Source organism: Macaca fascicularis, chromosome 4, assembly GCF_037993035.2.
Source record: "Macaca fascicularis isolate 582-1 chromosome 4, T2T-MFA8v1.1".
Lineage (NCBI taxonomy): Eukaryota > Metazoa > Chordata > Mammalia > Primates > Cercopithecidae > Macaca > Macaca fascicularis.
In genome coordinates, this window is record NC_088378.1 from 58534728 (window position 1) to 59036805 (window position 502078).

Sequence of the window (502078 nt, forward strand, 5' to 3'; positions counted from 1 at the left end):
CCCTCTCCACTACCTGTTCCTGCCACCCTTTGCCCCCTGGTAGCAGCTGCCAATTCTTTTCCTCTATGCTATATGCATTTTTAAACATCTTTTCTGTATTTCTCCTAAGCTAAGCTGGAGCCACACAATGCCAACCTGTACCTCCTACATCAGTGCAAGAAACCTGCACCTCCCACTTTCCATTCCCCAACCAGGCTGGTGTGGCACCAATGGGCTCTGGCCAAGGACTCTGGCCTGCTATGAAGAAGTGAACAACAGGGGAGCCATTCCAAGGGGATACATACAGGGCCTATTTCTGCCCATTTATCTGACACTGACCCTCGGCCTATTTGTACTTCATTTTCTTCATTTGAAAAATGAAGATACTAATGGGATCTATTGCACAGGGTTGTTGTGAGGTACATATGAGTAAATATGCATAAGTGCTAAGAAGGGAACCTGGTACCACGTGGTGTGTGCTTGATGTGTCCCCAGTTCTCAACCTGTCACTGTTTCCTCCCCACATTCCATTTAGGGTGAAGAAAACATTTACCAGCATGACCTACAGAGACCTGCCTCATCTGGCACTTTCCTACCTCTCTGGCTCCCTGCATCCCCTGTTTACGCCCTCCTGAAATCCTCAGCTCCTGTTAATCCTCTCTACAGGTACCTGTTCCTTCCAAGGCATAGGTCTTTGCCCACACCTGGAACAGGAATTAAAAGAAATTTTAAAATATGTAAGCAAAAGCTCAGTTGTATGTAAGAAAAACCAATTCCCCCTGAGGAAGAGAAAGAGCTGAAGTCCTTTAAAAATTGACTGCCTGTTTTTCTGAGGCTAGTGAGTCTTATCTCTCCCTTTCTTGGGCATTGTGAAGACCGTTTCTCTAGCTGTGCAGCTGCAAGGTCACTAGACAGATAAACTCAAGTCATAAAACGTGTTGTTCCTTGAAAAGTAAGAAATAATGTAATGCATGTCTTAATTGAATAACTCTTTTTGTTTCTCACTTCTGTAATACGCTTCCCCCTGCACAAATCTTCCCCCACCCCACAAAATGCTTAAAAGGTAGCTTGACTCTTTGTTCGGGGCTCAGTCCTTTGGATGTTAATCCGACTTGTTTGGTGCACCTAAGTAATTAAGTAATTCCTCCTCAACCCCTTGGTCTCTCTGATTCCTCAATTATCCTGCTGTACACCGTGACCTCTGCCTGGAAGGCTCTCTCCTTCCCCATGACTGATTCCCACTCACAGCTCCAACCTCAACTCAGCCATTCCTTCCTCTGGGAAGCCTCTGATTTCACCAACTCAGCCCAGTCATGCTCCAGTCAGCTCCCTAGCAGCTCATCGGGAAGTTGGAATGTGGCCTTAGTATGTGAGATTCGATCTGCTTGTCTCTCTGTGGCTCCGGGCTCCATGAGGCATGTGCAGCCCCTACTGCCCTCTGGTCTATGTCTGGCCCCAAATGCAATGCCTTTTGCATGGATCCCCAAAAAATTTATGTTGAATGAATGAGTGAATGAATGAATGAAGGAATGCATGGTCACTTTGCTTTTCTTCTTTGTCTTGAACCAAGCAATTGAGAGCAAGAATCTTTTCTTTCCCATTACAAGTTGCCAAACATGATGGAAATCCGCCCTCGGGCATGGTTGTCCTTATGTTTCTGCTCCTCTGAGGCTCTCAATGGCTTCAGAATCCCCTGCAGACTCATTCTGCTGGGCACGTGGTCTGAAACCCAAGAGACTCAGGCAATACTCTAATTAGCCGGCCAGCTGCTGCATGCCATAGCTGTTGGTATTCCCTTCTGAGACGGAGGTGCCTCCCAGACTTCACCCACCAGTGTACTGTAACCAATTTCCACCACCCCATTTTTCCTGGGCTTAATCCCGTTCCTGACACTGATATGAATTGTGCTTTTGTAGTTACAGGCACAGAGGATCTTTCTGATTCTTCAAAGGTAAGGAGACACATGGGCTGAAACCGAGCCAGGCCTGGGACCTCCTAGGAGCAGACACAGTTGCCACCTGTGGCCCCTCACCTTGTCTTTCCCCTGGGCTGTGAGGTGTTGCTGCCTCACAGGCCTTGCTTCTCTCTGCACATTTGTTCTGCTCTTCTCTTGCTATGGAGTGGTTCCTTTATTCTGTGTTTTTAGTGGGATGTAAAGAGAAGCTGGGCCCCAACACAGGCTCTGCCATTTTCAGCTGCCTGTGTGGGGTTGGATCACATGGACTGACCATGTCCCCTCTGACACCCTTTCAGCAGGCACAGGGGAGGGCACTTTCCTGTACAGAAGCTGTTGGCATGGCAGGCAGCACCACCAAATTCAGTGGTCTGTGGAGGCCAGTGCTTCCATAGTAAACTTTACTTATTATCTTTTACAGAGTTCTCTGGAGTTAGAGAACCAGGATGACATACATTTTAAAAAACAGCTGTCTATCACAAAAAGGAGTATTATAATATATGATACAATAAAACCATCAAAATGACTATTCAAATAAATAACACATATTCAATTTATTAAATAGATAATATATTTACAACAGCTCAAAATTCTGAAATTATGGAATAGTATTCAGTAGAAATTCTCTCACCCTTGTCCCCCATCTATCCAGTTTCCACACTCCCTCCAAAACAAGTAACCACTGTTTTTTTTAACTCCTTATTTTGAAATAATATAGACTCCCAAGAAATTGCAAAATTAATAAGGAGAATTCCTGATATAACCACTCTTTAAAGTTTAGAGTATACTCTTCCAGGAAATACATATATAAGCTTGTATAAATGTATCATATTTTCCACTCTGTTTTATCCAAATGGCATCATGTTATACATACTTTTGCGCCTTGATGCTAAAGACTGAATATGTCTTGCAAAATTCATATGTTGGAGCCTTAACTCCCAATACAATGGTATTTGGAGGTTGAGGCTTTGGGAGGTGAACAGGTGATGAGGGTGGAGCCCTCATTAATGAGATTAGTGGTCTTATAAGAAAAAAGATGAGAGAGATGGTCTATTTCCACCATCCACCATGTGAGGTTACAGCAAGAAGGTACCTGTTGGCAAACCAGGAGGGGAGCCCTCACTAGGAGCTGACTTGCCAGCACCTCAATTTTGGAATTCTCAACCTCCAGAACTATGATAAATAATTTCTTTCTTTCTTTCTTTCTTTTTTTTTTTTTTTTTGTGAGGGAGTTTCAGTCTTGTCGCCCAGGCTGGAGTGCAATGGCACAATCTCGGCTCACTGCAACCTCCGCCTCCTGGTTCAATCTATTTTCCTGCCTCAGCCTCCTGAGTAGCTGAGATTGCAGGCATGTGCCACCATGCCCAGCTAATTTTTGTATTTTTAGTAGAGATAGGGTTTCATCATATTGGCCAGGCTGGTCTCGAACTCCTGACCTCAAGTGATCCACCCCCCTCAGTCTCCCAAAGTGCTGGGATTATAGGCATGAGCCACCACACCTGGCCGAGAAATAAACTTCTAATGTTTAAGCCACCCGGTCCATAGTATTTTTGTTATTTCAACCATAACTGACTAAGGCACTTGCTAAAAGAGACAGACAAACAAATGAAAAGCCCTACTGAATTTATCACATAAATAATCAAGTTGTCACTTTAATTTTTTGTGTCACTTTTCCTGGATCAAAGTCTTTCTCTGATGCAAAACATGATATTCTCTTTACTCTATATATTGACTCGGGTATCATTAAAAAAAAAATTCAAAACAAACATGCCATTTAAAACGCATGCCATTTAAAACGCATGGTGCCAAACCTCTTTCCTGAACATTTTCTTCCAGCAGATCTGAGTTGGTGTGCAGAAATCTATTTAAAAAAAAAAAAAAAGTTCTTCAGGTAATCTAGCTAGATCTAGCACATGAAAGTTCTTATTCAGATTCTGGCAATTGTTTTCTAAGAATATATTGATAGAGTACATACTTTTAAAAAGTGAATGCACTGGTGCATGACCAAAGCCACAACAACACCCCACACATGTGACTGTGATCTTTGCTCCTTTGCAAAGTCCTCATAGAGCTGAAGAGTTCTGCACTTTGTTCCTTCCCTGGCACACCTCTCTCTGCATTCCTTCCATCTCCTGACATTCTCCACTCCTGTCTCTGTGTTTTAAAACCGGTGTAGGAAGTGTGCATGCTTGTGGCATCAGACTCCGGGCCATGTTTTTCGTGACTCCCATCTTGGTAGCCATTCTCTGCATTTTGGTTGTGTGGATCTTTAAAAATGCTGATAGACACATGGAGAAAAAGAAGGGGGAGCCTAGAGCCATAGCCGAGGCTCGCCCCTGGGTGGATGAAGACTTAAAAGACAGCAGTGACCTGTACCAAGCAGAAGAAGGTAAATATACCAGCTATGCTGCTTAGCTTCGCTGTCGTATGTGTTGATGATGAGTGTGAGTCAATGGCAGGGCTTATGGAGAGGAATAAACACACATAGGCCAGCTTTAGCATCAACCTCTATTCTGCTAATGAATCAGTGCCTGGCACAGACAGATCATCTATCTCCAGTGATGAGCTTGTCACCTGCTGGGACCAACCCTTTTTTATTTTGGATACTCAGTGAAAACACTGTTGAGAGGCTAAAGTTTTCCCTGGCTCCAATTCCATTCTGGTTGTTAAAATCTTTCTGCAGGGATTCATCCCAGGCTGGCAGTGGGCAGGGTCTAAGTGGCCAGGTTTTGATTAGGAACTTTGAAATCTACCAAGTGTCATCACCTAGGAGGCTGCCACCTTTCCCTGTGCCAGGCCCTGGAAATGAAGGACTGGGGTGGCCTTTGTCCTCAACACACTGAATGTCCAATTCAGCTGCCAAGGTGATACACGAGAATCAGAGAGAGTAACAAAGAGACAGACCCAGTGGAACTGATTCTAAGGTGTTTAGAGCAGGCCTGGGAGTTTGACAGTGCAGTCAGGGAAAGGACAAACTGGGTTGGGAGGATGAATAGGGTACAAATAGCAAGTGCTGGGAGGCCTGTCAGGCAACAAGGGGCAGAAGAAGCAGGAGCACCGGGAGGCCTGGGGTGGGGGTAAGAGAGGAAGTGGAGAATCGAGGGCGGAGGGAAGGGGTAAGAATGGCAGTAGAGAATTGAGGGTGGGAGGGTTACGGCCACCTTGAGAAGAAGAGGTGATGAAGGAGGCAGGTATGAAGAGAGAGACTGTGGAAGAGGCTTGAGCCATCAGTGTTTGAGAAGCTTTGTCTGGGATGGGTTTGATTTGGAAGAGGCTCTGTGATCTTCAGCTGGGCTAATGATGCCCCTATCCCCAAACAGAGTCTATCTGGACATGTGAGTGTGTGTGAGTGTGTGTGTGTTCATGAATGTGCATGTATGTGTGCATGTAGTGTGTGTGTGTGTGCATAAGAGTGTATGTGTGTGCGCGTGTGTGTGTGTGTGAGTGTGCATGTGAGTGTTCATTAATGTGCATGTGTGAGTGTGTGTACATGAGAGTGTGGATGAGTGTGAGTGTGCGTGTGCATGTATATGTGTGCCTGCATTAATGTGTGTGAGCATGCATGAGTGTGTGTGTGTATGCGTGTGTTTGTGAGAGTATGTGTGCATGAGTGTGTGTCCTAATCTCAGTTTTGGGGCACAGGGTGTCCAGCTGGCCCTCAGTGCTAGGAGCCTGAATGCACTGCACAGGAGTCTAGCCCCTCAGCAGGGCTGCCTCTTGCTCTCCTACATTGAAAGCTCTTCCACTCAGAACATCAGTTCTACCCAGCAGAGAAGCACTTTTAATCCAGGGGACATCTGCTGTGAAGCTGGGTAATGGTTTGTGCTGGTAAGGATGGCCCGGATGGTGGGGGCAGTGGGAATGCAGTGGAAGGGGTGGATCAGAGTGAAGTTAATGGAAGAGCAACAGGGTTTGCTAATAAACTGGGTATTGGGAAAAGGTAGAGAGAGGGAGACTTGGAAGCTGGAAGCTATTATAAGTGGGTGAGGGAATGAGGATCCAGCTTAAAGGGGAAGATGTTGAGTTCCATCAAGGACATGTTTTATTTCAGATGACAGTGACACACCTGAGCAGAAAAGGGAGAGAGAGAGCGGTCTAGGTTAGGGGCCCAGGCCACAGATACTGACTGGAGAGTCACCAGTATGGGGAAGATACTTGGAACCTGGGCAACTAATGAATCCACAAAGAGAGCATTGCTAGAGAGAAGGGTGAAGATAGAACTTGGGGGACACGTGCAGTTAAGAGGAACTATGGAAGAGAAATGTACTAGAGAAAGGGAGAAGCTGTGGGAAAGGGAGCTCTGGGATCATAACAGTAACAAGCCCTTATATATTAATAGCACTTACTGTATGCAATCAGAGTCACATTTTATGTGTAGTAAATCGTTTCATCTTCATGACAGTACAACGATTCTAATAGGTAGGCGCTATTAGAATCCCCATATTATAGATAAGGAAACTGAGGCTCCAATAGGGTAAGCCCAGGAAGGTGATTGCAGAGACAGGACCCAAGCAGTCTGGCTGTAGGGTGCAGACATATAGCTGTTTGATGGGCTGCCTCTCCCCTGGGAGAAAGACCTAGAATGGAGGAGGCAGGAGATAACCAGCAGGGGCAAACATTAAATGAGAGACCAGAAAGAGTGTGCATTGAGGAAAGGCCACTGGATTTGAAGACCCAAGAGGTCTGAGGACACAAGAGAGCTTAGGCAGGCTGTTGAGGGTCAGGTCCTGGGGCTGGGCCTGGAGGCTGGGAACATTGAGCAGAACTGGAGGGCCATTCTCTGGCTCTCTGCCTGATCACTTACTTTTGCAAAGTGCTTTGTCTCTTCATTCTCTGTTCCCTTACATCCTCATCCTTCTCTTATCTTTATGCAGAGGAATGAAAGGGACAGCCTTAGTGTCCTCCTTAGCAGCTGGGGCAAAGAATGCCCTGAGTGTGGCATCCACAGATCTTTTGTATGGGGATTCTAATAGTGCCTACTTCATTGTATTGTCATGAAGATGAAATGATTTACTCCTCATCTCTTATGTTGTTTACATAAGTGGTGCATGCTAAGGTCACACAGGTGGCCTGTGAGAACCAATGCTTAAACCCAGGCTTCTCAGCCCCCAAGTCCCTGCTCTCAGTCACAGGGTGGTGGACATTATCTACGTGGGGATCTTACTCTAGGTCCAGAAGGGATTGAGAAGGAGCTAACTGGAGAAGAGAACGGACTCCTTTACTTAAGAAACATGGAGATGGTGTTGTTGACTGGAAATAGATACTAGATTCAACCCATTTTTAATATTAACAAGACACTAAATGGTAAAATAAGTATTGTAGGACATTTTAGCATGAGTTAAGGAAAATATGGGTACCAATCTAACCTCCTGCAGCTCTGATTCACAAATAATTCCTACTCCATGTTCACAGGTCAGGGAATTGGCACCTGTGTGTAGGGGTGGGGTGGGGGGATGGAGATGGAACATTGTGTGTCCATCCTTATTAGACATATGTATGTGTGTGTGGGGGGTGGGGAGTGGTGAAGGAACATGGTGTGTCCATACTTATTAGACGTTGTATGTGGGTGGGTTGGGTGAGTGGTGAGGGAACACTGTGTGTCCATGCTTATTAGACATTGTGTGTGGGTGGGTTGGGGGGTGGTGAGGGAACATTGTATGTCCATGCTTATTAGACATGTGTGTGGGTGGGTGGGTTGGGGGGTGGTGAGGGAACATTGTGTGTCCATGCTTATTAGATGTAAAGTATAGTCTTCCTCTGCAAACGAGCCAAGCTTGGTGTCCTGTTAATACCTTGTTTGTCTACAGTTAGGATCCAAGAAAGAAGAGTTGCTGAAGTTTATCTCAAAGAAATAAATCTCAGATTGTCCCAATAAAATGAATTGAAAATCCTACCCACAAATCCTCTAGTTAGGCCCAGAATCATAGAAGTTCATAGAAATGGGAAAAGAAGAAAAAAGAAACACATCTCATCAAGATGAATCTGTTTTAATGTTAGTGAGGGATTCTTCTGTACTTAGCTTCATTGGCCATCCAAAAGCTATTATTCTAATTGAAGTCACTAACTGAATAATAAGTGACCCATCTTGTCCAGTCTTTTCTAAGAAAGGCCTGAGTTAATTTTTTTATCCAGTGTGGGTAACACTTGAGAACAAAAATGTTCCTACAAACTTGAGAAACAGATTGTTATGTGCCCATAATAACAAGTAGCTTTCAGAACTGGTTCCAAGCCTGAGCAGTGGATCAATGACAACTCATTTCAGAATAAACTTGGTAAGCTAACCAATCAGTGTCAGCCTCATGCTTCTGAAAGTCAGCCAACCAGGGGTGGACTCATTCCCAGGGCCAGCTCCTCTGAGTGTCTAGAGTCTCAACCAAAAGACACTGATCCTACAAATGATGTGTCACTCGCACCCCTGAAAGTCCACCAGTTCCTGAACTTCATGCTTCCCAATCAAGTAGCATACTAGGGCTAGTCTCTGGGGATTAGCAAGGACCAATTGTTAAATATTTAGGAGTTTTTTTGTTAAATCATTAGTGGCTTGAAGTCAGGCCATGGTGTGATTATTTACATCGTGGATACTGGCAAGTGCTATAAATCAGTGCTTTCTCTCTTCCACCCTGCAAAAAGTTGGCTTACCAGCACACCACTGCCAAAAATTCTATACTAAGTCAGCATTCTACTCTGCTCAGAGAGTCGTGCTTGATCAGCATAGTTGTCTTTTACTATGGGAAGCAACACAATCAGCTTTGTCTTGGACACACCCAGACATTAATACTTTGACATGACTAATTTAAGAGGTTGGTTTGCTAGACTCCTGTAAGACCTTAAGCTTTTAGAACAAGAGACAGTCAGGTTTAGGTAAGAGAAGAGTAGGAAAGGAAAAGGACTTGAATGAAGATATTGTTCTTGAGATCAAGTCTGGGTGGGTTCCTACTAGGGGAAAGTTAAGGTCAGCAAAGGACATTGGGGTACCGAAAGAGATAAAGGGACTCAGAAGAACAAATCCTGTCAACTTCACTCCATTGCTTTGGAGACAAGGATAAAAATACCTTTTTCTCTACCCAATCTAGGTTCATGGCTGAGGCCCTTGTAACAAAAGACAGATTAACAGAAAGTGTAAATGTTTATTTAGCATAAGTTTCATGTGATACAGGAGGCTTCATAGGGAAATGAAGACCCAAAGGAACAGTTAAACCTGTGTGTTTTCATGCTAGCTTTGGTGAAAAGTGAACAGTCGTGGAGATACACAAGTGAACAGGGGCTATGGTCTAATGTGATCTAATGGCAATAAACTAGGGAAACTTAGTGTATTAGTCTGTTTTCAGACTGCTGATAAAGACATACCTGAGACTCAGTAATTTATAAAGAAAAAGATTTAATGGACTCACAGTTCTATGTGGCTAGAGATGCCTCACAATCATGGTAGAAGGTGAAAAGCTTGGCTTACATGGTGGCAGGCAAAGAGGGAATGAGAATCAAGCAAAAGGGGCTTCCCCTTATAAAACCATCAGATCTCCTGAGACTTATTCACTACCACAAGAACAGTATGGGGGAAACTGCCCCCATGATTCAATTCTCTCCCACTAGGTCCCTCCCACAACACATGGGAATTATGGGAGCTACAATTCAAGATGAGATTTGGGTAGGGACACAGCCAAAACATATCACTTTGCAGTATCTATACGTTCAGATTTTTCTCTGTGTCCCTAATGTCTTCAGAGATGAGGATGCTCTTTCCTCTGGATGGGCACCTCTTACATGGGGGACATATGACCTGCCTCAGGGGAGGATCAGAAAATTTCTTCCTAGGTTTTATGACCTACTTGAGGAAAGAAAGCTCTTCTTCCTCTGAAGTTGGCATGCTTTGGGGTAATATTTTCTGAACCCCATTGACTTTAGGATAGCATTGCCCTATTCAAGGTTTCTCTGTCTGGGCACCCTTCAGCTTTCTCAATCCCCACCCACCTCAGTGCTACTAATGAAATAATCCATCTATACAGCAGCCAGGTGTCACCTTAATAGTTCTGTTGCTCAATGCACACAGCAAGTCAATACATTGAGACACCAGGTTGCAACAGAGAAAGAGGTTTAATCATAAGGCTACTGAATGAGGAGGCAGGAGGAAACCTTAAATCCATTTCCCTGAGGAATTTGGAGCTAGGATTTTTTAGGATTTTGGAGTGGGTCAAAGTGTGGCGGTCATTGATTGGTCAGAGTGCAGGGTGAAGTCATGGGACGGGGAGATGAAGGATCTGTATTCTCATGCTGATTCCACTTCATCATGGGAGTCTTCAAACTGGTTGGCATCAGCTATTACTGGAATTCATGATTTGAAAAACATTTTAAGTAATTTTAAAACAAAAGCCTTATGATCCTGATAGAGAGATCTTATCTATCTCAAACAAAAGCCTTGTGATTCTAATGTCAGAAATTCTATGTATAGGAACAGTGGGGATGCAAAAGGTCAGTATCTACTAGTGCTATGAGACTTTCAGAACAAGGAAGTGGGTCAAAGCAGCCTGATGAATGTTGATTATAACTGTACTTCTGTCTACAATTCTTGTTAGCCCTATGAGGATGGCCTCACAGGAAGCGGGATGACTGAGAAGCCCAGGTAGAGAGCAGAGCAATGATGAAGCAGCTGGGAAAGAGGCATTGTTGGGGCAGGTGCTGAGCCCTGAAGTGACTCCCATCCTCACCTTCAAAATCTACATCACCCTCTTCCTTAGTAACATTACTCCTCAAGTCTCCCAAAATTGCAAGAAGGGAACAAGGATGATGTGACACAAATTGTCCTTGGTTTCTTAATTAGAAAATAGTGGCCCATTTGCAAAGACTGTGTAGTAGAACTGTAAAAACACTAAAGCAATGCATTTGGAGACACAACCAGAAAAACACCTCCATGTTAAATGTGAAAAGATAGAAGTGACCTAGAATTACTTGGCTGGCTAAACCTAATGATGGCACAATTAAAGGATTCCTTGGCATTAAAGTGATTGTAGGGACCAAGGGGTTGATTGCTAGAAAGCTGATCGTGTGTATTAGCACTCCCTCTTCATATCTGCTTCCTTCTAACTAAAAGTATACAGTTTTGGCCAAAACTGTTCCTGCTAGTGAAATATGAAAAGAAATTTCTCCTCTGCCCTCTGAAGGTTCACTGAAAATGAACTGACAAGAGACAGATTAATAGAAGAAAAGACATACAAATTTGTTTAACATGTATAAGCACTGGGAAATCCCAGGAGAATGGTTACCCAATAACCCAGTGGGGTCCAGATGCTTATATATCCTTCTCCATAGGGGATGAGGGGATGGTGGGGGTGCATAGGAGTAAATGATTTTCAGGGGAAATGAATGGGTCCAAAGAACAATACTTTGGGATGAAGTTCCTCAAGCTTATGAGAAGTAGTGGGAAGGCGAGGGTGGAACTTCACTGTGAACAAAAGTCTTCTCATTATGCAGGTAAAGTCCCCCAGGTTATCTCTGTCTGCCTGGATTCCTAGGCAGGGGGTCTTAAGACAATTACATTTCTTCATCTTCTTTGTTCCTTTTCTTAATACGTGCCGTATTGCTTTGTTACCCAGGCTGGAGTGCAGTGGCATGATCATAGCTTACTGAAGCCTCAAACTCCTGGTCTCAAGGTATCCTCCCACCTTAGCCTCTTGAGTAGCTAGGACTATGGGCACACACCATCATGCCTAATTTTTAGACTTTTTGTAAAGACGAGCTCTCTCTATGTTGCCCAGGCTGGTCTCGAACTCCTGGGCTCAAGTAATCCTCCTACTTCAGCCTCCCAAAGTGCTGGGATTATAGGCATGAGCCACTGGGCCCATCCCAATTATATTTCTTTTGGAAAGAAATGTCCTTAGTCAGACTGGGAAATTCCAGAAAGAGTCTCTCTCAGTGCTTCAGGAAAAAGGATCAGAGAGACCAGAGACCAGGCAGGTCAGAGGGAGACCTGGAGGTGCTTCTTTAGTTCACCAGATCAAATGCCAAGTGTCAGTATTTAGGGAATTGTTTGCAGACCCCCAGTGAAATGACACAAGGCAAGTTACTGTTGGTATCAATAGCAAGCCCCAAGTGTGGCAGCACAAGATTTACATTCAAAAAGCAGGCCATAATAGTACACATTTGCTTTGCACTATGTGGACCTTAGAGCTTGAATCCCTGGTGGCTTGACTGCTCTAGAGTGAAGGCAGGGAAGAAAAGGAGTTTACACATCCTGCTCTCTTGCCTCTGGGTGAGGGCCACGTTCCTCAGGAGCAGTCAGGAGTTCAAGGGAAGGGGAGAAGTGGAAGCTCACTGAGCTCCTAGCCTGGCCCTGCTGGTCTCATTCGCCAGCCATAGTATAGACCTTCTGCCCTGTGAAAGGCTCCAGGAATGGCAGCCCGGCTGTACACTTTTCCAGGAGTGCACTCAGGACAATCCCATCAGGAGGTGATGAGGACCATTTGTTTGACCATTCCCTGATCAAATGGCTGGCACCGATAATGAGGCAACAGTTTGCTTCCTTTTTCTAATTAAGAGAGTCTGCCTTGGACTCTAGAAGCTGCAGAAACTGCCAAGTCATGCATTTAGACCACTTTTAGTTTTTACAAGTGCTGAATGGGTCTTAAGAGTTAGTAACTTACCTTTCAAACAGTTAAGGAAGCATTTAATGCATTTGCTTATATGCCACTTATTAACTACAGAGGCTGCCAGACTTCATCTTAAACGGTGTCGAAAGTATCATTGGTGTTGAAAGTCTTTATTCACACCTTGATAAAGTTCAGGCTTGTCACTGTGACATTGATGACATTGGCATTTCATTAGGACTGATTGTTAAAAAGCTGATAGATGTTTATTACCACTCCCCCATCACACCTACTTTGTTCTAAACAGGCCCGAACTGTCCCTGCTAGAGAAATATAAAAAGGAGCTTCCTCCCTAAGTTTCCCAGACAAACTTTGTCATAAACCATTGTTTGTTCTCAGGTCCCATTCAATTCCCAAAGGGAATTATTGACTATACATCATCTGATCATCGGGTCCATTCATTCCCCCTGAAATGCATTACTCCTACACCTCCCATCTCCTCTTCCTCTATAAAGAAGGGTGTATAAGCATTTGGACCCCACTAGGTTATTGAGTGATCATTCTCTTGCTATTGTCCCATGCTATGCATGTTAGCATAATTTTGTATGGCTTTTTCTCCTATTAATCTGTCTTTTGTCAATTTGTTTTCAGTGAACCTTCAGAGAGTGAAGGGGGAGCTTTCCCTCTTCACCCCTATGGTATAAAAGTCACATCTATCTTGTTCACTAATATATATCAAAGTCTCAATAAAAACCTTGTTGAATGAATTGTATATTTCCATCTTCCAGGAAGATTTTGAGAGCTTTACTAAATGTAATTTGCATTATACATAGTATGTTTTGCAAATGTATAATTATAACCTGAAAACTTGTTTTTCCCAACTAATCATATGCACCAGAGACTTTTATTCCACTGCACCACCCTTCTCTCCCTAAAACACCACAACTACCACTACCACTACCACAACAACAACCATTGCAAAATCATTGCTATTGGCATTTCCTGAGCAGATGTCTAAAAAAAGAAAGTTGTTTAGTTCCACTAATTTAAAACAGATCAACTTTAGGACTTGCATTGCTTTTTCATGCTTTGTTCTTTTAGCTAATGTATAATACTTACATAACCTAGGGGTCAGCTGAGCTCATCCTATTTAGAAAAAATAAATAAACTAAAAATAAGATTTAAAAAAGGCTGAATCCTCAATCCTATGTGCTTTGAGGAGGCCAATTCCCTCTCAAGGATTTGAGAGTCCCCACAGAACCTGGGTTCATGGAGTCACCTCTGGCTCTGAGGTTCATGCCCCATGGACTCCTGATTTCCTCTATGTGTTTTCTTCTTCTACCTCACACCAATTTATCTGTGGAAATCAACCTTTGTTTCTCTTTGTTTCTTTGGTCCCTCACTTCCCAACTTCTCACACAGCATGTTAGCATGTGAGGGAGCCCTTCTTTCTTCTAAAGGTCTTTTGAACCACTGTTGTAGGTCTCCCTTTGGGCTCCACTCCCTGAACTCTGTTCCCCTCACTTGGTCATGCTCAGCTCCTCTCCCTCTAAGACTCATGCCTGTGCTCTGAAAAAGCATGGTCGATGGAATCCAGGGATGTGGCAGTACAGGAAAATCATCAGAGGTTTACAATTTTACACTATCTTCTTTCCTCATCAGCTTGGCTAGGGGAACTGAGCAATTTATTTTCCACAAATGATGCTACTTTGCTCAGAAGGCAAAAGTACCTATGGCCAGTTTTGTTTACACTTTTAAGTTCTTACTCATTGTTTTAAACTCTAAATCTTTCTTAAAAGCATTGACATTTTCAATATGAAACAGGAATTTAAAAATATTGGTTTTGCTATTATACTTAGAAAAATGGTAACATGGCAAGAAATTCATCTCTAAGGATCTAAGTTTCCACTGTATCTAGACTTTACCTACTTTTGCTGAACTTGAACTTTTGCTGCATTGATAAAATGTAAGCATCTTTTGTCCTTTTATAGAAGTTTTGTTTAAAAGTTCTGGACAGTTGACCTATTCTTGATTCCTCTGGTAATTAATCTCTACGGCCTTCTTCTCATTGAAAAAACTCTTAATTGTGAAATGTACTTACTGAAGAAGTGTATAAAACACAGATGAACAGCTTAACAAATAGTTATTAAGCAAAACCTTACACAATTATCACTTAGGATAAGAAATATACACATCCAACATTTCATAAACACCCATATGTCATTCCCTAGTCACAACCTTTTCTCTCCCCAGCAGAAGTAACTACTATTTTGAATGTTATGGAAATTATTTATTTGCTTTTCTTCTTAGTTGCATCACTCTTAGACAACTAAACATTCCTGCAGCCATAAAAAAGGATGAGTTTGTGTCCTTTGTAGGGACATGGATGCAGCTGGAAACCATCATTCTTAGCAAACTATCACAAGAACAGAAAACCAAACACCGCATGTTCTCACTCATAGGTGGGAACTGAACAATGAGATCACTTGGACTCGGGAAGGGGGACATCACACACCGGGGCCTATTATGGGGAGGGGGAGGGGGGAGGGATTGCATTGGGAGTTATACCTGATGTAAATGACGAGTTGTTGGGTGCTGACGAGTTGATGGGTGCAGCACAGCAACATGGCACAAGTATACATATGTAACAAACCTGCACGTTATGCACATGTACCCTAGAACTTAAAGTATAATAATAATAATAATAATAAAAGAAATATTTGCTAACCTCAAGATTATAAAGATTTGTTTATGTTTTTAATAAACTCTATGATTTCAGCTTTTATGTTTAAAAAAAAAGACAACTGAACATTCCTAAACATTAAAATTATACTGTTTATATTATTTTGACTTGCTGTTTTATATTTGTAAGAGTCAAATATAATGCTAAGCAGGTTGGACATGTAACTGAGGCTCATTTATTTTCACTATTGTATAGTATTCTATTATATGACTATATCACAATTTATTCTACTGTTGATGAACATTTGGTCTATTTCTAGTTTAGGACTATTATAAACTATTTCTGTAAACATTTTAATACTAGTTTTGTACATATGCACATGGATTTTTCTGGTGCATGCATGGAATTGCAGAGTCATGGTGTGAAGGGCCTGATGATGTACCACACAGATACCCCCTTGAGGAAGGATTTGCTGCCTCTACTGCTGGGGGTACTGTTGGCCTCTTCCAGGGATGGCCTCTGCTGTAGACAGCTATCTCTCCTGAGATCCCATCTCTCCGAGGATGGCCCACATCTGATGATTGATTGCAGTGGTTGTATAAAGACCCAGCCATTATGGCCTAATCTGAGACAACTCTGATGGGTACTTTTAGTTTCAAAATAGCCCTTGCTGTGGTTGAGGCCATCTCTCAACTTGCATTGCAGCTTGGCTTCTTCTGCCCAATCTGTTTCTTTCCTCTCCCTTCCATAGGTTTTAATCCCAGATACTTCCTATAAACGTTCCACACACTAGACTCAGTCTCAGAGTCAACTTCTTGGAGAACCTAAGTAGAGACATGTAGGGTACCCCTCTATCCAATTTTACTAGACAATACTGAGTTCTAAAATCTCGGATTTGTATTTTTCAACAATTTTGGAAAAATTTCGGCCATTGCCTTTTCAGATATTGCCTCTGGCTCATTCCCTCTCTCTCTTCTCCTTTCAGGACTCCAGTTAAATGGTTAGACCTTCTCACTGTATCCTCTGATGTCTTTTACATTCTCACCTATGTTTTCAATCTTTCTCTTTCCATGCTACATTTTGGATAGGTAAGAAGAAACTATCTTTTTATTGATTCATTTCCTCTTCAGCTATGCCTACTTTGATGTTAAACCTATTAATTAAATGTTTAATTTAGTTTGTTTTCATTTTTGTTTCTAGAGGATCTTTTTAGTTCTTTTTTTCAAATTTGCTGTCCCCTTTTTTCTACCAAAGTCATGTGTCTTGTACTTCTTTGGACATAGTGAGCATAGTTGTTTCATGACCTGTGGCTGATAACTCCAGTATCATAAGTCATTGTTGGTCTGTTTCTGATGCCCATAGTTTTTTAATGGTTCTTATTCATGACTTTGTGTTTTCTTAAATACACTGTTATTTTTCATTGTTTGCTAGTCATTCTTTTGGAAAATTACTTATAAAAACTTTGTGAGGTCTAGGATATTGGTACTTATTTCCAGGGAAAATTCACTTTTGTGCTTACATGGTGTGACACTAATACTCTGGGATGACTTTAACCTAAGGTGAAAGCCTGTGGTTCCCTGGATCACTCAGATGATGTTGTCTTAGGCTGCAAGCACATATCAGCGCTGGTTTATTTTAAATTCCCCCTTACTGTGAGACTGCAGGCCTTCAGGGTCCCAGCTTAAAGTGTAGGGGCTGTCAAACTCCCAGCCGTGGGTGGACCTGGGATTTTGACTTTTGTCATCATCCTTTATCTCAGATCAACCTCACAGCTGTTTCTTGGTAATTGGAAAATATATAATACTCTGGGCGTTTGAACACGGGTCTACCTCTGTGGTACTAACCTTCAGCTAGACTTTGACTGTCATTTCCTACGGTAACAGATGAGCATTCCAATGCGTATGAGAAAATGTTTTAAAATATATTTTACAAAGCATTTCAGTTTGTTTTAGTTTTTCTAGCTTACAGCATCCATCAAAATTCTCTAATTAACCACTACTAAAAGTGGAAATCCTTTAATAGATGCCACAACCACAATTGCAACAACTATAACCACAGCTGCATCAGCTAATCAATGAGATCAAAATGGATTTATGGTTGGGTGCAGTGGCTCATGCCTGTAATCCCAGCACTTTGGGAGGCTGAGGTGTGAGGATTGCTTGAGTCCAGCAGTTTAAGGCCCGCACAACATAATGAGACCATGTCTCTAAAATAATAATAATAATATTTTATAAAACCCTCCCCCCAAAAAAACCCTCAAAGTGTATTTGTATCTACTAAAAGAAAAAAGTAACAAGTTATTGTCTTCCATCACACAGCTCAAGGCATCGGATACACATCATATCAAGCACATATAATTGGGTTTTCGGGAGGTTGTCAATGAGGAAGATGTATAACAACATTATATTCAGTTTCCTAAAGACACAGTTTAGGTAGTACAATAATGATTCAGGTAGAACACAAACACATGCACATACATACATTTTAATGGTTTAAAAGCCCTTAAATTTGTTACTTTAGGAAAGTGAGTGCTTATCATTTTCAGCAATATGATGGCAGACTGATGGTCTGTTCTTATCTGAGTAGGAGTTGCTTTCTGTGGTGATATTGCTTCTCTGCATCCATTCCCATCAGGCTGACAAATACTAGGGCAGGCTTATTAAAGACTGAATTATTACGTAAAAGAACCATCTACTCATTAGATCCCAACATTTCAGTGTTTGCTCTGTGGGTAGCCTTCTCAGTGAAGCTTTCTTTATGTGATTCAAATTTCACTGAAAAAATTCCAACTCACAGCAATTCATTCTGATGTGAAATACTGAGGTTTACTTTCTGTACTGGCCTCATTTTGGTATATTTTGCCTCCTAGGTTCTAGGAATTGATATAACTCAACAACAACTGGAAGCCCAAGACCAGCCTAAGATAAGCAAGGAATATCTATTTTTTTTTTTTTTTGCCATCCAAACATTTTCCCCTCAATAATTTTAAGTGTTTGAAGACAGCATCTTAGAATTTTTTTTCTGTTGAAATCTTTGTAGTTCAGAAGTATGTCTTTTCATGAGCTTAAGTGAAATGAAGAAACAATATTCAGAAGAGCTGTGAAATTTTGGATATATAACAAACAATTTTGAGAATATTGAAATGTAGTATCTGGGAATTTGACAATACAGTCTTCAGAACCCTTGTTTGTAGAAACTATCTTGAATTTCACAATGTTATTTATTGGAAAATCTTCTTCTAAAATAAGATAAGTGGGTCTGCCCTTGGTGAAGAAGCTTTTAGTGCACTAGACACATCATCCTTCTTATCTTCTGTGGGCTATTTTGTTTCTCCTAAGTTTTATCATTTTTAGCTTCAGTGATTGACCCTTCTGTTGCACTTTTATCTTCTCTAAGATCTTGAACTACTGATAATGAGCTTGCAGAACTCTCTGAACAGGAGGGTAATGGAGAAAACAGAAGAAGTGGCAGAAGCAGGCAGATGTAATGAGAAATTTTATGTAGTTAAATGTAACAGTTCTTTTCTTAGGTTTAATCTTTTTGTGTCTTGTTTAAGAAATCCTTCTCCACTCCAAGGTCGTGAAGACATTCTCTTATATTCTCTTCTAAAAGCTTTAAAAATTAATCTTTCATATTTAGAATTGTGGTGAGAACATTCAACATCCTATTGTTCTCAATCTCTGATGGAAGGGTTTCAAAGATTCATCATTACCATAGCTGGATGTGGTGGGGATTTTCCCCTCATAGTTAGACAATTCATCATTACCATAGTTGGATGTGGTGGGGATTTCCCCCCCATAATTAGACTATGAGATTAAGAAAGTTCCTTTCTCCAAATTTACTAAGAGATAAATGTCAAGTTTTATCAAACATCTTTTCTGCATTGTAATGATTTTTGTGGTTTATGTTCTTCAGCTTTTTAATGTGGCCAAAAAAAAAAAAAAGATTGTTTTTCTAATGTTAAATTAACCTCTTATTCTTGGGATAACTCCAACTTGCTTAAGATGTATTTTTTCAATACATAGCTGAATTCTGTTATTCATATTTTGTTTAGGATTTTTGTACCGTGTTTGTGAGGAAATTGAGCCTGTAGTTTTTTGTTCTCTTAATGCCCTACTTAGGTTTGGTATCAAGGTTGTGGTCATTCCATAAAATGAGTTGGAGGGTGTTTACTCTTTTTCTAATGTTGGGAAGGGTTTGAGAATTTAGCAGTGTTATCTCTGTGAAAGTTTGGTAGAACTCCTTCATGAAGCTATCTGAATGTAAAGTTGCTTTCTCTTTTAGGGAAATCTTTGCTTACTAATTCAGCTTATTTAATAGTCAACAGACTTTTCAGTTTTTCTATTTTGAAGTTAGTTTTGGCAGGTTATATTTTGAAGAAATTGGTCTATTTTATATAAATTTTCTAAAATATATTGGTATAATAAATATTCTTATACTGTTTGTTAAATGACAGTAACATCTATAGTGATGCCTCCTTTTTCATTCCTGAAATTTGTTATTTATGCTTTCCCTTTTTCTTGATCAATCTTGCCAGAGGATTGCCAATTTAATCAGTTTCTACAGAGAACCAGCTTCGGTTTTGATGTTTCTCCCTATTGGATGTTTGCTGTTGTTTTCCTTAATATGTCATATTTAATATTTGCTTCTTTCTACATCTTTGGTTTTATTTGGGTATTTTTTCTAACTTCTTGAAATTGATCTTTAATTCATTAATTTTTAGGGTTTGTTCCTATCTAATGTATGTATGTGAGGCTTGGAATCTCCCTCTAAATATAATATTTTAATGTTATTGCATAGATTTTTCAATACATAATAATGTCATATTTTAATTTTGAAATATTTTCTAATTTTCATTAAGGTATTTTGTTTGTTTTTTTAACTTATCCTTTTGTTACTAGTTTAGTTGCATTACAGTTAGAGATCATTATCTATTGGGCCATTAAAATACGTTGAGAGTTATTTTCTGGTCCAATAAGTCTGCTTAAAAAGAATGTGTGTTCTGTAGTTGTTTGGTGCAGTGTCCTGTATAAGTCTCTTTGGTCATCTTTGTCAATTACCTTGTTAAAATTTTCTGTATCCTTACTGATTTTTTTCTTCTGCTTATTCTATCATTACTGAGAGATGTGTTAAGATCTTTCACTGAGTTGTGGATTTTTACAGTTCTTCTTAAAAGTCTGTCTTGAGGTCGTGTAATGTAATTGCATACATATTTAAAATTATGTTTTCCCAGCAAATTAAATTGTGTTATTATAAACTGACCCTTTTTATTATCAGCAATGCTTTTTGCCTTAATTTTTTTCAACTAATATAGTTATGTGATGCATGGTACGACTTTCAACCTTTCTATATGCTTATGTTTTAGGTGTGTCACTTGTAAACAACATACTTGGACTTAAAATAATCATTGGCCTTTATCAGGAACATTTAGTTCATTTCTATTCAATGTAGCTATTCTTGCCTTGGTTAAAAATTCAGTTATTTCTGTGTTCTTCCCGAGGTAACTTTTTTTTTCTTCTGGTTACTTTCAATATCTTTATATTTTATTGTAAAATGTATAGTTTTTTAAAAATAACTCTTTGAATTTACTAGGCCTCAGAGTAAAAGTATGCCATTTACATAGCTTACCCGTAGGCAAGAAGCCTGAAATAACTTGTAGTTTTGCATCTAATGTAGCCCCTGATTTACTTTCGTTGTTGTCAGGATCAATTATGAAACTGAAGTTTGGTGCCTTCTTTTTAATCACATTTCCCCCCTTGTAGCAGCTGTGTTTAATGTCATTAAAAATAGTAAGGTGCAATAGTGCACACCTGTACTCCCAGCTACTCAGGAGGCTGAGGCTGGAGGATCCCTTGAGGCCAGGAGTTTGAGTCCAGCCTGGCAACATAGCAAAACCCCACTTCTAATTTTGAAAGAAGAGAAAGAAAAACGTTCTTGTAAAAAAAAAAAAAAAAAAAAAAAAAAAGAACTTACCAGCCCCAGCCCTCTTGAATCTGTAGATCTGGTATTTTTTCATGAGTTCTGTGAAAATCTCAGATGCTATCTTTTCAAATATTGCCTCCACCACATTCTCTTTGAATAAAATGATCATACGTATATTGGACATTCTCACTCTTCACTCTGCTCTATTTTTTCTTGCCCTTTCTTCTATATTTTCTATCTTTTTGCCTCTCCTTGCCCCATTCTAAGTGTTTTCTTCTGACTTATCTCTCAGTTCATTAATTTTTCTGTAGCTAGTCTAACCTGCTAGTTAACCATCCATTTAAGTTCTTAATTCTATTATTTTCCAATTCCAGAAGTTCTCTATTTTTTCAGATTATTTATATTAACTTTTATTCCTTATTTTTGCTGTTGTTTTTGTTTTTTCTTCTTTCTAATTTTTTCTTTTATTCTTTCGTGTACCCTACATACAGATTTATATAAGTTTGTCTTTTTTCTCTAAATATAGTAATCATAGTTGTTTTATCTTCTGGGTCTGATAATTCCAGTATTTGGAGTCTTTGGGCATCTGACTTTATTTTTTTAAAAAATGGATTCTGCTGTTTCTTGTCCAACATGTTTTCTTCTTTATGTGCTTGATTGCATTTGGTGGGTTGCTGATGATTATACTTAAAATTATTTGTATGTTGGCATTTGCTTCTGCTAGACAACCGGGGTACTTTCAGACAGGACAAGTTTATTCCAAGTTCAAGTTTGAAGCAAGACTCATCAAACTGATATAAACCCTTGAGGAATAATTTATTTATGATTCATACTTCCCCTATGGATGTAGTTTTGGGGTCCTAGCTTATTAGACGTCACATTCTGTGCGGGCCTGGGCTTTGATATCTGTCACCCTTGATCCCTGCAGATATAAAAATGGAATTCAAATGTGTGGGGATTGGCAAATACAGTAGGGAAAAAAAATATACCTTCTGCGCTTATTTACCTGTATGAGTTCAAATTTTCTCTTCACTTTGGCCTGCAAATTTCTTGCTATGTTGTAGGCTCAATTATTTCAAAAAAGACTTATTTTCCTAAATAAAGAAAAATACTTTATTTAGAGATCTGAGTGGTTTTCAGCTGATGGGAGATTGTTTCAAATAATCTAGTCCATCATTAACAGAAATTTGAATTCCTCATCTTTTTGTAGGTAAAATTTTTCTTTTCTTGATTTATAATTAGTCTGGAGTTTTTGCTTCTTTTTTCTTTCTCTTTTTTTTCTTTTTCTTTTTTTTTTTTTTTTTTTTTTTGAGATGGAGTCTCACTCTGTTACCCAGGCTGGAGTGCAGTGGTGCAATCTCGGCTCACTGCAACCTCCACCTCCTGGGTCCAAGCGATTCTCGTGCCTCAGCCTCCCAAGTAGCTTGGATTACAGGTGTGCACCACAACACCTGGCTAAGTTTTGTATTTTTAGTAGAGACGGGGTTTCACCATGTTGACCAGGTTGGTCTCGAAAGCCCAACCTCAAGTGATCCGCCCACCTTGGCCTCCCATAATGCTGGGATTACAGGCATAAGCCACCACGCCCAGACTTTTCTTTTTCTTTCTTTGTTTTCTTTTCTTTTTTTTTCTTAAAGAGACTGGGTGTCTTTCCATTGCCCAGGTTAGAGTGCAGTGGTGTGATGATAGCTCACTGCAGCCTTGAACTCCTGGGCTCAAGCAACCCTCTCACCTCAGTCTCCAGAGCAGCTGGGAATACATGTGTGAGCCATTGCACCCAGCTGGAGTTTTAAGGATAGCCAAGATCAGTGGTAAGGATTCTGTAAATCTATTCTTTTTTATTTTATTGTATTTTTTTGTACATAATACATAATGTGTATTGTATACACAATATGAAAATGTGTATTGTATACACATTATGAAAATGTGTATTTTCATAATCTTACACATTTGAGAACTTTATCTTCTTCTCCCCAGTGGTCACCTTATGACCAAGAGATCATTTAGTTTGTTACCTTTCTTGTTCTTATTTGCAGATGCTGATGAATGGCAAGAACCAGAAGAAAGTGTTGAACACATCCCCTTCTCTCATACACACTATCCTGAGAGGGAAATGGTTAAGAGGTCTCAGGAATTTTATGAACTTCTCAACAAGAGACGGTCAGTCAGGTTCATAAGTAATGAGCAAGTTCCAATGGAAGTCATTGATAATGTCATCAGAACGGCAGGTCTGTACTTGCAGATGGGGTCTTTGGAAATGTTAGCTACTTTACTGGTGTGACTCCAACAATGGAAAAATGTCAAAGTTTAAACATAGTGAATAAAGCCTAGAGTGATATGTGTATCTATAAAGTCTTACCCAAGTGCTGAGTGACTGCCAGAAACACAATGACTTCTACTTGCCACATTTTGACTATTACAAGCTTCTTGGAAGCAGATATGACAATAATTCAAAACTTCTGCAATTATTCAGTTCATGATCTTTTAATTAAAAACCAAGATTTCTGATCACATCATTAGATTAATATATTGGAGGAGATACAGCTTCTTTCTTTCCCTCCCCTTAAAACACACCAGACACACACACACTCACATACTCAGTTATATTTGTTTTCTTTGGAAGCAAATTTCTTATATTACACACTGTGATGCTATAGTCCAGTATTCTCACTAACTAGCAAAATTTACTTATGTAAATTTGCAAAGTAAATCAAAGAAAGAAAAGACCCATTTTAATGTAAATTAATATTTCCACTGAGGAAAAAAAAATAAGAGCTACAGAAAATGGGGAGGAGAAATAAGAGAAATCTCACTACTTGAGAATCTCCTGTGATTGGAGTCTTATTCTTACATAAACCACATTTAAGTTTATTTGCAAAAATGTTCACGTGCTCATTGTTAATCTATTGTCCAACGTGAAAGGAAGCAAGAATGAAATACTTTACTTCCGTTAGGAATACAAATACATTAGATTGTTGAGTCCTTAGTCTAACTAACAGCAGTTACTAAATTTCACCTTTACCTGTATCTGTATTTGTATATGTGTATGTACACATATGCTGCGAAGGTGAATTTGACACAACTAAAAACATTAGGGAAAACTTTATTTCTTATGTTTAGAGATACAAATATTTAGTAAACAAATAAAATGGGTACAAAGTTAACTGGAATCACTCTGTGCAGAAATTGGGGCCTCATGTTTAGCTTTTGACTTGCATTTCCCAAGCCAGTTGTGACTTCTAGTGTTGGGAGTGGTGTGTGGCAAGCAAGAACCCCACCAAGAGCCTGCAGCCCTTCCTCCCTCCATCGGTGGATTAAACTATCCATTGGGAAGGAAGGAAGAGTTGCTTCTGAAATATCTCACCTGTGAGTCACTGTGGTCTCCCCCAGGGAACAGTGGGCCATCTCTAGGGCCGAGGGACAACACCCAGATCAGAAGCTGGCCCCTACTCTCACCAGAATCCCACAGGGAACTGAGGCTCCTTGGACAAAGGTGATGCACTGTGAAGCTTTGCCCTGGGACACTGGAACTGATCAAGGTGTGGGCTGAGAGTTCCTGAAGTCTCCCTGGGAGTAGAATGACACATGGCTGTGCATATTGAGTACCCATGTCTAAGAGTTCTCCAACTGGGCCGGGCCTGGTGGCTCACGCCTGTAATCCCAGCACTTTGGGAGGCCGAGGCAGGCAGATCATGAGGTCAAGAGATCAAAACCATCCTGGCCAAAATGGTGAAACCCCATCTCTACTAAAAATACAAAAATTAGCTGCATGTGGTGGCGGGCACCTATAGTCCCAGCTACTCGGGAGGCTGAGGGAGGAGAATCGCTTGAACCCGGGAGGCGGAAGCTGCACTGAGCCGAGATAAGTGGCACTGCACTCCAGCCTGGTGATAGACTGAGACTCCATCAAAAAAAAAAAAAAAAAAAAGAATTTCCCCAACTGTCGTGTGTCCCCAAGGATAAACCTCACAGTGCCACACTAATAGCTTTGATATAGGGACCAAACACTGTATAACTAAGTTGCCTTTTGAGGAGTGTTTTAAAAACCATCTTACCGTATACATTTTGCCTTCTTCAATAACCTTCACAACTTTATTTTTTTTTTTATCAAGAATATCAAAAGAAACAACAGTCTGGAGAACTCTGGCTGTCAAAATTTCCCCTCTGAGTTTCTTTCCTTAGTGTCATGGTGCAGTTACTTGGGGACATTTTCTCCCACATAATTAGAGAAGCAGAGGTGGAGTTCCCACAACCCTGGAACTGCAGAGCTTGATCACTGATCAGCTGGCCTGATGCTGAACAAAACGAACTTGGCAGCAGCATGACAGGGTTCCCTGCCAGGCATTTGTTTTCCAGATTATCTAACTTCATTTTGAGCAAATATGAATTATTTTTATTTTTATTTTTTTTGAGACAGAGTTTCACTCTTGTTGCCCAGGCTGGAGTACAATGGGATGATCTTAGCTCACGGCAACCTCTGCCTCCCAGGTTCAAACAATTCTCCTGTCTCAGCCTCCCAAGTAGATGGGATTACAGGTGCCCACCACCACACCCGACTAATTTTTCTATTTTTACTAGAGACGGGGTTTCACCATGTTGGCCAGGCTGGTTTTGAACTCCTGACCTCAGGTGATCCACCCACCTCGGCCTCCCAAAGTGCTGGGATTACAGGCATGAGCCACTGCGCCCGGCCAAGTATGAATTATTATGTTTATCCTTAGAAAAAAATTTTTTTAAGAGATAGGATGTCACTCTGTTGCCAGGCTAGGGTGCAGTGGTGCAATCATGACTCACTGCCTCCTGAGCTCAAGCAATCCTCCCACCTCTGCCTCCCAAGCAGTTGGGACTACAGGCACACACCAGCACACCCTGCTAGTTAAAAAAAAAAAAAAAAAGAAAAAAAAACTGCAAAAATGTTTTAATTCTCCAGCTCCAGCCTCCCAAAGTGCTTGGACTACAGGGATGAGCCTCTCCTTAATTAGCAGCCTCACACTTTCCTGCAGTTTTAATTTCTGATTTTAATGGAATGGGTGACAGGAACAGCCCCGAGTGGGGCCCATACAGAGCCCTGGACCTTCGTGGTTGTGAAGGATCCAGATGTGAAGCACAAGATTCGAAAGATCATTGAGGAGGAAGAGGAGATCAACTATATGAAAAGGATGGGACATCGCTGGGTCACAGATCTCAAGAAACTGAGGTACAAACAGTGGTGGAATTGGGGATGTTCGCCTTGGCTTCTTAAAATAAAATCACCACCACCACCATGTCTTGGCTTTGTTGTAAGTGTAGATAAGCTTGATTCTGCCTCTGGGAGGAATTATGGAAGTTAAGACAGAGTTCACTCCTGTATCGCCATGTGAGCGTTTGGTAAATAGGCTCTGACTCAATTATTTGCTTAGTAAATAATTGAGGAATTACTTCACTTTTCACCCATCTGGAACATAAAATGGCAAAATTCTTTTCAAGATCTTGCATGAAGCAAATTACATTTTGCTAAAGTGATCAGGTCTTCCCAATCATTTTACTAAGCAGGTTTTAGTTTTAGGACAAGTTTAACACAAGTGTAGTTATCTGTGAGGCCTTAGTAACTTTTTGGCTTCCTCAACTCCAGGAAAAAAGTGGAGGGGAATTCAGTGTAAGTAGTTTCACTGTGGTCCCTCAACAAATGCAGCCCTCGGGGTCTGCTCCGGGCACAGTCCACGTGCTCTATGGAGGGAATGGAGAGTGTTGGTTCATCGAGTGAGTCAGGAAAGTGGATTACAAGTGGCTCCACTGTGTTGATATTTCCATGATTTAAAATTCCATGATTTAAAATTCTTTATTAAAAACCACTTTATGTATTTTAACTATTTTCACCCTTGCCTTAACCATAGGGATTGGGTACACAAGAGTACATTTTACAGAGGAGGTAACAGTTCCATGGGAGGCCAAGTAGCTTGCCCAGTGGCCAAGACAGTCCAGCTTCAGTGCAGATCTTCTAAAGCATTCCCATTTTCCCTCTTTGTAGGGAGAAAAGAAATGACAATAGTCAAATGTAACTAAGCTGGTTGAAGTACAGTTAAGTAACTTTGAAAGTGTAACATACAGATGTTCATAGTATAAGAGGAACCATGGAGAAATACACAAATGAGTTTCGTGTGCTTTGGAACAAGGAAGCATGACCAGGCTAGAAATGAAATGAATGGTGATTGTCTCTTGCTAATGAATGACATAAGATATCCTAAGGTAAAATCCCAACATATAGGATTATATGACTCTCTGTCTTTTTTGACTATCTGTGCTAGAATAAAACTTCTGCCAAAATGTGTGGGCCAGGGTAATGAAATCAAGAAAGAGATATTCTGAGCTGGAAAACAAAAATTTAGCTCTGCATTTATACCTCACATGAATGATCTCCCTCTCCCACAGAAGTTCCCTTCCTTTTTTCTATAACTGGGTGAACAGCATTGCCATCTGCCCACCTGTGATTTTGTGATTTTGGCTAAACCTCACTGCCATCCTTGCCCTCTCCCTGGCTGCATTTTGACCCAGTGCATGCTGGGTAATAGGACCTGCCCTTGTATTTTTCAGCATTTCATATGTCTTGCCATACTAGGCACTAACTAAGGCATGTTTATGAAATTGAATGATCCTGGTCAGAAAACGAGGAATGAGACAAAAATAAAAATTCTGCAGCTGTTCAATTTAAATATAAAAGATGAGTAAATTGGTTTTTATTTTTATCATAAAGAAGCTAAGGTAGTAAAAGAGAACAAAAAATATGGGCAAATATTCTCCTGAATCTCTTTTCTCTTCACAGAACCAACTGGATTAAAGAGTACTTGGATACTGCCCCTATTTTGATTCTCATTTTCAAACAAGTACATGGGTTTGCTGCAAATGGCAAGAAAAAAGTCCACTACTACAATGAGATCAGCGTTTCCATTGCTTGTGGCATCCTGCTAGCTGCCTTGCAAGTATGTTGGGACATCAAGGGTTAAAGGGTGGCCTTATTAGAACATTTCAGCTGAGTTTTCAATTCAGGGACATTTGGAAATTGTTTTTTAATCTAAAGTAGAATTCCTAAGTGAGGTAACTCTGATGTGAAAACTGACTCTGGAAACCTGGATTGGTGAGTATGATGGTTCAACAAGTTGGGAATTCACTTATCACATCATTTCAAGGTTAGAAAAATTGGTGGTGTGTTTGCCGTCATCTGTAACAACATGAAGTTTCAAGGGTTTTGGCAGACACACATGAAGAACTTTGGAGCCTAAAAGTCACAGAGGCTAACTCCCTGGATACGTTTACTGTTGCTCTTAGAGAAGATGGAATGACTAAAAAGCCATAAGAAGGGCTCTTCATAGAGCCCCCTTTCTAAGAAGTTTGCATTGCACGGCATTAGGAAGATGGTCACGTGCTTTTCAAAAATTCCATCTGCATAGGAACGAGAGCAGTGCTAACATGAAATGGAGCAGGATTGCTGTACAGTTTTCAAACGATTCATGCACTCACTCAACAATGCATTCACTCAACAAATATTTTCTGAGCTCCTTTTTGTTTTGTTCTGAGACAGGGTCTCATTCTGTCACTCAGGCTGGAGTGCAGTGGCGCCATCACAGCTCACTGTAGCCTTAACCTCCTGGGCTCAAGTGATCCTCCCACCTCAGTCTCCTGAATAGTTGGGACTACAGGCATTCACCACCATGCCCGGCTGATTTTTACATTTTTTGTATAGATGGGGTTTTACCATATTGCCTAGGCTAGTCTCTACTCCTGAGCTCCAGAGATTCACTCTTCTCAGGCTCCCGAAGTACTGGGATTACAGGCGTGAGCCACCATGCCGGCCTCTGAGCTCCTTCTGTGTGGCAGTTCCTGGGAGCCACCGGGGATAGTTTGTCTGATGAACTGTATATTCTAGCAGACACTGGGGGCTGGGTAGGGGATAGAGAGAGATGGTAAACCCATAAAATAAACGTAGAAAACGAGATTATAAGAGCAAGAGCAAGTAATCATACTTTTAAGAGACAATGGATTCCAAAAAAAAAAGAGCTTCTTCACTATCTCAAAGAAAAGCATGTATGTTGAATAACACCTCCCAAAATGTAGTCATTGAAATGTGTTTTAGGTTATTGGAAAAATTATCCTGAAGGAGCTGGCATTGATTTCTTTCCTGAATCTGTAAGCAGGTAAATAATGGAATCACCACGCGGCGTCAGACTGCAGGGCACCGCTACCCGATCGAGGGTCCTGGAAGAAGCAGCGAAGCCTGCAGTAAGCTCAGCTCACAAGGCTGCCCGGGTGCCTCTGCAGTGGGCAGTCTTTTTCACTTTGCCATTGAGTTTGCTGCCCCCTAGCTTTCATAAGGCATAATCCCGAGAGTAGGTTACGATTAGTGATGGAGGAAAAAAGTCTCCATGAAGCCCCCGTCTCCAGTACGGTGACTGGGTCCTATAAGCGCGCCATGCATGTCTTATAGAGGCAGCTTCCAGAACTTCCTGGTCAGGTTTAGAGGTGGTGATCTGATTGGAAAAGCTGGAAAGGGGCAGTGAGGGGGAAGTGTCTGGAAGCTCCTCATTGCTTTTACTTAGATGTTTGTTATTTGGAGGCTTGGAAAGAGGTCGATGGGGTACCCCTTGGCCACTGAGTCCCCCATCAACAGGCATCAGCATTTCACTGGGTGGGGAAGCTCTGCTTCCATGGTTGGCTCTGTAGTTATAGGAACTTGCCGTGGTGGTTGTCGTTTAGAATAAAATATACAAGCCTTTATTAATATATTAAATACCAAGAGCTAGTAGTAGCTCTATAATTTTAAAGTAGTGATGAATGTAATGATATTTTAAAATATCTATAACAACTGTAAAATGATATGAAAATAACTGGATTTCATTGGTGATAAAGTCATAGATATTGCTAACACTACTGTGGTTTGCTGCCTACATTTACAAAGGAAGAAACTGCTAAATTTCAGTTAGATGTTAGTGAATATAAAGACTTTGTTTTTCAAATTCAAGTTCATGGACCTGCCAAATTCAATCTTTGGCCCTTTGGGGGTCTGAGGATTCCAGTTTTAAAAATCCTGACCTATAATAAGACCAAAGTACTCACATCGAGAGAGTGAAAGATAAAATAATAATAAAAGTCAACTTAACATTAATAATATTAGTAAAAGGAATTGTTTAATATGGTCTGTGTATCTGCAGGTTTCTACTGCTAGAGACATACAAAATTAAGTATGGAGTAAAAGCTATGACTTGAAAAGGACCCAAATATAAAATGACACCAAATTAAGGTGTAATTATTTTCTCAAAAAAGTTTAAGATTTATCCATTCCAAGTTCAAATACTATGTGAAGATATGATCAAGGAGAAGAAACACCATGATAAAGTAGAGCTAATGACAGAAAGAAGAAATCAGTTAGGTTTTCTGATGCATGTATTCTTGAGAACAGTCTCTCAGGTATTGTGAAATCTTTGTTAATCAAGGTATATAATGATCTTGTATAAAAGACCTTCAGCAAGAAACTATATCAAGTCACTCTAGATTCATATATGTGCATATGTGCATGTGTAGATAGATATATATACACACACATATGGGTTCATGTATATATGGGTTCATATATATATATGGTTCAAATGCCAATATTAGAGTTATTGATAATAAATCATAGATTCCAGGCGGATCACTGGAGTTCAGGAAATAATATTTAGCAGGAAAATTGGCCAGGTATTGTGGTTCACACTTGTAATCCCAGCACTTTGGGAGGCCGAGACAGGCAGATCACTTAAACTCAGGTGTTTCAGACAAACCTGGGCAATATGGCAAAACCCCATCTCTACAAATAAATACAAAATATAGCCGGGCATGGTGGTGCATGCCTGTAGTCCCAGCTACTCAGGAGGCTGAGGTGGGAGAATAGCTTGAGCCTGGGAGGCAGAAGTTACAGTGAGCTGAGATCATGCCACTGCACTCCAGCCTGAGCGATAGAGCCACACCTTGTCTCAAAAAAAAAAAAAAAGAATATTTAGTAGGAAAATTATGTCGCATTTGGGCTAGTACACTGCTTTGGTGGACTGCTCTTATCATTTGGTTCTTGTACCAGGACACAGACCAATCACTTAGCTAAAAGGAACTCCCTGTGGTTTTTGCCTTTCCTTTACTACAGTTGTATTCCTACAGTATTTTTCTGTAAAATAACCATTCCTATTTCTTAAGCATCAATGAAAAATAATAGTATTTTTCTTCTTCCAGAAGCTTCCCACTGCTTGGTTAAAAGAAGGGAGGGGATGGGGAGATTGATGGGGGCAGGGAGATTCACGATACCATTACCTGAGCTGGCAGCCTCTTTGCTGCCCAACTTCAGGGAAATTATAGGAAGAGCAGGTACAAACGGGACAAGAAGGTCCCCAGGTTAGAAGGGAGAGCAGTCATTCTGCCTGCTGACTTTAAAATGCTTTCTTGTCCTCTTATTTTAGAATGCAGGTCTGGTGACTGTCACTACCACTCCTCTCAACTGCGGCCCTCGACTGAGGGTGCTCCTGGGCCGCCCTGCACATGAAAAGCTGCTGATGCTGCTCCCCGTGGGGTACCCCAGCAAGGAGGCCACAGTGCCTGACCTCAAGCGCAAACCTCTGGACCAGATCATGGTGACGGTGTAGGCAGGGCCACCCAAGGGAGTGGCAGGGAGATGGCGCCCCTGCTTCTCCCTGTGCCTCTCGCCTGCTCCTCTCGGGTCTCTTGGCTGCTCTTTCTCCGGGTGTCAGGTTCCCTCATTGCTCTTCTCTGGTGGCCACACTGTGTCAAGAAGCCTCTCCACACTCTGTGGGCTTCCAGTCCCATAAGTCCCGTTTCTTATCCACTTTGGAAATGCATGAACACTTCACAAAGAACATGCCCTGGTTTTTAAACTTTAAAAGTTACTCTAGAAAATCACTGTTGGCTTTTTTCTTGTATTTTTAAAAAACTCACGTAGAGGAGACAATCAGAAATTTGCCATAGTCCCAATAATTCAGCTACACGATGACTCGAATTTAAATTTAGATTAATCAAATGGTCTCCTGCTCTCTGACTTCCGGTGCCTTTTAGACAAAGGATATGCTTTTGAGAACTACTTTTTCTTAACTGAACTTCAGGGACACTCTGCTAGTTTTGAATAAGTAACCATCAAAGTTACTGAAACATGGCCAGGTGCAGTGACTCATGCCTGTAATCCTAGCACTTTGGGAGGCTGAGGTGGGCAGATTGCCTGAGCTCAAGAGTTCGAGACCAGCCCGGCCAACATGGTGAAACTCCATCTCTACCAAAAATACAAAAAATTAGCTGGGCATGCACTTGTAATCCCAGCTACTCAGGAGGCTGAGCAAGAGAATTGCTTGAACCTGGGAGGTAGAGATTGTAGTGAGCCAAGATGCTGAGATGCCATCACTGCACTCCAGCCTGAGCAACAGAGTGAGGCCCTGTCTCAAAAAAACAAAAACAAAGTTACTAAAATGTCACCTTCACAGAACAGGACAGGGTATGCTTGGGTCGCACGGGCCTGGCTGGCATGTAAACGGTCAGTTGCACTGCCTAGTGGTGTGGTAGATCTGACTTGTAGCATTCATAGAAGCTGCTAAATACTCAAGAATCTTGCAAGACAGTTATTAAACATTCATAGCTTGAAATTGCCCATGGTAGGAGAATTTACATCACAACCACTACAAATCAGGGCTTGCTTTCTTTTTCTTCAAGAGTGCTACTTACCATACACAGCATCCACAGTCTCCCTTCTCTTTTACCCCACCCCATGAAACATACTGACCCATTTTCTCCAGATGATAGCACAGCCTGATAGGGTCACAGGTGCCAGGTTGGGAATGCCAGATGTAGTCTTCACCCATCACCTTCTGTCATCCTCCCAGGGGTGTAGTATACAGAGGCAAACTCTTACAGCTTGGATGATTTCTCATCAAGCAACTCTACTCACCTCTTTATCCCCTTCCACTGTGCTTTTCTTCTTGTTGTCCTCATTTTCCTTGAGAAAACTCTCTCTATAAAAAATTTCCATAGAGTATGTGGATTATAAACAACAGAAATTCATTTCTCACAGTTCTGGAGGCTGGAAGTCCAAGGTCAGAGTGCCTGCATGGTCAGGTGCTGGTGAGGACCCCGATCTGGGTTGTAGGCTGCTGACTTCTCATTGTGTCCTCATGTGGTAGAAAGAGGGTTGGAGCCTCTGGCATGCCTTTTATAAGGGCACTAATCCCATCATGAGGCCCCACCCTCATGACCTCATCACCTCCCAAAGGCCCCCCTCCTAATACCGTCACATTGGGGGTTAGGGTTTCAACATATGAATTGCGGGGACACAAACATTCCGTCCATGGCACCTACTTTATAGTGTTTGGCATGCTGCTTGGTACATGGTTAACATTCGTAAATGGTGGGTGCCCTTACTGTGGTAGACACCATTGTCATTGCAAGGCAGCCCTGCTTGGGATTCAGGTGAGCAAAGGTAACATGGGTGAGTGAGGGACTCCCTCCTCTTCAGAGAAGCCCTCCTGTGGCTCAGGGGCAGCTGCAAGGCCAGATGGAGTTGGCCTGCAGGGAGTCGGCCTTACCCCACCAGAGACCAACTTGAAGGATGTTTTTCTCTGTGTAGTTATCAATCTGATATGCAGCCAGGTTACTTACTTCCGAAGCATCGGAGTTGTTGATTGCCACTGCCCCGTGGTTCTCACTCTTTGCAGGAACTCTTTAAATTTTTATTTTAAAAATTACAATGGAAACGTCTGGTTATCATCTTAATCAAGTGACAAAGTCCTAGCACACCATTAATGGTAGGATAACTGACATTAGGTGTTCCTGTTGGGATGCATTATGAAGCATTCCTTCCAAAGATGTCGATGGAAACTAATCAAGTCTTACATCTAACTTTCAGTTTACAGTAAATACAGAGGATAAAGAAGTTAATGGCATGGTGGAATAACCAAAATGTGCGTCATTTTACAAGAAATAGGCCTGGACTCTTTAAGGAGTGAGTGTCACTGTGGGAAGAATAAGAGGGGCACTGTCCTGTCCTTGCTACTCAAAGGGTGGGCCTGGGCCCATAGCATCATTGGGACCACCTGGGCGCTTGTTAGAATCAAAGATTCTCAGGCCTCACTTAGACATCCAAAATCAAAATCTGCATTTTAACAAGATCCCCAGGTGATCTGCATGTCTGCTAAAGTCTGAGCTCTGTTTCAGATAACCAGAGACCCAACAACCAAAGGCAAAACATAAGCCTTAATTGGATTTTGTTTTAGGAAAAAATCTCATAGGTAAAAAAGACAACTGGGAATGTTGAATGTGGATCTAGTGGTAGGTGATATTGTTAGTGATGTGAGTGATGCATGCTGAAGTACTGAGAGATGAAGCATAATATTGACAACTTACTCCAGGAAAAAAGAAGGTGTCTGTATATGTGTGTGTTCGGAGAGTGTGAGCGAGAACTAACATGGTAAAATGTTAGATGGAGCAGATAGTGTTCTCATTATACTCTTATTTAAATTTATGTTTGAACACAGTCAAATCTGAATGGAAATACATGTAAATAAGCATTTCTTTCAGTCATATAAATAATTTGCCTAAAAATGCCCTCTAAGTCCATCATTAGGTTAAACAATTTACTGAAGGTGCAGATATTATGCTTATTTCATTGGGTTGTTTTGGAATGTCCCCTAGTTGGATAGTTTGAGGCATGAAAATGAGAATCAGAGGAGAAATAAGGCCAGAAGCTCACATTGCTTGCAGGGAACCGACTGAGTAATCAAGAAGAGGAAGGAAGCCCTGGGAAGGAACGTAAAATCCATTTCAGCCTGCCTGCCCCTTGGCATGGGGGTCTTCTAGGGACCGGAAACACCAGACACTTCTTCTGCCCCAAGCACACCCCACAGTAATTTCTGCTGCAGCATCACGATCAGGGCAAATCAGTACAGCCCCCCAGCCATCAGTGGTGTCTAGAAAAGTAAAGATAATTTTCTTCCTTCTCTCTGCAGCCTCAAGCTCTTACTAACCTTCTTTTATGTGTTCATAAATGTAGTCATGTGACAACTGTGCTCAAAGTTAGAAATAGTGGTCTGGCAGGCTTATAGATCCTCTTGCTGTTTTGAGGCCTTAAAACAGAAAAAAATAATGGAATGATTGCATCACTGCGAGGAAGTATATTTGCTTAAGAAACTTGAAAATGGTTTGTGTTTTACCGATAGGACTCACCTGAAGACTCCACTTTGCCGAGAGGGAATTTTTAACTGAAAGCTGTGTTAGCCAGCACAGGGTAGAGCCATGGTCCTCATATTTGCTGGCATCACTCATGTAGGGGTCTGTTAAAGCGCAGATTGCTGGGCTGCACCCTCAGGGTGTGTGACTCAGCAGGAATGGGTGGTGCCCAAATGCTCCGTTTCTAATGTATTCCCAGGTGTTGCTGATGCTGGTGATTGGGTACCACATTTTGAGAACCATGGGGCATTGGCAATCAACAAATGCAATGCTTGTGACTTGACATGATAAAAATTCATTTGTTGGGCAGGCAAAGTCCCCTGTGGGCCTGGAAACCCTCCGAGACAATTACTTGCATGGGGTAACCCAATAATCCGGGGGGATGCACCTTCCAGGGCATGGCTGCCTCCTTCCTAGAGGCAGCAGGGGGAGGAAACACTGGAAGAGCTCACCCCGACAATTCCTTCCTACGCTGGCCCAGGAGTGACCTCCTCACTCTCATAGCCCTTTGGCTAGAATTAGTCATGTGACCTCACAGGAGGTGGAGCAATGTCATCAGTGTTATCCCCCTGCACCTGCAAGGAAGGGGGCCCAGAAGTGTGTAGGTGCTGGATGTCTCTTCCCCAAAACACCTAACTCTGAATTTAGAAAATAAAACTGGATATAACAAACAAAAAAAGGAGGGGAGAAGGAAAGTTGAAGAAATTGGTGAAATCAGAACAGGACAGTGAAAAGCATAAAGATTTTCTTCTGAAACACTAAGATCGGTTGGTATTTGTCTAATACAGCTTTAAATAGAGTATCACTTTGGGCCAAAGAAAATCGATACAAACATACATAAAGTGGAACTAAGATTGACTTCTTCCTAGACATCCCTGCCTCTGCCCACAAAATGGAAACTTCTGGAAGTACTGGAGGACACTTCTTTTTATTTTCTTCTCCCTATGAAAGGAAGAGTGACTTCTCTGATGCGTGAAATTGGGGGTAGTTATTGCACATGTTCAAACCCCAACAAAGTAGGGTTTTAAGCAAAATTTACAAACTGGGGGTGATTCACCTTACAAAGATGATCCACCAATTGGTTTTTCTATTTACTTTATTCTTGCTCTGTCACCCACGCTAGAATTCAGTGATGTGATTATAGCTCACTGCAGCCTCCAACTTCTGGACTCAGGTGATCCTCCCACCTTAGCCTCCCAGGTAGCTGGGAGTACAGGTGCACACCACCACACCCAGGCTAGTTTTTCTAAATATTGGAGTTCCCAAAGAGTATTCAAACTGATGTGATATTTGAAAAGACATTTTGTAAGCATCTTTTAGGAATATCGATAAGTGGAAGAAAAACACAGAGTTATCAGTGGATATTTTGCCTGAGAGGAGTGAGAAATATAATTGTTGTTTTGCTAGGTATCAGCAGAGTGCTCTCTTATAATTTGTGTGAAGTGGAAACAACGGTAACATCATGTTTTCAATTCACACATATATACAAGTAATGAGAGGTCCAGAAGGAATGTTGCTCTAGCTCTGCTGCCACTGTGCCTCCTTTCTCCTGCCCCACTCACCCCACAAAAAAGGCTGGACACTCAAAAAAAGCTGCGTTTATCTAACTTTTAGAGAGGGTGAATAGCAGAGAACTGGAGGTGGGAATGATAAGGAACTTCCAGCAGGAGATTGCAGGGAATGGGCTGACGCATCTAAGGCGGATGCCAGGTCCGCTCCCTACCTGGGTGGCCTCAGCAAATGACGTCCAGGACATCCAGGGGCAGGCTTGAGGGAGAACAGTCCCTGAAGCCAAAAACCTGCCAAGCTAAATACAGTAGTTCTAATGAAATGTGAGAGGCTATAATCCCATTTGGGAAATTCCTAAAAAGTCATGAGGCAGGGGAATGGTTTATGTTATTATCATGACCTGAGAGTCATGGCTCAGAGCCAAATGTTCAGGATTAAATTCAACAGCATTTAAATTTCGTTAGAGTGAGATGGAAATATGTTAGCAATGCCTGCAGAGTGCCAAGTAAACGCAAAAACCAATGAGATCATAAAGGAAGTTGTTAGCTAACCTAGGTGGAGTCGCCAACTTCCTTCTACTCTAATAATTAAAAATAAAAATAATACTTAGGAGGTAATTTGAATAGAGATTCAAAAATCAAACCCCTCTGAAGGATGAAAACTGGGAGCCTCCTCTTGCCATAGTAACCATAGCACTCAGGGCACTGTCTTCCAGCACTGGAGTACTGTCTTCTGACCTGAGATCCTAAGCAACCTCTGCTCATCTGAGATGTCCACCATATTGCGGGCATGAGTCCTTGACAACAGTAAATAGTACATCTGTTCCCTTGTTAGGTAAATGATTTTCCAAGTCTGAGAATGTGTGGAACTCATTATGGAAATAATGCAATAATTCAAATCCATAATATTGATACTTTCATGTTAAGTTTAGGAATAATCTTGTGTATGCTCCTTAAGTGATTTGAATATTTAAAAAGCTTATGATTCCAATTTGAAATATGAAATTGATTTTAAGTTAGTGATTTGAAGTTGAAAGGTATAAGAATATTTAACTTAGCTCATTACAGTATTAGACTAGATTTACTATGTCTATAGGTGTAATGTATTAGATTTACAAGAGATGCTTAAATATATGAGAATATTTTGTCTTAATTGGCTATAATCTTGTCATATCAATGATTTGAAGTGCTAAAATAGAAAATCAAATATGATAAATTATACAAGAAGTTTAGAATGTTTAAGAGATTTTAATAAACAGAGCCTGTAACTGAGACTGATGGTTTAAGGGAGTTTGGCTTATTCAGCTTGAGTTAATCAAACATGAATTAAAGGCTCCCTTCCCCAAAGAGATTTGTTTTATTTTATTTGTTTACTAGTTTTATATGTAGAATAATAAAATGTGTATATCAGGTCAGAATGCTTTTGACAGAAACTAATACAAGCAAAAAAACCTCACTATAACCTAAACAAATAAGGGATTATTTTTCCTTCCTAGTGAGAAGTCTGGAGGTAGATATTAGATGCTGGTCTATTGGTTCAATGAAGTCAGTGCCAAAGTCTAAGTGGTTCTCTTGGCCTTTCTTCATAACCACAGGATGCTGTTAAAGCTTCACCAGTCACAACAAGCACAGTGCTTGAAACATAATAGGTGCTCAATAAACACTCAGTACATATTGAATGTGTGCAGAAAGATATCTCTATCTAGTCATAAAATTTTAGAATGCAAGATCTGAAAAGGACATGGAAACCTGTGTTTTTAACGTGTGTTCCAGGTGATTCTGCTGACCAGGCGAGTATGGTAAACGTGGCAAGTGTTCTCAAGTGAGCTCATCAGTCCCAGGGCTGTTAGCACCTTCCATCTGCCAGGGCCTCCCTGGTCTAGACCTCCAGCCTTGACCTTGCCCTGAAGCTCCAAACTCTTAGGCCCAGCTGCTTTCTCTGTCCCTCCACTTAGATGTCAGTAGGCACCACAACCTTTTCATACTCAGAGTACTACTTTTGAGTCCTTTCCACCCCTTACTTGGCCCCTCAATTCATACTTTTTGACGTAGAGCCTCAAATCTAGAAATCATCTGTATTAGTCCATTCTCACACTGCTAATAAAGAATACCTGAGACTGGGTAATTTATAAAGGAAAGAGGTTTAATTGATTCACAGTTCAGCATGGCTGGGGAGGCCTCAGAAAACTTACAATCATGGCAGAAAGAAAAGCAAACATGTCCTTCTTTACATGGCAACAGGAAGCAGAAGAATGACAGCTGAGTGAATGGGGAAACCCCTTATAAAGCCATCAGATTGCATGAGAACTCACTCACTCTCATGAGAATAACATGGGGGAAACTGCCCCCATGATTCAATTATCCCCCATCAGTTCTCTTCCATGACATGTGGGGATTATGGGAACTACAATTCAAGATGAGATTTGCATGAGGACGCAGCCAAACTGTATCATCATCTTAAATTTCTGTGATTCTCTTATTCTGCACATCCAAATCCATGAGCAAGTTATACTGACTTTATCTCTGAACATTGACCATGGGAGGGGAGCAAGGAAAAGCAGTGTGAAAGGAAGAGCGTGCTGCCTGTTGCTGTGAATAATAAAATATCTTGCTCTGACCCAGTAGTTTTGTGTCTTCTGTCAGCATCCACACTACTAAGTCAGACTACCTTGCTATCTTGCAAGGAGGGTAAAATCTTAGGTCCTTTACAATTCATGACCCTTGGCATTAGATGTTCTCTCCACCTGCAATGCTCCTCCCCTAGATACTGTCATGGCTGCTCCCTTCATGTCAGTCATGATTCAGCTCAACCCAGTACCTCTGCTGAGAAGCTTTCCTTGACCACCCAATCTCCAGAACCCCCAACCAAACCCCAGTCACTCTCAATCACTTCAGATTTTTATTTTCTTCAGAGCACTTATCATTATTTAATAAATTTTAAAATTTTATAGGGCAACATTTAAAATATATAGACAAAATCCTAAGAATATTATAATAAAAACTTTGTAACCACAACTTGGGTTAAGATACAAAACATTATCAATACAGTTGATATCCCCTATGTATTACTCCCCAATTCCATCCTCCTTCCTCCCTCCACAGAAGAAAGCACTAATCAAATTTGGTCTTATTAATGCCCATGCATATAAAAAATACTCTTGCTACTAAATAGTATCTAATATTTGTCAATTTTAACTCTGCATAGATGGCATTATACTTTACATATTTTTCTGCAACATTCTGAAGTTATACTTGTGAGATAGTCCATGGTGATATGTGCAGCTCTAGGTCATTCATTTTCACTGCTCTACACCATTGAATGAACATATCGCACATTTTTCATTTTCTTATGAGTTGTCATTTAAATTCTTTTACATTCATTCTTTGTCCTGTGGGAATGTTTAAGAATTTCTCCAGGATATATACCTAAGAGTAGACTTACTGGGTCAAAGAGCAATCAAATTTCAGCTTTTCTAGAGCTTGCCAAATTGTTCTTCAAAGGTTTTCCCCCACCCCGTGATTTTTAAAAACTCATTTACTGAGTAGCTTCCATAATGCAATCGTAAATTCTAAGATAGCTTATCAATCATGCTCCCCTCTCTATTCCTGGTGCCAGTAGCTGCTATGTGAATATTTGTTGAATGGATGAAGAAATGCAGGCTGAGAGGGGTGCTGTGACTTGTCTAGGGTCACAAAACTCTCTTAGTGACAAAGCAGGATTCTCCCATCAGACTTCAGTAGGGAAAGAGGAAGGCTGGGCTCATCTCTTTCCTCTGAGCATCCCGGGCTCCCTTCCTATGATGCTGGCCACCCTCATCCTGGGGCCAAGCCTTCTGCTAGACTCTCAGCTCTCAGAGAGCAGAGACCAGTCTACCTCAACTCTGTGTCCTGGGGCTGCTGGGGGCCATGGTAGGTATCGGCTGGTAAGGTTGTCATTGCAGAGAATCCTTGCAATTTGAATGACACCACTGGATGGTTGCAAGACTCCAAAAGCTTTTCCGCATTTTTTGCTGGAGAACTCTTGGGAAAAAAGAGTGCCTGGGTCTCTCTGATTTAGTAGTTAGATGAACCAGTTGCAACACAACCCACGTAATTACGGGGAGTGTTGGGGGGTGTGTGAGGAGCGGGGGCAGCAGGAAGGGGCTACGCTTAGTGTGACCTCTTTACTCTTTGGCGCCCTGCGTTCATAATATAGTTTCGGTCACAGACTGGTAGCATTGAGCTAACTAAACATTTTGTGAAATTCTGGACTGGAAAAGGAATTGAAAGGCTATTTCTAAGCCCATCTTCTGCTCTCGGAAGGAATAAATGCACCCTATGCTGCTGTACTCTAAGAGACTACAGGGCCACTCAGACAAGATCCAGTCAGGTAGAGAGATACCATCCTAATTGTTTCCAGAAGGGGAATTTAAAACAAGGATTTGATTGCACTGGGGGGATAGCGAGGCAAGAGTGATTAGCCCTGACCCCTCCTACCCAGCACTAGAGGGATGGGAGCACCTGGAGGAAGCTGGAACCATACAGAGCTTGCCAGGTAGGCAATGCGGCCACAGCCAACGACGCCACCTGAGGCTGACGCCTCAGTCACTAAAAATGACCCTGAGGAGGTCTACCCTGAGTTTTCTCTTCCTCCCACCAATGCTTCCCATTGACTGAATTAACCCCACTGCCTCCTTTCCTTCTTTCTGCCTTCCTCCTTCTTTCTTTCTCTATTTTTGTTTTAAGAAAAACTTTTTTTTTTAAGAGAAGGGAACATTTTTCTAGAGCTCACCAGTATCTCTAGAAAAGAGAGTAGCACATTTAAAATAAAGAAGTAAAAAAGATTGCGCCCTTGTAGCCCTGACAGCAATGAGGAATGATGCCTTTTCTTCCCTGATTTCAAAGCACCCATGTGAACTGCAGACAAATGAACCCATCTCACTGCAGGTGCGGTGGGACATTGGGACACAGTGGTTAGTGAGTAGGAGCATGGGCCCTGGAGCCAGACAACTTGGCCCTACTCCTGACTGGTGATCTTGGGCAAGTGTTTCAACACCTCTGTTGAAGATCTACATCTACAAGTGAGATGTACGTCTCACTTGTAGAAAGGGGGAAGTGATCACAGTAGTCCCTACTTCATGGGGTCAGTGTAAGGATTATGAAGTTAATACATTTGGGGATCTTAGAACAGCACCTGGCAAACATATGAGGGCTGTGACTTTGAAAAGATTCCTAAATGGTCCTGTGTACTCCGCTGTCTTCCAGGCTCCTCAGAATAGAAAACCTGTTTTGGCATGCCTCCATGGGGCAGTATTTGGACTTAGGGATCAAATATCATCAATTTTTAGCTTTTAATCAAACACACACTATTTCTACCAGTAAGAGTCAGGTGCTGGCTTGACATCCTGCCAAGTGTCATCTGGCAAGGACTCAATTAAACTAGAAGCAGAAAGTAGGAAAGAAAAAATAAGCCCCTCACTTTTGTCTCAAAATGTCATTTCAAAGACTGCCAGGCTCAGCTGCTGCCCCAGCACGAATCAAGGTTAACGTGCTGCACCTGCAGAATCAGGGCCCTGCCACCGCCAGCTTGTGACGTGGCTACCCAGCACCAGGCCAGGGGAGCTTGATGGGGTTTGAGTGCATTGGCCCAATCATTTGGTTGGCAGGTTGGGCCAGCTCCTCCAAAGCCCATGACACTACAAATTGGTTTCTCAAGTAGCTTTTTTCCCTGGTTCCTGTGTGGTCTCTTCTTTACCTTTCAAAGTTATACTATTAATTTCTGAAAGAATGAAAATTGGGCTAGGGATCCCATAACAACATATATTAACCATCGAAACAAAAAATGGTTCTATGAAATATACGAGACCCCCAAAGTATCAAGCAAGGATTCAGTTCATAAAATTGAAATGGGGCTTTGTGAAACTTTTATCACAGACTCTTGGTGAACTTAGAAGTTAAGGGACTTCTGATTTTCAGTTAGGTGTTTAAATGTAATTAAATGAACACTTCCGCAATTCCCTTAATTAAGGAATAAGGGAATTAAGTGATTTAACTTATGCCAGTTTTCATCCATGCATGATTTTTTTTTCCTTGTTGAAAGCAAAACTCAGAGTTTCCTAGCTTAGAGGCAGAAACTCAACCAGAGCCAGCGTGAACTCTGGCAGTGACCTTAGAAGCGGGAAATTGTGGGGGAGGAGCTGGAGAGAAAATATAGCTTAAAAGAGACAGGATGTCCACTAATTAAAACTAATACAGGACATTAAAATCAAAGCTAATGGATGGTAGCTTTAATTCTTTAAGACTTCATTCATATCTAAGTATGCATTTCAGTGGCCAAGTCCATCCTTGATGTACTATGAGTATTTGTTAATTGCATGAATCTCTCTTGTTTTTAAAAATATGTCAACTTTCAACAAAGACTTAAGGCAGGTGGCCCTATTAAAACTTGTTTAAAAAACAAAAAGCAGGAGAGTTAAAGACAATAAGGACGGCAAGTTCTAACAAGCTATTTCCCTTTTTCTGGCACTCTTGTGTGTAAATATATAAATCTTAATTTAAGAGGATCACATTTCATTAAGTTGTCTAAACATAGGCTCACTTGAAAATAGCCTGACTGTGGAAAGGCTTTTCTAAAGAATATTCCAGTATTTGTTCTTCATCACTTAAAGCTGCAGTCTTATTTTTAATATGACATGTGGCATTCCAGACATACAAGAAGCCATAGATCATAGCCATGGAGAAAAATGACTCACTTCAAAATGATAAATTATGTTGAGGTATTAAAACTTCTCCAAGTCTTACATATAAGTAGATATGATTTAAAAATGCCATTTTCCTTTTATAAACCATATTTCAATGATTGATCACAAAAAGAAATCTGGAATATTTAGCCAATTTTCAGACCTATCTTTTTCAAAGTCAAGTTTAGAAAGGAGAGATTCTGACAGCTCACTGGCTTTCTTCTATATAGTAAATTATGTATTTATATAGTGAACAGTGAAGAGTATAGTAAACACTATTTCTAGAGTAATACCCGCTTACTCATTGTTTCTCATTTGGAATCATTAATTCATAAAATGTAGCCTTGAAGTGAGACTTCTTCATCAAACCTAAAAATTAGGAAGCAAATACAGATAAAAACTGCTGGGTCAATATTGGCCAAGATTCTTTAATGAGAGAAAAACCAGCCATCTCAAAGACTAATACTGTCAGTCACTCAGAGTGGTTGGAAGCCTCCTGTACAGGAGTCAGAAGAAAACCTTCATGTTCCTCCTCTTTGGGTAACATCAGCCATGCCTGCTTTGTTCATTTAAGAACCAGATGAGATCAGGTATATTTTGAAGCTATAAAGCACCATTTACGTATTAGATGTGATTGTCACAGTGGGAACAGAAATACTGGAGATTCAATTCAAGCTATTCTTATTCTTAAAAAATAACCCAAAGTATGTTTCTATAAAATGGAGTCAGTGTCAACTCTCTCTAATTCAATGGACAGCAAGCGAAATAAATAGCCACTGTAAAAATGGAATTGAAACAATTCAATAATCTCTGAAAATACAAAAAAAAAAAAAGAGCTTTTCCCAATGATCTTCAGTCTCAAAACAAAATACGTCTGATCACTGGCTTCTTGGGAGACAATATTAATATAAGCAATCATATAACATGTGTCTTAAGAACCCAACAACTATAATTATAATATATTAGTTGTACTTTGTAACACAGAGCACTCTTCAAAAATCAGTCTGTAAGGTTGAATCCAAGTGACTTAACCATGGGACACAAATTGTTCTGTGAACTTGTTCTAAAAATATATTGTTGGACTGAAAAGATCCGAAGATTGATTTTAATCATGTAATAAAGTATAGAAATGGAAAAAAAATCTTTTTTTTTTTTTCACGACGGCTCACATGTCTTAGTTTTGATTTTCAAGGCACTAGTTTCAGCAGCAGGACATAGTTTGTTCATAGGCTCTCCGAGGGTAAAACAAATAGTGTGCAGAGTTTAGATCAATATCAGAATGACTCACTTGACAGATATTTGGATCTGTAGAAACCTCAGCCCTCTGGTTCAGATGCTCCAAACTGCCACCTAATTTTTCCCTCTAATATCCTTAAAATAACTGTCACAATCCCCATCCTAAAGATGCAGAACAATCCTCCACAACAAAACATTCTTCAAACATTTGCTCAGAGTTAGCTTACTCTATTTTACCATCAATTCTAAAAAGCACACTTATTTTAATTTCCCAGCATATAGTACATAGAAACAGGAATTTAGAAGGTAAGAGAAGAAGAAAAAAACAGGAAGAAACAACATTAAGAAAGATGTGAGCCCAAGTGGATGATGGCTCACACCTGTAGCCCCAGCTACTCCTGAGACTGAGATGGGAGGATCACCTGAGGCCATTTCAAGCCCGCCTCAGCAATATTAGTAAGACTTCCTTTCTAAAAAGTAAATAAAGTAAAGAAAGATGTAAAAGCTGACTGTGTACTAGGTAGGCAACAGACAGAAAAACAGAAGCTAAGATGCACTCACTGCAATCAGGGGACAGTAAACTTTCAAGGGTACTTGCCAATTGAATAGTGTTTAAGGCTGTCAATGCATTCAGTGATAAACTTCAAAGTGAATTAAAACATTGAAAGATAAAGCAGGATATATTAAAATAATTTCTTTTCCTGTGGAAAATTTGGATCACGTCTGAAAAGTATATGAAAAAAAAGCCATAATGATCTTGTATCTTAGAAATAATCACTGTCAATAATTGTTTAATTTCCTCCTGCTGCCACCATGTGCAGTAAATTTGCATACACTAAGATCTTGTCATTAGGCCATTCCCTAATGCCCTGGCCTTGCTCTTTAAATAGAAACTAATTGTTGGAGCTACTGAGGGGAATCAGTGGACCTGAAGGGGTTCTGGGTGTTTTCTCCCTCGTGTTGTAAGGTAAATTGATCTTCTAGAAGAAACTATGAAGATTATAACCATTCTAAAGGGATTTCAATTGCATTTTGATGACATATGTTAAATTTGTTGTGATAAAATGTAAAAATCCGGAGACCTACCTCCTCTAGCTATGTCAAAAGGGCAGTCACATCAGCAATTTCACATGCATCAAAATGTCCACACATCTGCAGATTTGCTTTTAAAAATGTGATTTTGGTAACTGGAAAAATGAAGGCAAGTATCTAGAACATAACAACACATAGGAATCCAGCACTTGGAACAAATGTATATTTACATTTTGTAATTTTGCATTCTTTTAAAAATAAAAGTGACAAGGCATTACATGTGAATGGGTAATACCTCATTAGTTTCTTCTTGGTTTTGATGCAGGGCAAGTGAGCCCCCAAATTGGGGCTTAGCCTGGGAGGGTTCTTGGCTTTGCCCAGGAAAAGCTTCAAAGATGAGTCAGCGGTGTTAGCAACTTCTATTGAAGTGGTCTTGCACAGCAGCAACAGAGGGACTGCTCCTTGCAGAGCAGAGTCACCCCATTGGCAGGGTGCCCAGAGTAGCAGGGGCAGTTCTGCAGTCATATTTATACCCACTTTTCATTACATACAAATTAACGGGCAGGTTTTTCAGACATTTCTAGAAAAAGGGTGGTAAATTTCTGGTCATTGCCATGGAAAGGAGTGGTAACTTCCAGGTGTTGCCATAGCAATGATAAATTGACATGGCACTGGTGGACTTGTGTGATGGTTAATACTGAGCATCAACTTGATTGGATTGAAGGATACAAAGTGTCGATCCTGTGTGTGTCTGTGAGGGTGTTCCCAAAGGAGATTAACATTTGAGTCAGTGAGCTGGGAAAGGCAGACCCACCCTCAATCTGGGTAGGCACAGCCTAATCAGTGGCTAGCATGGCTAGAACATAAGCAGACAGAAACATGTGAAAAGAGAGACTGGCCTAGCCTCCCAGCCTACATCTTTCTCCCATGCTGGATGCTTCCTCACCTCAAACACTGGATTCCAAGTTCTTCAGTTTTGGAACTTGGATTGGCTCTCCTTGCCCCTCAGCCTGTAGACAGCCTATTGTGGGACCTTGTGATCTTGTGAGTTAATAATAAACTCCTCTCCCTCTCTCTCCCTCTCTCTATATATTCCATTAGTTCTGTCTCTCTAGACAGATCATGTGAGTTAATACTTAATAAACTCCTATATATATATTCCATTAGTTCTGTCCCTCTAGAGAACCCTGAGTAATACATGTCTTATGGAGAGGTGCTTTCACCTCCTCCCTGTTTCAGCCAGTCTTCAATCCAGTTTGGAGTAAAGTCTTACCTCCTACCTCAGTTTCAATTCATTCCCTCCTCTTTCTGAGGCAACCACTCCCCTGTGGATCACTTTTAAATGAAAGGCATCGGTTACTGGCAGAAATCTTTGGAATGTAGCTAAGAAAATGGATGCTGTCAGTAGGATATCACAAATAGGAGTTTTTCTCCTTTTCAAGAGGATGGTCACAACTTCATAAAAGGCTTTCTAACTCTGGCTTGGAACTGACTTGGGTTCAGATTCTGACTCTACTAAGCAATTGACCATGTGACCCTGGATGATTTACTTAAATTCCCTGTGCCTCAGTTTTCTCATACCTAGAATGAAAATAAAAATGGAACTTACAGGTTTGATGTAAGGATGAAATGAGTTAATTTACATAAAATGCTTAGCATAAATCCTGGCACATAAAAAAGCCTGAAAAATTGTAAGCGATTTTTTTTTGAGAACTTGAAAGATGAAGGAGGATATATTAGGAAGTGAATTGTTAGCTGTACAGAAAGTGTCATTGAATGGTGTTTTTTGTTTTGTTTTGTTTTGTTTTGTTTCCATGGCTTAAGATAGCTAAAGAGTGGGATTTTTATCAAGGGACATCAACAAAGCTCTAGGCTGACATTTGAAAGGGAAATTATTCAATTAAATTAAACAAATATTTATTAAGTGACTAGTATTTAACACGGACAGTGAGATTTCAATCTAATAGTGAGGCAGACAAGTGAACAGCTATTCTGTCATTGTTGCTGGATGATGCTGCATCCGAGAATAGATGCTCATCTGGAGAGGAGGCTTTCTGCATGGTTCATAATAAGGAATTGGTCAAACATCAATAAAAATATCTTTCTAATTTGTAACTGACATAAAGCTGGCATGGTGGGGTGAATCCAAAAGATTATAACAAGCTGGAATTATAGACTAAAATTTTTAAAATGAGATTTAATATGGAGAAATATACATTTCAAAAACCAACTACCCAAGAGCAGCAGGGTAACAGCAGGTCATTTGAAAAAGTCTTGAGGATTTTAGCAGATTTGGTGGAAGCACTATTTGAGCTATCTTACATAGTTGCAAAAAGTCCTGCAGACTTGCACTGTATTATTAAGAGAAACATAGTACTACAACCAATAAAGGTCTCATAGCATTCCCCACTGGCCAGAGCACATTTTGTTCATATTTGAGGGATAGCTGCTTAGAAGGATATTGACACATTGTAATATCTAGAGGAAAGTATCAGAGATGGTATAGGAATGGAAACTATGACTTTATAGAAAAGGTTAATATGTGAAGGTGGCTTCGTGGAAAGAAGTATTGAGGCCGAGGACATGGTAGGTGGCTTGGTATACTTTAAAATTTGTCACTCGGTTTAAAAATTTACAGGAAGTTATAAGATGACAAACTGAAAATGTCAAGAACGGCATTCTAGACATTGTAAATAAAATGGTAAGAAAAGAATTTCCTGCCACTGGATGAAATGAATGAAATGATTAACTGTCAGATAAATTGTAGAGAACCTTCTTGCATCAGTGGGATGAACGAAGACAGTTCTGACTCACTCTCTCATCCTACAAACGCCCTAGTAGCAAAGTCTGTATCTGAACAGGCTGTGTAATTATTCTCCTCTGTGCTAAGTGAGGTAGAAGTATGTAATTGACTTTATTATGATGAGGTCTTTTCAATCTCCAAAGAGCATTGATTTGTTTTCTAGTCTGTATTTGCATTAATATTTGCTCTTTAAAATAAAACCATTGACCACTTTATATCTACTAAGATGGCTATAATAGTAATATATTTTTAAAGTACAGAAAATAACAAGCGTTGGCAAGAATATAGAGAAATTAGAGCCCTCACGCATTGCTGGTGGGATTGTAAAATGGTGCAGATGCTGCCTAAAACAACTGGACAGTTCTTCAGAATTAAAGAATTGTCACATAGAATTCTTATCATGGAATTGCCATGTAAACCAGAAATTCCACTCCTAGATATATATACCCAAGAGTATTTTGAGAATATTCATGTTCAAAAACTGAAAAAAATCATGTACAAAAACTTGTGTAAGAATGTTCATAGCAGGATTATTCATAATAGTAAAAGTAGAAAAAACACATGTCCATCAATTGATGAATGTGTAAAGTTTGGTATACCCATACAACGGAATATCATTCAGCCATAAAAAGAAAGAAAGTACTGTGATGCTACAAGATGGATGAGCTTTAAGCCAGACACCCAAGGCCATACATTGTATGATTCCATTTGCGTAAAATGTCCAGAATAGGCAAATCCATAGAGATAGAGAGTATGTTTGTGATTTCCAAGGGCTGGAGCAGGAAGGGGGCATCTGGAGTGATTGCTGTGGATACGGGTTTATTTTAGGAGGAATGAAAACGTCCTAAACTCAGTTTGAGGTGATGGTTACACAACTTTGTGAATATACTAAAAACCACTCAGCTGTACTCTTTTAAATGGTGAATTTTATGTTATGTAAATTATATCTCAATTAAAATCCTGTCAATGATTCGGAATACTCTAGTTTTAAAAGTAGAGTTATGTTTAAAAAATTATGACACATACCAATTTTTCTAACATTTCCAAAGTTTATAGAGGGTTCTGGCCCCACCTTGCTCCCCTCTTAGCCTAGCTGTTTTACCACTCTGTACCTTCACGTTTTTATAGATCTACATGAAGTGTACAGTTATTCAAAACAACTTGTAACGTAAACTATCACTATTTATTGCCTGGAGATCTGGAGGTTGTTTTCTTATTTTTCTTCCCCGAGTTTCTTGTGGCTCTTGTACTGTGGTTAGCGTTGAGGTACCCGCAGTTGAGAACGTGAGTGGCTTAGCAGGGAATTGCACAGAACTGGGGACATTTGCGAGCTGGGAACAACCTTAGGTGGGCACTGGTGGCCTCCAGAATGCAGATGAGAGAGGAGGAAATTCCAGGTAGAGGAAGACACAGCACAAGCTGGTGTGGCTGGGCTCCAACTTTGGAGCTAAAATGATCAAAGATCCCCAATGTTTCAGAGCAAGAAATATGGCGAAGTTAACGTTATTGTGTGAAGAACATCAGCCTTTGGCTGTTTGATGGACGACTATTGAGTTTGGAGGTTCTTCTCTATCCTTATTAGTTGCTACAGATATTCTCACTATGTCTTAGCACCTTGTAAACAAAGGAAAGAGAAGCCTGCAGCTCTCTACCTGCAGATGCAGATAAACATCTGGGGACAGTGACAAAGCCCACAGACTCTGATGGTGTCTTTGATATACAGCCACAATACACATTTTGACACCGAGTAGATGCTTTTAGATGATGAAATCAGTGGTTTGAATTTAGGCATTTGTGTGAAGTTCATGACCTTTCATGCCATGATTGGCTTAAGTAATTCAGAATTAGCTGCGTGTGGGTGCCGTGGAAATACTCTTTCAATCTCTTTCTTATTGGGCCAAATTTGTGCAAAATAAATTGCTGTTTTAATGGGAAAAACAGCAATTAACTTTGCACCAACCCAAGAGTTCACGGGATATTCAAAGCAATTTTGCGAACTGTATCCTCCAACTTGAGGCAGTGACTGTGAAACCACTAGATGGCACAGTCATGCTAGATGTAATCAAGACTTCAGCAGAGAAGAAAAAATGAGTCTTGCTGTATAACTTCATCAGATACTTAAGCTGTAGTTTACTTCCTCTCTCCAAAATTTTTCTACGTGTTAGTAATTTATGTCTTCCAGATCATGTAAATACAGATGTGTTAGACTTAGTCATCTAAATCAACTGTTCAGTAACTAGAGCCAAACTATAAAAAATGATTACTTCTCTTTGTTTTCAGTTCAAGTATTTTTACTATTCCTTTGCCACACATTTCTTTATTTTTCGTACAGTTACATCAGCGCCCTGGGTCCCTTTTCTTTTGTACACATACTGATAGAGAAATTACTCATCTCCAACGTCCTGGAAATTGTTTCACAGCGCATACATTTCCTCGCCCTCTGAAAGATGTCACTCATTTTCTTTAGCAGGGCATTAGGGAACTCCAGCTTTCGGAAAGATGTTAGAAAAGAAATGTCATGTTCCAAGACACAAAGTAAATGATTACTTTCTTCACCCAGCTTTGTCATTTGTCTGAAAAAAAAAAAAAAATAGAACTGTTTTATTCACAGTCAGAGGCTAAGGAAGCAAGACAAGGCACGTTAGTGAGGCTGTAAATACCACTGTGTCCACGATCACTTAACACACGCCATCTTCCAGCACAGCCCCGGCCCCTCTAACCCCCCTGCCCCACTGCAGCCCTTAAAGCCAGAAACCCTCAGGCCCCCCGAACGTTTAGTAGGGCTGCATTTGGAACAAGTCCAGAGCCAACAAAGGAAAGTAGTGGAGACACTTAGGAGGGAGAAGAGAGAAATGAAATTTATTTAGCCCGGGGTCCCCACGCCACGAATGTGGCCAGCAGGGGGCTTCTCGTGCGGACGCTCAAAGCCGGAAGAGCCAGCAGGCTCCGAAGCCCTCATGGGAGCCGGGAGTTCCATGGCGCAGGCCCCCCGCTGCTGCCCCAAGAAACGCTTGAGTTTGAGAACTCAGGGAACACGAAGAGCCCCCTCTGCGAAGGTGATGGCCCTGGATTGGGTGGTGCTAAGGAAAGGGCAGCACACCCTTGAGGGCGGGAAGTGAATGGGGTGAGAGTCGGCACTGCTGGCCATGTTTTCTTTTCCTCCATTTCCTTATGGGACTCAGTTTCTTCAAGGGAAGAACCAAAATGAATAAAGTCTGATATGGTTTGGCTGTGTCTCCACCCAAATCTCGTCTTGTATTGTAGCTCCCATAATTCCCACATGTAGTGGGAGGGACCCCATAGGAGGTAATTGAATTGGGAGGGTGGGCCTTTTCCGTGCTATTCTCGTGATACTGAGTAAGTCTCACGAGATCTGATGGTTTTATGAAGGGCAGTTCCCCTCCACCCGCTCTCTTGACTGCCTTCACGTAAAATGTGGCTTGGTTCCCCTTCTTCCTCTGCCATGATTGTGAGGCCTCCCCAGCCAGGTGGAATTGTGAGTCAATTAAACTTCTTTCCTTTATAAATTACCCAGTCTTGGGTATGTCTTTATTAGCAGCCTGAGAACAGACTAATAGAGTCTAAATTACAAAAAAAGAATGCCATCTAGTTTTTTATACAAAGAGATCGAGAAACAGCCCTTGATTGTGCCGAGAAGATTTTAGGAACTGTTTATAAGTGCCCTACTAAGGACTCTAGAGATGATCCTTCATTCTAGAATTATAAGGTTAAAGTTGTTTGTTTTTTCTACTGGCCTAGTCCTTGGTGTATATAAAGAATCTTGTGGTGCTTTGGTATTTATTAAGAGATAGAGAGTCTTTAATTTTTGAATACATTGGATCAATTTTTATATAGTATTGCATTTTTTATAACCCTTATTTACTTTTTATTTTTAAACCCCACCATCTCCTCTATTCTCTTGACCCAGATGTCATGTAATAAGTTATGACATTATACATTTTCACCTTACAGCTATGTTCTGGGGCTTGGCACTCTTATTATTTAAAAAATGGTATCTTCTATGAGAAAACATGAATATTAAAGTAGACATGAATTTAGTTTTGTAATAATTAAATTGAATCCCAGGATGGCAAAGATTTAAATATGATTTATACTTGGCATTAGTCACAGCAAGTAATACTTGCTGCAGTAACAAAAACCCATTTCAGTGGCTTCGTACGATGAAGGTTTATTTCTCACTCTCATCATCATTCAACATGGATCTCTCAGGAGGCAGAGAGAGAGCTCTGCTCCGTACATTAATTCAGGGATCCAGGCTCTTTCAAACTGGTTGCTCTATCATCTTCTAGTGCCATGGTTTCCTCTACCAATGCTTTGCATCCTATCAACAGGTGACAAAAGAGAGGGAGAATGGATAAATCGCATTCCACTCAACCGCCTCAGTCTGAAGATGACATACATAATTTCTGCCTACATCCCATTGGTAAGAATTAGTCCCAAGGACCTATCTCAGGAAGAAGAGAACATGGATATTGTTGCAAAATACTCTGATATCTACCATACACACATGTTAAATCAAGTTTAGCCTAAAGCTGCCTCCTTACATATTTTAAATTTAGCCTAAAGGTTTCTCCCTATAATTTATGGTGAACTATAAATTAAATGGAGGTATAAACAGACTGTAACCTTTGTCTGTGCCAATCATTGAGTTTTGGCCAATCAAAGAGGGCCAACTGTTCAAACCATGTTCAAATAAGGTAAATGCCAAGATATAACCAACCCAGCTGTGTCTATACCTCACTTCTGTTTTCTGTGTATCACTTTTCTTTTTCTTACTATAACTTTTCCACCAGGTGGCTGCGTTGGAGTCTCTGAGCCTACTCTGGCTTGGGAGGCTGCCCAATTTGCAAATCATTCTTTGTTCAACTAAACCGTGTTAAATTTAATTTGTCTAAGGTTTTTCTTTTAGCACACATGTGCCAGCAATACAAAGTTTGAGAAGACACTAAACTATTTGTTTCAGGGTGAGAAATGCCATGTCTTACTGCTTGATGTACTCCCCCTGAAGAATCCACCCACTCATACCATACCCAGTCAAGAATAAGCAAAATATGGCCTTGGGAATTAACTTCCTATTTCCAGCATTTGTTTAAACTCAAGAATCTTGGTGAAGTCTTGACCAAGGGAGTTTTAAAGTAAAACAGCATATTTTAAAAGTTGATTTAATCTAGTTCTTGAGAAAACAGCCTTAAAGTCCTTTGTAAATGTGGTGGCCAACCTACAAGATGGCCCCCAATGATTCTGTTGCTGATATTCCACCCTGTGTCATCTCCTCCCACTTTGAATAAGGCTGACTTGTGCAGCCAATAGGACACTGTGAAATGAGAGAGTGTGATTTTTGAGACTGGTCACTAAAGTCATTGCAGCTTCCCTTGCTTTCTTTTGGATTACTTGCTTTTGGGAAAGCCAGTTGCCATATTGTAAGAACACTCAAGAAGCCCTGCAGAGAGGGCCACATGATGAGGAAATGAGGTCTTCTTCCAACAGCCAGCACCGACTTGCCAGCCACGTGAGTGCACCATCTTGGAATCAAATCTTCCACCTCTAATTAGGCCTTCAGATGGCTGCAGCCCTAGATGACTTTTGACTACAGCTTCTTGAGACATCCTGAACCAGAACCACTCAGTTAAGCTGCTCCCAATTTCCTGATCCATAGAAATGATGTAAGAAAATAAATGTTTATCGTTGTTTTAAGCCACTAAATTCAGAAGGAATTTATTCCATAGGAACAGCTAAAATAAACACAGTATATCCAGACAATCTGTTCTCCTGTTGTGCGTTTTGGAGTGGTGGGTTAACAGTAGACAAAAGGCAAAAGAGGGAACTCTGTGATCTTATCCCACCAATTAGAAATGTAATATATATGATTTAAATAGATTTGCTTTCTGCTTTTTTCAGTGTTATAAAAATACTGGCACTTCAACCAGATTAAGTTCATTACCATATAAATAACCCTAGCTAGATTGCTTTTCTTTTTGGGAAGAACAGATCATTAACTTAAAAAGAATATCATTTATTTAAATTTTCACAAAAACCGTATGCTGGAGGTTATTGCCATGTTTACAGATAAGAAAAGGAAGTCTTATAGAGTTTAAACACTTTGACAATACTCTAAATGGCAAAGTCAGGGTAGTACAATTCTAGAAGCTGCATTTCATCCATATTGGTTCCTAAGCCTACCTGAAGTCAATCATTTTTCTCTGTGAAGAGTCGAGACCCCAAGAGGAAGGTAGAGTTAGTTTTGGAGCCTGGTACACGCTAGGCAAGGAGAGAGCCAGGTTGCAGCTTGGCATAGTTCAGTGCAGTTGAACAACTGTTTACCAAACACTAATTTGGTAGCATAAATGCTTTTTCGGTCCTACTGGCTGTGGATTCTTGATGGTAATAACAATGACAACAATGGCAGCATGATGCCAGCTGCATCTCAGATACTGTTCTGATATATTCACATGTGTTAACCCATTTTATCCCACAACAATCCATGGGTAGGAACTGTTACTGTTGCTATTTTACTGATGAGGCACTAAGGCAAAGAGAGATGAAATAACCTGTCCAAGGTCACCCACCCAGCTAGTAAGAAGTGGAGCTAGGACTCAAACCAGAGAGGCTGACTGCAGTCTGTGTGTCTGACCTTTCCAGGTGGCTTGATTAATGAGCTAGGCCTGTCCTATATCTGCTGGCTTAGTGTCTACCCCACTGCCATCCCTACTCCTCACATTCCTCATATCTTCTTCTCCACCAATGTCTTGCTGCTGCTTCAGCCCTGCCCGCCGTTGCTGAGCTCACCTTCGTGGATGCACTGTGTTCTACTGCTCTGTGGATGCCCATATGGTGGCCAGTGTTGTCTTGGACCCCTGGGAGTCCTTGGGATATCTGTGCTTCCTGCTAGAGCTATATGGGTGCTGGACAGGCAATTACCCCAATGTCCCTAACTTTGATGCAGCCTGAATTAATCTTCAGAGACCGCCAAATAGTCTGAGCTCAAGCAGGGCAGGGTCATTCTCAAGCTGTGATTTGTAGAAGAATCACCTGGTGTACCTACTTAAAATGCAGATCCCCAGGCACTGTGGGAAATTCTGAGCCTATGGGTTTGGGGTAGTGGTGGTTATTCTGAGGCAGGAAACCGCCTCCAAGCCTTAGAAGACACCTACAGCAGGGAAATGCCCTCCTCTTCACATGCCCCTCCCCCCTTGGAGGACCTACTCTCCTTCTGGGAGTTTTCATGTTTCAAGCATCATTTTATGCCATCTTAATGCCTTCAGGCTCTTATGCTGTAATGCCATAGATTGGATGGCTTATAAACAACAGAAATTTATTTCTCACAGTTCCAGAAGCTGGGAAGTCCAAGATCAAAGTGCTGGAAACTTCTGTGTCTGGTGAGGGCCTACTTTCTAATTCATGGACGGTGACTTCTCACCGTTCCTGGCATGGTAGAAGGGGCAGGGTAGCTCTCTGGGGCCTCTAATCCTCCCAAAGGCCCCATCTCCTAACGCCATCACCTCAGGGATTAGATTCCAATGTGAATTTTGGGGAGACACACTCATTCAGACCATGGTACATGTTTTCCATAATGACTGCCTCCTTCTCTCCAGACCAGGTAACTGGATCTGGCCCCCACTGTGGCCCACACACTCCTTTTTCATGCTCAGTGATCTGTTGTCCTCTAGGTCCCCAGGTGAACCAGGGAAGATGGCTCAGACACCATCCCAGAGTGCCCAATTCCACTCAGTGGCTGCTGGGAGAAGCAGGCCAGGCCTGCATCACCAGCCCTGCCCATAAGGGCCTCAGTTGCTGGTAGACAGTCAGAAGTGTAAGCAGATTATCAGTATCTAATGGAAAGAGCTGAAAAGTATGAATTGGGTGCCATTGATGGCAGGGGCCAGCCTTCTGGAGCAGCCACTGCCATCACGCTGGTTGCAGAAGGGAGGTGCAACCAGGTATGCACACTCCATGGAGCCAGTGGGAACTGGGGACAAGTGGGTGCCCCGCCCCTTTCAAGTTGGGACAGGAGCTCCCTGGGTGCCGCTGCAGCCACCCAAGCCACGACTGTGGGCCCGGGCATCCCGTTGCTCTTGGAGGGGCCAGGAGCAGGCAGGAACCCCACCCTCCCAGGCACAGCTGCCGCCACCCAAAGCAAACTGCAGACCTAGACATTTCTGTGCTCTTGGAGGCCTGGGAAGGCCACCCCTGCCCTCACAGGCTCAGAAGTGCCTGCTCCTGCTGCCTAGTTTCTCCCTGTTGTCAGCACCTGCCCTGATCATGGAGCAAAGTCAGGGCTGAGTCCAGTGCTGTTACAGCCTGGCTGGGTGTGCACACGCTTAGGGCAGTGCTGACACACCAGGCCCCTTCCACCTTGGCCCTCTCTGGACTTTGGGTGCCAATGAGCATAGGTGTGAAGCCAAGGGGGTGCTGAGGACAGCTCTGCACTGGCCTACAGGTGCCCCTTGGCACCTACAGCCTGGGCACCATAAGCATCAGCAGGAGGCAGACAGGTTCCTGGGCAGAAGGGGTCCTACCTTCACATCAGGGAGGGCCTGAAGGCTGCGGGGTGGGCTGCCAGTCCTGCCGACTGGAGTGGAACATGTGGTTCATTTTCCAGGCCCACCCATGGCCATGGGCCAGTTGGCACTCACTTCTTCCCCTCTGTGGCTTATAAAAGCCCCAGGCTCTGCCAAAGCTGAGCAGACATTGGGATGACCAGCTGCAAAGAGGAGCTACCCACCCAGGACCTCCTGTATGCTGAGAGCTGGGAAGATGATGGGATGACCTGCATGTAGAGAGGAATGACCCAGTTCAGTGCCACCTCTCTGCTGACAGCTGCAGAGATGATGGGATGACCTGCCTGCAGAGCGGAGCTTCTCACTCCAGGGTCTCCTCTGTGCTAGCATCTGAACACTCATCGGGATGCCCTGGCTGTAGAAAGGACCTAACCCCTGCAGGTCCCTTCTAAGCTGTTGTATTGCTCAACAAAACTCCTCTTTGTCTTGCTTACCCTCCACTTTTCTACATAACTCATTCTTCCTTGTTGAAGGACAAGAACTCAGGACCCATCAAATGGCAGGGCTAAAAGAACTGTAACACAAACAGAGTTGAAACATGCCCCTTGCTCACCACGTTGCAAGTGAAGAGAAGGGGAGAAGAGCTGTAGCCCTTCAGGGGGCCCAGACCTGGTAGCTGCCCGAGCCAGGGCTGTGACTCTCTCTTTGGTTCCTGGTATCTCCAAGCTTCTGGGCACCATTGCAATTCCCAGTGCCAGCAGGGGAAGCTGCTTGTGGTGTGCCTGGTCCAGCTGCAGCCTTGCAGAGAGCTGGCACCCATGCTGGCACCTGGAGCTGCCCGCATCATAGCAACAGCCAGTGTGTCTGACTGCACAGTGGCTGGACCCCTCACTTGCTCACACAGCCCTCGCCGCTCCATGCCTGACTCACAGTCTCCCTGGGAGGTGTGGGATCCAGGCCGGTAGTATGAGCTGAGCACAGCCTACATGGCCAAGTGGGCGGAACAAGCCCAGCAGGCCCAAAGCAAAACTCGGGCAAAGACACCACCGGCCACAGGTTTCCAGCAAGAAAAGCAACACCCCAAAGATCCCATAACACCATCAGAGCCTAGACAGGGGACCTTTTGCTTAGAATGCTCAACACTCAGGGAAGTTTACCAAATAAAGTGACATGTGACCTGGCTGCGAAAGACTAGTAATAGTCTAGGCCCGGGGCTGGCAAACTACATCCCCTGGGCCACATCCAGCCCACTGCCTGCTTTTATACAGCCCACAAGCTAACAATAGTTTTTACATTTTTGAATAATTGAAAAAAAAAATCAAGAATATTTTACACCACATGACAACAATATGAAATTCCAACTCCAGTTTCTATAAATTGAGGTGTGTTGGAATACTGCCATGCTCATTTGTTTCTGAATTGTTTGTGGCTGCTTTTGTGCGTTGAGTTGTTGCAACGGAGACTGTGTGGCCTGCAAAACCTCAAATACTTACTATCTGGCCCTTGACAGCAAAAGTGTGCCGACTTTTGTTCCAGATAGGAAGGTGCTCTGGGCAGAGGTACGAGGTGAGAAAACGCATCCGTGGTTTGTGCATGGAGCTGCCTGCTGTAAGCAGTGTTCTCAGAGCAAGGAGGGTGAGGTAGAGGACGCTGGACAGTGAAGCTGAGGCAACCAAAGGGGCCACGTGGTCTGGGGAGTGATGGGCCTTGCTTAGATGTTGCTCCTGTGTAATGAGGAGCTCTGGAAAGCAGGGAGATGCAGCAATAAGAACTGAATGCTAAAGCTGAGGAGGGGAGGGATGGCAAGTTGGCCATTTAACAGGCTGAGGGGAGAGAGGCCCAGAGGTAGAAGAGAGAAAAGCCAGGAAGGGTGAGGAAGCTCTGCGTGTTGGGCAGTTTTGCAGAGGATGAATATGTAGGTGCTGCCGTGCCAGGCGCTACTGCCATGTCCCCGTGGCCCTTCCAGTCACTCAGTTCCTGTGATAAAGTCTCATCTTCGTTATTTTATTGTCCAAGTCCACAATGAGGATTTCCAGTGGGAAGTTACCCTTTTGGATTTTCTCAGATCATGAACCTAAAAATATGATTATGTACCTACAAGATACTTATAACTAGTGAAGTGCCATATAAATGTCAGCTGTTACTGATCGACTGAGGTAAAATTAGGGCTAGGTCACTGCAGGACGGTTTAGGTGGTTAAATGTTGTCTTTTCTTCAGTACTTACCACTATTTGCAGTTTATTCCAGAGGTTATTCTTGATTCATGCTATGTCACTCCTTATGTGACTTGCTGTATAAAATTGTCCCCATGAGTTATTAGTTAGGCAAGCAGTTTAATCATTTCTCACCATTTGTCTCTGTTCAGGGAGAACTAGCATAACTATCATGCATTTAATGAAGTCTCTGGATAATTACACTCAATGTCTTGCAGGAGGTGAGGGAACTAAAGATCCATGGCTAACTCTATTCTTATTTGGTAATTAATCACTCGGACAATCTTCCAGTAAAAGAGGCACGACCCCTGCAAAGGCCAGGAACTGAGGGAAGGGAATGAGGAAGGATGGAGCACTTTAGAGCATCTTTCTAACCTCAAGTACACCCAGGGAGCACCGAGTCTTGGGCATTAAAATGAGAAAAATGATTAGAAGCCATAGCAAATGCTCTCTCAGCACTATTTTGCTTTTATTTATATTTGGGGGGAGGAATGAAGTCAGAATTATTTTTAAATAGGAGAGATGATAAAAACCAAACCATTAAAAGGTACTGATTAAATATTCATAAGCACAATCCCACATCCTTAACAGGCAGCCTTCCATGAGGAGGTGGGATGTCTTCCTGTGATTCAGGGAAGGCACATTCATCTTACTTGGAGTCAGTTTGCTGGTGGCCGTCTCAGGTCCCAGCCACCCCACGTCTCAAATTAACTGTCCTTGGGGCTGGACCACTGCCCACCATGTTCATATTCCTTCACTTTTGGGGCTTTCTTTTCAAACCATGGCCACAAATGCAGTCTTAAGTTTGCTGAACTTGTCATTTCCCCTAAAAGAGCAAAATCTCACCGTTTGTTTTATTTCTGGGAGGACAGAGGTGAAAAGCAGGCCTGGAGTGGTGACCATAAACCCGTGGCTGTGGGCTGCTCTGAATAGACTAGGGGAGGTGGGAGGGAATATTATATTTCCACTGGCCGTGAAAAACCACTAAGACAGAGCAACTCCCATGACCCTTCCCACCACAATTAAAAGGGTCAAGGTTTTACAAGCTCAGTTTACTGTGGAAGAGGGTTCCAGTCTCAAAGTAGATTCTAGCCACGAGTGTGAATTCACAAGAGGTTAGACAGAGAGCAAAAGCTATGAAAGTGCACTTAGAACCTTTCTTTTCTTAATCATCACCTAAAAGCAGGAACGGCTGCCTACTTTGAGGGGCTGAGCGTAAAACAAAAATGCAGGTACCCCGGTTCAAAATTTAAGAATTCTATACTCATGAGAGCAGAGCATTAAACCCTTCTAAGTTTGGAGCCCCGCACAACTACACAGATCACACGCCCATGGAAGTTCAAGGCACTTTTTTTTTTTTTTTTTTTTTTTTATGAGATGAAGTCTTGCTCTGTCACCCAGGCTGGAGTGCAGTAGCGTGATCTTGGCTCACTGCAACCTCCACCTCCCAGGTTCAAGCAATTCTCCTGTCTCAGCCTCCAAAGTAGCTGGGACTACAGGCACATGCCATGATGCCTGGCTGAGTTTTTTTTTTTTTTTTTTGAGATGGAGTCTTGCTCTGTCACCCAAGCTGGAGTGCAGTGACACGATCTTGGCTCACTGCAAGCTCCGCCTCCCGGGTTCACGCCATTCTCCTGCCTCAGCCTCCTGAGTAGCTGGGACTACAGGCGCCCACCACCACGCCCGGCTAATTTTTTGTATTTTTAGTAGAGACAGGGTTTCACTGTGTTAGCCAGGATGGTCTCGATCTCCTGACCTTGTGATCCACCTGCCTTGGCCTCCCAAAGAAGTTTTGTATTTTTAGTAGATACAGGGTTTCACCATATTGGTCAGGCTGGTCTCAAACTCCTGACCTTAGGTGATCCACCCACCTCAGTCTCCCAAAGTGCTGGGATTACAGGCGTGAGCCACTGTGCCTAGCCAAAGCAACTTTCAAAATGTGTCTAATTTACACTAAAAGAGTTAATTCGCCTACTAGGAATTTGTCTTGTCTAAGTAGAACAAGATTAAACTGTCTATAATTTTTCTTTAAGCTTGCAAAGGAGTGGGTTTCCCTAGAACACACATGTCTAATTGGTTCAAACCAATTCTTGTCAGTGAGATGCTGGGGGAAGAGTTGTCAATGCCTGCCTGAGTACCACACATGTGTTTGCAGATGTGCTGATGTCGGAAGGATTTAACACTCTTTGGAATGATATTACCTTTGTATAGAAAAACTGGTATGTGGAGTTTTGAAAATACATACATTTCTTAAAATTTCACTTACTTTTCTCCCTTAGTAGGAATCTATTCACTACTGTCTGCTATTATCCTCAAAAGTTTGGTCTGCTTAGGTGCTTCTTTGGAAAACTGTCTCATTGAAGTTATTCGACAGGGTAGTAGGAGGGGCAAACTGTGATTTCAGCTACAAGACAAAATTCAGTAGATAAGGCAAACCTTTCAGATTCTGAAAGTCAACATGGATGTGGGATCAGACCTAAAAAGGAAGCAGCAGCCCTGGAAATGGGGAAAGAAGCTACAAAGGAGTCACTCCACAAAGAGAAACAACTCCAAGGAGCTCTACTCTTGTAGGGGGTAGAAGCTGGAGAGGGAGGGTCCAGGGGCAGCCAACTAGAAAATAAGCTGAGGCCCTAAGTGGGCAAACATTCCCACACCTACCTCCACTCCTAGGCCAGGCCATTGCAATAGAGAGTTAGCCCAAGATGAAAAGAGCAGACTCTACAATGTGCAAGAGGACAAGTTAATCCCCACAAGGACTTGTAAGTCAGGCCTCCCACCAGTGGGAGGAAGTACAGGAAGGCCTCAGGCTGTGATGCCCATCTCTGGGTGATAGAAGCTGCAGAAGTTGCCTGCAGTGAGCTGGCGGATGTGGTTCTGGTGGGTTCTGATGCCCGGACACAGTTCCTCTAGTTGTTAAACCCCTGCTTGCCAAAAAGACCTATTCCACTGCTGAGCTGGCTGCAAGGGGGCATTCGGCTTGGGTGGGCCAAGCTAGCCCTGGGCCTGATCCCTGCCTGCACAGGAACTGCCAGCAGTGATGTGAGCGGCCAGAAGCCAGCCCAAGCTGAGAGGTGGTGGTTCTACACAGGCCAGCCGGGTGGGTCGGCATTAATATTTGCATGATGTCATGCTGCTTCATCTCATTTTACCAGCACGCACTTCCTAGCCTAGAAATTCAAAAGCCTCATTCTTTGCAGCCTGGAGGATTTTTTTTTTCCCCCCCCACAATGTCTTGCTGTTTTTCCCAGGCTGGAGTGAAGTGGCGTGATTTCAGCTCACTGCAACCTCTACCCCCCAGGTTCAAGAGATTCTCCTGTCTCAGCCTCCCAAGTGCCTGGGATTATAGGCACGTGCCACTACACCCGGCTAATTTTTTGTACTTTTATTGGTGACGGGGTTTCGCCATGTTGGCCGGATTGGTCTGGAACTCCTGACCTCAGGTGATTCGTCCGCCTTGGCCTTCCAAAGTGCTGGACTTACAGGGGTGAGCTGCTGCACCAGGCTGAGGATTTTGTTTTCACAGTAAAAATGTAGAACAAGAAGCAGGAGGAAACTACTCGTACCTGCTATATATGTTCTTCAGAAAATATATCTTTCACAACTGAAAAAAAAAATTAAAGAAGGAAAGACGACAGTCAGGGGGTTACACAAGATCTCTCTGGGCCGGTTTCTCATTTTTCCCTGCTAGATGCTACCTTCTGGGGAAGACAGATCATGGGGCAAAGGAGGGCTGAGCTCAGGGCTTCCTGCCCTGGCCCTCAGTTTCTCTCCTGCAGAATAAGGGAGTTTGGCTGGATGATTTCTGACGGCAATTCCCCCCAACCCCAACTACTAGTCGTCTATGATTTGAGACTCTCACCTTCCTTTTTGGCACTATTTATTTATTTACGCCTTTATTTACTTTTGGCTGAGTTTTCATTTTACTCCTAAATAGTACTTGGGTTTATACTAGTGTAACTGTGGGACCAGCTGAGACTGATTAGCCATTGCTTAAGTTGTTACAGGTAATGCAGAGCCAAAATTGCGCTGGCATGTGCAATGGGAAAAGTGGTAACCTTCTTATTGTTACCACCACCAGCCTGGCAGATGGGCTGCATTGACATCACCTGGGACCAGTTAGAAAGGCCACAGAAGCTTGACCCACACCTGCACTGGGGAGACGATTTGAGCATCGCCTCCTATGTCTTTGCCAGTTGATTCACAATAAAGCTTTTTCTTTCTCATAAGCTGCTGCATGGTATTGGTTTCTGTGTGTGTTAGACAGTGAGCCCATTGCTCAGTAACACTAACAGGGTCAAAAGCACTAAAGTCAGAAGAGTGTCTTATTTATGCATCTTTAATAACTGTGTTTGTAGAGAAAGTGTGGGAGACAAGCACCATCTGGGCACGGTGGCTCACACTTGTAATCCCAGCACTTTGGGAGGCCAAGATGGTAGGATTACTTGAGGCCAGGAGCTTGAGACCAGCCTAGACAATACAGGGATACCCCTGTCTTAACAACAAGAACAAAAATTTAAAATTAGCTGGACATGGTGGTGTGCACCTGTAGTTCTAGCTACTCAGGAGGCTGAGGCAGGAGGATTGCTTGAGCCCGGGAGTGAAGACTACAGTGAGCTATGATTTTGCCACTGCACTCCAGCCTGAGTGACAGAGTGAGACCCTGTCTCTTTTAAGAAAGGAGAAGAAAAGGAAGGTGTGGGGCAGAGATAGCTCCAGGTGGTCTGTCTTCTGCAGGGGTTCCTGCCAGAGGCCGGGAGACTTGTCACTCAAAACCTGAGGATCTCACTTGGGATTGTTGCCTTATCCACAGGAGAGACAGCACTTCAAAAACCCCTTACTCACCCTCAGCATTCACAGGCTCCTTAGGACTCTATTGTCCTCTTCTGAAGTAGAATGCACAACCAGATTTGTTCCCTATTTCTAGAAGATAAAATCTATAGACTGACTTTCTGTTTAGGCATTGCAATTAACTCAACTGTCTACCTCCAACGGAATTTAGGAAAATATTTAAATTCACATAAAATACAATCTGGAAGTTTATAACACTACATATATATGTGTGAAATCCAGCCCCATTTTGCCTTCGGCCCTGTGACAGGAAGGATGAAATGGCTCCAGCGTCAAGCTCTGCAGCCAGGCAGGGGAATGAACAAATAGCCTTGTTCAGGGAGTGTCACAGTGTCCAGATTTCTGTCTAGGGAGGAATTTATTGTTTGGTTTGGATCCAACCTCAAAGATAACCACCAAAAAAGAGAGGAATTTCAGAGTGCCTTAATCTATGCTGCAGTACAGACAGAACAGGAGGAAGCTCTTCAGAGAAAAGAGTCACTCAGATTTAGATGAGAAAATTAAAGGATCATTCCCCATAAGAGAAGCATCTCCTGGAGGCAGCATCCACCCTACTTTTCATACTTGATGTTTCCAGTTCTTCCACTCTCATTTGTTCCTCAACCTGTCCCAGTCAGGTTTGTACCCACACCTCTCCATAGACACAACCCTTGACAATGTCCTGGACCATTTTCATCCATATCCCATGGACAATTCTCAGTCACATCTTACTTGCCCTCTTAGTAGCATTTAACCAGTTGATCACTTCTCCTTAAAACACTTGACTTCCAGGTCCCCACACTTGCATTAATTTCCTTTGATCTCACTGGGCTCTCCTTTGTAATCTTCTTTGTTGTGCTCCAGGACTCAGTCCTCAGCCTTCCCGAGGCAATTTCAGCCATTGTCGTGGGTTCCATGTTATTTGTACATTGATGGTTTCCACACTTATGACTTCTGTCCTGACCTCTCCCTTGATCTTGGATAACTGCCAGCTTGATATCACCTCTCAGATGTCTAACAGGCATCTCAGATTGAATATGGAAAACCAGAACCCCTGATTCCCTCCCTCATCCTCACCATACCCCTGTCTTCTCCACACCACCAAGTCGTACAGGCATTAATTGCCCTTGAAAGGGATTTAAACAGAATATGAAAACCGTTTTTCAATCTTTGTGTGTTGGCCAGGTGCGGTGGCTTATGCCTGTAATCCCAGCACTTTGGGAGGCCGAGGTGGGCAGATCATGAGGTCAGGAGATCGAGACCATCCTGGCTAACACGGTGAAACCCCGTGTTTCTCTACTAAAAATACAAAAAAATTAGCCAGGCGTGGTGGTGGGCACTTGTAGTCTCAGCTACTCGGGAGGCTGAGGCAGAATGGCATGAACCCGGGAGGCAGAACTTGTAGTGAGCCGGGATCGCGCCACTGCACTCCAGCCTGGGCGAGAGAGTGAGACTCCGTCTCAAAAAAAAAACAAACAAACAATCTTTGGGTGTCATTGTCCTAAAATTTCCATCTTATTACTAGTAAAAGAACCAAAATATGGGGGCCAGGCATGGTGCCTCACGCCTGTAATCCCAGCACTTTGGGAGGCCGAGGTGGGCAGATCACTAGGTCAGGAGTTCGACACCAGCCTGGCCAACATGGTGAAACCCTGTCGCTAATAAAGATACAAAAAACTAGCTGGGCATTGTAGCAGGAACCTGTAATCCCAGCTGCTCGGGAGCCTGAGGCAGGAGAATTGCTTGAACCTGGGAGGCAGAGATTACAGTGAGCCGAGATGGTGCCACTGCACTCCAGCCTGGGCAACAGTGCAAGACTCCGTCTAAAAAAAAAAAGAACCAAAATATGTTCTGGCCCAGGTAAAGCCCATGCCTAATTTTAAGAACTCCTAAAACATAGATACTCGAGTAGTATGTATGGAATGAACGAACGAATGAATGAATGAGTCGGAGGAGATAGGGGACTTAAATAACCACCCTAGGTCTTTAGGGCCTCATTTATCTAAGGCATTATCCTCATTTACCAACACGTCCGTTTTTTAGAGCAGGCATCCCTGACACCCCGCTGCAGACTGGTACCAGTCCATGGCCTGTTAGGAACCAGGCCGCACAGCAGGTTGTAAGTGGCCAGGGCAAGCATTACCACCTGAGCTCCGCCTCCTGTCAGATCGGCAGCAGCATTAGATTCTCCTAGGAGCACGAATACTATTGTGAACTGCACATGCAAGGGATCTAGGTTGCATGCTCCTGATGAGAATCTAATTGATGTAAGGAGGAACAGTTTCATCCCCAAACCATCCCCCTGCCCGCCCCGCCTTCATCCATGGAAATATTGTCTTCCGTGAAACTGGTCCCTGGTGCTGAAAAGGTTAGGGGACCACTGTTTCAGAGACTTAAGAACCTCTCTCTCTCTGACTGGCTAGAGTTCTCAGCTGTTATCTGTGGGCACTTCTCTGCCCGAACTTCTAGCCGTGAGCATGCATGAACTATTAAGCTATACAACTCTGATATTGAAATAGCAGCTTAAATTAAAAATTCTAGGTAAAATACACTAGGTTTCCAGCATACACCGGTCTACTCTACACTAATTCAAAACACTTAAAATTGACCACTTGTTTCTGCGGCTTTTCAGGTGGTTCAAACATAAGGTGCAAGTGTTGCCTCTGCCAAATGTTTAGAGAAGAGCAGGATTGTTAGCTTTCCCTTCCTCATAAAATTGCATGAAAGAAGAGAGGTCATAGGCTGAAAGATCAATTTATGTCATCTCTAGATATGCTTAAGAAATAAAGTGGACAACTGTAATCCCAGCTCTTTGGGGGGCTGAGTTGGGCAGATCACAAGGTCAGGAGTTTGAGACCAGCCTGGCCAATATGGTGAAACCCCATCTCTAGTAAAAATATAAAAATTAGCCAAACATGGTGGTGCGTGCTTGTAGTCCCAACTACTTGGGAGGCTGAGGCAGGAGAATTGCTTGAACCTGGGAGGCAGAGGTTGCAGTGAGCCACAGTCGCACCACTGCATTCCAGCCTGGGTGACAGAGTGAGACCCTGTTTCAAAAAAAAAAAAAAAAAAAAAAAAAACAGAAAGAAAGAAAAGAAAAGAAAAAGAAAAAGAAAAAAAAGAAAGTGGACAATATCAATGTAATACAGATATTCTCTTTTTGCTTTAAAAATTTTCAGTTACTTGCACTCATGATATCATCTCCCTTTTGAGGACAATCCTCCTTTTAAGCAACTTCAAACAGATCTTCATATTAAAAATACTGGTGATGATGGAATGAAAAATGGGGCAATGAAACCAATAATGGAGGGGAAGTGTGATGTCATTAGGTGTAACATCATTTGTCTGCATCTAAATAAAAACTCTCAGCACGTGCTAGACAGCTACAGGCTGACTTTCTTTTTTTTTTTTTTTTTTTTTTTTTGTGATTTTTTGAGATGGAGTCTCACTCTGTAGCCCAGGCTGGAGTTGCACAGCTGAGATTACAGGCGCCTGCCACCATGCCTGACTAATTTTTGTATTTTTAGTAGAGACGGAGTTTCACCATGTTAGCCAGTCTGGTCTCAAACTCCAGACCTCAAGTGATCCGTCCACCTTGGCCTCCCAAAGTGCTGAAATTACAGACGTGAGCCGCTGCCCCTGGCCAAGAGAGCTACAGGCTTTCTTCTGAGGTTTTGTGAGTCAGGCTCTATGACAACACATGGATAGGAAAGTCAGCTGCCCCTTCACCTGTTACTCACTGAGGTGAGGGCAGGACCGGATGTGATGAAGGACAAAGAACAAGAGGAGGTGGCCTGACAGGGCCTCACACAGGCAGCTATCTCTGCTGTGGCCATGGGAGCCGGCCTTGGTGCCTTCCATTTCCCTGGGACTTTTCCTTCCCTTCCTCTTTTTCTTCCTTTTTATGGCTATAATTCCTCTCTGTTCCCCTCTCCAAATTCTTCCTCTCCTCCCTCTTTTGGAGCAGCAGTCTCAATCCTTACTTCTTGAGGTCATATGAAGAGGGAGAAAGGGAGGAGAGGCCTCCCCCACGGCCCCCTTTCTGCACCACAGGAAGTCTCTGCTCTGAGGAGGAGAAGGAAGGAGGCAGGGAGGGAGTGGAAACCCTGTTTTTTTGCTGCTGCTGCTGAGATACTTGTCTGGGTGCCCACACACCATGGCTGGTATGGCAGGCAGTGGGAAGGGAACCAGGAACAGTGCCCATCTGTCCTCTCCCTGGCCCCTCTCTAGTTCCTCAGGACCTGGTGCCTGGCCCAACTCACTCTGTCAGGGCTGCTGAGCACCTGCTCTCCATGGGACCACAGTAGGGGCTTGGTGGGAGGGAAGCCCTCCTTCCACCACCTAACAGGATGAGGTGAAGTACAGAATCAAACTGTAGAGTCACTGTCAAGGCTGGTGGCTGGGAGGATGTGATGGGGGAAGCAAGGGAGCAGGGAAGAAAGGAGCATAGCTTCCTGACAGTCTAGGTTGATATTTATTTCTCCATAGAGAAGTCATTGAAAATAGTGCATTGCTTCTTACATATTTCTATACTCACATACTGAATATATCTATGCACACACATGTACAGTTGTCCCCTGAACAAGTGGGTTTGAACTGTGTGGGTCCACTTATACACAGACTTTTTTTCAATAAATATATTGGAAAAAATTTTGGAGGTTTGAAACAATTTGAAAGAACTCAAAGACAAACCCCAGAGCCTAGAAATATAAAAAACAAACAAACAAAAAAACAAACAACAAAAAAAACAAGAAAAAGGTTAAGTGAGGTTATGTCACGAATGTATAAAACATACGTAAATACTAGTCTAATTTTTTATTTACTACTGCAAAATACACACAAATCTATTATGAAAGCTAAAATTTATCAGAACGTACACACACACTTACAGATCACACTTACAGCACCATTCACATTCAAAAAAATGTAAGCAAACATAAAGATACTGTATTAAATCATATGGCATAGTCCTAGCTAGAGCAATTAGACAAAAGAAAGAAATAAAGGACATCTAAATTGGAAAAGAGGAAGTCAAACTGTCATTGATCGCCAATGATATGATTGTATACCTGGAAAACCCTAAAGACTCATCCAAAAACTCCTAGATCTGATAAATGAATTCAGTGAAGTTTTAAGATACAAAATCCATGTAAACAAATCAGTACCACTGCTATACACCAACAGCGACCCAACTGAGAATCAAAAGACCCCAATCCCTTTTGCAACAGCTGCAAAAAAGAAATCATAGATGACACAAACAAAGGAAAACACAACCCATGCTCATGAATGAGTAAAATCAATATCATGAAGATGACCATACTACCAAAAGCAATCTACAGATTCAACACAATTCCCATCAAAATACCATGATCATTCTTCACAGAACTAGAAAAAACAATCCTAAAATTCATATGGAACCAAAAAACAGCCCACATAGCCAAAGCAATACTAAGCAAAAAACACAAAACAAACAAAAAAAACCCACATTTCTTTAAAATGTTTATTTCAATAGTTTTCCCCAAAACTATTGAAATAAATATTTTAAAGAAAAGAATAATTATAGTAAAAAAAAAAAATATATACCATAGAATTAACTATAGTACATATAGCACTACTGTAATAATGGAGGTATCTCATTACCTAATTTCAAGCTATACTACAAGGCTATAGTTACCAAAACAGCATGGTACTGGTATAAAAATAGGCAAGTAGACCAATGGAACAGAGGAGAGAACCCAGAAATAAAGCCAAATACTTACAGTCAACTGATCTTTGACAAAGCAAACAAAAACATCAAGTGGGGGAAAGGACACCCTATTCAACAAATGGTACTGGGACAATTGGCAAGTCACATGTAGAAGAATAAAACTGGATCTTCATCTCTCACCTTATATGAAAATAAATTCAAGATGGGTCAGACTTAAATCTAAGACCTGAAACCATAAAAATTCTAGAAGACGTCAGAAAAACCCTGCTAGACATTGGCGTAGGCAAAGAATCCATGACCAAGAAACCAAAAGCAAATGAACAAAACCAAAAATAAATAAGGGACCTAATTAAACTAAAAAGCTTCTGCACAGCAAATAATAATAATAATAATAATCAGCAGCAGCAGCAGAGTAAACAGACGACCCACAGAGCAGGAGAAAATATTCACAAACTGCATCAGACAAAGAACCAACATCCAGAATCTACAAGGAACTCAAACGAAAGAACAAGAAAAAAACCAAATATCTCCATCAAAAAGTGGGCAAAGGACACGAATAGAGAATTCTCAAAATGAGATATACAAATGGCCAACAAACCTATGAAAAAACGTCCAACATCACTGTAAGAGAAGTACAAATTAAAACCAGTGAGGTACCTACCACCTTACTCCTGCAATAATGGCCATAATTTGAAAATCAAAAAACAACAGATGTTGGCATAGATGTGGTGAAAAGGAACACTTTTACACTGCTGGTGGGAATGTAAACTAGTACAACCACTATGGAAAACAGTATAGAAATTCCTTAAAGAACTAAAGTAGAACTACCATTTGATCCAGCAATCCCACTACTGGATATCTACCCAAAGGAAAAGAAGCCATTACATAAAAAGACACTTGCACATGAATGTTTATAGCAGCACAATTTACAACTGCAAAAATATGAAACCAACCTAAATGCCCATCAACCAATGACTAGATAAAGAAAATGCATACACCATGGAATACTGCTCAGCTATAAAAAGGAACAAAATAATGGCATTGCAGAGAGTTGGATGGAGCTGGAGACCACTATTCTAAATGAAGTAACTCAGGAATGAAAGAATAAGTATCCTATGTTCTCATGTATAAGTGGGAGCTAAACTACGAGGATGCAAAAGCATAAGAATGATGTAATGGACTTTAGGGAGCCAGGGAGAAGGGTGGGAGGTGGGTGAGAAATAAAATACTATACATTAGGTTCAGTGCACACTGCTGGGGTAATGGGTGCACCAAAATCTCAGAAATCACCTTTAAAGAAATTTTCCATGTAACCAGAAACCACCTGTTCCCCCAAAACTATTGAAATAAACATTTTAAAGAAAAGAATAGTTATATTAAAAAAAAACTGTAGAGCATACAATTAGCTATAGTACATACAGCACTACTGTAATAATTGTGTAGCCACTTCCTGTTGTTGAGGTGAGCCCAAGTGTTGTGAGTATCCATTTAAACACCATATTATGCTAATTATCTCTGTGTGATCAGTTCATCTCTCCAGTAGGTTGTGTACACCAGTAAAAAGTGATCTCTCACAGTTCTCTTGCATTTTTCATTGTGTTTATGCAATACCATAAACCTTGAATAACATCATGGGACTCGTAGAAAGTGTCACTAGTGATGCTGTAAGTGCTCCCAAGAAGCAAAGTCATGACATTACAAAAAAAAAAAAAAAAAGCTTAATTGCTTGATGTATACCATAGGTTGATGTCTGCCACTGCAATTGCCTGCCATTTCAAGATAAATTAATCTGGCGTAAGGACCACTGTAAAAAAAAAAAAAAAAGAAAGAAAGAAAAGGAAATTTGTGAAACCATCACTGCAGCTGTCAGCAGGCACAAAAACCTTGTACTTTTTGTGAAATACAGTTTTTTAAATCTTGTATTGAAAATGCAACTTGTGTGTATGTGGTTGCAGGATTGCTATAAGAAATGATACCTACAGACTCTAATATGATTAGAGAAAAAGCTAAGTCACTATATGACACCTTAAAGCAAAGGAAGGTGAAGAATGTAAAGTTGGAGAATTTAATGCCAGCAAAGGATGGTTTGATAATTTTAGAAAGAGGGTTGACTTTTTAAAATGTCAAGATAACATGAGAAGCAGCTTCTACTGATGAAAGGCACCAGATGAGTTCCCAGGCACCATTAAGAAGTAATAAGGACTTGCCTGAATAACTTTTCAATGCAGATGAAAGTGGCCTATTCTGGGGGAAAATTGCCACAAATGATATTTATTAGTAAGAAAAAGAAGCAAGCACCAGGATTTAAGTCAGGGGTAGCTAACTGTACTGTTCTGTGCAAATTTAGTTGGGTTCGTGAACAGGACTGCCCTTATCTGTAAAGCTGTTAACCTCTGAGCCTTGAAGGGAAAGGATAAATACCAGCTGCTAGTCTTTTGGTTGTACAACAAGAAGGCCTGGACAAAAAGAACCCTTTTTTCTGGATTGGTTTCATTGATGGTTTGTCCTTGAAGTCAGGAAGTACCTTGCCAGTAAGGGACTCTTTTAAAGTTTTTTTGATATTAGACCATGCCCCTGGCCACCGAGAACCCCAGAAATTTAAAGGTGAAGTCGTTGAAGTGGTCTACCTCCCCCAAGCACAAAGTCTCTCATTCAGCCTCAATATCAGGTGGTCATAAGGATCTTTAAAATTCATTACACATGGTACTCTATGGGAAGGGTTGTCAATGCTATGGAAGAGATCCCTGATTAGAGAGAACATTATGAAAGTCTGAAAGGTTTACACCATTGAAGATGCCATTATTGTTACAGAAAAAAAAAAAAAAAAAAAAAAAAAAAAACCATGAAAGCCATCAAGCCCAAAACAAGAAATTACTGTTGGAGAAAACTGTGTCCACACATTGTACATAACCCTGCAGGATTTACAACAAAGCCAATCAAGCAAATAATGAAAGAGATTATGGAAAACAAGATGGGGGTGAAGGGTTTCAAGATATGGTTCCTGGAGAATTAAAGAACTAAAAGACACCACACCAGAGGAATTAACAGAAGATGACTTGATGGAGAAGAGTGCTTCCAAACCAGTGCCAGACTATGAGAAGAAAGACAGATGAAGTAGTGCCAGAAAACATTAGACAATCTGGGAGACGTCTTCTGATTATTCAAGACTGGTTTGACTTGTTTTATGACATGGACTCTTCCATGATACTGGCACTGAAACTGAAGCAAACGGTTGAAGAATTGGCACTGTAGCATAGAAACACTTTTAGGGAAACAAAAAAGCAATAAAGTCAGACAGAAATTATGATGTATTTCTATAAAGTTACACTGAGTGCCTGCCTCTCCTGCCCTTCCTGCTTCCACCTCTGCCTCCCTGAGACAGCAAGACCAGCCCCTCCTCGTCCTTCTCCTCCTTAGCCTACTCAACATGAAGACAAGGGTGAAGACCTTTATGATAATCCATTTCCACTTAATAAGCAGTAAATATATTTTCTCTTTCTTATGACTTTCTCAAAACATGTTATTTTCTCTAGTATATTTAATTGTATGGATGCAACATATAATACATATGACATATAGAATATGTGTTAGTGGACTGTCCATATTATCAGGAAGGCTCCTGGTGAACAATAGGCTATTAACAGTAGTTAAGTTTTGGGGGAGTCAAAGTTAGACCCAAATTTCTGACCTGCACGGGGTGTTGATGCCCCTAACCCTCCATTGTTCAACTGTCAATGGTATATGTACACAACATGTAGTTTTATACTTCAGAAATATTACAGATGAAACAAGGTTTTTAAGGATAGTCTAGGACCCAAATGCCGTTTATTTTAGGAGGTGCACACATGCAGGAGGTAATTCAATAAACCCTTAAGTCCTTGCATTAGTGAAGTACTTATACTTTACTTGTAAAGATAAATACATTGTGTATGATTTCTCTGCTCATTTCTTTTTTTTTTTCTTTCTTTCTTTTTCTTTGAGACACAGTCTCACTCTGTTGCACAGGCTGGAGTGCAGTGGCACAATCTTGGCTCACTGGAACCTCCCACTCCCAAGTTCAAGCGATTCTCCTGCCTTAGCCTCCCAAGTATCTGGGATTACAGGTGTGTGCCACCATAGCCAGCTAATTTTTGTACTTTTAGTAGAGACAGGGTTTCACCATGTTGGCCAGTCTAGTCTCGAACTCCCAACCTCAAGTGATCTGCCTGCCTCAGCCTCCCAAAGTGCTGGGATTACAGGGATAAGCCATCGTGCCAGCCCTCTGATTCTATCTTGTTTGGTTTTCCTGAGAATCCATCTTGAGCCTGGAGAACTGTATATGTATGTGCTTCCTGTACTGAGTGAAAAAGCAGCATTCAAAGGAGGGGAAATTGAGGAGGAAAACTAGTAGACAGTATTGGGAAGTGTATTAAGGACCAACCTTGAAATCTTCAAATTCATCTGGAATTTGGGTTTCAAGATATGGTTCCTGGAGAAATGGTTTTTGTTTTTCTCAGGCTTAAACTCTTTTTTTTTCTCTTTCTTTCTTTTTTTTTTTTTTTTTTTTTTTTTTTTTTTTTTTTTGGTTCATGTGTCCAGCACCATGATGAGATTTTGTTTTTGAGAACACCTTGCAAAACTCTATTGCATGATCTTATTTTAGTGATTCTCACCACAAGATATTCCAGCCACAGGATACTACAGTCTGGTCAATACTTGTCCTTGTTAATCTCTTGTGTATTACCTCATCTCAGTTATGAGACATCAAGGACATGACCATTTCAAGCTTTATGTTTCAGGTAGAAACTCTAAGGTTATATTGGTTTTCCTTGCTCAAAACTTAGGATTTTAGGGAAGTCGCATCTCAGGGGTAACTGGATAAAGTGAAGCAAAAAAACTTTGGGCCAGGAGTTAAGAGAAAAATTGGTTAAGGCGTAATTGGGATCTTTTTCTCCCCCACTCCCTGGGTACAGAAGTCAGGAGAAAAGGAAAAGGAAGATAGATTTTATTTTCCAGGAAAAGCAAGCACTGGTAATTGCTATACTGACACAATGTGTCTCAGCATGGTGTCCAAGAGGGACCGTGGGCTGGTTATGTGACTTTAAATGTGTCACTTCATCTCTCTGGGCCTCCATTTAGATTAAACTGGCACCCACTAACCATACTCCTTCCCCTTCATCTATGGAAAACCAGTTTTGTTCAGGCGGTCACTGCTCAGGAAAGTTGCCCCCCACTTTCAGCCTCGGGGGATGAATCTGATTGATCTGAGCCAATCATAGTAATTCCCTATGCTAGTGATTGGTTTGGGGTGGCCATGTGTTATGGGTCGAATGGTGTCCCCCATCTAGACTCAAAAAAAAAAAAATGTTGGAATCCTAACCCCTAGTAGCTTAGGATGTGACCTAATTAAAAATAGGGTCTTTACAGAGACAATTGAGTTAAAATGAGGTCATTCAGGCGGATTCTAATCCAATATTACCGGTATCCTTATAAAAAGAGAAATTTTGACACAGAGACCTAATCTAAAGGGAAGACCATGTAACAAGACACAGGGAGAAGATGCCATCTCCAAGCCCAGGAAAGAGTCTGGAATACACCTTTCCCTCGGAGCCCTCAGAAGGAGCTGATCCTGTTGACACCTTGATGTCAAACTTCCAGCCTCCAGAACTGTGAGACCATCAATGTCTGTGGTTTAAGCCATCCAGTCTCTGGTACTTTGCTAAGGCAGCCCTGGAAATTAATACAGCATGTTCTGGTCCATGTGCATAATGAGGAAATTTGCTTCCCAGTAAAAAGAGGAGAGGGTGGGAAGAGAGCCACTTTCCCTTCTTACCGCCTTGCCCATAGAATGTGAAGCCTGGGACTTCGGGGCTCTGGCAGCCATCCTGTGACTGTGCCAGGCAAGTCCCAGGACAGATGCTTCTCATGAGGATGGTGCAGCAGAAAGAGGCTGGGCCTGTAGGCACTGCTGAAACACCGACCCAACCCAGAACCTCCAACTCCCTGGCTTAATGTTTTATGAAGCACACACACACATCTTTATTGCATCAACCAATGTTAGATATTGGGAAATGGGGTTATTTAAGCTCCAACACAATATGATTCCAATTGTTTATCCTTATATGTCCCCAAAGCTGATCTTTGAATCTCTCTTAGTGAGTGATCCCTGAAAGGAAAAAAGGAGTTATCGGTTATAATAGTATGTTTTCTGCAGATGTGGCTCATTTTTCTTTTTGATGTGATGTAGAGACTACCAGGAGAACGTATTAGAGTGGCATATAATTAATTTCTATAGGAACTTTTTAAATGAATCGTTTATACAGGATACAAAAATGTAAGAAATGGAAGCTTGCCCTTTCTAGTAGCTGTTAAATTGCCATTGACCCTGGAAACAGATCACTGGACAGTGAAGACACGTTTTGGAATTGAATTATTTAACTTTCGTATTTGAATGTTGATGGAAGGCTCTGTCTTGAAAGCTGTAGCATCTGCATGTAGTGTCTGGGTGCTGCCTAGCTCAGGCAGAGGTAGTCATGTGCCACCCTTTAAGGGGTCATGCCTACGTAGGCAGGCCCAGGGCCAGTAGGGCCAGGAAGCTTGAGAAGCGCAGACCTGGGGGAGGAGAGCCAAAGCTCAGGAAGAAAGTGGTATCAGGTGTGAAGAGTGAAGAGCAGCTGGAGAAGAGAAAAAAGGAAACTGAGTCTGAAGTGGGAAGGATGAGACACTCCAGGAGGTAGTGCCACAGTGGCAAGCTGAGGTTACCGATGGAGAGGGCCCCAAAGTCCCATTTCTATATGGTTACCTGGAATGGGAAAAGTGGTGTCGAATTAAAGAAAACTCTAGGGTTGAACTACATGGTAGATTGTTCTGATGCTGTTCCCTGAAGGATATCCTTTCAGGCAATGTCATTGCTCTTGCCATAACCCAGCGTATGAATATGTACTTGCCTCTGAGATGAGATACCAGTAGCATGGGGAAAGCACCCCTTCTCCCTAAACACGCCTCCTGACTCTATCTAGGTGCCTGAAACCCACTATACCAATCCTTTTCTTTGACTATTACATATAAGTACAATTACTCAACTTCTGTCTCTGGTGACAGAGTGCACAATGTAATTTAAACCAATCTTTCTGCTGATAACTAAAAATTCTGGACAAAAAATGTTCAAATATCTTCTTAAAAGTGTCAAAACATTGAGAAGATAGTAAGGAATAATCAGGCCCAAATCTAAGGGAAGCTGGCACCTAGAGTGATAATGAGAAGCACCAAAGTGGCTTTGCTCTGAGGACATTTGCCACCCTAGGTGAACTTGAGCTTCTGATGTACCATTCAGCTGGGACATGCAACACAGAAGGGAGTCATCCATGCTGCTGAACATATCACTACTTCATTCGTTTTTATTACTAAGTAGTATTTCAATGTACAGATATATCACAGATTGATCATACATTCACCACTTCATAGACATTTGGGTTCTTTCAACTTTTTCATAATTACAAATCAAGCTACCATAGACAGTCACTTACATGAACATAAGTTTTCATTTCACTTGGGTGAATACCTACAAGCTGGATTGTTGGGCTATGTGGAAAGTGTATGTTTAACTTTACAAGAAACTGCTACACTGTTTTCCAAAGTGGCTGTACCCTCTGGCACCAACAATGTATGAGAGTTCCAGTTACTCCAAGTATTCAACAGCACTTTAATATTGTCAGTTTTGCTTTGTTGCCATTCTAATAGCTATATGGTAGCTCACTAAATTTGCATTTCCCTAATGACTGATATTGAGCATCTTTTCATATACTTATTTGCCACCTGTCTATCTTAATTGATACAGTGCCTACTTAAAGCTTTTCCTAATTTTTTCATTGAGATGTTTGCTGAATTTTGAGTTTTGAGAGTTCTTTCCACATTCTACACACAAAGTCTTTATCAGATCTGTGAATTTGCAAATATTTTTTCAATCTGCGGCTTGCCTGGTTCATTTTCTTAACAGTATCTCTTAAAATTTCAGAACCTTTTAATTTGGATGGAGTTTAATGTTTCCATCTATGGAACATGCTTTTTGTACTAGATTGAGTCCCATTTGAATCTGTTTTATGTTTCAGCAGCTGGCAGATCACAGGCTTTCATGTGGTTTCCATCCTGCCTTTCCACTGATAGCACTTTCTCAGATCAGTGAAAGGCAACCATTGAATGAATCATACTGAGCAACTCAAAGTGTAGTGGTTGCATATGACCTTCATCTGTTAAAGTCGTGACAAAGACTTGGGATGAGTGGAACAAGAAGAAGCAAAGCCATGATAGAGCCTCAGTGCAGAACCAACCATCTTCTCCTTCTACTTTTACTGCCTCACTCATTCCAATGTCACTAATGTATGGCAATAAAAATGAAACAGCAGGCACAATTTAGGGGACAAAAGTTAACTATAACTAAAATAAGGAGAATTAAGGACAATGGTGCTGGGTAGCCAATAGAGTCACACACAAAAATAAAATCACCATATAATGTTGATCCTGGAAGATATGCTCTATCACCACAACCTCCCTATGATGCAAGGAGGAAGTTGGGTTTTTAAAGACATGAAAACTGATGCAGAGAAAAAAATGTTAGCGAATTGCTTATCTGAATATCTGCTTATTTTGCTGGACTCCTAATATCCAAGTTCTACCATTACTTTTTGAAGGGTAACAACTTAGCAATAAAATATTTGCTTAAATTTGAGAATATCTTTTATCTCCTTTTCAAAACTACTAATAACTCATTGCATGCCAAAATGACACTGAATCTAGAATCTAATTAAAAATCCCATCTGACTTAGAGTATAATGACACACAGATTAATACTTAGTAAGTATATCAAACAGGGTTTATTTTATTCATTAATGCATTCATCAAATATTTCTCAAGTACCTGCATAGATCAAATATTGTTCTAGTTGCTGGGGATGTAATAATGAACAATAAATAACTGACATTTTCCCTACAATCACGGAGCTTGTGGTCTAATATGGATATAAGCATTAACCAAAAATCACACAATGACAAAATGTGATAAATGCCCTGACATGAGAGATCTAGAGATCTGGATAAGAATGAAGATTAACATGGAAAGGGGATGGGGCAAGTGAACACCCCAGGCTGAAGTAACAGTGGGTGCAAAGGTCCTGTGGCATGTTCAAAGAACTGAAAAAAGGCTCAAGAGACTGGGGCAAAGAAAGTGTAGGACAGACAAGGTAATCATGGGCCATGGAGGGCCTTTTAGGTCGTTATTGATTTAGCTTTAAGAGCAATGGAAAAGCCATGTTTTAAGCCAAGAAGGAGATGTTGGTAGATGGGTGTGATCGTATTTTCTCTTTGGCTGCACTGTGAAGAATATTACTAAAGAAGAGTAAGAGTAGATTAAGAAGGACCAGTTAAGAGACCACTGAGGGCAGGGAGCAGTGGCTCACGTCTGTAATCCCAGCACTTTGGGAGGCTGAGGCGGGTGGATCATGAGGTCAGGAGATCGAGACCATCCTGGCTAACACAGTGAAACCCCATCTCTACTAAAAATATAAAAAATTAGCTGGGGCGTGGTGGTGGGCACCTGTAGTCCCAGCTACTCAGGAGGCTGAGGCAGGAGAATGGTGTGAAGTCGGGAGGTGGAGTTTGTAAGTGAGCTGACACTGCACCACTGCACTCCAGCCTGGGCCACAGAGCGAGACTCTGTCTCATTAAAAAAAAAAAAAAAAAAAAAAAAAGAGAGAGAGAGACCATTGAACTCCAGTGAGACATGATGGTGGCTTGGATTGAAGTGGTGACTATGGAAACAAAGAAGTGTGGGAAAGTTTGTGAGATACAGGTGGGTGGATAGGAATTGGTGGTAAGGACAAGAAGGCTCTATTCTTCCAGCTTGTATGGATGAAAGAGAATCATTCAGCAAGGTAGGAAACCTTAGCAGAGGAACCAGGCTCAGCAGAAGATCATGCAGTTTTGATCATGTTGAATTTGAAGTCACCCTAAAGGAGATGTTGAATAAGCAGTCAGACCCATAGGTCTGGAGTTGAACGAGGGGTCTGGGCTGAAGGTACAAATTTGGAAGACAATGGTATATTGTAATTGAAAACATAGGCACACATGGAATTATCCAGGAGGCGTGTGCAAAGAAGGAAAGAAGTCCTAGGCAGTGCCTCTCAACGTTAATGGCTAGTGAGAAGAGGAAAAACTCATAAGGAAAAAGGGCGGCCAGAGGTGTATTGGTGAAAGAATAGGAGATTTATGGCAGTGTGCAGTCAAATAACTGTGTTGAACGCTGCTGAGAAGTCAAGAGCCTGAAAAAATGTATATAGATTTACTAACATGGAGATTATTGCAGCTGGTTTTAATAGGATGATGAGGGCAACAGCCACATGGAATGGGTTGAGTGGTGAACAGGAGGTGGAGACAGCAGGTGAAGACAGGTCTTGAGAAGTCTGGCTCTGAACGAGAGGAAAGAAATGGGATGAGCTCAAGGGATACAGGTGGTCAAGGTTAAAATAATCAATATATCATACATAATGACAGGCAAATATATCAAAAGACTATCATATGCAACACTACATGCTTGAAATGTGTGATGTCAAATAATTCAAGTACATGCATTAAAATACATCCAACTGCATTTCTATAGTAGAGGTTTTTTGTTTTTTTGTTTTTTTTTTTTTTTGACCTATCTTTAAGTAAATGGAATCTTTTTATTAAAGGACGTTCCATCTACAATCCCAATCTGTAAAACAGAGCAAAGTGGAGGTGATCCTCATGGCACCTGCACAAAGGACTGTGACCCACTCTGTACAAACCAATGTCCTTTGAAAAGGCTGTAGCGAGGTGGCACACTTGTTATTAAGTTGATATTCAACAATGACTTCCCTTGAAATGTATTTATTTGAGGTAACTGACAAAGATACATAAAATACAAAAGAATAAAAGAGAAAGGAATTAGAGCAAAGTTAGCCATTAGAATAGTGTATCCAAATCTACACTAGCTAATTCTGTACAGATGTCAGACAGGTGAGAATTCTGTCTCTAAGCTTCCCGGCAGCGAAAGCAAAGACATATGCAAGGTTCCTCACAGTGTCCTTAAGGTAAGATGCCCAGCTGTTCAAGAAGGTAGCTTTTCATGATAAGGAGGCCCCGAGAAAGCCGTCTCATATGGGAAAGCTAGTATAATGGATGACATCCTCAACAATATCTTCTTCAATAGATACAGTGACACATTTTGTGCAACCGTTTCTTATTTTTCTCAAGAGGAAATAATGGTATAACATCAAAGTTCAGTCTAATAAAAGGGATTTTTTTTTGTGAGATTAAGGAAATATGGCAGAGAGGGCAAATTTCTGAATATCCAAGATGCAGCCCTTTAATGATATTGTAAACCTCCCTTTTTCTCCCCAATAACAAGCAGGCTTACCTTTTCTGAAACGAAAGCCAAAACCTTTAAATTTTTTTCATTTGTACAAAAGTAATGTACATTTATTATGAAAATGCTAATAATTCTGAAATTTATAAACACAAAAATATAATTTCTAGTAATCCCATCCATCAAGGTAACCACTATTTTCAGTTTCATTATATTCTCTTGAGATTTTTGAATATATGTATGGCACTCATTTTTGTACATATTTACAAAATGGGATCATACCCTATCTAATGTATAGAACCTTATATTTTAGTGACTGTGGATTAGCTCATTACATGAATGTAAAATACTTATTTAATCAACCACCTATTGATGGATATTTGGGTGTTTCCATCTGTCTCACTATTAAAAATAAAGCTTTAATGAATCTTTAGTAGGCAAAATTTTAACATCTTACCAGGTTTTTTCCAGGCCTCTCAGGATGCCCTATCCAAACCTCTTCCTGGTAACAGACCTGATTTTAGCTCATCTGTTTTCCAGCTTTACCTTCACAGAGTTATCTCGTGCTTCATTTCTTAAGGACCCGACCTCTCTCCAATGACTCATAGCTTAGAAGAAAACAATTCCCTACTGAAAGTCACTGAGCACTGATGGCCTTGGGGTTTATTCTCCCAGTTATTAATACATTTCCATTGCAGTAGTGTCCTTCCAGAAGCAACGCTCCCTTCACTTGCAGACAGAAATCTTTTTTTAAAAAAAATTAAATTTTTAAAAAATGGGTTCTTGCTATGTTGCCCAGGTTGTTCTCAACTCCTGGGCTCTAATCCTCCTGCCTCAGTCTTCTGAGTAGCTGTGATTACAGGTGTGAGCTACTGTGCCTGGCTAGACAGGAACCTTTTGAAAGTGAGAGTTAGGTGGGCAGGTGAGGTAACTTAGGTCAGATATATTGAGTCAGCTGCCTAGAAATGGAGCCAGTTTTGCAAGTGTTCACAAACATGCTGTTGTCTTACCTGGAAGGCTGCATGGCACAGTGTTGAAAGGTGACAATTCTGGAGCCCAGCTGCCTGCGTTTGTCATCCTGACTCCCGTGCTCGCCATGTGTGACCTTAGACAACTTATCTTCTCTCTGCCTCAGTTTTCTTACCTCTAAATTAGATAAAAGGCTGGGAATGGTGGCTCACACCTGTAATCCCAGTACCTTGGGAGGCTGAGGTGGGTGGATCACCTGAGCTCAGGAGTTTGAGACCAGCCTGGCCAACATGACAATACCTCATCTCTACTAAAAATATAAAAATTGGCAGGGCATGGTGGCGAAAGCCTGTAATCCCAGCTATTTCGGGGGCTGAGGCAGGATAATCGCTTGAACTTGGGAAGCAGAGGTTGCAGTGAGCCGAGATCACGTCACTGCACTTCAGCCTGGGCAACAGAGTGAGACTCTGTTCTCAAAATAAATAAATAAATAAATAAATAAATAAATAAATAAATAAATAAATAAAGAGTTAGGAGGACGAAATGCATTAATAACTGCAAAGCTTATAGAGCATAACTGGCATAGAGTCTATGTAAGCATTTACAAAATAAGTATAATCTATTGTCAACCTACCACACACTGATTCAGACACATCAAGCCCCTCCTACCCTCAGGCTGCTCTTAAACGGGGCCCAGGCTGAGGGCTGAGGGTTTGTAGCAATCAAGGCCCAATTTTTCTATGGCTAATCAGCTCATAGGCTGCTCATCTAGTTCTCTATTCATTCACACACCCACCGCTATACCCAATGCTTTATTTCCATTGAACACAGCTTCATATAGGCCATTGAAAGCTCTTTTATTCTATTAGTATGAGAATTACTATTCCTTTGGGTGAATTTATAACAGGTTAGAAATTAGTTTAATAAATATTTACTATTGATAAATTTGTAATAGGTCAAATACCCTGGATGCTAGAGAATGGGCACTACTGAGTTACATTTTATTAATTTACTTATCATATGACTTTTTTTTTTTTTTTTGAGACGGAGTCTTGCTCTGTCTCCCAGGCTGGAGTGCAGTGGCGCAATCTTGTCCCACTACAAGCTCCGCCTCCCAGGTTCACGCCATTCTCCTGCCTCAGCCTCCCAAGCAGCTGGGACCACAGGCGCCTGCCACCACGCCCAGCTAATTTTTTGTATTTTTAGTAGAAACGGGGTTTCACCATGTTAGCCAGGATGGTCTCGATCTCCTTGGCCTCCCAAAGTGCTGTGATTACAGGCGTGAGCCACCGTGCCCGGCCCATATGACTTTTTAAATTCCCAATTTAGTTTGAAAACAGACTTGAAGTGGCTTGACAAATACCACATGAAGAACAAAAAATACTCCAACAGTGTGCTTGTAAGGACAGAGACACTTTTCAAAGCAAATCCTAATTCTGCAGTGGATTTTACTAGGCTTTTTTCCAAATCAGCCTATTAAATTAGTTTCATTATTTTTTGGTGAAGAAAGACTCAACAATAACCACCTTTATTCACCTACAGAAGCGTCTTCTAGAAACAGCACAGTGAGTGCTTACAGACAATGATCTTGTCATGCTCCACCTAGTCTTCCACAGCGGCCATCACCAGGTGCTTCGGAAAGACTGAAAATACCAAAAATATTCATAAATATACAAAGTTAGCTCAGTGATTTCTTCTGGGAGTGTCTTCTGGGCTATAATGGCTGCCCACTTTGCAACCTGAACTATGAGGCAGTTTTTGCTCACGTAACTAGCTCTAGTTACAGAATTCTTGTCCAGCAATTGCCATTATGCATATGAAACTGTGATTTTTACAAGCCACAATCAACCCTGTTACACACTGAACAATGAGAACACATGGACACAGGGAGGGGAACATAACACACAGGGGCCTGTCGGGGGGTAGGGGGCTAGGGGAGGAATGGCATTAGGAGAAGTACCTAATGTAGATGATGGGTTGATGGGTGTAGCAAACCACCATGGCCTGTGTATACCTATGTAACAAACCTGCAAGTTCTGCACATGTATCCCAGAACTTAAAGTATAATAGAAATAAAAACATACCTTGTATTAATGTTTAGTTTTGCTTTTTTGTGGTCTGATATATGGCAATAGCTCATTATTATCTAAAGCTAATATAACTGTATTGAAACTAAATTACGTTTACTTGTCTTTACAGTGTGAGAAGAAAAGACGCTTCCATCCCCTCCTTTGGGAGAAAATATCTTAAAGTTTTTCATTAGTTAGGGAGTTAAATGCATAAACAAATACAGAAAGCATTATCTTTTAAGTGTTGCCATTTTGATAGCCAATCAGTTAGTTTCAAGAATGAGAGTCAACATCTCAAGTTCAATTAGAAAAATTTTCTGAAAGTGTTTGTTCTAAAGATTCCCTAAAGAAAAGTATTTTTGGCTCAAGTGAAGGTAGGGCTGTAACTTTTTTGTATCTGTATTCCCTGTCACTGCCAAGACATGATAGATGCTCAGTAACTGCTGAACTCAATAAATTGTTAAGAATTGGTGAAAATCTTGTTTTAGTGACTTGCCCTAAAAGCGAGAACACGGACTTTGAAGTCCAGCATGCCTCAGTTCAAAATAGGTCTCTCTCGCTTGCCATAAGACTGGGCAGCTGAATTATCACGTGACCTCCAGTCTCCTCATCAATGAAACGAGAGCAAAAAGACCAATATCTCTGGGCTTCTGGGGAGAACAGTCACAATGGATATTGGTTACCCAATGTGAAGAAAAGGAGGCTATGGTTATGAGGATTATAAGATAAGGTCTTGACCATCATCATCAGAAAATGAGTTTTTCTCTAACAGTGACAATCAATCCCCACTTCCTTCCTTTGTTATTCTCTCTGTTGATATTTAGTTCAATTTCCTGCTTTACGGCAAAATATTGCACCTAATGGTCTCTTTCTGATGTTTGATGAGGGGCCCCACAGTAATTATTCATCCTAAACATCACGTAGGATTATTGAGTAAATGGTCATATGGAAAGTGTGAGAAACTGGGTTAAATGTGTATTGGACCCAATACACTCTGCAAGATGTTTTATTATTTGTTTACTTTTTTTCAAAAGCAACGTTATCAGTTTGATTCCTTTAGATTGCCTAACTTCTTTCTCCTCAAAGTAAGGGGCAGAACACATTTAAGTCAGTGATCTTATTGGTGAGTCTGGGGAATACAGTGGATATACCAGCTTGACACACTACCCAGGACTGAGCTGTTGCTTTGTAAGTGGGTGGAAAAGGCTTCAACCTGCTCTGGTGCCTAAGAGGCAGAATCTCAGATAAGGGTGGACAGACCATGCAAACAGGTGCTTCACACACAAATCACAGGGAAAGCCTCTGGATGTGAAGTATGAAAAGAACTGCTCACCACCCAGTGGCGTTATCAGCGACGGGGCGTGTGCATGCACATAGGGCTCTTTGTGGGCCATCCTTGGGGGTGTCTTTGAATTACCAAGGACAGGACACTAGCAGAAGGGGTCGGCAAACACCTTCTGCATTCTTGAGCTGAATTGGAAGGATGAGAGGTTCCGAGGTAGCCGGAGGGGAAAAGATGTTCAGCTAGAGAGAAGCTAGGAAGTTTTCAGCACTCTATCCCTCTACAAAGGCTTTGTGCAATATGAATGAGGGACGTTTCCTTGCACAACTGACCTTCTCATTGCTTGACATACAGTTGCCAATAAACCTGTCATCAGTGAGCTAATGAGCAGGCCCTTGTGCTGCTGCCTAGCGTAGACAAGAGCCACAGGCACACCGTGATGCTTTTGGAGCCTGCTTTTTCCAATTGAGGCATTTGAAATATGTCCTACACCATGGAACATTAGTGATATTTTGAAACGAAAAAAGGAGCTGTTTCTCCAGCTCAGGGCCCAGTATTGGTAGTAAGGCTGTTTCCTGTGATCCTCAGAAGGCAGGCATGTCACCTGCCTTTTCCTTCGTATTCCATTACATCTCCCGGAAATGACCTTGCCCTAGAGGCCTCGTTGTGTTTGAAGAAACATATTGTCCTCAGATCTGCAGCTTCAACTCCGGGAAGCATCGCTCTAAGCAGTGGAGCTGGAGGAGTGCTCTGGAAAGCCAGCAGTAGAACATTCCTCGGTTTCCACCGAGACAGGCCTCGTAGAAAGGCCAGCCTCCAGGCCACATGCTTGCTTGGTCCTGGAGTCACTGAAGGCCTGTCTTGCTGGTCCAGTGCTCCTTCCTTTAGGCCAGGCTGTTTCCACACCTATGACCCGGTGTTAAAACCAGGCCCACGTGTTACCATGTGGGTCACAGAATGTAAAGTAGCCACCCCATTTTTTTGGATTGTTTCCTAATGTTCATGATTCCTGGCAACTGAAAAGTGCTTCCAGGGACAGGACTTACGGTGGGGCGGAAGAGGGAGGAGAGGAAAGTGATGTGAATACTGCTGACACCATGGAAAGGCTGCCAGGAGGGCCCCTGAATCAGCGGGAGTTCACCTTCCTTCCCGTCCCGCTCTCCAGGCCCCAGTGCTGGGGTCAGCAGTTCATGCATAAGAAATCAGGATTCTTTGGAGCAATTCATGCTGCCAAATGCACACTGACATTGCAGGCCAAACCCCACTCCGCATTTGAAGGTCACTTGGCCTGCGTCAAGCACACTTGACAATTGCTCAAAGGGAAATGAGGGAATTGTTTTGTATGAATGAGTCAACTTACCTTCAATGAACACCACTGGAAATGAACCTGGCAATGACAGACGAGTTTGCCTGCCTTTACCTGAGCACTGTCATAAATTATGACATGTATTATGTACCTCTCAGCTTATGCTCTATGTCAAGTATGGGGAAGAAAATAATATAGTCTAGGCAATTTCAGCAAGACTGGGGGCAACATGTTAGGAGCATGTGTTCACATGTCAGCGACCTGCAGTAAGGAAGAGAGAAATGAACATAGTCCAAGGTGGGAGGTAACCAGCACCAACCCCTTCCTTGCCCTCATATGCCCACCCTTGGTGTTAACCTCTTCTAGGGGTGGCTGGCCACCATTACATATCCAACACACAGTACTGTGGACACTGGCAGGAGACCTGGGGCAGGCTGAGGGGATAAAGAGGTGCCCTGCAGAGCACGGCTAACCTGCACCAGGGACAATGAAGAGTTGGATATGCAGATACCTGGATAAACATTGGAAAATACCTTCAGTTTGAGAAAATATTTACAAGTGATTCAGGGAAGAGGATGAGTCCATGATGCTGTGAGTAGTAAATTAACAACCATATATATTGTGTGCTGAGACAAAACAGGATTGGGAGAAGTCATTTTCATTTAAGAGAAAAGTGGGTTTTCCCCATCTTTTCCAACTTGTGCTGCAAGCTCCAATGATGCTGCTGGAGAAAAATTTCACTCATGGAGGTGTTGGCTACTTTGTATTGTATGGTGGTACAAGGTAGAGGTAACCTCAGAAACTCTGTCAGCCCTTTTATGATCTGTGTTAACTCCTTCCATCATGAAACTGGTGCCTTGGCAGAGGGATTCAAAATCCTCACTGGGTTTTCAAAAACATTTACCACTTAGACATAAATTTTCACCTGAAGTCAGATTACATAGCTATATGCACAAAGGGAGCGCGAGGTCTTTACAGTCATTTTCCCACTAATCCCCAACACATGCTCGGTAGGAGGGCAGGAAGAAGAAATCCAACCTCAACATCTGCAGAGAAGTCCAAAGCTCTGCCAGAGACCCCTTGGGGTTGGCTGCTGCAGCCACCTGGTGGCCCTTCTGCCTGGCTCGATGGAAACCTGTGCACTCAGTCTTGGGGCTACAGACAACCTGATCCAGAAAAGGACTTCCTGCCAGCCTCTCCTTCTCTCCGCCTCCAACCTGGTATGCACAAGACTCCAAGAAAAATTAAAAATTGAATGTTCCTACTTCACAGCAGTTGAGGATTCATGGTATGACTTAAACCTCACCTAGAAAACCAGGAGAGAGAGAGAGTCAGGGTGAGTGTCTATCTCTTTTGACTTCTAAATCTGTGCCCTATGTTTTAGTCATCCTGCTCGATGCTTTGCACTGGAAATGAATTCTCTTGATTGTGCCAGATACCCACAATGCCATATGTGTGTGTGCGTGTGTGTGTGTGTGTGCACGTGTATGTATGTTTGCATGTGTTATACGTGGGTGCATGTATGCGTGTGTGTGTGTACATGCTTGGGCATGCATGCAAATATCAGAGAGCCAAGGCCAGGCGTAGTGGCTCATGCCTGTAATCCCAGCACTTTGGGAGGCCAAGGTGGGTAGATCACCTAAGGTCAGGAGTTCGAGACCAGCCTGGCCAACATGGTGAAACCCTGTTTCTATTAAAAACACAAAACAATTAGCCAGGCATGGTGGTGCATGCCTGTAGTCCCAGCTACTCAGGAGGCTGAGGCAGTAGAATCACTTGAACCCAGGAGGTGGAGGCTGCAGTGAGCTGAGATCGCACCACTGCACTCCAGCCTGGGTGGCGAGTGAAACTTTGTCTAAAAATAATAATAACAATAACATTTTTAAAATTATATATTTTATACATATATAAAACCAGGGAGTCAAGTTTGCCTTCGAGATGCTGAGGAGAGAGTGCTCTAATCCCTCCCTGGTGTTGCCCTGCTGGAAAGAACTAGTGAGAGTGTGGGGAGGGGGAGGCTGATCATCATCAGGGAACCTGAATGAGGCCTGGCAGTGCCAGCTGGCTTGTAGGAGGAGAGGCGAAATCGTTCTAGAAGATTGCACTATTGTGGGCATGAGGGGAAGTGTGTACACATACTCCATTGTTCGAAGGGGGCCTGGAGAGTAATTGATCAAAGTCTCTTTGGGTTGAGAACAAGGCACAGGCTCATGGCTCGTTTGCCTAAGACCACGCTGGGTGAAATCTATGGAAATTAGAGATCACAGATCTGAGGAATTAACAGAAAAACTGAGAGAAATTCTTGTGGAGCTGAAAGCTGCTGTGATCAGCATGTGCTGTACATGGTGGAGGGCGCCACCTGTGACCAGGGCACAGAGGGCACAGATTCAGTGGGGCAGGGAGACCTTTTATGTTTTGCTCTAATCTCATTTCCTCACTAGGATCTCAAAACACAAGAGATCAGGCACACACATACAAAAAACAGGAAATAGATATGGAATATTTCAAGAATCAGTTATCAAGCTTGAGTTGTGCAGAGCTCTGACAGCCGGTGACCCTGGCTCTGCCCAGCCTCAGCCACCCGCTCCCTGCTCACACCTGTGACCTGACTTCACCACGAGGGCAGTCGCTCCAAGACCTGAGGTCTAGGCTCCTCACCATCACTCACTACTTCCCAGCATCACTGTCCATGATCATTACACCAACAACCCTTGAGCTTTGCCGGAACCCACAATCCAACATCTTTGCCCTCGTTTCCAGCCCACTCTTCAGCATCCTCAATTCCTTCTGCCCTAAGCAAAAATCCCATACCTTGTCACTGTAATTATCCCTTCTTGCATCCCAAACACCTGCTAATCTCCCTCCAGCTTACTCACCTGGAAATACCTCCACTCCTGGTAGCATCCAACTCCCTGCCTTCTCTTAGCCTCACCCAGGCAGCTGATGCAGCTGGAGACAAACACACAATATTGGTCAACACTGTCTAGCAGTCTTTTCACATTTCCTTAGAAAATTCATTCCCTGACTCCCCCAGACAACCCTCTCTTACCCTCTTCCTTCTCCTCAGTCCTTCAGCATCCCTGCCTTCCCAGCTGGAGGCCTTGTCTTTCATTTGGCTGAGATCACAGAAACCTCCAGAAGGCACGCTTTTCACCTTCCAGTGCTTAGACTCACCCATCTGACCACATACCTGTCTTTCCTTTTCACTAGATGAACTCACCAAGGCCAGCTCCCGAGTTCTAGGTTGGGTTCCTCAGACGTGGATCCGGAGATGAGGATTTGGGTGAAGCAGTTCTTAAGGAAATGCTCCCGGGAGAAACCAGGAATGGCATGGAGAAAGCACAAGGAGAGAGAAGAAACCAAGCAAGGGTGCAAATTTCAGACAAAATCCCTTGGGGCGTGGCTTCTGTTGGATCCTGCGGAACTCCAGATTTGTCCTGCCCGCAGGCCGGGGGCTGGACTCTCACTGGCCTGTATTTACCAGCCACTGGCCAAGGATCACCCAGGGGCATACACACCCCCAGGTATTTACGGCTTTGTGGGAGCAGGCAAAGGGCTCTATTAGCCTGAGGGCAGTGTTTGAAGAACTGTCGGTATGGGCCTTTAGAAGCAAAAGCACCAAAAGTATATCTATATATATATAATTATATTTGGGACATGCAGGAACATGATAAGTTGTATAAAAAGAAAAAGTGGAGTAAGAGAGATTGGAGGCAGGGGATTTAGGAGAGGAGAGCAGGTTCAGTGTCAAGTAGGGTGTTCAGGATAAGCCTCATTCAGAAGGTGACATCTGAGTGAAGACACGAATGAGGCAAAGGAACTAGTGAAGAAGATATCCTGGGAAGAGTGGCTCAGGCAGCAGGACCTGCTGCAGCAAAACCCCTCAGGCAGTAACACTCCTGGCAGTAACACTCTTGGCAATTGGGTAACCTGCTCATCCCATTTGCCTGGGACTTTCCGAGTTTACGCCAGCAGATTCCAGGTGCAGCATTTTGGCCAGCATAGCTGGGAAAGTAAGAGGAGGAAGTAGGAGAAGAGGTCATGGAGGTTACAGGGAGGGTGGCCAGATTAGGTAGGATCTTGTAGAATAAATATTTGGCCCCGAGTAAAATGAAGAACAGAGCATGATGGGACCATTGTCTTCTTGCTCTCCATCTCCCTTCCTGCTTTGCTTTTGAAGCACTGATCACTGCTATTTGTCTATTTGCTTGTTTATTTTCGGATTCCCTGATTGAGATTCTCTGATCTGAGCCCTGATTGGTCCAGGAGGGCAGAGGGTGTCTATGTTGTGTTCATTTCTATGACCTCAACGCTGAGAACAGCTCGTTAATGAATATTGGTTACAGTGAACGAACGGGTGAATTTGGTATTAGATCCAGGAATCTGCCTGAACTGCCCCTGACAACTCCCTAACCCCTCTCAAACCAGGAGCCAGTGACTTGGAAGCTCTTTTCTCTTTGTCGTTGGGAGACAATGGGACCCCAAAGCACCTGGCACCCTGGTTTCCCCTCCAAGAGTACCTATCTCGATAGATTGACTTTTTTCTGAGTAGTGTCTTTCAGGACGAAATTGCCTCTCTAATGCCCTAGGCAGTCAGACCTGAGCCATTCTCAGTTACGATTGCAGCAAAGATTTGTGCTCAAAGAAATATCCAATTCACAAAAACCATCAGAAATATTGTATGAGGCTCACTTGAATCTTATAGCAGGATACACACTCTTCCAAAATGCCTGTGAGGAAAACATATAAGAGTTTCAAAATCAAACAGAAGTTAAATGTTGAGATATATTATGCCATTTGGTTGAAAACTCTAAAAGAATATTTCTTTTTCCAATCTGAACAGAAGATGCATTTCTAGTCATATTTCTTCAGTCCTTAAGTAGCCAAAACACTAAATATTTGTCAAAGACACTGCTGCTGCCTAAGCAATAAAAAATGGGGGTCTAAGGACTTCTTTTCCATTAAGGACTTCACTGGCAGTTTATTGACCTGACCTCACTGTGGATTCCATAGGAGATACACCAAGGAAAATGGGGTGATTAGTTTAGTCGTTCTTATTCCAACTGTATCTTTACTTCTACAGTAAAATTTGCCCACACTTTACCTTTACACCCACATATTAATTCTAGCCTAATTGCCTGATGGCACATTATTTTCATAATATTGATTTTTCTTCTCATTTTAAGATTAGTGCATACACATAGTAAACATTTTTTTATTTGCTTGCTCCAATTCATTCCACTTATCCTGGCCACAGCCACAAGATAGAAGAATGAAGGAGCTTCTCAGTTCATTCGTATTGATGATGTTGTTTATGAAAATTTCATCTTTGGCTCTGTGTGGTGGCTCACACTTGTAACTCCAGCACTTTGGGAGGCCACGGTAGGAGAATTGCTTAAGGCCAGGAATTGAAGGCCAGCCTGGGCAACACAGTGAGACTTCATGTCTTAAAAAAAAAAAAAATAATAATTACATAAAGAAAAAGAAATTCCATCTGCTTTGGCATGTGGCCTTTTGTTATACTTAACATTCAGGAAATTCAGAAGCTTTTATGCTTGTATTACTTGGGGTGTGTGAGGACAAAGCAATAGTATTGTCATGGAAACTGGCAGAAGGTACCTCAGGAATGTCAAGCCTAGGATATAAACCAGAATCCCATGATAATTCCTAGGCCATGGGTATCAGAGTAACAATAAATTCTTGTTTTTAAAAATAGTGAAAGCCTACGTGCGTATATAATAAAAATAGCAAACACATAGTGTTTTATGTGTTAATGCCAGACACTATCCTAGGTGCTTTAAACTAAACTCATTTAACCCTACAATGTCTCTTGAGGTAAATACCATTCTCTCTAATTTACAGATAATAAAACTGAGGCACAGAGAGGGTAAGTAACTCACCCCAGGTCACACAGCTCCCAGGTGGATAAGCTGGGATTCAAACCTGTAGATCTGGCTGGAGATCTACACTAGACGTTATGAACTGTACTGTCCACTCGCTGTGAGTGAGGCTCTCAAATACAGTACTTTTCCTACTCTCAGAACGAGTTGCTGTCCACGGAGTCTACTTTTTTCCTGATCTTGGTTATCCAGCTCAATCTAGAAGTCAGTATATTATATTTCTGTAGCCTGGCACAACAGCATGGGGGAGACCAGTTCTGTCACTAATTCAGGAAGCCATAAAAGTGAGGGGAAATGTGTTGTTCTGGTCAAACACAGGCCCTCTAGTATCAATCTTTTTTGTTTTGTTGTTGTTGAATTTTCCCCCCTTATCTTCTGCTCTCTGGTTGGTGTAGACAAGCCCCAGGTTTTCCTCTATTTAAAACATTCTGGATGTGAAGTTAGTAAACAATTTAGGTGAGTGAGCATATGTGAAGGAAGTGGAAACAGCTGGGGCTGCGAGGCTGCCCTGGCCTGGGTTGTTTTTATGTGGGGGAGTCATTGGGAAAGCTCTCAAACCCGGCCTGGAGTGTCACTCTCTGGCTCTTGTAGGACCTGCTGCCTCCTGTCCCTTCCCTCTCCCTCCCCTCCCCTCCATTCCTTCCTCTACCTCCTCTTCCTATTCTGTTCCCTCCTGTTTGGGCTTCAATGTGAAGAAGCACAAAGTCGGCTAGGCTTGATGGCTCATGCCTGTAATCCCAGTACTATGGGAGGCCAAGATGGGCAGATCAGTTGAGGTCGGGAGTTCGAAACCATCCTGGCCAACATAGTGAAACTCCATCTGTACTAAAAATTCAAAAATTAGCCAGGTGTGGTGGCAGGTGCCTGTAATCCCAGCTGCTTGGGAGACTGAAGCAGGAGAATTGCTCGAACTTGGGCGGCAGAATTGCAGTGAACCAGGATCGTGCCACCACACTCCAGCCTGGGTGACAGAGCAAGACTCTGTCTCAAAAAAAAAAAAAAAAAAAAAAAAAAAGCACAAAGTCTTCCTTCCCAAGATGCCCCCTCTTCTCCCTCCTCTTTTTTATTTTTTAATGGGGAGGTGGTGACTGTTATCATTGTGTTTGCCTCGAGCCCCACAGGACACACAAGGGGCCAGAAGGAATGGACTCTGTTGCCCATAGCACCTGTAGCCAGGACAGCAGCTGTCTGCAATCTCAGTGAGGGAAACCACAGCGGACGCCAAGGCTGCAGGACTGGAGCCCCAGGGTAGAAGGCCAGCCAGGGGCTGCACAGGAGGAAAGGGGGCAAAAGGCGAAGAGGAGCCCCTCACAGGCAGCACGCTCACGGGGCGGAGCCCCTCACAGGCAGCACACTCAGGGGGTCAACTGGAATTATAAAGGCAGCATAGAGCCTAACTAAATGACTACCTTTTCGTTAATAATAGTACTGATAATAATGCAATAGTAGCAAACATTTATGTGACACTCGTTACATTCCAGGCACTAGCCTAAGTTCTTTATCTATAAATACACACATACACATACATATTCTTCTCCTCCTCATAGCAGCCCTTTGAAGTCTGTCTGTATGTTATTGTTGTTGTTATTTTTATGTTTTACAAACAAGGAAACCAAGGCATAGGGAGCGTAGGTAACTTGCCCAATGCCACCCTGCCCATAAGTAACAGAGCTGGGACTCAAATTGAGGCAATGTGGCCAGAGTTAGAGCTGCAGTTTTGTTTTTTGTTTTTTAAATACTTTAAGTTCTAGGGTACATGTGCACAACGTGCAGGTTTGTTACATATGTATACATGTGCCATGTTGGTGTGCTGCATCCATTAACTCGTCATTTACATTAGGTATTTCTCTTAATGCTATCCCTCCCCACTCCCCCCACCCCACGACAGGCCCCAGTGTGTGATGTTCCCTGCCCTGCGTCCAAGTGTTCTCATTGTTCAGTTCCCACCTATGAGTGAGAACATGCGGTGTTTGGGTTTCTGTCCTTGCGATAGTTTGCTCAGAATGATGGTTTCCAGCTTCATCCATGTCCCTACAAAGGACATGAACTCACCCTTTTTTATGGCTGCTTAGTATTTCATGGTGTATATGTGCCACATTTTCTTAATCCGGTCTATCAGTGATGGACATTTGGGTTGGTTCCAAGTCTTTGCTATTGTGAATAGTGCTGCAATAAACATATGTGTGCATGTGCCTTTATAGTAACATGATTTATAATCCTTTGGGTATATGCCCAGTAATGGGATTGCTGGGTCAAATGGTATTTCTAGTTCTAGATCCTTGAGGAATCGCCACACTGTCTTCCACAATGGTTGAACTAGTTTACACCCCTACCACACACTTGCTTCAAAGAGACTAAAATACCTAGGAATCCAACTTACAAGGGATGTGAAGGACCTCTTCAAGGAGAACTACAAACCACTGCTCAACGAAATAAAAGAGGACACAAACAAATGGAAGAACATTCCATGCTCATGGATAGGAAGAATCAATATCGTGAAAATGGCCATACTGCCCAAGGTAATTTATAGATTCAATAACACCCCCATCGATCTACCAATGACTTCCTTCACAGAATTGGAAAATCTAAAGTTCATATGGAACCAGAAAAGAGCCTGCATTGCCAAGACAATCCTAAGCAAAAAGAACAAAGCTGGAGGCATTCAAACTATACTACAAGGCTACAGTAACCAAAACAGCATGGTATTGGTACCAAAACAGAGATATAGACCAATGGAACAGAACAGAGGCCTCAGAAATAACACCACACATCTACAGCCATCTGATCTTTGACTAACCTGACAAAAACAAGAAATGGGGAAAAGATTTCCTATTTAATAAATGGTGCTGGGAAAACTGACTAGCTATATGTAGAAAGCTGAAACTGCATCCCTTCCTTACACTTTATACAAAAATTAATTCAAGATGGATGAAAGATTTAAATGTTAGACCTAAAACCATAGAAGAAAACCTAGGCAATACTATTCAGGACATAGGCATGGGCAAGGACTTCATGACTAAAACACCAAAAGCAATGGCAACAAAAGCCAAAATAGACAAATGGGATCTAATTAAACTAAAGAGCTTCCACACAGCAAAAGAAACTACAATCAGAGTGAATAGGCAACCTACAGAATGGGATAACATTTTTGCAATCTACCCATCTGACAAAGGGCTGACATCCAAGATCTACAAAGAACTTAAACAAATTTACAAGAAAAACATCAAATAACCCCATCAAGAAGTTGGCAAAGGATATGAACAGACACTTCTCAAAAGAAGACATTTATGCAGCCAACAGACACATGAAAAAATGCTCATCATCACTGGTCATCAGAGAAATGCAAATCAAAATCACAATGAGATACCATCTCACACCAGTTAGAATGGTGATCATTAAAAAGTCAGGAAACAGCAGGTGCTGGAGAGGATGTAGAGCTGCAGTTTTGAGAGCCCATTCTCATGCCTGGCTTAACCATGACAGTCAAACAAACAACCTGACCATTTGGCATGGTATAGGAGTGCTTGTGTGTAACAGAGTCGAGCAGTGGTGCGGAACGAGATTTGAATGTTCTCTAATTCTTCCAACAACTTCACACATGATCATGTGACTAGATGTAGGCCTGTTAGTGAGCACATTCTGTCTACACGTGTGTCTTCTCTGAGTGGTCTGAAGTTGAGAAGGAATACTGGAAAGGCAAGTTACCTATTCATTTATTCAATCATGTATTCATTGTCTACATGTGTTAGATGCTGGGACAGACCCTATGGACATGGAAAAGGAAGGCCATGGCCTGGTTGAGACAAGAACCAAGTAGAAATGAAGTATATTAATTGTATCAATATGAGAAGAACTATAAAACCAGACAAGCATGCTATATATGAGTGAAGCTATGAGAACCTCTCCTGCCTCTGGCAGAACACAGCAGAAGTTGGGAAGGGGAGATATCAGGGCATCTTTCAGGAAGACATGGTGTATTAGTCAGTTGTCACATTGCTATAAAGAAATACCTGAGACTGAGTCATTGTTATAAAGAAAAGAGGTTTATTTGGCTCACGATTCTACAGGCTGAACAGGAAGCATAGCATCTTCTGCTTTGGGGGAGACCTCTGGAAACTTCCAATGATAGCAGAAGGCAAACGCAGATCAGGGTTATTACATGGCAGATGCAGCAAGAGAGAGTGACAGGGAGGGTGCTGCACACTTGCAAAGTACCAGATCTCATGAGAACTCCCTCGCTGTCTAGAGGACAGTGGGAAGGGGATGGTGCATGAGAAATCTGCCCTCATGATCCAATTACCTGCCACCTGGCCCTACCTCCAACATTGAGAATTACAATCTGACATGAGATTTTCTGGGGACACAGATCCAAACCATTTCAGATGGCATTTGCAACTCATCCTAGAGGATGAGTAGGCACTGAGTAAGTGACCGTGAGCACCATTTCTTCTCTCAGAGTGGAGTTCCAGGACATCCTGTGGTCCTCATGGTGTACATGTAATTGATCATGCTTTCTAGCTTGTCGTCTGTACCATGGGGGAATCAATAGGTTAATCTTTCTCATCTGGCACAAACTCCCCAGTGTGGCAAGGGAGAAGGGTACGAGTCAACACTGGGCAATGCTTCTTAGTGTTAGGTGGTGAAAACATCCTAGCTATAATTTTTATGGACTTGTTTTTCACACCTCTCAATTCATATGTTGAAGTCCTAACACCCAGTACCTCAAAATGGAACTGTGTTTGGAGATTGGGTCTTTAAAGAGGTAATTAAGTTTAAATAAGGTTATTAGGTGTACCATAATCCAATATGACTGGGGTCTTATAAGAAGAGGAGATTAGGAAACAGAAACACACAGAGGGATGACCATGTGAAGATACAGGAAGACGACCATCTGCAAGCCAAGAAGAGAGGCCTCAGAATGAAACCAACCCTGCCTACACTTTGGTCTTGGACTTCCAGCCTCTAGAACAGTGAGTAAATACATTTCTGTTGTTCAAACCACCCAGTCCATGTACTAATTATGGAAGCCCTGGGAAACTCACACACTGCCTTACCCTCATAAATGTCTGTGCAGAACAAACGTGTCTGTCATTGGAGCAATGTCTAAGGGGAAACTCCTGGTTGAAGGCACCAAGGTGGGCAAATGGGGGCTTCGGAGTAAAGACTGTCACCATTCTTTGTCTTCAGGAGCTTTGTGACTTGAAGGGGCACACTGAGAAGGAATGTCTCTCAGCAGACCTGGTTGCCTGGCACAATGCAACGTCCAGAATGCAATAAGCTCGGCCTTCCTCTTAGTCCATATTAGGCCAAAAGTTGTAACAAGAAGAGATCTCAAAAATGCATGCACAACACATGTGTGCAGTATTTCATGTGTAGAAGGATTCCAAACCCTTCAATGTGTACATAGTTAAATGTGGTTGATGAGCTTTAATTCCACATTCTGCCAAAATCTTTTCTTCCAGAATAGAAGTATAATTTACTTATGAAGAGCAGATGAACGGGCACTTGGAATCTTAGATGTTTTCTAAAGTAGGGTTTTTGAGGTAATCCTTGAACAAATTGAGTAACCAAGTCAGCTGAGATTTTTTTCCTGAAACAATAAAATAGAAAATTGTGCTATTTTTCCTAATCTAGCATGATTTAGAAGTTAATTATAAGTCATTCCCCCCCAACACTCCCCATTTATTTCTAGTAATAAAAAACAAGCAGATGGGACAATGCTGCTTATTAGTAAGAAATCCCTTGTAATTACAGTGGTAATATAATTTATCTTTCAAACTAGGACATTTTTCAGAGTAAAAGAAAGCACTATTAAAAATTATGCCAGGATAAAGTCAGAATCCAAGGTTGTTTTAAGCCAATAAATAATCATTGTACTAGACAAACAAATGTGTTTACCCTCCTTACAGCTGTTATTGAGGAATCTTCCGTGCATTGTCTCATTGTGAAATCCTAAAAATCACAAGCACATAGTTTTCTTTAGACAAAGCCATTTAGATAAACTCAGGATATCATGGATTTTCAGTATTTCTCAAAGCTTTGCCTGTGAAATAACTGCAAGTTTGGGTACCCGCATCTGGATGCTTCAGATGAGCTGTAATTCTGCTGACTGACATAACACTTTTTTATAAGATTGACAAAACAGCAATTGTCCATGTCTGAAAATGAGGACAGGGTGCAGACAGAAAGTGCTGGGGCTAAAGCACCCCTGCAGTGTTATTTCCATGATTCAACTCTAAAACTTATAAACCTAGGACTTAGTAAGAATAAACATAATGACAAAAAATGAAAGCTGAACATTAACTGCAAGACTAGAGTGCACCTAACATGTCAAAATTCCTAAAGAAAAGTGGAACATCACAATTCTGATTGAGAAACGAAAACATGAAGAAGCATAAGTGATCATCCTAACAACTTTCTCATTAGCCACAGCTTCACTGGCAATAACTTTTAGGATATAACCCTATAGTTTGGCCTCCTCTGTAAATACCTATCGCATAATCAACAGACATTTATCTCAAAGTGGGAAATTACGCTTTTCACCCGCTAGAATGGCAAAAAGTTAAAAATGCAGTAATAACTGGTGACAGGGAGGCTATCAGGAAACGGACATTAAAATGTGCTTGGTGGGCATATGAACTGCTTCAACCGTTTTTTAAAAAAAATAACGTTTTTTATTGAGGTATGACTCACTTACAATAAAATGTACCCATTTTAACTGTGCATTTTAATGAGTTTGACTAATACACCCATAAATCACCTCCACAAACATACAACATTTCTATCACCCCCAAAATGTTCCTTGTACCCCATTCTAGTTAATCCTCCCAATTCCTTGAACCTCAGCTCTCCATCATCTGTTTTCTGTCACTATAGATTAAATCTACCTTTTCTAGGATTGCATATAAATGAAATCATATGTATGTATGTTTTGTGTCTGGCTTCTTTCACTCACTATCTCACTATCATATTTTTAAGATTCATTCATGCAGCTGCATGTATCAGTAGCTCATTCTTTCTATGATGAGTTGTACAGAGATAACACAATTTGTTTATGCACTCACCTGCTGATGGACATTTGGGTTGTATTCAGTCTTTAGATATGAACAACGCTTCTACAAACATTTGTGTAAAAGTTTTCATGTGCATATAGATTTTCATTTCATTTCTTTTAAGTAAGAGTGGGTTCGCTGAATCGTATGGAAAGTATATATTTATAAGAAATTGCTAACCGTTTTCCACTGTGGTATCTCATTTTACATTCCCACCAGCAATTCTGCTGATGTGTAGTAGGACCCCATTGTAGTTTTACTGTGCATTTCTCTGATGACTGAGGTGTTGAGCATCTTTTCACGTGCTTATTACTCATTTACACATCCTTTGTGAAACATCAGTTGAATAAGAGTTCTTCATATATTCTGGATGAAAGTGTTCTGGATGGTATATAGAGAGAGTATGTTCTCTCAATTTGTGATTTGTGTTTTTATTCTTCATGTTTTTTGAAGAACAGAAATTTTTTATTTTGATTAGTAGAATTGTAATTATTATATTTTTTTCAAATTGTATTGTTTGACTCCTTTGTTTTCTTTTAAAGGCTTTATTTTCTTATTTTTACATGTAGGATTATGACCACCTGAAACTGATTTTGGTGTAGTGTGAGATAAGGGTCAAAGACCCTTTTGTGTTGTTGTTTTCTGTAAGGCTATCTAACTAACTAGAACCTTTTATTGAAAAGATGTTCTTTTCCTCCACTGAATTAGTGTTTGTTTTCTTATTCTTGACTTGTATTCTAGTTGAAAATGCTATGTTATTAATAGTTATATGTATTAAGAGCATTTTCTCTTAGTCTGTCATTTATCTTTTCATTTTCTTCTTTTAAAAAGTAAAAGTTGTAAATTTTGTTTTGATAAGTAAAAGTTTTAAATTTTGACGGTCCAACTTATCAATTTTTTTTTATGATATGTTTTTGGTGCCCTAGGAAATCTTTGCCTAACCCATGGTCATTAAGATTTTCTCCTCTGCTTTCTTCTAGAAGTTTTATAGTTTTAGTTTTACATTTAGTTCTATGATCCATTTTGAGTTAACTTTGGTATACGGTGTGAAATAAGAGTCAAAGTTCTTTTTGTTGTTGTTGTTATATCATTATTTATTAACAGACTTTTTTTTTTTTTTTTTTTGAGACAAAGTCTCATTCTGTTGCCCAGGCTGGAGTGCAATGGCACGATCTTGGCTCACTGCAACCTCCGCCTCCTGGGTTCAAGTGATCCTCCTGCCTCAGCCTCCCGAATAGCTGGAATTACAGTCATGTGCCATCACTTGGCTAATTTTTGTATTTTTAGTTGAGACGAGGTTTCACCATATCGGCCAGGCTGGTCTCAAACTCCCAACCTCAGGTAATCCACCTGCCTCGGCCTCCCAAAGTGCTGGGATTACAGGAGTAAGCCACTGCATCTGGCCTATTAAATAGACTTTTTAAAGAACGGTTTTAGATTGGCAGAAAAATTGAACAAATAGTAAGGAGAGTCCCCATATATCCCACACCCAGTTTACCCTATTACTAATATCTAACTTTAGTATGTACATTTGTTATAATGAATAAGTCAATATTGGCACATTATTGACTTACCTTATGACTGAAGTTCATAGTTTATTTATGTATCTTTAGTTTTTACCCAATGTCTTTCTTCTGCTCCGGGATCCCATCCACCCTATTAACTCTACATGTCATATCTCCTTAGTCTCCTCCTGGTGGTGATAGTTTCTCAGACTTTCCTGTTTTTGATGACCTCGAAGAGTTTTGAGGAGTACTGGTCAGGTAGCTTGTAGAATACCTCTACGTTGAAATCTGACTGATGTTTTTCTCAGGATAAGACTGGAGTTAATGTGTTTGGGGAGGAAGATCACAGAGGTGAAGTGTCATTTTATATCATATTATCAATACGATTTATGATTGTTGATGTTGTGACCTTGGTTGCCTTGCTGAGGTAGTGTTAGCCAGTCTTCTCCACCATAAAGACACTCTTCTTTCCCCTCCCTTCCCATGCCGTATTCTTTGGAGGGAGTCACTGTGCACAGAACATATCTAAGGAGGACAGCATTATTCCTTTTCTCTTTAGGGTGGATATCTACATAATTAATTTTTTTTTTTTTTTTTGAGACAAGGTCTCACTCTGTCACCTAGGCTGGAGGGCAGTGGCACGATCTTGGCTCACTGCAGCCTTGACCTCCCCAGACTTAAGTGATTATCCCACCTCAGCCTCATGAGTAGCTGGGACTATAGGCATGAGCCACCGTCACCGTGCCTAGCTAATTTTTTGTAGAGATAGTATTTCACCATGTTGCCCAGGCTGGTCTCAAACTCCTGGGCTCAAGTGATCCAGCCACCTTGGCCTCCCAAAGTGCTGGAATTACAGGCGTGAGTCACCGCACCTGGCCTAGAATTCTTCTGCATAGGAAAGTTATCTCTTCCCTTCCCCATTCGTTAATTTGTTTAGTCTTTTATTTATATCAGCATAGACTTTTGAACGTTTATTTTATACTTTTAATTACAGTTTAATATTACTTTATTTGTTCTTGCTCAAATTACTCCAGCTTTGGCTATTGGGAGCTCTTTCAGCTAGCTCCTGTGTCCCTTTGATATACCCCACCAATGTGGGGTTATTCTTTTGACTTTTTTGAAGGATAGATTTCCAGTTGTTTCAACAGTATTTTTGGAAAGACTCTAATTTCTTCCACTGATACCTTTGCCACGTTGGCACCTTTGTTGAAAAGCAGTTGACCGTCTATGTAGTCACCATGTCTTTCTCAGGCCATGGATGCTATTTTTAACCATTTACCCACCAAAGTGGGAAGAGGAGTAGCAGAAGACACCCCAGAGGACCACTTGATGGTTACCTGATTCTTTCTTGTACCCATTTTGTAACTACAGCCCTACCTGTTCCTGTGATCAGAATCGATTACCACTGAGAACGTGGGGACTCCTATTCTTGTCGTCTGCTCTCTCAGACCAGTAGACTAACTGCCATGGTGTAAAATGTAAAGGGATTATTTCTGGTCCCCTGATGGAAATGTCCTCTTACTAATAACCAAGATCCCTAGAGCCACATGGCTTAAAGCTGTCGTCATGGAAAGCACAAACTCCTAGTGGGTTCCTGAGTAAGTGAGCCACTCCTACTTCTACCTGTTGGTTTCTAGACATTTTATTCAGCATTTCAGGGAAACAACAGCATATAACAGTTGTGGATTTAGGATGTACACTAAATCCTGGAGGATGGTGCCTCATCCCTTCAGAGTGTCATGTGTAAGTTGGCACTACAGCTACGCCTTCAAGAGTGTTCTATCCTTATATCAGACAAGCAGCTTTCGGGTGATGTGTTATGTGATAGGACCCGTGGATTCTAGAGTCTTGCACCCACTCTCCCACTTTCTTTGCTGTAAAGTGTGTTCTTTGGTTTCAAGGGATAGTATGTGAGATCCTGTGGTATGCAAGTCCTCTGCTAGTGGAACTGGTAGAAACACTCAGGGTAGAAAGGCAAACTCACACATGGACTATACATAAATCACAGCCCAGATGAACTACTGCTCCTTCCAGTGTAATCCATTTCTCACCAAATCAGGGGGTAATATATCAGAGACTAATTACAGGTCTCTTGCTGGCAGGCTGTATGTTAGGCAGTAAACTAGCTAGATCAGCCTTGGTGAGTGTGAGCACGTGCTAATGTGCCGATGGGTATTTTCCATTCGGCTATCGTGGCTACTGTGTCCATGGATCCATCATCCAAATGCCAGAGTGGGCCATCTCAGGGCCTGGCTGAAATCAGCTGGCTTAGTCATTGGGTCTTCCTGGCTGCTCAGGGCATTTTCCATGGTGGGCTCACTCCCATAGGGCCATCCACACACCTCTTCAAGGACTCTTCCATCTTCCAAACTTTCTCTTTTTAGACCTCAGATCAACAGCAAATGCATTTACCACTGCCCAAGAGCCCGTTTATCTTCTTATCTCAGGCCGCTTCTCTTTCACACAAAGTTGAAGACCAGGTACACTGCCCAAAGATCTGCCAGTTGGGAGGATTTCCCCTCACCCCTGCTCTTCAGGGCTACCCCTGAGTGGGGCAAAGTTGCATCAGTAGTGCATTTTGGGCTTCCACCCACATGCCAAGCCCACACACCTCTAATAAAACTCGGCTGTTTCTCTCCTCTATCAGCTGGTGACAAGAATCCTCCCCTCCCCACATACACATACTGATGCAGCCACAAGCATGCGCAGAGGGTGAAACGTATGCAATAGCAGAGGAAGACATGGAGGTCTGGGCTACCTGCTTGTGCAGCCTACTTACACTGTTTGGTCCTGCTCTTTCCCAGTCCTGAATGCACTACCCTGTCATACAATGGATTGCAATTGGGCCCACCCAACTTTTAACTTGGTAGGTCTAACAAGTCCTTGCTCACGATGGACAGCTCTAAACACATGACCACTTAATGTCTTATGGTTAAATGCTCTGTCTTTACCAGAGGCATGTAGCACACCAAAAGATGGTCTTTGAATGATATAGAATTCTCTCCTATAGAAGGCATGGTTTTGGTCCAGAACTCCAGGGTCTACATTGAGATTCTTCCACTGTGGCTTGCCACAAACTCCACATAGTGACTTTCCCACCACAGACATCTCTGGTACCATAGTGTCTGCTGCATCAAATGGCCTGAGTGGCAGGGAGGCTTGTACTTCTGTCTGACTTATGCAGAACCCTTTCCTGCTCTGGGCCTGATTCAGATCTTGAAACCTTCCAGAGCACTTAGTAAATGGGTCATTCTCACGTGTGAAGTATGCAGGTTCTAGAGCAAGAAGAGGCCCACTGAGAATTGTGCTACCTTCTTAATGCTAAGAAGCAACAGATGTAATAACTTGTCCTTTAATTTGATGGGATGTTCTGGCATATCCCTAAACACTTCACTGATGTGATAGGGCCCTGAGTCTTCATGGAGTTTACCTGCCACTTTTATGGAGCATTCCGAGGCCTCCAATGTACTAGCTGCTTCTTGCTACATAATTAACATAAGATTAACATAGTATCATCATATGATAATGTAATTGGTATAATAGATTAGTGTGATATTCTACAGGATATCCAGGTGGTGCATAACATATCCAGAGAGTTAACACAGCTCTGGGGCAACATTGTGAATATATACTCTTGTCTGTCCCATATAAACAAGAACTATTTCTGTGCCTTCTGTCTAACAGGGGTAGAAAAGAAAGTGTTCAGGAAATAAATGGCCACATACCATGGACCTGAGGTGGTGTGAATCTGCTCTTGTAAATAAAACACATCTGGCATTGCAGCTGTAATTGGAGCATGAAGAGAGGGAGTGTGTGAGAAGACGAGACTGGAAATGTAGGTTAGTTACAAGTTGCTAATGGAACTGAAGGGCTCACTAAGTGATTACACTTGATCCTGAACACAATGAGGAGAACTTACAGGTTTGGAAGCAATGTGTTCTATCCTCTCACTAGCTTCAAACAGAAAACAGCGCTTTCTAACATTTTAAGAGCGACGGGGCTACTGTGTGCCGAAATGGGCTGCCCAGATCCTAACTTCAGGACTGAAAGACACATTCTCGTGGCTGCCAAAAGTGTTGGCTGCTGAAGTCTCACAGCTCGGTCCCAACCAGCAGGATTTTCATGTTTCCAACTCTTTGCACTTGGTATTCTTTCTCTGGAATATCTCCTGTACTTCCGATGCCTGAAGAAATTCTATTCATCCTGCAAGACTTCCTTAGGCATCTCTTCTCATCCCAGGTAGGATTAACTGCTTCTTTCTGTGTTTCTAGAGCATTTCGTTCATCATGTGAGCTTAGAACTGAAAGAGTTCTGTGTATCATACCCTGGCCATCCATTTCATTGGCTCCCTAACTGGGCTGTGCATTTCTTGATGTTCAGGCCACGTCTCATTTATCTTCATGTCACCAGAGGTTTGCATGGAGCCTAACACAGGTAGGCATTCAATGAATGATTTCTGAATTAATTTTTTTTATTTAATTGAATCTTACTCTGGTGTAAAGAAAGGGAAACAAACCCAGGCTGATATGCACACATTTATTCTCCCAGAAAACATGTTTTTGCTGTCACCAAACATTGGGCTCAAACAACACTTTTGTGCTGGTATCATTTGTCATTCTGAATTTGTAAAGTAAAACTGTCACAAACCTAAATCTTTTCATCTTCCTTTTTTCTGAATTGGAACTATTTAACCAGGAATACAAATGACCCTAATACCTTTACAAACTGTTTAAGTGTGCATGTGTATGTGTGTTTGTGTGTGTGTGTGTGTGTGTAGATGTGAGTTTGTGTTTGGAAACTCTCACTCTTTGATTTATTCATCTTTTGTTTTTGTCTTCAAAGCATTAATTTAATAACAACTAAAGCAACCAGATAGTGCTGAGGGCAAAGATGCTTTTGTTTCTATAGTCTCAAAATTACAGCCTGTTTTTTATTTTTTAAATAGATTGAGGGCGTACAAGTGTACTTTCGTTACATGGATATACTGTGTAGTGGTGAGATCTGGGTTTTTAGTTTAGCCATCACCAGAATAGTGTACATTATACCCTATAGGTAATTTCTTATCCTTCACCCCCTCCCACCCTATTATCTTTTGGAGTCTATTATTCTACTCTGTATGTCCGTGTGTATTCACTGTTTAGCTTCCACTTATAAGTGAGAACATGCAGTATTTGGCTTTCCATTCTGCATTGTCACTTAAGATAATGGCCTCCAGTTCCATCCATGTTGCTGCAAAAGACATAATTTCATTCTTTTTTATGGCTGAGTAGTATTCTATGGTATACATGTGCCACATTTTCTTTACTCAATCATCTGTTGATGGACATTTAGGTTGATTTCATGACTTTGCTGTTGTAAATGGTGCTGAGATAAACACACGAGTGCAGGTATCTTTTTTACATAATGATTTCTTTTCCATTGTGTAGATACCTAGTAGTGAGATTGCTGTATCAAATTGTAGTTCTATTTCTACTTCTTTGAAGAGTCTCCTTGCTGTTTTCCATAAGGTTGTACTCATTTGCATTACTATATAAGTGGCCCTTTTTCTCCACATCCTCGCCAACATCTGTTGTTTTTTGCGTAATCACCATTCTGACTGGTGTCAAATGATACTTCACTGTGGTTTTAATTTTCATTTCTCTGATGATTAGTGATGTTAGACATTTTTTCATATGTATGTTGGCTGCTTGTATGTCCTCTAAAAATGTCTGTTCATGTCCTTTCCCCACTTTTTAATGGAGTTATTTGTTTTGTTTTTTCTTGTTGAGTTGTTTTGAGTTCCTTGTAGATTTTAGATATTAGTCTTTTGTCAGATGCATAGTTTACAAATATTTTATTCCATTCTGCATGTTGTCTGTTCACTCTCTTGGTGATTTCTTTTGCTGTGTAGAAGTTTTTTAGTTTAAGTCCCATTTGTCTACTTTTTGTTGTGTTGCATTTGTTTTTGAGGTCTTAGTCATAAGCTCTTTGCCTAGGCCAATGTTCTTCTTGAGTTGACTTTTGTATATCACAAGGTATATGGGTCCCATTTCATCTTCTGCACATGATTATTCAATTTTCCCAGCACCATTTATTGAATGAGGTGTCCTTTCCTCAGTGTATATTTTTGTTAACTTTGTTGAAAATCAGTTGGTTGTAGGTACGGAGCTTTATCTCTGTATTCTCTATTCTGTTCCATTGATCTGTGTGTCTATTTTTGTACCAGTACCATGCTATTTTGGTTACTGTAGCCTTGTAGTATAATTTGAAGTCAGGTAACGTGATACCTCCAGCTTTGTTCTTTTTGCTTCGTATTGATTTGGCTATTCAGGCTCTTTATTATTCCATATAAATTTTAGAATTTTTTTTTTTAGTTCTGTGAAAAGTGATGTTGGTAATTTGATAGGAGTTGCATTGAATCTGTAGATTGCTTTGAGCAGTATGATCATTTTAACAATATTGATTTTTCCAATTCTTGAGCATGGGATGTTTTTCTATTTGTTTGTGTCATCTACGATTTCTTTCATCATTGTTTTGTAGTTCTTGTGGAGATCTTTCACCTCCTTGGTTAAATATATTCTTAAGGTTTTTTAAAAAGCTACTGTAAATGGGATTGAGTCCTTGATTTGGTTCTCAGCTTGATTGTCATTGGTGTGTAGAAACGTTACTGATTTTTGTACATTGATTTTGTATCCTGGAACTTTACTGAAGTCATTTGTCAAACTTAGGAGTCTTTTGGAGGAGTCTTTAGGATTTTCTAGGCATAAATAATATCATATCATCAGCAAACAAAGATAACTTAATTTCCTTTTTTTCCAATTTAGATGTCTTTAATTTCTTTCTCTTGCTTGATTGCTCTAGCTGGGACTTCTACCACTATGTTGAATAGGAGTGGTGAAAATGGGCATCCTTGTCTTGGTCCAGTTCCTAGGGGGAATGCTTACAACTTTTCCCCATTCAGTATGATGTTGGCTATGGGTTTGCTATATATGGCTTTTATTATTTTGAGGTGTGTTCCTTCCATGCCTAGCTTATTGAGGGTTTTTATCATGAAGGGATGCTGAATTTTATCAAATTTTTTAATGCATTTATTAGATGAATACATGGTTTTTGTTTTTAATTCAGTTTATGTGGTGAATCACAATGACTGATTTTGCATATGTTGAACTATCCTTGCATCCCTTGAATAAAACCCACTTTATCATGGTGTATTATCTTTTTGATGTGCTGTTGAGTTCAGTTTGTAGTATTTTGTTGAGGGTTTTTCATCTATGTTCATCAGAGATATTGGCCTGTAGTTTTCTTTTTTTGTTGTGTGCTGGCCTAGCTATGGTATCATGGTGATGCTGGCTTTGTAGAATGAGTTAAGGAGGACTCCCTCCTCAATTTTTGGAACAGCTTCGGTAGGATTGACACCAGTTCTTTTTTGTATGTCTGGTAGAATTCGGCTGTGAATCTGTCTGGCTCTGGGCATTTTTTTTTGGGGGGGGGGAGGAGATTTTATTCATTACTGATTCAATCTCGCTATTCATTACTGTTCTGTTTAGGATTTCTGTTTCTTCCTGGTACAATCTTGGGAGTTTGCAGGTTTCCAGGAATCTATCCAATTCCTCTGGGTTTTCTAGTTTGTGAGCATAGAGATGTTCATAGTAGTCTCTGATGGTCTTTTGTATTTCTGTGGCATCAGACACATTCAGTTGTAATGTCTTCTTTTTCATTTCTGACTGTGCTTATTTGAGTCTTCTCTCTTTTTTTCCTGGTTAATCTAGCTAGCAGTCTATCAATTTTATCTTTTCAAATAACCAACTTTTTATTTCATTGGTTTTTTATATTTTTTGTCTCAATTTTATTTAGTTCTACTCTAGTCTTTGCTCTTTCTTTTCTTCTGCTAGCTTTGGCCATGGTTTGTTCTTGTTTTTTCAGTTTGTTGAGGTGTGGCATACAGAACCTTCTACCTAACAACCACAGAATATACGTTTTCTCATCAGCATATGGAACATTTTCCAAATAGACCATGTTAGACCACAAAACAAGTTTCAATAAATTTTAACAAATCAAAATCATATCAAGTATCTTCTCAGACCACAGTGGAATAAAACTAGAAATCAATACCAGGAGGAATGCTCAAAACTATGCAAAGACATGGAAATTAAACAACCTGCTCCTGAATGATGAAATTAAGATGGAAATTAAAAATTTTTTTGAAACAAATGAAAACAGAGACATAACATACCAAAACCTCTGGGTATAGCAAAAGCAGTGTTAAGAGGGAAGTTTACAACCTACATCAAAAAGGAAGATCACAAATTTATGACCCAATTTTTAGTTTTACACAAGCTCCAATTCTTTTAAAATTTTGATTACAGTATAAACTATTTATTTCCATGAAGGATTGTGAGTTTGACATGTGTTTACACCATTTCAGGTACAAATATTCAGTGGAAGGATTCCCAACACAAAGTTCTCAGCACTTAACAACACCCTCCCACCATATTTTTAAAATGTGAACCAGATTGACATACATACATCATTGCCTGTGTCTGCATTATGGACCAAGTGTGTGCATTTTAGACAATAAACAACACATTTAAACAAACTAGAAAATTGCACACCATATGAGTTAGACCCAACTCACCACTAACTTTAAAATCTTAAATCATGGTGGCTTAAAGATATGGAAAACCATAGAGTGCACTCTCTGTCATGCAAAAGTCTGAGTGTAGAGCAGTCAAGAGCTTTCACGGCAGCTCCATGATTATCTGAGCCCAGGTGAATCCAGCTTTCTGTTAACCAACACGAGTCTGGTCCTCATTCTCATGGTGCTCCATCATATCTATGTTACAATACCGAATGGATAAAGGGGAGGAAAAGGGGCCTCCATTCTCCCCATCCCCCTTTAGAGACCTGTCCTGGAACTTATGTACATCACTTTCTCCCATACTGCCTAGGCCAGAACCTAGTTCTGTGACTACAAACAGCTGCAAATGAGACCAGGAAATACAGTTTATTTTTAGAATGGCCATATGCCCAGCTAAGTATTGATGATCCTGTTACTGAAGCAAAAGGAGAAAATATACATTGGGGACCACTGATATCTCTGCTACATGCACACATAGTGAAGAGAAAACACAATGTTCAGATGACATTTTGCAAAATAATAAATTGGAGGATTCCAGCTTTGGGGAAGCTGGCTTTGTTTGTCTTCATTTCTTCCACTTGCCCTAGTAAACCTCCTGCTTCCATTTCCTGTTTTCGTGTCTGAAGCCATGTGTTCATCTGAGCCTCTATAGCTTGGCAGGCTTACTCCACAGAGGGCCTCCACACTGGCTCTGCTTATTCAGGAATGTAGCTAATCTACACTCCATGAGCTCAACTGTGAATACTGGACTCATTTGGCAACAATATTTTATTTATAAATAATCATTAACCTTTTCTTACATGTTTTGTTTTGCATTTTGTTTGCTAAAGTTAAAACACTGGTTTTCTGAGGGCTTAGAAAAATAACTCCAGCAAGTTGAGAAAAAGAATGAGGGCCATAAAGTGGGAGTGGGAAATTGAAGCTAAAACTACTTAACTGGTTCTCTTGGAGTTGCTTCAACTACCCAGAGTAGTGAAATTTTCCATCTGTTTCTCTTTCAACCTGGAATATTTGTGACTTTCATAAACCGTATCAATGCTAAAATATCTTTAAGGGAAGACTACTATAAGCCTGACATTATCCTTGTTGCTGCAAGATATACAAAAATGTATATATATCCTAGACTTCAGTGGGTAATCTACTCAAAGGAATTAGACAAGGGTATGAATTTAGTCAGGACAAAATAGGCTATACTGCAGTACCAAATAAATTGTGGAATTGCAGTGACTTAACACGAGAAATTTGTATTGCTTACTCACCTTTCAGTCTGGGGCAAGTCTGACAGTCTTAGAGGACTGCTATCTGGAACTCAGGTCCTTCAAATTTGCCATGGAAGGACGGAGAGGACTATTGCTTACAGTATTCAGTACATTAACATGTTGTTCAGGTCTGTAGCCTGGGTGCAATGTCTATACCCTACAGCCCAGGTGTGTGGTAAGCTATGCCAGCTAGGTTTGTGTAAGCATGCTCTGATGTTCGCACTTAGATTAAATAGCCTGACGATGCAGAATGTATCCCCATTGTTAAGCAACACATGACTATACCTAAATTATATTAGCTTTCAATATTATTTCAAAGACTTTACCTTTTTATCAGTGCAATATACCATTCTTTTACATTTTCTCTAAATTTTCTATGGCATCCTTCTTAAAATGTAAGAATCTATGCATGGCTATTTCACTTAACATAATGACCTCCAGCTCAATCCATCTTCCTGCAAATGATGGGATTTCATTCTTTATTCGACAAATATCGCATGTTCTCACTCACATGTGAGTCTGGACTCAACTCACATGTGAGTTGATCTCAAGGAGGTAGAGAGTAGAATGGTGGTTACCTGAAGCTGGAAAGGGTGAGGAGTGGTATGAAGAGAACCAGTGAATGGGTATAAACATAGAGTTAGATGGAAAGAATCAGTTCTAGTGTACAATAATATAGTGGGGTGACTACAGTTAACAACAATATATTATATATTTCAAAATACCTGGAAGAGATTTGAAATCTTCCCAACACAAAGAAATGATACATGTTGGAGATGATGGATATCCTAAATATCTTGATTTGATCATCACACATTGTATGCATATATCAAGATATCACATATACTCCATAAATGTACATAATTATTATGTTACAACAAAAAATTTTAATGTAAGATTCTAAACAACAAGAACCTGACCAGGAGTGGGAATAAGAGGAAGACTGGCTGGACCAACTGGTGTGGGGGGCAGGGGTCAGATCTATCTGGTTCGGTGCTAAATACTATGCCTTGCTCCAGACCTGATAGTAGGAGATCAATAAAATAAACAACACCCTGTCCCACCATCCTTCATCCCAACCCATCATTGTTATCATCAGTTCAAAGGAGTAGATGACACTTTGATGAAAGACGACATATCATTGCCTATGGCAGCATTGAAAGTAGTGACCACAAGAAAAAGTTTTATCAGAAAGTCTGGATCAGAAAAATATTATCACATCTGCGATAACTGGAGAGTTTAATTGTTTAAGAGCAAAACCAGGACTGGGAAAACAATAAACAATGTAGGGATAAAGAGAGAGGGAGTAAGTCAGAAAAGAAAAAAGACAACATTAAAAACACAAAATAGGCCAGGTGCGGTGGCTCATGCCTGTAATCTCAGCACTTTGGGAGGCCAAGGTGGGCGGATCATGAAGTCAGGAGTTCAAGACCAGCCTGACGAACACGGTGAAACCTTGTCTCTACTAAAAATACAAAAATTAGCCGGGTGTGATGGTGTGCGCCTGTAATCCCAGCTACTTGGGAGGCTGAGGCAGGAGAATCACTCGAATCCGGGAGGCGGAGGTTGCAGTGAGCCGAGATTGTGCCATTGCACTCTCCATCTCAAGAAAAACAAAACATAACAAAACAAAACAAAACACAAAATAAAAACACTACATCTGAGGTGGGCAGATCACTTGAGGTCAGGAGTTCAAGACCAGCCTAGCCAACATGGTGAAACCCCATCACTACTAAAGCATATATATATATGTATATATGTATATATGTATATGTGTGTATATGTATATGTGTGTATATACATATATATGTATATATGTATATGTGTGTGTATATATGTGTATATGTTATACACATATATACACACAGATTAGCCAGGCATGTTGACATGTGCCTGTATTCCCAGTTACTCGGGCTGGGATAGGAGAATCGTTTGAACCTGAGAGGTGGAGGTTGCCTTGAGCTGAGATCACGCCCCTGGGCTCTAGCCTGGGTGACAGAGAGAGATTCTGTCCCAAAAAACAAACAAACAAATAAATAAACAAAACCAAAAACAAACAAAAAAACACACTAGTTTTTGCCTGATGACTATATGTCTAAGTACACTCACATTTAGAATGGCAACAATTTATCAGGGAGAATTATGCGTTAACTTAGCACTGCTCACAGATGTTTCTTGGACATAACCACCATTAGAAAATAGTTTGAAAGTTTATAAGTAAGCAGAATACACGATGTTATGAGATAGACAAGCTAGCCTGCTGACATGATGAGTGTTCTCAGGGCCACACATTTAGTGTTTTAAATCACTGACCGGCTTTAAAGCTCCTGAAGGTCTTTAGAGCATGAAGCCACACAAAATCATGTTTATTAATGAGTGTTTACAAGAGGGAAGCAACTAGGAAGAATCACAGGATCTTTAGAGCTAACTGACAATTCCTGACTCTGATTGGTGAAGCTCCCATATGGGCCAGTGATAGAAAACCAAGAGTTATGGACTCATTTATGAGCCAAATCAATCCCCTAAAATCATCGTGGGAGTAAAATACCAGGAGACTTGCAAACCGTCTCTTTAAAAATCCAACATAAGGAGCCTTGGTCCTGGTTGGGCCATGGACCGCAAAGTCACAGCTAAGCCACAACAAGGATCCATCCTTCACATCAAGTGGCAAGAAGCCAATTATCATTCCTGATCCCAAAGGGAATCCTTGAGATCAGAAAAGAGCGTCACTTTCAGCCAGGCACGGTGACTCATGCCCATAGTCCCGGCACTTTGGGAGGCCAAGGCGGGCAGATCACGAGGTCAAAAGATCAAGACCATCCTGGCTAACATGGTGAAACCCTGTCTGTACTGAAAATACAAAAATTAGCCGGGTTTGGTGGCAGGCGCCTGTAGTCTCAGCTATTCAGGAGGCTGAGGCAGGAGAATCTCTTGAACCTGGGAGGTGGAGGTTGCAAAGAGCCGAGATCGAGCCACTACACTCCAGCTGGTGACAGAGCAAAACTCCATCAAAAAAAAAAAAAAAAAAAGCGCTACTTTCTACTCTCTTTGATTTCTCAGTCAGGGTTATGTTTGTATTATTGTATCATAAAATAGAATTATGTGGGTTTGGGGGAGGATGATGTTAGTTTTATGTCAACTGAGCTAGGTTACAGCACCCACTTATTCAATCAATCACTAATCTAGGAGTTGCTTTGTAGATGTGGTTAACATGTACAATCAGTTGACTTTGAGTAAAGGTGATTACTCACCTTTTTACCCTTTTTGACAGCATCAAGTCCTGACAAAACCCAAAAGGTCCAAACAAAACCATGTGCTTCTGTGATGACTCAGAAAGTTCTGCTCTGACCACTTCAGTTCTATGACCTGGTCTGCCAGAGACTGTGTGATCTTGGCAAATTTCTAAAATACACTGAGTCTTTGTTTCCTTATCCATAATTAAAAAAAAAATACAGTGACTATTAGATGAAATAATTTAAAATATATAGTAAATAAAAGTAGCGCTTGACAAGTATAATAAACACAATTTCCTTTCCCTTCCCGCTCTAAATTGTTTCTCCCAAAGAAAGGGCTTCAACTCTTTTGCGTTCTAATGATCTTGTGTCAAAATTGAGCCATTAAAATAGGCACCAGGGATGTCCATAGTCCATGGTAACTTTTTGGTTGTTTGTTTGTAGTTTTTCTTGCTTTTTCTTTTCTTTCTTTTTTTTTTTTTTCTTTTCTGAGACAGGATCTTGCTCTGTCACCCAGGCTGGAGTGCAGTGGTGTGATCATAGCTCACTGCAGCCTCAAACGTCTGGGCTCAAGCAATCTTTGCACTTCAGCCTCCTTAGCAACTGGGACTACAGGCACACACCACCATGCCCAGCTAATTGTTTAGTATTTTATTTTATTTTTGTAGAGAAGGGGGTCTTGCTCTGTTGGCCAGGCTAATCTCCAACTCCTGTCTTCAAGCAAGCCTCCCATGTTGGCCTCTCGATTTGCTGGGATTATAGGCTCCAGCCACCAGGCCCAGCTGTTCATTTGTTTTGAGGTCTTTCTTTAGTATACAACACTTGAGATTAATAAGTCAGAGGAATTCAGAAGAAGCCACCACCCCAGGCATTTCCTGCCATAATTAATAACAAAATCAGGCCCTCATTGCTCACAGACATACATATATGAGCACCAAAGTCTGGCTCGTTTATCCTGCCCTGCTGATCTGAATGCATTTCTATTGGAAAAGACAATTCTTTTTAAGTACGCAGTTTCAGCATAACACTACCAAAGATACAGAAATCTCTATAACCTGTCAGCTTTGCAAACTCTCCCCCGGCCTCCCTTGCTTTGTTTCTGAGCCCCAGTCCTGCCTTTGGCCCCATCCCACCAAACTCTCTTAACTTTTCCCCACAAAAATTTTCTGCTCTAGTTAGTTCCACCTCATGAACAAGTTTTAGTTCTGCCTCCCTCCATATCCCAGGTGGAAAGCCAGTGACATGAGGTGTACACATGGCCTTAACGCCTGTTTTTTGCTTGCTTGTTTTAATTTTATTTTGAAGTTGACAAATCATAATTGTATATATTCATGAGGTACATAGTGATGTTTTGATACATATAATGTGTAGTGATCAGATCAGGGTAATTAGCAAATCCATTATCTCAAACATTTATTATTTCTTTGTGTTGGAAACATTCGATATCCTCCTTCTAGCAATCTGAAACTATATGTTACAGTTAACTATAGTGATCCCACAGTGCTACAGAACACTAGATCTTATTCCTCCTACCTAGCTGTTATTCTGTATCCTTTAACACAGTGGTCCCCAACCTTTTTGGCACCAGGGACTGGTTTCATGGAAGACTGTTTTTCCATGAACCAGGACGTGGGGGATGGTTTTGGGATGATTCACACGCATTACATTTATTGTGCACTTTATTTCTATTATTATTACATTGAAATATATAATGGAATAATTATACAACTCACCATAATGTAGAATCAGCGGGAGTCCTGAGTTTGTTTTCCCGTAACTAGACAATCCCATCTGGGGGTGATGGAGACAGTGACAGATCATCAGGCATTAGATTCTCATAAGGAGCATGCAACCCAGATCCCTTGCATGTGCAGCTCACTGTACTGATCTGACAGGAGGCAGAGCTCAGGCAGTAATGCGAACTCACAGGCACTCGCCTCCTGCCGTGTGGCCCAGTTCCTAACAAGCCACAGACCAGGTCCAGGACCCAGCAGTTACGGACCCCTGCTTTAATAAATGTCTTCATATCCCCCACCTGATTCCCTTCCCACATTCTAGTATCTTCTTTTCTACTTTTTACTTCTATGAGGTCAACTTGTTTGTAGCTTCCACATATGACTGAGAAGATGCAATATGTAACTTTCTGTTCCTGGCTTATTTCACTTACCATAATGTCCTCCAGTTCCATCCGTGTTGCTGCAAGTGACAGGATTTCATTCCTTTTTATGGCTGGATAGTATCCCATGGCCAGCACCTGCGTTGGTGTGGCCTTTGTGTCAAGCCCACCCAGGAGCTTACAGTGCTAAGCTTGGAAGCCATAGTGGCAGCCTGTCTGGCTTCCTGTCTGACCAGTAACTGCCTTTTTAGACAGGAAGGTTGCTGGTCAGACAGAATTTAAACTCCACAGGCTGACAAGGTGGAGCCCTTTGCTCTCTACCTATTCAGACCATGCCACTTGCCTGGTCTACCCTTCTCCCCAAATTTCTATGTGTCCTTCAAAATCCTGTTGCACTTGCCTGCTTTTCCTGATCAACCCTCCATATCTTAGGCACTATTTTGCCTCATTTTTACTGGGAACAGCCTCAATGGCTTGGTTGTGCACTGATTTTCCCATTCGTTCTTATCACAGATCATTCTTGGCTGGTAGCAGTGCTGGCACCATCTCAGGGACAACCAGTCATTACAAATTTCAACATAACTAGCCATGCAAAGGTGAGAAGCTTCTTTAAATTCCTTGAACTCACAAGGTGAATATACATATATGTGATTACAAACGTAAGACTATTATCATTGTGTATCTAGGGGTGATTTCAAGCAGTGACAGGTCCAGAGCCATTCTGACTGAGCCAAGGTGCACAGTTGAGTTTGTAGCCAAATAGTTTAATTTAGAATTGAGTTGCTAAAGGAGAAATAACCATAACACAGAGTAGCTCCTTCTACCCCGGGACTCAACCTTAATAAAAAGACACATTCAAGATGCTCCTGCCTCACTGAGTCATATCCCCAGGGACACTCTTTTGTTCAACGTCAGGAATTTGCGCCAGTTTCTGAAATGGTTGCTCACCTCCTTGACAGAAAGCAGAAGGAGTCCTGTTGCCTTGTTGTTTCCTGAAGGGAAAACACTGACCTAAAATCCCTTTTGTCAATAAGTCTGGAAGGAACCAGTCCATGTGAGCACTTTTTCCGGTCCCACTGCGGTTGATTGTAGCCTCAAAGGCTCTCGCAGGATGTTTCTCTCCCAAGTATCTGGACCTCTCATCCCTCAGATGTCCTTGAATAACTCAACAGAGATGACGTCATGCTCCAGAAGCCTTCTCACCTGCGTTCAGGGAGAATAACATACTTCCCTATGCTTGACCATGTAGCTTTGTCTTAAGTAGAGGATTCTGTGTGTGTGTGTGTGTGTGTACATATACATATGTTAGTACTTGTGTGTATGTTCATGTATATGTACACATATAAACAGGTGTGTGTATGTGTTTAGAGCTTTACCTACCACTATACCCTACACCAACACTGCAACAAAATTATTCAGCTCACTGCTGAGGGCAACTTAGCATTTCTGAGTAATATGTACTGAGTAGCATGCCTCTGTCATATAATCCTGCACGACACATGCTCACTTTGCAGAGGAGCAAACTGAGGCTCAGCTCACCCAGCTCACAAGTGCCTGAGCTGCAATGCCAACTCCGCTCCATCTGGTTCCATGACCTTTCTCTGTTTCTTCTTCTGCTTCTCACTCAGGCTGTTTTGCTATGGAAGGCTCTTCTCCTTCCTCCCAATCTGTCCCCTTTTTAGAACCCGCTGAGATTCAGTTTCTTCCTGAACCCCTAATTTCCCCAGCCCTCACCCTTGGTGGGATGCTGGAGCCAGCTTGTACTGAGTGAGTGAGTACTGTACTGACACAGCTCGCAGGAGCCAGCTGGTGGCATATCTTCCTACTCCGTGTTCAGTGGCATCAGGCTGGGGGCTTGGAATTGGCTGTCGGGGATATTTACACTTCAGAAATCATCAAACAATACAAATCAGGGCTTTCTTTTTAGAAAGCCAGTGGTTAAACACTTACCAGTACAATCTCTTCTTCTAAAATTTTAAACTTACATCCATTTGCAATGTATTGTTTGCTTTCAAGATTATTATTCACATATGCCAGCCCCAGCTCTCAATTATATTACATAAATTTCTCTGGGCGGGGGGGGGGGGGGAATTTTATTCCTTTACTGCTTAGCATCTTGAGAGACTCAGCGCTGTGAAACTAGAAGGCTTTAAGGAGCACTTGGTTAATAGATTTTGCTATGTTTTGTCTTTTGAGAGTAAGTTTTGCTCTGTCACTCAGGTTAGAGTGCCATGGTGTAATCATAACTCATTGCAGCCTCAGATTCCAAGCTCAGTTGATCCTCCTACCTCAGCCTCTTGAGTAACTGGGATTATAGGCGCAGGTCACCATGCCTGGCTAATTCTTTATTTTTTGTAGAGGCAGGGGTCTCACTACATTTCTCAAACTGGTTTCAAACTCCTAGACTCAAGCAATCCTCCTGCCTTGGCCTCCCAAAGTGCTGGGATTATAGGCGTGATAGATGTTGATGCATCAAATGTACACTGATGCCCTTCATAACGTCATGAGTATCAACTCAGAGATTCCACCAGTTCTAACACATCTTCCCTGACATGCCCACTTGTGCCTAAAAGTTGAAGAGTTAAAACTGAGCTTCCCATCCTCCCTGACCCCTACAAACACCCCATCCCACCTTTGGTGTCTCAACCATACCATTCTCCAGCTTTTCAGGCCTGGAGTTACTTGTGTCTTTACTTCTTTCTCTCACTACCTGTATTAGTTTCCCAGGGTTGCCATAACAAGTTACCACATACTAGATGGCTTAAAACAAGAGAAATTTATTCTATCACAGTTCTAGAATCTAGAAGTCTGAAATCAAGGTGTCAGCAGGGCCATGTCCCCTCTGAAGGCCCTAAGGAGGGGTCTTTCCTGCCTCTTCGTAGCTTCTGGGGGCTGCTAGCTGTCCTTGGCATTCCTTGGTTGGCAAGTGCGTCACTCCAGTCTCTGCTCTGTCGTCCCTTGGCCTTCTGTCCTGTGTATCTGTGTGGCTCTGTAGTGCTCAAATTTCCCACTTCTCAGACACCGGTCATTGGATTTAGGGCCTACCCTAATCCAGTGTGATCTCATTCCAATTTGATTGCATCAGCAAAGACCCTATTTCCAAATAAGGTCACATACACAGGTACCAAGGGTTAGGACTTGAAGATATCTTTTCAGGAGACGCAATTCAATCCCCAACACCATCCCAGCTGTCAACACTTGTTTTTTTGCTAATTTGCCTCAGATCTGCTGCCTCTATAACATTGAGAATGCAGACACTCCCAGGAAACTTTATCGGACTCTAAGGAGAGATGGTAGCACACATCCCTGTGGACAGTCTACCACTGGGATGATCATCCTTGCCACAAGACCACTTTCTAGAAAGGCCTCTCACTTGACTCTGCATTGCTGCATGCATCCGCTGATGCCATTAGGGTCCTCCCAATCACCTCCATTTGGTCCCCTCTCCAGTCACTTTTCCTAGAGCCCAATGTGTCATAAAATATTTATTAATTCAGTCAAATGGAATGCTCAGGTGAAAATGCCAATAAAATAATGTAGGAGAAGGAGCACCTCAAGAGACTTTTTCAGTGTATATTCCTTGGTTTGTTTTCTTCCAAAGCTCTATAAAAGTACAGAATTCTGAGCCTTGCCTTGGAATCAGTAAATTAGAATTCAAGAAAGGGGATTTGGACATCTACATAGTTCTACACTGTTTTATTGAGTAGCTCATAGTTTACATGGTCTGAAAATCCATGTGTAAAGTATACATACAGCAAAGCATTTAGACGGCATCCTTAAGGTCCTGTCCCCAGTCACCCTCCTTCTCTCTTATCCCCTATATTGTTCATTATTTTTGTTTTTTATGCAAATTCACATAAATATTAATATATATTTTTCCTCCTTTGTTGCAAAAGTTAAGTATATATGTATACATATATATACAACCTGCGATTTATTTTTTTTCCTTTAACACTATATCCTAAAGATCTCTTCATATTAGTAGTATATAGGTAAATATTCATTGCCTTTTTTATACTACATAAAATTCCTTTGTGTGGATCTACAATGGTTTAATTACGTATATCTTATTGCTTTACACTTGGATTATTTCCTATCCCTTTGCTGTTACAAACAATGAGACAATGTCTGCATGTGTCATTTATTCTATGTACAGGTGTATCTTTAGTACAGATGATCAGATGGGGGTTTCTGGAAATGCACCTATAACTGTGTTAGGTATTGCCAGATGCCTCTCCTCAGGGACAAAGCCAACCATGCCTAAGAGTGTTTATTTCCACCATAGCATTACCAACAGAAAGTACCAGATGTTTTGCTGATTTGACAGGTTAGAAATATTGTCTTGCTATAGTTTTCATTTGTGCTTCTTTTATTATAAATGAGGTTGAGGATCTTTTAATGTTTAAGAACAGAGAAGCTACATTTTTAGTAGAATCCTTGGATGATTTTTATATACATAACTCTCTAAAGTTTCTGACCTAAAGCCAAAGAATTTGAAGGAAAAAAGGGTGCCATGAATGCTGATGCTAAGAAGCAGATTCCTGCCCAGCCTCCCTCCTGAAGATTGTTAATAGCCCCTCTAGGAACTGTTTCCCACTGAGCACATGTTCCCCTGGGACTTTATGCCCAGAGAGTTCACCTCACTCCACCCCCAGCAGATGGACCAGCAGGTTTTGAGACAGATTTTGTAAACTGTCTCCCATAACCCACTTCCAGGCTAAAGAAGGTGTCGGGAGACACTGAGGATTCTGGGAGAAGGCAGGCCTGCTTTGGAGCATCAGCCCTCGTGTTCCGTTCTTCCCACTTCAAGGGCCACAGCCTGTGCACTTCCCCTACCACGCAAGCCTCCAGGAAGGGCTGCACTGGCCATTTGGAAGGCTTTCCATAAGTCCCTGGAGTTTGATGAGCATAAGAAATAGTATTTAATTCACACCCAAAAAGCCTAGCAGTGTGACACTGCGGCTGAAGTGCAGAGATGTGGCTGTTTCAGGTCCATATGTTCTAGGGTGACCCACGACCCTGGTTTGCCCAGGACTGAAAGGTTTCCTAGGAGGTGAGGCTTTCTGTGCTAAAACCAGGACAGTCCTGGAAAAACCAGCATAGCTGGTCACTGAGAGTGAGACAAAGGTACCTTTTTCCAAGGAACAGGACTTGAACTGTGGGGACATTGTCTAGCCATGAGTCATCTTTAAGAGCTCCTATGCTAAAGGAGCACCTGGGAGGGGAAGGGATCCCACAGAGGAGTGCACATAAAAATTCCAGGCCTGTGTGAGGCCACGGCAGCTGGCAGGAGAAGCACTGTCCGTGCAAGGAACTGCAGTCAGAGGTCCTTGGAAGGATCTTTAGGGAAACCACAAACGCTCCTCACTGAAGACCAGTTTGCACTTGCACATCTGCCGGAAGGTTCCAATGGCAGGTCACACCTGTACCAGCTAAGGATTGTGCCCTTTTTCTCCAGTTCCCTGTGTGGACACTGGGATGTCCTAAAGCAGGATGAAGGGTTGGTGCCCTGCTGCTGGGACTGCTGCCTGCACAGAGCCCTCAGCTATCAGCTTCTAGAGGCCATGCTGCCTTCCTGGGGAGGCCAGCAGCCACTGGCCAACAGATGTGAGAGAATAAAGGCCTGGACCCCTTGCCAACTGGGGACATCTCTGAAGGGTCATCCCAGCTTCAGAACTCTCTGGGGTCAGCTGAGGCTCCATCGAGACTATATGGCAGGTCAGAGTTCCTTCCTCCCTTCCCCTTCCCAGGTGGTGTGGCCAGGTTTCAGTCCAGAGGCAGGCAGAGCAACTGGTCCAGACTGACTACACTGGGGCCCAGAGGGTTTGGCTGACATCGTGCTGAATTCAGTTCATTCAATGTACCCTTTACACTAGCTCCACGACTCTTTCACTATCCCCAAGATGGGTAAAATAGTGCACTATCTGCACCTTATTTTACAAAACCCTCAACAAGGAACAAAATGATTCAAACTATTTGAGATAAAGGTAGTCAAATGTCTAACCACAAGTCAGAATGTGGGGATTTTATCTGAGTCACTTAACCCAGTTAGTCATTAACCAAGTTTGCCAAGTGAGCTGAAACTATCTCCTTAATAGAAATAATATGGACCCTGTGCTAACCCTGGGCAAATGTGGATACTTGAGCTCTAACCTGGGCTTCTCCTGAACCTTTGAAGACCCCAAGTCCCATCTGGACAGGGGAGATAAGTGGTGTTTGAAAAAGTGCTTCACATGTTTAGCTGAAGTCACTAATGGCTCCAGAACAGAAGCCTCAGCCTGGTTTCTCCCTGGGTGCGGAAGGTTGAGCCCCCGGCCCCTCCCCACCTTCTCAGCAGGTGTTCCTGCGCTGCTCTATTTCAGGAGTTTAGGAAGCCTAAGAAACACATGTGTATCCAGCTCTGTTTTCACAACAAGGGTCAAACCAAAAAACCACAGGTCAAAAGGAACCAGGAAAAGGAAAAAAAATACACTTTATCCATAAAATGTATTTTTAAACATCTGTTTTTCCTGTGCAGCTGTCTGGCCTGATTCCTCTCCATTGAAGAGCAAAATGTTTCGTGGTTTTTTTTTTTTTTTTTTTTTTAATGTATAATAATTAAAAATAAAGTTTGAAAAGTTACCTCAGGATCAGATTTTTTTTTTTTTTCAGAATTGGAAAAGATCTCATAACTCATTTAATCCAACCCTTATTGTATGTAAGTGAAGAAATGGCCCCGGGAGGATGACTTGTTGGTTCGTGATGGGACTCCCTTCTGCTGATGCAAGGGCTGAGTGCCATAATCACCTCGTATGTGGACATTTATGACATCCCAAGACTCATAATTTCCCTTGAGAAGTTCCAAGTTTAGTAGATGGAAAAGATGTTGCCCGCTCCAGGTAATACTGGAGACATTAGGTGATGTGCTTCAAATTTCACAGCTAGTAACCTTACATCCCTGTTCAAAATTCGATGGTTTTTCTACATAAGAGATAAAGCCTTTAGTCTGCCCCATCACTCGTCTCACCCCTTCACTAGTCCCACCCTCCACGGGCCCTACCTCTCTTTTGCCCCGCCCTCTCCCTCTCTGGCCCCACCTTCTCACTGACCTGTCTTTTCATTGGCCCTGCCCTCCCAATGGCCCTACCCTCTTCCTGGCCCCACCTTATCATTGACCCGCCTTTTCATTGCACTTGCCCTCGCACTGGCCCCACTCTCTTTCTGGCCCCACCTTCTCACTGACCTGCCTTTTCATTGGCCCTGCCTTCTCACTGGCCCACCTTCTTACTGACCTCTCAGGTCCTTCCATCCTCCCCCCTTGTGGTTGCATGGCTTCCCACATTCTGTGCCTCTGGTGGCACAGGGTTCCAGCACCATCATTAGCTGCGAGGGTGATCCCTGCAAGTCCCCTAAGACTCGAAATTCACCTTACTCCTCTGTGAAATGAGAAGCCTGCACAGGCCCCCTTCTAAGGATGTCTGCCGGAGGTCGGGTCTCTGGCTCGGAACAGGCACAGATGTGAGGGAATCGCACCACTCTTGCCGGACTGGCACAACAGGGCCACAGGATGACTCAGTCATGCAGCCCTCGGCCCCGCAGGTTTCTTGGCTCACTTCCCTGACTCTCCTCTATTCCCTTTGTCTAATAACGTGTCTGAAAGTAAAACAGTTTCCTGGGGAACATTGTCTTCCCATTATAAATTCCTTTACAGCAAGCACCAAGTGACTGTATGTGCACTGGTTAAAGCTCAAGGGTATTTCCTGAGGGCTATATTCAATGTGGAAATTTTATTTACTTGCCTGAGGATTGTGAGTGAATGAATTAAAAATACAAATATTTCCTTCAGAACTCAGTTAAAATGTCATTTCTCAGAGAGGTATTTCCTGACATACTTAAGTCCTCTGTTATTTGCTGGCATAATAGTCATTTTCCTCATCATGATTGTAATAAAATAATTATGTATGCAACTATTTCTTTAACATCCACCTATCCAGTGACACTGGCAATTCCATTTCTCTTGTCATGTTTTATCTCCAGCACCTAGTATAGTATGTGGCACAGAGTAGAAACTCAATAAATATTTGTTGAATGAATAGTCACCCAGGCCTCCAAGTGTTGTCTACAAATCCACAGCAGCCAGCCCCCCCGGGGACTTGTTAGGAATGCAGACTCTAGGCCCTCACCCCAGCCCTACTACATCAGAATCTTGGGGGTGGAGCCCAGCATTCTGTGTTTCATAAGCCTTCCAGGTTACTCTGATTAACACTTCAAGGGACCTGATGAAATAAGTTCAGGTTTAGCACAAGGCTATCCCATAAGAGATCTGGAATCATAGGGGGAGATGGAAAAGAAAGAAACCTGAACCTGTGGCTTCGGCAAGCACAACCAGGGGGAGGGGGTAGTTATTGTAGGGGGTGGGTGTTGCAGCCACTGGACACACTGGACTCTGGCATAGTAAATTGGTCCTGTGACCTCCCATCTAATAAGAACAATCAGCTTACTTGGCCTGAGAAGATTTTTGTGTTTTTAATTGTTCTTTTCCTAAGAGAAAAGGTCAATGGCTATATTGTTTAGAAAATAGATTCATATTGGATACATAAATTTCAGTGGGAATGAGAAAGGTCCCAGCAAAGAGGAGTCCCTGACCGTGAGCTGGGCATGTTAGGTACACTGATTCATAAGGTCTCAGGCTAGTTGCAATAGATGGTGCTACGGAAAGGCTTCATTTGGGATCAGGTTGGAGAAGGTGTGTGGATGGGCGAGGTGGAAAGGGAATTTCCTTAAGTAAGCTACAAGAGAAGTTGCCTAATATGGTTTGGTTCTGTGTCCCCACCCGAATCTCATCTTGTAGCTCCCATAATTCCCACGTGTTGTGGGAGGGACCCAGTGGAAGATGATTGAATCATGGGGGCGGGTCTTTCCCCTGTTGTTCTCATGACAGTGAATGGGTCTCACGAGATCTGATGGTTTTAAAAACGACAGATCCCCTATACAAGCTCTCTTTTTGCCTGCTGCCATCCATGTAAGATGTGACTTGCTCCTCCTTGCCTTCTGCCATGATTGTGAGGCCTCCCCAACCATGTAGAACTGTAAGTCCAATAAACCACTTTATTTTGTAAATTTCCCAGTCTTGGGTATGTCTCTATCAGAAGTGTGAAAACGGACTAATACAGTGCCTCACAACCCCACATGGCTGATCTCTGAGTTACTGTGGCCTCTGTCTCTCCTCATATCTACAGCCTCCTGGGTATTCCCTATAACCTGTTAGGTGAGAGGACGGAGAATTTAAAATGGACTTGAGGAGCAGAATGCCACATATCAAGTCCTGTTTTTAAGAAATTGTTACCAGCTGATGAAAATACACATGGAGTATCCACAACGCCTTTGGAACTGAACCACTGTACTTACTCTTCCAGATTATTTCAGACAGTGAGGATGTTCTTTCTGAAATGTTCTAGTCTATTTCCAATGAGTAAAAATAGAAGAGGGGAGAAAAAGCCAGGGCCTGCGCCAGCCTGTGGGCCTTTCTAGGTCACTATTTTATTGGTATTCATTTTTTCATAACTGTGTATTTATTCCCTATGGGTGTGTCCTGGATTCCACGGCAAATATCCTTTGATAACCACAGCAGTGTCTTCCGATAAAGGTCCAGGGCTGCATCCCAAATACCTCCGCCAACAGCTCAGCCAACAGGATGGATCACGACCGAAACAGATGTTCTTGCTCCCCGCGGCTGAAAGTTGGAGTCCCTCCCTGGAGATGAGGCACTTCGCTTTGACACCAGAAGCACCTTCCTGATTTCATCAGATGAGATGTTTGTTTGGGAGATGACCCCAATGTCTTGCTTAAGCAAACAAATAAAATGTTTGAATTTAGTGAGGGCATGAACCTGATATGTTAAGCGTAGAGTTAGGAAAATTATATTATATAGAAAATAGCACATGATTTCCCTGGTGAGCCAGCAACCTCCCAAAATGATTGTGTAAAACAGAGGATAAAAAGAGCTCAGCAAGAAATGCTTATGTTCTCGAGAAGGCAACCAAATTGGAGAATGAGGTTTGGTATATGGTATTTCTCAGTAAGAACTGTAAAACTGAATTAAAGCCTCAAAGCAATGATACAACTCTTCCTAAAATATGTGGTCCATATATTTCTTCTGTGTGATTCTTTAGAACTGAACTGAACACCTTTGGAACTGAAAGGTTGTACTTACTCTTCCAGGTTATTTCAGACAATGAGGGTGTTCTTTCAAAATTAACGTGCTTCTCAAAACTTAACAGGCGCATGAGTCACCTGGAGATCTTGTTAAAACGTAGGTTCTAATTCAGCAGGTCCTAGGTAAGGCCCCAGATTCGGCATGTGTAACAAGCTCCAAGGTTTACACTATTCTTAAAGCAGTGCAGTCATTTCAAAGTGTGGTCGTTGGATCACCTGTATGAGAATCTTGTAGGTGATCTGTTGAAAAACACAGATTCCTGAGCTCCACCACAGACTTACAAAATCCAGTGTTTACAGTGATTGCCCAGGAATCTGTATTTAACACACTTACCAGATGATTCTTATTAAAGCTTGAGAACTGACACCGTCTATGGATAAATGGTTAATTTGGGATAACTAGGAAACTTGTAAGAGATGCCATGAGATTGTTGCACACAATGAAGAAGGTTTGGGCTGTGCTCAGTGGGTTCTTGTGCTTCTACAGTAAGGGAAACTGCTAAGCAGTTAAGTGGCTGGGGCATAAATAGCAGGTGCCAGCAAGTCAGGCAGTCCAGGTGACAGGGAAGGAGCTTACAGGAGCATTAATGATGATAGAATACCGTACTAATTTCTGTTGTTAAAAGAAACTATAATTTTCAGTATTGAGCAGATGTTCCTTACTTTAAAAAATAGTTATCATTTTGGAAAGTTGCAGAAAATTAAGTTTTTATTCTCTTATCTTCTCATTGACTTCCATTATAATTTTGGAGGAGTTTTGTCATCATTTATGTGAATTCTACGATTGGTGGCGGGTCTTAGCATTTAGTTTTTATATATTTCTAGTCCTCAGTCTTCATTTCTTTGATGGAAGAGAAAAGAACTTGTAAATATATGCTAACTTTTATCAAGTAAGTTTCTCTAAGAAATACAGTAAGTCTTTGTTCAAGATTACACTTGTTTGGTAATAATGATAGCTAACATTTGCAATGCATTTATTACACACCGTACTTGGAACTGTGACAAGTCAATTAAGTTTATAATTTCATCCTATACTAAAAACAATCAAATGAATATGTGCCATTATTATCCCCATTTTCTATTGCATGAATGAATTGCCCAAGGTCACATAGACCACGAGGGGTCAAGGTCAATAAGGGGCCTGGTGCCAGGGCCTGAGGCCTTAACACTGCACTTCTTAGAGACGCTTATTGATTTAATCTTTAAACACTTTTTATTCAAGAAATGGATGTAATTTACTTAAATGCAGTGTTTTCAAATTTAATCTTTTTTTCTTTACTTTTTTCCTTTGATTCTCTATCCCACGTTTTACCCTATCATCTCATATGAACTACTCGGATAACCTCATAACTATCTTTCCATATTTTTCTAAGTTTATCTAATTTCACACACCCACACACATAAACATGCCTGTATGGATGAAATGTGACTTGTTATTATAATTTGACTTCCCCTGATAATTAGTGGTTTGATCATTTTCCATATTCATCTTAGCTGTGTGGATTTATTCTTGTGAAGTGCCTATTCATCTTCTTTACTCACTTTTCTGTTAGATTGCTCACTTTCCCTTTTCATCAGTTCCTGAGAAGTTTTAGTATATTGCAAATATTGTCAGATACTGTTCTCTGCCTTACAAGTATTTTTCCAGATCTGCTGTTTTATCTGTTTTTAAACATGTACAATTTGTGTGGGTCAAATATGTCTTTTTAATTTTCTACCTTCTGAGTTCCTAGTCTTTGTTAATAACATCTTCCTTTCCCAATATTAGACAGATTTTCTTAGATTTTTCTGCAGAAATTATTGCTTGTTTTATTTATTTACTTATTTTGGCATTCGGTCTATAAGACATCTGGAATTTATTTTTTATATGAAGTACGTAGGTGTCCAATTTTATTTTCCAGATAGTGGCAGTGCTTATATTAAATAATCCATTATTTTCCCACTAAATTTAAATCTCACCTAAATTATTACCTATACTCTATTTATTTGCCTTTATTTTTGGATTCTTCTTCCTGTCTCACTCTTATTTATTCCTATATGAATACCCTATTGATTTGATTACAATGCTTTAGAGTTTTCCCATATTTGGTAAGGCTATTATTTTTCAAAAGCATCTTGACCAATATCAGATAGTTATTCTTCTCTACAAATTTTAAGATCCTTTAATCTAATTTAAATATTTGGTGGAATTCTAACTGGAATTGCATTATGTCCAAATGCTAATTTGGGGGTATCAATATTTTTATTGTAATAAGCCTTCCCACCCAGGAATATGTAACATTTTTCTACTAGTTTGGAAACTCTTTCATGTCCTTTGATAAGATTTTATTGTTTGCTTCTTTTAAATCTGGTGTATTTTGTTACTTCTGTATGTGTTAGGGTTTCTGTCTGCATGATAAGTGGGATATTTTACCCATTTCTTTTTGGTGCTTTTTGATTAAATTGGAGGTGGGGGGAATATTGATTTTGAATATTTAGGTTATATCTAAAAACCTAACATGATTTTTATTAATTCAGTTGTTAGTCTCAGATGTTTATAGCTACATGGTATTACAATCAGCGCTAGTTTTCAATGTTTACAATGTAATTTCATTTTCTTATCTTACTAAACATTTCTAAGAACCTTAAGACAGTGTTGGATCTTTTTGATAAAAAGGAGCATTTCTGTTGATTGCCAATTTTAATTGAAATGATTTTAAGAATATACTATTTAGGATTAAATTGTGATTGATTTTTAATAGTCTTCACTATATTTATACAGCATCTGATAGTCCTTTAAGACTTTGAGATTTAAATAAAAATAACTGCTATTTTGTCAACTGATTTTCACTTTAACAACAGACATTCTAAACACTCTATGAAAATAGTTATACTTATATACCTTTTTTTTCTCTCGAGACAGGGTCTTGCTATGTTGCCCAGAGTGGCTCAAGCAGTCCTCCCACCTCAGCCTCCTAAGTTGCTGGGACTATGTCCAGTGAATTTTTATGGCTACAGAGGGTTTTATTTGTTGGCTGTACATAATTAATTACTACAAACCGTATGATTAAAGTTTTAGATGGTTTTCAAAGAGTTCACCAGTATGAACGCCATCACAATAAATATTGTGAAGATGCCAGCATTTTCAATAGCTTCTATGGCATGAATATGTCCCTGTTTATTCAATCTTTTTCCTATTGATGGTACTTCAACTTTTTGTACTCTTTTGCAACTATAGCTAATGCTTCAACATATTTTCTCGTATATCCTGGGGGCCTTATGTTTATATTCTATAGAGCAAAATCATAAATAAAGAATTGTGTGCTGGTCCAATTATTTTAATTCTATTTGCTTATCTTGCCAGATTGCTTTTCAAAAGAAATGTAACAATTTATACTTTCACCTGCTATGTATGATAGTGATTTCTTCCTGATCCTCATCAGCACTGAATGCGAGTGGCAATTTTATTACTTGCCATATATATATATGAAATATATATGAAATAAAATATGGATATATTATTTTATTTCATACATGTCAGATATATGACATATGAAATAAAAGATATTTTATTTCATGTATTTTATAAAAGAATATTTTATTTCATGTATATAGAAATAAATTTTTATTTCATGTATATAGAAATAAATAGAAAAAATTTCATGTATATATTAAATAACATTTTCATATTATTTCATGTATATAGAATATTTCATGTATTTTATAAAAGAATATTTTATTTCATGTATATAGAAATAAATTTTTATTTCATGTATATAGAAATAAATAGAAAAAAATTTCATGTATATATTAAATAACATTTTCATATTTCATGTATATAGAATATTTCATGTATTTTATAAAAGAATATTTTATTTCATGTATATAAAATAATATATAATAATATATAATGCCAAAATAATAATAATATATAATAATAAAATAAAAGAATAAATATACATGGTGCACATATGTGTATGTGCACCATGTATATTTATTCTTTTATTTTCTGCTTTTCCCTAAACTTCACATGTGGTTTTTATAAACAAAAAATGCTGTTGTGGTCTATCCTTTAGTAGAATAATTCAGCCCATTTACATTTAATGGAACTACCAAAAAGCTGAATATTATTCCTTCCATTGATTTATGACTCTTATTTATTTCACTTTTTTAGTCTCTCCTTCCTCCCTTTTCTTTCTTTCTTTCCCCTGAATCACTTAAGTTATTATCTCTTTCCCATTTCTTCCTATTTTCAGAAGTTCTATTCTGCTTTACCATTTGACTAGAGGTTACCTTCCCTGTCCCTATAGTCACAATCCAACCCTTATTTCCTACTATTACAATAAAACTAATGTAGCCAGAAAACATCGATGCCTAACACTTGTTCACACACATGCAGTAGAGAGGGGCTGAGGAGCAGAAAAGGAAAAGGGGGTAAAAATGAATTATTTCTATGCCTTCCAAACATCTTTGCCAGCTGCTTAGGATCTAATGCCTCTTTGGATGAAACTCTTTTGTTGATCTGGATTTGTCCCTATAAAGGCAAGGACTAGAGTCACCCCAAGGTAGGATTCCACACAGGGGTGCAACGTTTCTGTGCAAAGTGCACATAGGAGGACAAGAAGATGCAGGCTGGGTAATAATACAGCAGGATGGAGATTACTCACATGGACTCTTGCTCACTTCTCCTAGCTCAGTGACCCCAACCAAGCCAGGCTAAGTGTGAGAAAGAAAGCTCTGGGGTGAATTTGGACAACAGAAAAATATCCAGAAGAAAACATAGATTGCCATCATTCCACTGTCCACAGAAAGCCACTGCTGACCTGTAGGAGTATTCTCCTTCACTGTTATTTTTGTGTGTTTGCTTCTGTGTTCACAAGAATTTAGAATATTGACTCTCTCAGCTGGGCACGGTGGCTCACACCTGTAATCTCAGCACTTTGGGAGGCTGAGGCAGGTGGATCACCTGAGGTCAGAAGTTTGAAAGCAGCCTGGCCAACAGGGCAAAACCCCATCTCTACTAAAAATGCAACAATTAGCCGGGTGTGGAGGCAGGTGCCTGTAGTCCCAGCTACTCGGGAAGCTGAGGCAGAAGAAGGGCATGAACCTGGGAGGCGGAGGTTGCGGTGAGCCAAGATCAAGCCACTACATTCCAGCCTGGGCAACAGAGGGAGACTCTATCTCCAAAAAAAAAAAAAAAAAAAAAAAAAATTGACTCTCTCATTTACTGTGTGTCTTTGGTCTAGCTACTTCTTTTGAATCTCACTTTCTTTTCTGAAAAATGGATATAAAGATGGTACTAGCCTCATATATCTGTAACTAGAGTTAAATAAAGTAAGGCATGTACAGTGTTTAGAACCCAACACAGAGTAAACACTCAGTTACGTTAGCTTTCACCTCCTCCTGCTCTTCCTCCTCCATGGTCATGATGACGTAGCCTTTCTCAGGCTGCTTACTTTATACTTACAGAGTTGTTGTGACGATAACAAGAGATAAGAACTATAAATGTCATCCTTGTAAACCACAAGCCTCCTAGATTTATTTCTAGGATATTGGAGACCAAATGTTTCCTTTTTCAAAAAATATTTGGCAATCACCACCATGTTCACACAAGTTAGCTGGATTCTGGGGGGAATACAAAACTATTTAAGATGATATCCCTTCCCTTGAATTATGACAATTGGCTTCTTACATTATTCCCTAGGAGGACTCTAGATATCAAGTCATACTCTAAAATTAAGTAATTAAGCATTGTGTTATTGGCACAAAAATAAGAAAATAAATCAGTGGAACATATTACAGAGTCTAGAAGGAAACCCTTGTGTATATGGGAATTCAGCTCATGAAAACCAAGACATTTCAAATTGGTTGCAGAAGAAACTTCAATCAACAGTGTTGAGAAAATTTGCCTTGGGTGACGAAATTGTCTGTACAACAAAACCCTGGGAAACAAGTTTGCCCGTATTTACAAACTTGCATGTGTACCCCCGAACCTAAAATAAAATTAAAAGACATTAAGACAAAATTGGGTATACATTTAGCAAAAGAAATAAAGACCCCTTAAAACACTGATATGGTTTGGCTGTGTCCCCACCCAAATCTCATCTTGAATTCCCATGTGTTGTGGGAGGGACCCAGTTGGAGGTAATTGAATCATGGGGTCAGGTCTTTCCCATGCTGTTCTTGTGATAGTAAGTCTCATGAGAGCTGATGGTTTTAAAAAGTGGAGTTTCCCTGCACAAGCTCTCTCTCTTTGCCTCCTGCCATCCATGTAAGACGTGACTTGCTTCTCCTTGCCTTCCGCCATGATTGTGAGGGCTTGCCAGTCACTTGGAACTGTTAAGTCCTTTAAATTCTTTTTCCTTTTACTTTAAATGACCCAGTCTCAGGTATGTCTTTATCAGCAGTGTGAAAATGGACTAATACACACATCATGCACAAAAATAAACTTCATGTGGGTTAAAGAGTTAAGAACCAAAAATCCCAAAATAAAACCTCATGTTAGAAGAAAATATAGATGAATCAGTTATTTACTGCCTCATAGCAAACTTCCCCTAAAACATAGTGCTTTACAATTATAATTATCATTGCTCACAAGTCTACAGGTCCTCTGGGCAGTTCTGCTGTTCTGGGTCAGATGGGGCTGACCTCAGGTGGGCTTGCTCACAAGGCTGCGGTCAGCAGGTGGATGTGGTCAGCAGGGTTCTAGGATGGCCTAACCTACTGTGTCTTCTGGTTGGCTGGATACTGGCATGAGAATGACTGGGTCACATGCCTTTTATTTTCCAATAAGTCAGTCTGCATTGGCCAATGGAATGTGGTCGAAGTGGCGGTGCCTCATGAAAATCCAGGCTGGCTTATTGGAAAGAGCAAATGGTGCACACTGTCAGTTCTACCACTGGTCAATGCAGGCCACATACAGGGAGATAGGTGGCATCTTTTGATGGACAAAGCAGCAAAGTTGTAATACAGGGCATGGATACAGAGAGTGAAAACCTGTAGCCATTTTTGCAATTTCCTATGGTGAGAAGTTATTTTTTTTTATTTAATGCTTACAGAATTGATTTCATAAACATTTTAAATTTAGGCACAGTAAAAGATTCTATAAGCAAAGTCAAAAGAAAAAGATCAAACTGAAAAAAATATATGAAATTTTGTCTACCATATATGAGCAGCATATATGGCAGACAAAATGTTTCTATTAAACAATCAAAAGATGACATTCTAATTTTAAAATAGACAAAAGTCCAAAACGGCCAATTCCCTAAAAGAAGTACACCACCGTTCAATAAACATGAAAAGATGCTCAATCTCAACAGTAATCTAGAAAAACACATTTAAAGAAAAGCAAAATAAAGATCGTTATTGAAATGATTGACAAAGATAAAGATAGCATTCAGAGTGTTGTAGGCATGCAAAGAAACACTTTCATGTACTACTGAGGGAGGTGTAAATTTGTATATCTTTTGTGAAGACCCATCAGCAATATATATCAAAATATATTCAGCATGTGGGTACCTTGTGTCTCAGCAAGTTTCTCTTCCAGGGATGTTTCTTAAATGATCAATTGTTTATAACAATTGAAAGCAACCTAAAGTCTAGCCATAGGGAATTGGGCACTCAACTTATGGCATATCCACACAATGTGATAATGTGCAACTATTAAAAAGAAAGAGACAGGTCTATTTGAACTCTTGGCGGAAAGACTGCATGACACACCGTTCAGTGAAAAAAGTGATATTATGTAACATATAATCCTATTTTGATGAAGGCCACTTTGTTTCAACCTCTAGGACTTTACCCATGTTATTCCTTCTGACAGGAAATACAACCACTCCTTTTCTAAAATACACTAGAGTCCATCCTCAACAGCCTCCAGATGATACATCTTTCCCTCCCAGGAGAATTGACAACTTCCTCCCTGGTACTCCTTGGACCTGTACACAATTCTACAAGTCCATTTCTATGTTTATCCTGTCTGCTGCCTAATCTCTCCTTCTCTCTGTCTTTCTCTCTCTCTCTCTCTCTCTCTCTCTCTCACACACACACACACACACACAGAGTAGCTGGTTTAAAGAAAGAGTAAGAAAAATAAATAGAAATTTTGTTAATGGAGAAGACTGGGACATTCCCCATTCATCTTTGTCTCTTTTAATGTTAATCAGCTCAAAATATACTAACACTATTAACACTAATAATGTTATGAGTACTATTAATTAGTGTTATAATACTATTAATTAATATGAATAGTGTTATTAATACTATTAACAGTGTTATTAATACTATTAATTAATACTAATCACATTATTAATGTCATTACTAATAATACTATTAATTATATTATAATTATTATATTTATATTATACTTATAATATTCATATTATATAATTAATATATAATTATATAATTAATAGTATAAAATTAATATATAATATAATTATTATATTATTTAACTAAAAATTAAATATTATTGACATTTAATGTAATATTAAATATTATTAATATTAAATATTATTAACACTAACAATATTATTAATAATGATACTATTAATAATAATATTAATAGTGTTGTTAATAATGTTAATACTAATAGTGTTATTAATATTGTTATTAGTATTAATAGTGTTAGTATATTTTGAGCTGATTAACATTAAAAGAGATGAGGCTGAATGGTGAATATCTTCAGTTGTCTGCCTGTTTGATGAGGGAGCAATGCCCTGGCTCAGGGCTACAAGGGCAGGGGACCATGTTAGCACATTAGTCTGCAAAAGGCAGGCCTGTGCCCCTTCAGTGTTTCTGGTGCAGAACAAAAATGAGTTTATCCAGTATATGAACTTTACTTGTTAAAAAATGTATGCGTTAATCTACTGAAGCTTTATATAAATTTCCATAGTTCATAAAAAGTGGAAGGCACTTTGAGGGAAAAGAAGTCTGTCTGCTTGAACTGTGTTCAGAACAGTGGCATGGCAGCAAAGTTAAAAATCCACAGAGATGGAGAGAATAAAGCAAGGCACTGCCTCAGACCATTCATTGCTATAAAGAAATACACAAGGTTGGGTAATTTATAAAGAAAAGAGGTTTAATTGACTAACAGTTCTGCAGGCTGTACAGGAAGCAAAGCGGCATCTTCTGGGGAGGCCTCAGGAAGCTTCCAATCGTGGCAGAATGTAAAAGGGAAGCAGGCACGTCACATGGTGCAAGCAGGAGCAACAGTGAGAGGGGCGTGCCACACACTTTTAAATGAGATCCCCAGAAAATTCACTCACTAGGGCGAGGACAGCACGAAGAAAACGGTGCCAAATCATTCTTGAGGTATCTGTCCCATGATCCAATCACCTCCCATCAGGCCCCTCATCCAACAATGGGGATTACATGTCAATCTGAGATTCGGGCAGGGACACGCATCCAAACTATATCAGGCACATTCCCCAAAAAAACCTATTTCAAAAGAAGAGATCATTGTTGCGAGATGAAATCATTTTGTGTGACGAAAGAAAGAAAAATAAAGAGAAAGAAATAGAGAGAGAAAGAGAAGGAGGGAGGGAGGGAGGGAGGAAGGAAGGAAGGAAGGAAGGAAGGAAGGAAGGAAGGAAGGAAGGAAGGAAGGAAGGAAGGAAGGAAGGGAAAGGAAAGGAAGGAGGCAGCTTACCCTCTAAGAAAAAAAAAGCAAAACCTACATATACTCATTATATGCACAGAAAACTTGGTGCATTGCAAAGTACAATACTGGATTTGGGGTCTTCATGTATATTTGTATTTTGTTAAAGTGTGACCACCTAGTAGTAATCTTTCCATGTTGCCCCACCTTGAAACACACTGTGTGTAATGACTACATTTTAAATTGTGTCCTTCTCTGTGTTCTCCTAGTGCAAACCCAAAGCATGGAGTTTAGTGATTTTTTTAAATGTGATCATGTAGGAACCTCTGTCAATTACCAGACCCCAGACAATTTTTTAAAAACTACTTCACATATAATAGCTATCAAATACAGAACTGGCTGGGGTTACAATGGGAATAATGACAATACATATAACCTCTAAGTATTTGATATAAAAATTATAGAAGGCTAAAAACTAAAACATGCCAACAGTCTTTAAATTTTCTGAAAGCATGAGATTTTATCTTAACATAGAAATGAACTCTCCCCAGACGAAAGCACCTATACTTTCCCCAAATCTTACACATCAATTAAAATTTATCGGATTACTCATCAAACAGATTTATTTTACAGTTAAATATTCTAGATTAACTATTGACTTACTGCTTTCAGTGACTCTTGAAGAATGGAGTTGGGCCATTTTTTCTTTGCAAAATCCATATTTTCTGAGCACTTCTTCTGAGTGTTCTCCTAGGAGTGGAGTTCCTCTGGGATGGCCAGAGGCTGGCATTGTTTAAGGAAATAAAACTAACACTGGGGCTGTCCCATCTTGCTGGCCCATGATAAAAGAAATGTGCTACTCAGCCAAGGAAGCAATCAACAAAGTGAAGACACAGCCACAGAAGCAGAGGAAGACTGCAAAGCACCCACCTGAAAAGGGACTAATAACCAGAATATATAAATAACTCAAACAGCTTTATAGGAAAAACTGTAATAATTCAATTTAAAAATGGGCCAAAGATAGGAATAGACATTTCTCAAAAAAAGACGTACAAATGGCAAACAGGTATATGAAAAGGTGCTCAACATCACTGATCATCAGAGAGATGCAGATCAAAACTACAATGAGATATAATCTCACCCCAGTTAAAATGGTTTTTATCCAAAAGACAGGGACTAACAAATGCTGCTGATGATGTGAAGAAAAGGGAACCCTCACACACTGTTGGTGAAAATGTAAATTAGTACAATCATTATTCAGATCCGTTTGGAGTTCCCTCAAAAAACTAAAAGTAGAGCTACCATACAATCCAGCAATCCCACTGCTACATATATACCCCAAAGAAAAAAAATCAGTATATCAAAGAGATGTCTGCACTCACACGTTTATTGCAGTGCTATTTACAATAGCTAAGATTTGGAAGCAGCCTAATTGTTCCTAAACAGACGAATGGATAAAGAAAATGTGGTACATATATAAAATGGAGTACTATTCAGCCATAAAAAGAATGAGATCCTGTCATTTGCAAGAACATGGATGGAACTGGAGGACATTATGTTACGTGAAATAAGCCTGGCACAGAAAGCCAAACTTTGCATGTTCTCACCTAGTTGTGGGAGCTAAAAATTAAAAGAATTGAACTGATGGAGACAGACAGTGAAAAGATGGTTACCAAAGGCTGGGAAGGGTAGTAGTGGAGGGGAGGGGAAATGGGATGGTTAATAGGCACAAAAATATAGTTAGAAGGAACGAATAAGACCCAGTATGTGCTAGTACAACAGAGTGACTATAGTCAAAAATAATTTAATTGTAGATTTAAAAATAATTAAAAGACAGGTCAGGAACGGTGGCTCATGCCTGTAATCCCAGCATTTTGGGAGGCCACGCCAGGTGGATCATCTGAGGTCAGAAGTTGACACTAGGCTGGCCTACATAGTGAAACCCCGTCTCTGCTAAAAATACAAAAATTAGCCGGGCATGGTGGCGCACGCCTGTAATCCCAGCTACTCAGGAGGCTGAGGCAGGAGAATTGCTTGAACCTGGAAGGCGGAGGTTGCAGTGAACTGAGATAGTGCCATTGCACTCCAGCCTGGGTGACAGAGCAAAACTTTGTTTCAATAAATAAATAAATAACGGGAAGAGTATAATTAGATTGTAACACAAAAAAGAAGTGCTTAAGGTGATGGATACCCCATTTATACTGATGTAATCATTACACATTACATGCCTGTGCCAAAATATCTCATGTAACCCATAAATACATACACCTATTATGTACCCACAAAAATAAAAACTAAAAAAAAATTTTTAAGTGTGCTCCTTACTCTTCAGGAGTTGGGAAATATCATCAAAAGACAGAACAGGTGGCACCCATGCACCCGATTCTTTTTTTTTTTTTTTTTTTTTTTTGAGAAGGAGTGTCACTCTGTCACACAGGCTGGAGTGTAGTGATGCAATCTTGGCTCACTGCAACCTCTGCCTCCCAGGTCCAAGCGATTCTCCTGCTTCAGCCTCCCGAGCAGCTGGGATTATAGACGCACACCACCATGCTCGGGTAATTTTTATATTTTTAGTGAATACAAAAATTCACTGTGTTGGTCAGGCTGGTCTTGAACTTCTAACCTCAGGCGATCCACCTGGCTTGGCCTCCCAAAGTGCTGGGATTACAGGTGTGATCCACTTCGCCCGGGCATCCAATTCTGCAAAGATCTAGCACCATGGTGCACGTGTCTTCTTAGAGCCTATGTCTGCACAAAGTGAGGCAGCATCGGCCAGTCCAGTGAACTTAGGTGTGTAAACCAAAAATAAAATCTTAAACCCCTCAACCTACTGAAGAGACCCCCCTCTTTGCCAAGGGGACCCCAGAAAAACCTGAAAAACTGAAGTCCCAGTCCTGGAAAGGAAGGCAGATCAGACATGTGCTGTTGTACCCCTCCCTTTGGAAAGTAGGCATAGCTGACCAGCATTACCATTAACGCAGAGGACATGAGGCTGACAAACCAGACTTCTTAGTAATAAGATGCCACATTCCAACCTGAGTCTGGTGTAACATCACATGACAGATAGCAAACCCTGAAGCAAATTAAAATATTTTACCCCAAAATAAATTCCGGTGACATATTTGAAACAGCCCTGCAAAGCCATCTTTTGTGGGGGGAAATTTGTATCTGTTAGAGAATCTCCATTAATGCAGCCAAATGTCCCCTTTCTAGGCCTTTCCCAGATCTAGGAGATTAAAAATGAGAGTGTGACACCGTTAAGGTCCGAAAAGAGACACTTACCATCTATTCTCTCTGCAGGTGGCTGCCTGTGAGTTTCATCTACATAACAAGAGCCTTGGTCACCATAACTCCCCTTATCTTAGCTCAAGAAAAGATATCCTGCCTCTTTAGGCTGAACAAAAATACACCTTCCTCATACTGACTTATGATTTTACCTATAATTCCTGACTCCCTGAAATGTATAAAGCTAAACTGTAACCCAATCTCCTTGGGCACACTTAATCAGGATGGTTCCATGGGCCATGGTCATTCCTATTGGCTCAGAATAAACCTCTTTAAATATTTTACAAAGTTTCTGGGGTTTTTATTCCCCTCAGCAGGTGCATGAGAAGTTTTGAAGGGTCAAGATGCAATGTTTCCATAAATTTCTCCTAGATGGGTGCTTGCAAAGCCCCCATAGCCATGAACTTCCCATGAGAGGTAGGACATGTCTCCTGAAGGGTGCACCGCCATGATGTAGATTTTCGCCCTTTGTCTGCTTTAAAATTGTCCACATCCTACCTATACCACAGGCAGAACTATCCTATGCTGTACCTCCTATTACATTTGCATCCATTGTTTGTACTTTGGCAGATTGGGCACATTCAAAAACAGCTTACCCATTGCGCCAAGAACCCTCCAACCGAGGGAGCCAGGACACTTGGAGGCACATATCGTTTCTTGTGTTTCTAGCCAAATTTCGACAACACACTAGAAAAGGCCAAAATGTTAATATCGTGACTTCACTTTGGAAATACTTACTGAATAAGTGCATTCTGGTAGAAACCTAAGCAGAGGCGACTCTTGGATTCTTGTGTAGCATCTCCTCTGGCAAAGTTTCCCTTTGCCCCGAGCTAGAGACCCTCTTGGGAAAGGATCTCTCGGCGTATTGGTCTATAGGCAAATTTCCTCAAAGATGGCAGCACCTTCTGGAGTTTTCATGTTTAGAGCCGGTGACTACTTACCTTAGTTCACAGACTCAAACATGTCTTTTTGGTCTCAAACCACGCAAACCACCTGGGCTCCAAAGTCAGCGCGAATCATCTCACAGATAGAAGAAGGAAATTTCCCACCAACTCCAGTACCAAGACATTTCTCAAGGCCATGTGGCTTTACAAGCAGAGAGCTGGGACTAGCTGAGATATACCTGGAAATTTATTTTAAAATCTGAGCTCAGGAGGAACTTAAAAAAAAAAAGAAAAGAAAAAACTCCACCTATTCAAGAGTCAATGAACAACTTTCATTTCATTTATTTCTTTTTAGACAGGGTCTTGCTCTGTCACCCAGGCTGGAGTGCAGTGGTGTGAACTTTTAAAAATTTGTTTGTGGGCTGTCTTCCAGCTTCCACTGCTGTAATAGCCTATCTCCTCTCCTCTCAACTATTAACTATAATTAGTGCATAAAGACTGCTATTTCAACCCTTGAGGTCCTTACTTCAAACCATCCTAAAGAATTAAAATGTAGTCCTAAGTGGCGCTTTTCCAGGATCATAAGAATTCCTTCCCCTTCAAAAGCTTAGAGTAAAGATAAATCAGACAGAGGGAGAATTATCCTTTTATTGGCTCCAAGCAACCACTGGCTCCCTTCTCAGTGGTGTGATGTTCTGGAAGGGAGATTAGTGTCTTCTGAGGGTTGTTGCAATAATGGAGAAACACTTGGCCAAAACTTTCTTCCCCTGCCAGTGTCCTCTGCCTAGGATTGTCAGATTTTGGAAATACTCAAATGTTCTTCAATTTAGAGGGATATGCAATGAAAAATTTGCTACTGTTCGGGATTCGTTAAGTCAATTTAATTCCTGCTTAATGTAAAGTTATACCACCCACGATTTTGTTACTATTATTAACTTTCCAGAACCAGTGATGTGCTGAGATTTCTGCAGTGGTTCCAGAGTACTGCATTTAAGGTTTGGTGGTGAAAATGATCAGTTACAGTCATATGGTGTAACTGATATGCTATTCCACCAGTCTGAAAGGAGACCATGGCAGCAGGACCTGCCGTAAAGAGGCCTAGGGATGCTCAGTGAGATGACTTCTCCAGTCTCCCCAGTTGAGTCTCCCACCATATGGTTGGATGGTGGTGATGGCCACAGTGAGGCTCACCATATGGTTGGATGGTGGTGATGGCCACAGTGAGGCCTTGCCCAAACTCAGAAATGTCTAAGACTCTACTATTCCCAACCACATTTCCCTGACCTTCAGCACACTTACCTTTAGGCAAGCCAGTTTGATGTCGTTTAAAAACAATTTTTTTCTCTGCCACAGCACTGGATGGCCACATATTACGGAAGAACGGCTTGTCTTTACTCATGCTCAGTTCCCTTGTGATACCATTGTGGTGGCCCATCTGAGGAGCACAATCCTTTCAAGGCAAAGAAGAAACTGCACTCAGAAGGCCTGGCCAGGACCTACCAGCTTCACAGGGGCAAATCTAAAGCAAATCCTCCCACAGTTTGTTAGAAATGATGCCAGCCTATTGAGATTGTTTCTGAGTGGTGAGAAACAGCGAAAAGAGTTCATGCAAAACACAAGTGTAAATGTCATCATTTTATTCTTTTTGTTGATAAACTGCTGGAGAGTCAAGGTCACATCCTGAATTTCTTTCAGATCCTTTACACAGTAGGCATAGAATCCCAAAAGTTGTAAGTTCTGAAGAGTCTTTATCATATACTGACAAAAATATAAATGACATTTGTTTAAGTCTACTTATTGTAAAACTACTGTAGTAACAAAAGACTGAAAACAACCTAAGTCTCATTAATAGGAAACTGGTTGAAATGGAACACCCACTCAATGCTGTACTCTGCAGCTATAAAAAAGTATGAAGATGTCTGTATATTGCAATTGAGGGATTTCCACATGTATGAAGTTAAAAAGCCAGATGTGGAGAATGCGGCAGCATGCCACCATTTATCTAAGAAGGGAAGGGGAGTTAAACAGTTATAAGTATTTGCTTGCCTATTGTTTAAAGTAATGGCAGGATAAGACATAAAGCTAATCAAAATGTTAACGATCTCAATAATTGCATATAGTGATTACATGTTGAAATGCTAACATTTTGGGGACGGGTGCAATGGCTCACGCCTGTAAATTCCAGCACTTTGGGAGGCCGAGGCGGGCGGATCACGAGGTCAGGAGTTCGAGACCAGCCCGGCCAACACAGTGAAACCCCGTCTCTACTAAAAATGCAAAAATTAGCTGGGCGCGGTGACAGGCATCTGTAATCCCAGCTACTCAGGAGGCTGAGGCAGGAGAATCGCTTGAACCTGGGAGGCGGAGGTTGCAGTGAGCAGAGATCTTGCCACTGCACTCCAGCCTGGGTGACAAAACTAGACTCCGTCTCAAAAAAAAAAAACAAAAAAAAGCTAACATTTTGGACATACTGGGTTAAATAAAATACACTATTAAAATTAATTCCATCTATTTCTTTTTATTTATTTTTGTAATGTGGTTCCTGGACAATTTCAATTACATGTGTATCTCTTGTATTTCTATTGGAGAGAACTGCCATGGAGATGCCCTCTCATCACCATATACACCACCTTGCCAGCAGAAAGAAGAGAAAATGTTGGTGAGAAAATGTTGGTGATATGGACTAATAAGACTATTTGAGACACATACTCTTGACATTCAAAGAGGTTCTCAGCCAGGTGTGGTGGCTCAAGCCTGTAAATCCAGCACTTTGGGAGGCTGAGGCGCATGGATCACTTGAGCTTAGGAGTTCAAGACCAGCCTAAACATAGCAAGACCCCATCTTTACAAAATATGCAAAACTTAGCTGGGGGTGAGGCACATACCTGTGGTTCCAGCTACTCCAGAGGCAGAGGTGGGAGCATTGCTGGAGCCCAGGAGATGGAGGCTGCAGTGAACCATGATTGCACCACTGCACTCCAGCTTGAGCAACAGAAAGAAACCCTGTTTTCTTTTTTTTTGGTTTTTGTTTCACAAAAGGTTCTCTCACACTTAGATCTACTCAGCCCCCAAATCTCAAGTTAGGCAAACAATGTCACATGCTGTTAGACTAGAAATTAGGAAATCAGGAATCAAAGAAATACAAATTGTTGAGGAAAGAGCTGCCTTTCTTCAGAACTTAGAATTGATGTTTAATGGTATTAGATTCCACAGCGGAGCATCCAACCCACAGAGATATTTGTATCTGTGAGAAAATGGAAATACCCGCGGATGTCTTCAGAGGTCATTAGAAGTTGGGTTTGGTGTAAACCTGTGGTACGATCATTGTTCACTCACGGAATGTCTTCTAGAAGAACATACTCTGTGTCTGTAATGTTTGCATCATGAAAAATGTAGGAAGGTGTCATCGCTGCTAATATCAAAGATTAGGGAGTTTCATCTAAACCCTAGTATTTTCCCTAACAAGTGATCATTCCTCTATGTATGTAAATACTTCTCAAGGTTTTTTTTTTTTAGCTAGTTGGTTTTTCTTTTGAATGTAGCTTTTGTCTGATTACAAAAATAATATAAACGGTCCCAAAATTGTTAGAAAATGCTAAAAAGTATATATCAAGAAAGATCTAAAATCTCAGGACCCAGATGTAGCCTCTGTTAACATTTAGAAATACCTTTCTTCAGGTAATGTTCTCTGCATATTATAATAATTAGATATAGAATCCTATATTTTTTAGTAAAATGATATCGTATTATACATACTGTTTTCTGTCTTGCCCTTTTGCTCATCAGTATGTTGTGGATGTCTTTTCATGACATGAAATTTAATGCTACATTATTGTCTTCATAGTTTTAAGCTATTTCATGGAACAGATGACTCTTATTTAAAGTCTCTTGTAGATGAACAATGGATTAATTCCAATTTTTCCTATTACAAATAACACTGCAATGAATATCCTTTTACACTGATATTTTCATATTGTCTGATGTAAAATTACACTGTAGATTTATGCCCTTCCAAGACTTTGAATGTGATTGCCTTAAAGAAAGTTTTCCACAACTTATACCAGCAGCATATGATTATGTTTGTTTTCTGATGCTTTTACCAAAACTAGGTATTTTAATAATTTTGATAGACAGAGATGCCTGTCTGTTGTGCCATAACATATTAAATTGCCATTTTTCAGTCTCTGTTGACTTATAAACAACTATTTCATATGGACAGACTTAATATAAATTTCTTTTTCTCTTCTTTCCTTTTTTTTTTTTTTTTTTTTTTTGAGACAGAGTCTCACTCTATCACCCAAGCTGGAGGTCAGTAGAACAATATCAGCTCACTGCAACCTCCTCCGCCTCCCAGGTTCAAGCAATTCTCCTGCCTCAGAGTCCCAAGTAGCTGAGATTATAGGCGCCTGCCAATACGCCCAACTAATTTTTGTATTTTTAGTAAAGACATGGTTTCACCATGTTGGCCAGGATGGTCTCGAACTCCTAACCTCAAGTAATTGGCCCACTTTGGCCTCCCAATGTGCTGGGATTACAGGTATGAGCCACCGCACCCAGTCAGAAATTTCTATATACACATTTCATTATCTTATACTTACATACAATATTTTGTTAAGTTTTAAAAAGACATTCTATCAGTCACAAAGCCTTACAGATTGACCTTCTTAATAGCCACCAACTCACTTCTCTCCTCTCATTTATGAAAATCCTGACGACGTATTGTTGCCAGGATGATAAATAAATCTGGTCATGTCATTAAAAACTCTTCAATGTCTCCTTGGTGTAGGGTGGTTCAGCTGCTAAAATTAGGAAAAAAAAAATGGGGAGGATCATGTTTATGGAGGGGGAAGAATGAAATCAGAAGTTTCATTTCAAACACATTACATTTTAGGTAGTGTGAAATATTCAAGCAGAGGTGTCAAAGAGCCAGATAGAGATACGATCCAGAGTTCAGAGCAGAAGTCTTAGCTGAAAATTTGCATATCATCTGCCTAAAGATGGCATTTAAACCTGCAACCATCAAACCTGTACCTCCCTCTACAGTGCACTCTGTGTGAACTGCTTTAGTGGCTTTATCCTAAGCAAACTTGTGTAGGATGATGAAAGACTTTCTCTCAGACTGTCAACAAGTATAATTTATTAGGGAACATTTACATGCATGGAGGAAAGGGAACATTAATTCTCCTGTCCCCAAGGAGACACAACAAAGGTAAACGCAAAGATAAGCTAAGATGCTGTTCAAATTTGCAAGAAAAATCCTGGAAGGAATGTCTGTCTTCTTCAATCTTTGTCACCGACTTCTACATCTTCAGAGTCATCGTTTGTCCAAGGTGGCTCCACTCTGATTTATGGGAGGTGAAGCAATATTATGTACCAGGAAAAAGGAAGGTTTCTCAGTCAGAGAGACAGCAGTCTGAATTCTCAGTCAGCCCTTTATAATCTCTGTGGCTTTGAGCATTCTTCCTTAACTTCTCTGCACCTCCTCACCTGTAAATTAAAGATAATAAATGCCTACTCTTGGGAAATTCAGAGATGAAATGCGTTCACAGTGTAGCACACTTTCTGGCTCATAGCAGACCTTCAGTGAATACAGAATATTATCACTGAGAAACATATAAATCCTTTTTTAGCTCAGAGTTTTCACCCAGAATATGGCAGTGCATTTGTCATGTGTGAAGGGAATTGGGTCTCCCCCATGCCTGCACTGGCCATTCACATCAACTCCTTGTTTCTTTACTGCTGAAATTCAGGACCTATGTGTGTTCACCAGAAGTAAACACACACACCTGCAGCATGATGGAATGGATAAAATGTTCTGTTTCTGTCTCCTGGTGCTTGGGGTGGTGGAAAAAAATACACACAGGAAAACTTCTGTTTTGTTGCCAGAGTGAGTATCTTAAAATTGTCAAAGTTGGAAAAACTGTCATTTGAGAGATTGCAAGTGATTCTGCATTTTGGGGTAAAGGCCGAACTAGCTTCCCTCCCTTTGCTCTGGAAGGAAACCTGTTTTCTTGGTCATGAGGGTGTTAGGCAAGAGCCCACTCTGTGGTGGGGAAAGACCTGACCAAGGGGCACAGGTGTTTGAGACAGCGAGTGCTGACCTGTGGGCAGAGCGGGACATCTGCAGACATTAGGAGGATGCTGAGTCCAGTCTGACTGGACTCAAGCAGGGCAGAGATTCAGCTAGGATGGGGACAAGGGACTTCCACTGGAGAACTTGCCAGCTTTCTCAATTTCAGCAATTTTAAGATATTCACTCTGGAAACACGACAGAATGACGGCCAACAGGAGACCCCTGGGAGAAGCATGGCTCATGGATTCTGGTAGTGATATATGATTTTGACTTAAGTTTTCCTGAAATACTACACAATCACCATCAACAACAACGATAATAAAGGCTAATCCTTATAAAGTGCTGTTAATTTTACATAAATGAGCACATTTAACCCTCACAGCTCTAAGTCCTCTTAGTATATCCACGTTACAGAAAAGGAAACTGAGGGGGGGGCGGAGCAAGATGGCCGAATAGGAACAGCTCCAGTCTCCAACTCCCAGCACGAGCGACACAGAAGACCGGTGATTTCTGCATTTTCAACTGAGGTACTGGGTTCATCTCACTGGGGAGTGCCGGACAATCGGTGCTGGTCAGCTGCTGCAGCCCAGCCAGCGAGAGCTGAAGCAGGGCGAGGCATCGCCTCACCTGGGAAGCGCAAGGGGGAAGGGAATCCCTTTTCCTAGCCAGGGGAACTGAGACACACAACACCTGGAAAATCGGGTAACTCCCACCCCAATACTGCACTTTAAGCAAACAGGCACACCAGGAGATCATATCCCACACCTGGCTGGGAGGGTCCCACGCCCATGGAGCCTCCCTCATTGCTAGCACAGCAGTCTGCGATATCGCAGCAAGGCAAGGCAGCAGCGAGGCTGGGGGAGGGGCGCCCGCCATTGCTGAGGCTTAAGTAGGTAAACAAAGCTGCTGGGAAGCTCAAACTGGGTGGAGCTCACAGCAGCTCAAGGAAACCTGCCTGTCTCTGTAGACTCCACCTCTGGGGACAGGGCACAGTAAACAATAACAAAAACAGCAGAAACCTCTGCAGACGCAAACGACTCTGTCTGACAGCTTTGAAGAGAGCAGTGGATCTCCCAACACGGAGGTTGAGATCTGAGAAGGGACAGACTCCCTGCTCAAGTGGGTCCCTGACCCCTGAGTAGCCTAACTGGGAGACATCCCCCACTAGGGGCAGTCTGACACCCCACACCTCAAGGGTGGAGTACACCCCTGAGAGGAAGCTTCCAAAGCAAGAATCAAACAGATACACTCGCTGTTCAGCAATATTCTATCTTCTGCAGCCTCTGCTGCTGATACCCAGGCAAACAGGGTCTGGAGTGGACCTCAAGCAATCTCCAACAGACCTACAGCTGAGGGTCCTGACTGTTAGAAGGAAAACTATCAAACAGGAAGGACACCTACACCAAAACCCCATCAGTACATCACCATCATCAAAGACCAGAGGCAGATAAAACCACAAAGATGGGGAAAAAGCAGGGCAGAAAAGCTGGAAATTCAAAAAATAAGAGTGCATCTCCCCCAGCAAAGGAGCGCAGCTTATCACCAGCAACGGATCAAAGCTGGACGGAGAATGACTTTGACGAGATGAGAGAAGAAGGCTTCAGTCCATCAAACTTCTCAGAGCTAAAGGAGGAATTACGTACCCAGCGCAAAGAAACTAAAAATCTTGAAAAAAAAGTGGAAGAATTGATGGCTAGAGTAATTAATGCAGAGAAGGTCATAAACGAAATGAAAGAGATGAAAACCATGACACGAGAAATACGTGACAAATGCACAAGCTTCAGTAACCGACTCGATCAACTGGAAGAAAGAGTATCAGCGATTGAGGATCAAATGAATGAAATGAAGCGAGAAGAGAAACCAAAAGAAAAAAGAAGAAAAAGAAATGAACAAAGCCTGCAAGAAGTATGGGATTATGTAAAAAGACCAAATCTACGTCTGATTGGGGTGCCTGAAAGTGAGGGGGAAAATGGAACCAAGTTGGAAAACACTCTTCAGGATATCATCCAGGAGAACTTCCCCAACCTAGTAGGGCAGGCCAACATTCAAATCCAGGAAATACAGAGAACGCCACAAAGATACTCCTCGAGAAGAGCAACTCCAAGACACATAATTGCCAGATTCACCAAAGTTGAAATGAAGGAAAAAATCTTAAGGGCAGCCAGAGAGAAAGGTCGGGTCACCCACAAAGGGAAGCCCATCAGACTAACAGCAGATCTCTCGGCAGAAACTCTCCAAGCCAGAAGAGAGTGGGGGCCAATATTCAACATTCTTAAAGAAAAGAATTTTAAACCCAGAATTTCATATCCAGCCAAACTAAGTTTCATAAGTGAAGGAGAAATAAAATCCTTTACAGATAAGCAAATGCTTAGAGATTTTGTCACCACTAGGCCTGCCTTACAAGAGACCCTGAAGGAAGCACTAAACATGGAAAGGAACAACTGGTAACAGCCATTGCAAAAACATGCCAAAATGTAAAGACCATCGAGGCTAGGAAGAAACTGCATCAACTAATGAGCAAAATAACCAGTTAATATCATAATGGCAGGATCAAGTTCACATATAACAATATTAACCTTAAATGTAAATGGACTAAATGCTCCAATTAAAAGACACAGACTGGCAAACTGGATAAAGAGTCAAGACCCATCAGTCTGCTGTATTCAGGAGACCCATCTCACACGCAGAGACATACATAGGCTCAAAATAAAGGGATGGAGGAAGATTTACCAAGCAAATGGAGAACAAAAAAAAGCAGGGGTTGCAATACTAGTCTCTGATAAAACAGACTTTAAACCATCAAAGATCAAAAGAGACAAAGAAGGCCATTACATAATGGTAAAGGGATCAATTCAACAGGAAGAGCTAACTATCCTAAATATATATGCACCCAATACAGGAGCACCCAGATTCATAAAGCAAGTCCTTAGAGACTTACAAAGAGACTTAGACTCCCATACAATAATAATGGGAGACTTCAACACTCCACTGTCAACATTAGACAGATCAACGAGACAGAAAGTTAACAAGGATATCCAGGAATTGAACTCATCTCTGCAGCAAGCAGAACTAATAGACATCTATAGAACTCTCCACCCCAAATCAACAGAATATACATTCTTCTCAGCACCACATCGTACTTATTCCAAAATTGACCACGTAATTGGAAGTAAAGCACTCCTCAGCAAATGTACAAGAACAGAAATTATAACAAACTGTCTCTCAGACCACAGTGCAATCAAACTAGAACTCAGGACTAAGAAACTCAATCAAAACCGCTCAACTACATGGAAACTGAACAACCTGCTCCTGAATGACTACTGGGTACATAACGAAATGAAGGCAGAAATAAAGATATGTTCTTTGAAACCAATGAGAACAAAGATACAACATACCAGAATCTCTGGGACACATTTAAAGCAGTGTGTAGAGGGAAATTTATAGCACTAAATGCCCACAAGAGAAAGCAGGAAAGATCTAAAATTGACACTCTAACATTGCAATTAAAAGAACTAGAGAAGCAAGAGCAAACACATTCGAAAGCTAGCAGAAGGCAAGAAATAACTAAGATCAGAGCAGAACTGAAGGAGATAGCGACACAAAAAACCCTCCAAAAAATCAACGAATCCAGGAGTTGGTTTTTTGAAAAGATCAACAAAATTGACAGACCACTAGCAAGACTAATGAAGAAGAAAAGAGAGAAGAATCAAATCGACGCAATTAAAAATGATAAAGGGGATATCACCACCGACCCCACAGAAATACAAACTACCATCAGAGAATACTATAAACACCTCTACGCAAATAAACTGGAAAATCTAGAAGAAATGGATAATTTCCTGGACACTTACACTCTTCCAAGACTAAACCAGGAAGAAGGTGAATCCCTGAATAGACCAATAGCAGGCTCTGAAATTGAGGCAATAATTAATAGCCTACCAACCAAAAAAAGTCCAGGACCAGATGGATTCACAGCTGAATTCTACCAGAGGTACAAGGAGGAGTTGGTACCATTCCTTCTGAAACTATTCCAATCAATAGAAAAAGAGGGAATCCTCCCTAACTCATTTTATGAGGCCAACATCATCCTGATACCAAAGCCTGGCAGAGACACAACAAAAAAAGAGAATTTTAGACCAATATCCCTGATGAACATCGATGCAAAAATCCTCAATAAAATACTGGCAAACCGGATTCAGCAACACATCAAAAAGCTTATCCACCATGATCAAGTGGGCTTCATCCCTGGGATGCAAGGCTGGTTCAACATTCGCAAACCAATAAACATAATCCAGCATATAAACAGAACCAAAGACAAGAACCACATGATTATCTCAATAGATGCAGAAAAGGCTTTTGACAAAATTCAACAGCACTTCATGCTAAAAACGCTCAATAAATTCGGTATTGATGGAACGTACCTCAAAATAACAAGAGCTATTTATGACAAACCCACAGCCAATATCATACTGAATGGGCAAAAACTGGAAAAATTCCCTTTGAAAACTGGCACAAGACAGGGATGCCCTCTCTCACCACTCCTATTCAACATAGTGTTGGAAGTTCTGGCTAGGGCAATTAGGCAAGAGAAAGAAATCAAGGGTATTCAGTTAGGAAAAGAAGAAGTCAAATTGTCCCTCTTTGCAGATGACATGATTGTATATTTAGAAAACCCCGTTGTCTCAGCCCAAAATCTCCTTAAGCTGATAAGCAACTTCAGCAAAGTCTCAGGATACAAAATTAATGTGCAAAAATCACAAGCATTCTTATACACCAGTAACAGACAAACAGAGAGCCAAATCATGATGAACTTCCATTCACAATTGCTTCAAAGAGAATAAAATACCTAGGAATCCAACTTACAAGGGATGTAAAGGACCTCTTCAAGGAGAACTACAAACCACTGCTCAGTGAAATAAAAGAGGACACAAACAAATGGAAGAACATTCCATGCTCATGGATAGGAAGAATCAATATCGTGAAAATGGCCATACTGCCCAAGGTAATTTATAGATTCAATGCCATCCCCATCAAGCTACCAATGAGTTTCTTCACAGAATTGGAAAAAACTGCTTTAAAGTTCATATGGAACCAAAAAAGAGCCTGCATCTCCAAGACAATCCTAAGTCAAAAGAACAAAGCTGGAGGCATCACGCTACCTGACTTCAAACTATACTACAAGGCTACAGTAACCAAAACAGCATGGTACTGGTACCAAAACAGAGATATAGACCAATGGAACAGAACAGAGTCCTCAGAAATAATACCACACATCTACAGCCATCTGATCTTTGACAAACCTGACAAAAACAAGAAATGGGGAAAGGATTCCCTATTTAATAAATGGTGCTGGGAAAATTGGCTAGCCATAAGTAGAAAGCTGAAACTGGATCCTTTCCTTACTCCTTATAGGAAAATTAATTCAAGATGGATTAGAGACTTAAATGTTAGACCTAATACCATAAAAATCCTAGAGGAAAACCTAGGTAGTACCATTCAGGACATAGGCATGGGCAAAGACTTCATGTCTAAAACACCAAAAGCAACAGCAGCAAAAGCCAAAATTGACAAATGGGATTTCATTAAACTAAAGAGCTTCTGCACAGCAAAAGAAACTACCATCAGAGTGAACAGGCAACCTACAGAATGGGAGAAAATTTTTGCAATCTACTCATCTGACAAAGGGCTAATATCCAGAACCTACAAAGAACTCAAACAAATTTACAAGAAAAAAACAACCCCATCAAAAAGTGGGTAAAGGATATGAACAGACATTTCTCAAAAGAAGACATTCATACAGCCAACAGACACATGAAAAAATGCTCATCATCACTGGCCATCAGAGAAATGCAAATCAAAACCACAATGAGATACCATCTCACACCAGTTAGAATGGCGATCATTAAAAAGTCAGGAAACAACAGGTGCTGGAGAGGATGTGGAGAAATAGGAACACTTTTACACTGTTGGTGGGATTGTAAACTAGTTCAACCATTATGGAAAACAGTATGGCGATTCCTCAAGGATCTAGAACTAGATGTACCATATGACCCAGCCATCCCATTACTGGGTATATACCCAAAGGATTATAAATTATGCTGCTATAAAGACACATGCACACGTATGTTTATTGCGGCACTATTCACAATAGCAAAGACTTGGAATCAACCCAAATGTCCATCAGTGACAGATTGGATTAAGAAAATGTGGCACATATACACCATGGAATACTATGCAGCCATAAAAAAGGATGAGTTTGTGTCCTTTGTAGGGACATGGATGCAGCTGGAAACCATCATTCTTAGCAAACTATCACAAGAACAGAAAACCAAACACCGCATGTTCTCACTCATAGGTGGGAACTGAACAATGAGATCACTTGGACTCAGGAAGGGGAACATCACACACCAGGGCCTATCATGGGTAGGGGGAAGGGGGGAGGGATTGCATTGGGAGTTATACCTGATGTAAATGACGAGTTGATGGGTGCTGACGAGTTGATGGGTGCAGCACAGCAACATGGCACAAGTATACACATGTAACAAACCTGCACGTTATGCACATGTACCCTAGAACTTAAAGTATAATAATAATAAATAAATTAAAAAAAAAAAAAGTATGTACTCCCTAAAAAAAAAAAAAAAAGGAAACTGAGTTACAGAGAGATCAGGTAACTTGCTCAAGGTCACACAGATAATAAGATGTCTTTCCTGCATCACGTTAGAGCCAAGCCCTTGTTAGACTCTTTTTGAACACTTGAGTCTATTGCTAGCTGTATTTTACAGAATTGGGGTAGGAGCTGTGTTCATGCTTTGGGTAAATCAAGGAGGGGGGAAGGGCAGAACTTGAGGAAGATACACACGATCTGACTAACAGAGGCACAGATATCTGAGCAAGAGATGACCATGATGACCAGGTAGCTGCTGGGAACATACAGGCAGTCCTGGAGGAGGCTCAGGAGCGAGCTGGGAGGGGCTTGCTACTGAGGGGTGCAGTTGGAATTCTGCTGTGAATTTTAAAAAGGATAAGTCCTGCAGACTGGAGAGGGATTCAGGTTACATTTATGTTAGAGACATAACATTGAAGATAACTTGACACGAATGGGATTTTGTCCCCCCAGATTCCTATGTTGAAGCCCTAACCCCCAATTTGACTATTTTTGGAAAGACGGTTTTTACGGAGGTGACTAAAGTTAAATGAGGCCACATGGGGAGGCCCTAATTCTAGCATTTGATGAAACTGCCTTCAAAGAAGTGATTAAATAAAGTGAGGCCTACTGGACGGGGCCCTCATTCAATGTGACTCATGTCCTTATGAGAAGAGAAAGAGGCCTCAAGAGGCCATCTGAGGACACAGCGAGAAGGCAGCCACCCACAAGCCAAGGAGAGAGGCCTTGAGAAAAACCAAACCTGCAGCACCTTGATGCTGGACTTCAGCCTCCAGAACTATGATGAACAAATTTCTGTTGTTTGAGCCACCCTCTCTGTGGTATTCTGTTATGGCAGCTTGAGTAGACTAAGACATCACTTCAGACAGAAATGTTAAAGAAATGCCTTCCAAATTCCCACAGGACCCATCTTTTCCCCTACTTTTAGAACTATGTCTCAGAATATTTGATGGAAATCTTCACTCATTCATTCTGCTGACTGCTAAAATCCAATCAACCCAAACCAAACCCTTTATCCCTGCCCTCAACCAGTGCTCAAAGCAACTCCCCACCCTGACTTTCCAATCGTGGGAAGGCTGTCATCTCTTTAGTCACCTCCTCACCTTGGGCCCCCTTCCCTCTGTCACCAAGTCTTCTCAGCCCCTCCCTGGGTCATCCCTTAAAATTATTTCCTCTTTTCTCTTCCCACTGCCAAGTTGCATATCCACATACGTATTAACTCCTCACCTATACTATCCCCTGGTGGGATTTTTCTTTTTTTTTAAAGGCAGGGTCTCACTCTGTTGCCCAGGCTGGAGTGCAATGCTGTTTTCATGTTTCACTGCAGCTTCGACCTCCTTGGCTCAAGGGGTCCTCCTGCCTCCCCAGTAGCTGAGACCACAGGCACATGCCACCATGCCCAGCTATGGTTTTTTTTTTAATTTTTGGTAGAGACAGGGTCTCACTATGCCAGACTGGTCTTGAGCTCCTGGGCTCAAGGGATCCTCCCCTCTCAGCCTCCCCAAGTGCTAGGATTACAGGCATGAGCCACCATGCCTGGTGCCTGGTAGGATTTTTACCTCCTAATTGCCCTACTCATACTCCACAGGAAGGCACTGGTTCTAAGGGTCTCATTGCACCTGTTAGTGTGCAGTAGTGCATGGTGGTGGGGGGCGCTTGGCACAGCATCTAGCGGCCAGATATGATGAGGAAGAGAGAAGTTCATACCAACAATAACAGGGAGTGAATGAGATAGCACAGGAAATTCTTCTGGATTCCAGGTGAAATTGACTCCTAGAGTTAGGGAGACATTCTGAAGGCCCCCCCATCCTGAGGTGTGGCCAGTGATGAAGAGGCTCCACTGTGTCTGAGGCCTGGGGAGGACATGGGCCTCTCCTTTCTGCTTCACCACAACCCAGAGAAATAGACACAAGTATCCCCATTTTTATTGATGAAGAAGCTGAGGCCTGGCAAGGCAGTCAAATGGCAAGGATCCCTGATGTTTCTTTCCAAGTGGGTGGGTTAGAATAATATCCTGGGTCTCTCCCCACTTCCTGGGATCGGGCCTGCCAGTTCAGTTTGTCTCTCTTTGGGATCAGCCTTGTCTGCATAGATCATCCTGCTCTGTGCCATAAATAGAGGTGGTGGGGTGGGGTGGGGCGGGGCAGAGATACTAGCCCTGGGTGGGGTTATGGTGCAGTGTTACCTGTAACTGTGCGTGTCTGAGTCTGCCTCTTGTTGGAGACTGGAATAAGAAAGCCATTGTTATGTGCGCACACACACACACGCACACACCCCCACCCTGATCCTTCGAATTAGCCTTTCTCAGTAATAAGGCTGGTATTTTGAGTGCCATCTTCCTGACTTCAGCATCTACTAACTAACTGACTCCAAATAGGAAACAGGGTGAGCTGACTGAGCCCCATCAAATAGCAATAGGGGTCTAACCACAGGTCTGACTACAATTTCCCATCTCTTTCTACTCTATTCCTCCCCAGAGCCTACTGGCAGTGGGGATCAGGTCTGGTTCAGGGGTAGAAGTTGGGAAGCCCCTGACTCCTTACCCTTAGGATCATGTCCAAAGGTCCCCTGGGTAGAGTCCCAGGTTGAGGCACTAGGAAGATGACAGATTTCTCCTGGTTCAACTGTAGCTGCCTTTGCGCTACGAGTCTGGAGGCACTCAGGGCCAGTGAGCCACATGAGTGAGGCAGCAGCCAAGGACTGGGCCAACTGCATGACTTGGGAATGGTTCAGGTCAACAACTACTCTTTGCTGGGTGCAGAGATGCAGTGACAAATAAGACAGAGACCTTGCTGTTGTGAAAACTATATCTTCAGGGAGAAGCTGATACCTCAATATAATTGACAAGTAGGATAGGTACAGAGTACATCACCTATAGAGGGATGCCTGAAGGTCAAACTGGGGGTCAGGAAAGCCCCCTAAGGAGAGGACACTTGAGCTGAGTCATAAAGAATTGATAGGGACATGCTTGTTGGAGAAAGGTGAGATGAGCTTTTGAGGCAGAGCTGACACCTGAGCAGAGGTGCAGGGCTTGCACCAGCTTGGTGTTTGCAGAGACCTGGAGTCAGCAGGCTCTACTGACCACACTGTGAGCAAGAGGGTGTGTGGAGTGGTCAAGCTAGGAGCACAGCAGCCACTATACATAGTGAACCTCGTACCACACCACAAGGAGCTTGCACTACATTGTACAGTGATGGGAGCCTCTAGGAGGTCAGAATGGCTTCTTAATACACTGTCTGTTGTGTGGAGAAATGATTAAAAGGGAGGATGCAGGGTGGTAGTCTGGAGGCTTCTGCAAAAATCTAGATGAGAAATCATGATGACCAGGCAGGGAATCAGGCTAGAGAGGAGAGAGTGGGGTCAAGAATCATTTCCTTGATTGGATCAATTATTGATGAATAAGGGGGTGAAAGAGAACTCTGTCTGGGATGCTCTATGGTGATGGGCCTTTAAATGGTTTTGGAGTTTACAGTGGGCAGAGGAGGCTGGTGCCCCAAAGGAGATAGACACTCTAAGCAGGAGGAAGGAGGGGCATCAAGAGAGAGCAGGGTCCCAGGACTCAGGAGAACAGAGTTCAAGAAGCAAGTGGTCACTGGGAGTAAATGTGGCAGAGAAAGCCAGGATGATAGGAGATAGAAAATATCCATTGTTTTTGGAAATTGTTGATGTCCTTTATCAAAGATATCTCCATGAAGTGATTAGGTGGAAGCTAGATTGCAGAGGGTTGAAGAGGAAGAAGATGAGGAAACAAAATCAATGTAGAACATAGAGTATTCTTTCAAGAAACTTAAAATGGGAGACATGGGGCTATAGCTAGAGTGATACAAAATGTCACCTAATATCTTTTTAGGATAGGAAATCTGCTAGAGTTTGGATGTTTGTCCCCCAAACCTCCCTTATGTTGAAATTTGATCCCATTGTTGGACACTGGGCCTAATGGGAGGTGTTTGGATCATGGGGATGGTTCTTTCATAAACATCTTGGTGCTGTCTTCCAATAATGAGTGAGTTCCTGTTCTATTAGTTCACACAAGAGCTGGTTGTTAAAAGGAGCCTGGCACCCTCTCCTCCTGATCTCTCTGTATCTGTCTCTGTCTCTCTCTCTCCCTCTCTCTGTGTGTGTCACTTTCTCTCTGGCCACATGATCTCTGCACAGGCCATCTCCCCTGCACCTTCTGCCATGAGTAGAAGCAGCCTGAGGCCCCCACCAGAAACTGAACAGATGCCAGTGTCATGCTTCCTATGTGGCCTGCAGAACTGTGAGCCAAATAAACCTCTTGTCTTTATAAATTATCCAGCCTCAGATATTCCTTTACAGCAACGCAAAAGGACTAAGACATGATCCTTGTGCACATTTAAAGGCTGAAAAGAAAGTGATAATAAAATAGAGTGGGAAGGATTAAAGGCATAAGAGAGAAAGGGATAATGACACAATCTATTGGAGAAAATGGTATTAAGAGTGTGGGTGGCTGTGTGGCCCTTGGACCTGAGGCAGCATGCCTCGCCCATGTGACATGTGAGAAGCTCCTGATAACAGGCAGTTTAACTCTGCCCAGAATGTCCTCAATTCTTTCATTTGTTGAAAGTTCTGCTTTTCTATTAAGATCAAGAGCAAATGTCAACTCTCACCCCTGGTGAGCTTCCATAGCAGGTTCTTTGATTGTATCCTGCAATTGTTATAATTCTGTTACAGTTCTTTCTGGACATGTCTTTTACCCCTACTAGATTTACACATTTGTTGAAAAAGGAAAAATAGCTTACCTGTCTATATTTCAACCAAATGATTAATAAATATTTTTTTGATTTTCAAAATTTCCTTCTCAATAGTACTCTAATAATTAAAATTAAAATTATATTATAAAGCCTTGTAATCTCAAAAACAGTATATTAAACAAAGGAAGCCAGACACAAAGAGTAAATACTCCACAATTGCATTTTTATAAACTTCTAGAAAAGGCAAACCAGTGACAAAAAGCATTGGTTTTTCTGGATTCTGGGGAATCTTGCAAGGGGTAAAGGCAACATTTTGAGATGATGGAAATGATTTACACCTTGATAGGAGTCCACACTCCTATCATGTGACCCAGGCACACATTTGTCAAAGCTCATTAAGCTGTACATATTGAATGGGTACATTTTATTTTAGCTAAGTTATACCTCAATAAAGGTGATTTTAAAATGCAAATTTTAGTTCTGGGTGTGGTAGCTCATGCCAGGAATCCCAACACTTTGGGGTGTTGAGGAGGAAGAATTGCTTGAGCCCAACAGTTCAGGACAAGACCAGCCTGGGCAACAAAACCAAGACTCCATCTCTAATTCGAAAACAAAACAAAACAAAAATAACAAAATTAAAACGTGAAAACCCTAATAGAAATCAGGTTAACCTGACCAACTCTCTATGTACCAGGACCCTCTGAGAGCCATTGTTAAGGACATGAGCAGTATTTCTAGATAGCTGATGGGATGGAGGAGGTTTGCTATGAATTAAGAGATAAAATGTTTGTTTTAAGTGACAATAACAACAACAAAATAGATTTTCTTTCCAAAACTGAAATTTTCCTTTCTCTTCCTCTTAGACCAAAAGCAAACAAACAAACAAACAAACAAAAACAAACAAAAAAACAATTGAGAGTGGATGAGGTCTTTCCCCTGACAAGTCTACACCTATGGTCTTTCATGACCCATGGCAAATGCAGGTGGAAGGTTTCTGTGAGTGCTTTGGGAGCCAAATTGCATGGAGGTCCCACAAATTTGGGAGCCAGGAACAAATCCTAGGAAATTCTAGAACCCATTAAACACATTTAAGAGTGATTATATTAAACAGTAATTGATAACAGCAGAAAATCAGAAAGTTAAATAATAGTTTATCTTTGATGGGTGTTTCTTATAATTTTTCTCTACATAGATGATCTAGGTAAATATAATGATTAGAAACTTTAACAAACTTTGTACTTAATTAACAGCATTTTATTGTCTGAAAAATCATATCTCATTGGTGAAAAAATTTAGACCTATGTCCAGAAGAGGTTTAAATGAAGAGGCTCTTGCATGGGCCCTGCTAGGAGTTGCTAACCTGCTTGTACATGTCAGGGTGGACAGGCTTTGCAATGCTAGTCCAGCAAACCTTTAGAAGAAAACAAAACCACAGACATATCATCTGGCGCTTAAGAGACTGTGCTCCACATGTGTTTATTGCAGCACTGTTCACAATAGCAAAGACCTGGAACCAACCCAAATGCCCACCAATGATAGACTGGATAAGGAAAATGTGGCACATATACACCATGGAATAATATGCAGCCATTAAAAAAGGATGAGTTCATGTCCTTTTCAGAGACATGGATGAAGCCGGAAACCATCATTCTCAGCAAACACAAGAACAGAAAACCAAACACTCCATGTTCTCACTCACAAGTGGGAGTTGAACAACGAGAACGCACGGACACAGGGAGGGGAATATCACATACCAGGGCCTGTCAGGAGGTGGGGGGTAAGGGGAGGGATAGCATTAGGAGAAATACCTAATGTAGATGACAGGTTGATGGGTCCAGCAAACCACCATGTCACGTGTGTATACGTATGTAACAAACCTACACGTTCTGCACATGTATCCCAGAATTTAAAGTATAATCAGAAAAAAAGAAGAAGAAGAGACTGTGCTCTATGCTCCCAAATGTGTCTCATTTGTCTTGTATTAGTTTTGACTCCCATATTACGGGCAAGGGTCCACTTTCTGTTTCCCAGAATACCTAGAATACCTACCATACTCAAATTTGGTCCCTGGCACCACAGTGCTCCCTTTTTAACGATTCTTCTATTCATGGTCTCAACTCAGGCCTAAGTTCTGAAGCTTGTTCCCACTTACCTGCTCTACTAACATCCTGGGTCTACACTTCTTTTTGACTAGTCTAGCCCTGAGACCCCATATTTCTTCATAGTCCTCCAAGGAGCACCCACCTTTCCTCTTCTTCCCCACCCCAGCAAGAGGGCGTGAGGCCCCAGCCTCTCTTCTTCAAGGCTGCTAATACCCCCCATTAGACATCTTCCATTCTCCAAAGAAATCTTGCTTTGGGAGCCAACACACAGGGCAGGTAGGTTATTCGTAGTCAATGCAGGTTTACCTTGGTAACTACAAATACCAGAAGGGGACCTAGAACCCAAACATACAGATTTCATATAAGAAGTATGCCACTGAGTGTAACAGGTGCCTGTGCCCTCATCTATATCTGACATCCAGACCCAAATGGATTCTGTAATTATTTATACCTCAAAAATTTCCACTGTGAACTAAACACAGGTAGCTCCCTTCTCTCTCTCTCTCTCCAAGGAATATAGGAGGTGTGGGGACTTGGAATAGCCCTCAAGTCCCCACACAAGGCAGAGATACTCTACCTGGATTACTTCTTTCCAAAAGAGCAACTTTCTTTTTTCATATAAAATCTATTCAGAAAATTGACTCTGATTCTCAGTTCTATTCTTGTGGTCTTATACTACAAAGCCTGTGTAATCATTTTCTTTCCCCAAGATTCTTATTTCCACTAACTCTAATGTTCCAAAAAATATATATGAAAAAGCAGCTATACATGCCATCAGGCATGAGATTCCCCCGGATTTGAGCAGTAGATATGCATTCTGAGAGAAGTCATTTTCCTTTTTGGAAAAAAATATTAAAATTGTTTCTTTCTATAAAAATAAGGAACCATCAAATAGTCTTCCTATTAAAAATAACACATAAAATAAAATCCAGAAATAGCTGCTACTCTGAAACTGAAGAGACAATAAAGAGTCTCTGACTCTCAAATACAATTGAGAGGCAAAAATAAAATGGGGACATTTCAAAAAGGGCAGGACTCTTTCCCTATAGTGTTTGACAATGAGCAATGCTTACAAAAAGAAATGTGCAGAAGAAATTAATCATAAGGGCAGAGACCTTTGTTAAATAATTTAAAGCCATCATATTTGGTAGTTATTTCACAGAAGATTTTAAATAAAATATCATATCATTTTTGATGACCCGTTCCTCTAGTGGAGGATGTCCATCTGAGGAATTTTGTGTGGGCTTTTTAGATCCAATTTAGCCTTTTCATCAGTTCTCTTTACATACGATTCACCACAAACTGGACAGATGGGACAAATGAACAACTCTTCAATGGAGTAAAAAAGAGAAAATATTTCTCTCTTCATGTGAGATGGCAAAAGCGTGTGATCATTTTGAAGGGAAAATGATTTTCCATTGTTTCTATTGCTCTTATGAAGAAAGCATGTGAAGCATCTAAACAAATGCAGAGCCAAATAATTCACAATGATTTCAAAGATGTTTTCTGTCTATATTCAAATAAGGGTGTGTCTTAGTCTCCAGAAATTCACATTTTGAGTGAATTTCACATAATAATTTCCATACTTGCATAGAGCCTTGTTTCAGCCAGTTCAGGGCTTAGTATCTGACAAAGACTACAAATTACATCTTGTAGAAAGAAATCGTTATCATCTCTCAAATGTTAGCATTATAAAGTGAAAGTGCCCATTTTCCTTAACAACCCAGCATGGTCCTGACCTTCTCAATCCCCTGTCCTTTCAGCCACCACATTTGTATCATAAAAGAATTAGAGCCCATGGCCTTAGCACTCAGCCATTCTCCTTCATCCAAGCCTTTCCAACCTTCCTTTGACTCCTAGCCTTGGATGAGGTTTTTAAGTTTCCATTCTTACTTTCTTTTACCCCAGTTCATCTACCTCATGTCTTGTCTCCTTTCCATAGATTGTGGTTCCCCAAATTAGCTACCCTCCCTCAAGAAATCCCTTTCAAGCTATCTCTGCTTTAGACCTTCCTACCCATACTGTGTATCATTGCCCTTCCTGTAGAAATCGGTCCATACAAATTGTAAAAATGGATTCTGTTATTTCCCGGAGATAATGAGTACAATTTATTCATTGTAGAATTTCAAGTGTTTAGGAAATGATGCAGAATAGAACAATCTTTCTGTTTTTTTTTAAACACCATTCCTAGAAATGTTTACTATTTGGCTGTTTTTTCCGGTTCCAGCAGGACAATGGGTTGAACATTTTATAGGCGATTCCTAAGCCCTCTCCTAGGTTGTGACAATTATTTCAATGTTGGTCATGTGAATGGAAAATAAATCTTGGGACCCTTAAATCACTAAGTGAAAGGAAAAGTCAAGATGGGCAGTGTGTCAGGTGAAACTGCCTCCCATTTTATTCCTAAATAAGACAGCTACAAAGATTAAAAAGCCACATACCTCCATCACAATTTTTCCACAGGGAAATTCCTTGGGGGCCTCAAGATGGTTACCCTAAAACAGTTCTGTTGAATTTCACCCTGGCAATGTAAATTGATAGCTGATCTTCACAAGTGCGGGACAAAGGAGAGAATTCAAAGTCATCCCTCTGCTCACCTGAGACAGATGCATGTCTGATTGCTTCGTTTGCCCTATGTTTAGGTAAAAAATGCAGATTCACTAAGCCAGACTAAGGCAAAAGTGACTATTCCTCTAACTCCCCTTCACATGTAAATTGTATATTCAGTGAAAGGATAATCAGAGACTCAAAAGAATGCGACTGTCTTATTTACCTATGACATAGACGCCCCATAGTCCCCCCAAGCTATGCTCTGCTGTGCCACAACCACTTTGGGCACATGTCATCAGAACCTCCTGAAGCTGGGTCACACCACATCCTCAACTTTGGCAAAAAACACTTTCTAAATTGATTGAGGCTTGTCTCAGATACTTTTGATTCATAGTCATTTACAAGACAGGTTCATTTCCCTTGCATGCACTCACTTGCATCTAACCACATGCAAACTCAATACTACTCTTCTGGCCAATCTTTGAGTCCCTGTTGATCTTTTGGTTCAGTACCATGTGATCAACATCTGACTATATAAACACGATTGGTACTCCCTGCACACTTTGAAAATTCCTAGAGCACTTTTGCTTTTATATGACAATTTCTTAGGTTGTTCCAATCTTGTTTCAAATTTTAAAATCTAGGCTGAGTGTGAGAAAGATTCCAGTCATTTGATCAACCAGTCTATCAACTGGAGTTTATTGAGAATGTGCATTAACGTGCCGGGGAGTGTGGTGATCAGGGGAGTGTTTATGTCTGTCTGGCTTATGGAGACTGGAAGTTTGAGTCATCGTTTTTGGCTCACAGGGTGCCCCTGAGTGCCTGCCTAGGGATATAAATAACACTGACAGTTCAGCAGTTCTCTATGAAGCACAGTGTTCCTATAAAGTTAAAGTTCCATAATTTGGTCAATAAGTCCAGAATTTCATTCCACCTCTTCCTAATGGCTTGGCTTCACCTCCTCTGTTCACAGGTCTACTATGTTTATCCATCATTTACCCATTTCAAATGACAATTTAGGAGTTGGAATCTCCCTCTAGCCTTTTCTCCAAGGGTAATTCTAAAGAAGAACACATTCTTTCCTTAAAAAACAATCAGAAAAGGAAGAAACAGTGATATAATTATCAAGAGGCAGCACTAGGTAGCTTCTTTAAACAACTTCTTGCGGTTGGACTTGGAGGAGTGCTGTATCCTCCTTGAAGCTCTTCCTTTGCTCAGAAGCCAGTTTGAGTTCTGGTTGTTGCTGACCTAAAATACTTTCAGATCTTCTCCTTGGGGCCAATGAAGCATAGTCCCCAGCCTCCCTCCAGCCCCTGACCCCGCCTGGAAAGCTCTGTGGGTCTCCCTAGATAGAGGGGACTCTCCCTTGTCTTCTATCATCGAATCCTCTCCTTCTCAGGGAATGAAGACAAACTGTGGGTGAGGCAGTGGTTGACGGGGGCTCCAGGCTTCCCTGGTGTGACTCTGGGTTCCTTGTGACCTGGGGCAGATTACTGATCCTATTTCCGTGTTTCTCTTTCCTTGCCTATAAAACAGAGACAGCCAGGCTGTTCCCAGGATAAAATGAGTTGATATAGATAGAATGCCTGCAATAGAGTAGAACCTATTAGCAAGTATCAATAATTGTTAGTAGTGATATCAAGGAAAAAAATAGAATTCTACCAATTGGAAAAACCTCTCAACTCCTGACACCAAACGTACACACTAACTTGGATTCATTCATATCATTTCCTCCATCCTCCTATCATGAAAGGAGAGATTCTTTCAGGCTGAGGCTAGTGCCTCCCGCTGTGTGCTGCAGAGAAGTCCCATGACCCCCGCTTTCTCAGGTGTCTCCTCTTACCATAACCTCCTGCTCTTTCTCTCCTACATCTGAAGTCCCACCCCAGTTTCACTCTAATCCCTCCCATCAGCATTAAGCACACACAAGACTTTCTCATTAAAAAACAACAATACTATGGGAGGCCAAGGCGGGCGGATCACGAACACAGGAGTTGGAGACCAACCTGGCCAACATGGTGAAACCCCATCTCTACAAGAGATACAAAAATTAGCTGGGCGTGGTGGCGGGCGTCTGTAGTCCCAGCTACTCGGGAGGCTGAGGCAGGAGAATCGCTTGTACCCGGGTGGCAGAGGTTGCAGTGAGTCGAGATAGCGCCAATGCACTCCAGGCTGGGCAACAGAGCGAGACTCCATCTCAAAAAAAGAAAAAGAAAAAAGAAAAAAACCCAACAACATCAACAATAATCCCCGCCACTGTAATGATGACTTCGTCTCTCACCACCTCTGCAAAGGCTAAAAGCTTGGAAGCATCGTCTCGACTCTGGGCTCCTCCTCCGCCTCCCTCCGCCCTCAGCCCCTGCAGTCGGCTCTGGCATTCATCCTCCACTTGCCTCCGCCTGCTCTCACCAGCGGCCCTTCCTCTCATTAAACCCAGCGGACACGTCCCAGACCTCATAGTACTGGAATTCCCCGCAGCATGTGGCCCTGCGAACACTCCCTCCTGACAGCAGTCTCTTCCCTCAGCCTCTCACACTCCACAGTTCCTTGGCTTTTCTCCTTACTCGCTAGTATTTCTCAGTTAAAACTGCTGCTGCATTTCCTCTGACTTCAATTGTTGTGCACTGGGCCTCTGTCCTGGTTTCTCTTCCTTTTCTATCACTATTCTCTTTGTACCTAGTGCTTTTGGTGTTCTGTTTAACAGCTTTTTCTTCATCTTGACATCAAAAAGATATTATTCTATATTATCTTGTAAAGCTCAATTGTTTTGCCATTCCCGTTAAATCTCAATCCAATTGGAACTTCTCTCTCTGGTGAGAGAAATGGATGAATCTGTTTTCCTCCACATGGATATTCATTTGATGCAGCGTTGTTTAGGAAAAGACCATCTTTACCCACTGCGTATAGTATTTATTTGCCATAAATACCGTAGTATAAGCACACGTGCGTCTGCTCCTGGGCTCTGTGCTGTTGCCTGCTGTTTGACTACAGTTGTGCTAATGTCAAGCTTTATAACAGGTCTTGGGCCGGGCGCGGTGGCTCACGCCTGTAATCCCAGCACTTCGGGAGTCCGAGGCGGGCGGATCACCTGAGATCAGGAGTTCGAGACCAACCTGGCCAACATGGCGAAACACCATTTCTACTAAAAATACAAAAATTAGCGGCGAATGGTGGCACGCGCCTGTAATCCCAGCTACTCTGGAGGCTGAGGCAGGAGAATTACTTGAACCTGGGAGGCAGAGGTTGCAGTGAACCGAGATGGCACCGCTGCACTCCAGCCTGGGCAACAGAACAAGATTGCTTCTCAGAAAAAAAGAGAAAAAAAAACCACAGCCAAACAAACAAACAAACAAAAAAAACAGGTCTTGGTAACCGAGAGAAAAAGTCTTTCCACATTTTTTCTTCTTCATAAATTGGTTGTTTTAGTGGAACTGAAATTGCATTGAATACATATATCAATTTGGAGAGAGCTTAACACCTTTACAATATTGATAATATATGAACACAGTATTCCCACCCCCAATAGATTTAGATTTAATTTATCTTAATGCTTCTTTATGTGCAAAGAAGTGTTATGCATCTTTGTTAGATTTATTCCTATTTCATATTTTTGATATGACTTAAATAGAATCTTTAAAATTACATTTTCTGTTTATTTCTGGTTTTTGTAATTCTCCACAAGGTCCTGCTAGTGCTACACTCACTTTATTAATGAGAATATTGTTGAATATTTTTGGACTCCTCCATATATCTGCATAATGTCATCAGTTTTATTTCTTTTCTTTACTTTTTTTTTTTTTTTTTTTTGACAGAGTCTTGCTCTGTTGCCCAGGCTGGAGTGCAGTGGTGTGATCTCAGCTCACTGCAACCTCTGCCTCCCGGGTTCAAGCGATTCTCCTGCCTCAGCCTCCCAAGTAGCCGGAATTACAGGCATGAGCCACCACGCCCAGCTAATTTTTGTATTTTTAGTAGAGATGTGGTTTTACCATCTTGGCCAGGCTGGTCTCGAACTCCTGACCCCAGGTGATTCGCCTGCCTCGGCATCCCAAAGTGCTGGGAGTGAGCCACCATGCCTGGCCTATTTCTTCCTTTTCAATATTTGTACATTCTGTTTCTTTACCATCCCTCAATGCATCAGCTTGAACCTCCAGGTTAATGTTGGATAGAAATGGTGACGATGGGCGCACTTGCTTCTTTCAAATAATGCTATTTGCCTATTATTATTTTCCATAATATTATTTTTCTGGTTAGCTCAAAGTGTAATAATAGGATTACAGCTGAAAGAAATCTTGAGGGCCATGGGTCGAGATACTAAGAGGTGAATTAAATACCTTAATGCCACACATTGAAAGCAAAAACAGGGATTAAAACTGAAATATTCTAACTGCTAGTTTAGTGCTCTATCTCCTACAGGAAAGTCTTTGCAAAGAAGGAATATAATTAGGACAATTTCTTTTTATCTCCTGAAGTTAGGGAGAGCATGAGGTTCAGAGATTTTGGAGTTGAATAACTTGCAAGTCATGCCATCAACAAGGCAACCACAGTCAAGCCAAACACAGGGAGGCCTCACTGGATAAACCCAACTCATTCCACTAGAGCTTCAGCCTATCACATCTCCAGGGAGCTCCCAGAATGGGCACCAGACCTATTCAATGTGGGAATCTCTAGTAATTCCACTGACTGTTCTCCATGGTCCTACATCAACCTATCCTGGTACCACACAAAAAGGTGAATAAAACTGTTTCTAGACACCTCTCCAATTTTACAATCTGATTCCACTGCTCCTTATAACTGGGCTGCTGAGCCCTGCTGGGACCTAGTCAGCCTAAGAAAGGGTAATCCATTGATTTTCAAGAGGCCCCTCAAAAGACAATGGAGATATCATACATAGTGCTAGACTGTAAAGACCATAATCTGGCTGAGGAGACAAGATTAACACACGTGAATTGCACAGCAGTAAATGATATAATTTCTGTTAGGAAATAACATACAATAAATAGCTCTAACAAGGGAATAAGTCCAAAAGTACTTAGTCTAATGCCCACAGTCCTGACTTCTGCTTTGTAATCGTTCCTGCTTTCTCACAAGTTACTCCCCGGCATCTTAGCTCTACTCACTGCTTCATTCTTCTCCCTTCCCCCATCTAAGTCATTGAGGGAAATGTTTGCTTTGGGTATTCTCAGTTGAAACTTGGCATGTACTTTCCTCTAAGACAGAGTGGTTAGGAACGATGTAAATATTTCAGTCACATTATAGGTTAAATGGGCTTTTGTGAAATGACTATTTATAACTATTTATTTGGAAGAGTTGTTCTGAATACAAAATGACCTCCTTTCAAATGAAATTTCAGAACACAGACCCTTCTTTTAGCTACAAATACTCAAGACTAAGCACTCATGAAGTGTGTCCCACCAGCGCCACGATGTTTTCCTTCATTGGCAATGTTGTCTTGTTATCGTATAAAAGCAAAAGTATAACTATGAAAGTACCCAGCAATAGAGAGTGGTGGGTCACATGCTCTTTGTTTTCATGGAGACAAGCATTCTTCTACTCCTCATGGTCTTCTCCTCTACAAGGACAGGAGGACTAAAAACATTTTAGGAGAATGGACTGGATGTGGTTTTTGTACAACCACAGCACCCAAGTCTGTAAAATGAACCATGAGATCTTGGTTTGCACTCTTGGCCTAACCTGAGGAAGACAGCTTTTAGAACATGCATTATTCATCATTCAGAGGCTGCTAAATAATAAAGTGGAGCTGGATTTAAGGAGGACAATTTCCCAGAGTGTCTATGGCAGTGCCACTCAAAGTGTGGTCCGTGGACCTATAGCATCAGCCTCACCTGGAAGGTTATTAGAAGTGCAGATTCTTGGAGTCACCAAGAATCTCTGAGATGAAGTCCAAGTATCTGGCTTCAACAAGGTTTCCAAGGGATTTGTATGCATACCAAAGAGAACAAACTAGGCTGTCTTCCTTCTCTCAGCCCTGTGGACCAGCATTGGTGACAATTTGCTGGAACTTGTAAAGGTTGCATGGCACCCGAGGTGCCCTGCCTGGCTGTGATGGGGCAGATGGTTGGCTGAGCTCAGGGCTGGGCAGAGAGCAGCGCTGTGGAATGAATGCACCTGGCATAGCCCTGGGTACCTTCTGAATCTCCTCGTACCCTATAAACTTCTTGTTAACTGTTAGGGGCTGAATTGTGTTCCCCAAAATTCATATCTTGAAGTCCTAATCCCCAGTACCTCAGAATGGAATCCTCTTTGGAAATAGGGTCTTTAAAGAGGTAATTAGGTTAAAATGAAGTTATTAGGGTGGGCTCCTAATCCAATGCCTAGGTCCTTACGAAAAGAGGAGATTAGGAGACAGGCATACACAGAGAAAAGATCAAGTGAAGACAGAGGGAGAAGGTAGCCATCTACGATCCGAGGAGAGAGGCCGCAAGAAACCGGCCCTGCCAACACCTTGGTCTTGGACTTCTAGACTCCAGAACTGTGAGCAATTAATTTCTGTTTTGAAGCTTCCAGTCTGTGGTACTGGGTTATGGCAGCCCTCGCACATGACCACCCTCCCCATCTCTGCCCTCAAGTGCCCGAAGTGCTTCACGCAGAGCTCAGCCCAGAGTGATGGCTAGTTCCCGCAGCAGTGTACCACTGGCCTTTGCAGTGGGGATGCTCACCAGATTTTCTGCAATGGGCCATTTGTGCAGAGCACCTGAACCCAGTTCTGCCTCTGGTGAGAATGTAATCACCTGGGTCCTGATGGCCAACCAGGCCTAACACTCAAGAGCCTAGGCTTCTAGTGTTTACCACTAGCTACAGGTGTGTCTATGGAAAGGCTCTCACTCTGGGTTTGTTTCTTTATATATAAAATGGAGACATTAGTGACCTTAACCTTGACAAGTCTCTTTCTCACCCCTATAGAAAAGATCAAACGAAGCAATATACATAAAGCATGAAAATGCATTGTAAATGGAAGGTGGGGTCATGGGCTATCGTATTGACTTTACCATTAGGGCTATGATTAGCAAACCTTCTCTAGTTCTGCAGCTCGGACAGAACAGCAGCTGGGAGCCCAGAAGGGGCATCTGCTTCACGCAGCTCAGTCACCTGGTAGAACTGAAGGGCCCTCAGCTTCAACCAGGCAGCCATTCCTTTGAAAACTTGCCAAAAAAGTCCTGTAAACACATTTGTATTTTTGTAATCTGTTTGTCACTAGACATTTTCATCTCCACTTCAGGGCACATGAGTGAGAGAGAAAAACAGAGAGAGGAGTATGTGTGTGTTCCAACTCTCAGCAGATTGTCTAGAATTTGGGCTCCATCTTGCCTGTCTCCTTAGTTTAAACATCACATTCCTTCCTGCTCTCATTAAAGAATGCCTGTATCTTGGATCAATATGGGTACAATTAGATTAAAAATAAAGGCCCCCTTATTTCTGAGTTTAAGACATCAGAACAAAGAAGTCATACCAAGGGCTCTGTTCATCCAGGAAACGCAGCAGATTGAGAGCTAAATGACACCAGACAAAACAAGGGAATGTTCTGAGAGATCACTGGTGGGGTTTAGACTCAAAGACTTCTATTTAATTCAAACCACATAACAAATAGTGATGATATCATTAAAATAAATATCCCACATGGGCCATCCTTTCCCTCCCATATCACAGCACTGACATCATTTTTGCATATTATATCCATGCCGTTTTCCATATTCTGCTGAAAGGTCACAATTCTGTCAGTAATGAGATTCAGCCCCCAGTCAGGCCGTTCCAAGACACCACCGCCCATTTCCAAAACAATTTTGAGGGCGGCTTCCCAGCAGTATGAGTTCCAAAGAGCAGAGGTCCAGAAAGCAGATGTCTCCCTGGGTGTGAGCTGCAAGTTGAACTGGGGCAGCACCACGGCCATCGATGCTGTGGCCAGGCCACCTAGGAGGACCATAGTAGCACACAATATCCAGGAGGTGAGAGCTGCCACAGAGCAGGTGGAGGGGGGCCAAAAGCGGCCCAGTGGCAGCATCTCTCTGGGGCCAACCCTGGAGTCCATGCTAGTGCAGCCACAATTGTCAAATAATAAATCCTGAAACAAGACTGGGAGCCACAATTTGTCTAAAGATTTAAAAGCTCTTTGGAGTTAAGTCGTACTGGGACAGGGCCCTGGTTCTGTTTTCTGTGTAGCTGTGTGGCTTTAAGTAAATTGCTTAGGATCTCTGACCCTCAGTTACCCCAACTGTAAGACAAGAATGATAACGATCCCTCCCTTATAGGTTTATTGTGAGAATTATGAGGTAATGCATATAAAGTGCCTAGCACAGCAGCCAGAACATCGTGAGCCCCCCGTAAATGCTGATTGCTATTTTTACTGTTAATGAGGATCTTAGGTTTACGCTGAACTTGGATATCTGTCGCAATAGGGACTTACCACCTCTCTTGTTGGGGCTGGGATGTAAGGTACATTTGACACTTGAGGAATGTGGTGATTCTCAGAACAGAAAGGGAGAGAAGTACATATCTGTGAGTGTGTCCTGGAATCCTCAGAGGCTATGTCATCAGTTACACATCTTTTTCTCGATGTAAAATGTGGATCTGTGCATGGGCTAATTCTTGAGCTCATTTACTGAGTCAATAAGACTTGTTTCCACTCCCCATTCTGCTGTGGCTATGCACTTTTTGCCTTTATATTAACAAACCCCCTTCACCTCCCCCAGGATCCAGTAACCTTCCCATTCCCACCTGAATCAGATGGAAAGGGCTCTCTTAGGCCACTAACATTTTAGTGTGGATTAATACAACATGTTAGCCTTCCCGGAGGTGTTTACCTTTCAAAAGAGAATGCATGGGAGAAAAACAGAATCTTTTGATTACTGTATCAGGAGAATGATATACACATAGATTATCTAGATTTCAGCAGTGCAGTTGACAAAAGCTCTCGCAATATCTACGTGAAAGAGATGGAGAAATATAGACCGGAAAGAACCCAGTTCTGCTTATGATCAGTTCAGTGCCCTTGACCAAAAAATACTTATTAACAAAACAAAGGTGCAAGGGAGTAGTGTCCTTGGAAAGGGCCACTGGGCTCTTTCCCAGGTCACATCCTGGTCAACACTTTTATCAGTAACATGAATGAAAACACAGGTGGCATGCTGAACAGGCTCACAGATGGTCGATTTGTAGCTGGTACATTTTGATGATCAAGACTATTCCATGCTCTTATTTGACGTAAGGGTGTGGTTTAATGGGCCAAATCATTCATGATTGAGTTCCCGCTCAGTCCAGGTGATGTGTCAGGCAATTTGCACACATTCTCTCCAAAGAGATAGATTATTGCCTTCATATTATGAATAAGGAAATTGATGTTCATCCTGCTTAAAAAACTTGAAGGGGCCAGGCGTGGTGGCTCATGCTTGTAATCCCAGCACTTTGGGAGGCCAAGGTGGGCGGATCACGAGGTCAGGAAATCGAGACCATCCTGGCCAACATGGTGAAACCCCATCTCTACTAAAAATACAAAAATTAGCCAGACGTGGTGGCAGGCGCCTGTAGTCCCAGTTACTCAGGAGGCCGAGGCAGGAGAATCCCTTGAACCTGGGAGGCGGAGGTTGCAGTGAGCCAAGATCACACCACTGCACTCCAGCTTGGGCAATAAGAGCGAGACTCAGTCTTAAAACAAAAACAAAAACAAAAACTTGAAAGGATCCTACAGCTAAAAGGAAGGACATATCATTATGATTGTATGCTTATATCTAAATATCACATGTACCCCATAAATATGGACAGCTGTTATGTGCCCATAATAACTAAAAATAAAGAAAAAGCTTTAAGCAAATCTAATCAAAGGAAAGACACACTGAGACTGGAATTGAGATCCTTCAGATCTACATAACTCTGAAGTATGGGCTCTTTCATGACCTCACACGGCTTATGTGTTAGTTCTGTACTTCCCTTTAAAGTGTACATGTTATATAATGGAGGGAAACAATGTCTAACACAGTTTCTGGCACATGTAGATGCAAAAATACTTGTGGGAATTAAAAGAGGAGTGAGTGGGACGGAGGAAGAGCAGGAGGACAATATCGGCTTTAATCTGTGCTAGTAATCATGACCAATGAGAAACAGCTGAAGATATTTAGTTTGGCAAATGGTGACACACTAGTTCTCTTCAAATATTTAAAAAACTGTTATGTGGAAGAAGTATTAGATGCAACCCAGGGAGGTGGATTTTAATTCAATCATTGCTGGAACTTTCTGAAATAAGGAGCGAGCATTGTTGATTCATGCAGCAGGCTGCCTCCTGGGCTGGCATCCTGTCCTTGAAGGTCTTCAGGCCGTATGGGGTCACCACTCACTGGAGGTGATAGAGAAGGGACCCTAGAGCAGGAGCAGTGGGATCGACCAGCTCTGCTTTATAAAAATATTCTGGAAGGATTTCAGATACGTTAGCCTTTGGGTGGGACTCTTCGCTGTGGAGGGAGTGCTCTATATCCTTAAATTATATCTCATGGGTTTCTACCTCCCCACTGGACATGCAAAAATTATAAGTATCAAATAGACATGGCCCCTTGTTATGCCAAATGTCAGCTAAACAGTGGCCTAATTTGAAGGAAAGGGCTAAAGGTCCCTAAAGCAGGCGTCTGGGGAAAAGAAAAACCCTCGAAAGTACAGCAGGGGTGCTTTGGGAAGCACAAAATAGGCTTTGTTCTGCTGCTGCAAGCCTGTGCCAGCCAAGCAGTGAGCAAATGGAAAACCATCCTGCCAGCCCGCATTGATCACCCAGGCCATCTTGCTTTATTCACAGATTCTTATGGCCCTTCTCGCTGGGATGTTTATGCTGATGAGTTTGAGCTGTATGGAGTGTTGCTAGTCTTTTCTTTTAATTTTCAAGACAGTAAACCGGGAAGAGCTTTAGACATCCTCCCAGTAACTGGAATACTAACAATAAAACACACCAAGACCACAGCCTGCTTGATTATTTCCTAATTTTCTCTTTATGCTGGTTCCAGTCCGGAGACCCTGCCAGATGCAGAAAGCTTCCTTCATGGCAGCACAAATAGTTTCCATTTCCCAACTGAGAGCCAACATCCAAGAGGATCTTCTGATGTGAAACTGAGTGAAACAAAAGATGGCCCAGAACCCAGCTGCAGCCAGGAAACAGAGGTTCAGAAGCCAGAAAACCTCTGCAATGTCCCAGAAATCCCCACAGAGCAGAGAGAGGGCACATTGGCTACTCTATGCAAGGAAGCATGCTTGCAGCACAGCCTCCAGCTACTTGTCTAACAAAGATGTTTTCAAGTCCTTCATGAACTTTTGTAAAAATACACTTCACATGATACTTCTAATAGTGAGCCCTCAGTCCTATTCTGTTTTCATTTGTCTATACGGGCTTCCATAAATTCATCATCTGTCATTTTTTCATTTGTTGCTTTATTCATTTAGCAAACATACATTGAGCATCTCATAATTCATTCATTTCTTCAGTATGTTTATATGTTTTGAGCACCTATCACAAGCCAGAATAGGGTTGGGTTAAAAAGGTCAATATAATTGGTTTCTGCTCAGTATCATTGCCCCTATTCACTGAGGTCTGCACTTTCTCTCTCTCATTTTTTTTTTTTTTTTTTTTTTTTTGGTGACAAAGTCTCATTCTGTCACGCAGGCTGGAATGCTGTAGCACAGTCACTGCTCAATGCAGCCTCAAACCTTCCACATTCAAGCGATCCTCTAACCTCAGACCTCAATCTCCTGAGTAGCTGGGAGCACAGGCATGTACCACCATGCCTGGCTACTTTTTAAAAACAATTTTTTGTAGAGGTGGGGTCTCCCTATGTTGCCCAGTCTGGTCTTGTGCTCCTAGCCTCACACAATCCTCCCGCCTCAGCCTTCCAAAGTGCTGGGATTACAGGCATGAGCCAGCGCCCCAGCCAGAGCTGTGCACTTTCAAAGAGCTTCCACCCACAGGCAAAATGCTCTCAACCATTTATCTCCAACTCTGTTTTCCAGAGCCTTCAGCCAGATGTCAATGCACGAGCTGGATCCAGCCTCTTCTGACTGTCCCACTGGCCACTGACCTTGAAACATCAACATAATGAGAACTGAACCCACGTCTTACCCCTCTCAGCCTTCTGAGTCTTCCTCATCACTTCCCATTTCTCCTTTTCTCATTTTTCATTTTCTCAGTACCTGAGCTCAGGCTCAAAGATACCTTTGATGTTCCCTTCTCCTTTACTCAAGACAATAGCAATGTTCACCTCCAATATGTCAAACAATTGTTTTGTTCCATTTCTGCTGCTCCCACCCAAGGACAGGACAGGAGCCCAGCGGTTCTAACCTGAACTTCAGAAACAGCCTCTCAACTCTTCTTCTGGCCTTCACATCACCACACTCTGGTCCATCCTGAACTTTGCCACCAGAATAAACTCTCTAACTCACATTCTCACGATGTCACTTTCCTACCCATTACTTACAAGACATTACACTAGGATGGCATTCACAATCCTCTGCCATATACCTTATACTCTACTACTCCCTAGATGTTCCATGTGCCCCCCAAAACTGGAAAATCTCTTTGCCAGATACTCTCTAGGCTTTCCTGCCTCCATGCCTTTTCTTATGCTATTCCCCTTGGCTGGTGCCCCCTTTCCAATTTCTGCCTGCAGCAATCCTCCTAGACCTAGCCTTCTAGCCCAGGCCCTCCATGAAACCTTTTTACCAGCTCGCTGATGATGAATGCCTTCTTCCCTGAACTCTAGTCACAATGATTGCATCTCTCATGTTCATGCAACACTTACTTATACCTTGTCTCTCCTTTCAGTGCCTGAGCTTCCTGAGGTCAGCACTCTGCGCCATGTCAATCATTGAGAAGGACTTCCTACTCAAGTTCCATATTATTTTGCACAGGGAGATGAATGGACAAAAGCTTTTTCATGAAAAGGAATGAGTGGATAATGAAAGATTAAAGGTACAGAAAATGAAATGGAAGGGAAAAAATCTTATAAAATGGAAAGGGATAGAATCAAGGCAAAGGGCATGGGTCCATTTTAGACTAGTGGTGAAATCTCTCTTTTTTTCTGACTTTTCAGGGAAGGATGGAGAGTAGAGGAAATGCTAAGGAGGTGACATGCCTGGTGCTTTCAGAAATCCAGAATGAAGCAGTGCTTCTGCTACAGTGAGGGAGGGCACAGCAAAGTCAACAAATGCCTCACTCTGTGACTTGGGCAAGTCACCCTCCAACCCTGGTTCTTCATTTGTAAAACTGGGGAAAGGGTAGCCCCTGTCATGCATTTGTTTAATGCATATGAAATAATGTAAGCAAAAGGTTTAGCATAACGCCAGGACCCCATCGCATTAATTGATATGGGTGCTTCTTGTGGGTGACTGCAAAAGGGAGGAGCTGAAAGTCCTGGACTCTAGAAATGGCAGGAAGTGTGAGAGAGATGTAAGCGACAAGGTGTTGAAGCAGATATTAAAATTGAGAAGAGATAAGATCATAAACAGGAGGAGGCCTGATTAGGTGGCAAAATAAGTGATGAATTAAGAGCAGATCACTGCCTTTATCAGGATCTTAAAAATAGGGACTGACTCTCTGTAACACTTACCTAGGATCATAGAGGTAGTTTGGGTGGGCATCAGTAACTGGCTATAATAAGAACCTGTTATAGAGAATAGTATAAAAGTGAAATGCTTCTTCCCTCCTAAACGCAGTTCCCTTCATTGCATCATCAATAAACCTCATCTTAATTCATTCTTTCCTAGGACTCATCTCTCTCCTCTTCAGACTCTAGTACTGTCCCAGGACTTCAAAGTAGGTGAGAGACAAACTTCAATGGCCAGAGCTCCCCAGCCCCTTAAGCTACTTCTCCAGCGTCTCACGTGGGGGCTCACACGTCTCTATGGCATAGTGATTTGTGGAGTGAGGAAAGGAATTAAGGACAACTGCCCACCCAGGGGAGCATATTAAGCTAATTTTAATTAGGAACAAGAATACTAGGGCATCTATATAGAGTTATTTAAATAGCTCCTGGAAGAAATCCCTCTCTCAGTTTATATGGCCCTGGTCTCCTTGTTGGGAAGATTTTTAGTGTCTCTGTTATGCTAGGGATTCATCAGGTAGTTTTCCAATCTATCTCAGCACATACAACTGTGATTGCAGGTAAATGCTCTAAGCCTGAGACTGTCCCAGAGACCTAATTAGTGTCTCCGACTGGACTGATGCATTTGGAGTGACCTGAGAAACCGGCATTCCTGGAGACACTCTTTGCCTTAGTGGGTGATTCAATACAGGATTCATTTTCTAGTTCTGACTCCCATATCAAAAGTAGAAAATTAATTCCACGCAATCACCTCTCCATATGTATTTTGGTTAACTGGCATTTAAGGGTAGATAGATGCCAGATTTCACTTGGAAAGGCCAAAGGTAGTGCCTTTCAACTGAAGCAGGTGGCTGAATTAGGACTGCAGGTTGCTAAACAGAAGGCATAGGTTCATTATTTTGCCTTTGTATTTCCTGGATGTGGAAAGAATAGTAAATTTTCGCTTTACTAGTAAATCTGCACTTTAACCCAGAACTCCTAGGAGGTGTTCCAAATAGTATATTCTTCTTCTCTTGGTTTTATTTTCTTTCAATAAGTGCCTAATTCTTTTGTTGAAAGATCGAGTTGAACTTTGGTAACAAAGAGCTGATAATTATTTATCTTTCATACTTGCTTGTCTGTTTTTAAAAACATTGTATTAGTCTGCTCAGACTGCTATAACAAAATACCACAGACTGCATAGATTAATCGACAGAAATTTGTTTTCAAATAGGTCTAGAGACCAGGAAGTCTAAGATCAGGGTCCCAGCATGGTCAGGTTCTGGTGAGGGCTCTCTTCCTAGCTGGCAGACGGCCATCTTACTATGTCCTCACAAGGTGAAGAAAGAGAGAGAGTGAGGGCTCTCTGGTGTTTCTTAAAAGGACACTAATCCTATCAAAATAGGGCCCCACCCATATGGCCTCACTTAACATTAATTACTTCTATAAAACCATACCTCCAAATATAGTCACATTGGGAGTTAGGACCTCAATACATGAATTTGGAGTGGAGGCACAAGCATTCAGTCCATAACAAAATTTGTATGTAGAATATATAGTGTATATATATCATTGCAAGTTAGAAATGTCAACAGCATCGGATTTAAGGGTAAGCCCATTGCTTGGGCTCCTAATGTAGTTTCATTTTTATCTTTAACTGCTAAATGAAGATAAAAGCGAATGTGTTAGATGAATACAGGTCCTAGTCTCACAATATTTTTCTTCCTTGGTTTTAATGTAACTCTTTGTTCTTTTGACAATAAGCAGACCTTATTTTATTCAATAATGTCTACCTGAAAACAATATAAGTGCTAATTTTAAAAAATTATTTCTTTTTACCTTACTTCACTCCAAACAAAAGTGCTTGAGGTGGTTGCCAGAAATGCAGACAGAACAATAGAAATTTTCAATGAGATGAGGGAAAGGAAAAACAATTCTGGAAAAAGAAGATGAAGCCAAGAGCGAGGTTGGAACACAAAAATTTGCCATAAATGCCCAGACAATGGCCTCTAATAGACCCCAAATTTGAGGTTGAGCTCCCTAGTAGCAAAGGCAATAAGAAAATCAGGAACATAGGTTTTCTGTGTCAATGGTTAATAGCAAGTCCATGTTCTTTGAAGGTTGACCAAGGGAGAGGGAAGAGGGAAGAAAAATAGTTGGCATATTCTTAGGGAAATTAAGAAACCTAATTAGCAGACAAGAAAAACCATAGGTGTGCTGAAACCATACCTACGGGTAAGCCCAAGATTTTTCTGAAAAGACTCGCTTTTGGACATAGATCAGGAGTTCTAGAACTTTAGCATGCAAAAGAATTGCCCAGCAGATGCTGGGTCCATCTCCTGGTTTAGAAAGCCTAAGGTGGGACCTCGGAATCTGCATTTTTAGCAAATTTTCCAGGTGATGCTTATCCTAGTGGTTCACAGACCACACTCCAAAAAACACGACCACAGGGTATGGCTGTGATAACTTTGCCAAGAAAATTTTTCAGAGCAAAGCATACCAATTGCTCACTGTGCATAGATGTGTATGTATATGTGTGTGTGTGTATGTGTGTGTGTGTGTGTGTGTATATATATATAGTGTGTATATATATATATACACACACACAAAGGGTCCATAGAAATCTAATTTTAAGCAATGTTACTTCCTGGTTAACCCTCAAACATAAACTAGTTGTAAAATGTATACATCGGAAACTAAGTAAGTTGATTTGCTGTACATGGATTTTGGATAGAAGCCAATTAAAACTCTCAGGTCTTTTTGACATAAACTGCACTTGAGTTACTGATTTTTTTTTCTGAAGCCCAAACACAGGACTTTACATTTATTCCTCTTTCCACCCATGATTCCATTTGAGTGGCTGGCTTGAGTCCATGAAGCTGGCCTCACTTGCCCTATGCTCTCAACAGCTGAATTCACAGGGGACAACCCTGCATTTAAGCTTGTAGAATGTTTATCAAAGTCAGTCGATTTTCTTGAATTGACAATGAACAACGTATTCTATTTAAAGTTTTCCATTTTCTTTCTAAGTTCAATTTCTTATTTGGCAGTTAACTAAAAAAAAAAATGACTTAATGCTTCTTGACGTCTTTCAGAACCTAAAGAGCAATAGCTATGTTCCATTCATCTTTAGGTGACAGCAGTCCTTAATGAAAGAGGGTAGCAAATGAGGGTAGCAAATTGCTGAATGAGGGAATGAATGAATTCAGGTATAAATCAGTTTAGAATTTGAACCAAATTTTCCAATGAAACAAGATTATACCTGATGGTTAAATGACCATGCTAGCACCAAAAACCAATTAAGTAATTGATTAATATAGATCAGCTGTTCTCAAGTGTGGTTTTCTCCCACCCAGCAGCAAAAGCATCACCTGGAAACTTGTTAGAAACGCAATTAGGGAGCCCCCGCCCCAGATCAACTGAGTCAGAAATGCTGGGAGTGGGCCCAGCGACCTATAATTTAATCTGGCCTCCAGGTGATCCAAGTGCACTGAAGTTTGGAAACTTTTAAGATAGTGTTGGTCCTTCAGAGGTCACACACATTGCTGGCTCAATAAAGTGTTTTGCTCTATACATGTAATTTGTGATTCAAAACATTTCATTGAGCCCTGACTCTATACTAGGAACTGAGCTAAACATTCAGGATAAAGACAATAAAGATGAACTGATATTTTACCATATTATATTTTTCTTCAGCATCAACGTAATATATATTCATGGTAAAAATTTTAAAGTATAAAAATAAGTACATAAGCAGGAGGGGGGGAAACTCATATAATCCCATCACCCAGAGGTGACCTCTGTAATTCCAGTGAAGTCTAAAGAGTAGTACCAAGAATGACCCTGAGTCCTGCATCTGAGGCTGGTTTGGGAAGGTTCCAGAGCTTGGGCAGCCTTACCAGCAGCAGCACAGAAGGCCCTGGAGATGCCAGGGGTTGAAGCAGCCAATTGGTACATGCTGCTGTATTTTCAGCCAGCGTTAGGGTGGCCAGCTGTCCTTGTTTGCCCAGTTTTTGGACATAGGACTTGAAGTGCCCAGTGTTAGCACTTCCTGGGGAACCCCTCAGTCCCCAGCAAATCAGGACAGACAGTTGGTGACCCTAAGCAGATGTTTCTTCCTGTTGTGAAGAAAAAAGGTCTGAGGACTTCAGACGGCTGCGATGTGGTAGAAGTAATGCTGGAGTCAGAAGTCCTGAGTCCAAGACAAGATCTGCCACTTACCAGATAAGCCTGGCAATTTATGGAACTTCCCAGAGGCTGTGAACATTAAATAACCTCAATTTTCTTCCCATGTAGCTCAGAGTCAAAGCCAAAGTATTTACAGTGGCCTCATGATCCCTCAGAGCCCACCCTTCCTCTACCCTCTCAGCTCTCCTCTACTGTTCCCACGGCACACTCCATTTTAGCTCCACTAGCCTTCTTGCTATTTGCCAGACACATGAGGTGTTTCCACCCCAGGGCCTTTGCTCTGGCTCCTCTCTGCCTAGAACAGCAACTCTTCACCCAGACATCCACAATCTTGCTCCCACACTTCTTCAGGTCACCCAAGAACCAGCTTGCCAGTGAGGTTTTCCCCAACCACCCATATAAAACAGCAATGACCCTCCCCCTTCCCTGCTGGCCCTACCCCTACACTCAGTAGTCTCTATCCCTTTCTCTGCTTTATCTTTCATAGCACTTATCACCAGCTGACCTGCACTTTATTTGTTGCTGGTGTATTTTCTGTCAACTCCAAATAGACCATGGGCCCTATCTCGGCAGAGATGTCTGTAATCTTGGTGACTCAAATAGTCCCAAGCACTGTGAGCAATGAATGCTTGATGGAAGAATAAATGAATGAATGGTGGAAATATCATCTGTGAAAGTGCATTAGACAAGGTGAAAGCATCACCATAAACAAGCTCTATAAATATGTGGCAGACCGGGAGATGTTATTTGCAACACGTATAATAGAAAAAAATAGTATCTATATTATATTTTTAAAAAATCCAAGATAGCAATAAGAAAAAGATCAGCAACACAATAGAAGAAATGGGTAATGGAAAATAATAGGAAATTTACAGCAGAGGGAATCTGAATGGTCAATGACGTTGGGAAGTTAATTTGACTTCAGAGTCTAGTTTTTCTCATCTGGTAAAACTGTTCCCTAACTCCTAGGGTTGGTAGAATATAATGAGCTAAGACAAGTTAGCTGCTTGAAACAGCAGATGTCATAGGAAGTGCCACACAAATGCTAGCAAGTATCATTATCGGTGGTAATCAGAGAACTAGAACTTAAAAATACCACTTTTCATCCTTCAGATTGGTAAACAAGTTTAAGTCTGAAAACAGAAAACATTAAGGATATGGAAAAAATGCCTATTTTACAATGCTGGTGTGATGATTCAGTGGAACAGTGCCTTCAGAGAACAATGAGGTAGTATCTAATAAAATTGAGTGTGTGCCCAGCCTGCGATCAAACAATTCCACTTTTGAGTATATAACCTAAGGCAGCCCTTCCAAAACCTCCTTGACTAAAAGGACACCTGGAATGGTGGTGAAACACACAGATGCCTGCAGGCCCCTAGACCACCTGATTCAGATGCTCCTGGGAAAAGGCCTGGGAATCTGAATATTTAACCAGTCCTACAATACTACAGGTGATTCTCATTATCAGACAAATTTTGGAAACACTGAAGTAAAGAAATTGTTGGCCCTTAATTCAAGACTTGTAAAAGGAGGCTAAATACAGCATTCTTAGCAAAAATAAAATGATGGAAACAACCTAATGTGTATCAATAGATGAATTAATTAATAAAATGTGAGGTACACATATAATGGAATAGTCATAGTGGTTTAGAGTCATAGCTCTATATGTCAATATGAATGGGTTATTTTAAAAACTGGGTGAAAAGAACAAGATGCAGACCGATATATGGTACTGTTTCATATTGTAAGCACTGTGTGGTGCTCTTCAGCACATTTCAAAAACAATACAAACTGGTGGAAATATAAATTGGCATTAGCACTTTGTAAAATGGTTTGGCAAGGCTTACTGAAGTTCATTATAATCATATCAGATGACCCAGCAATTCCACTCCTCATTACGTACCCAATAGAAACATATGTGCACACAAAAACATACGCTCAAGAATGTTCATAGCAGCACTACTCATAATAAACAGAAACTTTGGAAATTGGGAAACATCCCAAATGTTCATCTCTGGAAGAATGGTTAAATAAATTGTAGTATGCTAATGTGATTGAATGCTGTTAAATTAAGTTTAGCCTAATTACATATTAGCTGCCTCCTTACATATTTTAAGTTCAGGATAAAAGTTTCTCCATACAAAGTGAACTGTAACCTGACTGCATAAGCAGACTATGTAACCTACTCTTGTACCAGTCACTGAGTTTCAGGTGATTAAAGGTGGCCAACAATTCAAACTGTGCTGTAACCAGCCCAGCAATTTCCATACCTCCCTCTCCTTTTTCTGTCCATAAATCCTCTCCGACGACACAGCAGAAATCACTTTGAACCTATTCTGGTTGGGAGGTGGAGGGCTGCCCAGTTCTTTAATCTCTGTTTTCTCAATTCAACTCAGTTAAATATGATTTGTCTAAAGTTTTTCTTTTAACAATACTATACAGCAATGAAAATTAATGAACTACAGCTATATGCGAAAGCACATTTGAATTTCACCTGTTGAGCAAAAGAAGCCAGACACGAAAGATTATATAACACAGTATAGAATTCAAAATTAAGCAAAATGAACATACAAAGTTACAGTATGAGGTGGGACGCTGGTAATAACTCTGTTAAAAAAACAGAGATAAAAAATCTGGGTGTTTGGTTCATAGATATACTTACTGTATAGTTATTTACTGTGCTGTAACTTTTGAATATGTATGCTTTTTACATACACATTTTGCTTCAATAAAAAGCAAAACACACATATAAATGTACTCTATATTTCATGAGTATATATTACATGTAAAATGTGGAAATGATCTTAAATTATACACACCAAACTCATCACACTCACAGTATAATTGCATAGTTGGGGTGGTGGGAGGAACCAAGGTTGGTGGAATCAAGGATGAAGTGAACCTAAGCTACCTCTGTGATGCTTTAGTTATTTAAAATAGGGGGAAAAAAAGGCTAGAAGCAAATATATTAAAAATTAAGTTGATATTTCTGGGCAATAGAAATAGGTATCGGGTATTATATTATGCATTATTTTTAGAACTTAAAATGTTTTTAAAAAATAAGAAAACATTCTAAAGGTAAAAATTTTAACATCGAAGAACTGCTAAATTTGAGAGAAATATTCATGTATCATAGATAAGCCCTAAGAAAAAGATGTAATTTTTTTGAGTTATTTTAATAAGAGTAACATGTCTTTAAAATCCTCATGCAACAACTGAGTTTGGAGAATAAAACGAAGCAGTCATGTTAGTTACACCCGTCACCCCCTCCACCCACTGCTACTAGATGCCACAAAAATTCCCTGGACATTCACAATGTCATTTGTTCTATTGTTAGTAACAAAACTGAGAAAATCTTGTTTGCTTGCAGGGGCACAAATGTTAGCATCCACCCACTTCTGGCTAAGAAAGCCACAGAAACAGAGACAGATTGAAAGGATATGGAATAAGATGAAGCTTAATCTTCTCATCTGAAAAACAAAACTAATATTTTACAAACAAGGTGGAAGCGTTGTGAGCCATCTGGGCCCCGCAAACATGGACTTTGGCAAAACCCTGAGCGGGCCCTGGGCAAGTAGTGCAGGAGGTGCCACAGGCTAAGTGGGGCTGTCTGCAGCTCTGGACGAAGCTTGGCCAGGAGGATGCTCTGGCCAACACAATTGACTTCCTGGTCTCTGCATCGAGATAAAGCCATCCTCAAGGAAGAATGCCAAAAATAGGACATCTTAGAATACAAAGGAAACAAACATTGTTTTTTCCTGACATTGACGCTCTTGACATGGGCCGCCAAAAGATAACTTAACCCCCTTAAGAGAACATCTCCATCCCAATAGAAAGAGGGGAACAAAATGCAGTTCCGTCTGTGAACCATCTGATTTTTAGATTGGACATTTCTGAGAGGCAGCTTTTTGACCATGGTAAAAAGCTACCAAGCCGCTGGATTTCAGGCATCAGCACATTTTCCGGTGTCTACAAACACCTCCAAGGCAGCTTTTCATGTCAGTAATTTACAACCGATAACTAAGCTCTTACTTGTTATTCTTTTCCCGTGTCTTTGCTTAGCAGTGAAAACTGTGTGGCTAGTTGTTTGCTTCACCTACCCAGCCCTGATGGAGGATTAGCTGAAAGCGAACAGGCAGACTCAACAACCAGTGGATGGGCAGATTTGTGATCTGGCCCAGAAAATGTCCGTTCTGAAGACAAAGTCCCTGCATAAGGGATGAAACGTGTTATGTTGGTTTGTTGCATGTTTGTTGCCTCATGCTTTGTCCAGGATTCTCTTTCCCTTCAGTCTGAAAGTTGCTTTTTGCAGGCATCTTACCAGTAGAGAGAATGGTCTTCCAGGAGCTCCCTCCTAATGCTCTAAGGATTTGATTTCTTGCTCTCAGACAGTCATTTTCATGCACATTTTGCAACACAGGGAAATAGATGCATCGGTCTGCTTGTGGAAGTGCTGCCCCTTGTGAGGAAGCTGGGCGAGCCCTTCAGTCCTGCTCTCAGCATGGACTTTAGTGGAACTTGTATCTATGGAACTTGTATCTATTATGCTCTTGTCTGTGTCCAGGCAGCTGGCAAGGAGGGAGAGAGACTAAAGGAGAAAAAAGAGGGAGGGAGGAAGAGGAAAGGGAGGGAGGAGGGAGCTGGGTGGATTGAGGAGCATGAAGTCCCTAGAAGTGAAGGAGAGGAAGCCCAACAGAGTGTTTCTGTGACTGGAATGTCAGGAACTAGTTTTCCATGTGGCTGGAAACTGACCCTGAAGGCCATCCCTGGGGAAAAGTTTGGTAAACTAAACTTCGAACTGGTGTTTTGGTTGAGAAAGGAATGTCATGACGTAAGAGGAATGCCTTCCCTTCAATCCTTGCATCTCCTTGAGAAGCAGAAAATATACAGCCCTGGCCAAGGTTACGGGTAGGAGGTTCGGTGCAGGAATTGTGGCAGGAATGAATAGACCCTTGATTCTGTGGCTTCCAGCTCAAAGGCCACACCACATACCTTTGACTATAGTTCCAACTGAAATCAAAATTTGAAGCCCCTTGACAATGGGGCATCCCCGTCAGGTGAAAAATCAAAAGTTGGACTATTTGGTGTTTGACAAGAAGGCATAGCCAGGGATCGTGACAGGCAGGTCCCCAGAAAGACCCACATCTCTAACTCTGTTGCCTAAAGCACATTGACAGTGAAAAACGGTGGGCAGCTAGTACAGGCCCAATAGAATTCTTCAAAGGTGCCTGTCCAAGTCCGTTCAAATGAGCCTTCCTGAATTCCCCGAGTCAATGTTGTAGGGGTCACACATATATACGTAAAAAGAAAATAAAATTTCAGGACCTTCTGAATTTATTACGCCAAAGGGAATAATTAAGACCTGGAAACTGACTCAGGGAACACGGCTGTTTTTCTTCTCTGGTGCGTGGCCACCGTTGCTGTCTGACTTTTGTGTTGGGATGTTATATACATTAACCAGACTCTATTCTTCATTCAAACCTGGGCTAAATGATGTGGAGATAGAGACCCTTGTGATGGCTACCTCTTTACAATAAAATGTTAAACAACCCTCTTAGAGTTTACAATCAGCAGTAGCCAATCAAATCTTACATTTGTATGTCAGCTTTTGTATGGAAAATGTGATTCTATTCAGCACCTCCGTTTTGCCTACATAAATGATCATCATTTTACCCAATGCAGGGAACACTGATCACCTTTTTCCAGCATCACTCCACTCCCCGGACAGCCACCCTCACACTTTGCCCTTGAATAAACTCTCTTTGAATTAGATCCTGACCCTTTTGATTAATTTAGGCTGACACATGTCATTTAGGATATGTGCGACTGGTTACCATGTAACATTATAAAGTTGTATTCTGGATCTGGAGGGATAAATGGAAGATGTTGCACCATAACCAGATCTCATTCTCTATTCTTGCCGGCCTCGCCCATTGACCAGGCCCAGTGGGTATCAGCGAGCAAGGGAGCTCCCCAGTGCAGCCCATAAAGTTCAGTTCCGGAGGCACAGAGCAGGATGGATGAGAATGAGAATGCACCTAGAAGAGTAAAGGAAGACAACCCAAGGCACTGCCTTGCTCTCAGTCCTAGGGGAGCCCCCGTTGGTGCCCCTGGAGGCAGAAAGGATCTCTGCTCTTATGCCACAGAGCAGATGGACATGCATTTAGGCTTATCCCATGGCCTGAATGGAAGGCAGAACAAGTCCATCTACCTCATGGCACCACCTGCAGCCTGCACTGCTATTCACGGTTGCTGGTCATGTCCCCTGCTGTTATCAGAGAAGGCCAGGGGACCCTCCGTGGATATCTGAAGGATGTACAGTTCTGCCAGGTCCATAGCCCCTTGCAACAGACCCCATGCCAGGCCTCCATGCCAGACCCCCTGAGGAGACACTCTCCAAAGTTTTCCTAAGGAAAATGTCCTTTGCAACCAAAGCAGTACCTGTGGCGCTTTGTTCGTGCTGCACTAGCTTGGATGGTGTGTCACAGGATTGCCACATGGCAGTGCCTCTCTCATGCTCCCTCCCCCTTCCCTCTGTCTCTTGGCCCTCGTCCTCCTCCTGTCCCTCTCTTTATCCCTCCTTCTCCCATTTCTGTTTACCACTGCCTCGCCTTCTCCCTCAGCTTCTCCCCTTCCAACTGTTTGCAAAAGATTTTGAAATGGTGGGGAGTAAGAAACGGGCAAAGATCAGGCAAGATTGTAGAGTGGAGAGAGGGAGGAAGGACCTGGAACTTCTGCTGAGCTGTCTTTGCATTCTCTTGCTTTGAATAAATGACCTCATTTCCCAGGATGTCTGTTTATGAGAATTCTTCATGACACTCTATACCAAAATTCTCCACGATTCCATGATCAGAAGCCAGATCACGAGCTCTCTAATAAAGCTCACCACTCCTGAGCCACCTGCTGCCTTGGAAAATTCTTCTCCAGTGACTGTACCTGTTTGTCGTACATGTCTGGAAGAGTGGGCTGGGAAGGAGGGTTATGAAGGAAAGCAAAGGTAAACTGCCTGCTGCTCCCCTCCCCTCTCTGCCCTGGGCTGACCAGGCTCCCCAGTGAAGCCACACACTATGGGACACATCTCCCGAAACCAGGCCCTGTTGCCCAGGCCTGGCGTCCTCTGATGTGACTTGTTCCCAGGCCCTCTTTTTTTTCCACTGCATATGGCCCGTTCCCCCAAATGGCTGGCCTTTGACCTCTAACCTGTCCACAGATTGGTTTTTTCAATCTCTAAAGCCCTTTTACCTCTCCCATTCTCTGAATCAAACGTAACAGTTAAGGGTGTGATTTGCCTGCCTGCACACACGCGCCCAGGGCCTTCTTATCAAATGCGCATTCATCACATGGGCATTTTGTTGTTTAACCCAGATAAGTGATTCTGATGGTGCTTCCTTCAAGCCAGATGGGCAGAAGCTAGCACAGGTAAGAAGCAAGTGTGTTAAGGTAGGTGAAACCTTTCAGTGGGATGTCCTGGGCGCCATACCCACCATCCTGTACAGCCACAGTACTCCGTAGGGGCCAAGGTGGGCTCTGTACTCCTTCCTGGAGCCTAAATGATGTATGTATACATATATATATAAAAAAATGTGTGTGTGTGTGTGTATATATATATATATATATATTTTTTTTTTTTTTTTGAGACAGAGTTTCGCTCCTGTTGCCCAGGCCGGAGTGCAGTGGCACCATCTCCGCTTGCTGCAACCTCCGTCTCCCAGGTTCAAGTGATTCTCCTGCCTCAGCCTCCCAAGTAGCTGGGATTACAGGTGTCCGTCACCATGCCTAGCTAATTTTTTGTATTTTTAGTAGAGACAGGGTTTCACCATGTTGGCCAGGCTGGTCTCGAACCCCTGACCTCAGGTGATCCACCCACCTTGGCCTCCCAAAGTGCTGGGACTGTAGGCGTGAGCCACCACGCCCAGCCCTAACTGATATTAATGACAGCTTCTAATTGGTAAGAATGAGCAATTCAACCAAAGGGCCTCCCAATGGCCTTTAAGGCAAGAAATCTGTCACTCAGTGTCCTCCAGACAAGAAATTGTTCTTTCTTATTTTTCCTGGTATATCAGTGTGTCCCATGGAGAACAATCCTTGAGATTTTTCTGAAGCTAGAGCAAAATTGCTCCCCAAAAAGTTGCAAGCAGATTCTGCTTTTAATGTTAAGGCTTGCTTTTACTTCAGGTTTTACTTTGGAATGTCCCTTTTATGGGAAAAGTTGCTTGACAGGGCCATTTTAGTTCATTAAGTCAATTATTCAACAATTACTGAGCATTGATTAAATGCCAAAACTATCCTCATTTCTAGGCTTATCACAAAGCAGAGTCCCTGTGATCCTGAAGCTTGCAGTAAGTAAAGTAGAATTACAATCAACAAGCAACCAAACAACAACCATTTTATATATATATGTGCAATGGCGCAATCTCAGCTCACTGCAACTGGGAAGCTCTGCCTCCCAGTTTCAAGCGCTTCTCCTACCTCAGCCTCCCAAGTAGCTGGGACTGCAGGTGTGCACCACCACGCCCAGCTAAGTTTTGTATTTTTAGTAGAGACAGGTTTTCACCATGTTGGCCAGGCTGGTCTCAAACACCTGACCTCATGATCTGCCCACCTCGGCCTCCCAAAGTATTGGGATTACAGGTATGAGGCACCACGCCCGGCCCCAAACAAATATTTAATTGCTCAGAAGGAAACAGAGTGAATGATGGGCAGCGATGGAGGAGGATGGATTTTGATGCAGTGTTCATGGCTCATGGAAAGTGAAGACCTAAAGAATGAAAACAAGGCCAGGGAGTGACTCACGCTGGTAATCCCAGCACTGTGGGAGACTGAGGTGGGTGGATCACTTGAGGCCAGGAGTTTGAGACCATCCTGGCCAACATGGAGAAACCCCGTCTCTACTAAAAATACAAAAAATTAGCTGGGCATGGTGGCGCATGCCTGTAATCCCAGCTACTCAGGAGGCTGAGGCAAGAGAATTGCTTGAACCCAGGAGGCGGAGGTTGCAGTGAGCCAAGATGGTGCCATTGCACTCCAACCTGGGCAAGAAGAGTGAAACTCTGTCTCAAAAAAAAAAAGGAAAGAAAAAAATGTCAGTCCAGTGTGGCAGCGGGAGGGGGGATGTCCCCAGCGAAGGAAATAACACCTGTAATGGACTAGGGGAACATGGGGCGCCTTAGCCTGTTCTGAGCCACTCCAACCTACCTTCAGCTGTGCCTGTTCATCATTGCCTGTTGCTGTAGCGTGCAGCAGTTCCAGGATTCTTTGCAGAGGAGGTGGGGTTTGAGTGAAAGGAATGCAGAGCAGCCGGCTCTCCACCTCCGCAGACTTGGAGTGGAGATGCCCAACGTGATTTGGGGTTTTACGCAAGATGGTAGGTTTGATGCTCGTGATGTGTATATAGGTCCTGACTACCACATGAGTGGTGCTTTGAAGTCACTTTCTCTGTTATATTTCTCTTCCATTGTCTTCAAGCCTTCCAGAAAGTCTTAAGTTTTCTTCCAGATCTCAGCTGTTCAGTGAGGAATTAGAGAAGGACCTGCTTTGGAAGGAATGACAAGAGAGAGATGTATGAACTCTCTAAAGCCACAGTGGGAGAACCAGCAGTGGGCACCCACGGAGGTCAACGAGCCCAGAGGCCACAGAAGTCACCCACTCAGAGACAGCAGGGCACATTGACGAGGCCAGGAAGGAAGACAGAAAGGGAAGTAGCCTTGGAAGAATGCACAGAGTCAGGAGGACTACAGGGAGGATGGTAAACAGTGGCCCACGCTGGGAGCTAAGGCCACCCCTCTGTCTATAAAAGGGGATATGGCCGGGGGCTGTGGCTCACACCTGTAATCCCAGCACTTTGAGAGGCTGAAGCTGGTGGATCACGAGGTCAAGAGATAGAGACCATCCTGTCCAACATGGTGAAACCCCGTCTCTACTAAAAATACAAAAATATTAGCTGGGCGTGGTGCGCCCCATAGTCCCAGCTACTCGGGAGGCTGACGCAGGATAATCGGTAGAACCCAGGAGGCAGAGGTTGCAGTGAGCTGAAATGGTGCCACTGCACTCCAACCTGGCAACAGAGCAAGACTCCATCTCAAAAAAAAAAAAAAAAAAAAAAAGAGGGGGGAGGTAGGGGGCAGGATATGACAATGTGTAAAGCCAGAGAGACTTGTGTTACTTCAGTGGATTAGGTGACCGATGTGTGACTGGCTTTAGATGCCTCTTCCCCACTTCTCCCACTTTCATGGATCCCCAGGACCAACAGTCACCTGACATCACAGCCCCTTCTGCTTGTTTTTAGGACTTGAGACAAAGGGAGTTTTATAAGAATTGAGAATAACAAGGAGCTTTTAGATATGGTTGAGGATCCTTTAGAACTCTTCAAAATCTAATCTTTTATCTATTAATTTTTTTAAATAGACTTGTTTTAAAGAGCAGTTTTAGGTTCACAGCAAAATTAAGAGAAAGTTCCCATATCCCCCTCCCTCTGTACATGCACAGCCCCCAAGATCAGCCACTCCCACCAGAGAGGTCCATTTGTTACAATCAGTGAACCTGCGTTGACACACCGTAATCACCCAAAGTCCAGAGTTAACGTTAGGGTTCACTTTTGGCGTCATGCACTTGATGGGTATAGGTAAATGTCTACTGACATGCATTCACCATTGTAGCATCATACAGAATGGTTTTACTACCCTAAAATCCCTGGTGCTCCTCCTATTCATCCCTCCCTCCCCACTAACCCCGCCAACCACTGATCGTTTTACTGTCTCCATTGCTTTGCCTTTCTCGGAAGGTCATACAGTGGGAATCATTCAGCTTCTAGCCTTTCCAGAATGGCTTCTTTCATATGGTATGCATTCAAGGTTCTTCCACATCTTTTGATGACTTGGTAGCTTCTTTCTTTTTAACTCTGATTAATATTCTGTTCTCTGGATATATCAAGTTTGTTTATTCATTCACCTACTGAAGGACATCTTGGTTGCTTCCAAGTTTTGGCAAATTGTGAATAAAGCTGCTATAAAATTCCGTGTAAAGGTTTTTGTGTGGACATAAGTTTTCAGTTCATTTGGGTAAATATCATGGAGTGTGATTGCTGGACCATATAGTAAGAGTATGTTGTTTACTTTTGTAAGAAATGCCAAACTGTCTTCCAAAGTGTCTGTACCATTTTGCATTCCCACCAGTGAGTGAGATTTCCTGTTGCTCTACACCCTTACTAGCACTTGATGTTATCAGTGATTTGAATTTTGGCCGTTCTATTAGGTGTGCAGTGATACCTCATTGTTTTAATTTACAATTCCCTAATGATGTCATGTGGAACGCCTTTTCATATGCTTATTTGCCATCTGTATATTCTCTTTGGTGAGGTATTTTGACCTGTTTTTTAATTGAACAGTTAGTTTTCTTATTGTTGAGTTTTAAGAGTTTTTTCTTCAGGTATAAGGTATTTTATTGTGATTTGCTTTATTGTGCTTCACAGATATTGCATTTTTTACAAATAGAAGGCTTGTGGCCACCCTTCTTTGAGCAAGTCTGTTGGTGCCATTTCTCCAACAGCATGTGTTGACTTCATGTCTCTGTGTCACATTTCGGTAATTCTCACAATATTTCAAAAAAATGTATTATTATTTATTTGTGATGGTGACCTGTATCAGTGATCTTTGATGTTACTATTATAATTTTAGGGGAGCACCATGAACTGCACCGATATAAGATGGTGAACTTGATCAATAAATGTGTGTGCTCTGACTGCCCCACTGCCCATCATTCCCCATCTCTCCCTCTCCTCAGACCTCCCTAACCCCTGAGACATACACTATTGAAATTAGGCCAATCAATAACCCTACAAAGGCCTCTAAGCGTTCAAGTGAAAGGAAGAGTCACGTATCTCTCACTTTGAACCAAAAGCTAGAAATCGGTACACTTAGTGAAGAAGGCATGTCAAAAGCTGAGATAGGCCAAAAGCTAGGCTTCCTGCACCAAACACGTAGCCAAGTTTTGAATTCAAAGGAAATGTTTTTGAAGGAAATTGGAAGTGCTACTCCAGTGAATACATGAATTATAAGAAAGCCAAACAGGCTTCTTGTTGATCTGAAGAAATGTAAATGGTCTAGATGGAAGATCAAGCCAGCCACAAAGCCACAACATTCCCTTAAGGCCAAAGCCTAATCCAGAGCAAGGCCCTAACTCTCTTCAATTATATGAAGGCTGAGAGAGGTGAGGAAGCTGTAGAAGGAAATTTTGAAGCTAGCAGAGGTGGGTTCATGAGATTTCAGGAAAGAAGCCATCTCCATAACATAAAACTGCAAGGTGAAGTAACAAGTGCTGATGTAGAAGCTGCAAGTTATCCAGAAGATCTAGCTCAGATAATTGATGAAGGTGGCTACACTAAACAACAGATTTTCACCATGATAAAACAGCCTTCTATTGGAAGAAAATGCTATCTAGGACTTTCAGAGATAGGAGAAGTCAATGCCTGGCTTCAAAGCTTCAAAGAACATGACTCTCTTGTTAGGGGCTAATGCAGCTGGTGACTAAGTTGAAGCCAGTGTTCATTCACCATTCTGAAAATCCCAGGACTCTTAAGAATTATGCTAAATTGACTCTTCCTGTGTTCTATAAGCACATCTCTCTTTCTTTTTTTTTTTTTTTTTTTGAGACAGAGTCCCACTCTGTCACCCAGGCTGGAGTCCAGTGGCACCATCTTGGCTCACTGCAATCTCTGCCTCCTGGGTTCAAGCAATTCTCTTGCCTCAGCCTCCCAGGTAGCTAGGACTACAGGCACCCACCACCACACTCAGTTAATTTTTGTATTTCTAGTAAAGACAAGGTTTCACTGTGTTGGCCAGGCTGGTCTAGAACTCCTGACCTCAAGTAAGCCTCCCACCTTGGCCTCCCAAAGTACTGGGATTACAGGCGTGAGCCACTGTGTCCAGCCAGCACATCTCTTTATAGCATAGTTTACTGAATATTTTTAGAGTCACATTCATTCTGTAGCCCTTAGATTAAGGAGTAATTTTGCCTTTCAAGTCTTATTATTTAAGAAATACAGTTTGTAAGGCTATAGTTGCCATAGGTAGTGATTCCTCTGATGGATTTGGACGAACTAAATTGTAAGCTTTCTGGAAAGGAGTTACCATTCTAGATACTAGTAAGAACATTTGTGATTCATGGGAGGAATTTAAAATATCAACATCATTAAGAGGAGTTTGGAAGAAGTTGGTTCCAACTCTCATGGATGACTTTGAGGGGCTCAAGACTTCAGTGAACGAAGTAACTGCAGATATGGTAGAAATAACAAGAGAACTAGAATTAGAACTGGCACCTGAAGATTTGACTGAATTGCTGCAGTCTCGTGATCAAACTTGAACAGATGAGAAGTTGCTTCTTATGGATGAGCAAAGAAAGTGGTTTCTTGAGATGGCACCCACTCCTGTTGAAGATGCTGTGAACACTTTTGAAATGACAACAAAGGATGTAGAATATTCCATAAATGTAATTGATACAGCAGCAGCAGATTTTGACAGGATTGACTCCAATTTTAAAAGAAATTACTCTGTGGGGAAAAGGCTATCAAATAGCATCACATGAAATAGATAAATCTTTCATGAAAGAAAGGGTTAATTGATGCGGCAAAATTCATCGTTGTCTTATTTTAAGAAATGGCCACAGCAATCCCAATCTTCAGCAACCACCTCCCTGATCAGTCAGCAGCCATCAACGACAAGGCAAGACTTCCCACCAGCTAAAAAAATATAACTTGCTGAAGACTTTGATGATTGTTAGCATTTTTCAGCAATAAAGTATTGCTGATTGAGGTATGTGCCTTGTTTTGTTTTTTTTTTTTTTTAGACATAATGCTGTTGCACAATTAATAGGCTACAATATAGTATAAACCACTTTTATATGCGCTGGAAAAACCAAAATTTTGTATGCCTCACTTTGTTGCACTATTAGCTTTATTGTAGTGGTCTGGAACTGAAACTGTAATATCTCCAAGGTATGCCTGTATATTCTAGATAACAGTCATTCATCAGCCATGTCTTTTGTAAATATTTTCTCCTACTCTGTGGCTTTAGATCTTATTTTGAAAATTCCTTTAATTTACAGAAAGTAGTTGTTTTCACTCACAGAAGGAAAGGGGAGGATTACAGTTTTGAATTTGCATGATAAAGGGCTTAGAGATTATTAATAATCATGATTAGTAATCATAATCCCAAAGGAGCTAGGTAGTCTGCAACAAAAGTTAAGGAAATTGTGTTTGTCCTATCCTAAACATTTTCAGGCAATTTCATTTTGTAAATATTTTTATATATGACTTTTATTTTTTAACACAACTACAGTATCATTATCAGACCTCCCAAACCCCAACATATCTCAATACCATCAATTTCTGTTCAATTTTTCCTGATTATCTCAAAACTGGCATTTTTTTTTCTTTTTCAAGAATATCTTGGTTATTCTAGGATATTTGCATTTTCATGCTTATTTTATTTTATTTTTACATATTTGGGGGTACACACGCATTTTTGTTACATGGATATATTGTGTAGTGGTAAAGTCTGACTTCTAGTGTAACCATCACCTGAATAGTGAACACTGTACCCAATAGGTAATTTCTCATCCCTCAGCACCCCCACCCTCCCACTCCAATACTATTTTATTGGAGTAGAATAATAGACTCCAATGTCTATTATTCTACTCTGTATGCCCATGTATACACATTGTTCAGCTCCCACTTATAAGTGAGAACATGCGGTGTTTGACTTTCTGTTTCTGAGCTGTTCTACTTAATATAATGGCCTCCAGTTCTACCCATGTTGCTGCAAAAGACATGACTGCATTCTTTTTTGCTGGCCTAGTAGCATTTCAAAATCAGGCAATTTTAAATGTCTGTACCAGTTCCATAGAGATTTTGTTTTTAGGATAACTGTATTAATTTCCATTGAATACTTTAACTTGCCTCTTATGTTTGATTAATTATGGTACATCAAAATCCTTTGTAGAAGTATGGTTAGGGATTTGGGAAAAGTCCGGATCTTGGGTAGTAGTATTCTCTCAATGTAAACATTCCACCTGAACCAGAGAATAATGCTCAGTTCCGCTCTTGAAACCACCATTATGCAACAGAACTGTACAAATAATTCTGAAGCAGCCATTATTCTTATACCAATGTTATATGCATATAAATAGTTACACACACATTCATCATTCATTTGAAACCAACTCAAGCATTTCAACGTGTTTTGCAACTAGAATCAATCCTAAATGATCACTTTAGACACAGTCAGTAAACTTTCACCACGTCAACCAAACTGGGGGAAATACCACTTTGAGTTCATTAACAGCTAAAAATACAAAGACTATTTAAAAGCTTCAATCTTTTGCAAGTCGTAACTCTAAGTGAATATTTCATTGTGCTGTCTACAGTTCTAAGCAAATATTTCACACAGAAGCCCTTAATGAATAAACAAACATTGCATACAAAGGAACAGCAATAAAGATAGGGGCTGGCTTTTCATCAGTAGCAGTGAAAACCAGGAAGCAATAGTACAACATCACTATAATGTCAGAAGAAGAAGAAGAAAAGCCTGTTATCTTAAATAATATACCCAAAGAAAATGTCTTCCAAAATAAGCAATAAGACAGTTTCAGATTTAAAAAAAAAAAAAAAAAAAAAGCTGAATGAAATTGTTTCCAGCATAAGTCCACTACAAGAATACTAAAGAAATTTCTTCTAGCTAGAAGTGAATACCATTCGACGGCAATGCGTATCTACGTGAAGAAACGAAGAGTGCTAGAAAGAGTAACTTTGCTATACCTAATTTTTCTTTTCTCATTTTCTTTAAGAGATAACTGAACTATTTAAAGCAAAAATAATAACAGCATATTGTGGGATTTATTAAGAAGAAAAATGTAAGACAACAATAGAACAAAAGATGGAGACAGATGGAAATACACTGCTTTAAGATTCTTACATGTAAAGGCGTGTGGTATTAATTTAGGGCAGATTGAAGTTGAGGATACATATTGAAATCTTCACAACAAAAAATCATTTTAAAAAACAAACAGATATAGCTGATGTTCCAATAGATGAGAATAAAAAAGGCCAGGCATGGTGGCTCATGCCTGTAATCCCAGCATTCAGCACTTTGAGAGGCCAAGGTGGGAGAATCGCTTGATGCCAGGAGTTTCAGACCAGCCTGGAAAACATAGTGGGACCCCATTTCTAAAAAAAATTAAGTCAGCCAGGCATGGTGGCACATGCCTGTAATCCCAACTATTTGGGAGGATGAAGTAGGAGGATCGTTTGAACCCAGAAGTTTGAGGCTGCAGTGAACTATTACCACACCACTATACTCCAGCAGTCTGGGTGACAGTGAGACCCTGTCTCAAATAATAATAATAATAATAATAATAATCCTACTGAGTATACCATGAATTCAAAAGAAGGAAGAGAAATAAGAAAAACAACAACAAAGAAGGTGATGTGATAAATAGAAAACAAATAACAAGATAGTAGTCTTACATAGGGGACTTTTCATAATGATGTAATAATCAATTCATTAAAAAGATAAAAATTATAAATATGTATGTACTTAGTAACAGAATTTCTAACCACATAAGCAAAAACTGACAGAGGCAAAAAAAAAAAAAAAAAAAAAGAAAGAAATAGATAAATCTAAATCTATAGTTTGAGATTTTAACACTCCTCCCTCAACAGTCCTAAACACAATTATTTAGATAAACAGGAAAATTTACTTTCTAAATTCCTTTAAATACATAAATTACTGATATTGACTCACAAAGAAATAGAAAACTTGAAAGGCTCTAGATCCGTAAAAGAAATTCATTTGGTACTTACATTTCCACAAAGAAAACGCCAGACCTAGATCCTATCTAATACAAGGAAAAAAAAGTCAAGCACCAGCAGGTTCAGTTATCTAGTTAGGGTCTGGTCTCTGCTTCCAAATCAGCACCTCAAACCCTGCATCCTCCAGAAGGCAGAAGGGAAAAGGGAAGAAGGGGATGCATTTCCTCCAGCAAGCCCTTTTATTATTTTTTATATTTATTTATTTTTTTTTTAGACAGAGTCTCACTCTGTCACCCAGGCTGGAGTCCAGTGGTGCAATCTCGGCTCATTGCAACCTCTGCCTCCTGGGTTCAAGTGATTCTCCTGCCTCAGCCTCCCGAGTAGCTGGGATTACAGGCGCCTGCCACCACACCTGGCTAATTTTTGTATTTTTAGTGGGAATGGGGTCTCACCACATAGGCCAGGCTGGTCTTGAACTCCTGACTTCAAGTGATCCACCTGCCTCAGCCTCCCAAAGCACTTGGATTACAGATGTGAGTCACCTTGCCCAGCCTAGCAAGCACTTTTATAGGGATGCTTAATCCCATTCATGAGGGCAGAGCCCTCATGACTCAATCACCTCCCTAAAGCCACACCTACCAATACTGTTGCATTGGGGATTCAGATCAACATAAATTTTGGATGAGACAAAGACATTCAAATCATAGCAACTTCTAAACTCATTTTATGAAGCCAGTATCGCCATAATATGAAAGCTAGACAAAAATTTAACAGTGAAAGAAAACTACAAACAGATATCCCTCATAAACATTGTAGTGAATTTCTATAATCTTATGCTACCCCAGCATCCTTTGTAAAATAGGTTTTGCTTTCTCATGCCAGAAGCAGGGCTTAGTCCTCCTAGTTCCTCCATGTAGTCCATCCAGATGTCTGCCTTTAACAGCTGCCTCCTGGTGACCACCACCACCACCACTGATCCTCACACTCTTTATGGACTGCGCAGATATGCTACCACTTCTCAGTCACAGCATGACCCTACAGAATGTGCACCCCCTTGCTCTAAACCCACCAATTAGAACTCCCTAAGGGAAACCGCTAGGGTTACACCCCAGACCTCAATAAAGGCGTTGGCCCATAGGTCCATCTCTCTCTCACTCCCTACCTGCTGGTAAGTGCATTGCCCCTGAAACCTTCCCATCAGCCCCCATCAGTACCCCTCTTCTCCCAGAGACCTGTAAGTAATAAACTGCTTCTGTTATTCAAATATTTTGGTTGTGTTGTCTCCTCTATGTCTCATCCAACCAACACATCTAGTCCTAACTTTTCTCCCAGTCAAGGCTTTTCTAGAGAGTGGCTATCTTGGCAGGAATAAACTGGACACAGGTCAGATAAGAGCCACAGTGGTATCTGCCAGTATAAACAAGTTTCCTGTGAGAGCAATACCTGATCATGAGTCAAACAATTAGGCATTAGGCCATCTACCAGGATAAAGAAATATTCTGTGAAAGGCACATTGTAAACATACATGACCAAATTCCCCAGAGCCCTGTCAGGGCAGAGCTAGTTTATAGCCATTCTCCCAAGACAAACCTCAAGATCAAAGTAAAGAAAAATACAGAGGCTGAGGTGGGCGGATCACGAGGTCAGGAAAGCCAGACCATCCTGGTTAACACAGTGAAACCCGTCTCTACTAAAAATACAAAAAATTAGCTGGGTGTGGTGGTGGGCACTACTCAGGAGGCTGAGGCAGGAGAAAGGCATGAACCTGGGAGGCGGAGCTTGCAGTGAGCCGAGATTGTGCCACTACACTCCAGCCTGGGCAACTCCATCTCAAAAAAAAAAAAAAAAAAAGGAAAAATACAACAAACATATTTGCAAAAATTCCTTACACAACATTAGCACATCAATTCCCTACAATATGAAAATAATGATATATCATGACCAGTTGAGGTTTATTCCAGAGAATGCAAAGTTGGTTTAACATTTAAAAATCAATGTAAGTTATCATAGTAACAGAATAAACGAAAAAAATCATATGCTTAATAAGTAGATGCAGCAAAATCATTTCACACAATGCAATGCCTATTCACAATCTTAAAAAATTAAGCAAAGCAGAAACAGAAGGAAACTTCCTCAACCTGATACAGAAAAAAAGCTTGCAATTGCCATCAAATGTAATGGTAAAAACCTGAATACTTCGATCCTATTACTAAGAACAAAGCCAATATGTCTGCTCTCACAGCTGCTATTCAATATTGTACTAGATATTCTAGCCACTGCTGTAAGGCAAGACAAAGAAACAAAAGTCAATTAGATTGAAAAGAAAAAATTTTAACTCTCTTTTTTTCAAAGATGATATAGAAAATCTTATTAAACCTATAAATAAATAACTAATAAAGGAATTTCAAAAGGTCATATGAGAGATAGTTACTATATCCAGAAAACTGTATTTCTATATTACAGCAGCAAACAATTGGAAAATGTAACGTAGAGAGCAATACCACCGGGTGCAGTGGCTCACATCTATAATCCTAGCACTTTGGGAGGCCAAGGTGGGAGGATCACTGGAGCCCAGGAGTCCAAGACCAGCCTGGGCAACATGGCAAAAACCTATCTCTACAAAAAATACAAAAATTAGGCAGAAAATACAAAAATTAGATGGATGTGGTGGCATGTACCTGTAGTCCAAGTTACCTGGCAGATTGAGCTGGGAGGATTGCTTGAGCCCAAGAGGTCGAGGCTGAACTGAGCTATAATTGTACCACCACTGCACTCCAGCCTGGGTGACAGAAGGAGATCCTCTCCCAAAATAAAAAAAAAAAGCAATACCAAAAAATAGAATACTTCAGGATAAATTTAACAAAATATGAACAAGACCTGTGCACTGTTAACTACAGCACTTTGCAGAGAGAAATTTTAGAAGAACTAATAGGCAGAGAAATATATTCATGTATTGAAAGTTTTAATATTTTAACATATCAGTTTTCCTCAAATTAATTTATACGTTTAACGTTATTGCTTCCAAAATTCCAGCAAAGTTTTTGTAAAATTTATAGGCTCAATCTGAAATGTATATGGAAATGCAAAGGACCTAAAATAAACACGACATTTTGAAAAACAGAAACATAGGTAGTGGAATTATAATAATGGGTTTTCAAAATTTGCCATTAAGCCACAGTAATCAAAACCATAAACAATTCTGGCATAAGAACAAACAGATCAATGGAATACAATAGTGTAGGAATATCACACACGCATATGTATTGTCAGTAGATTTTTGACAATTCTACTGAGGGAATCCAATGAGGAAAAAAAAGTCTTCTCCACAAATGGTGCTGGAAAACCTGAATATTCACAAGGGGAAAAAAATAAATTTTGACACATGTTTCACATTATACACAAAAATTAATTTGAAATGGATTATAGATCTAAGTATAAGAGTTAAACTTTTAAAATTCTAGAATAAAACGGAAAAAAAAATCATTATGTTAAGGAAAGATCTCTTACATAGGACACAAAAACATGACCATAAAAGAAAAAAGAATAATAAATTGGATTTAATAAAAATTTAAAACTTTTGACTATCCAAATGCACGGTTAAGAAGATAAAAATTCAAGACACAGCCAGGTGCTGTGGCTCATGCCTATAATTCTAGCATTTTGGAAGGCCGAGTTGGATGGATTGCCTGAGCTCAGGAGTTCAAGACCAGACTGGGCAACATGGCAAAACCCTGTCTCCACTAAAAATAGAAAAAACTAGTTGGGTGTGGTGGCACAGACCTCTAGTCCTAGCTACTCAGGAGGCTGAGGCATGACAATCGTTTGAGCCTAGGAGGCAAAGGTTGCAGTAAAGCGAGATAGTGTAACTGCACTCCAGCGTCAGCGACAGAGTGAGACTCTGTCTCAAAAAAAAAAAAAAATTCAAGATAGACTGGAAAAAAACATTGCAAGACATGTATCTAATAGAAGACTTGTATCCAGAATATGTAAACGACTCTTATAACTTAACAATAAGGCGATAACCTGCTTTTTAAAAAGAGGACAGAAAATTTGATTAACATGTCACAAAGAAGATAAGCAAATAGCAAATAAGCAGACGAAAAGATGCATATTACTGGAAAAATGAAAATTAAAAGCACAATGAGATACTACTATATAACTGGCAAAATGGCTAAAATTTAAAAGGAACGCAATACCAAATGTTGGCAAGTATATGAAATAATTAGGACTTTCATACATTGCTGCTGGTGAGTACAAGGTGGCACAACCGCTTTTGAAAGCAGTTGGTGATTTCTTAGAAAGTTGAACATGCACTTACATTATACCATAAATCCCATTAGGCATTTACCCAAGAGAAATGAATGCTATGTCTACAACAATACTTGGACATGAATATTAATAGAAGCCTTGTTTATAATTGCTGAGAAGTGGAAGCAACTCTAATGTCCACAAACAGATGAATAAGAAAACAATATATGATATATAGATATATTCAGACACTGGAACACTATTCAGCAGTAAACAAACAATAAAATATTGATAGTTGCAACAACTTGTATAAGTCTTGCAAATATTATACTGAGCAAAAGAAGCTAGCCACAGGTGAGTATGTGCTCTGATTTTACTTTGTGACAACCTTGGACAGGCAAAACTAATTTATAGAGACAGAAAGCTGATCAGTGTTTGCCTGGCATCAAAAATGGGAAGAATTCACTGTGAGGGGATGCAAATGCAAACAAACAAATGAACAAACTTTGAGGCAATGGAAATATTCTACATCACATCATCATTGATTAGGGGGTGGTTACACAGGTATCTACATTTTGAAACACATGGAACTGAAAATGGGTACATTTTATTGTCGGTAAATTGTAACTCAATAAGGTTGGACTAAAAGGAAGAAAAATACCCGGTGAGATATTGCTACACAACTACTTGAATGGCTAAAATTAAAAGCACTGACATTACTTAGTGTTAGCAAGAAAGGTCCTATCCACTGCTGATTAGCGTATACATTAATAAAAATCACTCTGAAAAGCCATTTGGCATTATTGATCATACATGTAAACTTTGACACAGAAATTCCTTTTTAAAGTACATACTTAACAGAAATGTGTCCATACATTCACCAAAAGAATGTTCACAGTGGCATCGTGTGCAATAGCTAAAACCTGGAAGCAACCAAACGGCCCACAAATAGTAGAATGAATGAATAACTGGTAATATATTCGTATATTAGAATACAGCAAAGAAAATGAATGCTTCTATGTGCAAGAAACATGGGTGAGTCTCACAAATCTTAAATTGAGCAAAAGAAAGCAGACACAAAGTCTACATACTGTATGATTACATTTGTAGAAAAATTTAAAATATGGAAAATTAATCCATTGTGTTAGAAGTCAAGAGAGAAGAAGAGGGAGGGTTGGAGCTAGGAAAGCGGCGTGAAAGGAGCTTCTGGGAGGCTGGGAACTTTCTATTTCATGACCCCTGTTGCTACCAGAGTGTGGTCACTTTGCAATGGCTCATTGAGTGGGACACTTCCGGTTTGTGCATTTTTTGTGTGTGTATGCTTTATGCATGTATACAAAACATTTTTTTAAATAATAAGGGATTTATGAGTAAATGGACATCAAGGAAGTAGAAGAAGCCTAGAGCTTTCTGTTAGTAAGTTTGCTGTTGAGTGGAAAGGTGCAAAAAGAAAGCTTGTGATGTAGTACTACCACTGTAAGACATTTTTTGGATTAGAAAAGATGTGAGCATGCTCATATTCTGATGTTTTATTTTATTTTATTTTATTTATTTTATTTTATTTTTTGAGATGGAGTCTCTCTCTTTATTGCCAGGCTGGACAGCAGTGGCACGATCTCGGCTCACTGCAACCTCTGCCTCCTGCATTCAAGTGATTCTCCTGCCTCAGCCTTCCGAGTAGCTGTGACTACAAGTGTGTGCCACCACACTCAGCTAATTTTTGTATTTTTAGTAGAGACGGGGTTTCACCATGTTGTCCAGGCTGGCCTCGATCTCTTGACCTCGTGATCCGCCTGCCTCAGCCTCCCAAAGTCCTGGGATTACAGGTGTGAGCCACTGTGCCCGGCCCATATTCTGATTTTTCAAGTCAGTGAAAGAGAAGACTAACACTATAGGAAATAAATGATTTAAATGATGAATACTGTTTTTAAAAAGCTATGAAGCAGGGGGCCAGAGATGGTGGCTCACGCCTGTAATCCCAGCACTTTGGGAGGCTGAGGCGGATGGATCACCTGAGGTCAGGAGTTTGAGACCAGACTGGCCAATATGCTGAAACCCCGTCTCAACTAAAAATACAAAAATTAGCTAGACATGGTGGCATGTGCCTGTAATCCCAGCTACTCCAGAGGCTGAAGCAGGAGAATCGCTTGAACTCAGGAGGCAGAGGTTGCAATGAGCTGAGATCACCCCACTGCACTCCAGCCTCGGCGACAGAGCAAAACTCCGTCTCAAAAAAAAAGAAAAACAAAACAAAACTATGAAGCAGGGGCTCCGACGGGAAAGGAGGAGGGCTTTTGTGGAAGTCCTAATCTTATACAAGATTGGCTTTTTTTCCTCTAAGTCTCAACAAAAGAACATAATGATGGGAGCCACACAGGAAACTGATGAAAACATGAAGGAAGAATGGGAAGTTTTGAGAAAAACTGCTGAGGGAGTCTGTGGTCTGATACAAAGCACAGCCACATGCTGAGAGGCTGTGGATCAGGTTTGGAATCTTAAGAAAAGAGTGGCCAAAGGAGGCACATAAACCATAGGAAAGTGAGGGGCAGCTGCTTACAGACAAATGAATGAAAAACTGAGTCCTATTAAGGGTTCAACTAAATGTAGAAACTACACATTTCTTACTGTGTTCATTGGCATGATCATTCTCCCAGATACCCGAGCATGAGAATTTGAAGTCACTGTTTTATGACTGTGTTTTATTCCTCCTCTCACCATCTTCATGTACCTAACACTCCTCTTTCTGTCTTCTGTAATGGAGGCCATAGCAGAGAAAATATAACTCCTGGAACATCTTCCCAGTGGAGTCTCTGCCTCTGGTTTCTTCTTTTTATTTCTGTCTCTCTAACAGAACACTTAGATATTGTCGTGCCCATGTTTAATGACCTTCAGTGGCTGCTGGTATTGATTTCCAGTTAAACTAAAAAGCTTAGTTAGCTGAGTTCACCTCTCATTTCAGCCCAGGATGGAATCAAGAGCACATGGCACCTTCGTAGACCAGACATGAGCTCAGCAGCCCTAGCTCATCCCACAGTCAGGTTCTCACCCAGGTAAGTATAAACTAATCAGAGCTGGCCAGTATTGATCACTTATCATGTATAAGGCATTGTTCCAAGCACCTGGTATGTGTTAGCCCATTTGAGTCTCACAACAATATCTGGGCTAGGTTTCCATTTTTTCATTTGATAGGCAGGAAAAATGAGATCTGCAGAGGCCAAGTAAATCACCCCACTTAGAATTAGAGAGTGAGCACACCAGGATGCAAATCCAGGTAACTGGGCTTCAAAACCACATTTGCAACCATTACCCCAAGAACAGGCATTGGCTTGGCTTCCAACATCTCTGTCTTTGAGTTTTCCTGTCCAAGTTCAAAATCTTACTTTTGCAAGTCACCTTCAGCATGGTTTGAGATGCTCTGAATGTTGATTTTTCTTCTGGTTCCAGGTGCTACATGCTGTCTAGAAGCAGAATTCTCGCCTCCGCTCAATCTGTTTGTTGGGATCCAACTTCCTGCAACAGCTCCTTGTCCATGAGTCAACCCCGATGCTCCAAATTTGGAAGCTCAATGGTGTGCTAATGTTTCTGTCTCTCCTACTCAGCCTTGAGAAGTGGTTAATCATTTTTAAATGCTGGGTATAAGTATTAGGAAGCTTAAAAAATGGAGAGCAAATTCCATTTTCATAGATAAGTGGTCTCCTGAAAGATCATTTTCATCTTCTTCCAGGATCTATAGTTCTGGTTTTAACACAAAACTATCTTCATGTATTTTACCCTGTTCTGCTGGATTGCTGTATTTTACCTTTATGTATCTTATCTTGCTCTGTTGGATTGATTCTCTTTTGCAAAAAAAGATTTTTTCTTTTTTTCCCCTTGCTTTTCTTAAGAAATTCATCATCTGAAGAAAGAGATGTTTAAAGAATTGATTTTCCTGCCCCAGAAGGTTTGTTTTCCCTTTCTAAAGAGTTATTTCCCTTTTTCTTCTCAGAACATTTTTTCCAGGATTTTTTAAAAAACAAGTTAACAGTTACAACAGCCTTTTCTATGCTATCAAGGGACACTCTTAAGATTCCATTGTAGATACAATCCTTATCAGTTTGAATAGTGTTGACCATATAGGAGAATTTGTCTGTCTGAGTTCAAACTCTTAGTTCAAAGATTAATATACTATGTTTAGTCACAGATTTGTGCTAATATACTACAAACTAAAATGCTGCAATCCTTTGAAAGTTGTTTTATAGGCACTGCTCTGGCACTTAATGTACTTCTTTCTTCTCACAAGACAGAGCTTAAAGGCTTGTCATGAATAACATGAAATCTCAACTTCCCACGCCTCAGTGTGGAAGCCCTATCATAAAAACATAGTACATTACCCTTAAAACAAATTTCTCTCTGACTTCAGTGACACTGAAATGGACAGCAAACAATGGTGCTGGCGGAGTTCCAGGGTTTCTGAACACTGCTCCTTAACATAAAGTGAGTTCACAAAGGCTGGGGTTGCATTTCTGAGGATAACCGATCCTTTAAATACTGTACACTTTTGTGTCTACACATACAAAGTAATGCAGTGAATTGAGGCAATTATCCTTGTAATTCAAGTGCGCCCTTTCCTCCCCACATACATATTTTGGCTTCAATTTCTGAGCATTTTAAACAAACGGTATCTTTTTCCCCCTTGGATAATTGCTTCATTTCTCTGCTTTATCTTGTGTATGTGAACTTAAATTATTCCCAGATCTGTATGTATAGGTGAGAGAAACTTTTGCAAATAAATCCTTTTGAAACCAACACTTCTCTGTTTTCTAATGGAGGACCATATAACACTGCACATATCAACAAGCAAAAGGGCGGAGTCCTACCCAGGCAGGGACATCCTGCCCCCCCATCTTGCAGGGAATTGTCCTGTGGATCAGGGATGATGGCAGAGGCCTTCCCCCCTTGGGGACTTGACAGAAGCTGTCATCCAGTAGGCAGGCACACAATTCACCTGTGGCCCGTTCATTATCATCAGACGTGTTGACAGGCCTGGGGCCTGGGAAGGAGGCACAGCGGTCTTTCCATGCCAGCTGGTGAAAGGATGGGAGGCTCCATCTCACAGCAGGAGTGAGACATGGTGCCAGCATCATAGACAGGCATAAGTATTCCAAATCACAGACAGAAAGTCCCTTGATGCCTGTGGACTCCTTTGCAGGGCTTCCTTGTGTGGAGAGGGACTTGCAGATTGGGATTAGAAATTGTAGACTGGTCTCTAGTGTTGGACTGAAATATGATGTGATTAGCTGGTGACCCGAAGTCCCAGAGGAATCAGGCATCTTAATGAGCTCACATCAGTTTAAGGAAAAAAGTCTATGGTTGTGTAGGTAAGCAATGCAGTCCATAATTTTGTTGTTGTTTGTCCTTCTCACTAAGCCATGAAAGGAATGTGTAGCTTTCTTTCAAAATGTGTATGGCTGGGCATGCTAGCTCATACCTGTGATCCCAGCATTTTGGGAGGCCATGGCAGGAGGATCGCTTGAGGCCAGGAGTTTGAGACCAGCCTGGACAACATGGCAAGATCTGTCTCTACACATACACAAACATTAGCCAGGCTTGCTGGAGCACGCTTATAGTCCTAGCAACTAGGGAGGCTGAGGTGTGAGGATTGTTTGAGCCCAGGAGTTCAAGGTTACAGTGATCTGTGATCATGCCACTGCACTCCAGCCTGGGTAATAGAGCAAGACCCTGTCTTAAAAACAAACAAACAAAAATGTGTAGACATACATATGCACTTCATCTCAGGAATCCTTCGTTGACTGCAACTGAGTAAAAGGAACGTATGTTTAAGATACAATAAAGTCCATTCTCAGAACACTTACTGATATGCCAGAATCTCTGAAAATTGTGGATTTTTCACGTTATGAAACATAGGTCAGGGGAGGGCATCCCTGAAAGACCTTACATAACCTTAGGGGAAAACTGTATGGTTTTTATTGTATTGCAGTTATAGTTTCAAGGTTTTAGACTGCAAGACTCTAAAAATGTGATTACTTCCCTTAGCATTGAGCAGGAGAGCTTGTTGATTCCAAATCAACACAGAGTGAGTGTGTGTGGGTATATTCATCTCGGAAGTCAATTCCTTCGTTCATCAGCTGATACTGCTAACAAAATGCTTTGCTTCTGGAAGAGGGGGAGATCTATGGTGCCATATATCCAAGAGATGTCAAGAGGCCCCAATTCATTAAAACTATGAAGAATGAGGTGCCAGAATGAGGCTGGAACCATTTAAGATTAGTGGCTGGGATCAAAGGTCTGTGATGAAGTCCTGGGAATTGTCAGCAGCTGAAGGAGGCACATGAATGAAAGAAAGATTATTTCATGATGCTAAGGTTTTCATTTTCTGGTTATAAATCAGTATTTATTTATGTCAGTTTACCTTAACGGGAACATTTAGTCACATAAGATATTTTAATATAATTTATTATTGCCCCAGGTCAAAAACACCAAGAGATACAAGAGCCTGCAGGGAGGGAGTCCCTGCGTAGAGTGCAGACGGCCAGTTCCATGCTCAGGACTGCCAGCTGCTGCTGGACGGCTCCAGTCTTTTCTTCTCTTTCTCTGTCAATACGTTTAGGGATCCCAAAAGGCTATCCCTTGCTTAAACTTATATCCGTAGCTACTTGCCTTCTGTCCTCCTCTGTCGTTTTCTTGCTCAAGTCTTCAAGCCTGTGTTTGAAGTTCCCACTCTTTCACCCATTTATTCCCTTCTTCAATCCCTGAAATTCCCACCTCCACCTCTGGATGGGACCTGCACTTTCAAAAGCTTCTCTGATCTCCTTCTCTCTCCTCTTGATCCTCCTCTTCTTCCTCCTCACTCTCTCTCTCTCACTTTCCCCAGCTTTCTCCCCTCTGCTCTCTGCCTGTTCTCTCTCCCCAGTTCAAATTCAGGGGTTTAATTGACATCTCATTCTTTCCAGCCCTTCTTTGATCTTGACTTTTTTTTTTTTTAGACTGAGGTTTGCTCCTGTTGCCCAGGCTGGAGTGCAATGGTGTGATCTCGGCTCACCGCAACCTCCACCTCCCAGGTTCAAGCGGTTCTCCTCTCTCAGCCTCCCGAGTAGCTGGGTTTACAGGCATGTGCCACCACGCCTGGCTACTTTTGTATTTTTAGTAGAGATGGGATTACTCCATCTTGGTCAGGCTGGTCTCGAACTCCTGACCTCAGGCGATCCGCCCACCTCAGCCTCCCAAAGCGCTGGGATTACAGGCATGAGCCACCGCAGCTGGCCCTCATGTCTCTATCTTTAGCTCTCTTCCTTTTCCCCCATCTTCTTTGCAAGACCCTTCATTTACTCTGTGATGCCATCTAAACCATCATCTCCAGCATTACTTTCTTATGTGACTACAGTCAATTCAGCTAAACTCAACACGGATTGGGCGCCAACCCCCGTGCCCAGCTGCCTATGAGATCGCTCTTGCTATCTGTCCTGGTGGTGCTGTGGGCTGGAAATGCCCGATGCTTAGTATCTTCCCTCCTAAATGACCTCCCTTCCCATCAGTCCCCTATCTGTTATCACTCATCCTGCTTGCTGTCTTTGAAGTGAAAAACCCTACCATTTGATTATTTCCTATTCCTCAGTTGTAATATCCAAGCTGTCAGGTTTCTGACTTCAACAGCCCTCCTCGGTATAGCCTTTCTTAGCCCCCTCCCCAGCTGCGATATTCATATGGTTTCTTTCCTTTTGGCAGAGATTTCCATGTCTCCTGCAACAGTGCTCCTTCTACTGCTTCTTCCTATACCACGGCAGTCTTTCGTCTCCCACACCTACCCCTCCTAGAATTGCAGCAGCCTGAGCAGCATCTATAACCTCTCCAGAGGACTCACAAGTCTTCCTGTCCAGGCTGCAGGATACAGCATAGTCCGAGTGGCCAGCATTGGAAGCCTAATTCTGTGTCAGTTTACTGAAGGCTGCATGTGTATTCCTATCACACTGTCCTCCCGATAGCCCTGTGCAGTATAACGAGCAAAGGAATGATGAATTAACCACAGATAATGAAACTAGAGTTTAGGATGGTTCAATGCTTGCCCAAGGTTTAAGAGCTGATGACTGGTAGAAGCAGGACTCACATCACTCAAGTCGCAGGGGCAGAGCCCAGCGTTCCCTTGTATCTTTCAGAAACTAAACAATGATCATCTTGTTTTGCTGAAATCTCCCAGTGGACCCTCACTGTCAGTGAAACAGAGTCTGATTTTATTAACCTGGCTCTCAAGATGGAACCCTCATGGTCTGGTTCCAAGCTACTTCTCTAGATTTATTTCCTGGAAAAATAAACTTATGTACTGGATTCACGTACCACTCTCCAGGAAAAGGTACCCCCTACAACTCTTAGCTGATCCCCAGCTTCAACCTATTTTATAGTCAATTCTCCTTGCAGCAGCCAGAGTTGTCCTTCAGCAACGTGAATGAGTGCATGCTTTGCTCTACATTCTCAAGATAAAATCCCAAGTCATTACTGTGGTGCACCAAGCCCCACATAATCCGGCCCCGAGGTTCTCTTTAACCTCATCTCTATAATTCACCTGCTTGGTAACTTGCCACGGTGGTTCATTTGTGTCCATTGGATACACTCTGCTGTTCCCTCTGCAGGCCCTTTAAGAGTGCTAGTCCCTCCACCTGTGGTGCTGCATCCCCAACACCTGCATGGTGGCCCCTGTCACTTCCAGAAGATTTTTGTTGTTAGAAGGGCTTCCCTGATGACCCTCTTAAAAATATATCCCTTGTCACTCTCTGCCCCTTATCCTGCTTTTATTTATTTATTTATTTATTTGTTTGTTTTTGAGACATAGTCTCACTCAACTGCCCAGGCTGGAGTGCAGTGGCACGATCTCAGCTCACTGCAACCTCCACCTCCTGGGTTCAAGCAACTCTCCTGCCTCAGCCTCCCGAGTAGCTGGAATTACAGGCGTGCACAACCACACATGGCTAACTTTTCTATTTTTAGTAGAGATGGGGCTTCATCATGTTGGTCAGGATGGTCTAGAACTCCTGGACTCAAGTGATCCGCGTGCTTCGGTCTCCCAAAGTGCTGGAATTACAGGCGTGAGCCACTGCACCTGGCCAGATTTAACTTTATTTTCAGTGCCTAACACCACCTGGCATATTATAGTTTTATTTGTTTAGTGTCTTTCTCCTGCTGCTAAAGCACAGGCTCCTTGAGGGCAGGGACATTTTGTGCTCAGTTTATTCCTAGATCCCTAACACCAAGAACCATGCTTGCTGCACAGTAGCAAACATTTGCCAAACAAATCAGTTCATCAGTGAAAACAAGGCTGCTTGTTTTTTGCTGTCTCTACATTATTACTTACGCTGCTCTTTCTGCCTAGAATTTGTGGAACGTCCACTTTGCACCAGATCCTGCAAAAGACCGCAATGCTGTACTCTGCCTATTACTACCCAATTCATTGCACAGCTAAATGTCATATTTACTGACCATCTCTGATCACTTCATCTGCTAGTAGTCTACTCTTGTCTACATCCCAACAGCAATGTCTTTGTATCCCTTTTATGACATTTATTGCCCTCTATCTGTAGTGAGGTTATTTGTGTACCAGATCCAATTCTCATTGTATTTGGGACAGTGCCTGGCACAGACTTTAACACATAGTATTTGAATAGAGTTGTATTTAGTGATACATTATGAGAGTATAATTGTGTATTCAATTCAATGTATAAATAGAAAAGTAAATATAAGTGAAAAAGCCTAGAATAGGTGCGAGAGTGTAAGTAACAAAAGGAAGAGAAAAATGGAGGAAAAACCCAAGAGGAGTAGAGATTCATTATCCGTCCAGAAAACACACATCCTTCTTTAGGTTAATCCCTTTCCTTGAGAAAATGGCCTGGAGAAGATGATTGGTTAATGTCAGACACCCTCGACTTCCATTTGTCTATTGGAAGTCAGCTGGATGGCTGTGTGGAGGCTGGAGGGGCGGAGATAAGGACAGATGGCTATCGCTGCTTGCAGTCTTCCGAGGAAGGAGCTGGTCCTGCCCGTGCCCACGGTTGTCAGCACTTTCCCCCGCTGGCCCTGCTGACATTGTTCTGACACCTTGTGCACCGCCAGAAAGTTCACTGACCCTTCATAAGCAGGGGTCATAGGTCCATTTCCCAGCGTCATCGGGGATCACTCCAGGCTGTGTGCTGACCCAGCTCAGGGAGCAGTGGCCAGCGATGTCAGCCAGCAGGAGCCGGGCAGGGCCCCAGGCAGGGGGGTTAGGGACAATCCCAGAGCAAACCAAAAGCTGTATTGCAAAGTCCTGGGTGGTGGCCTCAGAGAACATAAGAAGCAGTAGGAGGGAGCAGTGGTAGAGGGGGCCTCTCTGCAAAGGGGCCAGAGGCAACAGCAGTGAGGTGTTTCCTGGTGAGTGGGTCAAATCAGCTCACACAGCGGGGATGAGCTCACAGAGAGCAGGCTGAGAGCAGACCAGGAGTGCACAGGTGGCTGCCCTATCAGCCTTTTCCGGGAGGCGTGGTGGCGCTTGCAAGAGCTACTCTGGCTTTGTCCCCTGCTGACCTAGTGCCAGCAGTCTTCCGCATTTACCCCAAGTTCATCTGCACCCCTTTCTTCCCCACCCTTACCCCTCACTCCCTTCCACAAGAGGCAGTACGAATAGGCACTAAGTGTGGTATCCAAAAACCCTCAAGTTCTGAAGAAGAGCCATATAACCCCCCTGCCCCTTGATTTCTCCATCTGTAGAATGAGAATACCTGCCTCAAATGAAATGCTTAAGAAAAATTGCTACTAAACCATCATGCATACGGTACTGATGTTGGTTTTCTTTAGCCTCCCAGCTTATTTATTTCTTGTCTTCCTCAGCTTTGCTTACCTGCCCCTTTAAAAATCTGCTGTAATATGGGCAAATCATATTTGTAAAACTGCAATTAAGCCAAACATAAAGGCTCAACCCTTGAAAAGAGATAGCTTTGTGCTTATGTGTATAAACCGAAACCAAAATCTTATTTTTGTTCAAAATTTCAGGATATTACAGATATTTTGCTTTAGTACATAAAAATATTACTTACAACCGGTTGAAACAGGTCACACTGATTTTGTGTCAGATCGCCTCTGCTGGGTGCAGGAAATGATGTTTCTTCGACAGATCTAAGCACCATGGGTGGCTTTGACAAAAGTGGGGTCCCAGGTTGCTTTGTGAGGCGATTCTAAGCGTGAGTGGGAATTGTTCTACACCAAATTTACACCTCCTGCCCCCAAATTTCTCTCTCTTGCTTACTTTTGATCCCTAAAATGCCACCATCAATTAAATAAGGCAAGAGTGCCAGGCTAGAATGAGAAGCTATGTTCACTCATGGGCATGATTTAACTCTAGCTCATGTCCACCTTAGAACAACTTTCTAGAAGATAGTACAGAAGAGAACAACTATTTACGCACCTGACATAGCAGAGGGAGCGGTTAAAAGATTTTTGTGAGCAAAAAGGAGGAGGGAAGCAGTTAGACACTGCTTCTGACCTCAAAGAGTTTCTGAGGTTTGAAGGCGCACGCTTAGTCAGGCTTACTCCAGAGTCGGGCTTCTGTCTGGTGTGGGCTTCCCTGGACAGGTACAGTAAGAGTGCCTTACCTGGCCAGCCAAGAAGACAACAGAAGGTGCTGGATACCTGCGTGGGGGAGATGGGTGGAGGAGGTGGAGTCACCTCAAAGGAAGAGAAAGCACTGCCGAGTCAGGGGGGATGTTCTCTAATGCTATTGCCACGTATGGCTGAACTTGGTCTGTATGTATTAGACAGACGAGTAGGAGGTGCCATCTCCTATTTATTGTGTCCTACTCTAATTAAAAAACAAAAAACAAACAAACAAAAAAAACAGGCTGGGCACAGTAGCTCATGCCTGTAATCCCAACAGTTTGGGAGGCTGACACAGGCGGATCACCTGAGGTCAGGAGTTCGAGACCAGCCTGGCCAACATGGTGAAACCCTATCTCTACTAAAAATTAAAAATTAGCCAGGCGTGGTTGTACATGCCTGTAATCCCAGCTACTCAGGAGGCAGAGGCAGGAGAATCACTTGAACTTGGGAAGCAGAGGTTGCAGTGAGCCAAGATCATGCCATTGTACTCCAGCCTGGGCAACAGAGTGAGACTCTGAGTCAAAAACAAAACAAAACAACAACAACAAAACCCAGCTACCTTTTTTCGGATATGTACTGTGTCAAGTAGTATTCAAAGTCCTTTACATTTAAGCACTACAGCAACTCTTTGAGGGAAGTCTAGTTGCTATTCCCATTTCACAGATGAGAAAACTGAAGCCTGTGCCATTAAATTAGCTGCTGCAGCACTCTCAGCCAGGTGATGACAGAACCAAGATTTGAACTCAGGGCCTCGGACTCCAGGGGTTCACTCTCTTAGTCAGATGCCGAGTCCCCTGTGCAGTGGTTACATAAAGCCCACAGAAGTGTCCCTCTTGGACACTGACACAGCCAGAACTACATCCTGCCAGCCCCGGGGTACGGCTGCGGCTCGTTTCTCTTTCATTCTCCCAAAGGCCACAGATGTTTTTGGGAGCGCCCACAGCAAGGATTTAGCCAGGGGACACTGGCTTCTCCACTCCCCTCCACCCTGAGATAGAAGCAGTCCTTAAAGCCACCAATGGGGAAGGGCCAGCAGGATCCAGTGGCCCTGTGGCCAGAGCCAGACCCTTCTGACTCTCCCAGGAAGGCACACAGGGTGACAATTTGTCGCACCGAGGCTTTGCAACAGCTGCTTCTCTTCAGACATATGTACCTGTTCACATACACACGTGCCCATACATGCAGACATGCACACACACACAAACACACATGAACACACCCAGGGAACGGAGTCACGTAGTGACTCAGCCTCTCCCCAGTGTCCACACGAGGAAGATGGAAGGTGTTTCTGCTGATGTGACTGAACGGTCCATCTCTGTGTAATTTATGGGCCTCCGTTCCCTCTTGGACTGGAAAGGTAGGCTCCCCTCCCACCTTCTACCCAGGGCCCTGGCACTGTGAAGAATGAGGCTTCCTCTCGGTTTTGAGATATAGTGAATGCAAAGAAGAGGCCGGGTCTGCATGCTCCTCGAGATACTCAAGTAGGCAGAAGCTGTCAACCTGGGGGCTAGGGGCCCACGGTCCTTCCCCGACTTTGGTAATTATCTGAGTCCCTAAGATGAGCTCCAGGAGAATAGGCGCAATCTTTCGTCCATTTTTACATCTCCAAATCCTAGAGTAAGGGCTGGCATATGGGAAGGAGGAAGGGTGGACGGATGAGTCACGCACCACCCTGCCTTCACAGGGCTTACACTCTGGGAGGAGGAGACAAGGGCACTTCTCACGAGAAATGGGGGGGCCTCAGATGATGAGGGGGGTTTGGATGACAAAGAAAGGACATCTGGTGGGCAGACTGAGGGAGACGAAACATTCTTGGAGACACCATTACAGGGGGCCGTGCAGGATGGGTAGGATTACCTCAGGCAGAGGAACAGGCGTGAACAAGACCTGCTGCAGGAAAGCATGCGAATGTTCTGGAAACAGGAGGAACTTTCCTTTGGCTGGAGCACGAGGTGCACACAGAAGAACGACAGGGCCCCAAGAAAGTGCGGTGTTGGGGCTGGGCTGGGAGGAGGGTGTTGCCAGGCTGGGGCGGGAAGCAGGAAGTCCAGGGTGAAGGGGCTCCCTGCCTTCTGTGTTTCCCCTCCTGCTTTTCTCCTCTGGTTCCGAGAATCAGTTCCTCTGTGTGAAGTGGATGAGGGGACTTTCCTAGCCTCCGATCTGCACTTGCACTAGACTGAGTGGAGCCTAGGACAATGGCTTTCCGTTCAGAACCAGAAATCGGGCTCCGGGAAGGCACTCTCCTAGAGGAGGGAGAGAAGGTATTGTTACCTATTTGTGGAAAGACTCCATGGAGATTGTAACCATCCTAATTACATCAAACTTTAGTGGGCTGCTTTCTTTTGTTAATAGCATAGTCCTTTGTCCAGAACACACACACTGCACCCCCAGAACCTGAATGATTCAACTGGATGCGTAAGTAGGGAATATGAAGTGTAAGAATCACTGGTAAGCCCGCGGAGGATTCTGGGAATAAGGCAATTGAGTACAAACTATTCGCCAAGTAAAATATTAAAATATTACAAATAAGGCTAAAGTCCCCTTTGACAGACCCCTGATCCAGCCTCAGCCCTCCCCGCATCCTCCCCCATCCTCTCTATGGAGTGGACCTTCTATATCAGTCTGTCGTCTGTATTTCCAGAATTTATTTCTATGTATTTACCAATTTAGAAAATGTATATTTGTGGCTGGGCGCAGTGGCTCACGCTTGTAATCCCAGCACTTTGGGAGGCCGAGGCCAGCGGATCACTTGAGGTCAGGAATTCGAGATCAGCCTGGCCAACATGGTGAAACCTCTGTCTCTACTAAAAATACAAAAATTAGCTGGGCATGATGTTGCATGCCTGTAATCCCAGGTACTCAGGAGTCTGAGGCAGGAGGATCAGAAGGATCTGAACCCTGGAGGTGGAGGCTGCAGTGAGCTGAGATCACATCACTGCTCTCCAGCATTGCACTCGTATTTTTGTATACCTAAATGTATTGCGTATGTGGTTTTGAACTCGTTTTAAAAGCTGGAGGACAGAAAATGAAGAGAACACAGAGTACCTGATGAAGTGGAAATAAGAAGCTCTTGTTTGTATTTTCCTTCCATGCTCAGGAAGATGTGGAAAGAGAAAGTTACACTTTTATTTTCCTGCTTGGATGCCTTAGCGCCTTCTGGAAATCTCTGCTAGATAACCCTCCTCGCACAATCATTCGCAAGCCTACCAAGAATACGTAGATGGAGAAACGCAAGCACGGCAGGCTGTCACCCACTCTGCTCAGCCAGAGGTAGACACCCACCAGCCCCTCATACTGCCAGAAGGACACTGGCTACTGGGGCCTCCTGACGCTTGCATCCACCATTTCAATTTAAAAAACACGAAACTGTATCCCACAACCCAAGGATGCGGGAATTCATCCCATAGCTTGCCTCAGATCTGTAGTTCGATAGACATTGTGCAAGTTCTGTTGCCTTCTTTTAGCTCAAAATTCCAGGAAACACAGAGCCTTGCAGATGGAGGCTTCCTACTGAGAAAGAGACAAGCAAGCTGCTTAGACAATTCATAGACTGGAAAAATCGAGGTGAATTATTAATAAATTTAGGAATGAAGAGTATTTCTGGCTGGGCATGGTGGCTCATGCCTGTAACTCCAGCACCTTGGGATGGCAAGGTGGGTGGATAGCTTTAGGTCAGGAGTTCAAGACCAGCCTGGCCAACATAGCAAAACCCCATCTCTACTACAAATACAAAAGTTAGCCAGATGTGGTGGGTGCACACCTGTAATCCCAGCTACTTAGGAGGCTGAGGCAGGAGAATCGCTTGAACCTGGGAGGCAGAGGTTGCAATGAACCAAGATCATGCCATTGCACTCCAGCCTGTGTGACAGAGCTGAACTCTTGTCACAAAAAAAGAAAAAAAAAGAAGAAAGAAAGAAAAGGTTTCTTCTCTCAGATGCTAAAGCAAACCTTTTGTGCAGATAAATTCTTAAGTGTTAACTCCCATGCTGTGAAACTTAGAAAGTTAGACTGCTTTTTCATGTCAGCTGTTACCGAGGATCAGCTCTCACTCTGGGTGAATTAACTACTGATTTTTTTTCTGCTTCCTAAAGTGACACAACTGATTTAACCTGATACGTGATCATTTCATTAGGGCAAACTAAGGCCATGTCATCCTCCCCTGATAATTTGTCTTCCTTTTTATTTCCATGTGGCACTTAGAGGCCATGTTGGTCATTATCAAACATTGCAAAAATTTCTTCTGCCTTCATCGTAAGGACAAATTATAAATTGCTTTGGGCTCAGGTTTTATGAAGATGATGAACACCTCTAATGAGTTCCAGGTGCTTCTTTTCCACTAGTCATGAGGCCATCCACAGGTTACTGCATAGGTATTATCACAGCTCAGTAATATTGATAGGACAGCTGTGCCTAATGGTTTCCTTCTACCACCTCTTTTTTTTTTTAGCCAATCTCACTCTGTCTCCCAGGCTGGAGTGCAGTGGCACAATCTTGGCTCACTGCAACCTCCGCCTCCTGGGTTCAAGTGATTCTCCTGCCTCAGCCTCCAAAGTAGCTGATATTACAGGCACCTGCCACCACGCCTGGCTAATTTTTTGTATTTTTAATAGAGATGGGAGTTCACCATGTTGGCCAGGCTGGTCTCGAATTCCTGACCTCAAGTGATCCACCGACCTTGGCCTCCCAAAGTGCTGGGATTATAGGCATAAGCCTCTGTGGCCAGCCCTCTGCCACCTCTTTTAAAGGATTTCCATTGACATCTGGAGGTCTTAGATGCTGAGATTTGTTATATGAAAGAAAAATGAATTTACCTTCCAACTTTCCTCAAATATTTTATTTCTGGAGTGATTTTTATAATCCTCAAGAGCAATTTTCTCCACTGTCTTTCTATGCCATGAAGTGACACATCTCTGCCTGCCACCAAGCATGGTTCCTCAGCAATACATGGGTCATGTCTGGTGACAGTATCCCTGAGGCCTGCCAAAGACATCATTGGCTTTGGACGCCAGACGGTCCTTGGCTCCTGGAGCTGCTCTTTTACATGTGAGTGAGTGCAAGGCAGCACTTCAGACGTGGGATTCTGAGGTCTGATCTACCATGCAGCATTAAGAAAATATATTGTAAAAGAGAGAACATAGTGCTGCACTAAAATATCGTATGCTGTGATTCCAGTCTGCAAGTGACAACATACCAATTCTATTCAACTATAGCTTTGCTTACTTTTTAAAGTTTCATGTTAAAATGGTAAAGATTTACATGAAAACAGTTCTCTCCAGTGGACTGTAAGTCCCATGAGTGAAGGAAACAGGCGGGTTCGGTGATCTCTTGATGATGCCTCAGAGTGCATCACAAGCACACCCAGCACAGCCCCGGGAGTGTTCTGGAACACACCAACAGTGGAACTCTGTGCTGACCCCAGCTGTCATTCTCGGAGCACCAAGAAAGGGCAGTGTGGCAGTGTCTCCAGGAACATCATCCTCACCTTGGGTTCTACAGCTCCTTCCCAGGCAGTACAGTCAAGCTCTTGCTTGCCCTCCCCCGCAGCTCCCACCCACCCTTCCTCTTGCCTGGCTGAAGGGAAGCATGAGCGCCCTGTTCCCAGCAGCTTCCCCTAAGTGGCTGCCTGACAGCCCTTGTTCAAGTGCCTACAGCCAGGGGTGACAGGGCCTGTGCAGTCGCACCTCATCAGGAGCTGGGGGCCCACCCAAACCCCATCCAAGGGTCTCTGTGTGTCACCTGTCCATATGGTGAGGGTTTCCCACTCCGAAGAAAAGGCCTTTCAGTCAGTTCAGCCTGCATCTTAAGCACAGCTTCCGTCATACCAGGAGGCTATTAGATGCCATTGTGTTACATACCATGGCATAGCACCTAAGTCACAGGCATGATGACATCAGTGTCAAGTAGAACTGCGCTCAAATTTAGTCTCCAGCTAGCTGGACAGGACTGTTCAAATTTTGCAACTTCTGTAGTCCCTCATTTTGTAAATCAGTGAAACAGAGGAGGTGATGATGATGATGTTGATATTATTTTCATAGGGTCCTTTACTGTATTAAATGAAATAATATAAGTAAACCACTTGGTACTATCTAGCAACACAGAATCTCTCAATACATAGCAGCTGTTATGAAGTTTCCTCTCCACCTCCCATGTTCTCTTACATATCCTATAGCACAGAGTATGTACTTTTGTGCATTTTTCAAGTTATGAAAATGTGCTAATAGCATGTTAGAGCACATGTCAATCATTCAGATACTAAACAGGTTAATCAGTTAAATAGATTAATCCTAGGTATTCCATTAATGCAGAAAGCAATAAACTAAAAGAAAATAACCTAACAGAGCAGCAGTGTATTTTTAAAAGTGGCTTCCATGCTGAGACCTGAGTGTCCGTCCAGTCTGCTCTCAACAGGATCACCCTCCACATTACACAATAAGAATTCATTAATACTCAGAAAGATTAACCTGAGCTACTACAAGATCTGTATTGGTGAGGAAAAGACCCAATTTTTTTTTTTTTTTTTTTTTTTTTTTTTTTTTTTTTTTTTTTGAGATGGAGTTTCACTCTTGTTGCCCAGGCTGGAGTGCAATGGTACAATTTTAGCTCACTGCAACCTCCGCCTCCCTGGTTCAAGTGATTCTCCTGCCTCAGCCTCCCAAGTAACTGGGATTACAGGCGTGTGCCACCATGCCCAGCTAATTTTGTATGTTTAATAGAGATGGGGTTTCTCCATGTTCGTCAGGCTGGTCTCAAACTCCCGACCTCAGGTAATCCGCTCGCCTCAGCCTCCCAATGTGTTGGGATTACAGGCATGAGCCACTGCACCTGGCCAAGACCCAATTATTTCAAAAAGACCTTTTAAGTTACAAATATTCCTAATGCTTTTCTATATGATACATTGCAAAGGAAAGGGAATGCTAGTGATCCCAAAATTCAGCGAGCCAAAATGCCCTATTTTGCAAGGTTTTGTTTTATCCAGACTTGATTGAATTGAGTGGGTGAAGAGCGTCTGTGGATTGCAAGATTTCTGGCTGTGTGTGGTTGAACTGGCATCCATCACAATTCTTTTTCCTGTGTACTCCTTCAAGACCATGTCATTAGTCATTATCTATGGTTTAGGCCTCAGAGTAGGGAACATAAAATATATAATCACAAGATAATATGCTCCACTTAGAGCATTTTTTCATACTATTACATTAACCCTGAAAATACTTCTATGCAGCAAATATTAATATGCAGAACTTACTAACTGCCTTTGATTGCTGGAGAAATGAGGGGCAGTAAGTAGCTGAGGGGCCACTGAAATTTACAACATGAGCTACTCCTGTCTCATTAATACCAGAATTTGGGTCTGTGGATGCCCCATCACCTCTTTGCTATCACATTGCCTTTGAAGGTTTGCAAAGACCTGCAGTTCTGACTTCCCCTTAAACTGAATATAACTGACTTAGGGGAGAATGACCATTTCAGGGAGGGTGTGCTCCATCTCCCGGGGGGAAAGCACAGTAGCCCATTCACTGTGCTGATCCCTGAGTGACTCATAACGCAGCTGCTTCCATAGATTTATGGCCAGTTGATGGATTTAAGGGCTGTTGGCTCTTTTGTTTAATTCGTATTAATAAAGAAGGGGGCTGTATAAAAATTTACTGTTGCATGGAGAGAATCTATGAAGCATCACAGCACAAGGATTATTATGTCTTGACAGCTCAAGAAGTAGAGTAGAACCATGCTTTCTTTCTTCAGGTTTTGCAGTCTTAAAAGCAAACATGCTTTGATGGAATTTACCCACAAAATTTGTAGGACAAACTAAACTCCAGCAATTATATTAAAGCTCTGTTTTCTTCTTACCCACCGTCACCACCAGCACCAAGAAATTACTTTTACCACCAAGACATAATGTGTGCGTGTGTGTGTGTGTGTGTGTGTGTGTGTGTGTGTGTGTGTGTGATGTGGCTTTTTTTTTTTTTTTTTTTTTTGATTGGACATGAACACTCCAAGGCTGAATTCTGGCAAGTTCTTTTGTCCAAGTTCTTAATTTATGCTGACATACAGTGTGCATACATCAGTTTACAGCTACTATGGAGAAATCAAATCCTGATGATGTCATATAGTGGCATAAAATTCTTAAATAACATCTGAACTTGCAAGGGACAGGATTCATTCTTACTTTCTACAGAAGCTGTCTTCAAGTATTAGGGGCTAGCTGGGTTCTCACTGCATAACACTGAATATGAGATGCATAGGAAAGGCATCTCATTCGCTACATATTTGCCATGTTTTAGGTACAATGTCTATCTTATTTTACTTATCAACACAATGATGGTTCAAGGTATGATTCATGAGGAAATTAAGACCAGGAGAGGTTAAGTAACAATCTCATCAAGGTCACCTTGAGCAATGGTGGTAGGCAGAATTCTGAAAATGACTCCAAAGATTTTATGCTTTAATCCACAGAACTTGTGAATCTAATACAGTATCACCCCCATGATTATATCATACGGCTCAGTTGACCTTAAAATAAAGAGACTATCCATGGCTCTAATTTAATCACAGACATTCTTAAAAGCAGGAAGTGTTCTCTGCCTGCTACTCAAGAAGTCAGGGAGATTGAAAGCATGAAATGGTTTGATGGATGTCGCTTGCTGGCTCCAGGATAAAGGGTAAAAGGTCTATGTGCAAGAATAAGAGATAGGCCTCTAGGAACTGAAAATGACCCCAAGCAAGGAAACAGGGACCTCAGTCCCACAACCAAAGAAACTGCATTCTGCCAACCATTTGAACAAGCTTGAAAGTAGATTCTTTCCCAGAGCTACAGACAGTCAACTCCTTGAGCATTAGGTTGTTGGCAGAGAACCCAGCTGGGCCACACCAGACTTCTGACCTACGGCAGTCGTGAGATAGTAAAGGGGTGTTTTTGTCTGTTTGTTTTGGTTTTTGGTGTTTTGAGATGGAGTTTCACTCTTGTCACCCAGGCTGGAGAGCAATGGCATGATCTCGGCTCACCGAAAACTCCGCCTCCGGGTTCAAGCGATTCTCCTGCCTCAGCTTCCCGAGAAGCTGGAATTACAGGCACGTGCCACCACGCCTGGCTAATTTTGTATTTTTAGTAGGGATGGGGTTTCTCCACATTTGTCAGGCTGGTTTTGAACTCCCGATTTCAGGTGATCTGCCCACCTCGGCCTCCCAAAGTGCTGGGATTACAGGCGTGAGCCACTGTGCCCAGCCTAAAACGGATGTTGTTTTAAACCACTAAATTTATGGGGATTTGTCATGCAGCAATAGAAAACGAACATAGCAAGGAGGTGGAAGAGCTGAAATCCAAATGCAGCTCCACTTGGCTTCAACCAAGTGAACAAAAAAACTTCCGGCCTGATCACAAAACTGACATAAATAGGTTATACAGAATAAAGAACTAAATCATTTCCAAAGCAGATTAGCAAAGTGAGCTCTTGGTTTGGTATTCACCTCCACCCCAGTCCTTGACTTCATCCTCAGGAACACCTGTGCTTCTGCTGTTGCACCTCTACTCACCACGATTGCATTCCTGTCATTACTGTTACCTTCATCAGGTCATGCTTCCCAGTTTTTCAAAGCATTTTCAGGTTTGTTATCTCATTTTCTCTTCACAACAAATCTGCAAAGCAGACTAGACAGGAATAATTATCCTTGCTGTCTGGTTGAAAAAGGTGAAGAGCAAGGCGTTAGCTAATTTTTCTAACAGTCACCAAGTTAGTGAATAGAATAGCCAGGAACCAACTCTGGCTTTCCTCCAAGTACAATCTTTCCCTTGAGATTATTGAGAAACCAGGCTGGGCGTGGTGGCTCACGCTTGTAATCCTAGCACTTTGAGAGACTGAGGTGAGAGAAAGTGAGATCCTGTCTCTACAAAAAATTTTAAAATTAGCTGGATGTGGTGGTGTACACCTGTAGTCCGAGCTCCTTGGGAGGCTGAGGCAGGAAGATTGCTTGGGCCCGGGAGGTTGTGGCTGCAGTGAACCGTGATCGTGTCCTTCAGCCTGGGTGACACAGCGAGACCCTGTCTCAAGCAAACAAAAAAAAGAGGCCAAAGCTCAGAGAAATGGAGCAGCATGCAGTGGGTCACGTACCCACTGACCTCACAATTCCTGGTTTCCCCACGCACCAACCTGGAATTCCTCCGTGTCATCTGACCCTACCTTCTCTTCCCCCTGGAGCCCACAGCTCAACTCCAGCACCACAGCCTTCTTCCAAGCACCAGCCCTCTGGCTGGGGTTCCTCTTCACACAAGTCCCCAGCTACATGAGCCGTCTTCGCAGGGGCTTTGCCCTCCTGCCTCAGGGCCTCTGACTGGCTACAAAGCTTCTCTGCCTGGAACACTCTGCCTCCTCCCCTTTCTCTTTGCCATCTTAACTCCTACTCGTTCTTCTGATCCCAGATCAAAGGACGGTTTTAGAGGCAACTCTTCTGAACCCCTAGACTAGCTGAATATTCTTACATACATTCTCACAGTATCCTTTACTTTACACAGTTGGCAATTTACACAGTCAAACAATGTTTCAGTCAACAATGAACCACATATATGATGATGGTCCCATAAGATTATAATGGAGCTAGAAAATACCTATTGCCTAGTGACATCCTAGCCATCATAAGGTCACAGCACAATGCATTACTCGTGTGTTTGTGGCAATGCTGGTGTAAACAAACCTATTGTGTTACTAGTCGTATAAAAGTCTAGCATATACAATCATGTACCCAATACTTGATAATAATAAAAGACTATGTTACTAGTTTTTGCATTTACTATACTATGCTATTTTATTTTACTTTATTTTTTGAGACGGAGTCTCCCTCTGTCACCCAGGCAGAAGTGCAGTGGCACGATCTCAGTTCAGTGCAACCTCCACCTCCCAGGTTCAAGTGATTCTCCTGCCTCAGCCTCTTGAGTAGCTGGAATTACAGGTACCCACCACCATGCCTGGCTAATTTTTATATTTTTAGTAGAGAGGGGGTTTCACCATGTTGGCCAGGCTGGTCTCAAACTCCTGGCCTCAAGTGATCCACCCACCTCTGCCTCCCAAAGTACTGGGATTACAGGCATGAACCACTGGGCCCAGCCTGTTATTTCAAAGTGTACTCCTTCTAATATATATGTGTGTGTGTGTGTGTGTGTGTGTGTGTGTGTGTGTGTGTGTGTATATATAGTTGCTGTTGTTTAAAGGTACCTGTAAGTCAGCCTCAAGCAGGTCCTGCAGAAGGTGTTCAGGAAAAGGCATTGTGATCACAGGAGATGACAGCTCCATGCATGTTATTGTCCCTGAAGACCCTCCAGTGGGACAAGATGTGGAAGTGGAAGACAGTGATATTTATGATCCTGACCCTAGGTAGGCCTAGGCTAATGTGTGTGTTTGTGCCTAGTTTTTAACAAAAAAATTTCAAAATAAAATAATTAAAAAATTTAATAATAGAAAAAGCTTATAGAATAAGGATATAAATAAATAAAATATTTTTGTAGAGCTATACAATGTGTGTTTAAAATGTGATTACAAAAGTCAAAAGTTTTTAAAAAATTAAAAGTTGATAAAATTGAAAGGTTACAGTAAACGAAGGTTAATTTATTATTGAAGAAAGAAAAAAAGTTCGTATAAATTTAGTGTAGCCAAAGTGTCCAGTGTTGACAGAGTCTGCAGCGGTGTACAGTCATGTCCCAGGCCTTCCCATTCACTCCCCACTCACTCACTCATTCACCCAGAGCAGCTTCCAGTCCTGCAAGCTCCATTCATGGTAAGTGCCCTAGAAAGGCGCACCATGTTTTATCTTTTATATCATATTTTTACCGTACTTTTTCTATGTTTAGATACACAAATACTTACCATTATGTTACCATTGCCTATGGCTTTCAGTGCAGTAGCATGCTGTATAGGTCTGTAACCTAGGAGCTAGAAGGCTGTACCATGTAGGCTGTACCATATAGCCTGGGTGTGTGGTAGGCTATGTCATCTAGGTTTGTGTAAGTGGACTCTGTGATGTTCACACAATGACAAAATCGCATGCACCCCACCCCACCCCCACCCCCCGCTAAGCAACGCACAACTGTACTGATTTGGGTATTGTGTCATGGACGCTGATTTCCTCCATTAGGTGGCAATTCCATGAGGACTGGATCAGTGTTTCTTTTGTTCATACTGTGTTCCCTGTGCCTCGCATGGCCTGGCCCATACGTGGGACCCAGCAAATAATGGATGACTTAATGAATGCACTTGGCTGGGTGCGGTGGCTCACACAGATGATCCCAGCACTTTGAGAGGCCGAGGCGGGTGGATCACCCGAGGTCAGCAGTTCAAGACCAGCCTGGCCAACATGGTGAAACCCCATCTCCACTAAAAATACAAGAATTAGCTGGGCCTGGTGGTACACGCCTGTAAACCCAGCTACTCCGGAGGGTGAGGCAGGAGAATCGCTTGAACCTGGGAGGGAGAGGTTGCAGTGAGCTGAGATCACACCATGCACTCTAGCCTGGGAGACAAGAGTGAAACTCCATCTCAAAAAATATATATATACACACACACACACACACATATATATACATATGTATATATACACGTATGTATATATACACTACATATACACACATATGTATATATATAAAATATACATATACATATATATGTGAACACACTCATGCATTGCAGTACAGCTAGTCTTCTGGTAGGCTGGCCATTACATCAAGGACAGCCTATCCAAGTGGCCAGCCTGTGGGGGTTCTTTTGGCAATACTGGACCTCCTCTTTCTACCTCCACCATCCCTACACCAAACCCATGAAGTGAGAGCAGGACCTTTCCAGTAAAAACGTAACATCCCCAGTCCCTTAGGATCCCTTCACAGGCCTGACTGGAAAGCGCCGTGCACCACCAGAACACTTCCCCTTTCCGTGGACTGGCACGGAAGCTATTTCTCACCTCCTCCCACTAACAGCTCTGTTGCCCAATCTGCTGATGAAGAGCCTCTCCCCTTCCCAGGCGGCTCTCACCAAGACACCCCCTGGAAGCTACTGTGCCGACGCTGCTCCCGCGGCTGAGTCCATCTCCTTCTCACCGCAGAATTCAGTCATAACAACTGCGCCATGTGTTAGCCACTCACGAATAAATTGGCATTTTTATTTTCCTTTCTTGACAATTGCTATTTAGAAAATTGTTTGAAAAGTTGCACTGAGTTCCTTTCCAGTTCTGAAAAATGCTGTTGGTCTGAGATGTGCTGGTTTTGCACTTCAGACATAGTAAGTAATGCACCGAAGTTCCCTGTAATCTAGTTTCAGCTCATTTATTCCCTACACTTCTGCCAAGAACTTAGCAGTCTATTAAGAAATACTATAGTAGAGAGGCTGCGACTTTAAAGAACCTGCCAATGAATCATTTTGTTATATGCATAATTACCTTCAATTATACCAATTTTGTTTGCTGACATTTAAAAAAAAAAAAGTGTATCCACACAGGTCTGACCATTATGAAATTCAGTGTATCTCACTGACCCTATTCTATCTTTACCAAAAGTCACAGTTTGAGTGCACACTCGGTAAAGTATTTTGGTCCTTGTTGGAGTCGGGGCAGAAAAGGACAGATAGATAATGTGTGGTTTTAGACATTCTGAGGAGGAACATATCCCAGGGATGATTGGGGTACACCTAACATAGGAAGTGGTGCTGGAACTTCTCCTTGGAGGAAGGGTACATCTCAAAGAACACAGGAAAGCATATTCCTGCCATAGACAGAGAAATTCACATGATATGCTTGAGAAATACTACTTATTGGTAGATTGGGCTAACTGAAAGTTTTGGGTAGAATAAAAATCATGATGATGATGATGATGATGATGATGATGATGATGATGGAAGCCATGGTAGTCAGAGAGGAGCTAGATGAACAGGTCTTGAAATCAGGCTAAGGAGTTTGAACTTGATTATACACTAGGGAATCAATGAAGGGTGTTCCAAGGATGGCTGATGTGTGTATACATGAGGTACAGTCAGGGCTTCTTCCGTGAAGGCCAGGTATTCCTTACCTTTTCTGCACACTCAGAGTATCAAGTTGAGAGTGAGGTGCCCCTGATTCCAGTATCTTTCTTTAACAATCCTGAGAGATTGTTTGAGTACATTATTTTATGAAGTCAACTAACAAGAAATTAATTGAAAATTAATGCATCCACCTTATGGAATGACCTATACGTAATTTTTTTTTTTTTTTTTTTTTTTTTTTTTTTTTTTTTTTTTTTTTTTTTTTTTGAGACGGAGTCTCGCTCTGTCGCCCAGGCTGGAGTGCAGTGGCGGGATCTCGGCTCACTGCAAGCTCCGCCTCCTGGGTTTACGCCATTCTCCTGCCTCAGCCTCCTGAGTAGCTGGGACTACAGGCGCCCGCCACCGCACCCGGCTAATTTTTTTTGTATTTTTAGTAGAGACGGGGTTTCACCGTGGTCTCGATCTCCTGACCTTGTGATCCGCCCGCCTCGGCCTCCCAAAGTGCTGGGATTACAGGCGTGAGCCACCGCGCCCGGCACCTATACGTAATTTTTAAAGCAATAAATATAATTAAATATATATACACACAAACTTTGGCCAGGTGCGGTGGCTCACACCTGTAATCCCAGCACTTTGGGAGGCCGAGGTGGGCGAATCACCTGAGATCAGGAGTTTAAGACCAGCCTGGCCAACATGGTGAAACCCCGTCTCTACTAAAAAATACAAAAATTAGCTGGGCATGGAATTACAGTGCCCGTAATTCCAGCTACTTGGGAGGCTAAGGCAGGAGAATCACTTGGACACGAGAGGCAGAGGTTGCAGTGAGCCGAGATCCCACCACTATACCCCAGCCTGGGCGACAAGAGCAAAGCTCTGTCTCAAACAAACAAAAACAAAAAAACTTCAAATAGTACGCAGATATTCCAATAAGTGTTGAGCTCTTCTTACTTAGAAATTTGTGAAACAAATAAGACTAACTGGTATTGTAAGGACTCACATCCATCACTTTTTTTTAAGGGAAATGTTTTTGTCCCAGGCCTATCAAACTCTTCTTCTTTCATTTTTCTAATTTAGGTTAACTTGGTGATCCTTATAGGTATCTAACTGATCCACATTCCATGCTAATCCACAATGGATTGATTGTTTCCTTGCATTGGAGGTAAAACAAGAAAAAAATTCAGAGAAGCAATTCCCAATCAAGCTTGCAATTTCTCAAAATGGAGTGTGTAAGTAAAGAGTCTTCCTCAACTCTAATCCTAAACTCTAGCCACATTGTTTCCACTTAGCCCTGAGCAAGTCTGGACAAAGCTGACATTTAATTAGATGTGTTCTGCTCCAATGTGCACCCAGCAAAACCACCTGCTCCAGTTCCGTGTGACTGCCTGAGGACCAGCCTGCTTTCTGGACAGCACCGCAGCGTGGGAAGGGTTATATACACCAGGGCTCCGGAGAGCAGGGGCCGGGAGTTAGCTGGAGGGAGAGGATATGCAGGTTGTAGGCCTCTTGCCCAGTTTCCCCACTACCCATAAGTCTTTGATTCTTCGCTTACTTTCTGGATCACAATCACAAAATTCTCTCTGGCCACACAGCTTGGTTGCGCTTTTAGCCATTTAGGGGCCCATTGTGTGTTGTTAGCTATGCAAACAGTATCCCACTGAGACCAGGCTGGTAGAGCACTATGTAGAATGCATAAGAGCCTGAAAGTGGGCATATCCCAGGCGGAGGCTTCAGTGAGGAGGACTTGAACTATAAGGCCGGAGTAGATGGACAGGAAGGAAGGAAATAGACCTTAGAACTCCTAGAAGGTATACGGTCATTTCATCTTTACGTGTTAGATTTTTCATTGTAAGATTACAGGAGATGTTTGTTCATTTAATTAGCCCATATCGAAGCTATCTTCTTTTTAAAATTTTGTTTATTTATTTATCTGAGACAGAGTCTCGCTTTGTCGCCCAGGCTGGAGTACAGTGGCGTGATCTCAGCTCACTGCAACCTCTGCCTCCCAGGTTCAAGAGATTCTCCTGCCTCAGCCTCCCAAGTAGCTGCGATTACAGGCGCCCGCCACCATGTCCAGCTAAGTTTTGTATTTTTAGTAGAAAGGTGGTTTCGCTATGTTGGCCAAGGTGGTCTCAAACTCCTGACCTCAGATATCTGCCCACCTCGGCCTCCCAAAATGCTGGGATTACAAGTGTGAGTCACTGCGCCTGGCCTATCTTCTTCTTCTTCTTCTTCTTTTTTTTTTTTTTAACTTGATGAATAGTTTTAAAAGATCCCTTCTGTTCCTGAAAGTTGGAAGGATATGTTTCCTAAAGGAAATAGGAGCTCAAAACATCTTGCTGAGAATGTGGGAGTCAACTCTCAGGAAGGTATTTGGTTGCTGGAAAGTGACCATGAAGTTGGCTTCTTTCTAGTTGAAGTCCTTCTGTAATTACAGAAAAAGTTACTTTGAAACCAGTATACTGAGTGTGTCTGAAGTTAATCATGTTACAAAGGACTCCAATGTACACAGGCTGCTGAGTCCCTGTGATTTGTGGGGCTTCAATCTTCTCTCATGTTTCTGTCTAGATATTTGGTAGGCAGTTTTTATCTATACATAAGTCATTTGTTCAACCATGGTGAATAAGTTGAAGGGGAATAACAAAAATGAAGACATCAATTTTTATAAGAAAGATTTTTGAAGAGACATTTAGAAAAAAAGCATGACATTTATTTGGTTCTGATTTAATTTATTCTATTGCAAAATTCCAGAAAAATGTGGAGCATCTTGGAATTAATATATAATGTATTGATATTACATAATCAGGTTTTGCTGAATTAGGCTGGAAGGAAAATGGTAATAGGAACAAGGACTTTGATAATGTGAGTTTTGATAAAGTTGAGTTTTTTGGAGGGAAGGGGACTCGGAAATTAAAAAGAAAAAAAAGGAAAGCTAGAAGGATAGACCTGTAGAGAGACAGGAATACGTGTGCAAATGTGATTGTGATGAGGAAGTGGATTTTATTTTTGTTCTGAAGAGAGTGATACATCCAGGTGGAGAAGGTGATCTCATCAGTATTTGATGCAAAACATGATTGTAAATATTTAGGGTGTATTCACTGAGCAAACATTGAAGAATTAATATCCATTACACATTTTTCACTTATTCTCTTTTCCAATTTTTTTCTTAATAACTTCTAAGTTTATCCAGAATATTTTAATAGAATCTGGGTGCTAGAGGTAAGGAATAAAATTTCCTTGAGTTTAGTAACAACGAATTTGGAGAAAAAAGAATGAGTTTAAGGTATTTTATCATAAATTGGCACATAGGAAAAAAAAAACACCTCAGTTTCCCATAATATTTTAGCAAGTCAGAAAGTTTGATCATGCTAACTTGAAGAAAGTATATTGGGATCATAATGATGTCACCCTCAGTTCTCGCTTCAGGGACCTCCAGAGACAAAGTAGAAATTCAGTTCTCTGAGGAATTTTCTCCATTCCCTGCTCATTTCCCCTCTGCTCCCCAATATTGTCACACTGTTTTTCCAGGACTGAGTTTATGATCCTGCTGATAACTGCCTCCTTCGTTATTATAATAAACTCTGCTTAAGGTTCAGGCCTTCAGATTTTCAAATATCAATGTTTCTCCATCCCAAATGAATTTTCATTTTTATTTTTGAGAGTTGTATGAGATTTCTTTTTTTTTTAAGTTAGCATTTTTCTTACGGGTTGAGCTATATGAAACTATACTTCAAAGTTCATGTTTTAACTCGTTAAACATGTAATGTGAAAACCCAGGTCTAGATCATTTCATGCCCAATTCCAAACATTTTAGGCAACATTCTGCAGTTGATGAGAGAATAACGTTTAAAGCCTGGCTTCATTGGAACCTTTCCTTTTGGAGCTTTTTGCTTGAAATAAGGCATTTTTTTATTTTTCGTGAAACATAGCCTGCCACCATTTGAAATGGAAATGGAAACGAAAGAGCGCTGACCATCGCAAGGCTTCAAATTTGCCAGCAGCTCCTGAAGAGTTGCTATAGATACCTTAGTGATGGCCCTCGGTAATTATTTCTAAGATGATGTCGTGTCTGAAAGAACACTGCCAATTTGCAGTCTCACAGACCTTTATTTGGCATTAATGAATGAGGATAATCATGGGGCTTTTTTCCTTTCCCCTGATTGCTTTGTTCTCACTCATGATTCAGTCCCCACTTTACTGCTTTCAATCCCATCCTGAATGTAAACTTTCTTTCCTCGCAGGTAGAAGAGCCTTATGTGAAGATGCAGAGAAGAAAGGAGAACTTGACAATCACAAAACTTAATCAGAAGGTAGCCACATACAAGGGGGAGGGTTTCTGTGGACTAAAACTCTTGTTCCCTCCAATTTGTATTTGTTCCTGCACTGATCAAGCCTGCCCCGCACTCTTCCTTCGGCCCCTGCACTCCAGCTGACAAATAAGGTCCATGCATCTTACCACCAGGGTTGTGCAGGACCACTGAAGGTGGCACCATTCACTGGTCATTTTCTCTGCCTCTGCCCAACATTCCCGAGTGCCTGTGGTTCCGGTATCCTTTGGAGAACCATCTTTGCACAGTAAAACTTTAATCTTATTATTTTTCATGTCTTCCTTTAAAGGGGTGGGGGTGGGGGTGGAAATTCACATCTCAGCCTTTCTTTCTCACAACTGTTGTAAAACTGGGATCATGCTCATCATGGCACCAACAATTTTTTGCAACACCCAATTCTGAGACAAGGACTTGGATAGAGAGTCTAAGGCAATGCCACAGGGCCTATTTTTATTGATTTATCTATAACATATACCTCAAATCGATAGCTCCTCATTCTATCCAAATGCCTACACTGCTCCTTACTAATTATCAGACTTTGGCCACATTACCTAAACTCTCTGAGCCTTAGTTTCCTGATAAGCTTAAATGCATCAGACAATCCTGTTCTGGCACTCATGCAATTACTCTCAGGACAAAAAGATAAAAGTCTATAAAAAGTGGTTTGCGCGTCAGTGAAACCAAGCTGACAATTGCTCTTTCTCTGCTGTAGATCCTCCCTTAGCACCAATCAGCTCGAGACCTGGCCCTTCCAACTTGCTGGGAAGGGTAAATAGGAAGAGCTCACAATATGACATTTTTAATAAGCAGCTGGTGTGGACGTAGGGGAACTGGACACAAGTCCCTGATTTGGAGTGTTTGCCAATTTCTGTGGTGTAAATATCACCACCATGGCTGATTTCAAGCCACCAATGTGATGTCAGTTAGGTACAAAAGTTCAAAAATGTTAACAACCAGCTCTTATAAACTAGTACAAGTCAGCAGCAACACACCACTGCTTCTTACCATTCAGAAAACATAGTTTTGATAGTATCTGTTCAGTATAGCATGGGGTCTTTCAAATCTCAGATTCATAATTCCTAATTCAATATTTTATGGGTTTTCTGAAGGGGGATTTTAGAAAGGTCATACAGTGCATATACCACATATTATGCAAGAGTTGTTCAGGAGTCTGGGCCAATACCCCAAAATCAAATACCTTAATATTTCTGAATTTAAATTAGTGGAGATTCAACTAAATAAGTTCTTTTAAAACTACAAATAGTCTCAAATCATTGCAGGTGTGGCTTTATTGCCAAATGAATTCAGGTCAGGGCAGGCTTTGCCACAAACGATTAAAAAAAAAAACTTCCCATTTGCAGGGTTGTTGGACTTTAGAACTGAGGATAGAAGACTGTGGATTATTGTATAGAGTATCTTACCAGAGCATATGTGTGCATTTTCCCATGAACTATTGTTCAAAAGAACTCAGGTGGTCATGCAGTCAAAGAAGAAGGTGACCAGGAGAGATGAAGATGGCTGGCTCATGTAGAATCTCACTATTTACTGAGAAACCTCAATGGTGCATGGTACATGAGGGGACAGGTTTGGGGTCACAAAGCTGGTTCCAAATTCCTGCATTGCCCCTTACCAATTATAAAACCTTACTTTGGCCACATTACCTAAACTCTCTAACCCTTAGTAGCCTCATTTATAAAATGGAGGAAAAAAAATCTACTTGTTAAGATTAAATAAATAATGCATGCAGAGCATGTAATGTACAGTTGGGATATGGTAGGTATTCAAACACCAGTAGCAATCATTACGTCTACTAACTTGTAAATACACGTGTCCCTCCGTATCCGTGGGGAATTGGTTCCCGGGGGAACCCCTTCCTGACCAGGATACCAAAATCCTCCAGCCTCTAATATAAAATGGCATAGTATTTGCATATACTACATACATCTTGTGTATACTTTAAATCATCTCTAGATTAGTTATAATACCTAATACATTGTAAATGTTATGTGAATAGTTGTTATTCCAGGCCATGTGTGGTGACTCATGCCTGTAAGCCCAGTACTTTGGGAGGCCAAGGTAGGGGGATTGCTTGAGACCAGGAGTTCAAAACCAGCCTGAGTAACATGGCGAAAATCTGTCTCTACAAAAATAAGTATATAAATAAATACAAGAAACTAGCCAGATGTAGTGGTGTGCACCTATAGTCCCAGCTACTCAGGAAGCTAAGGTTGGAGCATCACTGGGGCCTGGTAAGTCAAGTTTGCAGTGAGCCATGATCATGCCACTGCACTCCCTGTCTCAAAAAAAAAAAAAAAAAAAAAAAAAAATAGTGATTATACTGTATTGTTTAGGGAATAATGTCAAGAAAAAAAATTGTACATGTTTAGTACAGATTCCACTACTTTTTTCGAATATTTTGTATCCAATGTTGGTTGAATCCATGGATGTGGAACCCATGGATGAGGAGGGCCAACTGTATCTTGTTTTACATCATTAAAACTGGAAAAGAGAAGAGATACAGAAGAGGAATGAAGGAACATGCTTGAGGCCTCTGCCATCAATTTATTGCTTAATATTTTTAACAGTTAATTTAATTTTTCATGGGTGAAATAGTCCTTTTTACCTCCTGGTTATTTTATTCCTTTAATTCTAGCATTCATGACACTGAATTTTAAGGGAGGGGAAAAGTATTTTCTATCCATCTTTACTCACACAGTGGACTACAAAAGAAGAGGGAGGAGAAAGAGCAGGGCGTAGTGATTCCTTCTTTCATTTTTGTCTGAAAAGTTATCCAAAAGTAATTGGGAGTGAAAGAGGAGCAAGCTGGAAACCCACAAGAAGAATCTGGCTTCAGGGAATATTTGTATTTGGCCAAAACAATGCTTAAGAAAATTTGAATTCATATGCCTTCAGGTATGTACCACATCCTGACAACTTGGAACTGCTGACCAAATTATTTTACTGGCCTGGCCTCTGAAAGCGTTTAAATTTGAGAAACCCCATCTAAAGGCACTACTCACAGTGTGCACTTAAGGAGATGCTACTGGTATTTAGGATGGGACAACTCATTGTTGTGCAAGACTGCAGAACAAGTGCATTGCAGAAAGTTTAGCAACCCTCGTACTCTACCATGAAATATTAGCAGGTTCTCCCTTCCACGTGGCAATCAACACCCTCCTCACCACCTCCACTACACACACACATCTCCTAATATTCTACTACTTCTGGGGATAACTTCTAAACATAGTGTTTTTGAGAAATAAATTTGGAAGTAGCTCTTCCCCCCAGCACATCCAACATAAAGAAAATGGCTCAAAAAAATACACTAAATTTCAAAAGCATCCAAAGGTATACTCTATTATCAACTTGAAAATAAAGTTAATTTTGAAGCAGAAGTATAAACTGGCCAGTGTTGCTTTATATTTTAGTAGAATACGATGAAAGATGTGTTTGGTTATCAAGATGTCCAGGATATCTGCCTAATATTGGATTTTGTTTGTATCTAAGATGTATTGCCCCAAAGTTTAAAAGTTTTGAGTTCTAGAATTCTTATTTTTGCAAATATCAATATTTGTAAAGCAGGTACATACACAGCTTATTTTACTATATTGGTCAAAATAAAGGTAACATAGGCAGGTAAAATGATGATGTTGACCATGAGCTATTTACATTTATTTTCATACATCTGTTACCTGGCTACATTTCCTTTTTCCATCTCTTGGTCCCTTTGTTCTTTCTTGCCCTGGCCGACACTTGGTGTCCGTCCCCTGTGCCAGGGCCTCCTTTGCCAGTGAGCTGTGGTTTTTAAGAAGATCTGATGCACTTACTATGCGAATCTGATCATGTGAATCTAATCCTTTACTATGTTATCTTTGATGGATAATGAATTTGCACTTGCCTCCTGCATACCAGGTCTTAACCTTCTAAGTCGCTAGTGATGGAGATTTTAGGTACTCTTGTTCAAGCAAGCAATGGGGATATTCTGAAGTGTCAGGATTTCCAGAAGGCCTCAAATTCTTCTACCCACTTTTAGGCCCAACTCAACTAGACACTAATAATCATGAACAGTTCTTATTGTATCTTTCACTCTTTGGGCTTAGTACAGCTTCTCAACTTTTAAATCTTCTAGCTAATTAGAGGATTGAGAGAAACAGCAGCACCAATGTAGATTTTGATGGCCACTCCTGGCTTCAGAGAATTTGAAGACACGTGTCATCCTATATGCACTTACTTATGCTCTTGGCCTTCCTTTTCCCTACATGAGACTTTTTCCTACGTGAGTACCGTCTCTTACCCTAATCCCTCTTATAAGGTCAGGACATTCTAGAGAGTATTTTTTAAGCTTCACACATCCAAATTTGAAATTGAAATAGCTTCCCCACCCCCTGCCAAAAAAGGGATAAACGCTACCTGTTATTTTTTTTTTTTTCCTCAGGTTCTCCTACAATCCAGTGGACATATATCTGATCTTGTGCAATAAAAAATTCAGTATATTCACTACTCGCATCATAAAAGTTATCACCGTATGTCATAAAGTTAAGGCAGGGTGCGATCGAGCCTTTTAACTCTGTAAGTTTTGCAAACATTAGATCCCGGGAATATGTGCATGGATTGGTGACCCTGAAATATGACACTGCACAAAACTATGCAATTGTGTTGCCTTTCAGGACGAACAGCTGAGTTCGTGAGATGAGCATAAGAACTGGATGGCAGAGCTGTTTGCATTCTGCTCTGCCTTGCATAGCTCTGTGGCCTTGAGCAAGTCACCAAACTTTCCTGAATAGCTGTGACCTTATGCATAATTTAGGGATTATAGTATCTACTTTACTGAATCTGTGTGAGGAAGAAATGAGACACCATAGGAGGCATTTAATAATCTTTTTAAAGTTCTGGGATACACGTGCAGGTTGTACAGGTTTGTTACATAGGTAAATGTGTGACATGGTGGTTTGTTGTACCATCAACCCATCACCTAGGACGTTCAATCATCTTAAAAAGCAAGAACTTCTCTTCTACAGAAATCTAATTGATAGACCCACTTTTACTTGAGAAGGAAAAGGTATAATTTGAGGGTGGGCTAAGCCTGGGCCTGTTGCCCCCAGCCTCTTCTTGTTCTTTTCCCATTCAGAATCACAGGGTTATGGGGATGGGTGGGGGAACACCCCTTCAAGCTGTGTCTTCTGAATTCCTCTGTCTAGAAGTGGTCATGACTTTCTGCTGTTGTTAATTTCTGGACTGCCTCACTGTCTCTTTTTGGATTCTTGATTCTTCCACCACTTGTAGAGCCAATTTCCTGCATTAAAGTCCCTCTTTTATAAATACTTGAACTGGGTTCTGTTCCCTTTGTTTGACATTGACTGATAGAGTAGTTTTAGAGCAGTATTAGAAAGACCACTCGCCAAAAGAATTTTCCCAATACTGGGTGCAACATTAGAAAGCCATTCCATTGGGTCCTTTTCCTTAAAGTGGGAAAGTAGACTATTACTAACAGGGAAAGCTATATAGCATCTTCACAACTCTTATGTTGTCCATTCATCCATCCATCCACCCACACACTGAATATTGTATACCTATTGTGTGTTAGGAGCTGAACTAAGTGCTGGGCACACAAACTAGACCCACAATGTGTCAGGCCAGGTGATTTCAAGGAGCTCAAATTCTAAAGATCTAAAGGGCAGAGTTCATTTACTTGGAAATCAGGAGTGATCACGGGAGTTAGGTGCTTAGTGCTGTACTTGGCATACAATCTCAGTAAGAGACTTCGGCAGATCACGAGGTCAGGAGATCGAGACCATCCTGGCTAACATGGTGAAACCCCATCTCTACTAAAAAGAAAAATACAAAAAATTAGCCGGGTGTGGTGGCTGGCACCTGCAGTCCCAGCTACTCGGGAGACTGAGGCAGAGAATGGCGTGAACCCGGCAGGCGGAGCTTGCAGTGAGCCGAGATCGGGTCACTGCACCTCTAGCGGGCGGCAGAGTGAGACTGCATCTCAAAAAAAAAAAAAAAAAAAAAAGAAATTTCTTGTTCCTGTTTCCACTTTCTACCTCCCACCTCATTAATAAACTGAGGTGAAGTAAGCGGGCTGGCCAGGAAATATTATAACCATCCCATAAGCAAAGTACTAAATTCAGAAGAGTTATCTGCCTAAGGGTGAGTGCTCTTGAGCAGCAGCATCTGTAGCTGGTCCAGTCTTTTCATCAGATCACAGTGCTTCATCGACTGCTTCATTCGCAGTATATGTGCTAAGAAATGTGTGACTGAGACCAGGCACAGTGGCTCACTCCTGCAATCCCAGTGTTTTGGGAGGTGGAGGCTGGAGGATTGCCTGGGGCCAGAAGTTCGAGACCAGCCTGGGTAACAGCATGACCCCTGTCTCTACAAAAAAATTACAAAGTAAGCCCAGCATGGTGGCACATATCTGTAGTTCCAGCAACCCAGGAGACTGAGGCCAGAGGATTTCTTGAGCCCAGGAGTTCCAGGCTACAATAAGCTATGATTGGTGCCACTGCACTCCAGCCTGGGTAACAGCAATATCCTGTCTCAATCAATCAATCAATCAATCAATCAAAGAGATGCGTGACTGGGGGCCAAGGAGGAGACAGCAGAGAACAGGAATCCTCAATTATCCTCCCTTCCTTTCCAAGTTGTCAGAAATCCTTATCTCTCAGCCACAAACACTCATCAATGAGCTTCTTTGAATCCTAGATGCTTTGAGGGTCAGATAAGGGCTGGCACCTACCTCACAGGGTTGATGGAACCATTAATGCGGTACTATTTCAGAAACATACTGTACACTTCTATCACAAATCACAACATAGAGAGATGGGGTAACAGGCATGGTTTTGTGTGAGCTCCAAAAGCTGGGCAGGGTCTTAACTAAGCTCAGTTTCCTGTCTGTGAAAGGCAACTAGCACCTGTCCTGTCAACCTCACAAGGTTATTCCAAGGCCAACAGAAACAATGCTTTGAAGATGGCCAATGTCTGTTTTAGTCCCATTGCAAATCTACCGTGGTAAATGTATTCCAAGCATAGCCCAGTCCCATAGCTTTAGTAATACAAGTCAGTTGTGGAGACTCAAATAAATTATAAAACAGAACATAAACTCCACGTGGTAGAGAACTGTGATGCTGTGTGGCCTTACTGCACAAACCTTGTTTTGTTCCCAGTCTTTATTATAATTTCCATAATCATATATATGCATAAAAGCAGATAAAAGGGAAAAATCAACAAGAATAGCTAACATTTATTCAGGCTTTAGAGCATGTGCCAGACAGTCTCCTAAGCACATTCTCTTATTTAAATCACATACAGCAACTCTATGAGGTAGGCACTATCATCATCATCATCATCTCCATTTTACAGATGAGGAAACAGACACAGAACACAGAGAGGTTAAAGTGTTCTCTCAAGGCCACGAAGCTAGTGAGTGGTAAGGCTGAAGGTCTGTTAACAACTAAGAGTGCAATCAAATCCACCACCAAACCTAAGGGGGTTCACAGGCGAAACTGATACGTCCGACTTTGGCGAGAGATCAGTGTTAAGAAATGACTTCACACGCCTTTAACTGTCGCTGCAGGCACCTTTGATTGGAGTCATAACTTTACTTCAGAGCTGGTGCCTTTAAACATCTCTCTGGCTGTCACCAGTTATTCTTTACCTCCTTTTCCACTTTTACTTTCTCTAGGCAAAGGTCGCTTGGTGCTTTAACCAAGGTGATTAGGGTAATGACGCCTGAAGAACACCAGGCTTCCCCCTCTTTTTACGTGATTACCGGCAAAGCTTCTATGTAAAACTAGAATGTTCACTTAAAACCATGATTTTGGGTATTATTTTAAAGGACTCACATAGTAAATTATTACGTCCAAAGGAAAGCTAAATCTGAAGAGCTCGGAAAATGAAGAAAAGTGATGTGTCTGCGAAAACAGTAGCAGAATATCTTTTTAAAAAAACTTTGTTCCCTCCGAGGCTGTAATTTGACTGTTCTCTTTGGCAAGGCTCCAGAGACAAGGCCAAGTCCCTAATTTCTTTTTCTCTTCGCCCCCTCCTCTCCACCTTTTTCGCCCTCAGGGCAGAGGGGAGGCGGGACGAGCGATCCGCTGCTCTGGCAGCCGAAGCCGGCGTCGGGGCGCGGGGAGGGGCGGGCGGGGGCGCGGCCGAGCAGTGGGGCAGAGCCCGAGGAAGAGGAAGTCGGAGCCCGAGCCCGAGCCCGACGGCGGCTGAAGGGCGCTCCGGCAGCCCGAGCCGGCGCAGCGCAGCCTGCACCTTCTCCGCCCGACCTGCGAGCGCCGCCCGGGCTTGCGAAGCCGCTCCTTCCCGGGTAAGCGCCGGTCAGTCCCGGACGCCCCGGGGATTTTTCCAGGGATGGGAGGGGGGACCCGGGGATCTCCAGTTGGAGCCCCACATCCGCAGGTGGGGCCGGGCGAAGCGTGGTACCCGAGCCCTGCCGACCCCCTGCGCGCCCCTCCGCGGTGGGGACAGAGGGCCTTGGGGGACGCCGCGCGGTGGGGACGGAGGGCGCTGGGGGCACCGCGCGGGGGGACGGAGGGCACTTGGGGGTGCCGCGTCTCGGGGGTCGGGGTCAGGTCGGGGATGCTGCCTGCCGCCGCCCCGCTCGGGGTTCCGCGCCCCCAACTTCCCGGTGCTCTTACCCCTCCCCGCAGCCACAGCGGCTGCAACACCAGCACGCAGAGGAATTTCTGCGAGCACCCGGGAGTTGTGGCCACCGCTCCCCTACCCCCGACTCGGCAGAACAGCCCCAGAATGGGACCTCACGGCCAGCCAGCTGCGTCAGCTCCCCAACAGCGAAGCCGGGAGCCCGAGGACCCGGGGACGCGCGGTGGCGGCGGCGGCCGAGCAGCTGCGGCGCTTAGGGCTTGGGGGCGCCCCCATTCTGCAGACGCGCTTTTCGGGGGGTGGGGAGTCGAGAGCCTGCGGCTCTTCCGTCACGGGGTAAACGGTAACACCTGGGCGGCCGCGACTCTGCGAGCGTTCTGGCCTCGGAGGGCGGCAGGGATCCGCGGTGATGCCCGAGCTCGCCCCTTTTGTGTCCTTGCGGTGAGCCCCTTCCGAAGCCGGAAGCTTGGGGACTCTCTAACTGGGAGAACTGCGCTCAGCTGGTCAATTCATTCCGCTCCTCGGAAACAATGAGCTGGATCCTTGACTTGAATGTGCTGGAGGAGTGGGGTTTGTAAGCCGGCGTTTCATCCAGCTCTGGTCCTCAAGGCGCCCTTTGTACCACCCGCAGGTGGCCCAGGCTACTGCACGTATTTTCGAAATCACCGAGTGTGGGGGTTTGGGGCAGGCATCACCCTGCGAGAGTTTTGAACAGATTGGGTATAGAACTATCTTGTGTTTTGTATTTAGACCGGGGGAAAGACTAGAATGTTAACTCGAGGTCCAGTTTGTTATCTAACAGAATTCCGGGCCTAGATAGATCCTGTGATGCGGTACAATAACAACCAGGTATTAAAACCGGCATCTTCTGGCTTCTCGGATTCTGTAGATGGCATACTTCTAAAAAATGTAGAGATTTTGGATTTTGATTAAATTGCTGTGAAAACGTTTCCAAGCTCATCATTTCAGGAGATCAGAAAACTGTTCAAACTCTAGCTTTGCCCTGTGGGACCCTGGGCAAGATATTCGCCTGTAGTCATCTTGGCTGCCTCCCTTATAAAGCAGTGCGCACGAACCAGATAGCTTCTACGGCCGCCTGCTCACTCCTCATCCCCCTCCCAAGCCCCTACCCCTGTAATTTGGTCTACAATATTTAAGACAGAGAGAAAAGTAATGGGTAGATGTTTGACTATCTTAACATTTCGAGTCTGGCTTCTCAATTCCTGACTTGACTTTTTGTCTCATTTGAGGTCCCAAGTCTAAGCCACCAAACCACCTGACTAAAGAAACTTTTTTATTCAGAGTTCTCCCACCTCCCTGGCTTCATCCTCAGATAGGTCATCAGTAGCAGTCCACAGTCAACGGCAATGGCTGCACGACCTTCCCCATCCTTGTGTAGCAGCCCCCCAAGTCCTCTGCTAAAGGGCAAAGCAAAGCAAGAATAAACAGTTACCTGGCGATCAGATGCCAGATAACTGCCCCGATTCTGCTTGTCCTTGGTGGCATTTTCCTGCTTCCTCTACCCTAAATGGGCACCCTGAATTCGGGGCACCAGCTTCCTTCAGTGCCTTTAATATAGATGACTGTCACCAAATACAGGCTTAAATATTTCAGTGAGGGATTCAAGCTGTAGTTCAAAGAGGTTAAATGGTCATTTTTAAAACAAGAGGAAGTGGCAACATAATTTTTGAAAACCAAGAATAATCAGTCCTATGTTGTGTTCCCCCTTTGCGGATTTTTCAGTGATTTAATTAAGATCGAATGGTTCATAGTCTGTTCCATAAATATGGGAAGTGCTTGAGTAGCACTAAATCTCTTGAGCCCTTCATCAACCAAAAGCAATTCCTGGAGCTGTTATCTTAATGGTGGCCATTCACTTTTTTGTAGGTTTCTTCTCCTCTCCACTCCTTTCATTGCTGGCAGTTTATCTTTCAAGCATTTGACATCTTTTAATCCTCCTGCAGCATGATTAAGTCCCTGGAATATTAAACTCAGAAGGGCTCTTGGATGTCCTAGTCCAGTCCTACATCTTAAAGATTTAGGAAGTCTGGTTAAGATCCAGTGATCTAGAATTAGCCCGCTTGGGTGATGCTCACCTCTGTGTCTCTGTAGCTTTGAGACCTTCACTTCTTTAAGGAAATTATTCAGATGTGGATTATTTCATAACCAGGGAAAGTAAAAATCATAGTTGGTGTCTGTCGGTTTTCTCACCTTTCCTCGTTTTCACGCCTTTCCTCCTTTCTTCTCTGCCCTTGTCTCAAGTTATGCCAAGGATTAAATGAAATGATTCGTATCAGTGTTTGGCACATAAGGTGTGCTTTCAAGATGATTGTTGATAAACCAAGTCCCAGGAGTATAAACTTCCGTGATTCTGCAGAAGTTTATACATAGCTCTGGACTGTAAGAACTGTGATTTAACCCAGGTTCTCTTCTGTCTCCCCTGCCCCTCTTGAACTGCACTGCCTAAGAAATGATGGTTGCATGGAGATGTATTTTTAATTAAATGTAATGTATTTTAAGAAATGTAATGTATTTTAAGAAATGTATTTTAAGAAATGTAATGTATTTTAAGAAAAAATAATAATCACTTGTCTCTTTTGACTTAGGAAAAATATGGTTTCTAATGCAAAATGTTCGTGTATTCAGGCAGGGATAGGAATGAAAACATTTTCTAGACAAAGACTCTCTAAGCAACCTCATGCTTGTGTGTGGCAAGGCATCTCAGATATTAATGTTTCATCACAGGCTTGCATCAATCTTGCTTGATAAAATGAAAAGCTGACCCCAATCCATTCGGTCATTCAGAGTCATGGGCAGTCTGTGCCAAGTAGAATTTACTGATAGAAGAGCCAGCTTTCAAGTGATTAAGAGATGACTACATCTTCAACTTTATATTGTCTATGCTGATGAAAAGCAACAGATGCTTTAGCCGAGAAGATAGAAGTATATGGCTAATCACCTAGCGATGGGGCCCAGGTTTGCTATGGAATACCTAGGCCATAGCGTATCTAATGCTGCAAAACAGCTTCAGGTATGCCTGGGTGATCTCCATTGATTAGGAGTTGACTGTGTATCTAGAATAGTTTTCATGTTTGAGTCTGAGTTGAGTACATATCTTTTCAATTTGTAAACATAAGGTTACCAAAAAAAAAAAAAAAAAAAAAAAAAAAGACCACTTTTTCTGATGAGATACAAGCCAAAGTAAAATTTCCACATCTAAACATCCTTCTTTGCTAAATATTGAATTACCGTTTGATGGAAAGCTAAATCCTGCTGGATTCATGGATCCACAAATCCATAACTTTCCTCTTCTTTTCCCCTCCCCTCATGGTCCTAGAGGAAAGGCAATTTGAAGAGTGTTAATGGTAGGCTAAGATTTTTAAAAATTCCATCTACACCCACTTGTAATAACCTGATGGGAGGAGAGTCAGGGCTTTCACTAGGTCTTTAATTAAGAAAGTTGTTTTGGTAAGCTTTAAATACCAGGGTGTTGTGAGGCCTCTTAGCACCAGCACTAGGAAGGGCAAACCCTTTGCCGTTATAGCATTTGGCCAAAAGCTAGCAAGCCTGTTGATGTGTAAGAAGGAAATTTTTTTAAAACATCAAAGAAAAATTTAAGATAAGCATGAGTCTAATAATAGCTAGAACTTTAGTATTCTCGTAAGAGGAGTTATTGATCCATAAATCATCATAGTATAAAATGAGCTCTAATATTTGAAGTAGGTGAATAGATCTAGTTCTCTGGGTCTAGTCACATTGAGCACCAATTTAAATGGTCTGTGACTGTCTAGACATTGAAAAGGACATATAAAGTCCTAGGTGGGGGATGGCAAGTCTTTTCCTGTAAAAATCCAGGTAGCATTTTAGGCTCCACATGTCTCTGTCATATACTCTTTGATTTGGGATGAGGGTTGTTTATTTGTTTACAACCCTTTAAAAATGTAAAAACCAGTCTTTGCTCACAGGCCATACAAAAACAGACTGGATGTAGTCTGCAGCTATAGTTTGCTGGCTCTGTTTTAAATGAACTATTCTGTTTTGTTGTCCTTCAGTATTTCTGTTGAGACTCAAGATGACAAGTTTCATTGGCTCTATCTACGTTGACTCGTCATAGACTGACTTATAATCAAGATCACTTCGTCCCTCACTTTCCTAGTCACCTTTTTATATTTTCCCTTTGCCCTGGGCTAGAAGTCTCTGTTAAACACAGCCATCAGTTGACATAGAAATGGCAGAGCCAAACGTCAACATTCTGCTTCAAGTTAGATGCTGAATGGGGGAGAGAAGCTGGACTGGATTGGGATAAAGCCCATGTTGACACAGACCACAGATGACTCCTATGAAATGAGGCCCAAACCCCTGAGCAAGGCACCCACAGCCCTTGTACCTACTCTTCTCCCGATACCTCTTCATATATACCCTATGTCCTTGCCATTCAAGATAACTTGCAGAGCCCTGGGTGGGCCGCACTCTCTCTCACCAGTGGTGGGGTCATTCCACACAAAGTTTAAATATCTGTCTCTTCCCTGGAGCCCTTCCTCATTTACTGGACAGAGATGCCGGCACCTCCATCTCTATGTTTGCACAGGAGCTTATAAATGAAGCACTTAGAGGTCTAGAGAAATGTGACAATTCCCCATTGGCAAATATTACCTTTCAAAAGTGGGGGAACAGTTGTATTCTTCTTTGTATAATAACTTCATCTTGCTTTACATCTCTAAACCAGCCAGAGAATCAAGCACAAAATAATTCCAGGGCTTTGGACGCGATACACAGTGTAGCAGAGTACCTATGTGTGTGGGCTTTGAAGTCAGGCTGAGCTGAGCTCTAGTTCTTTGCTTTCCCACTTACCTGCTGCAAGTTCCCTATCTGTAAAGTAGGGAGTAAGAATGACCTTTCAATTGCTAGGAATAAATGGGATTTCCCTCTGTAAAGCATTTAATTCAGGGTCTGACATGTAGTAATTGCGCAATAAATGGTAACTTGTATTCATTCCAGAGCATTTATTGAGAGCATACTATGCCTAGGATAATTCCTGACCAATACAAGAGATGATCTCCATGGAGATGTGATCGGTAAGGTGGTGGAGACTCAGAATGATGGATGGGCTGCCTTTGATTGGTGGTCCAGGAAGCCTCCAGGAGGAGGAGGTGGCAACATTTAAACTGAGACCTTGATGATATTGATGAGTTCCTCTTTCATCAGATCTAGGATACCTTTGAATTATTTCAATTTTTAATGAAATATACAATTTTAAAATGTACCACTTTAGAATGTACCACAAAGAAAGAAAAACTACTGTCAATAAAATTGGCACCATCTACTGTAAGTTGCATCCATAAGTTGTGAAAAATGTGTTTTAGCGTCAATGAAGTGTGTTCATTGTATTTGTGCTCAGTAAATACCCACTGAGTATATGAGTGTTACTCTTTGGTTGCATACAACATTCTGCTACCACACTGTGACTGAATTTCTTTCCTCCGTTTCTTAGCTCTGGGGTGTTGACTTAGACCTGAGAAAAATAATAATATAGTACCTACATAAAAGTATTGCAAGGCATTTATCATCTAATATATTTTTAAAAATAGTTTAAAACATTTGCTTTGGCGAAACCTTCACTTTGATTGCCAAAGTGTGTCAGGGAATCCTGTTTATGTGAAATTGGCCTACACATAACTTGTGTAGGAGTGCAGTTGAGCAGCTCTTGCAGCCGGATAATTCCTTTTGGCAGCTGTCGGCAGAGATGTGTGAAACCTTAATGCACATAAATGCCATCCGAAGGGCAACAAAGGCATTACCTCCAGTCTTCTTTCTGTTTTCTAGATTTAATTTAACATAAGTACTCCTTCTCTCCTCTCTATCCCACGGGCTGACGTCCCTGTGACCCAGTAGGTCCCTTGGAACAGTGAAATGGAGGAGGCTGCGTTTAGATCCAACCCCCTTCCCAGCTCTGGCAAGCCTCCAGCTTTTCACACTCCAAGCTGGGTTCTCTTCCAATATTTCCCCACCCTCCTCCCTGTTTAGAGAGTAAAATACTGCTGAAGTCTTTGCTTTTCCTGACCACCCTCTAAACTCTGAATCCTAGTCAAGACCTGTTTTCTGCGCTCACTTTGGAGCCTGTTGACCCTCTCTAGCTTTTCTCTTCCTATCCAAATTCCCTTTAACTCCTCAGTTTCTGGATGATTCAGTGGAAATCTTGATAAAGCTTGGCTGTTTCTGGCTGTAATAAAGTGTGCATTCATGCTGTTTTGATTTTCAATTCAGCATGTCACCCAAGCCCCTGGCACTCAGCAGCACTCGGGGGCATGCTGGCTCACATGGTGATTGGGCCCTTCTGTAATCTGTTCCTTTGGGGCATTCTTCAGCTCCTCCCACCCTCTCCCAACTCTGCTGGTGAAGCCAGAGCAAAGTCCCCTTCCTGCACCCTGTCTGACAGGGAGGCTCAGTCAGCACTTGGCCAAGAGGGAAGGAAGCAAAGCATGGACCTGTTTTTCTTCCCTCCAACTTCTCGTGTGATTAAAGGCCCTCGTGTTTTAAGAGTTCCTCAGAACAGACACCAACTCTGGCTGAAATTGGAGTCTTTGGAAACAAGTAGAAGCAAAGGAGAAGTCATTTGTAAGCATTCCAGGGATGCATATTAACCATGGTCCAGCCTTAGCCAGGATGATTTAAGGCCATCTCTGACCTGTGACTAGCAAGCTGGTTGCAGCAGAGGGAGTATGGGGAAAAGGTGAGGCCGCATGGAAGAGCTGGTGAGGCTGATCCCTGGCCATCACGGAGCTCAGCTTTCCATGGCTGTGTGATTACAGACAGGCCTCAAACACTGACATCTGCACTTCTGTGGTGTGCTGCAGAGAGAGGAAAAGCTGTAATCTGAGGCATAAATATACGATCCTGTGTGTTCCCTCTAACCGTGTAACCTACTATTAGTTTAAGCATCTATGTCGTGCTAAACTATCAGAACTGCATCAAAGGAGGATATGGTGGTTGTTCTGAAACAGCTTACAGTTTCAATATTCAGGTGTCTCCCACTTTTTTTAAAGTTGGAAACAACTAAAGGTGAATGATGCCATGTGAAGGTCAGAGTCAAGGATCTGGGATTACTGAGTGGGTGGTAGTGGGGATATTAGAGGAGATGCAGGCTTTAAAGGTTTATTGTTTAAAGGAAAAGCTTTTCCTTACATTATGCGTTTCCCAACATATGTGAGAGTTTTTAGGGAGTTTCTTGATGAGGAATAGGCAGGGTGGGGCTATCAGGGTAATGAGACGGTCAGGGAGCAGATGGGAAATGGGTGCATGGATGGGCTGATTAGTATTGGCTCTCTTGAGGAAAGCACTTTGGGAAATATTTGGAAGCTTTGGGAACATAGTTCATGGAGGAAAACCTTGGTGGTCTTGGCTTTTTTCCATTTTTCAAAACTGTCTATATAAGGTAAATGCTATTTCCCCCTTTGACAATTGTTTAGATTCAACTCAAAGGAATATCATTTCATTGCAATACTTAGTGATATCTGACCTTGAAGCTGAAGCAGCAAGGACAGAAATATGAAGATAATGATTTTGTGCATATGGAACCCTCGTGGTCCACAGGTGTGTCCCATCCCAATGAAGTATTTTACCTTTAGCCACTTAGAATTCAGATGGCTTCATGCTGCTATATAGACACATGCACACGTATGTTTATTGCAGCACTATTCACAATAGCAAAGACTTGGAATCAACCCAAATGTCCATCAGTGACAGATTGGATTAAGAAAATGTGGCACATATACACCATGGAATACTATGCAGCCATCAAAAAGGATGAGTTTGCATCCTTTGTAGGGACATGGATGCAGCTGGAAACCATCATTCTTAGCAAACTATCACAAGAACAGAAAACCAAACACCGCATGTTCTCACTCATAGGTGGGAACTGAACAATAAGATCACTTGGACTCAGGAAGGGGAACATCACACACAGGGGCCTATCATGGGGAGGGGGGAGGGGGGAGGGATTGCATTGGGAGTTATACCTGATGTAAATGATGAGTTGATGGGTGCAGCACAGCAACATGGCACAAGTATACATATGTAACAAACCTGCACGTTATGCACATGTACCCTACAACTTAAAGTATAATAATAATAAATAAATTAAAAAAAAAAGAATTCAGATGGCTTCTAAAAGCATCCTTATTATGAAACACTCTGATTTTTCTTTGTTTCTTTTTAGAACTTATCTGAAAATGGAAGCAAATATTATGAAGTTCTGAGAACTGAGCTGTGATGAGTTCCATCACAGCAATGACTTTCAAAATCCAGAAAGCCCCTAAAGAACAGAAGGAGACTGGTTTTGCCTTATGATCTGTCATGTATCAGAATGTGATACTGTCCAATACTATAGTTTAAGACATTTCTAACTAGGGAGTGAACAGGTATTTATTCTTCTTACAGAAGTAAAGAAGAGAATACATTTCTGTACTAGCTAAAGTCATAACAGCTAGCAATAACTATTCTAAAAATCTCCCTGGTTTTGGATTACTAATATATGCAGAAGATATGCTTGGCAAATGTTCAGAAACTATATGCCATATCTTTAACGAGAAATTATTACCTGATGCTTCAATATGCATAATACAGACAGCAGTTGAACCTAATATTTTCTTTATTTGCTTACCTATTATAGTACTAGTTCAAGTTGGTTTCTGGGATATTATGAAAAAAATTTTGCACATGGAAAAGATAAGTTGGTTTTTCTAAGATCTGAATACTCAGTTGAAATGCGGGAATAGTGTAAAAATTAGGCAGTCTCTGTATGTTATTTGGAAGTTACTTGAAAATGCCTTCTAAAATGGGGATAAGATGATACAGTAAAGACGTTGTGAGGTTTAACTGCTTAATATATGGATGGCATCTAGTACACAGGAAGCCTCTGATAAATAGTGGGTATCTTATTATGTTTACTGATTGTCACACATAAGTTTTATTCTCTGTTACTAGAGGGCTGGAATAATAAACCAACATGAAAATAATGGGGAAAAGCAGTCTAGGTGTTAGAAGAAGGACTTTAAGTTTCCTGAGGCAAAAGTCAAGGGTGAGAGGGGGCAAGGGGAACACATTTTTGCTCGACTATAGTAGAGACCCAATGTTCATTACACTTGGGAATTGAGATTAGAATTAGTTTATTCAACATATGTCCCTTTCTAAGTTCTGGAGATTCAATCTTGAACAAAACAGACCAAACCTAGAATGAAGAGGAAATCCTACATATAACAAGTACTTTGAAGAAAATTACACAGGGAAACGGGGTGGGGCACTGTATTTGCTTGAGTGGTCAGAAAGGCCTATCTGGAGAAGTAACATTTCAGCCAAGGTTTAAATCATAAGGAGTGATCTTGAGAAGATCCAAAGGAAGAACATCCTAGACTGAGGAAGAGAGTTAAGTAGGGCAGGCCTTGGAGAGAAATAAGCTCCATGAGTTCTAGAAAAAGCAAGGCAGCCAGTGCGTGTGCACAGAGGAGGAGCAGTAAGCAGGAGATGAGGTGGGAGAGGCAGGCATGGCTGGGTTATGCAGGTCTTTATAACATCAAAGACCTTTGCCACAGCTTGGCAGTGCGATGCAAAACCACAGGAGGGTTTGAAGCAGGGGAGTGACATAACCTGATGGATGCCAAATTACCACTCTGCCTGCTGTGCAGGGAAAGAGCTGTCATGGAAAGTTCTGGAAGCAGGTAGAACTGTTGGGAATCCATGCATTGGTACAGAGAGGGAGGATGGTAGCAGAGGAGGTGGTGAAAAATGCATTGGTTCAGAAATGGCATATGGGCCAAGACAAGGCAGCCCCAGGAGAAAGAACGTGTGGGGCTTGGACAGCGTAGCTACTGTTGCTGGCTCTGCCCCACCTGTTTGCGGTCTCTGTTTCCCACTTCCAGCATCCTCTCTCCTTTAGTTCCCCAAGAAAAGTACCCAAAGCAGCTCATGGCTCTTGGTGATGCTGTGAAGCAATGCGGGGGGAGCTCCCCTCCCCATATGCACCTATAAAGCAGGTACGCCTTCCTTTCAGTTCCCTGGCATCCTGGGTACCTCTATTCTAGCTCTTTTCCTTCTCTCTCTCTCCTCTCTCTCTCTCCCCTCCGCCCTAGGCTGGAGTGCAGTGGTGCAATCTCAACTCACTGCAACCTCTGCCTCCTGGGTTCAAGTGATTTTCCTGCCTCAGCCTCCCGAGTAGCTGGGATTATAGGCACCTGCCACCATGCCTGGCTAATTTTTGTATTAGTAGTGGAGATGGGGTTTCACCATATTGGCCAGGCTGGTTTCGAACTCCTGACCTCAAGTGATCCACCTGCGTTGGCCTCCCAAAGTGTTGGGATTATAGGCGTGAGCCACTGCACCCGACCTATTCTAGCACTTTCTATGTGTTATTTTTTGTAACCATTTCGTTGTCCACCTTCCCTCACTAGACTACAAGCTCCTTGATAGCAAGCATTGGAACAAAACTTTTTTTCTTTTTACTAGTTGAAATTAGCTTTAAGAAATTTAAATTTTAAAAAAATCACAAATTAATTAAGAATAGTAATTCTGAGTAGGTAGCTAAATATTTAAATAGGAAAGAAGAGGAAGGAAAAAAAGAAGAGGAAGAAAAGGAAAGCAAAGGAAAAAGAAACCCGCTGGAGCAGTTCAACAGGGCCCTGGGTTAAAAGGTTTCTTTAGAAAGTGTTTTTGTTTGAATGATTTTCTGTCATGGGAGTCGAGTAGCTCCATTGGTTTAAAGGTTTTATAGGTCTGTAATAAATGTGGGGCTGTGTAATATCTATGTTTCTTCCCTTTCACTGGTTTATTGTAGAGTTGCAAACTCAACAGGGATTGTGTTTATTCTGAAACAGATACAACTGTCAAATAAATTGTAGAGGTAAGAAGTCTCTAATATTCCAAACCATTTGAGTGTTAGGCATTTCTAAATAGGATATCAGCCCTATTCCAAGCCTGCAAACGTACCTTCTGATGTATTGGCAGGGCATCATAGACCTTTGGGTAAGGTGGGAATCACCTGGGCACATAGATCATGCCATACTCATCCTTCTGTTCCCACTAGAGAGCATGGGAACTGGCACACCACTGACCTTTAACCAGTTGTTTGACTTGAATTTCAGACCACTTCTTTATGTCTACTGTATAGTGGAATTTGCAGATCTGATGTTCAATGCTAATTGTGTGGGTTCTGAATGAAAACCTTACTTCTGGTCTACCAGCTTAGAAATGAAAAAAAAAGTCTGAGAAGTCTGTGTTCGTTATGCTCATATTCAGAATGTAGCACTCCTGTGGCAAAAAGACCCAAAACAAACATACAAACAAACAAACAAACAAAAAAATAGCTAAACTGCATTGTAGAACATGAAGTGGTACAACAATTGCTCTGCGATTGTAAATCCAGTTTATTGAGACAGATCTCCAAAGAGCCCCTTCATATTGAAAAGGAATGGATTCTGGTGGCCTAGTTTTAGTTACTGTGCCTATTAGAAAATAATCAAATGGTGGCCAGGCATGGTGGCTCACGCCTGTAATCCCAGCACTTTGGGAGGCCGAGGTGGCCGGATCACCTGAGGTCAGGAATTCAAGACCAGCCTGGCCAACATGGTGAAACCCTGTCTGTATTAGAAATACAAAAATTAGCCAGGCATGGGGGCAGGGGCCACCAGGTGAGTCAAGATCGCACCACTGCACTCCAGCCTGAGTGACAGAGTAAGACTCCCATCTCAAAAAAAAAAAAAAAAGAAGAAAAAAGAAAATAATGATATTTCTCATAGAATATGCTGATTTAACATTTCTGCTCAAATAGTGAGGCCCTATTGTGTTTCAAAATAAGTCAAGAGAAAAACTCTGAAATAGGGTTGGGGATTTATCTATTTGGCTTTTGCACAATTGACTCAAAGTCACCACCCATAACTGGACTCATAATCTCTATTTCCAGACCTACTTTCAGCTTCCTGGTGTTGTTTTTCCTCCCCCTCCTTTTCTAGTTCTTAGTTAATAGCACCACAATTCAGTGGTCACAGCAAGCCATTTTCCTTCCCTTTCCTGCCTTGTCCAGTCAGTTAGCAATAATTGCTTGAATAGTTCTCAATCTATGTTCACTTATTCAAGTCTCCTTCCCAACCTTTTAGACTCTTACCTCTTGCCTAGACTTTTGGAAGAACTGCTAAGCCAGTGTCAATTGATATATTAATAACTAGAACATGAACCTGACATTGAATGTGTGTTTTTTTGTGGGGTGTTTTGTTTTGTTTTGTTTTTGAGACAGAGTTTCTCTCTGTTGCCCAGGCTAGAGTGCAGTGGCATGATCTCGGCTCCTTGTAACCTCTGCCTCCTGAATTCAGGCGATTCTCCTGCCTCAGCCTCCCAAATAGCTGGGATTACAGGCGCCTGCCACCATACTTGGCTAATTTTTGTGTTTTTAGTAGAGACAGGGTTTTGCTATGTTGTCCAGGCTGGTCTCAAACTCCTGACCTCAGGTGATTCACCCACCTCAGCTTCTCAAAGTGTTGATATTACAGGCTTGAGCCACCACGCCTGGCCTGAATGTGTTTTAATGAACACTTCTTCTAACAGCTCAACCCAAAGGGAAAAGTGAGGGTGGAATTTAAGGTAGAGATCAAAGTCCCTTTAGGGCTTCCCTGGTCACATTTGTTTCTCATACCTCACCAATCCATAGAAAACCTCATAGGCTCTACCTCCAGCATCCAGATTTATACAACTTCTCATGGTCCTCGATCCAAGGTCCCTCTTGGTCCAGTCCACTGTCTTCTTTTCCCAGTTTATTGCAGTAGGCTCCTCACTGGTCTCCTTACTTAGACCTCACCTACTACCAGCCAGAGCAATCCTTTCATATGTCGGTTAGCTCAATCCATTCTACTAGTTTCTCATCTCAGAGTCAGAAGCAAGTCCATGGGGTAGCCTGTGAGACCCTCCCCGCTCTGGCCCCTGCTCTGCTGTCTGGTTCTCTCTGATCGCATCTCCTGCCCCTCTCCTGATACTCACTCTGCATCAGCCCACCGGCCTCTCTGTGGTTCCCGAGTACTCCAAACAAGTCCCAGCATCAGAGTCTTCTTATTGCCTCAGCCTGGAATGTTCTTTCCTAGATATCAGTGTCTTGCTGTCTCACTTCTTTCAGTTCCCTGCCCATGTGTCCCCTTATCAAAGAAGTCCTACTGACCATACTTTATAACGTGCAAACCCCTGCACCTTGCAGGTCAGATCCTTCTTACCCCACTCACTTTTATGTATAACATGTATCAACACCTAACCTAGGATACATTTGCTTAGTGAAAACAGACTTTGTGTGGCTATGATATTTCCAGTGCCTTAAAATAGTGCCCAGTGCAGAGAAAGGCTGAAACGCTTGTTGACTAAATAAACATCACTTTGGCAATTGCCCTGTCATGATCTGAGTAAGTTATGATTGTCTGATTCTGTGATACCAAGTTCTAGAACAGAGAGCAGCAGCCTAAGTGCTGTGGGTGCGAGGGGAAGCAGTAGAGAACCTTCACTTTCTTTTTCCATCCTTGCCAGCACTCTCCTGGCTTCTGAAGAGGCTTCCATGTGAGGTCCTCCTTTGAGGGCCGCCGGGCTTCTTGGCCTCAGTGTCCACTCTCCAGTGCCGTCCTACCAAGAAAGCCTTACTCATCGCTGTCCCCACATCTGCCCTCTACTCCATTCAGGTTACTCCTTCTTACTCTGCCTTATTCCTCTCTAGTATCCTCCAGCACCAAACAGCATCTCACAAATGGCAGACACCAGAAAACATCAAGCCACTGGTGTATTTAGGTCTGCATTTTTTCTGGTTTATCCAAATGCTACTTATCCATCACAGTAGGCAGTATGGTTTGATAGTTAAACGTTGAGACTCCGGAGCCAGACTAGGTGGATTCAAGTCAGCTTCCAGCATTTAAGGTTCTCATGACTGTGGGCAAGTTATTTAGTCTCTCCAACCCTAGGAGCATAATCTTACAGATGATGGAAACAGCCCAACTTTCTGCGGTTATAATGAGGATTAAATCCAATCATTCTTTAACATGCTTGCAGAACCTAGTCCTAACTAACATATAGAAAAAGTTAGGTAAATGTTAGCCATTATTTTCATCAGAGTTTCTTTAAAAGTCACATCTCGCATGAAGCTCAAATTACTCTCTTCCTTCTTAGAAAATTATGTATCCTTTAATTACCATTTTATTCAGTTACTTGTAATATTAATTCCTTCTCTAATATAGGTTAACCCATCTGTGCCTCATCTTTATATATAAAATAAATATTACATGCACATAGAAAGATTTATTTATCCACCCACCTCTTAGCCTTGTCCACCTCTCTTTCCTGGTCTGTTTTTCTGCATAGCACTTATGTCTGTCTGATTGACATGCCATAAATTACTGTTTGTTCAATATCTCTCTAAGCTCCTTGAAGGGAGGAATTCATCTTCCAATGAAGGAAATTTCCAAATCAACATAGGTAGAGAAAATAGCATAATGAACCCCCACATACCCATCTTCCAGATTCAACAGTTATAACCATCTTACCAATCTTGTTCCATTGGTTTCCCCACTCACCTTGCTCTTCTGATTTGGAGTATTAAAAGCAAAAAATCCCAGGTGCCATGTAATTTTGCCCACAAATACTTCAACATGTATTTCCAACTGATAAATCTTCTTTATAACTACCACACAATTAACACCTCTAATAAAAATAGACCAAAAAAGATTTTGGTCTATTTTGTTCACTAGCATACCCCAAATGCATAATAGGCACTGCAATATTTAAATGGATGAATGAATGGGTTGTATTTTGAAAGTTTATTTTTGGAAGTCAGCTCTACAAAATATTATAAATGCTGATTGTGATCTTGGACTCATAAAAGAAAACCCACTTGACTCATAATGTGGCAGAGATGTATGATAGCTCTAATGTTTATGAGTGCTATAGAGCTAACACCTTGAGAGCTCTAACTTGGCCTAAGCTATCTTTGAACCTGACTCTGTTGCCTCAGAAGGGTCTGAAATCCCACCTCTCCTCCCCTTCTTGAACAGGCAATGAAGGTCACATAGTTCACACTCACAGAGTTGGAGGGACTCTTTTGAGTAGGAACCGTACTATTTACTAGCTAGTTCTTCATCCATAAAATGGGGGATAATTATAACTACTGTACAGGATCATGATGAACATGTAATAATAATGGAGAAAGTGTTGCACAGTGCTTGGCCTTTAGTAGCAGTTTTATGGACAGTGGTGGTCTTTCCACTGTCACCAAGTCACTGTTGTTGCAACCAAAGCATGAGTTCCCAAGACACAGGGGAAGGCCCCGATGGTTGGGTCAAAGGGCTACCAAGCAGAAGCTGGTCCTGACATCTCCCCAGGCCTCCCAGACCCTCTGTCCACACTCCTGGCTCTCCCTCACTCTCCCTCACTCTCTGTCATTCACTCTTTAGGGTTGACTCTGCAGCATTCCTCACTTTTGCTGTGGTCTCCTGCAGAATGGAAAAGTTGTGTTACAGTCTTACTTATGGTCAGTGCACCACCCTTCTGAGAGTTTTTACTGGACAGTTTGTACTGCTATTGAGGAGACTTAAACAAACACATATTCTCTTTTGAGTCAATATTAGGGAAAATCAGTCACATGAAAATCAAATGTTGTGCTATCCTGTAAGTTTGGAGGATTGTATCACCTCTCTAAAATTAGAGCTGTATTCCTAAAAACCCCCAAATGAATGACTGAATTACCCTTTAGATTCATATCCAGGTGAAATTGTTGTCAGGCACATTGGGCTCCTTAATAAAATTTTGAGGTCACACGTAGTCATCAGTAACACATTGGCAAATCATTTCTCTAAATCAGTTTAGATAGAAGGTTTGTTTTTCCCGTCTGGCATTCATCTGATGCTTAGAAATGCCTTTGCGACTTCATGGTTTGAAGAAGTTGCTCTGTATTTCCAGGACCACACCTTGGTCTGAGGCAGATTATCTGGTATTTGAGATGAATAAAGCTCTGGATAACCTATAACCTCAGCAGAGCTCAGTCCCCCTCTATAGCACAGAGGGATTCAAAGCATTAGACCAACTCTGATAACTTTCTACTGGAACATACACCATTGAGCTTTCTTCTCTGGTATGTCTGTGGCCCTACCCTCAAATGCACCCCAAAGCCAGAGTTCTCTGTTAACTCTCCCTTGGCCTTCTTTACTCTTCCAAAAGCCGGCACCTAGTTTATTTCTCATTTTCCTGCATTGCAGCCCGTTCATCTTTCTAAATCTCCCCAATATAAATCTTATAACATGTATTGATTTAAATTCTCATAACAGAAAATACCATACATATGTAAAATCACATAGGCTAGAATTTCCTGCGAGAAGAATCAGATTGAGGAGGGATTTCAGTGGCTGAGTCTACTCTAAAGAGTAGAATGGAAATTCTACCGAGGAATAAGCAGACTGGATATGAGGACAATGAGGGTAACAGAGAGGGGAGGAGGTAGTTAGGAAGCTTTACCTCTGGTTCCCATTAGCCTCCTGCCTTGCAGTTTTCTGTTGTACTAAGAAGTAGCAGATGCTCTACTGATTGGTACAGTGGTGTTGATAGCTTACATTGACTGAGCACTTACTAGTCCAGGTGATGTTCCAGAGGCTTGGCATATGTTTACTAATTTCATGCTCGCAAGAACTTTGAATATATGCAGTTATTTCCATTTCACAGATGAGGAAACTGAGGCAAGCAAAAGATGAAGTAACTTGTCCAAAGACACCCAGCTAATCAATGGCAGTGTTGGGATCGGTGCCCAACACACTGGCCCCAGATCTGAAGCTCATAGTGTACATGGTGTTATGAGCTAAGACTGCAAGTGAGGAAAAAAACAAACAGTGGTTGAAAAGAGAAATTCCCTTTTTTGCCCCACAGATCTTAGTAGCTCCAGGGCTAGTATAAAAGCTAGTATAGGTGGTTCTCTACAGTTAGAGACCAAGTTCTCTTATCTTATTGCCCTGAAACATGCCATCTTTGTTACAGGCAGCTACATACCTAGTTAAAATTGAGGATGGTATTGTTGTGGAAGGAAAGAGTAGCTAGCTGGCAGACCACTCACTTGGGAAGAGAAAAGGGAGGTACCATTAGAAGATGTGGCAGTTGGGAGGGAGGCAAGGATGCCTTTGGCCAGCATTGCTGAACTGTGCTGCTCATGTGCCTTGCAAAGCTGGGGCTCACATTGGCTACTAAAGTACTTGATCAACTATTGAGGTGTCTTCTCTAGAGAGAAAAGCCGTATTTAAAATGTTTTAACTTTTGGTGGAATGCCCCACTTAAGTACAAATAAATACTAGAGCTAGTATTTAATTAACAACTGGGCATTTCCAAGAAAGATTTCATTTTGGCAAGGGTTGTTTACTGAAAAATTCAGAAGCATTCTCCTCTGGAGAGGAAACTTCTAAAGATGTGAGTCTTTAGGTTATCAATCTTTCATGGTGACATCAGGAAACCTGGAAAACTAATATGCACTACTTGCCTGCTTCAGCTTACTGTCTTGTAAGAACATGTTCATCTCACAAAGAAGTGTACTAATCAGACTCCTGTTTGAAAGACTGAATTTATTAAAGAAATTATTGAGGTTGCAATATTCTCAATCTATTATGATAAAAATCACTGGTAAATGCTGAAGTTCTAGAATTATGACCTCAGTTGAAGGAGATGTGATTTAAATATTGAGAAGATTAAAAAGAAAATCAAGAACTTGGAATATAATGATTTTTACCACCATTAAGAATTTGAAGAAGTGTAATTAATGTAAGTTGTGTATTTTCAGATATTTAAATTCTGTGAATTTTCTTGCATTGCATATTCCTAGAGAATTACAGGAAATCCTTTGTAACAGGGTATCCTGAGTTTGGAGGATTTGTTAAGTTAAAAAAACACTCATTTGGTGGTATGCTTCTGGTGAAGATTATAGAATCCATTATGCTTCACTGAGTTTGAAGAATAACAATCACTTTAATCACACTTGTTTTCATGGAGGCCCAGAGAAGAATTAAGAGACTTCCTTTCTAAAAAGTTTTTGCTAAGACAGCGCTTTTATCCTCCAGTTGAGTCAACGGAATTGTTGTTTCTATTGGAATTTCAAAATCAAACTTGATGTCCTAGTGAAATTTAAAAGTAAATTGATGGGAAGTAATTAACCAGTTAATTATGAGTGTGGCAGAATGCACTTGTACCTTTAAATGTTTTTAATGACCTCAAAAGGTTGGAGACTTTTAGAAGAAGACTGTTAATGTCATGAACCTTTGGAAGTAGAGACCTCCAAATCTCCTTGGCTCTGTTTCCCATAGAGCTCTGTAAGGTTTGGGGCTAATTTGAAGGTGTTTATCTCTTTCCAGCTGCCGAAGAAAGTTGAGAACAGTGATCCTGATGGTGAGCGGTGAATACAGCTGCCAACTGCTCTAAGTCAGCTTGTGAAGCCAGGCAAGAGAACCTTCACCAGGGCTTAAAATGCAGAGGATTTCCTTCCATTCTTTGAGGAAGTTTGACAGACAAACCTATTGCAGCTTATTGATGGGCATATCAGCAGCCATTGTTTTGTGTAAGGCCTGGGGTGTGGGAACAGGTCTTAAGGGGAGCAAGAATACATTGAAACACAGGAGCAGTGGAAAGCTTATATGATGTGTACTGGTTAATGTTTAACAACCTACTGGAATAGAGGTGGGAGATTCAGCGTGTGGGTATGCACACATGAGCCATTACATATACGCACATATACATATAAGTTTATTATAAATTATGCTGATAGAATGTGTGATACAATTTGCAAATAATAATTTATATTGATTCTCATAGAAGCTGTTGTTGATGTTTGCAAACTTTTTATGTTAGTAACCGACCTATTAACAGGTGAATGTAGTTTTGACACGAATATTGTTTGATATTTTCTTTTACATGAATGAGTAAGACAAGAGTGAAACAATGAAGATGTCAGAACTTTACTCATTTGTCAGTGACATGAGTGATCCTCTGCTGAACTGAATGATTGTTTTTGAGTGCTGGACGAATATTTTGGCTTTTTCTGTGTGTGCTATTTATACAACATGGTGGCTACAGACACAACACATTTTTGTGTTTAATCTGTATTATTAACATGTTCTCCGGGCCTGATTCGTAATGTTTGCCAATATCCATGGTGGAAATATTCCCACTGTGGCTGATATCAAGCTGCCAGTGTGACATTAAATTCAGAGTGGGGAAGAGATGTGCAGTATTGCACCGTTTGTCTAGTATCTCTACCACATAGATGCAATAGATGTAAATAACCCTAAGAGCATAGATAATAGTAAAATGCAGGGAAATAATTAAGAAGTGATGAGTTTGGGGCATTATACCTTTGTTTTTATTAGGATTTATTTAATTTTAAATGTGTATTATTTTACTTTTTAATAATGGCTTTAACACCTGGCTTACAAAATTTCTGACATTTAACAATTGGCTCTTAAGAGTTGGTACAGAAATAAAAGGGAAGAAATGATGGAAAGGGAAAAACAGGCTAGGTGCTGTGGCTCTCCCTCAAAATCCCAACACTTTTGGAAGCCAAGATGGAGAGGATAGCTTGAGACCAGGAATTCAAGACTAGCTCGGACAGCATAGTAAGACCCTGTCTCTATAAAGAAATTTTTTAAAAAAATTAGTTGGGCATGGTGGCAGTAGCTGTAGTTCCAACTACCCCAGAGGCTGAGGCTGGAGGATTGCTTGATCCCGGGAAGTCAAGGCTGTGGTTACCTATGATTGCACCACGCACTCCAGCCTGGCCGATAGAGTAACATCCTGTCTCTAAAAAAAGAAAAGAAACAGTTCAGATTTCTTTAGGAACAGATCCTAGACAATTTGACTCAAATGATGGCCCTTTCTCAAAATTCGACGAGAGATCCATTTGAGCTAGAGACATGTGGGTTTAGGGGAGGGCGTTCAAAGGTCATCTGAGTTCTGTACTCAGTTTCTCCTTCCAGTGGTCTCCTTTGCACTTTAGCACCCCTGCCTGCATTCCCCTTTCCCACCTCCGCACCTCCCTGCCCTCTGTCCCATAAATGCTGTCACATTCTTTCATTCTCCCTTCTTCTGCCTTGTAGAGTCTTTTTAAAGTATTCTTCATCGTTGTGTCTTCCTGATGTCCATCATCCAGCTCAGGAAACCAATGACTCTCCAAATTCCTACTCCCTTAGAGGGCAATAGAAGCTCATACAACTGGTCATGGATGTTTTTCCGACACAGTTTCATTTGAATTAATTGAGTGTTGACTGCTTTATTCCTGATACCCACTGAGATGCTCCATGCCAAGGGAACAGATGATGAAGGGCATAGAAGGCAGTTTGGGAGCAGGGAGCTTTTGCAGACATAAGGCAGCTTTTATGGGGCAGGAGTGAGAGGAAGTACAGGGGTAAAGAAAATAAAATGTGTGCTTCTGGGTGCTTTCTTTAGCCAGTTGTAAATTTTTTTTTTTTTAATGCTCTTTTTTCTTTCACCTTTCCACATTATGTTCTTCACAGCTCCAGTGACCAGGGCTTAGGATGGCGCTGCTCCATTCCTCACAGGAGCACACGGGAAAAACCAGCTCTCAGTTCTGCCTGAGATGGCAGATCTTTTAGACAACAGCCCATTTGCTACTTGACTGCTTATAGTTTGGGGGCATAAATGGATCTCTTTTTCCTAAAAGGTGTGTTTTGAATTAAGGAGAGTGTGTCCATATGTTTTTGTTATCTCATTAACACCAACATTTATGCTGCTGCATTTTCTCTATGTGTTATCCTTTATTTGATCACAATCACACAATCGTTACACATTTTGTATTTTTGTTTTTTGTCTTTGTGTTTGTTTTTGTTATGTTTATTTTCTTGTGTATATTTTTTATAACTTTTATTGTGTTTTTAATCTGAAAGGGAATTTTCGTGTGGGTGAATGGAAAGAAAAACACCAATTTCGGTTTGATCCTTAGAATTAATTCTAAGCCTGTGTTTTTCAAAGTCCTTGACTGGCCCTGAGCCGGGAGCCCTGAATACTGGGAGACCTGACAGTGTTTCTCTCCAAGGAAGACACCGCTACTCAGAAGCACCTCAGCTCTGCTGACTCCAGGCTGCCCCCAAGCCAGACCTAGTGGGTCTTGATCAGGGAAGAGATTGCTGCAGCAACCTGGCCTGTCCTTTGTCCCCCCAGACCCCTTCAGTATTTGTGCAAGAGGGGAAGGGCTCTATGTAAACACTGTCACTCCCTCTATGGCCATTGGGCCCTCCACACCCACTTATTCCAGCTGTAGGGTAAACAGAGCCAATTGTGTGTTCTATTTTGCTTGTCTTTTAAATTGCCAGATCTTAATGACTCGACTTACCTATTTTCAAAAATTTGTCTATTTCTGTTGTTAGCAGGACTCTATGTCTGTATGTGTGTTCATTCAGCAAATATCTCTGTACCTGTTTGGTGCCAGGCATCAATCAGTTGCACCAGGCATTTGGGATATAGGGGAGACAGAATGGAAGCTCTGCCGTCGTGGGGTTTGCAGACTCTGCAAGAGACATTACAAACAAGGGAGCATCAGATGTTATGAGAAATGATCAGTGCCATGAAGAATGGGAGAGAATGAATTGAGACTGGAGAGAGAGGTCTCTCTTAGGAACACCCAAATAAAACTCATTTGTTCATAACCAGAAGAAGGAAATAAAGCGATGCAATTTATCCTACCTCTGACAACAAGGGAAAACCTTTGGCCTGTCTTGGATTGAATCTCTAAGTCCCTGACTTTACTCTCTCTGGGCCTCAGTTTTCTACCTTTAAAATGAATTTAATAATGGTCACAAACTCCTGGAGTTGTTGCAAAGAGTCATTAATACTGGCAATGTGCTTAGACTGGTGCCTGACAAGTAGAAGTAGTAGGACCTGATATAATTATGTATAGGAATGATGGTCAGTGAGGGTCCAGTGCAAGAAGGCCATGTTCCAGAGTGTCAGACTCTGGGGCTGTTGCTTTGCTGGGAGATAATAAAAGTCACAACCTCTCTGAATATCAGCTTCCCTTTTTGACACATGGGATCCTATTAGTTGCGCCACCTCACAGGCTTTTGTGGCACAAATCGATTTTTTTTTTTTTTTTTTTTTTTTTTTGGGATAGAGTCTCACTCTGTTGCCCAGGCTGGAGTACAGTGGCACAATCTCGGCTCACTGCAACCTCTGCCTCCTGGGTTCAAGTGATTCTCCTGCCTCAGCTTCCCAAGTAGCTGGAATTACAGGCCTGTGCCACCATGCCCAGCTAATTTTTCTATTTTTAGTAGAGTCGGGGTTTTGCCATGTTGGCCAGGCTAGTCTTGAACTCCTGACCTCAAGTGATCCTCCAGCCTCAGCCTCCCAAAGTGCTACGATTACAGGTGTGAGCCACCATGCCCAGCCGGCACAAATCAATTTAAACAATATAAGCACACAGTTTGAAAACTGGCAAATACTAAATGAGGGTAGATGATGTTGTTATTGAGCAGTAACAGGGACCATTAGTGACCTATTTGAATATATGGTTATGAGTGCTGTCTAAATGTACATCTGTCATTTGTGCTACACATCTCATTCTCATTCTGTTTACTTTGATATCTGTTTTCTGCTAAGGTAACATCTTATGACTTGAACCCATTACAGTTCACTACCTGGTCTTACCGTGTTGCATCCAGCACTGTTGTGTGAGTGCAATTAACCTTGAGCTGTAGGTGAGAGATGCACATTTGAACCCAACTCATATTTGAGTCTCTGATTCCCTTACTTCTCCCTAACACCATTTCCTCCTCCAAGAGCTCCGTCCACATCTGGGGTCAGCTTGGTTGTGCCAGCCAACACTTCATGTTATATCAGACGGAAGGAAGCAGAGAGCTGAATGAGTCTATCATACTGTGAGGTCTCAGATGTATATAATTTTGCTAAGTGAATGAATCTCAATAAAAGCCAACATGTTATACAGGCATTTATTGTATTCCAGGCACTCTTCTACATGCTGTGGTGAGTGGTAATTTTGGCCCAAAGGTAAAAAATAATAAATTAGTATGTTATACTACTTTCAATAACAAAGAGGTAACATTCCCAGACTTTTTTTTTTTTTAATTTGCAAAAATCAAAATGACTAGAGGCACCAGGCTGTGTTCTAGTGTGTGGGCAGCTTGGTGGGTCACCCATCCTGTGCCTGCACCCCATTCCCCATGGGTAGTCTTTTGGTGCCAGAGCTTCTCAGGCAGCATAGAGCCACCTCCAGTATTCTCCCTACCGTAGCACTGTTCTGAGTTAGGTTACTGGGATGAACCCTGGAGCCCACCCTTCAGTAATGAGACAATACTCAGATGCCATTTTCACCCCTCACCAGCCTCCCCCTCCCAGTGTAGACAGAATTAGTAGGAACCTCTGACGCATCCCCTAATCACCTCCAACAGGTTTTGTTCAAAGACAAGTTACTTCTACAGGATGTGTTCATCTAGGCATCCTCTGCCCTAGCTTCATTTCATTGTGTTGGTGGTGTTTTGCCACTGCGGGAGATTGGACAATTTTTCTATAAGTTGAAATTTAAAATCAGCAAATGTTTCTCTCAAGATCTCCTGAGTTCGTAACACCATGTAAGACCCTTTTAGAAGATAGAAAAAGAGGGAGTTTTGTAGTGGCATCCCCCCTCCCAAGGAAAAAGACTTGGTTAACTGCATTGTTTGAGCCAGTCTATTAGAGAAGAGAAGAGGCGACACTTCCTTTTGTGTCCAATAGATATGGGTTCTTAATGAGCATCTTTTTTTTTTTCTTTCTCTGTAGGAAATGAGCGCAGAAGCTTGTTGAGGCCACTTCTGCTTCTGTTGTTTGTGTTAAGTATCCTGTATGTCAATGACACATTCTTGAAGTTTCACTTCTCCCTACCCCAGACCTCACTTGAATATAATTCATCAAATGACACTGAAATCACATCTGATGTTATCATGCCTTCAACCACACAGGTGCAGCCAGAAAGAGGAAAACAGATGGGAAGTCTTGTTTTGTTTCATTTTGCAAGTTAAATAACCTTGGGGGAAAACACTTGACCTGGTTTTGTGAGAGCTTGGCTGTTGGGTTCTTCAGTAGTGTTTTATGAGGAGGTAGCACCTGCGTCCTCCATCAGCACCCTTTTAACGGGCAAGCACGTCACGCAAATAACGAATGTTGCCTGCCTTTTATGTCTCAAGTCATGCCTGTCTCATGCAGCCAGTAATGATCAGATGATGAGGCAGGTCAACTGGCATTCTCTGTAGTTTTCCAGTGGGAACTCAAAGTCTCAAACTCACGTATCTAGTAAGTAGTAGAAGCAGAACTAGAAGTTAGTTCTCTTCCCTTCCAATCCTGTGTTCAGCCCTCGCGCAGACTGCAAACGGACAGCACAGAGTTGGCCCCAGGCCCTCCCTGTGTACACTGTACAAGTGTGGTGCTCTTTTTCAGTCTATTCACTGGGTATGTGTCCTCGGATCGCACGGCCTTGCCACTGCCTCTGTCTTCACCCAGCCAGACCCACACGTTTGTCATCTGCCTGTCTGAGCATCTGAGGTTGTAGTGACCTGTTTACTGTGCTGCCCTGTGGTATTGGGCTTTTAGAGAGGTCACTGTGCATGTGTATGTATGATGAAGTTTTGTATCAACCTAAAAACACCTACTCAAGGAGGAAAACAGAATCTTCAATGTGTCTTAAATCTCCAATTAAGCTGTGCACAGTGGTTACAGAATGTCACAGCAGTTGAGCTAGATGCAGTAATAACAACTTATCAGATTAATGTATTAGATTGTAGGCTGCTTAAGCTTCTGGAACCATAGCGGTGGCTAATTGAAAAGGATCATCTATGTTAGGCACAATCCTCATGTAAGATCCTGCGGTGACTAAATGGTGCTGTAGAATTTATTACACATTTCTCCCTCTGAGCCTCATCCCTGAATAAGACCCTTACTCCCATTCCAGCTCTTTCTCCCAATACTGGCCTATTCAAAACCGTGTGCTCCAGGCAGTCTGGAGGTGCCTGGGCCTTGGGGGTGCTGCTGCCTTCACTCAGGGGCCCTCCCACCCTGCCTATCTCTGCTGCTTGTCTCCAGGATCCTCCCCTCCCCAACAAGGGACTCCCACTGCAGGCAACCTTGCTTCTCCCTCCCACACCCTCAACACCTGAGCCCCAGTTTTCCTCTTTGCTAGGCTCTGTAAGGATATAACAGCACCTCATAGAGTTGTTGTGGAGAACAAATGAGTTAATTTCCAAAGTGCTTCGCACAGGGCCTGAAACAAAAGAAGTACTTAAATATTAGCTTCGATTATGAATAAAAATGATTTAATCGTGTGCCTATCACCCCCATTCAGACTCTCTAACTCTTCATGGGAAAAGGAGGTCTTTCATCCTATGGAGCACCTAGCAATGTGACTACTATAGGACAGCCTCTTAAGAAATTCAACCAGACGATTTTAGTTTGCAAAGTACAATAGGGGGACGATTATCATCATGATGGCTCCTGGAGGCATAGCCATCAGTTCTTCATCCTTACTTCTAACAGAGACTTGTAGATTTCTGTTTGGATTAAGGAATGAGAGGGACATTTGCTGAAAACTTTCTATGCACCAACACTTTCATATAATTTTTTTTCCCTCAGTTGTCACCACAGTTGGCCTCACTTCAACAACAGCAGGCAGCGTTGGCTGGTGTCTCTGATGAGGAAAGTGAAGCCCAGAAATAAGGAATTCAGTTCAAAGGCACCTTGTACCAATTTCATACTTGAAATCCAGTTTGGCTAAAATAAAAGCCTATGACTTTTTTTCATAACAACTGAGTATAATGGATAAAATTTGGTTAATGATTTTTTTTTAGGCCAGGCATGGTGGCTCACACCTGTAATCCCAACATTTTGGGAGGCCAAGGTGGGCAGATCACTTGAGGTCAGGAGTTTGAGACCAGCCTGGCCAACATGGCAAAACCCCACCTCTACTAAAAATATGAAAATTAGCCAGGCTAAAATCGCCGGAACCCAGGAGGCGGAGGTTGCAGTGAGCTGAGATCGTGCCACTGCACTCCAGCCTGAGCTACAGAGTGAGACTCCATCTTTAAAAAAGAAAAACACAAAAAAACAATGATTTTTTAAAAACTATAAAATAAGTTTAGAACAGTATATTTATTTGCTAGGTATATTTATTTGCAAAGTACCATTGCCTGGGTGGCTTCAATGACAGAAATTTATTTTCTGACAGTTCTGGAGGCTGGAATTCCAAGATGAAGGTGTTGGCAGGGTTGTTTCTTCCGAGGCCTCCTTTGCTTGCAGATAGCATCTTCTCCCTGTGTCATTACGTGGTGGTCCCTCTGTGTGTGTCTGTGTCATGATCTCCTCTTAGTATGGGAGCACCAGTCATAATGGATTAGGGCTCATCCTAAGGACCTCATTTTACCTTAATCATCTCTCTCTCTCCCTTTTTTTTTTTTAAGAGACAGAGTTTCGCTCTTGTCACCCAGGCTGGATTACAGTGGCACAATCTTGGCTCACTGCAACCTCTGCCTCTTGGGTTCAAGCAATTCTGATTGAACTCAGCCTCCCAGGTAGCTGAGATTACAGGCATGCACCACCATGCCTGGCTAATTTTTTGTATTTTTAGTAAAGATGGGGTTTTACCATGTTGGCCAGGCTGATCTAGAACTCCTGACCTCAGGTGATCCACCTGCCTCAGCCTCCCAAAGTGTTGGGATTACAAGCATGAGCCATCATGCTCAGTATTTAATCATCTCTTTAAAGACCCTAGTTCCAAATAAAGTTACATTCTGAGGTACCGGGGGCAAAGACTTCAATATATGAATTTGGGGAAGACACAATTCAGCCCATGACAGACACAGCTGGATATTAGATGACATCATGGAATTATTGGTACTTTTTCAGGTATAATAACGGCTTGTGTTTCTGTGGGAAGATATCATGGGGGGATGCATGATGAAATATGTTGGGATGAGGAGTGATAGAGAATTGCACGTTACCTTCAAAGGTTCCATACCGGCAGAAGTGTTTGTGAGGGTGATGAAAAAACTGCAAAGGCACCACGATGGCAAGTAAGTTATGCAACATAGGCCATTGTGGGGCAAGGGGGCGGGGAGTCTGCTGTACAAAATGCATAAGATCTCCTGAGGGCCAGTAAGCAAGACAAAAAGCATCTGTAAGAAGGCTCATATTTTGTTTCCATTAAGGAATAGAGAGAGATAATAAGGCACTGTAGATTTGCCCAAAGAAAGGGAGTTATCTTCAGAGGCCTTCAGGTGAAGGCTCAGAGTTCCATGGCCAGCTGAGCTTCAGTGTGGTCCCTCCCAAAGGAGAACTCGCCATGCTGACCTTGGACGTTCCATTGACGCCTCGGGATCAGGAGTCCATATTGATCTGTGTGTCTGCCTGCGAAGGGGCGTTAGGGACACCAGAACATGTGCTCTGTCTCTATTTACTGCCTGGCTCTCTGGAGCAAAGGAGAAATCTCCGGCCTGCTGCACCCATGCTGGTTAATTCACATTTTCTGACCCTGCAAGGGCTTCAGATATACGCTGCTGGCAAGCATTTTTTGTTTCTAAGGTTCAGCCATGACACCACCCAGATAAGTAAAGCTCTTAGAGGAGGTGCTTATAAATTCCTTTTCAGAAGGCTCAAAGGCACACAAACAATTCAAGCCCATGAAGATTCATGAAGGACAATATCCTACCAACAGTTAAGAGTAGTTCCATTCCATTTGCATCCCCACACTGTGCATATGTGTGTATATGTGTGTCTGTATGTGTGTGTCTGTGTGTTTTATATTTTTACCCCCACTATAGGTCTAGGTTACCTGAAACTATAACCTGAAGTTAAATATCTTTGTGCTCAACCATTAGTAAACTCAGGAAAGCTTGTGAAAAATAGTAGCAACTAAACCATTCTTTATAGTGCATGGGACATGTTGGGAAGAAGGGGCGAGGGAAGGCCACTACCGGCACTCCGTGGTGTGGTGCGATCTCTTGTGATAGATCAAGGGAAGAAGAATTTGCTCATGAACCCTGTTTCAAGAGATGTGACACAACAAGTTAAGTCAGCAAGTCCATATCAGACATATTTGTTTATACTGTGTCAAATTCTGGACAAAATATTTATTTGAAAGATAAAAATATTTAGGTCTTAAAAGGCATTTTTGTGGCAGTCAGAGATGTCAAGTTTTTTATCATTTTTATTCCTAAGCTGTACTTAAAAGCTGCAAAATCTATTCTTAAAATATATGTATGAGTGACTCAAAAGCATCACTTTACTCCTTAATTTTGCTAACATTGTAATATTCTCTGTTCTGATTGAACATTTTTCTTCAAAAATAAGGTTCTCAGGGTTTCTTCCACTCAGAAGGGTGGACGTTCCCACAGATCCTAAGGGTAAAGAGAAACAAAACTTGAGCTTACAAATAGCAGTGACCTTTAAGAAAAAAAATCAACACCAACATCATTTTTGAGAATAAAACTTAAACATCTGGTTTTCTTCTGGGAAACTGCACTTTTTTTTTTAACCATAATCTTAATCTTAAAAAAGAAAAGTATTTACTAGTCTGCAAGCAGGAAGTTAAGAGAATGACTGCATACCTGAAAAATCCGACATTGACACATAGATTTTGTTTTTTAGGATCACCAGGATAATAAAACTGGATATAAATGTATCCTGCCTGGCAGAATTGCATATAAATATCCGTGTCAAAATATGTTTGCCACAATTAGGAAAGGTTTCCATCACCCTCTTGCCTTGAGCACTAGTGGAAGAGTTTATTGCCGTCTGTGATCATTAGAAACTGAAATCCAAGATTACATAGATAATAATAAACAACGGCTGCCTTGTCTTCCAAACGTGCTGCTGAGTAATATGCAGGGAGTTTTATGGGATGCAGACTTCATTCTGTTTTAAGAACTGATATGGGCCTACATTAATATTTATTTTAATGATATCCTGTAACCACATGATAATGGGATTTTAAAATAGAACCCACTTTTGTGCAGAATAAATATTGTGAATTCAACTATTCTTATATCTGACATATGGGCAACAGATTGAACTCCAAGTGAATGTTTTAAAGGTTTGGTAATACTGACATGATTGTCAGAGGGAAGGCTGTTGCTGCAGTAAAACTGGCAATGAAGCAATGATTTAAGCATGTGAGCTCCCACTTCCAGAGCTTTGAAATGTTATATGTTTCTGGTTGTTTTCTGCCCTGAGTGGAATTTTCTGTTTTACTGTAAATTGCTGCTGCTGTTTAATATGTGTATATTTTTCTTGGTATAAATTTCAAAGAGGATGTTGACCCAGTAGAAAACCCCTTCACTGTAAGAAGAGTAGAAAGTGGCAGCTTTCCACACATGGGACTGCAATCCTGGTTTCTCTTTAGATTCCTTTGAGATCAATTTTCAAAGAGTCCTCAGCAAATGGACATTTGTTTTGGGATGGTATGTAGGTAGGAAAACGCACACACACACACACACACACACACACACACACACACACACACAACATCCTTGCCCTGCTGTGATGAACCCTCTGTATCTGGATTAAGTATTAACTTGACTTGAGTGAAAGGACTCAGGGTTGAATTCATTTAGTTCAATGGAATTGGTTAATATTCTGCCCCTACTATCAATGATGTTATAATCTAGCAGAGAGGATAAACAATTGCACAGATTACAATATTCATTGTACTATCCTGTAGAATAAGAACCTGTATTGTAGTAATAGCCTCAGGTAATTCAGTGGTTAGAGAAGCACTACTCCAGGTAAGAATGTAGTGCTGTCATCTACATGCAAAGATGATGAGGCTTTGCAGAGGACTGGAATGCAATGGAAATAGAGAAGTTCATCCATGAGCAAGTGAGTGTGTGCACATGTGGGATTTGGGGAAGGGGACCTGATGAGAGAGAAGAAACTGAGATTCTAGCCTGGAAGACTAGGCCTCCATTGGCCACAGTGGAATAACCAGCCATGGAGCCTGTTTGGATGTAAAGGGTAGGATTCACCAGCACCAGTTTAGAGCTAGAGATGACTTCAGTACACACAGGTGATGTGTACTTCCGCCAGTCTGAAATAAAGGATTGGACACAGGGAAACATTGCTGCTTGAAGTGATGCTTCTCCAAGCCATTTGACAGTATCTCTCAAGGCCTTGAATGTTAGTACTCTGACTCATTTTTAGGATGTACCCTAAAGAAATCAACCTTTCTGTACACCAGATTCTACATTGCGGCAACATTTAAACCTAAAGCCTCAACACTAGAGGGTTGGATAAGTTATGGAATATTCATACAAGGAACTATTATATGCAATTAAGATTTCCCAATAGCAATGGTAAAATTAAAACCTTTAAGACATGTGACAAAGGAATCATCCTTTGTTTTTTTGAGACAGAATCTTGCTCTGTCACCCAGGCTGGAGTGCAGTGGCGCGATCTCGGCTTACTGCAAACTCCGCCTCCCAGGTTCAAGCGATTCTGCTGCCTCAGCCTCCCAAGTAGCTGGGATTACAGGCACGTGGCACCACACCCAGCTAATTTTTGTGTTTTTTGGTAGAGAGGAGGTTTCACCATATTGGCCAGGATGGTCTCGATCTCCTGACCTCGTGATCCACCCGCCTCGGCCTGCCAAAGTGCTGGGATTACAGCTGTGACCCACTGCACCTGGCTGAATCATCCATTTTTTAAAAGTCAATACTTCATAGATTTTCTATTATGTATTTCCTTTGATGGCAGGAAATTAGACCAAAATAATAATGATAATTAGTTATCTTTGAGCTTTCATACTTTGATTTTTATTTTATTTATACTTTTTTATATTTTGGGAGATTTTCATGTTTTTCAAGTTTCTACAATTAGACAAAGAATATTTTATTTATAAAGTAAAAGTTAAAGATATTTATCTTTCCTAGCAAGCGTGATGGAGGCCATAGGCTATTTAACAGGGGATTACTGATGATGCCATTCTTTATATTTGAACAGTACTGCCCACAGTGCTGTCTTTAAAGCAGTTTGTACCTTGTTCAGCAGGGAGGCCAGTACATGGAAAGAATGGCACCTGGGGAATAGGTCCTGGTTAAAACATTGACTTTACTCCAGTTGTGATGGGCAGCCCCTGGTGGAGTTTGAACCCAGGAGTGCTATGATACTGTATATGAGCGAATTACTCTAGCTTCTGTGTGGAGAATCAGTGCTGGGAGGTATGTATATAGGCAAAGAGATCAGTGGCCAGAAGGTGACTGTAGCAGTCCAGCTGAGAGCTGGTGGGATCAGGGACCAGGGTGAGAACTGAAGAAGTGGTGAACCATGGTCGAGTGTCTGCTGAGAGTGCAGCCCACAGGGTTTGTGGATGGCTCAGTTGTGGGGCATTGGAAAGAAATAGATAAGGGAGGAAGCCAAGGATATTATCCTGAATATCTGAGTGCAGTTGACACCATTTTCTGAGGTTGTGAATGCAGGGAAAGGCAGGTTAGCAAGGGGGAGAAATAGAATTAGGCTTTGGCTATGCTGAGTCTGGAAGATGCAGCTCAACTTTAAGTGCTGATGCCAGGTAGGTATGTGGATGTGTGAACCTGGTGCTCAGGAGAGGGGGCTGGTGTGGCAATACACACCTGAGAACCATCGGCAAGTCAATGATATTTACAGCCACTGGGCTAGATGAGGTATCAGAATGCAGACAGAGAAGAGGTCAGGTGGCTGATCTCAGGGGACCCCAGCACTTGGAAGACTAGGCCCAGGAAATGGGGAAGGAGCTGCCAGCAAGGGAGGAAAGCCAGGAGCCCATGGCCTTCCAGTAGCTCAGTGGAGAATGTGCATCCTAGCAGCCAAAAAGTAAAGTAAGATGAGGAGAGTCAATCATTGGATTTTACAGTGAGAAGGTCATTGGTGGCTGTTTCGATGGAGTGGAGGGGGCTAAAGCCTGATGATCCTTCTTAGAAGAGAATGCTAAAGCTGAAGCTCTCAAAGATTTGAGCAAATACTGTGGAAGCGTAATAGAGCCAAGAAAATCTCCTATGCCCAGGAATCCACAAGCTCACTTGTGGAGCAGCGGTTTCTGCATCTTCTGTGGCTCTGTCGTCTCAAGGCTTCTAGATCCTACAGCCTGTTTGAAATAAATGTACACAGCAGCTCCAACTTTGCAAGTCCTTTCTCTGGCTGATCACCTCAGTGTCTCTGTGTGTGTGTGTGTGTGTGTGTGTGTGTGTGTGTGTGTGTGTGTCTTTGAATTAAAACCACAAAACCAATTCTACCTTTTTTCCATGTAGCACCCTCCTTCCCAGGTCTGCGTTTTAGGCAGCTTTTCAGGTGATGGACAGACAGGACCGTGGGGAGTGATGCAATGGGTGCTGTTGTCCTTTTGGGGACACCCCATCCCGTATATACAGGGAGTATCAGGACCTTGAAAGCCCAGCATGACAGCCACACCTTACACCTAGTGGAGTCGGACAGAGTCCTGTGACTTGGACACTGATCATAACAGAAGCATTTGTAGGTCAATATGCTGGAAGTAACTGAACAACACTGTGCAGTTCAGTTACCTGTAGGAAAACTTGCAGTAAGACTTGCAGGAAAATACAGGTTCTAACCTTGCGTTTCAGAACTCCTCTTTACCTGCTACAGTGGATTCGGGGGTTCCCCTTCCTTGTGCTGGGGCAACCGCTCCCCACCTACGGATGCTTCAGAGCATGGTTGGGCTCCCAAGGAGGAGAACAGAGGGTAAGACAGACCTGGGGGAGGAGAAGAGGATGTGGGCTAGTGGAGGGCTGTGAGCGAGTAAGGGGAAGCCCCGGGGAAGTGGGCATAGGGCTTTCTAGCGGCCCGCTTCCTGCTAGTGCTGTCCTGCCCCAGGGGCTGGCTGGCTGCTTCCTCGGCCACTGCCATCAACCTGTCCACCAGAGCTTCTTGGCTCTCTGGCCTTCTGAGAGTCAGAACAGTCTCACAACTTCAGGACTCTCTGGTTCCTACAACAAGCAGGCGGCGTTTGACATTTTCTGAAGAATTTTTCCTACAAGTAGCGAAAGGTCAACAGTTTAAAATTTGCTCCTAAAAATGTGCATGTTGTAATGTTCAGTGAAAAAAGAAAAAGGTCAGAGTACACGAAATTGTTTAATCTCCATTCTCTATTATAAACACACAAGCAAAGCTGGAAAAAATCACCAGAGTATGGGCCATGATTGTCTCTGGCTTACAAGTGATGGTTTTTCCTTGCTTTTCTTTATTCTCTGGACTTTTTTTTTTTTTTAAACAGTGAGGAGTTATTATTTTTATAACTTAAAAAGCAAATTTAAAGAGTTCTTCCAAAGTGTGTCTCTTTGTCTGCTTTTATCATCAGCTTTGGCCAACTGGACACACAGAGGGCTGCTCTCAGGGCCGGCCTCGGGTGCCTATGGAGGACAGTCAGACTTGGTGGCCTGGGCCTTGGTCCTGGGCAAGGTGGGCAGGTTGCAGAGGCCCCCAGGCGAGTGTTGCCTGCATTGGCCATACCCCTCTACCTGGTCTCTCCCTCTTCCTCCATGTCCTGTTCTCAACAGGATGGCAGGAACACGTGCAGGCTGGTAACAAATCTCCTAGAGCCATTACTCAGGAGCAAAAAACGAAGGAGAGAATAATTTCACAAACATTTATTCTTACATGGGCAGTCTTGGTGAAAGGATACGGATAGTTAAAAGACAAGGAGCGGGTAACTGAGGAGAACTTTACCTTCAAGTGATGTTTTAAAGAACACTTTGTAAGACCTTGTGCCATGAAATGATACATGTCACTAATCACTGGTTTAATTTGCCAAAAAGTTTCTGGGGAAACAAGCTTGAGGATCAAAGACTAAAATTTGCATACATTTCTAGTATGATTTCATGTGAATTTCCCCTTTCTAACTTAGCTGGTATTTTGCTAATGACTTCTGTATTTTCGCTTTTAAACTGTTCTATGAAAATACCTTATGCAGTGCTTTCTTTAAAACCCCATTTGTTTATTTGTACTAAGCTGAAAGCACACTTTATGTCTGGGAGCAACCAAATAACGAATTTGCTCTCCTTTAAAGACTCATCATTCAGTTAAACATTTTTGAATAATGACAATGGGTCTCGAGTTTCAAAGTTGAGACCCAATTTCTGCACTTGAGGAAATCACTGGTCTAATCAGAGGGCAACAGTGTCATCTGGAAGTGCCGGCTCAGGGATGCCATCCAGATGGAGGTCACGAATGCTGGAAGTGGGTCTCGCAGGGTGAGAGGAGTCACCAGGTAAACATGGGTTGGAAGGACCCAGTCAGTCCAGGGCAGCAGGGAAGGGGGAGTCTGGGCAGAAATGGTTCCAGGCAGCTCAGTATTGCTGGCCCGTGCATCCTGAGACTTGCCCGAGTTGCAGGTGAAGCTGGTGGCGATCAGGTAGAATGCGGAGCTTTAGATGGAACAGGGTTAGCCGAGAGCCTGTCATGGAGCTGCTGTCTGGGCACTGGGAAACATAAGTCTGGAGGCTTTGGCTGCAGCTGCAGACAAAGATGCAGGGGCCTCTGACGATGGGGGCGTCAGTCATCTCAGAGGGGTTGCAGGGCTTAGAAGCCTGACTGGGGTCAGAGATGAGGAAGGAGAGGGTCACAAACAGTGATCCTAAACCAATTTGGTTGAGGCAGAAGATACTAATGGCCGAGGGGAGGAGAGAGGCAACGTAGACTCTAAAGGGGAAGCTTGTTAGGGATGATCAATTGTGTCATCCTATGTGGAAGCTGAGAGCCAGTGCAGAGGGTGAGTTTGGATGTGTGGGAGGCAGCAGTGTATGGCCGAGATGGGGAGTGCTGGTGACCAGGTTGCCCCTCTGCAGTTCTGACTGTCCCTCTTCTGTACCTGAGGGAGGAGGGGAAGAAGAGTGAAGTTGAGGCTGGGCATGGTGGCTCAGGCCTGTAATCCCAGCACTTTGGGAGGCCAAGGTGGGCGGATCACCTGAGATCAGGAGTTGGAGACCAGCCTGACCAACATGGAGAAACCCCGTCTCTACTAAAAAAAAAAAAAAAAAAAAAAAAAAGCCGGGCTTGGTGGTGGGTGCCTGCAATCCCAGCTACTCTGGAGGCTGAGGCAGGAGAATCACTTGAACCCAGGAGGCGGAGGTTGCAGTGAGCTGAGACTGAGCCATTGCACTTCAGCCTGGCCATCAAGAGTGAAACTCTGTCTCCCCCCCCCAAAAAAAAAGAAAAAAAAAAAAAAAACTGTGATCAAGCAGCCACATGGGAGGTAGAAAACAATGTGAGAATGGTTTTATGGTGTAGTAAAATGTGTGGCCTAGGGTAGGCTAGGAGAGCTTGATGGAGTTGGTGAAATTTTAAAACAATAGTTGGGGAGAAAAAGGATGGGAAGCTCAGGAGGCAAATCATATGCCCTCAGTATGTTATCCAGTGCCACACTGACTTCCACAAAAAAAAAAACACACTCAAGACTAACTTGAAAAGTGCATAGAGGTCAGAAACTCAACTTTGGGATAAAGCATTTTTTGTAAAGAGTTAAGTGAATAAAAATCAACATCCAAAATACTTCAACTGAAAGAGAAAATAGATTCCCCATCATTAGAGCCAATGGTTGAAATTCAGACATATGGAAAAATTTAACTTTCAGTTCCAGGCTCTAAGCCTAATTCTGAAAGAAAACCCATTAAAGTAATGAAGTAATAAAACAAATGAACAATAAAGCTTGATTTTGTAGAGAATAGAACAAATGCTTGGAGATACATCATCATTTTCATGCTTGTGGATTCATACAGACACCAGTATCTTTGCCTGAAAGTTACAAGGCTGTGGTTTGTAGCTGACCTCAGAGTAGGAGTGGGTAGGAGTTTACAGGATGTTATTCTTCCAAGAAGAGTTGGGAGCATTTTTGGGGGATGTAGAAACTTAAAACAATCCAGGTGTTAAAGTAGTTAAGGGACTCTTCTGGAAAAATAATTAGTTCTTAAATCTGTTTAATTTGAATATTCAATAGAGCTATCACCAGGAACCAAAGGAAGTGAAAATGAGGGGCAGATATGGTTCCTACCCTTAACAGGCTTATCACAGAATGCTTTGACTTTCACACAAATGCTTTACATCATTTCATTACCTTTACTCTGGCACATTCCAATTAGCTTCCTGGAGAGCAAGTAAATTGCAGCTTTCACAGACTTTTTTTCTTTTTAAATTTTGTTTTTGGAGTTGTGGAGACTGTGTGTTGCAAATTTTGCTCTTGATAAAGGACATTGAAATGTTTTTAATGCCCTGAAATAACTGAATGGGAATCTTAATAGTCTTGTAATTAAAATGAAAAATAGAGAAGTCATGGGTGGACATTTTAGGAGTGTAGTTCTGTTGTTTCTTGTTTGGGAATTTGTGGATACACTAAGTGTAAATTGTAGTTGAAAATGGGGAAACAAGCATCTACTTTGGGCTAATTTTGTTCTTTTTAATGGTTCTAATTTCAGCTGTCTTCACTTATAGGACACTATCTCAGCTTACCTGGAGCCACGTTTATAAAAAATTATTTTCATGAGTTCAGTTATGTTAGTTATTATCACATGCATTTCCAATGAGCTGTGTATGTAGCATTTTTTTGGTTTTCTTAGTTGCTAGACTCTGGGTTTTTCAGATAATTGATTTAACTTTTCAAGGAGCATAAATAAACTGTTAAATGTTCATGTTAATTATGAGCTACATCCTGATTTCAGGTATGGTTTTAAAACACTGTGTATCTTTAAAAAAAGGAAACTTGATAGATGTGCAATGATCTGGCAGGGACTCCTTAAGCAGTTTAATATATTAAGGCCCCTGGTTTCATGCACTGTACGACACTCATAATGGGTGTTGATTATATGCTTGGTAACTAGCGGCTTACAGAAAGCACGACTATGGGCTTTTTCTATTTTGAATTGAAAATAAACATCATATCTTTTGGGTGTTAACAGAGGCATTTTTGAGTTGAAGGGTATGAAACAATTATTATCTTTATGGTGAGTTATTATTTGCAGATAAGTTAATGGCTTCCTGTGCAAATAATTGTGGAGTCAGCATACCTAAGACTTGAGTTCTCTTTAAAGAAAAAAAAATGTATTTATAGATACCTCTTCAGGGTCATTACACAAACTTCAAAGTATTAATGCTTATGAAAAGACCCTTATTTTGAATTTTTTCTATAAGTAACAGTTTTGCCATAAAATGGCCAGATCATTGTACGTAACTCATGACTTTTATTTAAAAAGCTAGTGTAATACATGACACTCACACGCAGCCACACCTTTAGAGAGGGAGAGAGAAACAGCACTGTGTCTTTTGAGCCATTTTGATGTGGATGAACTCTGGTTTCTCCAGCAGTAGCTGTAGTGGCAATGTGGAATCTAAATGGCTTATTACTATAATTAACATGGCTCAGTTGGTTCCCCCCCACCTTTTTTTTCTTTTTTTGGTTCACTAGGGTCTTCTTCTTGTCCTTTTCTGTGATCATTCATCCTTCACAATAGTACAGACATGGCCCCTGGACAGGAGAGCAGATCTTCCTGTCCTTGGTTTGTTTATACCCTTGCTTTCATATCAGAGTTTAGATAAAAATCTCTTATTTAATCATTTTTAGTTGGCTTCACATGTTTGGAGTTCTAGGTTGTCCTAATTTTGAAATATTCTCTTTGTTAGAAGTTAGATGCCTCGTGAATAAGAGATGACCCATTGTGCTCTAAATGGATGTATTGTTTTAAAAATCTAAAGTTTGGAAAGGGTGAAATCAAATATTAAAACCTCATTCCTCAAGTATAGTCACTGCTAACAGTTGCTATATTTGTCTTGTCACCAACTTATATCTTTTCTAAAGCTTCTATTGAACCTTGGTCTGAAAAATGATATTAGCATCCTTTATTCATTTCTTCTACCCTATTACTAAGATGACAAACTAGTCCTGGTTTACACAGGACTTTCCCAGTTTTAGTTCTGAAAGTCCCATATGCGGGAACCCCCTTGGTCCCAAGAGGGACCTACCCTACCCGTGACCTCCCAATTAGCTAGACTCTGACTATTACAGTGTCACAGTTAATACACTTATTTCTTATTTCTATAGCCTAACTATGAATATGTTTTTTGTTTTGTCTCTGAGTGGCTTCTGAAAACCTAAAGCCATTATGCAAATATTATTCACTGTGGAGACAAGTAATAGAATTAGATCCATAGAGAAAGAACACCTTCATGGGTCATGAAATGTCGCCACTTGAAGGAGATTTACCCAGTAGCTTCTCTTCTTCTTCTTTCTTCTTTCTTCTTTCTTCTTCTTCTTCTTCTTCTTTTTTTTTTTTTTTTTTTTTTTTTTTTTTGAGATGGAGTCTGGCTCTGCTGCCCAGGCTGGAGTGCAGTGGCCGGATCTCAGCTTACTGCAAGCTCCGCCTCCCGGGTTTATGCCATTCTCCTGCCTCAGCCTCCCGAGTAGCTGGGACTACAGGCACCCACCACCACCCCCGGCTAATTTTTTTTGTTATTTTTAGTAGAGACGGGGTATCACTGTGTTAGCCAGGATGGTCTCGATCTCCTGACCTCGTGATCCGCCCATCTCTGTCTCCCAAAGTGCTGAGATTACAGGCTTGAGCCACCGCGCCTGGCCAGCTTCACTTCTTTATAGACATTTCTCTGCTTTGGGGTTATATTTAGCTTTTCCGGAGTTTTTTTGTTTTTGTTTTTGTTGTTTTCGTATTTCATGTCGTCCTCTTCCTTAGATTCCTTTTTTCATTTGGTAGGCTACTCCCTTTGAATAACTTTTGATGTATAATATGCGTAGACGGTAAGCACTGTTATTGCATGTTTGAAAATGTCTGATTTTGTTTTCACACTTGATTATTTCAGTCTAGATTCAAAATTATTGTTTCTGAACTTTGAAGGCATTGCACCTCTGATACCTACAATCTAGTGTAGCCAATAAGTCTGATGTTAGACTTACAACATAGTTGATTGTGTGTGTGCATGGGTGTGTGTCTTTTTACCTCTTTGAACCATATAGGACTTTTTGCTTTATCCTTAGTTCTGAAATTTCATCATTATCTTTTTGTCATCAGTCCTTTTATTTTTGAGCTTTATAATCTGAAGTCTTCTCTAGCTTGGGATATTTTCTCCTCACTAATATTAATGTATCTTCACCTAGAAATCTAGTAGGTGGATTTTAGACCTCTTGGAACCGATTCTTCCTTTATTATTTTCCTTCTCTTTGTTTTTTGTTGTATGTTCTGGAGATTTTCTTGGCTTAAATTTTCCAGCCTACTGAATGAGGGCTTAGCCATATAAATGCCATTATTTAATCCATTAGATTTATGTTTTGGCCCTTATTTGTTTAAAATCTGAGCGCTTTCTCATTCTCGTTATTCTTTCCATGAAAGAAGTGTGAATGTCTATGGATATTGCCCTGGCCCTTAAGAAGGTATTGTTCTTCAATGATGATCTTCTTGGATTGCTTAGAATTTTTATTTTCCAGCATGAGAAGCACATACTGAATTTATTAAATTTTAGATAGAATGTATTTCTGTTTCCACCAAGGCCGCAGCTCCGGCTAAGTTAGGTGTCTTATGGCTCCTTGGAACAATTTAGTCTTTCCTACCTCCTGCACTCTCACGTCGTTTTTTAATGTGTTTCCTTCCATCTCCCAAGTCTTCTATAAAAGCTAGTCCGATTGCCCTCCTTCCACCTCAAGTACACAGAAGGTTCTGGAATGCCACCCCTCCCCCGCACCACTCAGCCAGAAGCTGATTTTCTCCTAACATTCATTGACCCTTGCTTGAACCTTTCTTCTCGTTGCCCCTCCCTCTCTTGCCAGGGTCACTCCTGCTAGTGTAGAATTTCTGAAGTGAAGGTAAATAAAGGTGTCAAGAAGACAAGAAAATTCCCAACCATGAGAGGGAGAGGATGGAGAATTCTGGGGGCGGGTAGCAGCCCCCTTGCCAGGTACCTCTTGTGTAACAATTGCTGTTCAGTGGTGGAGAGCTTACATTTCTACCTCTTACCTAGAAACTTGATTAGACTGGAACTTAATTTCTCAAATTATTTTATGTTCCAAAATTCAGTTCTAAGTCAAAATTAGTGAATAGATGACCAAAATAGAAGCTATTAGAATTCTCTTTATATAGCAGGGAATGGAATTATATAACCTGCATGCATTCCTGAAATTTCTTTGTGGTTTGGCTTCAGTAAATTACTACTTTACCTACAGCTTTAAAAGTATATTTAGACTTAAGTTTAAAGAGTGAGAACCACATGTGTAAACATCATTGAATACCATTCTTTTAATGAATGGGGAATGTTATTTATATTCTGTCTTCACTTCCTCTGGAAAGCCCATTTCTTTTGGGAAGGCTTTAACTTATATTGTACTCACCTTAGAAAGTGAAAAGAATTCACTTTAGTATATTTTAACCCAGCCACAAAATTTTCACTGTTGCTGCTGGGACCTGCTTGGCCCCAATCTCTGAGTACAGTGTTTTAAAATTGAACTGTCTTAAAATAGCAAGACAATATATATGCCACTAGAATAGAGGATGGGTATGTTTAAAGGATTTGAATAACCCTTATTAATGCTTTAATTTTTTACAATGCTATGTATTTCTCTAGTTTTCTTTTTTAATTTTTAAGAAATTGACAACATACTCATGGAATACATAATAATGTTCATCATCTCCAACATTTTATCATTTTTTGTGTTGGGAATATTCAATATCCTTCTAGCTATTTGGAACTACATATTATTGTTAATTACAGTCATCTGTGGTGATATAGAACACTAGAATTTATTCATCCTGTCTAGCTGTAATTTTATGTCCTTTAACAAATCTCTCCCTATCCTTTTTTTTTTTTTTTTTTTTTGAAAAACAGTTTTGCAGTTAGTATTTCAGTGACAATGAGGCAGGCAGGTGGGTGGGAACCGATGACCAAGAGCTTCCTGGGCTAGCCTGAAGCGTCTGGGCTCATCTACATAGCGATGGGGACCATTGGAAGGATTGAAGCAAAGAACTCCATATGATCATGCTTATCGTGTAGCTGGCAGGGTGCAAGTAGACTAGGAGGCAGAGCAGAGGGGAGGTCTTGTGTAATGCATGTCAGAAAGCAGTGGAGCCATGGACCAGGCAGGAATTATGGTTCCTGTCCAATTCTGAACCTTTGTCCGGTATCAGTGGTGCTGCCATTAGACTAATTTGCTGGTTATTTTATAAAGATTCCTTTTAGGGCTGGAAGGGACCTTGGAAGTTTTTATGCAACTGTCATTTTGTAAGTGGTAAAAGCCTAAGGAAGTGAAATGACTCCTCCAAGTCAGACAGCTCATTAATAGCAGATCTTGGCCTTGGGCCCAAATCTTTCGATTCCAAAGCCACCGCTTTCCCTGTAGGGTTACCCATCTGGCCCTACCTGCTGTCTGCTAAGCACATGCCCAGGCCAGCATCCTGCCAGTTGGACCTATCACCTGATTGTTGATGGTGCAGAATGTGATATTGACAGACTTTCTGTTTTTTTCTAGTCAGCTCATGACTGACTCTCCTAAATGACTTCATTATAATTTTCCCAACTCTTCCCAAATGCGCAGCCTTGCCCAACTTTTTCAGAAGATGATCTTGACTTCTACTTCTCTGAACAAATAGAAATCACTTGAGAACACACAGGGCCATGGCCTGCCACCAAATCTACCAAGAAGCATCATGTTCCTGCCTTTGTCATAACAGCAAGTGTGTCCCCATCTTAATTAACACTGGGTCCTGGGCTCTGGGTCCTCGTTCTTCCTGTCTTTTCAGGGATGATTTGACTTACTCTTCCTTTTTCAGTATTTTCAACCCCTTCCTCTCTAAAAGATCTGTCTTGTCTCTATTTATATATCATCCGGACTCTTCAACGTAAAACCCTGCTTGGAATACCTACCCCACAATAGCTCTTTCTACTTCCCTCCCCTCAGGACTTGTGTAAGATACATGGTGTTTCACTCATCGCCCTGAACTGTTTCCACTTTAGCCCTTACAATTTCCCCAAACTGCTCTCATTGACCTCATGCTACTAAATCCAGTGAGCACATTCTACTTGGTTGTTCATTTAACAATTATTTGCGAGCATCTGCCATGTGCTGGGCATCTGGCATGCTGTGGTACACAGAGAAATGGGGTCTCCTGTGGTCTAATGTTGGGGACAGATGTTAAAGAAATACCTATAGTTGCTGAATATTTAGATCAGAAAGTGCAAATCTAACTAATTTTATGGCAGGAGTACTATATGTCAGTTTTTTAGTGGACACTAAATGTCAGTTTCATAGTGAAAAACTTGTGGCTAGAGAATGCTCTAGCTTATCATCTGTGCACTATGAGTGTCCTGCCCTTTAATCTGGGTTTAACTGTACACACAGCCAAATGCCCCCACTATTAGAGGCTCTTTTACCTTTTATGTAGTCAAGATACCTTGACTGAACATGCGCATAAACAGAATCTGAAGAAATATTACTCTGTTCATGGAGTTAGAAACTAGAAACCGTATATATCTATATTCTAAATAAAATTATTCTAAAATAAACAAGTTTAATATAGTCTAAACTGGCAAGATAGATTGAAGAAAACCCTAATGGCTTCCGTGAAGGAAAGCGAAAATATTATGCAGAAGAGATGATCTGTGAGGTTCAGATTCTATGAAAGATTTTTGAAATGGTAATCATATTCAGTTTTGAACCATTTTAAGATCAACAAAATAACCGTGTAAGCACATGTTAGATATGCTAATGAAGGTTTAGTGAAAGTAAAAGTTTTCTCAAGTCCAGATTGAAAATGGCAAGGTGTTTTTGCATATGTCAGTTGTCTCTCTCTTATTTTCCTCATGTGCTACATTATTCAATTTTAACAGTTACCGTCTTTTTAGAAGTAAAAATGGTCCATGTTAGCAAAACCAAAGGTTTCCAGGAAGTACTAGTGGCTGTAGTGCCGTGGAACGTGTGGATGAATAAATCACCGTTTGGTAGTAGCTGTAAAACGTTTTATTGGAAGCCAGCCCTTCGTATTCATGTTTCCTTTTTCCCTCCCCTGAAACTGAAAGTTCATTGAAATAGCCTCAAGATAGATGTTAAGTAAAAACTCTGTGATATATTTGGAAGTTCTCTTTTTTAAAAACCAATATGTCAAAGCCTGTTTTACTTGACTGATGTGGAAAGGCAAAAAAAAAAAAAAAAAAAAAAAAAAAGCAAAAGGAAATTACCTTTCTAAATAGAACATTTTCAAGTGATGTAACACTTTTTTCCATACGTTGCCTGAATAAAGTATATTTTTACAGAAGCCTGGTTAAAAAAATTGTGCTTCACCATTAAATAAATAGGTGAATACATATTCAGATTTTAAAGTTATCTCCTAAAATATTAGTCTATTAAATAAGTGGCACAAAAAATCTAATATCCTGTTTCCCTTTATCAAATCTGTTTGACATGTGAGACAGTACAACTTTGGAAACCACAGCCATCTGAATTCTGTTCATTTGAGGGAATTTTATTATTTTAATTAACATTCATTTTCACTGCTTGTTAACACATTCTGAATTGCTTGAAGTTACTGACCTAGATTGAAAGAAGCTCTTGAACTCTATCAAAGGTGGTGCTTATAAATATTTTCTGCTTAGAAAATGTTGCTCAGTTTCTGTGGCTTCCTCCATTTTATTACGTGTAGAATCTGCCAAAACCTTGCTAACTTTCATAATCGCCTTCCTTTTCCCCATTTATGCCTGGACTTGAGTATCTCTGGAAAGTCTTGTCTTACCCATAATTTTCCTCCACCAGTATGCTACCAAGACCCAAATTTTAATATCAAAGTTGTATTTTGTTATGCTTTCAGAAATTTACTGTATAACTACAGTTGCCTTTGGGCATTGTCTTTAATGCTGTGCCAGCCATCCCACTGGCTAAAGATCCCGTGACAGTAAGGACTGAATCTGTCCCAATCATGGCTACATCTTTAGCACCTGCACTGGTATGCTGTTGGTGTTCAAATGTTGGATGCATTCAAGGCATTTTAGGATAGCACAGGCTGCTCAAGTAAAAGCGTTGATAACTGTATTACAGCACTTGTGATATAGCTGCTATCCAGTTTGTGTCCTGGTATGTATCCCTTCAAGAACCTGATGTCTTAGGCAGTGGCTTAGTATTTTTCTATGTAACCCTACTGTCTATAACAGCACCTGTAATAGTAGCAGTACTTAAGTGAAGCTCATTCATTGAAGAAACATTCCCTACTTTTTACATTTTTGCCCAGCATCCCCTCCAACTTTAAAAACTCAAGGAAAATAGTGACGGAATTCCCAGTTCTTTGGCCAGCTTTTCTTTATTAAGAGGCCATCTTTGCTGTAAGTATGAAAAACAGAGAGACATACCAGGGAATATGAGGAAGAGGTCACCTACTGGAATGCCTCATCTCTAACTAAGTATTAGAATTAATTATCCTTTGCCAGCTAACTATGCCAATTTTTAGTCTGTTTAAAAAAAAATAGGAAATAGTAAAAATCTAAGGTCTGGACCGTCAAAATTTGGTGTTGGGTTCTTGTTGTTTGTCTGCTTTTAGTTTCCTTTTTAAAAGCTCACAGTCGGCCGGGCGCGGTGGCTCACGCCTGTAATCCCAGCACTTTGGGAGGCCGAGGCGGGCGGATCACGAGGTCAGGAGATCGAGACCATCCTGGCTGACACGGTGAAACCCCGTCTCTACTAAAAAATACAAAAAACTAGCCGGGCGAGGTGGCGGGCGCCTGTAGTCTCAGCTACTGGGGAGGCTGAGGCAGGAGAATGGCGTGAACCCGGGAGGCGGAGCCTGCAGTGAGCTGAGATCCGGCCACTGCACTCCAGCCTGGGCGGCAGAGCGAGACTCCGTCTCAAAAAAAAAAAAAAAAAAGCTCACAGTCAACTTACCATGAAATCTAGCCCAGATTCTAGAAGCATCTGTTTTCAGTGTAACACATCTTAATAATGTAGTAAGAACCTCAAATCAATCCTGCCTCATATTGGTGTGTGTCCTGTGGAACCTAGGAATTGATACAAACTGGAAACTGAACTCATCTTAAAAGCTCAACTCATTTCATAAATTGTATTTACATGTAGCATGTGGTGCCTAATGAGACAGGCAAAGGTAATATACAATATCTGGATTGAGTGGGGAGAACCTTTCTTTTGACAAATCTTTCCTAATATATCTGTCAAAGCACCACTGAAAACAATTCAATGGATTAAAAACTGCTTGATGTATGTAGCTTTTCTAAAATGTGAGCTGTGTTTCTTGAAGATACCATACTTCATTCACTTTACAATTCCTCATGCCTGCATAGTGCCTGGCTCATACCAGGCATTCACTACATAATTGAATCAAATGATGAGTAAAACTTGTATATGTACTGGTTAGGAGACTAAGAAATAGCAGTTACCAAAAGATTTGTACCTCTCCTGTGTGGTTTCCACTTCCAAATTCTAGGATTTTTCCCCCTAAGTGATTGACACCCACTGTATTTTTTTTTCTTTCAAAAGAAGAAATGGCCATTTGCATATATCATATTAGAAATTAAAATTGACTTGGATTACAGGCATGAGCCACCATGCCCGGCCGACAGTGTTTTTTGTATTCTTCTTATTTTTGCAACTTTTCTTGGTATTTCCAAATATATTCTTTTAAGTTAGTAATATCCTTTCTAGAAAAAATCAGGATACTTTTTAAAAGATAACTTCTCCAGGAACAACAAAAAGATCCCTAGAAATACATCTCGTGAAAGATCCATGAGACCTTTATGTAGAAAATGGAATAATTTTAACTTCATTGGAAGTTATTTTTAAGGATCTAAATAGTGTGGAGAGGTAACATAGACAATATCATTATTATAATATAAAGATGTTGATTTTCTCATATGTAGATCTAATGCAACACCAATCAAATTCAACATGCTTTTGGTGGAACTTAGGTTAATTCTAAAATTTATATAGAACAAAGATAAGATTCTTAAGTAGCCAAAATAATTCTGAAGAAGCGTGTAGAAGGATTTACCAATGTTATTTATATTGTTACAAAATCATAGTTACTTAGGCAGTGTGATTTTGCCAATAGGGATAAGCAGTTAGACCAATAAAATAGTAGTCTTGAAACAGGCCCACATTTCTATAGAATCCTAATATGTAACAGATGTGCATTGCAAATAAGAGGAAAGAATAAATTAGTAAGTGACTCTGGGGTAATTGGTTATCCTTATGGAAAAAATGAAAATGTATCCCTGCCTCACACATATACAGTCATCAATTTCTACTGGATCAAGGACTTACATGTGAAATTACAAAGTGTTTAAAAGAAATATATAAGAATATTTTCATGTCCTTGGGATAGGAAAAGAATTTCTTAAACAAGACAAAAATCATTAAACCATAGACATATGTAACTGCATTATATTTAAGATCCTCTGTTGAGAGTGAAGATAAATCATAATCCATAACAGACCTGTGGATTTATATATTGAAGAATACATGAAGAACTCCAACAAATTCATAAGAAAAAGACAATTCAGTAGAAAATGGGCAAAATGCATGAACAGGTTTTTCACAGGGAAGGAAACATGAATGCATATGAAAATATGCTCATCAACCTCATTAGTAGTTAGGAAAATGCAAATTTAAACCATAACAATACCATTCCACACCCAGGAGAATAGCTATAGCTATAATTACAATTTTGTAGCATCAAGTGTTGGCCATAATGTAGTGTAGAGCCAGTGGAACTCTTACACACTTTGGCTGGAGTGTAAATTAGTACAATTCTTGAAAAACTTTAGCATTACCAGTAAAGTTCACCATGTGTGTGATGAACAGCCTAACACTTTCAATTCAGATAAATACAATGTAGAATCTCCAGCACATGAATACAGAAGAAATGTACAGCATTGCTTTTAGTAGGAAAAAAACCCAAACTGGATACAGTGTACAGGTCCAAACACTAGAACATATAAATATACCACAAATTATTCAATAACATACTATCCACCCGTACAAACAGTTGAACTACATGATTGGCAAAATAACATGGGGGAGATCTCACACAATATTGAGTGAGAGAAAGCAAGTCACAATAGTGTATGTACAAGCCTGTTTTACAGTTCAAAAGCACACAAAATTTATCAGAATGGGGTTTCTCCATGTTGGCTTATCCTCGAACCCTATGTGTTTGCAGGATGGCTGCAGCAGCTCTCCTCCCTCTTGTTCTTATCTAATAGTGGGGAAAAGTTCTGTTTCCTTCTTCATAAAACCCAAAAATTAGATCTCGGTGGCCCTGATTGGTCTGGTGTGGGCCATGTGCCAATCCATGAACTAATCACAGTAATTAGGGGGATGAAACATGATGAATGGCTTAGCCTAATTAATGTCATTCCGAGCACATGGGCTGGGAGTAGGGCAAAGGAGAGGAAAATGTTGGTGTGAATGCCAGAAGGAGGGTAGATGGATGTCAGGCTTCAAAACCAACAGATGATGTTATTCCACCCACTTCATAGAAGCCAGTTTGTATTACACAAGCCATTGTTACTTGCTGATGTCTATGAATGAAATGAAACAGCTCAAAGAAGGGCAGGTAGAAGCAAGAAAGAGGTTTTTATGTTGCAGTGGATGTAGAGTCATAAGTTACCTAGCTGACATTCCCAGATTGGAAGGGACAGATGTGACATGGCTCTTCAGGATGGCAGGTAGGAGCAGCAGCATGGATCTATTCCAAATAGAGATTATTTTGAGATCTACCTGATCAGATTTTATATCCCCTCAAAAATATTCCCTTTGTTTTCGTGTACTTGACCATCTTTGTTACTGACTTAAATCATATTTTCTGGAAACTCATGGGAGGAACATTGATAGATTTACCCTTTTGGCATTATTACAGTTCGACACTGATCTGAAGTCCTGTCATTTCTGGTAGCCCCTTATATGGATTTCTCCCCTCACTTTGTTTCTTTTACAAAGTTCATGTGTTTTACTCAAGAAATAACACATTTTGTGCTTATGAACAAATGTGTCGGGCTCCTATATATCAAACAATTGACATTTTTGGGAAAATGTTTATGCTTTGGGTCTTTGCATAGTCAGTATCATATTTAGAAGTGTTATTATCAGACATGACTTTAAATCATTCTTGTTTAAGCCACGCCTAACTCAGACCATTAAAAGCCACTTTACCTAGTCACATAGAATAACAATGGCGTTTTATTTTGTCCTGCATATAAAAAGCAAGGTTGGTCTTTTTCGTGGGTAATTGTTGTTAACATTCATTCTAGAATAACTAGAATTGATCCACAGTTATTGTCAGAACACATAGCTTTGAGTCTGTTGTCTAAAATTAAAGGTAAGTTTATTTTAGACACTGTAGTTAAAAGGACATGGTGATACATTCGTCTCCTTTTTACAAAATCAACCCTGACATTTTATTTGTTTTTATACTCAAACTCACATGAGTTGTGTTTTGCCCATATAACTTATTTTAAACATCACCTTGCTTATAGTGTGGACTATAAGTTTAGCATTGTTCTTTGGCCAAAAGCAATAAAATGTGACCTGTTTCACCGTGATTCAGTGAAGTGCAGTCAGTATTTTCTCTTCACAAATATAACACTGATGGCTATTTTTAACACTTCCCCAACCTTCAGAAGTGTAATGAAGTTTTGTTTTGACGTGAAATTCTATTTGGATTTAATGTCCTGAGTATAATATATTAGTGGATTTTGCACTTAAGGCCAGATAATCAAATATTCTTAATTTTTTTTAAATCCTATTTTGAATTTATAGAACAACCTCTGAGGTTCTCAAGTATTCGCCTATAAATAAACATTGCTGATTGTAAAAGCCCTCTTGCTGTTCTCATATTCCTATAATAACCAAAATTATAAATTCATTGGTTTACCTCATATTGAATTTCCTGACTAGACGATGCTGTTTTCTTTTTTTAAAAAAAATGCATTTGCATTTTTCATCATTTCTCAGGAGGGAATCATTGTCTAAAGATTACTTTAAATGTCTTCTATATAGATTCTTTAAGCATTATTTTTCTGAATATGATCTATTTTCAGACTGTCTTCATTTTCATTTGTTTATGACTCATCATTTCTGCCACTGGATTAAAAACCAGTGCTTTTTAAATAGCTTGTTTTAAATGATCTTAACCTTTACTATTTCTAATAGGTTTTAAAAAGATGTTTCTTTTGTGGTATCTTTCTAGGTATTCAACCTTGTCACCTGCTGATGGAGGTAATTTGGCAGTTCATTTTCTTTCACTGTTGACCAGTGAACATCTTTTATTCCTGACTTTTAATAAAAATATCTGTTGATTTCAGGTCTTCTTAAAAATCATGGTAAACTATCCTATTTCTCCATGCACTGAGAGATGACCATATGTAGGTGCTGAGTTTACCCCATGCCATTTTGGCATCTTTGAAAGATAAGAATAGGTGTTGATTTTCTGTGACCTATTGATAGGGCGTAATGGATCTATTTATATAATATTTATAGAATAAATCTTATCTATGTAGATGTGTTGTATACTAGAAATTGAGTTTTCTGAGCACTTAATTTAGGGCTCTTACATCTTATCTAAGTCAAACATGCCTCTTTTCTCTCTTTGTACCTTACCAGACTTGTGCTGGCTTTATCAAATTGGGGAGCCTCATTTTTCCTTTATCTTGAAAGCTTTTCATATCGTTTGGGAATTATCTAATCCTTGAGGTAAACCATATGTATTAGTTGTTTAGCCTTTATATTTTTGGTTCAGTGTTGATAATTAAATATCACCTTATAAAACTGTTTCCAATGAAATGTTTGAATTTATTCACAGGATATTTTTATATAGTATTCATGATTTTTTTCATCCTTTCCATTTCTGTGATATAGTCCTCTAATAATTCTAGTTTTGTGTTGGATTTTTAAGACCAAATTTGTCAGAAATCTGCCCATGAAGTATTTCGTTCTGCAATGAACCATCTACTGGTTTTTAAATATTTAAATCACAGAATCTTGCTTTTGTTTTTATTTCTGTCTTGCCTATATCATATTTATTTCAGACTTAACTGAGCTTAAACATTTAATTTTTTTATTCCCTTCAATGAAAAAGTACTCGTGTTACAAATGAAACTGCATTGTTTTTACTCCTCGTATGCAGAATAAAATTAGCTAATTTTCATTATCCCCACCCATTTCCCCATTTTTGATGATTTGAGCTAGGGTTTCAGACCTAGGTGGAGCTAATTATAGTAACGCTTTTTATTAAGTTTTTATTTTTTTCCAAAAATTTTGGAAGCCAGCACTCTAATTGGGCTGTTTTTATAATAATAGCACATTCTGTGCCTGCCTTTAATATTCCCTACCAGTGCTATTGAGTAGCTACCATTTCACTCTGAAGTTTTTCTTTTGATTCATCCCTCAATCAACTGGAATATATTTGAGTAACTTTTTTTCATGAAGATACCCAGCTGAGAAATTTCTAAGCACTTTTTTTTTTTTTAATTTTAAAACTCTGCAAATGTTGAAATGTCTGTGGTTCTTTCTTTTTAAAAACAGTGACCAGGCTGGGCACGGTGGCTTATGCCTGTAATCCCAGCACTTTGGGAGGCCAAGGCGGGCAGATCACCTAAGGTCAGGAGTTCAAGACTTGCCTGGCCAATATGGTGAAACCCTGACGCTACTAAAAATACAAAAAATTAGCTGTGTGTGGTGGCATACACCTGCAGTTCCAGCTACTTGGGAGGCTGAGGCAGGAGAATTGCTTGAACCTGGGAGGTGGAGGTTGCAGTGTGCCAAGGTTGCACCATTGCACTCCAGAATGGGTGACAAGAGCAAAACTTTGTCTCAAAAAAAAAGAAAAGAAAAAAAAAGAAAAACCAAAACAGTGACCAGAAAAATTGCAGTCCCAAATTTCACCAGATGTAAGCCTCACCCCAATGAGCTTGACCCCTCAACTCTCTTGCACTGATGGAAAGTAAGAACTCAGGGAAGAGTGGCTGTGGCCTTAGGCAGTTGTTGGAGGACTTGTGTTTTGGAGCTAGGGATGCTGCGGTGGACAAGGACTGAAATCAGAGCCTCTCCTTCCATTCCCTGCTTCATGGACTCGAGTTTTCTCTCTCCTTTGTTGGAGGAAATTCTTCCTGGCTTCTGGCAAGTCACTGAACTCCTTTGTTTACAGAGCTGTTGTATGTTCACGTCTCCTTTTGAATTATCAGAGTATTTCAAGGGAAAGGGAAAAATCAAGGATGATAGGACATCAGTAACTTTCTAATACCACATCCTTGAATCTTTTCATTTTTGAATTAAATGTTTATCATTATTGCTATAGGCCTATTACAGTCCAGTAGCATGATATGGCCTTTTCCTATGAAAATCCTGGCCTTTGGGCATCTAGTCTTCCTTTTAAACCACTTAAAATTAGCCGTGATAGCTCATCCACGTTCCATTAAAAGAATTCTGAAAAAGTAATATTTAAGTAAACAGCAATTTATTTTTTGTTTTTACTGCAGGTGAAGACTGATGAGAAGAGTCTGTGGGTGAAGACATTGAAAAGGTTTCAACTATACAAGTGAGCTCTTTTCATTTTTTTGCCACTTCAGTATGAAACATGTTAAAAGCTTAACGTATTCATAACTTCAGTTTGTTGGGTATTTTTGTATAAGTGTGCTCTGTAAGTCACATTTTTCGATTTTGAAGTATAGCAGTCCCCCTTATCTGTGGGAGATATGTTCCAAGCACCCCATGGATGCCTGAAACCATGGATAGTATTGACTCTATATGAACTGTTTTTCCTATACATGCATATCTATAATAAGATTTCATGTCTATATTAGGCACAGTAAAAGATTAACAACAATGAATAATAAGATAGAACAATTATAACAACTCACTATCATAAAAGTTATGTGAATATGGTTTCTCTGTCTCTCAAAATACTGTAATACTTTCAGACCACAGTTGACTGCAGGAAACTGAAACTGCAGAAAGTGAAATGACCTATTAGAGGAGCTACTGTAGTCATTTTTTTCTCTTTTTGAGACAGGGTCTCGCTTTGTCACCCAGGCTGGAGTGCAGTGGTGCAATCTCACCTCACTGCAACCTCCTCTCGATTTGAAGTGATTCTCCTGCCTCAGCTTCTGGAGTAGCTGGGATAACAGGCACATACCACCATGCGTGGCGCATTTTTGTGTTTTTAGTAGAGATGGGGTTTCACCATGTTGGCCAGGCTGGTCATGAACTCCTGACCTCAAGTGAGCCACCCACCTCGGCCACCTAAAGTGCTGGGATTACAGGTGAGAGCCACCACGCCCAGCCCTGTAGTCTTTTTTAAAACAGAAAAATCTATTCCCAAATAGTCTTTAGACTGGGCACAGTGGCTCACACCTCTAATCCCAGCACTTTGGGAGGCCAAGGTGGGTGGATCACCTGAGGTCAGGAGTTTGAGACCAGCCTGGCCAACATGGTGAAACCCCATCTCTACTAAAAATATAAAAATTATCTGGGCGTGGTGGCACCTGCCTGTAATCCCAGCTACTCAGGAGGCTGAGGCAGGAGAATCACTTGAAGCAGGGCAGCAGAGGTTGCAGTGAGCAGAGATTGCACCACTGCACTCCAGCCTAGGGGATAGAGCGAGACTCTCTCTCAAAAAAACAAAACAAAACAAAAGTCTTTATTTTGTATAGAATAATGACAAATATTGTTGCCAAAGGATAAAAAATTAAAGAAACTGCGTACTACAGATTAACATACACAAAGACTCACAATGGAATCAGTGTAATTGCTCATGACCCATTTCAGAGGCATTTCTTCCCACTGGCCTTCTGGTGTTATTGAATTCATCTTTAGGTAATATTTTAAATCCTTTTCATTGGCTAGAAAAGTTCTGTGCTTTTTTTTTAAACTTACTTTTCTTTAAGATTGAAAATCTCATTTTAATTTGGTGGTGGTGGTTCTTGAAAAACCACAGTGACACTAAAAGGGAAAGGAAGGAAGAGGAGATATGCCTTTCTGTTAGGTCCAGGCAATTATTTTACTCTGTTTCTTTCCTAAGTACTTTAATTTATCAGGCTCTGACCACATTATCAACTATTTGTCAAGGCCTGCGATGGTAAACTACTGCTACTCAATCATACATCAAATGCTTACTAGAGTGTTAGGAATAGATGAAAAAATTTAGTCTGGTAAGCACAGTGGTATCACTTTTTACTGATAAAAAAGTTTATATTCCCAGGAGGCGGAGCTTGCAGTGAGCTGAGATCCGGCCATTGCACTCCAGCCTGGGTGACAGCGCGAGACTCCGTCTCAAAAAAAAAAAAAAAAAAAAAGTTTATATTTTCAGCCGGGTGCAGTGGCTCATGCCTGTAATCCCAGCACTTTGGGAGGCAGAGTGGGGTGGATCACGAGGTGAGGAGTTTGAGACCAGCCTGGCCAACATAGTGAAACCCCTTTGCTATTAAAAATATAAAATTAGCCAGGCGTGGTGGTTCATGCCTGTAATCCCCGCTACTTGGGAGGCTGAGGCAGGAGAATCCCTTGAATCTGGGAGGCAAAGGTTGCAGTGAGCCCAGATCGCACCATTGCACTCCAGCCTGGGCAACGAGAGTGAAACTCTGTCTCAAAAAAAAAAAAAAAAGAAAAAGAAAAGCTTATACTTTCAATTTTATACCACGTCTCTTTTTTTTTTTTTTTAACCAAGCAATAATGTAAAACAATTAAAAGCTTAAGTGCAACAATGGGTTAGAGCCTTGCCTTTAACTCGCAAAATAATATTGCTTTATTGGAGACATAAATATTTAAAACACTGAACTGTTCTCGAAGTACTCAAAGTTATTACAAAGACAAATAGTATTTTAATAGAGTCGAGATTACTTTGCTTGTGTCAGAGTTCATCAGTGCTTTGCTAACTGGTAAAACAATGGTTTTCTTACTGCAGATCTTTATTACTGGCAAGAAAGTCCCAGAAGTTCTTTTCCCTAACTTATGACTAGAATGCTGAGTAGCTTGAAAATCAATAGGTCCTGGCGTAGAGCTGACTTATTCATTAGTCACAGTGCTCAGGGCCCGTGATACTTTTCAGTGGCCCATGGAATTGTTTTAACTTTATTTTTAAAACAGAAGAAAAAAATGAACATAGTAATAAGGAACATATAATATGGAACCTAGCTTGGATTATATTTGTCTTTATACCAATGCAGTTGTAAAATTTAATTTAATATTTTTTTCGTGGAGGAAGAGGCTCACAAAGGCCAAATTGTCCAAGGCCCACAAAAGTCAACATGGGGCCCCACCTGTGTTATAGGTCAGGCTCACCCCACGTGTGTGTGAGATTCAGTCATTTGGATGCATTTTAAAAAAAAGAGTAAACAGGCTGGGCACAGTGGCTCACGCCTTTAATCCCAGCACTTTGAAAGGCCAAAGCTGGCAGATCGCTTGAGCCTAGGAGTTCGAGACCAGCCTGGGCAATATGGCAACATGGTGAGACCCCATGTCTGCAAAAAATACAAAGATCAGCTGGACGTGGTGATGAGCTCCTGTAGTCCTAGCTTAGGAGACTGAGGTGGGAAGATTGCTTGAACTCAGGAGGCAGAGGTTGCAGTGGGCTAAGACTGCATCAGTGCACTCCAGCCTGGGTGACAGAGTGAGACCCTATCTCAAAAAAAAAAAAAAAAAAAAAAAAGAAAGAAAAAGAGTAAATATTTTCTATTTTAGAAATGATGATCTTCTCTGTAAATGAGTCCATAGATATATCTGCTCATAAGAGAGATGCATGCTTATATCAACAAAGGAAGAAAGAAATGGCATGTTGTTAGGCTAGATTGCTCTAGTTGTTCATTCTGTTTTCCTAAAATCAAATAAATATTTCCCTGTCCGCACTCATTGATATTGTTAGCTTTGTAATATGACTAATTTATTTGGTACTACAAAAACTGCTAGATGGATAGATACAAAGATAATTTTCTGAACAAAATTGTCCCCACATTTTGTTCTCTGTGCCTTCTTGTCCAGGGTTTCAGCTACCCTGGTTCTTTGATGGAAGGGCATCAGGGCAGAGCTGCCACTTAGGGTACACAGCATAGGACTGCCCGGGTGACAGAAAGATGCAAATTCACGTCCAGGCACCGGGTGCTGAGGGCGCCCTGATCTTTGCTGTTCTTGCTAGCATTTCCTGAGCCTCTTGTGCTGGTGAGTGGGATAACAGGATAGTGACGCCTTTTATTAAAGACACCAAAGATTAGAAATGATATGTTTTCCAGCCTAGATTTTGCCATTGCTCAGCACAGCTGTGCTCTGTAATCCATGGTACCTTGTGGCCCTACTGTGAGGCAGTCCTCTTCTCTGGAGGGTAGGCATCACCCTCCAGTTTCTTCCGTCCCCATCTGACTGAGGCACTGACACTGCCCTCTCATGAGCAGGTGCAGGAGCACCACACTGAGCCCATCCCAGGTCAGTAGCTACCTTTGTGGTAACTTGGTATTGTATAATCTCAACATTGAAGGCCTTGTGGGATTGAAATATTACTGCTTTTTACCTCTAAGACTTAGAAATAATATGGTGAAGGCATGCCCAAGAAGGAATCAACACTGCTCAGCCCTTCACATGTCTTCTAGGTGACCTTGCTACTGTGTCCCAGGGCCCTGTAAGTGTTTTCCTCGGGGCTGATGGATTTATTGTAAGGCAGCTAATAGAAGAATGATTGGTGGCTATAGCATAAATGATTCACATTATGAATAAGTAACTTGTTGTACTGAGCTAGACATAGCTAAGAATATAACCATCGAGGGGAATTCTTGGCAGTATGCCAGAGGACAGGGATGGAAATGCAGTGTTTGATCTTTAGAAAGTCATTGAAGTGCTTTCCTTCAGATTCTTCCATTGCAAAATCTCCTGATTATCACCTGGCTTGGTGGTGTTATAAAAATGATTTTTAAAAATATGTAAAGATTAAAATTGTTATACAAACCAAATATAGTAGTTACAAAAATATGCACAGAATTACAACATTCGGAAAGTGTGCAGATTAAGTCTGCCTAAGCATTGAACATCTCTTTTGCTTTAAAAAAGTCTCCTAGAGAAATAGGAATGCTTTTACACTGTTGGTGGGAGTAAATTAGTTCAACCATTGTGGAAGACAGTGTGGCGATTCCTCAAGGATCTAGAGCCAGAAATACCATTTGACCCAGCAATCCCATTACTGGGTATATACCCAAAAGATTATAAATCATTCTGCTATAAAGACACACGCATGACCAGGTGTGATGGCTCATGCCTGTAATCCCAGCACTTTGGGAGGCCAAGGCCGGCAGATCATGAGGTCAGGAGATCAAGATCATCCTGGCTAACACAGTGAAACCCCGTCTCTACCAAAAATACAAAAAATTAGCTGGGCGTGGTGGCGGGCGCCTGTAGTCCCAGCTACTCGGGAGGCTGAGGCAGAAGAATGGTGTGAACCTGGAAGGCGGAGCTTGCAGTGAGCTGAGATCAGCCACTGCACTCCAGCCTGGGCGACAGAGTGAGACTCTGTCTCAAAAAAAAAAAGACACATGCACACATATGTTTATTGCAGCACTGCTCACAATAGCAAAGACTTGGAACCAACCCAAATGCCCATCAATGATAGACTGGATAAAGAAAATGTGACACACATACACAATGGAATACTATGCAGCCATAAAAAAGGATGAGTTCATGTCCTCTGCAGGGACATGGATGAAGCTGGAAACCACCATTCTCAGCAAACTAACAGAAGAACAGAAAACCAAACAACCGCATGTTCTCATAAGTGGGAGTTGAGCAATGAGAACATATGGACACAGGGAGGGGAACATCACACACCAGGACCTGTTGGGGGGTGGGGGGCTAGGAGAGGGATAGCATTAGGAGAAATATCTAATGTAGATGATGGGTTGATGGGTATAGCAAACCGACATGGCACATGTATACCTGTGTAACAAACCTTCACGTTCTGCACATGTGTCCCAGAACTTAAAATATAATAAAAAATTTAAAAATTTTAAAAAACAATTTTAAAAAAAAGTCTCCTAGAAGTTTGAATACCTTAAGGTGGTATAGGGACTAGACATTTTGTGGGGGAGACTTTGTCATTATAGACCCTTTAGTTATAGCTGGTGAAGAATCTGAGGGGCTCCCTAACTATTCTTGAGACAAAAAGGGTATGAGATTCAAAAACAATACTTGTTTTCTCTCAAAGGGGTGACCTTCGGAGCGAGGAAGGAACTAGCTCCTGTTCCTGTCCTTGGAACTGGCAATTAGGAGCCTCTTGGACAGTATGTCCTCAGTTTTGTAGAATTATGGTAATAGTTTTCTGTTGAAAATGAGGATGGGAAGGGGACATTGTGGTCAAATAAGTTTGCGATTTCAGTAAGGTTAATCAGCTCATGATGCTGCAGACTCTTACATGCTGCCCTGAATGGCATGTGTTCAACAAGGAGGTGTTATAGGCAGGGTTTCCCAAACTTCATTAAGCATGGAACACCTCCTTTCATGCCAACACTCCTTTAATTTTAAATTACTTTAGTAGTTTAAACTACTAAAAACTACTTTAGGGCCAGGCGCGGTGGCTCAAGCCTGTGGTCCCAGCACTTTGGGAGGCCAAGACGGGCAGATCACGGGGTCAGGAAATCGAGACCATCCTGGCTAACACGGTGAAATCCCATCTCTACTAAAAAACACAAAAAAACTAGCCGGGCGAGGTGCCGGGTGCCTGTAGTCCCAGCTACTCGGGAGGCTGAGGCAGGAGAATGGCGTGAACCTGGGAGGCGGAGCTTGCAGTGAGCCAAGATCCGGTCACTGCACTCCAGCCTGGGCGACAGAGCGAGACTCCGTCCCCCTCCCCCCCCAAAAAAAACTCCTTTAAACTACTTTAGTTTTTAAACCTATTACGATATTGTTCTGTGGAAGATAGTTTGGTAAATGCAGATTTAAGGTCAACTATGGTGAAGAGAAGTGGCCAGCACAAACACAGAAATGGGTTACAGGAAGAAATATGAATGGATTGAAGCAATAATTGCATTCTGCCCCTGTTGGAGGAGCTCAGAGAAAGACCATTTGGAGGACACAGTTCTATACAATAGTACCATGCACTCTAGCTGGATAACTTGTGATGGCACCAACCCTCATGTTTGCTAGTTAGGGAGCCTGTGGCCTTCTGCGGTCTTGTTGGGCTGACTCTGTGCTTCCTGCATAAAAGTGATAGGGCATCCCAAAACATTTAGTTACAGCACTGGCTCCAGGACCAGTGAAGAATGACTTTCAGTCATCTCAAATTCTAAGGTGAAAATTTGTTTAGACCTTTTGCTATCAAGCTACCTCCAATCTAATAAGACTTAACAGATCCTGATGGACTCCTTAGGCAACACATGGTTCAAAGAGAAGTGGCATAAAATTACTTAGCCAAAGTTGTTATTGATAACTTCATTAAAAGTTACCTCTGAGGGATGATCAAGAATTTCTGCTTTGTAGAAAGCACTGAGCTAAGTATTGTGAAGGATATGAAGGCAACTATACAAGGCTTCTGCCAATAAATTAGAAATTAATCTGAAATTGATGGTACCAAAGCAGTTAGAAAGGTGATCAGAAGAAATGGGCTTCGCTTGTGAAAGGACTGTGTCTTTGAAAATACTGCAAGTTTTCTGTTGGTTGGGTACAATTATTTATTAAGTCAAAATTGTTTAATTGTTATTCAAATCATCAACATCTTTCTCTACTTGATCTGTCATTTTCTGAGAGAGCTGCTTTAAAGCTCTCCTTTTGTTGGTGGATTATCAGTTTTTGCTTTTAGTTGTATCAATTTTCCCTTAATATGTTTCAAGGCTATGTTTTAGATACATAATGGTTAGCAAGTTATTCACTTGTTACAAAGCTAGGTACAAGATCATTATTGTACTTTAAAAACCAGATAGAATATCATAGCCCATGCAGTATGGAATCATGGATGTCTCATGTTCTTAACATCTGCAGCTAATGATCAACTTGGAGAGACCCATCAGGGGCTTGCTCAGGGACCATTCTAATAGGCACGGAAAGGCTGTCACCTAAAATGTCAAAAGGACCAGATGTGCCCAGTAGTACCAGATCTGCTTTTAGCAGCTGTAGATAAGGAATCCAGTGTCTGGAACAGACATTTAGTTATAATATTTGAAAAACTTGTAGAAGCACTGGGCCAGATTCCCCAAGCTTAAGAAGTTGGTAAAACAAAATTACCCACCTTTAGGCTTTAGGTAATCAAAGCCTGCATTCATGTTGACTGAGCTACAGCCAACCTTACCTCCCCTCCGCCTTGTCTCCTTTCTTCCTGTCTCATCCCAGATACCAGACATCCTCATTTCAGTTGCATTGTTCAGGGTAGGCATACTTCAGAAATCTGTGTTTTATTGTGTTATACCATCATGCTTTTTCTGTGCCATAGGAAAGCCTGTTCTAGAGGAAGATTACATTTGTGATAAAAACATTTTAGAGTTAAGTAGGGTATTAAAGCAATCATTGTGTTTTAAAATAGAAAGACATGGAATTGCAATTGATCTTAAGTCCCGTCTTAAGGCGAGTATTTTCTTTTAATATTCTTTGTCTTAAAAAAAAAATGTGGGGCCTAGCTTCTCACAGTGTTGTAACTTCATATACACTTATTTGATTTCTAAAGCATAGTCATTCAAAGAGAAACGGAGTTCAGCAATTTCCCAGCTCCTCATAAATTGAATATAACAACCAGACCCTTAGTCAAACACTTGCCAAATCATTTCTCTCTGGTTTCCCTTTAATTCCTAAGCCCCTGCCCTCATTTCTAAGCCTTTTCTGGGGTTTTCAGTTGAAGACTTCCAGTCACCTCTATGATCACGTGTTCTTAAAGCTGCCTCTACCTCCTAACTCTCCTGTTTGAGGAAATGAAGGGATTTTAGTACAGCCACATCACTTCTAAGCCATGTTTGACATCTGTCTCCTTTCCTCCCCGCTGCTCCTCACCCTGCCCTTAATATCAGATTTGTCAGCAAATCTCACTAAATTTACCTTACCATCTGTCTCATCTCTGCTTTTTCATTTCCACTGCCTTCAGAAAGTAAAAAACTAACATTTATGGTAAGCTACATGCTGTATATTATTTCTTAATTCTTTTAGCCTTGTGCAGTTATCATTAATTGGATTTTACAGATTAGGAACCTGAAGCTTGCAGAAATCTAAGTCACTGCATAACTCATGCAACTGGCATTTTTTGAAACAGTTTGAGGTCTAAATACCCAACTACAACTCCAAGTCTAGTGTCATCTTCACAGCCATGAAATGTGCACGCAGCCCAGCCATGCTGTGTGCACCCGTGTTGGGACTGGATTCTCTCTCTCTCTTGTTTCTCTGAACTCATGAACCTCCTGTTCATTCAGTCCACCAGGCTGGTCCACTCAAAGTACTGAGTTAATTATGTCAGGTGTCTGGTCTAAAACTTACAATGACATGTTGTTGCTTGCTCTGTACGCTCCAAGGTATTTTTTTTTTTTTTTCAGTTTTAATTCAAGTGTTCTCAAAAGTATTTTGGGTACAACCAGAACTCTCTCTGCTCCTTGGAGTCAGTGTGAAAGGAACACAGTGGGCTCTGGGATCAGCTAGACCTGGATGTGGATCATAGCTCACCTCTTCATTGGGAGGCCTCAAGCAAGTTATTTGCCATCCTTATCTACAAAAGCATGATGCTAAGCTCATTTCAGTTTAGTTGTGGATAGCAGAGCATATGTATACAATGCCTGCCATAGTGAGTGCCTGGCCCTTGGCAGACTGTCAAATGGAGCTATGGAGCAGCAGCGGCAGTAATATTATTATCTAGACCTTATCTATCCTTTTAAACTCAGTTCAGATTCCTTCTCCTTTTTAAATTACTGCAACCTGATTTTATCTGCCCCTGCCTCTAAGCTGCTGTATCAGTTAGCCTCTGAACAATTCATTTAGCAATTTTAATTATATATTGCCTCTTGACACTGCTTTGTGATCTTAAAAACCCTTCTTGAAATACCCACTTGGTTGCTTTTCCTGAGTGCCGTTAATTCCTGCTCTAGTGGACTAAAGTAATTTAAAGGCAGGACTAGGTCTTACACATGGCATGCAGTCCAATGCCTTACATGTAACTATTCACAAACTTTTTTGATCCAAAATTAAGAAACGTCACATACATTCATAAGAAACCAGTAAAAATAAGCTAAGTTGGTTTCAGATGCAGAGGGTTCCCAGGAAGGTATGTACATTGGCAATTAGCCCAAATGTCTTTGTTCATAATTTTTTTTTTTAAAGTAGAGACAAGGTTTCACCATATTGGCCAGGCTGGACTCGAACTCCTGGCCTCAAGTGATCTGCCCACGTCAGCCTCCCAAAGTGCTGAGCTTACAGACATAAGCCACCACGCTTGGCCTGTTCATAATTCTTAATGTGAAGAATATTACAGGGTAAATTTTATAACTAAGTAATTTTACTCTCCAATATGTTTGATAAAACTGTCTTTTAAACTCTGAGAAACCTTAAAACATGCCTGTATATAGAAACATGTGTTATTTTCTTAGAGTTCACACACTAAATGAGGAACCATTCTAATTTTTTCGTGATGATTATCTTCCACGTGTAAATTTTTCTCAAGTGGATTTACATGTTTCTCTCCTGCCTCTCCAATCCAGGTAAATTCTTCTCTCCTCCCTACCAAATTTTTCCTTTGGAGAGTCTGATGGAGAGGATGATGCTCTAAAAATATGTCTGAAGAAGGGCTCTTCTAGAGATAAAAATGTGGCATCTTTCAGTTGACAAAATAATTTCATTAAGTATGGGCTTCTTAGTTTATTTTAAGCACCTCATACTCAGAGCCAGTTGTTTAAAACTCCATACTTTATCTATAATTCCAACTGGAGCTTTGAAGGCCTCTTCTTAAACCATAGAGGTATTGCTGAAAGAAAAATTATTTGGAACAAGTTGTAGATAAGTCTCACCTGCCAACGTGTGTGTTTTATCCTGGTCACATTTCAGTATTTGTACAAAGTATATTTCTAAACAAAAGACATATTATTAATTTTGGCAGTATTTTGCCTATATAGAAAAAGGTGTTTGTGGAAATACTTACCTAAGGATGAAAGATGTCTCGTTTATCTGCCAAGCTTAATGTTGCTAAATTCAACTGTGCTGGGAGATCCCTGGAAGGGCCCTTTCCAAGGAGAATAGCATTCTTCCTTGTTGGGGTCAAGGAGAGGGAGTGAATAGTGGAAACTGGATCCTTCAGCTAAGGAAAGGTGTCCTCCCCTGGAATGGAATGCATGGTTCTGTGAGCGAATTTGAATGTGTTGCTTTGGGCCCTCTGTCTCACTCGCCTTGTCTACATGGTGATGCTAGAAGAAGCCTCAGCCAGTGTAGGGCGTAGGCTGGCCCAGTGCTCACTACCATTAGAATCTAGCAAAATGTCTCTCTCAGCAAAATTCTGAAGTCAATCTTCAAAAAGTTTTTAAGAACATTTGAACCTTCAAGATTAGGATTTTATAGAGAAAGACTGAGAACAAATCAGGATTCAGTCGGTAAAACCATGCATATATACAACAGATGTTATATGCAGGCAATCTTCCACTTAAGCCAGGGTTTTTTCCCAAAAGTTCATTTGAAAAACATTTTGGAGTGAATTCTTTCCTCGTTAGACATAAAGCTATGCATGTGAAGTCTTCAGGCTCACAGAGCCTGTTAACTCATCCTGTGCCTGAAACACAGTTAGGGCCATTTGGGAGCCAGTTCCCATTACTGACGTTCTTCCCATTGTTCCTAAAAATGCTGAAATTCCAATATTTGTGGACAAAAATCATGTTCTGGAGTGGTTCTTGCAACTAGAGAATGTGGTGTAAACATTCTTTATTAGGCCATGTATCTTGATATTAGAGTTTAGAGATATGCCTATTAGCTGTGAAACTATAGTGATATGGAAATGAGTAACCATGTGGAAGAATGATTCAGGGGGGCTTCATGTGTATATCAGAGCAATAACAGAAGCACCTTATGAGCATATAGCACTTGAACATTTTAAACATTTATGTATTATCCCCATTTTAATTTTGAAACTCTGAGACCCGAGCATTCTTGTTTGTTTTGTGGCAAGAGCTTAGGTGGAATGCTTTGAAATAAACAATAAGGTAGAGGCCAGAATCCTGAGAGAAGGATGAGGAGATGATCAGAATGAGGGTCTGAGGGAGAGGAGGGAGAGGCCAGTAGTTCAGAGGAGTGTGTCATGGACCACAGGACCATCCTACCCTCACCATATATCCCAAGGCGAGAACCCAAATTGCAGATAATGTTAGGTTGAAGGAGAGAAGAAGGCAGGGGATAAGGAAATTTTTTCCTCCTCCTGTCAGTCAGCTCCTAATCTTCCCAGTCATGGTTTCCTTCTGGTATCTTCAACATATTCTTCTAGAAAACATTCATAACCTTTGGTCAGCTCCCGCATTTGAGGAACATGTTGAGCTAGAAAGCATTTTTAAGCAAGGCTAGGAACCATATATATAGCATTGGAACCCGGAACAGATTTTCCTGTGGAAATAAACAACCATTTACAAAGAGTGTTTTGGAATAAGCTCCATCTTTTGTTTTGTTTTGTTTTGTTTTGTTTTTTTGAGACAGAGTCTCATTTTGTCACCCAGGCTGGGGTACAGTGGCACGATCTCAGCTCACTGCAACCTCCGCCTCCCAAGCTCAAGCGATTCTCCTGCCTCAGCCTCCCGAGTAGCTGAGATTACAGGTGTGCGCCACCCCACCTGGCTAATTTTTGTGTTTTTAGTATAGGCAGGGTTTCACCATGGTGGCCAGGCTGGTCTCGAATTCCTGACCGCTCACCTCAGCCTCCAGAAGTGCTGGGACTACAGGCGTGAGCCACCGCGCCCGGCCCAAGCTCCATCTTTAAATGGGTTTTGCCTGTGCTTGCAGGATCCGGTGAGCCTGTGAAGAGAATAGTAAAACGCTGCATTCTCACGGGGGTTCAAAGCTTTTTCCTCTGAAACTCAGTGAACTGTTCTACCACTTCCTACACCTAGAGACGAGTCTCAACAATGTATTTTTTAGACAAAAAAGTTCAAAGCTTTTTATGTTTTATGATATTTTATGAACATGAGCTTTTCTGTCTGAAGAACTTTAAAGCACTTATGAAAATTATGATGATACTCATGGGGTCACTTTAGAATACACAAGAAAACAGAAGGGAAGAGGTTTCTTGACATGACCTGCTGACCTGCTGTGAGATATTGAACACATTATTTTTCTTCCCCCATGATCGTTCTTCTGACCATCCTGAAAGACAGCCAAGAAGGCGTTTTCTTCTAATTATTTCCAATTATTGTAAGTTCATTCAGACCTGCAATTAAACAAATTATCCATGTTTTGAGAATATTGATTTTAAACATTAAATGTTTACATTTCTATATAGAGAGAATTCATTCTCTGCCCCCCACCAGCAGATTTTAGCCTTAAAGGCGAGTTATTTAGTTTTGCTTATTCTCGTACACTGAGCAGTTGTTTAGCAAATGGGTTAAATAATGTAGTCTCTTGATTCAGGAAAATGTGGCTCACAAATGAACCATTTAGAGCAAATGGTGCATCTTTTGTATCTTAGATTTATAGTGCAATGAAGACATACTCTAAAGTTCAAACTTTTATTTTTATAGTTCAGTGTATTTGCAGGAAGAAAGGACTAGAGATTTTTCAGGCACTTTCTTTTCTCTCTGTCTCTCTTTTTCTTTTTTTTTTTTTTTTTCAGATGGAGTCTCATGTTGCCAGGCTGGAGTGCAGTGGCATGATCTTGGCTCACTGCAGCCTCCACCTCCTGTGTTCCAATGATTCTTCTGCCTCAGTCTCCTGAGCAGCTGGGACTACTGGCACGCGCCACCACACCTAGCTAATTTTTGTGTTTTTGGTAGAGACGGGTTTTCACCATATTGGCCAGGCTGGTCTCGATCTCCTGACCTCGTGATCTGCCCTCCTTGGCCTCCCAAAGTGCTGGGATTACAGGTGTGAGCCACCGCCCCAGCTAGCACTTTTATACTAATGTTCAAAGCACGTTCACATCTATCACACCTTTTATCTCCCACTCCCCATCTCCAGGTTGATACTTTCATTGGTACTTTATCAGAACACTTTCTACTGTAATAGCAACTCTTACTAAAATTTGGTAAAACAAACAGAAATGAATAAATTCCTCTTGAAGGAGTACAGCCTCTAAGACTCATTGGCTCAGTGACTCTGAAACATCACTGAGGACTCAGTTTCTTCCCATCTCTCTGCTCTACCATCTGTGGGGTTGGCTTCTTTCTCAGGCAGTTTCCCGTAAGTGGCAACAAGATGTCTACTAGCCACAAATGGAATAAGAGATTCCCTTGTCCATGTGCACCAGGAGATAGAAACCTCTTCACAGCCATTTAATACATATCATCCCTTCTTTTGATCTGATGTGGCCACTTACGTCATGAAGGGCAGTAACCGTACTCAACGCCCGCACTGATGGGCTTAGATCCGGCAGGATCCACCTCTAGAGCTGGGGATGGCTTAGCTCTAGCTATGCCATATGACTGTGTGTAGAAGAAACAAGGAAGTGGTTACCTTGGGGAGAAGGAGAGAACCAATGCTGGGTAAGAAACCAATAGTGCCATTAAAATGGGGCCATTGTACTTCATTGTGGCTTTCTTTTTATTCTCTAAATAAAACAAATTCTGAATATAATCTGTGAATCCCCGGCTCTTATCCCTACACACTATTGCACACTCTCCCTCCTTCTTCAGAGTCCCTCAAGGCATTTTGTGGCACCGTGGTGGGGGTGCCTTGTGTTGTGAAGGGCCGTGGTGGTGTCTTCATCTCTGATCCAAGTCTCTGAGTCTCCTTGACTGGAAGGTGCTGGCAGTTCAGCTGACACCGCCATCCAGAATCACTCAAGCACGAGAGCCCGCGCTGGGCCAATTGGGGCTTTGTTCTTTGGGATAGTGCAAGAATCATACCACATTCAGCACAGACTCGGGGGAGATGCTTCTGTCTCAGGGAGTTTTAAGTGACAATTACTCTATCAAATTACTCTGTTACTTTCTGCTTTCCACTCCTCTGTCTTTAGGATTCAGACATAGGCTGTGGGAACAGAGCCAGATGACACTAAGGCCAATAATCGAGCTACTGAGAATGACTTCCAAGCTGCTGGCGAGGACAGCTGGGTAGAGACAGGTTGTAACCAGGAGGCCAGGTTCCTTGGGTATTTAGTGCCCAAGATAAATAGACCAATATAGGTGATCTGGGAACACATTTATCCTTTATAATGCGTGGTCTGTGAGAAACTGGGTTCCAAACTTAAAGTCTGGGCTCAAAATGATTTAGAACACAATCTGTTTGCAGGTTGCAAGTTACTTAAATAAGTTACCGCTCTTCCTCCCTCTGTTGTCAGCCACTCTTCCCCAAAACACTATGTCATTAGAAGAGAAAGCTAATATAATAGAAAAAAATAGAACTTTTCTTCTTGCCTGTATCAAAGCAGTAATGATTTGATTTAACAATAAATGTCGTGGCTCACACCTGTAATCCCAACACTTTGGGAGGCCGAGGCAAGTGGATCACGAGGTCAGGAGTTTGAGACCAGCCTGGCTAACACAGTGAAACCCTGTCTCTACGAAAAATACAAAAAATTACCTGGGTGTGGTGGCACGTGCCTAAAATACCAGCTACTCAGGAGGCTGAGGCAGGAGAATCACTTGAACCCAGGAGGCTGAGGTTGCAGTGATCCGAGATCACACCACTGCACTTCAGCCTGGGCGACACAGCAAGACTCTGTCTCAAAAAAAAAAAAAAAAACAAAATAAAAATAAAAATAAAAATATTAATGTCAAGGCTGAACAGGGGGACCTTCCCCCCCGCCCCCAGTTTCTTGACTGCACCAGCACAGGTTGCTGGGGAAATGCTCTGGTTTCTGCCAACTGTAGAATCAGTGGTAAAATTCCCAGCTGCTTCTTGCATTTGTCCCTTTATTCCCTATGGTTTGGCCAACCAGGGGAGTTTGTTGGGGTAGCATGGGAAGCCCACAGGAGCTCAGTCATAAGGGGAAGGCACAGTTAAGGCTAAAGGAATCCATAATGTATAAACTTGGCCTCACTGGGCCATCTACCCACGATGGGGCCTTGCCTCCACCTCTCCTGTGGAATGGTTATCCGATAGATGGTCTGATGTCCCCCTCATGTCTTTCCACATTGGAAATGCTCTTGTTTAGACAAAAATTTCCTGTTAAAAAACAAAAGCATAGCAACAGAGATCCGTGGTTTCTTCTGAGTCCTTCCTCTACCCTAGCAGTACTCTGGATGAAAAGAGGCAAGTTCTATAAATATAATGCAGCTTCCTGGACAAAATGTATTAAAAGGGTCAGATGTTCCACTTTCTGCAATCCAATGGAGTTGTGGTTGTCTGAAGTCAACTGATGCATTCAGGTTGGAATGGCGCCCAGGGAAGAGAGTTTGGGAACAAGCGTAAACTTGGCCTTCCTCTCATTACACTGAGGTCGCCACAGGATAACACTGTCTCCTACCCTCAAGGGTTTCCATGGTCTGACTGTCCAGCTGCAGCTCCTGTCACCATCCCACACTCCCTCTGCTTTGGCTGTGTTGGTCCGTTCACTGCTAACTTGCATTGTTTGCCAGCTTGCTCCATCTTCTCTGCTTGGGGCAGGATCAGGTAACCAATGAGCCCAGGGTCTCTACCACTCCCTTTGCTCCCCTCTGCAGTACCTAGGTGTTCATTGCAGACACAGAGAAGACCTACTCCTAAATATCTCATGTTACTGATGAGAAAAGTGCAGTCCAGAGAGAGCTGGCAGTACCATCAAACGTGCACAGCAAGTTCATGTCAGAGACTGAACTGGAATCAAGATATCTTGTCTTCTAGCTTCATACAGTTGCCATCATACCAGCTACATTGATAAGATTTTTTAATTTTCTCCAAAAAGGGGTGTGTGTGTATTTGTGTGTGTGTGTGCGCAATGCTTAGGGATGCCAAGCTATTTAAATCATATAGCGTGAAAACTGGGCCTGTTTAAACGTATATTAGGGTTGGGTCTGCATCACCTTTAGTTATCTAACTACTAATATTTCAAGTTTTTAGCATTCCTAAAATGTTTGCTCACCAGTCTTTTTAAATATTATATTGCTGTGGATATAAATTTTTAAAAAAGAATTTCTACATGTGATTTTATGGATACTTAGTGTTTGACTAAGGGTTGACTAAAAAGGCTGTTTCTGTTATCTGTTCAACCAAGTCTTGTGTTTTCAACATATATGTACTAAACAGCATTATGTTGTCTTAATATGACACTAAAATGGTGTTGGAGGCAGAACATGCTTCTGTTTGTTACAATTTAGATTTGTAAGCTATCTTGGAAAATAGTAGTCTGAAGTACAGCATCCAGTGACAGCCTCCTGTGGTCTATCACTTTTTTTTTTAATAGCTGTCTACTTTTTCCATTTTGCAACAGATTTGGCTAAACAATGTTTTATTAATTCAAGCAGGAATATTTTCCTGCATTGAATTTGCATTAAAGCTGCCTAGGAAATAATATTACCTGGTTTTCCTCACACACCCTCTATGCTGCTAGAGGACTTTTAGAAAAGTTGAATTCAGAAGTCTGGAAAGAAATGAAACAGTGAACAGCAGAGGTGACTCTCCTTTAGAACTGCAAGGGGTAGTGAATCCATCAACAGTCACAAGTAAAAATAGTGTCTTCTTGTGGTAGAGTGCTCCTTATTCCTTTAAAAACTTTTCCAGTCCATCAGCAGGTATAAAAATGTTCAAGTGAAACCCCGTCTCTACTAAAAATACAAAAAATTAGCCGGGCGCGGTTGTGGGCGCCTGTAGTCCCAGCTACTCGGGAGGCTGAGGCAGGAGAATGGCGTGAACCCGGGAGGCGGAGCTTGCAGTGAGCCGAGATCGCGCCACTGCACTCCAGCCTGGGCGACAGAGCGAGACTCCGTCTCAAAAAAAAAAAAAAAAAAAAAGTTCAAGGCCTCTTGTCTTTTTGTAAGACATGTGTATAAAAAAGCATTCAGAGCAGAAGTGTTTGAAGATTGTCTTGTATACGAGGGTGGCTAAAATACGTACAAATAGATCCTGCCAGGAATATGAAAGTGAAGATTGATGCCGAAAGTCTCGTTGCTCTTTTTCTAAGCTGGCTGCTGTTGGCTGTGAGAGCTGTCTTTGAATTAGTGAAGGTTTCATGTGCCCACACATAGCCTGAAGTGAGAAACTCACTGTTGCTTGAACTTGCCAAAAGTAGACATAAAGCATTGGCTGCCCTACCTGTAACTTTTGCTAAAAACAGAACACAGAATTATCATGGGAGCTTTCAACAGCTAGAACACCATCTAAACAAAGTGCAAAGTGGTTGGATTCTTTGTCGTTCCCTCAAAGATTTTTCAACTCCCTGTAGTCCAGTTCCAAAGAAAAGGAATGATGGTTTTCTTGGAGGGCCAACAGTTCCCTTTGTAAGTTTCTGGATTTTTTGTAGATGATATTTTGAGTTCTTCTACAATAAAATTTAATGGTCCATTTGAGAAGGTGTACTCATATTAAGTGTGGTGTCTATTATTGGGTAGTCTGAGACGATTCCTGAGTGCTCAACTCTCCTTTGATCTGTGGAAACATAGTGGTTGCCATGGTGTCTTGCTGGCCGATGACCAAGTAGGAGTTGCACATTCCACTCAGCTGGGCGCAGTGTTCCTAATCAGGCCGGACCTGAAACTCTAGCACAAAGGACTTTCAAACCGGAATGCTTAATGTGTAATCACTGAAAATAAGTTGATTATTTGTAGGGCTGAGTATGGTAAAGGTTAAAAAATTCGTGTTTCACTTATTTAAATTTTGATTTGTTTCTGGAAAAATATTTTAGTCTTTTGATGATACAAAATATAAAATTCTCTCTAGTCCCCCTGCTTTGTACAAAGTAATACAAAGCAAGATTTGTCTTATCTGACCTTAAATGTAAATAAAATGGCAGCTGAATTATTGTGAGCGATGTAGCCCATGTATCTGGCCATCATCGTTGCATTTTATTGCATTGATGACTCCGTGCCATTGTTCATCTGGATTTATTTTTAAACATTTTAACTTGGGCCTTCTTTGCAGGCTTTTCTTTGTTTCTCCCCTACTTAGTTCTGAGGATAGCCTAAAATAAGATCCCTGTAAACGCTGATGTTCATTTTTTAACCCAAACCTTTGCACAGCCCCACTGTGGATTCAGGAAAGACAAAAGGAGTCTCCTGACTTAGAGCTAGCCCTCAGAGAGGGAAGAAAGCCTTGAAGACACATCACTGTAGATAGCTGGGATGTGTTTTTGCTGTACAGAATGAGTAGGAGTGAGGAGAAAAGATGACTTTTGCCTGGATAGATGGGGGGTTGAAGAGGCTTCTGAGATGGTTTTTGATTGCCTACCGAGGTCATTCTCTGACCTACTTTGATGTCTAACTCCCTTATAATTGCATCAGCTTGAACCCATAAGGCTTCAGTCTGTGGGGAGAATTAACACTTTAGCTAATGGATAAAATCATGCGATGTTCTTTGGGGTTAAATTTTTGCCTAAATTACTTTTAATACCTTACGCGATGTCAGAGTTATTGGAACCGTGTATTTAGTCCTTTCGACATCATCCTGTGAAGCCATATAAAGAATTATTCTTTTCTTTTTTTTAGATGGAGTTTTGCTCTTGTTGCCCAGGCTGGAGTGCAGTGGCGTGATTGCACCTCACTGCAACCTCCACCTCCCGGGTTCAAGCGATTCTCCCGCCTCAGCCTCCCGAGTAGCTGGGATTACAGGCGCCCACCACCACGCCCAGCTAATTTTTTGTATTTTTAGTAGAAACGGGGTTTCATGATGTTGGCCGGCTGGTCTCGAACTCCTGACCTCAGGCAATCCACCCACCTTGGCCTCCCACAGTGTTGGGATTACAGGCGTGAGCCACTGCGCCTGGCCAAGAATGATTTTTAAATTTCAATCAGTTCCTTACCAAAAATGCTCTTCATGTGGATGTTGCTGTAACCCAGATTTTGATCCTAAAATGTATTTCTAATTTCCTTTTCAAACCATTCCTGGGATAACTAAGGGATTTTTGTATTTAAAGAAAACAGTGGCTTTATTAATTTTTACCCTTGGTCCTCAATGAGATAATTGTTTATTTTTTTCATAAGTCCCATGGATTTTGATAGAAGAAAAATATTGATTGTATAGTATTTTCACATGTGTTTATGTTTTCAAAGTAAATAAACAATGAGGAATCAATTTTCAAAAATCAGTAACATTATGGGGTTTTTTCCTAATAAAAAAATCAACTTACACAGGTTTTTCTTTTCGTAGCCTTCCACTGACCTTTATTTCATTGACCTTATAAGGAATATGTTCTATTTTGTTCATATTTGTTCATATTGTTAAAGCCACGTATAAGATAAATGTTGCATTTGTAATAAAGAGTAAACCTAAGAACAGGGCACAGAGATGGAAGGCTAAGCCAGAAGGACAACATCGACGCCCTTGAGCAGGGTGGCCACCTACGCTACACAGCCGCAGCTGGCTCTACCAGTGCTGGTCACAAATCTGAGCGTGGGTGTCCCCTGGAGTTGTACCAACATGTCAGTCCTAGAACTAAGAATAATAAAAAATGCTATTGCATTCTTGTGTTCATTCAGCAGAACTCTGTGGTTCCCTATTTATCCTGGGAACAGTGGAGAAACCCTGGGCCACATGACCATACATAGATAGCTGAAGGGTCTGTTGGTTGCCGACCCCACATAGTAGTCCATTTGGCTGAGGGAAATGACATAATGTTAATGCTTATGTTGCTTCTTTTTCTATTTTACTTTATTGTTGTTGTTGTTACATGAGTAAGTTCTTTAGTGGTGATGTGTGAGATTTTGGTGCACCCATCACCCATGCATATACTGCACCATATTTGTAGGCTTTTATCCCTTGCCCCCCTCCCACTGTTCGCCCTAAGTCCCCAAAGTCCATTGTATCATTCTTATGCCTTTGCGTCCTCATAGCTGAGCTCCCACATACCAGTGAGAACATACAATGTTTGCTTTTCCATTCCTGAGTTACATCACTTAGAGTAATAGTCTCCAATCTCATCCAGGTCACTGCAAATGCTGTTAATTCATTCCTTTTTATGGCTGCATAGTAGTCCATATATATATCAGTTTCTCTATCCACTCATTGATTGATGGGAATTTGGGTTGGTTCCTCAATTTTGCAGTTGTGAATTGTTCTGCTATAAACATGCATGTGCAAGTATCTTTTTTGAATAATGACTTCTTTTCCTCTGGGTAAATACCTGGTAGTGGGATTGCAGGATCAAATGGTAGATTTACTTTTCGTTCTTTAAGGAATCTCCACAGTATTTTCTTTTTTCTTTTTTTTTTTTGAGACAGAGTCTCCCTCTGTCGCCCGGGCTGGAGTGCAGTGGCTGGATCTCAGCTCACTGCAAGCTCCGCCTCCCAGGTTCACGCCATTCTCCTGCCTCAGCCTCCCGAGTAGCTGGGACTACAGGCGCCCGCCACCTCGCCCGGCTAGTTTTTTGTATTTTTTAGTAGAGACGGGGTTTCACCATGTTAGCCAGGATGGTCTCGATCTCCTGACCTCGTGATCCGCCCATCTCGGCCTCCCAAAGTGCTGGGATTACAGGCTTGAGCCACTGCGCCTGGCCCACAGTATTTTCGATAGTGGCTGTACTAGTTTACATTCCCACCAGCAGTGTAGAAGTGTTTCCTGTTCACTGCATCCACGCCATATGTTGCTTCTTTTTCCTCCGTCCTAGAATATTCCTTTAAAGAGGAAAGGGCAGAGCCATTATGGGTAAGAAGGAACCAATGCCCCAGACTGTTGAGGAATTGGTCAAGTCAGAAATCACTTGCTCACTCTGAGCCAACATTTATGGAAGGACTCCATATGCCAGACACTTTAGTAAGTGCTGAGGAGGCAGTGGTTACATTGATAGTAACACCTGCAAGAAGCTTAGAGTCTAGTGGAGCTGAAAGATAACAGTTTTAAAAACCGTAAGTGTATTATTTTAAATTGTGGTCAGTGCTATGAATGAAGAGACCGGGATGCTGTAAGAGTTTACATTTTAGTCACAGGAGGAGATTAGGGAAGGCCTACATGAATTTGGGACGTGAATGAAAGAATGAATGAATGGAAAACCAGTGAGGCTGGAGGCAGTGAGCAGTGGGGATGGGGTTGGAGAGAGAGATGAGGATTAGCTCCTGCACAGCCTTGCAGACCATGTTCAGGAGTTTGGTTTTTATTCTAAATGCAGTAGGACTATATTTATAGGTTTTAAGCAGGAGGGTGATGGAATCCAGTTCAGCTTTCTGAAAATTCACTAGCTATTGGGGGAGAATGAATTGCCAAAAGTGCAGTGGTAAAGGGATGACAAATTAGGAGCCTTGTGCTGCAGGCCAATCAAGAGCTGGTGGTCCCTTGGGCCAAGGGGTCCCTGATAATAGAGAAGTTATTCTCCAGGACACACACAAAAAATGTGCAGGTGTTATCAAAGAACTGCTGTTTGGGTAATGGAAAAAGAAAATGCATAAGTCTTAATCCCAATATTTCCTCCACCTAACTCACCTTTTATCTGCTGTGCAAGTACTCCCTCCTCTCTACACTGTGGAGAAAATTAGAGCCTGATTCCATGGATGTTCATATGAATAAATTAATGCTAGTAGGTGCTTGGAAGTTCAGTGCAAAGTCTAGCAATTGCTACCTCCTCTGCTTTCCTTGAGGTTCCCTTAAGTTCCCAGGGGAAGCCAGACAACATTTATATTGTTTTATCATGGAGATGAGTGAAAATCGAGATTAAGGATGATTTCACAATTGTCTTAGAGTGGAATCCTTTGAAAATATTTCATTAATTGCTCATTCTAAGTATTAGCCTATATTAAATTGATGCTTTATTTCGCCAGTAGGAGCATTTAGGTGAAATCAGAGGATAGAAAAAATTAGTTGATAATTAAATGAATGGAAAAAGAAAAATGGGGTTATCTATTGTTTATTTGTAGATGTTTAATTTCATTTCCACACAGGTCATTTTGTAAAGACAGGAAGATGAGAAGTCCTCATTTTTCAAGTTTGAATGAGAAGAAAGTGTGCCACTTATAGATAAAAAAGATAAGATTAAATAAAGTAACTGCCCCCTTCTGATGCTCTCATTTCTCTTTCAGTATTTTTGCAGGTAGACTCAAAGCATGAGTGTCTACTTCTGAGCAGAATGAAATAAATAATTCAGCATTTTCTACTGCATATCAACTCTCTGCTTATTTCCCCCTTCAAATTGCATATTCTGGCAAGATTTCTCACTTGTAAAAGCATTTAATTACTGTGTTTGGCAGTCATGGTTGGTTGCATTATATAAACAAATACTACTTCAAACATTGAAACTGATTTTTTTCATAGTCGGCTGGAAAGCAAGACTATTTGATGTTCAGTTTGGATGCCCTATTTCTGATTATATAATTTAGGTCTGGGAATAGAATTTTGGCATGTATCTGCAGTTCTTATGCCATAGAAAATTAACCTTTAGCATCTTCTCTAAAAGGGCAAATCATCATGCCTACAAGTTCCAAAAAAAACTTTTAAGGTAAGCTTCCTTCTAGTAAAAGATTTTTCTGTCTTCAAGCAAATACACATCTCTCTAGTACTGCGTTACTTTAAAATATTCCGTGTAATCTGTGACCTCTGCAGAGCCATAGCTAACTCAGCCCCCAAGCCAGACGTGGAAGGATCCCTAGGTGTTTAGCTGAAGATCCTGGTAGACAAAGTTCATTTTTTTCTGCCTGTCTATAGGCAATGCTTGCTTTCGAATCCTTAAATATATTCAAGAACACTTTTCAGCTCACCAGATTCTACAGCATTGTGTACACTTGTAGTCAAGTACAACTCAGGAAAGCCAAAACCCTTAATGAACTCTTTCTTTTCTTTTCTCCCTTCCTTCCTTCCTTCCTTCCTGTCTTTCTCTCTCTTTCTCTCTCTCTCTCTTCCTTTCTTTCCTTCTCCTCTCCTCTCCTCTCCTCTCCCCTCCCCTCCCCCCCTCCCCTCTCCTTCTCTCCCCTCACCTCCCCTCCCCTCCCCTCTCTCTTCTCTTTTCTCAGGGCCTTACTCTGTGACCCAGGCTGGAGTGCAGTGGCACAATCATGACTCACTGCAACCTCAACCTCCTTGGCTTAGGTGATTCTTCCATCTCAGCCTCCCAAGTAGCTAGGACTACAGGCGTGAGCCACCATACCTGGCTAAATTTTTTTGTATTTTTTGTAGAGGTGAGCTCTTACTATGTTGCTGCAGGCTGGTCTCAAACTCCTGGGCTCAAGCATTCCACCCAACTTGGCCTCCCAAAGTGCTGCAATTATGGGTGTGTGCCACCGCGCTCAGCCTATGAACTGTTTTTTTCTAAGCTCAATTTGTAGAGGAGAGCCTGACCTCCCACTCCACCACACACCACACACACAAAGACATGAGGAATTTATTTAAGGAAAAAAAGAATCTTTGAATGTGCATCAGCCTATCTGTGTTTATTAATCCTAGCTCCTCCACCTTCTTCCTAGTCTGCTCCCTGTTATAGATTCGACCCTGAGGCAGGCAACAATCTGAATCATCGGGGAAGGTTAAATTATAGTTTGTATACCGTCTTTACCTATCAAGGCAGGGATGTGCATGACCCAGTTTAGGAAAAAAAAATTAACAAGCATTGAAAAAGGTTTTTATTGTTAACCCTAAAGTTAACAGAAAGTTCAGTTAGGCAGAACTTTTCATCTCTTAAGGAATTTGGATAATTGCTCTTTACTGTTAATGACAAAGAATGACCTCAGAGTCCAAGCTCTCTTCTCTTTCTGAGAATTAACCTGCAATCAGGAAGTGATATAAACTCTTCTAAGAACTATATCCACCTAAATGAAGAGTAGAGAGCTGGCCAGGTTCAAAGCATTGTTATCAGTTATTATAGACCTACATTTATGGCACCTGAGTTTCACTTTTATTTCAAGTTCCTTAATGCCAGATTACACCTCTAACATTTCTTTCTTTTCTTTTCTTTTCTTTTTTTTTTTTTTTTTGCCATGGAGTCTTGCTCTGTCACTCAGGATGGAGTACAGTGGCATGATTTCAGCTCACTGCAACCTCCATCTCCTGGATTCAAGAGATTGTCCTGCCTCAGCCTCCTGAGTAGCTGGGATTACAGGCACCTACCACCACGCCTGTCTAATTTTTGTATTTTTAGTAGAGATGGGTTTTGCCATGTTGGCCAGGCTGGTTTTGAACTCCTGACCTCAAATAATCTGCCTGCTTCAGCCTCCCAAAGTTCTGGGATTGCAGGTGTGAGCCACAATGCCCGGCCACCTCAAACATTTCTGTAAAAAGGCACACACAAATTGCAAACTGCTTGCTATTTGAAAATGTAGTAATACATTCAAAACTTTGGTATGGATTGATGTAGTGGCCTAGCCAAGAAATATTTAATAACCACAGGCAGCATTTTGGGAGCTCACCATATGCCAGCAGACAGTGTAGGGCAAGTTCTTTGCATGAACATGATCATTTCTCCTGTATCACCTATAATAAGAGCTGCTGATTAGTCTTCCTTCCCCCTTTAGTCCCCTCTCTGTTCACACCATTTATTAATCTGCAGATGGGCAAACTTGCATGATTGAGAAGTTTACCTGAAGACACACAGCTCATAAGTGGCAGAACCAGGACTCACACCCAGATCTTTTGTACACCACAATGCGTGCCCTCAGCTGTATGCGCTGTCTCCTGTGCATTCCTCACACATGCTCATCCATTCTTGCTTTTTCTCTCACACTTTCTGGATTAGTGGAGAAAGCTGGGCAAAGGGAGATCCTCCCTACAACCTTGTCTTTCAATTATATTTAGAGGGTCTTTTATCCCCTTCCTAAGATAGTTTTATTTTGGCCTCTTGTCTTTAATGATAAAACTTATTTTTGTTTTTGTTTTTGAGACAGAGTCTCCTTCTGTCGCCCAGGCTGGAGTGCAGAGGTGTGATTGGCTAATTTCTGTATTTTTGGTAGAGATGAGATTTCGCCATGTTGGCCAGGCTGGTCTCAAAACTCCTGACCTCAAGTGATCCACCTGCCTCGGCTTCCCAAAGTGCTGGGATTACAGGCATAAGCCACCACACCTGACCGATAAAAATTATTTTTCCTAGTGGGGGAAAAAGCGTGAGGATTATTTAAATCTAAGAAGATGAAATTAAGTAGCAAAAAAGAAACTGTATAAACATTTATTGCAGTTATCATTAAATACCTATAAAAATAGATGAAACAAGTAAAAAGCGAGTAAAAATAGTTACTAATACAAGATATAATTCAAAAGAAAAAATATTCAAGGTTCAGACCACAAGCCATATAATATATATCACAGTGAACTCCCAATAAACTAAAGAATTATAGATTTGCAGTAGCACAGTTTCAGCTGTAAAGAAGAAATCTTTTTTGAAGGAAGAGAAAATTGAAAAGGGCAAAGATGGACGTATGTATTGATATGAAGTTTAAAACCTTTTAAAACTAAAACGTAAGAAAGCAACAAAATGGGAAAATATGCACAGCAAAAATTAGAGACTTAATTCATGTGCACACACAATAATTTATATAAATGTGAGCACAATATCAGATTCTAATTGGATAAGTGGTCCAAGGATAAAACCGGCTATTTCACACGAAGGAAAACATATAGGAAACCAAATCTGAAAATAACACTCAACTTAAATACATTTTAAAATGGAAACATTTTACACCTATCAAATAAACAGAAGCCAAAAATCAACAAGGGCCAGATTGTGGGGAAACAGGTTATATTCATGCATTACTGTTAATAGTGTAAACTACGTAATCCTTCTGGAGAAAACCTGACAGTATATAATAAGAATGATGACAGTCTTACCCTTTGAACCTGCTGTATCTCTTCCTTCCTGGCAATTTATCCCAATGGTGTCATGAGACACGAACTTACTGAGCAACTGCAGTGCTAGAAGCTGTGAGAAACGGAGATGAAAGAGACAGGTTCTACCCTGAAGGTGGAGCTGGTGCAACTCAAAGGCACTAACATAATTCACGTTCAAAAATGTCGTCATGGAATTAATTATAATGAGAACAAATACTTAGTGACAGCCTACATATCTAAAAATGGAGAACTCATTATTTTCCGGAATCACCCACCACCCCATAACCAACTCTCTCCCGTTCTTCTATGCATACCCTGAGACTCAGTGGCAACGCCAGCCCCCAGGTGCCTTAACCACAAGCTTCAGCCTTTCCCTCCTTCCTCCTTCTCCCAGCCCCATCCAATGAGTTCTCAAACTATAGGCATTCTCCCTGCAAGTGCTTTTATCCAGGCTGCCACCGCCTCTTCCTTAGCAGGTGTTCATGCTTGCATTATTTCTTCCTCTGGTCTGTTTTCCAACTTCATTGAGAGTTGTCTTTTCAAAATGCAGATATGATTGATTATGGTACTCCTCCATTTAAAACATTCAGTCCAAACTCTTTACGGGATATATAAGACCCTATGTGGTCTGGTGCCTACTTACCTCTACAGTCTTGTCTCTTGTTTCTTCCCCTATACACACACACACACACACACACACACACACACACACACACACAGACATACACACACCAATTTCTACCCTACTGCATTGCTTGCAGTTCCACTGGATAGGCACCATGGGTCTTTGCACATGGCACTCCCTCTCCTTAAAAGCTTACACTGGCTTCTCACCCCATCCCATGACTCCAGGCTGGCTGACTCCTATTTATGCCTGTTTGTTCTTCCAGACTTAATTCATATGTCATCCCTTCTAGGGACATCTTCATGATATAGGTCCCTACCTGACACATGCAGACACAAGACTCAGGAGACCCACTTATGTTCACACACCTGATACATACCCCTCATGTAGAATGCTGTCAGTGCTTTGGGAAGTTGAGGCAAGAGGATCACTCAAGGCCCAGCCTGGGCAATATAGCGAGATCCCGTCTCTAAAAAAGAAAAAAAAAACAGTTTAAATTAGCTGGACACGGTGGTGCACACCTGTAGTCCCAGCTACTTGGGAGATTGAGGAGGGAGGATCACTTGAGCCTGGGAGTTCAGGGTTACAGTGACCTGTAATTATGCCAGTGTACTCCAGCCTGGGTGACAGAGTGAGACCCTATCTCTAAAATAAATAAATAAGTCAGTACAAATATTATATGATGCATAAAGACAAAATGCAGCAAAAAAAGGTCAATGTGTTCCCTCACTTTTTGTAGCAAAGTGTTTTTTAGTGTTATTTTAATTGATAATAATTGTATATATGGGATACAATGTGATGGTTTGATGCATATATACACATTGTGGAATGATCAAATCAGGCTGTTCTTTGTGGTCAGAACATTTAAAATCCACTCTTTTAGCTCTTTTGAAATCTACGATACGTTATCATTAACTGCAGTCACCATGCTGTGTAATGGATCACCAGAGCCTGTTCCTCCTCTCCCACTGAAACTTCGGACCACTTGATCAACATCTCTCCTTTCCCACCCAGGCCCCTCCACCATAGCTGAGTGTTTTAAAACTATTCCCAATGAATACCTAAATTTAAGCAGTGCCTGAATAGCTTTCATAACTCTACAAAGTGAGCAGGGAGAAATCTAACTCCTTATGCCATTAATATATAAACAGGAATGGTTTCAATAGATCTGTGTTAACTTCAGATGCCCTAGTAAATAGGAGTTTTTATATTAGGTTCAGCCTGAATTACCCATCTTGACCTAATCTAATTGATGTAAATGGTAGGAATTAATTTTGTGCAGGCAGGGATAAAGACTAATCCAGGTCAGTCGGCACCTTGTAATTAATCCATGTACTCTTTAAAATAGAGAAAGAAATGCTGGCACACTCTGTGGCTTAAGGTTCTGCACCAGTCTAATGTAGAGTTCTATCTAAAATTTTATAGGGTTCACATTTCAGGGTTGAATTACAAATAACAAAGCCTTTCCTAAAGTTGGTTATTTCCAATGGCCAAATCTTCAGGTGTTCTTAGGAACTGGTTCTAACCAATCATGAGCAGATGAATATGTGAATGAAAGACAAAATATTTCTAGGTGATTCTTAAATATGATTAGAAAACCTGGGTTTTTATCATATTAAGTTATCACTGATATTACAGTTTTAAAACATGAAATCTCTGAGTATCAATTAATTATAAACTAGAAATCAGCCTTAATTCATTTCCTTTCATTGCTGAGAAAATAAGTAATCTCTGAAAAAACCAACAATATTAATGAGCAATTTTCTATAAAATCAAAATTTTAAACTCTTATTAAATTGTGTGTGTGAGTTAAACTGCCATAACGACTTAAGGTAGCCTTGCCTTGCTTTGATATAGAGGAGAAAATAAATACAGAAATCATGTTTGTAGGATTTTAAAGGTTTGGCATGAGAAAGCTCCATTGCCTTGACTTTTCTAGGTGGCTCTGTTCTTAATAACAGTTTTTAATATAATTCAACCTAGGTTGTAATCATATAATAAGTATTAAGCTACAAAGAGATATTTAGTTATTTGTTAAATTTGTCAAACTTCATGGCTATGTTCAGCAATATAGCATTTCTCAGGGCAGAGAAGATGTGAATATTAAATGTAAGTAAGGGAGAAATACAAGCAGCTCACTTTTCACCAAAGTGTTCTCTTTGAAGAATCCATAAAATAAAGTAGTTATCATAAAGCAGATCATGTTTTCCCATGGGAATGAGTTCATAATTACAGGCTTGCTTCTTTACCTAATTATAAGCAATGGCATACTTTTATAAATTACAACAGCTGTGATAGAAATATCACCCACACTAATTATACCAAAGTCCTCAGGGCCATATAGTTGTTCATTCAGTCATTCAGCAAGCATTCGTTAAGTATGTACTCTGTGCCAGGTGCTGTTTCAGGCTGTGGGAATTTGATGCGGGCAAAAAACACATGCGCTTTCCCCACCACCCCATCAATATACTAAACTAGACCAGTAGGAGAGATGGCTATAAGCCAGATATTCATTGTAAATTATAAATGCCATAAAGGAAAAAAAAAATACAGGTAGGCATTGTCATGAGGTGGTGATCACCATGCTGAGATCTGACAGGTGAGCAGGAACTGAGGTGGCGGCAGAAAAGCGATGTAGAGAGACAGTGAGCTCTGGAGGAACTTAGAGATGAGTGACGCATCTGGCATGGTGTGGGAGAGAAGGCCAGTAAGGTCAGCAAGGGGGCCAGGATGGGAACATGTGAGTGCTGGAGGCCAGGTTACATACAGGTTGTGATCCTTATCCTAGAAGAAATGAAAAGGCATGAAAGAGTTTTCAGCTGATGGGGTAAGGATAGGGTGACATCAGGTCTGCCATTTGAATGATCATGGCACTATAGTTCTGCTCCCCTCCAGAGAATATTTAGTAGAATGTTACACTAGTACAGATGGAAGATGACCACGGTAGAGATGGAGAAAAGGAAGTGACATGCAAGTGAATTAAGAAGTAAAGAAATTGACTAGAGGTGGTAATGATTTGAATGTGTGGAGTGATGGAAAAAAAGGTGGAGAGGATGGCTCTGACATTTCTGGTTGGCAGAACCCCACAAATGATAGTGACATTCCTTGGAAGAAGGCCCAGTTTGGGAGGGAAGTTGTGTTTCATTTTGGGTATATTACATTTCAGTTTCCTGTGAAATCTCAAAGCTCAGCTATCAAATAGTCACTTGGATATACTGGTCTGGTGCTCAGAAGTTTGGGCTGAAAATATGAATGCATCATTGGCTGATCCTGCAAAGGAGATTGAAGAGGGATGTTGGTACAGGGAGGAGGAAAACCAGGATTCTAAGGGGCCATGGTCCCCAAGGGAGGACAGTGCTTAACATGAAAACAGTGGCCAGAAGTATCAGATGCTTCCAAGAAGTTACATGCAGAAGAAACATAAAATACCAGTTGGGTTAAGCAGCATCATATTACAGAGAACTGTTTTGGTTGGGGGGGTGTGTGGTGAAGCAGGAAAGAGACTAGATTGGCATGAGCTGGGGAAGAGATGAAGACAGTGAGTACAGATAGATAACCCATTTGTAGCTTTTACACTTGAAGGAAGAAGAGGGCTACAGCTGGAGGAGGACACACTGAGAATCATGGGAAAGTTGCCTTAGATGGGCAAGTTTGAGCACATTTTCCCACCATTAGGACAGACAGAGACGAGGTGCCCTTGGGAAGTAATGAACATCTCTAGGCAGTAATGCTCATATAGAGTCCAAATTCTATATGAATTTACAAATGCATTTTTGTGGATTAACTTATTTTAGCAGAAACCATACATGCATTGGTGTTTCCACTGCTTTTCTCATATACATGGCCCCCACAATGCTGAGGGCCGTACAGACAGCATGGGAGTTAGCGAGCACTCGGGTGAATTCTGTGCAACATCCAGTTCAGAACAGTTCAGCCTGGGTAGTGGTTATCACTTTGAGAAAAGAAAGGATAATAGGCCGGGTGTGGTGGCTCATGCCTGTAATCCCAGCACTTTGGGAGGCTGAGGCGGGTGGATCACGAGGTCAAGAGATCGACACCATCCTGACCAACATGGTGAAAACTCGTCTGTACTGAAAATACAAAAAGTAGCTGGGCATGGTGGTGTGCACCTGTAGTCCCAGCTGTTTGGGAAACTGAGACAGAGGAATCACTTGGACCCAGGAGGCAGAGGTGGCAGTGAGCCAAGATCATGCCACTGCCTGGTGACAGAGGGTGACTCCATCTCAACAAAAAAAAGAAAAAGAAAAAGAAAAAAGAAAGGATAATAGTGGATCATCTTTTTTTTATTTCCCGTCTTTAAAAAAGAGTTGTAGAATTTCCTCCATGTTCTTTGTATTGAGAATTCTATATACACAGATGGTTCTGCATCCTCCAAATTTAGAAAACCTTTTTTCCCCATCCCCTGGAGTCGTTAGCTTTGCACAGCTATCCTTCCCTAAATGCAGCCTGGAGCAGAGTCCCGGTGGTGTCTGAGAGAACCCAGCAATCCAGAGCCAACTTGAGGCCCTGTAGTTCAGGGAGACCTTGAAACCTGTGAATGAGCTTCCTGAACCCAAACTTTGCCGATCCTCAGTTTCTTTTTGGCCTTGAGTACAGAACGGAATTTGCAGCAGCTGATGAAGTACGGCTGAATGGGCCAGGCAGTGGTCCTTTAAAGCTAAACCCCATTCTATAGTGTGCACAGAGCATGCTGCTTTGCAATATGGCTCCACCCTTGATGCTAAAAAAACCTATTAACATAAAGACTCTGCTTTTCCTACAGTTGACTCTGCCTCAGTACATCTGATGAGCAGCAAGCCTGATGCCTGCTCCCTAAGTCCCCCCTTCCCCCACAGTTAGGCTAAGACCACCTTGCTGAAGCCATGCAGCTTCTGTGCATGGTGAGGCCTGAGCCTGCATGTCCGGACCTCGTGCTGGCAGGCCCAACGACACTCCAGAAAGAGCCACCACCTGTGGCAAAGTTGTCAGCAGCTGAGTCAGCTGCCAAAGTAAAAAGTGCACTAAAGCTGCTTACCAGGCCACGATAAAGGCCACCTGCAAGACTGCAGAAGCGAACTGTGGCACAAAACACCGTGCTGCGAGTGGCCACGTGAGAAACCAGTGGGCCCACACCCACCGTGCTGCATCTGTCAGAAGCCACCATCTCTGAGGATCATTTTGTTTCTCAAGTGCCATGTCCCTGAGCCAGTCCACCAGACATGGAGGCTTGGGGAAAAGGCAGTGAAGACCCTCGTCACCCAGCCAGGTTCTGCCCAATTTGAGAATTTGAAACCAAGCGGGAAGACAGAGGAAGACTAGAAATTCTCACCTTTATTGCTAATAAGCTGACATTGGAGATTATGTCTCATGTCTGGGCCTGTAGGTATCTTAGTTAGTACCGAACTCAGAATCAGAATCTTGCTAGGCGACAGGCGGACCTGAGCAGCCCTTCACACAACAGGAGCAGACGTTGCACCTGCAAGGGGGAGGCAAAGCGGGTGCTACTGGTGGGCAGCTCTGTGCCCTGAAAGCAGGAGTGCAGCCGATCATGCCTGCCCAGTTTTCCCTTCCTATGCATGCCAGTCTAATTCCTGAGTCCTGCCCCCAAGAGAGGCATTTGGGGGTTAAAGAGAGACCAGGAGCTCCTGGAGGACCACCCAGATGGAGAGAACATCAGGAGTGAGGTTGAAACATGCCACACACAGCCCCACCCTCACCCCATGACTCCTCCCTGACATTATAGTAGGAGGTCAAGTATTTGCTACAGAGTTGGATAGCGTACTTAATGCTGATGGCTTTGTGCGCATCTTAACAGTTGACAACAACATCATCACAGCTTGACACACATTACTTCAATTAGCATGCGTTCTGTGTGCTCAGAACCACATTAGGCCCTAAGAGACTCCAGAGAAACACATGGCCCAATTCAGCCTCATCCTCTGTAGAGGGCAGATGGGGACAGTATTTATGTTTATGAAATTTAGAGGATAGTTGTCAATTTGTCACGATAGGACATTAGCAACAAACACCCATGAATGAAAGTTTGTTGTGAGCCATGCTGGCCTTTAAACAGCCTTCAGGATGATTCTGGTTTTCTAGATGTGTTTCCTTTCTCAGTGTGTCCCTCTTCATGAGAGGAGAGGGGTTGTGTATTACAATAAGACAGGTTTGGGAGGGAAATGACTTCATGGGCTCAGTGTTGAGCTGCTTCCCTTTGCATCTCGGGGGAAGGTGTGGTTCACCCACAGCAGGTCCGGTGAAGGAAGCACATGTGTGTGTGTGGAAGGGTGGCGCTGACCTCCCAGGCAGGACATTACCCTTCTTCCTCTTCCTGACCACGTTCCCACTGCAGTCACGGTCATCGCTCAGCTTCCTGTTGGGGAAAACCTTGGACACTGTGCACCCACCTGCTATAACTGGCAAACTAAGGATGACAGAGTGTTCAATGATGCTGTTCAACTTGAACCCTGAGTTGACGCACGGACCGCTCTGCGCTAGTATCCAGGGCATAGGACGTCTGAAGGAAAGATGGAGCCGTTCTTGGTGGGGCGGAAGAGGCAGGAAACTGTTGCTTGGACAAATCGTATTCTGGGCCAGAGCATCACAGGCGAGTGAAATATGGGAATATTGAGGGGGCCTGGGGTGGAGGTAAGATGAGGCGATCCTATGGTATGGCACCTGCAGCCAGGGTGGTGGCAGGGGCAGTGGCAAGCAGTGGGTTTCATGGAAGGATAAAAGTATCAGGCAGCGTCCTCGGGTGGAGACCACGGGTAGATGTCCCTGGCCTCCGGGACTCTCTTCACCCAGCAATCTATGTGCTGGGTACAGACGCTATACTGGGCACAAAGAAGGCTGTGATCCATGACTTTCAGAAGCCCTCAGGCTAGTAAATTGGCATCTTCATACTATCCTTGGATCAGATCCAGGCTGACAATGTGAGCAAATGTGGAAAGTTTTAGAAAGTGCAGGCTCCCTGGCACTATCTTAGACCTCATAGAACAGCCATTTCAGAGCAAGTCCTGGGAATCTGCATCCCCTTAAGTGCCCCCTGAGGCTTGGGGATAGATAATTGCATGAGACAAACTCTAACAAGTAAATCATCTCAACAGAGTGCGAAAAGTACTGTGATTGGCTGTTCAGGGAATGACGAATGCACAAAGGAGGTTCCCCTAGGTGGGAAATTCAGGTGTGGGGTTGGGGAGTTGTATTTGAAATTTCAACCAGCTCCATCCACCTACTTTCTCACATACCTCCATATCCTGTCTGGTGGCTGATGGCAGCAGCTGTGCAGGGGTCTCGGTGTCTGAATTTGGGCAGTTTGCTTGCTTCCGAAACGGTTCTGGCCTACCTGTGTCTCCCCTTGGACTTCTGATTGGCCCATGAGGGATGGGGATTTTTCGATCTGTGGCAGCAGTAATGATCGAGGCCTCCAAGAAGAGCGCCATTTGGAGGGTGTTAGTAGATTTTTGATAGCCTCAATACTGCGTCCTTTAGATGTGTTTCTTTTCTCAGTGTGTCCCTTTTCATGGCGCGGGCAGGGGGTGTATCTTATAATCAGACAGGTTTCTGGGGGAAATGACTTCATGAGCTCGCTGCTGAGCTGCTTCCCTTTGCATCTCCGGGAAAGGCGTGGTTCACCCGCAGCAGGTCCGGTTAAGGAAGCACGTGTGTGCGTTCAGCATTGCTGCGTTTTCCCTGCCACCTCACCCTAAGGATGGGGTCAAAGTTGCCTTCTGCTTGTCTTGATAGAGGCTCTCTTCAACTCCCTACCACTCCCAATTCTCAGCCCACGCAGTCTCCTACCGTGGAACACGAAGTTCCAAAGAGATGGTTCCAGGTGAATGCACAGCTGTGTTCCCGCCTCCTGATCCTGTCTCCAGTGAGTGACACTGGGTCATTCCTCAAGATCTCTCCTTAACCCCATCTTCCAAGACAAGACCAAACCCCACACTTGAGCACTGGGCTCCCCTGCTCTCTTCCCTGATGCCACCCCACTCCCACAGGGCCTGACCCCAGCAGAAGACAGCTTCAGCCTGTCTTACTGACTCTGGGTGTGACAGGAACAGAGATTTTGAAGGCCTCTTTGCCCTTTTCCCTAGAGAGTAGGTGGCTTTGTCCCTGAGCAGCTCTCCCTGGAACCCATCAGAGCCCAGCTCAGCCCTCTGTGGCAGAAGGAGCTGCCCGTGGAAAAGGAATCCCACTCCAGTGAGGAAGGAGAAGCACCCCACAAGGAGGCCCAGGACACAGGCCTCTCATCAAGGGCTGCCCCTCCGAGATGGTGCCGCAGGAATCCCGCCCTGAAATTGGAGTATGGAGAGAATAGAGCCAATAGCTTCCTACTCTTCTACCATTTTAAAATCCCATCCTGCATTTTGACTTTGCCTCTGATCACAGTGATACCAAAGGTTTTCTGAATTTTGGAAAGGTCAAAATAATAAGGTAAATGTCAACAAAATGAGTATGTAAGGTGTGTATCCTTGAAATACTCTTTGTTTGGTAAATTGTAGTTTTATTTAAATGTGATCAGTTTTAGGTGATTCGGGGAATTTGCCCACCTCCTGCAGAAACTATCTTGATCTTATTAAATTAAATAAGATGTAACTAGGGAAGGGGAGAAAAAGAGTGAAATCAGGCATGGATCATTCCATCTGTATAACCCATAAAAGTCATAACAACAGTAAACAATACCAAAACCTCTCAGGCGGCCTACAGCTAATTCAATCTCAACTTCTACCACCTAGGCTGAATGACAAGGGAGTCTAGAACTTTCTAGAGCTACTTGCTCCTCCCCCTGCTTTACTGCAGTCATTGGTCACTGCCCAGTGTGCCCCTGGCACCTGACCAGTAGGGGGCACATGTGAGCAGCGTCCTATATGAGCGCAGCACAGGCACCAGCTGGTCAGGATGAGGCACCTCTACCTGGGCTCCGTAGGAGAGCTAACTAGGTCATTGGATTCGATTCATCTTTTTAAAGTCTTTGTGATGTACTTGATTGGGATTTCTATTAAATCTCTTAACCAACTTTCCTCATTCTCAAATGCCAGTGTAATTCTGTGAACACTCCAAACATTAGAAATACTTTTCTTATATTGTAAACAAATTCTGTTTATGTAGAAGATGGTTCTCTTTGCAAAACAATTGCCTGAAAGCTCTTCCAATTTAGCAAGGAACATAGTCTGAGAAAAGAGAAATAGGTATGCAGTTACATACCCCGCCTCAGCCCTCCCACACATGGTCATTTTTGCTTGTTGAAAAATTAGACTTTAAGTAAAAAAAGAAGCATCAAAAATGATCCCTCATATAAAGGAGACTGTGCTTTTATAATATTGGCCATTCTTTTCAGTTGATTGACTTTATTCCTATTCTTCATTTTTATTTTTGCTGTTGTCTGTTTTTCTCTTGTCTCACCTCCCAAGCTTTCTTTCCCTGAGCCTCCCGAGGGAGGTCTGACAACGCAAGAAGGATGAGAATGTGGGCGGGAGATGAGGGTGGGAGGAACTGCCCAGACCTGTCAGGCTTGGGTGTAGCACCTGCAAGAACATGATTCTCCTGTGGTGACAGCCTGACCGGGCCCCCCCACCCACCAAGGCAGGACCACGGCGACCCGGGGAGCATGCTGCCAGCAGCCATGGTGGGGGCTCTGGTCAGAGGATGGAGGAATCGAAGCTCTCCTCGAAGGGCTGAGTCAAAACTTCTTATCCCACCGAGCCAAGATGGAATTCCAATTCAGGGTATGTTTGACACCTGGATGTGGCTGTGTGGCCCTTTGTAAAGGGTTCAGAGGGTGATCATGGGCTTATAAGCTTTTCTCCACCTTCAAATGGAATTGACAAATCCAGAATCTGTTTTTCTTCTCAGGTTATCATAAATTGTGACTAATTTTACTTGTGGGAGGTCTATTTTCCTTTCCTATCAGACTTCAGTAGTCACATAGTAGAAGATTATTACTACTTTCTTTTTTTCCAGAGCTGTTATTTTAAGATGGAATTCTTGTTCTGCGGTATTTGTGTTTGCCTAGTGGGATAAAAAGGGTGTACTGGCTTTTGGCAAATTTTAGTCTAAATCACATCACTTTATTATGTCTGGAATGGGAGATGGGGAGAGTACTTAATTTCTGGTTTTTCCCAGTAATTCTTTTTATTTTCTGTTTTGTTACTATTGTTTTGAGGCAACAATAGAACTAGTGACAAAAATGTAGCTTTCTTGTTAACTTAGTTCAAAGGGTTATTATGGCCTTTTTCTGAAATAAATTTTCATTAGAATGAAATACTTTGGAAATACCTGACCTCGTTCTTTTCTGTCTGGACCTTGGACTCCTTAATGGTACTTACTAGAAGGGAGCTCTTTGGTCTTGCCGATGATCAACCCATGGGAGGAACACAGTGCCAGCTGAGGAAGCAAGTCTGAGCCCAGAAGTCATAGACCCCCAGGGGCTGTCGGAGCTGGCCTGCTGCCCCTCCATGCTCTCCTCTGACCCCACGCCCTGAGAGTTTCCTAGGGAGTAAACACAAGTGTTGTTGCCTTTCAACAAATATGTATTGCAAGCAAATATATACCACATTTTTTTAGGCAGTGACATGCTCTGATCTATAGCTAATCTACTTTTAAGAGGTGTAAAAAACAAATGTTATCATCTGTTTTGTTTGGACAGTGGTTTCCAGCCATACTTTTCAGGCTCACTATATTCAAGAAGAGTCCAGCCAAGAAACTCTTTTGAAAATAGCCTGATAAGTATTCATTGCAAGGTAGTATATTTGTCATTTAACCAGGTATCCTAAAGAGACAAGGCTGTTCTATGTTCTAAACTGCCAAAAGACGAGTGATTATTTGTAAAACCTAGGCATTCAGTAAGAAGTGCAAATCACAGTATTTAAAAAATTAATCACGTGATTTTGATCCTTTGCTTCTCAGATGAGAAAACAGAGCCCAGGGAAGTTGATTATTGAACTTCAGGCACCACAGCCAATGAAGTGGCAAAGCAGGCCTGGAATCACATGTCCCAGACTCTTAATCTTACATTTTCTTTCTTTTTTTTTTTTTATTTTTTCATTTTTTGAGATGAAGTCTCACTTTGTCACCTAGGCTGGAGTGCAGTGGTGTGATCTTGGCTCACTGCAACCTCCACCTCCCGGGTGCAAGTGATTCTCATACCTCAGCCTCCTGAGTAGCTGGGATTACAGGCACGCTCCACCATGCCCAGCTAATTTTTGTATTTTTGGTAGAGACAGGGCTTCACCATATTGGCCAGGCTAGTGTTGAACTCCTGACCTCAGACGACCCACCTGCCTTGAACTCCCAAAGAGGCCTTCTCTCTTTGGGATTACAGGCATAAGCCACCAAGCCCAACCATTTAATCTAACATTTTCTCTCTTATCTCATACTCTCCTGAAAAATTTGACAAATTTCTGTAACAATATCCAGAGCTTTGCAAAGTAACAAAGTAAAAACATAGTAAAAACTATGCTAACATGTAAAAGATTTTTTAAAAAACAGTGTATTGAGATATAATTCACACAATTTACCATTTAAAGTGTACAATTCAATGGTTTTTAGTATATTACATTATTTACTTTTTAAGGTGTGGTAAAATATATATAACATAAAATTTGCTATTTTAACCATTTTAAATGTACAATTCAGTGGCATTATATTCACAATGTTATGCAACCATCACCAGTATTTTTATAATTTTTTATCACCCCAAACGAAAATTCTGTAACCAATAAGCAGTAACTCTGTTCTCCTCTTGTCCTGTCTTTAATAACTTCTAATCTATTTTCTGTCTCTATGAATTTGCCCATTTTCCTCTGGGAATTTACTAGATATTTTGTATGAGTGGAATTATCTAATATTTATCCTTTTCTGTTTGACTTTTTTCACTCAGTATTTTCAAGACCCATCCATATCGGAAGTTCATTTCTTATGACTAATGAAATGGTCTGTTCTAATTCCCTTTTATTTCATTCTCTCTCCTTTTAATACACTTTAATTTCCAACCTGGTCATGAAATCCTTTAAGTATTTTTCAATCTATTGGTATTTTTATATTTAAGTTATTTAAATACAACTTAAGTGTGAAGAGACTCTTAGGATGGTATTTATTTTCAGTTAGTTCTTTAAAGGCAGGAGCCATATGTTAATCTTTGTTAAAAAAATATTTTTGTCTCAACAATTAGTCCAGGCCCTGGCATAGAATAAATACTTAACAAATTTATCCTGAGATGGACAGATGGATGATTCTTAAGGTTTTACTTTTAAGTATTAGAAAACAGATTTTGGCTGGGTATGGTGGCTCACGCCTGTAATCCCAACACTTTGGAAGGCCGAGGTGGATGGGTCACCTGAGGTCAGGAGTTTGAGACCAGCCTGACCAACATGGTGAAACCCTGTCTCTAGTAAATACAAAAGATTAGCCGTACATGGTGGTACATGCCTGAAATGCCAGCTACTCAGGAGGCTGAGGCAGGAGAATCGCTTGAACCCAGGAGGCAGAGGTTACAGTGAGCTAAGACTGTGCCATTGCACTCCAGCCTGGGCAACAAGAACGAAACTCTGTCTCAAAAAAAAAAAAAAAAAAAAAGAAGAAGAAGAAGAAGAAGTAATATGGTCTTTGAGCTTTAGTTCTGTATTCTCTGGAATAATATTCTCTTTTGACATAAAAATTTATAGTTGCAATTGTTTCCCACTCCATAGAATTGGTAAATATAAAATGGTCATGTGTTGAATAATATAAGCATTTTACTGTGCCATGTCAAAAGTGAACTCAGGAAATCTGACAATGGCTAGTTCCTGCCTTTAGTGACCTTCTGTTGGTGTTTATTACTGAGGGTGTTGGGAGTCTCCTGGATGCTCAACAGTGTGACTTGAGATAGGTCCTTTAAATTCATAACTGCTCTTTTATTTTATTTTATTTTGGAATTTTTATATTTTTTTAATTTTATTTTTCCATAAGTTATTGGGGGTATGGGTGGTATTTGGTTACATGAGTAAGTTCTTTAGTGGAGATCTGTGGGATCCTGGTGCGCCCATCACCCGAGGGGCATACGCTGCACCAAATCTTGGCCCCACCAACATGGTTACTCTTTCTCAGTGCTGGGCTCAGGAACTGACAGCAGTCAAGCCAAAACAGAAGCTGCTACTACTTCAAGAAGCCTTTTCACACCTCACTAGAGTAAGGAAATGGAACACAAAGGTTTATTTCAGTGGTTCATAGATTTCACCTCCAAATATCAAATGTAGCTATACTTCTCTAATGGTTCTGTCTCCAAGTAAAGTAAGCATGCATGTATTTGTATATGAGTAGTCTGCCATTCAGCACACTAAAACACGCCCTTCCTGGGCTTCAGCTATTTCAAAAGGTGTGGAGGATGTGAGAGGAAGGGTGCAAAATGAAACCCTGGATTAGGAGTTAAAATTACTGTAGGATGTCTTTACTGGAGATGATTTCCCACGCACTCTCTCAAAGATCTAATCAGGAACAAACATTTGCACACTTTATGTTGCAAACAAGTTATTTGGTTTGTTGAGTAGAATCATGGTTATTTTCATGCCTGTGTGATTTCAGGAATTCTGTTCTCCTGCTTTTGGGAAGCTGCTTCAGCTCACAGATCCCTGCCTGCCGTGAACACCTGAACGGCCTGTGGGCTGTGTTGTTCTTCTGCAACCCAGCGCATGCATTGTTCACTTTCCCCATAGTCCTCCCTCATCTGGATGATGAACCCAGTTAGATCTCCATGGCCTGATACTCTCTAAACCCCCCACAGCGGGTGTCCTACACAGAGTAGGCACACAGTGAATATAGCAGTGACTTCAGAAAACTGAAATACAAGACGTTATAAAGGACAGAGCCTGGTTCTTATATATGGCCTGTGTAATCTGTCTTGATGCTTTGCAGGCCAAACCAGATACTTAAGTTATTACTGCTTTTTACATTTCAAAGGCCTACAGACTACCATTGGCCTAAATATAAAATAATAATTTCTGTCTGTAGAGCTGTACACCCTGTAGTCGAAAAGAAAGCCCTTCCTTCCTCATTTCTTAATGACAGCCTGTAATCATCTCTGAGCAATTTTTAAGATTTTTTCTAAACCACCATTTCCGTCATTATGTCGGCTGGGGAAGAGCCTCTTCTATCAATAGAATGGTTCTCATTCCTTCCCAAGTCCAACCACCCACCTTGTGAGAAGAGGTCGTTGTAAATCTCAGCCAACTTTCTTTTTCAACAATTATGTTGGGAGAAATGTCAGATGATAAAATCAGTTAATCACCAAATATTTACTGAGGACTTGGGAAAAGTTTTGGGGAGCCATTGGCGAGAATATGACTGAACCACTGTACGTTCTACCCGAACTCTATTTCCTCATTCACTTCCAGCCTAGGCTTGAAGGAACAAGAGACCAGGGGTGGATCCAGGTTCCTGTCTAGCTGGGACATGGCCCATTTCCTTTGCGAGGCCTGGGAGCAGTTTGAGGAAGCCTGGTTAGGCATTGTCAATCCCAACTGAAGTCGCTGTTTATATGGGGTGAGGAATTTTTAACCTCACCCCATAAAAGGCCTAACAACTTCAGGTATGAGTAAAATAAAGACGGAAATTGCACATCACAACTTAATGTTTGTTGTGTTTATGTACTGAAAGTATTTTATGTTTGTAAACTCAAAATTAACCCCATTGTATAAATAATGGTAATGACTATAATGGTTTAAAATAATTTACTGTATCTGTCACTCTTTTCTGATGGAATTTAATAGACTCTCATACTCTTATTTTACTTCAGATCAATAATACAACTCTTTTCCCATATTTCTTCATAATTAACTATGTAATTATCATTTGATAAAAGACTCTTATTTTAATTAGAATAATATGATCATGGGCTAATGACTCAATAAATATTCACTGAGCAGCTGCTATGTGGAAAACTAATGGCATGCTGGAAAGAAAAGAATTTTTCCTAAGGCTTGTCCTTGACCTCAAAAAAGCATTTGTGATCTAGAGAAGACAAATTTAAAGAAATGCTACAAGTATAATATGAATAGGCTGAAGTAAATAAGTAGTAAATGAATATCAGAGGGAAAAAATGCTAATTTTAAGGGAGATACAGAGTTTCCCCAGTAAGTAGAATTTGAATGGAGCCTTCCAAACCATTGAGGATACTTTCAACCCTGAAATTTGGGCCAAGAGAAAGTAAATATTTGCTTTTGTCACACTTTCAGTCTCTTTTAACTTATGAAGTTTCTACTAAGTCAAACTGAAATTAATTAGTTATACTGTCAGAGTGAGTGCGTTGGTGATTTCTCTGTGTAGAAAACAGTGGAAAGGCCATCCAAGGGCAGGCGTTAGCAATGAGCAAAGGCGCAGAGGAATGAAAGCAAATGACATTTGGGGGTTGAGATGTCCATATGGCTGAAGTTCCAGGTCAGAACATAGAAGGCCTTAAATGCCAAGATAAGGAGCTTGGACTTGGTCTGTAGACCTCAGGGAACTGTTCCTGCGTTAGGATCACCTGAGGTCAGGAGTTCGAAACCAGCCTGGCCAACATAGTGAAACACCGTCTCTACTAAAAATACAAAAAGTAGCCGGGTATGGTGGTGCGCACCTGTAGTCCCAGCTACTTGAGAGGCTGAGACAGGAGATTCACTTGAACCTGGGAGGTGGAGGTTGCAGTGAGCCAAGATCATGCCACTGCACTCCAGCCTGGGTGACAGAGCAGGACTCTGTCTCGAAAAATTAACAAACAAACAAAAAACCTGTGTGTGACTTATTTGGTGTCTCTCTACTTCCTGGAAGTTGCTTCTCAACTTTTGGCTTCTCTCTGATCATTCTAACTCTGGGACTTGGAAGCTCTTATGTCAGCAAACAAAGCCCACAGCATCTTCCTTCTTCCTTTGTATGATCAGCCAGTGATTCAAATTGCCATTGGAATAATCTCTGAATTCCCTGGGATAGACTCTGAGGTCCTGCATCACTAACCACCCTCTCTTTGTTTACACTGCAGCACAGCTGCTTCGTTCAGGCTAACCACTCCCGCATGTGTTTCGTCTCTCCTGGCCTGGCTCTCTTCTCCAACACTTGGCTGCTTTGCACATCCCGTCTCTGCACATCCTCACCCATCACCTCCTTCCAGAGCCAGCTCGATGCCCAGCTCTTGGAAAAGCATATATGGCCCATGTTGTTACATTCATAAATCATACAGCAGCATCTCTGGAGTGTCTCCTTTGCACAAGGCTACGAGAGGAATGCACAGCTGTGAGTGACCCAGGTCGGGATGCAGGGACCTCGTGACTAGCTTGAGAGGCAGGGCAAAATGGCAAAAGATGCAAACAGCGCTTCAAGAGAATGGAAACTGTGTCACATGATAGTTTAGAAGTCATTCCCAGCCAAGTTGGTATAGGCTTTGTATATAGTTATTGCTTCCCTCATCTTCATCTCTGTATATGCTTCTGGGAGTTTACATGGGAGGCTTTGAATCCTTGACTGTGATCCATTCAAAGACATGCAGCACAGATGTAGTTTATAAGAACCTTTGCCAATGAACATGGCAGAATTTTCTGTTTTATGTCTGCCATTAGTTGTTAGGTGGGGACCGTCCCTGTCCTGGCATGCAGGACTCTGCTACTGGAAATTATTATAGCATACAGAGTAAGAGTTCCAGTCCCAGACTTAGACTGTCTAGGTTCAAATGCCAGTTTCACTCCTTACTAGTTGTGTGACTTTGAAAATTATTTCATCTCTCAGTGCCTCATTTTTCTCAAGTAGGGATGATAGTAACATCTGCCTTTTAGAATTGTTGTGGGCATTCAGTGAATTAATTTAAAGAGAAAATGTTTCAAATAGGGCCTAGGTGGGCACAGCGGCTCACAGCTGTAATCCCAGCACTTTGGGAGGCTGAGGCGGGTGGATCACCTGAGGTCTGGAGTTGGAGACCAACCTGGCCAACATGGTGAAACCCCATCTCTACTAAAAATACAAAAATTGGCTGGGTGTGGTGGTGGGTGCCTGTAGTCCCAGCTACTTGAGAGGCTGAGGCAGGAGAATTGCTTGAACCCGGGAGGCAAAGGTTGCAGTGAGCTGAGATGGCACCATTGTACTCCAGCCTGGGTGACAGTGAAACTCTGTCTCAAAAACATAAAAATAAAAAAATAAAATAAAATAGTGCCTAGCACATAGCAAGTACTCAAAAAATGTTAGCTATAATAATTGATTTATATTATTAAGTAGTCCTCATGACTGTGTGATTACCCTCTTTTTAAGTGTTTTCTAGTCAGTTCCTAGTAACTGGAGCTGCAGTTCTTAGTAGCTAGGGTTATCAATATATCTGCCTTCTGTGCTAGTAAATTTTTATACATCTAAAGTTTTAAAACCTCTGCATAAACATTCCCCCTGGAACACTAGAATCAATGGTATTTTATTATTCCTACATTGACATTTTAATCGCCAAGAATGGCTTTTAAAAGAATTAGGAAGACACACGGCATCTGTCAGTCTCGATATCGTAGTTCCTGTTATGTTTCTGTTTCCATGTGAACCCTGTTTTTTCAAAAGTTTATAAGTCTTTTGCTCCATGGTGAGATTCAGCAACAAGTTTCTATTCCAAAGAACAATATTTGTCCTACTTGAAAACCTACTCTGGTTTCCATTTTCTTTGCTCAATGGTTTATGCTTCTAGAACTTGAATTTTGTTTGATGTTTTTGCCAATACAGTTTTTCATATTTGGTAATTTTGCAAATCTTCTTAAAAGCTCCAAGTCTAGCACATTGTCCTTTGATTTTTAGGTAGTGAGCTGCTTAATTTGGTTTTAAGGTAAGGGTATAGAAAATATTAGGAATTCACTAGAAATATATCTGTGTTCTACAAACTAGGATCCTAGGCTGTACTGGGTGTATCTTCCTTATAGAGAAAAGAGCAGATTCTGCTTTCCTTGAAAATTTAAAGTATAGAGCAGTGGTTAAGAACACTAAAATCCTGGCTCTTCTACTTAACATCTGTGTGATCTTGGACTTGTGTAGCTTGCCTAAGCCTTGAATTGCCCATCTTTCAAAGGGAGCAATGGAATTCTCCTGAGGACTGGATGAGAACATGCATGTCAGTTGCTTAAAGTTAAAAGAAAAACAACAAACAAAAAGCCATGTATACCCAAATGTCCATTATTATTGTTTCACAGAGGTCTGACTCCAGAGTTTCTCTCATGAACCGTATTCCTGGTTGTTGATATTTTCTTGGAACAAAATGGGCCCTCCTTGAATGGAGGAAGATTTTGTGTTGTAAATAGCTGTAAAGTGACTAAGTAGATGTGGTTAAGTCATACTCGTCGGGAAGAAAGGGCAGGAAAATATAAAAATAATTCAGACTTAGTATCTTTACCTTAAAAATGTTAATTTTTTACTTTCTTGGCCACTTTCACAACAAGTCTAATGAAATGGAGAGAGATTCTTTATAGAAGTTACATGGAGGGGGCAGAAGACTGGTGTCCAAAACCCCGACTCTATGTCAAGGTTGTGATGAGGAAGAATTGAGATCAAAGAGACTATTTTAGGATGTCCTCCTTCTGTCGATAGTTCTTAAAGTCCACATATCCTTTAAATGATTTATTTGACAGCTTAGGTTGAAAGTCCCTGGGAAGCCTGGCAGAGGAACTCGTCCTAAGACCAGGAGACCCAGGGTAGAGCCGCAGCCAGGGACAAGCAGAGGGCTCTTTGAGCGACATCTGTTTCCCCCTCTCCCTGAAGCCCAAAGCCACTTCAGGGCCTGCAGTGATGGCAGGCTGCCAGCTTCAGAAGAAAATCTGCAGTTTTCCATTTGAGATTAGAGGATGACACTTAGACATTTGATCATCTTGCATTAAACACTTTGAATATCTCATTACACACACACACAGACACGGCACGTGCACGCACTTTCTCCCTTCTTCAAGGATGCATTAGCATTGGTTCTGGCGGTCTGTTCTTCAGCCCCGTTAATCTGACTTTGTGGGTGAGTTTCATAACAACAGCGTCTCCATGCAAACTGCACAAAAGGAACCTTCAACCAACCAGAAGTTGGAAATGAATACTTGGTTCGTGAGCATAATTTTACAAGTGATTTTTTTAAAGTCTTGAGATACCAGAAATTATTTGCGAGAGGGAAAATGTCTCAAGGTAAGTATATTTTAAAAGTATTCCGGTGTGCATGAGACTGAATCCCCTGGTGGGGGTCTGGTGGTTTTAGAAATCAAACTATAGGGCTGGACGCAGTGGCTCATGCCTGTAATCCCAGCACTTTGGGAGGCCAAGGCAGGTGGATTGCTTGAGGCCAGGAGTTCAAGACCAGCCTGGCCAACATGGTGAAACCCCATCTCTACTAAAAATACAAAAATAGTGGCATATACCTGTAGTCCTAGCTACTTGGGAGGCTGAGGCACGAGAATCGCCTGAACCTGGGAGGCAGAGGTTGCAGTGAGCCAAGATGGTACCACTGCACTTCAGCCTGGGCAACAGAGTGAGACTCTGTCCAAAGAAAAAAAGAAGAAGAAGAAGTAGTAGTACTTTTAAATACATGAATCCTTCTGAGCATTTTAAAATTTCCCCAGGAGATAGAATATGTATGATGATTTGATTCTGAAAGAGTAGAAACATTACAAACAATTTGTAAATTCCCAAGCTTTAAGAAGGTGGATAAAATGGTAAAGTTTCCACTGCTGAGACCTACCAAAGAGCTTGTCATGCTGTAGGCCATGGAGAGAGCAGTGAGCTTGGACTCAGGCCCGTGCCTAGGAAGACTATCTTAGCTCTTGAAGTTTCCTTGGAATTTTTGCAAGGTTGGGGAGCTTAAGGCACTAAAGAAGCGAACCCTGAGTGGGGGAGATTTAAGGACAAGGCAACTGGGAAGTAAGTTAGGTGCCTGGGAATTGGGTAAGTGGCCCTGGTGTGGTCCTGAACAAGCGTCTCCTATTTCAGAATCTCGCTGAGGGCCGGCCCTGGGAGGGGAGCCCTTTACAGAAGTTTGGTTGGTCATTCAGAATTCAGATGGTCCCAGCAGGGGCATCAGCTCTTTGTGTACAACTGGAAGGGAGTTTGGCTTCTCCACATATTGAGACATCTGTTTACTCTGGCCAGCCTCCTACTGGAAGATTGACACAGACAGTCCCATGCTGTGCAAAGGGAAGATGCTGTGTTTTGTTTCCTAATACCAGAGCAGCTTTCTTACGGTGAGGAATCACAAATGTCCCCACATCACTACCTGCTTAAGAAAGTGATTCTGGTCCTCTTTGATAGATCCTGAAGAATATGCTTAAGAGTTTCTCCAGACATTTTGTTCTTCTGGTGGTATTGTTTTTTTTTTTTTTTTTTAAAGAATGTTATGGATAAAGACCAAATGTTGGCTCATGCATCAAACAAGTAGATCAATTGTGAAGTACGGGTTGAAATGCTTGGGACCACAAGTGTTTTGGGTTTCAGATTTTTTTTGGATTTGGGAATATTTGCTTTACATAGTGAGATATTTGGGGGATGGGACCCAAGTCTAAACATGAAATTTATTTAGGTTTCCTATGTACCTCATACATGTAGCCTGAAGGTAATTTTATACAATATTTTAAATTTGTGCACGCAACAAACTTTTTGTTAAGTACTTACATGTAGTGTTTCCCATGTGTGCAGTTACCCACTTGGGAGTCATGTAGATGCTCAAAAAGTTATGGATTTGGGAGCATTTTGGATTTTGGATTTTTGGATTAGGGATACTCAAGTGGTACTTGGGGTTATACCAATTTTGATCATGTTATGACAATTTTGTTAGTTAAGGAAGTTGTTAACATAGAAAGGGTTTGACTACCTAACCTGATTGTGTGTGTATACACTATACACACACACACGTACATGAAAAAGTATGCTCAAGGAAGACTATTTTGGACACTTTTAATAAATTGATTACACTATAATAAATGCAGTAACGGGAGTTGCTAAAGATTATTTGGGGAAGTCAAACAAAATACAAGTACCTCCTATAATGCAACTGTAGGCTAGACCATCTATAAGGTTCTAGAGCTCTCCTTGTGTGTTCTTTTCCAACAATTGTGCAGGTTGTTTGTATGTCTGGGCAGGGTTAGGTGGGTTTAGTAGAATCTATGTATTTTAAATTTCCAGTTCACCTCTTTAAAAGACGCCAAGTGTCTTCACTCGTAAACACTTGTATCTGCAAATGATTCAAAAACAGGTTGATTTGATTATAATTGTTAAGCTCAATCTCTGAAAAACAATTAAGTTTTTTTAAGGGAGTTGTATTTATACAATGCATTTGCTTAACATGTATTGTTTTCTCATAGCTGGTACAAAGGTATATTTCAAAGTACCATTAAATGAGATGAAATTGGTGATTTTGTTTGTTGCTTTTCCATTACCTTTTTACGTCTTCACAACCAAAATATAACTGTCCTTAAAACTGGTGAAATCTGAATGTACCAATGTCAGTTTCTGTTGTTATACTATAGGTATGCAAGGTGTTATTGTTGGGAGAAACTGAGTGAAGGGTACAGGAGGGCCCCTTGTATGTTTTTGGTTTTGTTTCATTTTTGTAGTTTCTTATAGATTTATACTTATTTCAAAATAAAAAGTGCAAACAACAAAAAGTAACTGTTCTCTAGAACTCTTACCTGAAGTCTCTGGTGCCTGGCAGGGATTCAGAAAAGACACTCTGATTCAACCTTAAGTGACTGCCAAGCATTAAGTCCTGTGAGGTTTCCCTCGTGCAACAGATACTGTCTTGTAGATGTTGGTGCTCCAGAAGTGCTTCTTGAGTGCCGTTGTCCCCAAATTACCTTGCTAATGGGGAAGAGATACTTTACACTCTGAGGTCTCTACTTACTCAGGTCACACCCTTTGCCCTACCTATATGTCCAGGTAGGTGGCCAAGCCCTGGGTTCCCCCAAATATTAGGAACAGTGACATTGAGAACAAGTGATGTTCTGTGAGCCCTTAGTGTGTGTCTGGCTCAGTCAGGCCATAGGCCTATTAAATCACTTAAGCCTCAGAACACCACACGAGGCCATGAAAATTAAGCCATTTTAAACAGGGCAAGTTTAAACAATAATTCAGTGGTGTCTCTACTTTCAAAATAGTTTATTAGGGATCTCAATGAAGGCCATGGAGCCTCTTAGCTAAACAAATAAACTAAATTTCTTTTGAATTACAATGTCAACAAAAGAAAACTTTGAAATTGTCTGATCGTCCTTCCCTTCTGAGGATAAAGACTGGCAATTATCCATGGCCCCTGCTATTTTTGCTAACTCCTGCTATGTTTAGTATCGATAGAGCCAAATTTTAGATCACTGGTTTCGGTAAATAGCTCATAGTGAGACTAATGTTTACTCAGCAGACAGTGGGTTCCTATTGCTTCAAATTGGTTTTGCGCCGGGGAAGATGGAGAGGGACATATGGAAGGACCCAATATTACAGTGAATCGGGGTGAACCTGCCAGAGAGAAGCCTCCTGTATGTCTCAGCTACAGGGAGAGAAGGAGGCCAGGAGACCCTGCCAGGCCGACCAGCCTCCCTTAGCCCCTTACTGCTACAAAGCAGCAGTGTCCACCATTGATCTGGAAGATGCACAGTGTGGCATGCAGAAGCCTCATTCTGGAGCAGCCACAGACTGAGGAAGTCACTGATTCCCAAAATGCGTCCCCAGGACCAGCAGCTTCAACCATCTGGGAACTTGCTAGAAATCCTCGGGCCCCACTCCAGCCCCACCAAATCAGAGACCTGGGGCTAGGACCCAGCAGTCTGTGTCTTACCAAGCCTCCAGGGGACTCCCAGGCTAGCTAAGGTGTGAGAACCCCTGGGCTAGAGAACCTGGGGCGATCCCGTTTCCAGGCTTCAGAGTCTATGAAAGGAAAGAGTTTGGTTAAACATATTTACCTAGGGCCCCCCCTTCACCCCCAAATCACATATTCCAGATTCTCTAATTCTATACATCTGTGATATAAACACACATATCTGACAGTATTGAATAGTGATTAAGCTCTGAAATCTAACTGCCTGGGTTCAAATTCTGGGGCCTCCACTGCCTAGCATTGCACATCCAAGCAATCTGCTGAACTTGCTGTGTTTTGAGCTCTTCATCCATAAAGTGGAGACGGTAGCACCTCTGTCCCAGGAGAGAGTTGTGAGGAATTAGTCTAATACAGGCAAAACAGCACCAGGCACTTAGAAAGTACTCACACATTAGCTAGGGTTAGGGTTTGCGTACTTCACTCCCTCTAAAGAATTCGGAAACTTTGAAGATGGGGGTTATAGCTTGTACAGCTTTGTTTGTCATATTTGGGCTATATATTTAAAATGCTCTTAAACACTTGCTAAAGAAATAAGAAATCACTGGTGTTAAAATTTTATATTTAGGCTGGGCACGGTGGCTTATGCCTATAATCCCAGCACTTTGGGAGGCTGAGGTGGGTGGATCACTTGAGGTCAGGAGTTTGAGACCAGCCTGGCCAATGTGACAAAACCTCGACTCTGCTAAAAATACAAAAATTAGCCAGGTGTGGTGGCAGGCGCCAATAATCCCAGCAACTCAGGAGGCTGAAGCAGGAGAATCACTTGAACCCAGGAGACAGAGTTTGCAGTGAGCCACGATCACGCCACTGCACTCCAGCTTGAGTGACAGTGAGATTCTATCTCAAAAAGAAAAACAAAAAACTATTTATAGGAAGGCCCTACATTGGGTCGTATCTGTAGATGACCTGGAAGCTGAATTTGTAAAGAATAAGCGGTAATTCTTTAGGAAGGCATTGAATGTTCCTACAAATCTAGTGATGGGGATATATGTGAGACCTGTGACTGTTTCCATGCTGTAACTTAAAAAAAAAAAAAGAAGAAAATTCGTTTTGACTTACCTGTATTTGGAACTCTTTAAGCCTTTTGAAGCTTGTCTATCCATCATAGGAAGGAAATTAATATGAATGGGTGCCTTTTAGGGGCCACGCATGTGCCATGATGAATGTTCACCAAGTCTTATATCATTTAAATCAAAAGGTAATTCTGTCAAATGAGGTGGTTCCCTTGATTTTAAAGAGACCGAGATCGACTGAAGTTAAAAATCTATGATCATACAATAAGTCACAGGTCCGAGATTGGAAACTTGTATCTCACTCCATAATTCACCCTTTAGTATCACTAGTTTAGCTGTTATAGTTTTGAAATATAAAACTAAATTTTCAACAAACGAGACATGAACATCTTTTGCCACTTCAAAACACAACTGGACAACACAGCTGTTGTTAAAGTTATGTTGTAGGCTGGGCGCGGTGGCTCATGCCTATAATCCCAGCACTTTGGGAGGCTGAGACAGGCGGATCACGAGGTCAGGAGTTCACGACCAGCCTGGACAGCATGGTGAAACCCTGTCTCTACTAAAAATACAAAAATTAGCTGGGCCTGGTGGCACATGCCTGTTATCGCAGCTACTCAGTAGGCTGAGGCAGGAGAATCACTTGAACCCCAGTGACAGAGGTTGCAGTGAGCCAAGATTGTGCCACTGCACTCCAGCCAGGGTGACAGAGCAAGACTCCGTCTCAAAAAAAAGAGTTCTGATGTGTGGGGTGTGTTATAAAGTGTATTGGGAACCTGTCACCATCAACAGTACTTCTCATTTTGTTTTGGACTGTCTGTGTGTGTGTGTGTGTGTGTGTGTGTGTGTGTGTGTGTGTGTGTACTTATATATATGGTATCTGGTACCCAAATTGTACCCTCTAACAGTTATTTAAATCACCTAGTGTAATGCTTTAACATGTAGTTATGTTTCGTTCTGTCATCATAAATAAAAAACAGAAGCACAAGCTGATGGGGAAATAATAACCCCAAAGACAACCATCAATAACAAAGATACTTTCTAAATCAATCTAGAACCTGGCAGTCTCCATAATGGGTCAACTTCCGACTTGTTTGTTGTTGCCTCAGGGCTGTTCTAAATGCTGACGTCCTCCCGCTCTGTAGCTGATGACCTGCTGTGTTCCCTCCTTACGAGGAAGCAGCCACTTCCTCCCGTGGACTAGTAGCCTGGCACTTCTGCATCTGTAATGGCACAGCTGAGTGGTGCCAGTGCTTCTAATTTTGTACCTGCAAAAATCAAAACACCTCAGCAAGGCCTGCGTTTTCATCTCCGTCATTCTCCCTTTATCTGCCTAGGCCTTTCGATGAAAAAATGGCCAAGGTACTTGGAGAGATACGAGATGCCAGGGAGGCAGGGGAGCCAGACCCAGGTTTTAGTCTCGTAATAAAGAAAATCATGAAGTCCCTTCCCACTTCTCTCCTTTCCTGACTCCTTCCTGTCAGTTTATCAAAATGAAAGCAGATCAGGATACACAGATTGCCTACCAAGGGTTCTTAGATTCTGACTTGCTTAATATTTAAAATATAATTCTATTCAGTCCATTAGAAAAGCTCTTGTCTGGCCGGGTATGGTGGCCTGTAATCCCAGCACTTTGGGAGACTGAGGCAGGCAGATCACTTGAGCTCAGGAGTTCGAGACCAGCCTGGCCAACATGGTGAAGCTCCATCTCTACTAAAAATACAAAAATGAGCCAGGTGTGGTAGCATGTGCCTGTAATCCCAGCTACTCGTGAGGCTGAGGCAGGAGAATCACTTGAATCGAGGAGGTAGAGGTTACAGTGAGCCAAGATTGTGCCACTGCACTCTTGCCTGGACGACAGAGCAAGACTCCATCTGAAAAAAGATAAAAACTTTTTTCTACTTGAAAAGCTACCTCCTACAGTATTAAAAAAAATCAGTCTAGAATATATTCTGCTTTTTTGTTCAATTGTACCTTAATTTGGAAGTATGGAACATTCTTATGTCACAGTAGTGTCTCTCTACCCTGGCAACACATAGGAATCACAAGAAAAAATACTCTGGTCTTGCCCTCCAGTGAATATGCTGTTTTAAAATAGTGTCTGATTGCTGTTTAGCACCTTGATTTTTGAAAACTTGCAGAATTTCTTGTGGCATTTTTACATAGTTGAATGTACTTGGTGCCTTTGAATTTGCTTATATATTATTATCACTGACAATGGAACTAATTTTAAGTCTTTTCAGTTTGACATAGTAGAGCCTTTCACTCTAGTGAAGATCAGGACTTACAAAAAGATTCGAAGTGCAAATAATAGACAATTGCAAATAATAGCTTTCTATTGGCGCTGAGTTTCAGTGTTGACAGTATCTTTGATGGTTGATGGTCTGACCGACTGACCTGTTAGCATGGTGAAAATGAATCTTAGTTGGTTCTTTGGGGTGAGGGGGAGATGTTTGGCTGGTGCTGTCCTCTGAGGGCAGGGAATTGTCAGCACAGACGCACTCGTCATTAGCCTTGGGCTTCAGACATAAACCTTCCTCTGGTCTCCTTCCAATGGAGTTTGGCAGCATTTCACATGGGTCTCAAGGGCCCCTCTTGTCCCTTCTGATCAAGCCCCCTCTGAACTCAGAGACAAATTGACTTTTCCTACAACACACCTCATCCTGGACCCCAGCGTGATTCCACCTAGTTCTATTCATAATCCCTTATTTCTCCTTTGGAGAGTCTAATCCCTGAAGTCTCTCATCCTTGACCCCCTCAAAGCGTTTTTCATTGGGATGATGGACTAGGGGAAGGCTGAGGCGGGTGGGGTAAGGGGCTGCAGGCAGCCTTGAGCTCTCCATGGAGCACTGGTTCTCAACCTTACATCACCCAAAGAGTCCAGGTACCTTTGCCCATTCCTGGGCCCTGTCCCTGAAAATTCTGATGTTGTGCTCTTGGGCAGGGCCCAGCAATCTGGTTCCTTGTTGAAAATCTTGCTGATGATGATTATTAGCGAGCTTGGACTGCCATAACAATAACACAGACTGGTGGCTTAAATGACAGACATTTATTTTCTCATAGTCCTGGTGGCTGTAAGTCCAAGATCAAGGTGCTAGTGGGATTCTTGTCCAGTGAGGCCTTTCTTCCTGGCTTACAGACAGCTGCCTTCTGGCTCTATTCCCACATGGGCTTTTGCATAGAGAGAGAGCAAGATCTCTAGTATTTCTTCCTCTTCCTGTAGGGACACCAGTCCTATTGGGCTAGGGCCCCACCCTTATGACCTCATTTAACTCCACCTCCTTAAAGGACTTGTCTTCAAATACAGTCGCTTCGGGGGTTAGGGCTTCAACACCAACATATGTATTTGGGCAGGGGGACACAATTCAGTCCATTGCAGTAATTTAGGAGGTGTTAGGTAACACCTGGAGAAATAATGGTTTAGGGTGTATACTAACAATCACCAGTTTTTTGGTTTACAATACCATTATGATAATTTATGTATTAAAATGTCTAAATAGATTAAAATCTCTAAGTGTCAGCAGAAGAATGAAATGTAAGGCATATTTCAAAGATATGCCATCGGAACACTCATTTTTATAAGCTATAAATGGTTTATCTCATCTTCAGGGGAACTTTTTAAAAATAAAATCCTGGGATGGGATTTATCCATGCAGAAAAGCACAAGAATTCCCTGTTCTCTGACAGTTTGTCATGGGGTTTCTAGAGAAACATGGAAAGCGGTGGGGACCGCTGGTCCCACTCAGCCCTTGCCCCTCTCCAGCCACCACTGCCCATGCACAGAGTCTCCTGAGCCCAGTCGCCCCGCCTGCCAGGGTGTGTACTGGAAACAGGCATGTGGCCTCATAAACGAAGCAAGTTACTAGACTTGCTCCATCATCCTCTAGTCTGAAGTAGCCTTTTCCCTCGGGGAAGCTTTTAGCTTCTGCTTTTTCTTCCACATGAGGATTAGGGGAAAATGGTTGGTTTTGTTTTTCTGTCCCCCTCACCCACTCCCTCCTCCTCATGCTCCTGAGGGAAGATATCACATATCAGAGGCAATTCTTCTTCAGAAAGACTTAGGTATGTCTACAAATCCTCTTGGAGGCCTCGGTGTATTAAAAGTTTTATCTCTGGGGTTCAGAAAGAAAGAAACACTGGGATGGCATGCAGGGTAGGGCTTCCCCTTTCTAGGAAAAATGCTGCTGATGAACTCATGCCTCTAGGTGCCGTCTTAAATGATCAATGTCAAAATGCACAAACGCTCTTCCAAGTTATTCCTCTTTGTTCCTTGCCCGTAAATCCAGTTTTATAGTCATTGTTTATTTTGATGGGACTTGAATCTCCAATTCTAAGTCTTCACTCCTGTCCTATTATTTTCTGAAAAGGTACAACAAAACAAGTGGTTTCTGAGATTAGGATGTGTTACGTAAATGTTGGCATTTATACTAGATCTTGTCTTATTTTTCAGAAGAGCTCGTAAACAAATCCTCACTTCAATACTTTCATAAGGGTGAGTAGATGGTAGCAACCCCTGAGTCTCTCCAGTGAGCCCAGTGTGTCATTCTTTGGGGGCTGTGGTTTGTCTTGATGTTTCATCAAGTTTTCCATTTCAAAAACTATGATAGGCGTGGTGCGGTGGCTCATGCCTGTAATCCCAGCAATTTGGGAGGCTGAGGTGGGAGGATCACTTGAGCTCGGGCGTTTGAGACCAGCTGGGCCACATAGGGAGACCCCATCTCCACATATAATTTAAAAAATTAGCCAGGCATGGTGGTGCATACCTGTGGTCCCAACTTAGGCAGGAGGATCACCTGAGCCTGGGAGGTTGAGGCTGCAGTGAGCTGTAATCATGCTACTTTGCTCTAGCCAGGGCAACAGGGCAAGACTCTGTCTCAAAAAAAAAAAAAACAAAAAAACAGGAACTATGACACCAGTTATCTGTTTAGTTTGGCAGCATTAATTGCTTCTTCTATCTTAATTCCTTCGTAGAAACCTTGACCAAATTCTAATGTTTTATTTAAATGGAGGTTTGCACAAGAACTGATAGGATAAGATACTTTGAATATAAAGAGACCAAAAAAATGAAAATAAGAGTTAATTCAGATAAATGGCAAAGACAATTTACATTTCCTGACCTGTGATTAATTTTTCCCCACCCCTCCACTGTAAACCTTCCCTCCCCTCACCAAATTTTTCCATGATGGGAAGATTGGTCTTCTAGTGCATGTTTCATTTTCTTTTTTTCTTTTAAGATGGAGTCTTGCTCTGTCACCCAGGCTGGAGTACAGTGGCACAATCTCGGCTCACTGCAGTCTCTGCCTTCTGGGTTCAAGCAATTCTCCTGTCTCAGCCTCCTGAGTAGCTGGGATTACAGGTGCGTGCCACCATGCCCGGCTAATTTTTGTATTTTTAGCAGAGACAGGGTTTTGCCACGTTGGCCAGGCTGGTCTCGAACTCCTGACCTCAGATGATCCACCTGCCTCAGCTTGCCAAAGTGCTGGCATTACAGGCGTGAGCCACCGTGCCTGGCCTATGTTTCATTTTCATATGGCTTACACATGGGAGGAATAAATTGTTCTTATCAGATCATATAGTCTGGTAATTTCTAGGACTAGTAACCTAATATAGAGTGCAGTGTCCGGATGTGCCCATGTGTATAATCCAGAGTCATGTACCTCAAGGGCCAGGCAGATCATATAAAGGAGTGGCGGAGGACAGGTGTAATACGAAAGGGGATTTGGGGACTGGGCACACTGGGAAGTGCACAGCCAGGGTGATGTGAGCAAGCTTAGCTCTACCCACTGCTGCTGTGCAAGAGCATTAGACTAGTGTTAACCCATGTTTATCCCTTTTTAATTTTTTGGCACCCCAACCCCAAGCCCCCCCAAAATCTGTTTTTCTAATGCAGAGTATCCTGATTATTTAAACTTAGGTCATCAATACAAAGAAATTAAACCCCGTGTTGACCAAACAACAGGTCCACAGGTCACACTCTGTCTAACCAGCCTCAGCTCCACCAGGCCTCACCAGCCCTGTGGGTACAGGTGAAGTCACTTTAAAAGATCTGACTTGGCCAGCTCAGCTGTCACTTCACACAGACATAAAGACAGGACCTCCCAGGCAGCACCTCCTGGCTCCCCTTTCCTCTGCCTGACCTGTCACTGCCCTTCCACCCGCACTGCACTGATCCTTCCAGGGACCCCTGCCCCGGGATATTCAGCATTCCCAAGCTCCCTGTAGGAATTCTCCTAGTGGGCCACCCAAACCTCTGCCCCCAGGCTGCCAAGAAATCCCTGTTCTTTTCTTTATGGGAAAAGGATTCCTCTCCTCTTGTGTTTCCTTCTGTTAGACAGAAGGATCTCACAGCCAAGTTGCCTGGCATATTACAGTTGTGAATTCTCTTGGTTTTGGTTTTGGTTTTTCGGCCACCCACTCTCTTTGTCAGGTCATTCGCAGGCTGTCCAAATGGCTAGGTGAGGCCAGTCTGATTACCTGCCACATACGAAATCAGAAACCAGTACTTCCTCTCACCAGAAGAATGGCCCTCTGCTTATTCTACTTGCCCTACCAGACTTCCTTCCCCTCATCTCTCCCAGGGTCACCAAGGCTTCTGTGGCCATCAGACCTCAGCCCCAGCCCCACCTTCCTTCCCCACATAGAATCTGTGCCATATGCCTGAAAATATCTGAATCCTAGTTTTAGATACTGTTAGAATACTTTTTCTAGGATCCCTCTTAGACAGGCCCCTTGTAAATCAGTCAGTCATTCCGTAAAAATAAGTAAATGGGTTAGGGGATAGCTACAAAGACCCTTCTAGTCTCACTCACCCAGTCTCTATGGAGGCTCATCCAGGACATCTCACTGGAGTGAATTTGTTCTAATAATCGTAATTGTATATAAACTTAAAGTATAAGAGTTCCTTGAATAATTCAGAACTAACTGTATATTATCTGTATATTATAGGAGCATAATTTTTGCAGGTGTACAGTTAGCTCAATTGCTGTGCTACTGCTTTGTCAGGGATATATTAAGGCAGGTGCTTGTTTGGGATGCAACCACAAATGATGACAATACCCCTGTGGTAAAATGAGCTGTTTCATAATCTACTCTATAACCTGGTTCCAGAATGCAATTTTGCAGAAAGTGGAGACGATGTCAGTGAATAGGTAAAAAGCATGACCTGGATGCTAGACATTGGCTTACTGTCAGATGATGTCATCGAAAAATTTTGCAGAGAGTTTTTTTATTGATCATGGTTAACACATCTATCACAAATTCTGCCACAGAAGGAATTACAGGGCTGGGCGCAGTGGCTCATGCCTGTAATCCCAGCACTTTGGGAGGCTGAGGCAGGCGGATCACAAGGTCAGGAGATGGAGACCATCCTGGCTAACACGGTGAAACCCTGTCTCTACTAAAAATACAAAAAATTAGCCAGGCATGATGGCACATGCCTATAGTCCCAGCTACTGGGGAGGCTGAGGCAGGAGAATCACTGGAACCCGGTAGGTGGAGCTTTCAGTGAGCCAAGATTGCACCACTGTACTCCAGCCTGGGAGACAGAGCGAGACTCCGTCTCAAAAAAAAAAAAAAAGGAATTACAGGGAATCAAAAGCAGTTTCCCTGTACAAAGGCCACATGCTCCTGGTTTTGCATTGACCTGTGGTTGTCTGACCATAATGGTGGGACCATGTTTTACAATCCTAAAGTTATTTGATAGCCTCAAGAGAGACAGTCTATGGAGTTAAAAAGTGGATTGGTGGGACCCTCACCCCAAATCATGGAACCTTAGATTCTTAGATTTGGAAAGTCTTCTTAACTGTCAGAGACTCCAGAGTTCTCGTTTTACTAATCCAGAAGGAATCTGGATCACAGAGAGGTTAGTAACTTGCCCAAGAAGATAAAATTGTCTGGGGGAGCTGAGATTCTACACATCTCAACTTCAGATCTTCTGTCCTTTCCACACATCATTTCATGAGCCGTAGGTGATGGTTTAGATTGAACAAAATAAATTTGGCTTTGGGGATGGTGTTTTTTGTTGTTGTTTGTTTGTTTTTGAGATAGTTTTGTTCTGTTGCGCAGCCTGGACTACAGTGGTACAATCACAGTTCACTTCAGTCTCAATCTCTTGGGCTCAAGTGATCCTCCCACCTCAGCCTTCCATGTAGCTGGGACCACAGGCACATGCCACCACGCCCAGCTAATTTTTTATTTTTTCGTAGAGACGGGGTCTTACTCTGTTGCCCAGGCTGGTGGGGATGGTTTTTATTATTAAATTACTAGGCTGATAACCAATAGTCATTATGAAAACATAATTCCTCAAAACTCTTAGAGCAGCTTAATTCATTAGGTTTACCATTTTGTTATGCCCTAATTTGTACAGACTCTTAAACAGATATCTTATGTCTGATCTGTACTGGCAACCAGGCAGTTGTCCCTGGTTCTGGGTGCCCCGGGAAAGGTGTCCAGCTGATCCTGGGAAATGCTCAAGGCTCAAATGCACATGGTCAGTTCTTAAGTCCCCTGGAAGTAGCAAGACAAACAGTGGCCTGACCACTGCCCTCAGCCGTCAGTCTGTCCTTTTGTGACCCCCTCTTTTGGGGCTCCTTTGATGTGCATTTTAATCTGATAATACCCAGATGGAAATGCTGGGCAGGGAAGTTTACATTGTGATACACTGGAACCACACCTTTTAAGGACCTAGTCAAAGCTATTAGGCAAGAACAGAGTCATAGTTACTGCCCAAGCAGCTCTGCCCACTGTCTGGAGGAGAAAGAAAAGGTGAGACTAGAGAAGACTGATATATGCAGGTGAAGGGATGGGATTACCCCAGAGTGGAGAGGGAAAGTAGTACCTACTTTAATAAAGGAGCATTGTTGGAGTAAACATAGTTATTAATTGTGGTATGTAACAGTATATTTGCAAACACGATTGCCCAGAAAAAAAAAATCTAAGTTGGATGTTCACTGTGGGTATAATGCCACAGTGAATGCCAGTGGGAAGTAAAGCAGCCTGGATGGTATTTTCTCTTTGGCTGGTTTCCCCTGGTTGACCTCTTCTCAGCCTTCAGATGTCAGTCCACACATCCCTTCCTCAGGGAAGCCTTCCCAGACCATCCCAAACTAGGCCTGGTCCCCTTTACACATTTCCATAGTGCCTGTGCCTTCCCAGCCCAGTGTGCACATCACACAGCCATCAGTCACCTGTTCGAATGATCCTTCAGTGTGTCTGCCTGGCCAAACTCTGTGCCTTTTGAGGACACAGCGATGTTGATGTACCTAAAAGTCTGACTTGGGAGGAGTGGGGAGAACATTTATTTCCCTGAGGATGTTCTCCAAAAATGATATCTTTCTTAACATGTTTAATAGTAAGTTGGCATGAGGACTTAAAATTCTGAAGCCACTTTGGTAGAAGCAGTAGGAAAGCATGTTTTTGACATATAAGGAGAAGGTGATCAGAGGGTGGTGACAGCGGTAAGTCCGCTCTACCCCATGCGCCCCACAGCCACAAGGGGCAGCTCTCCCCTTTGACCTCTCTGCACCGCTCCCCCATCACTGAACCCTGCCTCCAGGAATCCCTTAGGGTAGTTATTCCATCAGTATTTGAACAAAGATGCAAATACATATGGGAAACTGATAGGACAGCTCAAATAATTAAGGAACTACAAAATGGAGGTGAGGTGTGATTTCTCCTGTGTTTTCCTATAGTGGTCTTTAAAGCACTCCAGGGTATGATCGATTATTTGTGTAGGGTTGGGATGTCTGGTAACTAGCAGTGTCTAAACAGAGACCGGACACACTTGGTGAGATGTTGTAAGTGGTAATTGAAACACCGGATTAGAAAGCCCCAGAGTATCTTTCCAATGTTGACATGCTGTTATCATAGGATTCTTTTTAGTCCATACAGCTCCCCCTAGAAAATAAGTGTCATAAAGGCAGGGGTGTTTGTCTGTTTTGTTCATTGTTGTGTCTTTAGTGCCCAAGGCAGTGCCTGGCACATAGTAGCTGCTCAATAAATATTGAGTAAATGAATATATCAGCAGATATCAAATTCACAATATTTTTCTGGTATAGAATAGACTCTAATTAAGTGTTTATTTCATTGACCTGGATCAAGCAGGCCATAAGTCAAAACGGGGCTAAAATTTGGCATTGTATCACCGAGTAAAAAGCTCAGGCCAATATTCTGACCGCATATGAAGTCAAACTGCTATCAGCATTTTAGACCAATGATTCTGGAGTTAGGGTGACATTGCATCAGCCAGGGACCTGGCAAGAAACTGAATTGGCTCAGCTGGTTCAAATGAAGGGTGTATGTGAAGCAAAGAGTGACAACAGTGGGAAGCCTTAGCCACTGCTTTTGGGACAATCTATAGGGATCCCTGAGGGACCGGGGACAACATAGAGTTAAGGGAGCCCAAGAAAGGCTGGAACCATGGAAGACCTACCCCAAATCAATGAGGGAGTAGAGGAAATGCCCCTATTTCCCTCCCTTCCTGCTTCAAACTATTGGTGCCTCTAGCCAAACCTACCTGGAAGGCAGCCAGCCAGGGAGCGGAGTGTGCAGACCTTCAGACAAAGCAAGACTGGGAAAGACTGGGCTGGGGGTGTGGCAGGAACAAGACCTGCCATGTAAATTCATTCTGTTTTTCTTATATATTAATCATACAAATAATACATATTCATTAAAGAAAATGTAGAGATCAAACCAGCAGTCTTCATGTTTTAGCTTTTTCCTCCTCCTTTTTCTGTTCTTTCATTTGCTTGTAAAGGATTCAGTAATGTTTATTCAGAATAAACAGAAATCAATTTGGTTACACTTGTTTCTTGACCTAATTCCGATTCAACCTGCAGTGGAACAGGGAGCTCTCTTTCCTTTCCTTTGTTGTGTTAACATAAACAAGTTACTTCATGTACCTCTGTGGGAACGGGGAATTAGGCAAGTGTTTAGACTCTCAAAAACTTTCAGCGAGTTTGGCTGTCAGCTTGGATACCAAGTCATTAAATATAAGATGAAAGATGAGTCCGACTGGGCTTATTCTCTAAGACTGGAAAGTGAACCATAAGTGAAGGCAGCCTCATGTAGCTTGATTTTACTGTCAACATAAAGTTGCTATCCACTTTTAATTTTAATTGAAGGACAGTGTGAAACTAAGGGGAAAGAGAATTTAGGAAAATAGTGCAAATGCTTATGTACACAATTGTTGGTAGTTTACATCGGCAGTGGGGGACGCTGCTTCACAGCACTTATCATACTTGTCATTTTTTGTTGGAGGCTTAAAGCCCATGTCCATTCACTGTGCCCAGCATGAGGCCTGACGTTCAGTAGGTCTGGTACATAAGGGTGAGTAAGTGGTGATTGCCAGTTCAAATGGAGAGAAGGTGTGAAGGAAGAAAGATCAGCAGGATGTTGCCGTGTGCCTGGAAGTTCTGAAAGCTAAAGGTCAGAACTTTATGGCAACAGAGGGTATTCAAGGCCATTGTAACACCAATATACTCAGGTCAGTGAACTCCATTGCCTTCTTTAGTTGAAAAAAAAAATCCTGGAAAGTAGTAAGTCATCTCAACTCATTGAGAGAGAAGTGAGTTCTGCTTTCCTGGAGTGGAATCTATATTTGGCCTTTACAAGTATCTCCGTCAATGGGATTGTTTCCATGACTTGGTGCAGGAGACCAAGTGAATATGAGCACAAACCACTCCCCTTCAGTTCTAGAAAGCATATAGGCTACCCTGAGATAAATCATTTGCTCACAGGTCTTACGTCTTAGAGGTTAAGCTGTCAACTATTATGACATTGAACGTAGCCTTAGGAGTGGGGGAAGAAGACCGATTGTGATGACTCCAAGGATGGTAATTGCTGGAGGTCGGGCGGGGGTGGGGGGAGTCTGAACCAGTTCAGAGATTGATTCCTGTTTGCTCCCAGAAGCTTGTCTGTGTATCCCCAGCAAGCTATATTCCCTCCTCTGCTGCTCTTGAGAATTACCTCTCGCAACCTACCACCCCTGGGTCTATGGGAAGGGGTAGGGGGCAGTTGGCCAGGTTGAGCTGAGCCCTCCCCTTCATTCCATTGCAGCTGTGGGTTTGTGTCCAGAAAAGAGGAGGAAAGGCTAGCAACTGGAGTTTCCCTCTCTCCTCTGCCAGGATGAGAAATTCCTTTGCAAGCCTCCATAAAGGTGATGTAAGTCTCAATGGCTGTTACTCTGAAACTATAAGATAATCTTGTTTTAATTGGTATTTTGGAAAATACATTCTGCTGTAAGATTTCACAGAGCGTCCAAGCCTTTTCTTCCAGTGCATTTTTTAGAGTATTTCAAAAGTATAGATTGTGTTGAATGCCTTTACTTATGAATGGATTAGATGTGTATTATCTCCTGGAGAAAAATGTGTCTGGAAGCCGACTGCATTCTTCCACGGATAATTAGTTCATTGTGCTGAGCACAGCGAGTCCTCCGATGGTGTCCTTAGAGATGGGACTGGTAGATTATCAAAAGCAAGAGGCTCTTTGCAACATATTTGCTTGCTTGATATCTAAAAATTGTTCAAAAATAACTAAGACTTGGTTGTATTGTCTCTGGGAAAGAAAAACCAAGTATCCTAATCAAAGAACTGAGTGACAAATTGAGCTAACGATTGTCACAGACGCAGAAAAATGATCCCAGGGAGGAATGCTTGAAACAGCAAGATTTTAGAGTCTGGAACGTGTGCCCTTGAAGGCCATCTCAGTTCATGTCATGGCCGACTGTTGAAAGGACGATGGAGATGTTAAATCATAACTTGATTGCAAGGGAAAGGCAGGCCATGCAAAATAGTGTGGTGAGTAATAGGCTTTATTTGTTCGTTTGTTTTCTAAAATTCTTAGGACCATGCCTCCGTACTGACATTTAGTGCAGCAGGGGCTGAGAAACTACCTTTTCAGTTGGATGGTTGAAGTCCTGGTAACTATTTAGTATTTCTAGTTTGGTTTCTATTGTTAGATTCAGTACTCCAGGACTAATGAAAAATGGCTTCACTTAATTTCTTCTATACTTGAGTGCTTTTGTCTGCTTTAGACCTGTGTCTTTTGCTGACAGAATTTTTTTTTTTTTTTTTTTTTTTTTTTTTTTGAGACATAGTCTCACTCTCACCCAGGCTAGAGTACAGTGGCGCCATCTCAGCTCACTGCAACCTCCACCTTCCAGGTTCAAGCAATTCTCATGCCTCAGCCTCCCAAGTAGCTGGGACTACAGGCATGCACCACCATGCCCAGCTAATTTTTTGTGTTTTTAGTAGAGACTGTTGGCCAGGCTGGTCTCGAACTCCCGGCCCCAAATGATCCACCCACCTCAGCCTCCCAAAGGGGTAGAAGTACAGGCATGAGCCACCACACCTGGCCTGCTGACAGGTATTTTTTTAATTTGTGAAAACAAACTCACTTGTCAGTAAAATTATTTCACTTTGAAAAAAGGCCTTTAGAAATCATTTGTTTTAAGAAAAAGGGGTTAGCTTTTTTTTTGCTTGAAAAAGTCTGTAATTTGGTTTGTATAACAATAGCAAAGTAGAATTTGTAGTTGGTGATATTTTCTGGGTTTAGAGTAGACAGTCTGGAAGAATGTGTATAGATTTTTGATAAATAACAGCAGCTGCAATGCAGAATGGTGTTAGTACGTTAGCTCTTATTCACAGGGGAAGGTCAGTGTGTTTTCCTAAGGGGCTTCAATATGGATGTGTGACATCTTTTGGCATGCAATTGACTTTAACGTTTATCACTTTTTTTTTTTTTTGAGATGAAATCTTGCTTTGTGGCCCAGGCTGGAGTGCAGTGGTGCAATCTGGGCTCACTGCAACCTCCGCCTCCCGAGTTCAAGCGATTCTCCTGCTTCAGTCTCCCAAGTAACTGGGATTACAGGCGTGCACCACCACGCCCAGCTATTTTTTTGTATTTTTAGTAGAGACAGGGTTTTGCCATGTAGACTGGTCTCGAATTCCAGACCTCAGGTGATCTGCCTGCCTCGGCCTCCGAAAGTGCTGGGATTACAGGCGTGAGCCACCGTGCCCGGCCCCTCACATTTATGCTGTGATGTGTTCATAGAAAATGTGATCACATGCCTCACTCTTTCAAAGAAAAAACTTCTAATAGCCTAAAAATACGTTAAGAGTCTTTTGTCAATGGCCTGTGCTTCCAAAAATGGTTGGTTTTACCATTTTCCCTGAAAAATGTGCCACAATGGCAAGATGTTAAATTACAAGATAAGCAGGCCATACCTCCTCCGGGGCTTAAATTGTTACGCTCCTTGTGTAAAATAGTATTTTTGTTTTCAAATACCCCTTCTCACTTGTAGCATCTTTGCATATGAAAATTTAAGATTATTTTCTAAACCTGCCTTATCCAATGTTGATTATATGAAGCAAAATATTTCCTTGAACCTAAAAATGTCTGCATGCCTTTGCCCGTCCGTCTTCCTGTCTCTGGGCCGCCCTTTCCTCCTTCCTTGCCCAGCTTTTTGAGCTGTTGCCTGGCTGCACAGTTCAGCGAAATGCCTCAACTAGCTCAGGCCTTGCCGAGTCCCTAGATGTGTGTGTTGTCTGTGCTTCCTGCCCTCATCCCCACCCCAGCCCTCCTAGACAGCCCCGTTGTGGTCTCATTCCCAGAAAACCTGGATAGTTCCTTGGAAGGATGATGAAGCTAATTCACACTACTGTGGCAGTGACTCCATCGCCCTTCCCAGGGGAGATTAGGGTTTTAACTGACAACTTTTACCTTAAACCAAAAAGATTTGGAATTCCAGGCCCTATGGCAGACTTCTGGGAAGGGATTTTGTTTGTTTGTTTGTTTGTTTGTTTGTTTGAGACAGGCTCTTGCTCCATTGCCCAGGCTGGAGTGCAGTGGTGCGATCCTAGCTCACTGCAGTCTCAAACTCCTGGGCTCAAGCCATCCTCCCACTTCATCCTCCCAAGTAACTGGTACTATGGACATACACCACCCTGCCCAGCTAAGTTTTGTATTTATGTATTGATTGATTTTTTTTTAAGACAGACTCTTACTCTGTTGCCCAGGCTGGAGTGCAGTGGCGCAGTCTTGGCTCACTGCAGCCTCTGCCTCCCAGATTCAAATGATTCCCCTGCCTCAGCCTCCCAAGTAGCTGGAACTACAGACACGTGTCACCACACCTGGCTAATTTTTGTGGGTTTTTTTTAGTACATTCTGAGTTTTACCATGTTGGGTAGGCTGGTCTTGAACTCCTGACCTCAAGTAATCTGCCCGCCTCAGCCTTAGCCTCCCAGAGTGCTGGGATTATAGGCATGAGCCACCATGCCTGGGCTAAATTTTGTCTTTTTGTAGAGATGGATTCTCATTAAGTTGCTCACTCTGGTTTCGAACTCCTGGCCTCAAGTGATCCTTCCTTCCGTCTCAGCCTCCCAAAGTGCTGGAATTACAGATGTGACCCCCCCACACCCAGCCTGGGAAGGGATTTTTTTATGTGGCGGGGACTTTCTGGTCTTCCTCCAATTAGGCCACAAGGCCACCTGCACCTCCTTGATGGCTGGTTTGTGTTCTGGTTGCTATAGTTACATCCTGTGGGTGCCGCTCTTCTGTGCCTTGATTCTCTACTGCAGGTGGGGACACTGGGAATGGAATGCGAACTTCCCGGTTGTGTAACCCGTGCTTGCAGGGAGTAAACAAAGCTGCTTTCCAGCAAGGTTATCTTTATCACCTAACAAGGCATGCATGTGCATTTTATCTGTGGCCACTCTATCATTTAAAAAGAAATTTGGGGCTAGGCACAGTGGCTCACACCTGTAATCCCAGCACTTTGGGAGGCCGAGGTGAGCAGATCACCTGAGGTCAGGAGTTCGAGACCCACCTCGCCAATATGGGGAAACCCTGTCTCTACTAAAAATACCAAAAAATTAGCTGGGCGTGGTGGTACATGCCTGTAGTTCCAGCTACTCAGGAGGCTGAGGTGGGAGGATCGCTTGAACCTGGGAGGCAGAGGTTGCAGTGGGCTGAGATAGTGACGCTGCACTCCAGGTTGGGTGACAGAGGGAGATTCTGTCTCGAAAAACTAAATTAATTAAAAAATTAAATTTTGCTGAGCAAAAATAATATTTTCACCCAGTGTTAGTATTGGCAAATAAATTATACAGCAAAAAGTAGCAAGGATACTAGCATCTGTGCCTTTTGTGTGTCTTAAGATTGTTCATTTTCCCTGCGTGAACAAAAGTCTAGTGGCAAACCAGCAGCACACCTCCAAGAATTGTTAGCAGTTCAGTGTGTCCAGTGTGTGGAATATGTGGTGGGGAGCACTGGAACGCAGAACCACTGCAGAGCCGAATGGGGAGACACCAGGGTCTTAAGAAAATCCTGAAGTGTAGAAGGCGCCTCTGCTCTCAGGTGTGAAAGAACCTGGACTGTTGCACAATAAATGGAGGCGTTTCTTCCCTTTTCTTTTCTTTTTTTTTTTGAGACAGTCTCACTGTCACCCAGGCTGGAGTGCAGAGGCGTGATCTCGGCTCACTACAACTTCCGCCTACCTGGTTCAAGTGATTCTCCTACTTCAGCCTCCGAGTAGCTGGGAATACAGGTGTGCACCACCACGTCTGGCTAATTTTTGTATTTTAGTAGAGACGGGGTTTCATCATGTTGGTCAGGCTAGTCTCGAACTCCTGACGTCGTGATCTGCCTGCCTCGGCCTCCTGCCTGGCCTTCTTCCCTTTTCTTTTCCTTCCTGCTAGTATGTGAATGTATTATCCCTCCCCAGGCCTCATGCGCTATCCATTGGTTAATTTATTCAAGCAAATGCTTGGTACTAGGATAAATATAAAGGCAAAAAAAAAAAAAAAAAAAAATGTGTTTGTGTGTGTGTGTGTATCCCCTGCTCTGAAAAAGCTTATTATTTAAAAAATGAAATTCAACATACTTTAAATCTCTGATACTTGTAGATGCAGCATAGGTGGTTTCACTTATTTGCCAGTTATAAGAGGTCTTTACTTACACAAGTTGATGATTTTGCTAAAGCAGAAACCATGGATGAACTAATAAATGACTGTCCTGTAGGACCCAATATGGCCCCCATTGTCACTTTAAAGCTGTCCTTCAGGACTGTCACTTTTCTGGTGGGTAAGCTTAGTAAACTGCCTACCATCCACACACACAGCAACTTTGCTGTTTTTGTTTACATGTAACATACATGGCATCTCTCAGAAATAGCATTTTAGAAACATGTTTCTTGGCAAAAAGTAAAAAAAAAAATCCAAGTACAATGTAATTTTATTGGAAGTTAAAAGTAGCTGTGTTGTGATCTGAGGCTGTGCACAATGGATAAGTCATTAGGAAGCCTAGAGCCTCTGTGCATTTTATCCCGTCTAAGAGTTTAGATCTTCATATCTGCCTTAAGAATATCAAATCTACGGTATAGGAAGGTTCCCTGCCCCCAACAGCTACCATGCAGGGTAGGAGAGAGACCCTTAGAAAACAATTAAATACGAGACCACATGATCCTTACTCTAAGTGTAATAAACAGCTGTTAAACTAGTGGAAAGAGCGGTGGGTTAGAGTGGTTGTAGCAGATGGAGTGGGAGCTTGATCTGAGCTGGCTCTTCGTTGAGCAGAAAGGAAGAGCCCAGCTTAGGCACTGGTATGGGAGACAGACATGATTTGGGAGGCCGAAGGGGTTGCTGTGGAGGCCAGAATAGAGGATGAAGAGTCTCCACAGCCCAGGGAGGACCCTTCCTCTCACACTGCCTTCTCAGCATCCTGGAGTTACTAATTTCCATCAAACCGGTGAATTTTGTAGGTGAGAAATTCCAACAAGTTGTCTTCCGAACTATTTCCTTTAAAAATCATTTATTTAAATAGCCATGTGTATGTTCAGCCTGATTTGAAAGGAAATCAGCATTAAAACAAATTATCCTATTATGTTGTTAGTTTAAAATCACTTAATAGGCATGATAGAAATAGCTATATTAAGGATGATCTGCTAATGGTGTTTTCCATAACCACAAATGAATGCTTTAAATGGAACTTCTATTTAAAGGATTTTAATCCTTTGATATAGTTCAGTTTTAGATGTCTATGCAAGGACATAATCCATATTTTGAATTGTAGTTCCAGTGCAGTGGTATCAGTTTTCTTTTTTTTTTTTTTTTTTTTTTTTTTTTTAGATGGAGTCTTGCTCTGTTACCCAGGCTGGAGTGCAGTGGCTGGATCTCGGCTCGCTCACTGCAAGCTCCGCCTCCCGGGTTTACGTCATTCTCCTGCCTCAGCCTCCCTAGTAGCCGGGACTACAGGCGCCCAGCAGCTCGCCTGGCTAGTTTTTTGTATTTTTTAGTAGAGACAGGGTTTCATGGTGTTAGCCAGGATGGTCTCGATCTCCTGACCTCGTGATCCGCCCGTCTCGGCCTCCCAAAGTGCTGGGATTACAGGCTTGAGCCACCGCGCCCGGCCGGTATCAGTTTTCAATAGCATTTTTGTACTTCTGGAGACCTTCATTTAAAGAACTCAAGATCTTTGTCAAATATACGCCTTCTGAATCTTTCTGTAAAAATAGATACAGCATTTTCAGAAGGACCGGTGGTCTTAGAGAAATCAAAAACCCAAAATAATTAGAAGGTCTCACTAAAGTATTGTAGGAATACTAGATCATTCTGTCTTTACTACTTAGTATTTATGAATATAAAATCACAGAACTTAACTGTTCTCCAAAGAAATGCGTGTGCATATCAATTTTAGATATTTGTCTTCAGATAGGTTTTTTAAATGTCGGCCTTAAATGTTTTCTCCTTAAACTTTGTTCACCTAAAGTTCTATTAAGTGTCTTGTTAACAGAAGCTAATTATCCAAACTATTTCCCACTGGTTGTTATTCACCACCCCACCCCCACCCCAACCTGCATTTTAAAACTTCAGTTTAAAGATGTGTCCGTTTACTTTGAAAGTTAAACATAGGTCCCTTTACTTTGAAACAAGCCCATGCTTCAGGAAGTGAACTTAAAACTATCAGAGTTCCAAAGATCTTGCTTATTTTCTAGAGTTTAATGAGAACCGTGGCCAGAGCCAGGAAGGTGAAGCCCAGCAGCTTTGGGCGAGTGTGGGTTGTATTTGATGTTCACAAAAGAATGGAAGTGGTAGGGTGTTGCTCAGTGAAGTGTGCATTTTCAAGTTACCCACAGTGGTGTCTATTGTCCTGTTTCTCAATTGAATGATGTCATGTTTCATTTAAGGCTCTTAGTGATGCTGAAGTCTGTGGTCTGCACACTAGGGGGAAAAAGGCAGTGAGAAAGTTGCAAATCAGGTTTTTGCAAAGCCTTTGTGTGTTGGGTTTGGGAGATAAAAGCTGACTCATGCAATATTTCTACGGAAGGCGCTGCACAGACTAGCAAAGGCTGTTTCTTTTACCTGACTGAGGTCACCGCATCAGCTGAAGGCAGACGATGTGCTTAAGCCTGAGTGGAGCAGAGGTAGGTGCTAATGTGAGTGTCCCCGAAGAAAGGATGCCGGCACAAACGCTCCTTCCCTCTGGGAGCAGCCAGAGAGGTCCACCGAGGTGAGAAAGGGTGGCAGGGGGGGCTTTCTTCACAAGTGTGCGGGGACGGAAGCTTGGCTGGATCAAGGAAAACTCTTCTGTTACAAATGCGATAGCCTGAAGTCTAGAAGATGATTTTTTCTCCCCCTCCCGTCTGAACTGCAGCCTGTCTCAAATAGGTTTTGTCTTAGTTTCATTTGATTTTGCTCTTTCCTTAAAGTGAGGTTGAAATATCTAGAGAGCTGATGTTTCTGACTCTGGGGAGAACTCTGAAATCCTCAGTGGTCACGCGCCGAATGCCCAGCATTTTAATATGCTTTCTTTTAGAGGTTCATATGCAGTCAAAGTTGGAGGAACCAAATAAATGTTTGCAAATGTATGCTTAGCAACTGCAGTGATGAAATTTAGTCTGAGTCTAGTGGCAACCAAAGTTGCCTAAGAAAATGCAGTTTCCATTTTGAGTGTTTCTTGGTAGGAAATACTTTTGTGAGGAACAATGATTGGGGCAAAGGAGGCGTGGACTGTATTCAATACTGTTGTCCATTGGAATCTGATTTCATTTGGCTTTCTTATTTGAATTTAATGATACATTTTTGAAAGATATATAAGGCATTCCTTAATCACATATTGAATATGAAAATTATTTTAATTTAAAATATTTAGATATCTGACACCAATTGACATTGTGATTTTAATTGCCTTAAATAATTTTTTCAGGTTATAAAAGGAATACACCTATTGAAGAAAAGAGATGTTTACAGATAAATACGAAAGGAACAAAATTATTCATTCTACTCAGTAAAACCAATGTTAACATTTTATTATACATTCCTTCAATCTATTTCTAATGTAGAGAATAAAGAAGTGGCATTTTAAATTTAAAATTAGGATCGTATTATATGTTTTTTAAACTACCCATTTTACTCATTGTATATTATGACCATTTTCTATACTTTTAAAGACATGACATTTAATCATTTTACACAGTACCTTCTAGATGGCTTTATTCAATACTTGGATCTCTGTTACTAGGCACTTTACTTTCTCTGCCTCCTTTTTTTTTTTTTTTGAGACAGAGTCTTGCTCTGTCACCCGGGCTGGAGTGCAGTGGCGCGATCTCGGCTCACTGCAGCCTCCACCTCCCGGGTTCAAGCGGTTCTCCTGCCTCAGCTTCCTGAATAGCTGGGATTACAGGCGCGCCACCACACCCAGCTCATTTTTGTATTTTTAGTAGAGACGGTGTTTCACCATGTTAGCCAGGCTGGTCTCAAACTCCTGACCTTGTGATCCACCCGCCTTGGGCTCCCAAAGTGCTGGGATTACAGGCGTGAGCCACTGCGCCCTGCCTCTTCCTCCTTTTTTAAAAGAACATGTCTAATGTACTTCATGGATGGATTTGTTTGTTCGGAGTGCTATTGTTAGTCACTTGGAATTCGCCTCTTCTTCCTCCTCCTTTTTCTTTAAGAAAATGTGGTTTCTCTTGGTGCCTCCCTCCCAGCTGTGCAGGGATGTTTTGGAACTGAGTGTGTTCCATACAGATGGAGCTTGTGTATATAACCGTCATTGTTTAGTTACTGCCTTGAGACTGATAATTTTACACTAACAGGAAGGTACTATTCAAAGCAAAGCTGGAGCATAGATTATTATTTAATCTAAAGTAAAAATAGAGATTTTTTTTTTAGCCTTTAAAAAACTCAGTGATACAGTTTTTCTTTTATTATTATTTTTTTTTTATTATACTTTAAGTTCTAGGGTACATGTGCACAACGTGCAGGTTTGTTACCTATGTATACTTGTGCCATGTTGGTGTGCTGCACCCATCAACTCGTCAGCAGCCATCAACTCGTCATTTACATCAGGTATAACTCCCAATGCCATCCCTCCTCCCTCCCCTCTCCCCATAATAGGCCCCGGTGTGTGATATTCCCCTTCCCGAGTCCAAGTGATCTCATTGTTCAGTTCCCACCTATGAGTGAGAACATGCAGTGTTTGGTTTTCTGTTCTTGCGATAGTTTGCTGAGAATGATGGTTTCCAGCTGCATCCACGTCCCTACAAAGGACACAAACTCATCCCTTTTTATGGCTGCATAGTATTCCATGGTGTATATGTGCCGCATTTTCTTAATCCAGTCTCAGTGATACAGTTTTTCATCATCCAAGACCTGGCATTCGTAGGATGTAGAAGAAACTGCTATTAGGGGGTCACTGCTTGTGCTGTGCCTCCAGCTGGGAAGAGGCCATGCAGTTGTGACAGCCAGTGGTTTGCTGGGTTTTCAGGATTGGAGTCATGGCCCAAAGGTTGGATGAGACTTGGGGAAGTCACCTAATCCAGCTGCCTCACATACAAGGAAACCAGAGCCGCAAAGATCAGTATAAACCTGGGGGGTACAGAGCCAGGGCAGACATGCAAATCCTCTGACCAAAAGGGAGTATTAGGACATGATTTAATTTCTGGTTGGTTCTCTGAAATGGGTTTATACAGAGGGTTGTGGATATATGCATTTCTGGGCACACATAGCCACACACTGGGTAGTCCCTTTTGGCATATGGTACCATGTGCTTTAGACAAGCAGCTTATGTTGAGTCTTTTATTTCCTGATCTCTAAGTTCCTTTTCTACCCTGCTATTTTATGAGTACAAGGAAGGATGGACTAGAAGTTAGAAAGTGTAGTCTCTGATTCATAGTTCAACTTTGAGCATGATGTTATGTAATCTCTGCTTTCCTTTTTCCCCATCTATACAGTTTTCAAAAAGTAATGAGACACATGAAAGACCACTGAGGTTGGTTTTGGGGGTTTTTTAAGGGTGATTTTGACACAGAATTGTAGCAGCTGTATCATAATAAGGCTCATCTGTTAAAATAGAAACTGTTTGGGTTATCTCATATTGCCTAACCAATCACCCCGAAGCCTACTGGCTTGAAACAACAATCATTTATAATTGCTCAAGGTTTCTGTGAGGCAAGAATTCAGGAAAGGCTGTGCTAGGTGATTCTGACTTGGGGACTGTCATGAAATTGCACTCAGACATGACAGGGCTGGGGTCATCTGAAAGGCTTCTCATCCACATGTCCAATGTCTTGGCTGGAAACACTCACAGCAGGGGCTGCAACAGCCGGGGCTCCTTGGGCATCCCTCTGCGTATCATTGCGGTCTCATCGTGTGGTTTCTCTAGTGTGGCAGAATCAGGATAACCAGACTTTATGTCTAGCACCAGTGACTGCAAGGTTTTGCCTTTCTTTGGGCTCTGCTATACTCTAGGGCACTAGTATCCTTCTTAGAGTCGAGGCAAGGTTTCTGCCACATCTGGGTTCCAGCACGAAGAGGAAAGAATGTGGAGTAATAAAATCTAATGTCTTGAGAAATAGACCCGCAAAGGGGCATATATCATTCTACTCGGGAGAACTTGACCACATGGCCAATATCTAAAGGCAGAGGAGGCTGGGAAATGTGCTCAGTGAAAACTCTATCACTAAAGAAAAGGGTAGAGTGGATTTTGGTAGACAATAACAGTCCCTTTCTAAGTGGTAACATAATGGATGGTTTAGAGTGCCCCAAATAATTTCCTTCATCCCCCACCCTAAGTCACCACACACACGAAAAAAGCATACAACAAAAGTAAAAACAGCTGCATTTGCATAAAAAGCCTTTAGGGAATTTTTTTTTTTTTTTTTTTTGAGATGGAGTTTCACTGTGTCACCCAGGCTGGAGTGAAGTGGTGCGATCTCGGCTCACTGCAACCTCCACTCCCCGAGTTCAAGTGATTCTTCTGCCTCAGCCTGCTGAGTAGCTGGGATTATATGCACCTGCCACCACACCTGGCTAATTTTTGTATTTTTAGTAGAGATGGGGGTTTCATCATGTTGGCCAGGCTGGTCTCAAACTCCTGACCTCAGGTGATTCACCTGCCTCTGCCTTCCAAAGTGCCAGGATTATAGGCATAAGACACCACGCCTGGCCTAAGGAATTTCTTTAGGTTCTTTTTCACTAGACTGGTCCAGAGGCACCCCTTAGCTAAGGCAATTTATCTAATGCATTAGCTGCCTCAAGTAGCTGCTTAATCCCTACTCAACTGAGGTTGCCTCAAGTAGCTGCTTAATCCCTACTCAACTGAGGTAGCCATTATACCTCTTAGTTTCCATTGACTAGTGTCTTAGTCCATTTATGCTACTGTAACAAAATAGCTTAAACTGGGTAACTTACAAGGAACAGAAATTGATTGCTCACAGTTCTAGAGAATGGGAAGTCCAAGATCAAGGCGCCAACAGGTTGTGTATCTGGTGAGGGCCTGTTCCTCCTATATGGTGCCTCCTGTGTGTTCTCACATGGCAGAAGGAGCAAACAAGCTCCCTCTGTCCTCTTTTATAAGGACACTAATCTCATTCATGAGGGTAGAGCCCTCATGACCTAATCATCTCCCAACAGCCCCCCCCAATACCATCACCTTGGTGAGTAAGTTTCAACATATGAATTTTGAGAAGGGCACAGACATTCATACCATAGCAATTAATATAGGAATCAATCGGTAAATTATCTGAGTATTTCGTATTTGACTTTACAGCTTGAAGGAATCTTTGTTCCTCTTTGTTCAACCCCTCACCTCCTGTTTGAATGAAAATATTTTTGCAAAATATCTTTCTCATTCTTGATCTTCTTGTACAAATATGTGCTTTAACGCCTTGTTGGATGCATGGTTTGCAAATATTTTATCCCATTCTGTAGGTTATCTCCTTGCTTAGCTGATGATTTCCTTTGCTCTGCAGAAGCTTTCTGGTTTGATGTAGCCTCACTTGTCTGTTTTTGCTTTTTGCTATTGTTGCCTGTGCTTTTGGTGGCATATCCAAAAACTCATTGCCAAGACAATGTCATGAAGCTTTTCTCCCCTAGGTTTTTTCTTTTTTTTTTTTTCTTAGAGGCTTTATGGTTTCTGGTTGTATTTTTAGGTCTGAATGTATTTTCAGTTTATTTTTGTGTAGAGTATAAGATAAGGGTTCATTTTTATTCTTTTTGCATGTGATATAAGAACATGTGGCACATACATATAATGGGAAAATTATCTGACCATAAAAAAAGAAGGGAATCCTGCCACTTGTGACAACATGGATGAACCTGGAGTCTGTTGTGCTAAATGAAATGAGCTGGACATAGAAGGGCAAATGCTGTATGACACCGCTCTTATGAAGAATCTAAAATAATCAAACTCATCCAAGAAAAGACGAAAGTGGTGCTTGCCAGGGAGTAGGGAGAGGGAGAAACAGGGAGGTAATCGTGAAAGGATACAAATTTTCAGCTATGCAAGATGAGTAAGTCCAAGAAATCTGCACAGCATAGTGCCTATAGCTAACAATACTATATTGTATACTTAAAATACTGCTAAGGAGGTAGGTCTTAAGTGTTGTTATTATAAAATGTTTAATAATAATAAAGAGGCATAAGAAAACTTTTGGAGGTGATGACTATGTTCGTGGCATAGATTGTGGTGATAGTTTCACTCCAAATTCAAGTTTTATACATTAAATACATATAACTTTTTGTATTTAATCATACCTCAATAGAATACATTTTTTAATTTAAAACATTTTTGAGCTATTTATTTTGAAAATTTTTTAAGTGTACAAAAAAGTTACAAAGACAGTGCAAAGTTCCCATATGTCTTTCATTCAGCTTGCCCTAACATTAACATCTTGTGTAATTGTAGTACCTTGGTTAAAAACTAAGAAATTTACATGATAAAACTAAGAAATTAACATGTTAACAAGATTTTTTTTTTTTTTTACTCTTTGGTTCTTCATCACCAAATAACTACAAATAAATATGAAAATCATGTTCCCTGAATTGAACATGCTGAACACTAGAGAACATCAGGAATTATAGTCCTGGCCCTACCATTAAACAGGAATCAAGTATGATAGTTTAGAAAACCAAGAAGTGAAAATCCATATTGGTGTGGGGGAACAAAAGATGTTCCTTAAATATCTAGTGTCATCTTTGAAATATATAAATGTGTATTTTTTAACTTGGACTCTTAAACAACTGACTTAATGCTTTAAAAAATGTTTACAACGTTGAGGCTCTAACAAAACTGTGCTGTATATTAAATGAACATCACTAGCTGATAGAGTAACTATTTCTGTATACTTCAGTCTTTCTGTGGCCTCCCCTCTGAGTAATTCACAGGAGGTGTAATAAGGAACTACATAATTTCAGCTACTCGTTGGTACTGAACACAACACATTAACACATTCTCTCGATTTCCATGGTTGTCCTGCCAAGGAACTCAGACTAGGTATTTGTTGTCTAGAATAGCAATGAGCAGAATTTGGAAACCCTGATCACCCCTCAGTCCCTGCTGTGAGTAGGATTTCTGTTCTGCCTAAGTTTCTCCTTGGGAATTGTAGGCTGTAGGACCCATCAAATGTCCCCCCTTCTCCATGTAAATATGGTCACAGGAAGCCATGGAACGTTCTGCATGAAACCTAAATCAGCCTAAGAAACCAGAGCCGAGAAGCATTGCTTTTGATTCTGGCAGTGATATTCCAAAAGAGAGCAATTAATATAATGGAAGTTGGAAGAGCAAAGAAAGAAAAGCCCTGGAATTCCAGTTTTTTCACCTAGAAAAAATTAGAGGGATTTGTCTTGAAGTAAAATGTATGAAAGCCTAGCTACATAGAAGCTATCTAGGCAACTTTTCCTTTTATGGAGGATGGCACACAGAAAAAGAGTATTTTATCTGGATGGCTTTTAGGCTAACCAGTGCTTCTCATTGTGAGACTCAGTAAGTCTCTAAGGTTCCTCTGTGGGTACTTCCACCCCCACCACCTCCAGGTTTACGAAGGGTGAGATTGATCACAGTCCTCTAAGTGGGTGGAACCTGCTTGTCTTAGGGTCAAGAGATATACCTCATATAAGCCATTAGCAAGGTTTGGCTGGAAGTTCTCAGAAATTCTTACATTATTAGCCCTGTGTTTGGGATTTTGGAATAGACAGAAGTTATGAGAAGAAAAGCAGCAGCTCACCCAAATGCTAACATCTTTCACTCAGGGCAAACGAAAAAGCTTTCTTGCTCTATAGTTTTTTATCTGGATGTTTCAGTTTGTCATGGAAAATCAGTTAGCCCAATATCTGCTACACAGAGATGACCTCCCAACTCTATTTTTGCTAATTTTTAATAATATTGTGCATTAATAAGTGGAATAAAAAACAAAAATGCAAACTTTGAGTTGTATGTATCTCTGCATTCACTATTATTTGAGCAAAGATTGATAAAGAGGTAAATTTAAACCTTCAAGAATAATGTAATTATATCAAAGACTTCTAGATCAGCATTGTCTGACTAAAATATATATGAACTACATATGTAATTTTTTATTTTCTAGTAGCCACCATATAAAAAAGTAAAATGATGCTGGGGCAGTGGCTTACACCTGTAATCTCAGGACTTTGGGAGACCAAGATGGGAGGATCGCTTGAGCCCAGGAGTTGAAGACCAGCCTGGGCTACATAGAAAGACTTCATCTCTACAAAACTTAAAAGTAAAAATTAGCTTGGTATGGTGGCGTGGTCCCAGCTACTCGGGAGGCTGAGGTGGGAGGATGGCTTGAACCCAGGAGTGAGCCATGATTGTGCCACTGCACTCCAGCCTGGGTGACAGAGTGAGACTCTGTTTCAAAAAATAAAAATAAGAATAAATTTAAAATAAGAAAGTAGGCCGGGCGCAGTGGCTCACACCTGTAATCCCAGCACTTTGGGAGGCCGAGGCGGGTAGATCACGAGGTCAGGAGTTCGAGACCAGCCTGGCCAACATGGTGAAACCCCGTCTCTACTAAAAGTACTAAAATGAGCCAGGCATGGTGGTGGGCGCCTGTAATCCCAGCTACTCGGGAGGCTGAAGCAGGAGAATTGCTTGAACCCAGGAGGCGGAGGTCGCATTGAGCCAAGATTGCACTACTGCACTCCAGCCTGGGCAACAAGAGCAAAACTCTACCTCAAAAAAGAAAAAAAACGTAAAATGAAACCAGTGAAAATAATTTCAATGAGATGTTTTATTTAACCTAATCCAAATTACTGTTTCAATACACAAATATAAAAATTATTAATGAGGTATTTTATTTCATGTTTTTAGTTTCATACTAAGTTACTAAAATCTGTTGTGTATCTTACATCTCAATTCAGACTGACTGTGTTTATTTGTTTATTTATTTATTTTGAGTCAAGGTCTCACTTTGCCACCCAGGCTGGAGTGCAGTGGCACGATCATGGCTTACTGCAGCCTTGACTCCAAGTAGCTGGGTCTGCAGGCACATGCCACCACACCCGGCTAATTTTTTGTATTTTTTGTATTTGAGATGGGGTTTTAGTAGGTTGCCCAGGCTAGTCTTGAACTCCTGAGCTCAAGTGATCTGCCTGCTTCAGCCTCCCAAAGTGCTGGAATTACAGGCATGAGCCACTGTGCCCAGCCTGGCTGCATTTCAAGTTCTCAGTAGCCACATGTGGCCACTGGCTACTGTGTGGAGCAACACAGCTCTAGAGATAAATATTAATAATTGGTGAGTTGCATTAGAATAGGCCAGACAGGGTGGAAATCTTAAATTATTTTGAGGAAAGTGAGAACAAGACTAGACAGTTTTTAAGAGGTGCATTTTCCTACATGAGGAAACTATAATTATCTTCTAAGCAATGAATCAACATAAAAAATGTTAGCCATTAGCAAGTGCGGTCTCATATTACATGCTATTATATGACCTGACTTTAAATGTTTCACTTCTGTCATTGGTAATTTTGGAAGGTCTTTAGTTTGGGGTGGTAAGCTTGGCTAAATACTATGGACACCAAACTTCTGAAATGGTCTATTTTAGAAAGTGCCTGGTTGGCAGCCAGGCCTGTACGTGGACTGGCATTGGAACGTTTGAAGCTGTCCCCGCAGCGGTGCCCAATCTATGCTGCTATTTAAGATCTATCCATGAAGGGGTCCCTATTGATCTGCGTTTTACATCCCACTCTTTCCCACCTTTGAAAGTATTTCTAAAGACATTGTCATTTCTAGCAGCCCAACCTAGGGTCCTCTAAAAGCAGCTTTTATTCCTCTTTAATCCTTCTGTCCCAATATTGGGTATCTAATTTAAAGTGAAAGTAAGTAGAGAAAAGAAACGATAATAAGAAAATAATGTGTCTCTCTGTTGTGTCCATTTTTCACTAGTCCTGATCATGAATATAGTGCCAAGAGTTTTGTAACTGTGTGAAAGACAGTTTTCTATTCTGGAGAGATTGATTCATCTCCGGTTAGAAAATCAGAATTTACCCTGGAGAGAGTATGTACAGATCTATGGGGGGTAGACCTTTCCAGATGCCTTGGCCTTTCAACTTTTTTGACACCAGGGACTGGTTTCATGGAAGACAGTTTTTCGAGGGATGAAGGGTGGGTTGAGTTGGTGGGGGTAGGGGAGTGGGGATGCTTTCAGGATGAAATGGTTCCACCTCAGATCATCAGGAATTAGATTCTCATAAGGAGCATGCAACCTAGATCCCTGGCATGCATAGGTCACAATAGTGCTCACACTCCTATGAGAATCTAATGCTTCTGCTGATCTGACAGGAGCTCAGGCAGCAATGCTCATTCACCCACTGCTCACCTCCTGCTGTGCTGCTTGGTTTCTGACAGGCCATGGACAGGTACCGCACCCCTGTTATAGAGTATATCCAACTTGGCCGGGCGTGGTGGCTCACACCTGTAATCCCAGCACTTTGGGAGGCCAAGGCAGGTGGATCATCTGCAGTCAGGAGTTTGAGACCAGCCCAGCCAACATGGTGAAACCCTGTCTCTTCTAAAAATATAAAAATTAGCTGGGCGTGGTGGTACATGCCTGTAATCCCAGCTACTAGGGAGACTGAGGCAGGAGAATTGCTTGAACCTGGGAGGCAGAGGTTGCAGTGAGCTGAGATCATGCCATTGCACTCCAGCCTGGGTGACAAGCACAAAACTCCATCTCAAAAAAAAAAGAATATATCCAACTTATGTTTAGTCCCAAAATCATAGCCTCATTGGACCCTTGGTATCCCAAAGTATCCTCAGATACTTCCCAAGTGAGTGCCCATTTCCTACAATGAGATCAGCCTGATGGTCCTGGTTATAGTGGATGTGAATAGAAATAAAACATTGTTATGTCTGCCTCTACTTTGGACTGCCCATGACTTTCTCAATACCAGTCCCAAACGTGAGCAAGTGTCCTTTGCTGCAAGCATGCCTAAATGCATGGCTGCTGCTTGGATTTTTGCCACACTCAAGTTGGATCAGGCTTTCTAGGTCAAGTGCATTTTAACTACTATAACCAATTCATGTTTTATAGGCCATAAAGTTGTTATAGACCAAGCAGAAAGAATATTGCAAAAGCATTAAAAATTTGTGGCAAACTCTAGCATGTGGTAGTGGTTTCGCAGATAAACTGCTCATTTCCTACATGTCTTACCACTCCTTCTTGACTCAGAATTAGTTCCCTCATTTTTTATTCATAACTTGAATATTTGCATGGTAAGTTTGTAGTAATACTTGTCGTGAATATAAACTATCTAGAAACAGTACATTGAAGGAGAGACTCGATGGATACTTTATATTCTAAAAATACTAGTACCAACTGTTTAGTGATCTTTATTATAGAATCAAACCAAATTTCCATTACTATTGAAAAATGATCATTACTATGTATTCTTTTTACTGTGTTTGTCACATTGTAACCTTCCAAACATAAGTTTCCCTCTTCCATTTTTCTAGTAAAACCTATAAGCATGTTTTTGTGGTAAGGTAACCTAGCAAAATGAAGCAAATTTCTTCATTAATCACATTCTATATCACAAGACATTTTGTTTCTATAAACAACATTTCTCTATGAAATAATGAGACGTGGAATCTCATTATTTGAGGGAGAAATGTTGACCCTGCCTTAGAAATGAGGAAGATTGGAATTTTGAGTGTTTTACCCAAATAGCTTCTGAATGTTTAATTTTCACGTGGGTCCTTTTGGGGCCTAACATCATATTTAAATGCTGTAGGTGTTAAGTGACTGGTTTTTTTTTTGTTTTTTTTTTTTTTTTTTTTTGAGACGGAGTCTTGCTCTGTTGCCCAGGCTGGAGTGCAGTGGTGCGATCTCGGCTCACTGCAAGCTCCGCCTCCTGGGTTCTCACCATTCTCCTGCCTCAGCCTCCCTAGTGGCTGGGACTACAGGCGCCTGCCACCAGGCCTGGCTAATTTTTTTTGTCTTTTTTTTAGTAGAGACGGGGTTTCACCATTACGTGACCTTTTGACTTTGCAGACAGTTTTTCTTTTTGCCCTTTTCTAAACAAGACGGCACCATTTTCTCATAACTGTTCTCATAATTTAGTTCCTAGATTCGTCATATAATTACATGATTTTATAACTGTACTTGTGGAGTGTTGTAGTTAATCAAACATACTCTCTAGTAGTATCATAACTCCATATGTGCCACAAATAGAATGCCAGTTTTTAAGAAGTGATCTGGAGAAGTGCTGTGGTAAGAGGATAAGTTTTCAGTGGGGTGTGAGTCTTAATACAGTCATGCATCACTTCAGCATGGGGGTACATTCTGAGACGCGTTGTCGGGCAACTTCATCATTGTATGAACATCACAGAGCATACTCTCACAAACCTATATGGCATAGCCCTTGACACATCTAGGATGGATGGTATGGCAGATTGCTCTGACCACTGCCATATATGCGGTTTGTTGTTTTGTTTTAAGACAGAGTCTCGCTCTGTTGCCCAGGCTAGAGTTCAGTGGCAGGATCTCAGCTCACTGCAACATCTGCCTCCGGGGTTCAAGCAATTCTCGTGCCTCAGCTTCCCGATTAGCTAATTTTTGTATTTTTTAGTAGCGACAGGGTTTTGGCATGTTGGCCAGGCTGGTCTCAAACTCCCGGCCTCAAGTGATTCCCCCCCTCCCAGCCTCCCAAAGTGCTGGGATTTACAGGCGTGAGCCACCGCGCCCAGCCTGCAGTTCATTGTTGACCAAAACATCATTATGCTGTGTATGACTATCTTTTTCTTGCCTAGTACTAGAAAATTATTGTCTATGTGACACTTCCTTTAATGCTGTATGCAAGTAAAATGTAAAGTTGCCAGCATTATTTAAATCAACTAGTGGTGGCTCCAGGATGCTAGCCTAAAATTTTGTGGAATTATGGTGAAATACTTAAAATCTAGAACAAGGTTTTTCAAAATTCCATAGGAGTCACGTCGGGTCCCTTTTAAGTTCATAAGAACCACTTGTGGTGCTTGTTAAAGTGATCGATTCCTGGTGCCCTGACCACTGAGTCTTTAATTTAGTGAATCTAGACTAATTTGCATAAGAGTCATTCCAGGTGGTCATACTTTTGAGACAACAGGTCTAGTGTTTCTCAAACTTTAATGCTTATAAGTCATTCTGGGATCTTATTAAAGTGCAGATTCAAGTTCAGCAGGTCGAGGTCAGAGCCCGAGACTCTGCATTTCTAACAGGCACCCAGATGATGCTTTAGGAACACTGATTTTGCATCTTGCTCCACCAACAGGTACCTTTGCATTCCCTTCTATAACTGGACACCTTGTTATTGACTGTATTTATTTGAGCTAGGTTTTTACTTCCTTTCAACCCTCTGCTTGATAGAATTGCTTATCTTGTCCTTTTTATTTATTTTCTTTAATGCATATAGATGGGCACCAGTTGCGTCTTGAAGTGCCATCAGCTGTAACCAAAGTTCCAGATCCCAAGACCACAACCAGGCGTTCCTGCCCTCAAGAACTGAAGACGATGGAGCTCTCTGATAGTGACCGACCCGTCAGCTTCGGTTCCACGTCGTCCTCGGCCTCTTCTCGCGACAGCCATGGTTCCTTCGGCAGCAGAATGACCTTAGTTTCAAATAGCCACTTGGGCTTGTTTAACCAGGATAAGGAGGTAGGGGCCATAAAACTGGAGCTGGTTCCGGCCAGGCCGTTTTCCAGCAGTGAGCTGCAGAGGGACCACCCCGCCGCCGGGCAACAGAACGCAGACGAAGGCAGCGAAAGGCCGCCCAGGGCGCAGTGGAGAGTGGACTCGAACGGGACACCCAAGATGACCACAGACTCGGCCACCAGCCCCAAGCTCCTCTATGTGGATAGAGTTGTTCAGGAAATTCTGGAGACCGAAAGGACTTATGTGCAAGATTTAAAAAGCATCGTAGAGGTAAGGCCGACTTCCCTTTTAACGTTCGACATGCAGGAGAAATATGCTTGCAAAAGAGACGGCAAAGCCAAGCCAGGTGTAGGGGATGTCTTCTAAGAGGCGGAAGGGATGTGAATGTTTAAAGAGAGAGTAACTTTTAAGAGAAACCCTAAGGCCATAACTCACTATGTTAACATCCTCTTAATATTTGCATTAACAAATTAGTTATGAGTGAGGAGCAAGAATGATAATACAGTGCCCATAGCAGGATGCTGTTAATGAATCCTACCCAAGATGATGATACAGTGTCCATAGCAGGATGCTGTGTTAATGAATCCTACCCAAGATGTCAGAGTGACTCACACACAGTGGGGCAGGTGAGGATGGAGGAGGACTCAGGTCTCCTGCAGCATAAGTGGCAGGTGTATGACTGAACCTCTCAGCTGTCCTTACCTTAATCACCACTCTCTACTGGTGTCTGGGAGCTTCCAAAACTACTGAGACGTGAATCTCACACTCAGCAACTGTGATTTCATTGGCCTGGGTGGGGCTTGGGTGGTGGAATTGTGGAAGATGCACAGGTGATTTTAATGTGCAGACAGGTTTGCAGCCGCTGCTCTGTGCTACTCCTGTATTGGTTGGTGTTTGGGGAAAGGGTTGAAAGGTAGAGAAAAGTCATGGGCTTTGTCTTGTCTCAAGTGTCTCCTTTCTGTTCACTGTTTACAGTGAGTAATCCTATATAAATTATTTTGCATATATTATTATTATAATTATAAATTACTTGCACAAATTATTTCATGGGAATTGAGCTCAGCTTATGTGCCAGGTCACATCCTCTGGAAATTCAATTATTTGATTTTTATTTTCTGGGTTGTTTTAAAGGATAAAGCACGAATTATCAGAGAAGCTCAGATGTTAACTCACTCCCAATTATATTTAAAAATATTACTATCTCAAGGGCAGGTTTTTGTTTTGTTTTGTTTTGTTTTGTTTTTTGAGATAGAGTTTCACTCTTGTTTCCCAGGCTGAAGTGCAATGGCATGATCTCGGCTCGCTGCAACCTCCACCTCCCGGGTTCAAGCGATTCTCCTGCCTCAGCCTCCTGAGTAGCTGAGATTACAGGCATGCACCACCATGCCCAGCTAATTTTGTATTTTTAGTAGAGATGGGGTTTCACCATGTTGGTCAGGCTGGTCTTGAACTCCCGACCTCAGGTGATCCACCCGCCTCAGCCTCCCAAAGTGCTGGGATTACAGGCGTGAGCCACCGTGCCCGGCCTCAAGGGCAGATTTGTATGTTATAAAGCTACACTTGCTTTGCAGCCTACTAATACAGCAGGTTCTTTCATTTGTTAATACCTGTTTCCTGTTTTAGACATTGACTCTAGAGTATGTTTCACAGTACAGTAGAATATTGCCAGTGAGCATGTTCTTCCCCCAAATACATTCTCATAGCTTTAGAAAAAGAATTCTAAAGCATGACTATGTGTGATCCACAAATGATACTACCAGACTCTGTCTACTAAAAATAGTTATGACGTACCTTCCCACTAAAAATAGAAAAGTCAATTGATGGTCAACTGAAACAATATGTGGTACCAAATGTAGAATAAAGTAGGCCTGTTTTTAAAAATTTTCAACAATGATGTCATTTGTACTTGAGAAGAAATACCTGTAAAACAGCCAAAAATTTTATAGCCTCTCAGGAAACATATGGTTATTCAAGCTTTCTTTGGTCTATGCTTTTTTTTCCTTTCCTTCTTGGAAACTTTTCTACCTAATCAAAACTCACCTTATGGAGAGAAACCTTTAATTACTGAACTGGTATTCCATTAACACTTTTATTTTTTCCTGAGGCTAGTTGATAAACCTTAGGTGAGAAGAAACAGGTAACAGATGAATGAAAGAAAACAGATAAAGACAGAATTTATTTTTTCTAAGAAAATTTCAATGTAAGTTCTATGTGAAGCTGTCCAAATGTTCTTGCCTTTTTTCTTTATTCATGAATCAACTGTGTTTTACACGAGGGGTTGGTGAGCTTTTTCTAGGCGGGGCCAGATAGTGAATAGTTGCGGCCTTATGGGCCCTAAGGTCTTGGTCACAACTGATGAACTCTGCCATTGAAACTCAAAAGCAGCCACATACACTGTGAATAACGGGGCCTGAACATGCCAGTACCTCTTTAGAGTCTCGTTTGACCCAAGGGCCACAGTTTGCTCACCCCTGTCTTAGGCTATAAGTTTGTTCCATGTTTCATCAACTGTCGAATGGGACTAATAAGCAGGACCTGCCTCATAGGGTTATTATGAGAATTGGGTAAGATAAGGTATAAAAAGCTCTGCAGCTGTGCCTGGCACATAGTAATCAATTAGTAAATGGAAACTACACTCATCACTATTGCCAGCCTTCTCCTAAGTTTGCTAGCTGAGAGTGATCACTGTGTATACTATGTTTTACCTAAAGTCTTTCACAAAAATAATCAGATTAGGCTGGATGCGGTGGCTCACGCCTGTAATCCCGGCACTTTGGGAGGCCAAGGTGGGCAGATCACCTGAGGTCAGGAGTTCAAGACCAGCCTGGGCAACATGGTGAAAGCCCATCTCTACTAAAAATACAAAAATTGGCTGGGCATGGTGGTGCATGCCTGTAATCCCAGCTACTTGGGAGGCTGAGACAGTAGAATTGCTTGAACCTGGGAGGCGGAGGCTGCAGTGAGCCAAGATCAAACCGCTGCACTCCAGCCTGGATGGCAGAACAAGACTCCATCTTAAAAAAAGAAAAAAAAAAAACAAAATCAGATTAGCCAATTCACTAGAGCAGAAATTTAATTAGAGGAAAAAAACAAAAAAAACCTTAATGGGTGATTTTACCATTATTATTTTGATTATTTCTAATGAACCCACTGGAAATCTGAGGTGGAAATTAGGGGAAGGAGAGGCGCAGAAGGGGGTGGGTATTGGAAAGAAGGGTGCCTGGGGAGGAAGAGTCCCAAATGAAGAGGGAGGGATCCATGCAGGAAGAGATAGATGTTCCCCTGTTCCAGAAGTCACTAGAATGCTTTACATCATTTACCCTGTTCTCCTAGAAAACTTTCAATTGTTTCATATCAGAGATTAGTTGGTTGAAGCCTCTTCATCTATTTTGGCTATGAGACCACAGCTGTTTCTCCAGATCACAACTTTATCAGAGTGGCTAGACCACTTTTATCCAGTTCTTTTCTTAATGGAAAGTAAACAGTTATTGTCAAGCCTGCAGTAACTCTACCCAATAAAAGACTGTCATATGGGTATTCTTTTAAAACACAAAATATCAATTCCTTTAAAATCTGTTTTCCTTGATCTAGTTCTAACCTATTTGTATAATGTTGTAAATGAGTTATCTAATGTTCTCCATTTTTCAAATGCAGAATTTTAAATTAAGAAAAAGGCTGCTTGTTGACAGCCTATAAAACTTTTACCCTGACTAAAAGACAGACTGTTTTTTTAGTTGGCTCTTTATTTATATATTTTGAATAAGGGTCTCACTCTATCACCCAGGCTGGAGTGCAGTGGCATGATCATGGCTCACTGCAACCTTGACCTCCTGGACTCATGCAATCCTCCTGCCTCAGCCTCCCATGTATCTAGGACTACAGGTGCACACCACCACACCTTACTAAGTTGCTTTTTTTTTTTTTCTAATTTTTGTAGAGACAGGATCTCAATATGTTGTCCAGGCTGGTCTCAAACTGCCAGCCTCAAGAGACCCCTTTGCCTCAGCCTCCCAAAATGGTGGACTTACAGGTGTGAGCCACTGCGCCCAACCTTAGCTGGCTCTTTCCAAGCAAAAATAATTTCTGGGGGAAAAGAAGCTCGTCTAATTGAAGTGACTTTTAATTTCTACAGTAGCATGATTTCTGACTTTGTACACTCTGCTTTATTGAATCTCCTCTCAGCTTAATTACCCCCATTAGTAGTACATTTTATCTACATGCTGTATAGATACATAATCCTTACCACTCAAGTTTCTATTTCATTTTTAGGACTTGCGAACAGCAACATTTTTGTGAAAGATCATTGATCTATATACATTGAGTTAAAAAACATGAGCAGGAATGATGATTTGACATTTCAACACAGTCCCAAATATCAGAGCAGCTTATTTCGAAGAAGAGATCCTCCTGACCGCAGTTGAACAATAGGATTCCCAGATGTTGGTTACACATGTAAAGAGTATGGTATGCCTTTCTTTCCCAGATGTGGAGACATTGTATTAAAATAATCTCACATATTTAGATATTCTTTCCTATGCCGTTTAGGAACTCAGAAATGAATTCCTAATGCTTTCTGAAAGTTGAACCCCAAAATGTGGTGGTTCTTATTCCTGTTGCTCTTCATTCTTCCCCGGAGCCTTCTCTCTCAACCCCTGTCCCCTCCCCAGCTGTGGCTCTTCCATCCTCTGCTCCTAGTCATTTACTGTTGTACACTTGACATTTTAGAGAAAGAGGTAAGATCTTGACTGTGAACCGTAGTCAAAGGAACAATGGAGCTGTTATTTCTATTTTATATATGCCTCTAATAGCATTCACAGATAAATGAGATGATAAATAGGAAAGCAAGTTTTAAAAGTTAAATTTCCGATGATACAATTTGTGGAGAGATAGAAATCCATCATTGGAAAGCAGAAAATCAGGGTCTCTTTAATGTTTAATGGGACCTTCGATTGACTGGGCAGGGACTGTCATGGGTAGGCTGGTTTCTTTAATCTTTCTAAATGATCTATAAAAGAGCCTTTGAGAACCTCCTAAGATTTGGCCTCAGATATAGTTCATGGCCTGTTGTAACCTGTTAGTAAAGTTTTAAAATAGTTCATCATGTTAATGCTGTGTAATTAGAAGTTACATTTCTACTACAAAATGGCATCTTTGACCTCTGAGAGATACTAAATTAAGCCATATTTGGTGATATTGAGGACACGTGTATTTAGTGAAAAAACTGGCTGAATTGTTCATTATAACATGACTTTATCTTTTTCTATTATATGTCAGAGAGCTAAAATCCTTTTCATGCACCTTTATCCATAAAGTGTATTAAAAAAAAAAAAAAAAAAACTAAGTATTGGGGCTGGGTGCTGTGGCTCACGCCTGTAATCCCAGCACTTTGGGAGGCCGAGGTAGGCGGATCACTTGAGTTCAGGAGTTTGAGACTAGCCTGGCCAACATGGTGGAACCCCATCTCTACTAAAAATACAAAAATTAGCTGGGTATTGGTGGTGCATGCCTGTAGTTCCAGCTGCTTGAAAGACTGAGGCAGGAGAATGAGTGGCTTGAACCTAGGAGGCGGAGGTTGCAGTGAGCCGAGATCACACCATTGCACTCCAGAGAGCAACAGAGTGAGACTTCAGGAAAAACAAAACAAAACAAAACAAAACAAAAACCCTAAGTATTCTTGCCTTAATGTTCAAAATTTAAACAGCAGAAGCATAAGCATATCTTTATTGGAAGCATTCAGCATTATTCAAAAGCTGAAGCTAAACAAGGATTCGAATGATCACCAACCCCTAGCTCTGTGTTCGTTAGTCTTTGTGGACTCTTTGTTTATTGAGTGATCGTACAGACAGTGTCAGGGAAGATAAAAGAGAGAAGGGTGTTTTTCACACACTTAGCGCCCTGAAACACATTGAACGCTATTCTCCCCACTGCCATAGCCTACAAGAGGCTTCTCTTGGTACTGGTGATATCCAATTAATTGAAGAACTATCTTATGCTGGGGAAGCAAACCTTCTCCAAAATTTGTGCAGAATGAAAGAAGGAAATCCAGGACGCAGGTCCAGAGAGCTTCTGCAGTGATTTCACCACATACTCTGCCTGGACACTTAGCTCTTAGCCCTGTGAGATGTCTATGACTTGGATGAAATGGAATCTGAGTTGGCTTTTGTCGTGGGGGCACCCCTCCCTTGAGGACAACACTGTCAAGTGTGGAGGTGGTTTCTGATTAAGCCTGTCTTCCCATTGATCCTGCTGGAGAGACAAAATTGTTTGGTATGAAAAGGGCAGTGTGCGTCTGTTACTCTTTTTCCTTAGCCATAATGGAATGGTTGTGCATAGGCATTCCCTGGCCCAGTCATACCTGCCTAGGATGCTGGACTAAAAGAATCAAGTTTTGCACCAAGAAAGAAGACTGTTGAGAAGAGGGGAATTGTCACAGCTTTTATTGTGTTTTTATTTACAGATATCTTCTCTCCATACTTTCCCTCTAGTGTAAATAACATTTATTAGACACTTTTTACAAGGTTCTCTTAGACTAAAGGTTTTTAAATACCAAGGGAGAAAAATGTGTTCCATGCTTGAGTGTAGGAGTTGGTAGGGATTGTTTTTAATGAAGGCTTGTTATGTGGGTGGATTTAATAAAGAACTTACACTGTAGTACTTGGCATCATTTATGTACTTTTTTAATGAGGCATTTGAGCACTTTTATGTGAATGTGTCTATTTTTTTCCTCCAAGGGATTTTATTGTAATGGGTGAATGAGATCTTTCTTAAAACCATTTAATATCTATGATAATTTAGAGACAAACCTGTTAGTTTTCTGCTTATTTAGGAGTCATTCCTTAAATAGTACGTCTAATCATTGTACAGAATCCCCAAAAATCTCACTTTGACTACATATTGCCATATCTGTATTATTGTTGTTATTATTATTATGACCCCTTATTCCCCACCTTACCTTACCTCCCTCTCATCTTTCACCACTTCAACCACAGCAGCACAAACTTAGAAAGTAGCAACAGTGAGTGATTTTGAGTGCTCATGTCTTCATACTGCAATCTGATCTGGGAAGGAGGGCAGGGAGAACTGATCTTTCACCTCTTTTCATTTCTAATGGGTTTGCCCATTTTGAATGTGATATAAATACCTGCTGTTTGATTGCTAATGACCAATGAAAACAGTTCAAGGTGGGCAGCATTTGGTGAAAGCAAAATGAGCTGAGATTTGCAGAATTGCTCTGCAAAAGTAGCTGTTGGCTGAACAAAAGAGTTCATGTGTACTTTGTGACTGATGTCAAGTTGGGTTATTTGCTCCAAACTTTTATGGCCAGATCTTGAGTCAAAACTTAGGAAAATAATTTACAGTACCTGTATTGGTCAGATTCTCTTGTGAGCATGGTAGGCAATGAGTGTCTTGTGACATCTTAAGTTTTGTAACCATCCCCATCACCTCGATAGATTCCCACAGCTATAAACATACTATTCAGCTACCATTTCTAAATTTTCTAGATAGATGCCTCAATAAAACAAAAACACTAAAAAATAACATTAGCAGCATTTAGTATTTGAGCACTTACCATGTATCAGTGTATCATTTGAGCACTTACCATGTATCTAGTGGTTGAGCTGGAACTGAAAAGCAGCCCTTTCTCCAAAGCCCACTGCTTTCACTGCATACCTCCTCTTTGACTGGAACAGAAGGTTCAAAGTTCAGCCCTCTTCTTAACCTCTCTAGAGCAGGCACCAGCAGCACCATAGACATTTTGGACTGTGTAGTTCTTGGCTGTGAGGAAGAGTTGTGTGCATTGTAGGAACGTTTAGCAGCAAACCTGACTTCGGTCCATTAGAAGCTAATAGAACCACTGCCATCCCCACTGGTGACAAACAAAATTGTCTCTAGACATTGCCAAGTATCCCCTGGAGGGCAAAATTGTCCCTGGTTGAAAATGACAGCTTTAAATATGTAAATATTAAATATCAGCTTTAAATATTTGGAACACATAGTGTATCATTAAGGATAGGCTAAGCCACAGTAACTGTATTAGGCCATTCTTGTGTTGCTCTGAAGAAATACCTGAGATTGGGTAATTTATGAAGAAAGAAATGTATTTGGCTGATAGTTCTGCAGGCTTCATAGGAAGCATAGTGGCATCTGCTTCTGAGGAGGTCTCAGGAAGCCTCCAATCATGGCAGAAGGCGAACATGGCACATGTCAGAAGAGAACATGGTGGCCAGGTGCAGTGGCTCACGCCTGGAATCCAGCACTTTGGGATTCCAGGTGGGTAGATCACGATGTCAGGAGTTCAAGACCAGCCTGGCCAATGGTGAAACCCTGTCTCTACTAAAAATACAAAAATTAGCTGAGCATGGTGGTGTGCACCTGTAATCCCAGCTACTGGGGAGGCTAAGGCAGGAGAATCAGTTGAACCTGGGAGGCAGAGGTTGCAGTGAGCCAAGATAGCACCATTGCACTCCAGCCTAGGCAATAGAGTGAGACTCCATCTCAAAAACAAAAAAAAAGAGAGCGCAGGGAGGGGCCGCACAATTAAACCACCAGATCTTTTTTTTTTTTTTTTTTTTTTTTTTGAGACGGAGTCTCGCTCTGTCGCCCAGGCTGGAGTGCAGCGGCCGGATCTCAGCTCACTGCAAGCTCCGCCTCCTGGGTTTACGCCATTCTCCTGCCTCAGCCTCCCGAGTAGCTGGGACTACAGGTACTCGCCACCACACCCGGCTAGTTTTTTGTATTTTTTAGTAGAGACGGGGTTTCACCATGTTAGCCAGGATAGTCTCGATCTCCTGACCTCGTGATCCACCCATCTCGGCCTCCCAAAGTGCTGGGATTACAGGCTTGAGCCACCGCGCCCGGCCAAACCACCAGATCTTACAAGAGCCCAATCACTATCCTGAGGACGTTACTAAGGGAATGGTGCTAAGCCATTCATGAGAAATCCGCCCCCATGATCCAGTCACCTCCCACGAGGCCCCCCCTCCAACATGGGAGATTACATTTCAATATGAGGTTTGGGCAGATCCAAACTATATCAGTAACATACAGACCTCCAAATCTAGTGACTTCACCCAAGTTTCTTTCTTTCTCCTGTAACTGTCCTTTGCAAGTGTTCAAGTGAGGAGGAGCGGCTCTCCTCCATGCAGTCATTCAGGGACCCAGGCTGAGGAGGCTTAGCTGTCTTCAGCATATGGCTTCCAGGGTTGCCATCTCAGTCAACTAGACGGGCAAGGAGACATGGAGATATGTACAGGGAAGATTTTGAGACACACATAGAATTGATGCACATCCCTTTTCTCAAACTCCCGATGAGAATCTTGTCACCTGGCTACACCAAACTATAAGGGAGAATGGGCGGTGCAGTCTAGCCATGTGTCCAAAGAAGGTGGGAAACAACTTTTGTAAACAACTGGCAGTTTCTGGCATGCATTATGTATAACGAAGGCATTTTCATTGTAAAACCTATCATTTAGTGATGGTGTATCCCCCACTACCCTCACTTAAAATAAAAAGGAAGAGGCCGGGCATGGTGGCTCATGTGTGTAATCCCAGCACTTTGGGACAGCCAAGGCAGGTGGGTCATTTGAGGTCAGGAGTTCAAGACCAACCTGACCAACATGGCGGAACCCTGTCTCTACTAAAAATACACAAAAATTAGCCAGATGTGGTGGTACGTGCCTGTAGTCCCAGCTACTCAGGAGGCTGAGGCAGGAGAATCACTTGAGCCCAGGAGGTGGAGGTTGCAGTGAGCTGAGATTGTGTTACTGTACTCCAGCCTGGGCAACAGAGTGAGACTCCGTCTCAAAAAATAAATAAATAAGGAAGAAAGTAAGAAAGATTTTGGTGGTGCTTACCTGCTGAGATGAACACTACTGTCTACTAAATAACCTCATAGAATGTTTTAAATGCATTCTTTATTTAAGGCTTCAGACCAGTGTATCGCCTACTGTTCCTCCCTCCCTTCTTCTATGTCTCCACCCCTTTGCCCTACTCTTTCTCCCATCATTCCTGATTACTTCCCACCCCCTCCTTTTTGTTCTACTCATTCCAGTTCATTTGACCTGCCAGTAGGGCTCTGTGACATTATTTAGCACCATAGTTAATGTTTCAGGCTAATAAATACTGGGCCTAGCCTAGTTCAAAGGCAGGGACTGTGCTTATCTTGGTAGCATTCTGAAAACCCTGTGAGTGGGAGGGAACCAATAAGGGTAATGGATGAAAGCCATCAGACACCTAATAGAACGATGCTTGGAAGCTGACGGTTCATCGCCACATTGATAAAGTTTGTAAGAAAACTGAATGCCCTCCCTTGTACTGTCTCGCCCTTCTTATTTATTTTTGTTGTTGAGACGGAGTCTCGTTCTGTCCCCAGGCTGGAGTGCAGTGGTGCGATCTCTGCTCACTGCAACCTCCGCCTCCTGGGTTCAAGCGATTCTCCTGACTCAGCCTCCCGAGTAACTGGGACTACAGGCGCCCACCACCACATCGTTCAGCTAAGTTTTGGTATTTTTGGTAGAGATGGAGTTTCACCGAGTTAGCCGGGATGGTCTCGATCTCCTGACCTCATGATATGTCTGCTTCGGCCTCCCAAAGTTTTGGGATTACAGGCGTGAGCCACCGTGCCTGGACCCTGCCCTTCTTTTAACCTCATTTCTGTAGCCATTCCAAGAAGCCAAAATGAGAACGTGGGCACCAGAAGAAAAAGTAGGCAATTAAAACAAATTACTAAAAATTTTTTACTGCATTTTTAAGACCTGCACTCCCCAAATCAACCAACGTTGTTGTGGATGCTTTTCCATAAGAAATTGAAGTCAGCTCACATCTTTTCAGAGGTGGACTTTTAGGGAACAAATTTACATTGTTAACCTTTACTTGTGGTACAGTTTTCAAATTACCAAGAACTTTGTGGCAATAGTGTAATCACTTCTTGGTATGATAATTATGGATGTGGTGACATCCCTCAATGTCACCCTGAGAAACACTAGATCTCAGATAAGGGCAAGGTCACCCTTGAATTCCTGACAATCTTGACTGGCTTCTTGCCACTTGGAGCTGGGATGAATAGTTGAGTCAGTCCAAGGAAATCCGGGATATATGAGGTCCCAAATCAGGCTTTGTAGGCCATTCTTCCCCGGTTGCAAGAATGCATGATCTGAGAATATATTATACACAGGGATTGTTTTTACTCCCGTATCAAATGTCTATGACCCAAGAAAGAGAGTACAGATGATAGAGGGAAAGAGCTAAATGAGTTTCAACGTGTCTATGATCAGTCCTGCAGTAATATAGTCATGTGTCACTTAATGACAGCGATACGTTCTGAGAAATGTCAGGTGATTTTACCATTATGCAGGCATCATAGAGTTTACTTACACAAACCTAGATGGTACAGCCTACCACACACCTAGGCTATATGGTATAGCCTATTGCTTCTGAGCTACAAACCTATATAGCATCTTACTGTACTGAATACTGTAGGCACCTAAAACACAATGACATTTGTGGATCTAAGCATAGAAAAGGTACAGTGAAAATGCAGTATCGTAATCACATGGGACCATCATATCTGCAGTCCATCAGTGACCAAAACGTCATTTTCTGATGTGTGACCTCTATGACGCATAACATATGTGTTCTCAAAAATCACACACTTTGGCCAGCCGCAGTGGCTCATGCCTGTGGCTTATGCACTTTGAGAGGCCGAGGCAGGTGGATCACTTGAGGTCAGGAGTTCAAGACCAGCCTGGCCACCATGTTGAAACCCCCTCTCTACTAAAAATACAAAAATTAGCCGGGCATGGTGGCAGGCACCTGTAATCCCAGCTACTCAGGAGGCTGAGCCATGAGAATCGCTTGAACCTGGGAGACAGAGGTTACAGTGAACTGAGATTGCACCGCTGCACTCCAGCCTGGGTGACAGACTGAGACTCCATCTCAAAAAAAAAAAAAAAAAAAAAAAAAATCACTCAGCAAAATCACATGGGGGAGAAAAATGGGGTACTAAGAATAACACTCAAAAACTTCATCCATGACACATACACAAAAAAAATCAAAAATGGAGGCATAGTTTTATACATAATAAATGGTTAAGACTTACATACATGCTATAGTAAATGTGGAACTCACCTTCAAAAAGATTTGAAGTTGTGTATGGAAGCCACCAGGTGCCCACACCGGCCACCCTGGAGAACAAAAGGAAGCAAGAGAGGGAGAAAAAGATGAACAGAGAACTCAGAAGAAAAAGATAAGATAGACTGAGAGGAAAGAGAAAATTAGAGAGGGGAGGCTGTGGGCAGGGCTGCAGCTTATGCCTTGTCAAGGGGGAGGGTCACCTGCCATGGACCGGGAGTTGACAGACTGATGTGAATGGGCCAGGTTCCAAATGCACTCAGGGGAGACCAAGGTAGCTTCTAGGTTGTCAGGAGCCTGCGTGGATTTTGTTCCTATGCTGCTGTCACTGGATGCAATATTCTGCATCCACCCAGTGTTTCTCATGGATGAAATCGTGTAGAAGCAAAATTCAGAAATGAGAATTACGTTCAAATTGTTCCCTAACATATTAATCTCGTGGGAACAAATTCATGTTTTCAAAACAAACATCATAGCAGAACTGACTGTACCTATTCTTTGGAGTATTATGACTTGTTACAAATACGTTTCACCACTCCTCCCTCCCCTTTTCTCAGACTGGAAGATTAAAGAGTTCTACGACCCTTGCCAAAAAAAACATGGTCTGCCGTTAATGTTAAATAAGACTAAAAAAAACTGCCACAGATATCCTTAATTCACTTTTTATTTCCACCTTATAAGAAAAAAAATGGTTTGAAAGAATTTTAAACTCTTAGTAGTGTGAGTTGATTCATATTTCTGAAAACTAGCGTGATTACTTGTAAATAGTTGTAGGAAGTTTTTTACTGAAAGGATTTGCATAATTTGGTCAAATATTCTTGCATAAACTATAGCATTTGCTATGAATGTGAAACTCTAGTATGCCAAGGAGACTTAACATATCAGTGAGTTTCTAATGCTAAAATTAAAATAATTTCCACCTACATTTGTAGATTCAGAGTTAGTGTATCAAAGGAGAGGACAGACAGTGTAATGGGAGGGAAGTAGAATATATAGATAACTGTTCTTTTCATGGACATAACTAGGTGTGTTCAGTTCATTTGCAAGCTCAAACACTTTCAAAAATGCCTGTAACTGTAAAATTCCTTTTTATTCTCTTAGGCTTTGCTTTTAAGGCAACATTTTGACTTTTAATGAACAGGCATTTTAAAAACGTCAGTTCATTCAGGTGATTGAGTAGCTATTATTACTGGTCTGCTGAAGAACTGCTCATATATTGCAAAGACTGCCTGTAGGCAAAATTCTATTGAAGATTTGCTAAAACAGGTCCCGTTTGGTTGGGTTAGAATCACGCTGCATTTTAAGTGTGTGCCATCTTGAATATTCAATTATCCTAAGTGGGTAGAAAATTATAGAATTCAGAAAATTATCTTCTAAACACACCAGCCTTCAGCTGGGAGAAGTTTCCCATGGCCAGAAATTTCTTCCAAAGTGAAGTATTACTTGCACCTTGGAAAACTGATCACATGGAATATTTACCTGGGTCATGCGATAAGCCAAGAGTTAGTGTGACAGTCCAAGCAGCCCTGTTCTGTAACACGTAGAACAGGAAAGACAGCTTGGACTAACTCATGACTTTTTCACCTACATAACTTAGTAGTTAACTGCTTTCTGATCATTTATGTTTCTGATTTTTCCTCTTCCCACTAAGATTGTTTTGTCACTTGAAGGGAATGGTAATTGTTCTAGATAGCAGCTTTCATGAAATGTTTTAAGTCCCTTTCTTAAATTGTGGTAACATATAGATCAGAATTAACAATTTTTGGTCGGGCGTGGTGGCTCACACCTGTAATCTCAGTACTTTGGGAGGTCGAGGTGGGTGGATCCCCTGAGGTCAGGAATTTAAGACCAGCCTGGCCAACATGGTGAAACCCCATCTCTACTAATAATACAAAAAATTAGCCGGGCGTGGTGGCGCACGCCTGTAATTCCAGCTACTCGGGAGGCTGAGGCAGGAGAATCGCTTGAACCCAGGAGGTGGAGGTTGCAGTGAGCCGAGATCATGCCATTGCACTCCAGCCTGGGTGAAAAGAGCAAAACTCCGTCTCGAAAAAAAAATTTTTAAGCGTGCAATTCAGTGGTACCAAGTACATCAAGTACATTCACATTGTTGTGCAGCCATCACCACCACCATCCATCTCCAGAACTTTTCCGTCCTCCAAACTGAAATTACGCACCTCAGCCTCAGGGAACCACCTTTCTACTTTCTGTCACGAGGACTTTGACTACTTGAGATAACCCATAGAAGTGGAATCAGAATATCTGTCTTGTTGTGACTAGCTTACTTCACTTAGCATATTATCTTCAAGGTTCATCCATGTGATAGCAGGTGTCCATTGTGTTCCTTCTTATGGCTAATATTCCATTGTGTGTGTAGACTGCATTTTGTTTACCCATTCATCCATTGATGCACACTTAGGTTACCTCCAATGGCATGGGATTTTCCATTGACTAGAACCACACCAAATTGTAGAACTGGAAATAACTCAGTTAAATCTGACCATAAATTCTGAAAGAGTAAGGAGTGTTTTACTTAACTTTGATATTTTATAAAATTTTATATATGTTTTATATTCCTCACACTCAGCACTGTGTCTGACACTTAATAGGCCATTCATAAACATTTGCTGAGTAAATTTTCTAGTATTTGCTGTCATTTTTATACACAGGGAAATAGAGATCCAGAGATGCCAGTGATTTCTCCAAATGGAAGCAAATCCTGGCACTCACTTACTACCTTTGACCTTTTTTTCTTTGAGATGGAGTCTTGCTCTGTGGCCCAGGCTGGAGTGTGCAGTGCCACGATCTCGGCTCACTGCAACCTCCACCTCCCCAGTTCAAGTGATTCTCCTGCCTCAGCCTCCCCGAGTAGCTGGGATTACAGATGCCTGCCATCACGCCCAGCTAATTTTTTTGTATTTTTAGTAGAGACTGGGTTTCACCATGTTGGCCAAGCTGGTCTCGAACTCCTGACCTCAAGTGATTTCACCCACCTTGGCCTCCTGAAGTGCTGGGATTACAGGCGTGAGCCACTGCACCTGACCTATCTTTGATGTTGAACAATTCCTTCTGTGACCTGCAGTTTCTTCATCTTAAAATGGGGGAGATGTTGTGTTCCTTTTAAAATGGTGTGAGGATTCAGTGAGTTAGTGCCCATGAAGTCATTAGCACTGACCTGGCACAGCATAAACACTCAACAGCTGATAGCTGCTTACACCCTAGATCTTGCAGCTAAATATTGGCAGTGCCGGGATGCATCCTAATCCTGCCTCCCAGCTGTTTCATTTGGAGACAACTGGAAAAACCCTGAAACATTTTATTGAGTGCCTCCTACATACCAGGTAAGGCGGGTCCTCAAACAAACTTATCAATGAAAATTTCTGGAAACATACTTGATTGCCCAGTTGTCTGCATCTCAGCCACCGACCAGAGTGAAATCGAGCCTGGGCAGGTGTAAAGGGAAGAGCTGGACATTTTATCTATGACCAGCGGCCACGTGGTTCAGACAAAACCAGAGCCTTGAGACAGAGGAGAAATCTGTGCTAAGGGAACAATTAGGGTCACTTCCTTGGTAATGTCTTGAGATGAGTCTAAAGCAATCTGTGACGTTACCCTTTTTTCCCCTAGCAGAAATATAGGTAGCCTTCTGAGGGTGAGAAATTGGCACCCACTGTCCTATAAGACCAGAGAGACTTTCTGGACTCATCTGCATGTGGTAATTAACAGACCAGTTGATAGTCTGGGACCTGATTTTGCCATCTCCTGTTCTAAAGTAGGAGCTGGCTCTGAAGTTTCAGGTCCTATTTGAAAAGGGATGAGGAAAAGAAGACTACTGATAAAATACGTAAATTTACTTGTATTCAGATTTATCTAGAATGTTCAAGGATTACTTTTGGTAAGAAAATGCACCAAAAGGGCCAGGAGTGGTGGCTCATGCCTGTAATCCCAGCACTTTGGGAGGCCGGGGCAGGTGGATCACGAGGTCAGGAATTCAAGACCAGCCTGGCCAACATAGTGAAACCCCATCTCTACTAAAAATACAAAAATTAGCCAGGCATGGTGGTGGGCGCCTGTAGTCCCAGCTACTCGGGAGGCTGAGGCAGAAGAATCACTTGAAACCGGGAGGCTGAGGTTGCAGTAAGCCGAGATCATGTCACTGCACTATAGCCTGGGTGACAGAGCAAGACTCTGTCTCAAAAAAAAAAAAAGATCTAGAAGAACATTCTTACTTCAAAAGGAGGAATAAAGAAAGAAAATATTATAATGTCTTTTGTGAGAAATACACAATTAACTGGTCATCAGTTATAGTAATACCAAGGATAGGAAGCTCATATACACCGGTTTAGAGGGACTATTATTTAAGCGACTAGAGGCTGTTGCCTAAGAAATCTGGTTAGGAGGAACAGCTGAAAACAAGGAATCTTTCTAAAGCAGAGGTTGCACATGAGAGTCACCTGGGGAGCTTGTATAATTCCCTCCACCTAAGCTGCATCCTGGACTAGCAGAATCCCAGTCTCTGGGGCTGGGGTCAGTTTTCCTTAAAGTTCTGCAGCTTCCAATAGACAATCAGTATTGAGACTTAGTATCCTAACAGGAATTTTCTTTTTTAGTAAAACAAACAAACTTTTAAAGGCGGCACAACTTATCTCCTGATCCCCATGGAATGTAACAAAAGGACAGAAAACAGACTTTAAAATCTCCAAGAACTGAATCCAGATCCTGGCCCAGCCATTTCCCTGTTTGATGTGGACAAGTTACTAAGCTTTTCAATTTGTCAGTGTCTTCATCTGTAACATGGGAATAATAGGATTGTTGCAAAAAGTAGATAATTCGTGTACAATGTTGAGCACAATGCTAGGTGTAGTAAGCATTCAAATAAGAGATATTATTATTCATATAATAGTTGGGCAAGACCAATAATTTCTGGTATGTTCTAAAATATTATAATATTGTTATGCTTCCTAATCTATGTTAAGGTATTTCAGAAAATTATTTTAACTTTACAAATAAAAAAGATATTTTGTTGCAATTTTTAATTTATCTGACATGTCTTCAGGTAGTTGGAATTCATTTCCTCTATAATAGAGGGCTGCAATGGTGGAATGAATAATTTGTTTTTCAGAATTTTGGTCTGAGCTGAGTCAAATTGGAGTTAATTTCATGGACAGAGCACACAGGTCTGGGCTTCAGACCCATGCTGACAGTCAGCTGTATGCCCATGGACAAATAACCATTCTGACCTCAGCTTCATCCTCTGTAAATGAGTCTAATTCAAGAAGCATAAGTCTACTGATGACTAGCGATGGCATCTCCACCAGCCTCAGCCCTCAAAAATGCAACCAGGAAATAAGTAAGTCCTTTGAGCAGCCAAAATAGATATTTCAAATGCCCAACAGTGAGGCCTGTGTCTTTCCCCAGGGAGAGGCCCCGAGCTCTCACTAAGAGCCTATTTACCCTACATGTTTAAAATAAGCTTAATTATTTGGTTTCTTAGCCCACAGCAAATGGAGGGGGTAGGAGGAGGTGGAGGTGACAGCACCGAGGAGCCAGAGGAAAGAACTCCTTAGTAGTCTAATTAATGTAAGGCCATTTGGAAGGGCGAGGACTCACCTTGATCCTCCTGGTAGTTTTTACTTGTGAATTATGGCCCAGAGCATTACTGAAATCCTTACGGATGAGCCTAAATAGCAAGGAAAATTTTTATAATGTTTGCTGTATTATCTCAAATATATTGTAGTGGCTGGGCGATGTGGCTCACGCCTATAACCCCAGCCCTTTGGGAGGCCGAAGCGGTTGATTCACCTGAGGTCAGGAGTTCGAGACCAGCCTGGCCAACATGGTGAAACTCTGTCTCTACTAAAACTACAAAACTTAGCCGAGCATGGTAGAAGGCACCGGTGATCCCAGCTACTCAGGAGGCTGAGGCAGGAGAATCACTCGAACCCGGGAGGCAGAGGTTGCAGTGAGCCGAGATCATGCCACTGCACTCTAGCCTGGGCGACAGAGCGAGACTCTGTCTCAAAAAAATAAAAATAAAAGTAAAATATATTGTCTGTTGGCTGGCCTTCATAAAAAAGTAAGTGTTTAATTATAATGAACTTCATAAAGATTTTTCATTGTGGGAAGACATACATAACTTAAAACTTATTTTAACCATTTATATATATATAATTCAGTGACATTAGGTAGACACACAATGTTGCCCAACTATGGCCACTGTCCATTTCCAGAACTTTTTCATCATCCCAACACAGAAACTCTGTACTTGTTAAACACTGACTCCCCATTCCCCTCTCTCCAGCTCCTGACAACCTCCAATCTACTTTCTATCTCTGAATTTGCCTACTCTAGATCCCTCATGTAAGCAAAACCTTACAGGATCTGTCCTTCTGTGGCTGGCTCATTTCACTTAGCATGTTTCCAAGGTTCATTCATGTTGCAACATGCATCAGGATTTAACTAAATAGAATTACCTTTTAATACTTAGGAAAGATCCCTGTACAATAACTGATCCCTTAACCAAGGTGAGATGACACTTTATAAAAACAAAGAATCCTCCTTACTCTGTAAGGGGAGGAGGATTTATGAAAATAATGCAGACATGATGAGAAATTGCCAGCTTCTGTCCAACTCAAAGCAAAACTGAATGTTAAGATTCTTTGTTTTAGTCGTGGCACAGTGGCTCACGCCTGTAATCCCAGCACTTTGGGAGGCGAGGCAGGCGGATCTTAAAAGCCAGGCTGAGGTGGGCGGATCACGAGGTCAGGAGATCGAGACCATCCTGGCTAACACGGTGAAACCCCATCTCTACTAAAAATACAAAAACTTAGCCAGGTGTGGTGGTGGGTACCTGTAGTCGCAGCTACTAGGGAGGCTGAGGCAGGAGAATGGCGTGAACCCGGGAGGCGGAGCTTGCAGTGAGCAGAGATGGCGCCACTGCACTCCAGCCTTGGCAACAGAGCAAGACTCCACCTCAAAAAAAAAAAAAAAAAAAAGCCAGCCTCGGCAACATGGCAAAACCCTGTCTCTACAAAAAAAATACAAAAATTAGCCAAAAATTAGCCAGGCATGATGGCACCTGCCTGTAGTCCCAGCTACTTGGGAGGCTGAAGTGGGAGGATGGCTTGAGCCTGGGAGGTAGAGGCTGCAGTGAGCTATGATTGTGTCACTGCAGTTTAGCCTGGGCAACAGAGCCAGAGCCTGTCTCAAAAAAAATAAAATGTTTATGAAAGATTCTTTGTTTTGTTGAACTAATATAAATTAATTCCTAATGACCAACACTCCTCACCCCCACCCCGGTAAAGGAGGCCAGTTTAAAAATGGAGAGAGCCTGCTGTTTCAAATGGCAGTATCTCACTGGGGCAGAATCACCCCAAAGGACATTGTGGGGTGGGTATGTGTGTGTGTTGGGGGAGGCAGGGGGAGCCATCCCTTTATACTGTAAAATATTGTCTTTTGAAAAAGAGCCTTTATGTCTTTGGATCCACAAGGAATGTTACAGGTGTCCCTTCAGTTTCATAATGGGGCTTACAGTGATGCCCTTAACCTTTCAGAAAGCCTGAAGTGGGTGCCTCGTAAGGAGGGGACCTGCCGAGCTGGCCGCCCAGCAGCGGCTGACCATAAATACACAGCTGCTGAAAAGACTGCTGCTTTTGTCTGGTTTTCCATAAAGCGGTGGCTAAATCACTCAACCCGGGGGTCTGTTTATGGCCTCGTAAATGCTGTTCCAAATGCAAATGCACAGAGAGAAAAGGGTGAGAGTTAATCTACTTTTGATTAGAGAAGCGTTTCTTTTCTTGTGCAAAGGCGGGAGTGAGGTGGGTGGGAAGAGAGTTAAAAATGAAATGCATAGTTTAGGGACCTTTGTCATCTTCAAGAGGTGGTGTTGTAAAAAAATGCTGTCCCTGTGACAAAGGCCCGGAACAAGGGAGGAATGTTGAGCTGGGTTAAGATTCTGTACAGCCCTCGCCTTTTAGCTAGAGAGGGAGCAGCGGGGGCACCGTTAACCCTTGCCTTCCCGGGCTCTGCACATTGCTCGTTTCTGGGAGTTCACTCCATGAGGTTGCTGAGTCTACACTCATTCATTGCTGGGAAAGATGAAGCACAGTGCCTACTAACTGTTGATACCAGTTTCAGAGAGAGAAGGAATGACAAAGATATTTTTGTAGCACTACATGATGATGATCCTATGCTTCCTTTATCATGGAGTTATACAGACTTGGAGTACCTGACCCAGACAGGGGGCAGGAAGGTGGTGATGAGCAGGAGAGCCAATACTGGCAGTGGGAAAAGAATAGATAATAATGGAACAGCATGAGAGGGCAGGGGACAGGGACATTCCTGAAAGAGCAGTGAGTGAGTGCCTGTGTTGGTGGAGGTGAGGGAGTTGAGGGGTAGCAAGAAAGTGGTCAAAGATGAGCCCAGGAAGGTAGGGAGGGATTTAAGAGTCCTTGAAGGATTTTACCCAGGAGGCACGACATCAAATTTGAGTTTTAGAAAATCATGCTGGATAGGTTTGAAAAGTTGTGGGCAGTCAGACCCACAGTAGGGAGATGGGTTAGGATGTCCTTGCAGGAGTCCAGGAGAGAGATAAGAACAAGGTCAAGGCAGCAATGAGAGAGAGCACAAGTCAGTTTCAAAAAAGATGTAGGTAGGAGAGGAGAGGTGGGATTTATTGTCTGGGTGGTCATAGCAAGAGGGGAAGGGTCTTGGAAACTTTTAGATGGCATTAGGACTTTGGTGGTGGTGGTGGTGGTGGTGGTGGTTGTTGTTTGAGATGGAGTTTCACTGTCGTTGCCCAGACTGGAGTGCGATGGCACGATCTCAGCTCACCACAGCCTCCACCTCCAGAGTTCAAGCAGTTCTCCTGCCTCAGCCTCCAGAGTAGCTGGGATTACAGGCATGCACCACCACGCCCGGCTTATTTTTTGTATTATTAGTAGAGACAGGGTTTCTCCATGTTGGTCCGGTTGGTCTCTAACTCCCGATCTCAGGTGATCCACCTGCCTTGGCCTCCCAAAATGCTGGGATTACAGGCATGAGCCACTGCGCCCAGCCGGCATCAGGACCTTTTTTTTTTTTTTTTTTTTTCGAGGTAAGATCTCGCTCTGTTATCCCAGTTGTAGTGCTGTGGCGTGATCATACCTCACTGCAGCCTTGATCTCCTGGGTTCAAGTGACCCTCCGCCCTAGTTTCCCAAGTAGCTGGAACTACAGTTGCATGCCACCATGGCTGGCTAATTTTTTAATTTTTTTGTGGAGACAGGTCTCACTTTTGTTGTCAGGCTGACTTCGAACTCCTGGCCTCAAACAGTCCTTCCGCCTCTGCCTCCCCAAGTGCTGGCACTAGAGGCATGAGCCACTGCGCCTGGCCGCCATCCAGGACTTTTTATGCACATGTCTTCCCGACAGTAATCTCCAGACTCTCTGCCAACGTTGATGGCTAATAACAAGCTGCTTAAGTAAATTATCCTTCCTACAGCACTGTTATTGCCAGTGGCAGAGAACGGTGGGGGGATAATTTTTTATTATGATTTATCAGCATATAAAGTTCTTTTACTTTTGAACCCAAAAAGGCTCCAATCTGACCTACCTTGCCTCTCTGGGAAGGAACCTGGGACCTGGACGGCCACACAGCAGCCACCGACACCTGCACGTGTGTGCCGAGCTGCCTCGAATGGACCATGTGTGCAGTTTAACCCCTGGAATGTTGAGGAGGCACTGGTGGTTGTATTCTTTCTGCTTAATGCGGAAGCTACGGAGCCTCAGCAAGGAAGTAACTCGCCCAGGGTCCGAGTCCTAGACCCAAACTGCCTGACCTTGAGGCTGATGTGTTTCCCACCTCGCTACATCTGGAGCCAGCTCTGCAGCTGAGGCCTTCGTGTTGCATCCGGCAGCCCTACCCTGTCCTCAGATAAATCTGTCCTGGGAAACCAAGTTTACTTTGCCAGGACAGTAAACATAATGTTTTTATTAAAGATATAATTTTTAATAAAATGTAATTTTTCCATCTTGTAGTAGATGGAAACTGCATTTACTACAAGAAAAAGCAGAGGGCACTTCTGTTCAGATGGTAAAATTGCTGCTGTGGAAATTCATCTCCCTTGAAAAATCACTTATGGAAACCTCATCCATAAGAGTCCACTCTCTTCGATTAAAGAGGGGAGACAATGTTCCCCACATCACCTTTTTCACCCTGTGGGCACGAATTAGGACCAGGCCTCCTGGACAGTATGACAGAAGGACATCTTCGTGTTTACCCCCGGCCCCGTGCTCTTTGAGAAAGTCAAGTTTCTGGGGAATATCCCGTCACTTTGGCCCACGCGCCTTGCTGACACCCTCCACCTCCATCTGCACGGTGCCTCTGCCTGCTCCCCTGCAGATCCTCAAGCCTGTGACTGTTTCTGTATCAATACGTAACTTTCGGTTAAGATTTTTCTGTGATGAGATCAACAACAATCTAGTCAGCGAGACAATCAGATCTATCCTAAGGGATCCTCATTGTTTTTGGTACAATGAACGGAATAACTGAGCCATACGTTTCCGTATTTAGCAGCAGATTACCTAATGCCACCAGGGTGGAATTACATTCATCTGCCTTGACAAACCGCCCGTAAGGAGGTCGATCCTTGTGTAGATTGTTTATTTTAATATATACAACCGTACTGCATTGCAACTTCCAAGTAGAATAGCTTGATTTTGAGGGTCATTACCAGTCTCCATGACTCAGGAGGTGAGAAGTTGAGCTAACGTCTTCCAGCCTTTTCCAGTTAATATCATCCAGGTAACCCCTGCCTTTTTTAGCTGGCTGAAATTTCATTTTGATTCAGGGTTACAGTTTCAAGTCGTTAGCACAAATTAAGTCAAGGCTTTTGTCTTTAAGGCCTTGTTTCTTGTCCACCAAATGAATGCTATTTGAGTACCTACTGTATACAGATCAGTTGCTGTGAGATCATCTATACTACTGTTCCTGTCTCAGTAAAATTAGATGGGCAAGTGTTCCAACTTATATAGGTAATTATTGTCTAACACATGTTTAAGTAGAGTGATAATTGAATCTGTGTATGTGGAAAAGCTGTACCTGTTTTTGTTTGTTTTGAGATGGAGTCTCGCTCTGTCACCCAAGCTGGAGTGCAGTGGCACGATCTTAGCTCACTGTAACCTCCACCTCCTAGGTTCAAGCGATTCTCGTGTCTCAGCCTTCTGAGTAGCTGGGATTACAGGTTCCCTCCACCATGCCCAGCAATTTTTTTGTGTGTGTTGTTAGTAGAGACAGGGTTTCACTATGTTGATCAGGTTGGTCTCGAACTCCTGACCTCGGGTGATCTACACACCTTGGCCTCCCGAAGTGCTGGGATTACAGGCGTGAGCCACCATGCCCGGCCTGCTGTACCTGTTTTAATGGGCCATTACTTGGTGTTCTTATTTCAGAATTTCTTATTCTCTAGAATTAAGAATCCTCAGGTAAAGTGTGGGTTGTTACTTGATTTGTGAACAGGAAATGTTTTCCTGCAATAACCAACTGCCATTTTGATGTTTGGTGAAGGCTTTTAAGCCATCAGTGTATTAAAGTGGCACGCAGAGCTCATGGATGAAGTGAGAACAGCCCTGATAAAAACGCAGATTGTCTGTGGTGCACACAAGTGTGTGTGTGTGTGTGTGTCAGAAGTTCCTCTAAGAAGCTTCCTTACACACACTCCTGTGTGAAGTGTTAGAACACCTGCCACAGTCACCTAGCCATAGTAATAGGGATTCTTTTTTTCTTCCTCTTCTTCAACATTTAAGTTCCAGGGTACATGTGCGGGATGCGCAGTTTTGTTACATAGGTAAACATGTGCCATGGTGGTTTGCTGCACAGATCAACCCATCACCCAGGTATTAAGTCCAATATTCATTAGCAATTCTTCCTGATGCTCTCCCTTCCCTCACTCCCTCCCAACAGGCCCCCAGTGTATGTTGTTCCCCTCCCTGTGTCCTTGTGTTCTCATCGTTCAGCTCCCACTTATAAGTAAGAACATTGCTGTTTGGTTTTCTGTTCCTGCATTAGTTTGCTGAGGATAACGGCTTCCTTCTCCATCCATGATCTCATTCCTTTTTATGGCTGTATAGTGTTCCATGGTGTATACGTACCACCTTTTCTTTATCCAGTCTATCATTGATGGGCATTTGGGTTGATTCTATGTCTTTGCTATTGTGAACAGTGCTGCATTGAGCATACGTGTGCATGTATCTTTATAATAGAATGATTTATATTCCTTTGGGTATATATCCAGTAATGGGATTGCTGGGTCAAGTGCTATTTCTGCCTCCAGATCTTTGAGGAATCACTACAATGGTTAATTTATCCCACCAACAGTGGAAAAGTGTTCCTTTTTCTCTGCAACCTTGCTAGCATCTGTTTCTTGACTTTTTTTTTTTTTTTTTTTTTTAAAGACAGTTTTACTCTTGTTGCCCAGGCTGGAGTGCAATGGCACGATCTCGGCTCACTGCAACCTCTGCCTCCAGGTTCAAGTGATTCTCCTGCCTCAGCCTCCTGAGTAGCTGGAATTACAGGCGTACACCACCACACCTGGCTAATTTTGTATTTTTAGTAGAGGTGGGGTTTCACCATGTTGGTCAGGCTGGTCTCAAACTCCTGACCTCAGGTGATCCGCCTGCCTCGGCCTCCCAAAGTGCTGGGATTACAGGTATGAGCCACCACACCCGGCCATTTCTTGACTTTTTAACAATTGTCATTCTGACTGGCATGAGATGGTATCTTACTGTGGTTTTGATTTGCGTTTCTCTAATGATCAGTGGTGTTGAGCTTTTTTTCGTATGTTGGCCATGATAGGGATACTCTTCTACACAGGTCCTGAACCTCTTTGTACATTTCCATTTCAGTACATGAGCATTTTCCTTTGAAGGCTCCTTCAGAGCTTGCATCTTTCTCTTCATTTCTGATTTATCTTCATTTCAGAATGATTCCTAATTCTCTAGAGCTAAAACACCCTGCTCTCCAGGCTCCCCATCGTGTCATGATTTCGTATTACTTGAAAGTAGTATGGTGCTCAGAGAGCTGATCGCATGCATCTGCACTGACTCCCTGTGACTGGTTGGGGAAGGAGTGTGTTTCTGTGGGAAGAGCTATATAGAGACTTGTCCCTAAAGAGGGATCAAGTGACCCACTGTGGGTGGCTGGCAGGAAATGGGATGTCTTACAGGAGTGTAAAGCCATGCATTAGTGAGAAGGAAGGACGAGAACTCGTGAGCCAGTCTTGAATGTGGCAGATGGTTGAAAGCTACTGTGCCTGGCTGATGGAAAACATGTCATGCGATGTATACATATGAAAACATGAAGGCAGTGGGTACTGCGTGTGAATGGGACTGATCCTAATTCAGATATAGCCTGTGATGATCCTGGCAGGTAGGAGATGCCTAGTCAATCAGGGTGGCTATTTTTTGTTGGCTCCTACCTGACACCTGATAAAAATTACCTTTAACTCTCAAAATTAATCATCAGCAAACCCCTCCTCCTGTTTAAATATACTGTGTTAAGGTATAAAACCTTTGAAGTGACAGTATAGGGTTTCAGTGCCCAGGCTATTGTCAGCAGATCCTGGTTTGAGCATGACTTGAGGAATTTACTCTCTGTATGACCTCAGGGGAGTGATGGAGCCTTTCTCAGCTTCCAGGAAAATGGGATTAATGGGACCCACCTCCTAGGGTTGGGATGAAATGAGAGAATGCATATAAAGCCGACAGCTCAGTGCTTAGCAGTAAACTTTAAAATAACAACAATGATGACTGCTGGGTGTGGTAGCTTATGCCTATAATCCCAACACTTTGGGAGGCTGAGGTGGGAGGATCACTTGAGGTCAGGAGTCTCCTGGGCAACATAGTGAGACCCCATCTCTACAAAAAAAATAGAAAAGTTAGCCCAGTGTGGTGGTGTGTGCTTTTAACCCCAGCTACTGGGAAGGCTGAGGCAGGAGATTGCTTCAGGCAGGATTTCCAGGTTGCAGTGAGCTGTGATCATGCCACTGTGTTCTCGCCTGGATGACAGAGATCCAGTCTCTAAACAAAAATAAAGAAAAAAAAGAAAAAAGAAAAACCAATAATGATAAATAGCAGTGAGGAGTTAAAATTCAGATTATGTAATAATGTACATTTATTTTACTGATTTTTTCCCCATATTAAAAACCCTTTGGGCTTTACTTAATTTTCCTTAATCACCATGTTTCAAATTACACCAGTAGTCCTCTGATTATAATTAAGATGAATCAGTTTCTTATTTTCAGATGCTTAAAGTGTTGCCAAGACATTGCATCCCTCCACCACCTCACCAGCCATTCCCATTTTCCACTTTAAGGATTATAGCCACGTCTAATTGTGTCTGTCTGCTTCCTTACCTGGCCTGGGACCTGGAGAGTAAAAAGGCAATTTAAAAAAGAAACAAAAAGCTGTGTAAAGTTAACCTGATGACAAGGAAAACAGAGTTGTAGGAAAGGAAGTCATCTGGGGGGATCATTCTCAAAAAAGTGGTTAATAAACTCACTTCAAATCTCTGTCTAGTGAGTGCCTACTGCAGCCTCATACTGGGCTTTACTCCAGGGGATTCTGGTAAACGGGGTGTTGGCCCATTTTGAAGACTTTAAAATACAAAGTCTTCAAAGACTGTATTTACATGCATTCAAAAGCAGATAGATTATTTCAGAAATGCTTTGCGGTTTTTTTTTTTTTTTTTTTTTTTTTTTTTTTGGTAGCTACAAATAATGATAGGATTTACACTATAGAAAAAACAGTAATAGGAGGTTGCAAATAGGTCTGGAAAGATATTTCAGTATGCAACAGGACTTCATCATGGCCATCTGTCTACCTCTCTCTGTTTTAGAAGCACTTTGGCATATGAGAATATTGTCAATGTAATTTGGAAACTGTGCAATTTCGAAAATAAATATTTAACAAGGCAACAGAAAATTAAGTTTTTGTGCTACATTATTACCGTAAAAAGGCCTCTTATAAGGACTTTTCTAACTGTTATACCAAAAGGTAATATAAGGAACTAATTTTAGTGTTATATTTATACCAAATTGCTTTTCCATTATTATGACTTTTTTAGGTTTCACCACATTTATACACATCCACATGAAGTCAATAAATGACATCACTCTGAAGTAAATAAAGACAATTGATTTTTTTCTTTTTCTTTCTTTCTTTTTTTCTTTAAGATGGAGTCTCACTCTGTTGCCCAGGCTGGAGGGCAGTGGCATGATCTCAGCTCACTGCAACCTCCACCTCCTGGGTTCAAGCGATTCTCCTGCCTCAGCCTCCCAAGTAGCTGGCACTACAGGGACGTGCCACCAAGCCCAGCAAATTTTTGTATTTTTAGTAGAGACGAGGTTTCACCGTGTTGGCCAGGATGGTCTCGATCACTTGACCTTGTGATCTGCCCAGGCTGGAGTGCAGTGGTGCAATCTCGGCCCACTACAACCTCCACCTCCCAGGTTCAAGTGATTGTCCTGCCTCAACCTCCCAAGTAGCTGGTATTACAGGTGTGTGCCACCACGCCCAGCTAATTTTTGTATTTTTGTAGAGACAGGATTTCATGCTGGTCTCGAACTCCTGACCTCAGGTGATCCACCTGCCTCAGCCTCCCAAAGTGCTGGGATGCAGGGGTGAGCCTAAGACAATTGATTTCAGTAATGATTGTCAGAGTGTAGGAAAAGATGGGCATCCAGTTGTTTTAAGAACTTTAACGTATTAATACTAATTCTATTTCTAAATATCTTGTTCATAAATGTGTTTTTGCTTAAAGTCTTTAGGGGAAAACCAAACAAATATTCCTAATTGTCTTCAAGCAAAGATGTATTTCTCTTTCTACTCATCATTTCTATTTTTTGACAGAATTCCTGTTCCAAGTTTCTTTTTCTGGGGAGAGCTGCTACCTCCTGCCCCTTCCTAGGCCTGGCTGGCCCTCGCCTCACTACGAGAAAGCTCCCAGCTCACCCCCTTTCAGGAGGAAGTAGGAAAACAATAGAGGGGACTGAATAGGCGCCTGTATCATCTGTCACAGCTTAACAAGAGGCCATTCCTGACATTTTTTTACCAATGGTTTATGTACTGCAAGTATTATAGATGGTAAATGAGGCTGAAACCACCCAATTTTTTATTCTTTTACTCAGACATCTCAGAGCCATTAACAGAGTTCCACACATTGAGATCAGCCTCTATATCATATCTTTCTTCCCGCTTTGTCTTCCCCTCTCTTTCTCTTTTTCCTTTTTTTTTTTTTTTTTCTTTTTTTTGGAGTCTCACTCTGTCATCCAGGCTGGAGTGCAGTGGCACAATCTCAGCTTACTTCAACCTCTGCCTCCTGGGTTCAAGCAATTCTCCTGCCTCAGTCTCCCAAGTAGTTGGGATTACAGGTGCCCGCCACTGCGCCTGGCTAATTTTTTTTTCTTTCTTTCTTTCTTTTTTTTTTTTTTTTTTGTATTTTTAGTAGAGACAGGGTTTCACCATGTTGGCCAGGCTGGTCTCGAGCTCCTGACCTCTGGTAACCTGCCTGCCTAGGCCTCCCAAAGTGCTGGGATTACAGGCATGAGCCACTGCTCCTGGCCCAACCCTCTCTTTTTCTTTCTTCCCTTTCCTTCCCCCTGCCCAAAGCTATTGCCAGAAAGATTGTGTCCCATTCCTTCTACATTGGATTTTCAGTACATTTCTCTGTGGTGTGGGGTCTAGACTGTATGGACCCAGGGAAAACACTGTCCCCACAGTAAGAGCTTTTTTGTATCCAGCCTAATGCAGTGGCCAGAGACCACGATTCCCCAGATCCCATTTCTTTGGCTGTACCTTCCTCCTCCCTAGATGTGCACAGGGAAAGAAAAGAGATTCACTGGAAGGTTGGACTTCTGATTCTTTTATCTATAGGCTACCGCAGGACATTTTACTATACCCTGTTCAGTGGCTTATTTGGAAGAAAGTTAAAGGGCTTCTTTCATTTGGAATGTGTTCTTCTGTACTCTCACAGTACTTTGTAAATAATTCTTATAGCACTTAAATAGTCAAACTCTGAACTTCTTTTACATGTTTTTCTCCCTCATTCTCCTTTGGGCACCTACAAGAGGGATAAAGCTCATATCCTCATCATTTCTTTTTTTTTTTTTTTCTTTTCTTTCTTTTTTTTTTTTTTTTGAGACGGAGTTTTGTTCTTGCTGCCCAAGCTGGAGTGCAATGGTGCAATCTCAACTCACTGCAGCCTCTGCATCCTGGGTTCAAGCAACTCCCCTGCCGCAGCCTCCCCAAGTCGCTGGAATTACAGCTGCCGACCACCACACTTAGCTAATATTTTTGTATTTTTAGTAGAGATGGAGTTTCACTATGCTGGGCCAGGCTGGTCTGGAACTCCTGACTTCAGGTGATCCACCTGCCTCAGCCTCCCAAAATGTGGAGATTACAGGCGTGAGCCACCGCGCCCGGCCCTGAACCAATGTCTTATCAGTCACGATGTTCTGAAAGGGCACTCTTTGTGCAAAAGACAGTGGCTGGAAAATCAAACCCCTATTTCTTCTTAGAGCTTGGGCCCTAGCAAGAACAAAACGAGCCAGTCTGAGCACATGGAAATCTACGATCTGGATTAACTAGGCCAAAAGTAGAACTGTCTCCTTTCACCACAAACCCCCAGAGATGCCTTTCAACATTTCATCTTGGCTTGAAGAAGTCCAGTCCGGGGGGTACCAAACCTTGGAATAGCCCTGTCCAGGCCTCTGCAGATGGGGCCTGCTGGAGCTGGCCCTGGCTTGGTTTTACCTCACCGGCCACCTAGGAAGGAAAATCAGAGAACAGAAACCAATGGGTCCTTCTCCCCGGAGGAAGCAGCCCCGCTGTCTCCATGCTACAGCCAAAAGGAAGAGGAGACAGATGTGTCCCCATGTACTCATTGACTTTAACTCACTCATGCCACAGTGGATGAGAAAGCATCCTTCCTGGGAGCTGGAGAAACAGCAGCTTCCTCCTTAGGGTGTGAAGTGATGGGGAGAGAGGAGCCCCAGACTTCCTTCCACTGAAAGCCCACATGGCTGATTAGTCACTTCAACCGTGCTGTCACCCTGGACTCCCTCCTTTCTCTTATTCTCCACATCCCATTAAATACCTCTCCTGTCCACCTGACCCAGGGTTAGGAGTTGGTCTGCGCACACATGTGCTGCTGCACGCATCACCTAACCAGCCTCCCCAGCAGCTTTATAGCTTCTCCCCTATTTTCTTTTCCTTTCTTTCTTTTTTTTTTTTTTTTTTTTTTTTTTTTTTTAGACAGAGTTTAGCTCTCGTTGCCCAGGCTGGAGTGCAATGGTACAATCTCATCTCGCTGCAACCTTTGCCTCCCGGGTTCAAGTGGTTCTCCTGCCTCAGCCTCCCGAGTAGCTGAGATTACAGGCGCCTGCCACCAGCCCCGCTAAATTTTGTATTTTTAGTAGACATGGAGTTTCACCATGTTGCCCAGGCTGGTCTTGAACTCCTGACCTCAGGTGATCCACCTGCCTTTGCCTCGCAAAGTGCTGGGATTACAGGCATGAGCCACTGCACCTGGCCCTGTTTTCTTTATTGATGATGAAACCATCTTTAATCTCACCACGCCCTTCAGTGGTTACCACCAGCTATGTAGCATGGAAGATTCTGCGTGACCTTTCCCGGCCCCCATTTAGCCTCATCTAGCAGTGCAGGCCCACCCTCAAGGGTCTGTGTGTTCAGGTACACGCCCCGCTCTGTCCAGCTGGTCTCAGCCCTGACATCTGGATGGCCTGAAATCTAGCCCTTTTCAACTCCTTTTAGTGCCCTTTTTGTTACCCTGTGCCTTTGTTTACCCATTTCTGGCCTCCTGGATGTTGTCTCCTTCCTCCTATCACTGTATTGAAACTTCATCCTTCAAGATTCAGCTCCACCCTCACCTTCCCTATGAAGCCTCTCCCTTCCCTGGAACTGACCACTTCTGCCTTTCCTGCCCTCTCTTGTGAACTGAATATTTATCAGTCTTGCTGCCAAAACGCTGTATTCTATTTATTTGTTTACACTTGGCTCTTCAGCTAGACAGGGAGCTTGCTGGGGGAAGGGATCATGTTTTATTCATTTTTTTTTTTAATTCCTAACTTGTAAAACAGCACTTGGCACACATTCTTACATTCTCAAAATAAAAAGATGGGAGGAAGGTTTGTATAAATGAATGTTAATGTGCTTTTAAGCTGTAAATTACTATACACATGTAAGTTATTCTAGTTTCAGAGGCATCCCAATGTAATACGTGAAATTTGAAAGGCAAGTTTTTGGATAAACAGACTACTTTCTAGAAAAGGTAGAGGGGTTGGAGAAATGAAAAAAGATTATTTCTGAGGGCCGGGTGCGGTGGCCCACACCTGTAATCTCAGCACTTTGGGAGGCCAAGGCAGGTGGATCACCTGAGGTCGGGAGTTTGAGACCAGCCTAGCCCACATGGCAAAACCCTGTCTCTACTAAAAATACAAAAATTAGCTGGACGTGATGGCGCATGCCTGTAATCCCAACTACTCGAGGGGGCTGAGGCAGGAGAATAGCTTGAACTTGGGAGGTGGAGGGCGTAGCGAGCCAAGATTGTGCCACTGCATTCCAGCTTGGGCGACAGAGCGAGACTCCATCTCAAAAAAAACCAAAACAAAACAAAAAACTGTAATGTGATATCAGAGGAAGAAGGGAAGTGGAGGAGCCATAAACTAACCTATTTCTGGGCATCTCATAGAAATAAGGTAAACTCCCAAGGGTGCTGAATTTGCCTTCTGTCTCAGTTCTTCTTTCTATAGCATGTCCCTGCTGAATGGTTATATAGATCAGAGCTTCTCAAACTATTCATGGTGAGGGGCAAGTGTGTGTGTTTTCTTTCCATCGATCACACACTGATTCTTTTGCAAAATACAGTTTAAAACAGAATACCAGAAAAGTTAGAAGAAGAATAAGATGTACAAAGTACAAGCACAAATTTATTATTAGGTTGATATTAAATCATTCTGTAAACTACTGTAAAAAATTTCTGCATGCTTACTTGATGTCTGTACTTATCTCCTAGATCAGCAGCAAACAGTTTGCAAATTGGCTCCTGCCCACTTCCCATACTTTGAATAGGACCAAGTCAGATCTACTTGGATATCTACTTGGATATTTTCAATAACAGATATTACAAGGAATGAAAAAGTTAGAGGAGGATGCTCGGGTGCAAATCTTATAATGATAGAGATCTTAAGGACATAAACTGAGCAGAAAATAAATAGGAGAAATTTTAGATCACAGAAAATCATTCAAATGGTGAAAAGCCCTTTTTTGTGTGTACTCTCTGCTCCTTCCCTCACCAAAGTAAATTCTTTGATCCTCTTGGAGAATAATTGTTTTCAGTACAAAAGTTTTAAATTGATCCTTCATAGTTGTTAACAGTAGGGTAGCCATAGGTGCTGACATCAAGCCAATAAAATTAATAAGCAGCATGACAGGTTCTAATAAATTTCGTTGGTGTCCTTACTCTGTCATTTCGGGCGCAGAATGAACTATTATTATCACCAAGCTTCAAACCACTCATTTTGGCTACAGATGATTACAGCTGCGAATACAGGGCATGCTGCCATAGTTTTCAGGAACTAGTCTAGGGTTAAAGTATTATATTTAAAAGATGTGCTTATGATCAGTGGGGGGAACTAGTTATGACCATACAACTTTGCTCTGTTTTCTAGAGTCATCTACAAAAATGTGGACTTCTCACGATCTGTTTTCTCAATAATTTCTGAAAACAAGCAACTTTTAAAATTTAGTTTCTCTGTCATGGACTCTGAGGTTTTTGAAACTCTTTGAGCTGGCGATGGGCCATCGGTTGTTGGATGCAGGCCACGGTTCTTTGTCTGTAACCCCAGATGAAATTCTTTAAGCCCCTTAACTCAATCTTTCTCTCACATGAAGAATTTAGTATCAGGTTTCTGCAAATGAGCAAGCTTAACACTTGAAGTAAGAGAAAGGATTGTTCATTCTCTCTTTAAGCCCCACTGCGGAGCCTCTGAATTCAGCCAGGTGAATGTGGCTTGCATCCACCACCTCTGCCCCGCCCCTCATCCTGCCATGCTGATGTGGCTCATGCCTATCTACATCCTTCTGTTTTACCTTCTTAATTTTGTGTACAATATGCCCTCCAAAATGTCCAGCAAACTCTTAAGCTGCTATTAAATACAAAGTCACTGCACATTGAGTATTAGTCCCTCCTTTTGGACCATATGTAATTTAACAGAAATATCGATGAATATATTTATTTTGAGGGAGTGTAGGGTTTATATGTTGTTCAAAATGTACCATTCTTTCAATTCTGGCCTCCATTTGTTTTTCTTTTTGGGTCTTTTTTGGGCCTGTCCTATGCAGGTACTCAAGCTCTTATGATTGTTCCATTTATAACAGTAAGGAGAGGGCCAGGCGTGGTGGCTCATGCCTGTAATCCCAGCACTTTGGGAGGCTGAGGTGGGCGGATCAAGAGGTCAAGAGATCGAGACCATCCTGGCCAACAAGGTGAAACTCTGTCGCTATCAAAAACACAAAAATTAGCCGGGTGTGGTGGTGCACGCCTGTAGTGCCAGCTACTTGGGAGGCTGAGGCAGGAGAATTGCTCGAACCCAGGAGGCAGAGGTTGCAGTGAGCCAAGATTGTGCCACTGCACTCCAGCCTGGCAACAGAGCGAGATTCCGTCTCAAAAACAAAAACAAAAAAACAGTAAGGAGAATAGGCCAAGCTATTTGGGGATTTTAATGCCAACTACTTTTAAATCTTTTGAATCTACTTTCTTATTGAGGTGACTACTTTCTTTTTTTTTTTTTTTTTTTTTTTTTTTTTTGAGACGGAGTCTTGCTCTCGCTCTGTCGCCCAGGCTGGAGTGCAGTGGCCAGATCTCAGCTCACTGCAAGCTCCACCTCCCGGGTTTACGCCATTCTCCTGCCTCAGCCTCCCGAGTAGCTGGGACTATAGGCGCCCGCCCGCCACCACGCCTGGCTAGATTTTTGTATTTTTTAGTACAGACGGGGTTTCACCGTATTCGCCAGGATGGTCTCGATCTCCTGACCTCGTGATCCGCCCGTCTCGGCCTCCCAAAGTGCTGGGATTACAGGCTTGAGCCACCGCGCCCGGCCGGTGACTACTTTCTTAAGAAGAAAAGTTGTTACCACAGAGCTTGTTTTGAAAAAAAGTTTATGAACATTGGTTTATGCATGACAGTGATTTTAGTATGAAAGAACTAGAATGAAACCTAATTTGATGCAAACTGTGAAATGTGCTGTTTGAGAAAGTTAATGATGAAAGCCCTGCCTATTTTGCATTGGAGGAACCTAAAGAACATGAGAGAATGAAGGTGGATTAATAAAAGGTATAAGAAACAATTATCTAATGATTCTTATATTTCAGCTTCTCCTTTCTCTAGCTGCATCTAAACACAACAGTGTTTGCTGTTGGACATTGGAATGCAGCTCTGGTGCTGGGATTTTCATGGTCTGCTTGACTTTTCACAGAGTTACTTCCTCTAAATGCCGCAGATTGCCATGTTGCATTTGGGAGGGAGCCATACTTCATCGTTCAGCCTAGGGCAAGGACTGTATTTATTTTTTATTTTACGTTATTTCAGCTGTTTTCACTTTTTTCTTTATTGTGTTCCTGCCTCCTACAGAATCCTTTTTCAAGTCTTGCTAGGGAAAGGGGAACACTCAGTTATGAACTCTTTAGCACACACGGGGCAGAAAGCAGCCTTCATCTTTCTCAGCAGTTCAAATCTCTTCTAAGCCATGTCAGTTTAACCCACTGTGGGTCTGAATCCACAGCAGATCTGCCTGGGAGCTGTTTCTATGTTAAAACATACAAAATCAATTGAGAGTTTTTCATGGCTCATTACAGCATAGTAGAGAGCATAAGTAAGTTATATGCTTATTTTTTTCACTTAAAAAAAATAAGTTGGTATTTGAAAAAGAATTTGCTTCTATAGTTTAACAACAGATAGTTTTGTGACTTAAAGGTTATGTTTAAAACAATTCTGTCAGTTCAGAATTTTTATTTCTGGCTTTTCACTATATGAATTTTAGAGCATGTTTTTATCATACCTATCAGTCAAAGAAACAGTGGACGATGTGGTTATAGCAAAACTGACGTTATGGGCACTGTGGTCCCCTGTAGCCCCATCTAGGGAAGCTCTAATTTTTAGGGGGTAGATAGAATGTATACCATACTCTTTCTCTTTGCTAAAACTCTTCGTTCTATAAATAGGTGAGTATTAGGGCCAGTAATAAGAGAGCAACTGTGTACTCTGAGTTAATGAGCATAATAGTATGATAATTACTTGAAACAGATATGAAAGATTCACTGGGCATAATTAAAGGTGACTTGGAAAGGACAGGAGTGTTTAAGGCATCCTTCTCATTGATCTCACAGGATTACCTTGACTGCATCAGGGACCAAACAAAACTTCCCCTGGGGACTGAAGAAAGATCAGCCCTTTTTGGAAACATACAGGATATCTACCACTTCAATAGGTAAGTTAATATTCAAAAGATCGTTCTCCCATAGGAACATTATGAACATTTCTCAAATGAATGCAGCCTGAGAAACTTTACCTGTAAGCCCTGACTCAGCTTCATACATTTTTGTGGGCTATTATGTCATGAAGCTTTCTACTTAGAAGTATCCTTATTTCCTTATGAGTCTCACATGTATTCCATATTCTCTCGCTCTCCATCCTCCTGGCTCAGAGAAGAAACCTATTTGCCCTGGCGGGGCAATGACATCTTTTCTTCCACAATACGACATGAACAGGACATCCAAGAATATGTACTTGCTTAGTCTCCAGGATCCCAGCTACACTGGATTTTCTATAACTTTTCTTCTACCTGGGGAGTGGGCTGGACACAGTAAACATACAATACATACTTCAAGTCATAACATACTAATGCAATTGAATTGATAATTTCAAATAATCAGTTTAATTAAAAATGTAAGTATGTAGCAGACACTGGGCTAGAAAATTAAAATAGTAAACAAGACAGAGAGTGAATAAATAAGTTATTTTATTAATGCAGCTTGAAAGAAAACTTAGGGCCAGACATGGTGGCTGACACCTGTAATCCCAGCACTTTGGTAGGCCAAGGTGGACAGATCACTTGAGGTTAGGAGTTCGAGACCAGCCTGGCCAATATGGTGAAACCCCATGTCTACTAAAAATATAAAAATTAGCCAGGTATGGTAGTGCGCACCTGTAATCCCAGCTACTTAGGAGGCTGAGACAGGAGAATTGCTTGAACCCAGGAGGTGGAAGTTGCAGTGAGCCAAAATTGCACCACTGCAGTCTGTCCAGCCAGGGTGACAGAGCAAGACTCCATCTCAAAAAAAAAAAAAAAAAAAAAAAAAAGGGAAAGACACAGTTAGTAGTCTGATTAAGAGCACAGAAGCTAGTGTACAACATACGTGAGTTTGCATCCCAGCAAAGCCCCCTGTATGTGTTGGGTGAATCTTTAAAGGGAATGAAATTAACCCCTGTATGTCAGGTGTTTACTCAACTCCTTCTTCTCGCTGAGGCTCCCTGAGTATCCACACATACCTTACCTTCTCCACTTATCCTTTTCCTCATGGCACTCCTCAATTTCTAACATACTATATGATCAACTTTTATACTATGCCTGTTGTTTCTTTCCTCTCCACCCTGACTCACAAAACACTTACTCCACAAGGACAGGAGTCTGTTTTGTTACTGTCTAAGTGTCTAAAATGGTGCCTGGCCCATAGGAGGCATCCAAACTTGTATTGAAGGAAGGAATGGAAATAATAGGAAAATCTCCCTCATATGGTTACGGTGAAGCTCCCGTGAACTGATAAACCTACAGTGCCAGCACAAAGGAAGTACCAAAATATAAGCCCATGATGTTCTTGATTTTGCGATAGTGAAATCCCATTATAAAGTTCTGCAATGTCCTGTCATTTTATGACTCAGCTATAAACGCAAGCTCAGGCCTACCCATCTTGGCTTACTATAGTTGGTAAATGTGAGCTCCTTGAGGGCAGGATCTCCTTTGCCACCCTTGAATCCCAACACCTAGCACAAGCCTGACCTCTGGGAGACAGGTTGCTTGACTTGAAATGCTTATCCTTTAATTCTGAAAGCCTAGGTTGTAGCAAGTGTCAATGTTACCACAGAACTGTTTTCATTTGACGCAGACTTTGAAAAACAGTTTGTGTATTTTGCATCAGTATTTCTCAACCTGGGCTACCCACTGGAATCACCTGGGAAACTGGATCCTACCTTCAGAAATTCTGACTTGTTGGTGGGACCAGAACATCAGAATTTTTCAAAGGTCTTCATGTGCAGCCATGGTTGAGATACACAGTCTAGATAAAATAAACAAAATAAAAAGAAAATAGAGAGAGGGCGAGGAAACTGAATTGGAGAATCCAGAGTCTACATGTTCATTAGTAACGTGCTGGTGTGAAAGCCAGCCCTCATTGTGCAATCACTGATGATAAAATCCTGTGAGCCCCTGCATAGTTTCTCCTTCCAGAGCCCACTGCTGGCCCTGTAACCCAGAAGGAAGCAAGAGGGCTAGATCCTGGGAGGCCCCTGGCCTAGGTCTTCTGTGGTTTGGCTGTGAGTTGATGGTAAGGCATATTTATAGAGTGCTTGCTCCATACCAGAGGCCATAGAGCTTTAGATGCATTTTCATTTCATATGCATTATCTGAGCCTCTCTGACTCCAAACCCCAGGCATTCAGCCACGTGCCCTCTTGCCAGAGTGGAGCCTTGCTTCTCTGGTTCATGAAGTGTGGCTTACTCCAGGAGGGGCTCCCAATCCCTGGAGTTTAAATCTGTATGTGTCTCCTAATTTAAAGAAAGATAAGAATGAGGCCGGACATGGTAGTTTACACCTGTAATCCCAGCACTTTGGGAGGCCGAGGTGGGCAGATCACAGGCTGGCCAGCATGGCAAAACCCTATCTCTACTAAAAATACAAAAAAAATTAGCCGGGCATTGTGGCACATGCCTGTAATCCCAGCTACTTGGGAGGCTGAAGCAGGACAATCACTTGAACCACGAGTTGGAGGTTGCAGTGAGCCAAGATCATGCCACTGCACTCCAGCCTGGATGACAGAGTGAGACTCCATCTCGAATGAATGAATGAATGAACAAACAAACGAGTTAGCAAGAAGTGATCTTTGCAGTGGACCCCAATCTGCAGAAGTTAGGTGGTGACTGAGATTTACATTCCTGAATTACGTCTCTGTTCTTTTCCCTCTCTTTTTTTTTTTTTTTCTGAGGCACAGTTTCACTGTATCACCCAGGCTGGAGTGCAGTGGTGCGATCTCGGCTCACTGCAACCTCCACCTCCCGGGTTCAACCAATCAATAGGTGTGTCAATTTCAAAGATACACCTATCTGGCAAATCTGTGGTTGGGGCTTGAAATAACTTTCAGCTTCTGTTAGTTCAGGTCCAAGTTTTTCAAAATAATATAATAATACTGTGACCAACTAGGCAAGACTTAAATCTAAAATTAAAGAGAGCATAAAGAAATGGTATTATGCTGGCCTGAAAAATTCAACTGACTAGGTTTCTTTTTTCAGCGAAGATTTCCAAAATACAGAAAAGCACAGAAAGACATTCTGTCAGAGAGTCGGGCGTGGCTCATGGGAGTCTGTCATATTACTCCTTTCTTTGTGCCTTATTTGCTTTAAAATTTGTTTGAAGCATAAAGACATTATAAACAATATTGAATCCAGTTATATCCCCTTCCCCAGTCACATTCCGCTCCGTGAGGAATGGCACACTGATGTGTTGGTAAACCAGTTCTCCAGCATGTGGAAAGGGGAGGGAGGATCTGGAATTTATAATGTTTTTTGATTTCTGTGGTATAAACACTCCCATCACAGCAGATTTCAAATTACTAACACAACATCATGAACATGGAATTAAGAAGAGATGTGCAGAATTGGCTCAGGGAAGCCAGTGGAATCTGGCTTAGTACACAACTGTGCTGGAACTGCCATCCAAAACTTGGTGTTTCCTTCCCAAGCATGGTTTTGTTGCCATTACTATATATACGAGTATTTATTTAAAATGTGTAACATGCTGTGGGAGGCCCAGGTGGGAGGACTGCTTGAGCCAAGGAGTTTGAGACCAGCCTGGGCAACATGGCGAAATCCCATCTCTACAAAAAATCAAAAAGTTAGCAGGACGTGCTGGCACATGCCTGTGGTCCTACTACACAGGAGACTGAGGCAGGAGGATCACTTGAGCCCAGGAGTTTGAGACTGCAGTGAGCTATGATGGCACCACTGCTCTCCAGCCTAGGCAACAGAGCAAGACCCTGTCTCAAAAAAATAAAAGAAGTCACATGCACCTATTTCAAACATGGCATACATGGTGTCAACTTATAGGTGATTTTCACTCAACATTGTTTTTGGGATTTATAGCTCTAGTTCATTTAACTGCTATGTATTATCCATTGGTGATGATCTATCTCTGCATTTTGCCAATTGCGTTAAGATTGAGCATCTTTTCTTGTTGGCCATTTTTATTTCTTCTGCAGTTTTCTGGCTCATATCCATTGCCCGTTGTTCTACTGGGATATTTCTCTTTCTTATTGTTATATAGGAGTTCTTGATGAATTCTGGCTAGTGATCTTTGCAGATTATGTGAGATGTAAATATCTCCTACCATGAGACATGCCTTTTAACTTTAATTGTGGTTTATTTGAAAATAAATTGTATAATGTGTAAGTTCGACTACACTAAGTATACTTTTTATAGTATGTAGGTTCTATGTTGTGTGTGTGTGTGTGTGTGTTTTTTTTTTTTTAAGTCCTTTCAATCTCAGGGCATAATATACTCTATTTTTTTCTAAAAGTCTTAAAATTTTGTCTTTCACGTTTGTCCTTAATGTGCCTAACACTGATGGAGGCATGGTGTATGGTAGGAAATCTAAACTCTTATTTTCATGTGGCTAGCCACTGATTTTAAAAGTACTTCTCTCGGCTGGGTGCAGTGGCTCACGTCTGTAATCCCCATACTTTGGGAGGCCAAGGCAGGTGGATCACCTGAGGTTAGGAGTTTGAGACCAGCCTGGCTAATACAGCGAAACCCTGTCTCTACCAAAAATACAAAGTGTGGCGGCAAGCGCCTGTAATCTCAGCTACTTAGGAGGCTGAGGCAGGAGAATTGCTTGAGCCTGGGAGGCAGAGGCTGCAGTGAGCCAAAATTTTGCCACTGCACTCCAGCCTGGGTGACAGTGTGAGACTCCATCTCAAAAAATAAAAATAAAAAGACTTACATGGATGCGTGGGTCTGTATTCTCTTCCACTGGGCCGCCCATTCTTGTCCCATACCACACTGTTTTGATCATCAAGCCCACATACGTTGCTTTTCTTCAACACTGGCTTAGCTTTTCTTGACTCTGCACTGTCAAGGAATTTTTTTTTTTTAATTTGTTATTTCTTTGAACTACTCTATTGGGATTTTTTTTTTCTTTTTTTTTGAGACAGAGTCTCACTCTGTCGCCCAGGCTGGAGTGCAGTGGCCGGATCTCAGCTCACTGCAAGCTCCACCTCCCGGGTTTACGCCATTCTCCTGCCTCAGCCTCCTGAGTAGCTGGGACTACAGGTGCCTGCCACCTCTCCCGGCTAGTTTTTTTTTGTTTTGTTTTTTTGTATTTGTTAGTAGAGACGGGGTTTTACCGTGTTAGCCAGGATGGTCTCTATCTCCTGACCTCGTGATCCGCCCGTCTCAGCCTCCCAAAGTGCTGGGATTACAGGCTTGAACCACCGCACCCGGCCTCTATTGGGATTTTTATTGAAATTGCATTAAATTTTATAGATTAATTTCAACAGAATTGACATCTTTACATTACTGTCATCCCATCCATAAACATATGTCTTCAAGCAAGCCTTTAAAATTTTCTTTAATGTTTTATAATTTCTCCATCACATTCATACATGTAACTTTTATGTTTTTTTAATACATGTGACTTTTAAAACTTTATTCCTAGATGCTTATAGCTTTTGATGTTATTTGGACTAGAACATTTTTTCTATTGTTTAAATTGGCTATTATTCTCATCTAGCAAGCTTTTGATTTTTATATGTCAAAACTGTAACAAACTTTCTCAACTTTCCTGTTCTAAGAGTGGTTCATAGATCTCTTGGATTTCTATGTAGACAATGATGTCTGAAAACGAGGAAGCTTTTTTGTCATCTTTTACAATTCTTCTACCCTTTATTGTCTTTTTCATGTCTTATTGCTTTGGGCAAGTCTTCCTATACAATATTGTTCAGATGTTGACATCCTTATCTTCTTTTTGGCATTAGCAGGAGTGTTTTGCCCTTAAGTGTGATGTTTGCTATGGATTTAGACAAACACTTTTCCTATTTTGCTAAGATTTTATTGTGAATATTGAATTTTATTCAATGTTTAGTATGCCTTTAATAAAGTTAGCATATGATTTTACTCTTTCTATTCATAATGTGGTAAATATTAATAGGGGATGTGATTTGAATCATATGTAACATTACTAGAATAAACCTACCCAGTCACGATGTTTTGTATATTTAGGCACTGATTAGTGTGATTTTTTTTGAGACAGAGTCTCACTCTGTCATCCAGGCTAGAGTGCAGTGGCGCGATCTTGGGTCACTGCAGCCTCCATCTCCCGGGTTAAGTGATTCTCCTGCCTCAGCATCCCAAGTAGCTGGGACTACAGGCACATGCCACCATGCCCAGCTGATTTTTGTGTTTTTGTAGAGACGGGATTTCACCGTGTTGGCCAGGTTGGTCACAAACTCCTTGATCCACCCACCTCAGCCTCCCAAAGTGCTGGGATGGGACCTACTGTGCCCAGCCCAATTTATTTATATTTTTAAAATAATTTTTTCAGGTATGTTCATAAATGACAATAGTATATAATTTCTTTCCTTGTCCTATCTTTGGTCAGTATTGGTATATGTCTAGATTTAAATTGCTATTTCACAAAATTTTCCATCATGAAATGTTTTGGAATACAATTGAAAATTTATTTTTGTGTACTTTTTGATACCTAAATATCTGTTTCTCTTACCATCCCTATGATAACCTAGAAATTTAAGTCTCTGGTTTGGTGTCTGGAATAAATAACCACAAGGTCAGGAAATTGGGTTAGTCAAAAGAAACCACTTTCCTCATTTGAGTCAGCCCCCAAAAATCCAAAAACGTGTTTTACTGCAAATCAAAAAAGAAATGCCAAGTTTTAAAAAGAAAGTACCCCTCTCTTGGAATACAGAAACGTTACCTAAATGGTAATTTGAGCCTTTCTTTAAGAATGAAGACTGAGGAAATAAAGATCATTCCTCCATGTTGAATGTCTGATTTTAGACATTCAATTGTTTCTTAGGAGATTAAAATCATCTAAGCTCTCTCATTCCCTCAGGAGATCAGAGTAAAACCTTCCATTTACCTTCAACTCTTTTCTTTATTCAGTATACCTATGTTGAGTCATTAGTCTGCATGAAACCCTGGACTAGTCTAATAGTGTAAGGATGAATGACACCATTGTACAACAGAGGCAATAAGCCACATAATCAAGGAAGGAACAGAATGCTTTGAGAATGCTGAGGAATGTGCAATTAATTTTGTCTGAGGGGAACTTTACAGAGCAACTAACACATGTCTAAAGACAAAAGAAATTCTTTGGGCCACGCTATTTCTTCCCCTTGCAATGTAATTTAGGGAGTGAAATCATGGGATTTGTACAACAGCAAGGCAAAGGAAGGTGGAATCATTTTCTTTTTTAGTGCATTTTCATACCACCAAAATGTCTGACTTCTGCACAATGGCAGAGATATTTTTGCCCACACTTTTTTCAACTGGACTTTTCTAGAACAGTGCCTGGAAAGTATGAGTGAAATTATTGCAGTAATTTCTCTTTCCGTGCATATGTGTCTCTGTGGATGCAGTGGGTTAAAATGCCAGCTGATTAGGCAATGGGAAAAGGAAGTGCTGCTCAGACCGGAAGGGGAGGGACCACATCCTTGAATCTCTCTCAGTGTAAAGCAATAGAAGATTCAAGGTCATAATACAATTCCTGCCTCAAAGTTCACATCAGGGGTCAGAAAAGCTTCACATGGGATATATTCTGTAAAAGAGAACAGTGTTTCCTCTCATTTCCCACCCAACTAAGGGACCTGAGCTCAAGTAGGAAATTTTATAATTGTTTTAACAGTCCTACTCAAAAAGGAGAAAATATTTAAAATAATTACTCAAGGAAAAGAGAAAACATCCAAATCCTGAAGGCAAGATGACTCATTGAATACAAAACACAATCTGTGAGTTATTTCTTACTCCTAGTGCACATGTGGGGTTGCACATTAGCCACACTGATGCAGTCCTGGTGCACATGTGCAGTTGCACATTACTCATGCCGATGCAGTCCTGGTGCACATATGCAGTTGCAAATTACTCACGCTGATGCAGTCCTAGTGCACGTGTGCAGTTGCACATTACTCACGCTGATGCAGTCCTGGTGCACATATGCAGTTGCAGATTACTCACGCTGATGCAGTCCTGGTGCACATGTGCAGTTGCACATTACTCACACTGATGCAATCCTGGTGCACATGTGCAGTTGTACATTATTCACACTGATGCAGTCCTGGGGCACATGTGCAATTGCACATTACTCACGCTGATGCAGTCCTGGTGCACATATGCAGTTGCAGATTACTCACACTGATGCAGTCCTGGTGCACATGTGAAGCTGCACATTAGCCACACTGATGCAATCCTGGTGCACATGTGCGGTTGCACATTAGCCACACTGATGCAGTCCTGGTGCACATTTGCAGCTGCACATTAGCCACACTGATGCAGTCCTGGTGCACATGTGCGGTTGCACATTAGCCACACTGATGCTGTCCTGGTGCGCATGTGCAGCTGCACATTACTCACACTGATGCAGTCCTGGTGCACATGTGCAGTTGCACATTAGCCACACTGATGCAGTCCTGGTACACATGTGCAGTTGCACATTAGCCACACTGATGCACATCCTAGTGCACATGACTGATTCAATGAGAAATCCATAGTCTCCACCCCCTGAGACTGTAACTGTAGAATTGTCCTGTGTCTGGTATTTAGGAGTGTCTTCAGTGGCTGATGCACTGCATTCCGGGCCCTGACTGTGCTCCCATAGTACTTTGTGTGTTTGCATATCTTTTATAGCGAGATGTCTTCCTCTATCCCGCCACACTCTCTGTTGCCCACCAAATTCCAGCCACTGTGGGTTCCTTTGTATACCTCACAGGAGAACCCACCAAGCTCATTCTATCCTGGTTTGCAATCCCATTCTTTTTTTTTGAGACAGAGTCTCTCTCTGTTGCCCAGGCTGGAGTGCAGTAGTGCAATCTAGGCTCAGCGCATCCTCCACCTCCCAGGTTCAAGCGCCCCTCCCTCCTCAGCCTCCCAAGTAGCTGGGATTACAGGCGCTCACCACCATACCTGGTTAATTTTTGTATTTTTAGTAGAGAGGGGGCTTCACCATGTTGACCAGGTTGGTCTCAAACTCCTGGCCTTAGGTGATCCACCTACCTCGACCTCCCAAAGTGTTGGTACTATAGGCATGAGCCACTGTACCTGGCCTGCAATCACATTCTTAAATTACTTTCTTTTCCAAGTCTTCCTGCACTCAAATATCACCTCCTCAGAGAACCTTCCCTGACTATCCTAACCTTCTTTCACCCTTGCCCAGCCTCAGTTGCTCTCTATCATACTACCCTCTGTTTCCTTCATATCACATAGTACAATGTGGTATTATGTTGTTTATTTGCACTTATTAGTACTTTTCGCCTGTGGTCAGAACATAAACACATGGGACAGGGCCTTTGTCCACTTTCTTTACCGCTGTAACCTCCTTGCCTGACATCCAGTCTTTTAGCAATTGCGTATTACATAGCAAGCAAACAAAGTGGATAGGAACAGCTTCGTGGGGATGATAGCCCCAGTGACAAGAGCATGAGAGAAAGCCATTACTTCCTCTTTACTGGTCCCATTTTTATTGTGTTTATCCTGTTTTAGAAAAGGGTTGTAAAGGAAAGTTGACCAGGTAACTCAAATAAGACCTGTCTGGTAGGCAGTACCATGTTGAAGATATGACAGTGTGGAGTCTGGCCCTCAGCCTTGAGTGGAACAGCAAACAATTCTTTCAATAGATGTGTTTCTAGGAGAGTATGGGACTGGGATTCAGAAGGCGTGAATCTAACCATAGCTGTGGCCATGCATTATTAGCAATGTGACCTAAGGTAAGCTACCTCCTTTAACAAGCCATGGTTTCCTCACCTTAAAATTAGGGGTCGAGGCCGGGCTTCATAGCTCACATCTGTCATCTCAGCACTTTGGGAGGCTGAGGCGGAGAGATCACGAGGTCAGGAGACCGAGACCATCCTGGCTAACACAGTGAAACCCTGTCTCCACTAAAAATACAAAATATTAGCCGGGCATGGTGGTGGGCACCTGTAGTCACAGCTACTCAGGAGGCTGAGGCAGGAGAATGGTGAGAATCCAGGAGGCGGAGCTTGCAGTGAGCCAAGACCGCGCCACTGCACTCCAGTCTGGGCGACACAGCGAGACTCCATCTCAAAAAAAAAAAAAGAAAGAAATTAGGGGTCGGAACTGAAGGCATCTGAGTGCCCTCCCAGCTCTGTGATTCTTGAGCAACGAGTGCCAGGCATTCATTCACAGGTGAGGTACACTTGGAGCCTGGCTGGGTCCCCTGAGACACTGCCTCCTACCAGCACGTCCTCTCATGAGATGAAACTAAGGCTTGGAGGCAATCTGAACATTCAGTTTAAAACATAGGGAGTTAAAGATTGTCAAGAAGGTTTTGTGTTGTTTTGGTTTTTTGAGACAGTCTTGTTCTGTTGTCTAGGCTGGAGTGCAGTGGCGCGACCTCAGCTCACTGCAACCTCTGCCTCTTTGGTGAAGCGATTCTCCTGCCTCAGCCCCACGAGTAGCTGGAATTACAGGCGTGCGCCACCATGCCCAGCTAATTGTTGTATTTTTAGTAGAGACAGGGTTTCACCATGTTGGTCAGGCTGGTCTCAAACTCCTGACCTCAGGTGATCCACCTGCCTCGGCCTCCCAAAGTGCTAAGATTACAGGTGTGAGCCACCATGCCTGGCCTGCCAAGAAGTGTTTCTGTTGTACTATGAGAAATAACAAGGCCGGGCGCGGTGGCTCATGCCTGTAATCTCAGCACTTTGGGAGGCTGAGGCCGGTGGATCATGAGGTCAGGAGATCAAGACCATCCTGGCTAACACGGTGAAACCCTGTCTCTACTAAAAATACAAAAAAATTAGTCAGGTGTGGTGGCGGGCACCTGTAGTCTCAGCTAGTCAGGAGGCTGAGGGAGAATTGCTTGAACCCGGGAGGTGGAGGTTGCAGTGAGCCGAGATCGCACCACCGCACACCAGCCTGGGCAACAGAGCGAGACTCTGTCTCAAAAATAAAAAGAAAGAAATAACATGATGGAGTCTGCTCACAGTTCTTCCCTGCTAAGAGAGGGCCTATGCTGAAAGACCAGGATACAGTACATCCAAAGCACCCAATCCTCTACTAATGGAAAATACTGGCCCAAAAATGTTTCTCTGGCTATTATTTTCTTTTTCTTATTTTTTCTTTTTCTTTTTATTTTATTTTATTTATTTTATTTTTTTTTTTTTGAGACAGAGGCTCACTTTCTCGCCCAGGCTGGAGTGCAGTGGCATGATCTCAGCTCACTGCAACCTCCACCTCACAGTTTCAAGTGATTCTTCTGCCTCAACTTCCCGAGTAGCACCATGCCTGGCTAATTTTTGTATTTTTAATAGAGACAGGGTTTCACCATATTGGCCAGGCTAGTCTCGAACTCCTGACCTCGTGATCTGCGCGCCTCGGCCTCCCAAAGTGTTGGGATTACAGGCATGAGCTACCGCACCCGGTCCTCTGGCTATTACTTTCTTAGACCTTTTGTCTTATCTCATCCAGTATTCAGGTCAGAATGATGCAGTTTCAACTCTCCTTAAACCCTTTTCCTATTTGCCCTGAGAATACTGGACAGCGGTGCTCACAGGTGCAGCGTTTACCCCGAGATAACTTTACCATGAGATACCTCGCTTTTATTATTATTTTCACATCACTCCACTATATCGACTTTGGAAACAAAAGACATCATTCTCTTTATAGCATTCTGTTTTTAGTAGTGGTATTTCTATTTACAAAATATAGTTATTCTCGATTGCTGAAAATGTCAAATCCTAGAAAACACAGCATTCCTACGCAGGATGTTAATGTCGTTCTTGAATGGTTGTTGGCCAAAGATTCAACTGATGAATTCAATTTCTCTGAAATAGATGATTCTGATGATTCAGATGATTGTGATGTGCTGTTTAGAGATAACTCCAAGAACAGGTTTTGTTGTTGGTGGTGTTTGTTTTGTTTTGTTTTGTTTTCTGAGGCAGAGTCTCACTCTGTCGCCCAAACTGGAGTACAGTGGCACTGTCTCAGCTCACTGCAACCTCTGCCTCCCAGGTTCAAGCAATTCTCCTGCCTCAGCCTCCTGAGTAGCTAGGATTACAGGCGTGCACCAAGCACGCCCAGCTAATTTTTTTTATTTTTAGTAGAGACAGAGTTTCACCATGTTGTCCAGGCTGGTCTCCAACTCCTGAACGCGTGATCTGCCTGCCTTGGCCTCCCAAAGTGCTGGGATTACAGGCATGAGCCACTGCGCCCAGCCAAGAACAGTTTTTATATTTTATTTTCACATTGGAAATCAGATTAGGCCGGGCACGGTGGCTCACGCCTGTAATTCCAGCACTTTGGGAGGCCGAGGTGGGTGGATCACTGGAGGTCAGGAGTTCGAGACCAGCCTGGCCAACAGGGTGAGACCCCATCTTTACTAAAAATACAAAAATTAGCTGGGCGTGGTGGCACAAGGCTGTAATCCCAGCTACGGGGAAGCTGAGGCAGGAGAACTTCTTGAACCTGGGAGGTGGAGGTTGTAGTGAGCCATGATCGTGCCATTGTGCTCCAGTCTGGGTGAAGAAGCGAGATTCCATCTCCAAAAAAAGAAAAGAAAAGAAAACCAGTCAGATTAGCTTCAGCCTCAAAGAGCATGCTTATATAAAATTAAGAGAGTATTGGCAGAGAGCTGAACTTTTTTTTCTAAATGGGAAAAGAGTTAATTTAATCACACCCATCTTTCTATAAAAGAAAATGATATAAATATCAGAACTATATTTTCTGATCTTACAAAGGGAGTGTTTTATAGGAATATGGAGAAAAATGTTTGGAATTGGGACTGTATTAAAAGATCCTTTCTAAATACAAGATAGGCCACTGGATTTTAAACTAATGGTTCAGTAGCCAGGTGTGGTAGCTCACGTCTGTAATCCCAGCACTTTGGGAGGCTGAGGCAGGCCAATCACTTCAGGCCAGGAGTTCAAGACCAGCCCAGCCAACATGGTGAAACCCCGTCTCTACTAAAAATACAAAAATTAGCTGGGCGTGATGGTGGGAGGCTGAGGTAGGAGAATTGCTTGAACCCGGGAGGTGGAGGTTACAGTGAGCCGAGATCACGTCATTGTACTCCAGCTTGGGCAACAGAGCGAGACTCTGTCTCAAAAAAATAGTAATAATAATAAAATAAAATAAAGTAACAGTATAGTGCATTGATGTGGTGTCAGACTCAAACAGGTCTTTAACCCATTACCGCTTGCTGAGTTTCAGTGTAATATGAAGGATATTAGTGGACTATCCATACTTAATTGGAAAGGCCATTAAAATACTCTTTCCTTTTCTAGTGACATATCTGTGTGAGGCTGGATTTTTTTTTCCTATATACTTCAACCAGAACAACAGATTGCAACAGACAGAATGCAGAAGCAGCTATGAGAATCCAGCTATGTTCTATTAAGTTAGAGATTAAAAATTTGCAAAAATGGGAAATAATGCTACTCTTCTCACTAAATTTTTTAAGAGTATAAACAGGTCCTGACGCCAAAAGTTTCAGAACCACTGCCTTGGAATGAGGAACACCACATGATAAACTCCATCCCTGTGAAGAGTTCATGATTGACGTTGTGGCTCATTTTCAAATATGAAAGGACAAATGAAGATACTCAGAATTTGAGAGCAGTATCTAATATGAATGACAGAAGCTAAAATCATCAAAAAGGGAGCTCAGCAGAAAACAAAGAACAGGAAAGAAAAGTACAAAATCATTATCATCATCATGGCATCTTTGGAAATAAGGGAAGATTTTGCACCCATGAAATAAGAACAGAAGCATAAGCAAGAAACATCCAAAAAGCATGTTTAAAAAAAAACAACTTTGAGGCTAGGTGCGGTGGCTCACGCCTGTAATCCCAGCACTTTGGGAAGCCAAGGCAGCCGGATCACGAGGTCAGGAGATCGAGACCATCCTGGCTAACACGGTGAAACCCCGTCTCTACTAAAAATACAAAAAATTAGCTGGGCGTGGTGGCGGGCGCCTGTAGTCTCAGCTACTCGGGAGGCTGAGGCAGGAGAATAGCGTGAACCCGGGAAGTAGAGCTTGCAGTGAGTGGAGATGGTGGCACTGCACTCCAGCCTGGGTGACAGAGTGAGACTCCGTCTCAAAAAAAAAAACAACTTTGAAATTGAAAATCTGATGATTGAAACAAACAAAAAGTCAATACAAGAAATGGGGGGAAAAAAATAGATGGGAAATAAAGTGGAGGTCTCTCCCCACCAAAAAAAAATGGAGCAATAAACAGGAAGATAGAAAATAGAAGAGGAAAAATAAGGAAAATTAGCATATTAAACCAGGATATTCAATATGTGAATAATAGGAACTTTAAAACTAGAAGGAAGGAAATATCAAAGACATAATTCACAAGCAGAGATTTTTCTTTTTTTTCTTTTTTTTTTTTTTTATATGGAGTCTCACTTTTGACATGCAGGCTGAAGTGCAATGAGCAATCTCGGCTCGCCGCAATCTCCGCCTCCCAGGCTCAAGCGATTCTCCTGCCCCAGCCTCCCGAGTAGCTGGGACTGCAGGTGTGCACCACCACACCCGGCTAATTTTTGAATTTTTTAGTAGAGATGGGGTTTCACCGTGTTGGCCATGCTGGTCCCGAACTCCTGACCTCAGGTGATATGCCCACCTCGGCCTCCCAGAGTGCTGGGATTATAGGCGTGAGCCACCACACCCAGCCAGGAGCAGAGATTCTCAAGTGTTTTGGTCCAGGATCTCTTACATGCTTAAAAATTATGAAGGACCCAAAAAGCTTTTTTGTTTGTGTTTTATTATGTTTTGTTTGCCACGTTAGAAACGAAAACTGAGAACCTGTTAAGATATCTATTTATTTAATACTAAAAAAGAAACAAGTCCACATATTTCTAGAAAAATAATTTTACTACTTTTTCCACTAAATTTTTTTGTTTGTTTTGGAACTGTTTTACATTTTCACAGATGTTTTTACTGCCTGACTTACTAGAAGACAACTGAATTCTCATTTTTGCTTCAAGTTTCCATCTGTTGTGATATCACACGTCATGTAGCCTCTGGAAAAGTTCACTGTACTCTCATGAGAGAATGAAAGTTTAAAAATTTAATAATGTCCCAGTATTTTTTATGAGGTCCAACCTTGTGGACCTCCTAAAGGGGTCTCGTCTCAGGAACCCCAGGGGTCCTTAGACCACACTTGGAGAACTGCTATCCAGATCATTTCCCAAATTTGTACATTGGCTCAGTGCATGAAAAAGACCCACCCAAAGCCTGTTATCACAAAATTTTGTAATTATGTCAACTAAGAGAAACTCTGAAAGCTTTCAGAATGGGCTGGGGATCAGAATGATACTGGAATCTCAATAGCAGCGTTAGAATCTATAAATCAACAGGTAGACAAATAGCTCCCTGAATACTCCAAGAAAATTACTTCCAACCAAGACTTTTATATCTACTGACATTATTAGCCAAGTGTGAAGGGAGAGCATTTTTGAAATGGGAAGAGTCTCAGAAAGCATACCTCCTGTTCCTCATACTTTACTCATACTCAGAAAGCTATTGCTCAATTTTATAATCTCCCAAAGGAAGGAATACATTGGAAATGGCAATACAGGAGACTAGCGAAGGCTAGCATTAGGAAGGTGTTGATGAAAGAACCAGCAGGCCTGGAGAGCAGCCTGTCCAGGTTGGAGCAGAGGTTACCAAGAAAGAAATGCACACCATAGAATATATATTTGAACACAGTGAGACAAGACTTATACTTCTAGCACACAACTTGCTAATAAATTAATAGTGTTTATCTTGAAAAAAGGAAAAAAAAAGAGAAACAATTTTAACTCCAGGGAAAACATGGTTCTCTAAGAAAGGAAATGAAATCATGGTATACTGTAAGGCTAACAGGGCATAATACTTACATAGTCTTAAAGATGTAAATTCTGACATTTAATCGAATCAAATTACATAACAGAACTAGTTGAGAAGGCTGGGCACAGTGGCTCACACTACCTAACACTTCAGGAAGATCACTTGAGCCCAGGAGGACCTGCCTGGTTGACAGAGTGAGACCCTGTCTCTAAAATTTTAAAAAAAAAAAAGAGAGAGAGACAATCTTAGAACTATTGAGAAGACAAAAGGGTAAGTTTGGGGAAAATGAGAAGTAAATAATATCTAAAACTGAAAAATAATGAGAACACATTATCAGCATGCTTAGAGACATGGACCTTCTTAGAGCAGAAACAGCCTAAAGAATCAGAAATGCTTCTGGGCAGTGCCCATCGAGAATGAGAAGCAGAGAACCAGAAACTGCTTGTTTTTATCATAATTCCTGTAGAACTACTTCACTTTTTATTAAATATATAACATATGGCTCATTAAAATAAACACTTAGCATAGTAAAGTGTATATTAATATAACTCATGTGGAGTGCAATTTAGAAATGTGTTAACATTTACACTAAGAATATTCTTTGACCCATCAATACCATATATAGAATTTTATCCAACAGTGTGAGATTCATTGAATTAATTATGGTACAGTCACACAATGAAGTATTATGCTGTTACTTAAAATAATGATACTCCCAGTAAAAAAAAAAAAAAAAAGTGGGTTTACATTTGAGGAAAGGTATTTCCCTCCCCAACATATCTCTCCTTTAAAGCACTATCTCTATTATAATTTTGTATTCATTAGTGTGATATTTCATTGAATGCCTGACTCTTCCAATGGATTGGAAGCTCCATCATTAGTGTGATATTTCATTGAATGCCTGACTCTTCCAGTGGATTGGAAGCTCCGTAAGACCAGAGCCACGTAGTCCCCAACCCCTAGGTCACAGACCAATACCAGTCTGTGAACTGTGCATGCGCGGGATCTAGGTTATGAGAATCTAACCATAAGTGTAATATGCTTGAATCATCCCAAAACCATCCCCACAATCCAGTCTGTGGAAAAGTTGTCTTCCACGAAACCGATCCCTGGTGCCAAAAAGGTTGGGGATCCCCGAGAGCCCATATCTCACTTTGCTCACTGATGTGTTCCTAATCCTTTACACTGTACCTGGTACCCAGGCAGCTATTTGATGTCTGAATGAGCATCAATGAGCATTCATGTAGATGATGACAAATGTCTGCAAAACTTAAAGGTAGGCAGGGCTTAGCTCTGGTGGGAGAACTACGGGTTCCACCTGGGTTTAATCCCCTGCTCCAGCATGACCTTGGGGAAGTCCCTTACATTGTATCATTGTAAACATTGTATCATTGGATACAATGACAGCAGGTCCTCAGTTATCCAATTATATGATTCCTTGTAAATGCCATGGAAATGTTTAAACTTTTAAATTATACGAAATATACTCACCCAGAAGACTACAATCTAATACTTCCTGGCTGTTATTTTTTTATTAGTGAACTTCTGCAAGATTTGGAAAACTGTGAAAATGATCCTGTGGCCATAGCAGAGTGTTTTGTGTCCAAGGTAAGCAGGGTTCATCCTTCTGGGCCAACTGAGACAGATACAGAGTACAGAATTTTTCATTTTAAAGTTAAAATGACTGGTTTGTTTCATATCAGATAGAGTTAGCCACTAATCTTTCTCTGGTTTGTTTGTTTGAGTAGCAAAAATGTATTGTTCCTGGAGCCAGGGAGACGCTAATCTCGTAGTTTTTCTAGAACTTGTATAGTAACTGAATAATGTTACTCTTTGCTGGGAAAAACTTAAAGCTTGGGAGGGGACAGCCCGGAGTAGAAGAATGTTAGAAAAATAGGCCAGGCACGGTGGCTCACACCTGTAATCCCAGCACTTTGGGAAGCTGAGGCGAGCGAATCACCTGAGGTCAGGAGTTCGAGACCAGCCTGGCCAACATGGTGAAACCCCGTTTCTACTAAAAATACAAAAATTAGCCAGGCGTGGTGGCACATGCCTGTAATCCCAGCTATTCGGGAGGCTGAGGCAGGAGAATCACTTGAACCCGGGAGGTGGAGGTTGCAGTGGGAGCCGATATAATGCCATTGCACACCAGCCTGGGTGACAAGAGCAAGACTCTGTCTCAAAAGAAAAAAAAGAAGATGAATGTTAGAAAAATATAAAACACCACTAAACTGTTTTAGTTTAGTGAAAGTGAAAGGTTAGTTTTAGTGAAAGTCCAAGAGAATCTAAATATTTTACGTATAATATATGTGGCACTAGCCTAGTCTCTGTGATTATCTTTAATATAGATAATTATCTTTTGAGGGATAGAGAGACGCAGAATTAATCTCCTGCATTTTAAAAAATGTACTCTTCCACTGTTTTCTTAAGCTGCATCAATGGTTTCAAAAAATACAAGGAAAGGATTTGACTTTCAAAGCTTAAATGACAGTGAGCTCGTGCTCTCAACTGGAATAGGAGATGGAATTCTGAAACCTACCCGGCGAGCCTTTCCTACATTACTTTCTCAGCATGCTACCTAGTATATAAAGATTCCTGTCTTGTTTAAATTATCTTAAATATTCAACAGCTTTGGAAAGCCTTTAGCAGAAATTGTTTTGCAGCAGACTTTCATGTGGTTTCTGCAGTTGTAGTTTGAAATGCACGAAGGTTTAATAAAAGTTCATGATGGCGCTCTGAGACCCACTGGGAATTAGCACTGTATTTCGAGCTCCGGAGTCGGGTGTGAACTGGGAGACGTGGTTCCAGTCTGACTTGGCTCTGGACTGTTCCACAGGGTCATTTCTGATGGCGGCAGATCCATCCGGATGGCTTCCAAACACAACACCCTGGGTTTTATTGGAGCAAAGTTCCTTAAAGGCAATCCATGGGCTCGTATATAAAACTCTCCTGACTTTGTGTGTGTGTGTTCACATGTAAAATGTTTGTGCACACAGGTTTACCCATGTGTAAGCTTAAACTTACAATCCTTTTCACAGTTGCCTGTGTCAAAATTGGACAGGGATTTGAAAAAAAGAAGAAAAATGAAAGAAGGCGAAATGGGTAAAAAGATATGCTGAGTATATCAAAGGAGATATGTTAGAATAACCACAGCACATAAACAACGTAGAAGCTTTCGGAAATGTTTGGGCTTTTACTGGTAACTGTAATCACAAGTTGATTAAAGATGTTCCAGCGTATGCTTAGCTCTCGCTTAATTATTCACATAAAAGTTTGTTTATGTGCCGTGTTGCCAACTCCCAAATCTTCCTTTTCATTGTAATATTGCCAAGTTTAATTAGAAGACTGACTTGAGCACTCTGCATTTTCACATGGTAACGGGGAATCGTGAGGGAGTGCTGGGCTCAGGCACTGCCTGCCTTTCACTCAGCACCCTGACATTTAGAAGATGTTACATCTTCTGAAACACAACCAGCTGCTCAACTCTAGGGAGGAATGGAAAATTGCTTTAATTGGGAGGCCATTAATGAAAGAGGTGAAGCTGACAGTTGACTTCTGCTTTTATCTGAACCACTGGGGCCTGCACAGAGATTCATCTTTGACCTTGCTTACTGTCATGGTATGTGTAGGTTACAGAAGTCCTTATCAACAAATGGAGAACATGGTCGCTTTTTACCTGATGCTCATAGAAGAATGAACCCACAGTTCTCTCGAAGGACGGAAATTAAAGTTTCCTACTGGGCAGGCCAAACCTTCTTCCAGTAAACATTTGTCTGTTTTAGGTCCCTGGAAACACCTAGAATGGCTCACTTTGCTGCTTTTACAAACTCCACCTTCACACCCATCCCTCCTCTTGACTGGCAGCAAGGCTGACCCAGGGCAACATTTAGGAGGGAGACAAAGTCTGTCTTTAGAGCCTCAACCTCCCCTTAGCTGCCTACTCTCCCTCGTTGTGTTGTGTCTTCTTCCTTTTAGAGCCCAGGAAGTGTGTGTGCACACACACACGCATATATACACACACACATGCACACACACACACACGAAAGCATGCACATGTACCACCCACTTTCTAAAATTATCCTCAAGGAAGTGTGGATATTGGATAGTCATATGATTAGCGTGAATTTAAGTCAAAGTTACCTTTCCCATATGCTATTTACATATTCAGTCTTTCTTGTAGTGTCCAGTGAAACCTTCTCAGGAATCAGGGAGAGGAGGACCCTGTGGCAGAAGAAACCCTAAAATCATACATATTGCTTTACTTTGGCTCCCTATTCAATCAATATTTGAAGGACCCATGTGCTTGATTGGTCAGCACTGATTATATCATATTTTGGCTCTTTCATAATTAAATGTCTCATTTCTGTGTCATCTCTAATTACAATTTGAAAGATTTGAAAAACTAGAAGGAATATATTTTCTTGTAATTTGTATATATTTGTATAACACATTCCCCTAAATCCTTCTAAGCAGATTTGGGGTGGCATATTTAATAAATAATGGTATCTAACTAGGAACTGTTGATTTTTATGTGAAACCGTCATTTTTAAGGTCCACAGAGCTTCACAAACCTAAGGGCAAACTTGCATTTAATTCCAATTAAGGACATATAGCTGATTTAAATCAAAACCCTCCAATTTAAAATAGGAATAGAGCCATGATATCACAAAATGCACAGAAATTCAATCGTGCGTAAGTCATGAGGTCTTATGATAGCTGGGTACAAGTAGGTCACTATATTATGCAATGTCAACCTACTTTCATTGAAACCATTGTTTTCTCGTTTGTATTTTAAATGATCCTGCAGGTCCCAAATTGTAAGGAAAGTCAACTTGATATTATTCTATTCCAGGTTGAGTATAGCAAGTGGCAGGAAAGAAAAAGCAAGAAACTCAGAAAGTATGAGCCAATCAGAGAAAAGTCCCCATTTGGTACATTAGCTTGCTCACAGACCTTGGGCAAGTCACTCTGGCATTTTCATCCATGGAGCCAGAGCTGGCTTCAAGAACCCATAAGCGAACTCAGGTGCATAGAGGGGCCCAGGTAGAATCTGTAGCGATCGAGGTGTTTGCCTGGTCTCCTGGAGATGGTCATTGCTGTGTGAAACGGCAGGCCCAGGGCTGGTGGGTCTTATGCTTCTTCAGGAGAAGCTAGAAATTGAAATATTTTTGTTTTCTTCTTGAGACGGAGTTTCGCTCTTGTCGCCCACACTGGAGTGCAATGGTGCGATCTCGGCTCACCACAACTTCCACCTCCCGGGTTCAAGCAAGTCTCCTGCCTCAGCCCTCCGAGTAGCTGGGATTACAGGCATGTGCCACCACACCCGGCTAATTTTGCATTTTTTTAGTAGAGACAGGGTTTCTCCATGTTGGTCAGGCTGGTCTTGAACTCCTGACCTCGAGTGATCCACCCGCCTCAGCCTCCCAAAGTGCTGGGATTACAGGCGTGAGCCAGCGTGCCTGGTCGAAATAAAAATATTTGTATCTTTCAACTTTTAAAAGTTGGCAACTAATTTAGACTTTTTAAAATAGCGTGCTTGAAAATTTGGTACAATGCTTGAAATGTTGGCAAGGCCATGGGGAAACAGACACTCTCACAACTGTAGGAAAAGAAAATGGCACGGCCCCTATGGAGAGGAATTGGGCTGTGTATCTGGCATCTGAATTCACCCTTTCACCCATCAGTCCTACATCGAGAGATCTATTCCAAGGATACACTGACAGAAATTCATGTAAGCATAATACTGTTTAATGTTTGTTACTGCAAAAGACTAGAAACAGCCAAGTCCCTAAACAAGAACCAGTTTGAATCAACTTTGGTATCCACATAATGAAGTACTGTGAAGCAATAACAGTAAAGAATATCTTGGCCGGGCATGGTGGCTCACGCCTATAATCCCAGCACTTTGGGAGACCGAGGCGGGCAGATTACCTGAGATCAGGAGTTCAAGATCAACTTGACCAACATGATGAAACCCCATCTCTACTAAAAATACAAAAAATTAACCAGGCGTGGTGGCAGGCACCTGTATTACCAGCTACTAGGTAGGCTGAGGCAGAAGAATCACGTGAACACAGGAGGCGGAGGTTGCAGTGAGCTGAGATTGCGCCACTGGACTCCAAGCCTGGGCGACAGGGTAAGACTCTGTTTCAAAAAAAAAAAAAAAATCTTTTTACACTCCTCGGGGAAGGGAGTGGATAAAAGTGTGTGTACAGCACTGTGGTTCCCAAAGTGTGGTCCTGGACCTGCAGCATCAGCGTCACTTGGGAACTTGTTAGAAATGCAGACTCCTAGGCCCTACTCCAAGACCTATTACATCAGAAAGCCAGCAATCTATGTTTTAATAGGCCCTCCAGGTAATTCTGATACTCAAGTTTGAGGATCACTGGTATAACATTTGTTTATCTAGGAGATGAAAGCCTGTAAGATTAAAAATTGATAATAAAAAATAGGTTAAAAATGATTAAAAATTGATACAGGAATGGAGGGAACAGACTAGAAGGGAAAAGAATAGAGATTAGGCTTCTTTGGAGGCAGGGAGCGGTGGCTCACACCTGTAATCTCAGCACTTTGAGAGGCCGAGGTGTGTAGATCACTTGAGGCCAGGAGTTTGAGACCAGCCTGGCAAACATGACAAAACCCCATCTCTACTAAAAAAAATATATATATATATATATTATATTTTTTAAATATAATATCAGCTGGGCCGTAGTGAGTAGCTGGGACTACAGGTGTATGCTACCACACCCAACACATTTTTTGAAGTAGAGATAGGGTTTCGCCATGTTGGCCAGGCTGGTCTTAAACACCTGGCCTCAAGTGATCCGCCTGCCTTGGCCTCCCAAAGTGTTGGGATTATAGGCATGAGCCACCATGCCCAGACTAAAATAAGGAAACTAAACAGAATACCATTGTTACACTTAAATAATTCCATAACATCATGAAGTTTCACCAGTCACTATTCATATTCCCTTTTTTCTTTTTAAAAGATTTTGCCTGTTTGATTTGCAAATAAAAACCACACAGAGCAGGCTGTGCATGGTGGCTCACGCCCAGGAGGCAAAGGCTGCAGTGAACCGATATTACAACACTGTTCTGCAGCCTGGGTGACAGAGCAAGACTCCATCTCAAAAACAAACAACAACAACAAAAAAAAAAACACACACACCACTTCCTACCTCTGTCTGCTGAGAAATCCTAGAAATGATGATTACCCTACAGCAAGAGTGTCCCTGATACCCAGATTGTGGTCTCCCAACACTGTTTCCTGCCAGAAGGAATAGGGACTCCATGAAGAATGACTGTAGGGCACGAAATACACACGATAGTCTGGAACATCTTGTCACACCAGGAAACAAGCTACAAAACACCATAGGCCAGGTTATGAATGCTCAAGAAGGGGCTCCTACTAGCCAAAAACGGGATAATTTGAGCATCAGTGAAGATAATTAACTGAAAACAATGAAAACTCATTAAATAGGCCCATATTAATGAATTTGCAGTGATATTAAAACACCAAATTGATCACATTTGCATGATACTGGAGAATCAATGCATTATTTTGAAAATTAAAGGAAAGAATTGGCTGGGTGTGGTAGCTTATGCATGTAATCCATTACGCTTTGGGAGGCTGAGTCAGGGGGATCACTTGAGCCCAGAAGTTTGAGACCAGCCTGGGCAACATAGCAAGACCCTGTTTCCATAAAAAAGTTTAAAATTTAGCCAGAGGTGGTGGCATGCCTGTGGTCCCAGATACTCTGGAGGCTGGGGTGGGAGGATCACTTGAGCCCAGGAGGTTGTGGCTGAAATGAACCATGACAACACCTCTGTACTCTAGCATGGGTGACAGAGCAAGATCCTGTCTTGAAAAGGAAAGAATTAAGCATTTATTCTGCCTTTCCCATACAAACCATAAACTGCAGAGTAACCAAGAGTTAATATAAGGAGGTTCTATTTTTGGAAAGATTCCAGCTAATAAGGAATAAAGTATTAGAAATACCACCATTTTCCAAACCCTAATAAATTAATAGATCTAGCCAATAAGTACCAATGGTTGTTAGCATCACAGAAGAGAGACAACCAGACTTTATGTCCATTGGACTTCCCGATTCCATTAGACTTCCATTGTACTTCCATTAGAGGAAGGACAAAATAGCCACTGGTGTATCGTGCCAAAGTATGGAACCTAAATCTGAGCAAGTCTCTACTAAACCAATACGACTATAATGGACAGGGCATATTAAATGAAACCAGGCTGGGCGTGGGTGGTGGCTCACGCCTGTAATCCCAGCACTTTGGGATGCCAAGGTGGGTGGATCACTTGAGGTCAGGAGTTCAAGACCTGCCTGGCCAACATGGGGAAACCCCGTCTCCACTAAAAATGCAAAAGTTAGCCAGGTGTGGTGACGCATTCCTGTAATCCCTGCTACTTGAGAGGGTGAGGCAGGAGAATCAGTTGAACCTGGGAGGCAGAGGCTGCAGTGAGCCAAAATCATGCCACTGCACTCCAGCCTGGGCAACAGAGTGAGAATCCATCTCAAAAACATAAATAACAAGGAAACTCTAAGGATGTCATCAGTAATACTGGAACTGGGGCTGTGCAGCACAACAGTATGGTTTCTTCAACTCACTTGCAAACGGAAGAAAAATAGGGGAAAACTGAAAGCTTAAAAGAGACTATTAAAGAGATAGCAACCATTTGCTCTCTGTGATTTTTATTTATTTTTATTTTTTTTAAAAGACAATCTCACTCTATCGCCCAGGCTGGAGTGCAGTGGCGCGATCTCGGCTCACTACAAGCTCCGCCTTCCGGGTTCACGCCATTCTCCCGCCTCAGCCTCCCGAGTAGCTGGGACTACAGGCGCCCACCACCACACCTGGCTAATTTTCTGTATTTTTAGTAGAGATGGCATTTCACCGTGTTAGCCAGGATGGTCTCAATCTCCTAACCTCGTGATCCACCTGCCGTGATCCCAAAGTGCTGGGATTACAGGCGTGAGCCACCAGGCCCGGACTGCTCTGTGTGATTTTTATTTGCAAATCAAACAGGCAAAATCTTTTAAAAAGAAAAAAGGGAATATGAATAGTGACTGGTGAAACTTCATGATGTTATGGAATTATTTAAGTGTAACAATGGTATTCTGTTTAGTTTCCTTATTTTAGTCTGGGCACGGTGGCTCATGCCTATAATCCCAACACTTTGGGAGACCAAGGCAGGCTGATCACTTGAGGGCAGGCGTTCAAGACCAGCCTGGCCAACATGGCGAAACCCTATCTCTACTAAAAATTCAAAAAATGTGTTGGGTGTGGTAGCATACACCTGTAGTCCCAGCTACTCAGGAGGCTGAAGCAGGAGAATTGCTTGAACCCAGGAGGCAGAGGTTGCAGTGAGCAGAGATCACACCACTGCACTCCAGCCGGGGCAACAAGTGAGACTCCGTCTCAAAAAATAAAATAAAGTCCTTATTTTAGAGATACATGTTAAACTATTTACAAGCAAAATGATGTCTAGAATTTAATTCAGGATGATGGGGAAGCAGGGGAGTGGCGGGGGACAGAGACAAGGAGTTAATGATTATTGAGGTTGGGCAATGGAAACTTGGGGATTCATTATACCATTCTCTCTACTTGAAACTTTCCATTAAAAAAAAGTTTAACCTAATTCCAGTTGAGGTTAACAGGAAGGATTCTAAGTAGAGATTTTAGAATTTTAAAAAATTAAAGCATTAAAGCTGCCAGAAAAATAGGCACTTAGAGCCACATGTGAATCTAGCATTAAGTGGTCTAAAAAGTAAAAGAAAGTAAAAGTTAAAAAAAATTGCAGAATATGAAACCCCACCAAAATAATCTGTGGCTCTTTTTCAAAATATAATTTCAAGGCCAAGCATAGTGGCTCATGCCTGTAATCCCAGCACTTTGAGAAGCTGAGGCGGGCGGATAACTGGAGACCAGGAATTAGAGACAAGCCTGGCCAACATAGCGAAACCCCATCTTTACTAAAAATACAAAAAATTAGCTGGGCGTTGTGACGCGTGCCTGTAATCTCAGCTACTCGGGAGGCTGAAGCACAAGAATTGCTTGTACTGGGGAGGTGGAGACAGAGGCTACAGTGAGCAGAGGTCGTGCCGTTGCACTCCAGCCTAGACAACAGAGCGAGACTCCATCTCAAAAAAAAAAAAAAAAAAAAAGTAATTTTATTTTAGATTTTGCAAGAGCTAGGAATTCATTGGCCTTGAATTAGTTATTCTGACTGACGGTCTTACCATCAAAAGTTCCGGCCACTTCCTCTCCCTGTCTACATACCTCTTTTCTTTGAGAGTCTAGGAAAAAATTGTGAAAGACATTGAAATCCACCAAAGTCAGGCATGGTGGCGCGTTCCTGTAATCCCAGCTACTCAGGAGACTGAGGCAGGATAATCACTTGAACCGGGGAGGCGGAAATTGCTGTGAGCCGAGATCATGCCACTGCACTCCAGCCTGGCCAACGAGAGCGAAACTCCGCCTCAAAAAAAAAAAAAAAAAAAAAAAAAAAAATATATATATATATATATATATATATATATATATATGTAGAAATGTCAAGGCCCAAATGCTATTTCTTTTTATTGTTTTCAAATGAATGTGTCTGTGCTTTGTTTCCTATAAAAATGTCTTCTGTTTCCTTGCAGAGTGAAGAGTTCCACATTTATACCCAATATTGCACTAACTATCCAAGGTATGGATCAAGAATGGGACAAGAGTACTTTTGCTCACTTTCACATTGTTTCAAGTCAGCTGGTGCAGTACACATGGTTGTTAGGTGTTCTGTGCCTGGCCTTGTGCTGAATAATATGGGAAGAATGCAAAACGTGCTGAGAACAGATTATAGGGGTACCCAGATATGGATCCATCTGGGCTTTGGGGCTCCCTGCAGAGCCAGTGTGGGGAAAAATTGAAAAAGTCTATGGAGAAACCAAAAAGGTGACTAGGTATCTCCAAAAGGAAACTAAGCAAGCTGTCGCATCAGGGTAAGTCTTGCCTGCTAGCCCTTTTCTGTGTGTGTCATGTTTTTAAGAATTTTGGAAACATTGCTGATGAGTTTTTATAATCTAGGTGGGGAGAGAACAGGTTCTATTTTTTCCAAATAAATTTTACGAACTATATAAGTTTAAGGGAGTTCGGAGGAAGGACAGATCATCATAAGCCTAGATGAGAAGAGGGGCTTCATCATCTCGCCTGGGTTGTTGGTTCAGTTTTTCTTGCATTGGAAATCAATGTCACAAGGGCCGTGTAGGAAGCATCCTTGGACAATGTATTGACCATTTCAGTAAGAGAGTTGGGCCTAAGATGATGGGCTACAACTGTAGGAATTTCTTTTTTTTCTCCAGAAGACATTTATTGGGCCCTTACTAATTCCTAAGCACTGTACTAAATGCTGTACATACAAAATACTAAATTTAACTTTTCAAAGCAATCCAGAGACATTGAGGGATTTTTTTTTTTTTAAAGCAGAGCACCCATCCCAGTGCCTGGCCCCTCCTAGGTTCTTCATAAGTGCTAGTTCATCATCATCCCTGCCCCTTCCCCATTTCATGGATGAAGTAACTGAGGCTGTGCTAGGTAAGGTGATTCTCTGAGGGGTGCATAGCTGATGAATGCCCCAACCTGGATTTGAACCAGGGTTTCTTCTCCAACTTCTAAGACCTCGTGCTACTATGAATATGTCCTTGTAAAAGTTGCTGAAACTGTGATTCTCCCCCTGCCTTTTTATTTTCCTTTTTTTCCACATGATTAGCAGACTTTGAGTTATGGATTGTTTCGTTTTGTTTTTTTGAGACAGTCTCACTCCACCACCCAGGCTGGAGTGCAGTGGTGCGATCTCAGCTCACTGCAACCTCTACCTTTGGGTTCAGGCGATTCTCCTACCTCAACCTCCTGAGTAGATGCAATTATACCGCGCCCTGCCAGACTTTGAGTTATCTTAAGGACCAGCCAGGAAGAAGAGCGCTAGGGAGACTTTACACATTCTGTAGCCGGTCTTGGTAGACAGGTCCCTGATGATAAAGTGGATGGTGGGATCCACCTAGAAGAGAAGCCAACAGGCTGAGCCCTGAGTGTTACTTCTGGAAGGAAGAACAAATAGGTCCCCTGCTCCCCACTGTCAGGAGTAACCTCGGAAAGCCAGTGTAGATTAAAGACCCCCAGGATGTTGCTGCATGTGGTGGCATGCATCTGTAGTCCTACAGCTACTCAAGAGTCTGGGGCAGGAGGATAGCTTGAGCCCGGGAGTTTGAGGCTACAGTGAGCTATTATTGCACCACTGCACTGCAGCCCAGGCAACAGAGCAAGATCCTATATCTTAAAGACCCAAGAAGCAGCCAGGTCCAGGGACTTATGCCTGTAATCCTAGCACTTTGGGAGACCAAGGCAGGCAGATCACCTGGGGTCAGGAGTTCGAGACCAACCTGGGCAACATGGCAGAAGCCCGTCTCTACTAAAAATACAAAAATCAGCTAGGCGCGGTGGCACATGCCTATAATCCCAGCTACTTGGGACGCTAAGGCAGGAGAATCCCTTGAACCTAGGAGGCGGAGGTTGCAGTGAACTGAGATCACACCACTGCACTCCAGCCTTGTTGACAGAGAAAGAAAGACTCTGTCTTAAAAAAAAAAAAACAAAAAACCTGAGAAGCCAGAAGTTCAGAGGCTCAACTTACTCATGGCAAATATTTTCCCTTGGAGGATCCTTGCTTTCCCCAGTTTCCCCTAAAAAAACAAAACAAAAAATAAATAAATAGACCCACGTGCATATTAGAACATTTATTATACATCCTTATCTGTAGACCCACCCATAGTTAATTTACATGGTTTCACTTAAGCAATTTTCTCTCTTAAAGGATTTGTTTCCATCTTAATGCTGAAAACATCAGGAGATTGCAGGATGCCCCAGCTAAATCCCATGATTGTAAACCAAAAGCCAGCTTGCCTCACACCCTAACTCAGAGGGGTCACAGAATCGGCCCTCAACTTCTCCACAAAACTTCTTCCTCAGGGAAGGAATAAACGTTCAGATTCTGAAGAATCAACAAAGTTCCGGACCCAATTATGAGAATCTAAAACGATACAGGAGCTTGTTTGGGGAATTATGTTTGTGTAAATTTCATTATAAACATATCATTTGAAGAAATAACTTCTTAATTTAAACTTCCAAAATTGCAAATTCAGAAGATTTTGTGATTTACTAAGAAGAGTACAAAATAAAAACAGCCTCTCTATATATGCTAGGCTGCCTCAGAGCCAGGGAAAAGGCAAAATCATTTGCGCAAGGACATTTTTAAGAGCTTGTCATTCATGGAGCACTGTCCCAAGCCTGGTGTAAGTTGGCAGGAAATAGCAAACAATACCCTTGCCTTCAAGCAGTTTCTATTCTTTTGAAGGTCAGATGCAACTAAATGCCATGGTGAAAGAGCACGTTCTGGAAGATCAAATAAATATAAATTAACACAGGACAAACTCAGTAATGTGTAATAAAAGCTCAAGGTTAAGGATAATTTTCTGGAGAAAGTTGTCTTTTTTTGGAGTTAGAGGCTCGCTCTGTCGCCCAGGCTGGAGTGCATTGGTGTGATCTCAGCTCACTGCAACCTTTGCCTCCCAGGTTCAAGCAATTCTCTTGCCGCAGCCTCCCAAGTAGCTGGGATTACAGGCACGTGCCACCACACCCATCTAATTTTTGTATTTTTAGGAGAGATGGGGTTTCACCATGTTGGCCAAGCTGGTCTCGAACTCCTGATCTCAAGCGATCCACCGCCTCGGCCTTCCAAAGTGCTGGGATTACAGGCATGAGCCACCGTGCCTGGTGAGACAGTTGTCTTTTAAAAAAAAAAAAAAAAATTGAGTCTGACTCTGAAGAAACATGTTAGCAGAGAGGTACTCAAAAGTTGTTCTCAGTGAAGAAGACATGTCCATTTCTTGCCCAATTGTGTGGTTTTCATATTCATGGAGAAATATTTTAACTTGTCTGCTTGTATCCAATCAGTTTGCTCTCTGAGACCCGAAGTTCCTTTCTCCCACTTAACAAGCCAAAAGTGCCAGGTATTTCAGCCCATCTGACAATTTTCCTTCCCCCTTTGGAGCCAGGCTGATGATATTAAATGTCGCAGGCACATCTTGACAGTGTCCACTATCTTCATACCAGTCACACCTCAGTGATTTTACTGTGAAGAGACACAAGCTCCCACACTCTGTTCCCCAGGGAGGGGCTCAAACCCGGCCAGGTCCTTGTCCTCAGATGCCTGCCTGTGCCCAAGACTTCCAGGAACCTGGAGCTCAGCGTACTCCTAATTTGTTGCAGGTTTTTACCCTTAAGCAAGAGCCCAAGCCTTTAGGTGGCCAAAGGGCTACAGAGCAGCCGATTCTGACTCTAAAGAACCTTAGAAGCGTTCCTAGGTTACATGATGGAGTTTTGAAATCTTGACTCAAGGGGAAAATAAATCAGTGTGAATAGATTTTTCTCAAAGTAGATTGGCACAAAAGGGATTCTAATGGTTTAATTATGAAACTTCCATTTAACTTTTTCACAGCCTTATTTTGTTGTTTGGCTCTATCTGATTTTCTCAATTAATCCTGAAAATGTTACTGACTTAGGGAGAAAAGGGCTGAAATTATTTCCACCTGCTTCCTTCTACATTTTGAGAACAAAAGATTTTTAATTTACGTGTGTGTGACTGCACAAGCCATTAGCTTGCTTTGTGATATGAGCATTGTTTCAACCATTGCCTTAAGATGTTTTGGGGCTGTCTATGCCCAGCACCTCGGGGGGATCTGGGCTGAAGGAATTCTAACCGACTGTTGGAACACCCTGATCTGAGGTGCACTCTATTGGAGCAAGACTCTCTGGCTTTCCCAGAAGCTGTATTATATGTAAGGATAACAATTTGGAGGTGGAAAGGGAGACCTGTTCGAAGATTCCCCCAAGGGAAGAGATGTCTAAGGAAGGCCACCACATAGGGTCACAGTCTGTGCATCATATAAAAGGGGCCGGCAGAGGGGGTGATAAATGCTCTGACAGGGGGCTGGATCTCCTAGCAGGAAGGAACTCCTTTTTCTTAGTAGAAAGAAAGTCTGCCTAGTCTTTATAATCTAACCTGTGGAAATGGAATACAGACGTGCCGTGTGAGCACTGTACAGAGATACCCAGATAGGGCACAGCTAGGGGCTAAAATCCCACTCATTTTGCCAAGCCATGGGCCCTGGCACAAGGCTGCGTCTCCTAGAAAGAAGGAACTTGTTCCTTAGAAGCCATGAGTCCAGGGTGCCACTGCCACTGGGTCCAGTGCCTTTTTCTAATTCACCCGCCCAGAGGGACCCCTTTCTCCAGTTCACCTAAAGGCGTGCTGATCTGGCTGCAGCTCTGGAACTACCCTACCCATTTTAGAGCATTTACACTTGTAATGGCATTTAAAACTTGAATATCCACATAAAGCATTACAATTTAGATAAAAACATGGATTCTTCCTGCAGATCCGTGGCTGTGCTAACAGAGTGCATGAGGAACAAGATACTGGCCAAATTCTTCAGGGAACGTCAGGAAACTCTGAAGCACTCGCTGCCTCTGGGGTCCTATCTCTTGAAACCAGTGCAGCGGATTCTCAAGTATCATCTCCTTCTGCATGTAAGTTTCTGCCTGGCGTGAGCACTTTCCAGGGGATGGGAGTTTTGTGTGTATATATTAAGTTTGGTGGAAAATACCAGAAAATGCTGTGGACATATGGAAACATTTCCCACACTCATATTTCACAACTGACTAATCTGCTTTGAGGATTTGGAGATATTTATATTCTAGGCCCGTAGCCCCATTGACAACAGCCAAGAGAAGAGATTAATCTTAGCTCTGATTCTGATGGGGCTTAGGAGTGCCTCGCCCTGTGCACTGACAGTTTCAGGCAGGGAGCTATCATGCAAATGGAAAATAGATTTTGTAATGTTTCCATCAGCCCCGATTCAGTAGGCAATTGGAAAGGAAAGCTATTTGTCATAGATTGGCTTTTGTATGGAGAGCAAGGAGAAGGGGCTAAAAAGGGAGAGAACAGATGAGCAGAGTCATAAGTGACCTCCACGCTGGGCTTAGCGTCACTTCAGGTGTCTCTCCTCTTATATTATTTTCCACTACTTTTACAAAAGTCAAGAAGGCTTTAGAAACAAAGATAATCATATCTCTTAAATTGTTTTTCCTTTTCTTTTTTTTTTTTTTTTTTTTTTTTTTTTTTTTTTCTTGAGACAGGGTCTGGCTCTGTTGCCCAGGCTGGCATGCAGTGGTGTAATCACAGATCACTACAACTTCCGCCTCCTGGGCTCAAGCAGTCCTCCTACCTCAGCACCCTGAGTAGCTGGGACACCAGGTGTGCACCACCATGCCCGGCTAATTTTTTTGTATTTTTGGTAGAGATAGAATGTCACCATGTTGCCCAGCCTGGTCTCAAACTCCTGAGCTCAAGCAATCCTCCTGCCTCAGTCTCCCAAAGTGCTGGGATTACAGACGTGAGCCACCACGCCTGGCCTCAAATTCTTATTTCTTACCCTCCAAAACAGTTGATGCGAATGAAAAAAAAAAAAAAAAAAAACCTATGATAGTAGGTAATTTTCATTCTGTAAGTAGGGCTTGCTTGCTTTTGTAGCAGGAGACAGACAGTACAGTGGAGTGGTTAGGAACAGGGCTCTGGGAAAGACTGCCTGGGTCTAAATCTTATCAATTGCCCACATTCACTGTGACTCACAGGCATTTGATAAAAATAAGCTGTTGTTTTTATTATTTTTATGATACATTAAAATCCCCTTTTTAAAGGAATTTTAATTCAGAGTTCCTCTCCACATCAACAGGCCTACAGTTTACAGGTATCTCTTTTTAAGTGATTCCAAGTTTCTAACTTGGATAATTATTCCAGATTTGTTTGGTTCATATATATTTAAAATTTCAAGAACTTTGTCCATCTTTACTAGCAATTTCTTAACTTCATCTGTTTGCCTGGGTGGCTTATCTTTGGAGAATCTTATGTTCCCTGAAGTCACATTGGGGATATTATTTTAATTTTTAAATTGATCCTTATGACCTCTTAGATTTAGTGGGATTTATTTGCGAAATCAGTGTCCAAATAACTCTTAAATAAGATTTGTCTCAGGACACATCTCTGCTGAATTCTGTTAATATAACGTCTAAGACGCGTGTGTCCCAAAAATCTCTAATGTGGTCTTCTAGACAGTGAGATGGCCGTTAATCGAAAGGAAAGTTTAAGATCTCAGTTAAGCGTGTGAGACAACGAGTCAAGATCCTTACAAAAAGTTAATTAACAGGAAAAACAGCCTTTGTCCTGCATATTAAGGGCTGGCAATGAAGAAAAAAAAGTGGTTAGATTAATCCAAAACTGACTTCTGGTTGCTTTTGAAGTGTTTTCTGTTTTCATAGATGATTAGAGGGCTCCCTCTATGTCATTCACATCATTTCTTTCTTTTTGTTTTTGTTTTTTTTTTTTTTTTTTTGAGATGGAGTTTCTCTCTTTTGCCAGATTAGAGTGCAGTGGCACAATCACAGCTCACTGCAACCTCTGCCTCCCAGGTTCAAGCGATTCTCCTGCCTCAGCTTCCCGAATAGCTGGGACTACAGGTGCGCACCACCACGCCCAGCTAATTTTTTGTATTTTTAGTAGAGATGGGGTTTCACCATATTGGCCAGGATGGTCTCGATCTCTTGACCTCATGATCTGCCTGCCTCGGCCTCTCAAAGTGCTGGGATTACAGAAGTGAGCCACCGCGCCCGGCCCATTCACATCATTTCAAAGTTATGTAGCCATCCATGAAAATCCCCACAGAAATATCCTCTGTACCTCACAGTCTGTTTACTGATGAGCACAATTGTCTCTCAGGCTAAAAGAAGAAATCATTATGTTTTTAAATTTGCCATTTAGGACCTTGTTAACAGCTGAGTCCAAGCATGGAAAGAAAATGTAAATTCTTATACAGTTTCTAGCTAGATGAAAAAGTTGAGTATTCAGTAAAAGTAAACAAAGATCTACATCGTTACTATAAAATAATGGGACTAATCTTCAAGTTGTACTATAACATTTAACCTCTACCTGTTAGCTGATTGTGTATGATAAATGTAACAAGAACGATCTAATTGATTAGTGTTTTCTTACTGTTTTAGGCACTAATATAGGATTACTGTTATTGTTGTTTTTAAGAAGGCAATAGTTTCAGTTTAATAAGCACTTATTTGCCACCCAGCTCTCTGCTGGGCACTGAGGAGAGATAAAGAATCAAAGGAACTCTATACAATAGTCTCTATCTTTAGACTGTTGAGGATCAAGGGACAAGTGTCTTATGTGCTCAAAAGAATTAGAACAAAGATCCTGTCCCTCTCTCATGTTCCTGGGATTGTGGGCCTCCAGTGGTAAGATGATTGCTAATGTAACATACTTCTGACCATCAGAGAATTGAGTGCTGAAACCATGAGATCCTTCTCAACACTCTGAAGGATTGTCTTTAGTCCACTTCATTTGGCCTTTAAAACCTTGTCTATAGGAAAATGTGCTAAAATGCCTACTTGCTATAGAGATCGTTTTGTAAAGATAGTTTTCACTATATTTTTGAGTCTGTTAAATATTAAGGTCCTGTGTGAAACATTTGCTTCCTAAATAAATAAGGGAAAAAATAAGTATGCGTTTTATCTTATAAGAGTGAGAACTATATTACTGAGAACTGTTTAACATTGGCCACCAGGAAGCTCAGAACTCTACAGCTATGAGATCAATTCCCACATCTGTTGTAATAACTGTAATATCACTGTGATACTCAGTGGGCTACATGCATGTTGTATTTTATCCTGTTTATCCTGGAATTCTATTCTACTTTTATCTTTCTTATCCTTTTTTTTTTTTCTCCTTACCATTTTGTTGCAGATATTTCCAGCCTCAAAATCTTAAAGAATGATGGTAGTCTGTAAATATTTTATCAATTAATTAATTCTTTATTTATTTTAAGGCAGTCTTACTCTGTCACCCAGGCTGGAGTGCAGTGGCCCAATCTTGGCTCACTGCAACCTCTGTCTCCCAGGTTCAAGTGATTCTTCTGCTTCAGCCTCCCAAGTAGCTGGAACTACAGGCATGCGCCACCATGCCCAGCTTATTTTTGTATTTTTAGGAGAGACAGGGTTTCACCATGTTGGCCAGGCTGGTCTCGAACTCCAGACCTCAGGTGATCCACCCATCTCGGCCTCCCGAAGTGCTGGGATTATAGGCGTGAGCCACCACACCCAGCTGGTAGTGTGTAAATAAATAAGTAAAAATAAAATATAAGGAACTAATCATAGAGGTGGCATTTGTTTCACTGGCTGTATGAAAAAAATGGGAAAAAAATTGTTCTTTTTTGTTTAAGGAAATAGAAAATCACCTTGATAAGGACACAGAAGGCTATGATGTGGTGCTTGATGCTATAGACACAATGCAGCGAGTCGCCTGGCACATCAATGACATGAAGCGGAAACATGAGCACGCGGTCCGGTTACAGGTGAGCCTGCGAGGTGTCGGTGCCCAGCAGGGTTGCAGGTGTACTGACTGACTGTTTTCCCAATAAAATATTAAGACTGCGCAAGTACTGCACTACACTCACGGTCTTCAGTGTAGTTCTCCCTGAAAAAAGTTCAGGACATCAGTAATACTGACCATTGTCTAGTATGGCTATTTAAGAGAAAGTGACATTATAACTTTCTTTTTTTTTTTTTTTTTTTCTGAGATGGAGTTTCGCTCTTGTTGCCCAGACTGGAGTGCAATGGCACAATCTCAGCTCACCACAACCTCTGCCTCCAGCGTTCAAGCAATTACTCTGCCCCAGCCTCCTGAGTAGCTGAGATTACAGGCATGCCTGGCTTATTTTGTATTTTTAGTAGAGACGGGGTTTCTCCATGTTGGTCAGGCTGGTCTCGAACTCCTGACCTCAGGTGATCCACCCGCCTCAGCCTCCCAAAGTGCTGGGATTACAGGCATGAGCCACCAATTTTGTATTTTTAGTAGAGACGGAGTTTCTCCATGTTGGACAGGCTGGTCTCGAACGCCCGACCTCCGTTGATATGCCCACCTCAGCCTCCCAAAGTGCTGGGATTGCAGGCGTGAGCCACCACACCCAGCCAAAATTATAACTTTTAAGCTAATTGTTTGCTTATAGCCCCTTTGATGATCTAAGTTAAAATTTTGAGTCTCCTACTTCTATTAATTGCAAATTTAGTAATTCTTGTTTAAAGCAACTTTCCCTAAACTATATAAACACTTGTTAAGCCTTTATTCCTCTGCCACCAGTTCCTGCAAAATCATGAGGTGGTGCGTGGGTGGTCATAGGCAGGGGAGGCAGAGGAGGGGGAGCCAAGGCTGAACCAGCTCCTTTACCGTCACTTGGGACGTGACCCTCCAGCGTGTCATTTTAGTTTCCTTTTTTTGTTGTTTTTGGAGACGAAGTTTCACTCCTGTTGCCCAGGCTGGAATGCAGTGGCACAATCTCAGCTCGGTGCAACCTTCGGCTCCCGGGTTCAAGCGATCCTCCTGCCTCAGCCTCCTTAGTAGTTGGGATTACAGGGGCATACCACCACGCCCGGCTAATTTTCTGTTTTTAGTAAAGATGGGGTTTCACCAGGTTGACCAGGCTTATCTTGAACTCCTAACCTCTGATGATCCACCTGCCTCAGCCTCCCAAAGTGCTGGGATTACAGGCATGAGCCACCACGCCCTACAGTTTCCTCATTTTTAAAATAAGACAGAGAAGTTTGCTAAAGGCCTATCCAGCACAAACATTTTGAGCCCTAAATCTTAAGGAACTTTTGACAGATGTTGGGCCAATGATCATGCCCTGGGGACTTCAATAGATGCACTATGAAAAACAAAACAAGAGGCTATGGGCCCAGAGGCCAGTTCCAGGCTCCTGGCTATCCCTAGAGTGAGAGAGAAAAGCCCAAAGTGACTCCACGCTATACAGAGTGGCCTTGCCTAACTCGAGAAAAAGGATACCTTATTTGGCTCATAAGTCAGAACAAACTCTGTAGGCTTCAGGTATAAGCAGCCAGAGTGTGGTGTGATGTCATTTGACTATCAAAACTCAGAGGAAGATGACATTCTAATCTTCCAGGCTGCTTTTTTTTTTTTTTTTTTTGGCAACGGCAACAAAAGTTTAATGCTTTATCATACAAGTGTTTTGCAGACATAATATCAGAATCCATTGAATACAGTCATCCCCCTGATCCACACTTTCACTTCCGGCAGTTTCATTTGCCTGTGGTCAACCAAGGTTAGAACATTTTAAATGAGGAGTGATGCTCACACCTGTAAGCCCTGCACTTTGGGAGGCCGAGGCAGGTGGATTTCTTGATGTCAGGAGTTCAAGTCCAGCCGGGCAACATGGTGAAACCCTGTCTCTACTAAAAATATAAAAGATTAGCTGGGCTTGGTGGCACATGCCTATAATCCCAGCTACTTGGGAGGCTGAGGCGGGAGAATTGCTTGAACCCAGGAGGTGGAGGTTGCAGTGAGCTGAGATCATGCCATTGCACTGCAGCCTGAGTGACAGAGCAAGACTCTGTCTCAAAAAAAAAAAAAAGAAAAAAGAAAACTACAAAAAATTAGCCAGGCATGGTGGCACACACCTGTAACCCCAGCTACTTGGGAGGCTCGCTGGAACCCGGGACACAGGGTTGCAGTGAGCTGAGATCACATCACTGCACTCTAGCCTGGGAAACAGGGCAAGACTTCATCTCAAAAAAAAAAAAAATTTTTACATGGAAAATTCTGGAAATAAACAATCTGTAAATTTTAAATTCTGTACCATTTTGAGTAGCGTGATGGAATCTCACACTGCCCTTCTCCCTCCCACCTAGGACATGAATCACCCCTTTGTCCAATCACACTGCCTACGGCCACTCACCTGTTAGTCACTCAGTAGCTGGCTTGGTTATCAGATCGACTGTCTTGTTTTGCAATGCTTGTGTTCAAGTCAAACTTATTCTGCTTCATAATGCCCCCAAACGGAGCAGTGATGCTGACATATTGTTATAATTATTCTAATTTATTATCAGTTATTGTTGTTAATATCTTATGCCTAATTTATAAATTAAACTTTATCATAGGTATGTATTTGTAGGGAAAACATAGTGTATTTAGGGGTCGATACTATCCCCAGTTCCGAGAATCCATTGGGGGTCTTGGAACATATCCCCTGCAGATAAGGGGGACTACAGTATTCAGAAATGTCTAAATGGCTGGTTTTTCATACTCTGTGTAGTTGCTTGACATTCTGAAGTCATTACTGAATCAGACTCTGGCTCAAATTAATACTCCATTTCTGTTCATTCTGTTTTCAACCAGTAAAGTTTTTGTTGTCTTGTGAGTTCCTTAATTAAATGGTGCTTGTGACTATTTTCATTTTTCAAAATAATAAAATCAACTTCCTTTAAAAACACTGATATTGATATACAATAAATTCCACAGAAAAGTCAAAGTCATGTTATTAGTTTATATTTATCAATTTCCATTAAAAGCACTAAAACAGGGAGTGGGGCAAGTGGGGGTGGTTAATGAATACAAAACTTTACTTAGAGACAATAAGATCTAGGCCAGATGCGGTGGCTGACACCTGTAATCCCAGCAGTTTAGGAGGCCAAGGCAGGCAGATCACCCAAGGTTGGGAGTTTGAGACCAGCCTGGCCAACATAGTGAAACCCCATATCTTCTAAAAATACCAAAATTAGCCAGGCATGGTAGTGGGTGCCTGTAATCCCAGCTACTTGAGAGGCTGAGGCAGGAGAATCACTTGAACCCAAGAGGCAGAGGTTGCAGTGAGCCAAGATTGCGCCACTGCACTCCAGCCTGGACAACAGAGCGAGACTTTGTCTCCAAAAAAAAAAAAAAAAAAATGTTGAATAAGATCTAGTATTTGATAGTTCAACAGGGGTATTATAGTCAACAATAACTTATAAAATAACTGAAAGTGTAATTGGAATGTTCATAACACAAAGAAATGATAAATGCTGGAGGTGATGGAGGCCCATTTACCCTGATGTGTTTATTATGCATTGTATGCCTGTCAAAATATCTTGTGTACCCCATAAATATATACACCTACCGTGAACCCATAAAATTTTTAAATTTTAACCAAAAAAATACTGAAACATAAGTTAGGGGCAAAGAAAAGTTCCTTTCCTTTCCCTGAGTAGGTAAATTTAAACTCAAGAAATTTCTGAGAAAATGACGTGGATGATTTATATAGGCTTTAGTTTTGAATTACTTATGTGTAGTATGAACTTTGGTATCTCGAAGAAAGTCTTCAAGTCAACAACTCTGAAGGGTTTTTTTCCCCAGAGAAGAGGGAATGAGAAAAATCAAGGGAAGGGGTTGGGTGCAGTGGCTCACGTCTGTAATCCTAGCACTTTCAGAGGTCCAGGTGGGCAGATCACTTGAGGTCAGGAGTTGAAGACCAGCCTGGCCAACATGGCAAAACCCCATCTCTACTAAAAATATTAAAAAATTTAGCCAGGCATGGTGATGGGCACCTGTAATCCCAGCTACTTAGGAGGCTGAGGCAGGAGAATCGCTTGAACCGGCGAGGTGGAGGTTGCAGTGAGCCCTGATTGCGCCGCTTCCTTCCAGCCTGGGTGACAGAGTGAGACTTCGTCTCAAGGAAACAAAACAAAACAAAGAAAATCAAGTGAAGGAGGCCTATCTGAGAGGGTCCCATACTGGTGGCCCTGGACCTGGCTTTTGAAAGATGTAAGGGCTGCTGTGAGCCACAGCATGGCATGATGAAGGAATGGAAATAAGTAAGTAGCAGCTCATCAACTAACAGCCTGATTCACTTCTGTTAGCCCTTAAGTGACACCACCTGTAAATGCAGATCCATGTCATAGACCATCAGATACCAGGTAGATCGTTAGACCCCGTCGGGGACGATTTGTTACCATTCTTGAGGCTCAACAGCTGGGCCATCAAGCCCTTGGTGCCTGGCTTCTGCCTCCTGTTAAATGCCATGGCCCATTCCCTTTCTCAGGAGATACAGAGTTTGCTCACTAACTGGAAGGGGCCAGACCTGACCAGCTATGGGGAACTGGTGCTTGAGGGAACCTTCCGCATCCAGCGAGCCAAGAATGAGCGGACACTCTTCCTCTTCGACAAGCTGCTGCTCATCACGAAGAAGAGAGACGACACGTTTACATACAAAGCTCACATCCTGGTAGGTCTGCACGCTGGCCACGAGCAGGGACTCAGATCCCCAGTTCCATTCCCTCCTGAGTGTGCCTCACCCTCTCTACTGTCTCTGCTCTAGTGTGGCAACCTCATGCTCGTGGAGGTGATTCCGAAGGAGCCGCTCAGCTTCAGCGTCTTCCACTACAAGAATCCCAAGCTGCAGCACACAGTCCAGGTAGCGGCCAGGCCCTGGCCTCTCCGCAAGGCCCCTTTGTGTAATGATGAGTGCTGTGTACCAGGCAGCTTTTTGAGAGGGTTCTGGCCACATGGTCATTTCCCATCTCATCAGAGGGTCCTGTGGGTGGTGGTATCAAGTTGTCTGACTGTCTACATCTCGTCTTGGCAGGCCAAATCCCAGCAAGACAAACGCCTCTGGGTTCTGCACCTAAAGAGACTGATTCTGGAGAATCATGCAGCCAAGATTCCAGCTAAGGTAGGACACTGAATAATGCACAGTGAAACAGGAGAGAAATAGGAGAGTCATTTGAACCTGGGTGGTGGAGGTTACTGTGAGCCGAGATCGCGTCATTGCACTCTAGACTGGGTGACAGAATGAGACTGTCTCAAAAAAATACAAAGAGACTGGGTCAAAAAAAAAAAAAAATGTTTAGAATTAGATTCTGGGAGTGACAACTATTAATCAGATCATCTAATTACTAATGAAGTCCCAGCAAGGCATCCTGATAGGATAAATGTTCAATTTCAAAATAAAAAGGTTGGCATGGTGGCTCATGCCTGTAATCCCAGCACTTTGGGAGGCTAAGGCAGGCGGAACACTTTAGCCTAGGAGTTCGAGACCAGCCTGGACAACAAAGTGAGACACCCGTCTCTACATAAAATATAAAAGTTCACCCCCAGCATGATGGCACGCACCTGTAGTCCCAGCTACTCTGGGAGGCTGAGGTGGGAGGATCACCTGGGTCCAGGAGGTGGAGGTTGCAGTGAGTTGAGATTGCATCACTGTACTCCAGCCTGGGTGACACAGCAAGACTGTCTCAAAAAAAAAAAAAAGAAAGAAAATTGAGAGGTAGGAAATGTAGGAACTATGTCTCAGCTAAACCAGCCTTTAACATTGAAAAGATTCACATGGGGCCAGGCATGGTGGCTCACGCCTGTAATCCTAGCACTTTGGGAGACTAAGGTGGGCAGATCACCTGAGGTCAGGAGTTCAAGACCAGCCTGGGCAACATGGTGAATCCCCATCTCTACTAAAAATACAAAAACTAGCTGGGTGTGGTAGCACATGCCTGTAGTCCCAGCTACTCAAGAGGCTGAGGCAGGAGAATCACTTGAACCTAGGAGGCGGAGGTTGCAATGAGCTGAGATCTTGCCATTGCACTCCAGCCTGAGTGACATAGCAAGATCCCATCTCAAGGAAAAAAAAAAAAAAGATTCACATGAGTCGCGGGCTCTGTGGAGTGGTGGTATTTTTCCTTTTGGGGCTTAGAAGAGGATGCCACGAACCATCTGCCAACCATGAAGACGTAACAGATGCTGTGGAAGAATAGAGTGTTCAGTTAAGTGGAGAGAGGAAGGAAAACATCTTTTACCTCGGTCTTAAAGGATGAGTTTTTTTTTTTTTTTTTTTTTTTTAGATAGGATCTTACTCTGTGGCCCAGGCTGGAGCGCAGTGGTGCAAACATGGCTCACTGCCGCCTTGACCTCCTGGGCTCAAGAGATCCCACCACCTCAGCCTCCCAGAGTAGCTGGGACCACAGGCGTGTGCCACCACACCAAGCTAATTTTTGTATTTTTGGTAAAGAAAGGTGTGGGCTCATCATCTTGCCCAGGCTGGTTTCAAACTTCTGGGTTCAAGTGATCTGCCTGTCTCAGCCTTTCCAAAGTGTTGGGATGACAGGCATGAGCCACTGTTCCCAGTCTTAGTAATATTTTTATAAGTGGGAAAAAAGGAATTAAGGAAACCAGACCTAGAGACCTGCATTAAAAAAAAAAAAAGAATGAATGCACTGTGTTCAGGGTGCACAGATGGTGCCGGGATGGGAGGACTGAGTTCTCAGGGGCTGAGGCAGGGGCTGGGGCAGGGAGGGGAAGGGCAGGAGCCCCTGGAGGGCTGTGGGCATGCACTCTGAGGAGTCTGGACACATTCGCACTGGGAAATTACTGCAGGCTTTGGAGGAAGGGGAGATGGCATGGTCGGTCCTGTGTTCTGAGAGTGTAACTTTGGGGACAGGGTGACAAATAAGTGGCAGGAGTGAGGTTGGAGGCTGGAGAAGATGGTAACCCACCACCATGGCCTAGAAAGGAGCTGAGCAGTGCTGCCGTGGAACCACAGCGACAGAGGGGACAAATGCAGAACGTGCCACTGAGGCAGAGGGCAGGATTTTGCCCACTGAGAGTCAAGGCTGAGTCGGGTTGAAGGAGAGCATGGTACTGTGGGTTCTGAGACAGACAGAAAGGGAGAGGAACCCGTGAGATGGGAGTGAGAGAGAGGAGCCCTCTGCTGTCACTGGCACCCGTGCTGCTGGGCAAGGTCAGTCACAGGTGGAAATTCAGGTCTTGGAACCTAAGGATCAGGAGACATTTTGCTAGAGGCAGTAATTGAAGCCCTAGGTTTAAAAAGGTTTAAAAGGATGGCCCAAAAAAATATGCAAAGGAAAGACAAACCCTTGGGAATCCTAACATCTAAGTTATCCGCAAGCAGGTGGGGGGATTTGGAGAACAGCCAAAGAAAGATGGAAAGAGTAGCAGAGGAGGCAGGGAGGACGCCTGAGGAGGAGGCGCTGCGCTAACAGGAAAAAGCACATCTCAGAGATGGCGGGGAGACACAGTCTCAAAGGCTGCTGAGGTCAAGGAGATTTAAACAGAAAAGCAAATTTTAGATTTGGCAACTAAGAGAAAAGGGAAAGGTCACAGTGGGTTGAAGAAAAAGGGGGATTAAGAAGAAACAGAATGCGTATAGACTTTTTTATATGTAAAGTTCACAAAAGGAAAAAAAAATGATAGTTTGGAGAGAGAGGCAAGAGCAAAGCAAGACTCCTTGCCTGGGTCGAATGCTGAGTCCAAGAGCGGATGGCACGGCAGGAGAAGTGAGATGGGAGAGGAGACAGTGGCTCACTTCCTGTTGGAAGGGAGCCTGGGGAGGTGGGGAGAGGATGGGACACAGAGGAATAGGGGCTTATCTTGGAAAGGGCCGGAAGCATCTCTCTTGAGCCAAGGGAGAAAAAGATGAAAGACAGAGGAGCTTTGAGGTAGACTTGGGGGAAGACAAAGCATTTGATTTCACTCATGCAGGTGATAAAGTCATCTGCTGGGTGAATGAAGCAGAGATCAGGGGTGTCTGAGGGAAAGTGGAAGGGATCAGAAGAACACTTGCTAAAGAAAATGGACCAGGCCTGGCGCGGTGACTGACACCTGTAATCCCAGCACTTTGGGAGGCTGAGGCGGACAGATCACGAGGTCAGGAGATCAAGACCATCCTGGCCAACACGGTGAAACCCCATCTATACTAAAAATACAAAACATTAGCCGGGCGTCATGGCGGGCGCCTGTAGTCCCAGCTACTCAGGAGGCTGAGGCAGGAGAATGGCGTGAACCCAGGTGGCGGAGCTTGCAGTGAGCCAAGATCGCGCCACTGCACTCCAGCCTCGGTGACAGAGTGAGACTCCGTCTCAAGAAAAAAAGAAAGAAAGAAAATGGACCAGTCACTAGAGATGACTAGAATGATCTGTGGAAGGCATCAAAGACCCAACTGAAGCTGGCCCCCATGAATCAGTGTGATGACGTCATTTCAAAATCTGCTCAGCAACTTGGAAACTACTGGTGCGTGTGGGTTCCTCCAGGTTGGGAACCGGCAGAGCTGGTAGGGGAAGGTTCCCAGGGCGGGGGTGGGGAGGGTGCCAGTGAGCACGAAGTTGCAGTAATTGGGCATGACATCAGGCTGAGTGGAGAGGAAAACCAGCTGGCAACAGAAGCATGGGGTGAGGGACTGCAGTATTGTCATAAAGCCTGGTTCAGCAGGACTTAATGTTGGAGAGAAGGAAATACACCAATCTGTGGTTGAAGAAGGGACTTTTGGAGTCCTGCCTTAGAGGTGGGGCGGTTTTGAGTATGATCAGGTTCTGGAGGTGGCTCTGATTCTGTGTTGCTGCTCTGGAGTGGAGGAAAGGTCATTAGAGATAAAGTGGTCAAGGAACTAGAGGGAGGGTGGTGGGTGGATTATTCACATGGATGGTGAAATGGTCCAAGCTGAGGCTGGGAGGAGTGAGGTGGAGCAGACAATGGGATGATGATTATGAAAATTGAACTGGGTGGAAAATAAGAAGGGCTGAGATTTCTGAGAAAGGGGACAGTCTGTTTTGTTCTCTGTGTATTTTGACAAGCATCTGAAGCTTGTTCTCAGGACTGCCAGCAATGATTTGGTCCTCAGGAAATGAATGTGCATAGGTGTGGACTGGGACCTAAGCATGAGTTTTCGATTCATCAGGGTGTTATGAGATGAAAGGGAGCTCATGCAGAGAGGGGCTGCATTTTCTTTATGATTAGTCATTTTGTTGCTGGCCTGCTGCCTTAGAACGCCCTTCTGAGCAATGGCAGAGCGTCTTTGATGGGCCCCACCTATTGTTTACCTGTCTAGTGGGAAAATCAAAATTGCTAACAAGATTCTGAAAGGCAGTTACAAAACGAGACCACCTTACATACCTGTCTTTCTCCACACTAGGTGTGTGTGTCCCAGGAAGTTCCCTTTAAGTACTGAAATGATTGATATAGTCAGTATAACATCATACTTTCTCCCCAGGTTGTCGATCCCTTCTATCTAAAAACATCTTTTCAGTTACAACTTATTGAGCATACACACTGTGCTGAGTACTTATATTCTTATTTCAGCCTCACCAAAATATGTTATGAGGTACTTCTTATTCTTCCCATTCTAGAAAAAATAAAAACAGAGGCGGAGAGACATTAAATAAACTGCCCAAGTTTGTATAACTAGTACATGACCAAGCCTGGATCCAAACCTGGGTCTGTCTGGCTCCAAAGAGCATCCTAACCACATTGTTCCCACTGGCAATAACAACACATTTTTCTCTTTTGTTTTGTTTTGAGACAGGGTCTCACTCTGTCACCCAGGCTGGAGTGCGGTGGCGCGGTCTCCATACAAGAAAAAGCACACTGCAACCTCCGCCTTCTGGGTTCAAGTATTCTTGTGCCTCAGCCACCTAAGTAGCTGGGACTACAGGTGCGCACCACCACACCTGGCTAATTTTTGTATTTTTATAGAGATGAGGTTTCACCATGTTGACCAGGCTGGTCTCAAACTCCTGGCCTCAAGTGATCCACCCGCCTCAGCCTCCCAAAGTGCTGGGATTACAGGCAGAAGCCACCATACCCAGCCTCAAACGCACGTGTTTAATATACTTTATTCACTATAATGTAATCATAATTTTCTATTTAAGCAGGATTATTATTAAAGTGAACTTTCCACATCTTTCCTTGAGATTATTTATTTTCCTAAAGTTTTCAAAATGTATTTCTATTATTTCTATGAAATAAATGCATAGTGGGAAATTTTTAAAATCAAGAAATGTATCACCAGTCTAATAATATCAACACAGCTGTAGGAAACTCATTAGTTACAGCCTCCCAGCTGCCGTCCGTTCTTTTAATTCAATGATGGTCCTTGGCTGACACCTAGTGGAAAACCTGGAAACAGTACTTTAAAAATTAAATGTCAAGACTTAAAAAATACATTCTTGAAGTCAGCTCTACAGATACCAGGGAACTTCTTGGAAATAGCCATATTGCCCATTAGTGTATGTGGTAAATAAATTAAACCCTTCTCCAAATTAATTGAGAATAAAGATGAAGGTATTTTGCATTTTATATATTAGTATAGTTCTGTAATTGCACTTCCCAGAGACTAAGCTAACATTTGTGTTTGTAATTAATTTCAACTCATAATCTCAGACGCTGAATGTACAAGAGAGATAGCTATCAGTGTTACAAAAACTGAAGCATTTGTTTCCTCTAAGGTGACTCAGCCCCACGCTTTTTCACTAAATATGATCACCACTTAGCCGAAATATTTGTACTGTGATATCACAGATGGTAGCAAATTAGAGTAAAATTATTTTAAAAGTTATTTTTAGCGTAGTGTTTTCTAGGTTAAATTATACTACCCTTAAAAAATGAAAATGACTTTAAAGAGGCAAGAAAGGCTACAATCCGCTAGGACAGTGGTCTTCAACCTTTTGGGCACCAGGGATTGGTTTTGTGGAAGACAATTTTCCCACAGACACAGGCAGGGGAAGGCTTTTGGGATGATGAAAGCACATTACGTTTATTGCACACTTTATTTCTATTACTACATGGTAATATATAATGAAATAGTTATACAGCTCACCATAATGTAGAATCCAGTGGGAGCCCTGAGCTTGTTCTCCTGCAACTAGACGGTCCCATCTGGGGGTGATGGGGGACAGCAACACCCCAAGTGTGTTGCTATGTACAGTCTGTTCTAATCTTATTTTGGTGGCTGTCACTGCAGAAAACCCTGCTTTACAAAGATAGGATGTTGGAAATGGAAGCAGGCTTTTGTGCTTTTGTGGCAATCTCAGGATATTCGCCTGGACTTTAGTCCAGAATGTATGGACATTGGAAGTTGTCTCAAAAATACTTTTTTCTTTTTTTTAAGATGCAGTCTCATTCTGTTGCCTAGGCTGGAGTGCAGCGGTGCTGCAACCTCTGCCCACCGGGTTCAAGCAATTCTCCTGCCTCAGCCTCCTGAGTAGCTGGGGTTACAGGCGCACACCACCATGCCCAGCTAATTTTTCGTATTTTTAGTAGAGATGGGGTTTCACCATGTTGATCAGGCTGGTCTTGAAATCCTGACCTCGTGATCTGCCTGCCTCAGCCTCCCAAAGTGCTGAGATCACAGGCATGAGATACCATGCCCGGCCTCGAACATACTTTTAAGGCCACCGGATGCAGCCGTACAATTGAAGTACATCAACTCACTTGCCACGATAAAGCCTGCCACCAGATGCAGCTTAATTGCCCCTTGTCACTCACTGACAGGGTTTTGATATGAATCTGCAAGCAATTGATTTATTATGATCTCTGAGCAGTCAAACCTCTCTGCTAACGTTAATCTACTCCCCAGTGCTAGCATCACTGCCTCAGCTCCACCTCAGATCATCAGGCATTAGATTCTTATAAGGAGTGCTGCAACCTAGATCCCTCGCATGCATAATTCACAGTAGGGTTCACACTCCTATGAGTATCTAATGCTGCCACTGATCTGATAGGAGGCAGAGCTCAGGCTGTAATGCCAGCCTTGAGGAGCCGCTGTAAATCCAGATGCAGCTTCTCTCACTTGCCCACCACTCACCTCCTGCTGTACGGCCCAGTTCCTAACAGGCCATGAACTAGTACCAGTCTATGGCTCGGGGGTTGGGGACCCCTGCCTATGAGGGTGGGTGGGTGGAACTCACCAGTTGAGCTGATCATTGAATCCTAATGACTGTTCTGAAAGAGAGGCTCCATGATCCCACTGTCCAGTTGAGGAAGCACATTCTGGGATGGGAGAGCACCCACCTAGTGAAGTGCCTGAGCTGGGATCACAGACGTTGTCCTTCAGGGCTGTCCCACTCTGGGAGACTCTGGGGCACATAAAAGAGATGAGAGGTGCAGGGAGTTGGGGTAACAGAGAGACTTAACTCATAATAATCACATAGCATTCTGCAGGAGGAAAGACAACGAGAGGAAACTTCCAGCAGCCATTTTGCAATTAACTCAAAGTAGTTACACAGCCCTAGAGTCGTGGTGAGGACTGGTGATAAAGATACCAGGCTCCATGCCTTGAGTTTTTGGGTCAGTAGGTCAGGGTTGGGTGGCAAGCATCTGCATTTTTTTTTTTTTTGCAATGGAGTCTTTTTTTTTTTTTTTTTTTTTTTTGAGACGGAGTCTAGCTCTGTTGCCCAGGCTGGAGTGCAGTGGCCGGATCTCAGCTCACTGCAAGCCCCGCCTCCCGGGTTCACGCCATTCTCCTGCCTCAGCCTCCCGAGTAGCTGGGAGTACAGGCACCCGCCACCTTGCCCGGCTAATTTTTTTTGTATTTTAGTAGAGACGGGGTTTCACCGTGTTAGCCAGGATGGTCTCGATCTCCTGAACTCGTGATCCGCCCGTCTCGGCCTCCCAAAGTGCTGGGATTACAGGCTTGAGCCACCGCGCCCGGCCTGCAATGGAGTCTTGCTCTGTCACCCAAGCTAGAGTGCAGTGGCATAATCTCGGTTCACTGCAACCTCCGCTTCCTGGGTTCAAGCAATTCTGCTGCCTCCACCTCCCAATTAGCTGGGACTACAGGCGCCCGCCACCTTGCCTGGCTAATATTTGTATTTTTAGTAGAGATGGAATTTGACCATATTGGCCAGGCTGGTCTTGAACTCCTGACCTTGTGATTGTGATCTGCCCGCCTTGGCCTCCCAAAGTGCTGGGATTACAGGTGCGAGCTACTGCGCCCAGCCGAGAATCTGCATTTTTAATAAATTGGCCAATGAGTGCTAATGATCAGCCGGGCTTAGGAACCAGCCTCCCTCCGTCCTCTTTCACAGGGTTGGTGGTGCAGTCTTAGCTCTGGTGCCTTGATGGTGTAGCAGCTATTGCCCACATGAGGGCGCTCATCTGCTTGAATTCCCTGAACTGTGTGTAAATGCTTAAAATAAATAGCGAGTTTTTAAACGTTTTTAAAACTCTATTTATTCAGGTGGGATAAGATCTGTGTTGAGATTTGGAGTTTAAAGAAAAACAAAGCAATTGGAATTACAGCCCCACTTTCTCTCTTTCAGGCCAAGCAAGCAATCCTTGAAATGGATGCCATTTGTAAGTTTTATTTCCTTAACACAATTTGAAATTTCATTGTCTATTTGTATCTATCACATTTTCTATCTTAAAGTTCATGAAGATGTCAATTGTTAGAAAATAATATCTTTCTATTCACTCTTTTCACAAATTGGTTGGACAGTATAATCCCTTCTTAGTTCATTGGCTTGTTTCTACATTGGTTCTCCCAGGTTTATCTGAGTCCCTTGATGGCTGGCCACAGTCTGGGTTTCTGCATCAACTAACAATGTCAGTTATGTCTCCAGGGTCAACTCTACCCCCACCCACCCCCAACCTCTACCACCACCAAAAACCAGGGCTTCACAATGCATTTCTCACTTCATCCCTAACAGAATATTGATTATCTGCAAGAATCTCAATCGCTTCATAGTATTGGTTTTCCTGATGCAGCAGAAAATTCTAAAATCACAACCACCCCACATATGTGAGTGTATTTCTAGGCTTACAAAAGCAGAAGAGAAGAAATATTCCAGGTTCTTCCTACTAAATAAGACCTTATTCAACAGCATTTATCACGTCTTTGTTATTTTTCAGATTAAATAGAATTAAAAGAGAAAACAATGGCTTTAAATGCAATCAGGTCTGCTGGACACTTGCACTGAAAACACTTCTACTTTTACTTAACCCTTTCATAATACCTTACTTTGCGGAATCAAGTACAAACGTTGATTCCCTTCCGTCCAGCCTGGCACTTGTTAACTCCCCAGGGGGAAAAGCAGCATCAGCAAAGTGGAAACAGGCGCAGTCCCACCATCGCTGCAGCTGAGGCTCCCATCTCCCATCCAACAGACCTGAGAAATGATGCCTGGAGCACCCCAGCAGAGTGCTAGGCTGTATTCTCTAGACCTCAACATTTCAGCCAGCAGAAATTGCCTTCAGATTTTTTTTATTTATTTATTTTTTATTATTTGTTTTTTGGCCGGGTGTGGTGGCTCAAGCTTGTCATCCCAGCTAACAGACTCCTACAAGTCCCAATGTAAACAAAAAGCCCTGAGATACATATGCAGCACCAATTGTGGGAGAAGGATCATATCCATGTCAGATGAAAAAGAATAAATCCATATAGGCCAGGCATGGTGGCTCACACCTGTAATCCCAGCACTTTGGGAGGCCGAGGCGGGTGGATAACCTGAGGTCAGGTCAGGAGTTCAAGACCAGCCTGGCCAACATGGTGAAACCCCGTCTCTACTAAAAATACAAAACTTAGGCATGGTGGCGGTCACCTGTAGTCTCAGCTTCTCGGGAGGCTGAGGCAGGAGAATCACTTGAACTTGGGAGGTAGAGGTCAGCAGTGAGCCAAGATCATGCCACCGCACTTCAGCATGGGCGACAGAGCAAGACTCCATCTCAAAATAATAATAATAATAAATCCATATAAATCTACGCTAGCCATAACCATTTTCTGAGAAGCCCCCGACAGCGCAGTCCCACTGATGCATGTGGTTATCTTTACAGATCATCCAGGCTTCTGTTACAGTCCTGACGGAGAGATGAAAGCACCGTATGGCTCTAAAGAAGGTTCTGCTCCGTATCGGCTGAGAAGAAAATCTGGTAAATAGGATTTTGTCATAAAAATTTAATACTAATAGGGGACTGGAAATGAAAGTCCCTTTGAGTCTGACGAAAGGGCATGTTCTATCTGGTTTCTCAGCTCACTGCTGGTCTGAATACATTTGCGGCTGCCTTAAGATGGGACTCACAAGCTTTTGATCTAAAACTCTTTTTCTCTGTAATCCCAGCACTTTGGGAGGCCGAGGCAGGTGGATCACCTGAGGTCAGGAGTTCGAAACCAGCCTGGCCAACATGGAGAAACCACATCTCCAGTAAAAATATAAAAATTAGCCAGGCCTGGTGGCGGGCACCTGTAATCCTAGCTACTCAGGAGGCTGAGGCAGGAGAATTACTTGAACCCGGGAGACAGAGGTTGCAGTGAGCCAAGATCGTGCCACTGTACTCCAGCATGGGTGACAGAGTGAGACTCTGTCTAAAAAAAAAAAAAAAAAAAGCCTCTTTTCTACTTAATATTTCCCGTGACTATCAAGCATGCCAGTCAACTAATTTTGCTTCATACGTCTTACCATTGGCATTCAGATACTTAAACTGTATTTGCTGTTGCTAATGAAAAATCACATCCTATGAGTTCCACACACAAAAGATTATCCAAAGCTAAAATTTTAATTCATATTTGCTGCACCAGACTCCATGAAGTATAGTTCAGACAGGTTGGGAGTTTTATTTGAAGCAGTCTTTATTCATTACCCCCTTTCTGCTTTGCTAAGGACTAGGAATGCAAGGATCAATAATCCACGTGACTCCTGCTTGCAGGGAGCTCATGGTGCCAGAGACAAAAAATGCAAATAAGGCTGGGCGCAGTGGCTCACACCTGTAATCACAGCATTTCGGGAGGCTGAGGCGGGAGGATCACCTGAGGTCAGGAGTTTGAGACCTGCCTGGCCAACATGGTGAAACCCCGTCTCTACTAAAATTACAAAAATTAGCAGGGTGTGTTGGCAGGCACCTGTAATCCCAGCTACTCGGGAGGCTGAAGCAGGAGAATCACTTCAACCCAGGAGGCAGAAGTTGCAGTGAGCCGAGATCACGCCACTGCCTAGGTGATAGAGGGAGACTCAGTCTCAAAAAATAAAAATAATAAATAAATAAATACTAGTCCGTGTGATGGAGAAGTGCCAGAGGTTGGTTGGATGGAAGGAAGAGCAGAGAGACAAAAACAGGAGAAATAAGAGAGAAATTAACCCTGTAGGGAAGAGAGAGAAGGCTTCACAGAGCAGAGAACCAGTACCCAAGACAGAATCTGGCAGCAGGGGAGGCAGATGGAACAGGAACAGCATATGCAGAGGCCCTGAGGCTTGAGCCAGCGTACTTTAGGACAGACATCTGTTGCCAGTCGTTCAGCCTGGGGAGAGAGTGGGATGGTGCTGGGGGCTGGAGGAAGAGGTGGGTGAGATGAAATGGAAAGAGATGTGGCTAGAGATACGCAGATGGGGGCCTGATTCTGGAGGCCCAGTATGTCATGCATAGGGTTCGAACTTGATCCTGCAAGCTGTGGAAGGATTTTAAGCAGTGAACTCAGAGAACGATTTCCTTGTCAAGAAATAACTCTGGCTGTGTGCGGAGAATGAAGTGAGCAGGGAGACCAGATAAGAGGCTGTGGTGCTCATCTTGTTGAGAGATGAAGGCTTGGATTAAGAGAGGGGTGACTCAGGGAAAGGATTACAGGGAACCCCCAAGACTGTGATGGAAGAAAATAGGAGAAATGTAGAATAACAGCCTGGTCACTAACCCTGGAGGGTGATGTCAGCGATAACCAAGAGAGGATATGCAGATGAAGGAGCAGATCTAGGGGAGACAGGGGAGCTGGGATGGAGATGTTGAGTTTGCTGAAGCTGACACTTGGGACAGGGTCTGGCATAAGAATATACAATTGATGCCGGGCGCGGTGACTCACGCCTGTAATCCTAAGACTTTGGGAGGCCGAGGCGGGCAGATCACTTGAGGTCAGGAGTTCAAGACAAGCCTGGCCAACATGGTGAAACCCTGTCTCTACTAAAAATACAAAAAATAGCTGGGTGTGGTGGCGCGTGCCTATAATCCCAGCTACTTGGGAGGCTGAGGCTGGAGAATTACTTGAACCCGGGAAGCAGAGGTTGCAGGGAGCTGAGATCACACCATTGCATTCCAGCCTGGGAGAGAAGAGTGAATCTCAGTCTCAAAAAAAAAAAAAAAAGAATGTACAATTGAACGTCATCAGCTTGTAGGTGTTAGTGAAAGCTGAGGAAGCTGCTCTGCTACTGACAGGATTGACAAAGTCAGATTTTGCTTTTCTATTGGGTGACTCCTGATAACACAGCATAACATTTATTCTACCATTTTAGCAGAGTGAATGTCTTGCTCCTATGTATCTCTGAGCAAAGGGGATTTTGTTAAATTTGATACAAAAATTATAGAGCTCTGTTAATCTGTCAGTAGAATCATAATCCTTTTATAAAGAATAAAGACAAAGGTTTGATTTGGTTTTGCAAATGATGCTGGCTTTATTTTGTCTCCCAGAACCTTCCTCACGATCACATAAAGTTTTGAAGACTAGTGGTAAGTAATAAAATATATTTTCTTGTTTCATTCTTCTTGATATTCACTAAATCAAATCACACAAAAATAAATACCAGATAAATTACAGATTGGCAGATTTGATTTGATTACAAAAAGATTAACTTCTATAAATAAAAGTGTCCCATTGTAAAATATATAGTCAAAGCCAGGCACAGTAGCTCACACTTGTAATCCCAGCACTTTGGGAGGCCAAGGTAGGCAGCTCTCTTGAGGCCAGGACTTCGAGGCTAGCCTGGCCAACATGGTGAAACCCCGTCTCTACTAAACATATAAAAATTAGCCAGGCCTACTGGCTCGTGCCTGTAATCACAGCTACTTGGGAGGCTGAGGCAGGAGAATCGCTTGAACCTGGGAAGTAGAGGTTGCAGTGAGCTGAGATCACGCCATTGCACTCCAGCTTGGGCAACAGAGTGAGACTGCGTCACAAAAAATAATAATAATAATAAAATTTAAAATAAAATGTACAGTCAAATGACATAAAATACTTGTAATATATTTGACAGACATAAAAATATTAATATTCCTATTATATAAAGAAACTCCATACATCAAAAAGAAAAGACAGAGGACTCTTTTATTTATTTATTTTTTATTTTTTGAGACAGAGTTTCACTCTTGTTGCCCATTCTGGAGTACAATGGCGCGATCTCAGCTCACCTCAACTTCCACCTCCTGGGTTCAAGTGATTCTCCTGCCTCAGCCTCCCGAGTAGCTGGGATTACAGGCATGTACCACCACGCCTGGCTAATTTTGTATTTTTAGTAGAGATGGGGTTTCTCCATGTTCGTCAGGCTGGTCTCGAACTCCCGACCTCAGGTGATCCACCCGCCTTGGCCTCCCAAACTTCTGAGATTACAGGCGTGAGTCACTGCACCCAGCCCAAAGGACTAAAAAAAAAAAAAAAAAAAAAAATAGAATTGGGCAGTTGTTTCACAAAAACACACAAACTGGCAATAAAATTTTTTAATGGCCATCCACATTCATAATCAGAAAATCCATACATTTAAATGGAATAAATAGAAGGGAAAAAACTATGAGCTTGGCCAAAACATATAGAAAAATAGTCACTCCAAAAGTATTGGTGGGAGTGTAAGTTTTTGCAATGCTTCAGGGGCAAAATTTGGTAATAGTCGTTTGAATTTAAAATGTACATTTGCCCTTAACCCAACAGTTTCACCTGCACAGATGTACTTACCCACATGTAGACGGATTTATCTACAAGTTTGTTGTTTGCAGTATTTGTAATAGGACACTATAAAAATGCCCATGCAGTCGGAAATATACTTAAGGAAATTGTAGAACATCCATACACAAAATGGAATATTCTACAGCTGTCAAAAATAAAGCAGATCTCTACCTATTCACAAGAGTGTCCGCATATATTTAGCAGAATATTCAAAGTTGCATATTGAATCCTTATTTTAAAAGTGAAACAGGCTGGGTGTGGTAGCTCACGCCTGTAATCCCAACACTTTGGGAGGCCGAGGAGGGTGGATCACCTGAGGTCAGGAGTTGGAGAGCAACCTGGCCAACATGGTGAGATCCCATCTCTACGAAAAATACAAAAATTAGCCAGGTGTGGTGGCTTATGCCTGTAATCCCAGCTACTGGGGAGGCTGAGACACAAGAATCACTTGAACCCAGGAGGCAGAAGCTGCAGTGAGCCGAGATTGTGCCACTGCACTCCAGCCTGGACGACAGAGCGAGACTTCATCTCAAAAAATAAAAATAAAAAATAAAAGCAAAACCGTTATTGTGGTGGGGTGGGGGTAGTACAAGAGCTGGAAAAATAAACATTCAGCTGTTAACTGTTGTTTCCTCGGAGGATGGGATCTGTGGAGAGGGAAGGACCTCATATGCTTCTGTGATCATCTTTAAAGAGGAGACACCATAATTAGGCTAGCTCTAAGGGTGTCTTCTGTAAGATGTGGCTATGTAAATCTCTCCCCACAACTCCACTGGCAACACCCCTTTGTTGCAAGAAGGCTGTATCTTTCAGTTAAAACCAATAAAATGTTGCAAAATCAACAGAAGCAGTATCATCTTTACATAATTGTCATGGAATGGGGCATGTGCATTTTTTTTTTCGGGAAACAACACATTTTTGTTCGGAAGCTTATGAAACATCTTGAGCATGAACTAGTTAGTTAATGGCTGTCAGGGATTAATGAAGACACCTAGCGCTCAGATGCATCTAAAGTTGTTTGATGTAGCGTGGGGGTATGCAGCTGGGAGAGCTGACAGGGATTTTCTGAAAATTAGATGTATAGGGCCCAGAAGTCTGTTGGGTTTCAATTACTAGTAATAAGTTTCTAAGTTCTATAAAATATTAGTGCTTACTTATATAGGAGGTACATTTTCATTCTCCAACTTGAAAAAAGAAACCTTCTATTTTTCAGAAACAGCACAAGACATCCAAAAGGTAAGCTCTATCCCATTTCTTACTTGGAAATGTTCGCTTCAGACGCCCTTCATAGGTGTCGCTTCCCCATCTCTCTCAGCCCCAGCCCGTATTGCAAGTGTCAACAGTTATATTACATTTTGGAAATTTGGTATTTTACATTTTGAATTATTTACATTTGATTTAAGCAAAGACTCATCCTTATCAACTTCTTCCCTTCCCCCAGCCCACATCTGAGAACCATGGTGATTATTTATTCATCCTCTGCCCCGCATCACACCTCAGAGGCTGTAACCTTATCTTAGGGTGTAATACCTGCCCGGTGCTCACGTGAGCCGCCTCACCTTGTCCTTTGCCTCCACCGGTGTAAGACCAAGGCCCCTGCCTCCTGGATATAACCCCTCCTGCAAGCGCGAGCCTTCATTCACAAGGGCGAGAGGTCCCCTTCTAAAAATATGGTTCTGCTGCTGACATAAGAGATGATGACATATGATCGAATGAGACCCTGTCATATCAAGTTTTGATTTTTCTTCCCCTGACAAAAGCTTAGGAGAGGGAGAATAAGAATTGTATACTGTATTGAAAGGTATTATATCCAACTGTATTACCTATGAAGAATAGGTAATTTCTCCTGACCTCAGTGGTTTGTCCAGTGTGGCTACTGAGCAGTGGGGTTAATTAACAATTCTTAGAGAACTAATCATGGCTCCTTGTTTAATGTTCTGTATCTAGAAGAATATGGCTATGAAAACCTATCCCTACAATCTCATTTCCACCATGGCTTAGCACAGAAACAAAGTGACCCTGTTGATAAATGTTGTATCTTTCCATTAAAACCAAGAAAATGTCTAAAAATCAACGTAGTCTTTTTTTTTTTTTTTCTTTTGAGACTGGGTCTCACTTTGTTGCCCAGGCTGGAGTGCACTGGTGCAATCTCGGCTCACTGCAACCTCTGACTCCCAGGTTCAAGTAATTCTCTTGCCTCAGCCTCCCGAGTAGCCTAGTAGTTAGGACTACAGGAACCCACCACTATGCCCAGCTAATTTTTGTATTTTTAGTAGACCTGGGGGTTTCACCAAGTTGGCAATGCCAGTCTGGAACTCCTGACCACAGGTGATCCACCCGTCTCGGCCTCCCAAAGTGCTGGGATTATAGGCGTGAGCCACCATGCCTGGCCAAACATAGTCTTACCTTTAAGTGATTGTCATGGCTGAGGCGTGTGCATTTTTTTTCAGGTAATACATGTTTTTGTTTGGAAACGTGTGAAACTTGTTAATATTAATTGGTTCATTGTCCTGAAATATGGCATAAGGTTTTGATTTCATAAGTGGGGTCACTGCAGAAGGCTCCCTGCTCTTCAAAGCAGCCATAGTAGCATTGTGGAGCCGTGCCCCTCTCAGTGCTAAAAGAAGGAATCTCCCTGTCAAAGAGTTCTAGAAATTCAATCTCAGGAGCTGCTTGGAAACTTTCTACAGCAATGCTCAAGCCAGGTCCATATGGGCATAACCAAACCTGATACAATCAGAAGGCAAGAAAGAAAATACCCATGCTTTCTTTTTGTGATAAAATTCCATCTCCTAATAGTAATGTGCTGAAGGTACATTAAATTCAAGGAGATCAGATTTACTGGTAATGAAAGAGTTTATAACAACTAGGCATGTCATACAGGTGGCTCACACCTGTAATCCTAGCACTTTGGGAGGCCAAGATTGGCAGATCACTTTGAGCTCAGGAATTCAAGATCAGCCTGGGCAACATGGCAAAACCCCCCTCTCTACAAAAGAAATACAAAAATGAGCTAGGTGTGGTGGCTTGTGCCTGTGGTCGCAGCTACTTGGGAAGCCAAGGCTGGAGAATCATTTGAGCCGGGAAGCAAAAGTTGCAGTGAGCTGAGATAGTGCCACTGCACTCCAGCCTGGGCAACAGAGTGAGATTCTGTCTCATAAATAAATAAATAAGTAGTTTATAACAGGAAATATTTCTTAATAATAGCTTACTATTTCTCCCAGAATATATATTCTGAGACTGCGTACATGTGTGTATGAGGCGGTTAAGCTCATGTGTAAGCTGTGGTTTAAGACACGGATTCAAATCCATTTCTGCCATTTATAAACCGTGTGATTGCAGGCAAATTGCTTAACCTTACCAGGACTTGGTTTCCTAATTTACAGAACTGTTATAAAGATTAAATGCAACATGTTCTTAAAAGTGCTTATGAATGGAATATTTGGCACAAAGCAAGTGTTGTATAAATTATAGCTAATATAGGCCAGGCACGGTGGCTTACGCCTGTAATCCCAGAACTTTGGGAGGCCGAGGCGGGCGGATTGCCTAAGCTCGGGAGTTCACAATCAGCCTGGCGAACACGGTGAAACCCCATCTCTACTAAAATACAAAAAATTAGCCAGGCATGACAGCATGCGCCTGTAGTCCCAGGTACTCCGGAGGCTGAGGCAGGAGAATTGCTTGAACCCGGGAGGCAGGGGTTGCAGTGAGCCGAGATCATGCCACTGCACTCTAGCCTGGGTGACAGGGTGAGACTCCATCTCAAAAAATAAAAACATGATAGCTAATATCATTGTTAAATAGCTCAAATGCTGAGAATGTGGAAGGATAGGAAAAAAGTTCATTCAGGCTGTGGTAAAATTGAGGTATTGAAATTATGAGGCTGGTGCAAAAGTAAGTGCGGTTTTTACCATGACTCAATATTGTGACCAACCATATGCTGATTCTTTCCTTTAAAAAAAAAAATATATATTTATTTTGAGACAGGGTCTTACTCTGTCACCCAGGCTGGAATGCAGTGGCACAATCTCAGCTCACTGCAGCCTCCACCTCCCAGGCTCAGGAATCCTCCTACCTCAGCCTCTCAAGTAACTGGACTACAGGCATGCGCCACCACGCCCAGCTAATTCTTTCATTTTTTGTAGAGACAAGGTCTAACTATGTTGCCCAGGCTGGTCTCAAGCTCCTTAACTCAAGTGATCCTACCACCTTCACCTCCCAAAGTGCTGGGGTTACAGGTGTGTGTCACTGTGTCCATCCTGCCTGTCTGTCTGTCTGTCTGTCTGTCTGTCTCTCTCTCTCTCTCCCCGCCCCCTATTTCTGTCTCTCCTTTCTTTCTCTCTCTTTCTCTCTCTCTCTCACTCACTGCCTCTTTCTCTCTTTTCCTCTTTCTCTCTTTCTTTCTTTCTTTTTAAAATTTTTTTTGTAGAGACGGGGTATCTCACCATGTTGCCCAGGCTGGTCTCTAGCTCCTGGGCTCAAGTGATCTGCCTGCCTTGGCCTCCCAAAGTGCTGGGATTACAGGCATAAGCCACCGTGCCTGGATGATTACTTCTTAATTTAAGAGCATCTTCAATTTTCTTAATGATTAATTCTATGTAAATTTACAGCTTCCAAAAAACTGGGGGTTTTTTTTTGTTTTTTTTTTTTTGAGACGGAGTTTTGCTCTTGTTGCCCAGGCTGGAGTGCAATGGTGCCATCTCAGCTCACTGCAACCTCTGCTTCCCAGGTTCAAGCAATTCTCCTGCCTCAGCCTTCCAAGTAGCTGGGATTACAGTCATGTGCCACCACGCCCAGCTAATTTGTATTTATAGTACAGATGGGTTTCTCCATGTTGGTCAGGCTGGTCTTGAACTCCCGACCTCAGGTGATCCACCCGCCTCAGCCTCCCAAAGTGCTGGGATTATAGGTGTGAGCCACTGTGCCTGGCCAAAACTGCTATTTTCAAGTGTAATTACCTTAAAAAGATAACTTCAATATTAACAATTCAGGTCTCCTAATTTTCTAAAACCTATGGGAATTTTCTGGGATGGATCACTTTTGGCTGAGAAACACGAAATAATTTTGTTACACTTTAAAAGTGTTTTGTCATAATTTAACTAGTTAATATTAACCTTGTTTTACTGTATAAAAAGTAGTTACTGACTGCCTGTATTTTTGTAACATTACACCAGTGCAGTCTGAGTAAGGTGAAGAGGAAGGTATATTAAATAATGTGAAAAACATATATGTGAACAAATATTAGGTATAAATATTGTGTGTGTGTGTATGTGTGAAAAGAAATAAATGACTAATTGAATTGCTTAAGTTTTAATAGAAAAATAACATTTAGGATGAAATTTTATTATTGTCTCTCTACTCTCTTCCCTCCCTAATAGATATTCCAATTAACATATATCCCATTTTCATTGACATGTGATGAAAAGTTCTTGCTTATTTGACATTTCCAGTAGGTTACTATAGTGTTTTATTAGAATATATGTCCCTGGCACTAATTAGGCCTTAACCCTTTCACGCCTTTGAAGTTAATCCTTCTATCTGCAGAATAGGATCAGAGGGTATCTGCTCCTGCCTGCACCACCGAGCTCCATCCAGAAGGGTTCCACGTTATAAAAGACCCATTGTTTTATTTGATTAGAAATCACTAATTTGGCCGGGTGCAGTGGCTCATGCCTATAATCCTAGCACTTTGAGAGGCCAAGGTGGGCGGATCTCTTGAGGCCAGGACTTTGTCTAAGACCAGCCTGGCCAACACAGCAAAACCCTGTCTCTACTAAAAATACAAAAATTAGCCAACCATGGTGGTGGGCATCTATAATCCCAGCTATTCCAGAGGCTGAAGCACGAGAATTGCTTGAACACCAGGAGGCAGAGGTTGCAGTAAGCCAAGATCACGCCAAGTGACCCAGGCTGCACTCCAGCCTGGGCAACAGAGTGAGATTCTGTCTCAAAGAAAAAAATTAAAATTAAAAAATTATTAATATCGTTCCTATTTTTCTTCCTTATAGGCAACTAAATGCTAATTAAATGTATTTTGAAATAAGTAAAAATATCGTTAACTCAACAGAGGATTAAATTACATTCCTACAATAAAAACTCTTTGCCTAGAACCTATAAACCAAGGTAGTGCTGGCCATGTTCCTGGTGGGTCTGCAGATTTAAGAGAAATCCTTGGAGTGTGCGGTCAGGTCAGCAGCAGGGGCTTTTGGTATACCAGAAACCACGCTAAAACCCCTGGGAGACAAGCACTGGCTCTAAAGCTTCTTAGAAAGGCTCAAATAGAAACCAGATAGCATAGCCCTTCACTTCTATATATATTAATTTATGCAATGAATATTTGCCAACTGTACACCAGACTTATTTGAAGAATCTAAGAGTTTTCTGTATTTAGCTTATATCGTACTTTGGGGCAAGGGGTTTGGGGTTAGACCTGGGTTCTAGCACCAGCCTTACTACTGACTAGAGCAAGTTACTGAAGCTTCAGGAACCTAGATTTCCTTACTATGAGATTGGTACGATCATATCTAATTCATAAAATGATTGTGAATATTAAGTTTGGAGAATGTCTGCACATTGCCCAGCCTAGTTCCTAAGTATATATTAGTTCCTGTCCTTCCTTTTTTGAAAATATCTGAAGTGCTTTTCAAGTCAGTTAAACACTCAGCCAGGTGCAGTGGCTCACACCTGTAGTGCCAGCTACTTCGGAGGCTGAGGTGGGAGGATTGCTTGAGTCCAGGAGTTTGAGATCAGCCTGGGTAACACAGCAAGACCCCATCTCAGAAAAAAAAAAATTAAAGAATGTTAAAGCCTAGTGGGGGAGGCAGCATGTAAACACAGGAGAAATTCCTGAGTTATGTGTCTTCTCCATGGTGCTGTGATTTAGTTGATATGTTTCCATCTTCCTCAGGTTTCTAGAGAGGAAGGATCTCCCCAGCTGACTTCAGCAAGGCCATCTCCTGCCCAGAGAAACAGTCAGCCCAGCAGTTCCGCCATGATCAGCGTGCTTCGAACGGGTGGAGCCCTCAGAAACATCTGGACCGATCACCAGATCAGGCAAGCCTTGTTTCCCAGCCGGCGGTCCCCGCAGGAGAACGAGGATGACGAAGATGATTATCAGATGTTCGTGCCGTCCTTTTCCTCCTCAGATCTGAACTCTACCCGACTATGTGAAGACAGCACTTCTAGTCGCCCTTGCAGCTGGCACATGGGACAGATGGAGTCCACAGAGACCTCCAGCTCTGGTCACAGGATTGTCAGGCGGGCCAGCAGTGCTGGGGAGAGCAACACGTGCCCTCCTGAAATAGGACCTAGTGACAGAACTAGGGAACTGCAGAACGGCCCCAAAACAGGAGGGCAGGAGGAAATGGCTCCCTTTGGGTCATCCATCGAGTTGACCATTGATGACATTGACCATGTCTATGATAACATCAGTTATGAGGACCTAAAACTAATGGTTGCTAAGCGGGAAGAAGCTGAATCCACGCCCTCTAAATCAGCCAGGGACTCTGTTCGCCCCAAGAGCACCCCAGAGTTAGCCTTCACAAAGAGGCAAGCTGGCCACAGTAAGGGCTCTCTTTACGCACAAAAAGATGGCGCGCTCTCAGGTGGAGAAGCATCCAGCCAAAGCACGCATGAACTCCAAGCGGTTGAGGAGAACATCTATGACACCATAGGGCTCCCAGATCCTCCGTCGCTGGGTTTTAAGTGCAGCCGCCTAAAGCGTGCAAAGCGGAGCACCTTTTTGGGACTGGAGGCTGACTTCGTGTGCTGTGACAGCCTGAGGCCGTTTGTTTCCCAAGACAGCCTCCAGTTCAGTGAGGACGAAGCCCCTTACCATCAGGACATCCCTGATCATGATTATCTGAGTTTGCTGTACGACTCTCCCAGCTGTAACCTGTCTGTGCCTGATAAGCCTGTATCTGATAAACTGTCCGAAGAAGTAGATGAAATCTGGAATGACCTGGAAAATTACATCAAGAAAAACGAAGACAAGGCCAGAGACCGTCTCCTGGCAGCATTTCCTGTGAGCAAGGATGATGTGCCAGACAGGCTATACGCAGAGAGCACCCCTGAGCTGAGCCGGGAGGGAGGGCGCTCTGTGTCCACACTATCCCTGCCCGAGAGCCAGGCTCTCCTCACGCCTGTGAAGAGCAGGGCCGGCAGAGCCAGCCATGCCAACTGCCCCATTGAGGAAGACCTGATTTCTAAAGAAGGCTCTTTTATGAGCCTTAACCGGCTTTCTCTGGCCAGTGAATTGCCCCTCATGGACAATCCCTATGACCTGGCCAACAGTGGCCTGTCTCAAACAGACCCAGAAAACCCTGACCTGGGGATGGAGGCCACAGATAAGACAAAAAGCAGGGTGTTTATGATGGCTCGGCAGTACAGTCAGAAGATTAAGAAGGCAAATCAACTTTTAAAAGTGAAAAGTCCGGAGTTGGAGCAGCCGCCGGCCAGTCAGCATCAGAAATCCGTGCACAAAGACCTGGCTGCCATCTTGGAAGAGAAGAAGCAAGGAGGGCCCGCCATTGGTATGTGCACCCTGCCCTTCTTCCTTCTCCAAAGTAAGAGGGGAGAGCGGTTTTCAGATTTCAGATGTCCTTTAAAAGGACATACCTGTGAGAACACTGACACGCTTTGTCATCTCAAAGTAAGACCACAAACAAAGCCATCCTGGCCTTTCCCACATCACCCCCTATGAATTACGCACACTGTAGCAGGATTTGGCCTCGGCAGGTGGTGGTGTGCATGTAACATCGTAACTACAGAGATAATGTTTTAAGGAAGAGTTTTCTCTGAGGTAATCTAAAGTATGAAACAAGCAATCAGTTTTAACTTAACTGTGATATCTCCAATTTTTCCAGTACATCAGTAATTTCTTAGGAGGAGGAGGGGTGTGTGTAATCTTCTAAGGTTTGGAAGCATATAGAATAACATTGTTTCTTGCTTCAGGATCTCAACAAAAATGCCAACTCATGCTAACAAAAAGAGGGGTTTGGTTTTTGTTTTTTTTTTTTGCATACTTTTTTTTTTTTTTCTTTTTTGAGACAGGATCTCACTGTCACCCAGACTGGAGTACAATGACATAATCACAGCTCACTGCAGCCTCAGCCTCCCCAGACTCAAGCAATCCTCCCACCTCAGCCTCCTGAGGAACGGGGACCAGAGGCACTAACCACCACGCCCAGCTACTTTTTAAATTTTTTGTAGAGAAAGGGTTTCACCATGTTGCCCAGGCTGATCTCAACTCCTGGGTTCAAACAGTCCTCTTGCCTCAGCCTCCCAAAGTGCTGGGATTACAGGCGTGAGCCACCATGCCAGCCATTATACTTTCCTTAGTTGCTCACACTATAAATCAGTTGTTTCCTCACATATTTCCATTACTACTCAATTTTTTTTTTCTTTTTTTTGAGATAGGGTCTGGCTCTGTCACCCAGGCGGGAGTGCAGTAGCATGAACATGGCTTACTGCAGCCTCTGCCTCCTGGGCTCAGGTGATCCTCCCACCTCAGCCTCTCTAGTAGCTGGGACTGCAGGTGTGCACCACCATGCCCTGCTAATTTTTTTTGTAGTTTTTTTGTAGAGATGGGATTTTATCATATTGCCCAGGCTGCTCTCAAACTCCTGGGCTCAAGTGACCCTCCCGCCTTGGCCTCCCAAAGTGCTAGGAGTACAGGCATGAGCCACCACACCTGGCCTACTACTCGGTTTTTTAAAATAGCTGCTGTAATGCATTCAACACTATCTCATTTAGTATTTTCATATATGCTTCTGAGTTTAATGCTTTAGTTAGACTCCTTTGTGGAGCACAACTAAACCAGAATCTTCGGTGTGATATTGTAGGATGAGGACTATGGGAATGAGATGCTCATGGTTAGGCTTTTTTGAAGGCCAAAATTTAACACTGATCTCTGGGGAAGAGCCTGTGTGTGAATAAAGCCCCTGATTGTCATGGAAAGAAAAGTCCAAGAGTAGTGGCTCTCACCTGAGGAGCTTTTACCTCCAGATGCAGAGAGATTTCTGACTACAGGCTCAGGAATATGCATTTCAAATAGTATGCCCTTTTCATCGTATTTTAAGAAATCCTGCCTCAGATTTTCTCACAAAGGACCACCTTGGTATCAAATGAGAGGAGTCTATTCTGTAATTAGAAGTGAAAGCTGGGTGATGGCTTAGTATCAGGACAAGCGTTGATCATCAGCTTCATTATCAGCACGTTGGGGCAGGTTGATGCCACTGACTATTAAATGCTGTCTTTGGGACTGACTTATTGACATCCATGGAAACGGAAGTATAGGAAAGAGATATCCAAATCTTAAATGAATCCACAAGTTACATAACAAGAATCTGTAGGGAACTTTTTTTTTTTAATTTTGAGAGTAAGAATTGTCTAAAGTTTAAATCTTCAGTACAGTTTCTTAACAGATAGGAAAACGAAGTCCTGGAATTGATGCCTGAAGGATTTCGCAGACTCTGAGTTCTTTTTAATCAAATGAAGGTTTTGTATGCATGTGAGACCAGAATGCATGTATTTTTCTCCTTGCTGTGATGCGCTATGAGTAATTCAAGTCCCTATTCTGATGCTAGCGTTTGCTAAGCTGGTTTGCTGTTACAGGGAAAGTGACTGAGTTCCAGCTGCAGGAGGACAATTTTGGTGGGGTAGGGGAATATATATGGCCTTAGAAACAGTTGTATATTGGCAATTGCAAGCACTGACTAAGTCTGGGTTGGGGCTCCTCAGAATAAGAGAAAATATAATGCTAGAGTTTTTTATGATGATGGGTTATGCCCACAGACTGTCATTGAAAAAGTAGTAATTCTCTGGGGCAGGTCGTTTTGAATATGGACCACCTGTTAAAATACAAAGCTCCAATCTTGATAGAAGCATGTCCTTTGATACCAAATCATTAAGGCCTATGACTACCTTAAATAGTCTTCTTTTTTACCCACCTTTTAAGTATTAAATGATTTCACATTGGGGTTTTCTTTTCACTTCCGGTTGGCTCTCCTTTTTGTTTTGCCTGCTGGTGTGTCTTGGGATGCCTCAGGATCTTTTCTCAGCTTTGCGTCTGGGTCCTTTCTTGACATGGTGGGCTTCTGTCGACATTCTCCCCAGCAAAGAGGAGGAAATCTCTCCAAAGTCATCTTCTGAGAGTGCTGTCTTCCCCGCCATCTGGCAGGGGCACGTCCCTAGGACCTGACGAGTTATATCCACACCTCTTCCAGCTGGGTGATCGAGACCACTTCCTGTGCCCACTAGGCTTTCCATCAGTTGACATGATGACTCCTTTTCTCTTTCTTGTTTATCTGGGCACAGGACGTCGTAATCGAATGGACCGATTCTCCAGACTTCTCCGTGTGGGCCTTGCCGCTTTGCCAGGAGCTTGCTCTCGGTGCTGTGCGGAAGGAGGAGCACCTTATTCACCTGCTGAAACTCTCGAGCATCTTTATTGAACTCTCTAGCCGGGGTCTCCAGGCCCCGGGTCAGATTTCTGCCTATAAATCACCCAACCAGGTCCAGTTGCTCCCACATCTTAGAGCCTGTCATAGCATGCTGGTCATCTTGTTCCACCAGACCTCCCTCCTGATAGTCTTTGACAGCAAGGAGGCCTTTGGGTTTCTGGGTTTTTGGTGACATTTCACATGGGAGAAAACTCCATACAGGCTTGAGAAATTTTCCTCCTTGTGTAGAGTAGGGAAGGCACAATTTTACGCTTCTGTCTGCATCTCGAGCAACATCAGAAACATTGATTTTAATCCTGTCTGGAGGATTAAAATGTTGTTTGATATTTCCCTTGGCAAAGATTATTCTAAATTTTTGTCTGAGATCATAAGAACTCCAACTTTCAAATCTCAAAAAAGGCAATAAACCAGAGACATTCTTGCGATTATCATATAATCATAACGTATATGTTCTATACAAGCTGTTAATACTAGAACTAAGGATATGGGGGAGCCTTAAATCAGCTAATATGAAGCTTTTTAGGCCAGAGGTGTCATCTCAGACTCACTGTTCCCCTATACATCTGGCTAATAGAATCTGTTTAATTACAGCTGGAGCTCTGGAAGCTTGTTTCTTGTTCACATAGATGTCACACAAGCTGTAAACTCTCTTAGAAGGTGAAGTTGAAACAAACAAAAAAACCCCCTTAGATCAGCAGGTGCAGTGACTCACACCTGTATTGCCTACTAGTGAGATACCTTTTATTCAAAATTGATAAATGGTCAACTCTATCATCCAAAGATAAACTGTTCCCATTATGAGTTATCTATAGGAAGCATTTTAGCTGTCTTCTTGCTTCCCCTTTTTCTGCTATGACCTGATTTCCAGGCCACCTTTCCACTCCCAATGGTATGGTCTCAGGAAAGTGCATCCATTTTTAAAACTAGGCTTAAAATAAGAGGAGGAGGCTGGGCGCAGTGGCTCACACCTATAATCCCAGCACTTTGGGAGGCTGAGGTGGGCAGATCACTCGAGGTCAGGAGTTCAAGACCAGCCTGGTCAACATGGTAAAACCTTGTCTCTACTAAAAATATAAAGAATTAGCCCGGTGTGGTGCTGGGCGCCTGTAATCCCAGCTACTCTGGAGGCTGAAGCAGCAGAATCGCTTGAACCCAGGAAGTGGAAGTTGCAGAGAGCTGAGATTGCGCCACTGCATTCCAGCCTGGGCAACAGAGCAAGACTCTGTCTCAAAAGAAATCAGAACAATAAGTAAATCAGAACAATAAGTAAAATAAGAGATAGTAGAAGTCAGAACAATAAGTAAAATAAAGGAGGGAGTGAAAAAAATATCTGAGTAATGAATTAGTTATTGAGACCAGTTTCTGTCTAGAACCAGGCTAGGTGATATATAGGGAGTTAAACGAAATGTACAGCATTATTCTCCCAGACCAAAAGCTCAGAGGCCAGGCGAGGTGGCTCACACGTGTAATCCTAGCACTTTGGGAGGCCAAAGCAGGAGGATCGCTTGAGCTCAGGAGTTTGTGACCAGCCTGGGTAACATAGCAAGACTCCATCTCTACAAAAAATTTAAAAATTAAAAGTTTCCAGGCACAGTGGCTCGTGCCTATAGTCCCAGGTACTCAGGAGGCTGAGGCAAGAGGATTATTTGAGCCCAGGAGTTTGAGGCTGCAGTGAGTTATGATAATACCACTCCACTCCAGCCTGGCTGACAGAATGTCTCAAAAAAAGAAAAGAAAAGAAAAGCTCAAGGACTAATAAAGTAACTTACATAAAATGGCCAGGCGCAGTGACTCACACCTGTAATCCCAGCACTTTGGGAGGCCAAGGCCGATGGATCACTTGAGGCCAGGAGTTCCAGACCAGCTTGGCTAACATGGTGAAACCCTGTCTCTACTATAAATACAAAAATTAGCCGGGCATGGTGGTGCACGCCTATAGTCCCAGCTACTAGGGAGGCTGAGGCAGGAGAATCACTTGAACCGGGGAGACGGAGGTTGCAGTGAGCTGAGATCGTGCCACTGCACTCCAGCCTGGGCAATAGAGTGAGACTTCATCCCCCACCCCAAAAAAAAAAAAAAAACCTAAAATGAAAATAACCTACATAAAGTAACCTACATAAAATAATTAGCAAATTAGCAACAAGCAATACAAATTGTGTGTGTCTGCATGTGTGTGTATGCACACATAGGCAACAGCTAGGTACACACTGTATAAGACTTCAGAGAAGAGAAATCAGAAAATGATTCAAGTAAGGAGAAGGATAGGGCTTATGGAAAATCTTGAGAGATGGGTAGGACTTGATTAAGCAAAGGTCAAGGAGCATATAATAAGGAAGACACAGGCCTGGGAAAGTATGTGATTTCAGATTATCTGGGCTAAAGTCAAGATCTGATTGTTCTTACAAAACTTGATGGTTAAATTTTGATACTGGAAGAGTTTGTTTGAATTTTTAAAGTTTTGCTACATTTTCCAAAATTGTCGTCTTCTTGGAAACTTGTAGAAGTTCAAAGCCTTCCTGATACAGCTGTGGGATCAGGCTCAGGGCTATGCCATATGTGAGAATGACTTGAGCAGACCATCTACCTTTCAGGCAGGTCTGCTAACTAATGACTATATTAAAGGCCCAGCTGTTTTTGATTGGGTTTCATAGTTAATGAAATATTATAGGTTTCAGGATGGCTACCATGGGCACACTGGTGTCTGTGGAGACTTTTGCACTCTTTCTCTTAAGATGTTGCTAAACCCTAGTTAGTATTAAGAGTCTTTACTGCGCCTTTTAAGGAATCATTTCTCAAATTTTTGTAACCAGAAATTTCAACACTAATAATCTCTGTTCTTCCAAGGAATTTGGAGTTGAAAACTCAAAGGATCTGAGTATAGGTGTGTAATGAGAAGTTAGACTATTTACCTTGATCGCAGGGAATAGGGGGCGAGGGATTGGGATTACAATTAAAGGTCAAACAATAACAGGTTGTTTTCTCTCCTCATAGAAGATAGACTCAGAAGAAATGGCAAAACTCACCTAAATGAATATTTATTAATAGTTTAAGTTCAAGAAATAGTTTACTGATAACACATCATTAAATATGTAAATAGCTTAAAGAAGAAGAAGAAAACAGTATTAACTGCTGGTTGTCATATGTAGGATACATTTCCTCCACAGAGATTGTGTCAATGTGGTCTGAGCAAGACACAGGATGCATTAGAGGAAGCTTGTCCAACCCATGGCCCACAGGCTGCATGCAGCCCAGGACAGCTTTGAATGTGGCCCAACACAAATTTGTAAACTTTCTTAAAACATTAAGGGTTTTTTTGTTTTGTTTTGTTTTTGTGATTTTTAAAAAGCTCATCAGCTATCACTACTGTTAGTATATTTTATGTGTGCCCCAAGACAGTTCTTCTTCCTCCAGTGTCTCCTGGGGAAGCCAAAAGATTGTACACCCCTGCATTAGAGTTTTTTGACTCTAGGCTGGTTGTGCAGGTACCTGGATTGGGCAAGGTGGCAGATCTTGAAATTGACATCTCTGGGCTCCCATCTTAAATTATTGCTAGCCGAAAAGAATCTCCTACCCATAGCATGGTTAGTGTATTAATATTTAGAAATATCTGTACTCAGAATCAGGGCAAAGGGGAGAATGGACTTGTGGCTTAATTTTATGTGGCAAAAGCTTTTGTGGAAGTAACTGTTAGGTCCTATTCTTGAACCAATAGTAGAGGGCATTAGATTATTGAGTACATGCACAGACAGTTCCTTCTTAATGTCTTGGCGGCCTAGGCTTTAGTGCTCTGCTTCTTGGGGATGTGAAATGAGATGTGAGTTAGTCAATACATGTGGTTTTGAAGCACTTGAGGGGAGAACTTTCCTTAGTAGACATTGGTTCCCCAGACAATGGCGGTGAAGGGCTGTCTGGAAGCAAGAAGTACAGGAACAGCCAGGAGCCAACTCCTCTAGGAGCAGTTGTCTGAGAGCAAAGAAGAATGATTGGAAGCCAGGGGTAGCCATTGCACTGTGGATTGTGGTCATGCTGCTTTTTTTTTTTTTTTTTTTTTTTTTTTTGAGATGGAGTCTCGCTCTGTTACCCAGGCAGGAGTGCAGTGGCATGATACCGGCTCACTGCAACCTCTGCCGCCCAGGTTCAAGCGATTCTCTTGCCTCAGCCTTCCAAGTAGCTGGGACTACAGGTGCACACCACCACGCCTGGCTAAATTTTTGTATTTTTAGTAGAGATGGGGTGTCACCATGTTGGCGAGGCTGGTCTTGAACTCCTGACCTCAAGTGATCCACCTGGTTTGGCCTCCCAAAGTGCTAGAATTATAGGCGTGAGCCACCACACCCAGCCCTGCGATGCTGCTTTTAAACACTGCTTGAATGATTTTTCATTGACCAGGCTGAAGTGCTGACTTTCTTATTTTTATGATGCATGTTTTCAGCACTGACACTGTTTTATGCTTATAAAGAACACTAGAAACTTTCATTCTATATAGTGGACGCTTGCAGACCTACTGTTGAAACAGAATAATGGAGAATTAGATGAAATTAAATGAACTTTTAGGTGGCATTTTTATTTATATTAAACCATGGATTTGTGTGTGTGTGTGTGTTGCTTAGAGTTCAATGATTACTCATCCTTAAACATCACTTAGTCTTGTCCACTGTCAAAATTTTAAAATATGTTGGTTAGAATATTATTCTCTTATTTTTAATCTTCACATATAGGAATCATCCTGTGTGTATTTACTGTTTCAATATTTGCCTTCCAGGTGCCAGGATTGCTGAGTATTCCCAGTTGTATGACCAGATTGTATTCAGAGAGTCTCCCTTGAAAATTCAGAAGGATGCCTGGGCCAGCCCTCAAGAATCCTCCCTCCTGAGGTCTGCGTCACCTTCCCAGGTCCACCATGGTAGTGAAGATTGGCTTCTGCATTCAACCTATAGTAATGGAGAGTTAGCAGATTTCTGTCTCCCACCAGAGCAAGACTTGAGGTCAAGATATCCCACGTTTGAGATCAACACAAAAAGTACTCCCAGGCAATTGTCCGCAGCTTGCTCTGTACCTTCTCTTCAAACCTCCGACCCTCTGCTGGGCTCTGTGCAGAGATGCAGCGTGGTAGTAAGTCAGCCCAGCAAAGAGAACTGGTGTCAGGACCATCTTTACAACTCCTTAGGTCGGAAAGGGATCAGTGCAAAATCTCAGCCTTATCACAGGTCCCAGTCATCTTCCTCCGTCTTGATAAACAAATCAATGGACTCCATCAACTACCCTAGTGACATGGGAAAGCAGCAGCTGCTGTCTTTACACAGAAGTTCAAGGTGTGAGAGTCACCAGGACTTACTGCCAGATATTGCTGACTCGCATCCACAGGACACTGAAAAAAACTCAGATCTCACACTCCAAGACTCACAGAAAGTTGTGGTGGTCAATAGAAATTTACCCTTAAATGCCCAAATTGCAACACATAACTATTTTTCCAATTTCAAAGAGACTGATGGAGATGAAGATGACTATGTGGAAATCAAGTCAGAAGAAGATGAGTCAGAGTTGGAGCCATCTCACAATCGTAGAAGGAAATCTGACTCAAAGTTTGTGGATGCTGACTTTTCTGATAATGTCTGCAGCGGCAATACATCGCATTCCTTGAATAGTCCGCGCACTCCAAAAAAGCCAGTTAACAGCAAACCTGAGCTTTCACCATATCTGACACCATATAATGATTCTGACAAACTGAATGACTATCTTTGGAGGGGGCCATCTCCCAATCAACAAAATATTGTCCAGTCTCTAAGGGAAAAATTTCAGTGTCTCAGTTCAAGCAGCTTTGCTTAAGGTTCTTCATAATAACTGCCTGAATCAACTTCTTATTTTGCTCATAAAACATTATAGATACTGATGAGGTGTTTTATGTGTACCAGATTAAAACAATTTTGTAACAACCAGAGGTGTAAAATATACTTTCTTTTACAGCACAACTTTTTGAAATGGCTGACGATGCAGCCAGGATTGTACTGTAGCACATGTTGGCATCAACAGTATATTTTCTCATGCTGAGTGTCTTCATGTTTCATGTAAGTCAATCTTACTTGAAATTTTTTAGACTTTTAACACGATGGCCATAACCTGACAATAGTGCCCACACCTTAAGAATGCAATAATCCTTTCCTATTATCCAGAAGGCCCAGGTAGTTTTATCCTGTGACTTAAAGGCAGCAAGGAGACTTTGTCACGTTTTAAAAGGCAACGAAAGCTGTTGAAAGAATTATGCTTATATCTCACATTTTGGTTATATTTGTGGCAAGACCTTAGGATAACGTAAGCCAGAGATCTGTAATTGGTGTGTAGTCTGAGGTTCCCATTTTAGAGTTTTTGTGGTGGTATTCTTTTATTTCATTTTGATGCAGAAATTGTGTGACTGTTGAAAATCAAAATGTAGCAGGACCCATTTTCTGTACGCAAAACCCCTTACCACTATTCCTGGACAAGGCCTAGAGAATGAGCTGCTCATCATGTTTATACATAATTTCTGGGGTGAAATGAATGATTTCCTTAATGACTTAGAGAAAACCAAGGTCAATAAGATGCAGACTGACTTAACTATTAGAAAAGATGATCTGGGCACAGTGGCTCACGCCTGTAATCCCAGCACTTTGGGAGGGTGAGGGGGGTGGATCACGAGGTCAAGAGATCAAGACCATCCTGGCCAACATGGTGAAACCCCGTCTCTACTAAAAATACAAAACAAAACAAAACAAAAAACAGTCGAGCATGGTGGCACCTGCCTGTAGTCCCAGCTACTCGGGAGGCTGAGGCAGGAGAATCCCTTGAACCCAAGAGGTGGAGGTTGCAATGAGCTGAGATGATGCCATTACATTCCCGTCTGGCGACACAACGAGACTCCGTCTCAAAAAAAAAAAAAAAAAAAAAAAGATGGGATGACCTTCTGGGAACCATTTGATTACCTCTTCAAATGACAGACAGTTGAAAGAGAAAAAACAAAACTGAAATCCCACCAGACCATGTTGTGTGCCTGTTTCTAATCAATACAAAGTTAAGTATGAGCTAAAATCAGACAAAGCACTTTAAACTTACCCTTTCCAGAGCAGCTTTGCATATGCATCCTCCTGAGTTTGGGATTCTGCCAAATGACCTCCTTGATCCTGGCCCTGAGGAGTCATTGGCTGCAGGAATGGGGCAAGAATCTATTTCCTAAACCACACATAACATGGGAGCCTTTTTTCATTGTTTTCAGGTATATAAAAGAATGAAATCTTTGGTTACTAGGTGCTGACTAACACCTTTTATGTTCTGACCATTTGTGACATTTCATTGTGACACTGTGTACTAATCTAACTCCTTAGGCAACAAAAAAAAACAAAAATAAGACATTTTGAATAAAAAGCAAAATCAAGCTAAAAAGAAAAATGAAGGCAGATAAATTGTGACTTTATAAACATATTCGATTTTATTGAAGATTGCAGTTAATGCAGCAAGAATGCTTTCTCAAGCAGTGGCCTTTGTATTCTCATTTTAATCAGGTGTACATTCTACAGCCTCTCTACCATGCTCTTAGTTTCTATTTTAAAAGATACAATAATATATGTAGGGAAAGAGGCCTGGGCTCTTCATTTAAAGGTAAGCAGTAATATTGAGTAAGTGACATAATTCTTTCTCTTTGTAAGTCCTATGCCTCTTTTTCTTAACTGTAAAACATAAAATATGAGCATTTTTATCTTACAAATAGGTACCTAAGGCATTTGATTTTCTTTTTAAATAACAAAAAATAACCCAAGTTTCTTGCTTCTCCAAAGTATTCTTCTTATAGCTTATAAAGGAAAGTCCACATTGAATGGCATGGTCTGGAAACATTCCTTCTTTATTGTCTTTATTTGAACATGATATGAGTTTTCAAGATGAAACAATCAAAAATAAGTACCACAAGAAAGTTTTTTTGTTTGTTTGTTTTGTTTGTTTCTTGAGACCAAGTCTCACTCTTTGCCCAAGCTGGAGTGCAATCTTGGCTCACTGCAACCTCCACCTCCCCGGTTCCAGTGATTCTCCTGCCTCAGCCTCTTGAGTAGCTGGGATTACAGGTGCCCACCACCACACCTGGCTAATTTTTGTGTTGTTAGTAGAGACGGGGTTTCATCATGTTGGCCAGGCTGGTCTCAAACTCGTGACCTCATGATCCATCCGCCTCGGCCTCCCAAATTGCTGGGATTACAGGCATGAGCCACTGCACCCGGCCAAGAAAGTATGTTCTTAGAGGTGTGTGTAAGTGCATTTGTAGTACCTATGAGCAAAATCACCTGACTCTTGTCCCAGGAAAGCTGTTTCGCATTTTCGCTTTTTGGTTAGTATTATCCGATTCTATATAGTTCATATTACTGCTCTGTCTGACTCAGAAATTACTTCTTCACGCCAGTGTCTTGTTGCATGACTTTGATGTCACCCATAGGAATACACCTCACTGCACATAAGTGGGTATCTTACTGTATAAAATGTCTACATGGCTTTAGGTTTTAGGACAAATGTAGATTTATAGATCATTTCTGTTGGCCAGGACACAGGTTTTGAGAGCTGTGTGTATATATATAATCATGTTTGTATTTTTTTCCTGAAAGTTATCAATTGTTTTTGTTTAAAATAGTTTGTTTTAGAGGTGGGGTGGGGATGTATATAACAGGGAAAAGTTATATGTACTTTAAAGTATGTCAAGTTCTTACTAGTTTTCTGTACTGCAGGTTCAATTTTTTTTTATATAAGTTTACTTTTCACTTGCTCTATTCTTTGTGGGGAAAAAAAAATGCATCTAGGAAAACATAGTTTAAATACTGTATATAAGATAATGAAAGTTAGTAACGCCCATTATTTAATAAAGTTTGTAAAGTACAAAGTAATTTATAGCGTGAGTTAATGTGTTTTAGAACATCAAGATGTTTCCAAACTACATTTAGCTATAATACTTTTCCTTGCCTTGTGAACCATGGAGAAATTGGCTCAGGGTCACAATGATCTAACTATGTCTCAGTGGCCCATGATAGACCATTTTCAGCATCTTTGGATTACTTTTGAAACAGTGAATTTGGTGTCTAGGATTGTTTTTGTTTTCTTGAGAGACAGCTAAATTAGATCAGTTGCTAAATTACCTTTTTAAAAAATTCGCAGTAAGTAGCAGAAGACATTCTTTTAACTGTTTTATTATTGAATCAAAGAATTAATATAGCCAGGCGCAGTGGCTCACACCTGTAATCCTAGCACTTTGGGAGGCCGAGGTGGGTGGATCACTTGAGGCCAGGAGTTTGAGACCAGCCTGGCCAACATGGTGAAACCCTGTCTCCACTAAAAATGGATGGTGGTGCATGCCTGTAATCCCAGCTACTCAGGTGGCTGAGGCACGAGAATCACTTGAACTAGGGAGGCAGAGGTTGAAGTGAGCTGAGATCATGTCATTGTGCTCTGGCCTGGGCAACACAGACTCTGTCTCAAAAAAAAAAAAAAATTACTATAGAAGTTTTTGGCACAAATTGAGGTTTTTTTTCTTTTTTTTTTTTTTTTTTTTTTTTGAGACGGAGTCTCGCTCTGTCACCCAGGCTGGAGTGCAGTGGCCGGATCTCAGCTCACTGCAAGCTCCGCCTCCTGGGTTCACGCCATTCTCCTGCCTCAGCCTCCGGAGTAGCTGGGACTACAGGCGCCCGCCACCTCGCCCGGCTAGTTTTTTGTATTTTTTAGTAGAGACGGGGTTTCACCGGGTTGGCCAGGATGGTCTCGATCTCCTGACCTTGTGATCCGCCCGTCTCGGCCTCCCAAAGTGCTGGGATTACAGGCTTGAGCCACCGCGCCCGGCCTGGTTTTTTTCATATAACTTCATGTTAATTTTCTTTCATAGAAAGTTTACAGGGAACAAAAATATACTGCTATAAGTTAATAATTACAGACACTTTCCAAAGCAACTCTTTCCAAATATAAGCAAAAAGCTCTACCCCATTATAATGAAAATGTGGATTACCTGACTTTCCTCACACTGAAGAAACAGCCTTCAGCTTTCAGTGTATTTTAGAGAGAAGAGTTTCCAACCTCACATTGAGGAGCCCTCAGATCTGCCTTACCTTCCTCTTCCACTTTGAGGTGGAAAATGGATGGGTTCGCTCCAAGTTCAGTTTAGAGAAACAAATGACAGAAGAACCATGCCCTGTGCAAATGATAAACATAAATTCAGTCCTTAAATAAAAATTTTAATGAGCAGGCTTATAATGAGCTATAAATACAGCTGTTGAACATGAACACTTGATAACATTTGTCTCAAGTTTCATTTGATGTAAAAACAATAAAAAAATCTCTGTTTGAAAGAGCAAATGTTACTACTTCAAGAACTCTGAGATCCTCTAATGCTGATAACTTTCTCTATCCGGATGGATTGTGATAACTGCACTCAATTCTTTTTTTTTTTTTTTTTTTTTTTTTTGAGACAGGGTCTCACTGAAACCTCTGTCTCCTCGGGTTCAAGCAATTCTCCTACCTCAGCCTCCTGAGTAGCTGGGATTACAGGTGTGCGCCACCATGCCCGGCTAATTTTTGTACTACTAGTAGAGACGGGGTTTCACCATGTTAGCCAGGCTGGTCTTGAACTCCTGATCCCAGGTGACCCTCCCGCCTCAGCCTCCCAAAGTTCTGGGATTACAGGCATAAGCCACCATGCCCAGCCTTGTTGGTGTTTTTTTAAAGAGATATGGTCTCACTTACCCAGGCTGGTCTTGAGTTCTTGGCCTCAAGTGATCCTCCAGCCTTGGCCTCCCAAACTGCAGGGATTATAGGCATGAGCTATCATGCCTACCCTTTTTTTCCAATGTTTTTGTTTAACAAAATTATATATATATATATATATATATATATATATATATATATGCTTATTCCACAGAGATACTGTGGAAATTATGCTGTATTAAAAAGCTTAAATGCAAAATATGATTGCACAACCTATATAACTGTAAAGTAATAAAATTTGGAATGTCTGGTATATAGCATATTTGAAAGCTCTTTAACAGAAGATCAAAAATTCATTTTTGATAGAATATTCTAGGCCAGGCATGGTGGCTCACGCCTGTAATCCCAACACTTTGGGAGGCAAGGCAGGTGGATCACCTGAGGTCAGGAGTTCGAGACCAGCCTGACCAACATGGGGAAACCCCGTTTCTACTAACAATGGAAAAATTAGCTGGGCGTGGTGGTGGGCGCCTGTAATGCCAGCTACTCGGGAGGCTGTGGCAAGAGAATTGCTTGAACCCAGAAAGTGAAGGTTGCAGTGAGCCGAAATCTCACCATTGCACTCCATCCTGGGCAACAAGAGCAAGACTCCAGCTTGAAAAGAAATAATATTCTAAAATTTAGCACATGCAACCATTGTCTGCTTTGACCGGCTGAGGTAGAAATGGCTTTACCAGCTCCGCACACTGCTGGGCAACTTGTAGTGCCCCATACATTTTAATCATTGAATAGAGTTAAAAACTCATCTGAGCCCAAAGCATGTGAAAAACATATTCAAACCAGATACACAAAGGAGGGAAATAACAACAGCAAATAAGTTGCTTTAAAAAAATTCACAGCACACTCAGAAATCCAGTATCATCAACTTTCTCTAGCGCTCCTATTATTTAGGTCAGGGGAGGTGGCGTTTTGGAAAGACTCTGCACCTTTCCCATCTCATGGCTGATAGAATTCCAGAGACATTTACTCTGCAGATTTCCAGTAACCTTTTAGGCTAAGCATCTATATGGGCACAGGAGGGTGGGGTTATCAGACTCTCCTCAAAATTCCATGTAGACCAGTGCCTGTCCTGGTAACTGCTTTTGATGATGTGATGAGAGCACAGAGCACCCTAGCACGTGATGTGGGGTTGAAGTCAGATAAGGTGGAAGGAAAAGGCCCAGAATGCTGAGATTTTAGGTGCCAAAAAACACACTTGCTGACTTTACAACTGTAGTACACACCCACGGAGCAAAGTCCACTTTATGTATCTACGAAAAAGAGTCTTATTTTCCTGACAATGGCTTATTCACATGCATCATACAATAGGAAAGAAAGACAGGCAGTTCCACCTCATTGGTTCCAAAACCATGTTTATTCAGCTCAATATAAAACAACAGGGCTTGGATGGTGATCAAATCATCTGCTCTAAGGCGCAAATATAAGCCCCCAGTTTGCCCTCCTGTTTACATAGCAATGTATGCCTCTCCACATAGTTCTCATGGAACCATCAAGACCACGGAGTAAGCCGATTCCTTCTACTAGAGCACAGTTAAACCAGAGGCTGCAAACTGCTGGCCCAGGGGCTCAATCTGGCTTGTGCAATTTTATTTATTTATTTGGAGACAGTCTCGCACTGTTGCCCAGCCTGGAGTGCAGTGGCGCAATCTCAGCTCACTGCAGCCTCCACATTCCGGGCTCAAGCAATTCTCTTGCCTCAGCCTCCCAAATAGCTGGGACTACAGGCACGTGCCATCACACCTGGCTAATTTTTGTGTTTTTAGTAAAGACAGGGTTTCACCATGTTGCCCAGACTGGCCTCAAACTCCTGGGCTCAAGTGATCCACCCGCCCCCCAGCCTTCCAAAGTGCTGGGATTACAGGCATGAGCCACCATGCCTGGCCCTAGGCTTGTATAATTTGAAAGGCTTAAGCATAAAATCCAAATTTCCACCTCTTAAAAAAAAAATGTGGTATGTGTGGATCTGGGTTCTGGTGAGGCCAATGCTGTGAGATCTAAGGAGGGGATCTAAAGGTGAAAGTCACCCTAAAAGGCGGACACTTGCTTTGACCTTTGGGGGAAATGGTTCCTTTGTGTTTCATTATGGACTTGGTCAACAAATTTAAAGCAGCCGTGGCACACCTGAATACAGACGCTTTAGGTAGAAAATAAGAAATCTCTCCTCTTAAGGTAAAATAAACATAAGTCACAAAAGTCTGTAGAACGTATTGCTGCTTTGGAGGAAGTTTTACACTTGGTCCACTTCCCTAGTTAATACTGTATTATGTGCCTGTCCTCTAGAAGCCTCCAGAGGCTTCAGGTTTGTGATACTAAATCATCTCCACTCCATTCTCCTTTAATATTATGAATTCACCTGAATTCACTACTATATTATACGCTGTTTCCCAAAACACCATCTCTAGGCTCAAACTCCCCTCTTGAGTGCCAGGAGGATTGAAGATTTTTCCTGCAGGACATCTCTACCTGAGTTGTCCGAAACTGATGTCATTTTTCCCCATGTATGACTCCTTTCTTCCTCAGAAGCTCCTCCTCTAGTTTGCAGTCTTTTTGTTGGACTACTGTAACAGTGTCCTAACTGGTTGTCTTGCCACGGTCTTCCCCACTTCCTGTCTTTTATTCTGTGTTTTAAACACAGAATAAAATCCTCCAGGGCCAAGCGCGGTGGTTCACACCCGTAATCCCAGCACCTTAGGGGACAGAGGCAGGCAGATCACTTAAGGTCAGGAGTTCGAGACCAGCCTGGCAAACATGGTGAAAACCCATCTCTACTAAAAATACAAAAATTGGCCAGACTTGGTGGTGCACGCTGGGAATCCCAGCTATTCAGGAGGCTGAGGCAAGAGAATCTCTTGAACCGAGGAGGCAGAGGTTGCAGTAAGCAGAGATCACGCCAGTGCACTCCAGCTTGGGCAACAAAGCAAGACTCCATCTCAAAGGAAAAAAAAAAAAAAATCCTCCACAAAGCCCTCCACAATCTGTCTCTGCCTTTATATGAATAGGAGCTGCTCCCTCTGCCTGCAATACCCTTCCCCTACTATCCAAAGGGAAATGAGTCCTCAAAACCCAGCTCAGAAATGATTGCCAAGAACTGTGAGATTTTACGCAGCTTGCAAGCTAACAAGGTAACCTGCATCAGTTTCATAAACACTGGCAGAAGACACAAGACTCCAGGGTAAGAGATGAAGGACATGATTACAGCACAGCCAGCAGTACGAACTTTACATATGCATTGCTTCCCCTCGCTGCTCTAGTCTCAGAGCAGCCCAGGGGGTTGTTGTACACACAGTGGTACATTCCACAGCAGAGGACCCCTGAGCTCAGAAATCCCCAAACTTAAAAGAAGCTACTAGCAAATCTGCCAAACCTTTGCCCCTGGAGGGAGACATTATCTTTATTCTACGGAGGCAAACAAATCTGCCTTCTGCCCTAAGGGGAGACACTATTTCTATCTTCCAACACTGTATGCTCTATAAAGGTACTTGAATTGATAGTCTGGGGTAAGAGAATAATACAAGACATTAAGAAATACAAAATCAGGAAACCCCTAAAGAATGGTCTCAAAACCATGCTAATTTTGTGACAAAGAAATTTTTTTTTAATTTTTACGCAATATGATTAAGGATGGAGAAAGACTGTTAAACCCAATTGAATGAGAATATACATTGGTATAGAATATTATAAATGAATTTAGCAATATGAACCAGTAATATTAAAAATTCATCCTCTTTGAGCAAGTAATTAGACTTCCGGGAATTTAAGAGAATAAATTCAGCTGCTGTTAAAGATTTATGTATCAAATGTCTCCATGCATGCCTCACCTGTAGTACCATACAATGATTGTTATTAATAATAAGACAGATTTTGCCAAGCATTGTTGGTGTGTATGCTACCGATACTCCTAGGGACCAGGCTTGCAGCTTCCGGGGCCACGCTTTCCCACCTAAACAATCAGAAACCAGGCTCAGACTGCACTCCCTGGGAGCTTCGGAAAAAGCTGCATCAAACCCGAGCTTCTCCCCAAGCCAGCAAACTACATGGCTCAGGTAGTCCTTCTGAGAGGTGACAACGTGCTAGCAGCCCTGGCTCGCTCTCGGCGCCTCCCCGGCCTCGGCGTCTGCTCTGGCCGCGCTCCAGGAGCCCTTCAGCCCGCCGCTGCGCTATGACGGCCCCTCTCTGGGGCTGGCCAGGCCTGAGCCCATTCCCTCTGGTCACGGGGAAGTGTGAAGAGAGAGGCGCTGAGGCGCTGGCCGGGAGCTGGGCTGCGCGCGTTACTCGCGGGCTGGCCTGGGTTCCAGGTGAGCGCCGGCGCCTGCTGGGCTTGATCGTTAGCTGAATCCTGTGCGTGGACCGCCATTCCCTCTTCGCGGGATCGTTGGCCACAACAGCAGGTCTCCCTCTCTTTCTTGCTTCCTCTCTTTTCCTCTTGATTGTCTGGAACCAGCTCCCTCTGCACTGCTGGAATGCCCAGGCTTGGTGCTGTAAACTCCCACTGTGAGTGCCAGTGAGAGGTGAAGCCCCCTGGGCTTCTGGGTCGGGTGGGGACTTGGAGAACTTTTCTGTCTAGCTAAAGGATTGTAAATGCACCAATCAGCACTCTGTCTAGCTAAAGGATTGTAAATGTACCAGTCAGTACGCTGTAAAAACGGACCAATCAGCGCTCAGCGCTCTGTAAAATGGACCAGTCAGCACTCTGTAAAATGAACCAATCAGTGCTCTGTAAAATGAACCAATCCGTAGGACATGGGCGGGGCCAAATAAGAGACTAAAAGTTGGTCACCAGCACCAGACGTGGCAACTTGCATGGGTCCCTTTCCCTGCTGTGGAGGCTTTGTTCTTTTGCTCTTCACAATAAACCTTGCTGCTGCTCACTCTTTGGGTCTGCACCACCTTTATGAGCTATAACACCATGAAGGTCTGTAGCTTCATTCCTGAAGCCAGCGAGACCACAAACCCACCGGGAGGAAGAAACTCCAGAAACGTCCAAACATCAGAAGGAACAAACTCCGGACATACCATCTTTAAGAACTGTAACACTCACCGCGAGGGTCCGCAGCTTCATTCTTGAAGTCAGTGAGACCAAGAACCCACCAATTCCGGACACACTTGCTGGGAGACCCAAAGTGTTGGAAGTAAATGCTTATTCCCTACTGTCACAGAGAGGAATTCACAATTAGACAAACAGTTTCCTGAACAAGGCGATTTTTACTCTTTGCAGAAAAGTTGGTGCCTGTCAGCAATCCTGCTGGGAGTACCCACAAAGTAAAAAAGATACTAGACTATTTTTGCCTTACACCTGAGGTCCCTATTGCTGTGTCCTGACTCCATTGGCTGGAGCCAGACCTCACAACGTAAACTAAAACCCGATTGGCTAACATTCTAAATTTTTTAAATAGGTAAAGGCAGTGAGGAACGAAGGAAAAAAAAGGAAGTTGCTTATGAAAGGACTTAGAAAAGTAATAATATTCCCAAATAAGAGAGAAGTGTAGGCTGCAAGCTGGGACATGCCTGGGCACGTCCAGCACGAATGTTTTGACTGAGGTACAAGGACATAGAATGTACTACGTGTCTGTGAGCATGTTTAACATAGATACTGAAGTCAGAGTAGGCTTATTCTGTTACATTTGCTACATAAGGCTTAACAGAGTTATTACCATAAAATAAGAAACAGTTTTGAGAAAAGATATCAATAACGTGTGAATTAAAGGGGAAAGGTTGAAGAGGAATTTTTGCTTGCTACACAAGGCTTCCTCATTCATTGAAGAGGAAAACTCTTGGTGGGGACAAGAGTGACTTTATTTTAAATACCAATCCACTGACTAATCCTGAGTCTGGGAATGCCTCCAAAATGTTGAGTTGATGTATTATTATTTATGTGGAAACACTCATTCACTGTAAGTTTCCTTCAAAACAACCCTGGTTACTGTTACAGAAATCATAGGCTGTGACGCTGGTAGCCACCTACACATTCCTTCCAAAGCACGTATAATTTTCCCCAAGATATAAGCCCTGGGTCTGGGGGATTGTGGTGCAGAGACCTACCTATCTTGTAGCTGCCCAAGACCACATTTCTGTTTGTAAGTTACCTTAATAAATCACCCAAAACCCACACATTGGATTTCTCTGCCTCCTTTGGTTTCCAGGCTCCTTCTGCATTTGGGGGTTACTGTGTTATATACAGCCCTTTCACAGAACAAAATCCCATAGAAGTGCAAACTGTGTTGACCCTTGTTTTATCCAAGTGCCCTGTCTACCTTTGTAGCCTTCCAGTATTTGCTGGGTCTGTGTCCTTGGCATTTTAGGGGCCACATAAACCACCAGGCTTCACACCATTACCCTAGGTTGCTGCTCCTCTGACCATCCTTCTTGGCTAGTCTTCCACCCTGCGTTCTCTCTCCTGACCCACCTTCTCACTGCTGCTGTTCTTCCCACATCTCTCTGCAGGCTCTGGATCACTTTAAGTCCCATATTGAACAACTCTACATCCCTATATTTTAATGGAAGCAGTTCCCTCAATTCATTTCTCTTTTTTTTTTTTTTTTTTTTTTTTGAGATGGTGTCTCCCTCTGTCACCAGGCTGGAGTGCAGTGGTGCAGTCTCAGCTCACTGCAACCTCCAACTCCCTGGTTCAAGAAATTCTCCTGCCTCAGCCTCCCAAGTAGCTGGGAATACAGGCGCGTGCCACCACGCCTGGCTAATTTTTCAGTAGAGACGAGGTTTCACCATGTTGGCCAGGATGGTCTCAATCTGACCTTGTGATCTGGCCACTTCGGCCTCCCAACATACTGGGGTTACAGGCATGAGCCACCGCATCCGGCCAACTCATTTCTTTTTTAAACCAACACTTAGCTCTTCCTTAAGGATGTTTCTCCTGGGGACCTCTTAAAGGAAGGCTATTCAGCTGATAAGCAACTTCAGCAAAGTCTCAGGATACAAAATCAATGTGCAAAAATCACAAGCATTCCTATACACCGATAACAGACAAACTCAGAGCCAAATCACGAGTGAACTGCCATTCACAATTGCTTCAAAGAGAATAAAATACCTAGGAATCCAACTTACAAGGGATGTGAAGGACCTCTTCAAGGAAAACTACCAACCACTGCTCAATGAAATAAAAGAGGACACAAACAAATGGAAGAATATTCCATGCTCATGGATAGGAAGAATCAATATCATGAAAATGACCATACTACCCAAGGTAACTTATAGATTTAATGCCATCCCCATCAAGCTACCAATGACTTTCTTCATAGAACTGGAAAAAACTACTTTAAAGTTTATATGGAACCAAAAAAGAGCCCGCATTGCTAAGACAATCCTAAGTCAAAAGAACAAAGCTGGAGGCATCATGCTACCTGACTTCAAACTATACTAGAAGGCTACAGTAACCAAAACAGCATGGTACTAGTACCAAAACAGAGATATAGACCAATGGAACAGAACAGAGCCCTCAGAAATAATATCACACATCTACAACCACCTGGTCTTTGGCAACCCTGACAAAAACAAGACATAGGGAAAGGATTCCCAGTTTAATAAATGTTGCTGGGAAAACTGGCTAGTCATACGTAGAAAGCTGAAACTGGATCCCTTCCTTACACCTTATACAAAAATTAATTCAAGATGGATTAAAGTCTTAAATGTTAGACCTAAAACCATAAAAGCCCTAGAAGAAAACCTAGGCAATACCATTCAGGACATAGGCATGGGCAAGGACTTCATGTCTAAAACACCAAAAGCAGTGGCAACATAAGCCAAAATTGACAAATGGGATCTAATTAAACTAAAGAACTTCTGCACAACAAAAGAAACTACCATCAGAGTGAACAGGCAACTTACAGAATGGGAGGAAATTTTTGCAATCTACTCATCTGACAAAGGGCTAATATCCAGAATCTACAAAGAACTTAAACAAATTTACAAGAAAAAAAATCAAACAACCCCATCAAAAAGTGGGCAAAGGATATGAACAGACACTTCTCCAAAGAAGACATTTATGCAGCCAACAGATACATGAAAAAATACTCATCATCAATGGCCATCAGAGAAATGCAAATCAAAACCACAATGAGATACCATCTCACACCAGTTAGAATGGCGATCATTAAAAAGTCAGGAAACAACAGGTGCTGGAGAGGATGTGGAGAAATAGGAACACTTTTACACTGTTGGTGGGACAGTAAACTAGTTCAATCATTGTGGAAGACAGTGTGGCAATTCCTCAAGGATCTAGAACTAGAAGTACCATTTGACTCAACCATCCCATTTCTGAGTATATACCTAAAGGATTATAAATCATGCTGCTATAAAGACACATGCACATGTATGTTTATTGCGGCACTATCACAATAGCAAAGACTTGGAACCAACCCAGATGTCCATCAATGATAGACTGAATTAGGAAAATGTGGCACATATATATCATGGAATATTATGCAGCCATAAAAAAGGATGAGCTCATGTCCTTTGTAGGGACATGGATGAAGCTGGAAACCATCATTCTGAGCAAACTATCACAAGGACAGAAAACCAAACAGCATGTTCTCACTCGTAGGTGGGAATTGAACAATGAGAACACTTGGACACAGGAAGGGGAACATCACATACCAGGGCCTGTTGTGGGGTGGGGAGATGGCGGAGGGATAGCTTTAGGAGATATACCCAATGTAAACGACAAGTTAATGGGTGCAGCACACCAACATGGCACATGTATACATATGTAACAAACCTGCACATTGTGCACATGTACCCTAGAACTTAAAGTCTAATAATAAAAATAAAAATAAAAATTTTTTTAAAAAGGTAAGTCTATTCATTCTCCCACAATACAATATCTCAAGTTCAAGAGGTGGAGTCAGTGCTTCATGGATTCATGCTGTGGCTGGAGACCATTCCTTCTCTGCCCTCATGAATGAATGAACTATTGCATGGTGGCTATTTGGAATACAAATCTTGTTTTTTTTCTCTTTTTTTTTAGACAGAGTTTCGCTCTTGTTGCCCAAGCTGGAGTGCAATGGCTCTATCTCGACTCACTGCAACTTCTGCCTCCCGGGTTCAAGCAATTCTCCTGCCTCAGTCTCCCCAGTAGCTGGGATTACAGGCGGATGCCACGACGCCCAGCTAATTTTTGTATTGTTAGTAGAGAGGGGGTTTTACCATGTTGGTCAGGCTGGTTTCGCCCTCCTGACCTCAGGTGATTCGCCCACCTCAGCCTCCCAAAGTGTTGGGATTACAGGCGTGAGCCACTGTGCCCAGACTGGAATGCAAATCTTTGTGTCACCTGACTACTATCATCCAATGACCTTCTTACCAATTGATCTCATTCAGTGAAGGTAAGCCCACAGCTCAGAGTCAGTTTTCTTATCCTATACTCTCCACCCCTATATACTACTACCATCCTGCAAATATCTAGAAAATCCGTATTTGATGGATATTTCGATGGATGACCTACCCAACATCCAGCCTCTTATTTTCTTGACTTGCTCATGGCCAGTGACCTTCACCTGCATTCACTTTAACCACTGTACAAAACAACAGAGGGCTTTGTTGTAAACGATAGAAATTGACTCTAGCAAACTTAGATCACCAATTTGAGATGTTTCTCCACCTCCTTCTTGATTTTTAAGATGGTGGTAAAATGCACATAAAATTTGCCATCTTAACCATTTTTAAATATACAGTTCAGTGGCATTAAGTGCATTCACAAAGGTGACATGAACTCCAGAGAATATGCTGCTTGCAGCTTTGATGATTGTATCAACGGTGGTAAATCTCCCCATGTCTGCAGGAGCAGCTGCAGCTAATTATACTTACAGGGCCTATGTGCCTTTCCCGCCCTTAATTCGGGCAGTTACATGGGTAGATAATCCTATTAAAGTATATGTTAATAATAGTGCATGGGTATCTGGCCCCACGGATGATCGTGGCCCTGCCCAACCCAAGGAAGAAGGAATGATGATGAATATTTCCACTGGGTATCGTTATCCTCCTATTTGCCTAGGGAGAGCACCAGGCTGCTTAATGCCTGCAACCCAGAATTGGTTGGTAGAAGTACCTACTATCAGTGCCACCAGTGGATTTACTTATCACATGGCAAGTGGAATGTCACTCAGGCCACAGGTGAATTATTTGCAGGACCCTTCTTATCAAAGATCATTAAAGTCTAGGCCTAAGGGGAAGCCTTGCCCCAAAGAAATTCCCAAAGGATCAAAAGGCCCAGGAGTTTTAGTTGGAGAAGAATGGGTGGCTGATAGTGCAGCGATATTACAAAACGATGAATTCGGAACCATTATAGATTGCGCACCTCGAGGTCAATTCTACCGCATTTGCATAGGACAAACTCAATCGTGTCCCAGTGCACATGTGAGTCCAACTGTGAACAGTGACTTAACAGAAGGTTTAGATAAAAATAAGTACAAAACGTTAGAGTCTCTCTACCCTTGGGAATGGAGTGAAAAGTGAATCTCATCACCTCGAACAAAGTTAGTCCTGTTACTGGTCCTGAGAACCCGGAACTTTGGAAGCTTACTGTGGCCTCACACCACACTAGAATTTGGTCTGGAAATCAAGCTATAAAAACAAGAGACCATAAGCCATCATATGCTATCGACCTAAATTCCAGTCTGATAATTCCTTTGCAAAGTTGTGTAAAGCACCCTTATATGCTAGTTGTAGGTAAAATAGTTATTAACTCAGATTCCCAAACTATAACCTGTAAAAATTGTAGATTGTTCACTTGCATTGATTCAACTTTTAATTGGCAGCACTGTATTCTAGAGCAAGAGAGGGCACGTGGATCCCTGTGTCCGCGGACCAACCATGGGCAACTTCGCCATCCATCCATATTTTGACTGAAGTATTAAAAGGCACTCTAAATAGATCCAAAAGATTCATTTTTACTTTGATTGCAGTGATTATGGGATTAATTGCAGTCACAGCTATGGCCACTGTGGCAGAGTTGCATTGCACTCTTCTGTTCAAACAGTACACTTTGTTAACAATTGGCAAAATATTCTACAAGATTGTGGAATTCACAACCTGGTATTGATCAAAAAGTTGGCAGATCAGATTAATGATCTTAGACAAAATGTCATTTGGATGGGAGATAGGCTCATGATCTTGGAACATCGTTTTCAGTTACAGTGTGACTGGAATACGTCAGATTTTTTTACTACACCCCAAGCCTATAACGAGTCTGAGCATCCCTGGGACATGGTTAGATGCCATCTACAAGGAAGATAAGATAATCTTACTTTAGACATTTCAAAATTAAAACAACAAATTTTTTGAGGCATCAAAAGCCCGTTTAAATTTGGTGCCAGGAACTGAGGCAATCGCAGAAGCTGCTGATGGCCTCGCAAATCTTAACCCGGTCACTTGGGTTAAAACTATCAGAAGTTCCACTATTGTAAATCTCGTATTAATCCTGGTGTGCCTGTTCTGTCTGCTGTTAGTCTGCAGGTGTACCCAGCATCTCCGAAGAGACAGCGACCATCAAGAATGGGCCATGATGACGATTGCAGTTTTATCAAAAAGAAAAGGGGGAAATGTGGGGAAAAGAAAGAGATCAAATTGTTACTGTGTCTATGTAGAAAAGGAAGACATAAGAAACTCCATTTTGATCTGTACTAAGAAAAATTGTTCTGCTTTGAGATGCTGTTGATCTGTAACTTTAGCCCTAACCCTGTGCTCACAGAAACATGTGCTGTATTGAATCAAGGTTTAATGGATTTAGGGCCGTGCAGGATGTGCCTGGTTAACAATATGTTTGCAGGCAGTATGCCGGGTAAAAGTCATCACCATTCTCCATTCTCCATTAACCAGGGACACAATGCACTGCAGAAAGCCGCAGGGACCTCTGCCCAAGAAAGCCTGGGTATTTTCCAAGGTTTCCCCTGACACAGACAGCCTGAGATATGGCCTCGTGGGAAAGGAAAGACGTTACATCCCCCAGCCTGACACTCGTGAAGGGTCTGTGCTGAGGAGGAGTAGTGAAAGAGGGAGGCCTCTTTGCAGTTCAGATAAGGGGAAGATTTCCGTCTCCTGCTCGTCCCTGGGAATGAAATGTCTCAGTGTAAAGCTGACCATGAGATAGGAGAAAACCGCCCTGTGGCTGGAGGCCAGATACGCTGGCAGCAATACTGCTACGTTACTCTTTGCTACACTGAGATGTTTGTGTAAAGGGAAACATAAATCTAGCCTACATGCACATCCAGGCACAGTACCTTTCCTTGACTACTCATGATGTAATGGCTTACTAGGTGCCAAAGGAAGTTTATGGCTATCAGACAACCGCCTGCTTAGACACCAGGCACTACTCCTTGAGGGACCAGTGCTTCAAATATGAACGTGTGCAGCCCTCAACCCTGCCACTTTTCTTCCAGAGGATGGGGAACCAATCGGGCATGACTGTCAACAAATTATAGTCCAGACTTATGCTGCCTGAGATGATCTCTTAGAAGTCCCCTTAGCTAATCCTGACCCTAACCTATATACCGATGGAATTTCATTTGTGGAGAATGGGATACAAAGGGCAGGTTACGCCATAGTTAGTGATGTAACTGTACTTGAAAGTAAGCCTCTTCCGCTAGGGACCAGCACCCAGTTAGAAGAACTAGTGACACGTACCCAAGCCTTAGAACTGGGAAAGGGAAAAAGAATAAATACGTATACAGATAGAAGTATACTTATCTAATCCTACATGCCCATGCTGCAATATGGAAAGAAAGGGAGTTCCTAACCTCTGGGGGAACCCTCATTAAATGCCACAAGGAAATCATGGAGTTATTGCACGCAGTGCAAAAACCCAAGGAGGTGGCAGTCTTACACTGCCGAAGCCATCAAAAAGGGGAAGGAGAGGGGAGAACAGCAGCCTAAGTGGCTAGCAGAGGCAGGCACAGACCGGCAGAAAGGAAAGAGAAAGAGAAAGTCAGAGAGAGAGACAGAGAGAGGAAGAGACAGAGACAAAGAGGGAGTCAGAAAGAGACAAAGAAGTCAAAGAGAAAGAAAGGGAGATGGAAGTAGTAAAGAAAAAACAGTGTGCCCTATTCCTTTAAGAGCCAGGGTACATTTAAAACCTATAATTGATAATTGAAGGTCTTCTCTGTAACCCTATAACACAACAATATCACCTTGTCAGTGTAAACAAGGGCGTAACCTGAAAGCACTGAGGCCACTGACAACCCGTAGCCTTCCAATCAAAAATCCTTAACCCAGCAGGTTTCCTAACAGGGGATCTAAATCTTAATTAATTACCCATACAAAGGTCCAACCAGATCTAGGAGGAGCTCCCTTCAGGACAGGAGGATAGATGGTTCCTTCACTGGCAATTAAGGAAAAAAGACACAATGGCTATTCAGTAAATAAGGAAACTCTTGTAGAAGCAGAGTTAGGAAAATTGCCTGGTAATTGGTCTACTCAAATGTGCCAGTTGTTTGTACTCAGCCAAACCTTAAAGTACTTACAGAATCAGGAAGGAGACATCTATACCAATTGTAAGTTAATATGGGCTGAACAAGGTCTTATTAACAGCAAAGAATAATTGAAATCCCAAACTTACAAGGTTTTCAACAAAAGTAAAGTTCGCTAAAAGTGAACAGTGTAAACGTATATTATCCTAACTTCTAATCTTGTGGAAATCAGACCCTATCAGTACCCCTCAAAGCTCAAGTCTGTCAGCGCAGAGCCATACAACTAATACCTCTACTTATAGGGTTAGGGATGGCTACTGCTACAGGAACCAGAAGAGCCAGTTTATCTACTTCATTATCCTACTACCACACACTCTCAAAGGATTTTTCAGACAGTTTGCAAGAAGTAACGAAATCTATCCTTACTCTACAATCCCAAATAGACTTTTTGGCAGCAGTGACTCTCCAAAACCGCTGAGGCCTAGACATCCTCACTGCTGAGAAAGGAGGACTCTGCACCTTCTTAGGGGAAGAGTGTTGTTTTTACACTAACCAGTCAGGGATAGTACAAGATGCTGCCCGGCAATACAGGAAAAAGCTTCTGAAATCAGACAACACCTTTCAAAGTCTTATACCAACCTCTGGAGTTGGGCAGCATGGCTTCTCCCCTTTCTAGGTCCCATGGCAGCCATCTTGCTGTTACACACCTGGGACCCTGTATTTTTAACCTCGTCAAATTTGTTTCCTCTAGAATCGAGGCCATCAAGCTACCGATGGTCTTACAAATGGAACCCCAAATGAGCTCAACCAACAACTTCTACAGAGGACCCCTGGACCGAACTGCTGGCCCTTCCACTGGCCTAAAGAGTTCCTCTGGAGAACGCTACAACTGCAGGGCCCCTTCTTCACCCCAATCCAGCAGGAATTAGCTAGAGCGGTCATCACCCAATTCCCAACAGCAGTTGGGGTGTCCTGTTTAGAGTGGGGATTGAAAGGTGACAAGGCGCTAGCAGCCCTCGCTCGCTCTCCATGCCTTCTCCGCCTCGGCATCTGCTCTGGCCGCGCTCCAGGAGCCCTTCAGCCCACTGCAGCACTATAAGGGTCCCTCTCCAGGGCTAGGCGAGGCCGGAGCCGGCTCCCTCTGCTCTCGGGGAAGTGGGAAGAAAGAGGTGCGGGCGGGAGCTGGGGTTGCGTGTGGCCCTTGTGGGCCAGCCTGGATTCCAGGTGAGTGTGGGCTCAGCAAGCCCAGCACTTGGCCCTGGCCAGCGAGTGCTGGGCTTGATCGGAGGCTGAATCCCATGTGTGGACTGCCTTTCCCTCTTTGTGGGATCGTTGGCCACAATAGCAGGTCTCCATCTCTTTCTCGCTTCCCTTCTTTTCCTCTTGATTGTCTGGGATGAGTTCCCTCTGGGCTGCTGGAGTGCCCCAGCTTAGGTGCCACAAAATCCCACAGTGAGTGCCAGTGAGAAGTGAAGCCAGCTTGGCTTCTGGGTGCATGGGTACTTGGAGAACTTTTCTGTCTAGTTAAAGGATTGTAAACGCACCAATCAGCACTCTGTAAAAATGGACCAATCAGCGCTCTGTAAAATGGACCAATCAGCGCTCTGTAAAATGGACCCTTGGCGGGACATGGGTGGGGCCAAATAAGGGAATAAAAGCTGGCCACCTGGGCCAGCAGCAGCAACCTACTTGGGTTGCCTTTCATACCGTGGAAGCTTTGTTCTTTTGCT

The 502078-nt window shown here is 42.1% G+C and overlaps 2 protein-coding genes and 1 long non-coding RNA gene across 48 annotated transcripts; all 3 read left to right on the forward strand.

The window, feature by feature from the left end:
• Nucleotides 1-4124: 4124 nt before the first annotated feature.
• Nucleotides 4125-38113, forward strand: IYD (iodotyrosine deiodinase). Of its 6 annotated transcripts, none has more exons than XM_065543577.2 (6): nt 4125-4322; nt 23152-23343; nt 26153-26312; nt 27915-28071; nt 29223-29283; nt 31573-38113. In XM_065543577.2, exons 1-5 carry the CDS (start codon nt 4145-4147, stop codon nt 29277-29279), a joined length of 744 nt encoding a protein of 247 aa, XP_065399649.1. In that variant the 5' UTR covers nt 4125-4144; the 3' UTR covers nt 29280-29283; nt 31573-38113. The 6 variants fall into 6 exon arrangements, with proteins under 6 accessions (XP_065399649.1, XP_005552183.3, XP_005552182.3 ...); XM_005552126.5 differs by lacking the exon at nt 29223-29283 and adding an exon at nt 29284-29368 and having other exon boundaries at nt 31573-32029; XM_074037239.1 differs by lacking the exons at nt 4125-4322; nt 29223-29283 and adding exons at nt 4803-5761; nt 29284-29368 and having other exon boundaries at nt 31573-32029.
• A 13458-nt stretch (nt 38114-51571) lies between these two features.
• LOC135970554 (uncharacterized) lies at nt 51572-54414 on the forward strand. Of its 6 annotated transcripts, none has more exons than XR_012434421.1 (3): nt 51572-51689; nt 52986-53077; nt 54021-54414. It is a non-coding gene; the product is annotated as an uncharacterized lncRNA (long non-coding RNA). The 6 variants fall into 6 exon arrangements; XR_010586291.1 differs by lacking the exon at nt 51572-51689 and adding an exon at nt 52045-52129 and having other exon boundaries at nt 53618-54414; XR_010586290.1 differs by lacking the exon at nt 51572-51689 and adding an exon at nt 52045-52129.
• Nucleotides 54415-239526: 185112 nt separating this feature from the next.
• On the forward strand, nt 239527-483556 carry PLEKHG1 (pleckstrin homology and RhoGEF domain containing G1). Of its 36 annotated transcripts, XM_074037246.1 has the most exons (19): nt 239527-239654; nt 291470-291528; nt 346802-346843; nt 374532-375040; nt 410338-410438; nt 427838-427907; nt 436967-437013; nt 441797-441947; nt 445703-445834; nt 450350-450532; nt 450626-450721; nt 450893-450979; nt 459351-459384; nt 460861-460956; nt 463474-463512; nt 465882-465955; nt 468865-468957; nt 471627-473250; nt 480944-483556. In XM_074037246.1, the coding sequence occupies exons 4-19, from the start codon at nt 374630-374632 to the stop codon at nt 482005-482007; spliced, it is 4302 nt and encodes a 1433-aa protein (XP_073893347.1). In that variant the 5' UTR covers nt 239527-239654; nt 291470-291528; nt 346802-346843; nt 374532-374629; the 3' UTR covers nt 482008-483556. The 36 variants fall into 36 exon arrangements, 35 of the variants coding, with proteins under 35 accessions (XP_073893347.1, XP_065399659.1, XP_073893349.1 ...); XM_065543587.2 differs by lacking the exon at nt 346802-346843 and having other exon boundaries at nt 239527-239664; XM_074037248.1 differs by lacking the exon at nt 346802-346843 and having other exon boundaries at nt 239527-239664; nt 465933-465955.
• Nucleotides 483557-502078: the final 18522 nt, after the last annotated feature.

Bases quoted from the DNA above. Each gene is read 5' to 3' on its own strand.
- IYD (XM_005552125.5), top strand. From the start codon at position 4,145: ATGTTTTTCGTGACTCCCATCTTGGTAGCCATTCTCTGCATTTTGGTT. The intron at 4,323-23,151 runs GTAAATATACCA...TCTTATTTGCAG, and splicing joins CCTGTACCAAGCAGAAGAAG to ATGCTGATGAATGGCAAGAA. The intron at 26,313-27,914 runs GTACAAACAGTG...TTCTCTTCACAG, and splicing joins ACAGATCTCAAGAAACTGAG to AACCAACTGGATTAAAGAGT.
- PLEKHG1 (XM_065543579.2), top strand. From the start codon at position 328,151: ATGCTGCCAGCAGCCATGGTGGGGGCTCTGGTCAGAGGATGGAGGAAT. The intron at 465,956-468,864 runs GTAAGCTCTATC...CATTTTTTGTAG, and splicing joins CAGCACAAGACATCCAAAAG to AGACAAGGTCTAACTATGTT. The intron at 468,958-471,626 runs GTGTGTGTCACT...CATCTTCCTCAG, and splicing joins CCAAAGTGCTGGGGTTACAG to GTTTCTAGAGAGGAAGGATC.